The sequence below is a fragment of the Schistocerca gregaria genome, chromosome 5 (genome assembly GCF_023897955.1).
Source record: "Schistocerca gregaria isolate iqSchGreg1 chromosome 5, iqSchGreg1.2, whole genome shotgun sequence".
NCBI classification, from domain to species: domain Eukaryota; kingdom Metazoa; phylum Arthropoda; class Insecta; order Orthoptera; family Acrididae; genus Schistocerca; species Schistocerca gregaria.
The window spans coordinates 37573246-38149961 of NC_064924.1; the positions used below are offsets into that span (position 1 = coordinate 37573246).

The window sequence follows — 576716 nt, forward strand, 5'->3', positions numbered from 1 at the left end:
AAATTTCACTCCATACCCCACACAATTGTACTTTTGATAATAAGTGTGGATGTGGTACTGAGTCAAATAGTTTTTGGAAGTAAAGAAATATTGTATTTATCTGACTTCCTTGATCCGTGGCTTCCTGTGTGTCACATAAAAAACGTGTAAGTTGAGTTTAATGTGATCCATATTTTTGGAGTCTATGGTGGTTGGCACGGAGGAGGAGGTTATTCTGTTCGAGATGTCTCATCTCATTTGAACTCAAAATATATCCTAAGATTCAACACTGTCACAGATTTTGGGTGGTAGTATATGTATCACTGTTGATCCCTTTCTTGTAGATGAGTGTGACCTGTGATTTCTTCCATCTGCTGCACACAGTTTTTTTTATTCAGGGGTCTATGATATGTTATGATTAAGAGAAGAAGGTAACTCAGCTATAAATTCAGTATAGAATCTTATAGGGATTCCATTAGTCCTTGGAGCTTTGCTCAGTTTTTGTGATTTCAAGTATTAATTAGCTACTACTGACACTAATATGTATATCTCTCATCTTTGCAATGGTGCAAGAACTAAATTGGAACAAAGTCTCTGGATTTTCCCTTGTAGAGGAAGATTTGAAAACAGAGTTGAACATTTGAAAACAGAGTTGAACATTTGCTTTGTTATCCTCAATTTCAGTTCTTGTCACTTCAACAACCAGTGTATGGACCATAACATTGATATGACTAACATTCTTTACATGTAACCAGAATTTCTTCAAGTTTTGTGTCAGCATCTTCTCCCTCCCCCCCTCCCCCCTGTAGTTCTATGCTTTGTTTTACAGGTATTATTGGGAAGCTGCTGTTTATTTACAAGTATGGGAAAGCTGCTGTTTCTTTACAAGTATTGTTTTACTGTGACTGTATACCTTGGAAGGTAGCTCAACCCCCCCCCCCCTCCCCACTTCCCCAACTAAGTCATGATATGTCTTACTTAGCACGTATCTGCCAAGTGCATTGCATAATAAGTTGTTCTTTTCAACGTGAGCCATAGGTCTTCTGGATGATCCTTTCAAGAGCTGAATGTTTCAAGTTCCTCATTGAAACGTGATACTACTGCCTCTTTATCTACTTTGTTGAACAAATGAACGTGATTTTGTCGTCTTTTTTTTCCCTTTAGGAATCATTGTTAAAAGTGCCTCATTGTCGCTGATACCAATTTTGGTATGAACATCTCAAAGAAGTGGGGTCTACTTGTTGCCATTAGGTCTAATATATTTCCATCATGAGTGAGTTCCTCAACTATTTGTCCTAAGCAGTTTTCAGGAAAAGCATTTAATAATGTTTCACAAAATGTCTTGTCATGCCCATGACTTACAAAACTGTATTTATTTCAGCCACTTGTTAAATGATTAATGTAGCTTGAAGTGATGACATCATTACTGCGGATGTTTGCTCTAAAGCATTCAGTCACATCTGAAGGTGAATGTGGTTACCAGTTGAAAAACCCAATTATACATTTATTCATACTCTTGATGGTTAGTCTTGCCCAGACAGTCTTGTTTGCTGCTTCAGTTTCTATCCTGGTGAATTTGAATTGCTTATCTACTACTATAAACACACCACTTACATTTTCCAGTAGTTTATCCTTTGATATACACTTAACCAGCTTTCTGTACCTATGTGAACTTCTCTGCTTTTTAGGAGCACTTCAAACCTTGGAACTTTGTTGTGAATGCTTCAGCAGTTAACCACTAGGATTTCAATACTCCTGCCTTTGGCAGAGGAGGACTTTTTTTGGATCTTACACTGGATACTTCCTGTTCTCTTACTATGACCGGTATCCGGACCGGGTGGTGAATTGTCTAATCCATCTTATGCACTCCACATGCAAACAGCTACCTGGATAGCAGCTTTTGATATGTGGTGCACACATGACCAATTTATGTGGTCATTCAGTTCTCATTCCTATGTCACAACCCTAGGAAGTCACAGCTTAGCTTGTCACAGAACCGTGAAAGTTTCTGATTCAGGGAATCAACTTGACTTAGAAAAAGGGGGCCATGATCTCTTCCAGGGATAATTCTCCAAACTGTACACTTTGTTGAAACAGTGAGAAAGGCAGATCTCATTAACATTCTCTGCGAGTCATTGGAATGGCCTAAGTATGACCTCAGATCACAGTCGACTGACATTGTTTGCTACAACATTGTCCACAATCTGCAGTTGCTTGCACCCTCTTCTCTCAGCCTGCTGTAACAGCCTCTTCATCATGCTCAATAAGACTCCAGGTATACATACAGAGTTCACCTGCTGTTCCTTCCTATACCTTGCTGCCTGTTTCATAAAGGGTTTTTCTTTGCTGTTCCTTGCTGCCAATTCCATAAAGGGTATCATTACTTGCTTTATGTTCACCTGGCAACAGTTAATAGACCACTACCCCTTCATGTTTTGCTTTCCATTATATAGGACACATCAGGTTTCACAATAGCTGTTATTTACATTAAATATTTACATCGAATTTTATCAGTGTATCTGATTTAACACTGAAACATGATCAGCATTGTTGACACAAAAATTCCTTCATACAACTATACAATTAATATTGGACAACAGTGGCAACAAAAACTACAACAGTGTCAACACATGCCATTCCACATCTGTCCACCATTATGAGTAAAAGCCATGTCATCTTTGCAGTATGTGTTGGCACTGTCACCAACTGTCCACAATGACCACTTCTGCTTCGTTGTAATTCCTGAATTTCCTGCCTCATTTATCTTATTCCCTTCTTGAGCACTGTTCACATAGCAGACTGCCTCCATTCACATTCAGCCGAATCCTTTTTTTACCATGTCATAGCAGTAGTGCCCCACAAGGGCCGTAATAAGAGTTTGGATAAACTCCAGATCCGAAAATCGGACCATGAGCTGTCCACTATTCCAACCCAGGGGGTGCTGGTTATGACCGGCTGTTGTAGTCCTCTGGCTCTTCTTTGATGTCAATTGTCAATTCTGAGGCTTACTGCCCAAGACGACATCCATAATGGATTTGGGGATGTGAGCACGCTGATTATCGGTGAAGGCCATGACGTGTGCAAACAGAGGTTGTCTCAAGTCAGGTGAAACTTGGAAAAATCTCTCTCAGCTGTAAGGGTGGTAGCTGCAGTAGGACTTGGAAGCTCTGTGGCTTTGTTCGCTGGCAGCACTTTATGAAGCTCTCCCACGCTTTCTTCTGTTTCCATACCTGTTTTAGGATCAGTCTCTGCAGGATATTCATAACAAAACTGATGAGACGATGATATGTGGACAGTGACTGTATGACAGTCCTCATCAGCAACATGGGAAGTGGAGTCATTTCCATAAGATGCTGCAGTACTACTGCCAGAACGTCTTGGCTTGCTTCTCTGAGAAGCACAATGAGCTAGCCTTTATCACAGTCTTTAGTTCACACTTTGAAAGATCTGTTCTGTGCAGAGCTATGAGCAATTCAGCTGGTGTAAGTGGTGACATATAACTAGGCGATTCCGTATGTCCATATGTGTGCCGAGCAACCTGTTGAAAACCTCCTTGACAACAACAGGGTTGAACTTGATGAGCTTGAGCAGAGCAGCAATCATTTCCTTCTTGTTGAGACCATTCAGAACAGGAATCAGGAATCTCACATCTGACACGCGGGTGTGGTACAGATGTTGAACATGAGCCACCAGCTCTGCACTTGGCGGTGTCTTTTCAGTGAGGATGTGGATGACACGGGTGACGAGTATCTCGGCGCCCTTGGGGCACTCCTCCACCAGCTGGAGCAGCTGCGGGGAGTCCATGCCCATCCCTCTGACCAGCTGCTCCAGCAGGCCCAGGATGGTTCGCTTCATGTCTGCTGCCGTCTGCACGTACACTCTGGCCAGTTCGTGAATCATCTCCTCAGCTGCAGCAGTGCGAGGTACAGGTACAGGCAGGCACACATGGCCTCCTCGCTCCAGGGAGTCACTGCAACTTCACCGGTCATACTTCGGCACTCTATTACAGGTATTGTCGACTTCTGGCGGCTGCGGTCCGGTCTGAACAGCACATCAGGTGAGCTCAGCAGGCGGAGGATGCTCAAGTACAGCAGTGCGTACTCCTCGATGATTGATCGCAGTTCCCCACACTCGTAGAGCTGTGTAACGGCATCCAGAGCCCTCGTTCGAACCTCTGGCACCTTGTGGGCTGTGTGAATCAGGAGAGCATTCAGGAAGACAATTTTCCTCGGAGGCTGTCGCACGACTAGCTCCTGGAGCAGGGAGATGCTGGTCACGATGTGGCTCTGGTCGCCACAGATCCTCCGCAGAATGTCCACCGCCTCATCCATCACCAGTGGAGCCTCGAGGACCAGCCAGAATAACAATGAGCCATCTTCGCCTTCCTGGCCTGGGTGATCACCGATTGACTTCACCAGAGAACACAAAAGCTTGTCGTACCGATGCTCGGGTGTCTCCTCATGTTTTATAAATGGTGGCAGGTGGCTAAAGCCCTGCATGAAGCTGTACTCTTCACAAAGCCACGCAAATGCAAGGTCTATCCTACCTCTGGTGTCTTCGAGGAGGAATTCCAGTACAACATCTCTAACATCAGTATTGAAAGTCACAGCAAGTGTAGAGATTATTTTGCTTCTGACAGGCATAACTCAGCCCACAGCTGCAGCACATTCCGCCTTCAGAATGTGCTTCATGGCAGCCCGCATCATGTTTCCATGGGTCTCGGTCGTGAGAGGGTTTGTAATTTCCGACAGCTTCAGTGTGTGAACACGCTGCTTCGGAAACTTTACAGTAACCGTTCCAGACTGCTGAGAAGCTTTTGCCTGCTGTGTTTCCTTTTCCTTGTCCATCATCTCTATCATCACCGAGGTGAGAGATGGCTTAACATCTTTTTCTAGGGGACCATCTTCTACTTCCACCATAGGCTGTTTAGTATGACCCCATTGGGATCCATTCTTTCATCACACAGCAGCTGGGCGAGCATGTGTCACAGCATTTTGAGAGTCATGCTGGCTTAGTTCACATTTAAATGGAAGATAGCACCTCAAACTTGTAGGTTGGGGGGAGGGTAGTTTAACACCCTGAGCTCTACTTGGTCCCTCTTTCCTCTATACAGGGACAGGGTGCCTATCGCTGCTACTGACATGCCACTATGATAATGATAGATATCATATTTCCTGTAGAAGAGACAGGATCCACAGGAGAGTATAGTACTTTAGGTACCTATGATATCTCTGGTACGTGACACTCAGTAGCCCTCCTAACACATCCATTCATGGCAGCTGCCGATCACTTAACTCTAGTCATGACAGTTTCCAGCCACTTACAATCAACTAACTCGTCCCCTATCTGAGAACATTACGTGCAGTGTGGCTGCAATTTGGTTAGTGCAATGTTTTAGAGAACAGTAAACAAGTAACTTTGAACTAAGCTTACTAATTTTCTTTTAGTTTTTAGGTATTTTAAGCCACAAATATTGCTAGTGACCGTTAATAATTGAACTGATTAACATCCACAGAAGATGTTTAGATTAAGCCAACACAAAAGTCTAGGATGGAAGATACTGTGTCCTAAATTTTTCTTGAGGGTATGGTCACTGATAAGCTTAAAAATTGTGTTAAAGTATGATAAATGCAATCAATACAAACACCTGTTGGAATACAAACACCTGTTGGATGGGAAAACTAAAGATAACACAATAACAAGTCATACTACAATAACTGTAAATCACAAATGTCAATTTACAACAAAACGTTATGCACAGTATGCATAACTAATAACAATACATGTTTACTCATGTTAATATGCTACAACCTCCTGCTTACTGCTCACATAGGGATCACGAGAACAAGAATAGATTAATTATAGCATGCACAGAGGTATTTACACAATATTCCTCCCACACTCCATGTATGAATGGAATGGGAAGAAACCCTCATCAATGACAATGGGATGTGCTCTCTGCCATGCATTTAACGGTGGTTATCAGAGTACAGATGTAGATAAAGATTTACGAGTACACTGAAATATGTTTTATTGAATGTGTTAACAATCATAAAATTATATTTAAGAATATTGTGGTAACAGCAAAACAAATGCAAACCAGTAGTTTCATTTGAAGATATAAAAGTAAATCTTGTCATTAAGACCATTGTGAAGTCTGAACTACGAAATACGTAAAATTCAAGATTGAAAATTATGCCATTGTAAATCCAGCACAGGTATCAGTGAGGTTCAGTGAATTTTACAGATATGTTGTAAAATCAGGTGTCAAGTAGCAGATTGCCTGTAGAGGGCGAATCTCGTTGAAGTTTGTCAGAAGTTGGTGTCTCACAACATTCAGAAATATTTTAACCACGGACATAGAAAATATTTCTGAAAAATGGGATTTCTACAAAGGTAATTAAATCTGTGCATGAAAATGTCATCCACCACTGCATTAATAAATAAGTCTTTTGAACAATTAAGTTTGTTCACTGAATGAGAGTGTTTAAAATTGATAGTATGGTTTATGATTTCTGCATTATTATCCTCCTAATCTCTTTTTATCGATCAGTTATGTTTTTTCTTCGATTCTGCTGACCATTTCTTGCCAGTCTTATTTTGGAGATTATACATGAACAGGTGATTTGTTGCTAGCATTAGAAATGTTAGGTGATTTATTATGTTTTCTTGTGTGATGTTCATCTTTTGTAAATTCTTTCCTACTTTCTTCTAATCAGCTAATTTTGACCTTATGTGAATTAATGGTGTGTAGTTTTTTGGGAGTTTATTGTTACCCCTTGTATAAGGCCATGGAGTTTAAAGCATCTTTTGCACATGATGTTAGTAAATTTATCTATTTGCATGTAGAGGTCTGATGTTCTCCTCTTCCAAATTCCAGTGTCTTGTGTAGTGCAATATAATTTCTTAAGAATTTTACACTCTTGTTTCTATATTCCTGAAACTTTATAGTGCCGTCTAACAACAGCCATGGTCTCTGATGTGAATAAGGCTTCCAGTAAAATAACTGCCTTGTGATCTTGCAGTTATACATAATGTGACATTACTTTTTCATTGTAGTGGTTCAGTGGAGCTCTGGAGGTATTTTGAAGTGTTGTGACTCTAAGTTGGTGCTGCTGTCCAGCCGTGAAGGCAATTTTCCATGAAATGGCTTTCTTCATAATCTACCTGGAGGCATGCCATTGCCACTGTCTTGCATAATTCTTCTACATGGGATTTAGTTTCTTCTTTAATCTTACTCATTACTGCAAAGTCATCAGCAAAGGCTAAATATTTAACAGTGGTTCTGCATTTACAGTTTCCGATGTTTATACTTTTGATGGTGTTCATTTTCTCTTTCAGAGTTCATCACCTCTTGATTTCCCCATCTCAGCAGCACACACATTGTTATTTTTAGGTGATATGATGGCATCTGTTATGTTGTCAGGAGCTCTGAATTTGAATTTGGTGAGAGTTTTTTGAGTTCCTTTTGGGTAATCACAGTTGGGTAGAACTTGCAAGAAGTTAGCTGGTATCATCTAGGAAAGACTCCCATCTTTCCGCAGTTCTATGTCCAGTCTATTGATTCCATGCTTTGATTCAATTCCCTATTGCTTTATCACACATTTTGTTCCACTATCTATGTAAGTCAGTTAATAAAAGAGTCAAAATCACTGTAAACATTTATTTAATTTATTTTAAGTAAATGATTTTTGCCATTATGACTGTTTTATTAATAGATAATTTATAGTAAATTGCCATCAGATCTCCAAAACATGTTATTTAAAATTATGTATATTTATGTTTTGTTGGAAGCTGTTCAAATTTCAGAACTGTTGCTAGTGAATTGTATAGCTGGCTAGTCTCCTGGATCTTTTGCAGACATGCCCTGATAGAAAATACTGATGTTATTTCTATGACATTCATTATCTGCTTATGGAAGCTGCTTGCTTTTGGTTCTACATCTAATAGGAAGATACCTGAATTAAATTTTTTTAAAATAATAAATGAATAAGATATTTACAATGAGCACAAATGCTGTTTTTTTTGTCATTATTCTTATGGCTGTTTGCTGTAGTTTAAAATCAGTGCTCATATTTTGTGCATTTGGTCCCCAGAAGAGACTGCAATAGCTAAGAATTGACTGTACTCATGAACAGTACTAACTAAAAGACACTGGCTGTTACACACAGCTCATCGAACTCTAAAGGCATGATGATAACAGTCTGTTTGCCAGTATATTTTTTTTGTTTGCTTCAGCTGAAAATCTATGCTCCTTTTTAGAAAATGAGTGTGTGTTACACAGTCTGTACCAGTATCACTACAGATAATTTAATGATGTAATTTTCCCTGTCCCAACTTAAATTCATGACGTTTGTTTTCTTATGCTCATTGTAACTTTATGACATAACGATACGGACATTTCTGGATAGAGCTGTACATAAGAAATAGGAAAGACAACCACTCACCTATAGTGGATTGGTGCCTGGAGCATAGAAATAGGTGACAGAAAACCACATTTATACTAGCTTTTGAGCACCAGTTTTTTTTAGCCAGAGCACGCACATTCACAGACACAACCACACAGACACTCAAATGCACACTCCCATAGCTGCAGTGAGATTGGATCACAAAAGGAATCAAATGTGATATGCAAGGAAAACAAAATTGTTTTAAATAGTAAGGACAAATGGAGAAGGAAGGCTCATTACATATTACAGGATCTGCCACGCTGTCTTGCTGTGGCAATGGGGGTGTGCATTTGGATGTCTGTGCAACTTTATTACATATTGACCAATTGTAAACTTCCTCAAGGACTTCATTTTCTTTCCTGCACAGAATTCTCTTGTCTTCTCAATGACTATATAGTGCCATCATTAGGAAAGACAAATTTCTACCCAGTGATTACATGGTTTGAAAAGCCATTGGTGTATATAAGGAACAGTATGGGTTGTAATATTCTACCCTGAGGAAGTCCTTCATTAACCCTCCACCTGCAGGTGATGCAGCCATGAGCATTCAATTCTTTTGTGGGGAGTCAAAATTTCTGCTCTGTTTACATGTTGGAAGTCACAATTTTTCTGCAGCTACTCTTCTGTTGATCTAGAACATTGTTGGCTGCTCTTTTCTCATCAAATCTCTTTATGTTGCCATGGACCATTAGAGCTTACTAATTTCTGATCTGAAACATTCACATGCTTACACATACACCTTCTCATGGCAGCTAATTTGTATCCCCCTTACCGAGCTTTTAGAATTACAAAAATCAAAAAAAATTATCAGTAAGTTTATTCTGCTGTTATAATGTTGAACACAATTTTCGCATTTATGTTATGTTTCAATTGAAAATCAGTCTAAAGTAAGTTTTTGGTTTTCTGGTTATATTTCTGAAATTCTATTTGTACAGTTATTCTAATTGTCAAATGCTCCATGATTTTGTATTTGCCCACTGTTGGATGGTTAATGTATTTTGGTTCTGATAAGTGTTTCTCCAGGCTTTTTGGTAAGTTACTATGTAACATCTTAATAGCTCATCATCGGATGATTACAATAAGTTGAAGTTGGTTATAATACCATTTTAAGGCTACTACCCTAAGGTAGTAAGCCTAGTGTGTACTATCACTGTAGTTCTTCCACCTTAGAACTTCTTTTCTGTTCACGATATACTAGTGCACAACTAGCTGTATTAAAATTATTTGGTTACAGTGAAGTGGTGTTATGGCAAACAGGTTGAGTAATTAATGACTTTTAAAAGCTGGTTTCCCATAAATCAATGAAGTACAATACAAAGGGAAACATCAAACATGCTCTGGATTACAAAAGGAATCTAAATTCAATACACAGAGAAAACAAAAATCTTTGAAATGGTTAAGACAGACAGAGAACTAAGAAACAAGAAATGCTGTGCTCTCTTAAGGAAACTTAAAAAATCTCTATATAATGTCTGAAATCAATAATGTATATAAGAAAATTAAATCCATTTGGGCAGTAGTTCAAAGGGAAACTGGAAATCAGTTAAGGAATGTGAGGAATTTGTTGTTAAAGGAAATGGCAAACCAATAAATAATAACAATCAAGTAGTCAAGTTATTTAATAACCACTTTCTTGAAGTACCTCAGAGAGAATACCGCCTTGAGTCTCTCACTGAGGTATTCAGAAAACTTGCCATATGGCTGTACAAGAAAACAAGCCACTCTAACAATCCTTTCATCCTTAACATCCTTACTATCACAACCATATGTGGAAACACAACTATCCAAAAATACCACTACTTAGGGACAATTAACCTTCTATGTGTAACACCAACACACAAAAATGACAAATACTGGTGAACCCCTTCAGCACTGCAAAATTAACTGGCACGACCAGGTGTAAACTAGTCGACCAGCTGGCAATCCAGGGAAGCCATATTGCACACTCAACACAAACAAACCCATTCAAAACCCTTACTTAGTGATTAGTTTATGACCAATTGACCAGTTATAGAATGATCTTGATATGTTACAGATGCAGATGCTGCAACTGACCCAGGAGACTTGGCCCAGCAGTACCTCTCCTCGAATGGAGTGACAATATTTATGATGACCTAAGCTGTGACAACAGTACTGAGCATTGCGTGATACCCAAAACTTAACAACCAACCTAACCTTGTATGATCTGTTTCAGATAGCAAGAAACTGCTACTGCTCTTACTACCTAACCAGACTATCACAGAGATTTTTTCTCTTGGCACTTGCCATTGCACTTTTTTCCTCTGCCCTTGAAACTGCTACCTTCATTCACATTTCATCCATTATCTACCTTCTCAATGTGACTGGGTTAGTGGGTAATCATACCCAGATGCAAGGATAACATCCCGGCCCCACATCCCGTGAAGTCCTCAATTAGTAACTAACGAATACGAAGGTGACAGTAGATATATGCAAGAAGCAATGTCTCATAGACCCAGGCAAATTACAATTATTCCAAGCTCTGCCAAAGAAATTAAAAATATAATTAACTCCCTACCAAAAAAAAAAAAAAACCCCTCTCATATAGTTGACACTATCTCAGGTAAAGTACGAAAGTCCTAGTTAGTTTTTGGAGGGGATCTGCCTTGAGAAAAACACAATTTTGTCTTTCCTTTTATTTCCCACATCTATCACTAAAGTTTCAGTATTATCAGCAGGCTTTTCTTTTCTTTCTTGTTAGGAAGTGCCGTGCTTTTCCTGTGTTTTTTTAATTGAACCTGTTTTCTTTCACAGTTTGTCATTTTTTTCTGGTGTCCCAATTATCTTCATTGTGAAAACCTGCACTGTGTAACTTTTGCTGCATCTGTTTACAACCAGGAACCAGATAAAACAACAAACTGCCAAAGAAAATAAGTGCAATAAAAAAACTAGGAAAACCACAGCATGTGGTAACAAGAAAGAAAAGCCCACTGAAGATGCAAAGGCTGGTCAATGATGCTGAAACTTCAGTGAAATTTATCTGGGAAATAGAAGAAAAGATAAAATTGTGTCACAAGGCGGACTTCCTTCAAAAAGAAATCTATTTGGTAGAAAACACAAATAGAAGAGCTTCAACCTCAAGATGCTTACTAAAATCCTTTTCTTCATATATATGAAATATATTCAGTCATGTATAAACATTGTAGGAAACTTGTTGTAGAATGTAAATACTTTTGGATTAAAGAAAACTAATGACCAAGAAGCATAAGTGTAGAGTCATTGATCGCCCATGTAAAACAATAACACTCATCTCTTAAAATAAGATACCTACTCACAAGGGGAAGGCCTCCAACACGGCCAACCGATTCAGCTCAAACTTAGCAGGTCACTTGTGTACAACATAAAACGAAGAACTCTGAGATTTTTATCTCAACACCCTCCTGTTTTTGAGAAAATCGCCCCTAAAGGTCATGACGAGCAATCGACTCAAAATTGGCGGGATTGATAGATGATAGTAAATAGAGCATTTTTCATGATGAGGTATAGGGTCCACAAATGCATACTTTTCCAGAAATCGAGGAAAGAAACTTTTACAACTGCCCCTTATGTACCCACATGGTAAACGCTTTTCGCCAAGAGTGCCGATAGTGCTAGCAGCACGGTAGCTCAGCATGTTCGGTCAGAGGGTTAGCTGCCCTCTGTAACAAAAAAACTGAGTTAATGGATGAACGATGAACTTTAACAAGCATAATTGGACGTCCGCCCTGAGCAAATACAACGAAATTATGAACAAAATGAGATTTAAAAAAATTGTGCAATGACCAAGGTAGCTGGCTGGGACACGGAGAACCCAGATTCGAATCTCAAGAAAAACCTACTGGATGTAATTCTTCTCATTTGCATTTCTCATAACTCAATTGATATGGATAGGAGGGTTAATAAGGTAATTAAATCAATAAGGAATGATAAAAAGGTAGACAAATAAATTTATCAAAACTTTTGGGATAGTAAACAACTAAAATGTTATTCCTGGTCACTTTACAACGGCTCTCCCAGTCACTGTTACGTGTCCTCACTTCTCTTCAAAAAACCAGGTAGATGGTACTTGCCACATAAACAATCCAAACAAATACACTACCCTATATTCCTACTCATGATGAACCCTACAGCCATTACAGCACTTTATGCTGCTGTTGATATTAACATAAATCATCTGAATATATGTCCTTATCTTCTTTCTATTCTCACGTCATTGACCACCAGTATATCTAGACTGAGCGATTGCATTTCCCTTTTCAGATATTTTAATTTCTGTATGACATTCAGACTTCTGACATCTCATGTCTCACTTTTAGAATGTAACTTTTTAGTTTTTTTTTTTTTTTTTTTTTTTTTTTTTTTTTTTTTTTTTTTTTTTTTTTTTCTCGTGGTCATCTCCTTCACAGGAGTCCCCTCTCAGATATGAAAATGGGGAAGTAATCCAGAACCTTTTTCCAATCAACAGATCATGACATTTTTGCACTCACAGGCCACATGTCCTGTGGATCTATATTGTTTGTCTTCAATGCAGAGGTTTTCGTTGCCTTTTGCACCCTCATGCCAATCCTCATTGCTGAGTGTTCCAGCATTTGGGGCATTTTCCCACACTGAGTGCAAGAGAGTGCCCTGAATCTCTGTCTGCTCATCCACCATCATTGATAAGGTTGTCAGTAGAATGAGGATGACTCCTTATAACAGATATTTTATGTCACATTTGTTGATAATTTTTTGTCAGAATTTAAGCAATGGATAGGTTTGAATCTTAGACCAAGGATGTTTTGATTAGTAGGCAAAGACACTACTTATGCACCACAGTGGACAGTTCATGCACCTTCTCTGTAAGCCTGTTGTATATTTTATCATAATGTCTTTGCAACATTTCCATAGTCCTGTGCTCACGTTAACCATTGTGTGGTCATAACATAAGTGTAGTGTGATGGTACATGGAAGTACATGTATTTTTAAAACTAAATAATTTAGTATCAGAGATAATAGCTCACCAGGTAGTAGAGACACTGAGTCATCAACAAATGCACAAACAACAATGAAAAATGTCCAAGGTTTTGGATGAATCTTTCTTTGCTAGATTGCATGGATGCACGCACATGGGCATGTATCCCCGCATGTGTGTGTGCGTGCACACACACACACACACACACACACACACACACACACACACACACACACACACACACACACACCAGACAGCTGTACTGTGCCTACTGAACTGAAAGTGCTGCACATCGCCAGTAGACAGGGTGTTGGGTGGAATGGGTGAAGGGCAGTACCTCTTAAATGCAGCCCACAAACAGATTTACCATGAATTATCCTCATACATTGATAATCCTCACATCACGGTAAAGAGCCAACTGCAAAGGAGCATCTCCCTCATTACCCATTATCATCCCAGGCTGGAGGTATGGAATCATTGTTCTTTGCCAGGACTTCAGCTATCTTTCGTAGAGCCTGGCAAAGAGGGACATCCTACCCACAATTCTTTAAAACCCTCCTAAAGTGGTATTCTGCTGTGCACTCAACCAACACAATATCCTGGTCCATGCTTATGACCAGACCACTTGCCTTGTGGGTGATTTCACTGTGGAAGATGCAGACACAAAATCTGTCCGATTCACCCTCCCAGCAAGTACTACTATAGTCTAATCTTGGGCTTGCCCTGTCTCGTGGCCGAGCGGTTCTAGGCGTTTCAGCCCGGAACCACGCTGCTGCTACGGTCACAGGCTCAAGTCCTGTCTTGGGCATGGATGTGTGTGATGACCTTAGGTTAGTTAGGTTTTTGTAATTCTAAGTTCTACGGGACTGATGACCTCAGATGTTAAGTCCCATAGTGCTAGAGCCATTTCAACCATTTTTTGTCCTTTCTCATAAGGGGCAGGGCCACCTGGGAAAGCAGGCAGATGTCCTGAAATTTCTGCTCAGCATTTAACATGGACATGACCACCAACTGACTGTTCACCCAAATGAAAGGCCATTGGAAAACTGTGGCCAGGAGTGAAGTTGAGTATCCAGTAGCGGGACACACTCGTGAGCATAACATGTTCAATTTCAGTGACTGCTTCACAACCTGTGGCATATGGAGCAAGCCTCCCAGCACAAGTTTTTCTGAAGGAAGTAATGGAAGTTATCACTGTAGCACATCCTCGGCGTCATCTACGTGACCATAATACTCATTTGCGTGCCCGGCGAGGGTTCGTCGAGCCCCTTTCAGTCTATTTCTCTAGTATTCCACTCCATGTGAGCTCTAATTTCTCTTATTTTATTACGATGATCATTTCTCCCTATATAGGCTGGTGACAATAAAGTATACTGCAAGAACTTGACAGTTTGGGTGCTTGTGTCTCATTCCTATCATGTGCACCTGCTGCATCTTCTTCCCACACTGCAATTTTGTACACCTACTGTCTCCCTCTGAGCCACTGCCGACCTTACTCCTCCCTTTCCTCCCTCTCCTTGCCTCTTTTCTCCCTCTCCCACAGCACCTCGACCCAGCCTACCTGTCAAACAATCCCGAGATTGTGCACACGGCCAGAAAAGTGCAGCCATACAGGTGTGCATATATACATAGTATGTGCAGTATGCCATAAGTTTTCATAGTAATTTTAAAACTGCCCCGTGCACCCATGCTAATCGAGCTAATGATACTAGTCTTGTGACAGGCTAAGTAAGAGGCCAGTGCCGAAGAGTACTCTTTGTAAAACCATATTTATATTCCATCGGGACCTGGTAAATTATTTGTTTTCAACTCTGAATTGCATCACAGCACCAGGATGCCAGTTTCTATGTCCTCCATATCGGCATCTGTGCAGTGGTCAAACAATGGTATGTCTGTATAATTCTCATGGATGGATGATTTTTTAAAACTATAAGATTTAAAACTTCAGCTTATCTTTTGTGCTGCTTCTATTGGTGCAGCAGACTAGTCAACATGTGACCAAATAGAAGCATGCAACCCATGTAATGATTTTACAAAGGACCAGAATTTTCTTTGGTACTTGGCAAGGCCCTTTGCTAATTGCAATTGTTGTATGCTTTGCACAAATTTTTATTTACATTTGCCTGTTGACATTTCTGCCTTTTTGTTCAAGCCAGTGTGCAACAGTCTGTTTCTTCATCATTTTTCATATTTTGTTGTTTTTGTGTAAAACCCAGCTAACTGAATGAAATGTGAAGTTGCTGCATTGCTGCCATCAAAGAGAAAGCATCAAGCACTGTTCTGCATTTGCCCTCAAGAATATGCTCTCTGGTGTAATCAGAAACTGTTCCATGAACTGGAAAATCATGGTAGTTGTTTGTAGTGTACACACTGACTATGTGTGTAGGTGAAAAGTTCTCTTTGAACACTTTTAAGTTTCTTTATTGATTACATTTGATCTAGATTTGATAGAAAAGTTGGTAAGAAAAATGTATATCCATGAACACATAATTCCTCTTAAAAAACTTAAAGAAAAGGCTTGGAGGGAGAAATGCATTTCAAATTAAGGAAGAGTGGCTGAAAGAAACTGAGGAAGATTCTAAAGATTTTTAAAAAAAGATTATGGCTTCAATTATTTTAAATCACTACATAAAGTGTAGGCTACATATTGAGGTAAAACGAACTTATATTGGGAACTGAAATTGGATTAAAGTAATGAAAATGTCAATTTAATGCCGCTGGCGTTTTTGTTATCCTTAACCCTGTCATTGATTTTGAACTTTTCAACAGTATATTGTTACCAACAATCAGAAAATTATTGTTGAAGTAAATGTAAAGACAGCGCTAAATGCAAAATAAGATTAGTGTACTTACTGAAATAACATGCAAACACAAAGAAGATGAAAAGTTATTTAGCTTATCACATATTATTAGTATGAGTGAGTTAGTGTTATGTACTTGTCTTGGATTCAGTTGTTAGCAAATTTCACGTTCAGTGGTATTTTCAAAAAGTAGTTAAACAGGGATTCACATGTACCAGTCATCATTCCACTCTTAACTGATACTTTAGTTGAGTTGGCATAAGTTGATCCCTGACAGTTGCGGTGGGCTGGGCATGGCAGCTTTGTGTGCCTACCTCTGTCAATCACATAACACAATTTTGTAAATGTCTCTGTGGCAATGGCTCATTGTTGCCAAAACTCTATAGATGGCTGTCATTTTCGTCTGCGGCATTATCACTTTGCAGTTGAAAGCTAGCAACAGCGTTGAAAGCCATCAGAGATCTTCTTATACCAACTTGACTGTCATATGTTTGCTCTTCAGCTTAACCAAACAGCAGTTTTTGTGCTGCAAACTGTATAGGAAAGAAGGATATTGGGAGAACTTGGAGATATATATCTGTCGTCTGGGAAAGTCAAGGTTGTTATTATTTTATGAACACATTTTGAGCCACTGAATTTAGCAATTGAAATTACATAAATGATCAAATCAGAGTTGAATACCATACATGGTCAGAGCACGGGAGCCAGACGATGTGGCGGCAGCGGCACCAGCAGCAGCCGTGGAGGCGGCGGCTGCAGTATGAACAGTGGAAGTGCTGGCTCCATTACTTGTAGTTCTGTTGCCTGGAGGGAGCAGCCATGCCAGTAAACAGTTTTCAGAAGTTATCAACAAGTGGAAAATTTATTAGGCAAACATGTTACGAAAGTTGTATAATTAATCCTGGAATAGAGGAATACATTTAAAATAACAATGTGTAATTCTCATGGTTTATTTTTTCTTCATAAAATATATCTATATGAATATGAGTTGTTCTGAGGCATCAAGGGATTACCAATTTAGTATTGGAGGGCAGCGTAGAGGGTAAAAATTGTAGAGGGAGACCAAGAGATTACTACATTAAGCAGATTCAGAAGGATTTGGGTTGCAGTGGGTACTGGGAGATGAAGAAGCTTGCACAGGATAGAGTAGCATGGAGAGCTGCATCAAACCAGTCTCAGGACTGAAGACCACAACAACAACAACAACAACAACAACAACAACAACGTGAATATGAGTGTGAAAATCATTACTAAAGGCAAATAGTTTGCTTAGATTACTATAGAATGTTACAATATGTAAAGTAAAATATAGCCAGCTAATGTATGGTGCGAAGAAACTCCCAATAGAAAACAGTATTTATACTAGATTTTGAGCTCTTGGTCCTTCTCTAGTAGAAGTACACAGATTTGTGCACACAACCACACAAACACCCTATACCCCTCCTCCTAATACATGATCTGTACGAGGACCAATGGGGACACCTTTTTGGCCATGGTGCCTTTATTTTTTGTGGAAAACATTGAAAACAAATATAGGGAAATTGCAGCCATCTCTAAGATGGAGAGTGGTTCCCTCCTCATTATAGACTGATGACCTCAGATGTTAAGTCCCATAGTGCTCAGAGCCATTTGAACCTCCTTCTTTATAATGTCATCTCCTGCCCAGCCACATGCTCTTGTGACATCCCTATGACTGCTACTCCCCGCAGGAGTCTCAATATGGTCCAAGGCATCTCTTTCACTGTGATCTTCATCTGCAATCTGATGATGAGCTGTGGACCAATTTAGAGCTATGTCCATTGTGTCCATAGGAGATCAACAGAAAAGAATTGCTACCGGTGCCTTTATCTCGTCTTTCAAGAGTGATACATTGCCCGAGAAGATCAAGGAGATATGAAATACTATGTTCCTCCTCCTTTGAGAGGCTTCAGGTGTATGGAGTTCGGACATATGAAACTGGTCCCCATCCCTCGGCCAGAGGCACCTCATCCTCCTCCGGCTTCTTCAGCTAGGAAGAGGTCCCTCAGTATTCTACTTTCCACTGTTTTTCTTCTGCAGCTCTTGCTGGTTCATAGCCAGACACCAGCCAGTGACCCCCAGGGGGCTCGCCACTCTTTGGCTACCATGGGGCCCAAGCCTTTGCAGCATTTTTTCCCGTCCGTGCTGCATGTCTATCCTCTTGCTATTCTTTTTCCCCTCCCTTGGGGAACATGTCTGGGATGCTATTGGGAATGTTCTGCATTGTCTGTTGCTGATGTAAGAACAGTCTCACCATTGTTTCTTCGCTCCCTTGTCCTTTATTTGTTTCCCTTATCTCCCATCCCTCCACTTTGGTGTTTGAGGATTCTCTTTTTCTTCTTCCTCCCTGTGTGGTCTTGAAGGCCGGCCCAAGCATCTGACACATAACAGGTGACTGGGTAAGGCATAATTCCCAGCCCCAGGTCGACAGTTAGGGTTCGCACGTATCCCCTGGTACAGGCGAGGCCCTGAGAGGGGTGATTGCCTGAGCTGCAACCTTCCCAAATTGCCAATTGGTCTCTCTGTCAGGTGTTCGGGAGGTGTGACCTGAGGTGTAAACAGTCACCTAGGGTGGGTGCACCCCATTCTGAAGGTGGCCCCCAGTTGGAAGGACCATGCCATCGGAGATGCTGGCAATCATGGCGGATTTTCTCACAATGAGTCAGTTCGTATTCACAATCAGCATCTATGAAATGTAAACATAATGAGGCCAATGATTCAAAGACCCTTCCAGCTGCACCACAGTTCCTCATGGTCTAACATACTGAAAACAGTCAGTCCTTCGCCATGGTAAGTCCGTTTATTATTCAGAAAGGTGTTAGCGCAATTGCTGGCCCTGTGAAATCTTGCTCCTGTTTACGTAATGGCACTTTGCTTTTGAAGACTACTTCAGATTCTCAAACACAACTACTGCTTGCCGCCTCGCTTCTTGATGACTACCCGTTGATGTTGAGGCCCATAGAAATTTGAATTTTTCCTGTGGTGTTATTTACACTAGGCTGCTCAACAGTCCAACCGAGGCTGAAATCCAGTATTACCCCTCTGATCAGGTGTCACTGCTATCCATTATGTAATGAAAAAGGTAGATGCCTCCTTAGTGCTCAACTGCACTCTTTTTCTCACCTTTGATAGAGTGGTGCTTTTGTCAGAGATCAAAGCAGGTTATGAAATTATTAAAGTCTGGCCATACATTCCCAACCCATTGCGCTGCTACCAGTGTCATTGTTTGAACCACACTAGAAAGTCTTGTAGACACCCACCCGAATGAGGGTGATTGTCCGCCTCCTTCTCCCTGCTTTATCACCTGCAATGGTGGCCATGCCGCCTCCTCTCGGTATTGTCTCATGTATCTGATGAACAGGCTGTCCAAGAGATCCGGGTAAAGAAAGAAGTGCCGTACCCAATCACTCACAAGTTATTGGCTAGTCACAAACCCTGTGTTTTCCCATCTGGCACCTATAGTTCTGTTCTTGTTACTCCTCGCATGAAGGACATGGCCACGCAGTCATGTGACTTCCAGTTCAGCTCTGATGTCGTGACATCACCCATTGTCAAGGTAGTATTCCCCCCACCCCCATTCCCCGTCCAGCTGTGCAACAAGCCATCAATCTCCCGTCTCAAGAGGTGAAGCCACCAGTTACACAATAGGTAGGCCAGAAAGGACAGAAGGAGTATTCTCTTGAAGACTTCCTACGTCCCTCCAGTCAACCAACACCTGAGTCTTCCTCTAACTGGAAATGTTTGAAGAAGTCCACCAAAGGCAAACGGTCATCTCCTTTGCCAACTCGAAGATCCTCTTCGACGGTGTTGCCACATGATACCTTAGCCCGGCTGGCCTCTGTGTTGCCAGCATGCACCACCAACTGTTTTTCAGCATTGGACTCCACGAACTGACTGCACAAGCAGTCCGATGCATCTGTGGACCCAATGGAGGAGGATCCTCCTGCTTCTGTACCCTGTAGTAGTGACTCTTCACAGGCTGTCACTCGGCAGCCGCCGAGGTGACATCTCTTCCTCATCGTGACTCTCTGTTTATGGCCTTTGGTACCACAAAAAGGATTTACGACTGTTTTTAGCATCACAGTATCCCCTTGTACTTTGCCTTCAGGAAACAAATTTGCACCCCCACCACTACTTTGAGCTTTCACATTTCTTACCAGTTCATTTTGACTTTCCCCCTGAGGTCGGCATTCTATCTCATAGGGGCAACATGCTGCTCATATGTGTTGACATTCATAGTCAGCCCATCTACCTGACTACCCATCTTCGTGCTGTTGCAGTTCGCCTTTTCCTTCCCCACCTGACTTTTTCCCTCTGTACCATTTATATCCCTCTGATACTGTACTATTTATGTCCCTCTGATATTTAATGTCAGCAGAACAGACTTACTTCAGCTTATTGGGCAGCTACCTATCCCATTTTTGCTACTCGGTGGCTTTAATGCACATTATAATCTTGCAGGACCTGTCAGAGAGGTGCCCTCTTGGCTGACCTTCTTAAACAACTTACCCTCTTCTGCCGTAACACTGGGGCACCCCCTTTTCTTTTCAACTCCTTGCACAACTATTCCCATTTGGACTTATCCTTCTGCACTGCCCAGCTTTCCCATCATCGTGAGTAGTCCGTTCTATCTAATACCTACTTGAACGACCATTTCCTGCGTGCTATCCATTTGTTGACTCCTACTCATCTGTGTACACACCCAAATGGCAGCTTACTAAGGCTGATTGGCAGCTTTCCTCCTCCCTGGCAACTTTCAAAGAACAAGATTTCCCCAGTTGTGATGACCAGGTGGAATACCTCACAAACGTTATCTTTACTGTTGCAAAATGTTCAATTCCTTGCACTTCCTCTTTACCACGTTGTTTCCCAGTCCCTTGGTGGATTGAGGCATGCTGTGATGCAATTTGCGTATGGAGATGTGCTTTCCACATTTTTAACCATCATCCTATGATGGCAAACTGCATTAAGTATAAACAGAGGCATGCAAAGTGTTGTCGCATTCTTCGGGATAGCAAAAGCTAAAACTGGATTTCATTCATTAGTTCTTTTAACAGCTCCACCCCTACTCTGTTGTGTGGGCCAACCTCCAATGGCTCTCTGGGGCCAAGATCCATTCCCCAATTTCTGTCCTGACAGTAGCAGACAATATCATTGTGGACCTATTCCTATCTGCAACACCTTGGGGCACCATTTTCTGGAGATTTTGAGCTCTTCCCACTATCACCCTGCCTTCCTCCATTGGAACGAGCTGAGGCGGCTTGGGCGATACCCTTCTCTGCTCCGAATCGTGAGTGCTAAAATGAAAATGTTGCCTTTACTATGAGGGAGCTAGACCGTGCTCTCAATTCATCCTGATATTCTGCTCTAGGGCCAGATGCCGTCCACATTCAGTTATTGCAGCACCTTTCTCTTCTGGGTAAGCACCTTCTGCTTAACATGTACAACTGCATCTGGGCAGAGGGCACATTTCACAGACATGGGCGTGAAGCCACTCATACACAGACCTAACCCGGTAAGGACAAAATTCTTCCTTCTAGCTACCTCCCCAGCTCTAGCTGTGATTGCAAGGTGATTAAACATATGATTCATGCCCGGCTGGTATGGTGACTCGAGTCTCGCAATTTACTGATGAATTCACAGTGTGGATTTAAAGTGCGGTGCTCTGCAATTGACCATCTCCTTACTTTGTCCACCCATGTCATGAATGGTTCTCTGTGGTAATCCCAGACTGGCAGTGTTTTCTGATTTGGAAGAGGCCTATGACACCTGCTGGAGAACTGGTATCCTCTGTATTCTTTACACATGGGGCTTCCGTGACCGCCTGCCCTGTTTCCTTCAGGAATTTTTAAAAGACTGAGTTTTCAAGGTGTGTGTGGGTTCTGCCTTGTTGGACACCTTTATCCAGGAAAATGGTGTGCCTCTGTGTTCCATCCTGAGTGTTGTCTTCTTTGCTATTGCCACTAATCCCATAATGGCCTGTCTCCTGCCAGGCATCTCCGGGCCCCTTTTTGTTGATGATTTTGCCATCTATTGCAGTTCTCCACAGACCTGTCTCACTAAGCAGCGTCTTCAGCAGTGTCTTGCTTACCTTTACTCCTGGATCATCGACAATGGCTTTTGCTTTTCCCACTCATAAAACCATCTGTATGAATTTCTGGAAATCCAATTGGTTTCTCCCACTCTCTGTACATCTTGGGCCTGTTGCCCTTCCATTTGTAGAAACTATGAAATTTCTGGGGCTCATGATCAATAGGAAACTCTCTTGGTCCTCCCATGTGTCTTGCCTGGCAGCCTGCTGTACGCGGTTCTTCAGTGTCCTATGTGTCCTCAATGGTACTTCAACTGGGGTGCCGATCGAACCAGCCTCCTCCATTTGCACTGGTCACTTATGCGTTGGAAACTTGACTATGGGTGTTTTGTTTATGTGTCTGCACATTCATCCCTCTTACGCCGTCTCAGCACTATCCACCATCGTGGCATCTGTTTAACCACTGACACCTTTTACACTAGCCTGGCTGAGAGTCTGTATGCTGAAGATGCTGAACTACCACTGTCCTACTGCAGTGACTTTCTCCTCAGCAGGTATGCATGCCATTTGTCTTCCATGTATGGCTGTCCATCCTATGCCTCCTCCTTTTCAGCAGGTATGCATGCCATTTGTCTTCCATGTATGGCTGTCCATCCTATGCCTCCTCCTTTGATGATTCTTTTCATCGCCAGTATGGAGTGCATTCCTATTCCCTTTTACCTGCTGGAGTCCGCTTTCGGCACTTGTTATGGCAGCTCAACTTCACTCTACCTGCAACTTTCCCAGTGGGTGTGAGCTCTTCAACACCATGGCCTCCATTCGCTTCCTGAGGACACTACTCCAGCCTTGCTCTATTGCCTTCAGTTTCACGACCTACACCTAGAACTTCATGATAGTATCTTTTGTATACACTAATAGTTCTTGGACTGACCATGGGGTGGGGTGTTCCTTCGTCATTGGCACCCATGTCTTTCGGTATCAGCTTCTGGCACACTGCTCAGTATTTACAGCTGAGCTCTTCGCCCTGTATCAGGCCATGGAGTACATCAGGTGACACAGACTTTTCATTTGTGTCCTCTGCTCAGACTCACTCAGTGCCCTTCAAAGTCTGTGTGTGCTGTACACTGCACATCCCTTAGTGCAGAGGGCACAGGAAAACTGTCACTTGGTCACTCCTGGTGGAGCCAGTGTGATGTTTCTCTGGGTTCCTGGTTATGTTGGTCTGCCAGGAAACAGGGCTGCTGACGCTGCTGCCAAGGCTGCAGTCCTCGTACCGCAGACCGCTAGTTCCTATATTCCCTCTGATGATCTCTGCGTTGCCGTCTGTCAGGAGGTGCTGTCCCTTTGGCATCGCCAATGGCCCTCCTTTCATGGGAATAATCTCCACCTTATTAAGTCTCTCCCAGTGGCTTGGATGACTTCCTCGCAGCCCTTCTGCTAGGAGGAGGTAATTTTAACTAGGCTGTGTATTGGGCACTGTCTTTTTAGCCATTGGCATTTGTTAATTGGCACTACCCCACCACTTTGTACATTGTGCCCTAGTTTTAACTTTCTGCCACTTCCTGAGAGAATGTGCATTTTTTAACCATTTACTTTCCCACTTGGGTTTGCTGTCTGAGTTATCAGCTGTTTTAGCACATGATGTGTAGCCTGTCGACCACATTCTACTTTTAGTCTGCCAAAGGAATATGGCAAAGTTTTGGACCTTCATTTCTGTGTGTTGTCTTTTTTAGCATTTCTCCAGATGCCTGTTTTTAGCTGTCTTCTCTTATTTCAGTTGGGACTGACATATATTCATTTTTTAATTCCTCTCTGCCCTCATGTTCTATAGTTTCGACTTGGGCACATATGACCCCAATTGTTTTTTTGCACCCTAAAGTGAAACAAAACCAAACCAGCCAGTGACAGAAGGAGCCACAGGCTGCTGGCCATCAGACTTCACTTTCTTCCTCTGTCCCTGAAACAAATTCAGGGAAACCTTCTCAGTCCTCATCTTCTAACGAGGAGGAGGAGCAGGATAAAAAGAAGGCCTTTAAGATGGAGGAAACTCCAGTGGCCCCAATGCCACTAGACTCTGCATGTACTCCTTCTGTGCCCAAGGTGGAGATCCCAGTAGCCCCTGAGGCACCAGATCTCCCCAGGCAGTGCTGTAGAACATATGTCAGTGGATTCCATGATATCTCTACTGGTGGCAGTATAGCACCATGACCCATATTCATAACCTACCCTCCCTTGTCGCTTCATGCATCCACAGTATTCAAATAGTCTCATCCTCCAGTAGAAATATAACAGATTTTCCCACCACCTAACTGAGCTACAGCAGGTTTTAAGCACATACCTTGCATTTGTACTGCCATCCAGGAAACATGGTTTCCAGCAACTCAGACCTAGGTTATTTTAAGAATTGTACTGACTGTGAGAGGATGTTGAGTGGATTTTGTACATACGTGCTGGACTCTAGTACAGTGACCCTGTGCCTCTTGAGACACCATTGAAGGTTATGTCTCTTCTGGTATGGGCACATCAGGATTTTACTATCTGTAATGCTCATATTCCTCAAATGATGATGTGTCTCAGGATGTACTGTCTGCATTACTCTCTCAGCTCTCTCCATCTTTCCTAGTTGTGGGCGACTTCAACACCTATGACCCTTGGTGGCGTGAACAATGGTCACTGGCCATGGTAAAGACATCGATACTTTACTGTCAAAGCTCAACCTTTGCATCTTGAACTCTGGTGCCTCAAGTACTTCAGTGTGGCACACAGAACTTATGCAGCCATTGATCTCTCCTTGTGCAGTCCTGGTCTTCTACCATGTATCTACTGGAGGGTCCGTGACGACCTGTATGGTGCTGACCACTTCCCAATCTTCCAGTCCCTCTCTCAGTATTGCTCCCCTTGTCACTTGCCCAGGTGGGTTCTCTGTAATGCTGACTGTGATTGGTTCACCTCTGCTGTCGCCCTTAGCTCCCCATCACAATACAGTGTTAATGTGGCTGTTCAGTGTACCGTGGCAGCCATTCTTTTAGCAGCCATCCAAATCATTCTCTCTTCCTTGTGATCCCCCCTTCTGAAGACGGACTCTGATGGACCCCATGGATCGCTGCAGCCATTGGAGATCATAGCTGGGCTCAGCAATGCTAGAAACAGCACCCTTCAATGGAGCACCTCTTTGCCTTTAAAATGCTCTGTGCCCATGTCTGCTACCTCATAAAATAACTAAAGCTAGAATCCTGGGAGTGGTAAACGTCCACCATTAGATTATGTACCTCTCCATCACAGGTATGGACAAAGCTTCCAGTCCCCTGCAGATGTACCAAGTATTTCCTTAGATGGTGGCATTTATATTGATCCAGGTACTGCCACCGAATGTCTTAATAAGGATTCCGCTTGTGCATCTGCATCTCAGAACTACCACTCGTCCTTTCGGCTGATAAAATAGCAGGTGCTGTAAATGCACTTATCTCTCACTATCCACCACCTGGAGCCATATAATGCTCCATTCAGTGAATGGCAACTCTCCAGTGCCCTAGCGCTTTTCCCTGATAAGGCCCCAAGGCCAGACCACAGCTGCAACCAAATGCTGACACCTCTCGTAGAGATTTTTCAGTGTCACATCCTTGCCATCTTTAATTGTATATTGAGTGAGGGAGAGTTCCCACCTCAGTGGCGAGAAAGCACGATAGTTCTGGTACTGAAAGTGGGGTAAGAACCCCTTTGAGATGGACAGTTATCGCACTATCAGCCTTACTGATGTTATCTGTAAGTTGCTCGAATGCAAGGTGAACAAGCAGTTGTGTTGGCTCCTTGAGCCATGGGGCCTTTTGGCTGCAATTCAGGTCAGTTTTGACAAAGGATGCTTCACTGCTGATAATTTGGTTCACCTGGGGTCCACCATCTGGATGGCCTTTGCATGTCTTTTTCATCCTACAGAAGGCTTATGTCACAGGGTCCACTCCTGATTTTTGTCAATAGGTTCCTGTTGCACTGTACATTCTGCTTTCAAGTGGGCACTACACTCAGAACCCCTATATCTAAGAAAATGTGGTCCCGCAGGGCTATGTACTGAGCATTCCCTCTTCCTGGTGGCCTTCAATGGTCTAGCGGCAGCTGTGGGGTCTTTAGTATTGTTCTCCTTATATGCCAAAATTTTTTGCTTTTACTATTGCTCCTCTTGTATGGTTGTCACTGAGCTTCGTCTACAGGGTGCCATATGAAAGATACAGTCATGGGCTCTCACCCACGGCTTTCATTTTTTGGCTGCCAAGACTGTTGTAATGGACATCTGTCACCATTGTACTGTCCAACCACACCACGAGCTTTGATTAGATGATCAGTTACTTCTTGTAGCTGAAACAAAGTGCTTTATGCAACCAATCTTTGATTTTCTGAAGTGGCTTCCCCACCTTCGCCAACTTAAGTCAAAAGTGCTGGCGACACCTCAATACATGTTGCTGCCCGGGGTGCAGATTGCTGTATCCTTTTGCAGCTCTACAAAGCCTTGATTATGGAAGTCTTGCATATGGTTCTCCGTTGCCTTCAGCATTGTGGATACTGGACCCCATTCATCATTGTGGGGTCTGACATGCAACAGGAGCTTTCTGAACCAGCCCTGTGAACAGCCCACTAGTTGAGACAGTAGTCTGTCCATTACCTATCAGGCCCTAACAACAGCTGCTGAATTATGATATACATGCCCATAGCTTCCTTGAACATCCTAACTACTGTGTCCTTTTCCCTGGAAGTGAGGTTCACTTCCCACAGCAGCAACATAGAGCTGGGTTTACGATTTCTGCATGCCTGCAGTGTCTCTGTTCGGATCTGCAACTTCTTTCACTGTCACCTCTGGTCAGGGAGACATCGCATCGGCAACCGTAGCTTGCATCCCACACTAGAATTTGCCTCAAAGCCTCCTTTGGTCCAAAAGATTCTGTTGACTCCATGATTTTCCGCCATCTGTTCTGGGCTGTCCTGGAGAAGTATCCACACTCGGAAGTGGCATTCAGAGGTAGCTCAACAGTTAATGGACAAACAGGCTTTGCATACACACATGCACAGTGCAGTGAACACCACACTCTGTCAAATGACCACAGTGTCTTCACTGCTGAATTGACGGCCATTAAATTAGCCCTTAGCTATGTTCGTTCTTGCACTGGCAGAGTATCCTAATCAGTAGTGACTCCTTTAGCAGCCTTCAGGCTACAAACTAGTGCTACTCTCCTCACACACTGGTTATGGATATCGAGGATTGTGTCTTTGACTTCCATCAAGCTGGGCGGCCAGTCGTTTTTGTTTGAACCCCTAGTCGTGTTGAGATTTTGGGAGATGAACAGGGTGATCCATTGGCCATACTGGTCACCAGGATGCCAATTCTGGAAATGGAGGTCCCAGAACTGGACTTTGGCTGTTATTATGCCATTGATTGCTGGAAGTCTGGAATTCAGATTGGTCTGCCCTGATCTTCCCCAACAAACTAAGGACAATAAGGGAGACCATGACCACATGGCAGTCTTCCCTGCATGCTTCTCACAGGGAATCCACTGTCCTCTGTAGCCGATGCGGCCCCCTCCTGACAGTGGCGCACTTACTCATAGACTGCCATAATTTGGCTACAGTGAGGTGGCATCTTAATCTTCCTGATACGCTGCCTCGGTGCTAGTAGATGGTGCCAACTTGGCTAACCTGGTGGTTTGCGAAGGTGGTTTCTATTCATCTCTGTAAGGTAGGTCTCTTTGACCACATAGACTACCTGAGAGTGAGAGATTGATGGGGCACCCCTCTCTGTCACCCCCCCCCCCCCCATCTCCCCCACTTGCTGGGGTCCTTTGGTAGCCCTTGCTGGGTGGCCTGGCCTGGCCTCTAGCCTTTCCCTCTTTTTACTGTCTTTATTTGTTTTCGTTTCTTGTCTTCAACACCTTGTCTTGACTGATCCTGTAATAACTTGTCTGTGCGGTCTATTTTCTTGTCTTTTATCTCTCCTGTTTTTATTGTATTTACCTTTTGCCTCATTCCCGTGACAACTACTTCTGGTTTGCCACTTAACGGATGAAGTGACTGATGAAATTGCAGTTTAGTCCCTTTCACTCCCATCAACCACCACCCTCACAAACCACACAATCATACATGCCCAGGGTCGCAGCAAGGTAGGTTATGATGTTATCACAGTCAGACCGTATACTCTGAACCCGATGCGCAGCTATCAGTGTCATCGTTACATCGTCCATGCTGCCTCCTTTCGTGATTGTCCTGTATATCTTGATGAGCAGGCTGTCCAGAAGATTTGGTGAAGGAAAAAGTGCCTTACCCTGTCACTCGCAAGTTATTGGCTTGACAGAAACACTGCGTTTTACAATCTGGCATCTACAGTACTGTTCTTGATACCTCTTGCTCCACACGGCCATGTAGTCGAGCGATCTCAAATTTAGCACTGCGGATGTGAAATCGCCCAGCATCACGGTAACATCCCTGTTCCCTCCTTCACCTGTGCAACAAGCCACCAAACTTTCGCCTCATGGCGCGAAGTCACCAGCTACTCAACTGGCAGGCCAGAAAGGACACAAGGAATATTCATGTGAGGGCTTCCTGTGTGCGTCCAGCCAGCCAACACCAGCTTCCTCTGTACCTGAAATGGCTCAAAGAAGTTGGGTGTGCACGTATGTGGGGAAGGAGTCAGCAAACGGATAGCACACAGGAAATGGTTGCTCAAGTATGTCAACGAAAACATATTACTCAAGATGATTAGCAAGCTGAGCAGTGCAGAAGGATGGGTCCAAATGGGGATAGGTGTGCATGGAGTCTAAAAGAAATGTGGGTGCTCCTGTGTTAAGGTCCAAGAAGTTTAGCTGATTAAAAAGTCAGACAAACAGTCTTCTCCTCTGTTGACTCGAAAATCCTCTTCGATGGTGTCGCCACGTGATACCCTCACCCGGCCGACCTCCGTGTCGCCGGTGCGCACCAACTGCTTTGCTGCACTGGACTCTGCAGGCTGACTGCAGGATAATGCTGACACTACTGTAGACCTCATGGAGCAGAATCCTGCTGCTTGTGTGCACTGGAGCAGTGAGTCTTTGAAGGCTGGCACTCGGCAGCTGCCGAGGTGACACCCCTTCATTTTTTCCTCATCATGACTCTCCACCAATGGAATGTTCATGTTCTTCGAAGCAACAAAGATGATTTATGGTTGCTCTTAGCATTGCAATATCACTTGTTCTCTGCCTTCAGGAAACAAAATTACATCCTAATCACCGCTTTGAGCTCTCACATTTCTTCCCGGTCCGTTTTTACCTTCACCCTGAGCTTGGCATTCCATCTCATGAGGGGGTCATGCTTCTTGCCTGGGAATACGTTCATAGCCAACCCATCTCCCTGACTACCCATCTTCACACTGTTGAAGTTCGTCTTCTTCTTCCTCACATGATCTTTCCCTTACATCCCTCCATCATCCGATGTCACCACAACAGACTCCCCCAGCTTATTGAGCAGCTACCTCACCCCTTTCTGCTGCTCGGTGAGCACCACTCCCTTTTGGGGTTCCCCCAGAACCTGTCCAAGAGGAGCTCTCTTGTCTGACGTTTTAATCAGCTTAACTTCTTGGGCCTTAACACAGGAGCACCCACGTTTCTCTTAGACTCCACGCACACCTATCCCCATTTGGACCCATCCTTCTGCAATGCCCAGTTTGCCCGTCATCTCAAGTAGTATGTTTTCTCTGACATACTTGAGCAACCATTTCCTGTGTGCTATCTGTTTGCTGACTCCTTCTCCACATATGTGCACACCTAAGTGGCAGCTTACTAAGGTCCACTGCAGGCTTTAATCCTCGCTGGTGACCTTGGACGACCAAAAGGTCCCCAGTTGTGATGACCAGGTGGAATACCTTACAAATGTTGTCGTTACCACTGCAGAATGTTCCATTCCTTGCATTTCCTCTTTACCACTCCATGTCCCACTCCCTTGGTTCACTGAGGCCTGTCATGACACAATTTGTGTGCAGAGATGTACTCTCCATATTTTAACCATCATCCTATGATGGAAAACTACATTAATTGCAAACAGATGTTTGTACAACATCATTGCATTATTTGGGATAGAAAAAAGCTAGGTAGATTTCATTCACTAGTTCTTTTAACAGTTCCACTCCCTCTTTTGCCATGTGGGACAACCTCTGACGGCTCTCTGGGACCAAGATCCATTCCCCAATTTCCGGCCTGACTGTAACAGACAATATCATCATGGACCCTATTGCTATCTCCAACATCTTGGGGCGCCATTTTGCTGAGATTTTGACCTCCTCCCACTATCACTCTGCCTTCCTCTATCAGAAACAAGTGGAGGAGGCTAGGGCAATACTCTTCTCTTCTGAGAACAGTGAGTGCTACAGTGCCACCTTTACTATGAGGGAACTAGATCATGCTCTCACTTCATCCCAATCCTTCACCCCAGAGCTAGATGCTGTTCACAATCTGATGTTCTCTTTCGGGCAAGCACTTTCTGCTTAATACATACGACCGCGTCTGAGCAGAGGGCCCATTTCCAAGATGTTGGCATGAAGCCACTGTCATGCCCATACCTAAGCCCAGTAAGGACAAACACCTTCCTTCTAGCTACTGCCCCATCCCTCTCACCAGCTGTGTTTACAAGTTGATGGAACATATGATTAGTGCCCAGCTGGTATGGTGGCTTGAGTCTTGCAATTTACTAACCACTGCAGAGTGTGGCTTTTGAGTGTGGTGCTCTGTAGTTGATCATCTTGTCTCTTTTTCCACCCATGTCATGAGTGGTTTTCTGTGGTAATTCAAGACTGGCTGTGTTCTTCAATTTGGAGGCAGCCTGTGACACCTGCTGGAGAACTGGTATCCTCCGTACTCTTTACATGTGGGGTGTCTGTGGCCACCTGCCCCATTTCCTTCAGGAATTTTTAAAAGACCAAGTTTTCAAGGTACATGTGGGTTTTGCCTTGTTGGACAACTTTATATGGGGAAACAGTGTGCCTCAGCGTTCCGTCCTGAGCATTGTCCTTTTTGCTATCATCATTAATCCTATAATGGCCTGTCTGCAGCTGGGCATCTCTGGCTCCCTTTTTGTTGATGATTTCGCAGTCTATTGCAGTTTTCCATGGACTTGTGTCATTGAGTGGGTCTCACTGAGCAGTGTCTTCAGTGATCTCTAGATTATTTTTACTCATGGGCCTTGACAATGGCTTTCGTTTCTTGACTGACAAAACTGTTTATATCAATTTCTGGTGACACAATTACTTTCTCCAACCATCTTTACATCTTGGGCCTGTTGCTGTTCCATTCATTGAAACTATAAAATTCCTGTGGCTCATCCTCGACAGGAAACTCTCTTGGTCCTCCCATGTGTCTTACCTGGCAGCCCGCTATCTGCAATCCCGTAGCGTGCTACATGTCCTCAGTGGTACTTCCTAAGGTGTAGATCAAACCACCCTCCTCCATTTGAACTGGTTCCTTGTCGGTTCTAAACTAGACTACGGGTGTTTCGTTTGTGCATCTGCACATTCCTCCATCTTATACTGTCTCAGTGCTTGAGCACTGGTACCCTTTACACTAGCCTGGTTGAGAGTCTGTATGCAGAAGCTGCCGAACTACCACTGTCCAACTGGTGCGACTTTCTCCTCAGCAGATATGCATTTCGTTTGTGTGCCATGCATGGCCACCCATCCATACCTCTCTCTTTAACGACTTCTTTGATTGCAAGTATGGGGTGTATCCCTCTTCTCTGTTACCTCCTGGAGTTCACTTTTGGCTCTTACTCCAGCAGCTTAGCTTCATGCTATCTGCAACTTGCTCGGTGTGTGTGAGCCCTTTACCACCTTGGCTTAGTGCAGTGGCCTGTGTTCACCTTGGCCTTCATTTCTGGCAATTTCTGGCATTGTTTCATACGCACGGCCAGCTGGAGTATGAAGAACAACAAATACATCTCCAAGAAAACACACGTGTTAACAGTGCTGGAAATTGTAAATAACACCAAATGATACATTCACAATATGAAACTTATGCTACAAAAGTTGCTTCTAACCTAAAAAGCAAGAGAAAAACACAACAAAGTGTAATATATCAGCATATTATATCTGTCACATAGTATGTTCATTGTATGTATAAAAGATACATGTATTTGATGCCACAGATGATGCTTCCCAAATAAATGAAGCAAAATGTGTATGGCAACAAACAAACTGCCTTCATTTATTTGCATAGATGGTACATACATCCGCGAATTTAGAGCATCTAAGGGAAAGATGGAAAACAGATAAAAATGACGAAAACAAAACATACTTGCAACACAGCATTATCATCAAATAAATTTGTAGTGCGCATTGCCACTGCTTTACTGGGGTGATGATTTTTGGTATACTGTGCACCCAGTTCCCATGCTTCCAGCATTTCTATTATTGTGCCAGAAGATTGTTGCTTTGATGTTACCATCTCCTCTTCCTCCTCCCTCCCCGCCTCCAAAGAACTCACCACAACTTCCTGTTGTGAAACACACTACAACTCCGCAAATGCTTTGCTGGTCATTTCATGGCTGTGATCTTCCACAAGCTCATCAATACCATTTTCATACACTCTAGTCCCATACTCTTGGCCAAAGATGTAATATCATTATTGTTTACTACAGGCTTCACATCTGGTGTAGCGTGACCCTTCAAAATCCCATCTGTTCTGTACCAGTATAGTGTTTGCAGTGCTCTTAAGCCTACCATTATTATGTTGGGGTACATTTTGTGGGCACTGTTGAGTAAACTGGTGCCTCTTATAATTTTCACATTTACTCCTGTCAACTTTTTTGTAAATAGGAATCATCTTTGTTTTTAGCCAATTCACAGGTATTCTTCCTTGTATCCAGAATATATTCAGCAGATGCATGAGTCTGATATGTAAGAAGCTTCCACCATATTTCCAGCTGCCTGCATTAATCCCATCTGTTCTAGCTGCTTGTTTGGTTTTTAAGGCTTTTACCATGTCTACAACTTTCTCAAGAGATATGATGTCCAATCAATGAAGTTCATGTGTGTATGTCTCTTCCTCTGAGTTCTTATCTTCATACCAAAAATGTTCATTGTATTAGTGCCAGGATTCCTCACCCATCACATTAAGTTGAACTAAATTCATGTAACACTGTAGTGTGTTACGGTATTGTAAATTTTAACCTCCCATCCTGATTGTTGTTATGGCAACAGTGTTCCTCACTTGAATTGCAATGTGATTGTTGCACAACTGCCACATGTCTCATCGTTTAGAAGAATGAAATGTTTATGTTAACCAGTTCATTGTTCACCTTCCCATGTTTGGTAAAAGACAATAGCAGATACTGGAGACAGCACTTTGGAGGAACACTTAGTAGTAAGTGTATTGGTCCATGAACAAAAGCATAATAATGAAAATGTGACACAGGTGATGGATAGGTTATTTGAATGGTTCAGTAAGAGACTATCAAATCATCAGACTTTTGTCACACAAGAAAAGGAATATTACTGGGTGGAAAGTGTTTTGTATGCTCCCTACTCTGGTTGTCCATCAACGCAAAGGGAAATGACCTGAAAGTACTTTTTCACTGATGCATTCATCCTGCAAGTCAACCAGAAAGCACACTGCAGAACTTGGAATTATAAGGAGCAATGTGCATCTCCACATGAAAATGGATTAGCTGCTAAAGTAGATGAGTAGGACGACAAGGAGCCATATTAAGCTGTGCAGGGATAGTGGTGGTGCAGATATGGATGTTTGTCCAAAGAGCTATAAGCATTGTTAAAGTTACAAAGAAATGATTGCACATACAAAGGAACCTTTGGCCATCTCATACAAGGTAGGCTGAAGAAAGGAACATCTATGTTTATAACATCTATAGAACCAGAGAAAGGTTTTGATAATGTTGAGTGGACTACACTTTAGAAATAATGAAGGTGGCACAGATAAAATACAGGGAAAGAGAGGTTATTTACAAGATGTACAGAAACCAGACAACAGCTATGAGTCAAAGTATATAAAAGAGAAGGAGCATTTGAGAAGTGAGTGGGACAAAGTTGTAGCATATCACTGATGTTATTCAAGTTGCACACTGGGCAAGCAGTCATCCAAGGAGAGATTTGGAGAGGGAATTAAAATTCAGGGAGAAGAAATAAAGACTTTCAATTTTATCAACAATATGAGGAAAGAAAGAGATTTTTACTCACTGAGATGACACACTGACTTGCAGACAGGCACTTCAAAAAGACTGACACACACATTCAGCTTTCAACCAAAGAATTCTTCAGAAAAGAAAAAAATACACACACATTATTTCAAATGAGCAAAAACACTTTATTCACACATGACTGCCATATCCAACAGCTTGGGGGTTTGCCAATGATATTGTAATTCTGTTGTAGACAGCAAAGGACACGAAAGAGCAGTTGAATGAAATGGATACTGTGTTGAAAAGATGATGAGATGAACATCAGTAAAAGTGAAACAAGTGTAGTTGAATTGAACTGGGTGATGCTGAGGACATTAGATTAGGGATTGTAGTAGAGGAGTTTCACTGTTTGGGCAGTAAAATAATTAATGATGGTTGAAGTAGAAAAGATTCAAAATGCAGCATGGAAATAGCAAGAAAGTATTTTTGTAAATAAGACAATGGATAATCCAGGATGGAATAATGACATTATTATGAAAAGAATAGATTGCTACTCACCATACAGTGGTGATGTTGATTTGCAGACAGGCACAACCAAAAGACTATTAAACACACAAACTTTTGGCAGAAGGTCTTCTGAAACGCGCGCGCGCGCACACACACACACACACACACACACACACACACACACACACACACACACATTCATGCACGTCCCAGCCACACACATGATCACTGTGTCTGGCTGCACATGTGAGCTGTGTTTGTATGAATGTGTATGTTGTCTATTTCAGAAGAATGCCTTCTGGCTGAAAGTATACATGATTAGCACTCTTTTTGTTGTGCCTGTGTGCAGCTCAATGTCTCTGATATATAGTGAGTATCAATCTATTCTTCTCACTATATATATTCATTTTTTCCCTTTAAGGGAGTGACTGAACTTTAGTAGTAATGATTTTTTCATGTGACTTAGTTAAAATTGATGTGACATCTGGAGACTAAACCAAGGAAAGTTCACAGTAAATTGGCCTGGATTTTTTCTTGTCAATGCTCAGAAATTTGTGGAGTAAATCATTGATTTATACCAAATTTAACTGAAAGAACTTCAGTAGCCTTGTATGGAAGTGAAATGTAGATGATAAGCACTTCAGACAAGAAGATAATACAAGCATTTGAAATGTGATGCTATATAAAAATGCTGAAGATTAGGTGGGTATATGAAATAACAAATAAGGTGGATTTGAGTTTAACTGGAAAAAAAGAAATTTAATTGACAATTTGACAGACAAAGGGACAGGATGCATTGGAGACATCAGATTTGTTAGCTTGGAAATGGAAGAAAGTTTGAGGGGTAAAAATTGTAGTGGGAGACAAAGAGATGAACACAGTAAGTGGATTTAAATGGATGTAGGTTGTGGTGGTTACAAAGATGTGAAGACACTTGCACAGGATAGACAAACATGGAAGGATGCATCACACCAATCTGTGGGACTGAAGACCACATCAACAACAACAACTGCAATATGCTTAGACAGCTTCTTCCTTGTGTTTTCGTTCCAAGTGCTCAAAAAGTTCAGCATTCAGTTAATAATTCTATTTATCTGAAAAACCATGGGTATTGTATGGTATTGTATTTATTGGCCCTGTAGCCTCCAAAAGCACTTCTTGCTAAGACACTGGACAAGTCATGTTATACTTCTGAAAGTGATTTCTAGACATACTTATTTAAGATTACAATGATACACTTTATACATTAAGTATTTATGCAAAATGGCTAAGCAGGCATGGCTAGAGGACAAATGTAAGGATGCAGAGGCTTATCTCACTAGGGGTAAGATAGATACTGCCTACAGGAAAATGAAAGAGACCTTTGGAGAAAAGAGAACCACTTGTATGAATATCAAGAGCTCAGATGGAAACCCAGTTCTAAGCAATGAAGGGAAAGCAGAAAGGTGGAAGGAGTATATAGAGGGTCTATACAAGGGCAATGTACTTGAGGACAATATTATGGAAATGGAAGAGGATGTAGATGAAGATGAAATGGGAGATACGATCCTACATGAAGAGTTCGACAGAGCACTGAAAGACCTGAGTCGAAACAAGGCCCCGGGAGTAGACAACATTCCATTAGAACTATTGACGGCCTTGGGAGAGCCAGTCCTGACAAAACTCTACCATCTGGTGAGCAAGATGTATGAGACTGGCAAAATGCCCTCAGACTTCAAGAAGAATATAATAATTCCAATCCCAAAGAAAGCAGGTGTTGACAGATGTGAAAATTACCAAACTATCAGTTTAATAAGTCACAGCTGCAAAATACTAACGCAAATTCTTTACAGACAAATGGAAAAAGTTGTAGAAGCCGACCTCGGGGAAGATCAGTTTGGATTCCGCAGAAACGTTGGAACACGTGAGGCAATACTGACCCTACAACTTATCTTAGAAGAAAGATTAAGGAAAGGCAAACCTACGTTTCTAGCATTTGTAGACTTAGAGAAAGCTTTTGACAATATTGAATGGAATACTCTCTTTCAAATTCTGAAGGTGGCAGGGGTAAAATACAGGGAGTGGAAGGCTATTTACAATTTGTACAGAAACCAGATGGCAGTTATAAGAGTCGAGGGGCATGAAAGGGAGCAGTGGTTGGGAAGGGAGTGAGACAGGGTTGTAGCCTCTCCCCGAAGTTATTCAATCTGTATATTGAGCAAGTAGTAAAGGAAACAAAAGAAAAAATTGGAGTAGGTATCAAAATCCAGGGAGAAGAAATAAAAACTTTGAAGTTCGCCGATGACATTGTAATTCTGTCAGAGACGGCAAAGGACTTGGAAGAGCAGTTGAACGGAATGGACAGTGTCTTGAAAGGAGGATATAAGATGAACATCAACAAAAGCAAAATGAGGATAATGGAATGTCGTCGAATTTAGTCGGGTGATGCTGGGGGAATTAGATTAGGAAATGAAACACTTAAAGTAGTAAAGGAGTTTTGCTATTTGGGGAGCAAAATAACTGATGATGGTCGAAGTAGAGAGGATATAAAATGTAGACTGGCAATGGCAAGGAAAGCGTTTCTGAAGAAGAGAAATTTGTTAACATGGAATATAGAATTAAGTGAAGCTTCCTGGCAGATTAAAACTGTGTGCCCGACCGAGACTTGAACTCGGGACCTTTGCCTTTCGCGGGCAAGTGCTCTACCATCTGAGCTACCGAAGCACGACTCACGCCCGGTACTCACAGCTTTACTTCTGCCAGTACCTCGTCTCCTACCTTACAAACTTTACAGAAGCTCTCCTGCGAACCTTGCAGAACTAGCACTCCTGAAAGAAAGTATATTGCGGAGACATGGCTTAGCCAGAGCCTGGGGGATGTTTCCAGAATAAGATTTTCACTCTGCAGCGGAGTGTGTGCTGATATGAAACCGGCCGTGAGTCGTGCTTCGGTAGCTCAGATGGTAGAGCACTTGCCCGCGAAAGGCAAAGGTCCTGAGTTCGAGTCTCGGTTGGGCACACAATTTTAATATGCCAGGAAGTTTCATATCAGTGCACACTCCGCTGCAGAGTGAAAATCTCATTCTGGATAGATTTAAGTGTCAGGAAGTCATTTCTGAAAGTATTTGTATGGAGTGTAGCCATGTATGGAAGTGAAACATGGACGATAAATAGTTTAGACAAGAAGAGAATAGAAGCTTTCGAAATGTGGTGCTACAGAAGAATGCTGAAGATTAGATGGGTAGATCACATAACTAATGAGGAAGTATTGAATAGGATTGGGAAGAAGAGAAGTTTGTGGCACAACTTGACCAAAAGAAGGGATCGGTTGGTAGGAAATGTTCTGAGGCATCAAGGGATCACCAAATTAGTATTGGAGGGCAGTGTGTAGGGTAAAAATCGTAGAGGGAGACCAAGAGATGGATACGCTAAGCAGATTCAGAAGGATGTAGGCTGCAGTAGGTACTGGGAGATGAAGGAGCATGCAAAGGATAGAGTAGCATGGAGAGCTGCATCAAACCAGTCTCAGGACTGAAGACTACAACAACAACAACTTCATAAATTTAAATATTCTCTGATGGAGTAAAAGCAGAGTTGTTGTAAATATGACTTCAGAGATTTTTGATAGGTTTTGACTTCAGCAATTGCTCTTATGTTTTCAGGAAGTTTGTTACAAAGTTTAAGTCCCATGTGGAAAGTACCATTTTGGCACAGAGATGTGTTAATTTTGGTTACATGTAAAATTTTTTTGTCTGCTGAAGTGATCATGTATATCACAGTTTTTTTCAGTCTGTGGTCCTTACCTATTACATTTATTTTTAAGAATATCAGGGTTCCCATAATGTATACAAATGGTAATGGAGGAATACCAGATACCTTAAACGGAGGTTTGCAAGAGTTTCTAGGTTTGCATCCAAACAAGATTCCAACAGCCCTTTTTGTAGTTTGAAAGTGATATTAGCAGTTTAGAGTTTCTCCAGCAAGTGACTCCATATTTAAGGCAGAAATGAAAGTAGGGTTGATAAGCATTCATTACTGTTTTCTCACTATAGCATGATTTTAGTGAGCAAAGAATGTGACATGTCTTCATCAGTTCTGCATTAAGATATTCAAAATGCTTATTCCATTTACACTGCTCTGCTGCTAAAATCTTAAGAATTGGGTTTCAGTACTGTTACCAACCAGTTCATGGCTGATAGAGACCAATCGGATAAACATGTCATTGTTTGGAGCATTGTGGAGTTTTTTTTAGCAACTTATTTATATACGTGCCAATAGTCACAGTAAACATAGCATTGAGTAGGGTCAATGAGAATAATATATCATTTTTGAGTGAACTGCTTTCATTTAAGCTGTTTAACTGTTTAATGTGGCCATTTAAGAAGACTTTAGATAAGCCTTGTGGTGTTGGTCATTACCAACCTCCGAGTCCATACTATGTTCATTCATTTTTGTAGGGCTAAAAAAAAATTACATAATTATGTATTGTACCAGGTGCCTCCAGGTCCCAGATGTGAGAAATTTTTATGATTTAAATTTTACATTTTTGAAAAAAATTGCCGTTTTCCTCCAGCACAGTTGACCAGTTCACACCGTAATAGTCTGCATCATCATCAGCAAAGTCATTCTGTCAATCAAATCAGGCCATAAAGTCATCTGACTTGCAATATGGATGGCTGTAGGAGCTATAGTCACAAGATGGAGCTTCCCTTCAAGTGGCTTAGTTATCTTTACCTTTTCCTTCTGAGATGATTCCGAGGCTACAGGAGTTACCTTCTCTTGCCCCTCCAGGCCATCTTCACCCTGCAGGCCCCAATCTTCATAAAAAATAAATTATCAGAGTTTCTTTTTTCAGATCACGAGAATGTTATTTACAAACCCTCACTGCTTACAAATCCCATAAAAATTATGTCAATGAAACACACAAACAGTAGGAATCTTGGCACAATTGAGAGATATTGCAGATTTATTATCTTTTGGCTACATTCGTAATTTCTGCCTACTTATAAGTAGGCAGTATACAAGGTGTTTCTGCATCGCAAGTGCAGTGTCAGTTGAAAAGAGCTGCATCTGTTGTGTAACTGGTAAGACCATATGACTGTGAAGAATTTTTATGTTACATTTATTACATTGTATTGTAAGCAAATCTGTTCTCAACCTGAAGGTTCATATGAAAACTGAAACACTTCATTGGACATAGTTTTATTAGAAATAGTATCTCATTGTCTTCCTCTGACTTATTCAGCCAGTTAAAGAAACTACATTCTAAAGTGAACTTTGAACCACCATGCAACTGGCATTTTTTCAGTAACAAATTGTTCCCAGTGGTGAAAGAAGTAATAAATCACAGGAAAGATCCTAAGGTCAGTTAGGGTTCAAAACTTAGACCTCTGCAGTCTGATCACAGGGACATTCAAGACCAGGCCCATCTCTGGCAGCTGTGCATTACCTTGGTTTATGACATTCCCATCAGTGTAATATTTATTTGTTGTTGGAGACACATCCCCCCCCCCCCCCCCCCCCCCCCCTTCCTGTGGGTCCAGGGTTAGAATAGGCCCGAGGTATTCCTGCCTGTCGTACAAGGCTACTAAAAGGAGTTTCACATGTTTTGGCCTTTATGTGATGGTCCCCTGTAGGGTTTGGCCTCCATCTTCAAACTTTTCCCGAAGAGTGAGCCAACTGGGGAAGGGCGCCTTACAAGGTGCATCGTGACCATCATGCATTGAGATCTTTAGCCCACTTTCTCACTGTTGCATTGCATTCCTGCCCATTCTCCATCTCTTGGGCGAGGACACGTTCCTGGGTGCCTTTTCCACCATGCACTATGCAGTGTTGATTTTTGTGTCGACGATGACCATGGACTTCTTTGCACCTGATACCCAGCACGGTAGCCAGTCTGTTGTGGTGGGGCCACCATGTACACTGTTGGTTGTAGCCCCCTGACCACACAGGGATCGCTCTGCTGATGCCTGCACCATTAACTCCCCATGTATGCCAAGGTGTAGATGCCCATCCCCTTGGGGCATCGGTACTCCCGGCAATGGCCATTCTGCCAGGTGGCCTTTGCTGTGGCTGGGTGGTGCCCATGGGAAGGTCCCGTGGTCAGAGTGGGTGGCATCAGGGCGGATGACATGTGATGAAGCATAGTCCATCATCTCTTGCTGGTGGTGAAACACTAGCAGTATCTAAGCGATCATGAGCTCAATTCAATGCACAGAAGTACAACCCCAAATCGTTCTCCTCCCTGGCCACACCATGGGAGGAATGTCAGGCTAAGGATGGCAGAAGATCTTATTCGCCCTGGCTCTTTGTATGTTTGAGAGCTGCTGGGGAATCATTCATGACGATGAAGCTTCAATTTTTTGTTGAGAATTTAGAGGACAAGTTCAGGGAGGTGGAGGGCTTGTCAAAAATGAGATCTGGGTCAGTCATGATCAAACCAGCATTCTCTGCCCAGTCACGGGAGTTACTAGGTTGTGTAAAGCTGGGGGATGTTTTTGTAACCATCACACCCCTAAAGAGCTTAAACATGGTCCAGGGTATCATATTTCACAAAGACCTTATTTTGCAGTATGATGATGAGCTGCGTGCCAATTTAAAGTGGAGAGATGTACATTTCGTCTGGCGTGTCCACCGGGGTCTGAAGGGAAATCAGGTTCCCACCGGTGCCTTCATCTTGGCCTTTGAGGGTGATACATTGCCCAAGAAGGTCAAGCTGATTGTCTACCGGTGTGATGAAAAGCCCTATATCCCTCACCTGATGCGGTGCTTTAAGTGCTGGAAGTTCAGCCATATGTCTTCCCGCTGTACTTCCAGCATCACATGCCAAGAGTGCGGATGCCCATCACATCCCAATACTCCATGTGCCCTGCCTCCCATCTGTGTCAACTGCGGAGAGCACCATTCACCTTGCTCGTCTGACTGCAGGATTTCCCATAAAGATAGGAAAATCATGGAGTATAAGATCCTGGACCAACTGACCTACACTGAGGCTAAGAGAAAATTTGAACACCTGCATCCTGTGTCTATGACATTGTCTTATTCTGCCGCTACAACAGTTTTGGCACCATGCGCTCCATGAACCCAGGTCACTTCTCAGAGCCAGAAGACTACACCTGCCCCCTTGATGGTGGGGGGCATTTCCCTCCCTGTTGCTCCTGCACCACCTACTTGGGAGCAACACCCCCCCCCCCCCCCCTCCAACCATCGGGGACATCCGTCCCCACTTCTAAGCCTGAGAAGCGTAAGTCTTCTTCGGCTTCTCTCACTAGGAAGGCGGTCCTTTGCTGAAGAGCTCAAAAGCAGTTTGTCATAGGGCTTCATGCCCATCTCAGTCCTGGAGACTGAGCCAGTGAAGTCCTCCCAGCCAGGGAAACCCAAGGAGCAGCAAGAGAAATCCAAAAAGAAAACCCATAAGACCAAGGAAATTGCAGTGGCACCCACACCATCGCTTCTTACAAGCTGTGTGGTTGAGCATAGGGTGGAGATTGTGGCATCTGCTGAGGACCCAGATCTCGCCAGACCCTCAGACACAATGGATACAGACTGCTCAGGCAATAAATCGGTGGCAGCAGGTGACTCTGAGGCGTGAATTGCCTCATTGAATGTTCCATGCCTTCCCAGTCTCACAATGTCATTCTCCAGTGGAATTGCGGCAGGTTTTTCCACCACCTGGCTGATCTACAGTACCTGTTAAGCTTTACACCTGCTATCTGCATTGCCCTCCAGGAAACCTGGTACCCGTCAATGCAGACCCCTGCGCTCATTGGCTATAAGGGATATTACAGGAGCCGTAGCGATATAATTGAGTGTCATGAGTGTCAGATGGATTTTGCGTTTATGTCCTAAACTCGGTCTGTAGTGAACATGTGCCCCTTCAAACACCTCTTGAAGCAGTGGCTGTCAGAATAAGGACGACACAGGGAATAACTGTTTCCAATGTATATCTTTCTGCAGATGGTGCAGTATCCCTGAATGTATTAGCCGCACTGATTGATCAACTCCCTAAACCTTTCCTACTTCTGGGAGATTTTAACACCAATAACCCCTTGTGGGGTGGCACCTTGATTACTGGCTGAGGTAGAGATGTCGAAACTTTACTGTCTCTGTTCGACCTCTGCCTCTTAAATACTGGGGCCACCACACATTTCAGTGTGGCTCATGGTAGTTATTCACCCATTGATTTATCAATTTGCAGCCCAGGATTTCTCCCATCTATCCACTGGAGAGCACATGACGATCTGTGTGTTAGTGACCACTTTCCCATCTTCCTGTCACTGCCCCAGCACCAGACACATGGATGCCTGCCCAGATGGGCTTTGAACAAGGCGGACTGGGGAACTTTCACCTCTGCTGTCACCACTGAATCTCCCCCACATGGTAACATCAGTGTGATGGTTAAGCAGGTGACTAGAACAATTATTTCCGAGGCAGAAAATGCGATCCCTCACTCTTTAGGGTGCCCAAGACGTAAGGCAGTCCCTTGGTGGTTGCCGGAAGTTGATGAAGCAATTAAAGAGCGTCAGCGAGCTCTACAGCAGCATAAGTGGCACCCTTCTCTGGAACACCTCAAAGCCTTTAAATGGCTCCATGCCCATATTCGCTACCTTATCGAACAATGGAAGAAGGAGTGTTGGGAGAGATATGTCTCCACCATGGGGTGCCACCCTCAGCTTCCCAAGTCTGGGCAAAGATCAAATGTCTTTTCGGGTACCAGACCCCAACACCTGTCCCTGGTGTTACCATAAATGGGGAGTTATGTACCGACACAAATGCGATTGCTGAGCACTTTCCTGAGCACTTGGCTCGAGCCTCTGCATCGAAGAATTACCCACCAGCCTTTCACACACTCAAACAGCTGCTGGAAGGGAACTTCCTCTCATTCACTGCACTCTGCAGTTAATCTTATAATGCCCCATTTACAGAGTGGGAGCTCCTCAGTGCCCTTGCACATTGCACCGACACAGCTCCTGGGCCTGACTGCATCTACAGCTAGATGATTAAACATCTCTCATCTGACTAGAAGCGACATCTTCTAGTCATCTTCAACTGGATCTGGTGCAATGGTGTCTTTCCATCACAGTGGCAGGAGAGCTCCATCATTCCAGTGCTCAAACTCGGTAAAAACCCGCTTGATGTGGATAGCTATTGGCCAATCAGCCTCACCAATGTTCTTTGTAAGCTGCTAGAGTGTATGGTAAGTCGGCAGTTCCGCCAGGAGCGCTCTACCACAGATAATCTTGTGTCCATCGAGTCTGCCATCCGAACAGCCTTTTCAAGATGGCTACGCCTGATTGCTGTCTTTTTTTACTTATGTAAAGCATACAACACAACTTCGCGACATCACATGACACAAATGACAGTCATCCACTTCTTGCTGGACTGCCCACTTTTAGCTGCTCTGCAGCAGACTTTTAACTTCCCCAGCACCCTGCCTTCAGTGTTGGGCAACAATGCCTCCGCAGCAGCTTTAGTTTTAAGCTTTATCCGCAAGAGTGGGTTTTATACTTCTATGTAGGTTTTAGCGCATGTCCTTTGTCCCTCTGTGTCCTCCACCCTAGTGATTTTAGGGTGGAGGTTTTAATTTATTTCAGAGTGGCTGGCTTTCCCTTTCTATTCTCATGGTTGGCCAGACACTGTAATCAGCTTTCATGTTTTACTCTCTTCTGTTTCTAGCATCTCTGTTGTTTTCTTGTCCTCTTTAGTCTCTTTCTTGTCCTTTTAGTGTTTGTTGCCTTCCCTTCATTCTTGTGGCTTTTCCTTTCTTTCCATTTTGTGTTATATGTTTTGTCCATTTTATTCTCACACTTGTGGCATTGTTTTATTAGGAACAAGGGACCAATGACCTCGTAGTTGGTCCCTTCTCCCGCCTTTAAACCAACCAACCAACCAACACCTACACACCACATTGTTGACTGCCCACTTATGGGCTGTGGGAGCAGTTAAGTCACTAGGGACTTCTGCTAAGAATTACTCTTTTGAAACTAAGATTATAAATATTAATTTAAAAGCAAACACTCAAGATGTAGTTTTTAGTTATCTCTTTGTGATATTTTGCACAAACACTGTAATGGATGCTGGTGGGTCATAACAGGCTAACAATTTTCAGTGCAGAATTGCATGTGTCTTATAGACCCTGAAGCACACAAGGAGCAGCTGACTGCTGAAAGATTTTGCTCATACTTTCTGACTCCCTTGTTGCCCTCTGCAAATGCACCCAGCAGAGGCAATGGCCCAGATGAATCAGAACTTCCTTTTTTGTGCTACAAAAGTTAGCAAAAGAAATGTCATTTTACTGGTTGCCAAGGCACTTCAGGATCTGAGGCACTGTGGAAGCTGATACAGTAGCCAAGGAAAGTGTGCCACCTCACTTCAAGGTACTGCCTCTCTGTTGACAGAGGAGATAACACTCCAATGGAAGACCTCCCAGGGGGTCCACAACTCTTTTTGTGAGTATGTACTTGGCTACCATGTGGCTCCAACCTTTGTGGCATTACTTCCTTTCTGTGCTGCAAGCTTACACTTCCACTATCCCATCCCCCTCTGCCTCTCCATTGGATGGTTTTCTTGGTCCAGATCCTGCTTGGACCTGGTTTACAATTGGGACCTGAGCTTCCAATTCTGGCATATTCTACAACTTTTCATTAAATAAGCACACGGTCCCCATTGTTGGGTTTGACCTGCCACCAATTTTCATAATTCTCCAGATGTGCAAATTGTGCAGGAGAGAGGAGGGGGGGGGGGGGAGGAGGAGTGTCCCAATGTAATGTATGCTCCAGCTTTGTGCCTTTCCATCTTTGATCTTTGCACCCTCCTCTTTAATAAGGCAATACACCCAAAACCCAGCACAATAGCCATCTTGTTGTGGACAGATCACAGATCATCAAGTACCTGCACGATGGTAGCCCCCTGACTGTGCAGGGATCACACTGTTAGTGCCTGAGCTGAACACACTCCACATATGCCAAGGAGTGTGTGCCTGTTGTGCCTGGGGCACGGGGATTTCAAGCAATGGGTTACTGGCCAGGTAGCCATTGCTAAGCCTGGGTGACATGTATGGGGAGAGCCGGTTCTGACTGGGTAGCAATATAGCGGATGAGTCGCAAATGAAGCAGATGAAGTTATCTCCCTCTGGTGGCCATATATATGACCCCAGCAGTCTCTATAAAAAACAGTCCTCTATTAATGGAGAGAGATACAACTGTAAAATGTTCCCTTTCCTGGCTGTGCCATGGGAAGAACGTAGGGCTACATGGCAGGCAGAGCAATACTCCCCACAATACTTGGTTTGTACAAAGACTGATGATGATTTCTTCTTGGCCACAAAGCCCTTATTCTTTGTGGAGTACTTAGGAGACAAGTTTGGGGAAGTGGCAGTCATCCCTAAAATGAAGAGTGGGTCGATTTGGATCAAAATGGCGTCTCATGCCCAGTCACAGGCAGTACTCGCTTGTAACAAATTGGGTGACATACCAGTGACTGTCACTCCTCATAACTGTCTAAATTTGGTTAAAGGCATCATTTTCCACAGAGACCTGCCATTACAATCTGATGATGAGCAGGCACCAACTTGGAGTGACAGGGTGTACACTTTGTCCATCGTGTACATGGGGGCCAAAGGACAATAGAGTCAGTACAAGTGACTTCACCTTGGCCTTTGAGGGCAATGGTATACTGATGTGATGTCAAACTGTATGTTCTGCCCACTCCCCTCCTGTGCTTAAGGTGTCTGAAATTCGGGCAGATGTCTTTGCATTGCAACACTAGCCCCATCAGTAGAGATTGTGGACGAGTACTACATGTGAATGTCTCTTGTTCCTCTCCACACTATTCTCCCTGCTTACTGGGTTGCACTGTTTTCTAGAGAGAGAGGAAAATACAAGAATACAAGACTTTGGGCAAACTCACTTGCTAAGAGGCCAAGAATAAGTACAAGAAATAGCACCCAGCATGTAAAACAGTGTCATATGTTACAGCTAAGATGATGTTGCACACTTTGGTGATTGTACTCTCACCCATTACACCTCCTAGAGTAGATCCTGAGGTGCCGCTCAACAGTGCCTGCCCCCTTGATGGTTGGGGGATCCCTTCTTGCTGCTTTACCCGCACCTACTTTAGGATTGTTGGCCTTCCACCAGCTGGAGACAAATCACCTCTCTCTGGCTTCTCTTGCTGTGAAGGGAGGGCTTTGTGATCATCATCTTTACTTGAAACTGAGTCAAGGAAGCCCTTGCAATCATTGAAATCATCTAAGGAGAGGAAAGACAAGAAAAAGGACATTCCGGTGATCCCTGTGCCACCAGATCCCACATGTAGCTGAGGTGGAGATTCTGGCAGCTCGACAGGCCCCAGTTAACACCACACAATGGAACCTTTTCTTTCCCAACCATTTGGCTAAGCTACATCTTTTAAACACTTCCCCTGCCTTCTGCATTGCTCTTCAGGAGACTTGGTTTCTGCAATGTTGACCCCGGCCCTTTGTGGATACTGGGGACATTATAAGAATAGTTCTGCCTATGACAGGGGCAGGGGAATTTTCATGTATGTTCTAGACACTACACTTACTACACTTCAGTGTGGCCCACAGAATTTTCTCAACCATTGACCTTCCCATTTGCAGTCCGTGTGTTCTCTCATCCATCCACTGGAGATTCTGGTTGTGACCAGCAGTGCTGACTGGGGTGCTTTGTCACTGGGGTTGACCTCGGTTCCACACTGCATGGAGATAATGATGAGTCAGTCCAGAATATATACAACTATTCTTTTGGCTGTTGGTTTGGGGATCCCCTCTTCCTTAGGCGCATCCTGATAGAATGTGGTACCCTAATAACCATCAGAAATTACAGAGGCCATTAGAGATCATAGTTGGGCTCTCCAATGCCATATGCAGCACCCATCAGTGGAGCACCACAGCACTCTCGATCAGTGTTACCCTTGCCATACCTTGGTCATTACCATTCAGGACTCTTGAGGTTGGTATTCCAGAAACAGACTTCTAGTTTGTATTACGCTGTCAAGTTTTGGGTATCCGGAATATGGCATGGCTAACTGATTTTGCCAAACTAACAATGGTTGATAAAGGAGATTACAACTCTGTGGAGGCCCCCTCCATGCAGGCCTCTTGCAAAGACTCTACTGCCCTTTTACAGCTCCACATTGGCCATACTTGGTTGACTCATGGTCTCTCCTCTACAGCAAGGACTTATCCAACTGTCACTGTTTCTCCTGTTTGATGGTGGTACACATTTTGCTGGACTGTCCTCACCTAGCCACGCAGTGGTGAATTCATCTCACTGACTTGCTACTCCTGGTGTTAAGGAATGATGCCTCAGTGGCTGACTCAGTTTTATTCATGAAGAGGACTTCCAGCACCACTTAATCTTATCAGCCCACTGAGGGATTGGCAGAACATTCTGTCTCCTCCACTGCCTAGGACGGGCTGTGGCTGTCTGGGTTTAGTGGTCGAGCCTGGTCCTCATCCTACTTGCTATTTTACTCTTCTTCCTCCCTCTTGGATAGTCTGTTACACTTGTTCTTCTTTTGTCGCTGTGTGCTTCTCTTGTCCTGTCCGTGTTGCTAGTCTTACCTAGTCAATCTTGGAGTGGAGTATCTCTGGTAAGTGGTAAGGGTCGGAAGTTGTATATCCTCTCATTGCAATATGTCAATTTTGGAGTGGAGTATCTCTGGTAAGTGGTAAGAGCTGGAAGCTGTATATCCTCTCATTGCAATATGCTTTCATGGGCTTCCAATTGCTCCCTAGATGGGGCACCTTGCATGACTTTCATCATCTGTCTCCCTTTCGTCTTTTTGTCTCTGATCTCACCTTTGTTGACCTTTTGTACACCTTGGGGTTTTCTTCCGCAGGGTTTTGTGTGGTAGGCTATCTCTCTTCTAAAGTCATGTAGACCTGTTTATTCAAGGAAAGAGGGACTGATGACCTAGTAGTTTGGTCCCTTCGATCATTCAACTGATCAACAATCAATGGGAGAATGATTTCCTGGCAGCGATGGACAAAAAACTATATTCATTGAAAGCACCTCTTCAACTATAGTATTATTTCTGCTAGCTGTAGAGATAGGATGAAATGGCGATGACCTGTCTTTGAATAGGGCAGTTTTCTCTGACTCGTGTGTGTGTGTGTGTGTGTGTGTGTGTGTGTGTGTGTGTGTGTGTGTCAAGAGGGTAGCAGTAAATTTTAAGTGGGCATGTTCTATATTATTTGGCAATGTCACTATTGAAAATTTTGTGAAATGCCTTAAGTCCCGTTTACACAGTTATTTAGAATATTATAGTGAGATTTAGAGTATCTGTTTCATCCATTCTGCCTTGGTGATCAAGACAGCTACCTGTAGTAGTATTTTACAATCTCCATTACCAAGTTCTGGTATTTTATGTAGGATCTTAGGAAATGTATAATGGGAATTGTGAAGGTAACTAGTCACTGTGCAGCTGAGACATTAGCAGTTGACAAGCACACAAATGCGATGGACATAACTAGTAAGACTTGGGTCCATGTTCTTTCTTAGAGTTAAAAAATAAAAATCATCCAGACTTGAGTGAAAGGTTATATTATGTGAAGTGGTCTTTAAGAGGAGGGAGTAGGGAGGGATGGAGAAAAGGGAGAATGGCTCCAAGCAGGAAGAAGCAGCAAGAGAACAGGGTAGGAATGAAGCACCGATGAGTGTGACCTGATACATGCTAGAAAAGTACAGCAGAGTCCCGCTTATCCAAACCCCGGTAATCCAAACGTTCGTTTAATCCAACCATGAAAAACGTTAGTCTAAGTATGGAAAATTGTGCGGTAAACTGCTGTACATACACACTATTTCAATTTACACAGTACGGTAAACATGTATTAGAAAAATTGGCAAGAAAACATTAGGTTTAAATAATGCATAACATTGAAAGAAAAGCTGTCAAACTTACTAAAATACAGCGGACATTTTATCCCTACATTTTAGATGACAAAAACTCAGTCATTGTTTCTTGGCTTAATGAAGGCAGTCTGTTTTATGATGCATAGTAGTGCCATTGTCTCAAAAACATCAAATCAGCATGTGTACCACTGAAATGTTGCTCCAAATAACGTAGTGTGAAGCCAAGGGCTTCTGCTGCATCACTGTGTGGCACCAGCTCCCCTTTGTCTCTTTCAGGCGCACTGTCACTTCTATCATAACAGTCCACTTCTTCCTGGTTTTGAGTCACATCAGCAACTAAATCAGCATCATTAAGGTTCTCAACACATGCCCCATCCACTGCCATCCACTCATCTACATCTCCTTCACTAGCTTCTTCACAACTAGGGATAATCTGTATCATTTGTAGTAGATTTTCCCCTTCATTTTCAACTAGGTTGTCCTGAAATTCAAAAGATGTCCACAGTTTTCTCCACGATTTTCTCAGAGTATTTTCTGAAATATTCTGCCATGCCTCAGCGGCCCAATAAACAATATCCTTCATGGTGGTCTTTTTTTATTTTGTCCACTAAAAGAATACTATCATCTTGGATCAGCATTGTTAAAAAATGTTTTCTGTAAATCAGTTTTAATGTTTGCAGTACACCCTGGTCCATCGGCTGTAGAAGTGGTCTTACATTTGGCGGCAAAAACTTTGCCACACTTTCTCCATCACATAATTCCTCAGTGCTGGGGTGAGATGGTGTGTTGCCAATCAAAAGGATTGCACTGGGAGACAAATGATTTTCCTTAGAAAACTGTCAAACAGAGGGAGCAAACTGGCTATGAAACCATTCTTTGAACAGCTTACTATCCATCCCCGCTTTTTTATGGTTACGATAAGATATGGGCAGGGGATTCATGTTGCAGTTCTTAAAAGCTCTGGACCTAACACATTTTGTTGATCAGCATTAAAGGCAGCTTGTGATTATGAGCAGTGTTGCTGCATGCTAATGAAGTCACACGATTTTTGGACATTTTAAAAACAGGCATGTGATCTTCTGCTTTTGATGCCAGGCTTTTTGTTGGCAATGCCCTAAAATTAAGGCCTGTCTCGTCAGCATTATAAATTTGTTGAGGAGAATACTTTCCCTCTCTTACCATTTTTTCAAACTTACCCAAGTATTCCTCACTGCATCACAGTCAGAAGAAAACTTCTCTCCAGTGACCGAAACTTCCTGGCAGATTGATACTGTGTGCCCGACCGAGACTCGAACTTGGGACCTTTGCCTTTCGGGGGCAAGTGCTCTACCATCTGAGCTACCGAAGCACGACTCATGCCCGGTACTCACAGCTTTACTTCTGCCAGTATCTCGTCTCCAAACATTACAGAAGCTCTCCTGCGAACCTTGCAGAACTAGCACTCCTGAAAGAAAGGATACTGCTGAGACATGGCTTAGCCACAGCCTGGGAGATGTTTCCAGAATGAGATTTTCAATCTGCAGCGGAGTGTGCACTGACATGAAACTCTCCAGTAATTGTTAGCTGACAGATTCCATGATGTTTTTTGAATGTGTCCAACCAATTCGTGCTTGCACTAAAAGACTCATCACCATCCATTTTCTTCAGGTAAATGGCATTCTCCTGAACCAGTGCTCTGCTCAAAGGAGTTCCTCTTTCTCTTTTCTGCATAAACCAAACAAAAGAGCTTCATCCACTTTGTCGTACTGGGACTGTTTCAAAGTCTGCCGAATTTCGAGTGTGTTTCTCAAAGACATTGCTCAGGAGTGTTCAAGCTTCACTCGGTTCTTCTTCCAATCACAAATGGTTGCTTTACCAACACCCAGTTCTGTTGCCAGTTTAGATATATTTTCACAATTGTCTGTCCACTTCAAAGCATTCAGTTTTTCATTGAGAGTTAACGTTGTATGTTTTGGTATACTCATGACAAAAATACATACACCACTACACCTGAACAAATGCAATACAACTCTTATGCATGCCAGCAATCGATAACTAACATAACCAAGCGCTTTGGGAGCCAACTGGCAGTGCACTAACCTCAGACACTACAAAGGTCTCAACAATGCACAACGACAAGGGGAGGGAGTGAGAGTGAGCTATTGTTCCCAAACTTGTTCCCATTTGTTATCATAGTGTACCTACTTATCTGCTTGGTATACTTCAGTCTAGAAACTCATCACCGTAATTCCGGCTAATCCGAACAAATCAGTACTCCGAGCAAGGTCCGGTCCCTATTAGTTCGGATTAAAGGGGCTCTACTGTAGTGTGTGGCACATGACAAAGTTGTGGAATGGGTAAGGGAGGGGGGAATAAAAGAGTACAAGAAAGGAAGAGGATGACCGTAGAGAGGACAGTGTGAGTGTAGGTTAATAGAAGCACTGGGAAAGAAGTAGAGGTTGGTGTGGGACAGGGGATACAGAAGACTGAATCCATGATTGTGGGTTCAGAAGATATGTTGTAAGGACAACTCCTGTGTACATTCTGGAAACATCCCCCCAGGCTGTGGGTAAGCCATGTTTCCGCAATATCCTTTCTTTCAGGAGTGCTAGTTCTGCAAGGTTCGCAGAAGAGCTGTGAACCTTGGAAGGTAGGAGACGAGGCACTGTCAGAATAGAAGCTGTGAGGATGGGTCGTGAGTCATGCTTGGGTAGCTACACAAACCAGATGAAATGCACTATGAAGCATTCACTGGATCAATTCAGAGAATCTGGTGTTGGTGAGGAAGTGTCCAGATGGCACAGGTTTTGAAGCAGGCATTGAAGTTACGCAAGTTGGTACTCAGTGGCCTGCTCTGCCACTGAATGGTCGATCTCTCCTCGGTGGTAGCCATGCATTCTGATGGACAACTGGTTGGTGCTCATTCCCACCTAAAAGACTGTGTAGATGTTACAGCTGAATTGTTATTTTCACAAGTTGTCTTGGTTCTCCAGGGGTAAGGTATGGCTGTCATGGCACTGGGCACTGCAATAGAGGGTGCTGTGTGGATACACAGGACAAGTATTCCACCTGTTGTAGATTGGTTGACTTGGAGAGGTGCGAAGGTTTTTGGCAAAAATGGTTGGCTATATCTGGCATATTCCAGAGAGCTGAATAAGCTAAGTGTGAAATTCAACTAGTTTGTGGCAGCAAACATTGCAGCTTATATTCTGAACCAATATTGCTGTAATGAAATACTAAATTCTTAAACAACAAACCAATTTTTAAACAAGAAACCTACAAGATAATGCAGCACATATATAACTTTTTTTTTCAGGATTGCTTCACATGGCAGGTACACCGAGTTATCAGTTTGTGAGTAAAGCTGTGTGGAATTGAATATGACTATTATTATAGTGAATTAGTTTGTAGCGAGTAAGAGCAAGTAGTGTGTGCTAATTTTATTATGGCTTTTATTGCTACATTAGTGCCATGTGAAATGTGAATATGTGTGTGTGTGTGTGTGTGTGTATGTGTGTTTGTGTGTGTCTTACTGGCAAACAAAAACAAGATGATCATAAGGAGAACAACACAAGAGGTGTTCAACAAATTCGAAAATAATCTTTTGCCTGCTGATATGATGAGGAATGTAAGAAGTCTTTGTTTTCAGTTAAGCTGGTAAATGTAAGAAAATCAGTCACACAGTGGTGATACTGAAACACAGGATGACACCGTGAAGAGCAAAATGCTGACCTGCATCTTCCAAAATAGTTTCACTGCAAAAGGTAATGCTAGTTCACCCTATCAATTGTTCTGTGATTTCCAAAATAACTGATATTGATATCAATAATTCAGAAAAGATATTTGGACAGATGCAGATGATTATACATCTTTAACAATTACGTATGTCTGTCGTAGAATTATGGGACATCTTACATGGTCACACATTACAAACTCAAGTCTCTTTCCCAGGAATCAACAGTTACTTTGTGAAACTCAGTTTACTTTGTTTTTCTGTGAAATCCACGTGGGTGCATATAGCAGGGTAACAGCCCCTGCTCATATGTCGATGCTGTGTTCCTTGACTTCCAGTTGGTGTTTCATACAGTCCCGCACGAATGCCTGATGAACAACATCAGAGTGCTGAACCAGCTTTGTGACTGGCTTGAGCACTTCCTCATACATAAAACTTGGCACATGTTCTTAATGGTGAGAAACCATCAGATGTGAAAGCAACTTTTGACATACTACGAGAATGTCACTGTTTACACAGACAGAGGCAGCTGGGGCAGGCCATCTCAGATATATGAAGAAGTAGTATATATACCAAGCTGAGATTATGTCAGAGATGTGGTGAATTTTCTGATCTTCGCTAGTAGTATTTAATATTGATAGCTTTCAAATTCTGACAGTACTTTTTCCTTTCTTTATTGAATCGTACCTGTTTTTCTCTGACATTGAAAAGAGCCCCTGAAGAATACTAACATGAATCAATCTCCCTCAAACAGTACCAAGGTAACAGTGCCCCAAACCACTGTCTCGCCATCTGGACAAGAGATCTCTCAAACCTCTGCCTTTCTGTATCAAATTTAAGCAAACAAGTAGCTCGAGTACAGCTATGAGTTTACTGTTATGTGTGAATGGTGGCGTTTAACACTGATGCAGGCTGTAGACAAATTATGGGCAGACAATACTGTGTATTGAATTTCATCTAGACTTACTGAAGCATACATCCATACATTATGTCATTTCATGTCTCTGAGAGTCACCTACCTTTCCTTGTAGAGTTTTTGCTTTAATTTTCTCTCACTGATAAAAGCCCAGACATATTAAACCTGGTGAGAGTGCAAGCAAAATCATGTTTTCGAAACAAATGAACTGACAGTCTCAAACTGGTTTGCAAAGAAAGTTTAACTATTTGTGTGGGATAGGTGTGATATCTGCCACATTGATTTGAAATGGATTGCCCTACATTCAGAGGGATGTTTTCTGACAACTGCATCAACATATCTTTTAGGAACTGTATATGTGTTTCAGTATTTAGAATCCCATCAGTGAAATAGGGACCAGTGATAGTTGTATTCCTGAAATTCTGGTACCATGCATTGACTTACCAAGTCATTCGACACCCACTTTTTTCAGCCATTGTGGATTGTCCACTCCCAAGTAGTCATACAGTGGACTATACTTTGAGCACAGTTTGTAAATGATGATTTGTGTGTAAACAAAGTCACACATAGAAACATAGATCACTTAGTAATTTTTGTAGACATTATTCAGATAACTGTACCAAGTGTTGAAAGTCGTTGCCATGCAGCTGTTGATTGAGTAGCAAAATATGGAATAGATAAATGTGTAGAATATTCCTACTAGCATGTTCGAGTTGCCCCATAATTACACATAGAATCTATACTATTGCTGCTAAAATGTAGGTTTCATTTCTCAACTGAGTTATGTTATGTTTTGTTGGTGTATCTTAAGCTTCACACTTACAATTTTTATTACATTTGCAATGACAGGCCACGAGACCTCGACACAGTCATATCATCTTTCTGCATACGACTGTGCCACTGCTCTAACAGTTTGGCAATGTTCACCGTAAACAAAAACCCAATCCACTTTTTCAGCTGAACAATTTCATGAGCAAGTTGTCTGATTGAGCATATCAGTCAGTACACTATAGCTTCAGCAAAGTCCATGTGTAAACACAGGAACTGCACCTGATTTACACATCTGCTTACATTTGGTACAGCAGATAGTTCTGGGATCTCTTCTTCCAATGGCTCGACAGTGGTTTAAGGTACCCTAGTTCTACACATTATGTTGTTGAAATCTTCACTGGAGGCTCTTTCTAATGCAACAGAAAAAGAGTGTGTAGGCCCATTAAAAACAAAAACAAAGAACAATATGAAACCACGGTGCTATAATTCAGCAGCTATAGATGTTACAAATTATGTACGCATGCCAGAAAATTCGACTATAGCTTAGTGGAAACTGCAGCTCTATATGTTTACACATTCTGGACATATCTAGGGTGCCCAGCCTTAGCTGCTTCAGCCTGTGCAAACTATCCTGCAGATAACAATAGAAGTTCCAGGGGGCACTTTGCAAGTGGTGCCCGCCATGAAGTATCATAGTCAGAAAATTGTAGTGAAATGCAGGAAGACACTCAGAAGTTTTGTGCCAGTCATTATAGGAGTTGATATTTGACCCTCAACATCAATAAATATAATGTATTGTCCATAAAAAGATGCAAAGCTCTATTGTTGTTTGGTTACATGATTGCCTGTCAAGCAATGGATCCAGTAACAACGGTAAAATACCCGTATATTAGAGTATGTGTCAAAAGTGACCTAACATGAAATGACTATACAAAACTTTGTAAAATGCAGGTGCCTGAGAGATTCTTTGTAAGAACCACAAAGAAACTTATTTAACCTCTTTAATAGGTAATTTAAAAAAAAAACCTCTTTTTAACCTTTTCTTGAGTACTGCTCACCAGTCAGCATTACTTCTCAGAAAGGTTTTTAGAAGACATAGAAAAAATCCTAAGGCCAGCAGCACATTTTGCTGCTAGTTTATGTAGTACATGCAGGAATATTGTGGAGGTGCTGATCTAACTCCACTCACAAATATTATATAGGAGACATTGTGCAACAAGAAGTAGTGCTAAAACTGTCAGATGGCATGTTGCAAGAGGATCCCAGGAACAAAGTTATCTTGTGAAATGAACACGATTACAGAAATTAATGTTCATGCAGAGGCTTAGCAGCTGTTTTTCTTGTAACACATCATTTGTGAATCAAACAGGAAAAAGGGGTATGTGGAGCACCCTCACCCATGTCTGTGAGCTGACTTGGGTGCTATAGATATAACTGTAGATGCACATGTACAACTTAGACTTAAAGATATGTCTTTTAGAAATGGCATTATATGACTTCATTGAAACCTTAACATTACTTTTGCTTACTTTGGTATTGTGGCAGGTCAGGTATAGTGAGATTCTGTCCATATTCATTTAACAGCTCGAGGATACCCCCATTTGTCCACCCAAACCCAGGTTGAACCACATATTCTCCTCCATTTCCAAATTCTCCAGGCTTTTCAGCATCATACTGAAATGAAATATTATGTTGCAATAAGCTAAATAACTACTCTGAGATGTAATACTCATATTATTTTGTTACTGAAAGAAGGAACGAAACAAAGAAAACCAACCTTTTCAAACATATTATTGTAGCGTATATAGCCAGTATATGTTGCATGTATCCATATTTGTGCCAGCTCAAATGCAAACTCAGTGGCCTCTCTTACACCAGTCTTCTGCAGACCCATGATTAAAATGTTTTCAAGTGGGGGCCAAACATTTGGGAAGTCCCACTGCTCACCAGTGAGAATTAAGGATGCTGGAGCCCCTCCAAGATAATTTTCAATGTTGTTGTCTTTTAGGTAAGATACAATACCACGTATTTCCTTTTTAGACTGAAATACAAAGTACATATTGAATGGAGGATGTACAATAAACAGTTTAGATAGGAAGAGAATGGAAGCTTTTGATATGTGGTGCTACAGAAGAATGCTGAAGATTAGATGAGTAGGCCACACAGCCAATTAGGAGGTACTGAGTAGAATTGAGGAGAAGAGGAATTTGTGGCACAACTTGACTAAGACAAGGGAGTGGATGGTAGGACATATTCTGAGGCATCAAGGGATCACCAATTTAGTATTGGAGGGAAGTGTGGAGGGTAAAAATTGTAGAGGGAGACCAAGAGATGAATACATTAAGCAGATTCAGAAGGATGAAGGTTGCAATAGTTACTTGGAGATGAAGAGGCTTGCACAGTATAGAGTAGCATGGACAAAAGACCACAACAACAACAACATCAATGAAGATTTTTCTATTTTATTGGTGTAATGACATTTTGATGTTTTGTTAGCTGCACTTACAGTGGTGAATGCCAGAACTGTAATTAAATATATCAAATATTAATGCAGTAAATTTACTACTGCAACATGTAATTTTTAATACTGAATGTAACCATTAATGAATACCAAGACAGTCACATTAGTTTTCAAAACAGAAATCACATTTTATTCTGCAATAGAACAACATTGTCCAGTGTTCAATAAATATGCATCTCCACAGAAATTGTACTACTATTTGAAAAATCTGCAACTAGTGTTATAAACAGTCCATTGGGATTCTGACTGAAATAGTTAATGGGAATACATTTTTTAAAAAGAATAACATATTTCAGGTTCCGGTCACATAAATGTGTTTCAGTGAGATGGTATGTCTTGTATGCATGGGAAAGCATTTGTGACTGACTTGTACAAGCATTGCACCATCACTGCTGAAAAATGTGAAACCAATGTTCTGAGTAATCTATTGTTGCAAGTTACAGAAATAAACAGTTTTTAAAAATTAGAACAGTCACCTATTGTCACTTAACATGATATTAACTCACCATAAGCTACAGTGTTGGAATGGAGCCTTTTACACGTTTTATGATTTAAAAATAGTTGGAGTGCTGTTGGTATTTGGGGATTCTTCCTATTCCATAGACATAGTTTCAAATCTTGATTCAGAAACTTAGCAGCATCTGCTACAGATAATATGAATTTTGCATTCATAAAATTTTTGGAGTGGAGGCCTCACTACAAATATCAGCATTAGATTTGCAGCAATATTAAAAGGAACTCTTTCTTTTAGGGAAGTTTGCAGTTGGTAAATGACAATACGTTTAAGTGGCCAAGTTTTTCTAGGAAGCAATTCTTAACAAACCAATTCCTCTGCAATCTAAGGGATGAGCTAAACTGAAAGGAAATATTACAGCAAGTATAGTATAAAGATGGGCATTATGATTATTAAGTGCAGAATAGGCACAAAGAAAAAGTGGGTTGAATCCAGAGGATTTCCCCAGTATTAGAGTGTAACAAATGAAAGCATGGGATATCTTTGTAAATGAAGTGAAGTGACATGGCACTTGTGTGCAGTGGTCAGATGGACACAAATTTTTATCTTATTTCCAATATGTTTAACTAGTAACATGTAGCACTTACTTAAAAAATTTCAAAATCTTTTCTAGACCAAATTTTAATTAACTTTATTATTCAGATTCTCATTTCATATATTCTGATTATATTTGTGTAATTAATTTTCGTTAGGAACCTGTTAATTAAAAGTTACAGTTGACTGAAATTAGAACTATATTTAGAGAGATGTGAAACAGTGTGAGGTAATCGTTAAATTTGTGATAAGTTATCTACAACAGTTGAAAGTGACTCATTTCGACTTAAGAGGAAAGTATTGTAAATGATCAAAAACTAATTATCTTCTGAACTAATTAAACAATTTACACAAGTGGTTTTGTATTAACCACTTATATATTCTAGAGTTTTGGTACCTTAGTTTTTCTGTACCATCTGACATAGAACAATAATTAACTCACTAATTAATAATGTCATGTAATTTGCTATGGCACTCATTTATATAAACAAGAAGATTCATAGAAATCAAAATCATATTAATTCTTATAGTTCGTCAAAAACAGTAAATTCCAACATGTACATTTGTCAAAATATAATCTACCTTTCAGAATATAAAGGTGTGCTGTAAGTAATACCTCAGAATGTTTTATTCTGTTCTCATATTGGTTGAGGTATTACATGCCATGTACTTTATTTGGTCAACTTTCCCACTCCACTGATGCAGCCCACTGTTATTACAGGGCTCCAAATTGTAGCGTGTAATGTGGTGGTGTGTAACATAACTATACCAGCACTTGAGATACCCTCAAAAAACCGAAAGCATGAATTCAAAGAGTTTGTCCACACATGGAACACCCTCTCCTTCAGCATGAGTATGCCAGACCACTCATAAGTACTGTAACATCAGCAACAATAGAAAATCTCGTGTTCACTGTCATCGATCATCCTCCATACAGTCCTGACATGGCCCCATCTGATTTTCATCTGTTTCCAAAACTTAAAGAACACCTTCACGGACTTTGCTTCACAGTGCTGAAGCGATGCAAAAAGGGGAGGGAGGGGATGAGGGTGTTTTGTGTGTGTGTGTGTGTGTGGGGGTGGGGGGGGGTGGGGGTGGGGGGAGGAAGGGTGTTGTGTTTCTGTTAAGTCAAACGTTCTACAGTGACAGTATCAACAAGCTAGTCTCTCATTGGCAGAAATGTGTTCATTGCCAAGATGATTACGTTGAGAAAGAAATATGTAGACATGAATAATAAAGATGTAGAATCTTAATAAAGTTTATTTTATTTAAAGCGCTTTAACAATTTTCACTTAAAAAATTTAAAGGCGTTCTTTCCAGCACACCCACTGAACAGTTTTAGACCATCTTAGTCATGAAATAGATAGCCCGCAGTTGTAAAACTTAAGAGTATTAACTATACTGGATATGCTTGTGTTGTCCGACTCACATTTTTATGACATATATTCTGCATGCAAGAATACATGCTCTGGTCAGTGCGGAACTTGAGAACTTTAATGTGTTAAAACTTTTGTGTAATTACAGTCTCTGTAAGTAATGAACATTGTGACTGAACTGTGTTGTGATTAAAAAATGCTGTGGAAGGTTATTGTTATTGAAGCAAGTTTTGTTGAACACAGTGGTGTAGACTGAGTTGAATGGACCACAGAAGCACAATATTTGATGAACCGAGAAAGTGCTGTAGTAAATCTAAACTGTGTTGTTTTAGATAAATGTGAACAGTTTAGTTTGGGCCGTAATTGAAAACATTGTAGTGTAGAAGCTGGTCACCATGATTAAACACTAAATTTCTTATCAAGTATAATGTGTGCATTAATGTCATCAAACTTACAGAGTCACATATATCAATGAACAAACAACACCCCACACTCATTTAGATTTCAGCTTTGCAGTCATCAAGATTGGTGCTACTGGAGAGAGAAAGGCAACTTCTGTTGCAACTTGACCTCATGAATTCCTTCTGTTAACAGTTTCCACCTTTGACTTAATGATAATTATCCATTATTAGCCAATTTTGGCTTTTATATGATTTTCAAGATGTAGTTAATGTACATGAGCAGAAGCCACCAAGCCATTAATATATAGCAGACAATCATGAGCCTTACAGCACGTACTCATGTATACAGTCTATATAAAAATGATTTAAAAGTCATAGCCGAAACAAGAAAACTGCCCAGCGCAAGTCGGCCGTATCATATTCCACAACTGGCAATCATGTGTTATATTCTAACTGGTTATAACACCGGCAGCTGAGTGTGGATTAAGGTACTATTCTCGTTCATGTCCCCATAAGGACTCCAGTCCAGCATATGTGGGTGTGTGATGCCTTAATCATTTTTTCAGCAAAAGTGAAAGTACAGTAAATATTTTCTCTGACACAAAACATGAAGCTTTGGAGATTCTCTCTTGTGTTCTGCTGTGTTATATGGCAGCTGTGTTTCCCACATTATTACAGCTCACTTTTCCACATAGATGGAATGTATCATAATTACTGAACATTATATGTAAACAAAATTATCTTCTATTCCCGTGAGCATAATCAGTTCACAAAGCTTTCATCACTTTTGTTTATTACAGTTGTCAAGGGCTTGTAGCAGTTGAATCCTGTATGATTTGAAACATAAATGTTACCACAAATCTTGCCACACAGGTATATGAGAAATGGCTTACTCTCAACTTACACCATGAGCTGACTTCTGCACACTATGTGCAAAACTCTGTCGATTGTGGTTTACACCTCTGATGAGCACACAGAAAAATCTGTGAATTTCCTCTTTTGAAAACAATCTCTCTTGAAATTGCTGGTGTGATTGTCCACTGCATTGAGCTGCAGTTCCACACTTTTGACAAAAATTATGCTGCACAGTCGTATCTGGAAGGCACCGAATGAGAGAGGGAATGTGAAACATAGTTTGCTGCTGTGTTATTGCTATCTTGGCTCTGACTAGTGAACAAGGGAGTGAGCTACCTGTTTCGGGAATAACTCTGCCAGTGACCACATAAAAATTTATTGCCTGTGTTCATGTGGAGGATATAGTCTTGTGAAGTCACATGAATATCTTTGAAACATCCTGTGTATTGCTTTTAACATAGATTTAAGTTGCTGACTTTTTGAGAAAATATTTTTGAATGTTTGGCTTCTTGCCATGGTAGTAAATGTTCTGTGTAGCTTGCGGTATTTGATGGAGGAAATGTTTCTTAAATGCCTTTGTTACTCCTTTGAAGGTTTTATTTCTAGGACCAGGTTGCTAGGAGGATCCACCTGACAAAGATCAAAAAGTGATATTAGGCTTGCCAAGACCAAAATGTTGTTTAGTTTAATGTCCTTCTGAGTCCTGGGATCATAACTACTACAATGTCTGAAGTAGAAGACAAAACAGAATCTGTAATAAATGAAGCAGAATGATGTTCCTCAAACAGCACTTACGATTCATTTTCCAGGCTTAAGAATGTACCTGTACCTATATTAGTAATGATATTAACAGCAATTAACAATACTAGAAATTGCACGACACTTACCTTAGCTATAACAAGTTTTTCATGAATATTTTACAGTATCTGATTTGACATAAAAGCAGTATTAGGGATTCATTTTCTTTCAGTATGAATGAAGAGTAATAGTTGACTTCCATAGAGTAGGAAAGTTTGATAGAATTATCTTCAAATTGAGTTGCAAAACTCATGTTCAAGGAGCCAAATTATGGGAGTTTGTAGAGCAGTATTAGGGATTCATTTTCTTTCAGTATGAATGAAGAGTAATTGTTGACTTCTATAGAGTAGGAAAGTTTGATAGAATTATCTTCAAACCGAGTTGCAAAACTCATGTTTAAGGAGCCAAATTATGGGAGTTTGTAGAGCTTTCTTCCTTGAATATTTTTTGGTCTAGTGTAGAAAAACTTGCAGATTTGATTTTAACTACTTGCACAAGAAATTTATTTCTGCATATGAGAAATAAACACAGAAAATGCTTACAAATATCCACGATCTCAGAACACTACTGTCAATAATTCAACCTAATATTAACAAAATTCCTAATGAGATGTATTAGAAAGGCTCCCACCAATTTTCTTAAAGTGTTATAAGATTAAACTGCTCTAATTCAGTTTTTTAAAATAAAATAATTTGTTATCCGCAAGAAGCATTAGTGCGGAATTTGGTGATACTTGTTTTGGTTTATTTAATTAACCATTTTCACCTCTTCTGCAGCAACAATTGTATATCTAATTCATTCAGTCATTGTGTTCTGTAGATAATCTTGAGAAGGAGAGCATTAACAAAAGTGTATACTACATTGCTTAATATTATTTGTGTGTAAATTTAAGTGAGGGAACTACTTTGAAAATTGCTGTTGATTTAAATTTCGGCTGTTTGTTTATCCTGATGGATAACAAGCAATGATAAACAGCTTTATGTGTTGCAGAAAATCATTCTGAACATCCCCTGTAATAAATACTTTGCTAAAACAGTGGGTGATCACATTTTTCTCAGCACAATAACTTTTCTGAAATATTACATTTAGAAAATCATAGTCCGTAACACAAAATATTATCTTGAGTAATTTAACAATTTATTAGAGCTGAACATTAGGTACAGCATTGCATCTCTCTCCTCTCTCTCTCTCTCTCTTCTTCCATGTCTTCCACTATTCCCCATTCCCTTCTTCGTCTATAAATCTCAATTGCCAATCTGCTTCTCCTCTTCACCAACTATTATCATCATGTTCAACCACCCAAAAACAGCCATTGTTGCCATAGCCATGCCTAAGAGCAGGAATGTTGAAGTAATTTGCCTGAATGGACATTATTTGACAGAAGATATCAGGTGGTTCCGAAAGTTCCCATATTATATTAATTACAATTATTACATCTTACTCTGCACCATCACATTTAAAGTAATCCTCTTGGAGCCAATACACCAGTCCCACTGTTCCTACCATATTTGAAGTGCACAAGTCTTTCATTATTAGAACTGCTCAGCTTGAATTACTGTATCAAATTGTCACTGCTTCAACTGGATTTTCAGCTTGGGAAAGGGGAAGAGGTCTGAGATGTAAGACTGGAGAATACAGTGGGCAGTGAACAAGTACCATCTTATATTTAGTAATACATTTCTGGATAATGAAGGCAGTAAATGGTCATGCAGTGTCATGGTGAAGAACTGAGTTTTGGTTGCTTCTGTTTGTTTTGAATCATTCATGGCACAAGCTTCTCATGTTCAGTTCCTTTGATCAAATACATTTAGAGGTATCATAACTTATTTCCAAAGTGTTACAGAGATTGTGTATGGTCTGTGTATGATATTGCAGAATCTGAACATTTTCATCATGTGATACCAGTTGACTGCTGACCAGGATGTTCCCTATGTTTGTCCCTTTTTGAAATGTTTATATCAGTTGCAAGTCTGACTGGCCTCAAACATTGTCCCCAGATGCTTGCTTCAACATCTGGCTGATGCATTTATACAGGTATTTTCTCATGTTTAAAACAGAACTATATACCAGGCATACTGCTCTTTCATGTTAGCCAGTGCAAGATCTCGAACTCATAAAATGATGAAATGTGCTCACCAGCAATCAACCCAACCAATCAGTTGGTAGAGACCACTGATTAAGTAAGGATGTTTGGGGAGACCATTATAGTTTGTTCACAATATCCTGAATGAATTCTGAGGGTGCAATGAGCAGGTGAAGCGAGCCCTGTCCACCGACTCTCAGCCTATGGATAGCTGTGAGGGGACAGACACATTGTGAGGGTGAGGGGAACGAGCCATGCTTTTGTCATACAGCACTGGCACTAACAACTGAGTGTGTTGCGTCATATTGCACATCTACAAAAGTAAAAATTGACACAGGTGTGACAAAAGCTTACAGGATTTATGAAATAAAAATTGACAGGTTCGTGTTGATTGAATATGCTTGTTACTATGAAAATGTATAATTTCTCATAGAAAGATTGAAATAAAAAGAGTCAGTAGTAAAAATTGTCAGTGAAAAGAATGATTAAAATTTTGACCACATAACCCTGCTTCTAAGTACACATAACTCGCTTAAAATCTGACTCATAATTTTCCTCAACTGCATATAATTAGATGTTATCATCTCTGCCATCCAATTCATGAAAATAATTACAATTTCCTCTACTGCAAGTTCAATGACAGTTTGTGTCCTAAGTTATTGTCTTTCAGTTGTTCAACCAGTACACTTCTCACTCATTAGTATAACTGACAGGGATTCACTGGCAATTTTATGCAAATATCTTCTGTAATGTTGCATTCCCAAAATGACCTTTTCATTTTTGCCTGTGCGAGTTCTGTCACATTTAAATGACAGTTTCAGGGCCACAAGTGGACAACTGTGTGGCTTTTCTTGTTAGTCAGTTTGTTGACAATATATGACTTTTCAGCAGTTCTATGTTCTCTTTATTTCGAGAACAGAGCATGTTTCATCATACTATCAATGAAGGGGCATCTTTCATTTTCAGTCATTGCAGCAACTACACTTTGGTATCATAATGTATAAATATTCTGTCCACCTCTCTATTATGGTATGGAGCATTGTCCACAACTATGACTGCATTTGCTGAAGGATTTAGGAATTTCTTGCCGTTTTTCATTGTTTGTTGAACTACCAGAAACAAGCAGAGAAACTTCACTTTAACAAAGTACAATGAAAGGGAACTAGAATCAAGAAAATTTGTGTTTCGTGGCAGTTAAGAGGAGACATGTCCACATGGTGTTATAAATTATTTTGTGCTATGTACCAGAAATCCAGGAATTGGTCCTGTGATTATTAAAAATAACCGAAACTAGTAACCACCAGTAAAATTAAAATGATTTGGTCTGATACTTCCACAAAAAATAATCAATTTTTGAAAATATAAGTTACTGTATAGATAAAAAATCTACTTAGTGTACTACTACACATACAAAAGGTATTATTGTTTGCAAGCTTTCAGAGTCATTGGCTCCATTTTCTGGCAGAGGGGCTGAAGAGGAAGGAGGGGGGATGAAAGTAAATCTTCACTCACCTGTGTGACTTTGTCAGACTCCCCCATTTTCCTATACCTCACCAGTCCTTTTCCATCATCTCCCCCCCCCCCCCCCCACCAATCCTTCCCCTACAACCCTTCTGCTAGAAGTAGAAGAAGGAGCCATTGGCTTGCAAACTGTAATACATTTTATATGAGTAGATTAGTTAACCAATTACGTATATGAGTCTGATGCTTGTTACTTATATCAAGTACAGTGGCTGACAGTCTGGTTTGCTGTCAAAAATTGTCAATAATATTTCAAATAGCATAAACTTTAATATGTTCCTAAGCAATTTTCCAGATATACTGAACAAAATCTGTGCACATAAAATCAGCTATATGAAAGTGACTAGTGCTGTAACTACAAATTTTGTGTGCGCAGCACATCACTGCATAGTTCACACTTGAAGTCTGTGCTTGATTCTGTTCTTAGAGGCCATTTATCCTGCAAATATGACAGCAGTAGCATGTGCAGCCTGCTGGATACGCCCCCTGTTAGAACTAATGACTATGTAGGCTGGAGGCCAAGGCTCCGTCAGACGCTTGCGTATTGCTAATTGTATTGTACCTTACTTCTACATGTGTGTAGTGCTCAAGCAATAAATTCAGTGTTCTTGCAATGAGTACAGTATTCAACACCGTGTATTCCACTTCAGTTATTGGTCTTTTAATTTGCATGGAGGCAGTGCTCATATCTCTTCCCAAGCAACAGCAGGTGCAATTTTCAATTTAACGACTACATTGGCACAACCTACAGCTCCACCAGCAACATATCCATTGCTGTTCCCTGTGTACAATGATGCAGCAGTAGGCTGGGATACTTGTAAAAAATGCTTGTGGCAACATTTGCAGGCATTTGGGGCAACAGACATAAACTTTTGCAACATCCGTCTTTGTTATGGATTTCACCTCTCTTGTAACAGTTGTTGTGTCAACTCGCTCCCTTATAAGAACCTTTACGGAAGTATTGAGCATAGCTCAGTCATTTGAAGTTTCACAGGCTGCAGGTAATCACATAAAAGCCTGATCCTAAGTTTCAGAAATCAGTTCTTCTCATCCCACACAGCCTTCAGTCAGTTCACAAGCAAATGTAAACGCTACTGCAGCCATTCAGCAGACATCTCAGCATCGTATACACTGAAGAGCCAAAGAAATTTGTACCCCTGTGTAATATAGTGTAGGGCCCCCGTGAGCACACAGAAGAGCTGCAACACAATGTGGCATGGACTCTACTATGTCTGAAGTAGTGCTGGGTGGAATTGACACCATGGATCATGCAGGGCTGTCATAAATTCGTAAGAGTACGAGGGGGAGGAGATCTCTTCTGAACAGCACATTGCAAGACATCCCAAATATGTTCAATAATGTTCATGTCTGGGGAATTTGGTGGCCAGCGGAAGTGTTTAAACTCAGAAGAGTGTTCCTGGAGCCACTCTGTAGCAATTCTGCATGTGTCCCATTGTCCTGCTGAAATTGCCAAAATCCATTGGAATGCACAATGGAGATGAATTGATGTGGGTGATCAGATAGGATGCTAATGTATGTGTCACCTGTCAGAGTCATATCTAGATGTATCAGGGATCCCATACCAATCCAACTGCTCACCCTCTACACAATTACCTTGCTGCCTCTGGATCATGGAGTTCTGGTTTTGATTCCCGGGTAGGTTGGGCTTTTCTCTGCCCAGGGACTGGGTGTTGTGTTGTCCTCATATCATCATCATCATCATCATCATTCGTGACAGTAACAATTGGGACTTTGTACGAGTGCTGATGACTGCACAGTTGAGTGCTCCACAAACTAAACCAAACCAAACCACACCAAACCAAACAAACCCACACCATTACAGAGTCTCCACCAACTTGAAAAGACCCCTGCCGACATGCAGGGTCCATGGATTCATTAGGTTGTCTCCAAAGCCATACACGTCCATCCGCTTGATATAATTTTAAATGAGGCTTGTCTGACCAGGCAACATGTTTCCAGTCATCAAGAGTCTGATGTCCATCCTGACAGGTCCAGGCAAGGCATAAAGCTTTGTGTCGTGCAGTCATCAAGGGTACACGAGTGGGTCTTCAGCTTCGAAAGCCCATGTCAGTGATGTTTTGTTGAATGGTTCACATGCAGACAGTTGTTGATGGTCCAGTACTGAAATTTGCAGCACTTTGTGGAAGGGTTGCACTTCTGTCACATTGAACGATTCTCTTCAGTCGTCATTGGTCCTGTTCTTGCAGGATATTTTTCCGGCTGCAGCGATGTCAGAGATTTGATGTTTTACCAGATTCCCAATATTCATGGTACACTTGTGAATTGGCTGAAGAGGTAAATCCTCATTTCATCACTTCCTTGAAGATGCTGTGTCCCATCTCTCATGCGCTGACTGTAACACCATGTTCAAACTCACGTAAATCTCAATAACCTGCCATTGTAGCAGCAGTAACAAATCTAACAACTGAGCCAGACACTTGTTATCTTAAATAGTCATTGCCAACCACAGCACCGTATTCTGCCTGTTTACATGTCTCTTTATTTGAATGTTCATGTCTGTACCAGTTTCTTTGGCACTTCAGTGTAGGTAACTGTTGTTTATGATAACAAAAGTCCGTGTCATGACAGCAACAACCTCATGCCCATACTGCTTCATTCAGCACAAACCAACTTCATGTCCCAAGTGCTGGGAAATATGTAATAGGTGCTATTAAAATTTTCACTTCTGTGTATAATTCTTTTTCAAACATGAGTGAGGATGAAATGAACATGGATATCAAGACTGGCAGTGTGTTTAACAAACCACTGAGAATGCAGGTGAACATGGGTGCAGCAGCAATGTTGGTGAATTCTCAGACCTATGTAGAGTTGGGTTCCTCCCTCTGATTCTAGTCTCATGGAGGCTGCTGAGTTATAACAAACAACAGATTCCCATTCTTGGATAGTTTTCTGCGCCTGTGACTTACAAGGCAGTGGTTCATTCATTAACATTCCTAGGTGTGGGCAATGCTTACACTGAAAGTCTATTGGTTTGGATGCTTTTAAACTGCTTGGATTCTCCATTGATGATGAAGCGCATTTAGATTCAGATCAAGTTTCATGTCGACACTTAGATGCTGTTTTCTCCAGGACTGGGTTGCACAACTGAATTGCAGGCTCATATTGCTCCCTCTGCCCACCCCCACTTTACAGGATCAAGTGAAAGCAGAATTAGATCATCTTCATTTCCTTGATATTATTCAACCTCTTGATTCCAGCGAATGGTAAGCACCACTGGTGATAGTAAAGAAACATACTGGTAAATTATGCTACTGCAATGATTTAAAAAAAAATCTGTCAGTGCACAGTGAATCACTGATATCTACACTTTGCTGTGCACTGATGAGCTGGTAACAAAGTTATTGGGGCGGGGAGGGGAGGGCATTATTTTTCAAAGAGTGACTTGGCACAGGCATATTTACAACTGCTATTCCATAATGAATCTAAATGTCTTCTAGTTATCAACACCCAATTTGAGCTTTATCAATACCATTTGGTATTTTTCAATGCTTTTTAAAGAACTTATTGCCTCAGTTCCAGGCCGCATAAACTATTTAGGTGAGATATTAGTGTCTGGTACCTGTACAGAGGATAATTTGCAGAAACTTTGTGCTTTTTTGTGCCTTATTTTCTGTTTTACAATGTGCACAGTTGCAGTTCTGTTTGGATGAGACATAGTTTTTTCAACCATACATTATTTATTTGGGTTCTGAAGTGTCGAATGCTGGCACTAAACCATTGCGCTTCCATATTGGTACTATTGATACACTGCCACACCCATGTCCACAAGGATGTACAGGCCTTTTTAGACAAATCTGTACACTTCAAATTCAAACCAGATGCTGCTTCTGTGGCATAACCACTCCATGCATATTATATAAAGATGTCTTTTACAGTGGTTCCTGGCTTGTGACTGGGCATTCAAGTTGTTGGAATCAAAGCTGCAGTCGGCCCCTCATTTGGTCATTTTTCAGCTGGGCCAGCACCTTGTGTTAGCAATGGACACATATCAGTTTGACTGTGGCATTGTCCTTGCTCATAAGTATGCAGATAGATATGAACACCATATCGCATATGTCAGCAGTTCCTTAAATGCAGTGCAGCAGTGTCCTTCTCAGATAGATAGAGGCTTTTGCGGTCATATTTTCTCTGAAAACTTTCATGTTTTTCTATACAGGTCTAAGTTTCTGCTGATCACTGACCTCAAACCAATGGTATCTCTTTCTAACCCTTCAGCATCCCTGCTGAGCAAAGCTGAACATCACTTACAATGGTGGACTTTCTTGTCATGATAGAGTTATGAGATACATTTTCGACCTACTGTGCTACATGCAAATGCCGACACCTTATCATGTTTGCCAATTGGTCCAGATCCAGAGTTTGATAAAGAGGAATTATTTTGTTTTCTTTTAGACATGGAAACTTTAAACATTATTAACGGAAGATTTTTGTAAACAAAAATGGTGTTCACCATGTTCAGCTCTTCCTCTCCACCCTCAGCCGAACCAGAAGTAGAATGACTAGAACAAACATTTGAGACTCAGATGCAGAATACGTTTTGGGCCGGAAGTGGCTTTTGGCCAGTTCCCAAGTTCTTATAGGTTCACTCTTTTAAGTGATAAAGAGTCTGGCAGAATTTTTGCATGGTCTTCAGCCACAGACTCTGCTACACCTGCTCCAGCTGACTCCAGGTCATATGCCGGCACCGGTGCCACAGTGCTTTCGGCCTGGCACAGCTGTTGGGGCTCACAGGTTTGGCCACTGGCCAATATAGGTGGAGGCGGTAATCAAGAGTACCTGTGGCCATGCCTTTGTGCCATCTGCATGGCTGAGGGGAGGGTGTTGTGACACATTGACCAGCTACGACCTCAGGTGGGCGGCTGTGACCTGGGTGTACTTCCGCTGTCCCTGTGTCCTCCATCTGCCTGGCCATCTCCTATATTTTGGCTGGTAACCTCACCTTCTCTGCTGCCACAGCCAATGTCTTCACAATTGTTTCCTCTGCTTTCGTCTGTCGGGGGCCACAAAGTGACCCTGCCTCTCGTGCTGTCACAGCGACACCTCTGCTGCTGCCACGTCAGTCACATCTGGCACTGTGTGTTCCACCACTTTCAATGCAGTCTCCTTCCCTGCAATTGGTCTCGGACATGGAAATTGAATCTGTGCCAGTGTGTCGTGTCCTGATATATGGCCTCTCAGAGGGGGACAGGCACCACACCTGTCTGTGCTGACACCCTTTCTGATCATATGCACCGGTGGCATCACATCACATGACTCCAGCACCTACAATGACCATAAAAGAAATGGACATTGGCACAGTGCTCACTTCTTCACAAAAACAGAGTAGTACTGAAATTACCAATTTTTTGTGTGCACTGCTTCACAATTTGTGTGTGGAGTCTGTGCTTGAATCAGCCACTAGAGGCCACCTGGCCTTCTAATATGAGAGCAGTTACATGCAACGCCTCCTAACTGTGCTCTCTGTTGGAACTAACAACTATATAGATCAGAGACCAAAGCTGCACGGGCCACTTGTGTATAGCTAATTGTATTGTACCTTGTTGTCTTCCATTTGTGTGTACTGTTTGAGCAATAATTTACAGTGTTCTTGGGTTGCAACAACTAGTACATTAGACTGGATTACTAAAGGCAAATTGCTAGAAAAAGTTAGCTGCATAAATAATTAAAGAGTAACAGAATATTCAATATAATGAGTGTTATAAAATTATATTTAATAATATTGTAAATACAGCAGAAGAAATGCCGAATAAGAGGTCCATTTTAAGATTCTAAAATACATTAATGGCATTGTGGTCCATAATCAAATCTGAAAGTGGTGTAAAAATACATAACTATGAAATTTCTAAAATTAAGCATTAACTTGAGAACACTGTAAATCCTGAGCAAATATCTGTGAGCTTCAATTAATTTTTCATAAATGTGAAATCAGATATAAGTGTATCAACTTACCAAAAAAAAAAGAAAGCCTTCAAAAATGTGAATGTCACACAAAATCCACAACAGTTTTGACAAATAAGAGTGAAAATATTGCTACTGGAAAGCAACAACTCTGGTGATAGGGATGGGATGGGATACATACAAAGATAATTAAACTAGCATTAAAAAAAACACTTTTATTAAAAAATTCAGTCTTTCAAATGAGCTTGTTTCTGATATATGTTAAGTTTTGAGGAAGTAGCTGCTACTCACAAGGAAAGGTCCCCAGAGGAGGGATAGGGAATTTTAAAACCATCTATGGATGGCTGTATAGGTTAGGGGTCTGAGTATCACACCCTGCAACCATTCAGCTTGGTGGACCTCGTTTGTAAGTAGTTAATGAAAAGAGAGTTTCAGAATTCCACGTAATGTTCTAGAGCAGTGGTTACCAACAGGTGGTCCGAGGACCCCTAGGGGTCCGTGAGCTATGCCAGAAGGGTCTGCAAGATGCTACTAGAATAAAAAGTATATTAAATATATTTTATATGATAATGGATTGTTTGTTTTGGCCACTTCCTGTGTGAGCAGAGCTTTAGCGAATGCTACTTCTGCGTCTCGTGACTTCCTAGATCCAACTGCCTAGCACAAAACTAGAATTAGATAGAGGCAAAGAGTTCTGCTGTATGCTGTTAGACTGTGTGTGCTGCCTCTTTGCAGCTAACAATTGACAGTCACTTTACACAGAAACTCGCATTTCAGACGACAATTGGCCATTGTTAATTTATTGCCAGTGCTTTCACAGACCATGTTGTTTACATATTCTATATTCTGTATTAAAACAGTAGTGTTTGCAAATCATTGTTTTTCATGGAAGCTACAGTTTGCGTAGTTAAAAATGGGCTGTTGGTTAAAAAGTGGTTTGTTAAAATGAGAAACGCCTATAGGTGAAGAGGAAGGTAATGCGTTTGATATTAAAGGAAGTCACTGACTCTCAAATTGAAGTTGTCAGTATCCGTTGAACCTAAATCGTCAGCATCCCTTGAACCTGACCCTTCCAAAACAAGTGTTAAAAATGACTGTTGGTTAAATGTGGTTCGTTAAAATGAGAAAGGCCTACAGATAAAGAGGAAGATCATGCATTCAATGTTCAAGAGTCTGTGACTCTCGAACCGAAGTGGTCAGTGTCCATTGGCATCCCTTGAACGTAACCCTTCCAAGATCAGTGTTAAGCTTACTGGAAAAATCACAAAATATAACTCTGATTACTCGGAAATTGGTTTTATGTTCACTGGACCTGAGTAACAGCCTAAACCTCAATGTGTAATTTGCTACGAAAGCCTTTTGAATGAATGTATGAAACCAGCAAAACTACGGCGCCATCTTGAAACAAAGCACCCAGAGTACAAAAGTGTCATTAGACTTTTTTTTTTTAAATAAATTAGGAGAGTTGAAAACATCTCGTAAAACAATTACCAAACACTGTGGTGCAAATGTAAATGCAACCCTTGCGTCCTACAAGGTGGCTCAGCTAGTTGCTAAATGTGGGGAAGACCACACAATTGCTGACGAAGTTATACTGCCTTCAGCAATAATACTTTGCAAGAGAATGTTAGGTGATGCAGCTGCTAAGGTAATAGGAACTGTCCCGCTCTCAAACAATACTGTTCAAAGATGAATTACTGATACGGCAGTTAACATCAAAGAAACATTGCTGGCTAGACTTTGCATGAGTGACATGTATGCTCTGCAATTGGGTGACAGCACAAACATATCAAAAAAAGCCATAATGTTGGTTTTCGCACAATTCTTATGGGAGGACCAAGTGCTCGAAGATTTTCTTTTTTCATGCGAACTACTGCATACAACAGCAGATGATATTTTTCTGCATTAAATAATTATCTCAATGAACACGATGTCACCTGGAAAAAATGTGTAGGCTTGTCGAGAGATGGAGCAAAGTCAATGGCTGGCAAAAAAACAGGACTTCTAGCTCGTATCAAAGCAGTAGCACCTGAGGTGAAATGGACTCACTGTTCTATCCATCATGAAGCCTTAGCAGCCAAAAGATTGCGTGATCCTTTACAAAAGATACTTAACGAAGTAGTTTAAATCATCAAAAATGAACATCATGGTGCTGGCAATACATTACGGAGGATGGAGATAACGTTACTTGCAACATTTGTCGTAAAAATCTCCGTAATGTATCAAAAAATACAGCGGGCATGATTAGACATCTTAAACTGCATAATTTATCGAGCAATAAAACAGCGACGTCCGTGGATACATAGGCTCATTCTTCCAATAGTGCGAGGCAGACAAAATATCCAGGTACGTATGGTACAAAAGGTGAATTCCGTGCAAAAGTTCGGATAGTGTCAGAAGCGGTCCGCCACACTTAAAGAACAATGATTTTTTGATCTTGCTCCGATAACAGACAACATACCCCAAAATCAAACCTATACTATCCTAGTTTTTGCACGATATGATACGTAATTTGATTAGACTAGTTGTTGAGCATAACACATCCCCTTGTAGGAGTACTGATCTAAATCTTCCATTAGTGTCCATGATAACAAACGATTTTCAACCGCTTTCAATCGTCAAGGTCACTGATTTTCGACGTTTTGTTTCACTGTTGGAGCCATAATACTCGATTCAAATCGAAAAAAGTTGCGCCTCTTGATTGAGGACGATTACCATAAACGGAAAGAGGCTGTAAACTTGGTCGTGCAAGACTCTACTTGTGTTTCTTTAACGACTGATATTTGGGCCTCACTCAATAGTGAGGCATATATTGCTGTAACTGGTCATTTCATTAACACTAATTGGTGCCTGAAAGCTTTAGCTCTTGAGACATTCTGTTTCCCGGAAAAGCATACAACGCTAAATATTAGTGAGGCGTTAGATAACGTGATTTCAAAATGGAACATGGAAAACAAAGTTGTAAGCATCACAACTGACAACTGACAACGCCAGTAACATGACGGCAGCTGTACAACTTATTCACAGTGGCAAGATAGATATGCAACATGTGCCTTGTTTAGCACACACCATCAATTTAGTTGTGAAAAGTTCTTTAAATAGCAACAACGAACTCTGCATAATGTGGGAAAAGGCCAGAAAAATTGTTAGCTATTTTAAAACACGTTGAAATGCTAATGAAAAACTCCATGAGATCCAGGGTCTAATGGAAAAACCTGTTCATAAATTGATACATGAAACCGAAACCCGATGAAACAGTACATTTTATATGCTACAACGTGTAGTGGGGCAAAAGGAATGCATTGCAGCCTGTTTATCATATTTGTATTCAGTTGTAGAGAAACTCACAGCTGACGAGTGGCGAATTTTGAGCGAATGTTTATGTGTACTGGAGCCATTTGAAGTGGTAACAAGTGAAATCTCAACTGAAAACTATACCTCTCTTTCGAAAGCTATTCCAATAATCAGACAGCTAATCCTAACGGTATGCAATGAGAAGCGGTCTACCACGACAGCGCAAGAGCTACAGCAACATCCGCACAACTCACTAATAGCCTGGCTAGGAGTAATTGAAACACACAAAGTACATGCCATTGCCACAGTTCTCAACCCAAGATTCAAAATGTTAACATTTACGAATCCCATTCATGGAAAACATGCCTTTGCAAGCCTAATTGAAGAGTGCAAAAAAAAAAAAAAAAAGTTTCAAATGGCTCTGAGCACTATGGGACCTAACATCTTAGGTCATCAGTCCCCTAGAACTTAGAACTACTTAAACCTAACTAACCTAAGGACATCACACACATCCATGCCCAAGGCAGGATTCGAACCTGCGATCGTAGCAGTCGCGTGGTTCCGGTCTGAGCGCCTAGAACCGCTAGACCACCGCGGCCAGCTGAAGAGTGCACTAACGTGGTAGAGACCGTAAAAACTACTCATTCGGATGCTAACGACACTAGCCACAAGTACCATTTTGTACAAAATGCCAGTAGTTCCTTATTGGCTTCTTTGAATGAAGAGATTTCCAATAAAAATCTAATGAAAAGTGGTTGTGATAACATGGACCTGGAGGTACAACGATATTGGGAAGAACCATACCTACAACATACGGATAAACCTTTACACCACTGGGGGAAAAAATGAAAACAGTTACCCAGGTCTAGCTGTCGTGGCAAAAAAATATCTTGCAATACGTGCAACTTCTGTTCTCAGTGAAAGAATATTTTCGAAAACAGGACTACTTATAAACAAACAAAGAAGCAGACTAAAAGGCCAATTGGTTAATAAGATCATATTTCTAAACAAAAATCGACGGTAGTGCAGCAGTGGGATGTAAAAATGCCTTCTGCTCAACAACTTTTGTTTCCTTTCTTTCTCCAGTAAGTAAACGCGTGTATGCAGTTTCTGTATATAAAAGGTTATAGCACTTCTCTTTTACGTTTAATTATGCATGCATACATGCAGAATGTACATGGTAATTTATTTTGTAAGAATAAAGCTTCTGTTCATGCGAATTCTGTGCTTTGTTTTAAACAACAATTCTATGATTTTTGTCTTATGAGACATACTAATACTTCAGTACACATTAATAACGGTAGTACAGTTGATATCAATCATAGAATTTCAAAGTTTTCCGTGCACGTATGTGTACTGAAGTTTTGCGCAATTTTTCAGAGAGCGCAGCACTGCCAACTTCTTGAGTGTACCCGGGACATTCTAGAGAAATTGCCTTCGCGTCGCACGTTTCTTGAGCGCGATCTTAGCCCATCCCTAACGTAAGATGGCTTTGTCGAGGTAGGATCTAGTCAAGATTATTTGAACTCAGAGATGAGGTTCGTATCTTCCTTCTTGACACAAAGTACATGGATTTTCTCACTAACTGCTCTTGGCTTTGTCAGTTGCGTACATAGCTGATGTGTTTGAACACTTGAATGTATGAAACTTGAATTTACAAGGAAAAAATGTAGACATGTTCAAAGTTGAGGATAAGATTAGTGCTATGGTAAAAAAAGGGTCAGATCTGGGTGTCAAGGATAGAAAACCAGTCAATGAAAAAGATCCTTCCATTTGCAACCACATATCAATGTGAGCAAGCGTTTTCTTCCATGTGTTTCATGAAAAACGAATATAGGAATCGGCTCCACATGCGGTCGGATTTCAGAGTGAAAGTTTCAAGTTTGGAACCTAATATTTCAGAAATAATGCACTCAATGGTCAGATTGAACTCATCTCATTAAGAACTGAAAATTAGACTTAACTGTATACTGATGGAGTACTCTGTTGTAACTGCACTTTTTTTTAGATAAATAATACCTTGTATGAAATTAGTGTTTTCTTATTTTTCACATGTCTACTCAATGCGATCTCAAGACTTAAAAGAGCAATACACTCAGTTTTAATTTTTTTCCGTCATTTTCAGTTCATACTCAATTTTTAATTTTTTAAGGATCTTGTTATAGTAAACACACAGATTTGAAGACAAAGATTTCGAGTAATAATCAAAAATTTAACAATAACAATGATGGCTAAATCGAAAAAGTTGTAAACTCAATATTTTTTCAATAATGAATATGTCAATGTTATTTTCTAAGTACCAAAAATAGAAAACGTATAAAAAGACTCTTAATTTTGGTTTTTTAGGTACATGATACTGTGATATGACAAGGTACCAATCGTGCTCATTGAGATGGTCCTTGAGAAAATTTTGTTGGGGACCCCTGGTCTAGAGCCTTGAAAATAGCACTAACCTTGTGACTGGTAGCAGAGTGTAATAATTAAGGTGCATTCTTCACATACAAAAGAGTGAGGGTTTGAACCTCCTCAGGTGCTTTGAAATTTTTTATTTTTAAATCTGTGTCAAAATGAATAACCATCATTTTTATTCCATTAATTAGTTTAAATGTTTTTCCCTAACGCTTATTCACTCATTTTAATCATTATATTAACTTCTTTATTTACTCCCATTTTTCTTAGTTTGATTCTTCTTTTGTTAATTATTATTGTGTATTGACTTTGATTTAATTTCTTCCATTTTATCATCTTATATTTTTGTCTAAGTTGTTGGATTCGTTATTTATATTCCACATTTTGCTTGAATTTTGTTTTACTTATAATCCCTTCTTTTGTTTAATAACCATTTCTTTCATTTAGATCTTCATCTGTGTTATTTTTGCCCATAGAGCAACAAGCATGGTTTTTAAATCTAAAATACATAAAACTACAACCAGTCACTTTTTTGAAATAGTTATTTAGTATTCCATGAAATAGTTTGAAAACAGTTTGAGGCTCATCTTCAGATGATTTTTCAGAAGTTACATATCTACTTCAAGCATAATGCTGTGTGCTGACTCTGTGATAAGAAGATGGAACATGCCTTAATGCATTGCCTTGAGTATTGTTTATCTGTTGATTTGGATCCAGAATTTAGTTTTGTACATACTGCAACAGTATGGGTGGTTTTTTTTTTGTTAGTGTCCATCTGTCTGCTTCCATTGTGTTTGGCACTTTGTATCACTTCAAACACTCTTACACTGTGTCACGCAATATGTATGCATATATACTGTGGTAGTGTACAAGCATCACACTGTATACATATATTAAAAACAAAGTTTCAAGACTTACCAAGCGGGAAAGTGCTGGTAGACAGGCACAATAAAATAACCCACAAACACACACACAAAATTACGAGCTTTCGCAACTGGTGGTTGCTTCGTCAGGAAAGAGGGAAGGAGAAGGAAAGATGAAAGGATGTGGGTTTTAAGGTAGAGGGTAAGGAGCCATTCCAATCCTGGGAGCGGAAAGACTTACCATAGGGGGAAAAAAGGATAGGTATATCCTCGCGCGCGCGCGCGCGCGCACACACACACACACACACACACACACACACACACACACACACACATGAATCCATACATATACAGACACAAGCACACTGTATATGTATATATACTAGGGTCATCCATAAAGTAAGTTCTGTTTGGTTATATAAAACAAACGTGTGCAGATACAGAAAAGATATCTATTGTACAAAAATCTACAACTGTTAAACTAGTTTTCTACATAGCTTCCGAAATTTTGTAGGCACTTGTCATAGTGTGGCACAAGTTTTTGTATGCCTTCTTCATGGAAGGTTGCTGCCTTTGTATTCAACCATGTGGTAACGTGTTCTTTCAGCTCATCATCATTGTTGAAGTGTTGATCACCTGGGACAGATTCTAGGTGTAAGAAGAAATGATAGTCACTAGGAGCAACTAACGGTTGTGCTTAATCTTCTCTTTAATTGTGTGAACCAGTTCCTTAGTAGACACAGGCGGGCATCCACTTCATTCTTCATGGAACTGTCCGACCCATCTTCTAACCATTTAATCACTCATAACATTTTGTCCATAAACCTTGCAGATTTGCCGATGAATTTCATTTGGTTTAACTTTCTTTGCATTTAGAAAACGAATCACAGATCTAATTTCAAATGCGGTGGCATTTTCAATTATGGCTGACATTATAAAGAAGTACTACAAAGCACTTGTCAGCAGCAGCAATCTGAAAATGGTGTACATGTCTTCTCCTTGAGTCAGAGTAACTGCCGTGCATGCTTGGAACTGCGATCGTAGTGCTGCCGCGGATAAAAATAGAACTGCCGCTCATAGAAATAGAAACGGAACTTACTTTGTGGACGACCCTCATATTATGTAAAAGTGTGTGATGTGCTAACAGCTGGCCATACAATGGAAGCAGATAGATGGATACTAACAAAAAAAAAAAAAAAAAAAACACACCCATTGAAATAAATGTGTAACTTCTGGAAACCCATATGAAGTAGAGCCTGAAAACATAAAAGAATCAGTTCATGGAATAATAAATAACTATTTCAAAAAAAAATATTGGTAGCAGTTTTACATATTTACGATGAATAAACTGTAGGCTCTAAAACATTTGCAATGGGTAAGTTTAATCTGTGTTCTAAATGTTTGTGTGACGATCACCATTGAAAAATGTACAACTTGTTATGGAAAATACATTTTTTGCACCATTGGATAGTCAGTATAAATGGATTATTTTGGCTTTTGTTATTACCCAATGTATTGGCATCTTCAGATGTTTAAATGTTATGAAAGATAGGTAAAAATAATTAAACAAACCTGCACAGAAATTTCTAATATGAAAAGAATGAGTGGAAGACAAAATGAAGGTGAATAAGAATTTTGAAATAATTATTATTATGCTGTGACAAAGAGTTAGAAATAAAAAATACATTTAAAGCAATTAACTGAATAAAAATAATGATCAAATTCAGTACTACAATGATTTAAAAACAAAGCATTTCGAAGCACCTGAGGTGATTCAACCCTCAACCTTATGCACGTGGGGAATGCACTTTACCCATTACAGAATGCCACCAGTCAGCGTACTGGTACTATTTTTAAGGCCTAGACTGTTATGAAAAACTTTAATCCTCCTCACCTCCCATAGATTTATCGTAAATGAGGGCCCACCGGGACGAATGGCTGTAAGGTATCACACAGGGGGTCCTAACCTACATCAATGTATAAAAGGTTTCAAAATATCAATCTCAGCCCTGAGGACATCTCCTTTTTGTGTACAAAATTTTAATGCAACTGTTACATTATTTTGAACAACCAATGTAGTTTACAGCAAGGAAAACAAATACACTATAGGCACTATAATAATAAGATTGTTGACAAGATTAACACCCCACTAGGCAAGAATAATAAAATGGCAGGACTCCTCTGTGACACTCCTTAGGCATTCAATTCAGTAAACCACACCCTACTAATCCACAAACCAGGGAAGTATAAGACTAGAGGCAGTGCACTGAAGTGCATTATGAGAAAAAAAAATCCTACAGAATGATTGGTGACACTAGCTATCCATCAAAGGTCCATTCCTTTTCTGTTCTGTGTTACTGATTTGTTTATCAGTTTCAATTTGCCATCATATATGTTTGCAGATGATACATCTGTTGTACTTCATATATCTGAGTGCAGCTTAGAAACATGGTTTCAGCTATAAGGTTGACTCTGAACTTTTAAAAATCTCATGTAGTGCAATTCAGGACCCAACAGTAAAAATTCCAGGAAATTAAAATATGCCATAAGAAGAAGGATAAAGCAGATTTAGAAACTGTCAAGTTTCTGTGACTAAATATAGATAAGAATTTAAACTCAAATATATTTACTGAGCACCTATCAACTAAATTATATAGCTTTGCATTAGCAATGCAGATGATATCCTGAGCTACTGACATGGACACACAGAATATTGTGTTCTTTAGCTATTTTGAGTAAGCAATGAGTTACAGCATTGCGTTGTGGATAAGTTTTAGGAGTACACTGACTGACAAAAAGTGGAGGAGGCAGAAGACATGGTCAGATGTCAGTGTAACTTCGTACACTTACACATATTTGGTAGGTATGTAAATGATTTGGAGTTGCAATATTCTGTGACAGGTAGAATAGCCACCAGACTGCATTAGTGTTCCTCATATTTAGTGTGATTACCACTCCTCGTAGGGTATAAAAGAGCTGTGAACAGCATCAGATAATGAGTGTTTAATGTGAAGGACATGGAGATGCCATGTACTTGTGTGAGAAATTATCAGCACCTTGCACTTTCGAAAGGGGTCTCATTGTGGGGGTCCATTTGGTTGGCTAGTCTAATTGTGTAATGATTTGTTTGGCATTTGCTTGTGACAGTGGCCTACCCTCGGCCTGTGTGGAAATGTGAGGGCGGGCATACTCGTCGTCATAGTTGCAGTCGGACACGTCTGATAACCACAAGGCCATATTGTGCACTGAGCTCATTATAACCCCTTCACATCTGGATCTGCAATCTGAGAAGAAGTAAAAAACTCTCAACATTTTGTGTTATCTCACACCATCGGTCAGAGACTATTAACAGCTGGACTAGAGAATTACCCTTCCATGTGTAGACCGCTGGTAACACCACAACACAAACAGAAATGTTTCTAGTGGTGCCTCAACTGAGAAGGATGAACTAGTGATAAATGGTGCCACATCATGTTCAGTGATGAATTATGGCTCTGCATTATGTTGACCCCCTGTATTCTTGCCTGTCATAAGAGGTGACTAAAAGGAGTCTCACACTTTTCAGCCCTATGAGTTCAGGTCCCATTCTAAGGTTTGACCTGCCACTTTCAAAATTCTACAGAAGTGCAGGGCATATGGGGAAGGACACCTTACATGGTGCATGAGTTCCCTTAGACTTAATCTCCGGAATCTCTTGTAACGGCTTTGCATCTCCACCTGTGATTCAACTATTTGGGTGAGGACACTTACTAGGGTATGTCATCTTCTTCTGTTGTCTCCTGCCCTCTTTCAGCCTCATGACAATATTGGATTTCTCTGCACCCAGTATCCAGCATGGCAGCTAGTCTGTTGTAGTGGGGCCATCATGTACCCATTTGGTGGTAACCCCCTGACAACACAGGGATGGCGCTGCTGATGCATGAGGTGTAAATTCCCCAAGTATGCCAAGGAGTAGATGCCTGTCTTCCTGGGGCATCAGGACTCCCAGCAACAGCCATCATGCCAGTTGGCCTTTGTTGTGGCTGGGTGGCACGCGTGGGGAGAGCTCCTGATCGGAGTGTGTGGCATCTGGGCATCGACCCGCAATGAAGCGGACTAAGTCATCTCTTGCTGGTGACCGTATGGCACCAGCAGTCTCTAAGAAGGGCAAGATTGAATAAAATGCCGTCAGGTATGACTCCAAATCGTTCCTCCCCCTCCCCCTGTTACATCATGGGAGGAATGTAGAGCTACAGAACAGAGAGAGTCATATTCCCCTCAGTTTTTAGTCTGTAGCAGAACCACTGGGGACTATTTTCTACCTACGAAGCCTCAGTTTTTCGTTGAGCATCTGGAGGATAAGTTTGGAGAAGTGATAGCATTGTCCAAGATGTGAAACAACACAGTCTTGATTCAGACAGCGTCCCCAGCCCAATCCCGAGTGTTATTCGCCTGTGATAATATGGGTGATATTCCTGTTTCCGCCACTACCCATAAAAGCCTCAACATAGTCCAGGGGATTATTTTCCATCATGACTTCCTCTTGCAGTCTGATAATGAGCTCTGTGCTAATTCAGAACGACAGGGTGTTTATTTCATCTGGCATGTTTACAGGGGACCCAAAGACAACAGGGTAGCTACTGGTGCCTTTGAGGGTGATTCATTGCCTGATAAGGTCAAGGTGATGGTTTACGGCTGTGACGTTAAACCATACTCCCTCCCCCGGTGGTGCTTTAAGTGCTGGAATACATCTGCCCCCTTGGTGGTAGGGGGAAAATCTTCCTCCTTTGCTCACAAAACACTTAATTTGGGGAGCAAGCCCCCCCCCCCCCCCCAAATTCAGGGGACATCAGTCCCCTCCCCCCTGCCAGAGAAGCAACAGCCTGATCCAGTTCCTCTCATGTGGAAGGGGTCCCTTGGGGCCCTCTCTTCCAAGGTCTCCACTAATGCCATGGTGGACACTTGCCAGTGACTCAAGGAGCTAAAAGCTGCTGGACGTATAGCTTCAAAGTCTTCCTCCATGCTTGAAGCTGCTTTGGAGAAATCTTCCCAGCAAGCCCCTAAAGAGAAGTGAGAGAGCAAGCAAACTAAGAAGAAGTCTGCGAAGAAACAGAACCCTCTGGTGGCCCCAGCACCACCACTCCCTAGCAATTCTTTATCTGAGGATGCAGTGGAGATCTTAGCATCCCTTGTGGACTTGGATATCACTGATGCCTCATCGAGCATAGAAATGGCTATAAATACTCGGTCGGCAACAGCAGGTGACACTGAGGCATAACCTGCCTCCTTGCAAGTTTCATGTCTTCCCAGCCTCACGATAACATCATCCTCAAATGGAATTGCGGTGGTTTTTTTCACCACCTGGCTGAGCTACAGCAACTGTTAAGCTTTACACCTGCTTTCTGCATTGCCAGGAACCAGGTTTCCTGGAGGGCAATGCAGACCCGTACCTTCTGTGGCTATAAGGGATATTACGGGATATTACAGAAACCATAGCAACTATAATCAAGTGTCAGGTGGAGTTTGTGTCTATGTCCTGAACTCAGTATGCAGTGCACCTGTGCCCCTTCAAACCCCTCTTGAAGCTGTGGCTGTCAGGATAAGGACAACACAGGAAATAACTGTCTACAATGTATATCTTCCTCCAGATGGTGCAGTATCCCTGAACACATTGGCTTCACTGATCAACTCCCTAAACCTTTCCTACTTTTGGGAGATTTTGATGCTCATAACCCCTTGTGGGGTGGCACAGTTCTTAGTGTCTGAGACAAAGATGTTGAAAATTTACTGTCACAACTTGACCTCTGCCTCTTAAATACTGGGGCCGCCACACATTTCAGTGTGGCACATGACACATATTTGGCCATTGATCTCTTGGTTTGCCTTCTCCCATTTTTCCACTGGAGAGCACATGATGACTTGTGTGGTAGTGACCACTTCCCCATCTTCCTGTCACTGCCACAGCGTCCAGCCCACAGATGCCTGCCCAGATGGGCTTTAAACAAGGCAGACTGGGATGCTTTCACCTCTACTGTCACCATTGAATCTCCGCCACTAATATCGATGTAGTGGTTGAGCAGGCAACAACAACAATCATTCCTGTGGTGGAAAATGCAATCCCTCATTCTTTAGGGTGCCCCCCTGCGAAAGACAGTCCCTTGGTGGTCACCGGAAGTCGCTGAGGCAATTACGGAGTGTTGGCAAGTTCTACAGCAGACATAAGTGGCACCCTTTCCTGGAACACCTAATAGCCTTTAAACTGCTACATGCCCACTTTCACCAGCTTATCAAAAGATGGAAACAGAGGTGTTGGGAGAGGTACGTATCGACCATTGGGTGCCATATGTCACCTTCCCGAGTCCGGGCAAAGATCAAATGAGTTTTCGGTACCAGATCCCAACAGGTGTTCCCGGTGTTAGCATAAATGACGGGTTATCTACTGATGCCAACGCGATTGCTCAGCGCTTTTCTGAGCACTATGCTTGCGACTCTGCATCAGAGAATTACCCAGGTGGAAGGGAAAGTCCTTTCGACACTACACACCACAGTGAACTCTATAATGCCCCATTCACAGAGTTGGAGCTCCTCAATGCCCTTGCACATTGCCCCAACACAGCTCCTGGATACTTTTGGATCCACAGTCAAATGATTAAACATCTCTCATCATCTTCAAACGTATGTGGTGCGATGGCATCTTTCCATTGCAATTGTGGGAGAGCACCATCGTTTCGGTGCTCAAACCCAGAAAAACCCACTTGATGTGGATAGCTATTGGCCCATCAGCCTCACACACATTCTTTGTAAGCTGATGGAACGTATGGTGTGTCAGCAGTTGGGTTGGGTCCTGGAGTCACATGGCCTACTGGCTCCGTGCCCAGGTGGCTTCTGCCAGGGTCACTCTACCACTGATGATCTTGTGTCACTTGAGTCTGCCATATGAACAGCCTTTTCCAGATACCAACACCTTGTTGCTATCTTTTTTTATTTACGAAAAGCATATGACACAACCTGGTGACGTCATATCCTTGGCACATTATACGAGTGGGGCATCTGAGTCTCACTCCTGAGTTTTATTCAGAATTTCCTGTTACTTCGTATTTTCCTGTCCAAGTTGGTGCCTCCCATAGTTCCTCCCATATCCAGGAGAATGGGATCCCGCAGGGCTCTGTATTGAGTGTATATTTTTTAGTGGCTATTAACGGTCTAGCAGCAACTGTTGGGCTGTTTGTCTCACCCTCTCTGTATACAGACGACATCTGCATTTTGTACTGCTCCACCAGTACTGGTGCTGCTGAGCATCACCTAAAGGGAGTCACCCACAAGCAAAGTCATGGGATATAGCCCGTGACTTTAAGTTTTTGGCTGCAATGTTGTGTGTTATGTACTTCTGTCAGTGTCATACCGTGCTTCCGGAACCAGAACTTTACCATACTAACAATCTCCTCCCTGTAATGGAGACATATCAATTTTTAGGACTGGTTTTTGATATCTGATTGACTTGGCTTCCTCACGTTTGTCAGCTTAAGCAGAAGTGCTGGCAGCAACTCAATGCCCTCTGCTGCCTGTGCAACACCAACTGGGGTGCAGATTGCTCTACGCTGCTGTGGCTATACAGAGCCCATATTCAATCCCACCTTGACTATGGGAGTCTGGGTTATGGTTTGGCGGTGCTCTCAGCATAGCGTTTACTCAACCCAGTGCACCACTGTGGCGTTTGAGTAGTGGCAGTGGCTTTTAGGAAGAGTCCAGTGACCAGCGTCCTTGTGGAGGCTGGAGTCCCTCCATTGCAGGTCAGGCATGCACAACTGCTCATCAGTTATGTTGCACACGTTTGTAGTTCTCCTGTGCATCCGAATTACTGTCTCCTTTTCCCACCCACAGTGGTTCATCTCCAGCATTGGCAGCCCAGGTCAGGGCTTACAGTTGCAGTTTGTGTCTGATCCCTTCTATCTGAACTGGAGTCATTGCCTTTACCACCTACACTCGAAGTCCAATTGCTTACACCTCCATGGTGTACACCTAGGCCATGGCTTTGCATGGAAGTTTCACATGACCCAAATCACTCAGTTTACCCCACGGCTCTCTGCTGTCACTTCATCTCGATTTGTGACAAGTACTGAGGCCATGATGGATCGATGGCTGATGGTCATGTCAGCTTTTCGTATGTCCATGGAGGACATAGTGAACAGCATTACTTGCCCATTGGCTGCAGTATTTTCACTGCAGAGCTGGTGGTTATATCTCATGCTCTTGAGCAGATCCGTTCATGCCCTGGGTAGTTGTTTCTTCTGTGTACTGACTTGTTGAGCAGTCTACAAGGTATCGACCAGTTCTACTCTTGTCATCCTTTGGCAGTGACCATCCAGGAATCCATCTATGCCCTGGATTGGTCTGAATGTTCAGTGGTGTTTGTGTGGACCCCAGGACATGTCGAAATGAACTTGCTGACAAGCTGGCCAAACAGGCTACATGGAAACCGCTTATGGAGATCAGCATTCCAATAACTGACCTGCGTTCGTTTTTACTTTGGCAGGTATTTTGGCTTTGGGAGACGGAATGGCATAGTCTCAGTGCGCACAACAAACTGCTTGTCATTAAAGAGACTATGAATATGTGGCAGTCCTCCATGCTGGCCTCTCGCAGGGCTCTGTGGTTCTCTGCTGGCTCTGCACTGGCCACACTTGGGCCACACATGGCTACTTCCTGTGCCATGAAGACCTGCCTCAGTGTCGATGCAGCGCCCGGTTGACAGTGGCCCATATTCTGGCGCACTGTCCCACTTTGACTGCCCTGTAATGGAATCTTCGGTTACCAGACTCATTGCCACTAATTATATCTGACAATACATCATCAGCTGATTTAGTTTTACATTTTATTCGTGAGGGTGGGTTTCATCATTTGATCTAAATTCTAGCACATGTCCTTTCGACCTCTGTGTCCTCCACCCTAGTGCTTTTAGGGTGGAGGTTTTAATCTGTTGCTGAGTGACTGACTTCTTTTTTATTCTCATGGTCAGCTAGCCATAGTAATCTGTTTTGTTGTTTTAATCTCTTCTATCTGTTTCTTGTGTTTCTGTGGTTTTCTTCTCCCCTTTTTACCATTTAAGTGTTTGTTGCCCTTCTATCGTTATTGTGGTTTTTCCTTTCTCTCCATTTTGTGTTGTCAAGTCTTGCTTGTTTTATTCTCACCCTTGTGGCATTGTTTTATGTGGAACAAGGGGCCGCTGACTTAGCAGTTTGGTCCCTTCACCCCTCTTTTAAACCAACCAACCAACCATTATGTAGGATGACTGTCATCATTGAAAATGGTGGCAACCTGAGGAGAGGTCCTGGGAGCAATCAGGTATAACTTCAGGTTACAGCTGGAAGTGATTGAGAGAACTGACAGTTCAGTGGTATGCCGCGGACATCGTGTATCCTCCCATGTTCCATCTCATGTGTGGGACCGGATCACATGTCAACTCTGCCCAAGTGCCAACATCCATCACATCAAGGACCAGTTACTACAGTTGTGGGCCAACTTGGCTCAGCCTTTATGGCACCTTCCCTACCGAATCAGATCATGTTTACAGGCTAGAGGGGGTACAGTGTCATATCAGTAAGTGGGGTTATGCTGCCAAGTTACAAATTTACAATTTGACTCAGTGATCACTGCTGTAACCTGACATACTCATTCAACCTGTGAAGTTTCATTTCATTTTGTTGTCCTCTTCTGTGCGCTTCACTTTTTACTATCAGGCAGTGCATTATGTGTGAATCGCATCTCCAGAAAAAAGTCATCAGATATGTGGGCTAGTGGCACATGTCATTCATTGTTTAAACAACTGAAACTTTTAATGTAACTCCCTGTATAGCTAGCAGATAATAAGTTTATAATTCAGACAACCATTATTAGTAGTGGAAAATCATTCATGTAATATAATAAAAAATATTTTATGCTTCCTGTTCTTTGATTAAACTAACATGCTCGGGCTCCCCAGTGTATGGGAATATAAATCTACAGGAGGCTAAGAGACACGTACAATCAGAACGTGAAGTTACGTGTATTAAAAAAGAAACTACATGATGCTGTAATGCAGAAGTGTTGTTATTCAGTGGAAGGTTTTATAAAGGATGAACTGATAATTTAAGTAAGCTTTCATTGGTAATTAGACACTTTATGTAAATTATAAGTATTCACTGACAGGAGAAAAATTAGACTATGATCTCACAGATTTTGTCAGCACAATTCATTAATGGTTTGCTTCTGGCTGCTCTGCTGAGCTGTTGTTTCCCTTTTTATGCACAATATTTCAACTACTGACCCAGCCGTCACAGCACTTCAAAAAAATGGTTGGATCAATCGTGGAAATATCATAGATAAAATGGAAACAATAACTCAGCAGAACACCCAGAAGAGCACCATTATTTATAGTTATTATAGTGTGGCATTTAATTAGCTATAATTTTATTACTTTTTGTGTGTCCCCTGTACAGTAATCAGATGATTGACAAATGTATATTATGGAACAAATAAATGACTATTCACTGCTCCCTGTTCTAAATTTGGTTTATATTTGTGAAGGAGGAGGACTGTCTATTAGACACAAAAAATTTAAAATAATTTCTTCCTCAGTGGAAAAGGAAATGTATGAAAGCTTAAGAAGTAAAAACACAAAAAAGGTAGAGAAACTGAAACGTGATTAGGAGACTGATTTGATGATAACTGAGAGGCCAGCTGTATGAGTTTAACATTACATACAACTACAATCTAAATAAAGACAAAAACTGATGGGAGCAAGAAATGGAGTTAGAATAAATTCGAAAAGAAATAAATATGGTACAATAAATCAGTGGTAGTCAACATTTTTACCTCCTGCCCACTTTTGTATCTCTGTTAGTAAAAGAATTTCCTAACTACACACCAGTTCCACAGTAATAATGATTTATAAAGTAGGGAAGTGACTTAAAAACTTAAAGAATTACAGCAAGTTACAACTTATAATCATAATTACATACCAACACTTTGTCAAAATTTTATGAAAACCTAATGAAAATGATTTTAATCAACTACAGCCCACCATGAAGGCTGGAATGCCCACTGGTGGGAGATAGGGACCAGGTTGACTACCACTGCTGTAAATAAAACAATAAGAAATGACAAACACTCACTGTAGATAGTGATTTCAAAAAGTTAATTGCTGTAAAAAAGGAAGTAAAAGATTACAGCTTTGCTTTCTAATTCCCCCCCCACCCCCCACCCCTCTCTCTCTCTCTCTCTCTCTCTCTCTCTCTATCTCTCTCCCTCTGTCTGTCTAAATCTGCGTTCTCTTGGCTTCACAGGTCATCTGCTGGGGTGAGTGATTTTCAGTAAGTAAAGACAGTGAGATGACTGTTGAGGAGATGAGGGGAAAGAAGAGATGAAGAATGGAGAGGGGAAAAGCACCCACTCTTTCAGACTTACTTACATGTTCTAGGTGTAGACACCTGCCTCCACCACCCTCTTGTCCTACCTTCATGTGAAGAGTCCTATCTTTTCATTTCTTGTGAAGGGCAGGGAAATACATGAGAGCAGCAAGTGACCTGCAGTTACTAATCAGCTTTCCATGTGGAAATGTTCACCAATCGGTTTTCTCCACTCTCACAAATGGTCACTGCTAAAGTGTAGCAGAAAGCAACTTTGCCCATGCAATGGGAGAACATGCTGATCATAACAATGTAGCTAGCTTTTGTGGCCATTTTACAAACTGTGCCATCTGCAGCTCTCTTCTCAACTCCTACAAGCATCACCATATCTGCGATATGATCACAGAAACTGTTACTCTGGCATATCCTTTATTCATATAATTTTTCTTGTTTCTGTGTTAGTCCCTGTGCTGTATCTTCATCCATCAATGTTGTCATATTATTTTCTGATTTCTTCTCCCTCCCCCAGTACATGATCTTCTTTCTTACTTTATGTATTGTTCGGTTGAAATAGGTCTGTAGTGTACCGTCTCGTGTCCTACATTTTCCCAGTGACTCCCTTTATCATAAATACCTGGTCCCCTTCCCACCTTTATGCAACTCTATTCTCCTGCCCTCAGAGGTTTAGAATTCGTTTGCTGAGCAAGGGCTTGGTGACCCTGGGATTCCTGAGCTGGGGACTGGTAAGCACTGCTAGTCTCCTGTTACCGTAAGCTCCGGGCATGCTTCAATGACCATTGTATGGTGGGGCAGTGGAATGGAGTGTGTCGCGGGGAATGGGGATCTTGGCTTAACCACTTGGATCACGAGGATGGTGAAAATCTCTTAAAAAAAAAAAAAAGTGTGCTGTGTGCTGATGAGATGCCTGGCTGTTGATGTGGAACAGTCGTTAGTGGGCAACCTCTAGGAAACCTGCCACATCTCAGTTGTATAAGGCTTACTCAGGCACTCAGGGCTCTGTCTGAGTGGACCCTTGTTTTCCTAGCAGCTCATGGGATGGAGATGGAACCCTCGAAATCATCTTCTTCTCCTCCTAGTGGGGAGGGCGTACTGCCTTGGGAGTATTCATACCCAGTCCTCCTGGTAATCTGCACCAGTTAAATTGTAGTAACAGGGCTCAAGCAGTCATAAATCAAGATGTGTTTTTGGTCATTAAGAGGAAAAAAGTGTCCCCCTTCTATATCCATAAAGGTTTGGAGGGACTTGCTGGAAGCCTGAAGTCTATTAATCAGCTGCAGAATGGTTCCCTACTGGTTTAGACCACAGGACAAATCGGGTGGAGCTATTTACAGAGACTGAAAAATTGGGTGAATGTGATGTAACTGTTGAATTGCATAACTCCCTTAACTCTAGCAAGGGTGTGGTCACGTGCCGTCACATTACGGATATCGACATAGCCAAACCAAAACAGAAATGGGCGTTGTAGGGGATAGTGGACAGACAGCAAAGGATGCGTAGGAATAATGGAGAAACTGAGAAGACTGCTACCTTCATTGTGACCTTTAATTCTCAAATTTTGGGAGATTTCCTCCAACTTAGCATTAGGCCTTATGTACCTAACCTTATGCGGTGCTACAAATGCCAGTGTTTTGGGCACACAATGCTAAGTTGTGGGGATGAAGCAACCTGTGGGAAATGTGGAATGGCAGCCCATGAAGCTGGGACTGACTGTCGATCTTTAACAGTCTGTGTTAACTGCTCTGCAAGCCACCCAGTGTGGAGCCAAGACTACCCCGTTTTTTCAGAGGAATGAAAAATTCAGGAACTGAAGGTCACCAAGCAGACCCCCTATGCTGAAGCCAAAAAGCAATATAAGGTGACGAAACCTCCCATCTTTATCATTTCTTACACTTCCACGGAGCAGAAACTTGCCCCTGAGGTGGATGCCTCGATGCAGGCATCATGCAGTGTACAACCACCCACCACCAGCACCTGCACCTGCACCTGCATGGGTACACGCCAAGGCAGAGTGACTGAGGACAGAACAATCCAAGCAGCCGCCACAGGAAAGACCAGCAGCAGGTCCGCAGTGTCGAGAAGGCACACGACAAGCAGAGTGCTGTCAATGACCCCTTTCCCCCTCAGTGGTCACTTCCCAGTCTGGATTAACCTGCCAGATAGGGTGGAACCTGAAAGGAAATCACCGCGATGGGTGCTTGTTAGAGCCAACTGGAACACTGTGCAAATGTTGAGGCACGGGTGGATCGTATTACCAAAATGATCCATCACGCTGCTGCAGCATCTGTTCCATAGTTCACAGGACAAGAGAAGAGGCAACCTGTTCCTTGGTGGAGAGCCGATTGCCACTCTGCAATTGAGACAATGTGTGGCTCTGTGTAGGTTCAAGCATCGGTCAACAGCAGAGAATCTTGCAGCCTTTCGGGTGGTGAAGGCAAAGTGTCACTGAATTATTTGAGAGGGCAAGAAGAGTTTGTGGCAACAGTTCCTGAACACTGTTAATTGTTCCACCAAAAATTCTGTTGTGTGGGACACCACCTGGAGAATTTTGTTGTGAAGGAGACCATCAGGGGAAATCCTGGGAGATGAGGGAGGTGCCCCATAGCTGCTGTAATGAGGAATGACACTCTCCAAACCAACCCACGAGACGTTGCCCAGACTATGACGGCATATTTTGCCACAGTTACTGCAACACCCAGTCAGGATCCAGGTTTCCAGTGCCATAGTGTGGTTGCTGAGAGGTATAGCTTGGATTTCTGGTCCACCTCTGATGAAGATTACAACTGCCCATTTTCCATGTGGGAGCTGGATTCTGTATTGTCTGCAGCTCGTGACACATCCCCTGATCATGACAGGAACCATTACAGTATGCTGTACCTCACAAGGTGAAAGAAAGATATCCTCCTTGCACTTTTTAATGCCATTTAGGTGTCAGGTCACTTTCCTGACTCGTGGCATGAGGCAGTTTCAATTCTTCTTTCAAAACCTGGGCAAGACCGTACATGCCCAAGTAGTTACTGCAGTGTTGCCCTCACTAGCTGCATGGGAATGACCTGGGATCTTAGAATCTAGGCAACACCTTAGTCAATGTGGCTTCAGGGTATATTGCTCCACATTTGATAACCTGGCCCTGCTGGAGGCGGCTATACAGCATGCTTTCCTATGCCAGCATCACGGTATATTTTTTGACATCGAGAAGGCCTATGATACTTCTTGGAGCCATCATATCTTGGAGCAGCTTCATGAATGGGATTTTAATGGCTGTCTTCCAATTTTTATTCAGTCCTTCCTCTCACCAAGAAATTTTAGATACCGAGTCAGTGACGTCCTGTCTGATTGCTTTGAGCAGGAGAAAGGTGTCCCTCAAGGTAGCGTTGCAAGTGTGACTGTCTTTGCCATAGCTATTATTACCATTATGTCCATAGTGAAAACTTCTGTCCAGCGTTTTTTGTTTGTGGATGACTTATCTGTGTTTTGCTCTTCTTCAAACCTTGCAATGAGAACATGTCAATTGGGACTAACTCTTCAACATTTGGATGAATGGTCACTGAAGAATGGTATTGAGATTTCCACTGAGAACTCCATGTCTGTTCTTTTAAACCATTCTCGTTCTATTTTAAACTTTCCTGAGTTGAGGGTGAGGTACACTGTCCTTACTTTTAAAGACACAGTGAACTTTCTGGGCCTCATATTTAACTGTGCTTACATGGATACCACACCTTAAGGACATGAAAAACTGTCACTTAAGGCTTTAAGTATTTTAGAATGTCTTAGCCACAGTACATGGGAAGCAGACAGGACTTGCGTGCTCTGGTTTTACAGGGCATTTGCGCTATCTCAGATAGAGTATGGGTTCACAGTGTACGAGTGTGCGAGATGCTCTTATTTAAAGATGTTGGACGTGGTGCACCATGAAGTGATCTGGTTGGCCAGTGGGGCATTGCGAACAATCCCTGTACTGATTCTGTGCAGAGACTGGTGATCCATCACTTCCCGTCAGGTAACGGCTACTTATGGTGCGCCAGGCATATAAAACACTGTCCACATCATACGCACCCACCTACCATACCATTGCTCAGCCTCCCCTGTAAAGGCTTTTTTTGTAACCAGCAACAACAATGAGGTTCTATGGGATTTGTGCACAGGATTGCCTTCTAGAAATGTGTGTGGTACGAATTTTAAGACTTACCAAATGAGAAAGCGCTGGTAGATAGACACAATAAAAACACACAAACACACACACAAATTTCAAGCTTTCACAACCCAAGGTTGCTTCATCAGGAAAGAGGGAAGGAGAGGGAAAGGACGTGGGTTTTAAGGGAGAGGGTGAGGAGTCATTCCAATCCCGGGAGCAGAAAGACTTACATTAGGGGGAAAAAAGACAAGTATACGCTCGCGTGCACGCACACACCCACACACACACACCCACACCCACACCCACACCCACACCCACCCACCCACACACACACACACACACACACACACACATACACCTGCACATATACAGACACAGGCAAACATATGTAAATTCAAAGAGGTTGGGCAGAGATTTCAATCGAGGCGGAAGTACAGAGGCAAAGATGTTGTTGAATGATAGGTGATGTACGAGGGGCGGCAACTTGAAATTAGCAGAGGTTGAGGCCAGGTGGGTAACGGGAAGAGAGAATATATTTAAGGGCAAGTTCCCATCTCCAGAGTTCTGATAGGTTGGTGTCAGTGGGAAGTATCCAGATAACCTGGATGGTGTAATACTGTGCCAAGATGTGCTGGCCTTGCACCAAGGCATATTTGGCCACAGGGTGATCCTCATTACCAACAAACACTGTCTGCCTGTGTCTGTTCATGCGAATGGACAGTTTGTTGCTGGTCATTCCCACATAGAAGGCTTCACAGTATAGGCATGTCAGTTGGTAAATCACGTGGGTGCTTTCACATGTGGCTCTACCTTTGATTGTGTACACCTTCTCGGTTATAGGACTGGAGTAGGTGGTATTGGGAGGGTGCATGGGACAGGTTTTACACCAGGGGTGGTTACAAGGGTACGAGCCAGAGTGTAGGGTAGGTGGTTTGGGGATTTCATAAGTATGAACCAAGAGGTTACAAAGGTTAGGTGGACGACAGAAAGACACTCTTGGTGGAGTGGAGAGGATTTCATGAAGGATGGATCTCATTTCAGGGCAGGATTTGAGGAAGTTGTATCCCTGCTGGAGACCCACATTCAGAGTCTGATCCAGTCCCTGAAAGTATCCTGTCACAGGTGGCGCACTTTTGTTTTTCTTCTGTGGGAGGTTCTGGGTTTGAACATATGAGGAAGTGGCTCTGGTTACTTGCTTGTGTACTAGGTCAGGAGGGTAGTTGCGGGATGCGAAGGCTGTTTTCAGGTTATTGGTGTAATGGTTCAGAGATTCAGGACTGGAGCAGATTCGTTTGCCACAAAGACCTAAGCTGTAGGGAAGGGACTGTTTGATATGGAATGGGTGGCAGCTGCCATAATGGAGGTACTGTTGCTTGTTGGTGCGTTTGATGTGGACGGATGTGTGAAGCTGGCCACTGGACAGATGGAGGTCAACGTCGAGGAAAGTGGCATGGGATTTGGAGTAGGACCAGGTGAATCTGATGGAACCAAAGGAGTTGAGGTTGGAGAGGAAATTCTGGAGTAGTTCTTGACTGTGAGTCCAGATCATGAAGATGTCATCAAAAAATCTGTACCAAACTTTGGGTTGGCAGGCCTGGGTAATCAAGAAGGCTTCCTCTAAGCGACCCATAAATAGGTTGGCGTATGAGGGGCCATCCTGGTACCCATGGCTGTTCCCTTTAATTGCTGGTATGTCTGGCCTTCAAAAGTGAAGAAGTTGTGAGTTAGGATGAAGCTGGCTAAGGTAATGAGGAAAGAAGTTGTAGGTAGGGTAGCAGGTGATTGGTGTGAAAGGGAGTGCCCCATCGCAGCGAGGCCCTGGACGTGCGGTATATTTGTGTATAAGGAAATGGCGTCAATGTTTACAAGGATGGTTTCCGGGGGTAACCGATTGGGTAAGGAAAAACAAAAGTGCAGGCAGGTTGATAGAAACAAACACAAACATACACACAAAATTCAAGCTTTCGCAACCAATGGTTGCTTCATCAGGAAAGAGGGAAGGAGAGGGAAAGACGAAAGGATGTGGATTTTAAGGGAGAGGGTAAGGAGTCATTCCAATCCCGGGAAAGATATATTTTTCCCACGTGGAATGTTTCCCTCTATTATATTCATATCACATCTTTGGTTTAGATATATTTTTCCCACGTGGAATGTTTCCCTCTATATATAGCAGTGTACTACACTGATAGCTCCAAACAAGGGAATACCCTTGACTGCTCTATCATGTTCTCTGACCATGTCACCAGGATTCACCTTCCTGACGAGTGTACTATTTTCTCAGCAGAGCTCCACGCAATCCTGAAGGCACTGGGTTGGATGTGTTGATATATGATGACCAACTGTACTCACTTCAATGGCATTGGGGGGGGGGGGGGGTGGCATTGTTTGTGTTGGAGAGCAGTAGTGCAGGGAATGGAAGGGGAAGTCTGTATATCAATGTAAGTATATCCATTTTGTTTGTTTGTGTGTGTGTGTGTATACATGAGATGAAATGCAATAATTAATGTCAACATTTAAACACAGTGTTTGATAAAGAGAAATTTACATACCTTTTTGTGGCAGCCTGTCCAGAGAGGTGCCAGATTGCTGGGATAGAATTGATTCCTGCTTACTTGGTTTAGCATGTCATAGTCAAGCCAGATGCCTTCTTCATCATTCCACAATACTGCATCAATTGCTTCTAATATTTCATTCATTTTTGCTGTGTAATAACCAGCTTTCTCAGTATTTCCCAGTAAGGTATGAAATTCAGATAAAATTCTGGCATTCATGCATAAAAATGCATTCAAATCAACTGGTATAACATATCTTGTATGTGTGTTAGATAGATTTCCTGTAGTGTGCAAAAAGAAAAAATACAATCTTGTTATCATATATCTATAAACCATCATAAAAATTTCAGTATCTGGGGGTATTACCAATAAGAAGACAGATGTGTTAAAGTATTTTGAATAATATCTCACCATTTTATTTTTAATAGGTAAGCTGTCTGCATATTGAGAAAGTTAAGACATGTTTCACATTAACATTAGTGTTAACCAAAATTTACTTCCTCAAGCCCAAATTTTCTGATAAATTACAGAAGGAGTGAATGATAAGATGGTACTTTAATTTAATTTTGAAATTTAGGGAGCATCAACTTCCTGGCATGACTTTAGAACCAAAATATGAAACTGCCTTGTGAGCCCTAGGCAGAGCCTGTACCAAAATTATTTTTAGTTGTCATAGTGTTGAATTTGATAGTACATTAGGACCATTTAAGCAAAACTATTTTTTTCTCTGGTGACAGAAAATTTTGTACAGTTCTGAATGTATTTTAAGACAGTCTTTGCATATACATAAAGTTTGTGGTAGTTTATCAATTGCTGGGAATAGGAAGACATTTTTCTTTTACGTAAACTGTTATATGCTTAAACTAGATCAGTGATATCCACTTTAGTGTGTTTCATAAAATGTGCCATTATACAAAGCATTATAGAATTCTTGTTCTGGCTGGTGCACAAGACTGAAGAAAGCTCAAGTCTCAACCCTCTCTTGTAAATCTGTCTTGTCTCTCTCCCAAATAATGGAGGAGAAAATTTTATATTGCAGATGTGATTTTATTTGCACTCTTCCTGTTTCTGTTTCACACCAAGTATGTTGAAAAATGTTATCAGTGCAAAATCAAACAATGGAAACTCCAGTTAGGAATATCAGCAATGTAGGAAAAGATAGATTGCTACTTATCATAAAGATAGCACCGAAAATTGCAGACAGAGACAATTAAAAGACTCTCACAAAGTTTTTGGCCACAACCTTCATTAGAAGAAGAGAAATGCACAACATTCATACATATAAGCAAGCACACCTCATGCATACATGTATAAGAATGGTGTGTGTTTCTCTTTTTCTGATGAAGGCTATGGCCTAAAACTTTGTGAAAGAGATATTTAGTTGTGCCTGTGTGCAACTTAATGTGTCATCTTTACAGTAAGTAGCAATCTATGTTTTCCTACATTGTTAATGTTATCAGTATTTTGTTTTGGTTCATGTACACCACAGATTATAGTAGACAACTTTGGCAGTGGTTGATTTTGTTATATGTTGAAGACAACTTTTACAGTTTCTTCAGGGTACGAGGATCGTTCGGTAAGTAATGCCCCACATTTTTTTCTCAGAACATATTTATTGCTAAGAGTCAGAATTTGGTGACAATATTCATCACTATGTCTTGTCCATGTCCTATTTTTCTATTTAGTCTGAATTACATTCTATGGCTGTACACCAACATTGTGGAAGAGCGTGTGGGTGTACATTAGGGTGTTGGAGCAAGATTTCTGCCGTATTCTTGTTTGATCAAACACGTCAGAAAAAGTTCTCAAGTTTATTCAGAGTCTTCAGGTATGCCTCTGATCTGATGGTTGACACTCTTGGCATCACATCCACGAGAATGATGCAATTACAATCCCAGAAGACTGTCACAAAGGCTTTCCAGGCTGAGGGGGTTGTCTTGAATTTCTTCTTTTATGGTGAATGAGGATGATAACACTGCATGGACTGCCTTTTTGTTTCAAGCACAAAGTGGTGCACCCAGCTTTTTTCCCCCATAACAATCCGTAACAGAAAGGCCTCTCCGTCGGTCTGAGAATGCTCAAAATTCAGGTGAAATGGCCTTTCTTTGAATCTTTGCATATCCAAGAGTCTTGATCACTGCAGTGACACTTACAATGCTGACCGACAACTGTAGAGCCAATTGTTGAGTTGTGATGTGCCGGTTGGCACGAATAATGGAATCTGCACAATTCAGCATGTCTGGAGCAGTGACAGACAGGATGCCCTGAGTGTTTCTGATATGGAGCTCTGTTTCTGCACTTCCTGAGGCTGTAACCTTCTTTGCCCATTGCCCAACTATACTCCTATCAGCTGCAGCATCATCATACACTGCACACAAAAGTTTATGGGTGTTCGCCATGGTTTCTTTTTCTGCACACAAGAATTCAATAACAGCACACTGCTTATAACATAAGTCATATGTGGACGCCATTTTGACACTGTACTATGGCTCTGGTATATGCCAGAACGGTTCGAAACTTCACCGGTGCATAGAACAAACATCAAATGTGAAGCACTAACAAGGATGTTTGTCTATGTGTATTAATGGCTTTTTAAAAAGATGTGGGGCATTACTTATTGAACAACCCTCTTATTTGTTCATGATGCTGTGAAACATCTTTGCATGGGCTTAATGCTGGCACATGTTAGTTTTACACTCTTCTGGGCATTCTTCAGTTTCTGTAACCTTCATTTTCAGTTCGAACTCATTGCACGTTGAACAGGTGTCACTGTGAGGCTCACCAAAGCTGAGATTAAAATTCTTATAGAATATTGTCTTAAATTTTGGTGCAGGACATTATTGTCTATTCATTTTACCTCTGATATAGTAACATTCTCTACACTTTTACTTCAAAATGTGATCTTTTGACTTATTGGGTCTTAACTATGTCAGACTGAGTTGCTCCCGAACCACCTCTTCATTGCTATAGTGTAGTCCCACGTTCCTGATAGTGACAAGTAATCTGGCTTAAGCAGTCATGTGATACACCTGTTATTTTTTAAATGCAGCAGCACAAACTGATGCTTGGGATACATCCCAAAGTTCTATCTTATCTTTGATAGACAGAGATTTAGAAACCTTATCTTCAATGGGATTTACAACATACCTAGCTGGTGCTGAAATATACATGTATTACAGAAAGAATGCATCTTGCTTGCATTTATCTCCTGAAGAATGTAATAGATTGCTGAAACATGGCAAGTCAATGCAAGAGAGTTTGCTTGCATGACAGTCTTTCTCACCATGGTTGATTGCCTCACTTCTTTCGGCATGCTGGGTCAATATTGGGCCCAGCATTTTGCTTTGAATATTGAGCTGATTTTGCTTTTGGAGATATTCGATTGCCTTCTTTCTCTTCTTTTACACCCACCAAATGTTTCACTCACAGCAATATTATATTCGCCATCATCTTCTGTATTCCCTATTTAACACAACTCTAGTCTAAAACACTCCCCTTCCACAAGATGGAGGTAAATGACAACCAACTCACATAACAGCTTTCATCAACAAATGTAGTTTAATGATGCCAATGCAAACTAAATAGACACCCCATGTGTTGCCTAATGGAGCTCCCATCAGCCACCACACTGATTGTCAGCTTAGTAAGAATATACAGTGATATGCCCTGCCATCTATCACCAAGCAAAGCAATTATTCCAGGAGTGCCTTAACACAGTCGAAAAAGTACTTTTTCTGACATTCATTATTCATTAAGCAAATTATGAGAAAATTCAGCGATACCTCTAATATCTTGCACAAACTAAGTACCATAAAGCAAGTTCTGAGAAGACCCCTACATATTCATGAGGTGCGATTTCCCAAAACAGGCTGTATTATTTGTTCTATAAGTGTGGAATAAAGCAAGTTTCGCTAAAGCTGGCTGCATAGTCTTGTAGAGGGAGTCGAACAGTATGTATTAGGAAGAAACCATCTTTTTTTGTTTAAACAAAAATGCATAAAGCCAGTTTTGTGAAATTACTCCTCATTTGATAATCACTTTTATTATTAACCACCAGCATCATTAGGGGTAAATCTATTGGCACATAAGTGCAATAATCCCAAAATACCTGACGTGGCTACTTCAAGATATTTGGTTAATAGCCTAATGTAACATTCTTACTTCACACTTTTGTAATGTTTTTTGACCTTTGGTACATTGCCTGGAAAGATTATGGCATAGGTCAGTATTGAGAGAGATCCTGCAAAGTTTGCTAGCTATTGCATATGCATGTCAACACAATGAAAGAGGTTTCTAAGTGCAAGGCATGCAGAAGTCTACTTTTTGGCTACCTAACTGATCCAGATGCTACTGCCAATTTATTTTGTTATGCATGCATATGCACAGGAACTTCAGCCATGTCCGCATGCATACTCTGCAAACCAGTGTGAATTGCATGGCGGAGGGTACTTCCCATTCCATTAGCATGTGAAGCGTGGGAAGGAAGACTGCTTAAATATATTTGTGGATACTGTAATCAGCCTAATATGGTACTTCATCAGGGGCAGTTGATGTTTATCTGAAAATGTCTGCTAGTTCTGGTTTTTCCACATATGCATGGCATTCTCCCTGTTATTATACAAATGTGTGACTGTTCCTACTGTCCTCCAATGTATTCATAAATATCCCCTGTTAGTACACAGTGGTACTTGTTCCACATACTTCAGCAGTATTCTAGGACAATTGGTACAAGTGTTTTGATAGCAATGTCTTTTTTATACTATAGTATTTCCCTAGTATCCCACCAATGAAATGAAAAATGAAATGAAAGCTGTTAATTGCTTCCACCCTGATTGATCTTATCATTCCATTTTAAAATGTAGGAAAAGATAGATTGCTATTTGCCATAAAGAAAACATGCTAGGTTGCATACAGGCACAGTAAAAGACACATACATAGAAACATTTGGCCACAGTCTTCATCAGCAAAAGAGAAACACTCTCCACTCATAGACACAAGCAAGCTCACCTCGCACATACATGACCGTCCACCCTGGGAGCTCGGGCCAGAATGGAACTATCACATGGGATGCAGCAATGTGGAAGGGACAAAGAAGGGGAAGGGATAGTAGTGTATGGTTGGAAGCAGAGAGGAGCACTGTCTGGCAGGGTGTGCTGGGACTAGAATGGTGCAGCATCAAGAGTTTGTGGGGCATTGAGATGAGGAAAAAAGGAGCAAAAAAAGGAAAGGAGCGTGGAAAGATGAACTGGTGTATTGTCAGTGGGCAGCAAACAAAGAGGGTGGGAGATGAGAATGTGGAGGAGATGACAGGACAGAGGGGGTGGAAACTGTTGGCTGGAAGGTGTGGGGACAATATGTTGCTGTAGGTAGTGTCTGGGATAATTATGGGAGTGGAGAATGTATTGTAAGGGTAACTCCCATCTGTACAGTTCAGGAAAGCTGGTGGTGGAAGATGATCCAGTTGACCCAGATAGTGAAGCAACCATTGAAATCAAGCATGTTATGTTCGGCTGCCTGTTGTGCCACAGGTTGGCCTACTTGCTCTTTGCCACAGTTTGGTGGTGGCTGTTCATTCAGGTGGACAGCTGGTTGTTAGTCATACCAATATAAAAAGTCGTGCAATGACTGCAGCAGAGCTGATAGATGATGTGGCTGCTTTCACAGTTGGCCAGACCCCTGATGGGGAAGGATAAACTTGTGACAGGACTAGAAAAGGAAATGGTGGGAGGATGGATTGGGCAGATCTTGCACCTGGGTCTTTTACAGGGACATGAGGCAAGAGGTTGGGACTGGAAGTGGGATGGGGATGGAATAGGATGTTTTGGAGGTTGGGTGGGTAATGGAGCACCATATTAGCAGGGGTGGAAAGGGTCTGGGGTAGGATATCCCTCATTTTGGGGCATGATGGTATGCAATCAAAGCCTAGGTTAAGGATGTAGTTTGGGAGACTTGGAAGGTCTCCTCTAGATGGCCCATAAACAGATTGGCATGGGAGGCTGTCAGATCTTCATGATCTGGACTCAGGGCCATTCCTTCTCAACCTCAACACTTTCTCTCCCATCTGCTTCACCTGACCCTCCACAAACCAGTGTGCTACCTTCCTGGACGTTGACCACCTCTTCTCTGATGGCTCCATCCTCACCCCTGTCCACATCAAACACACTAATAACCAACAGTACTTGCATTTTCACAGCTGTCATCCATTTCACATCGAAAACTCCCTCCTGTGCAGTCTGTCTGCATGGGAATGGCGTACGTGTAGTGACAAGAAATCCGTTGCCCATTATGCTGAGGGTCTCATGAAGGTCTTCACAAAGAGGCACTATCCATAGACCTAGTCTACAAACAGATCTCCTGTGCCACTTCCACTCACTCTCCCAATCCTCTCACCACTCCCAAGAACCAGCACACAGGAGTTCCCCGTCTGTCACCCAGTACCATCCCAGACTGGAAAAACTGAGAACTTTGATTATCTATCATCATGCCATTAAATGAAGGACACACTACGTGAGATCCTTCCCAACCCTGCTAAAGTGATGTTCCATCACCCACCCAACCCCCAAAACATCCTAGTCCATCCCTATGTCACTTCCAGTCCCAAACCCTTGCCACAAGGATCGTATCACTGTGGAAGACACAGGTGCAAGACCTGCTGAATCCACCCAACCATCAATTCCTATTCCAGTCCTATCAAAGGCTTACCCTTCCCCTCAGAGGCGAGGCCATTTGTAAAAGCAGTCATGTCATATACCTGCCATGCTTCATTGCAATCATTGCACAGCCTTTTATATTGGTATGACTATCAACCACCTGTCCACTAGGATGAATGGCAACTGTACAAGAGCACAGTAGACCACCCTGTGGCACAACATGCAGTTGAACACAATACAGTTGATTTCAATGGTTGCTTCACTGCCCGAGCTGTCTGGATCCTTCCCTCCATAACCAGCTTTTCTGAACTGCGCAGATGGGAGTTATCATTACAACACCTTTTCTGCTCCCGTAACTATCCTGGCCTCAACCAATGGTAATATATTCTCCCCGCCCTCTCCACCCAACAGCTTCCACCCCCTCTCCCCAAGTTTCCACCCCCTTTGTCTTGTCACCTCCTCCCATTCTCATCTCTCACTCTCTTTGCTTGCTGTCCTCTGACAACATACCTGTCCATCTTTCCCCACTCCTTTCCTTTTTGCTCCTTTTACCCTATCTCCATGCTCCACAACTTCCTGACAGTGCACATGTTAGCATGCTAGTCCCTGCACACTCTGCCAGACAACATTCCACTGTGCCCCCACCTGTGAGTTACTATCCCTTCCACTCATCACCCCCTCCAGATTGCTGCTTGTATCTCATGTGATAGTTGTATCCCTGCCCAAGCTGTGGGAGTTGGCGGTCGTGTGTGCGTGAGGTGTACTTGTGTGTGTGTGTGTGTGTGTGTGTGTGTGTGTGTGTGTGTGTGTGTGTGTGTGTGTGTTTGAATAGTTTGTGTTTCTCTTTTGCTAATGAAGTCTGTGGCTGAAAGCTTTGTGTATGTGGCTTTTTAATTGTGCCTGTATGCAAGTTAACATGTCTTCTTCATGACAAGTAGCAAACTACCTTTTCCTATAGTGTAGATATTCTGGAGTTTTAATTGTTTTATCATTCTGTTTCATACTCCTACAATATGTTACAATTAGCTATGTTCATGAGATGACTGATTACAGCTGTGAGTCACTGACATTGTAGCCATACGATACTACATTTAAAAAAAAATTCATTAAGTACTCAATTTTACATTTATGAACATTTGAAGCAAAAGACCTTGAGCCGTGTTGCGGCTCGTGTTGGTGCCATTGCTAGGCTGGCATCATTTAGTTGGTATAGTTATGGGTGTCGTCTTCTTCATGTGTTCATTGACACCACTCTGTTTGCAAGCATTGTCTGTCCGCTAGTGGTAGCAGCGACAGTTATTGATATCTAGTAACAGTGGTACTATCTTTGGGGCAACGTTGGGATGTTTCCGTGTGGTGTGAGTCGGCAGTTTGGTTGGGGTAGATGAGCAGCCAGGTTGCGCCGCGAGAACATGCCGGGACCACTGGTGGCACGCATGTACTGCCAGATGGAAGGGCTGTAGTCGCGAGGGGTACAACCTCATTGTCAACCGGACCCAGGAAGTTTAAGTTGAGTGGACTTTAATTCAAGTAGTGAAGCCTCCACCATTGTGAAATCTCACCATTTGGTTGCGTGTTGCTGCTTGCAGTGTTGCCGAGGTGAAAAGCAGTGGGTGGAGCATTTGGGAAAGACAAACCTAATTAGCCATCCTCCATTTCTTATTGTTAATTGTTACATTCTGTATATTATTATTTGTGAAGTTCAACCAGAATATTTTTGCTGCCTTGTGGCTGCTAATGCACAGTTACCTGCCCTGGAGGTTAGTGTATGTTACAGAAGCGTACGTTTCCTCACCTCGCCCCTGCTGTCCAGTGAGGCATGTAGTTCGACAGCTTCCATGATTTGTGGGATGGGTGGTTGTCCCCCCCTCCCCCCCCCCCCCTCCCCTCTTCTCTAAACACCACAGTCTGAAGAGTAATGCTGACCACTGGTTCTGGCTTGGGTATGTTATTCCATCACTGCATTGGTCATCCCACATTATGTAGGTTTGGCAAATGATTATTGGTCGTGTTTAAACTGCCACTAGTCTGAGTTACCATCTTGTGAAGTGAATGCAACTCTTGGCTACCTGTCTCATCACTTGCAAAGTTTTGAGGGACATTCCCAGGTCAATCCTTGGAACAATGTCTACGGCCCCTCCTCCTCCTTGGTTTAGTGAGATTTTATGATTGTTTTTTCAAAAAAAATATTTCAAGTTCAAAGTTGTTTAACTGGTTATTAAAAGATTTCTATTCAGGCCTTCAGCCATGAAACAGTTTTTAAATTATTACTATGGGGCCTTCAGCTGAGAAAGAGTTTGAATTTGTTGTCATTGAGGCCTTCAGTCGTGGAACACTTCTTAATTTATTGTCGCCTTTTATTTGTTGTTGTTTCCAAATAAAGTGTACGTGACTGAAAAATAAACTAACCAACAGCAGTTTATTACGGCCTTGTCCATAATTGTAACCCAATCCTGCCTTCCTTGGTACCAGGTCTCAACTGGTAGCAGCACATAGCTATGATTGTAATATTGCCATTTCAGTTGCTTTTGTTTTGAAGTGTAACTCTGCCAGTGTTATACGATATTTGTCTTTGGAACTGTGTTCTGCTTTCGGTGACCAATTCTAATGGCAGTCAGGCAGTGACCTGGGATTGGCCTGTTGAGGAAAGACCACCTTATTTATGAGCTGGCGATAAGATGCCAGGCTATTGAGGGTAGTGTTCCGAACTTAGCAGCCCGATTACATGCTACCATGCTTCAGCCAATTGACATCACACCGGAGGTTGTGGCTGAGACAAAGGCAGCCATTGAGTTCTTGTTTAAAGCTGTTAGTAGTCTTGAGGATAACATATGTTTCTTAGAGGGCACTGAACCTAGTAGCAGTCAGTCAGACAGGGTGGGGGTGCAGTTGATACATTTGACCAAGTGGATATCTGATTTAAGGCAATTCAAGTTAGAGGATTGTGATAAGGAATCAACAGCTGAATTAGGGTTCCTTGGTTAGTAAATTGCAGTTTAAGATCACATGCTGAGAACTTGATAGGAAGAGGACCAGAGAGCAGGATTTGTTATCGTCCAGGCAGTGCACTAGCAAGCCCGTCAGTAATGCCCTTATGTCTCCCAAGAGGATAGACAGGGTGTTTGCTAAATTGCCTAATTCCCTCATGCATTTGTTTCAAGACATCACAGAGTTAGTAGTTGACCAACTTGAGCAAAATGAAAGGTTGTTATGGTTGTTGGTTCACAATGAGCAATATGCTGATGTGTTTGGTGTTTTGCATCAAGTAGTTTTGTCTCCGTTATATCCTTTAACTAGAGGTGATTTGAGGATCCTGGTATCCAGAACCATGGCAGAAGGGTTTTCCTTGGAGCAGTTGATGGAGCTTGAAATTAACAAGAGGTTGACCATGGGAGTGCGCTAGCAACTTGAATGTCGGTATATTTGGCAGATGCAGCAAGATAAAGAGGAGTTACATCAATATGTGCAAAGAGTCAAGATGGCCTGTTTGGCCTTGTTAATTGACTTGCCAGAAAAGGAGTTAAGTTTCTGTTGTCCTGAGGGGGATGCGAGCGGCGAATAAATCCCATTTTTTTCTCTTTTGTGTGTGTGTGTGTGTGTGTGTGTGTGTGTGTGTGTGTGTGTGTGTGTGTGGCTGTCCCTCCACTTGGAAGGAATTCCGTGCCACCATTGTAGTGATATCTGCGTTGCCGCTCTTGGATGATAAATGCTGTGAAGTTAAGGTTCAGTCTGTGGGCATTACCAAGATAAATTCTGGATTTTGTACATCAGCTCAGTCTGCTAAAAAGGAATCATGGCATTGTTTCAGGTGCGGTTGGACAGGGCATTTAGTTCGTACTTGCGTTCAGCTGCAGACACCCAAAGTCGATAAATGACGACTGACTTGGCAGCGACACCGGGATCGAGCCTTTAAACCCTGGTGTGCCCATGTTGCTGCTTGATCATCACCTCCTCTGCCTTATATTTGTTCTCAAGTAGGTGGCGAACGTATTTGTGCGCTTTTGGATTCTGGTAGTTCCTTTTCATTGTTGAGTTTGGAATGGTTCCTTGAACTTGGTCATCTTGCAAGGCTTAGGTTGGTCCCTTCTCCAGTGCAGAGATGTTGGGTTGCCAATGGTTAGGTGTTGCTTCTGCATGGTAGGGTCTGAGGGAGTATCTGGGTTGGCAATTTCTTGTGGCTCTTGTCTTTGGCCTTGGTTAAAAAGCTGCTGGTCGATTTGATTTTGGGGTGTGATTTTATTGGTAAAATTGTTCTTGTCTTTGATTATTCCAGGTACACCTTTTTCTTTAAGTTCAATTCTGCTCAGAAATTTGGGTTCCGTGAATGTGCTAAATGTAAGATGCATCGAGATGCAGGAATGTTGGCTGTTTGTACTAAGGTTAGTGAGTTTGATCTCACCCATCTTTCATCTGGTGAGAGCATTCGCATTGACCAGGAGCGGAGTAAGGCACTGAGGGCTCTGCTGCCACCTACAGATAAACGTGGGATTGGCAGGTTTATAGGCATGGCAAATTATTTTAGGCATTTTGTCCCTAATTTTGCTCAGATGGTGGCTCCTTTAAATGAACCACGCTGAAACGGAGTGTGTTTATAGTGGGGACCTGCCCAAGAGGTCGCTTTTGAGCACATTAAGGTAGCTATAGCCAATCCTCCCATTCTCAGTTTGCTTGATTTTAATAAGAAATTTGCTGTCCAAACTGATGCATCTAATGCAAGAATTTTGGCAGGAGTTCGAGGGTCAAAGGCAGCCATCGTCGGTTAACCAGTGCCGAGCAAATATTCTGTTTATGAATGTGAGGCATTGGCCATCTTGTTCGCATTGGAGAAGTACCGGTTTTATCTAAAACATAGAGTATTTCAGCTAGAGACTGACAATCAAGCCTTAAGCTGGGTGCTAGCCAGACAGCGTAAAACTGGGCGTATCATGAGCTGGATGGTACGCGTTTCGGCATTTCAGTTCAAGGTTAAACACATTAGGGGCACTGAGAATGTGCTTATGGACGTCCTCAGCTGTATGTTTACTGAACAGCCATCTAGTGAGGGCGCCCAAGAAACTAAGGAGGGCAATCTTAGTTGAGTGATGTTAGGCAGTATTCCTCATTTGTTTAGTGACATTGCCGACCATTAGGATCAGGACCCCACTTGGGGACCAGTTTAGAAATGGCTTTCAGTGGGAGAATGTTGGGATGAATACATTTGGTAAGTTTACTTCCCATTTTCTGGCTCCATGTACAATGATGAATTTTGTGTAAAAGGGTGAGATGTGCCAGGGAGATTAAGATCTGTGTACCAGCCACCCTAGTATGCCCGGTTTTCCATTACCTTCACAACTCTTTGATTGACGGGCATTTAGGAACCTATAAGAGCTTGCAGAAGATTAAGGAGCATCTGACTTGGCTGTCTATGAACCGAGACATTAGAGATATGGTTTCTTGGTGTCAGTTGCGTCATGTGGCCAAACCTAAGAACACTCTTCAGCATGGCTTCCTGAGTTCTGAGCATGAATCCTGCCACATGGACAAGCTCTATATTGATTATATGGAGCCTGTGTCTCACACCAAAGGCAGCCATCAGTACGTATTGTGGTTATTATTGACTCGTTTTCGAGGTTTACCTGGCTTCTTCCGAGTCGCAAAGTGACTGCTGCTACCAACTTCCTGAGTTACCATCTCATGAAGTGAATGTGAATACACCTCTTGGCTGCCTGTCTCATCGCTTGCAAAATTTTGAGGGACTTTCCCAGTTCGATCCTTGGAGCAACATCTGCTGCCCCCCCCCCCCCCCCCCCCCCCCCTCTTGGTTTGGTCCGATTTTACGATTGTGCTTTTTTAAAGTTTGAAGTTTTTTAACTGGTTCTTAAAAGATTGCTATTCAGGCCTTCAGCTGTAAAACAGTTTTTAAATTATTACTGTTGGGGCCTTCAGACAAGAAATAGTTGAATTTGTTGTCGTTAAGGCCTTCAGCCATGAGTGTGTTACTCGTCTTAAAATTTTAATTAGACAATTGTATTCTAGGAGTGAGACTTTGATGACTGTTCTTCTAAAAATATTTTAATAGCTGTAATTGCAAGTTGAAGAAGTTAACTGGTTCTTAAAAGATTGCTATTCAGGCCTTCAGCCGAGAAATAGTTTGAATTTATTGTCATTAAGGCCTTCAGCTTTGGAACACTTCTTAATTTATTGTAACATTTTATTTGTTGTTGTTTCCAAATAAAGTGTACGTGATTGAAAAATAAACTAACCAACAGCAATTGATTACGGCCCCCTCCACTATCATAACCCAATCCTGCCTTCCTTGGTACCAGTTCTCAGACCTACGTTTGCACCACTTTGAAATCTTGTCAGGATCTGATTGAATATTTATGCAGCTTCTTTCAGACTGTACTTCAAGAGAGATAACTGTACCACCTGTAAACAAATCTGAGGTTACTATTAGTATTGTCTCCCAGGTGACTGATATGAAACACCAGCAGCAAGCATCCTAAAACACTTCCTTGGGGCATGTCTGAACTTACTTCTACATCTGTCAATGACTCCCCAGCCAAGTTAAAAAAAAATTGTCAGGCAACTGTTAACATATACTTAGAGAATTGCACAATATATACTGTGCTTTCTTATGATACATTTATTCACCAATGGGTTTGATCATTCACAGTTTAAAATATCTATTCTGACAACATCACATGGCACACACGCTATGTAAGCAGGAAAGTATATGGCATTACTGACTTGAAAACCTAAGAAAACTGGTACTTAATGCTGTAATAGAGACTTATCCAAGCAGAAAACAACGTAGGAAAACATGAAAATATTAGTAGCAGTAACAGCAGAGCACCATTGCTGAGGCAGGTTGTGCATGACCAGTTGTGCTGTGCTCTTCCTGCTCCTATGTATTTCCACATTTTCAAGATTTTTTTCTGCTTAGTTAAATCTGTATTACAGTATTAAGATTTGTTTTGTTGTGTGTTCAACTCAGTGATGGCATATACTTTCTGGTTAAATAGCATGTATGTCATGTGAAGTTTCTGCAGTAGATATTTTTCCACTGTGAAGTTAGTCCACAATTGAAACTGGTAGTGTATGAATGTATTGGAAGATAGTACAATGTGTATCAGGCATTTCCCCAAGCATCTAAAGTAACATGCATCCCCACAAAGAAATCCTCAGGCCAGTCACATATTTTATTTGATCACCATATAATCATAATTTGGTAAATAAACATTGGTTTATATAGTGTTGAATATTTTAAGAGCTGGGAAATACTACTTCCACATGACTGCCTTGATCCATGTCTTTCAGAATGTTGTACAAAAAAGCAGGAATCAGGTATCGAATGATTGATATTTTCAGAATCCGTGCTGGTTGGCATAGAAGGGGTGATTCATTTCAGTGTACCTCATTATGTTTGACATCAGAATATGTTTTAAGATTCTACAAAGAATTTTTGTCAAAGATATTGAACAGTAATTTTGTAGGTCACTTCTGCTGGCCTTGTAGACAAATGTGACCTGTGCTTTTTTAACCTTATGGGAACAGTTTTTTTGTTAGTGTTCAGTTGTATGTTATGATTAAAAGATGGTTTAACTCAACCATGATTTCAGTGTAAAATCTCATAGGGATTCTATCAAGTCTTGTAGCTTTATTTATTTTTGTGAGCTCAGCTGTTTCTCAATACTACTGATCATAATTCTATTGTTCATTATTGAAGGGGTGTGAGAATTCAACTGGGACAGTACTCCTGCATTCACCTTTGTAAATGAACAGTAGATACATTATTTATAATTTCTGCTTTTACTTCACTACCACAGTTTCAGTTTTTCTCTCATACAAGAGTGTTTGTCTTGATACTAACTTTGGTGCCACTGATAGCCTTTAAATACGACCAGAATTTTTTTTTTTTTGATGTTATATGAGATCTTTCAATAGCATTCTGCTATGTCAGTGATTGAAGGATTCATGCACTGCCCTTCAGACAGCCAAAAGCATTTAATTAAGGACTACCCTCTTTATAATACTCCTCTGTTTTATGTATGCACCACAGTTGTCACTGTTTTTTCATAAGTTGCTTTACAAAAACTGTATAGCATGGGAGGTCCCTCCTGTCATATGTATCTATTGCTTGGTCAACTATTCCTTTAAACTTAAACCACAATTCTTCTACATGCTTCTGTCCAGAATTAAATGTTTCAGGTTCCTCAAAGGGGTATAGCACAACTGCATCTCAACCTAATTTATAGAACATTAAATCTTCCTACTTGTTTTAGCTGCCATTTTTATATTGGTAACCATAGTTGCTACAACTGCTTTATGGGGACTGATAGAAATATCAATATAGATTTCTCAAAGAGGTCAGGTTTATTTGTTGCCATTTGGTGTAACATATATCCACCATGAGTGGGCTTTCAGACTGTTTTCTATGTGGTTTCCAGGGGAGGTTTTTAGTAACGTTTTACAGGATGATATACTGTGCTCACCTCTTACAAAGCTGTAACTGTCCCTGCTGATTGTTGGATGACTGAAGTTGTCTCCAATGATAACAGTATGATTGGGAAACATTCATAGTATCTGACTGGGGTTTATTTCTAAAGTATTAGTGTACATCTAGGGTCGAGTTTGGTGGTTGATAGAAAGATTCAGTTACAAATTTATGCTCACACATGCTACTGTGACTTGTCCACACAATCTCGTGTGCAACTTCGATCTCAGTGGACTTTAGTTTCTTGTCTACTGTGACAAATACATCACTTTCATTTCTCATTGACCTATCTTTTTGATATGCACTTAGACTTTCACCAAAAAATCACTGCTGTCTGTTTCAGGTTTTAGCTACCTTTCTGTGTGTAGTATTATATAAGTTTCACTGCTTTTCAGGACTGCTTCATATTCTGTGACTGTTGCAATGCTTTAGCAATTAATGATTAGGGTTTTTATCTTTTCATCTGTAGGGGGCCATTTCTTCGGATCTTGCACTAATACTTCTGGTTCTTCAACAGGTATCATTATCCGGACTGGATGGAGAGTCATCTAGCTAAAAAAGCCCTCATGTACACCTCACACAGAAGCACATATCTGGGTAAATGCCTCTGATGTGTAGCACAACCCAGACCCATTTGAGGGAATCCTACAGTTCCCAACAGTGTGGTGCAAGTGTAGGAAGTTACAGCCCATTTTTTCATAGGATATTCAGAGTTTAAAGTTCTAATCTCCCTCTCAACTAAGGCTCAGGTGACCAGAAGCAGTTGTGGGGACTGTACTGCAGATTGTAAGCTCTGTCAAAATTCTTTGAGCTGCAAGTCTTCTCAAACCTCTCTGTCATTTGCTAGAATGTTTCGAGTATGGGCTCGGTTGCCAGGCATTGTTCATTCCACCATGTGACACAGTCTGCAGTTGACTGCGTCCTGTTCCCTCACTGGCGGCCAGAACAGCCTCTTCATTATACTGAATAAAGCCTCTGAGCATTCACACAGAGGACACGAGGTGACCCTTCCCATCCCTTGCTGCCATTTCCATGAGGTGAGGGATACCATTATTTGTGATGCTTGTGATTCACCTGAACTGATGATTAACAGACCCCCTGCCTTTTTGCATTTGCCTCTTTGTGACAAAGGACACGGTAGGTTTCTCAGCAGATGAAATGTGTTTGACTGATTCAGTTTCACATTCAGTTGAAGTCAGTACCTCAAACATGTAAGATTACCTCAGCCCCTCCTCCCCCACCTGTAGGTCAAGATAGTACCCAATGTTCCTTTGATAACTCTACTATGTATCTCAGTATGTCTTCCCAATACACTCAGCTGTAGCAGCTTCCAATCACTCGAGAACAGTCAGGGTGGTTTGTAGGTTGTTCATGGACAGTAACTAACTCATCCCATGTCTGAGAACAGCATTCACAGGGATATTACCCTGCAGCTGCTGTAATGTTTTACAGGACAGTAAACAAATAACTTTAAACTAAGCTTTCTGAGTGTTTTTTAATTTCTCGATTTGTTGCACTACAAGGCTTAAGAGTTCCTTTTGAGAACTCGGGAACTTAACACATGATAAACTGCAATCCTTCAGATTCCTCAAATTGAGTGATTACTGATATGCTTTTGAGTGTCCATCCAAGTTGTTGATTTTGTTTTACACACAATATTTCAATGACTGAGCCAGAGATCTTTTTTGGTGCTGGTGTGCTGCATTCTTAAGAATGTTTGCTGCCTGCATGCCAACCTGACTGTAAAGTAGTGTCAGTGTCCTACCACTATTTATAACATTATTTGATTTGCAGTGCCTGCTATGCTCTTTGGTTCTCTCTGGTTTTTCAGAGCCCACACTGTTGTTCTGTGAAACTCACACTCTCTCTGGATTTCCCAGCTCTAGTCGATGTTACAACTTGTGAGTTCTTAATAAATTGAGTACCAGACTCCAAGCCTTGTTTAAATTGAAAACTCCATCATGGAAGATCAAAAATTGTGCTGGCTGCTTGTGACATTGCTCTTGTTGGCTCGTAGAATTACAGAATCTTTGTCCTTCTGATAACGCATATTATCCAACTGATTCGAGACAAATATCTGGGATAAAATTTACTGGATTCTTTAAAGCTACTTTGAACTTTTAAGTGTCAACTTATCTTTTTAATTGTACAATCACTAACAAATTTGCATAACATGGCTGAAAATTAACAAGTGTATTACTAAATTTAAGATGGTATCACAGGTATAGTAGGCACAGAACACACAATTACTTCACACCAGTTGTCTTTTATTATAGCTACGTTTACATCACTGTTGCCTATGTTCATACATTTCCTTAGTACAAACTGGACAACAAGTTGGAAATATTGTACTTATTAAATAAATAGCTACACTGTGATTGAGGAGAAACATTTTCCAAACCAGGTGCAAATCATAGATGTAGCGTACAACTGTAGTATGAAATCTGTTTCTTTGCAGCAATTTATGTTAGAAAATACACACTATATCATGATATATGCATGAAATTTGATAAAATTAACACAAAAGGTCAATTTAAATTGTATATAAAATGTTAGGATGGGGGTTTTTGAAGCAAAGCAATCTGACAAAATGTAAACCACTGATTTCAACCAAACTTGGTAGATGTATCCTTTACAGCCAGGCAAAAATTGCTGAGGAGCTAAGAACTACCTATCTAACATAGTTCAGGAGATATGATGTTATAAACAATGGTATGGATAAAGAACTGTCACATCATGCATGATGTTGAAATGTGTTACTTCTGTGCTGCTAACTGTACTCACAATACATTTCAGAGACAGTACCAACATATGCTGCTAAATGCACCCAAAAGGGTATATCTTCATAACCACAAATACTTCAGGAGATATGATGTCATTAACATGTAGATGCGTGAAAAAATGCTGCATTGTGCATAACTTTTTAAATTTTGCTATACTACACCATAACATTCAGTCACTCACAAATAAAATTCCCATGTTGGAAGCACTACTCCAGGATGCACTAAATGTAGACATAATTTGCATTACAGAACATTGGCACTGAAATGACAAAGTAAAATTAACCGCAATCTCAGGATAAAGATTAGGTGGTCAGTTTAGCTGAGAGTTTTCCAAACATGGAGGCTCTGCTATCTGTGTGAAAGAACAAATAAAGTTCTGTGATACCAGTAAAAGACTTTGAACTGCCCATTACTAAACTGTCAGAGCTTAATTTCATAGTTATTAACATATATAGAGCACGAAGTGGAAACCTGCCTGCCAGTCTTCATGAATAAACTAGAGGCTCTACTGAACAGGATCAGTACACTAAATATGAAGATAGTGCTTAGTGGGGATTTCAGTATTGATTTTTCAAAAGGCAGCAGCACCAGAGATGCTTTGATAAATGTGACCGACACATTCAATATATCATTAAAGTCATTACTGCCATCCCCTGTTTTTTTTATTTGCAGTGTTACGTTTACACATTCATGATTTTGGCTTTAAAGTGCCATTTTCAAGTGTTAAGTGTTATACTGTGCCTAAGATGGCATACTGCTTATTTATACACTTGATACTGGCACTTTGAAGCCGAAATCATGATCGTGTAAATGAAATACTGCAAATAAAAAACAGTCTAATGGCGGTACTGAGTTAAAAGAAATATATTATGACTTTGGCCCGACATTATGAAAAAATTATTACATTCAATATGATCCCCACAATACACTGCCCAACAAGATTAACAGAATGCACAAATTCCATTATTGACCAAATATTCATCTCAGAAACAAATCACAGATTCACAAGCAGAGTACTGAGGATGGGTTATAGTGTTCATGAGGCACAGCTGCTGTGTATAGAAATGCGAACAAGTAGTAGTAGTTCCAAAAAAGTAGTTGAAAAAAGATCCTTTTCTGAAGATAACATTAGAATTTTTAATCTCTTACTGGTGAAGGAAGACTGGGAAAGCATGGCCACTCAGAACAATGTTGATAGCATGTACATGAGTTTCCAGAGCATCTTTCTTCACTATTGTAATGTAGCATTTCCCAAAGTAGTAAAAACAGTAAAATCTAACAATAATGAGCAATGGGTAACTAAAGGCATAAAAATTTCCAGCGAGAGAAACATATTTCTGCAGTACTGTTGTAAGAAATATGGAGTAACCCAAGAATTCGCATATTATTCAAAAACCTACAAAAGAATCCATGGTAGAGTAGTCAAACAGGCAAAAATTATGTGGAATGACAATTTTTTAAGAAACTCATCCAACAAAATGAGATCCATGTTTAGAGTTATAAAGAAAGAAACTCTTAGTTCAATGCCAAAGAAAGAAAAAGTGTCATTAACACTAGAAGGCTCAAAAGTCACAGACCAAAATTCAGTTGTGGAAAAAGTCAATGAATACTTCACTTCACTAGCTGAAGACCTCATTCAAGTACACAGTCACGGACCAGTCCCAAGTTTCTCCAGGAAGTCAGTGATCTCGACTGCTTCTATGTATGTTTACGAAACAAAGCCCAGTGAAATTATAAGTAAAATTAAATCATTTAGCAATAAAATGTCAAGTGGTCTTGATGAAGTACCTGATTTCATATTAAAACATGTGATCACCACTTAACAAATCCCTTGGCAAAAATTTTCAACCTCTCTTTAAAAACTGGCTTATTTCCAGATTTTTTATAATAGCAAAAGTTTCACCATTGCTAAAAAAAAAAAAAAGGTTCTTCTGAAAAAATATCAAACTATCAACCCATGTCACAGTTCAGTTCCTTCTCAAAAAATTCTAGAAAAACTCTTCTATGACAGGCTTTTAAGTTTCACAAATAAATATGTGCCTCTTACAGTATAACAACATGGTTTTAGGAAGTCTAAATGTATGCTGACACCAATTTTCGAATTCTTAGACTGCATTTTAAAATCCCTTGGTCAACACAAATTAGCTGCAGGTATTTTTCTAGTTCTATCAAAAGCCTATGACATCCTGGACCATAACATTCTGCTCGAAGAATTAGAAAGACGAGGAGTAAGAGGTGTAGCACATAGCTGGTTGTGTTCATACCTAAAAAAACTGCAGGCAGAAAGTATCACTTCAGTATGAATTCAACAAAATGAATAATACAAGAAACAACTCCTTTCTTTCTAGTGAATTATCAACAAAATATGGTGTACCACAGGGCTCAATCTTAGGTCCAATACTCTTCTTGATTTATGTGGACAACTTAGTTGAATATATGAGTCTCACTAAAACTATCCTGTTTGCTGATGACACCAGCATGTTGCTCACTGGATCCAGTCCAGAAACTTTGCAGTCCACAGCAAAAAGTTCTATGAAAAGACTTTCTGAGTGGTTTACAAAAAACAAACTCATTATAAATACTGAAAAAGCTGTGTGTGTTGATTTTCATTTAATTACTCCAACTAATAAAATGTCTATTCAAGCATAATTAAAAATGCACCCCTAGAAATGTGACATAAAATTTTTTGGTCCATGGGTTCAGCAAGACTTAAAGTGGGACACACGTATAAATAACTTGTCTAGAAAATTATCATCTGTGTGCTATGGCCTAAGAATTTTAAAGAATACACCAAGCATAACAACAGTACTGCAGGCACACTATGCACAGTTCCACTCACTAGTCTGATATGGGATCGTTTTCTGGGTATACTCAACTCACAGTGTAAAGATTTTTAGAACGCAACTAAATGATCCAAGTTTATTCATTTTTGAAACTATCGTGTTCACTAGGGACTGCCTCCTGAAAACAGGCAAACTGCTACAGAACAAAAATGTACACAACTGTAGTACCAGAGGGAAATCAAATATACATAAAAAATATCACAAAACAACCACCTATCAGAGGAGCATAATTAACATTGGTGTAATATTGCACAATAAGATACCAGAGGAAATAAAAATTGCTACTCATCCAATATTTAAAGCTAAACTAAAGGAATTTCTAATAAAGCACTGTTTCTATCCTGTCAGAGAATTTCTGAATACGTAACAAAATTAATTGTAATATGTACCTATTTTACTATGTATTATTGTAAATTATCTTTGACCTGTCCAATATTGATTGTACAATTTGTGCTGTATGATAAAACTGGACCAATAAAAAATCATATCAAATCAGTTTCAGTAAGACTATGTGTTTCAATATTGATCTAGTAGTTTTGTTAAGTTTGTTTGTTTCAAGGCTGATATTTGCCTTTCATTTATGTATTTGGGCAATTGATTTTGAAAGGCATCTACAAAGTGTTGAGAAATAACAAACTGTGATCTCCCTACAAAGTGTCTTGACGACAATGGTGGCCTCTCATGATTCTAACAAAGAATATGTAACTCTCAACAACAGTTCATGGAACTTGATGACCACTTTGTCATTGTAAAATTTCTGAAATGTTCATTATTAACACAAACATCAACTTTTGTTTGATAGCAAGGTTTTTAGTTAACATTTTAAGAGTTTCAAATTCTCAGTTTCCAAAACATGGTAGATGAGGTTATGGTGAGGGATTCCATAAAGAGCTTCCCACTTTGATGAAGAAATGGGCGTCAGTGTAGCCTGTGACCATACCTACTACAATGAAAATTCATGCTATGGGTCAATATGGAAGCAAATATCAGATTAATTGGAGAGACAGCTTTCTGGAAATGTTCATGTATAAAGTGTAGGAGTACAGCATTGATAGAGCTGGTTCATCTTAAGATAGACAGATGCCAGGAACCTGCATACGTGTTAAAATCTCAGAACTGACAAGGGTGTGCATTAGGCCCATTTGGTTCTCAGTGTCTTGCATATTCTTTACTACAAAAATACCCTTACAATTGAATCATCTTAAGGAAATCCCTGATACCTGGTAGTGTTTTCCACAGCTTTCAACTGCAAAGTGCAAATGCTGTAGGCAAAAACAATAACTGTCTTTACACCTACGAAGAGGCATTATCATATAGACATTTGCAAAATCGCATTGTAGACACATGAAGCAGCTGTACCCATTGTACAGAAACTGTCTGGGATCATGTTCTTTGATTGTTATACTGTACTTATACATTTGTACATGATTTATGTTTCTTTGTATGAATGTTTGATAGGTTCAAAGATGTTTACGTGAATAGATGAAAATGATTTTTTTATATACTTCACTATAATGACAGTTCATTTTTTGTTTTCATTTGTAACAGAAAATTGGCAAGTGAATGCCCGACAATGTCAGGCTTGTCAGCTAGTATGTAAATACATGAGTGAGATGTATGGATTACACTAGTATGCCAAAGATAACATTAAAAACTTCAAAGATTGTGGAGCATAACAAATTACATCTTCTACATCAGGCAGTAACAATGCAATTACACACACTGAGTGTAATTTGCTGTACTTCTGTTAAGTTATTTTTGTTTATCTGGAATAACATGACCTGAAGTTTCGAAAGATTGTCACTAAGCACAAATAATTATTGTCCTTTGACAAGTAAGCCATAGTTGATGAATAACAGATAAATTGTTGCAAAATCGCAGACACTTTTGTGTGTGATATATGTTAACTTACATCCATTTTAAATTCAAACTCTGAAATACTATTGCTAACATTATTATGCTGATTACCACAATTATAGTAATTACATGGGTACCATACAGAAGTAAAATATCATGGCCCATAAACTCTACTAGTTTATTCCAGGGTATTTTTCATGTCTTTGAACATTCCCTTACCGACTTCGAGCTATAAAGCACGTATTAGCTAGTGAATGAAGACTTCTAGTGTTGCTACTGCTACTATTACCACTACTACTGTTACTCATCATCCTTACACATATTATGATAATATCAAAAAACTCTCAAGTTATGACTGAAATTTAAAACCTTCAGTTTGGATGCACACTACATCCAAACTTTTGCAGGAAATCAGTGGGCAGTGAGGACAATGGACAGTGGACACTACATGTGTAACAGGCATCAAATTGAGAATTAGTGTTGAGCAGAAAGCATGCTTGGATTGCTGAATTGGTTAAGGCGGCTGCTCATGTAAAGGAGAAAATCTAGGTTCAAATGCCATCCAGCACAAATGTTCACTTCACCATCGGATTTATTTCAATGCCCAGTTGCCACTAATGCCTGAGTTTTTCATACATCATTTATAAACATTTACACTGATAAGCTAAACCATTATGACCACCTGACTAATAGCTTGTTTGTCCATCTTTGGAACAAAATACATCACTGATTCTGCATATCAGGGATCAGATAGTTTGTTGTTAGTTTTATGGATGTATGTGACATTAGATGTCTACACAAAGGTCATGTAATTCACGTAAGTAATGGGCCACTGATTTACGAATGTGGTAATGGCACCTGATAGCAACCCAGATGGGTTCCACAGGGTTTACATCAGACGACTTTGGCCATCAGGCAAATTTGGTTGCTGAGACATTAACTTGAGTTCACTACAATGCTCCTTGAATCACTGTGGCATGGTTGTGTCTCTGAGACATGGGCAATTATACTGATGAAAGATGACATCACCACCAGGGAAGACATCAACCATGAAGGGATGCAGGCAGTTCGCATCTGTCAGCGCATCTTTGATTACTACCACTGTTTCCATGCAAGTGCAGGAGAATTTCTCCCATAGCATAATACTGCTCCTGCCAGCCTGCATCTGTGGCACGCTGCACATTTCGACCCACCATTCACCTCGATGATGGCATTTGTGGAGATGACCATAGAGCTAGTGTAGCAAAAATGTGATTCACACAACACATTTCCATTGATTAACAGTCAACTCCTGGTGGTCCTGTGCCCATTGCAATTGTAACTGATGGTGTCAATGGGTCAATATGTAAACATGTAGGGATGGTCTGCAGCAGAGTTCCTTGTGCAATAATGTACAACAAGTGGTGTGCTCTGAAACATGTGTGTGCACCAGCATTGTGCCTTTTTGGCAGAGATCCCACAGATCACCATGTTTCCTACTTTACAGAGCAGACTAGCTTTTGAACTGCACGTTCTGTGAAGAGTCATGGATGTCTAACTGTTTAGTGCCTAGTGGTAGTTTCATTGTCATTCTACCTCTTTCTGTAGATGCTCATGACAGTAGCATGTGAACATATGACCAGCATCACCTTTTTCAAGATACTCATTCACAGGCCCTGCATAATAACAATCTCCCCTTCATCAAAGTTGCTTATCTCAAGGTATTTCCCTATTTGCAGCCCATATCTTTGCTAGGGTGATCCCCTGTCTGTGTGTGGTCCACTTACATACTTTTGTTAGCACATTACCTGCCCTCAATGCCACCAGGCAGCATCCAATGTCATAGTGGTCAGTGATTATAATGTTTTGGCTTATCAGTGTGTGCCCACTAAGTGAAAAATGCTGTCTCAGACATGTTTTAAAGAATAGACAACTCATATATAGTTTATTTACGTGGACTACTGCAGTGAAATTGTGAAACAGTTAAAAAGTACCTTCATTTGTTCCATTTGTTATGAACCATCTTGAAGAGAAATCCCACCCTGATTCTGCAGCTGATTTCAGGTCAGTATAAAGACGTTGTTGGACTTTAGAGTCATTAGATAATCCATGGGCAATTATGTAATCTTCACTGAAAAATGAAATTAAACATGAGATCAGCATTAAGTAGTAGATTTTGAGAAAAATTTAATTGAAGTATGAAAGCCTTATTACAAATATTTAAAAATGGTTCAATAATAAAGGATAGTTTCGGTGTCTCCTTATGCAATTGATGCACTCTGCAGTGTCACAGTCTCATAGTTTGATGTTTTTCTTTACTACAGCAGTTCCAGTGGAAATGTGAACCAGTTGTTTGCTGGGCAAATATTTTTATATCATGAAGGCTGTACAGATGCACTAGATAATTTTAGTCTGCTTACTGTTTGGCATCTTTCTATGCCGTGTAAGTTTCTTTTCTCTATGTGGCATTTTATCCTTTCCTTTTTCTTTCTTTCAACTTTATTTCATTCTCTCACATAGTTGTCTAATCTTCAATCAAGGCAACTGACTTTTAGGGGTTTGACTACCAAACTCTAATCAATAGTGCATACAGATGTTTGGGGGAATGGAACATGTGTGTCTGTTCTGTCAAGTCAAATAGAGTAACATATACCTTGATTATGGAGAAGCACATGCAATCTTATGTTGTATCACACTGAAGATAGTATAAATGACTGCTTTTCAACAGTGGCTGTTTTCTGATCATCTGATATTGACAATTAAGAAGAAAGATTGATGGAAACTGTCCTCGACAGAGACCAGTATGGATTCCTCAGAATTTGTAGACACAAACCACAGAGATTTTACAGTCTTCACTGGAATACACTTCTTGGAATTCTGATAGAAGAACGAATTAAATAGCCTACAACCTGTACAGAAATTAGATTGTAATAATAAGAGTATAAAAACAGTAACTGATAAGGAAATGAGACAGCATTGTAGTATGTTTCCCTTGTTATTTAACATGTACATTAAGCAAGCAAAAAAAAAAGAAGAAATTTTGAAAAGGATAAACTTCAGAGAGACAAAATAAAAACTTTTAAGATTGGTCAATTCTGTCAGAGACAGCAGATGACTTGAAGATCATTTGAATGAAATGGATAGTGTCTAAAAGCAAAATATTATAACATCAAAAAAAGAAAAAAAGGCTAATGGAGTTAAGTTAAATTAAATTATATGGTGCTCAGGGAGTTTATATATAAAAACAAAGATTCCAAGCGGGAAAGCACCGGCAGACAGGCACATTAACAAAACACACAAACACACACAGAATTACTAGCTTTCGCAACCGAAGGTTGCTTCTTCAGGAAGGAGAGGGAAAGACGAAAGGATGTGGGTTTTAAGGGAGAGGGTACGGAGTCATTCCAATCCCGGGAGTGGAAAGACTTCCCTTAGGGGAAAAAAAGGACAGGTGTACACTCGCACACACATACACACACATATGGGATATATATATATATTTTTTTTTCAAGACTTACCAAGCGGGAAAGCGCCAGTAGACAGGCACAATAAATAAAACACACACACACACACACACACACAATTTAGAGCTTTCGCATCCGGCGGCTGCTTCGTCAGCAAAGAGGGAAGGAGAGGGAAAGATGAAAGGATGTGGGTTTTAAGGAAGAGGGTATGGAGTCATTCCAATCCCGGGAGCGGAAAGACTTACCTTAGGGGGAAAAAAGAACAGGTGTACACTCGCACACACACACTTATCCATCCACACATACACAGACACAAGCACACATTTGTAAAGGCAAAGAGTTCGGGCAGAGATGTCAGTCGAGGCAGAAGTACAGAGGCAAAGAAGTTGTTGAAAGACAGGTTAGGTATGAGCGGCGGCAACTTGAAATTAGCGGAGGTTGAGCCCTGGCGGATATCGAGAAGAGAGGATATACTGAAGGGCAAGTTCCCATCTCCGGAGTTCAGATAGGTTGGTGTTGGTGGGAAGTATCCAGATAACCCGGACGGTGTAACACTGTGCGAAGATTTGCCTTTAAATATGTGTGCTTGTGTCTGTGTATGTATGGATGGATATGGGTGTGTGTGTGTGCGCGAGTATATACCTATCCTTTTTTTCCCCTAAGGTAAGTCTTTCCACTCCCGGGACTGGAATGACTCCTTACCCTCTCCCTTAAAACCCACATCCTTTCATCTTTCCTTTTCCTTCCCTCTTTCCTGACGAAGCAGCCGCCGGATGCGAAAGCTCTAAATTTTGTGTGTGTGTGTGTTTGTGTGTTATTTTATTGTGCCTGTCTACCAGCGCTTTCCCGCTTGGTAAGTCTTGGAATCTTTGTTTTCTATTGTTGAATGACAGGTGAGGTATGAGTGGCGGCAACTTGAAATTAGCGGAGATTGAGGCCTGGTGGATAACGAGAAGAGAGGATATATTGAAGGGCAAGTTCCCATCTCCGGAGTTCTGACAGGTTGGTGTTATTGGGAAGAGTCCAGATAACACTGTGCCAAGATGTGCCGGCCGTGCACCAAGGCATGTTTAGCCACTGGGTGATCCTCATTACCAACAAACACTGTCTGCCTGTGTCCATTCATGCGAATGGACAGTTTGTTGCTGGTCATTCCCACATAGAAAGCGTCACAGTGTAGGCAGGTCAGTTGGTAAATCACATGGGTGCTTTGACACGTGGCTCTGCCTTTGATCGTGTACACCTTCTGGGTTACAGGACTGGAGTAGGTGATGGTGGGAGGGTGCACGGGACAGGTTTTACACTGGGGGCGGTTGCAAGGGTAGGAGCCAGAGGGTAGGTAAGTTGGTTTGGGGATTTCATAGGGATGAACCAAGAGGTTATGAAGGTTAGGTGGACGGCGGAAAGACACTCTTGGTGGAGTGGGGAGGATTTCATGAAGGATGTATCTCATTTCGGGGCAGGATTTTAGGAAGTTGTATCCCTGCTGGAGAGCCACATTCAGAGTCTGATCCAGTCCCAGGAAGTATCCTGTCACAAGTGGGACACTTTTGAGGTTCTTCTGTGAGAGGTTCTGGGTTTGAGGGGATGAGGAAGTGGCTCTGGTTATTTGCTTCTGTACCAGGTCGGGAGGGTAGTTGCGGGATGCAAAAGCTGTTTTCAGATTGTTGGTGTAATGGTTCAGGGATTCAGGACTGGAGCAGATTCGTTTGCCACGAAGGCCTAGGCTGTAGGGAAGGGACTGTTCGATATAGAATGGGTGGCAGCTGCTATAATGGAGGTACTATTGCTTGTTGGTGGGTTTGATGTGGACGGATTTGTGAAGCTCGCCATTGGACAGATGGAGGTCGACGTCAAGGAAAGTGCCATGGGATTTGGAGTAGGACCAGGTGAATCTGATGGAACCAAAGGAGCTGAGGTTGGAGAGGAAATTCTGGAGTTGTTCTTCACTGTGTGTCCAGATCATGAAGATGTCATCAATAAATCTGTACCAAACTTTGGGTTGGCAGGCTTGGGAAACCAAGAAGGCTTCCTCTAAGTGACCCAGAAATAGGTTGGCATACGAGGGGGACATCCTGGTACCCATGGTTGTTCCCTTTAATTGTTGGTATGTCTGGCCTTCACAAGTGAAGAAGTTGTGGGTCAGGATGAAGCTGGCTAAGGTGATGAGGAAAGAGGTTTTAGGTAGGGTAGCAGGTGATTGGTGTGAAAGGGAGTGCTCCATTGCAGCGAGGCCCTGGACGTGCGGGATATTTGTGTATAGGGAAGTGGCATCAATGGTTACAAGGATGGTTTCCGGGGGTAACAGACTGGGTAAGGATTCCAGGTGTTTGAGAAAGTGGTTGATGTCTTTGATGAAGGATGGGAGACTGCATGTAATGGGTTGAAGGTGTTGATCTACGTAGGCAGAGATATGTTCTGTGGGGTCTTGGTAACCAGCTACAATGGGGCGGCCGGGATGTTTGGGTTTGTGAATTTTAGGAAGTAGATAGAAGGTAGAAGTGCGAGGTGTTGGTGGGGTCAGGAGTTTGATGGAGTCAGGTGAAAGGTTTTGTAGGGGGCCTAAGGTTCTGAGGATCCTTTGAAGCTCTGCCTGGACATCAGGAATGGGATTACCTTGGCAAACTCTGTATGTAGAGTTGCCTGAAAGCTGACGCAGTCCCTCAGCCACACACTCCTGATGATCAAGTACCACGGTCATGGAACCCTTGTCAGCTGGAAGAATGATGATGAATCGGTCAGCCTTCAGATCACGGATAGCCTGGGCTTCAGCTGTGGTGATGTTGGGAGTAGGATTAAGGTTTTTCAAGAAAGATTGAGAGGCAAGGCTGGAAGTAAGAAATTCCTGGAAGGTTTGGAGAGGGTGATTTTGTGGAAGAGGAGGTGGGTCCCGCTGTGATGGAGGACGGAACTGTTCCAGACAGGGTTCAATTTGGATAGTGTCTTGGGGAGTTGGATCATTAGGAGTGGGATCAGGATTATTTTTCTTCGTGGCAAAGTGATATTTCCAGCAGAGACTATGAGTGTAGGACAGTAAATCTTGACAAGGGCAGTTTGGTTGAATCTGGGAGTGGGCTGAAGGTGAGGCCTTTGGATAGGACAGAGGTTTCGGATTGGGAGAGAGGTTTGGAGGAAAGGTTAACTACTGAATTGGGGTGTTGTGGTTCCAGATTGTGTTGACTAGAATTTTGGGGTGTTGGGGGGAGTGGAGCTGGAAGTGGGAGATTGAGTAGATGGGAGAGACTGGGTCTGTGTGCAATGAGAGGAGGTTGAGGTTTGTTGGAAAGGTTGTGGAGGGTGAGTGAGTTGCCTTTCCGGAGGTGGGAAACCAGGAGATTGGATAGTTTTTTGAGGTGGAGGGTGGCATGCTGTTCTAATTTGCGGTTGGCCTGTAGGAGGATGCTATGAACAGCCAGTGTGGATGTGGGAGAGGAAAGATTGAGGACTTTGATTTGGGATAGGAGTTGACAGGTGTGTTCATTGGCCGAGTCGATGTATAGGTTAAGGATTAGGCGGGTGAGGGCTATGGATTGTGCAGTTTGGAACTGGTATAAGGACTGATGGAAAGAAGGACTGCAGCCAGAGATGGGAACTTTAAGTGTGAGGCCTTTGGGGGTAATGCCAAATGGCAGACAAGCCTGATTAAATAAAATATGGGAGCATAATCTGACTAGGGTGAAGGCATGTTTGCGGAGGGAATGTAAATAAAATTTAATGGGGTCGTGGTAGGGATGTTGTGAGGTTGACATGGTATTAGAAGGTGGAAAGGGTAACATGAGGTTAAAGTGAATATATATTAAAAACAAAGATTCCAAGACTTACCAAGTGGGAAAGCGCCGGCAGACAGGCACAATGAACAAAACACACAAACACACACACAGAATTACTAGCTTTCGCAACCGATGGTTGCTTCTTCAGGAAAGAGGGAAGGAGAGGGAAAGATGAAAGGATGTGGGTTTTAAGGGAGAGGGTAAGGAGTCATTCCAATCCCGGGAGCGGAAAGACTTCCCTTAGGGGGAAAAAAGGACAGGTGTACACACACACACACACACACACACACACACACACACACACACACACACACCCATCCGTACATACACAGACACAAGCAGACATTTTTCAATTTCCATTGTTTCAATTTTGCTATTGAAATATCTAAAAGGTACTTCACTCTGTGTAATTATGTATGCAAGAGACGTGGTCACCAACTTGAAGATACATTTACACTCAAAGGATTATAGTTTTTTCCATAAACTTGGATGAAAGAAGAGAAAGCAATAAGAAATGAACATACGGTGGCTAATTATTTCATAAATGAAACTAGTTAAGTACCTTGAAAGGACAGCAAACTCTGAAGCATTACATATGGCAAACATGTGCTGTCATGTACATTTTGCTTTGTTTATAGGCAGACAATTTTGTTAATTTCATTGTTATACTGTGATTGTTATTTTCAGCAGTTGTACCAGTAAATATTCTGAAACAATGAAACAAACCAACCTGCCATTACTGATGCTTCCTCACACTACCCAGCAATCCATTTTAGAGCAGTACTCACAGAACATCATTTGCATAATATTCTATTTTCATTCATGTAAGTGTATTGATGGTGTGCATACTTTGAAAAGGCTGCATGTGTGGCAAATTTAAGGCTAGTGAGCTATGGTTGGCTTCTATTCTCTATGTGTATTTCTGCAGCTCTTTGTATAAGTAATTGGTTCCTGAATGTTACTTAAATACTGTGTTCAAGGTGATAATGCTTCCATGGAATGAAGTAGTGTTCTGTCTACTGGCTTTGTTGTACTTATACCTAATTACAACACAACTGGTGACAAGTGTGGTCCTATTCCACAAACATATTTCTACTCTGGTCAGTTCTCCATTTATTCTTACAATAACTGATGGTGTTACAGAGGACATTTTACATTGGTTGGATAAAAAAGCAAGAATCATTCGCCATGGTGTTGCACAACCAATAACAGGTGCTGGACTGTCAAACTCAGTACTTCAATTATTGGCTTCTGTTTTGTCTAGTTGGTATGCTCCTCAGTCTTTATCACCTGGAGTTTTGTCCTCTTCAGCCCTGTTGTGTATCCACCTCCTTTTTCTACATATGATGAGTCCATTGAGGAATGGGATGCATATGAGAAACATGTAGGACAATACTTCCAAGCTGTTGCAATCACTGAAGCTATTTTATGTCATGCCTTGTTACTTTCATGGATGTAGCCAAAATGTATCAAGTCCTATGTCAAATTGCCCCTTCATAGGATCCATCTTCTTTAATGTTTGACCAAATGTGTGAACTTCTTTCAAAATACTACTGTAAGCACACACACGTTATTGCATCACAGGTTGAGTTTTACTGCTGTAGGAAGCAACAACATCAATCCTATCAAGCATGGGTAGCTGAACTCCATGGTTTAAGTCACCATTGCCCTTTTGTGTCTGTTGTGCATGAAGAGCCATACGCTAAGCAGATGACCATTTAGCGCTGAATCCCCCATTGTGAAAATCCACTACTGCACATCATGGCTCAATTTGGTTACCTGCAGCTCCTGACATACAGAATACAATGTGTCACGAGCTGCAGGTAATAAAATTGAGTCATGGTGTGAAGTATCAGCAGTCCAACCCTCTCCTCCACACCAGGTTTCATATGGTTTGCAGGAGGAAGACACAGTTGCAGCAGTCTGCTCACAGTCAGAGCATCAAGGTGGCTGACTTCACTCCGTGCAGCAGGCACACCAACAAAGTAAACAGGCCTGTAAACAGCAAATTGCATGGTTTCATTAACCACGAGTGCCCAGACTGCTGGGCTACCTGTCATAACTGCAACAAAAAAGGTCACATTGGTTCTGTTTGTAATGCAAAAATTCAGCACAATGATCCTGATGTGGATATGGATTTAAACATTGTATTGGCTGTTCCCGTTGTGCTAAACAAGTTTTTTATTGATGGTATGGTTTTTTCATAATGTTCTACACTTGCAACTGGATACAGGAGCTGTGATAACATCATTTAACTCACAAACTAGGCTCTCCTCCACTTCTCCCTGTGTCAAGAAAGATAGTAAATTAAAAAAAACAAATTATCCTTATTCTCAGCCAGTTCTCTGCCCCTGAGTAACCTACAAGTCAGCAGTCTGGTCAGTTATATTTCTTGTTCTGGATAACACATCTACAAAGACTCTTTTTGGATTAGGTGCTTTTAAGTTGTTTGGTTTTACAATTTGAGATGAAGTGAATTTAGTGTCAGAACAAGTCCTCTATACACAGTTACATGCATTATGTTCTGAGTTTTCCTATAGTTCTCTCATGGGTTGGGATGTGCCAACAATTTTCAGGCATGCCTTATTGTGAAACCTTCTGCTAGGCCTCATTTCTTCCAGGCCTGTCCGTTTCTAGTGGCACTTGGGGAACAAATCAAAGATGATTTAGATCACCTCATGGAATCTGGCATTATCTGACCTGTTGCATCAGGTGAATGGTCTACTCCCCCTTAGTTATAGTACAGAAACCATTGGGCTGGTTTTAAAGTTTTTGTGGATGCACAATCTGTAGTGGATACTTACCCGATACTCCCCCCGGGCAAACTCTTTCCAAAGTTATCACATGGTCAATATTTCTCAAAAATTGAGCTGTTGGATGCCTAATTACAGCTCCTTTGAGATACAGCCACAACATATGTTAGTTGCCAGCACTCTCACTGTTTTTCAATATTTTTTTTGGAACAGCTTATGGTGTCTGTGCCAGGTTGTGCAAATTATTTAGATGACAGTGTAGTTTCCGGGCTCTCCACTGAGGTCCACAGCTCGTGGCCATGCGGTAGCATTCTTGCTTCCCACGGCCAGGTTCCCAGGTTTGATTCCCGGTGGGGTCAGGGATTTTCTCTGTCTCGTGATGACTGGGTGTTATGTGATGTCCTTAGGTTAGTTAGGTTTAAGTAGTTCTAAGTTCTAGGGGACAGATGACCATAGCTGTTAAGTCCCATAGTGCTCAGAGCCATTTAAACCATTTGAACCTCCACTGAGGAACATGCACAAAATCAGGTTTTTCTAGGCAAAGTCACCTACCAACATAAATTTTTGCACTTGGCGCAGCATCCACAGCTGTTACTTGTGTTGCTGCACAAATGGACTCAGTTTCACTGGTTGCCAGCTTGTGACATCAGTTTTTTCACCCTTAAGATGACCATGTTGCAGTGTGCATCCTATTTAGTGATATACCAACCAAGGCTCCACTTAGTCCTTGAAGCAGGTACTCCACTGTATGGGTTGGGAGAAGTACTGGCTCATAGATATCCCAATGTCTCTGAGTGGCCTATTGCTCTTACCTCAAAAACACTAACTCCTGCTCAATATAGGTACTCCCAGATAGAAAAGGAAGCATTGGCCATAGTACTTGCTGTGAAGAAATTCCTTGTTTTTCTCTGTGGTACCAAATTTCACTTGCCACTGATCACAAACCACTGGTTTCCTTATTCAGTCCTTCTGAGTCCTTACCAGATAAATTACTACATCACATTAAGTGTTGGGCTCTTTTTGTTTCATGTTACAACTATGAGATTCATTTGCACCTTATGAATCAATGGCAAATGCCAATGCTTTGTCCTGCCTGCTGACAAGTCTGGGCCTAGGATTTGATCAGGAGGAATTGCTCTGTTTCCACAGTGATGTCACCACATATCAGATAGTTGATAGTTCTTTTGTAACTGGCACAAGGATTGTGAAGGCTTCGGATCTTGTTTTGTGGAATGTCATAAAATTTGTGCAACAAGTTTGGCCAGATTTACCACCTTCTCGTGCATTTGACTCACTCCACAATTATTACGTCTTTCAACACTGATTCTCTGTTATGGATTGGGTTCTACTTTTAGCCACATATCACACAGCCCCTCAGGTAGTGATCCCTCAGTGTTTCATTCAGAGGTCCTCCATTTATTACATGCAGACTATTGGGGTGTTTACGCACAAAAACATTGGCCCGCTGATGTTTATTATAGGCTGTAGGTCATTGACACATATTCTTGTTTTCTGTATGTCATTTGTTGTGTTTCCAGATCCACAACTGCCACTGTTACAGCCTTGTCCAAAATGTTTTCACTTGAAGGGTTGCACACAATGTTAATGTCCGATAATGGTCCACAATTTTAATCACAAGAGTTTGCCGCAGTTTGAGATTCCCACGGTATCTGTCACATTCTTACCCTGCCATTCCATCCACCATCTAACAGTGAGGCAGAATACCTAGTGGAAACGTTTAAAACTCAGATGAAAAATTATGTGGCCAACTCTTCATTCGACATCGCCTTAGATCAGTTTGTCTCCTCGTACCGTTACATGCCATTCGGTGAGAAGAGCCTGGTGGAGCTACTCCATGGGTGCCATCCGAGGGCACTGCTACACCACCTGCATCCTCCACCTGTATATTAACCTATGTAGCTGGGTGTGGCTGTCTGGGTGTGTGGGTTTGAATGCCACCCTAAATGGATTACAGCTATCATCAGGTGCCAGGGGTGGTTTCTCTGCAACATCTGCTTGGAGGGCAGCCTCTGCTTGAGGCTCCATGACCAGCTTCTCCTTCACATGGACAACTAGGCATCCCCTGGTGTCAGCCATCACCTCTGAGCCCATCCACATCTGGTGTCACATCACCTGCTGCCGCTCCTTCTCCACTCCCATGTGAACGAAGGGATCCACCCTCGGTGGCCAAACCAGCAGTTCCTCAATTGCTTCTGATACTATTATCAGGGATTATGTCACCTGTCCCAGAGCAACCATTGATACTAGTGTCATCAGCACTGGGGACACCATTGTCACCAGAACTGATGCTTGAAGTCAGCATGGAAACAGCCCCACCATTGCCCGTGTTGCCGTATGGTCTGAGATGGGAAAGTGGGTGCAGAATATGTCTGTGCCAAAAGCATTTCAGACCATACACTCTCATTGCAGCATGCCACCTTGTCAGAGTCCAGCATATGAGGAGGACAGCATGGATGTCTGTGATCTCCCTAAGAGAGGAGGAATGGAGGAATGCAATGACACATGCACACACTTTCAAACGGCCAAGCTTGTGACAGAATTGTCTGCAGAGGACTCCTCAGATATCTGTGTGTGTGTGTGTGTGCGTGCGTGTGTGTGTGTGTGTGTGTGTGTGTGTGAGAGAGAGAGAGAGAGAGAGAGAGAGAGAGAGAGAGAGAGAGAGAGAGAGAGAGAGAGCGAGAGAGAGAGAGAGAGAGAGAGAGTGAGGTCACTGTCAGAGCTCGCCACAGACCCCAATTTATTTAGCTCACTACAGACACCAATTTATTTAATGCTAGCTGAGCTATCCTTGGCCTCATCTCTCTATGTGTAATGCAACAGCTCTTGTGTATGTAATTAGTACCTGCTGAATGTTACTTAAATACGTGTTCAAGTTGTTAATGCTTCTGTGCAATAAAGTAGTGTTCAGTCTGCTGGTTGTGTTGTACTTATACTTCATTATAGCAATAAATATCATCCTTTAAAATAATGTAATTATCCAAGGCAACCATGTGATGCAAAGAAATTGGTGCCATTATTGCTGCTTCTTCACGGAACGAGACTGACAACAGTATCGACTGTCACACCTGGTAAGAAATACTACCACTGATTCCTCATTCTTTCCAGTCATTCATTTCATTTGTTGCCCACAGTTACAATAATATAACTAACAAGCCACTGGTGATGAGGTTTGTGCACTCTGCTGTGACCTAGAGAGAGATGATGGCAAGGGCTAAAGCTATTGGCAGGGCCACCCAAGTCACGAAACCCAGCTCTCCTAGAGGAGACAACCTCAATGGAAAACAGGGAAGAACACCTTGAATAACTTGGAGAGATCGATTCTTAACTGTAGTAAAAGCAACCATCTAAAGGAGACAATCCCAAAAGAAAAACAGATGTGCTGGGATACCAGAAAGTGGCAGCCTCACCACCCAGTTACTCTTGCTGCAAGCTGGTATCCTGTAATGGGAGAATCATAATATTACTCCAGAAAAAAGCAGGCTGGATGGATAAATTTAAGACAGCCTTGGCACACAAGAGAAACAAAACAACTTTGAATAGACAGCATGTTCCAATTGTCTAATTGGAAAGTCCACAGTCTAAAAGATAAGAAAGCTGAATGAGAAAATGAACTAAATTCAGAAAATATGGACATGACATGACCTTCATTACAGAAACCAAAAAGAAATCAAGAGGTTCTGCAACAATAAACAGGTATGACGAGATGTGCAGAAGAGTCCCTCAAAAGGAAAGAGCCTATTCCGGAATTGCTGTTCTGTGGAGGAAGACTTTACCAAACAAAATATGGCATTATACCTTCATCAATGAACAGATAATTCTGGTGAGAATAAAGGAACCAAGAGTAAGAGTAACTATTAGTTACTGGAGTCTGTGCCCCAGAAGAGGGACGGGGTGATGACTCTGAAGACTTCTGTGATATCTTGAAAAGAATGCTATATAAGACAAACAAATATGATTATCTAATAATAGCAGCTGATTTAAATGCCAGGATGGGTAACACCTGGTGGCAAATTTTATTGGTTCTGAAAGGGAAAACATAAATAATAATAATGGATATAGATTGAAGGTGTCCTCATTGAATAATGAATTAAGGATAAAAAACAAATTCTTCAGGTTTAGATGAATCCACAAATGTACCTGATCAGCTAGAGAGACAGCCATAATTCTAGACTACATAATGGCAAATAAGAAGACTAGATCATTAGCACAAGATGCAAGGATCTTCATAGGGTCAGATTGGCCATAGCCAAAATAACACAGAACAACATTTAAATTACATTTACTTCAAGAAGAGAGTATCTGGTTGTTATATCAGAAAAGGCTTGAAGAATATGTAAGTTTAAATATAAAAGCAGATAACATCAGTCAGGAATGGAATAATATAAAGGATGCACTAATTAAAGCAGCAACAGCAGCACTCGGCACAAGAAAGAAAAGTTGTTTTTTGGTTTTGTTTTTTTGTTTTTTGTTCCCCAAATGGAGCTTGTGATACTGGGATGATGAAGTATGTAGCCTAATTGAAGATAAGAAATGTGCCTACTTAAAAATATTGAATACCCCAGATGATCAAGATCAGAGACTAGATTATGAAAGGAATCAGCTCTAGTCAAAAGGAAAGTATGGTAAGTTAAAAACCTTAGTTGGGAAAGTTATATTACAGATGTTGAACACGACATAAGAGGAAGACAAGATAGAGCATACAAAATGAACAAAGAAGGTAAGGACAATCTGCAAATAAACACAGTATCTGAATGTAATTGGTTACAGTACTATAAAACACTCTGGATAGTTGTGCAAGATACATTGGTGGTTCTGTCTGAACCAGATAGGAATGTAGAATTGGATGACATTGGAGAAACTAGAGGATGCAATAATCTCTGGCAAGAACAGGAAGACTCCACAGTGTGACAAAATCAATATAGAATTAATAAACTATGCACCAAATATTGGAAAAATAAGAATACTCAGTTTTATGAACAAGTGCTGGAAATCAATATAGAATTAATAAACTATGCACCAAATATTGGAAAAATAAGAATACCCAATTTTATGAACAAGTGCTGGAAATGTGGTTATATAAACTACTGGCCATTAAAATTGCTACACCAAGAAGAAATACAGATGATAAACAGGTATTCATTGGACAAATATATTATACATGTGATTACATTTTCACACAATTTGGGTGCATAGATACTGAGAAATCAGTACCCAGAACAACCACCTCTGGCCGTAATAATGGCCTTGATACGCCTGGGCATTGAGTCAAACAGAGCCTGGATGGTGTGTACAGGTACAGCTGCCCGTACAGCTTCAACACGATACCACAGATCATCAAGAGTAGTGATTAGCGTATTGTGACGAGCCAGTTGCTCGGCCACCATTGACCACACGTTTTCGGTTAGTGAAAGATCTGGAGAATGTGCTGGCCACGGCAGCAGTTGAACATTTTCTGTATCCAGAAAGGCCCATACCAGACCTGCAACTATGCGGTCGTGCATTGTCCTGCTGAAATGTAGGGTTTCACAGGAATCGAATGAAGGGTAGAGCCATGATTTGTAACACGTCTGAAATGGAACATCCACTGTTCAAAGTGCCGTCAATGCGAACAAGAGATGACTGAGAGGTGTACGCAATGGCACCCCATACCATCATGCTGGGTGATACGCCAGTATGGCAATGACAAATGCACGCTTCCAATGTGCGTTCACTGCCATGTCACCAAACACGAATGCAACCATCATGATGCTGTAAACAGAACTTAGATTCATCCAAAAAAATGACGTTTTGCAATTCGTGCACCCAGGTTCATCGTTGAGTACACAATCGCAGGTGCTCCTGTCTGTGATACAGTGTCAAGGATAACCACAGCCATGGTCTCCGAACTGATAGCCCATGCTGCTGCAAACGTTGTTGGTCTGTTCATGCAGATGGTTGTTGTCTCAGGGATCGAGACATGGCTGCACGATCCGTTACAGCCATGTGGATAAGATACCTGTAATCTCAACTGCTAGTGATACGAGGCCATTGGGATCTAGCTCGGCGTTCTGCATTACCCTCCTGTACCCACCAATTCCATATTCTGCTGACAGTCATTGGATCTTGACCAACGCAACCAGCAATGTCACGATACAATAAACCGCAATCGCGATAGGCTGTAATCCGACCTTTGTCAAAGTCGGAAACGTGATGGTACGTATTTCTCCTCCTTACACGAGGCATCACAACAACGTTTCACCAGCCAACGCCAGTCAACTGCTGTTTTGTATATGAGAAATCGGTTGGAAACTTTCCTCATGTCAGCACGTTGTAGGTGTCGCCACCGGCCCCAACCTTGTGTGAATGCTCTGAAAAGCTAATCATTTGTATATCACACCGTCTTCTTCCAGTTGGTTAACTTTCACGTCTGTAGCACGTCATCTTCATGGTGTAGCAATTTTAATGGCCAGTAGTGTATCTGAAGAAGAATGTAGCTCAGTTTATAAAAAAAGGAAACAGTTTGAATGTCAGAACTACAATAGAATCAGCCTTCTAAATTCATGTTATAAATTGTATGCTGATGACACAATTCACAGAAAAATACTGTGAATTCAGTTTACCAACTTTTCTTGCCTGCCTTGACTACGAAAAGGCATTTGATAAAGTAAATGAAGCTGTAGAAAATTCTAAGGAAGAGAGGGATCCCATCTTGTCCTATAACAGCTCCACGGGGTTTATATATTAACAACAAAACAGAAAAGAATTGCAGGAAGCAGACAAAATAGTACTGAAATAAACCAAGAAGTTAGACAAGAGTGTCCCCTCTCACCTACCACTTTTAATATTTATATTGCCAATGTAATCAAAACTTGGCTACAGACAATAAAACATTTTAAAATTAATGATATGGATATTAGTACATTACTTTTTGCTGAGGCCTAAGTAATTTTTAGACAGTAAGAAAATAACTTACAAGAATCTTTCATTAATTTAAGTAAGAGCCAGAGAATGAAATCTGAATGTCTCCATCACAAAGACAAAATCAGTGGCATTTTCAGGATACAAGATCATGCGAGTTAAGATTCAAATTGACAACCAGATCATAGAGCAAGTTGTTGTTGTTGTGGTCTTCAGTCCAGAGACTGGTTTGATGCAGGTCTCCATGCTACTCTATCCTGTGCGAGCTTCTTCATCTCTAAGTACCTGCTGCAACCTACATCCTTCTGAATATCCTTAGTGTATTCATCTCTTGGTCTTCCTCAACAATTTTTACCCTCCATGCTGCCCTCCAGTATTAAAGTGGTGATCCCTAGATGCCTCAGAACATGTCCTATCAACCGATCCTTTCTTCTAGTCCAGTTGTGCCACAAATTCCTCTTCTCCCCAATTCTATGCACAACCTCCTCATTAGTTATGTGATCAACCCATCTAATCTCAAACATTCTTCTGTAGCATCAATTTTAAAAGCTTTTATTGTCTTCTTGTCTAAACTATTTATTGTCAGTGTTACACTTTCATAGATGGCTACACTCCATACAAATACTTTCAGAAAAGACTTCCTGACATTTAAATCTATACTCAGTGCTAACAAATGTGTCTTCTTCAGAAATGCTTTCCTTGACATCGCCAGTCTGCATTTTATATCCACTCTACTTCGACCATCATCGTTTATTCTGCTCCCCAAAATAGCAAAACTCGTATGCTACTTTAAGTGTCTCATTTCCTAATCTAATACCCTCATCATCACTCGACTTAATTCGACTACCTTCCATTATCCTCATTTTGCTTTTGTTGATGTTCATCTTATATCCTCCTTTCAAGACACTGTCCATCCCGTTCAACTGCTCTTGCAGGTCCTTCGCTGTCTCTGACAGAATTACAATGTCATCGGTGACCCTCAAAGTTTTTATTTCTTCTCCATGGATTTTAATTCCTACTCCAAATTTTTCTTTTGTTTCCTTTGCTGATTGCTCAATATACAGATTGAATAACATTGGGGATAGGCTACAACCCTGTTTTACTCCCTTCCCCACTACTACTTCCCTTTCTTGCTGCTCGACTCTTATAACTGCCATTTGGATTCTGTACAAATTGTAAATTGCCATTTGCTCCCTGTATTTGACTCCTGCCACCTTCAGAATTTGAAAGAGAGTATTCCAGTGAACATTGTAAAAGGCTTTCTCTAAGTCTACTAATTCCAGAAATGTAAGTTGGCCTTTCCTTACTCTATCTTGTAAGATAAGTCATAGGGTCAGTATTGGCTCGCATGTGCCAACCATTCTATGGAATCCAAACTAATCTTCCCCGAGGTTGGCTTCTACCAGTTTCTCCTTTAGTCTGTAAAGAACTCGTGTTAGTATTTTGCAGGCGTGACTTATTAAACTGCTTTCTCTGGGATTGGAATTATTACATTCTTCTTGAAGTCTGATGGTATTTCGCCTATCTCATACATCTTTCTCACCAGATGGTAGAGTTTTCTCAGGGCTATAGGTAGTTCGAATGGAATTTTGTCTATTCCCAGGGCCTTGTTTTGACTTACGTCTCTTAGTGTTCTGTCAAACTCTTCATGTACTATCATATCTCACATTTCATCTTCGTCTACATTCTCTTCCATTTCCATGATTTTGCCCTCAAGTACATTGCCCTTGTGTAGACCCTCTGTATATTCCATCCACCTTTTTGCTTTCCCTTCTTTGCTTAGAACTCGTTTTCCACCTGAGCTCTTGATATTCATGCAATGGTTCTCTTTTCTCCAAAGGTCTCTTTAATTTTCCTGTGGGCATATATCACCCGTAGTGATATATGCCTCTACATCCTTACATTTGTCCTCTAACCATCCCTGCATAGCCATTTTTCACTTCCTGTCGATCTCATTTTTGAAACTTTAGTTTTCATTTTTGCATGCTTCATTTACTGTATTCTTATATTTTCTCCTTTCATCAATTAAATTAAATATCTCTTCTGTTATCCAAAGATTTGTACTAGCCCTCGTCTTTTTACCTATTTGAACCTCTGCTGCCTTCACTATTTCAGCTGTCAAAGCTACTCACTCTTCTTCTGCTGTATTTCTTTCCCTCATTCTTGTCAATCACAAGTTAATACATTTAAATATTTAGGATGCAGTATGGCATACAGGTCAAACAGTGAAATACAACATATAGGGCAAACAATGAAATACAAGTAAGTTAGACCTATTTAACTATTTATGTGAAACTTTGGGCAGAATACTGAGATAACAAGCCCGCGGAAATATTCTCTGAAGTTCTGTAGGGTTATGGCTATACCAGTAATGTTATATGAGTGCGAAAACTGGACTCTTAAATGTGAAATGGAAAGAGAACAAAGTTAATGAATTTCCTTAGATATGTGGCTGGATATATTTTAATGGATAAAAAGAGATGTGATGACATCCAGCTGAACTGAATATGCAAAACATAACTGACATAATAAAATGATATCAGTCTATGCAGGAAGAACATATAGACTCTATGCTAGACCCAAGAATCAAAAAAATGGCTCTGAGCACTATGGGACTCAACTGCTGTGGTCATCAGTCTCCTAGAACTTAGAACTACTTAAACCTAACTAACCTAAGGACATCACACACATCCATGTCCGAGGCAGGACTCGAACCTGCGACCGTAGCAGTCTCACGGTTCCGGACTGCGCGCCTAGAACCGCGAGACCACCACGGCCGGCAGACCCAAGAATCGCTAAGGCCTTAAAAACAATATAAACCAAGAGGCAAAAGTTCCCAAAGAAGATCAGTGAAGAGATGGTCTGACCAATTTGGAAGGAGACAGAATCGACCAAAAGGTCTAATCCTTGATGATGATGATGATGATGATGATGAACTAGTTATGTATTTAACTTTATACTGACAGTGCTTATATTACAACTATTGATCAGTCATGCCAGAAATCTCATAACTTCACATTTTTGTAGTTGTTTGATCTGTCTTGTTCTTAGTTGTATGTTAAAGAAGCTCAATATCAGATTCAGTCATAACTGCCATTGCATTTTTCTGCTCGTTAGATTGTGTCAAAAGACGCATGACGTAACATAACAACAACAAGAGAAATGTAGCAGTTTCTCAAAACTTTACCTCAAAGCTGATGTTCAGCAAACATTCTGCTTGTGTCTTCCTATCTTTAAGGTGTTTTCCTTTTACTTTTTTCTTAGCTTACTGTGCTATTTAAAGTATTTTCACCGAAAAGTCAAAGATGATATGAGAACATCTGCAGCCTGAATATTTACCAATACAAGCTCAATAATTCTGAAACAAAAAACAGCTGATCATTAATGGAAACTATGGACTGAGCATAACTGTATAGGTAGCATGGACAGAAGGAAAAACCTCTCGCTAAATTTGGAACAAAATTTTACAATTCTAGTCCATAATCTTGATAGATGTCTGAAGGTTTTTATATTATCATTACCAGTTGACGTTGAGAATGGAACAGTGATTGGAGTCTGTTGAAAGTAAATGTTTTCAGTGAAGCATAGTTTAAAGGCACAGTCTCTCTTCGAACATCTAGACCTTTGTTGGAAAAGGACTGAAAATTTCCTTATAGTTTTAGTGCAGATGATGCCTTTCCTCTCACAAAATCCATGATGAGACCATATCTGAATAGACAATTAATGAATGAAAGGAATATATTTCATTACAGAGTATAAGGTCTGTAGAATGTTCTTCTGTTATGATAGTGTCAAAGATTCTGGCGTTGGATCTCCAGTAAATTGTTACTTCCCAGAATAGTATTCCAGGTAGACGTTAAAAAATTGTCAAAGTTCTTCCCTGGCAACGCCAGAAGGAGCACAGAGTGGGTCAATAACCAGCAGAATGCCAACAAGAGTGACAGTGAATACCAGAGATACTCGGAACTGGCCAAGTGCTCAAGCAAGCGAATATAGCACAATAATGTCATGGCAACAGAAGGATACCATCATAATGATGACTGCACAGCGTAGATCAATTGTAAGTGCAACTGTGCAGGTACCAATGTAACAGAAAAGAGCATATGAAAGATTAAGTTGAGAAATCCTGAAGCAACCAAGAGAGCTGACTAAATTGGAAAACCAGGATGCATGGTGTCATTGCTGCCTCACTGTACCAGAGCACAAGAGTGCACCCTGTGGAAATATTTCTCCTGTTCTGTTTGATTTCTGTTGCACAGTTCTGTCGAGAGGAGAGGCTTATGTCGGTCACCCTCTACTCGCCTTCGGACTTCCTCAGAGCCCCTAGTCCTCTTGGAGGGGCTTAGATGCTGTGAGTTGCAGCACCTACTACTGAGCCCATGCTGGTGGGGTGTTGTGACTGTCCCCATCCAGCTGGCCTTCTGGGTCCTGACAAGAGGACCCATTAGCATTGTGAAAAGGAGCCTCTGCTGCAGCTTACCGTAACTCCTGCAACAGGCACTGATGCTGCCAGCATCTCTCTTGTAATGAGAGGCATCAGCCTTCCTCTGCATGGTACACACACTCTGAGCATAACTTTAGATTACCTCTTGTTGGTGATGATCTTCTGTGCGCTACCAGGGTCATCGTCCACTTGTTGCATAGCAACCTGCTACACGAGTGTTGCTGGCGCTCCGAGACCGTCAACACCCACTGACCTGGCCCGTGCTGCACCAGCATGCCTCAGCTTCCAGCATCCCACTGATGACAACTGTGTACTTGTGATCATTAAATATGTAACTGACAGTCATGTTTTACTTGACACACTTTAGTGTCCGACAGATCCTCACCACTAAAACCCAGCTGACACAGTCCTGATGACTTTAGAGGACACAGACTGGCACTCTATAGAATTGTGACATGAATAAAATTGATGTGATAGTTGAAGCTATTTCTTTGTTTCACAACTTTAGGATTCATGATAGTGTATTCATGACATGTATGCAGCACAATTTAGACCACCATATTGAGATCTCACATCAAAAGCCAGAAAACGAACAGTGACCTACAAACAATGCCATCAAGCTGAGTAATCCACTCTGCAGTTTTGTTATAAGCACAAGTGAAGCATTGTCTTTTCAGAGAAAAGTGTATATGTAGCAACATACTGAAAGGATAATATATTAAATAATAGATAATTATTTAAATAAAAATAAATTTTTAATATACTAGACTAAAAAGTATGAAACAAGTGTCGCTCAGCCAATTCAGATTCCTGATCTCATACAGATAGCCCTACAAAATTACGGTTGTGAATTTTTAATGGATATGTAAATACGTCTTATAAGATTTAAAATGAAGAATGTGGAGTGTATTGCATAGAAGGTAGTAAGGATAAATTATTGATGCACCACATCTGTTGCATGCCCCTGCTGAGTTGTGTCTGCCTACACATACACTCCCTGAAACACATTCTGATACAACCGCACGTAGCGGTCGTGAAATGCAGCGTAGATGTCATATGTAATCGACCTTCCTTACTCCTGACCCACACTGGACGGACTGGCAAGAAAGCACATTCGTATTTAATTGTCATCCAGTCCTGAGGTATGTTTGCATTTCGAGTCTCTAACTCACTGGGTAGTTATTTTAAAATCAACCGAAAATTTGCACTGGACAGACGGACAGAGAGACAGAAAAGAAAGCAACAAATAAAAATGAGATAAAAATGAATACTGAACTCAGCGTCATTCACATTTTCCTGGCTGCAGAGGCAATTGACCAACCACTGTAGAAACTTTCATAAGCTACCAGTGGCACAGACACAGTGTGTGACAAAGGTGGAGCACATCACTACATCTGGTAGTGGCACGGCAAACTGTACGACTCGGTGAAGTCGGGTCTGTCCAGTAGGCAGTGTACGTTCTCCGTCTGAAGTTGCAAGCCAGATGCGTGCCTCGTGCTACACCACATGCCACCCCACTTGTCACATCGTTTTGGTGCTTGCCCTGCATTTAACTTTTTATTTCTTCTCTCGGATCTGTAATTCCCTTTCCAAATTTCTCACTGATTTCCTTAATTTCTGTTCAATGTATATATCGACTAAAATGAGTGACAGATTAGAACCCTGCACGCTTCCACGCCATTCAACTCTCGTAACTGCAGTTGTGCTTCGGTACAAGCTGTAGGTGACACCTGCTGCCGGTACCATTGTCCACAGTGAGAGGAGTGTGTCACCTGTAGGACTCTGGCCGCGGCCCCCTGGACGGCGAGAAGTAGCGCGCGAGTCGGCGCCCGCCCACGGACACGGTGCGGTTGCGCATCCAGAACTGGAACTCGGTGTCGAGCGCGGCGATGCCCCCGGCGAGGAAGGTGCGCTGCTCGCAGCCGGCGCGCTCGCAGTGGCGCACCAGCGCCTCCACCATGGGCGCCAGCAGCGGCGGCTGCGCTCGCTCCTTGTAGTAGACGCGCCCGCCGTTCGGCACGTGGCCCAGCTGCTGCACCAGGTACAGCAGGTTGCCCACCACGCCGCGCACCGTCTCCGGCATGTCAGTCGCCAGCAGGCCCTGCCACACACCACCGGACAACTCACTCACTGCTAGCCAGAGCGTTGCAGGTAAACTCGCCCCAATAAGTCGTCACTGGGTATTTAAAACAGTATACGTAACTGCGATTGCCACTGCACCAGTACCGGTAAACGTGACATGGGTGACCAACTTGATGCGATGACCAGGGGTGTGAAACGAGATTCTCTCTCTCTCTCTCTCTCTCTCTCTCTCTCTCTCTCTCTCTCTCTCTCTCTGTGTGTGTGTGTGTGTGTGTGTGTGTGTGTGTCGGTACATATCAATATGCTTCGTGTCACCTGTCTTCCGTTCCCAACTGCCAGCATCCTCAGAAATATTAAGTGCAACCAAGGTAGTTGACCTTCATTCCGAATTTCTTGTGTACAGTCACCTCCTGTTAACACACACCACTAACCCCAGTGATTTATGAGGGCGTGCTGAAAAGTAATACGTCCGAATTTTTATGTCAAGTCTCTTAACGCTTTTTAAATAAAAAGAAACGTTACTACAATCCTATAACATCATTCTCCATGTCTACATATTAGTTTCTCAACATCGTCATCCTAGCGACGAACACACTTCTTCCAATAAGATACCACTTTGTTCATACTCTTGCTGTAAAATTTTTGACTTTGTTGAAGGAGGCACAACTTCACCTCTGCTTCAACTGCTTCATCACTATCAAAGTGAAGTCCTCAGAGGTGTTCTTTAAGTTTTGGAAACAGATGAAAACCGGCTGGTGCCAAGTCGGGACTGTACAGACAATGATCAATGATAGTGAAACCGAGGCGTCAGATTGTTGTAGATGTCACAAGTACTCGTGTGGTCTGGCATTAGCCGGCCAGAGTGGCCGAGCGGCTCTAGGCGCTACAGTCTGAAACCGGGCGACATTTCGGTCGCAGGTCCGAATCCTGCCTCGGGCACGGGTGTGTGTGATGTCCTTAGGTTAGTTAGGTTTAAGTAGTTCCAAGTTCTAGGGGACTGATGACCTCAAAAGTTAAGTCCCATAGTGCTCAGAGCCATTTTTGAACCATTTTTTGTCTGGAATTGTCACGCTGGAGGACAGTGTGTTCCGTGTTTGCAAGATCTCTTCAAGTTGGAAAGTCGATTGCAGCACGCTGTTTCCCATGCACCGACATAGCTATGTTACACACCGCCACGTTAACACGTAGCGGTAGAGGGTTGCAGCTTGCGTCAGCAAAGCAGGAAAATGGACTGCATGCACGCCAATCAGTATCATGGCGATGTCTCTTGTGTGTCAATAAGAAATAAATAACGATCATCTATCAGCTGTAATGCAACTGTTTGAATATTGCATCTGACACCAGTTGAAAACAGGAGAACCATAAATGCTATCGAACTGTGCCGATGTGTGCCGAGCAGAACTAAGGAACAAACTGGCACTGCGAAGTGGGCACGCGGTAGCACATGACGTTATTTTAAAAATCTGAATTTCAGAACAATATTTTGTAAAAACAGTTTACAATTGTAATTTTTTTACATGTTTTCAAATATCGAAACTTGTGTCTTTTATGGCTCGAGGTGAGGATGGTGAATGGTGGTGGGGGGGGGGGGGGTTGTATTGGTTGAGGATGTGCGTTCCGTCACCTAAAATTTTAGAAATAAAGCACTGCTTACATGCCTCCTCACGCGCTGTAATTATTCTAGTCTTCGGAATCCTTATGTGAATGATACGTACGGAGCCAAAGCACATCGCTCGATTCCTCACTAATACATACTGGTACGTGAAGCCTTGTAAGTAGCTTGCATTGTCTAACAGTGAAATCCATAAACCATCTTCACTGTACAAAAATGAGCTGTTAGATTAATGAAAAAAATATCAGCAGTTCAGAGCTAACACATCCAAGCAAGTATTTCGACAGCTGAATATTCAAAATAGCTCTGAGCACTATCGGACTCAACTGCTGTGGTCAAACAGACCTCTATAACTTAGAACTACTTATACCTAACTAACCTAAGGACATCACACACACCCATGCCCGACGCAGGATTCGAACCTGCGACCGCAGCAGTCCCGCGGTTCCGGACTGCAGCGCCAGAACCGCACGACCACCGCGGCCGGCAGCTGAATATTCAACTCGTGCCAAGCGTCTAATACAAAAACATGTAATTAATATAAAAAGGTACCTGACAGTCTCAAAACTGACTTGTCTTCATTGTTACGATACAAGAAAATGCGGTGACATCCATATAAGGAGGTTAAAAAAAGACACTACCACAGAAACAAACCATCATTCACGGTACTATGTTGTAGAAAAATTTCCGACATCGATGAAAGAAATTTTGAAAAGTCCTCATTTAAGGAAACTATTCAAATTTTTAATAAACTTCTTGCAGTATGCCGTGTCTAGATTTCGTAAATTGCAGTGTCTGTGATCCTTGTCCGCGATCGCGTGAGACTCCAGAGGCGCTGTGCGCGCGAAGTTTAAAATCTTTGTCGCCGTTCTCCTTTGCTTGCCCCATTACGAATCACATTATATGAAGTAAATGGCCATTTTAATATTGCCACTCTTGTGCTGTTGATCATCGGGTGAGCAATTACGCTAGGTACATGTACCACTTTCACGACAATAAATTATTATTAATGATCCTAATAATAAAGTTCAAGTATATTGACAATTACGTTGGAAAGGAATCGTAGTGTCCAAGAAATATATGTGTGATGTATTTGTCTTTCTATCTGGCGTGCAAGTTAGTGAGATAGTTAACGTTCATTTCATTTTGGCGAAATTGCGAACCTGAAACTCTGATTTGTTTCAAAGATATTTTCGTTGCGACATGATACCATTCAGTGCCGCTCACCACCCTATAGAAAAAGCTAGTACTCAATCTCTTATCGCGCTTTTAAATACATTGCAACATTATAGCTGATGCTCTATGACACGACTAGTTTTAATGTATTCTGAAGTATAAATGCTGTCAGTCATTGATTTATCTCCCAACTAAGTGTGATCGTATTTTTTCTCTTTCACGATATTCATGGTAGCAATAAATCCAGGTGGAGAACGTAAAAAAAAAAAAAAAAATCGCGCAATGAGAGAGGAATCGAGACCAAAGTTGCTATCTTCATATACCCTTCTAGGCTTGTAAAACTTACAGACCTCGCTTGAGGATCTGCAACTGTGCTAAATGATTCGAAGTTTATTCACTGACTGCGACTTTTCCGACAACAGCTGTATTAGTTGTAGATATACTACCTATTGGCAATGTATGAAAATTTGTCCCGAACAGGGGCCGTATTTCTCGCTTATCGTAAGCGTTCGCCTTAACTATTCCCGTGCACTCTCCCTGGGCTGATCCAAACTTCCATGTGTCGCACCGTCTGCATCCTTTTATCCTCTAGTCCTCTAAACTGATCATGTCGCAACATTACTTGGATTCCCGCAACAGGCACAATGAGACAACTAGGAACCGACACTAGCGTTCTTACCGGCGTGTGCCAACCTAGACATATGATACTTAGGAGCTGTATTTAGTGGCCTATGATAGAAAGATGAAGACAGTGTGACGTGTGGAGATTTTGTCGGCCGAGGGGGCGTGCGCGGACTGCCAGCCCGCCGGGTGGGCGATGCTGTCGAGTGCGGACGTGTGGCGGATATCGTGCGCCGCGACAAAGTAGTTGAGACTTGTGGGCAATTACGAAGCATTGTGGAGAACTATGAAATACTGTGACGGAAACGTAGGCGAAGTCACCGTTGCTCATGCAGGGTTTGGAATGCGGACAATCGGGATTTTCGAACTGCCGTTCGAAGTACCGGCGGAGCAGATAACTGCAGTGACAGCGCCTTACGGGGGAGTCCTCAGTAACGGTGGTCCGATGCAAGCAAATTCCAAGTTCTCAACGGAACGAGATAATTAAAGGTCGACTTGCACAAGCACATACCGTCGTAGATCAGTGTCTGTGGTTACTGAGGCGTCGCTATGTAAGACGGTCGGCGAGGACCAGCGCGGCGTGCAACTCTCGCGGCAACGTCCGTGCCGAGTGTCTGCAGCGGCGAGTGGCGCCGAGACCGCTGGCTGTGTCTGCACTGCCAGCGACTTGTCACCCAAGAAGAAGACCACGGTGTCATCACTGACAGAACCGAATCGAGATCACGCTGGTCGTAGGAAATCGTGACAGCTACAACAGTTTCAGCACAATGGACCCCCGAAAGGTGGGGAACCGATCCAGTCTTCCGCTGATGATACCGAAGTTACGCAACAACCTACTCTGAACGAGCATCCTCGAAGCGAAACGAATTTTCTCTTGAAGCCGGCCTCGAATAATTGCACGAGCAACAACTTAACTCGGAACGCTAAACTATTAGGAGAACTGACGAATATCGAAAAGATAACCTGAGCCAGCAGCCGGTGAAACCCAAACGACAAACATGTAAGCAAGAGACCCGAAGAGATTTAGGAACTAGAGCAAAAATTGTCATGTACCAAGACAATTCTCAGAACAGGTGGAAGCAAAAAACGTGACCTGACTAAGGTCGGAAAAGTAGACGTTCCAATCCCGAATGAAGACGTACATAAATTATGAACCTAGCCTACTCAGTCGAAGAACGGATCTAAACAGGGGATCCCAATAGACCTTATAAGGAGACTGCGTCGCCCGATGAAAATGACTGTGCTTGGTATTAACATTGAATGACGCAGCCGTATGTAATTGCCACGCTCAATTTAAACAGGGTTGTTTCCGACGTGAAGTTACAATCCCTAAATGACTACTTTTAGGCCACCGACACTGATACTCGTACAACGATGATACCAGAGCCAGATACGTCGAAAATATGGTTCAAGAAACAACAATATGGTTCTAGAAAGACATACTATGTACAGCACTGGCTATACTTGAAACTGAACGACGAATAACTGCAAAATGTATCATCTACTTCTACTGAATGCGTATGCTTCCTCTGGATGCACGGGAAACGTGCAAGGAGCAACTTGTTCTGAGATGAAATTGCCCCATTAATACGATGTTCGCCTGAATATAATTTGGGGTGGTGATTTTAATTGCGTATTGCGTCAGTGAGATCAAGTTCCGAATTTGAACTTTTGCGAGAAGCTGTCGTTGTTACTAATAGACTCTATTTAATAGATACTTGGTGGCACGCCGAGGATACAAGTACGTATCCAGTAATTCAGACTAGACAGGGTCTATGCAGCGAAAGGCTATATTCATAGTGCGGTTGACTGTGAAACTTGGTTCATAAATTTCTCAGGTCACTGAACATTTCATACAAGCATTCAGCATACATTAAAAAAAAAAAAAGAACAGTTTGTAAAAGCGCAGATAAAAAAAATGCATCGTGCAGTGTGGTTGTATGAAAGCATGTTGGCAAAAACACATCTTATATGTACGTTTTATCGCCCTACGAAATTTATGGTGCCCCCATGGGATTAATAGCAAACAGCTCTAGAATAAAACGTACTATGACAAGAATCTCAGCGTTTGTACGACAATCTCTAGAGGGGAAAAGGTCTGAGTGCTTCCTCCAGTTGAAATTACGCGGGAAAATCCACCAATATATCACACGATCAGCAAAGCCAGTAGAGGTAAACAAAAGGTACTCCGTACTCTCAACGATCAAAAAGCCGCAATAAAAAAAATTACGTGATGCAGTATTATACAAATTTTTAAGTCGCGCCGAGAAATGATGTGACTTTTCACTTTTCATTCACCCCCGGTCAATGCTAATGACAACGCCGACCTCGTAGCCATCACTACCGGTGAAGAAATGTTGACCACAGTCAAAGAGGTATCTACAAAGATCTCAGCTGGTTTAGACTGCCTGCCAATAGAATGTTATGCTTGCTTTTTGAACGTCATAGGAATAGAGTTCACCAAGTGTTAAAAACCATTCCAAAGCCAAGATGGCACAAAATATTTTTATTCAAGACAACCAGTTTCAACAGTCTTAGGTGTTACCTTCAAGTCTTAAACATTCTTTGTTGGAAAACATGTTCATTTCACGCTGATCTCATGCACAAGATGTCAAGTGGATAAAACTCAGCACACTATAAATGCTTGTCATAGCTTCAAAAAATGTTTAAGACCTGAAAATGACAGCCAAGACAGTTGAAACCAGTTCTCTTGAATAAAAAGAATTTTGTGCGATCTTGGCTTTTGAATGGTTCTCAACAATTAAAACAGATCAATCAAGAGTTCACCAAAATGTATAACAATCATTGGGGGACGTGCAGGTGCCATCCCAGTTTATGGAAGGACTGACTGTCCTGATCTCCCGCCACCCCCCACCCCCCCCCCCCCACCCCCGCGCAAGGAGAAAAAAAGTTGTGGTTATACGCTGAAGGGTTTGTAAGATGTCAGGCAAATCCAACACCTTCCATGAAAACCCTGACATGATAACCAAATCCAGTAGTATGTCACATATCACCGAATAAATCGTGACATTAAATTAACCAAAGTAATACTAGTAACGAGTGAGCAAATGGAATACCACAGACTAACAGAAGAATGCCTAAATGCATGTCATACCTTCCCACTGTGAGACAGACGCAGTTCCGAGGGGAGAGAACAGAAGCCGAGAACAGAACCATGTTAAGCTGGAAGGCCCTACGATAAGGGACGAACACCCACGCCGCCAACTAACCGCTAGGACCACACCCCAGCCGCAAGTCTTAGCGTGAGACTTTTTCGCGTCCCTGTTATGTCAGGACCACCCCCAGCCCATGTTAAAAGCTAGAGCCCTCCAGAAGAACAGTATAGATCTTACGATAACACAAAAAGGGCCACACCACCCGCAAGTTTTAGCATGAGACTTTCTCGCGTCTCTGTTACGTCAGGACCACCACCCAGCCCATGTTAAAAGATAGAGCCCTCCAGAAGAACAGTATAGATCTTACGATAACGCTAAAAGGACCACACCACCCGCAAGTTATAGCGTGAGACTTTTTCTCGTCTCTGTTATTTTGCAAACTTTAAAAACATTGCCCCACCACGAAACGTATAACGTTTCTCATTGGATAGACAGAATTTTTGGAGGTAGAGCTTAAGGTTAACATTGAGACCCTGATTGGTCAGATGAAAACACAGCCGAATAGTTTATTAAACCAACTTCGGTAAATTGTAGTAAGGAGAAGTTAGGAGAGAGTTGCTTCCGAGACGGCGAGGTGAGTGGAGCTGTGCTGCCCGCCGCCCCCTGACGAACACCGACAAGGTAATAAACGCACGCGATGCCGCATAACAGTGCATAAAGCTTCACTCAGAACTGTAGAATACTCATCTGTTAAACCCCCTTTTTGCGTAATACTAGTAGCGATCGTCAATTAGAACATTTCCTTTTATCAATAGTGCAATTTATAAACCATTTTTTGTGAGTAGAAAAAAATTTCCAATGGTAAGCTTAACTGCTTTTTCGACGTTATTTTACCAGCTAACTAAAAATAGGAAAGCCTTGAATACCTTCCACTAAATTTAGTTAGTATTAAGATTCTTTTAAAGGGAGTGCAGTGGAGCTGACGCTGAAATCATTAAGTATTTGTTTATATCATCGCTAGTCTCACTGAACTCTTCTGAACTCTACATGTCATGTGTGGTCTGGGTCTCCTTACCAGCAACAGGTCCCAGGTTCAAACTAGTCAATTCCCTAAAAAACACGCTCAGAGCGTCGTTGCGCAAAAGTGGTAGGGAGACACGATATAGAACAAACAGACACCACGCAGAATGTTAGAGGTTTTCAGCCAGTAACTCTGCTCAACTTCGACTATAAAACCTCCATCCGACGCATAAATACTACAATGAAGTCGTCACTGCCGTAGATAATTGGCCCTTATCAAATGAGTGCAGTCCCAGGGCGACCTATGGTAAATGCATTGTGTGAATACAGGGATATTATATCTGTATCATGTGTTTAGACTTTGGTAAGGCATCTGACCGCATCAACCACCACTTTATACTAACCATAATGCGAATTGAAGGGGTTCAGCGATAATTTTACTCGGCATATACGCAAACGTATAGTCGTAACACCCTCTAGAATCAAAATTAATGGCCAACTAAGTTCACCGGTCCTGATTAAACAATGTATGCGACGTAATTTCTTAGACTTTCCCGGCGATTTGATGACATCTCGTGGAAATTGGGTTTTCTGCCGGATATCAGCGTCTTCCAAACACGATATTTCGACGTCATTACTTGACGTCTTCATCAGGTGTTCCCTGAGACTGAGACCAGTCTCAGGGAACACCTGATGAAGACGTCAAGTAATGACGTCGAAATATCGTGTTTGGAAGACGCTGATATCCGGCAGACAACCCGATTTCCACGAGATGTCAATGTATGCGACAGTGCTACTCCCTTTCTTTGATAATGTGCGCAATCTATATAGAACCATCACTGTTAAACCTGCAACACAGGCTACAAGGTTTACAAATTTCACGCTTATGCTGATTGCGTCAGTGTAATAGTTAACACGAAATCTGAAACTGAATGAGCTTAAGCAATAATCCATGCCTAAGTCACTTTTTCTGGCCCCAAGCTCAGTGAACACAGATCGAGGATTTTACCTGTCAGACTTCAAATTGAGACTATCAAAATTAACATGGTTACAAAGGGCAGAAAAGACGAACCACTTAGGTAGTATTTTAATGTCCAATCTGCGGAAGATGAAGTTGCCAACTGGGACCATAAACTCAATATATACAGGGCGACTCTCCATAAACATAAAGCTAGAACGTTAAACCGGATACAGAGAGTTCTTTTGATTAACAGCTATGCCCTAAGCAAAATACATCACACTACAGCAGTGTAACCACTACCCAGGGATACAGCGCACAAGATTTTAGCTGCAGCGTCAACCGTAGTATTGTTGTTGTTGTGGTGGTCTTCAGTCCTGAGACTGGTTTAATGCAGCTCTCCATGCTACTCTATCTTGTGCAAGCTTCTTCATCTCCCAGTACGTACTGCAACCTACATCCTTCTGAATCTGCTTAGTGTAGTCATCTCTTGGTCTCCCTCTACGATTTTTACCCTCCATGGTGCCCTCCAATGCTAAATTGGCGATCCCTTGATGCCTCAGAACATGCCCTACCAACCGATCCCTTCTTCTACTCAAGTTGTGCCACAAACTTCTCCCCAATCCAATTCAATACCTCCTCATTAGTTATGTGATCTACCCATCTAATCTTCAGCATTCTTCTGTAGCACCACATTTTGAAAGCTTCTATTCTCTTCTTGTCCAAACTATTTATCGTCCATGATTCACTTCCATACATGGCTACACTCCATACAAATACTTTCAGAAATGACTTCCTGACACTTAAATCTATAAGACGTTCTATTCCAGTCTTCCATTACAGATCTGCTCCTCCCTCCTCTCCTTCCAACTCCTCCTCTCACATTCTCTATCCACCTACCCCTCTTTCTTTTCTCTGTCCAATCTGCCCCCCCCCCCTTCTGTCTGTTAATATCCTCCTCCCCGATCTCTCGGACTGTCTCCCCCCCCCCCCTCCTGCCTCTGACCATTCCACCTCTTTACTTTCTCTGCCAATCCCCTCCTCTCCCCTCTCTCGATTCATCTCCTCCTCTTCCCTTCCTCTGTGCATCTTCTTCTCTTGCATTCTCTCTCCACGTTTACACACTCATCCCAAAAGGAAGCTGGTGGTTCTTACCCCTACAGTATTTCTTTCCAAATTGTAGTTAATATGTGTACCAAACCTGATAGAAATCGTTCTAGCGGTTTAGGATGAGCTTTTTACCTGTGGCTTTGCTCGCATACGCAAATGTCAAATAAATTTCACATATATTTAACGTACTTCACATAAATTTGTATACATATTTCACCTGTATGTCTAGCGAATATCGCCCTGCAGTTTCATTTTCACGACGCGTAATGTTTATAACGTCGTGTTTTCGGAACTACGTACTGTACAATGATATAATTTTGCAAGTGTATCCAGTGGTATATGCGGATATCGTCTGCGAAATGTGTTGTGTATAGAGTTAGTAGTAAAGAAGTAATAAATTAAAACATCATGCATGAGGCGGCAGTTTCTCATTCATCTCAGCCCTTATGACGTCATATCTCTTGAACCGTGTGTCGAAAAATACATTTTTCTAAGTACATTTAGCTGTGTACGTGGATACTGTCTGTGAAATGTGTTGCGAATTGAATTAGTACCAACTAAGTAATAGATTGTAACGTTATGCATGATGTGGCAGTTTTTTCTCGTACCTTTGCATTTCACATCATTTCTCCTGAACAATGTGTCGCACAGTGATATAGTTTTGTTGGTACATTCAGCATCACATGTGGATACCCTTTGTGAAAAGCGTTGTGAAGAGATTTAGTAGCGACGAAGTAATAAATGTAAACGTCTTGCACGATGCAATAGGTTTTCTCGCATTGAGTGTTTATGACGCCGTATCTCCTGAACAAATGTGCAATTATTCTGCTACATTCAGTTATATAAGTGAATACTGCCTGCAAAATGCGTCTCCAATACGGTTGGTAGTAAAGAGATATTCCTCAACAGTGGAAAAGAAGTAAACAACAAAATTTTTTCCTTTCATAGTTTTGATGGAGTCGTCAGGAGAGAGAGTTTCTTAATGGTTTGAAATTATGTGTAAACTTTGTTGCAAGTCTCTAAGTGCTCTCATTCTTAAATGCTGGATGACTAAGCTGTGGTTACTCTCCCCTTATGAGCTGCACTGGTTCTTTGTATACACCCCCATCTTTTGACAGGTGGGTGATTCTTATCCCCACAGTGGTTCTTTCCAGACGGTGAATGATATGAGGACACAGTCTGGTTAAAATCGGTCCAGTGGTTCAGGACGAGATAACGAACATACGTACATTTATATATACATAGACACACATATCTATTTCTACAATGTGTATGCAGATGACCTTTACGGCATCATGATATAAAAGATATTGCTTTAAATAATTTGTGTCAGCTATAGCTTAGTGGTTAGAGAGGAAGCCTGTCAACTGAACATAGTATGTAAGATTATTGTACTAAAAGACTTTACGGACGATCAGTTTTTGACAGATGACTCTAGTAAATTGTACATTGAGTTCAAATATACCACTTCCATTTTTAATCTCTGTATAAAGAAACCTGTTGAAATATATGGGATTTATCAGAAAATATGTGGTAGGTTATTGTTGTTTCCTTCTCAGTTCAGTTTTAACAGAAGTAAAGCGCGGGATATGTACCCGTTGGCGGCCTGCGAGCTATTGGTTACGCCAGAAAGGACCGGAATGTACTCCTTGCCTGTTTTAGTTTCTTCAGTTTTCGCTTTATTTTGGGCGGCAGTGGGTCCGCTGTTTAGGTGCGTTGGGGCTACGCCCGCTTGTCGCTGCCTGTTCACGTTCCCTGGTACCAAACGAAATTTATGACTGGATTGAGGATTTTTTTGTGGGCCGGATGCAGCAAATAACTTGGATGCAGAGTCATCGATCGAAATGAAAGTAATTTCAGATGTGTCTCTAGTAAATACCTTAGAACGATTGTTGTTTAACTTGTACGCGAATGACCTGTCAGGGAATAATAACAGCAACATTTTTCAGATGATTTGGTTGTCTATAACGAAGTACTATCTAAAAAAAATGTATAACTGTTCAGTATCGTCTTAAAAAGATATGAGAATGGTGCAAATACGGGAAAGTTCTATCAAAGTTCAGAAATTTAAATGTAAAACTGTGACATATGACCATGACATCGTTCAGTTACAACTGTAGTCAGTGAGATGCGTGTAACAGTTTGCACACGTACGAAATGGAGTGATGACGTAATCTCCATCGTGGGCGCTGGGATCGGGCCACAAAGGAGAGGGAGCAGCCGTGTGAAGAAATGGTCTGGTCCTAGTGGCGTACGCGAGCCCTTGTAAACGGCCAAAGGTGCCAGCCGCGGCTGTAGGGCTAGGATGGGGCGACGCGCCTGGCGCGGGAGGGGCGCTGCGACCAGGGTGCTGGGAAAATACCGGCAGTTTACGAGCGACTCACGCCGCTGTGCGTCCAATGTTGGAATACTGCTCAAGTGTGCAGGGCACGTGCCAGATAACAGTAGTAGGGGATAGTGAATGTATACAGGAAGAAGAGTGCCACCGGCGGTCAGAGATTGCTTTGTCCCACGGGAGATTGTCACGGAGATGTTGAGAAATGAAAGTGTCGCAGTCTGGAAGATAGGCGGCAATGACCCCGCGCATGTCTACTTACAAAGTGCCAAGGAACAGGAGTGCTAAGTGCTGAATCTAGAGAAAAGCCACCAGCCCACCTCGTATCACTGGTGCAAGGGCAGAGTGAAGGTGAGGTCTGACTGACGCATGTAAGCCGTCATTCTGCTGCATTCTGTGTGCACTTGGAATGGGAAGAACCATCAAGTTTCGTACCCTCTGCTGCGTTCTTCATAGCAATTTGCTCAATATATACGAGAAGAAGGTGGAAAGTGATGCCTCGGAATTTTTTATATTGAAGACTCTTAAAGCGTTAGAAATGAAACAAGCGTTATTAACAATCTACATCTTTGTTCTTCATGTCTATATATTTATTTCTTCCAACAGGAGACCAGTTTGTTGATACCGTCGTTGTAGAATGTTTCAGTTTGTTGATGAAGCCTCAGCCTCACATCTGCTTGCGCTGCTTCATCACTGTCGAAGTGAAGTCCTCGAAGGTGTTCTTTAAGTTCTGGAAACAGATGACAGTCGCGACAGTATGGAGGACGATCGAGGACAGTGAACATAAGACGTCGGGTTGTTATAGATGTACCAGTGCTGGTGTATGGTCTGGCATGTCAGGTGCAGGAGAGGGTGCTACTTGCTTGGACTATTTACATTCGAAAGTCGATCATAGGACACAGTTTTTCGAACACTGACGTAGTTATGTTACACACTGCCATGTTACACAACACTGTTCAGAGCCCTGTTAACGGCAGAGGGCAGCAAATAGCAGGTGCGTGCACTAAGTAGTGAAACATATTTTTCTCGGCCATTGTCTGTTTAAAAAGTGCGGAATTTGTTGTGGGACATCGTGGAATATTCCCGCATGAGCACCTGTAGTTTCGTGAAGTTCCGATATGTGGCTGCTCTGTGCCAAGCCTTCGAAATGGCGTCTGTAGCGGAGGGGCATTCCGAGCAGAGAGCTGTTGCTGATTTTCTTTTGACGCAAAACCAGGACATCGCAGATATTTTTATGCGCTTACGGAATGTCTACGGAGGCCTGGCGGTGATCAGAGACACGGTGAGTCGTTGGGCACGGCGTCTGCCATCTGTCATCATTGCCAACGGCCTTGCCGCAGGGATAACACCGGTTCCCGTCAGATCACCGAAGTTAAGCGCTGTCGGGCTGGGCTAGCACTTGGATGGGTGACCATCCGGTTTGTCCAGCGCTGTTGGCAAGCGTCGTGCAGTCAGCCCTTGTGAGGCAGTGTGAGGAGCTACTTGATTGAGAAGTAATGGCTCCAGTCACGAAAAGTGACAACAGCCGGGAGAGTGGTGTGCTGACCACATGGCCCTCCATATCTTCATCCAGTGATGCCTCTGGGCTGAGGATGACACGGCGGCCGGTCGGTACCGTTGGGCCTTGCAAGGCCTGTTTGGACGGAGAGACTTTTTTTCTGTCATCATTGCAACAAGGTAACGCTAACCTGTTCGATCTGACACGTACCGGCTAGCCGCACACAACTGTGCCACCCTCAGCAGATTGAAGAAATGTGTCCAGCGTGTTCCTCGCCACAGAAATGCAAATGAACTTCTCATCGAGGCATCACAGAAGTCTGCGCACGCTAGAGAAGCTGACAACACTTTATGGGACTCTCTTTCCACTTTCACTGTAGACTCCTATCCGCCTGGCCCAATGAACGATGCACTGCATGGGAAGCAGAACCTGGATGCTTGGGACGTTACTGACGCGGCAGTGCGTTGGCTGCGACGTCGACCATTGGAGTGGTACCATGTGGGCGTACAGGCGCTCCCAGTAAGGCGGCGTAAGGCTGCCGCGTTGAATGGGCGCTATGTCGAAAAACAGTGTGTTGTAGGCAAACGAGTGGGAAATAATATGGTGTATTGGAATACTGAATAAAACCGACTCGTTGTCAGAAAAAAATTGTTGCATTCTTAGTGAACGCCCATCTTATGTGGGCATGATGAATAAAGATGTAGACTGTTAATAATGTTGTTTGTATAAAAAGATTTAAGACTTTTTTCGTAAAAATGTGAAGGCATTACTTTTCAGCATTTCCTAGTATATAGCTGTAGACATGGTGTTTAGGGACAGCTGTCGCTTAGACTGCGCAGTAGGTGTTCCGGCCGAAAGTAGGCACCTAAATAGAGTGGTTGCTCCAGTACTAATACTGACTTTGATGAAGTTAGTCAGTTTCCTGCATCCTATGTAGAGCGGATTTGCAACAACAGACTATTGAGGGGAATGTCTGTAGAGACGTACTGCCTTGCAGATTAAGTGGTTGACTTCCTTTTTTATGTTTTAGGGACAATCACACAAGCGTTTTGCAGTGACATAATTGGTTAATAGCAGCCGCTGCTTGCAGCAGGTGCCTTTAGTCAGAAGATGGCTGGTCAGAGCTCGACATTGTGGCTTGTTCAGGTAGTTGTCTGGAAAAATATAAAAATTAAAAGAACGTACGGGTAGGGTTACAAATAATATGACCCATTTTCTCAATGAAAATAGGTTTCCAAGTTTTGAAGGTGGAATGCTCGAGAGGTCTCGGAGACAAAGTAGGTACGGGGTGGGGGACTGACCTGCACTATCCAGTAGGTGTCCCAGTAGTAGTACTCGCGGAAGCGGCCGCCCGGCACGACGAAGCCGTTGGGCACGTAGATGAGCGAGTAGCGGTCCGGGTTGCGGCGCACGTCGTCGGGCACGCGGCGCGCCAGCTGCGGCCACTCGCCGTTCAGGTAGGCCGCCCAGTCGCGCAGCCGGCTGTCCGCGATGCGGCTCAGCAGCTGCGGACACAGGCGAGCAGTGCGGCCGCAGTCCACCTCTCATCACCATTACTCCAACACTAGCTCCGTGTCACCGCTGCATCACGTTTCATGTAACACTTGACTCAGTGCTTCTAGCCTAGTACTGTTCGAAATACACTCCTGGAAATTGAAAGAAGAACACCGTGAATTCATTGTCCTAGGAAGGGGAAACTTTATTGACACATTCCTGGGGTCAGATACATCACATGATCACACTGACAGAACCACAGGCACATAGACACAGGCAACAGAGCATGCACAATGTCGGCACTAGTACAGTGTATATCCACCTTTCGCAGCAATGTAGGCTGCTATTCTCCCATGGAGACGATCGTAGAGATGCTGGATGTAGTCCTGTGGAACGGCTTGCAATGCCATTTCCACCTTGCGCCTCAGTCGGACCAGCGTTCCTGCTGGACGTGCAGACCGCGTGAGACGACGCTTCATCCAGTCCAAAACATGCTCAATGGGGGACAGATCCGGAGATCCTGCTGGCCAGGGTAGTTGACTTACACCTTCTAGAGCACGTTGGGTGGCACGGGATACATGCGGACGTGCATTGTCCCGTTGGAACAGCAAGTTCCCTTGCCGGTCTAGGAATGGTAGAACGATGGGTTCGATGACGGTTTGGATGTACCGTGCACTATTCAGTGTCCCCTCGACGATCACCAGAGGTGTACGGCCAGTGTAGGAGATTGCTCCCCACACCATGATGCCGGGTGTTGGCCCTGTGTGCCTCGGTCGTATGCACTCTTGATTGTGGCGCTCACCTGCACGGCGCCAAACACGCATACGACCATCATTGGCACCAAGGCAGAAGCGACTCTCATCGCTGAAGACGACACGTCTCCATTCGTCCCTCCATTCACGCCTGTCGCGACACCACTGGAGGCGGGCTGCACGATGTTGGGGCGTGAGCGGAAGACGGCCTAACGGTGTGCGGGACCGTAGCCCAGCTTCATGGAGACGGTTGCGAATGGTCCTCGCCGATACCCCAGGAGCAACAGTGTCCCTAATTTGCTGGGAAGTGGCGGTGCGGTCCCCTACGGCACTGCGTAGGATCCTACGGTCTTGGCGTGCATCCGTGCGTCGCTGCGGTCCGGTCCCAGGTCGACGGGCACGTGCACCTTCCGCCGACCACTGGCGACAACATCGATGTACTGTGGAGACCTCACGCCCCACGTGTTGAGCAATTCTGCGGTACGTCCACCCGGCCTCCCGCATGCCCACTATACGCCCTCACTCGAAGTCCGTCAACTGCACATACGGTTCACGTCCACGCTGTCGCGGCATGCTACCAGTGTTAAAGACTGCGATGGAGCTCCGTATGCCACGGCAAACTGGCTGACACTCACGGCGGCGGTGCACAAATGCTGCGCAGCTAGCGCCATTCGACGGCCAACACCGCGGTTCCTGGTGTGTCCGCTGTGCCGTGCGTGTGATCATTGCTTGTACAGCCCTCTCGCAGTGTCCGGAGCAAGTATGGTGGGTCTGTCACACCGGTGTCAATGTGTTCTTTTTTCCATTTCCAGGAGTGTATTTATTGTGTGTCGGTATACTGCCTCGGCACAAAAATAGCTGTTCAACCCACACTACAAACTAATCACTTGTCACATCAGATTGATCCGCGACTGTTTTCCCCTTCAGGAACCGAGGCCTTGTGCTACACCAAACCTGGGCCCACTACCCTGCTGTGTTGGCCAGCTGCGCTCTGCCAGAGGCCGTTCTGTCGCGACTTGCACGTTCACCTAACATCTGTCCTAGTCGGCCCCATTGTGGTTTTTGTGGTACCTGGATTCATTCCATTCTATATTGCTCTCTTCTGTTTATAATTTTCATACAAAGAACTCAGAAGTATCGTTACTTTTGAAATATGCACTATGTGATCAAAAGTATCCGGACACCTGGCTGAAAATGACTTACAGGTTCGTGGCGCCCTCCATCGGTAATTCTCGAATTCAATATGGTGTTGGCCCACCCTTAGCCTTGATGACAGCTTTCCCAGTCAGGCGCTGGAAGGTTTCTTCGGGAATGGCAACCCATTCTTCACAGAATGCTGCACTGAGTAGAGGCATCGATATCGGTCGGTCAGGCCGGCCACAAAGTCTGCGTTCCATAGCATCGCAAAGGTGTTGTGTAGAATTCAGGTCACGACTCTCTGCAGGCGAGTCCATTACAAGGATGTTATTGTCATGTAATCACTCCGACACAGGCCGTGCATTATGAACTGGTGCTCGACTGTGTTGAAAGATGCAGTCGTCATCACCGAACTGCTCTTCAACAGTGGGAAGCAGAAGATGCTTAAAACATCAGTGCAGACCTGTGCTGTGATAGTGACACGCAAAACAACAGAGGGTCCAAACCCCCTCCATGAAAAACTCGACCACAGCATAACACCACCGCCTCCGAATTTTGCTGTTGGCACTACGTACGCTGACAGATGCCGTTCACCGCGCATTCACCATACCCACACCGTGCCAATCGGATCGCCACATTGTGTATCGTGATACGTGACTCCACACAACGTTTATCCACTGTTCAATCGTCCAATGTTTACGCTCTTTACAAGAAGCAACGCGTCGTTTGGCCTTTACCAGCGTGATGTGTGTCTTATGAGCAGCCACTCTAACATGAAATCCAAGTTTTCTCACCTCCCGCCTAACTGTTCTAGTACTTGCAGTGGATCCTGATGCACTTTGGAATTCCTGTGGGATGGTCTGTATAGATGTCTGCTTATTACACATTACGACCCTCTTCAACTGTCGGCGGTCTCTGTCAGTCAGCAGACCAGTTCGGTCTGTAAGCCTTTGAGCTGTACGTGTCTCTTCACGTTTCCACTTCACTATAACATCGGAAACAGTAAACCTACGGATGTGTAGGAGTGTGGAAATCTCGCATACAGACGTATGACACAAGTGACACTCAATCACCTGACCACGTTCGAAGTCCGTCAGTTATGCGGAGCACTCCATTCTGCTTTCTCACCATGTCTAATGGCTACTGAGGTCGCTGATATGGAGTACCTGCAGTAGGTGGCAACACAATGCACCTAATATGAAAAACTTATGTATTTGGGGGTGTCCGGTTGCTTTTGATCACCTACTATAATTTGTGTAAGTAACTATGATGTATGCTGTCCTGTAACAAATAAAAGTCGCTGTTAAGATATTTTTATTTAATTTTTCTAAGTTTAATATAAAATTAAAACGTCTGAAATAAATATTTTATGGTATAAGGTAAATTTCTGTATTATAATTATAGTAATGAGTGTACAAAAGATCAGTCTGTTGCTGTGGTGACTGGAAGTGCTTTCAGCACCTTACAAGCACAGAAAGTGAATTTTTTGGGAAAGAAAGAGTTGAAAGTATAGACATTAGAGCCACTGAGAACGATCTTTTGTATGAAGCTGATGTGGGGAAACAAAATGATCTGTACAGTCCCTATTTTTTATGTTCAAATTGAGCTTTGGGAACGTAATTACTTGGTTGCCACATGAAATTTAATTTTAGAAATCTGCAAAACTGAGGAAGAAAATTAGAAAGGGAATTTTTTTGTGAAAGGCCAATTATAGAAATAAAAATAAGAAATGCGACTGCGAGGTATAACGAAATTGTAAATATGTAGGTTTTGTTATCGTTTTAAGGTTAGCCATATAAAATTTTCAAGCAGTTGTTCAGTGCGAATTTTAGGAAAGAGTCGATCACCCATAAAGAAATCCGCATATAGGACGCTAGTGTGGCCCATTATTGAGTACTGTTCGAGTGTTTGGGATTCATGCGAGGTCAGACTAAATTAAGACATCGAAGTAATTCACAGGTGGGCTGCTAGATTTGTTACTGGTAGGTTTGAACAACACACGAGTGTTACGGAGATGATTTGGGAATTCAAATGAGAATCCCTGGAGAGAAGGCGACGTTCTTTTAGAAAAACACTTTTGAAAAAATTTAGAGAACCGGCATTTGAGGCTGAGTGCCAAACGATTCTACTCCCGCTAATATACTGCGCGTGAGAACCACGAAGCTGAGATACGAGAAATTAGGGCTCATATCGAAGCATATAGATAATCGTTTTTCCTTTGCTTTATTTAAGAGTGGAACAGGAACGGAAATGACAAGTGGTGGTTCAGGTTACCCTCCGCCACGCACTGTACGGTGGCTTATGGAGTATCTATGTAGATGTAGATTTTAATATTGGGCATTGACTGTATTACAAAAGTCAGAGCTGGGCTTCACTGGGACGCTAAAGAATTACTATTTACTAATCTATGAGCAAAGAAGTGTCACAAACAAAGCTAGCTATTGTAAACTGTGCCAATAATAATCGTCAAATGAGGGATATAACGTTTTATGGAAGAGTGTTTGTGTTGTTTAATTAATTAAACCACATGGGGAATCAATTACAAAAAAAATAGCTGTTGAAAGAGAACATAAAAAATCGAAAGTTGGGGTTTTACAGAAACAAGTGACAGGAAACATAACAACCCATTTTTAGTTGTGTCCAAGAAAGATGAGGTGTTAGACTCATTTTCAACATGACTTTTGAACAAATTTCTACACAGAGAAAAATGACCATCCAGTGAGTGTAAATGAACTTCTTCATAAGACTTGAGTGTGTAAAATATATGCCTATCCTTGTCCTTACTTCAAGTTTTCATTGTGTTCCATTACAACCAGCATGTAGGATGTACAGAGCTTGTCTATTTGGTGGAAAACCATACCAGAATTTGTTGTACCATCTGAGTTTCAGCGGAAGAATTTATTAGAAGTCTGGATCTTGTTTGAGGCAACAGGTTATTTCAAAGTTAAATATCTATATAGATGATATTGTCTTCTTCTTCTTCTTCATTTCCTTCATTTAGTGTTCAACCCTGATGTTGATTTGCAGCAGAGTGCCATTCTTGTTTTGTTTTGGCCTTCATCATCATTTCCACATACATGTTACATCCAACATCATTCATGATCTGTTGCATGTATGATATCCTTGGTTGCCCCTGCCGATTCCTTCCCTCAATAGCTCCTTCTGCTATTGTTCCACTGATGTTGTTGTGACTTAGGATGTGCCATACAAGTTTGTCTCTTCTTGTTTGGATGTGCATCCACAAGTATCTGGTTTCCTGTTCTCTTCTAAAAACCTCTTCATTTGTTACTTTATCTCTCCACCTGATCTTCATCATCCTTCTATAGCACCACATCTCCAGGGCCTCTAGCCGTCTTCTATCTTCTCTTCCCACTGTCCAAGTTTCACATCCATATAGGCGATTGTGGGTGAAGAACTGGAGGAAGAAATTGTTGGCAAATATGAACTTGGAAGAAGAAATGAAAGAGGAAATCGACTAACCGAGTTCACTCGAGGCTCCAGTTAGTTGTTGCAAACACACCTTTCCAGCATCGCAAACGAAGGATATACTCATGCAAGGCCCCTGGAGACTGAGGAGACAGTAAGTAGATCGATTACATTCTAGTGAAGATATGTTTTAGGAACCAGGTAAAAATAGCAGGACCTATCCATCTGCAGACATAGGGAGTGACCATAACCTGGTCCTGATGAACTGTACATTCAGACTGAAATGTGTCAAGAAGAAGACCATAAAACTTAAATGGGAATTATAAAAATTGAAAACCTAGGGAATGGCAAAGTGCTATCTCACCAAACAGGTAATGTATCTAAAAATTTTCAACATGATGGAGTAACTGAAAACTGTGATCAAATTAAATCTGGTATAGACAAAGCAGCAGAAAAGATAGTTGGAAACCTCAACCCAAAAACAAGAGGAAATGGATTAAAGCAGATGTTATTGAGCTTATATGAAACAGGAGAGCTATTATGAAACAGGAGACTATACAAAAATGCAACTGTGAAATCATGGGTTGAACACTGCATGATATTAAGAGAGATCTACAAAAAATGAGGGAAGATGGATCACTTTGAAATTAGAGACATGCAAATTTAGTCTGAAAGAACTACAATTTGTAGCTTACTCTGTTTCTGAGAGTGGGATTTTGCTTTATATAAGATAACTGTAGCCATAGGAAAATTCCCTGTTCCCAAGAATAAGAATCAGTCCAAATCAGTTTTTGGATTATATGGATTTTACAGACAATTTGTTAGTAACAAAGAGCTACATGACCCAAATTTGGGTAACTTGTTGAAGAAGAATAGCATTTGGGCGTGGGATGGTAAATGTCACCAGAAATTTGACAAAATAAATGCTCTGAGGGCTACACTTTTGTAAAAGAAGGACAAGGACGGTTTTTAATAAGTTCAATGCTTTTGGAAGTCACATACTGATGAATAATTTCTGTCAGTACTTGAGGACTTTAACAACTTAGAAAAATATACTTCTGGGTCAAAAAATGATTGTTTATTTTATCTATAAAGCATTAAGCTACTTGTAAGAATGTAGACATTACAATGTAGGGTGACCAACTGGTCACATATATGCACTATTTTAATTGGAATGTAAGAAGCATATAAAATACGAAGAAAATATAGTCATTGACCCATAATTTAGATTACTATTGGAGTAATCAAAAGAGTAATGATGGGGAAAATGCAAAAGACCATAAAATTTTTTACCAAAAAGGAGGTAAAAAGAAGAAACAGAAACGTGAAACTATTGTAATGTATAATGACAAAAGAAGGGATCATAACTATGATCAGAATGGGAAACTGGTGTACAGCTATATGGTGAAAAAGAGGTATGAAAAAGTAGACCAATATTACGAAATTTCTAAGGAGACGCTTTACAGAAGAACTAGTTTACCTATTAATGGTTGGAAGATATGTTGGCCGGAGCAGTTTATTGATACTTTAGTTAAGTATGGGGACGAAAATGTGAGGATGTAGGGTATTAAAATGTAAACAGAAAATTTTAGATGTTTATTTCTACAACGTTGCAAGCAGAGTGAGAAAGAGACTTATTATTTTTCAGATGGTTAAAGTTAGCAACTAAACTTGTAGACAATTTGTGCCCTACATCCTACCTGATAAGTAAATGGACTTCATAGCTATAGACACACAGGGTGAACCAAATGTGTACTCTCAGACAACACAGAAATATATCTTACATGTTAATGGTGCAAAAATGCCTCCAAGAATATTTTGTGGAGTGCATATTTTCGACATCAGTGGCAGACAATTTGGAAACAGTTTAATCACATGTGTGACAAGTATCTTCATACAATATTGTGTAGCTGTGCTGTCCAGCTAGTGCACTGGGTAGAGTTTTGCGCTAGAATACTTAAGATAAACAGTTTTATTCCAAGTTTAGGTGAGATTTTTTGTTTTATTATTTTAGACTGCGTTATTTAGTATCTGGCATCTTAACTGACACACTTCACTTACAGCAATTCTTATACAAAACACATGATATTAATTAAAAATAATACTGTAATGGGAGCACTATCATTTTTATTATTCCATATTTAAAGATGTGTTTTGCCCTTAAATATTTACTCTGGTCTCTTCCACAGGCTACACCCCTTCATAGTCAGCACAGCTTCTCTTTCCTTCTGTCACACTTCTTCTTCCAAAGTAAAAAAAAAAAGTACTTGACACTCTTACTCTTGGTCTATATCTGTCCCTTTATCCTAGTTATCTCCTGTGCAACCATGAAAATTAGAAACCATCATTGTCTAAGTGTTATGTTTCACACTAATTCATCAACTACATTTGAAACCAGTTTCTAGCATACCCTCTTGCTAAGGTTCTATCGATTAATACCAGCTATAATGTAGCCTCTTTCATGTCCTTTACATTTCTTTGGGACATAATGTCACCATATAATGAAACTGATTAACGAGAACTATCGTAGTTTACTAAACAACACAATACAGTACTCTAGCATACAACATGATCAATTAACATTTAAAATTCGGAATGTTTTATTCCAAGTTTAGGTGTGATTTTTTATTTTATTGTTTTAGACTGTGTTATTTAGTATCTGATTTCTTAACACTGCACTTACAGCAGGTCTTATACAAAACACATGCAATTATTTCAAAATAATGCTCTAATGAGTATCTGTCAAAACTGATAAAGTGTAATAATATTTATCGACTGAAAAACATATAAAATAGTTTTTAAAAATCTGTATTTATAGCTTACATCATGTAGCTTATATCATGTACATATATGTATGAACATGAAATGTGTCTATAGAGTGTACCTGCACCCAGATATTTCTGGTTCTACAGTGTTGTATTGATTCTGCCATTTGTTTGTTAAATTCATTCTGTGGAAATTTTTGTTAACATATAACATTATTACTATTATTATTATTATTATATTATTGAAACATTTATAAAACATAATCTCCGAAAAACGTGTGAATTAAATCAAAATTGTTTGTTTCTGTCTTCGAAAGTACTGGAATTTTTAATTGTAGCATCTATGGAACGAAGTTTATTTATATTATGACTGGCATGTTTTAGTAATAAGTTGTAAGTTCGACATTCTGTCTTTTGGATGTGACTGAAAAGACATGTAATGTGAATCACTGAATAAAAAAGTGGAAGAATTAATTCAACAGCATGTGACAGTTCATTTAATAATGCATATTGAGCTAAACAGAAACCTGAAATAGTTTTTGCAGACAGGATCTACCTACTATAAAGATTATGCCAACAGAGAGAATGACTGCTTATGGACAACCAATACAACATAAGTAAGAAAAAAGTTAATTCTTTATAATGACAGTTTAAACTCATGGAAAATGTAACTTTTTGTCTTATTTGTTCTCAAGACGTAACAAAATGTGCTGCAGACAATATCATGGAAGGTGTTTTTGGAAAAAAAAATTGTAAATTGTGAATTCGATGTAGTAAAGTAAGAGGCACATTATTATCAGTAGAGGCAGCAAACCGCTTCACAGGTGGTTATCAAACTCTTATATTTTTTATTGTCATACTGTAAAGACTAATTATGTTTTTCAGATTCAAATCTCTTATTATTATTGTTATTATTATTGGGTATGGGGATAGATGCCTGGAAAATATGGTCTGTTATTGCTAGGGAACAGGAATAATGCCTATCAAGAGTGGGTAAGTTGGGTTGAATACTGCAAAACAGAAGCTGCGTTTCTACAGATCGTGACTCAAACAAAAAGCTGACTAATTGCTGGAATCATGACTGAGATCTTCATAAGCTACATGACCCCTCTTAAGTATCATTAATTATTTGTCATAATTCAGTTTCTCCAAAAGCTCTCCCAAAAAGTCATGAAAACCATTATATCTTTGACTTTGCCTTGGAATGTGTTGGTACTTAAACTTCAGTTTAAAAAATACGAAGTTAGTCCCCATAACTTTGTACATAAATACACCACCAAAAACAGCCTGTAAAATGGCTTGTGCGTATTATGAACAGTGGTCCACGTCCACAATAAAGTGTTTTTAAGCACTTTTCCACTGACAGGTATGAGTTATGAACAAAGTAATGTCGTTTACATGCTCTACTGCAGAGCCATACACATATTGTACCTTCTTTTTGGGTTTGTCGTAAAATGCATGGACAATAGTAAGCAATACAGAAACGCCAAATATGTCGACAGTTTTTGTCTCTTGGTGCATCTGATCACTGGACTGGAGTTGCCACTCGTGAATATGATGCTAGGTATCCTAGTCTACTTCATATAGACAAAAATGTGTTTTGTCATTTGGAGCTTCAGCTTATCCCTCCAACATAACCGAATACAGGTCGTCCGTGTCTAAGCCATACTCCAGCTAACAAAGAAGCCATTCTAGAAGCTGTACACCAGGAACCCCAGTGAAACACATGTGTGGTGGTGAGGCAACTGCATGTCTCAACACTGTCAAGTCGGGGGTGCCCCAGGGATCAGTGTTGGGGCCACTCCAGTTCATTGTTTATATAAATGATTTGCCTCTAGTATTATGGGTAACTCTAAAATATTTCTGTTTGCTGATGACACTAGCTTGGTAGTAATGGATGTTGTGTGCAACAGTGGCTCGGTTTCAAATAGTGCAGTACATGACCTCAGTTCATGGCTTGTAGAAAATAAACTACTGACGTTTTAATTTCACAGAACTGGCATATGATTAGTGAAACTGAACAGTTCAAATTTCTAGGTGTTCAGATAGACAGTAAGCTGTTGTGGAAATCCCACGTCCAGGATCTTGTTCAAAGGCTTAATACTGCCATTTTTGCTATTCGAACGGTATCAGAAGTGAGTGATACTTCGACACTGAGTTTGTTAAGGATTTATACTCATCTGCACTGTCAAAAACATTGGGTACATCATTAGATGATATTTTAGGTTTTGTACTCGTGTGAAATTGAATCACTGGAGTTTGCGTTTTTCGTATAGACAAGTAGAAATTAAATATTACTGTGGAAATTAATACTTTGTGTTTCAGTTTTTGATATGTCTAGGACCTATGTTCCTCCAAGTACAATCAGTGTAGTCTATAAATCCCTTACAATCATTGAGATACGCCAGAGAGCCAGCGACGACAAAACCATTCCACCTGGCGTACAAGATACAGGAGTCAGGTGATATACCCTCAGATTTTAAGAAGAACATGACTCCATTTCGAAAGATCACAGGTGGTGACAGGTGCAAGGATACTATGGTATAGTAGTGGGCCCAAATTTGGTCACCTTAGAAGATCAGGACATGTATAAGCCCTCGGAGGTTATGGAAATTTTTGAATTTATTCTGCACTTGCAGAAAACTTACAGTTAAATTATTATAACATACTAAGCCAGTATTTAACATGAACGATAGCGCTGTAAAAACAGAAGTACAAAAAGAAGTGTTTTCAATTTCGTCCGCCATAAAGCTTCTCAAAAATATAATTAATTTAAATGTATTTTTCCATTATAACAATGCCAAACAATATCACTAGGAGGGCATGAATGAACGTTGTTTTCAAGCTATGTCGCATATGAATGTATGTCTCGGTAGATGAAGAGCATGTTTTGGGATAACAAACCAGGCATTTTGTACAACGAATCCATTTCTCTCCACTTTCATTTTTCTACAGGAAAAAGCAAAATATGTGAAAATAGAAACAAAAAGGAATTTTTAGTAACAATTCCAAGTTTCGTCCCTGGGACGAAAACAGTAATTGCAAATTGGGTCGAAATTAGAAATATCCCAGAGATTTATTATAATCGCCGCTAGGCGAACGTAGGCGAAACCATTGACAATAGTGATTAGACACCAGAAACGTACGACTGAAAGGAAGCCCAGTATTTGAACACAAACTAGTGCTCACTAGGAATGGCAGGCTGTTGATTTGACTAGTACAGTAACTCGCATCAGTGCAAAAAGATGAATTCCCGTGTATACGGGAAGTAAGCTCCATGAAGGGGACTCGTTCAAGAAAACAATACCTGAGATCACGCATGCGCACGCAGTTATACACTGAATAGAGAAAGAAACTGATACACCTGCCTAATATCGTTTAGGGCTGCCTAATATCGTGTAAGGCCCCCGCGAGCACGCGGAAGTGCCGCAGTGCGACGTGGCATGGACTCGTCTATGTCTGAAGTAGTGCTGGAAGGAACTGAGACCATGAATGCTACAGAGCTGTCCATAAACTCGTAAGAGTACGAGGGGTGGAGATCTCTTCTGAAGATCACGTTGCAAGGCATCCCATATATGCTCAATAATGTTCATGTCTGGGAAGTTTGGTGGCCAGCGGAAGTGTTTAAACTCAGGAGAGTGTTCCTGGACCCACTCTGTAGCAATTCAGAACGTGTGGGGGTGTCGCATTGTCCTGCTGCAATTTCCCAAGTCCGTCGGAATGTGCAGTGGACATGAATGGATGCAGGTGATCAGACAGGATGCTTTTATACATATCAGAGTAGTATCTGGACCAATCAGGGGTCTAATAGCACTCCAACTTGTCACGCTCCGCACCATTACAGACCCTCCACGAGCTTGAACAGTCTCCTGCTGACATTCTGATGTCTCCACACCTGTACACGTCCATCCGCTCGATACAATTTGAAACGAGACTCGTCTGACCAGGCAACATGTCATCAAAAGACCAGTCTCGAAGATGATGGGCCCAGGCGAGGCGTAAAGCTTTGTGTCGTGCAGTCATCATAGGTATACGAGTGGCCTTCAGCTCCGAAAGCCCATATCGATGATGTTTTATTCAATGGTCCGCAAGTTGACACTTGTTAACGGCCCAGGATTGAAATCTGACGCAAATTTGCAAAAGGATTGCACGTCTGTCACGTTGAACGATTTTCTTCAGTCGTCGTTGGTGACGTTCTTGCAGGGACTTTCTCAGGACGCAGCGATGTCGGAGATATGATGTTTTATCGGATTCCTGCTACTCAACGGTACACTCGTGAAGTGGTTGTACGGGAAAATTCCCACTTCATCGCTACCTCGGAGATGCTGTGTCCCATCGCTCGTACGCGACTATAACACAATGTTCAAACCCACTTAAATCTTGATAACCTTCCTGTGTAGCGGCAGTAAACTGATCTAACGACACCTGTTGTCTTATGTAGGCATTGCCGACCACAGTGCCGTATTCTGCGTATTTACATAATTCTGTATTTGAATATGCATCCCTATACCAGTTTCTTTGGCGTTTCAGCGTATATATCTTACGGACTGTGAAAACCAGAGATTTGCACGGCGAGGAAACGGGGAGCCTGAGCCCGCCCGCGCGCTCGCTGCCAGCAGTGCACTCACCGCGGGCTTGCTGTGCCAGTCGGGCAGCGTCCAGTTGAGCAGCTGGCCGCCCTCCTCGAAGTTGTCGGCGACGAAGCGCGCGATCGCCGCGCGGCCCGGCTGGCCGTCCTGCGCCGCCATGAACGCCTCGAAGTTGGCCAGCGTCTGCGCGGGCGCCTGCCGCTGCTTCATGTCCACGAACGTCTTGGAGTCGTCGAAGAGCTGCGCCATCTGCACGGTGTGCAGCAGCTCCCCCTGGCAGTACACCTCGCTGCAAACACGGCACACCAGTACAGCTACGCGTCGCCAGTATTCCACACCAGACGTGCCTCTTCTCGTACTACAGGCCAGCTTACAAGCGCAGATATGGAGTGGTTATAATTAGGGCTGTAGTTATCGTACGACAGTGAAACTTGCTAGATTTTCTAGTACATTAATGCGGAACCGGTTTACACTCGAAAAAAATTACTTCAAATTTTGGCCACCACGTGCAGATCTGGCACTGTGAGCGAATGAAAGATGAATATAAATCTTTCTGTATTTAGTGGATTAGGGGCAGAAGGGATCAAAGAAGTGAGAAACGCATAATGTCGATTTTGTTATTAACACTACACTCGTTCGTCCTCTTTTAGAATATTGCTGCGCGGTGTGGGATCCTTACCAGGTGGGATTGACGGAGGACATCGAAAGGGTGCAAAAAAGGGCAGCTCGTTTTGTATTATCACGTTATAGGGGAGAGAGTGTGGCAGATATGATACACGAGTTGGGATGGAAGTCATTACAGCATAGACGTTTTTCGTCGCGGCGAGACCTTTTTACGAAATTTCAGTCACCAACTTTCTCTTCCGAATGCGAAAATATTTTGTTGAGCCCAACCTACATAGGTAGGAATGATCATCAAAATAAAATAAGAGAAATCAGAGCTCGAACAGAAAGGTTTAGGTGTTCGTTTTTCCCGCTCGCTGTTCGGGAGTGGAATAGTAGAGAGATAGTATGATTGTGGTTCGACGAACCCTCTGCCAAGCACTTAAATGTGAATTGCAGAGTAGTCATGTAGATGTAGAACTACTGCTTACACAATTTGTTCTGTACAAACACTGTAGATGTCAACGAGTCTCTGTACGTCCCCAATTTGCAGCAAGTGGCCAAAGCTAGAACAATTTTTTTTCCAGTGTAAAATGGTTCCACATTAATGCATTAGCATATCTTCCGAGTTTTGCTGCCGTACGATAATTAAAGACCACAACAGACCTCTGTGAGTAGCAGAAGTTTAATTGCAATCGCAAACATTTATACACTGTTCAGTAGGATTATGGGAACTCGAATTTAGGTGTCTGCCATAACCCATTGAGGATTGGGTATGTTACCAAATTATACGTCATCTTTCACAAATTAAGTACACAACAAAATACCGTTGCATCCTTGCTCATTTACATAACAAGAACTGGTCTCACCGGAGTCTAAAACAAAGTGGAAACAATAGTTCATCCCATCATCCCGGTTGATTTACACTGGACTTGAGAGTTCAATAACGTCTATGCCCTCTGTGATCGTTAATCTGCGTGACACATGCGTGAAATGCTCAGTACTAGTGCACAGAGGTACCTCCTGCCGTTCTTCAATGCCAGTACTCCAGAGTGCTCGTGAGTCTGCGACTGAACAGTACGGGCTGGATCACGACTGTCAGCCGTGTCCGTCACACTCGCTGCAACTCACTCCACTTCCTTGACGTCCAGGATTCGCACGACCTCTCTGGCGACGCCCGCTACATTGGCACTGAAATCATTGTGCTCGCGAAGGAGTTGAGGGCCACCACATTATGCGTCATTCACTAACTGGTCCGAAAGGATCCGTGTGATGTACTGCTTTCTCGTAAGGCGACTGTGGATAACAACAAGATCCGTGCTGCTATCAATAGTGATTCCTCCCCATAATAGCAGGGAACCTTGCCTTAATTTGTCGATTTCCTTTACAACATTTGACAGGTTCTGCTCACCACAGCCCCTTCACACATGAACACGGACATCACCCCATGTCAGAGGATATCTGTACTCGTCTGTGAATAACATGTTTTACTACTCGTGAGGCTGCCAACTGACACGGGAACGGGAGAACTGAATACGAGCTCCGAGATGTTGTCATGTCGAGCGGGGTACTCAAACAGGTTGTCTAGGTTGTAAGATCCTTTCACACACCCAGTTGCTTAAGTTTGACTGGACGCACTGCCTCCGTTGGCACTGCTGAATCGTCTTGCAATGCTCTCGTAGTACTGTGGAACGCCAGGATGTAGAGGTGACCAGATATCGGTCTGTACATTGGGTGGTAATGACCTGGTAACCTTATCCGACTCACCATGTGCAGTGACCTCTCTACCTGTAGCAAGTCTACAACTTACGGAATACACATGGAAAGCCACTGGCATCTGCTGCACCACAACCGAAAGCGCATAGTTTTTGGATCAAACAAATCGTCCTTGAACTCTCACTGCATTAAGATGTCGCATGTGCTCGGTTGAGCAAAATGTCCACAAATGACAACTGCCATCTGTGTAGCTTACTACAAAACTGTGACGCTGTTACTCACTACCTGAAGATGGGTCATCTGTTACTGTAGCGCATAACAGAACCGGCAGAAGGCAAATGATTTTAGCTGTTGCATAAATCGAAAGCGAAAATCTCAAGCTATGCAATGAGACCACAGGAACTGCCCGCATCAAAATATATGTAGCATACTGGATGTTGATACATGTGTTCACCTAATTCTTTTGAGGAGTGTGTTACTGCGGGTATCAGTTTCCAGTTTTTACCACTAATTTTCGTGCAATAAAGTAAGATGAAAAGTAAATGGCGAGCATTTCCAGAAGCTGGAGGCTACACTTAACGTGGGGGACTCTGTGTCTGCTCTCGTGAGGTCCTGCCCTGGTGGGTGGGCTTGTGGCTCGACAGCTGGAGATGCCCTTCTGCAGTCTGTCTCACCTGCTGTCAGCAACAATACGTCGGTGCTCTCGAAGAACAGATACACTATTGCTGTCGTTTTGATAAAACAGCTTTGCGAGTAAAGCCCTGCTCACCCCTCTCAGACCCATGTTGACTGACTGTAACTTTGATGCGCACTCGTGCTTGCGCTTCAGCCCTAAGTCGCCGTTCGAGTACCGGCGCCAAACGGCATGTCATCACACTACCAACAATACAAATCCTGCAGCGCACAGCCTGAACGTCATTTCTATAGTGTTGGGTACCCATTCGGTAAATAGTTTTCTGTCTACATTGGTCCAAATAGCGAAAGTTTAGTTATAGCCACAGCGTATTACACATTTCTGTTTAACGAAACATGAACTATCGATCTGGAATACTCCATACCAGAGACAAATATTATACAGAGGTTGACAAGACTCAGTAGACTCCGTGATCCAATAGGCACGAACTGCTCCTGATGATGCCATTAAGGCGACGATAGCTTCCAGGAAGAAGCAGTAAGTTCAGGAAGCTAGGTTGTGCGCTGGCGGCAGTTAGAAGCGCGGTGTTAATCGTCCCATTAATAATTTGCACAGGTCGATTTGGAACACAGTAGATCTGCTAGCACAACTGACATAAGTGACGGCAGTGAAGCGATGTCCGTGTGCCCATTAGCTGTGTGGAATTAGTGCATCGGACCGACGTGCATGCCTGACGGCGTGGCAGAATGCAGCTATCATCTACCGTCGCACGTGTGACCACACCGTGCACCAAACTGTTACATTCGTTGGTCTATTAATGTCGGCTGTCCAGAAGTATCTACAACAAATAATGTAGCACTCACATTCACGTAACACGGTGTAAGAACAGTGGATGTAGAAACGCCTCTGTCGCACCTTCTTAATGACTGCTGCTGTCAGTGAATGCAGGCCTATCTCAACCAGTTTCAGAGAACATATTGCGGAGGGAACCGCTTATAAGAGACTTTTGGAATAGTCCGTCTCTCAGTAGGCCATTGATCAGAGCAGGACATAAAACTGCACGTTTTCAATGTGCCAGACAACAAACAAACTGGACAGTAGCTGACTGTGGTCTGGTCCAAAAAGCCGTCATTTCGCTCTCTTCAAATGGTGGAAGACGTATGGCTTATCGACAGCTCGACGAGGCGCCTAACCCACAGTGTGGTTCTCTGGTGTTCTGGGGCTGCACCTAAACATAAACCACGACGTTCATTCCAACATTTTAGGCAACCATACGTTGCCCTTTCCTCTGTGTCTTCGCGATGAGTATACTGCAGATGCTCCCATCTTCCAGCGCAGCCGTACAAGTGAAGGTTACGCCACTGGCACGAGGTCACTCAGCCGCTGTATTTCATCTCGAATGATTCACTAAATCGGCCGATGTTAATCCTGCAGTGAATGTCTGATGGCACTATTTGGAAAACCAAGTGACACGCAGCAGAGAGCATCCTGCATCTGGTAGCTATGTGGACTTAATCATCAACAGACAGTAAGTGGCTTAAGTTGGATATTGCATACCAAACAGAAAGTATCTACGGTACATCTGTTACGAGGTACAGTATTAACAATCTGTTTGAAAAACGACGCGCACAAAATTTGCGGAATCATATCACAAACAACAATGTAAACACAGAACGAGAAAACATCAAAGCATGCATTTTTTTCCTGTAGGGGAAAAGAAGAAACTCAGGAAAATACTGGTCTCATAATATAGAATTTAAAGTAGAGAATGAAATTAATGAAAAACAAAATGCTTCCCTTTTAAATCTACGTGATAATACAAAAGAGACTCGATAGATATTTGAAAATTGTACATCACAATTTCATAATATTTCAGGAAGTAAAAATAATTGTTGTTTTTCTTTGATACTATTTATTGAGATGTTTTATTATGTGTGATAAAATGATACAGTGTGCATTATACACTGAAGAGCCAAACAAAGTGGTACACCTGCCTAATATCAGGTATATCCCCCTCGAGCACGAAGACATGTCGCAACACGACGTGGCAACGACTCGACTAATGTCTGAAGTAGTGCTGGAGGGAAGTGACACCATAAATCCTGCAGTGGCTGTCCATAAGTCCGTAAGAGTACGATATGATGGAGACCTCTTCTGAACAACACGTTGCAAGGCATCCCACATATGCTCAATAATGTTCGTGTTTGGGGAGTTTGGTGGCCAGTGGAGGTGTTTAATCCCAGAAGCCACTTTGTAGCAATTATGGATGTGTGGGGTCTCGCATTGTACAGCTGGGATTGCCGAAGTCCGTAACAATGCACAATGGACATGATTGGATATAGATGATCTGATGCTTGTATACGTATCAGAGTAGTATCTACGCGTGTCAGGGGTCCCATATCACTCTAACTGCACACGTTCCACACCGTTACAGATACTCTACCAGCTTGATCAGCCCCTGCTGACGTGCAGGGTCCATAGATTCATGACGTTGTCTCCATACCCGTACACGTCCATTTGCTCGATACAATTTGAAACTAGACTCATCCGACCAGGCATCATTTAGTCATCAAGAGTCCAATGTCGGTATTGACTGGCCCAGGCGAGGCGTGAAGCTTTGTGTCATGCAGTCATCAAGGATACACGAGTGGGCATTCGGCTCCGAAAGCCCATATCAGTGATGTTTTGATGAATGGTTCACACGCTGACTCTTGCTGGTGGCTCATCATGGAAACCTGCATCAATTTACGGAAGGGCTGCACTTCTGTCACGCTGAACGATTCACTTCAGTCGTCGTTGGTCCAGTCCTTGCAGAATATTTTTCAGGCTGCAGCGATGTCGGAGATTTGATGTTTTACAGGATTAGTCATATTCACGGTACGCTAGTGAAATAGTAGTACGGGAGAATCCCCACTTCATCGCTACGTCGGAGATGTTGCGTCCCATCGCTCGTGCGTCGACTACAACACCTCGTTCAAACTCCCTTAACTCTTGATAACCTGCCACAATAGCAGTAGTAACCAATCTAACAACTGCGCCAGGCACTTGTTTTCTTATACAGGCGTTGCCGACCAGAGCGACGTATTTTGCCTGCTTACATATCTCTTATTTGAATACGCATGCCTGTTCCAGTTGTTTTGGTGATTCAGTGCAAAATAGCACCAACATATGTTCTGTATATTGTACAATATTTGGAAACTTTTCTTAATATGTATTTAGCATATTTTACAATATTTAGAAAGTTTTCACAATTTTTGTGCGGCTTCCCATGTAAGGACGTTGGATACTCTGTAAAAGGACGCAGTGAAATAACGTTGTGTGTGGAAAAATATTGAATTTCCTGTTAGAGTGTCAAAAATAGTGGAAGTATTGACGGAATATATTATCTGATATTCTGAAATAATTAATGTCCAAGCTAAGAAAAACTAGTTCTGTGTGGGATAAGAGAAACTAACAAAGAAAAAATTAAACAGAAGATAAATGAACTGTTCACTGAGAAGGTAAGTTCGCCTAAAATTTCCTGCATTGTACATGAAGGTGTTTACACGTATCCAAAAAATCCACCACTTTCTCTGCTGATAGAGGAAGAAGCTGTTTATACAACATAGGAAACCTTGTAACAGATGTACAAATGTTAACTTGAAGTTGATTGTCTCTTGTTTTTAGCAGAGAATGACGTACCCAAGATTGAATGACATTATGACTAAGAAGCAGGTACACTGCAGTTCGATCGTCTGCATTTACATTCGACCGTGTAACTAGGAACTGTCAGGTCTGAATCAGATTCCATAATTTCTTCAAGAACAACGACAGCAACAAAGTCGTACTGGCTCATTTTCTTTTTAATGAAAGGTATAGTTAAACAAGCTTCCCGTATTACATTCTTCCGACACAATAAAATGATGCTCTACCGCTTTAAAATATTCTGTAAAAACTAGGTAGTAGTACAAAGGCATCTTTGTCCATTTGTACAATGGGCCAAATGGCTCTGCGCACTATGGGACTCAACGTCTGAGATCATTAGTCCCCTAGAACTTAGAACTAGTTAAAACTAACTAACCTAAGGACATCACACACATCGAAGCCCGAGGCAGGATTCGAACCTGCGACAGTAGCAGTCGCTCTGTTCCAGACTGTAGCGCCTAGAACCGCTCGGCCACTCCGGCCGGACAGCCAGAGAAAGATGCTTGGGTAAAGAGACTTGTTGGACGAAACACTACCGGGAACTGCGGATTGAAGAAGATGACAAAGAGGAAGAAAAAGCTACTTCAGAGGGTGAAATAACACACGGTTTTATTAGGATATGACTTCACAGCAGATGCGAATAGGAGGCAATGTATCAGATAAACAACAGGAAACCTAAAAAATGGTTCAAATGGCGGTGAGCACTATGGGCCTTAACATCTATGGTCATCACTCCCCAAGAACTTAGCACTACTTAAACCTAATTAACCTAAGGACATCAGACAACACCCAGCCATCACGAAGCAGAGAAAATCCCTGACCCTGCCGGAATCACAGATTTTAAATGAATGCTGGAAGATGAAGCTGCTAACGAATCGTGGGAGATTTGGGAGCTCATACCGCTCTACGGAAAATAGGACAGAAATGTCTGTGAGAGTATTAAGCCTACTAAACTCTACGCAAGAATTATTATCAACAGAGTGAGCAACATAGCTCACACCCTACAACCGGAAAAACGGAATGGCTTTAGAAAGGGACCATCTTGTAATGACAGTGCTACTATTGCACGATAGTTAGTTGAAAAACGACGAGAATACAAACTGGAGACTACCAGCGCATTCTTAGATTATGGAAAGGCTGCCGATAGAGTGAACGGGAGCGAGCTTTGGAACATCATATAAAAACGATGGTATTCGGAAAAGTTAACTGAAGTAATAAATAGTGTATGAGTGCACAGAAATTGTGATAGTTACAGGGGAAGAGAACACAGGACCAATAAAGATGGAGTGCGGCAGGGGGTGGGGGCGGGTGGCAACCTTTCACTTACTGTCATCAATATATAGGGTGAACATTATAGAACCGGCAAGCTGCAAGGACGAATTTCTGACTGGAAATGGAGGAAAAAACACCCTGTGAACATGTGTCCGGAAATGCGTCGTTGCCACAGTAGATGGCGCTGACGAATCTGAAAGGTCCTCTGACCACGTGCCGGGTGTTCCTCGTGTGTTGCAGGCCGTGTGACTGAAGCAGCGCACTGTAAGCAGCGGAATGGCCCGGTCTTCGTTTCGGGAACAAGCCGAGATGGCGTCTGTGTATGCCGGGCAGATGGAAACGGTCAGAGGCAGCTTGGCAATACCATAACAAGTACCCTCACAGACACAAACCACATCACACAACATTTCAAGCCCATTTTGGGCGTTTGTTCGATTATGGGTGCTTTTAGACAGACGAATGTGTAGGGAGGCGGGAGGCTGTGTGTACTGCAGATTTGGAAGACCTTGTTCTAGCGGAACGCACGACACGTCAGGTGGGCAGAGGAACTGTTATTCTTCAGCGTCATCTACTGTGGCAGCGTCGCATTTCCGGACACACGTTCACAGGGTCAGGAATCCGTCCCTGCAGTTTTTCCGCTTTGTTAATGTTCACCCTGTATACCTGGACGAGAATGCTAGACAGTGGAAACACGAAATTTAACGAGCTGTCATATTATTACCAGAACACATACACGTGTGTGTGTGTGTGTGTGTGTGTGTGTGTGTGTGTGTGTGTGTGTGTGTGCAAATATTAAAAATTCAGTAAAAAAACTAAACTACCGGTCCTCAAATACCCAGTACGCTCCAAAATAGTGTTAGATGAACAATCAGCAGAACATGTGTCACATTTTCAGATGATGCGCTGTGATATTGCGTATCAAGCCACTAATGAATGACCTTCAAGCGTTTTATGGCGCAACACACAGAATGAAGGCAAGAAACAAAGCTGAAATGTTGCCAAGTAATGGTTCGAAACGCGTCAGTCAGGAGGTGGGCAGGCACATCTTAAGTACCACGGCTACTGACGAAATTTATGATGTTTCTACCGTGTGAAGAGTATTTGATCCTGATAATGTGGGTTACGTCAGTGACAGCGTAATCGAGTTGCTAACAAATGTTTTAATGTCTTTCTACCTGTGTGTTTAGTTGCATGTCCCAAATTTGTTGTGTTACGAATCTACCGGACTCTTTATAGGAGGGGGAAAGAGCCACTGGCGACCAGCCCCCTGAGACCAGCCGAAGTGTGAAGTTGAGGCCGCCTGGATAGGCGGCACTGGCTTCGAGATGCCACATACTTCAGTCGACGCGCCTCGCAGTCTGAGGCTCTGGCTAACAAGCCCAGTGTAACGACGAGTGCCGTGTGTCTGGCCACTGGGGAATAAATTGTTTTTACAAGTACGACTCTCTACTCGAAGAACGCCTTAATGGGGTGTTGCTTTCGCCAGTAACACTGGGTGGAGGTTGCCAGGCTGGCCGAGTGGTGTTCATGCCTGGTTTCGGTGGCCCCCCTTGTGAGAGTGGGAGTGTGACAGCCGGGTGCCGCTTCACGTCGAGAGACAATTTCCCTGTCTGCAAGGCGGGAATGTAGCCCACTGGGTGATCTAAAGAAAAATCTACAAGTGGGATCCTAGGAGGCCATTTTCTAGAAATTTCACATGTGTGAAAATGTATCTGGTAAGTACGAGTTTAGAACTCGATTTTCTTATAGCAACTGCAAAGTATAAGCTTTAATGCAATAAAGACCTGGAGGGAACAATGGCGAGAGGTGCCCCCGGAGCATTGTCAAGCCCTCCCCTGCATCACTGAGAGACCACCTGGATATGAAGTACCACGTAAAATATGGTCACCCTTAACAGAACACGCACAAATCACGGAAGGTGGGGAAAAACACCAACTCCTAACTGTGATTGCGGAGCCAACAGACAGACCATCCGCCACATTGTCCAAGAGTGCAACAGAAGAACATACTGTGCCAAGTCCAGTGATTTGCTGATGGCAACGTACGCCGCAAAAGACTTTATACATATCTTGATGTTTGTATTTAATTGCATTGCCCCTCTGTCTGTGTGTTTTATACTTATTATATAATATATTTAATTGTGTTTTTGTGTATATTTTTATTTAAACATTTGTAAGAAGTATAAAATGATGTGCATTGCCACACACTAAATAAACAGGCAGGAAGGAAGTTGAGAACTTGGATCTGACGCGACTGCCTGTAAAACAGGAAACCCGTGTTCGAATCCTGGTCCGCTACAAACGTTCAGCTTTCGCCAGTGATTTCAATCGATACCTGTTACAATCATTCCTTTCTGTATTAATTCACAATGAGTGCTAGATCAAAATGCTGTGTGTTCTTTTGGACATGTCCGAAAGAGCTGACACTACATATATACTACTGAATGAAATAAAAGCAGAGGACGTCACACATACAAAAATTTTCTGAGAATCTCGTATCTAGATTTGAACACCTCTTTGCTCTCTGTTAGCCCAGTCAAAGAAGGAAAATTAGGGGAAAAAATTTGTGCAGTTGCAAATTTCGGAGAATGGTAGGATGAAGTGTCATGAACAGCATACTAAAAATCCTCACCTATACTGGTGAGCGTTGGGGTGGTGGGCATTTAAAGGACACTTCCTCACGTTTTCATGGTGGGCGTTTAAAGGGCAACATTTTTCTTGAATAACTCGAAAACCATTGCTTCTAGCGAAACAGTTTCCCAGTACAAAATTAAGTACGTTAAATTTCCTAAAAGAAATCTCGTATTAATTTTGTCTCTAGGACTAATACTTTCCGCGTTACAATGGGTGTAAAATCCATAATTTAAATGGTTAAAAATTAATGTTTAATGCCCAACAAAATTGGAAAGAACAGAAAATATACATTGGTTATTATAAAACATCACCTTATATCCAATTTGTACAGTTCAACAATCAACAAATGTATTTTCATCATCGTCATCATTTTCCAGATCGATCGACGGTGCACCATTTATACAAGTACCTTGGCACGTGCCGCAAACTACTCTACTGGCCATTAAAATTGCTACACCACGGAGATGACGTGCTACAGACGCGAAATTTATGTAATCGTGTAACTAAAAATAAGAAAATAAAAAATTACAGAACCATGGAGCCTCCGCTCCCCCGCCCCCCTTCCCTGCTAGTTGCAACATCACATCGAAGACAGCATGACCTGAAATGCAAGCAGTGAGAAAGAAAAGCAGATTGGCTGGTTCGAGAAGCCCTACATTCATTAAGGCATTGGGGATGTAGCATGAATCTGTTGTTCATGTTTTAGACGGCATTGTTGGAAATTGAAAACGCCAGTGACAGTGGACAAGAAAACTCCAGTGGCACCAATTTTTTGAGGAAATATTCTTTTAGCTGAAGTAGCGCAAGTAATATACAAACCTACTCTAGTTTATGGTTTGAATCACATCTTTATTCTCACATTCTGTTTTATATCATTTTCATTTGTACACATTTACTAATTATAATCATGTAACTAAAAATAAATAACTAAATTACAGAACCATGGAGCCTATCGCCTTTGGAGAATTTTTGAGAATAGTTAGGGGCAACTCCTGAAGAAGGATGGTTTATTTTTTCTGGCAGAGTAAAAAGTGGCGGTGCCAAGTAGAGGTAGATTTTTTTTTTCTTTGAAGATGAAACATAATTAGAGAAGGAGTTGAATCCACCATAACAAACAAATTTTTTATTTTTATAAAGGTAATCAAAACTCTTTGCCCATCATTTTTACTGAGTTAATTGGTTGAAATGTAATTTTTTTTATTTCTGACACGAGTACTTTGTCGCACCACTTTCATCACCGTATGATTTTATTTGCTTTTTAAATTTTCTTCCAATCATTCTTTTTTGGTTTGGAATGTTGCTTGTGTCGCCTTCAAACTGCAGCCAAGTGTTAACCAGGACTGCCGATCGGTTGGTAACACAGCAGCTTGTATAGTTAGTGTGACGACAATTTCAGGCTAGCAACGACAGCGAGAAAATACAGTTTGCTTTTACCGCTAAAACTGAAATTTTGCTGCGCAAGATGGTTGTGCAAACAAACATACACTACTGGTCATTAAAACTGCTACACCATGAAGATGACGTGCTACAGACGCGAAATTTGACCGACAGTAAGAAGATGCTGTGATATGCAAATGATTAACGTTTCAGAACATTCATACAAGGTTGGCGCCGGTGGTGACACCTACAACGTGCTGACATGAGGAAAGTTTCCAACCGATTTCTCATACACAAACAGCAGTTGACCGGCGTTGCCTGGTCAATCGTTGTTGTAATGCATCGTGTAAGGAGGATAAATACGCACCATCACGTTTCCGACTTTGATAAAGGTCGGATTGTAGCCTATCACGATTGCGGGACATTGCGTTGGTCTAGATCCAATGATTCCTAGCAGTATATGGAATCGGTGGGTTCAGGAGGGTAATACGGAATGCCGTGCTGGATCCCAACGGCCTCGTATCACTAGCAGTCGAGATGACAGGCATCTTATCCGCATGGTTGTAACGGATCGTGCAGCCACGTCTCGATCCCTGAGTCAACAGATCGGGACGTCTGCAAGACAACAACCATATGTACGAACAGTTCGACGGCGTTTGCAGCAGCATGGACTATCAGCTCGGAGACCATGGCTGCTGTTACCCTTGAGGCTGCATCAGAGACAGGAGCGCCTGGGTGCACGAATGGTAAAACGTAATTTTTTCGGATGAATCCAGGTTCTGTTCACAGTATTATGATGATCGCATCCGTGTTTGGCGACATCTCGTTGAACGCCCATTGGAAGCGTGTATTCGTCATTGCCACACTGGCGTATCACCCGGCGTGATGTATGGGGTGCCATTGGTTACATGTCTTGGTCACCTCTTGTTCGCATTGACGGCACTTTGAACTGTGGACTTTACATTTCTGATGTGGCTCTACACTTAATCCCTGCGCGCCGGCCTTAGTCTCAGAGCGGTTCTAGGCGCTACAGTCTGGAACCGCGCTACAGCTACGGTCGCAGGCTCGAATCCTGCCTCGGGCATGGATGTGTGTGATGTCCTTAGGTTAGTTAGGTTTTATTAGTTCTAATTTCTTGGGGACTGATGACCTCAGCTGTTAAGTCCCATAGTGCTCAGAGCCATTTGAACCATTTTTTTGATCTATGGGAAACGCTACATTTTAGCAGGATAATGCACGACCGCATGTTGCAGGTTCTGTACGGGCCTTTCTGGATACAGAAAATGTTCGACTGCTGCTCTTGCCAGCACATTCTCCAGATCTCTCACCAATTGAAAACGTCTGGTCAATGGTGGGCGAGCAACTGGCTCGTCACAATACTCCAGTCACTACTCTGGTGAATGTGGTATCGTGTTGAAGCTGCATGGGCAGCTGTGCCTGTACACGCCATCCAAGCTTTGTTTGACTCAATACCCAGGCGTATCAAGGCCGTTATTACGGCCAGAGGTGGTTGTTCTGGGTACTGATTTCTCAGGGTCTATGCACCCAAACTGCGTGAAAATGTAATCACATGTCAATTGTAGTATAATATATTCGTCCATTGAATACCCGTTTGTCATATGCATTTCTTCTTGGAGTAGCAATTTCTACCATAACGTTTGAGCACATAGGCTATCTACTGACTGCAGAGTGCGGAAATATTGCTGTCCACATTCCATTACACACGGTGGAGAAGGAAGCCTCCATCTACTACGTTGGCATTGGTTTGTAGGTCATGAGTTGCATGATTGCCTTCTGCAAAAGGATCATAGGGAGAATATTTCTTTCCTTTCCTCATCCCCCCTTCATTAAAGAGAGACAACTGGAATGGAAATAATTCATATTGCATAAGCTTTGCAGGAACATATTTCACATACCGACTCTCGTAATGACTGTAAATAACTAATAGGTTAATAAAGTGAATTCCAGATATAAGACAGTCTCTGCTGCAACATTTGATAATCAATAACGTGTTACTTGCTCTTTGCGTACCATCATATAAAGTGCAGAAAGTGATGAAGTAATTATTATATGGAACATTTGATTCGTGAACCTATCTACTCGCAAATAAACAAAAAGTGGGAGGAACGAACATACGTCATTAAGGTGGAGGGAACCACACAACTCGCTCAACAGTAAAGTTTTTTTGTTTGCTCACATAACAGAACTGGACTGAAAATGCTGTGTGTAAATTCAAGAACGAGCACTTTTCGTGGTGGGGGAAGGAGCCTTTTCCAGAAAAAAAGCCCCAACAAACGTTCATTGTGCCCACCTACCGGTACAAGGTGGTGTGTAGAGACGTACGTAGATTCTGTTCGTATGTGTAGTTCTGTTAATAACTAATATCTGAATTTCATTTAGTGTTAATGAATTTGTGGAATATAAACACATGTAACACGAGTCCTCGTAGAACGCATTTTGTGAAACATCAAAAATCGGCGAGGTGCGCTGTGGTTGGTTCGCGTAAGTTGGTGAAGCGTCCTGTCGTTGCTTCTTGCGATGTAATGGGGTGGCTGGAGTGCGGACTCACTAACTCGCTCTTCGTTTCGCAGACGCGCAAATAAGAGAAGTGCCTTCCATCATCTTCTACCCTCCACCAACAACCCCCATCCCAAACCCCACCCTCACCCGCTGCCACCTGTCACATCCTCAGAGCAGAACGTATCCCTAAGTACCGTTCTGCTATAGGTAAATCAGTTATAGTCATTTAATATTTGGTCTTCATCTAACAATATACATTAATTTTATACCATTAAAACATGTTTTCATACATTCGCTATTTTTCAACTCCTTGTAACGTGAAACCTATTGGTGCAAGAAATGAATAGGACCTTTTTTGTAGGAAATTCAGCGTTCTTTAATTTTGCACTGGGAAACATTTTCGCTACAAGCTACGGTTCTCGAGTTACTAAAGAAAAACGCCCCCCCCCCCCTCCATGAACCATGGACCTTGCCGTTGGTGGGGAGGCTTGCGTGCCTCAACGATACAGATGGCCGTACCGTAGGTGCAACCACAACGGAGGGGTATCTGTTGAGAGGCCAGACAAGCGTGTGGTTCCTGAAGAGGGGCAGCAGCCTTTTCAGTAGTTGCAGGGGCAACAGTCTGGATGATTGACTGATCTGGCCTTGCAACATTAACCAAAACAACCTTGCTGTGCTGGTACTGCGAACGGCTGAAAGCAAGGGGAAACTACAGCCGTAATTTTTCCCGAGGACATGCAGCTTTACTGTATGATTAAATGATGATGGCATCCTCTTGGGTAAAATATTCCGGAGGTAAAATAGTCCCCCATTCGGATCTCCGGGCGGGGACTACTCAAGAGGATGTCGTTATCAGGAGAAAGAAAACTGGCGTTCTACGGATCGGAGCGTGGAATGTCAGATCCCTTAATCGGGCAGGTAGGTTAGAAAATTTAAAAAGGGAAATGGATAGGTTAAAGTTAGATATAGTGGGAATTAGTGAAGTTCGGTGGCAGGAGGAACAAGACTTCTGGTCAGGTGACTACAGGGTTATAAACACAAAATCAAATAGGGGTAATGCAGGAGCAGGTTTAATAATGAATAGGAAAATAGGAATGCGGGTAAGCTACTACAAACAGCATAGTAAACGCATTATTGTGGCCAAGATAGATACGAAGCCCACACCTACTACAGTAGTACAAGTTTATATGCCAACTAGCTCTGCAGATGATGAAGAAATTGAAGAAATGTACGATGAAATAAAAGAAATTATTCAGATAGTGAAGGGAGACGAAAATTTAATAGTAATGGGTGACTGGAATTCGAGTGTAGGAAAAGGGAGAGAAGGAAACATAGTAGGTGAATATGGATTGGGGCTAAGAAATGAAAGAGGAAGCCGCCTAGTAGAATTTTGCACAGAGCACAACTTAATCATAGCTAACACTTGGTTTAAGAATCATGAAAGAAGGTTGTATACGTGGAAGAACCCTGGAGATACTAAAAGGTATCAGATAGATTATATAATGGTAAGACAGAGATTTAGGAACCAGGTTTTAAGTTGTAAGACATTTCCAGGGGCAGATGTGGACTCTGACCACAATCTATTGGTTATGACATGTAGATTAAAACTGAAGAAACTGCAAAAATGTGGGAAATTAAGGAGATGGGACCTGGATAAACTGAAAGAACCAGAGGTTGTACAGAGTTTCAGGGAGAGCATAAGGGAACAATTGACAGGAATAGGGGAAAGAAATACAGTAGAAGAAGAATGGGTAGCTCTGAGGGATGTAGTAGTGAAGGCAGCAGAGGATAAAGTAGGTACAAAGACGAGGGCTGCTAGAAATCCTTGGGTAACAGAAGAAATACTGAATTTAATTGATGAAAGGAGAAAATATAAAAATGCAGTAAATGAAGCAGGCAAAAAGGAATACAAACGTCTCAAAAATGAGATCGACAGGAAGTGCAAAATGGCTAAACAGGGATGGCTAGAGGACAAATGTAAGGATGTAGAAGCTTATCTCACTAGGGGTAAGATAGATACCGCCTACAGTAAAATTAAAGAGACCTTTGGAGAGAAGAGAACCAAGTGTATGAATATCAAGAGCTCAGATGGCAGCCCAGTTCTAAGCAAAGAAGGGAAGGCAGAAAGGTGGAAGGAGTATATAGAAGGTTTATACAAGGGCGATGTACTTCAGGACAATATTATGGAAATGGAAGAGGATGTAGATGAAGACGAAATGGGAGATACGATACTGCGTGAAGAGTTTGACAGAGCACTGAAAGACCTGAGTCGAAACAAGGCCCCCGGAGTAGACAACATTCCATTAGAACTACTGACGGCCTTGGGACAACCAGTCCTGAGAAAACTCTACCAGCTGGTGAGCAAGATGTATGAGACAGGCGAAATACCCTCAGACTTCAAGAAGAATATAATAATTCTAATCCCAAAGAAAGCAGGTGCTGAGAGATGTGAAAATTACCGAACTATCAGTTTAATAAGCCACTGCTGCAAAATACTAACGCGAATTCTTTACAGACGAATGGAAAAACTGGTAGATGCAGACCTCGGGGAGGATCAGTTTGGATTCCGTCGAAATGTTGGAACACGCGAGGCAATACTGACCTTACGACTTATCTTAGAAGAAAGATTAAGAAAAGGCAAACCTACGTTTCTAGCATTTGTAGACTTAGAGAAAGCTTTTGACAATGTTGACTGGAATACTCTTTTTCAAATTCTAAAGGTGGCAGGGGTAAAATACAGGGAGCGAAAGGCTATTTATAATTTGTACAGAAACCAGATGGCAGTCATAAGAGTCGAGGGGCATGAAAGGGAAGCAGTGGTTGGGAAAGGAGTGAGACAGGGTTGTAGCCTCTCCCCAATGTTATTCAATCTGTATATTGAGCAAGCAGTAAAGGAAACAAAAGAAAAATTTGGAGTAGGTATTAAAATTCATGGAGACGAAGTAAAAACTTTGAGGTTTGCCGATGACATTGTAATTGTGTCAGAGACGGCAAAGGACTTGGAAGAGCAGTTGAACGGAATGGACAGTGTCTTGAAAGGAGGATATAAGATGAACATTAACAAAAGCAAAACGAGGATAATGGAATGTAGTCAAATTAAATCGGGTGATGCTGAGGGAATTAGATTAGGAAATGAGACACTTAAAGTAGTAAAGGAGTTTTGCTAATTAGGAAGTAAAATAACTGATGATGGTCGAAGTAGAGAGGATATAAAATGTAGACTGGCAATGGCAAGGAAAGCGTTTCTGAAGAAGAGAAATTTGTTAACATCGAATATAGATTTATGTATCAGGAAGTCGTTTCTGAAAGTATTTGTTTGGAGTGTAGCCATGTATGGAAGTGAAACATGGACGATAACTAGTTTGGACAAGAAGAGAATAGAAGCTTTCGAAATGTGGTGCTACAGAAGAATACTGAAGATAAGGTGGATAGATCACGTAACTAATGAGGAGGTATTGAATAGGATTGGGGAGAAGAGAAGTTTGTGGCACAACTTGACTAGAAGAAGGGATCGGTTGGTAGGACATGTTTTGAGGCATCAAGGGATCACAAATTTAGCATTGGAGGGCAGCGTGGAGGGTAAAAATCGTAGAGGGAGACCGAGAGATGAGTACACTAAGCAGATTCAGAAGGATGTAGGTTGCAGTAGGTACTGGGAGATGAAGCAGCTTGCACAGGATAGAGTAGCATGGAGAGCTGCATCAAACCAGTCTCAGGACTGAAGACAACAACAACAACAAAGAAAAACGTAAAACAGTGACCTTTAAACGCCCCCCCCCCCCTACATGTCAGAATTTTTAGTATGTTGTTCATGTCTCTTCTCCCTACCACTGTACAAACATCTGCGACTACACTAATTTTTCCCCTAATCACCATTTTTTGGTCTTCGTTGACTGGGCTATATAAACGACTCCGATATCTGTTGCCACACTCGCTAGTCGCCAGGAGAGAGTGCGGAACTGTGCCGTCGGGTTTTCGGAAGTCTAGGGGCGCAGTTTCTGCGTGGTAGCTATTGCTCGGAGCCTCGTGGAGCATGTGTACCAAGACAGAGTGCTGGCTTCTACGCGGTCGGAATCTTACAGAGGTGGTGATCTGTTTCAGAAACATCATATTAGTGACGGCTTGTACAGAGGTGGAATGCGGCAGATATATTCCATGTTAAAAGCTGCAGTTAGCGGTTCGAGACAGGTTCAGAAGCGCTATCGTTGACGCAGTCTTCTTCCCTATCTTATCGATCATCTGATGCAACTTGTGTCGCACATGAAGCTGTTCTTATCGAGTAATGGGTGCGGCAGGAGCGCCGTAGACCCGCGGCAGCTCTGTTCTCGCCACCCGACGTTCCTATGGTCCGATCAACATTACTTGATAGCTGACGTCTGTCGCTTGACGCTGTAAAGTTGCAACACCCGTGCCGGCTAGCGCTCGGTCATAGGCGACGCACTAAACACGGCGGGTCACTGCTTGTTAATGTGTAGTCAGGACCATTGTTGGAAGCGGCCGCGAGCTTTGAGAAGATGTGAAATGCCCTGTCGATAGCTGATTTTAAGCGGCAAATAACTCAACTGCGGCAGACAACGCGTTTTGTAGCCCTGAATTTAAACTCATGTCCTAACCTAACCACGTGATGTGCAATGTATCCGAGAAAACGGCGATGAACAATCTGCGGCAGAACAGAAATTACGTTCGCTATGTGGACGCTGTTTAATGCTAACCTCTCCAAGAAAACTTAGGACAGAAAATTTTCATACTACACTACTGGCCATTAAAATTGCTACACCAAGAAGAAATGTAGATGACAAACGGGTATTCATTGGACGAATATATTATACTACAATTGATATGTGAACATTTTCACGCAATTTGGGTGCATAGAACCTGAGAAATCAGTACCCAGAACAACCACCTCTGGCCGTAATAACGGCCTTGATACGCCTGGGTATTGAGTCAAACAAAGCTTGGATGGCGTGTACAGGTACAGCTGCCTATGCAGCTTCAACATGATACCACAGTTCACCAAGAGTAGTGACTGGCGTATTGTGACGAGCCAGTTGCTCGCCCACCATTGACCAGACGTTTTCAATTTGTGAGAGATCTGTAGAATGTGCTGGCCAGAGCAGCAGTCGAACATTTTCTGTATCCAGAAAGGCCCGTACAGAACCTGCAACATGCGGTCGTGCATTATTATGCTGAAATGTAGGGTTTCGCAGGGATCGAATGAAGGGTAGAGCCACGGGTCGTAACACATCTGAAATGTGGCGTCCACTGTCCAAAGTGCCGTCAGTGCAAACAAGAGGTGACCGAGACATATAACCAATGGCATCCCACACCATCACACCGGGCGATACGCCAGTATGGCGATGACGAATACACGCTTCCAATGGGCGTTCAACACGATGTCCCCAAACACGGATGCGACTATCATGATGCAGTGAACAGAACCTGGATTCATCCGAAAAAATGACGTTTTGCCATTCGTGTACCCAGGTTCGTCGTTGAGTACACCATCGCAGGGGCTCCAGTCTGTGATGCAGCGGCAAGAGTAACCGCAGCCATGCCCACAGTCCATGCTGCTGCAAACGTCGTCGAACTGTTCGTGCAGATGGCTGTTGTCTTGCAGACGTCCCGATCTGTTGACTCAGGGATCGAGACGTGGCTGCACGATCCGTTACAACCATGCGGATAAGATGCCTGTCATCTCGACTGCTAGTGATACGAGGCCGTTGGGATCCAGCACGGCATTCCGTATTACCCTCCTGAACCCACCGATTCCATATACTGCTAGGAATCATTGGATCTAGACCAACGCAATGTCCCGCAATCGTGATAGGCTACAATCCGACCTTTATCAAAGTCGGAAACGTGATGGTGCGTATTTATCCTCCTTACACGAGGCATTACAACAACGTTTGACCAGGCAACGCCGGTCAACTGCTGTTTGTGTATGAGAAATCGGTTGGAAACCTTCCTCATGTCAGCACGTTGTAGGTGTCACCACCGGCGCCAACCTTGTATGAATGTTCTGAAACGTTAATCATTTGCAAATCACAGCATCTTCTTACTGTCGGTCAAATTTCGCGTCTGTAGCACATCATCTTCATGCTGTAGCAGTTTTAATGACCAGTAGTGTATGTTTGTTTGCACAACCATCTTGCGCAGCAAAATTTCAGTTTTAGCGGTAAAAGCAAACTGTATTTTCTCGCTGTCGTTGCTAGCCTGAAATTGTCGTCACACTAACTATACAAGCTGCTATGTTACCAACCGATCGGCAGTCCTGGTTAACACTTGGCTGCATTTTAAAGGCGACACAAGCAACATTCCAAATGAAAAAAGAATGATTGGAAGAAAATTTAAAAAGCAAATAAAATCATACGGTGATGAAAGTGGTGCGACAAAGTACTCGTGTCAGAAATAAAAAAAATTACATTTCAACCAATTAATTCAGTAAAAATGATGGGCAAAGAGTTTTGATTACCTTTATAAAAATAAAAAATTTGTTTGTTATGGTGGATTCATCTCCTTCTCTAATTATGTTTCATCTTCAAAGAAAAAAAATCTACCTCTACTTGGCACCGCCACTTTTTACTCTACCAGAAAAAATGAACCATCCTTCTTCAGGAATTGCCCCTAACTATTCTCAAAAATTCTCCCAAGGCGATAGGCTCCATGGTTCTCTAATTTAGTTATTTATTTTTAGTTACATGATTATAATTAGTAAATGTGTACAAATGAAAATGATATAAAACAGAATGTGAGAATAAAGATGTGATTCAAACCATAAACTAGAGTAGGTTTGTATACTACTTGCGCTACTTCAGCTAAATGGATATTTCCTCAAAAAATTGGTGCCACTGGAGTTTTCGTGTCCACTGTCACTGGCGTTTTCAATTTCCAACAATGCCGTCTAAAACATGAACAACAGAGTCATGCTATATCTCCAATGCCTTAATGAATGTAGGGCTTCTCGAACCAGCCAATCTGCTTTTCTTTCTCACTGCTTGCATTTCAGGTCATGCTGTCTTCGATGTGATGTTGCAACTAGCAGGGAAGGGGGGCGGGGGAGAGGAGGATTATGAAAACACTGCGTAAATAATTTGCAATGAAGGTACGGTGCCTCGGTGTGCGTTCAAGAGCGTTGGGATCTTTTTGCAGGTGCCACCAGTAATTAAGATTCACTTTCTCCCCTTCGCCGAAGATGTAGTCGGTCGTCACGTCCTTAAACGATGTAAGCACAAGATATTTGGCCGAGGGAAAAGTAATAGCCATCAGTACACAGAAGGGACTGAGGCTGAACCACGTCAGGTGTAACACGGAGGCAACAAGCTAAGATCTTCTGTATCGCAACCCAAACGCAGGATGACGACAGACACAGGAAGGGTTCATCGGTGTTCAGCAGGCACGACAGTCAGGGTAAAGTGAAGAATTTGTTAATCCGACAGCGTGGAGCAAGTGTTCCTCGAATATTTTTGGTTCGTCACTAGATACCACGTTGCGCGCGCTGTGGCTGGCAAAAAGTGGTGGTGTATCATTTTCCACACACGTGGCCAGTAGACAGTTGGGTACGTAGTTTCTACCACGTTGCACAGAACTGTCAGTAGTGTAAAAATGTTTCGCCTTCGGCAGGCGTGTTGTGGGGGGATCCGAGGTGACAAAGCTGTACTCCGGAATGACCGTCGGTACGTGGGAGAACTGTGTGGCGACGCGCACCCACGGCAGCAGCAGGACGTGAGGCGCGGACGTCGGGACCTCCGACGCAGTGTCGTGCCTGTGAGGCAGGCGTCTTGGCGGGTTCATTGCTCACATAAAGGGCAGCTGTCCATGCTCGCCCTTAACCAGTCCCACACGTCGACTGCGTAGGGGGAGAGTGAGGGATAGGAAGTAGCTGAATGCCGCCTGAGGTCTGCGACGTATCGCCACAATCTGCACTGACAGCCGATAATTTGCCGTGGTCGTTCCTAAACGTGATTCTGAAACATCTCAGTTCAGTAACTGGCGGGAGGGAGCGACAGTTCCCAGCCCGATATCCAGCGCCGCCGACTTTTTGATCCCCAGGAGATTTCCCGCTGCCTGTCCGTATTATTCGATCCCGTTTAGTACGCTGTTGTCTTCATTGGCAGGACATACCGGCAGTAGTAGGTCGTCAGTGTACGCCATGTAGCGGAATGTAATGTCCTGCAGAGTAACGCCAAATAGCCAGTAGTTGAGGTTCCCCGATGAGTGGCTCGAGAGTCATTGCGTAAAGCTGGGTACTGTTGTGCCGTACGTTCGTACAGTGCGGTCGCTGCACTTTAGACGCGGCCACTGCCTTCTCGAGTACCGTCTGCCAACGCTCCACTGGCTGCAGTGCGGCGTACTCCAAAGTGTTCACAGTGGGAGCGCCAAAAGAGATGCAACAGTCGTACCACTGGAGTCGTCAGAGCCAGTCGGCATGAGGCCCCACGTGATTGAGTCGCGTGGTCGTGGACTGGGAGGCGAGTCGTCTGGTGGGCCTCCTGGAATGTGGAGCAGGTCTGCTCTCAGTCGCGATGCTGACTAAATAGTTTTTATGGGAGATTAACTTAGGCTGTGGACCTGGACACGAATGATTATGCTGAGTTATATTTCACCTTGTTTTGAGAATAAAACTTCTAAGTTGTAATTAAATCAGACTTACCATTTGGTAGTTGGTACCTGGGACGCAAGAGATACAAAGGGAGCAACCATGTCTTATAGACTTCTCGATAGGTATTGCGCCCACCGTGCACCTGTTGACCTGGACCTGAAGGCTGTCTGCTCTCAGAAGATGATGCGGGGTGTCAGTGAGCCTGGGGGAAATTCCATACGGTCCATCATCCCTTAGAAGGAAGTGGAAGTTATGCTGCACTATGTCAAAGCAGCGACTGAAACTAGTGCAGACAATCGCCATTCGCAGCCGACATGCTGGGGCAATTGCTATTGAGACTCTGCAGACGCTGGCGCTCATTTCAATGATGGTGTCTCCACCTGTGACGTTTCATCTATGGCAGGAATCATTGGCAAAGTTTTCTCAATGCGGCCTGCCAAAGCCATGACGAAGGTCTTGTAGTTGGCGTTCAACATTGTAAGTGGCTGACCCATTGCCCTCCTGGTGGCTCATGTACTATTATGAACAGTAATGAATTGGGTGCCAAGGGCCACGATCGCTAACCATCATGTGGAGTGGAGATACGTGATGTCGGTGGGTTCGATCCCGTCACGCTCTAAAATCGCCACGCCAGTGTCTGTGGAACTACAGGCGTCACATACGTTGTGTAACCATAAAATTTCGGGAGTGGATTCGTTCACACTTCTTGCAGAAATTCAAATTCGATCTCTGTGGCTCGTATTGTTTCTCTCTGCAGATGCATCTTTGCAGCAGAGCTAACTATGTTGATACTCATCGTGCTCAGGCGGTAAGCCTGACGGAGCGGTAGTAGGTGGAGAAAAATTGGAAATTTGTGGTAAGTTCTATGGGGCCAAGTTTCTGAGGTCATTGGTCCCTAGGCTTACACACTACAACTTAAGCTACGACAACACACACAGCCATTCCCAAGGGAGGACTCGAACCTCCGACAGGGGGAGCCGCACGAACCGTGCCAAGGCGCCCGAGACCGGAGGGCTACCCCGTGAGGCCGTTGGTAGAGAGAAGCGGACTTGGTGAGTGACGTCAAACTCCGCCGACAGTGACTCCGTGTTATTCAGGCCTCAGCCGGCCGCGGATACGGTGCTGCTCAGTCTCGACGTGGACGCGGAAGTACGTTCATCTCCCACGAGGTCGTGGTGAGACCGAGCAGCTTCGCAGCCTGCATTGGAACCTTCCTGCCAATGACAGCAGAGAAGTGGCAGACCCTGCTGACGGCTGTTCACCGCAGAGGACTGGCAGACGGACTGCGCCGGCCCCGGCGTCCGTTCAGCAGGGGTGGAGTCAGTGGCGATGGTGTCAACCTCACAGGCGGCCTCCTGGAGAGGCCCGCGAGTGGGAGCGCGCGTCTCCTGACACCGTCCTACGGCGTCGCTTTCGGCGTTTGGGAGAATGCTGTTTTCGTGTGTGTCCTTCCGTGTCGACCGGTGGCACTGACCCGTGCCTCGCCAGCACAAAGCTGATACGAGCTTCGATTGACATCCTGCTGTCTGCGATGCCTGCAATGTCCAGTGGTAGCGATGCCGTTGTACGGAGTTCTGCCACTGGCCAGTCTGACTGCCCGGCCTGTTGTCGGTCTACAGATGGTGGCTTCGTGAGCGCCGAAGCGTAAGTTACTGGGAGGATTGTCATACTCAGTGGAAGTGCAACGTCGTTCGGTGGAAGTTGTTTGCTCCGACATTGGAGGCACTTGTAACGTAGATGACCTTCCTTGCAGCATCTGCCACACGTTATAGGCTAGCCGTCATAAATAAGTGTGGCCTGGCAGCCTGCCATTTGGAGGTACAGTGGTATGTGCCGTCGGAGTTCAGTGTGGCCTGGATGCACCTCAGATTGGGTCCTCTTTTCTGCCACGAGGTTCGTATACTGCACCGCCAGCGATAGTTCGAAGAGTAACCGGAATTTGCGTGAATCCCGCACGAGCAGCCTCGACGTTGCCAACATTTCCGCCTGTCCGCCACAAGCGTAGTCGTTGTTTCGTGTCTCGAAGAGTCCTGTCGAATGTAGCGTCGGTAATAAGTTTCTCACAGATCGCGCTGTTTACGCTCGGAAGGAGGGTGTTGGCCTCGTCCTTTATAAAGTACTCGACGTCGTCTGCTTTTGGTCTAGCAAATTCGCTCGAAAAGCGGCTGTTAGAGCTGATTTTCGCTATTAATTCAGCACGATCTTGTCACGCTACGGCGTCGAGTTTGTGTGGGCCGAAGGAAGTAAAAGAGGTGAGCGTGCTCGTGCTGCAGGTGGAAACACAGGGACCGTCCGCTCTGCTCGTCCGCTAAAGCTGTGCTGTCGTATTTGACAAGCTGCATACGTTCGACCTCCTATGCGTGGTGATAATACAGTAACTGTTACGCTCTAAGATTACACTGGAATCGTCATAACTGTTTTTGGTGTCCCAGTCGCAACGATTGATAATTCATATCTTTGAAAAATTCAGTCTCAGGTAACCTCGTGCGAAGCTTTTCCAATGTAAGTCAGTCGCTGTGATTATAATAATTGTATAAATGATGCTGAATACTGTCTTGTGGGGAAGGATCCAGTTGCGTTCAGTTACGTTGTGTATGGAACGTGCGTGTTTGGTTAGCGTCGCCCTGGATGTGCGTGTGTGTGTGCGTTGCTTCTGGTGTGGTTATCAGTGATGAAATAGGAAATTAAAGGGCCAGAGCCAGGCCGAACAAGGAACTGGAAGTGAAATAATTGGTGCGGCTCTTTGGGAATGGCGAACTGTTAGTGCATGACGCTGAGCGCTTTGGTTGGAAGACACCAGCTGTAGCGCGTGAAGTGTCAGCTGCAGATTAATTTCAGTCGCCGCGTGGCAGCCCGCGGTTCGTCGTCAGCCGCTGCCGCGGTGCCTGCAGTGGCCGCCCACTGCCTCTGCCTCTGCCTCTGCCTGCGGTGCCGGCGCCGCGACCGAGCTGCCGGCGGCGGTCGTCCAGCGCGCGGATATTCCTACCAGACTTCCGCATCTGTTTCTCTTCTCACACTGCTCGAGTCAGAGGTACTCCCCTTCCTACATTTAGCAATAGTGCGTTGCTGTAAGTTCACTTAATCTTCTATGGGCGGTGGCAAGGGGCGTGGGGGAGGGGGGGGGGGGGGGTTCAAGGGGAGTATCCGGTTTAGGATGAACACAGTAGCTGTCTGCGAGTCGCAGACTTTCACGTAGTTTTAAGTATTTCCGCTGTTTATCTGAATGGATGTAGGAAATCGTGATGACGCTATCCGTTGTACCACATTTTCTGCAGCTTGACACTCAAAGTGCGTGGTGCAGGGCGCGCAGAGCAATACCGACTGCCTCGTTTCTGTCGCCTCCCCCTTCCTCTCCTCCTCTTCCACACCACCCTCCCCTTCCGTGTCGTTTCTCGCAGTCTGCGCAGCATACAGAGTATCAGGTACACAGTGGACGAACTGATAGGTTTTTCGACTCTCACTGCAATGCGCTCACTCCAGTATTTTCCTGACAGATAATTTCTCCGCGGTGTGCACTGCGTTTGCTTCAGAACCATTCAGAAGAGAAATAAGAGCAGGTCCTTACGGTTTCCAAGAAGAGTGGGCCGATATCACTGCCGCGAATCTTTTGTAGAATTATGCAACGCATTTCATAGTCTCCAATAGAGATATTTCCTGAGAACGAGAACCTTCTCTGTAAAAGTTAACACGGACTCCGCGGACAAACTGGTCATCCAACTCTGCCCTCTCTGTCCACGAATGACATTCAGAGTGCCGGACACAGCGCCACTCTGGCCGATGCCGTATTCCGTGACCACCAGAGGGCAGTCCGTACGGTTCCCTACTGCCGTTTCGAGAACAAAATACCTGCATTCAGGACTTACTCATAGACAGAACTGTGCCAATGATTCTTAACTGGACGGAACTGAGAGTCTGCAGCAAAAGTAACTTCCAGAGTACCGCAAGCGGGTGCTCTGGGGCCGTTACCGTTAGCAGTGTGTAACTGTGATGGAGTGGACAACGACTGCATGGCGCTACTCGCGAAAGACCTGCAGGAGAGCGACGACAAGCGCAGGAACCGGCTCTTCGTCGCGAACAACAAACGTAACGCACTGCGTGTAAACAGGCGACGTGTCCGCAGCTCTTTCCTTGCGGTGTCTCCGACAAATCACTGGAAACAGTGGAAGGACGCGTAGCACAAACTCGAAACAACGTTAACAACAATAATTAGCTGGAAACGTAATCTCAAGGGATGGCAGGTGAAATGCAAAATTGAAACCGAGTCCGTAACTTGCTCGTTACACAACATATATTATAAAAGTAAGTGTACAATGGGCGTGCCGCTAAAACCCAGAAACGAGGCCCGGTACGGTCAAGGGAGTTATATGGTGTGGTAGGCCTCTTTACCCCATCCATGAAGAAGGTTCCCGTTTTTACGTGAAGGGCGTGCTTTTGAATATACGAGCGCTGGGAAATTTTGCCCTCTAGAAATTTCTAGATTATTCCAGAAAATTCGAGAGTATTCGAGAACATTACACAACATTCGAGAGTATGCAAGATCATTCCACAACTTTACAGAATATACAATATACTATATATATATCCCATATCATTGTGGAATATTCCAAGACACTCTTGAATGTTGTGGAATGTTCTGGAACATTGTGAACCATTCGAAGCTTTTTTTAGTATGTTCTGGAATTCGCCTCTGGTACTAATACCCACCAGAGGCTAATATCCAAATGTCAGGAAGTCGTTTCTGAAAGTATTCGTATGGAGTGCAGCCATGTATGGCAGTGAAACGTGGGCGATAAATAGTTTGCACAAGAAGAGAATAGAAGCTTTCGAAATGTGGTGCTACAGAAGAATGCTGAAGGTTAGATGGGTGGATCACATGACTAATGAGGCGTCATTGAATGGAATTGGGGAGAAGGGGAGCTTGTGGCACAACTTGACTAGAAGAAGGGATCGGTTGGTAGGACATGTTCTGAGACATCGAGAGATCACCAATTTAGTATTGGTGGGGAACAGCGTGGAGGCTAAAAATCGTAGAGGGAGACCAAGAGATGAATACACATGTCCACATAACATATTTTCTTTCTTTGTGTGTGAGGAATGTTTCCTGAAAGTTTGGCCGTACCTTTTTGTAACACCCTGTATAAAGCACGACCTGTCGGGGATTCGAACGTTATTTTCCTGTCAGTGACGAAGGGAGGAACCGAAAAAGAAGTGCAGAGAGTGAATAAAAGCAAACAGTGAAGCGTGGGTAGTCAAAATGATAGTGACTGGATATAAATCGAAAATAAAGTCATAACTATACTAATCCGGAATGGCTATTTGAACGGGAAACTTGGCCAACTGAAAGTCATGTTGTTGACGATATCAGCTTTAATATTCAAAAGAAAATTCCCGGCGAAGAGAGAATATACAAACTGATAGACACGGTGGTAAGCTTTGAGGAAGTGTGCACTTCCTTACAGAATCTCTAAACTCTTTGCATGTACCACGAATGCCACTACACTGCCTTCGACTTAAAGTTGTACCTCCGATCACACTACTCTGAAATTTGAACTCACCAAAACTATGTAATGGAACAAGAATGCTCTTCAAACATAAGTCGAATAACATAATCGAAGTCGAACGTACGATCAGAAAGAACAAAGGACACACTATTTATCCTCAGAATACCACTGATCTCTGTTGAACTGCCATTTTCTAATGAAATTATCCCACTGTTTTACCATTAACAAAGCGCAATAAAAAACTTTAAAACATTGCGGCACCAACCTTACAGTCTCCTGCTCTTCTCACGGTCAACTACAGGGTACGGCGCTTAAATCCGGAGACATGAAACTTTTTTAAAAGTAAATTTATGAAAACAAAATACAAATGAAAACGAAAATCCTTTCACATACAAAAAGTGGTATCTTTCAAGAGTAACATTACTCGGTGTAACCCTCTTCAGCCGAAATGACTGCCTCCAATCTTGTCCTGAAGTGATCGCACGCCCTCTTTAAGGGGACTTATACGTGAATAACCGACAAAACATCGATTATTTAATTTTTGTCTTAAACAATTCTCTGTAGTTTTCTGAACGAGAAAAAGTCTACTTCCAGGAAAATTGACCGCAGAAAGTGCCAAAAGTAGAGGAATTTAAAAGTGGTTGCACGTACCACGACGTCCCCACGCCGCGAAGCATGTTACAAATAAAGTTTTGCTGTAATTTGTTTCGTTTTCATGACTTTTTTAGTCACTTAAGTTGGCTAACCTGTGAAAGCCTTATAGTTGTTTATCTTTTGTTTATACAGAGCGTTTAGTCATTGTTTGCCTTTGTTTTGGTGCGAATATTTTGTTTACAGGGAAGTAATTGTGTGCGCAAATTTCTTATTGTGTTTGTGAGTTTCTCAAAAAAATGGTTCAAATGTCTCTGAGCAGCATGGAACTTAACATCTATGGTCATCAGTCCCCTAGAACTTAGAACTACTTTATCCTAACTAACCTAAGGACATCACACAACACCCAGCCATCACGAGGCAGAGAAAATCCCGGACCCCGCCGGGAATCGAATCCGGGAACCCGGGCGTGGGAAGCGAGAACGCTACCGCACGACCACGAGATGCAGGCATGAGTTTCTCATTCCACTTGAAAACAATGGAAATAATTAAGAAGTTCGGTGTTAAACAACGTAAATTTTGTGGGCAAACCGTTTCACCAAACAGATTAACTCTTCTAACACTGAAATATTACGTGATACAACATTTGAATCAGCTTCAACACTCCAAGTGTTTCGAAGCTAAAAGTGAAATATTTGGACAATTGGCCTGACAGTATTAATGCTGATAATATAGAGACGCCAACTATTGATTCACGATGTGTTTTAGTTGAGCTCTGTGCTCTATCTGAACTAATAAATAAGGCTTTGCAGTGTGAGGATTGTGGCAATAGTGGTGTGAGTGTAGTTAAGGAGATACAAAGTACGTGCTAGAAGAGGTTGTGCATCAAAATTAAGGATTGCTTGTAATTTTTGTGATTTAATATACTTGTGGCGTAACTAAAGAGAGTGTTTATTACACAAATATTAAACTTGCTTATGCTATGAGGTGTATAGGCAAAGAGTACAGAAGTGCACAAATTTTCTGTGTTCTTATGCACTCATTTCCAGCTACAAGTGGTGACAGGTACAATAAAATTATTTTACAGACTTCAGAAGAAGCAGCAAATGATAGTATGGAAAACTCAGTTTAGGAAAGTGTAGACATGAATGACAGCAATACATGTATGTCTGTAGCCTTGGTTGCACCCTGGCAACGAAGAGGCCATAGTTCCCTAAATTGTATAGTGACAGCTACGTCTGTGGGCAATGGTAAAGTCGTTGATGTGGGATGCATTACGAAGTGCTGTTATAGCTGTACCAGTGGGACTGAATATCATGAATGTTTGATTCATTTAAGTGGTTTAGTGGAGGTCGAATCTGAAGGTGCTGTGAAGATATTTCGCAGGTCAGTGGAGAATATGGTGTGATGTATACATCTTACCTAGGAAATGGAGACTCAAAAGGGTACCAAAAAGTTTATGAATCCAAACCTTACGCTGACACAAAAATTGAAGAAATGAAATGTGTTGGACATATCCAGAAAAGGTCAGGTACAAGACTGAGGAACTTGCAGAGTAATTTGAAGGGAAAGAAATTAGCTGAGGGTAAGTGCATCAGTGGATGTGTTCGGCTTACACAGGAAGCGATAGACATGTTGCAGTATTATTATCGACAAGCCATAAGACAAAATAAAAATGACCTTGAGGGAATGAAAAAGACAGCATGGGCTACCTACCATTTTTCATTAATCCTCCACAGATGACAACCTATGTCTCGCACTGTGCCCACATGGCGGCCGGCCGGTGTGCCCGTGCGGTTCTAGGCGCTTCAGTCTGGAATCGCTCCTAGAACCGCACGACCGCTACGGTGTCAGGTTCGAATTCTGCCTCGGTCATGGATGTGTGTGATGCCCTTAGGTTAGTTAGGTTTTATTAGTTCTAAGTTCTAGAGGACTGATGGCGTCAGATGTTAAGTCCCATAGTGCTCAGAGCCATTTCAACCATTTTCAACCATTCTGCCCACGTGGCAGTAATTCATAGAATGGCTACCAGAGGGCAGCCATAAACATAGTGACACAAGATTATTAAAGAAATCTTTACGTGGTAGGACTCAAAATCCAAATGAAAATTTCAACAATTGTATATGGGAACGGATACCAAAAACTGTTCTAGTAGGACTAAATACTTTGAAAATAGATGTTCTAGATGCTGTCCTGTGTTTCAGTGACGGCGCAGTGTCAAGGCTTAATGTTATGGAATTGACAGGAGTGCCTGCTGGACTAAGTATGCTTAGAGCTCTAATAGCCATTGACTGAAGGATACTCTTCGAAGCAGAAAAATCAGTGTTGGAAGCCACCAAAGAAGCAAGAATACGAAGAAGTAGTGTGATAAAGAGAAGGGAGGAAGAAAAACACAGGAAGAAAAATGAATATGGAACTGGGCTGCGTTAGCGCCATGCAGGTTTAATAGAAAAAGCAAATTTTAACTGTAACTGGAATTTCCCGAAAGTTACATTATTTAATGTTCTGATACACTTTGGCTAAAAACTATTAAAGATAGAGAGCTGTAATTTTGTATACTATCTTAAAACAGGTTTAACTTATACCACAATTTATGACAGCACCATCTTTTCAATAGTCTACTTTAAAGATAATAGCGTAAAGAACTTACAGGAAAAAATAAACCTTTCACTTTGTTTGTATTTTCAGTAATGGGTACCTATGATGTACATAAGTAATTAGGGTGTTTTTTTCACTTGCAACAAAAAATACAGTTAAAAAAGTGTGAGAGCTTAGGCTGAGGTTCATAAATAAAAATGTTTCCAAAAGATGTCTTAAAAGATGGTAAGCATTATATGGGCATACGAATCTTATTCTTTGAGTTCCATTGTTTAGAAAACTGACAATTTTTTCAAGGTTTACCCTGGTATTCACGGACCAGTCTCCTTAAAACAGCGCTGTCCATATACGCTAATACTGCTTCGATAGCGGTGCGTAGATATGCGACATTAGAGTGCCTCGTTTTATTGGTAACTCTTTCGACTACGCTCCATACGTAGCAGTTGATAGGGTTCAAATACAGGCTATTCAGGAGCCAGAATGCTTTGACCAGAACACGTCAAAGTTACCCGAGAGCCAGTTTTGGACTAAATATCCTCGTATGCCATCCGATACATTGTTCGCTCGCTGACGTTCAATACTGATGCCAGCTGGTTCAACGATTGCCCCGGATCCTCCGAAATCAGCGCTTGAGCCTTTCCGACGACTGTGGTAATTCATGACATGCGTTTTCTTGAATGAGGTTTCCTTGTCGAGTTAGCAAAACCTTCCCCAGACTTCCCCGGAGCATTGTACTCGGAAACAATATCGTAAGCAGTTGATCTCGGGTACCTGAAGAATCGAACTATCTCCTGAGGCGAACGCCCAGTGCGAAGACTTTCGATTGTACTCCGCACCTGTGCACAACACCTCGGCCATTTTGAGGTTCTCACTGTGTAGTAGATGCCTATGTCTTTCAAGAACGCCAAGCGCGACCTCCGCCGGAACTACGATATGGCGGGAAATTCAAATGGAAATTTATCCGGATTTAAGCGCCGCGCCCTGTGTATGTAGCTTGTTCCCGGGTAGGAAATTCGAAAAATTTGTAGGAATATACCCGGAACAGCAAAATGAAAAATGTTGCTCATAAATAAGTACTGAAGATAGTTAGAATATATTTGCAATAAAACTTTTTTACGCGTTATACTTTATCACTAATTCGGAGTAGGTATTAAAATCCGTGGAGAAGAAATAAAAAGTTTGAGGTTTGCCGATGACATTGTAATTCTGTCAGAGACAGCAAAGGACTTGGAAGAGCAGTTGCATGGAATGGGCAGTGTCTTGAAAGGAGGATATAAGATGAACATCAACAAAAGCAAAACGAGGATAATGGAATGTAGTCGAATTAAGTCTGGTGATGCTGAGGGATTTAGAATAGGAAATGAGACACTTAAAGTAGTAAAGGAGTTTTGCTATTTGGGGAGCAAAATAACTGATGATGGTCGAAGTAGAGAGGATACAAAATGTAGACTGGCAATGGCAAGGAAAGCGTTTCTGAAGAAGAGAAATTTGTTAACATCGAGTATAGATTTAAGTGTCAGGAAGTCATTTCTGAAAGTATTTGTATGGAGTGTAGCCATGTATGGAAGTGAAACATGGACGATAAATAGTTTACACAAGAAGAGAATAGAAGCTTTCGAAATGTGGTGCTACAGAAGAATGCTGAAGATTAGATGGGTAGATCACATAACTAATGAGGAAGTATTGAATAGGATTGGGGAGAAGAGAAGTTTGTGGCACAACTTGAGCAAAAGAAGGGATCGGTTGGTAGGACATGTTCTGAGGCATCAAGGGATCACCAATTTAGTATTGGAGGGCAGTGTGGAGGGTAAAAATCGTAGAAGGAGACCAAGAGATGAATACACTAAGCAGATTCAGAAGGATGTAGGTTGCGGTAGGTACTGGGAGATGAAGAAGCTTGCACAGGATAGAGTAGCATGGAGAGCTGCATCAAACCAGTCTCAGGACTGAAGACCACAACAACAACAACTTTATCACACAATCTCAGCTAATACATAAATACATAAAAGGAAGAGATGACTTTACTATCTCGTAAAATAATTCGACAAAAGTGAAAATTGTCGTTAAAACATAAATCAAATTTTCGGATTGTCACTAGCAATCGCTTATACATTCACATGCAACGATAGTTTTAGAAGTAGTTGGCAAACGATTGGTGTAACTTCCAATAAAGGAAAGAACGTAGATGCTACAGTCAAAACAGACGTTTGGACCCGGCAACCTCCCATTTTACCAACAAACTGTATTATAAATTTATTATTTTAGGTTACATTCTCTGTGAACCTTGGAAATACAATTGACTTTCTTCGGGTAAAACATATGTTGGTGCAAGTCAATTTAATTATTTTTCTTTGTTGATTTTGTAATCCTACACACCTAATGCATGGCAGGGGTCTTTTGGACCCCTTAGCAGACATCTCATCTTTCCAGTATTTTATATATCTTTGGTTGAATGGCACACTGCTGAAAAGGCTAGTGATAATAATTGACTGTTCGGCACACCTATACCCATTTTTAGAAATCCAGAATTAGTGCAAAAGCTACAATTCAGTATTGTTTTAGAAGGTATGTGTATTTATTTTCCCCAAAGTTGTTTCTGATGAGCATAAGTTTAGATTCATGAAGAGACTGATTATACAAGATACTTTTATCCTCTACTTACAGCAATGATTCCATACTACCTGTTAGAAGCAAAAGAACATCATCTGAAGTCGGCACAACTGATCAGAAATTTGACTCAACAGTTATGGAATGGCTGGAAGATGAAGCTTTTTCCGATCAGGAAGACGACAGTGATTCGGACACAGATGGTCCACAAGCATTCCAAGTAAAGACAGGCTATAGAGGTACTGAATTCTTTATTGCTCATGGAGTAAAATACCGTCATATTGCTGCAGAAAAAGGGTAGAGAACCAGTAGCCTATACTGTAACTGACACTCTAAAAACACGTCAGACTGTTTTATCGCATTTAGAATGAACGTGAAAGTTAGGCGCATTGCGCATATCAAGGAAAAATGGCAGAGTGTTACGTCTGAGGAAGCGAATGTATTGTTTGGATCATGATTAGGCAAACCAAACCAGTGTTGCTTCTACTAGAGTAAAAACAGTAAAAAAAAGACTTTCGGAGGATCTCAAGTAGAATTACAAGCATAATTTCTCGCAAGCTTTGTTTTCAAAAACTTTCACAGGAAAAATTTTAGAACAACTTAGAAACAAAACTATAAAGAAATTTCCCCAGAAACGAAGGCTTCCAAGTTGAGAGAAGTTGTATCCTCATCACTTGGTTTTGAAAACAATTTGACAACTGCAGGTTATATGCCAAAAAAAGAACAAAACTGTCATGATGCTCACTTCTCTACACCACAGTGCCCAGTAAAGAAGCATGTAAAAAGAAGCCAGAGATAGTTCTATTCAATCTGGAGTGGATTCAGTTGACCGGAAGGCACATTCTATCATTCACAAAAGTATCCGAACGATCTGTTGCTTTTTGCCTGATTTGCATGCAACCCGCATAATGTAACTATATTGCAGGTCTTCTTTCTCTATGTGGTGCTGTCGTTTGGCTGTACAAAATGTTTACTACAAGAGCGCACAAGAGGTGTGTATCTGTGCGGCTATAAATCCAGCTGCAAATTAATACCCGGTAATGCATATATCAGGAAACAGGTATTAGAGATGACACAGCCGTTATGCTTGTAAAATCACATTGCTTCTAAAATGAAACTTCAGAAAGCAGCTTTCACCTTGAAATTATACCATGAAAGTTTTTGTAATGGACTTCGATCCACGACTGTAATCCACCAACTGCTATCCTTGTTAACTAACCTCGAAGTACGTTAAATATGGTTTCAGTGACAAGTAACGAAGTGTACACCCATTTTAACTTGAAATGACATGGCAGAAGGTTTTTGTTGCACGGAGGTTCAAACCCACCATCTAATTGGATTGTTAACAAAGCACTATCAAATGTAAGAAATTGTAATTTTTCACCAGTAGCGAGATGATTGAAACTGAAAAAATGGTTCAAATGGCTCTGAGCACTCTGGGACTTAACATCTGTGGTCATCAGTCCCCTAGAACTTAGAACTACTTAAACCTAACTAACCTAAGGACATCACACACATCCATGCCCGAGGCAGGATTCGAACCTGCGACCGTAGCAGTCGCACGGTTCCGGACTGCGCGCCTAGAACCGCAAGACCACCGCGGCCGGCGATTGAAACTGAAACGAGGAGACGAAAAAGTTTCACTTTAATAGAATCTGAACTGAGTACCTATCGTCGTTTACTTCTAGTCATGAATAGACGTTAAAAATAGGTTTATTTTACCATCAGCGAGCTGTGCACATGCCTGAACAGGAAATAACATGACAAGAAATTCTATGCTGACTGGAAGTCAAACCATACACGTGTTGAGACGTTCGCTATCGAATTCTTTTTCACCAGTAACTGGGAGTTGCACAGTTGAACCTGGAAACATATGACGAATAATTTTGTACCTAACTGAGAGTCAAAACCGGTACCCATTGTTACTGCTGACACGCTGAGAAACATGTTAATTTGTCACATATTTCGGCGTGCGCATACTACAACTTGAAGTAACAGGATAGAAATTTTTGTTCCAGACCAGAATTTGAACCCAGACACACACATTCCGTGGAAATCCTGAACCGTTTGAAATCTCGGGAAAACAATGAAGCGATAGACATGTATCATCTTAAAGAAATCAAATCGAGCGAAATAGGATATATGAGTTCGAATCCTTGTCCAGCTCCGATATTTTCAACCTATAACTTAAAAATACAATAAGAAATAAGTGCCCTGTGGCTTTACATGACGACTGGCTCTCAAATTAAAAAAATCTCGTGTAAGAAAGCTTCCTGGCCCGACGCGGATTTGAACCACAGTGCATTAACTTCATAAATACACTCCTGGAAATAGAAAAAAGAACACATTGACACCGGTGTGTCAGACCCACCATACTTGCTCCGGACACTGCGAGAGGGCTGTACAAGCAATGATCACACGCACGGCACAGCGGACACACCAGGAACCGCGGTGTTGGCCGTCGAATGGCGCTAGCTGCGCAGCATTTGTGCACCGCCGCCGTCAGTGTCAGCCAGTTTGCCGTGGCCTACGGAGCTCCATCGCAGTCTTTAACACTGGTAGCATGCCGCGACAGCGTGGACGTGAACCGTATGTGCAGCTGACGGACTTTGAGCGAGGGCGTATAGTGGGCATGCGGGAGGCCGGGTGGACGTACCGCCGAATTGCTCAACACGTGGGGCGTGAGGTCTCCACAGTACATCGATGTTGTCGCCAGTGGTCGGCGGAAGGTGCACGTGCCCGTAGACCTGGGACCGGACCGCAGCGACGCACGGATGCACGCCAAGACCGTAGGATCCTACGCAGTGCCGTAGGGGACCGCACCGCCACTTGCCAGCAAATTAGGGACGCTGGGAAGTGGGACTGCATACGACCGAGGCACACAGGGCCAACACCCGGCATCATGGTGTGGGGAGCGATCTCCTACACTGGCCGTACACCTCTGGTGATCGTCGAGGGGACACTGAATAGTGCACAGTACATCCAAACCGTCATCGAACCCATCGTTCTACCATTCCTAGACCGGCAAGGGAACTTGCTGTTCCAACAGGACAATGCACGTCCGTATGTATCCCGTGCCACCGAACGTGCTCTAGAAGGTGTAAGTCAACTACCCTGGCCAGCAAGATCTCCGAATCTGTCCCCCATTGAGCATGTTTGGGACTGGATGAAGCGTCGTCTCACGCGGTCTGCACGTCCAGCACGAACGCTGGTCCAACTGAGGCGCCAGGTGGAAATGGCATGGCAAGCCGTTCCACAGGACTACATCCAGCATCTCTACGATCGTCTCCATGGGAGAATAGCAGCCTGCATTGCTGCGAAAGGTGGATATACACTGTACTAGTTCCGACATTGTGCATGCTCTGTTGCCTGTGTCTATGCGCCTGTGGTTCTGTCAGTGTGATCATGTGATGTATCTGACCCCAGGAATGTGTCAATAAAGTTTCCCCTTCCTGGGACAATGAATTCACGGTGTTATTATTTCAGTTTCCATGAGTGTAGAAACTAGTGATTGGTTCTAACAGGGAGTGTCTGAAGTAAAGGCCAGTGTGAGTCCTCAGAATGCTCCATTACACGAATGGTGTTAAGAACTACGTCAGTTGCAAATTCTAACAGAAAGAGGAAGGTTCTGCTGCGAGGTAGTTTGCATGGTAGAGGTTTGGGCCAGCGATTGCAGGAAGTGTTGGGGAGTACCAGGCTACCAGCACTCTGAAGCCAAGTGCAGGGTTGGCTCAGGTGACTGTTAACATAGGCGAGTTATGTAGGAATTTTTCGAAAGGGGATCAGGTGGTTATCGTGTGTAGAGCTCAAAATAATTTTGATAGGGCAGGGAGTATGATGCTGATGGTGATCTGGTAAAGGTATCCACTCAAACTAGTGGCTCTAATGAGCGCTTCGCGCAACTGTTTCAGAATCATGATCGGCGTCATCTTAACGCTGCTGTTAGGTGTGTTACCATGCGGCTGGAGAAGGCACTGATGGCGGAGGACACAGCTCACATTGAGTCTGTCAGTACTTCACGCTTTACTAGGCCTGGCCTGCACCTCAATAGGTATGGGAAGGAGAGGATGGCAAAGCTTATAGGTGACAGAGTAGTGGGTGGTGATGGGATCGGGATCATCCATGGAAAAATTCCCCTAGTAGTGAAGGAATTAGCATATTTCTTCAAAATATAAGAGGTAAAGAGACAAAGTTTGTGAACTGCTTATAGATGTTAACTCTGACATTATTGGTATATCGGAGCACCACTTAAGTAGTTTGACAATTCAGAGGCTTCCTTTACCAGGATACAGATTAGCTGGCAGTTTCTCAAGGAGTTCTTTGCAGAGTGGGCGAGTGGCCATGTATGTAAAAACCAGTATTCCATTTGAGTCCGTAGACGTATCACAGCACTGCACTGAACAGGTATATGAAAGGTATGCAGGGTCAGTTGAATTCAGTGAAACTAAACTTCTAATTATTGTTATTTATAGGTCTCCTAACTCTGACTTCAGAGCATTTCTGCTCAAGCTAGAGAGGGTTCTTCTTGGTTCACTTTATAGGAAGAATCCAAAATTAGTTATATGTGGGGACTTCAATATTGACTTTGTATGTGATTGTGCAAGAAAAAGGATGTTGGAAGATCTTCTAAATTCGTATGATCCTATGTAGACTGTACTTTTTCCAGACAGGGTGCAGGGGAACAGTAGCACAGCCATAGACAATATTTTTATTCATTCTTCATAACTAGATGGGCATTCTGTTAGTAAAAGGGTGACTGGCCTTTCAAACAATGATGCACAAATTTTGACACTAAAAGACTTTCGTACGCAAACAAATGTTCCACATAATTACAAACTATGTAGAAAAGCTAATCCAATGACAATAGAGATTTTTTAAACCTCTTTAAGGAACAAGAGTTGCAGGGTCTTTATAGTGTCAATAAAATAGATGACAAATATAGTGCTTTCCTTAACACAGTTCTCATGCTCTTTGAAAGCTGCTTTTGATTATAACGTTCTAAGCAGGGCACTAGCAACAAAAAGCAGCCTGGATGGCTGACTAGTGGCGTAAAGACATCAAGTAGAACAAAGTGGGAATTTACCAAAATGACAGTAGTAGTCATATTCGAACTAGAGTAGCCAAAACAGTATTGTAAGGTGCTTAAACTGTTATTAGGAGGGCAAAAAGTATGTGGTGCGCAAATAGAACAGCTATTCACAGGATAAAATTATAATCGTACGGTCAGTCGTGAAGGAAATGTCTATTCAGCAGCAGAAGGTCGACAATATAAAGTCAGTTCGTAGGAAAAATATTTCTTTTGCTGATACGCGTGCAGTATTTAACAATCACTTTCTGCGCATTACTAGTGAATGAAATAAAAACTTAATTTCTACAGGGAATCATATAACTCTCTTGGAAAATGCCTTTCCGAGACTGATGTGTGAAATACTCTTTTGTGATACTGACAAGGGGGAGATATGATGGAGTACCTAGCAGACTACTGAAGTACTGTGCTGCACTTGTCAGCCCTGTAGTGAGCCATATTTGGAACTTTCCTTTAAGAATGGTCAACTTCCTGAACGATTAAAGTTTTCAGTAGTAAAGTTGATTTATAAAAGCGAGAAAGGGATAATGCAGACAATTTTGGACCTATTTATATGGCATCAGCGTTTAGCAAAGTTACTGAAAAGGCTGTGTATGTAAGAATAATTGATCATTTTATTTCACATAATTTGCTATCAAATGTGCAGTTCGGTTTTAGAAGTCGTTTAACAGTTGAAAATGCTATTTCTCTGTTCTCTGTGAGGTACTGGATGGATTAGACAAAAGGTTTCGAACGCTAGGTATCCTTTTTGATTTAACTAAAGGGCTTGATTGTGTTGATCACAAAATACTGCTCCACAAGTTGCACCATTGCGGAATACGGGAAGTAACTCACAATTGGTTCATCTCTTACTTTAACAATAGACAGCAAAAGGTCATTAGCCACATTGCTGAGAACGGCTATGATGTGGGTTCTGAGTGGGGCACAGTTAAATGGTGGGTGCCCCAGGGATATGTACTGCGACCACTTTTGTTCCTTATTTGTATAAATGATATTCTCTCTAGTATTACAAGTGATTCTAAAGTATTTCTGTTTGGTGATGACACTAGCTTGGTAGTAAAGGATCTTGTGCGCAACTCTGGCGCTGTTTCAGATAGTGCAGCTCATGACATAAATTTATGTCTTATAGAAGATAAATTCACGCTAAATCACGGAAAGACTCAGTTTTTACAATTTCTAACACACAGTTCAACAAAACTGATGTTTTAATTTTGCAGAATGGACAGAAGATTAGTGAAACTGAACATTTCAAATTTCTAGGTGTTCAGATAGATAGCAAACTGTCGTGGAAAGCCCACATTCAGGATCTTGATCAAGGACTTAATGCTGCCATTTTTACTACTCGAACGGTATCTGAAGTAAGTGATCGTTCGGCACGAAAAGTAGTTTAGTACTTGCTCCGGACACTGCGAGAGGGCTGTACAAGCAATGATCACACGCACGGCACAGCGGACACACCAGGAACCGCGGTGTTGGCCGTCGAATGGCGCTAGCTGCGCAGCATTTGTGCACCGCCGACGTCAGTGTCAGCCAGTTTACCGTGGCATACGGAGCTCCATCGCACTCTTTAACACTGGTAGCATGCCGCGACAGCGTGGACGTGAACCGTATGTGCAGTTGACGGACTTTGAGCGAGGGCGTATAGTGGGCATGCGGGAGGCCGGGTGGACGTACCGCCGAATTGCTCAACACGTGGGGCGTGAGGTCTCCACAGTACATCGATGTTGTCGCCAGTGGTCGGCGGAAGGTGCACGTGCCCGTCGACCTGGGACCGGACCGCAGCGACGCACGGATGCACGCCAAGACCGTAGGATCCTACGCAGTGCCGTAGGGGACCGCACCTCCACTTGCCAGCAAATTAGGGACACTGTTGCTCCTAGGGTATCGGCGAGGACCATTCGCAACCGTCTCCATGAAGCTGGGCTACGGTCCCGCATACCGTCAGGCCGTCTTCCGCTCACGCCCCAACATCGTGCAGCCCGCCTCCAGTGGTGTCGCGACAGGCGTGAATGGAGGGACGAATGGAGACGTGTCGTCTTCAGCGATGAGAGTCGCTTGTGCCTTGGTGCCAATGATGGTCGTATGCGTGTTTGGCGCCGTGCAGGTGAGTGCCACAATCAGGACTGCATACGACCGAGGCACACAGGGCCAACACCCGGTATCATGGTGTGGGGAGCGATCTCCTACACTGGCCGTACACCTCTGGTGATCGTCGAGGGGACACTGAATAGTGCACGGTACATCCAAACCGTCATCGAACCCATCGTTCTACCATTCCTAGACCGACAAGGGAACTTGCTGTTCCAACAGGACAATGCACGTCCGCATGTATCCCGTGCCACCCAACGTGCTCTAGAAGGTGTAAGTCAACTACCCTGGCCAGCAAGATCTCCGGATCTGTCCCCCATTGAGCATGTTTGGGACTGGATGAAGCGTCGTCTCACGCGGTCTGCACGTCCAGCACGAACGCTGGTCCAACTGAGGCGCCAGGTGGAAATGGCATGGCAAGCCGTTCCACAGGACTACATCCAGCATCTCCATGGGAGAATAGCAGCCTGCATTGCTGCGAAAGGTGGATATACACTGTACTAGTGGCGACATTGTGCATGCTCTGTTGCCTGTGTCTATGTGCCTGTGGTTCTGTCAGTGTGATCATGTGATGTATCTGACCCCAGGAATGTGTCAATAAAGTTTCCCCTTCCTGGGACAATGAATTCACGGTGTTCTTATTTCAATTTCCAGGAGTGTATTTAGTTTCGGAATTAAGACATTTCTAGTCTAAATTCCTTGTGGTAATCTGACTGGGTGACAATAGAATACCGCGAGTACAGAAGTGCTCGAGGTGATGTGATTGGCTGCTCAACTTACTTGCCAATAGGAATTCAGCCTTTCCCCGCGCGTCTGAGTAGGGCTCTATGCTTCAGGTTTATGAGCCGACATAGTCGTTCGGCTTCCGTCTACTGGTAAATACCTATGTTAAACCACGATGACCAGATTTGTACCAAAATGAAAAAATTCTCTCGTTTGGTCGGCTCCCGTGTCATTGACGAAAAGCGACTACAGTATTGAGTAATTTGTGAAAGTTTGAGCATTGTGAGTGGTATAGCTTTGAGATATTTGCATGTGAATCTTTCATGTCGTATATAAACTCGTGCCGTGTTTCGTGCATATTACGAGACATTATGGCGAGCACTTCACTAAAAGATGCCTACCGGACGACTTAATGTGTTAACTCGCAAGTAGTCGTGTGTCAGTGACTGTTTAGGACGTTTAACATAGCGGGTCGGACTAAATATCTTCTGGCTGTTTTTGGTCGTGAACTAGCTAGTTACAGAGATAGTAACACTGTAGAATAAGAGTCGGATATTAAATACGGACTTGGTAGCCATTTTCCTTGTTTTTAAGACAATAAACCAAATTAAAGGAAATTTCAGACATTTTCTCAAAAGAATAATGCAAGGATCCCGTAAGCTCGATAGTTTAACTAACTTTCAGCTACTGCCCGTGGACTAGAGTTATGTGGCCTTTGCGTGGTAGGTATTTAGTTGAATTTCGTCAACGCTGAGTTTGTCGGCTAAACGAGCCGCAGAGCGAAGGAGCAGACAGCAGACAATCTGAAACCTATCCAGGTAGGTGGACTGTTTGTTTAAAGGACAGTGAGAGAACGATCCGACCCGCGCAGCGGATGTCGAGGAGGTTAGCACTCTTCATCAGTGTATGTTAGATATTAGACGGTTGTGATGATATATCGGACGGTTAAGAAGAAACGTGTGGTTTATGCATGATGGAGCCTCAGACGGACAGAGTTTGAAGCATTTTACGTAAATCAACTGCACTGTCAATTCTAAAGTATTGTTCTGGTGTCTGGGATTAGTCCCAAGAACGTATTAGCGAGAGATAAATGATCGCAGAATATCAACACATGCACAACACCAAACTAGAATCTTTGTGATACATAGACAATGTAGCTTTCCGGAGGAGTATAGCGTCTACTATTCACATCCGATCACGGTTAAGAAATTTTGCTACGCTCGCATCAGTCCTATAAAATGATCGTCAGCGTCGGAGAATGTCTCTTCCAGGAAACAGACAAATACGTAGCAGCAGCGTTTGAAATGTGAAATTACACGCCGCGCTGCTTTAATTTTGGGAACAGAACATAGTCTGTTCCACACACAACATGTGTCAAGAAAATGTATACAAAGGGATTGTGGTACCTCACAAACACCTATCACTAACTTAGAATCACCATAGCTATGAAACTGAAGACTCGATTTATGTCCAAGATAGAGCAGGTGAATGCATTCGTCACATAAATCTTCGTTCGTCTAGAGGATGCTGCCGAAACACGTTCTCCATTGATGGATACATTTCGTCAGACAGGCATTGGAGGTCCTCTGCTGACTGTGGTGTGGGAAGGTTTGCTGTTAACTTTTGAAAGTAGTTAGTGCTGTAAATCAATACAGGACACGCAGTTGTATTTGGGTCGAGCACAGGTTATACCGCACAACTTATACACCCCGAGAGAAAAACGGAAAAAGTAGTTAAATGCGAGATAAATGTGTTACAGGAACATGTCCCTGTCTCCAGAATGTATCATCAGTCTATCATCAAATCAACCGTTACAATCCCCTAACAAACCATCACTCCATCCATTTTCCACTGTCCTTGAATACAGAGCCATGTCAGTTTAATAGCAGATGGTTCTCTTTTCCAGGAAAGCATCAAAGACAACAGTCTGCTTGCATGTATTAGTATTACCACACTAGACGCCTGGCACTAACTTACATCCACTGCAGTTATTAAAGTGAAGACTCGATTTATGTCCGAGACGTGGAGTACTTTGCATACATGTTCGTTTGTCCAGAGGAGGGTGCTGAGATAGGTATTCATATGGGGAGGTTTGCTGTCAACGATTGCAGGTAGACAACCTTCTAACTCACACACATAACACGCAGTTGCATACGAATCGACCGCAAATAATGCCACACAACTGATGCACGCCAAGAGAACAACGGAAGAAACAGTTAAACATGAAATGGAAATTCGCAACATTGCAGTCTAGATTCGCATGTCCGACAGAACAGATACCACCTTCAGATATAGTTAAGGTTCTGCGGCCATTTGACCATCTTCTTCTGTGCGGAAGCATAAACAGTGCCCGAAGTCTTACGGGAATCGGCAGTAAAGCCTCGAGTAATGAGTATGGTGGACAGGGGCACCATGAATATAGTGCGGGACAACAAGTTGCGAATGTGGGTCTCACGGGAGGCGCGCCAGAGATACGTCCCTGCAGTCACACTATCCACTGTGTCCTCGGTGGCTCAGAAGGATGAGCCGGTACGGTAGCTCAGCGTGTTCCGTCAGAGGGTTGGGTGCCCTCTGTAATACAAAAACTGAGTTAATCGATCAATAGCGAACTTAAACGGATGTCTTACGAGGAAAGCGAACAAAATGAGATTAAAAAAAAAAAGAAGGATAGAGCGTCTGCCAAGTAAGCAGGAGATACCGGGTTCGAGTCCCAGCCGGGGCACACATTTTCAACTGTCCCCGTTGATTTATATCAACGCTTGTATGCAGCTACGGGTATTCATTTCATTGTAACATGTTTTACTCGTTGAAATCAGGTGGATTCAAATGCTGTATATCGAAGATTGGAAAGTTCGTGAGAGTACGGCAGCTAAGCGATACTGTGACGAAAGGGAGTTGAGAGGTGAGCTCTATACCGTTTCTTCTAAGTAATGTGGGCAAACATATAACAAACACTGATATATGCCTCGTGAAGTGGCTGCAGCGAGAAAATTACGAGCTAATACGAAGGTTTCTACAGAGAGACTATCAGCCACAAAAGTTCTGTCTTTTGTTTTCTCAGTAAATAAGAGACAACACTCTTCCGTGAGTTTTGTGTGTTTATAAATTGATATACTGATATCGTAATAGGCAGACTTAAATTAAATCGATATGCTTACTCCGCAAGCCATTGTATTATGTGTGATGGAGGGTATCATGTACCACTATCAGTCATTTCATATAACATTCCGCTCGCAAATAAGGGAGGGATATGTCTCCCTGTGAGTGCTAATTTCTCGTCGCATATCTTCATGGTCCTTATGCAAAATGTACATTGACCGGAGTAGAATACTTCAGCGGTCAGCTTCATATACCAGTTCTCAATACTGTTCCTCACAAAGAGCATCCAGGGAATCCCATTAGATTTCTCTAATCATCCGCCTACTAATTTGGCAGGAGGCAGTAGGAGGCTGTATTCTGAGAGAAACATAGCTCTGCAGACTCGTACGCATTTCGCATGTCCCAGTCAGCATACTGGTATTTTGGTATTGCTCATTATGTCAGCCTTTGTGGGATATTTCGAAAGCACATTTCAGAACATTTCGGTTTGCAGGGGGGATGAGGGGTAGCAAATTGTTCAACATACCGGTATTTACCCCAACAACATTTAAGCACCCAATCCTTCCGGGAGGGATAGGACAACTTTTGGGTGCCTGGAATCATTAACAGTTATCCAGCAAGGCGACCTGTGGGTTGTCAGCGAAGGCGGTGCTGCCCTGACGCTCAGGCACAGGTTCTCGTCCTGGTGACAGCTGTTCACATGCTGACAGATCTCAGCAGGATTAGTTCGGGAGCAGTACACCAGAATTCTAAGTCACTGATTTCCGTCACCATGACAAGACAGGTGAGACACAGAACGCAAATAGCGTTGGATGTCTTCAGCTATTCGACGATGGTTACCACCCATTTTGGTATCAGTGGAAGTGTTCCCATAGCCTGTTTGAAGCCTCCAGAAATGACAAGGAAGAGTTACCTGACATATGTTGTTTGATGGCTGCAAAAATATTACACACCATGGCCAGAGACTCCCATAATAAAATTAATTAGCTGATGAGTTTGATATGAATGGCATGCGGCAAGGCAGGTAGATGGGAGGGTGAGAGTATCACAGATACGATTCATGAGTTGGAGAGCTAGTCAGACGTTTTTTCGTTGCGATGAGGTCTTGTAACAGAACCTACACATGGCGAGATGATCATGGTGATAAAATCAAATATATTATCGAACTTATAAAGTGACATGCATTATTAATCTCATATTGACAACTTCTCTGTGCTTTTATCTTGAGAGACTTCGCATGTGGCGAACTTACTTTAAGAGAGAACTCAAATGTGAGGAAGCATCCTATGACAGAGGTGTAGCATGTTCTTAGCACTCCGTGATGAGCCAAAATTGAGTTTAATTTTCTAGTCCTGTGATGCAGGACGTAACAGATAAGAAAAGATATTTTTCTTCCTAATCAGAGAATACCTAGAGGACAAAGAGGGTATGCTATAGTGTTGTACAGGATTTTCAAAATATGTAATGATACTTCAGTGACTATGCAAGTTTGCTCTGATTTCTTCTGTCTTCGAAAATAACTAGTGTAAATGGGAGGAATTAACAATTCACATGAGAAATTGTAGGCGTACTGACAATATATATATATATATATATATATATATCCCCGCTTCAGATTTTTTAAACTGAGGAGTCTGTGGCAAGCATGGGGCTGCAGTTAGCCTAAGATGGGCTGCACTGTAAGACGGCTGCTGGTAGTCGGCAGTACAGGATTAGCCTGGCCTCTGGCACGCTGCAATTTCCCAGCTGATTGGTTCTTCAGCTACGCAATACAGCCGTAGCTGGATCTGGACTAACCTGGAGGTGACTGGTCAATTTTATTTTTCAAACTGAGACACCTTGATCAGGTAAGATCATGGGCGCTACATTCAAATGAAATATCATACAATATATTTCCCATATTTCTGTTGACAGTGATGCGACTTGCAACTTGTCAATAGGTAGAAGTATGTTTTACTCTCAGATGATGTTGCTACAGCATTCCTGTATGTAGGGCCAGGCTGATATTGGCGCAGTGGGACAGTGGACCACTGTTCTGATCTCTAAACAAGTAATATAGTGCACTGCATACAAAATAAAGACTTACGTTCATCCTAACTGTCAACCCAGCACAGACGGAGCCCTTTTCTCACCAATTTACAAGAGGGGTGATAGGAGATAGGAGAGGCAAGGGGAAGATGGGAGGTGGACGTGACAAACAGTGCCCTCTGGTGGTGGTCGGTTGGTTTCCGAACCTCAAGGTGAACAAACGTAAAATGTGATATTCTCACAAGTAAATCTGAATTTCCCACAATTTGTCTTGAGCCTCCATCTTGGATTACATCATTAGAGGGCAGACTAATTGGAGTTCCCTGTGAGTTATGCATGTGCTGGCTGGAAAAAACCCACGAGGTCATCAGCGGATGGATGCTAATTAATATCCATGATTAATTCGATATCAGTTTTGAACCCATTTTGCTCCACAACTGCCTTGGGCAGTGCACCTATTACACGGTCCAGAATAAGGGTTCTTTAATTATTCACTTTCATCGTTTTGACTAATACAGACTAAATACAGAATCATTTATTTTAAACAGCAGGTTCAACACGGTGAAACAGGAACTTCGCTTAGGACAACAAATTCTCCATACACAGCTCCGGAATAGGGTTCCATAGATTGTGCAATGCCTTAGTTCTTGAAGTGTACTTACTACTTAGGCCCTGTTTGTGAGGACGTCTCACCAACCAGAGATACTGGCGAAACTGCACTCCGTGCATCCAGCTAGCGTAGACGAACAATCAGCATTTCCTCGCTCATTCGCTGCATGCTTGTACGTCATTAATAGACCATTAGGCGTTTTGTACGTTCATAATAGTGCAGTCTCCACTGGTGGACAGAACTATCAATTGTGAGGCATACCAACGATAAAAAAATATTACGCGGACTGAAGCTGAACCTTTCCTGCCAGCATAGCAGTTGTCACCCAGTCTCTGCGCTGCACTCAATTGGGCGACACACGACTGACTTTTCAGTTACAGAGATACGCATGAAACTTTAGTAGCTATTTTTCTCGTAAAGTAGAGGCCGTCGCATGACACGTCGCTAGCAACGTACTGAGGAGAGTTCCCTCTACAACATGTCTAAACCTGCGATTAACAGGTCTCACGGTCTCCTTGTCGTTAGACAATGTGATTTGCATCGTTGCAAGGTGTAATGGTACTTGAATTACGCAACCATTACGGCACCTCACCTGCACCTCTCGATACCAGCTACATTCTACTGTGTTTCTGCAAAGTAGCTGACATATTTCTGAGACAGCATTCAGATTTGATTTCATTTGTGATACATCGATATGTTTATATTGCAATGATATTATTCTTATGTGTATTCTTTCTTTTGTCACTATGATCTTTGACGTACTTGTAACTCTGATTTTTGAGCGCGTAAGCGATAGTTAGTTAGTTGTTGAGTTGTTAGAGAGTCGGACCTTGAAAATGGCAAGTCTTGGACGTCATGTTGGAAAGACGGTTAACGTAGTCAACTTATAAAATGTGAACTTTAACAGGGACTGTGAGGAAGATGTTTTCAAGTTTGTTTTGTATTGTGAAGTGATCTTTGTGTGTTACGTGCTATTACAACAAAAGCAATAAAAAACAAGTGTAACTTGAATTCGGAGTGCTGATTATTTTTTTACATCACCATTGTGCTAACTTTGAATGGTTTAATCTGCAAGAATAGCTAGTGAAGCGCATCTACATAACTTTTGAATATAGCAGAATAAAACCTAGGACTCTTTGCATCCGAGCTTGGAATCATGACCACCTAGATTTTCAACGATTGAGCCATGATTTTACGACGAGACCAGCGTGGGAAACAAAAAAAGATGAGTGCCTTGTTTTTTGATTATTACATGAAATGACTTTATTAACTGTGCTCTAATGACACCTGCCACATAATATCACTGTTGTTGCCCGAAAATGCAGTATTTAGCAGGGTGAGCAACACCATAATTGTTATTAAAAATTTGACCTTTGTTGTGATAGGGTTGTTAGAAAGAGAACTTTGTAGGATGAACGAATCAGGGATAGCGCAAAAGAAGAGTGACGGAGTCACAATTTTTTTATTTTAAGAAAAGGGGTATGAGTGAACAAACGGTAAATTATGTTCGCTAAGTAGCGGCAAGGAGGCAGAGATCTGGTACGTGGAAGACAACAGAGAAACATTTGAAGGCAAACTTCTTTGAAAGTGAAATAGCGAAAACGCTGGTACTTTCATTTCTGTGCTGCTACTAAATAATCGGATTTTTGTATAACATTTGCTATAATTACTGTAAAACAATTAACAAGCACATCACTCCGCCTAAAAGTAGGAAATTAAAAAAACTGCACCTAGACCTAGCATCCACATCGCGTACCCCAGTATTCCAACGCAAAACTGCAGCCACTACACCAAATGAGCAGCAAAGCGAAAAAGTTTCCGATTGAAAATAGTTGTGGATGTGATGATAACGTTGCTAAAGTGCCTTTCTTCTACGTTCAGTGTCTATCGAAAAATATGCTAAGGAGGAAATTTTGTAATAGACCTTTTCATTGTTGTTAGTATACAAGGAGTCACATACGTTTCACACTGTACTTGAGACTAAAACGAACACAGCAGATGTGTCTGTTACTTGAAACAATAAAATGAAAAAAACGACACACCGGTTCCTAGGAATGGTCTTTAAAGAAAATATGCGAAATATGGGATACAGTTGGCAGCGGACAATCGTCGTGAGCTTAGCAATATTCAGTACATCTACATCCACGTGATTACTCTGGTACTCACAATAAATTGCCTGTCGTCTCCCTACCGTTCCACTCTCGAACGGCACGCGGGAAAAACGAGCACTACGTTTTTATGTGCGAGCCCTCATTTCTCTTGTTTTATCGTTATGATCATTTCTCCCTATGTAGGTGGGTGCCAACAGAATAACTGAAATTTCATGAGCAGATCCGGTCGCAAAGACAAACGCCTTTGTTTCAGTGATTGCCACTCCAATTCACCTATCATGTCGGTGGCAATATCTCCCCCATTTCTCGATAACACAAAACGAGTTGCCCCTCTTTAAACTTTTTCGATGTCATCCGTCACTCCCACCCGATGCGGATCCCACACCGCACAGCAATACTGCAGAATAGGACGGTCAAGTGTGGTGTAAGCAGTCTCTTTATTAGACCTGTTGCACCTTTTAAGTGTTTTACCAATAAATCGCAATCTTTGGTTTGCTCCAGCCACAACATTATCTATGTGATCGCTCCAATTTAAGATATTTGTAATTGTAACCCCTAAGTATTTAGTTGAATTTACAGCCATCAGGTTTGTGTGACCTATCCAGTAATAGAAATTTAGCGGATACCTTTTATTGCTCATGTGAATAACTTCACACTTTTCCTTATTCAGGGTCAATTGCCACTTTTCGTACCGTAGAGACATCTTATCTAAATCATTTTTCAATTCGTTTTGGTCATCTGATGACTTTATAAGACGGTAAATGACAGCATCATTTGCAAACAATCTAAGAGGGCTTCTCTCCTATGTCGTGAATATAGATCAGGAACAATAGAGGGCCTATAACACTTCCTTGGGGAACTCCGCATATTACTTTTGGTTCACTCGATGACTTTCCGTATATTGCTACGAACTGTGACCTTTCTGACAGGAAATCACGAATCGAGTCGCACAACTGAGGCCATATTCCATAGGCACGCAGTTTGGTTAGAAGACGCTTGTGAGGAACGGTGACGAAAGCCTTCTGGAAATGTAAAAATATGGAATCAATTTGACATCCCCTGTCGATATCACTCATTGCTTCATGAGTATAAAGAGCTAGTTGTGTTTCACAAGAACGATATTTTCTGTATCTGTGCTGAATATGTGTAATAAATCGTTTTGTCCGAGGCAATTCGTAATGTTCGAACACAATATATGTTCCAAAACCCTACTGAAAATCGACGTTAGTGATATAGGCCTGTATTTCAGCGGATTACTCCTACTTCTCTTTTTGGGTATTGGTGTGACTTGAACAATTTTTAAGTCTTCAGGTGCGGATGTTTCTGTGAGAGAGTGGTTGTATATAATTACTAAATATGGAGCTATTGTATGAGCATACTCTGAAAGGTACTTGACTGATGTGGACCGGAGGCTTTACCTTTAAGTGATTTGAGCTGCTTTGCTACACCGAAGATATCTACTTTTATGTTTCTCATCGTGACAATTGTTCTTGATTGGAATTCCGGAATATTTACTTCGTCTTCTCTGGTGAAAGAGTTTCGGAAAACCGTGTTTAATACCTCTGCTTTAGTGGCACTGTTATTAGTGGCATCACCGTTGTTATGGCGCAGTGGTGTGCTTTATGTATGAGCAGAATCTCTTCGGGTTTTCTGCCAAAAAAATCTTATTACGCGTGAGATCATAACGAGAGAAGTGAGCGTAGTTTCGTATGAGTGCGTGAAGCCAGACAGGTTATCGGGGGCAGATAATGTTTTCCAAAGCAGCTGGACACCATTTTCTGGTTAAACACGCAAGCAAGTAGTACAATTTAAATGGTTATTAATGGGTGAATGGTTATCTGGAGATTGGGGGAAGTTAGTCAATGTGGAACTCTGGAGTATACTGTAAGTTTCGTGTGACTCAAAATTTTGCTGGGTAGCCACCCAATTAGATTAAATTGAGAAACTTTAATGTAGAAACTGAATTAATCACTGCTAAGCAAGTGAGTATATGGAATGAGCATGTGGCAGCAGCTGGAGTGTAGACGTCAATCAAATAATTCAAAGCTAGCAGGAGCTTACGCCTAAATATAAAGAATTAGACAGTCAGACAAATGTCTGCAAATATAAGGCCTACCTTTTGTTCCTTAGAAATCCAGGTGGGATGTATTACAAATAATCTTACAAACAAGGAGGTGTGTGCCTGACAAACAGTTATCACAGTTGACATAGTTTATTAAAATAAGACATGATATTAAAAATTATCAAAATAGTTCTGAACTATGATGTATCGTCACCCTTTATTTAATTAATTTGCGGTGATAAATGTAAAGGAAATCTTGGCGCGCGTGGGAGAAGTTCACAGAAACACGATTCACACACACACAAGAATAAGGATAAAAAGAATTTTGCCCATGACAATACGTCAAAAGCTCGGAGGTTCATCCCTACACTGTGATTAAGTTATTCTGAATAGGAATACTACGGAACACTTTCCGACAAAGAAATTTATCTGGCTCACCTTGTACATGACGTGATCTGAAATACCCACAAAGGCGAGGATATTCACCAACAAAGCAACGTTACGAAGACTCCTGAAAACTTGAAGAACGCAAATATGAACTGCGTAGACAACAAATAACAATAAAATATCACACGGAATTAAGAATAAAACTTATTCGAGCTGGCACTGAAATTACACACGGTAAAATCACCACCAAGTGCTATGAAAATATCTACACAATTTTAAAACTGAAACGAAATGAAAAGTAGAGGAAATAACACACATACACACCATATAAGTTCATACACACATTCCAGTTCAAAGAGAAGTCAGAGAATTGAAATTTTAACATTTGCTGGAGTAACGAACTTCCTGCATCACGTGTTCTGGTTACACTAAGCATTGACCGGAAAAGCTTACTAGGTACGCACTCTGAAAAATATAAGAAGTCCAGTACCGAATTTGAAAATGAACTAGCAGATGAAACGTGTACACCAGTTAGAATAGCTACTCACGAGCACACGTTAACACACTCACCAGCGCCGAGTCGCCCTCGAGAGTGTCGTCTTCACTGACCAGAGGAACAACGCACGCTCTCCCCGCAACGGACTCCCCCCGGGCAGCCGGAAGAGACCAGTGGGATCCTTGTCGAACGACTACCGAAACGGTAAAAATCTCTTTGTCTCGACTGAGACAGATGCGTTGGCTACACTGTTGCAAGGACAGCCGACAGCCGGATGCTGCACTGCTACGATGTGAAAGACAAATTCAACATCCACACTCACTCTCTCATTCACACAGATGATAAAGAGAGAGAGAGAGGAACCTTGGGAGCACGAAATGTAAGTAATGTATATAGGCTTTGATGCTTACTGGAAAATTGATACTTTAATGTAATTGTGTACTGGCGAAAGCGGACAAACGCGAAGTACAAAACTAAACTGTAAACGAGTGAGCGTGACAGTACAAAACGCAAGCTAAAAGGTTTGAAACAAATCTAACAGAGGCGTTTCAACTCGACGCCTCTTCAGCGGGGCCGAGAGTCGACGTCGACTTAGTTATAGGAATCAAAGAATCCCGAGTACGACTTAGAGAGAGAATGAAACATGAAGGCGACCACATGTCGCAGGGAGGGTCAAAGGGAATGTTCCAGGAAGAGACTGGGAAGGGGCACGTGCAACCAGAGTCGGTTAAGAGCGACATAAAAGAATCACGTGGCAGCGAGCAGGGGGTGCTCGGTTCCAGTGTGGAGCAACTAGGGGGCGGCATCTCGTGCGCCAGTAAACACTGCAGGTGCGAGACTACGGCGGAAGGCTTTCGTGGACGCACGGTAATTGCAAGCTAAGTAGTGGTTTGCAATATTCACTGGAATAGTGCTGAACTGAGACTGTTTGTCCCTGTCTCAAAGAGCTACAATAGAGGAATTTCAGTGAATAACAGGAACAAGTTACTACTTGGTACTTGTTTCTTGTGTCGTGGGCGAAGTGGCTTGTGAGTATCTCTGAAGTAGTTCTCAGTGTCAGAGTGTCAGTGATTGGTTAGTTAGGCCAAGTGGCCGGTAGTTAGCAACCGAGTGAGAGTCAAGCACTCGCCTCTGTTAGAGATCCTTCCTGGTTATTACTGAAAGCATCTGACATTCTGACAAGCTGAGCTAGTCCCACACCTCACGAAGTAAATGCGTTTGTTAGGACAATAAATTGATTAAAGAAAGAGTAAAACTTGATGCTTCTGCAAACCATTCCTGCCAACCACACTATAGTCGTTAGCATCCTCACTGAGCCAGGCTTTGGGGGGAGGGGGGGGGGGGGGGGCAGAACATGAGCAGGGATGCGACACAATGCTGACTAGTTACTAGTTGCAGTGGATGGTGAAACCACTGTAATTAGCCAATTGCGTTCGATAACTGTCATCATGACGATACCTGTGTGATAATACGAAAATAAAGCACACCCGTGAAATAGATGTATGTAAGATAATGATATATTTACTCTATAGGAAATTATATGAAGGCGATACAACACCCTAGCCTTAGCTATGCTGTAAGACCCGAACCAAGCCTCCATCTCCGAAATTGTTACGTATTATGAAATTATCGCCAGTCGTACATTTCAACTGCTGAGCTTGCCTGGGAAATCTCGGCGTACACAGCCTGATGCCAAGTCGGTGCAAATCAAACTCATTTCATTTATATACGTAATTAAACTAAAGAGCCAAAGAAACAGGTACACCTGCCTAATATCGTGTAGGGCTCCCGCGAACACGGAGAAGTGCCGCAAAACGACGTGGCACGGACTCGACGTCTGTAGAAGTGCTGGAGAGAACTGACACCATGAACCCTGCAGGACTGTCCATAAATCCGTAACAACACGAGGAGGTGGAGATCTCTTCTTAACACCACGTTGCAAGGCACCCCAGATATGCTCAATAATGTTCATGTCTGACGAATCTGGTGGCCAGCGGAAGTGTTTAAACTCAGAAGAGTGTCTGTATCAATTCTGAACGTGTGAGATGTCGCATTGTCCTGCTGGAATTGCCCCAGTCTTTCGGAATGCACAATGGACATGAATGGTTGCAGGTTGGTTCAAATGGCTCTGAGCACTATGGGACTCAACTGCTGTGGTCATCAGTCCCCTAGAACTTAGAACTACTTAAACCTAACTAACCTAAGGACATCACACACATCCATGCCCGATGCAGGATTCGAACCTGCGACCGTAGCAGTCGCACGGTTCCGGACTGCGCGCCTAGAACCGCGAGACCACCGCGGCCGGCGGTTGCAGGTGATCAGACAGGATGCGTACATACGTGTCACTTATCAGCGTCGTATCTAGAAGTATCAGGGGTCTTATACCACTCCAGCTGCACACGCCTCACACCATTACAGAGGCTCCACCAGCTTGAATAGTCACGTGCTGACAAGCAGGGTCAATGGATTCACGAGGTTGTCTCCATACCCGTACACTTCCATCTGCTCGATACAATTGCAAACGAGACTCTTCCGACCAGGCAACGTGTTTCCAGTCATCAACAGTCCAGTGTCCGTGTTGATAGGCCCAGGCGAGGGGTAAAGCTTTGTGTCGTGCATTTATCGAGGGTACACGTGTAGGTGCCCATATCGATGATGTTTCGATGACTGGGTCATACACTGACACCTGTTCATGGCCCGGTACTCAAATGTACAGCAATTTGAGGAAGGGTTGCACTTCAGGCACGTTGCGCGATTCTCTTCAGTCGTCAGAGCTACTGTATCCCGTCGCTCGTGCGCTGCCATTGTCTCCATCACTCTTCCTGTACCACAACAACTCTCTACTACATTGCAGTATCTGTTAGTTTTCCGTCACTTTCCCACTGTCACTGTCACTGCTTCTTTCCCTCTCAACATAAAAAACGCTATTATGTTCGCGTGACAAAATTTTTGGGAAAGGCAGCTGGTACGTGACTTTTCAGTCAAGAGTCTTTTAAAACAGGAGCTTATTAGCCTTTTTTCTGCTCCGACAGGGGCATTTTCCCGGCGGTATTAATACAGAATTCACACTGTGCAATATGTAACTTGAGTGATTTCCAGGAACACCATCAGGCACCTACCTATATACTGGAGACGTGAAAATCCTTTACAATACGAAGTTAGTCTGAACCAGAATTTATACCTTCGATACCAAATATTCTGATAAATATCGGATTGTTTGTAATTTAGTGGCCCATGTCTGTTAGGGACCTGTAAAAGACTTTTGAAAGCAAACTCAATAAATGCTGGAGAAGTGTAGACGGAGATAAGTTTTACTTGTGGTTCCGTTGTTGTGCATGTCACAGCAGAAGGTAAATTCGCTCTCGTTGTCGAATAGGAATGCCACAAGTGGCCGACTGTCGTGGGGCGCCACAATCTGCTCGGCGCCCGCCGCTCCTGCCTCTGCCCCCCCCCCCCCCTCCCCCCACTCCCACGCCAGCGGCCGCGCTGTTGCCCTGTGACGCAACAGTTGCGTCCCGCGCTCTCTGCCTCTGCGCTGCCTGAGGGACCGGCGCCCGTGTCTACACACTGTTCGCTCTCCTTCATTGAAGCCTGCCCGGACTGCGGCGCCACGTTATTCCTCATTTGGTACATTATTAACACACTGATGTTTTACGAAAGCTCAGTACGAAACAATAGCAGCTGATACCCCCTTTGCACGGCACTTTGTCGCGCTGACCGCTCAGCTTCTTTTTTCCCGACGGATCACCTTACATTTTTTTCTCCCTCTACCACTTTTTTTTCTACCCCTGGACAAGAAAGGGAAAATACAAACAACAACAAAAAAAATCTTCTTGCCACCGCCACTTGCTACTTGTGTTCTAACAAAAAAAAAGCACCCATTGAGGCTTTGGCGCATATCTACACCTATCCCAAAACAGCTAACCTATTACTACAAGGGTATAGGAAAGGAAGAAAGTAGGGGGGAAGAACGCAGAGAGTAGCGATGAAAATGAAAGTGGTTGTGTACAGGATTTTGTTTGTTAGTTTATTTTATTGCATTTTTTGTTTTTTGCGTTTTTTGTATGTATATTTTCAATTTCTTGTATTTATCTACTTTTTGTTTTTTGTTTTTTGTTTTTTTATTTTTTAAATTTTTTGTAGTATAGTAGTCTATGCACCAGAATTCCAGCAGTCGCTAGCGACTTCCGATTGGCGGAACATCCAAATTTTAGTGGGGATTCCGTTTGTAGTGCGCTCACATCATGTCGGAAAAAAGCGTCAGCATCTCATGGCTCGGACGTTCCAGCTGGAAGGCGGGTCATGAAAGGCGCTCTGTAGAAAATTAGAAAAGAACTGCTTGTATCTGGGGGTTGCGAACAACTGCACAGTGTCGATCGTTAAGGTACGTCCAGTAACCTAGTTCTGATTTCCCATTGGGGCCAAAAAGGTAGCGGACTTTATGACAGCGTATCCAATTCACAGCGTTAGTTTTTGTTGCGGGGTAATGAATCCCATCTGGGAATAAAAGCGTCAGGAAAGTGATATGAGGAGGTGTTTTTCGGGTAAGGAAGGAAAGATATGCTGCGCGAGCCTCCAGACGTCACACGACGGAGAATCGATGAGTGTCAGTTTCTTCCACAACACAGTGCACACAGAGTGGTGTGTCAGCGAGGCGGATGCGTTACAAACGAGATTCGTTGACCTGTTTGCCATTGGCGGTGATACACCAGATGGACTAAACGCTGGTGTTGAAGTAACCAGCATGCACTGCATTCCACGCACGACGCCATATGATCTGGACTTGGGGGTTAGACACATTTGTGATGAGTCATGTACAGTATTCTCTGGAGTATACGTGGAAGGGGTAAGGAGCGCTGCATGGAACTTAATTCAAGATATAGAAATACCGAAAGGGATAAAAGGGGGGGGTGGGGGGTGGAACGTCGGATGAGACCGGGGCAGACATGGAGACTGGCGCATTTTCTTGCAAAAGCAGTCCGGTCAGTCTCGTCGGGCAGCGACGCCAGACTTTCATTTGGGAGCTAACAAAAAGTGCCGTAACTCTGTGCCTCCTGTGGGAGGGAAGGGGAGGAATATTGAACTTTAAATAACATCCCGGTACAGACGAAGGATGCCATCGCCATCAACACACGACGTGCGAGGGTAATCGGAACCGGGAACACTTGTGCCACATGGGGGATGCGTGAGGCTTGGTGAACAGTCACATACTGTGCATGCTGTACAATGTCGAGGGATCTAAGTCAGTGGTCCACAAGGCCAGCCCTGATCGTTTGGAGGAGATGTCGACTATTTGTTGCCGCTGAATGACGGAGGTCATTCAAAAATCAACGCCCAAACAGCGGATGCTGGTAGCCACACTTAGAGGAGCGACATAACTCTCAGGTAGACCCTATCCAAGGAGCAGAACCTTCGATTTGGAAATGCCTTCCCACATGTCGCCACCCAAGCCAGAGCTGCACAAACATCATCTTCATTGCGGAGATAGAGGACTAGATCGTCAGCATAGGCTGTATAACAGAAGCGGTGTCCATGCAGTGTCAGGCCCACCAGGCATTGGCAAAAGCCCATGGAGTAGGGGCTCTATTGCCAATGCATGCAGTATTGTGGAAAGTGGCAACCCTGTCGGACAGAGCGCTCGATCGCCAGAGGCCCAGCGAGGCAACCATTACAGAGTATTCTTGAAACCGCGCCGCTCAAGAGTCACATTACCACAGTTATTATACTGGCCAGAAAACCCATGTGTTGGAGGACCGATTTCAGAAAGGTATGGTCGACACAGTCGAATGCCGAACTGAAGTCAAGTGATGCTAATGAGCCAGGGAAATGTTGCGACCACGTGAGCGCGATCATGTCCTTGTAATGGCAAAGGGCCATACGGATGTTGTTGTCACCTCCCAGCGAAGTCTGATCAACTGAGGTGACTTATCTAGCTGCCTTCTTCAGTAGTGGGGCCAACAAACGGATAAAAATTTTCATGTCACTGTTGAATAGAGTGATGGGTCGGTAATTACAGATCCGTGATCACCCATGTCGATTAGGGACCAGGATGATGACCCCATCGAGAAAGGTGGCTGGGATCGTCCTTGTGGGTGACATCAGTTCACGACAGATGAACGCCCAAGTAGGTAACAAAAGATAGCTAAAACACTTGTAAAAGTCGAGAGGTGGCCGTCAGGTCCAGGGAACTTGTTGGCAGCTCCATATTGATAGCATCTAGGGCTTCATCGGAGGTCACTTGTTCCTGAAGTTGTTGAGCCACGTCCTCTGCCATGGTGTTGACAGTCAGTGCTGCTACCTCCTTAGTTAAGGTTGAGGGATGTGGGATGGCAGCGTACAATCGGCGGAAATGAGAATAGGAAGTGCGCCCAATGGCGCATTAAATAGTGTATCGTCGTCCTTCTACATCAGTGGGGTCGTGGATGAGAGCTCGACGACGACGTCTGCTTTCTGTGAGGAGGTGGTACATCGATGACGTTTAGTGAGGCATAGGATCATGGGTGCAGGATCTGACAAGGGTCCCTTCCAAGCATCGTCGCAACAGAGAAGTGATTTGCACTTTAGCGCGATGCACTATCGTGTGGCCGGCCGCGGTGGTCTCGCGGTTCTAGGCGCGCAGTCCGGAACCGTGCGACTGCAACGGTCGCAGGTTCGAATCCTGCCTCGGGCATGGATGTGTGTGATGTCCTTAGGTTAGTTAGGTTTACGTAGTTCTAAGTTCTAGGGGACTGATGACCACAGCAGTTGAGTCCCATAGTGCTCAGAGCCATTTGAACCATTTTTGAACTATCGTGTGACAGACAGGAGAGAACGCCCATCGAAGCGCAGTCACCAAACACCGCATAACAAAAGTCCATGGTGCTCGCTCGCCAAGCTTTGAAGTCTGCACTATGTCTCATCAGTGCCCTGCGTTGAGCTGGTTTCACACAGGATAGCTACCAGGATAAGGTGGATGTGTATATGGGGCGACGTCAACGACAGAGGGCCCACGCATCCTCAACGATCCGTCGGCAATCAGGGACAGTCAGGTGGGAAACGTTTAATTTCCACAGGTTGCGGCTGTGCCACACCTGTTGGCAGGCGAGGATGACATCGCAAATGTAGGCGTCGAGGTCAGAGAAAACCAGAGGCCATACTTCAACATGTCAAGTGTCTGCAGCAAGGGAACGTGTGAGGTATATAAGGTCGAGGAGACCGGATTAATGCGCCGTATAGTATGTGAAACCTGCATGAGTGCCATGAACCTTTGTCCATGTGTCAACTAGCTGATGATGACGGAGAGGGCCACACATGTGGAATGATGTGGAAGTTGGTCTTCAGGCCCTTGGGTGGAGTTGAAATCGCCACCGACGACCATTTCAACCAGGTGACTCTCGAAAAGCGAGGTTACCTCGTCAGCAAAGAAGGTGTGTCGGTCACGACGTCGACTGGAGCCGGACGGTGCGTATGGACGACGAACAGCGTGAGAGCCATACCTGTAGCAATAGGAAAGTTCACTACATCTTCAGCAGGGAGTCCAGAACGGAGGAGGATGGTGACTCCACTACCGTTGGCAGAAGCATGGGGGATGTGTGCTGTGTAGCCAGTGGGGGCATAGAAACTAGCTACGATCACCTCTTGGAGGAGGGCAATGTCGACATCAGCAGGATACATGGTCTCTCGGAACATTGCCAGTTTATGGGTAACCCTAATGGTGGCCAGATTCATTGTCTCGATACAGTAGTGTTGTGAGTGTGCTCCCACCATTAGCACAGATGTTACGGCAGAGATGTCCAGCTGGCGTGTAACATCCAACTCAATCACTGGGTGGAAGGTGGGTCAGGAACCTCCATGGGACACTGTCTGATGGGAGGGCGACCATCTCGATCTGCTCCAACGTCGACATCATCAGCCCAGGAGACTGGAACATATGGCAAGCGACTGTCGCACTCCTCGAGGGCGAGTTGTGGTGACGCTGCTATAGTAGGGTCCAGGAATGCTCCCTCCACGGAATCCATCGTAGTCGTGTGAGATCGTTCCTCAGATGGGACATCAGGAGTGGCGACTCCTGTCGTCCGGGCGCTCGAAGGCTGATCACTGTCTCGTATCCGCTCCACTGCCTGTGATGCCACATGAGGAAGTGTGTCGTCCGACGGCATTTGACTTCTCTTCTTCTGTTTTCTGGGCGACCACTGCTTTCAGAGGTGCTGTTCTGTATCAGAATGTGGATGTTCAGTGTCCGAGGTCGCACCCATCTGAAGAAAAGTAGAGGTAGGCACCGCACTCTAATTGATGCCCAACGAGCTCTGGGGAGTTGGAGATGTCGTAGGCATCAGAGGAGGTCGTGCCGGTGAGGCCGCTGCAGCACCGTCATGTCCAGTAGGGAGTGGCGGGCAGGGAACAGGCGGTTCCCGAAGTGGCGCATCGGGGCTGCGTACGGCTGTGGCACGCAGTCTGGCAAAGAAGTGACCATCACTTTGGTAGCTGCGCCACTGGTTGGGACCTGGAGTAAACGTCGGTGGAGACAGTCTGACCGAATGTGAACCTCGTGTCCGCAACCCGCACATGTCTGCAGCTGGCCATCATACATAATGATGGCTCGCACACAACCTGTCAGCACCTAGGACGGTACATGTTTGGAGAGATCGATTTTGATTTGGCGGACCCCATTCTTCACGTGGTATGTTGGAACGTCTGCCATTTTTCTGCGATGTGCCCCACAACATTGCCGTAGGTTCGGAAAGCTTCGACGACCACGTCTTGTGGAACTACGAAAGGGAGCTCGAAGACTCGAAGTGTTCGAAGACCGAAACTAGCGGATCTACCGTTACCTCTCGAATATGCCCGTCAGAATGCTCGAACTTGAATCCGTGTGCGCGTCGTCGAACTACCTCAGCACACGCTTCCTCCGTCGTCATCTTGATATAAACGATTCTGTCAGTGATAGGGAACTGAATACCTATCACTTCCTGCGAGTCCAGACGTAGCTCTTCGCGAATGAATTGTTTAATTTCATAAGCGCGTGGCCGTGCATTTTCAGCTTGGAATGTTACTCTAACAGTCGCTCGGCGGTAACAGCGCGCCGTGAGGTGCAGTAGTAGCGGACGCTACACAACACAAAATACCGCGACGCAGAAGTGAACAGGTGCGGCGCCGGAGCCCGTCCGCACGCGACAGCGGCCGAAAGCCGACTGAGCTGACGCCACTTTGGTGACTTGCACGTCGATGGGCATGAGATGACGATCATGAGGACAACATCCAGTCCTTCAGCGGAGAAAATCTCCAACCCAGCCGGGACTCGAACCCGGGCCCTTTGCACCGCATTCCGTGGTCATGATAACTCAGCTGTCGGGGCAGACGGTCCTTCTAATGATAAATAACACACACACAAACACACACACACACACACACACACACACACACACACGGGTTGGAACTCTTTAATAGTGGCAACTATTTATTTACAGCTCGTACAAAATAGATAAGTGTTTCATGGTTTTTATGACCTTCAAAATAGTCACCAGCATTGTGTATAACCCGTTGCCAGCGATGTGGAAGTCGTAGGATACTCTTATTGACAGTTCTAGCGGCGCAGTCTATTGCCCGACGAATCTGTAGCAGTTCTGAAGCTAATGCCGTGAAGTGTTTTCTTCAGTTTAGAAATCGAGCTGAACGCACGAGGCCTTAAGTCAGGGGAGTGCAGCACTTAGTAGCCACATCAGTCAAACAAATCAGTAACGGCTTGCACTGTACGTGCTTCAGCATTGATGGTCAGGTCCTGCAGACAGTGTCATTACTTCTGTCTCTATGCTGTTCATTTCTGGAACACAACCTACGACCACCTTAGAGACAGAAGTGATAACACTTTCTGCAGGATCTGACCATCATTTTGTAGGACAGTGCTCAAGCACGTACAGTGTAAACTGTTACTGATTTGGCCGGCCAGTGTGGCCGAGCGCTTCTAGGCGCTTCAGTCTGGAACCGCGTTACCGCTACGGTCGCACGTTCGAATCGTGCCTCGGCCATGGATGTGTGTGATGTCCTTAGGTTAGTTATGTTTAAGTAGTTCTACGTTCTAGGGGACTGATGTTAAGTCCCATAGTGCTCAGAGCCATTTTGTTACTGATTTGTTTGACTGATGGGGCTGCTAAGTGTTGTAGTACCTATTACACTCCTGTCACTGAAGCCCTCGAGAGTTCAACTCGATCTGTAAACTAAAGGAAACACTTCACAGCATTCGCTTCAGAACTGCTGCAAATTCGTCGGGCAATAGACCGCGCCGCTCGAACTGTCAACACAACTGGCACTGCTAGAAGTATCCTACGACTTCCACATCGCTGGCTACTGGTTATACACAATGCTGGTGACTGCTTTGAAGACCTGTAAAACTCTGAAACAAGTATTTATTTTGTACGAGCTGTAAACAAATATTTGCCACTATTAAAGCTCCAACCCTCGTACACATACTAAGAAAACCTAAGCTGACTAGGACCGACTGAACTGTGGTCCACGACTTGCAAGGCTGTCGATTATTGTCATACATTCTGTGGAACAGCAAGAAGGGCGGGAAGCTTCATGAAGTCGAGGAAAGCAGTACCAGAAGGTGGGATGGCTCGTCGAGATGAAGATTTACAAGCCTGCAATGCTACAAAAGTACAAATTTTTCGTTTGTGTCCAGCGAAAGGTTGGCACTGAATTACGTTTCCGTAAATTTAATAGAAACTAGCTCTTTCATTCAGTAAATTTACGTTTGAAAATAGTGGAAACGACAGTCTTGAAAATGAATAAATGCGCTTTAATTTCATATTCACGAAGATACGAAATCATTAGCATTTGGCGGCGTGGCTGGAGACACGTGCTGTGGCTCGAGCGCGCAGGGGGCCGTCAGACCCAGTCCCGTTTCACAGGTCCGTCCGTCAACAAGCGTTGCTGTGGTGCAGCGTCAAATGCTTTTTGCAACTCAGTAAACACCGAATTCCCCGTTCGCCGTGATCCATTTCTATCAGGACATCACGTGAGGAAAGCGCCAGTTCTCTTTCGCAGGTTCGTTTTTTTTCGAAATCCATGTCGGATGCCATGGACGAGGTCATTCTGTTTGAGACACGCAATCGAGTACGCTGCGTGTGCATGTGAATCTCACGCAAGAATTTTCCGTGCTGTCACCTAAGGCATTTGCTCAAGTTGAACTGAATTTAGTGACACGGTAGACATATATACTAGCGGAAGGGTGAAGGTCTTCGCCGCCGACGACCTAAGGCCATACAAATAGTTGTGAAATGCAAAGAGTCATCAAGTGTTTCCCTTTATTACAACTTATCCAGGTAGAATACTGACAAACGACTACCAGAGACAGTGGCCAGTCACTCAAACCGGAAAGCAGTTGAGATGTTAGGAACTGCGCCACTTATCACTTGCACAACCTCCGCGTTCAAAACAACCTCATTACACCGTACCCACCATGGCGAGCATCCACTCTGCAGTCTCGGGTGAATGATGGTGTCTATCCATTCCTTAAAATTCTTTAACGCTATTGTCACAGTTACATTCTATTTTTGTTGTGTACGTCGCAATCCATTCAGCCAAAGTCACAACTTTCCATATGAACTGAAACCCTCCATTGTAGTTAATACAGCGTAGGTATATCGAATCACTTACTTCAACAGTTTTTGAGATAGAGAGTCTGGAACTTCGGAAAATGAACAACCGTAATATAGGACAATTGGCTCTCCCCTTAAAATATTTTGACAGGTCTAGAGACATTTTCCGACAGCATTTCCTCTTCTAAATTCGGATCTGAGTCCAGTTCATTCCGTCAATTAACATGCCGAGCGAAAGTGCATACAAGACTGTGGAGAAGTGCTTAATGTTGGCGATCAATTAGGCTTCACGGAAATTTATAACGCAATATCTCTCGGCTAATTTATCGGTCATTCGAGGCGTTGCGTCAACTTGCGAGCTAATGCTCTTAGAGCCTCTTAAGATAAGCCGAACATACAGTTCTCGGTGTGCCTTTCACGCCACTTTTCCTGTGAATACCAAGCTACATTGTGACATTATTCTCAGTGTTTGAATTTATCTTCTTATCGCTGTCAGCAGAAAACATCGACCTTATCGTTAGCTGTTCAGATTGGGGAAAAAGCAAATGGTTACACACTGGAAGCTAGAGTTAGCGAGTTTTCAGCTGACACTAAACTTACAAGGACGCAGAAAGAGCAGAGAACGAGACCTTTGGGTTTCAGGTCCCCTTGAAGACTACGTCATTTAAGCCACAAGACAAACTCGTCGTTCTCGAGTAGTAGAAATTGAGAGTTCTTAAGTTTTGAAGTTCCTCCCATGTGCATACCATCAGAGGCAAAGCTACGTGTCAGTGTACTGTAACCCACAGTAGTGGGAAAAGCTGCCATTAGTGCTTTTTGTTAATGTGGGTTGCATACATTCAGAGGCAAACTTAATTGTTTTATGACCCCCACTATTCTCCTTAACCTACTGTTCTACTAAGTGGTTTGTGACCCCTGAGAACAATCTGTCCTTGTGAGAAACCCTCCCTCCCCTCCCCCTCCTCATCCACAACCCCTCGGGAAACCTCCAACACTCCTCCATCCCCTCACTGATACAGGCACACTTCCTGGCCTGAGTTGTTCGAATACCCCCTCACACACCATGAATTTGAAAAAATTGGAAATTTGTGGTAAGTGCTGTGGGACCAAACTGCTGAGCTCATCAGTCCCCAGCCTTACCCACTACTTACTCTTACTTAAACTAACACTAAGGACAACACACACACACACACACACCACACACACACACACACACACACACACACACACACACACACACATGCCCGAGAGAGGACTCGAACCTCCGAGGGAGATGCCGCGTGAACCATGGCTGGACACCTGAGACTGCGTGACTACATTGTGTTCCAATCAATTTGATTGATTAATTAATTAAATTTATCAGTTAATTAATATATCCTCTCTGCCCCTGACCCCCCTCCCCTACCCCACCTGAAAATTTCTTCACTGTCCATTTGGTGGCAAATCGACTTCCGGTAGACAAGACAGTGTGTAGAATATTATTTATTTAAACAATTTATGGCACACAAGGCAGTGTTTCGATATATGGTTTACTAATTTACTTACAGAATTTGTGGAGAAATAGATTGCAGTATGCGGAATACTGTTTATCTAAAGATTTTGAAAGTAGCAACGCAGAAGGAGTTTCTCAGAAGGACAGATTGTTCCCAGGCTGTGACAAACCAGTTAGTAGAACGGTAGGTCAAGGAGAATGGTGGGGGTCATAAAACAATTCATTGATGGCTTCCTTGCAACAGAGTTCAAGACGTCGCTCTTAACGCGACGACGGATGTAAACGTAATATCCGGAGCACCCGAAGGAAGTGAGATAAGACTGTTGCTGTTTATAATGTATATAAATTATATAGTAGGAACCGTCGGAAGCTGTTTAGGACTGTTCAGAACTGATGCGGTTATCTATAAGAACATAGCATTGCCATAAGACAGTTTAGATTTACAAAATGAGCTGCAGAGGATCGATGAATGGTGCAGGCTCCGGCAGTTGACCCTCAACGTAAATAACTGTAGCACAGTGCACCTGCATAGCGAAACATATCCGCGACCGTACAGCCACAATATTGATGACAAATTGATGGAAAAAAATCTACCATACAGTATCTAGCAGTAACTATCCAGAGCGACCATAGGTGGAATGACCACACAAAACAGATTGTAGGAAAAACAGATCTGAGACTGAGATTAGTGGGAAGGAGCTTAAGGGGATGTAACCCATCCACGAGGGAAGTGTCTTACAAGGCGTTTGTTCCACCAGTTCGTAAGTGCTGTTCATCAATCTAGGACCCTTACCATGTAAGACTGGTAAAAGAGGTAGAGAGAATGTAACGAAGAGCGGCACTTTTCGTCACGGGTTCGTTTGGTCAGCGCGAGAGCGTTACGGAGGTGCTCAACAAACTGCAGTAGCAGACGGTACAAGAGAGGCGTTGTCCACCACAGGGAGGTGTGAGCGCTCTTGGGGGAGAATCGGACAACATGTTACTACATCCCACGTACATCTCGTGAAGTGACCACGATGAGAAAATTCAGGAAATTAGTCCTAATACAGAGGCTTACCGATAATCATTCTTTCCCTACGCCATTCGCGAACGGAACAGGGAAGGGGGCATCAGTTAGTGGTAACAGAAATATCCTCTGCCACACACGGTTAGGAAGCTTGCGGAGTACGATGTTGATCTTCAGCAATTTTAAATGTTCGACATCAAAGAATCTTTTGATCACCATCAGACAATAAAATGGTCGAATTTTGTGCCTCTCTGACTACCTTCGGACAAAAAACTTAGCTCGTACAATACTTGTATCTTAGAAACACATGCATTGAATTTTGCTATAGTTAAGAGCTAATGTGATTCTCTGAAAGCAGCGCACTGATGTTCTTGATAGCCTGTTAACTACATCATTTATATTAGTATTAATTCCACGTCTTCGACAGTAACACTTGTGTCACTTGCAAAAGGAAAAAAATCATATTACAAATTAATTATTTTTACTATAACCGTGAAAACCGGTTGTTGTATCAATCAGACAATTGAATGAAATGAGTACTACAAGTAAAGATCATACGATTTGTCACGTTTAGCGGCAGACCATTCACATATATCAATAAAAGCAGCGAAACCAGCACAGAGCCCTGTGGTACCTCCCTACCTCTCATGCTCCCATTCACATTCAAATCTGTTCCCTGTTTGTTGACACTGGAGGAGAGCTTGCTGCTTATGAAACGCACGCAAAAGTATTGTATCGACCACACAACCACATGGCACTGTTAAATCAAACAACATACTTGCTGCTCTCAACTTGCAGCCGTGCTACTGAGTCACGCAGTGGTGGACAGTATTTTCTCGGGATACTCTCTTCCTGAAATCGAACTGAAAGTGTGGTAGCAAATTACGTATACTCAGATGTGCACTACAACGTAGCAAAGAAACTCTTTAGAAATAGCCTACGTTATCTCTTTCACCCCTTTATAAAATGGTCTTACAACGAGTATTATAATGTCAGTAAACTGACCACGTTTGAAAGTCGTGTTAAACGCGTAACTAAGTGGAGGAGTGGTGGATGCTGCATTGGTTTTGATAAGCCTTCTTAAGTTCCACCATACCCATCTCTAATGATTTAATAATTGATTCAGTCTCATCCTTGCTTCTTTCCTGTAGCTAGGCGTGGTATCATTGTCTGGGAACAACAGCTTTCAAGACTTCTACGTAGAATGCACATTACAATTAAAGGACTACTATTTCGAAACCGCGTGACTGGCTACCATTGCGACGTGTGACTCCAAGATGCCCACAACGTTCCTCTACGATGGCTGAAGGCGTCGCGCCGTGCGGCGTCGCCGTCGGAATCAACGACGCTTCAGAAGTATCGACAGAAAAGGTCACAACTCGAGAGTTAACGTGGCGTGTAAGGTGAGCTAATGATGTCATACTGGCACCAAATTTCACCAAAATTCTGCCCGACGCCACCGTGGATGTGCCGCACGATAGGAAGGTCGCGACACCCACTCTTACCCACATTTCACCCCTGATTAACGACGCCCCTACGACGACGTTCAGAGCGGGCACATCCACCGTTGAAATCGAGCAATTTTTCTACGAGGGCCCGAGCGCAACGTTGCAGACACACCGCTGATCAGAACCGACTCGGAAAGGCCCCAGGGCGCCGCATAAAGGCCGTCAATGAACTCCGCGCCGCCTCTCTGGTGTGCGAGAACAGTTGTCGCCACTTGTCTCTGTCCCTGCAGGGTAATCCAGTTACGCAAAACGACTTCCGAGTGAGTCACTGCTGTGTTTAACACACCACACTCTATTCGCAAAGTGTGGCATTCAAATTCCCAGCCGGCCGCTGTGGTCGAGCGGTTCTAGGCGATTCAGTCCGGAACCGCGCTGCTGCTACGGTCGCAGGTTCGAATCCTGCCTCGGGCATGGGTGTGTGTGTGTCCTTAGGTTAATTAGGTTTAAGTAGTTCTAAGTTCTAGGAGACTGATGACCTTAGATGTTAAGTCCCATAGTGCCTAGAGACATTTTTTTTCAAATTCCCACCTGCTCGCAAGTGTTCGAGTTTCCCGCTTCCGTAAACTGATAACAGCTTATATCGCGATGGTTCCACCGAAGATGACAGGGGCGAACTGATTCTCTATCCGATGTCAGCTCTCCATCTCTCATGATCTAATCTATCGTCGAACGCTAAACACTAATCTACTGTGTTACGTTATGTAACGAATTTTGTAATGGCTAATCGACCAATATAGTTCTCCTCCAAAATACTGAATTACCAACAGCAAAAATAAATGAAACATATACTCGTATTTTTTCTTGTAAATAAAAGTATTCAGTGTTAAACGCTATCAAGCGCATCGCTGTAAAGTGTTAATTGCCTCCACTAGATTTTAGATTTTTAAAACACAAAGAAGCTATGTCGGCTACAGGAGGTCGCAGAAAATATTTATTTTGTCTAAATTGGTAAAAAAATTTCAGCAGTTTCTTTCTTTTAAAATTACACTCCTGGAAATGGAAAAAAGAACACATTGACACCGGTGTGTCAGACCCACCATACTTGCTCCGGACACTGCGAGAGGGCTGTACAAGCAATGATCACACGCACAGCACAGCGGACACACCAGGAACCGCGGTGTTGGCCGTCGAATGGCGCTAGCTGCGCAGCATTTGTGCACCGCCGCCGTCAGTGTCAGCCAGTTTGCCGTGGCATACGGAGCTCCATCGCAGTCTTTAACACTGGTAGCATGCCGCGACAGCGTGGACGTGAACCGTATGTGCAGTTGACGGACTTTGAGCGAGGGCGTATAGTGGGCATGCGGGAGGCCGGGTGGACGTACCGCCGAATTGCTCAACACGTGGGGCGTGAGGTCTCCACAGTACATCGATGTTGTCGCCAGTGGTCGGCGGAAGGTGCATGTGCCCGTCGAACTGGGACCGGACGGCAGCGACGCACTGATGCACGCCAAGACCGTAGGATCCTACGCAGTGCCGTAGGGGACCGCATCGCCACTTCCCAGCAAATTAGGGACACTGTTGCTCCTGGGGTATCGGCGAGGACCATTCGCAACCGTCTCCATGAAGCTAGGCTACGGTCTCGCACACCGTTAGGCCGTCTTCCGCTCACGCCCCAACATCGTGCAGCCCGCCTCCAGTGGTGTCGTGACAGGCGTGAATGGAGGGACGAATGGAGACGTGTCGTCTTCAGCGATGAGAGTCGCTTGTGCCTTGGTGCCAATGATGGTCGTATGCGTGTTTGGCGCCGTGCAGGTGAGCGCCACAATCAGGAGTGCATACGACCGAGGCACACAGGGCCAACACCCGGCATCATGGTGTGGGGAGCGATCTCCTATACTGGCCGTACACCTCTGGTGATCGTCGAGGGGACACTGAATAGTGCACAGTACATCCAAACCGTCATCGAACCCATCGTTCTACCATTCCTAGACCGACAAGGGCACTTGCTGTTACAACAGGACAATGCACGTTCGCATGTATCCCGTGCCACCCAACGTGCTCTAGAAGGTGTAAGTCAACTACCCTGGCCAGCAAGATCTCCGGATCTGTCCCCCATTGAGCATGTTTGGGACTGGATGAAGCGTCGTCTCACGCGGTCTGCACGTCCAGCACGAACGCTGGTCCAACTGAGGCGCCGAGTGGAAATGGCATGGCAAGCCGTTCCACAGGACTACATCCAGCATCTCCATGGGAGAATAGCAGCCTGCATTGCTGCGAAAGGTGGATATACACTGTACTAGTGCCGACATTGTGCATGCTCTGTTGCCTGTGTCTATGTGCCTGTGGTTCTGTCAGTGTGATCATGTGATGTATCTGACCCCAGGAATGTGTCAATAAAGTTTCCCCTTCCTGGGACAATGAATTCACGGTGTTCTTATTTAAATTTCCAGGAGTGTATTTTTCATAAAATAAAAATTGAGACAGTTAGTTAAAAAACCACGCTCGACGAAAGTGCAAGCTTTTCGAAGTAATTTTTGACCTTTACAGTTCATACACCGGTAAAAATTATTGCTTACGATCAATTTGGAATTAAGGTGGGAATTTAAGAAAATGGGACCTGGATAAACTGACGCAACCAGAGGTTATACAAAGTTTCAGGGAGAGCATAAGGGAACAATTGACAGGAATGGGGGAAAGAAATACAGTAGGAGAAGAATGGGTAGCTTTGAGGGATGAAGTAGTCAAGGCAGCAGAGGATCAAGTAGGTAAAAAGACGATGGCTAGTAGAAATACTTGGGTAACAGAAGAAATATTGAATTTAATTGATGAAAGGAGAAAATATAAAAATGCAGTAAATGAAGCAGGCAAAAAGGAATACAAACGTATCAAAAATGAGATCGACAGGAAGTGCAAAATGGCTAAGCAGGGATGGCTAGAGGAGAAATGTAAGGATGTAGAGGCTTATCTCACTAGGGGTAAGATAGATACTGCCTACAGGAAAATTAAAGAGACCTTTGGAGAAAAGAGAGCCACTTGTATGAATATCAAGAGCTCAGATGGAAAACCTGTTCTAAGCAAGAAAGGGAAAGCAGAAAGCAGAAAGGTGGAAGGAGTATATAGAGGGTCTATACAAGGGCGACGTACTTGAGGACAATGTTATCGAAATGGAAGAGGATGTAGATGAAGATGAAATGGGAGATACGATACTGCGTGAAGAGTTTGACAGAGCACTGAAAGACCTGAGTCGAAATAAGGCCCCGGGAGTAGGCAACATTCCATTAGAACTACTGACAGCCTTGGGAGAGACTGGCTTAACAAAACACTACCATCTGGTGAGCAAGATGTATGAGACGGAGTGAGAGCGACAGCTTCGGGCTCCTCCGGCGACAGCGGCGAGAGGACAGGCCCACAGGCCCGTCTGCTCTGGTGTCGTTAGCTGTCAACGGAAATTGCGGGCAGTGGGTCCGACGCGACGCCGGCTGAGCGTGCTCGGACCCAGCTTTCAGCCAGGAACCCGCATCCCTCTGACACACTGCTCTTCCTCAGCAGGGCAGCCGCTGCAGAACAGGTCGACCGTCACCGGCAACGTCTGCACCACTCAATGGACAGCACCACAAGGGAGACACAAGTGTGTTTCAACGCACGGTCTCGAGTGTTATCCAGCAGTAGAACTGGACTTCACAGACGTGTCAGGGTGTGCACTTTGATCCGGAATGCTGTTGTCCTGGTAATTTTTTCACAGTAAAGCTGTCTTCTTACCTTCGTATCACATACTCTTTATTTCACGCTGCCCTCGGAACTGAGCCACACACGTTCGCATGTAGGCAGGCGGCGCACAAGTTCTTTACTACAAACACAACGTTACACACAATCTCATACGTGTGTAAACCGAAAAATATTTTTCTTCTTACAGCTCTGTCGGGAAAAGTTTCTGTTACACTCGAGACCGGCTTCAGTTCTCCGGAAACCGTCACTTACTGACGAGTGGTTGCTTCTGGACTGAAGGAACTTCATTGCGAGGAGGCAGAAACTAAGTTGCAGCAGTCTGATAAGAACGTAAATGATAATCGAGGCAAAGAAAGTTATACTGTGAAAGTAAGCGTTATCCGGATGGCACACAATGAAGGGGCTTCCGCAGAGTGTTTGATCTAGGGAACAAGGTGATTATAGCAGCTGGAGGAGGATATAAGCTAAGTACTGACAAAGTAAGGAGACTCGGGCGTCAGCGGTGTTCTGTATGCAACAACAGCACCAACTGATCACACAACTGGTAGACGCTGTGCAGCACCATGACCGCCCCTCCGTAAACACAGATGACAGCGTGCACACAGAGCTTAGCTGGAAAAGTCTCATTTGCTGCAAACAGGAACTGAAATTACGCAAGACACGGCCTGCTAGCCAATGATAGACTTGCGCGACATCCTAGTAGACTTGAAAAAATTACGAAAAGGTATGAAATTAAGAGAGGACTTGGGTAATGTGAAAGACCCGCAGTTTGTTGAAGATTTGAGAGGAAGCACTACGCAAGTTTGACTGAAACAGGTCAAAGGTAGCAATACTTTGAGAGATCAAATACTAACGGCAGTGTGGAAGAAAAGGGTGTAGTAGAAATCCCTGAATAACACAGCAGATATTGTTTGTGACTGACGAAAGGAGAAAATATAAAAAAGCAGCAAATGAGGTAGGTGATAGGGAATACGGAACTCTAAAAAATGAGACAGACGGAAAATGCAGAAACTACTTCATAGTGAAGTTATTTACTTGCTTTCGTATCTCTTATTCTTCGTTCCTTGCTATGCTCGAAACTGAGCTACACACGTTCGCATGTAAGCAAGGGGGGGATAGAGGACAAATGCCAGGCTCTAAAAGCCTGTTTGACAATGGGAAACATAGATGCCGCTTAGAAAATGAAACAGAAGTTTGCAAGAAACAGAAGCACCTCGTTGATACCAAGAAGTCAGATGGCAAGCGAGTACTAAGCAAGGAACGCAAAGCTGAGAGCTGGAAGGAATGTATAACGAGGTGACAACAGTCATGTCTTACCTCCTAATATCGCGTGGGACCTGCTTTCGCACGTCCTAGTGCTACAACTCGACGTCACGTGAACTCAACAAGTCGTTGCAAGTCCCTTGTAGAAATATTGAGTTACGCTGCCTCTATAGCTGTACATAGTTTCGATACTGTTGCCGGTGCAGGATGTTTTGCACATAATACGAGACGAAATTCCCTCACAATTATTGATATTCTCAGGAGAAGCAGTCATGAGAAAGTCTTTGCTGCTGGAGTCAAGATATATATGAGACACGTTAAATACTCTTACACTTGAGGGAACATGTAATAATTGCAATTCCAAAGAACGCAGTGGTGACAGGTGTATGTACTATGGAAGCACCAGTTTATAAGGTCGTGGCTGCAAAATACAGACATGGGTTATTTACAGAAGAAGGAAAAACTGGAACATCAGTTTGGGTTTTGTGAGGCAGTATTCTTATGACTTATCCAGGAAGATAGATTGAGGGAAGTTAAAACTACGTTTATAGTATTCGTAGATTTGCAGAAGACGATGAGATTGTTAAATGGAACAGACGATTTGAAATTCTGCATATGTCAAGTGTAAAATAAAGAGAGTGGAAGGTTATTTACAATTTATAGAGAAAGCAAATAACAGTTATAAGAGTCGAAGGACATGGAGGAGAAACAGTGTCTTACAAGTGTAGTATAAAAGATAACTATAGCGATAATACTGAGACTTATCTACTTTGAGACAACATAACTTATGAAGCTGTACTGTATCTTACTCTTTGTAATCATACTATTTTAAATGGTCTTAGTGTCGACTTTTCACTGTCTTTTCATACGGAAAACGTGATTGTGACCATGTAAGTTCCATTTGCGCATGTTGATGCCAATCTGCAATTTTTTGTGCTATCTTTCGTAATTTGAATAATAATTCAATGATAAATTTAGTTTCCTTATTTGTGGTAAGTGATTCCTTTCACCATCTGCTTCGCTCTAAAAAGTAATTTGCGATTCGTTGAGGTCTTAATAACTACTTGTTTGTTCATTTACCTGATGACGCTGCGGTCGACCGGTAGTCACTCTCTCGCCAACCACGTTACTATTAAAACATAGTGTGCATCTCTTTGTAACGTTGTTCGCCTTTCATACTGATGGATACTGTAGTGCGACTTGCACAGCCAATTTTCACATTTTTTACTCGCCATCAGAAAGTCCATCTAAACAAGATCGCTATCAGGACTAATGATTCCGCTTTCTTATTGCAATGCTCCTAACTTTAGAAATATTAAGGTTGACTTTAGTAAGGAATTTAAATGATAATGCCAAACTGGAATAATTTTACAAGTTTCTATTACAAAGACTATCTCTCTCTATTAATTACTTTGCTAGTCAAATATTAAATAAAATCAGTCATACAACTTTAAAGAGAGTTTAATACTGGAGTGGGGCAGAGTTATAATCTATCCGCAGTTTTGTAGTACATTGAACAACTAGTAGAGGAAGCCAAAGAAGGATCTGGAGATGAAATGAAAGTTAGGGGAGAAGGAGGAAAAATTTTGAGGTTTGCCGATGACATTGTAATTCTGTCAGAGACAACAAAGGACTTTGAAGACCAATTGAATGGAATGGATACTGTATTGAAAAGAGATTGTAAGAGAAACATCAGTCAAACTAAAATGAGAGAAATGGAATGTAGTTGAGTGAAATGAGGTAAAGCTGAGGGAATTAGATTATGGAATGAGACAGTAAAAGCTGTAGACGGGTTTACCTATTTGGGCTACAAAATAACTGATGATGAACGTAGTAGAGGGTACACGAAACTAAGAGTTGCTATAGCAGAGAAGCTCAGAAACACTTCTGATAAAAGAGAAATTCGTTACATCGAAAATGATTTAAATGTAGGCTTAAAAGAACGTGAAACTAGACGATGAGAAGTTCAGAGAGGACGAGGTGGTACAGAAGAATGTTGAAGCTAAAATGGGTACATCACATAAGTAAGAGGAGGTATTGACTAGAAATGACGAGAAATGAAATTTTTGGCACAAGCTAATAAAAGAGATCGGTTGACATGACATATCTGAGGGCGGTTCAAATGGATGTACGTTGTGGTGGGTAAGGAAAGGTGTGGAGGTCTGCACAGCGTAGACTAGCGTGGAGAGTTTGTATCAGACTTGTGCCGGGACACAAGAACGCAGTAAAGCAACATACAGCCGAAGGAATGTGTTGTTGTGGGGGTCGTGACCAGTGCGGGGGGAAATTCCCCCAGTAACGAGCAGGCGTGGCGCGGCGAGGCGGCGGTAAACAAGGGGCCGGGCAGACGACGAACCAGCAGGCCCGGCGAACGCCCCGACACAGTAGCGGACCACAGTTTACGAAAACGGTCGCAGAAAGGTGGAAAGGACAGGCGACCATGAGCCAAACGGTTATTTCGCGGTACCAATTATCGCGGTTACGGCTATTTTTATATACCAGTTACTATTAGCACTCGTATTTTTAGTACCGAATTTCTCTGACAAGCTTGCAATTAACTTTGAGCGTCTACGAACCGCGAGCAGCTAGATGTCCTTCAGCTTGTATACTCGCTAACTCAGAATAATTTCTCTCCATTGTGTTTCTTATGACTGAATCTTTTGTCGCTTTATGTCTGCACGGTTTAGTCTCTTAAAGTAGCCAACTGACACTGCCTCCTTGCGCCAGCACATTTTGAAACTTTTTTCTTACTTATTATTTTTAATTTTTTTGTTTTATTGTGCTCCTATAGTTAAATCTGCGAAACGTACGACGTATTTAAGTTTTTTAATTTGATATGGCGTGAAAGTGTGCAGTTCCAGGCTAAAGGCTACTCAAGTGGTTCAAATGGCCCTGAGCACTATTTGACTTAACTTCTAAGGTCATCAGCCCCTAGAACATAGAACTACTTAACCTAACTAATCTAAATGTTGTGTTGGCAGAAGAGCCAACACCGTGTTACTAGAGGAGGCCGAAATGCACGCGTTTTAGCTCACGCAGGCTGGCGTGAGGAGGGAAGGACTATACTGACGTGAGGTCTGGAACATGACAAGGAATTAGAATTCAGAAAGCGGACGTAAATAGTTTGATCCTTAACTTTAATCCATTAATGATGAACGTCGCTCTTGACGGTACATGATTCACAATATTAACAGTAACTGAATAAGGCGCCTTGCTAGGTCGTAGCAAATGATGAAGCTGAAGGCTATGCTAAACTATCATCTCGGCAAATGAAAACGTATGTAGGCAGTGAACCATCGCTAGCAGAGTCGGCTGTACAACTGGGGCGAGTGCTAGGGAGTCTAGACTAGACCTGTCGTGTGGCGGCGCTAGGTCTGCAATCACTGATAGTGGCGACACGCGGGTCAGTCGTATAGTAACGGACCGCGGCCGATTTAAAGGCTACCACCTAGCAAGTGTCGTGTCTGGCAGTGACACCACACTAAGGACATCATACATATCCATGCCCGAGGCAGGATTCGAACCTGCGACCATAGCGGTCGTGCGGTTCCAGACTGTAGCGCCTAGAACAGGCTGAAGGCTACTGCACACAGGTTAATGGCAACTGTATATGCAGCGGCTTGTGGATGACGTTAAGAGCAATAACAATGCAGTTATTTGTAAATTCTGTGGACCTCTGACGGTCGTCGGCTATTTTAGTCGAAATACGAGAACATTTGTTTCTGTCCAGTCTGGAAATATCGGCGTGTGCTGCGACCTGCTGGAGTCCGGAACAAAGTTATCAACTTCCAGGTCAGCTGTACTGGTAGACTGCAACTTCCAGAGAAAAAGAACTCTGAGTGAAAAGTAAATGCCACAGAAAAATAACTTACAGGTATACTCCACTGCTGCCGTGTTACTTCCGTAGTCGCACGAGGTCACTGTACGTAGGTAGATACCTCGATAAACAGATTGCACGTAAATAGAGTATAAATATTTATGGAGTGTGCATTCGGACGGGCAGAACGAGAATTCTGTCCGAAACATGTCTTGCAGCTCGTGATTTGAGGACGGTGCATCTAATCCTGTTTAGCGCTTAGCGTATTTTGAGTGTTATTACTTCACTGCTATAGAGAATTCTTCTTTAGAACTACCGTGAAACTTTATACACGCGTTTTACAGACATCGTATCACGTTGATACCAGTAACTGAACTCAGTTTAAACATGTGAACAGCAATGATACTAGGCTTTTCTGCCACACTGTCGTGGCTCAGATTTCAATTTATTTACGTTTTTTCGGTAACGGGATAAGAACTGACAGCCAACAAAATTTTTTTACGTTTTCTGTTGCACTTACTCATATTGTCGAATCTCTGTTCTAATTGATTACAATGATAATGTAGACGGCTCCAAAGTGTCACGAAGAAACAACTAGTCTGGAACTGTGAGAGTTTTGCAGCGGATACGGTGAACGATTTGCGACACCAGCTTGTCTATTATTATTTTCAGTTTTCTGCTTTTGACACACAAATGCAACCATACACTACGCACAAAAAATACAAGGTCAGTGCTCGAAGTTTGGAGTTATAAAAGAAGATAAACCCAACATATTTTTAGATTTTATATTGGTGTCGAATTTGTTCTAATTAATTACTTTACAACGACACTTTACAGGAAACTGTCTCATGCAGAAATACTTGGGACACAGAGCAAGGGTTTGAGAACCTGTATGAATTGGAGAAAATTAATCCGACTGCCATTTACAAATTTCATATGCATTTGAACATACGAGTAGCGACAATACGTGCACGCTGACTGGCAGTTTCCTCATACAGTTTATCTAGCACGTGTGTCGTAAACACTTGTCCATAAAATGGCACGCATTATCCGTACAGTACAAGAGTATAATACCGACTTTTTCAACATATAAATTGCCTCATACAAATATGAAATTTACAATTAGGCTTTTGTCGTACATTCCTACGAGTACTAACTGGTCCTCCTTCCACATACGTCTCTTTACATCCATAGAAACAACAAATATTGCATCATATCTGTTAGTTAAATTCAAACGTGCCGAAACTATATAAAACAAGACGAATATGTGTAATATTCAAGTTTCGCTATTAAAGAAAATTGGAGACAAGTAGCGTCGTCCCAAAATCACGTCACTAGCCCTGTTTCATGTTACGAACATACGCTGTACGCTGTAGTCACCCCCATAGATATACATACTCAATGGGCGTGAAGTCTGGCAGTTACTTCCAGAGTCTATAGAATACCTTACAGATGGTCCCTCTATCTGCTCTGTCATTTATTAGTTGTCAGACCTCAGATGATGCGAAAGCTCAGTACGTACGTCGGTAAACAGATGCCGCCACGCACTATTGGCCGTTTTTAAAATAACTTCTAGTATCACGTAAGCGGTTATTACGGTAACAGATGTTTCTCAAGCCGGTTATTTCTGTCAGTTAAGTTATTTTTTGCCGCCTCTACAAGGGAAAAGGCAGAGCGCAACTTGTGACTGAGCGCACTGGGCAGAAAATAGATGTGTCCATAACACTGACGCTTTGCTTGCATTCGCCTTAAAGGACCTACGGCAACTATTGAAGACAGAGATCCTGATAAACAGGCAGGGATTCTTGCCGTCTACCGTCCTCCAGAATACGACTGCAGAGTCTTAAACTCTGAGCGACATTGGTCGGTAACGCCAGAAGAGGCAAATCATAAACCAGGAGGACAGAAATTTGTATCATATGTCAGCTGGAAGAAAGGCCGCAAGGGAAAAGCAGGACGAGGGCACACGTAGGACAGAGTGTTATTACACTTATATATTGCCACAGCTGTGCTGAGAAAGACCCAGACCTCCAAGTGCTAACACAAAGCACTGAAGCTCAAATCGTTATACACAGAGGCGCCAAAGAAACTGGTATAGGCATGCCTGATCAAATACTGAAATATATAAACAGGCGCTGCGGTCGGCAAACCCAATATAAGACAAGTGTCTGGCCCACTTGGTAGATCTGTCACTGCTGCTACAATGGCAGGTTATCAGGACTTAAGTGAGTTTGAACGTGGTGTTACAGTCGTCGCACGAGCAATGGGACACAGCATCTCCGAGGTAGCGATGAAGTGGGGATTTTCCCGTACGACCATATCACGAGTGTTCCTTGAATGTCAGGAATCCGATAAAACATTAAATCTCCGGCATCGCTGCGGCCGGAAAAAGGTCCTGCGAGGACGGGACCAACGACGACTGAGGAGAATCGTTCAACGTGACAGAAGTGCAACCCCTCGGCAAATTGCCACAGATTTCAATGCTGGGCCATCAACGAGTGTCAGGAAACGAACAATTCAACGAAACATTATCGATATGGGCTTCCGCAGCCGAAGAGCCACTCGTGTAGCCTTGATGACAAAGCTTTACTCCTCACTTGGGCCAGTCCACACCGGCATTGGACTGTTGATGACTGGAAACATGTTTCCTGGACGGACGAGTCTCGTTTCAAATTGTATAGAGCGGATGGCACGGAGACAACCTCACGAATCCATGGACGCTGCATGTCAGCAATGGATGATCAAACTGATGGAGGCTCTCTAATGGTGTGGGGCGTGTGCAGTTGGAGTGGTATGGGACGCCTGACACGTCTAGATACGACACTGACACGTACATAAGCATCCTGTCTGATTACCTGCATTCATTCATATCCACTGTGCATGTCGACGGACCTGGGCAATTCCAACGGGACAACGCGACACCGCACATTCAGAATTGCTACAGAGTTGCTGCAGAAACACTCTCCTGAGTTTAAACACTTCCGCTCGTCACCAAATTTCCCAGCCACGAACATTATTGAGCATATTTAGGATGCCTTGCAACGGCTGTTCAGAAGAGATCTCCACCTCTTACGGATTTATGGACAGTACTGCAGGATTCATGGTGTCAGTTCCCTTCAGCACTACTTCAGACGTTAGTCCAGTCCACGCCATGTCGTCTTGCGGCACTTCTGCGTGCTTGCGGGGATCCTGCACGGTATTAGGCAGGTGTACCAGTTTCTTTGGCTCTTAGTGCAAACACTAAGAGCTGGCTAAAGCCCGCTATAAACTGCGCCGAAATTATCACAAAGGATCCAATCGCGCTCAAAAAGGCTAGATTAAATACATTTCGTGGTGATGTGGTTGTTTGTAGTAGAAGTAGTTAATCTTGTAGCGAAATGGAAGTGGATAGATCCTGTGAGTTAGTATTGGTAGATGTTGCACCTGACAACCGCAATAAACTAATAATTGGTTGCTTTTACCGGCCTCCAAGTCAGATGACACAGTTGCTCAACAATTCAAACAAAACTTGCGTCTCAATGCAAATATGTAAAGGAGCAGCCTCCAACCTTATGACGGGCACAGGAACTAGCGGCCGTAAGATGGCTGTAATGAGACTGACCTCCACAACATCCAAATCCGCCAAAAGTAAAAGCAAAGTATATGTAAACAAGCAGAAAAAAAATTCCCTTGTCGCCTTCCTAAGAGATAGTCTCGACTCCATCCACGCTATCTATGTAAGTGTGGACCAGATATACTTTACATCCAAAGAAATAGTATAACGGCATTTGAAAGATTGATAACGAATAAATTTTTTAAAAAAATGTAGTATTAATCCCCGATGGTGCACAAGACAGGTCAGAATATTAAAGTAGAACTAACAAAAAAGCATGCTAAATTTAAAACAACACAAAATCTTCAAGACTGGCGATGTTTTACTGAAGCTCGAAACTGAGCTCGGACTTCAATGCTAGATGCTTTCAGTAGCTTCCACAACGATATTCAGACTCGAAATCTGACAGAAAATCGACAGATTCTCTTCGCATGTGAACTACACTAGTGGCAAGACACAGTCAATATGTTCACTTCGTTTCACAATGCCACTAAAAAGGAGTTAGTATACACTTTTTCTGGAAATATCCTCACCAAAGAAGATGACATAAATATTCTAGAATTCGAATCAAGAATAGCTGCCGACATGAGTAAGTTACGCACAGATCTGCTCAGTGCATCAAAGCAGCGTAAGTTACTTTATGATGATAATGATTAAACTCGTCCGGTGCACATTATATACGAGCTAGATTCATTGCAATAACCCTACAATTAGCTGTCATCCACAACCACTGGCTCGACGAAAGACCCCTACCTAAAAACTGGAATTTTGCACAGGTCACACGAATACTCAAGGAACGAGATAGGGGTAATCCGCTGAATTACAGACCCTTACCACTGAAGTCGATTTGTAGTAGAATTTTTCAGTTGTGGCACAAGTTCTGTGATTTCCTCTCAGGAAGGACACAGCTGGTAGATTGAAAGATGTCGAGTGAAACATAAGTGATATCTGGCGTTGCGCAAGGCAGTGCTCTCGACCCTCTGCTCTTCCTATTCCATACAAACGATTTAGGAGACATTCTGAGCAGTCCGCTTACGTTAACTGGAGATGATGCAGTCGTTTACCGGCTGGTAAAGTCATCAATCCTACACGAAACCCAACTGGCAAATGATTCAAGCAAGACATCTGTATGGCGGAAAAAGTGGAAATTGACCCTAAGGAATAAAACCTGTGAGATCATGAACAGTAATACTAAAGGGAATATGGTAAATTTCTATCACACGTTAAATCACGCAGACGTTCAACTAAATGCTTTGGGATCATAATTACGAACATCTTAAATTGGAAAGATCACACAGATAGTGTTGTTGGTAAGGCAAACCAAACACTGTAGTTTATTGGCGGAACTCTTAGAAAATGCAACAGGTCCACCACATAGATTCCTCCCACTAGGCTTCTCCGCTCTCTTCTGGAGTCTTGCTGTGCGGTGTGGAATCCGCATCAGATACGGTTAACGGAGGATACCGAAAAAGTTCCAAGAAGGAAAACTGGTTTTATATTATCGCGAAACAGGGGCTTGAGTGTCAGGCACATAGTGTCAGAGTGGGGCGAAGGTCATTAAAATAAAGACATTTTTCGTAGTCGCAATATTTTTCCACGAAATCTGTATCGTCAACTTTCTCCCCCGAATCCGGAAATATTTTGTTGACAATGTAAAAATTACTTCCCCTTTTTCATAGCACTGCAAACACGTAATATTAAAAAAAAATCTGTTGCGGGACAAGAATCCGCCCCAAGTAGATAATAACTTTCATTGATTGAATGATTTTAATTGACGCATGGAAAAATATTTACGCGGTAAGACAAACATTTACCTGCCTTTGTTAATCCAGGGACAGACACACTTCGACTGGTACCGTGGAAGAATTTCACCATGCGACTCGTGAACTGATATCCCACCAACCTACGTATGTTGTTTCTATTTTTCGCAGAAATTCTGTTCTGCAATTATGCTGTCGTCTGCACGTGGTGTCTTTTTTGTGAATTTTCATCACTATTCTGTCCTCTTTTTTCGGTGATATTTATGAGCTGTCGCCGAATGCCATCGCAATGCGAGGAAGCCAGCCGCGTTGGCGGGCAGGTGTGGCTGCCCCTGGCCTCGCTCGCTGACGCTCGCTGCCCTGGACGCACGATCCGATGGCGCTCCGTGGTGTTGGACGCAGCGCTACACGCAGGAGTAATCTGTCCACTAGAAGAACGTTTCTTAAATTCTTTCGCACGCCAGCTCAGGAAGGGGACGTGAACAACAAAGTCCTAAGATTCATCCCAGCCGGCCAGAGTGGCCGTGCGATTCTGGGCGCTACAGTCTGGAGCCTAGCGACCGCTACCCGTATAGCATTAATTGATAACCATGTACGCAAAGTATACAAAGGTGAAAGTTAAACATAATGGAAATTAGCTAAATGTGGTGGTAGGAAAACACATATTCACGGAAGTACAGTCTTAACAACACAAAATCAAATAGAAACAACGCAGGGATAGGTACAATAATGAATAAGAAAATAGCAATGCGGGTTCAAAATGGTTCAAATGGCTCTGAGAACTATGGGACTTAACATCTGAGGTCATCAGTCCCCTACAGCTTAGAACTACTTAAACCTAAGTAACCTAAGGATATCACACACATCCATGCCCGCAGCAGGATTCGAACTAGTAGTTCCGGACTGAAGCGCCTAGAACCGCTGGGCGACCGCGGCCGGCGGAATGCCGGTAAACTGCTATAAACAGAACAGTAAACGGATCGTTCTAGGCAAGTCAACGTAAGACGACGAACCATCATAGCTGTACAAGTGTTCTTACAAACCCAAAGCTGATTAACAAATTAAGAAAAAAGTATACGAAGAGATAAAGAAATTATTCGGTAGGCTATGGAACAGAAAAGTTTCATTGTGATGGGAGACTGGCTTTCAGTAATAGGCAAAATAAGAGACAATACTTTCAAAGGGCACAATTCAATGATTGATAATACTTTGGTTAAGAATCGTGAAAGAACACTGCAAACGTGGAAGAGGTCTGGAGACAGCGGCTAGCGCTGTTGGCTGGAATACACTGTCTGGTAATCTGAAGGTAGTGGGGATCGAATGTAGAGAGCGGAAGGTCACCTATAACTTGAACACACATGAGGCGGGAGCTATAACAGCCGAACGACAGAAAAGGGAAGTAATACCTGAGAAGAGGTTGGAATATGGTAGCAGCGAATCGCTGATATTGTTGAATTTCAACAGTGAATGATCAGGAAGAGAAACCAAGAACAGATTTGAAAAGCGAATTAACATTCAGAGGGAAGAAATAAAACTTAGACATTTTCCTTAGATGGAAAAGAACAGATAACTTGAGTGTAACGGATGGTATCTTAAAAGCAGATCATAAAACGAGCTATAACAGCCGAACGACAGAAAAGGGAAGTAATACCTGAGAAGAGGTTGGAATATGGTAGCAGCGAATCGCTGATATTGTTGAATTTCAACAGCGAATGATCAGGAAGAGAAACCAAGAACAGATTTGAAAAGCGAATTAACATTCAGAGGGAAGAAATAAAACTTAGACATTTTCCTTAGATGGAAAAGAACAGATAACTTGAGTGTAACGGATGGTATCTTAAAAGCAGATCATAAAACGAACATCAACAAAAGTAAAAGAAGGGTCTAATCGAAATAAATCAGGCAATCCGGAGGGAATTGGTTTAGCAAAATGATGCACTAAATGTTGTAGATGACTCTTTGTATTTTGGCAGGGAAATAACTGAGGAAAATCAAAGAAGGGAGCATACAAAACGGGATCTGCAGTACCAAGGAAAGCTTCGCTGAAAAAGAGTAATTTTTCAACATCTGTCACACGTCTTTTGTGGAAGTATTTGTATGAAACTGAAACGTGGTCGGAGAGGAGAATAAAAGGAATGTATGGCCCAAATCGACTGAAAAAAGTGTTGGTTTGATCGCGAGGCATGAAGCAATGGCTAATTTGGTACTGAAGGCGAGTATGAGCGGTGAAAATGTAGCGGATGACCGTGACTTCGCTACAGTACGTAGAGTTGACTTGTACTGGTTGTGCACAAATGCGGAAGCTTGCACAGGACAGAACAGCGTGGGGAGTCTCCGGGACAAAAGACCAAAGCACCAGAACAACAACAACAACAACAACAACAACAAAACTGTCAAATATGTTAACGAAGACAATTTTGCAAGTGAACAACAATAAGGGTATACACTTAGAAAACGAGATTTGAAATATGTGCACAATGAAAACACAGAAGACTGAAAATAAGTAAAGGTGTACAGAGATTTGTTGAAGGGAAAATCTACGTAAAGCAGAATTCGTGTGACGTCGCTGGCCGCGGCCTACCACACGGCATAACTTCAGCCAGCTGCACGGGAAGGATTTTCCTCCGCTGCGCACTGCGGGTCCTCTCAGCGTAGCCACGCGGCAGCCGTCTCCGAGTGCACGCGAGTGAGCGCGCCCGCCGCTGCCAGTGAACATTTCGTCCCCCGCCAGGATTCGAACCGGCTTAGCTCGGAGCCGAACGCCAGAGCACAGACGTGCGGCGGCGAACCCGGCTGCGGGGACCGATCGTGTACGTGACTGGAACTGGAGAGTCCGTTTGAACCGCAAGGGAGTTTCTCGCAAGGTGAAGGAACTCGCACGGGAGACGCTGGTGTGAGCGAGACGACGTGGTTCCGCCGAAAGGACGGCGGGCAGATGCGGAGGAGCGGGAGTGGTGTCTTGTTGGAGGAGGAGCGCGGACCAGACCCAGCGGGGAGAGGGCCCCTCTCAGCAGCACGCCCGCCCTGTGGCGCTGCCGAGCACCCTCCACTACGCACTGTTCGGAGCACGCACGCAGTCGTCGAACTGTTCGTTGGCACGATTGGCGGTTATTCTTCTTCAACTGTTTACACTCCACTGGTACTGGTGTACAACTTCTCGAATAAAATGGAGTTAGCGGTCCTTAATAAAAGGTAATTAGTGGCTTTAATGGCCGGGCAAACAACTACGGCTCAACGTAGAGATGTCACGAAGTGATTACACTACAATGTCGCAGCAAACTGCGTTGTTATTCATATCACGTACACTAGCAGTTGTGACGTCCTAATTGGGGACTGAGCACGACATCCTATTCAATGTCTTCTCCGTCCATATTGGACTCAATGTCTGAGAAAAATTCGAGCCTGTGTGTATTATTTGATGACGTGAGAGTACCGTATTAATTGCACATGTATTTTGGAAAAGCTTCATAGTGGCAGTTTTAGGTATATTGAGATAAAACCGATTTCTCCCGTGAGGAATGACATGCATGCTTTTTGTGGGTCCACTCTGATGCAAACGCTTTATTACCCGCAACTAGTTGGTGGCCATAATTTTGCTACGATAAGAGAAAGTTCGTTTTAACTTTTTTCCCCCTTATTTCCTTCGGTTGTCACAACGTGGGTATCAGTTAGCATTATTTCAATTCACTGTTGAATTCAACCGATTTTTATATTACGAAGCTGCGAATCCAGTACAGCGATGAGGTGTTGAGGCGGCCGTTAGGAGAACGTACCTGTGGGGCGTCGCTAGACTGTATCGATAGAAAGGGCAGACGCTACATCGAAGCCATCGTCCTCCACAGAGGAGTTTTCTATCGAGTAAGCCTGTTTTCTGACAGTCAGGCCGTGCTATGGCGCCATGTCTCCGTGCGTAGCGTTCCGTCTCGTTGCGCGGCAGACGTACTAACAGGTCGTAATGGTGTATTTAGTTAATGTGCGCGCGTAAACTTGTTCACAAAAATTCTGTAATTATATTTCGTTAGGCGATAGTGGCTGCATTTTCCTTAGTCTGAGTGAAGTCGTTTAGCTCTAGTCGATGCTAAAAAAATGCGTTCTAAAATTAACAAGCTGCGCCTTTGTAGTCTCTGATAATGTCTCTCACACAACCTGAAGAATCGGAGACGAAACGTACCTCGGACCATGGCCAAAAAACCAGTGCCACGAAACATACAGTTACCGTCCGTAATACGTACTCTCAATACTCGGCGAGCCTGCGTTCCAGTAAGAGGCAGCTAACGAATAACTTCCTGTCGTACCAGAAACTAACGTGACTGAAAATTCAGTGTACTACGTCACACGGAAGATTATCCAGATAGTTCCCTATTCCAACAGGAAGACAGCGCGGTCACGCGTTATAGCCGGCATTACTTCCTGTCCGTTCCCGAACCTCGTTACTGTACGACGGACGCAGATACGTCGGTGGCAGTCGGATGACGGAATAAACGCTAGTAATCCGAAGATATGTGCAGACCGTGTTCTCGCTGGTCATTTGAAGGTGGAAATGAAAACTGAGCTATCAGATCTGCCTCTGAGGGAGTTACTAAACCGGAGACGGTTACGTAAATTGAGAATGATATTCCCGAGCCTGGGAACTCGCGCAACTAGAGATAATTAATTTGTGAATCACGTTAAAGAGGCATTAAAGAGCCCTTTCCGAAGTAAACACAAAGTTTCCGTACTGCACATTAAGAACGTATTACCGATGACACGCAAGGAAACGTGTATCATTTACACCTGCCTGAAGTTAAATTTAGGTGAACGGGAACGTCAGCTGTGCAACTCGATGAGTGCGATTTAGTTTTTCAGCAGATCGCGAACTAAAGGTGAGAAGCATAATGTTATTTCGATTAGTCGGAGAAATAACTCAGAGGCGACGTGGCGACGGTGGCAGAGTGCAGCGGAGGAATCGGGCCCGGGGCAGCGCCGTGCCCGCGGCCAGCAGAGAGGTCCGGGCAGCGTCCGATCACTGACCGAGGCCGCGAGTCCGTAAACATCGCGCAAGTGTTGAGGACTAACAATTATAAACGATAGCAAGTGGGAGGATCGCGTTAAGTCAGTGTCAGCGAGGACGATTGCTTGGAAGGGTGCACCCCTGAAGGAAACACGCGAAAGGCGATTCTACGATCACTTCTAGACTAATGTTCCACTGTTTGTAGTAGTCGTGGAGCAGGCACGACAAAATGCATTTAACGAATACGTACGTGCACTGCTGGTCGGTATAGCCCACACGAAAGTGTAACGCATAAGCGCGAGGGAGAAGGTGACTTAAGTTGTCGCTAGACCGCGTCGTTTAGAGTACGAGACTGTGCCTTCCGAGAGGAACACTTTGGCGTCACAGTCGTACGTCTCACGCGGAGCTGGCAGGCGAGTACACAGACGGTCGTTACGGAGGCCGAGGCCGGTTGGTAACTCACCTGTCGCAGGCGGGCGGCAGCGCCTCCGGGTCGTCCTCGGGGTCGAGCAGCTGCTGTTCCCAGCTGGCGGTCCTCTGCCCGTGCGGCGCGTGGGCGGCGGGGGCGGCGGCGGCGAAGGCGGCTGCGGCGAGCAGAACGAGCAGCGCGGGCGCCATGGCGGCAGTGGGGCGGCGGCGCCGCGGTCGGCGCTCATATAGCCGCAGCCGCAGCCGCAGCCGGTGACGTCGGCGCCGGAGCCGGAGCCGGAGCCGGAGCGGGGCCCGCTGCCGCCGAAGCCGCCTCCGAGCCGCGCCGCCGCCTCTCTGCCTGCGCGTCACCTGCGGTTATCTCCAAAGGAAAACCTGCTAACGCACAAACACCTTCCGACAACGTCACACCTTTCCATTTTTCTGCTGCATCTTTAATACGGAGCAACTCTGCACGTCAGTCTGTCCTGCACTGTCCTCCTCATCTCTTCTGAAGTACTGCACCGCGCATCAGTTTCCATCTGTTTACCGCATTCCTGGACAGCTCTCACAAGCACTCGCCTCTATTGCCAACTTGACCGTCTCTCCAGGCCTCACACTGTGTCATGTCAACTGAGTCCTTCTTTTAGCCGAGTTATGCCATACATTTCTTCTTTAACCAGTTCCATGTTCGTCAGTTACATGATTTACCCATCTAATCTTCACCATTCTGCTTCTTGTACGAACTGCTTATCGTCCATGTTCCACTTCCATTTTATGCTATAGTTCAAAGAAATACCTCCAGAAAACAATTCCCAACACTTTCGTTGCTAACAAATTCGTCTTTTTCACAATTGACATTGCCAGTCTCAAGTTTATATATCCTCTGCTTCCGCCATCATCAATTACTTTACTGCTCAAATACTAAAAACTGCCCCGACTGTCTCATTTCCTAGGACAACTCCTGTTCCATTGATTGATTTCGTTGCTGTACACGCTGCTAACCTCTTCAAATGCTGTCCATTCCTTTCTGCTTCTCTTTAATGTCCTTGTTGCCTGCATCAGAATTACAATGCCATTAGTAAACCTTCGAGAGTTATTTTTTCTCCCTGAATATGACTTTCCTTTCAAAATTTGACCTCCCTTTCCTTCACACCCTCCCAGCTATTGCCCATCTTTCGTATCCTTCGACTTGAGGCTTCTGTCATTTCGTATATTTCATCCTTGCTACCATCAGAATTTGAAAAGTGTATGACATTCTAAAAATTTTCTCTTTACCTACAAATGCTGTAAATCAAGAATACTTTTTAAACCTATCTTGTAGCATAAATAGTAGGGCCTGTATTGCCACAAGTGTTCCCACATTTCACCAAAGCCACAACTCATCTTACCCAATGTCTTCTACTAGTCTTTCCATTCTTTTGTAAATAATTCGTATCAGCATTACTCAACAATGAGTTATTAAGAGATGTTTCTGGATTATTCACATTTGTCAGGTTCTGCCTCTTTTGAAATTGCGATTATTATGTAGTACGTGAAGTCTGTGGGTTACATTTATGCTTTGCATACCAAGTGGAACGCTTTAGCCACGGCTCGTTATCCCAAGGATCTCAATAATTCTGGGGGAAGCTGCCGTGCTTCAATTTACATCACTCAGTGTAGATTCCAATTCTATTTACAGTATCATACTTCCGATATCATTTCTTATTTATTTATTTACTATACCATGGGAGCAAATTAAGGAGAAGTCTCCATGGTCATGGAACGAGTAAATACATGAAATTATAACATGATAGTAGAAACAGATAAAATGAAATATAAGAAACATATAAGAAACATATTTCGATTTACTTCGTCTTGTCTGTCTACAATAATGCGTTCCAGTTAACTGTACAGGCCCTCTATATATGCTTTCGATCGTCCACCTTTCCTTTATTTCCTTAGCACTGGATTCCCATATGAGCTCTTTCAATTCACGCCGCTGCTTCCTTCTTCTACATTCTCTTCAATTTTTCTTACAGGCAGCATCTATCTTTACCATAGTCATGTATGCCTCCACAGCTTTCACATTTTTAAGTGTACCTGTTCCTGCTTTCTCCGTTTCATATTCTACTGGACTCTTGTGGTTTTACCGATTTGATCCTTTGCACTGCCTTCACTATTTCACCTCTGAAAGCTACACATTCATCTTCCACTCTACGGTTTTCCCTTCTTTCAGTCAATCGTTGCCTAATTCTCTCTTTGAAACTCTCAACAAACCTCTATTTATTTTAGTGTATATACGTCCCATCTTCTTAACTTCATACATCTGCCGCTTGAAATGTCTTACAGTTAAAATCTGGTTCCGAACTCCATATTACAATTTTATAACCAACGTAAAATCTTCCAGTGTCTCCAGGTCTCTTCCGTGCACACAACCTTCTTTCATGATGGTCGAGACAAGTGACTCCAATGATTACATTATGCTCCTTAAAAAATTCTTTCTCTTTTGTTTCTTTCCACCAGTCCCTCTACTCTCTTCTTCCTTCTTTTCCTTTTCCTGGTGCCAAATATCACATCCGCATAACAATTTAACTTTCTCCTCCCGTAACAATCTGAATATTTTCCTTTATCTCTTCAACATTTCTTTAATCTCGTCATTTGGCACGTAAACATTTGCTACTGTGGTGGGCGCTGACTGTGTTTCTGTCTTGGGTACGATAATGTCTTCAGTGTACTATTCATTGTAGATTACCCGCATGCCTAGTTTCTTATTGATTATTTGACCCACCCTGCATTAGCGTGATCTGATATTGCGTTGCAAATTTAGCGTTCACCGGACAAGAAGTCCCTTTCTCCCCACCACTGTACTTCTCTAATTCCCACTGTTTCTAACTTCCATATATCCTTTTCTCTTTTTAAAATGTCTACGCTATGCAGGGTCCTGAACTTTCACGCTCCAGCGTGTAGAATGCCAGTTTAGTTTTCCTGACGACGACATCCTGGTGAGGAGACGCGCGTGGGAGACTACAATGCCTCTGTAATACTTTACCCAGCATTTAATTTCTTCTTCTTCCTAGTACTCAAAACAAATGACATGCTTGGAACTAGAGTACCATAAGGCACTTTGGCCAACAGTCCTGTAGTCTACGAAGTACTCCATGTCTTCCATGTGAGAATATTAGCATCAGGAAAAGCTTCAAGGCCACCATAAGCTGCTTGATTGCCCCACACAACAGCAAGTGTGAGCCAAGTACTACCTCCGAACAATGCCTGTACATCACAGGTAAAATTCAGATGCAGTCCACGAAACACATTGGGGCCTCCAATTAACTGCTGCTTATTAAATTGACCAGCAAGGTCAATATGAATAGCCTTCAAGCTGCGATACACAGGTACACTGCGCCGAGAGTCGAGTTTCATGTTCCCGGAAAATACTGTAGTTTTTCCTGTTGTTAGCAGTCGGCTGGAGCACCAACATAGCAAGAGCATGTTTTCTGGTGTTAAAAGGCCAGACAAGTCTGTTATCCAGACTTTTGCACCCGCAACTACTGGAAAGGCCGCTGCCCCTCTTCATGAATCATCGGTCTGTGTCTGTCATCGAGGAACGAAAGGCAACCCACTGCGCGTAGGTCGATGGTGTAGTGGAGTTGAGAAGTTGTCTGGGGTGATGCGCAGAGAGCGAAACATTATCTACAACTTGTGTCAGAAATCATACTGCACACATAGGAAAAAAGAAAATAAGCTTAGAATTTAATGCCAACATCATTAGTGAGGATCACAAGCCTAAATCGTAGCGGATGGGGGCGGTTATTTCGATAGCCGTCCTTCTGAATGCGACTGCAGTACCACTCAGCACACTGCACCACCTTGCCGGGTCAGAGACCGGCGTCTGAGGACTTAAATACTTTCTGGATCGTTAGACGCCGTGTAGTCTTATGTCCTCGAAATTTCTGCAGAGACTGTGATCTGAGAAGGATTTCCTCGCGTTTCATAGGGCGACAAATGGTGAAGGGCCTTCATTGGCCTATAGTGTTCCTGGCACTCTTTTTCCACGGGAACGCCAGGAGAGAGTTTTCCGTCACTCTGCCGTTGGCTCTCTGTTGTGGGACATCGTAGCTGACTCTGGCTCTGGACGTTGCCTCGGTAACTACTGGTTCACTCCGGTGGTTCATTTGGACCGAAAGTGGAGAGTTTGTATTGAGTGTTGTTTCAGTTTATGAGTTCAGAGCGCCCAGCGCGACGGGCGGTTTGGTTACTTCCAAATAAATGATTTCCTTAGTTTGTCGACTGACGAGTGACGTTTATAATAGTGAATCTTTGTGCGCACCGTTCCACGTGACTGCTGTTTACAGTGCCAAGCGCATACCGTTAACTCCTTTGAATGTCTGGTTAATACCTGCTTCTCACAGCAGGGTCGATGCAATTATTCCTGCAACATCTGTAAATGCAGATTCGAGCTTGACCACTGGAAACAATACTTTTCGTTTCGTTTCCCCAGTATCCTGAGGTCCACTCTTAAGTGTACTATCCCTTGTATATTCATCACACTCGTATGTAAACTTTCTTTACATGCAGCTGTCTTCGTGTGTAATTATTAGAGTTAATAAAGCAGACAATGACTAATCTCTTCTTATTAATTGTGTAAGAAGACAATCCCTGCCCCCATTAACGATTTAGTGAGGCATCAGACGCTTTTCATTTGTAAGGGTCTTTTTCCTTTTAATCCCTTGCGCGATGTTTAAATTACGTTTCGGAATAAATGTGGAGCGCTCTGGCTGCCGGCGTGGGACGTCACACGGACAAACCGCGTGCCCTCGCGCTGGCCCTAGGCGGGACGGGCAGCTCGTAAGGCCTGGTGAGACGGGAGAGGGGGGGGGGGGCTACAACTACGGTCCCCCTCTCCCTCCTCTCCCCCTCCTCTCCTCCACCTGTCACGACGTTTGCCTCCCCTCGGCTTCATGTCGTTCGCTCTCCCCATCCTGCTCACCTCTAGAAACCCATCCTCCTTTCTTCCCTGTCAGAGAAAGTAACACTTCTGAAAGGAAACAGTGGAATCACGTTGCCTTTAACATTTGAATTGGTGATGCTCGCAATCTTGCCTACTGTTAGTCAATATTGTCCAGCCATACTGTCCACCCGTAAATATATCATTTTGTAAACTATGTATGTACAACAAGTCCATGGTTGTCGATAGATGATGCAGTCATTTCCTACCTCATATAAAAAGAAACCGATGAGCTCAAGTCTGCAAAGTGGCGAACATCGACTCGGAAACTATTTAACGAGAATAAAAGTCAAATCAACCCTGAATAAAATACTCCAGAAAAAAAACCTATAAAAATTGTAAGTAAGCAAAATCGGCGAAACCAACTTTAAGGAAGAATGGGTAAAAGAACGTGCGGAAACCTGTAACAAATTGCACACCAAAATCACACAAAATGTCAAAGAATTAATCACACTGAAAAAAAGTCCAGAAAGTCCTGACGGCATCCGAAATGTCAAAAAGCGATGGAAGCGTTCAAAGGATGTTTCGTTAAGTATAACGGTAAGAAAACACCAGAAAATAAACAACTATTCTACGAAGTCAGGAAACAAGTGACCATAATCAGTAGATATAATACGAGGAAATACATGAATGAACAATCCAGTACTGCAGATTTCTATAGGACTTTTGCAGACGTAACCCGGGGACATAACCCTCATAATTTGTATTTCAGAAAATCAGACAGAATACTCACCATGAGCAAATAGGATCCTCAAGTGCCTGGAACCCCTTTCAAGATTTCGTGAGGGAATATCCACTTTCACCCTTACCAGATCCTCCTACCACCTCAACAACAAGAGAGTCACAGCCATGTACTTAGTCTAAAAAATAACAGATCTTTCGGAGAACATGGTACAATCGTAGAACTGCTCAAAAATCTTGGATCATGCCTCAAAGAACTCACACAAATCGTAACAGCAATTTGGTGGACAGAAGAATTTCCCAAACACTGAAAATGCACTGCACAAAAAAGGCGATAAAACGGATTTAAATAACTACTGAGAAATATCTCTTCCGCAAGTTACATACAAAATTCTATGAACGTACCTCCTGAAATGAGCTCAGGAGCAACTCGAACACAGAACTGGCGAATACCAAGCCGGCTTCAGCATTGATCATAGAACAAATATTCCATTTAAAAACAACATCGAAACACAGTTTGCTCGGGAACAGCCGGATCACACGATCCTTTATGGACTTCAAGAAGTCGTGCGGTCCTGCTGATCGGCAGTCCCCTCTTTTCATCGCCGTCGAACAACAACGACTTGACTTGCAAACCCTACACCAAACAAACACGCACCAACACAACCTCTAAAGCAAAATTCATAGGTTAGGTTTCAAACCGGTGTTCGGCAAGGCGATGGTCTGTCTCCTAGCCTCTTCAATCTGGTTTTGACAAATTCTTCCGAGAGTGGGAAAAATGACTGAAAAATCAGAACTTTTGGAAACCCATACGACGTCGAAAACATAAAAATGACATGCAAATGTCTTCCTTAGCTCCCAAAAGAGGTCTGGCAATGCCAGCAGACGATGAGACGACAACAATTAAACAGAGACTCTCCAGAATATGGCGAGAAATTGGCCCCCAAACGTCATCCCAAAGAACCAAGTAAATCTGCTAAAAACAATCTCCTCAAAAACTAATCACAAAATGTGGACAAATCGTGAGAACTCATTGCTTCAAGTAGTTAGACGAAATTCTCGAACCTACAGCAGCAGAAAAAATTGGACAGAAAATTCTTTTGCAAAAACTTAGGAGAGTTTACGAGAAGGTCTACGACATCTACAACAAAAAATGTATGTCCATACACATGAAAATCAGACACTGCAAAACAATTAGCGAGTCTAAAGTCTTGTACGCTGGCGAAACGCTTAGAATGCACAGAAACGATGGAAAGTTTCTTAGAAGAAGACCGCAAAAGTCTAAGAAAGATATTCGGTTCGGTTCGAAAAGAACAGATGGCGCTTACAGATACAACAACCGAAAAGCTATCGAATCACGCAGAAGGCATCCGAAAAAGAAGACTGAAATTTTATGGGCACATCCACTGGGTCCCAACAATACTCAGTCTCAAAATTGCAACCTACATAGAACAACTCAAAACTGCGTCCTGGATCCAACAGATGAAAAGGGATTTAGAAAAGGCTCGCAAGAGAAATCTATACACACACAAAATCAGCAAACTGGAAGTATTGCCACAGAAATAAGTTACCACCAGACCAGACACACACAAACTGGACGGAAGAAAGAAAAAGCAGAGAAATGTGAGAGCGGCTTGGAAACACCGAAGTTTGAAATATAATAGCTTTGCATTATCCGATAGGATCCAATCGCACCCAATAATAAAAAATTATATATATATACACAGCAAGATCCCAGTTATCACGTGTTCAGATTATTCTAACCTTAGGTCAACGAGTTTTGAAATAATAAATAATGGAAGATGAGGTGTTACGGAAACTTGATGGCAGATTAAACCTGTGTGCCGGACCGAGACTGGAACTCGAGACGTTCGCCTTTCGCGGACAACTGCTTTACCGACGAAGTTACCAAAGGACGAACTGTAACCATTCTCATAGTTTTACTTCCGCCGGTGCCCCATCCCCTACCTTCAAAACATTGCAGAAGTTTTCCTGCGAAACGTGCACGAGTAGCACTCTTTTAAGAAAGGATATTGAAGTAGCACTCCTGGAGGAAAGGATATTGCAGAGAAACGCCGCAGCCACTGCCGGGGGGATATTTAGAGAATGAATTTTTCACCCTACAACGGTGTGTTCCCTTACATGAGCTACAAACTGCAGATAAGTACATCACAATACACACATTTTTATGGTTGCAGAACGGTGAATGCTGTCTAATTCTGAGGATTTAAATAGTAATAACGATAGCGTATATCTGTATATGTTTGGTTCAAATGGCTCTGAGCACTATGGGACTTAACATCTGAGGTCGTCAGCCGACTGGAACGTAGAACTACTTAAACCTAACTAACCTAAGGACAACACACACATCCATGCCCGCGGCAGGATTCGAAACTGCGACCGTAGCGGTGGCGCGGTTCCGCACTGAAGCGCCTAGAACCACTTTGCCACACCGGCCGGCGTATATGTTTGGGCGTACGACAGCCAGGTACTACAATAATCTAATGCAAGAGTGGTAAAACAGTAAAAATCGAACTAGAATTAAATATCCTAAAACCACGAACCCTCTCTCTCTGTCTCTATCTCTTACACACACACACACACACACACACACACACACACACACACACGCACACACTGGCAACTTATTTATAGTGAGTTTTGAAACTAAAAGTAAAAAAACAAACGCGAAAAAAATGCTGTAGCTTCTGTAGCTTGGTGAATACTGGACTAAAAACAAGTAATTGAGGTATTCTGAAACACAACACACTAAAACCAACAGCTTAAAATGTTGGGCTAGAAACGCGACACGATATAAGAAACGCGACACGATATAACAGGTAAAACAGAATGCAGTTCACCACTTGAATTTGGTTCTGCCCTGTGATCAAAATATAAAACGCACTCACGTATAGACTGATATCTACTCCACAGGCATCACAGGCTGGGAACACCTACTGGAGTACGAGTCCATGCGTTGTTGACTTTCCTCAGTTTGGATCCGACTGAGGGTGACTCAATCCTATTGCAGTGACCAGTATAAGGTACACCAGCACCACCATTACCAACTCCTCTTCCTCTGACTTCAGCATGGATGCCTGACACGCAAGCGAAACATGACTTTCAGTTGTTCTTACTCCGCAGGTATCGCAGTGTAGGAAGTACACCTAATGAAGTACTAATCCGTGCTTTATTGGCCTGTGACCCATTTGACGGCAGTACAGAGTGCATTCACTTTGGAGGAGTGGCCGATATAGAATACGGCACAACCAAATACACTACTGGCCATTAAAATTGCTACACCACGAAGATGACGTGCTACAGACACGAAATTTAACCGACAGGAAGAAGAAACGGTGATATGCAAATGATTAGCTTTTCAGAGCATTCACACAAAGTTGGCGCCAGTGGCGACGCCTACAAAGTGCTGTCATGAGGAAAGTTTCGAATCGATTTCTTATACACAAACAGCAGTTGACCGGCTTTGCCTGGTGAAACGTTATTGTGGTGCCTCGTGTAAGGAGGAGAAATGCGTACCATCACGTTTCCGACTTTGACAAACGTAGGATTGTAGCCTATCGCGATTGCGGTATATCATATCGCGACATTTCTGCTCGCGTTGGTCGTGGTCCAGTGACTGTTAGCAGAATATGGAATCGATGGGTTCAAGAGGGTAATACGGAACGCTGTGCTGGATCCCAAAGGCCTCATATCACTAGCAAGCGAGATGACAGGCATCTTATGTGCATGGCTGTAGCGGATCGTGAGGCCACGTCTCGCTCCGCGAGTCAACGGATGGAAACTTTTGCAAGGCAACAACTATCTGCAGATGGACTATCAGCTTGGAGACCACGGCTGCGGTTACCCTTGACGCTTCATCACAGACATGAGCGCCTGCGATGGTGTACTCAGTGACGAAACTGGGTGCACCAATGGCAAAACATCATTTTTTCGGATGAATCCAGGTTCTGTTTACAGCATAATGATGGTCGCATCCGTGTTTGGCGACATCGTGGTGAACGCACGTTGGAAGCGTGTATTCGTCATCGCCATACTGGCGTATCGCCCGGTGTGATGGTGTGGGATGCCACTGGTTACATGTCTCGGTCGCCTTTTGTTCGCACTGACGGCACTTTGAACAGTGTACGTTACATTTCAGACGTGTTACGACCCGTGGCTCTACCCTTCATTCGATCCCTGCGGAAACCTACATTTAAGCAGGATAATGCACGACCGCATGTTGCAGATCCTGTACAGGCCTTTCTGGATACAGAAGATGTTCGACTGCTGCCCTGGCCAGCACATTCTCCAGATCTCTCACCAATTGAAAATGTCTGGTGAATGGTGGCCGAGCAACTAGCTCGTCAGAATACGCCAGTCACTACTCTTGATGAACTGTGGTATCGTGTTGAAGCTGCATGGGCAGCTGTAGCTGTGCGCGCCATCCAAGCTCTGTTTGACTCAATGCCCAGGAACTGAGGTGGTTATTCTTTGTACTGATTTCTCAGGATCTATGCGCCCAAATTGCGTGAAAATGTAATCACATGTCAGTTCTAGTATAATATATTTGTCCCATGAATTCCGGTGTATCATCTGCATTTCTTCTTGGTGTAGCAATTTCAATGGCCAGTAGTGTAGTTGGCTTCACTGGCCGTTGCTTATATTTTCTCCCACTAACACCATTCGTTCCTTTAACAGTTTCATTCCTCTATGAAACGACAGAGAAATGTGGTGTATAATGGTTTCAGCACTGACTTGGAACTCCTGTGACATGACTGCATGCGTAATTAGTTTGTGGCTCATCCGCGGGCAGGTCAAGAATTCTGCACAGTTCTCTACTTGAGGCACTGTTCCACCCGTTGGCCACAGTGAAGAGGCTTCGTCGCTAGAGCCGGCCGTGGAGGCCGAGCGGTTGTAGGCGCTTCAGTCTGGAACCGCGCGACCGCAGGTTCGAATCCTGCCTCGGACATGGATGTGTTTGATGTCCTTAGGTTACTTAGGTTTAAGTAGCTCTAAGTTCTAGGGGACTGATGATCTCAGATGTTAAGTCCCATAGTGCTCTGAGCCATTTGAACCGTCTCTATCTTAAAGCTGTTGAAGAGGTAGCACCGACACGATAGACCTATCCCAGTAATGTTCATTTGCTCAATCGCGGTAAGAGGTGTGGCAGTGTCGACAATAAAAGGCCCTGTTGGAAGCAGGGGCTCTGCAACGCACTGTTCTAGTAGTTGGGCCTAAAGACTAGACTAGGTCGCTAGTGTATAACTAGCGCAGAGGGGAGGCCGAGATTGCACACACTACCCAGCCCTGCGTCAGTGGAGTGGACTCGGTCAGAAGGGCGGCGGCGCACACAATGGAAGCACCTGTCTGGAACGGTAGGACGGCAGCAAAAGACCCTGGCAATAACACGAGCTCTGCACCACACTTGTACTTGCAGCAGTCTTTACCTGCCGGCCTTGACGACTACTCTATAAACTATAGCTGATGTGTAGGCTGCTCCATTCCAGATGACTAAAACAATAAACAAGAATTAAATTAAGACTGACACTAGAATACTAGAGTACATTGCTACTTGTTAGTTAATTTAGCTTGTGGTTGGGCGCGAGGAGTCCTAGGAGCAACGTAATTAATGAAGACAGGGAATGGCACTCGCCTGCAGAGGAGCAAGTTTATCGCGAACGCTGCTTCCTGGATACGCCTGTGCAGCAGAGTCGGCAGTGGGCGCGCGCAGCGTCAGTTGCTTGCCACTGTGGTGACTACTGGTGCCCAGACATGTGCCAGTTCATTGCTCGGTAGGACCTGGACAGATGGACGGAATGACACTTGACTTCTCTCACTGCTGGGCCAGCATCTGGACAAACAGACGCACTGGTATGTGTTTTCCTTACCAGTTAACTAATGCCTGGACAGATTCTTCCCTCACTGCTGGGTCAGCATATGGACAAACTGTAAACTGGTACGTGTCTTCCTTCAGCAGACAGCTAGCACCTGTACAGACAGACAGAGTGATATACATGTTTTCCCTCGCTGCTGGGCCAGCATCTGCACAAACACACAGACCAGTGTATGTCTTCCGTCAGCTGTTGACCCGCGCCTGGACACACGGAGGGACTTACGTCTGTCTTAGGGAAGACACACGCGCCGCCCGTTGGTCGTCTTCTACTGGACGGCGATTGTACTCGCGGGTTGATGCACCCAGAGTTTTCACCTGGGATATGTCTTGCATGTTTAACAGGCCGAACTTCATTGTTAATCCAGACAGAACGAAAGCTGTCAACCATAATCAAAGGCTGTGCTATCACCTATTCCAGGAAATCTCTGAAATAGTTTCGAATAGACGAAGATTCAGCGCCACTTGCAGAAAATATGTGGAGTAAACGGGTTTTGTGTGAATATAATCTCATGGCATATAGGATAAGAAATTATAGAGGTAGTGTCTATGTTGTACTGTCTCATCTCCTAGATTTCTGGTCATGGTGTCTGCAGCAGCGAAATCAACAGACACGTCTTACCTGGTAGCAAGGCAATGTTCAACTTTGACAATGTTTTAACAAGTAGAGACATAACTTTAACGACAAAGATCTGTATAGTAAGGACGAGAGTCTTTCTACTTGTGAGGTACAAATGTGAGGCCTAGACCTTGTAAGGTCTGATACTGAAACAGAAACTGACCTTCTCCTATATGCCATGAGATTATATTCAGACAAAACCCATTTACTCCACATTATGAGAGGACATGATTCGTATATAAAAACGCTAATGCTGTGGATAGTCGAAGATGCAACTAGAACAGGGCAGCAAAATATGGCATAGATCGTTAGCGTCAAAGAAGTAATGGATTTCAACCTGGAAAGTCTGCGGGACAAATTGCAAGACAAGAAAAGTTGTCTTGCTTTAGTTCGTGGGGTCACAGAGAGTCGAAATCTACTAAATGAATAGAGAGAGAGCGAGAGAAAAAACATTTCTCAAAAAATACTATGAGCAGTACGGCGTTATTATGTGGAGCATAGGGTAACTTTTTTTCAGAATCTGTTGCAATTTTCGAGGTGTTGGTTAGTTTGACATCTAAATCATGTGTGCCAGCAGATCTTATAAACCCACCGAGCTAATCCCCGTGGGCGCGCCACTGGCTGGCCCAATTACTATCCTAGCTGCAGTACCTAACAAGTTAATGGTTGCTAATTGATGTCTACATTCTGTTCTAAAACTGCAGTATCCTAATAAGTACTAACTGCTATTGTCAGTCCGAGATTGGTGACACAGCTGCTCCCATAATCCAGGAGAGCGGCGGATCTCGGCCGTAACGGTGACCGGCGGTACCGGGCAGGTGCATCTCAGTCTCCAGTCGGTTCTTCTCCTTCACCGACCATTGTGCTCTCTTACGAATTCCCTCAGGATCTTTTTTGTTACCTCGTTTTGCCAATGTGTCTCATTACAGAAAATATGTCGTTACTGGGTAGTTGTCGACTTAGTCCAGTTGACACATCATTGTGTATTGGGCACTCATAGATCACATGATCAGGAGTGCCTCCTCCTACGCCACAATCGCCCGCTTCCCAAAACGACATAGTTATGTCACATATGGTCTCTGCCCTGTAAACAAGTGCGGCACATCTCTACTCGGCTTGCCGGCCGAAGTGGTCGAGTGGTTCTAGGCGCTACACTCTGGAGCCGCGCGACCGCTACGGTCGCAGGTTCGAATCCTGCCTCGGGCACGGATGTGTGTGATGTCCTTAGGTTAGTTAGGTTTAAGTAGTTCTAAGTTCTAGGGGACTGATGACCTCAGAGCCATTTTTTTCTACTCGGCTTGAAGTACAGCATCAGTAATCTCTCTCTCTACTGTCAGGCAGCAATTGGAAAACCGTAACTCTGTTTCCTCACTTTACGATGATTCCTGCCATAGCTGCTCCCCTCTTCTCCAGATTGCGGACTCGTTTCCCACCTGCACCCCCTTAATTTCCAAAGTCTTTTCAATTTTGCACTTAGTTATCTAATACCATGCTGCCTGTTCGTGGATATAATGTCTAAAGGACTCAGCTCCATCAACACCAACAGAGTCCCTCCAGCAGAGAGTAAAACCGTATTCCGCTGCACCCTCCTCACAGCCATGGCGGGCGTCACCCTCGTGAGCCTGTGCGCCCGCACTCCCTCCCCGTATCGTACAACAGAAGTCAATATGCTACTGTGGTAAAGTCTGAATAGGTCGGGAAGAAAATTGAATCTTTTATGCCTGACGATGAGTAGGTTATTTAAGACCTCTGGTAATCGGTGGGCTACGGCGTCTATGTGGCCTTTATAGCTCCATTTTTCGTCAATAATTACCTCAAGACATCGTGCCTCTTGGCGCCGAAGAACTGGTGTTCCCTCTATCCTCACAGTGGGGTTTCTAATTAAACTACCTCTGAATAGCAAGTATATCGAATTGTTTGGTGCACTCCTCATTTTCGACTTATGGCACCATTTAGCAAGTGAGGTCAAGGCCTGTTCCACCTATGGTTCTCAGTCTTCACGGCTACAGTCACCAACCAGGAGGAGGATGTCGTGCGCGTATGCTATCACGTCTAGCACATCGTCACTATATTGTAGATTTACCTACAAGGGCTCCATATTCAAGTCCCAAAAGAGTCGCCCCAGGACAGAGGACGCTCCTTGGTGATTATTTCACTTCTTATTCCTTGTTATTCCCAGACCTCCCTTTCTTCACAATAGCTCCTCAGACAGGCATAAAGCGGCCCAGGACACGCGTTCTTCCACAAGGAGAGCGAAGGCCAACACAGGTGGCCACTGATGTACACCACGATGCCCAGCACATACTGATGCAGGGATGAGCTGCAGACTCTAGTCGCCAGGTTGATTGCGTCAGACGTCGATCGTCCTGGCCGAAAGCCAAACTGCCTGTCGCTCACCCCACACAGCACCCTGTGTGCCGCCAGTCTGTCAGCCAATAGCCTCTCGAATGTTTTCCTCAAAAAGTCTAAAAGACATGTTGGCCTATAGGATTTGACTTCCACTGGGTCTTTATCTTTGCCTTTCTTTATGATGACAACATTTGCCTTCTTGTAAGCTTTAGGAAATTTGCAATGTCTCAGGCATTCGTTATAGAGCCCAGTACGAGATGCGATTAGCTGAGAGGCGAGGAAGTACATCACCTTCGTTAGAATGCCGTCTGGCTCCGGAACCTTCCCCTTTTGGTTCAAATGGCTCTGAGCACTATGGGACTTAACATCTGTGGTCATCAGTCCCCTAGAACCAAGAACTACTTAAACCTAACTAACCTAAGGACATCACACACATCCATGACCGAGGCAGGATTCGAACCTGCGACCGTAGCGGTCACGCGGTTCCAGACTGAAGCGCCTAAAACCGCACGGCCACACCGGCTGGCCCTTCCCCTTTTCATGGATTTTATGTGAATTGCTACCTCCTCCTCAGAGAAGGGTTGCACCACGGTGCTGCTTGTGTACTCAACAAGATCGTCACTGCGGATCTGGCGCTGCAATTCTCTGTCCTCAAGCTCATCGTCAACTGGCAGCTGGGACCGGATGAGTACCCCAGCAGTCTCCTGCCAGGACTCTGTCACCCGGCTGCCGTCTCTGATGGTCGACAATACCGTGGGAGATCTTATCTTTTCCCTTACAAGGTTGTAAGGGACTTCTGAGGGATCGTGATTAGCTGTGCAATACATGCTTTTCACAACTCTTAATTCTCACTGCCTTTGGTTCCTTCCAGAACAATTCCTTGGCATATCGATAACTTTGTACCAGTGCTGTTTTCCATGCCAGACGACACATCACTGGTAATACCTACTGGACCTTCTTACAGACTGACGCATACGTCCAAGTTCGACAGACCAAGGAGATGGTGAGGTAGCAACGGCTTTCCTCCTGTTTGGTACGGCAGCGATCACCGCTCCAACTATTGGCCGCACCAGGTCCTCGGCGTATCCGTTCACGTTTTCGTCAGCCTCTGACAATGGAGGAATTTCACACTCCCGAGCCAGGAATTCCTAATCAGTTTTGTTGAAGTTAGATTGAACCTGCCACCCCATGTCCCAGCGGCTTTCCCTGCCGCTCAAAGAGAACATCAGGTTGTGGTCACTTGTTGTGTCCTGATCAAGAATTCTCCAATCGCTAATCTTGCCAATGACACTCTGCGTCGCTAGCGTTACATCTATATTAGTTCCGGCTCCACCTCCACCCCTATAGGTGGAGGGATTCCCAGGTCTATTTAAAAGTTGAGGGGCCATTATGAGCTCTTTGGCTCTCTCTCCAGTTGCATCTCGACTGCCACTGAACCATAGGGCATTCTTGTCTGATGTTACAGTAACCTCGTCCCCCTGCAAAGCCGTGGTGGCTCGTGTGAGGCGATCGAGGTAGTCTTCAAAATTACTTCCACGTTCTAAGTACGTATTCACGCTGTTCACGAGTCTGGCAGGTGATTGAAGTCCCATGACATTGCAGTGGCTATCTGACAATTGTGAGAGAACTGTGACACGTTATTGACTACAATTATTGCTGCTTTGGTTCTTCTCCAATAGTTGGTCCAAATGGCTCTGAGCACTATGGGACTTAACAGCTATGGTCATCAGTCCCCTAGAACTACTTAAACCTAACTAACCAAGGACATCACACAACACCCAGTCATCACGAGGCAGGGAAAATCCCTGACCCAGCCGGGAATCGAACCCGGGATCCCGGCTCGGGAAGCGAGAACGCTACCGCACGACCACGAGCTACGGACCCCCAATACTTATTACCTACCAAGTGGCAGCCATAAAAGAAATCCGCTCGGCTTGGGAGTATGTTTCCTGTAGGCAGACCACATCCAGCTTCTACTCCTCTACCGCCCTTCGCAGCTCCTGCATCACCAATCGACTGTCGTGTGATCTGATTTGTCCGATATTTATTTCGAAAGGCATTATGGAAAGTATGTGTGTACATTGCACTCGAGCCAGTTCTTTTTCCAATCTAGCGCAATGCGCCCATTAGCTAACACTGACTGTATGTAAATTTCGTCTAGATCGAATCTTTCGTCTCTTCTTTGAAAGTCTTTCCAGGCAGGGTGGGGAGATTCATCGACTTTAACTGTATTCTGTCCACACTTTTCTTCCACACTTGTGGCCAACGCGAACGACATGTCTTAGGGCAGTTGTCAGGACAGCCAGCTGCTCCACTCTCGAGAGTGGGACGGCATGCTCTGGGTTGTGGTACACCCTTCTGATGTAAGCGCCCAGACCTCTTACTTGTGGCATTCCTCCGTTGACGCCGTCCTGGCTACAGTGCTGTCACGTATTGGTGCTGTGGCTGTCCCGGGTGCGCACGTGAGGTACTGCTAATTGTGTCTGTTGTGGAGCGGATGTCCAACACTTGAGTGCCCTGGATCACCACTGTCCCGCCCACCACACTGGTCGTCCCACACGTCTCTGTGCTTCATCCGTCTGTCCGTCTGACCGGGGGGGGGGGGGGGGGGGGGGGGGAGGGGGAGGGTGACGGCAGCCTAAGCCAAGGGCTGAGTCTGAGTGCAAGCATGAACTATTATTGCCCTTCGAGCTCTCGCTTCCGAAAGTGACTTAACAAAATCTTTAAACTTGTACGCCCTCTCAGCATCCCTCTTTCTTTTACATTGGGACTTCCTCTTCTTTGCCATCCTACTCGCGATAGTGGCCTTCGGGATATCAGACGTTGTTCTAGCACTTTTGTAAGTGGGGAGGTGCCGCAGATTTACTTGCCCCTTCGAGCACACTGAATGCACACACCGGATTTCTTGCAGATTCTTTACGCAGATGACGTATGCATGATGGCTAATTCTCCTGAATCGCTCCAAGCATACATGAACCTGTTAAATGACTCCTGCAGAAGATTTGGTTTAGTCATAAGCATCACCAAGACGCAAGTCCTTCAACAACCACTTAGGGGTTCCAATACAGACGACTGCAGTATTAAGTAGAACAACAAACATTTGGGAAACGTGTCTCACTTTAAATATCCAAGTAGCCAAATTAGAAGCGACAACGGCCTGACAACAGAAATTGCAGCTCGTATAGCCAACGCAGCCTCAGTTTTCGGCAAAATGAATCACCGAGTATGGAAATCACATGATCTCAGACTACAAACTAAAATTGAGGTCTACAAAGCAATAATTGTACCAACTTTACTCTACGCCTCGGAAACCTGGTGCTGTTATAAAGCTGACGTTAGGAGGCTAGATACCTTTCATCTTCGCTGCCTGAGATTAATTCTCCGCATGAAATGGGAAGACCGTGTTCCAAACACGGGGATTTTGCGTCGCGTGAAACTGCCTGGCATTTAAGCTCCCTTAATGAAACACCAACTGAGATGGAGTGGCCATATGATACGTATAGACGACAGAAGACTTCCCAAAGCGGTGTTCTACTCAGATCTCTCGTGTGGAAAGCGGCGGCAAGGTGACCAACACCTACGATATAAGGACGCTATCGAACACCACCTCACAGTCTGTGGCATTCCGAGCAAACGTTGGTAGGAGCTTGCTTTGCACCGACCAGAGTCGTGCTCGACTGTACACAAGAGTGTGGAACAATTCGAGCATATCCGCCTGGACGATAAACGAAAGCTCCGCAAATATAAGCCCAAGCCTAATTACATCTAAACGTGTAACTCCACTGGGAACTGTATTGCACCTCGTGCTACCGGATCTTCAAAGCAAAGCTCGGCTTTGCAAGCCACATCCGAGCCCGCCACAAATGCGGACTGAATGACTGATGGAGTCACTGTCGCCGGACACGGCGAGAAGGACATGATGATGATGTGGTCCTCAGCACCGCACTTGGAGCACGCCGACCTCCTGCTAAAGTCCTTGTGAACGTGATCAACGTCCCAGCAATTGTGGCAGCCAGGTACCACTAGGTAATCTTTCACTTTTATTGTATGAATTCTCCTTAAAAGTGTCAAGTGTCCATATTGTCAAGATTCTGTTGTTACAAAGTCTAGTATAGGTCCTCCTCCCTCAAAGACGTTGGAACGTCATATAGGATAACTAGCGGGTTACGCTTTTTGGGGGGTACGCATTTCACTGCCGTACATAGTTTTTGATAACTCAATGACTTGTTACCATCTTCTGTGGTAACATCAACTACCACCAGGTTCTTGCTTGCTTTTACTCTATTTATCTTGATATTTTCTCGTCTCGGATTTACTGTGGTGGTAAATATCTCTTGCACCTTTTTAATGTCTTGGGCCGGCATGGGCTTCAGAAAGACCGCCGCGTCCGGTCGTTTGGAAACTTCAGCTACAGCCTCTTTTGTCGTCTGGGGCCTTGGTGCCGCATGCGCGGCCACGCCGGCCCACGCTTTCACTGGTTGCTTTCGTAACCTATCATTTTCTTTTTGAAGTGCCTCTATGTGTCCTTGTATCTTCGCATTTGCAATAGCCCCTTTTTTATTTCATGCTTTGTGAGTCCACTTCGCCTTCATATTCGTTTAACTGTGCTCTTAGTCCTCCTTGGTAGCTGCGCGTCCAGTGTCGCGGGTTGCTAAGCGAAGGGGCACGAGTTCGATTCCCTCCCAGGTTGCAGATTTTCTTTGCTTGGGGACTGTATGTTGTATTGACCATACATTCGTATCGTCATAATTGACGTTACTATTGAGATGGATGAATGACCACTGCCCGAAAGCCAATAAACTAAAGAAGAAGAAATGTGCTCTTGGTAGCGGCGTTGGGCGCTTATTTTGTTTCTACGGTGTCCAGGTCTGTCTCACGTGAAAGTACAGTGACTTTTTCGTATGATACGTCGGCCTGTTATGTACAGCTCAATACTCTGGAAATCCACGATTGGTTGCTAGATACTTTTGGACAGACTTCGAACCAGGTACACACAGCGTATTTTGGCATCGAATTTTATGTTGTTTTTTTTTGTTGAATTTGTGAATTCCTTACAGGTAGAAAAATTGCTGCTGAAACATGGTTCCCAGCTTCCTTTCCGTCACAGAGATGACTCAGTTATGGTACACTCCTCCTTGCCAACGCTGTCGTTGAATACACGGATGCTGGTGTGTTCAACCTGCCTCCTGCGGTAGACAATGTTTACCTGAAACACTTTTTGCTTAAATGTGGAGAGCTTAAAAGCATTCGCCTTTAACGGCGATCCAGCCAGCACAGACTTGAATGTTACAGTGAGATTCGCTCAGTAGAAATGCGGATGAAGCAGACTATCCAGAATCATTTTCAAGTATGTGGTAACCGTATACAGTGGCCAGATGACGACGAGGTTTTTGTCTGAGGATAGTGCTTATCTTCGAACCAATTGTCTGAGAAAGGTTTTTGTTTTGTGAGATTGTCTTGAACAGCGGCGTAAGTTAACCGTCGCGGACCCCGTCCCTAGTGGAACTGAGTCAGGGGCTGCTAATGACGCCCACAGGGTGGATTTGAATTTCGCTACCGGTGGTTTTCCACCGAGACGACCGAAGACGGTTACCGATGTCATTGCCGATCGGATGGATGCTCAAGTGATCCAGAACAGGAGGCGCCGTTCACAGGATGAGGATACTGTTGAAGCTGCTCCCCTGTCCGCCCCCCCCTCCCCCCCCCCCCCCTGGTCTCTCTTTGTTTTGAGGTAATGGGCGAGTTATGGCGCTCTGGAAATGTTATATGATCGGAATTGGGGCGGCCGCACAGGACGCTCATCAAAGACGGGGCCCTGCAGCAAACACGTGCTGGTAAACGTTAGCCGCACTAGAGGGGTAGCCCCAGCGCATGGTCCAGCAGCGTGGCTGGGAATTCCGCTGTGGCGAGGACGGAGCTTTGTGTTGATGAAGGAGATGCCTACGCCGGGAGTGGCAAAGATGGCGGACTTTGTGAAACCATCATGGCAGGCATTTCACAGTTCGTATAGAAATTAATAATAGCCAGATGAATCATGATACCTCAAAAATAAACATATACATTATTATTATTGTTTGCACGACGATTCTGATAGTGTAATCAGATTTACAGTATCTTTATTATTTTAAAGTTTAGTAGCTGACCGTAAATTATACAAGTAACACCCACCAAAAATCTCCAAATTCTAAACGCGTCATCCGATTTTTGTCGATCTACGTGTCTTTAGAAAGCTATTAGTGCAAACCTAAATTGGCATAAATTACGGGCATGTAACTTGAATAGTACATTAGTTATTGGCAGTCAAAGTGGCCGATTACTATCGATCGCGTCAGGCCCCAAGTACTCTACAGTTACGCGAAGAAACGGTAGCAGTATGCTTATAAATACATTGATTCATCTATGTCTTTGTTAATATCCGAACACGAAGAAACTGGTCAATTATTTACTGTGTTTTAGAAAGCACAGAGACATTAGGCTTGTGGCCGACCTTTTGCTTCTTTTCTTTTGATATGTTTACTTAATTGCTTATGTATTTAATAATGTGTTTTAGAGCATGTTTATGGTCCAGCTGTAGGAATATTTATTTAATTTCAAGTTATTTAACTGTAAATCCAGTATTGAGAAACTGTTTCGTTACGTCCGTGAATGTACGTTCGCTTGAAGATATGACGCGAGCGCTGTAGCCAATCACAGCGCTCGTGAATGGAGAGACTGGATGGAAGCGGAAGGAGAGCGTGGTTTCTGGAGAGGACACGAGGGATTTCGAAGAGTACGGAAGAGGACACAGAAAGTGCTGGACGGTGCCACACACCGTCAGGTGGCTTGCGGAGTATGGATGTAGATGCAGATGTAGCTGTAGAAGGCGCGACGGACAGTCGCGGGGGAGAGACTTGGAGAGTGTGGAGCGGTTTGCGCGTGGTCACGAGAGAGAGAAGTACTTTGCAGTGCCGACTTGTGCACTTGTGAGATTTTCGTGGCTTCTACAGTGAAGACATAGTGTGCGCTTAGAAGTGAATATCTCGCGAGCTGTGTTGTTGTTCATAACTAATTACATACTATAAGAATCTGTTGTTAGTGTGCATTTAGTAGTGAATATCTCGCGAGCTGTATTGTTGTTCATAACTAATTACGTGCTGTAGGAATCTATTATTTCCCTTTATTCAGCTTATATTTTATTTAATTGCTGGACCATCGACACCAATAAGTGTTTTGCAGAAATATACCGCATTCTAAAAAGTACTTCTACTATCGTACTCATCATTTAAAGTCGTTAAGATAGTACCTGCAGATTTTATTTAATTGCAATCTTTCATTTACAAACGTCTTTGTTACGTTCGAAATTCTCAATTGCCGAGTGATAGGAACCTTCGACCATTCGATTCATTTGAATATTCATATTGTATACTGTAGACTCAACTGTATTTGGCCTAAATGCGGCAACTACGTATCCCAGCCCCTAGACAACAAAACCAGCCAAACCTTATAATACTTCCCTGAGTCGGAGGGTGCCTAGTCGTTTCGAAAGCCCGCATGCTGAACATCCAACATCTGCTGCATCTCTGGATGGTAGGGTTGCTGTCGGGACTGTTAGACCAAGAGTTGAAATGGAGGGTTCTGGTGCTCCTTCGATTTCCAGCGACGTTTCCTCTGAACCTCATCAACGGTCACAAGAGTCGCTCGTCGCCTGTTCCTGTTCGCTCCATCTGTTGAGTCACAGGAGGCGCCTATTTCCTTGTCTAGTACTGCCTGCCGTGGCTCTATTTCCACGCTCTCAGAAAAGCCGGGCTGGGGGGTAGTTTCGCACGGCTGGTCTCCAGCGACGCCTGGTCTGCCGTCTGCCGTTTGCTTGTCCTGTTGTCGTGGGTCGGTCGCTTCCGCTGGGGTTTCCTCCGGTGCAGACAGCCTCCGATTCAGGCCCGGTAATGACTGGCGGGATTCAACCTGCCACCTCGCTGGCGTCGGATGATAACGTGCCACACGTTGCAAACAGACACACAAACGTAAAGTTTCGACAGGCCGCGGCACTGGCCCTCTCCCTCACATTCCTCGACAGCTGCGATGATGGATTGTGAGAGTCGGCGGGTGGAGTAAGTTGCGTTTCTTTTTTTTCTTTGCCGTTACCATTGATTCATATTCTGGTTGATGACTCAAGCTTACACGTTTATTACATTAAATGTTGAAAGAGTTGTATCATATTTACGTTTGGCTCCGTTGCCTCATTTCACTTATGACTCATTTTACAAGAAGTTTTATTCACCAGTTTAGCTGTGTCTCGATTTCACTGTTTTTAAAATAGCTCCTGAATGTGAGACGGGTACAACCCTTTTCTTTCACGGGGGTATTCCCATTGCCGATATTGAAATACCTGATTCTGGTAGCGGATAGCGTGTCGTATTTTTAACCTCTACTTGTTTGTTTTATGTACCGTCTGGTTCGGCTCATACAGTCGAGAGTTCGCATTTTTACAAAGAGGAAGTTGTCTATCTTTTGCGCAAGAGTCGTCGGTGTGTCATTTTCGGTAGCGATCTTAATAGTATTTTACGTGCTAGCAACCAGTCCCCACATTATAATTTTTGTTGTGAATTAAGTGGACTGGTTCATGCGATGCGTCTGCGTGACGTGTGTGGGCGGAAATATCCCACCCTGGTTAGATAAAGGTTCTTCTAGCCTTTTCGAAAGGTTTTATTTGTCTGGTTGTTTATGTGACAGGCTCCCCGTTTCCTTTTGTGATCACTGTGCTGTGGCGGCTACTGTAAACATGTAACGGCAACCTGCAAAAGCGTTTTGGGCACAACGGATGCTGAACGTGTCCCAGCTCACGGATAGCTCGCTGGATGGTGCGACTGGCGCCGTGTGGGGGCGTTCTCTCCGCTCCGCTTTGGGTTATGCTCTACTGCTGGACTAGTGGACCGATCTGGCGAAGCCGAAGCTCCGTCGGTCCTTAACCCTCTATTGCACGCCTTTTTTTTGGGGGGGGGGGGGGGGCAGTTTGAGTGAAATAATTTCTGGGATTATGGTCACAAAATACACAGAAATTTTCATTTATTCATATTTTACGTTTGTTGCCATATAACAACAAACCGAAAATATTGATTAATCATTAATCGTTTGGTTACGCACACATAGAAATATAATCGTGCTATCATTAAGCATTATTTTACGTACCTTAGAAATCTGGTATATGTGATCTCAGTGGTAGAAATAAGTCATTCTTTCACGTGCTTTTGAGTGTGTTTACGTAGACTGGACCTTCAGCAAAGATTATAGATTTTACAACTGTTTCTGCCAACATAATGACGATAGCCAGATGGCAAGATCATTCGTATGCTAGTGATTTCCTTAATATTTGACACTAATTTACTGTTTTTTGTATAATGCCAAAATCTTTCAATAGAGGGTCAATATCACACTGTATTGTTCGAGCGAGGAAAACGTACGGATTTTATTACTCTAGCGGGTAACACCCCTCTACGGATCCAAGACGTTCGTAGAATTAAGCAAAGCTGCTGCAGCTGAAGCGGCATCTGATGGGGGTTTTACAGATGAAATTTAAACCTCGCTCGCTTGTTGAAAGGGAACTGACGTCACTGTGCCGCGACGTCGTCGCTCCCTCATTACGTCTCCCGCAGTTGCTGCAGGCCGCCAGCTGAGAAAGCTGATGCTGGTCGCCCTCTCCGTCAATACTGCACACACGATAACTGCGTGGGGATCCTTTCCCGATGACTGTGATGGAGCCCTAAGTGTGAGCATCACGAGTGCTTAGAACGTTGATGTCTGCTCTTATTGCTGCTTCTGCCTCCCGCATATCACCTGTCTCGGATGATCACCCTCAAGAATTTTACGCCCGTTTTTGGCCCCTCCCAGGTGCCAGGTTTACACCTATGTTAAACCAAGTTGTGAAATGTGCCGGCCGATTGTAAGATGGACAAAGTAGTATTCATATAGAAGCAATCTGCCTGAGTCACTCTGGATTATTTTCGTCCTCTCATTTCGCTTAATTTTGACTACAAAACTGTTGGGAGGGCAATCAACAGCAGCTTACCTCCTCTGCTGGCGAGCACCATTGAGGAGTCACAGAGTTGCCTTGATGGTCTCTCGATTTTCACTCCAACTGCGGAGGACTGGAATATGATTTCAGTTGTTGCAGTTTCTTCTGTTCACTGTGCCCTTGCTTTTCCGGATTTTAACAAGGCGTTGACCGTGTTTCTCATAGTTATTCGATCAGAGTGTTGAGTATAATCGACTTTACTCCTGAGGCCGCTGTAGTTCTTACCCACAAGTTTCAGCGCGTTGCGGCGAAGAAACTTCTCAATGGGCAGCAGACGCCAGTGATCGCGATCGGTCGAACTGTATCGCAGGGCAGTCCGCTTTTCATACCCTCACTTCGAAACCCCTGCTTGGCTTATCTCACTTCACTTACTTTTTGGTCCACCCCTCACGGTTCAGGCTTATGCCGACGATGCGGTGGTTCTCCTCCGCCGTAGTGAGGAATTTCCCTTGTTAACGGCGACGTTAGATGATTACTGTCGAGTCACTGCTGCGCAGCTGCATGATGGCGAAAGTAAAATTCTCACACTTCGGGGCTTCGACGAAGTTGCTGTTCCGTGGGCTGTTGCCGTAGACTGGTATACGTCATTGGTGGTCATCGTCGATTGTTGCCCTCTTAAAATGGCGACACGTTTCTGGAAAACAGTAACTGACAAATTCCAAGGGGTCATACTGGATCACGAGCAGCGCGAAGTTACAATTCTCCAAAGAGTTCACATTTTGGATCAATATTTGTTGTGTAAGGCATTGTACATAGTCCAATTGCTCTCACTCCCTGTAACGATAGCAAAACAATTGAGGTAATTGTCTGGGCGCTCTTTACACAAACATTACGTATAGGTTGCGCTATGGGATCACGACCAAACGATGTATCTTAGCGGGTTTGGGCCTTTCTGATATCAATACCAAAGCTTCAGCTTCATACATTCGACGCACTGTTTTGATTATTACCCAGGAGGCACTTACTTTTAGTGCTCAGCTGTTCACACTTGTGCGTCCGCCGAGTCTTCTTCCGCCTGCTGATGTTGGTGGCGTCAGTTTCTAACTACGGCACGTTAAAGAAATTTAATTTGCCTTTCCGTGAGCTATGTGGATGCTGATGTACTGCAGTGGCCGGCTCCTACAACCTGATGTCTGCTCGCTCACTGCAGGGGGTGGTCTGTACCAGTTCCACAGCTCTACTGTCGCCGCGTGTCTCCTGGAAGAGAGCCTGCAACAACGTTAGGTCCGCATTTCATTCCTTGGTAGCGGACTCTCCTCGGTACAGAGTCGTAAATAATTTCATTCCAACTAATGCACTAAATTGGGGTCAGTGGCACTGACACTTGTAGGAAACGTACTCTTACTGAGCCATCCAGCACCGATTTAGCTCATGCGGGTGTTTGGATCTGGACACAGTTGGCTTTCCTAACCATATCTCTCGACACCGCCTGCGCCACTGGCGTTTTCCTGCAGCCTGCAACTTCTGCTTCGTCATTTTGCATGCTTTGTGGTAGCTGGTGTTGGTATTTTATGCACACCAGCGCAGGCTGCAGGTTACCCGCCAACGTGCTCACATTTGATGAGGTCGGATGTGGGTGGTGGAGACGTGGCATGGCATGACACGGCCAGCTGCACAACTGCATAAAAACGAGACTACTTGACTTACAATACTGGCAGACGGATAGTGGGGGAAAAGAATGAAACCCAGAGGTCCGTGTGTCGTAACCAGGCTCTCCTAAAATTCATTCTTACTCTACCCATTTTTGTCCCAGTTGTACCATTTCAAGAAACCTTCAACATTATTCAAAGAAGAGCTTTCGGTTCTTGCTGTTGAAGAGTCTTTATATTTTTTTTGCTAAGAAAAGTTTTAAATCTTCTACTGAGAACATACAATAGTTTTTTCCAAGTAGAGGTTTCAGTTATTTTCAAAGCAGAATTTTTTCGTTTATTCCGAAGAGAAGTTTTAGTTTCTTTTCTGAAAAACTTTTTCAGTGCTTTTGGAGTAGGGTTATGGTATTTTGTCGAAGAGCTTTAATAATTTGAAGATTTATGAATTTATCGCAGAGAAGTCATTAGTTTTTCGAAGACCAGTTTGTCTACGACAAAACAGGGGGAGAGGGGCGGTTGGCAGATCGTCAGTTTGTCGTACAAATGGTTCCGGGTTCGAGCCCTGGTTTTTTCCACTTTTTGCATTGTAGTACACTTGAAGTTGTTGAAAGGGACAACTTTTTCCTGACACGCAAAAGGAGTATTCGGAGTTTTTAACAGTATTCTGTTGGCAGTCTACTTTCGCTTAGCCCGCATCTCGTGGTCGTGCGGTAGCGTTCTCGCTTCCGACGCCCGGGTTCCCGGGTTCCATTCCCGGCGGGATCAGGGATTTTCTCTGCCTCGTGATGGCTGGCTGTTGTGTGATGTCCTTAGGTTAGTTAGGTTTAAGTAGTTCTAAGTTCTAGGGGACTGATGACCATAGATGTTAAGTCCCATAGTGCTCAGAGCCATTTTTACTTTCGCTTATTTTATTTGAAAGTAACAAATCTATAGAGTACATTTGTTGTTTCACAGAAAAACGCAAAGAATCGGAAGTATTAATAGTGACAATAACACACAGTCTGTTATCAGTTCCGTAGACCAAGCATCAAAAGTTAGAATCGAACGTTGGAGCACATTCAGACCTCTCGAAATATAAACACATTTCAACAGTTAGAGTATTCTAGCGGCCGTCCACCGGCCGCTAGATCAATAGTATCTGCATATCTGCGTGAAAATTACTTACAAGTTCGTAGCGCCCTCCATCGCTAATGCTGGAATTTAGTATGGTGTTGACCCACTCATAGCCTTGATGACAGTTTCCACTCTCGCAGGCATACGTTCAACCAGGTGCTGCAAGGTTTCTTGAGGAATGGCAGCCCAGCCGGCCAGGTGGCCGAGAAGTTCTAGGGGCTACAGTCTTGAACTGCGCTGCTGATACGGTGTTGTTGTTGTTCTTGTTGTTGTTGTTGTGGTATTCAGTCCTGAAACTGGTTTGATGCAGCTCTCCATGCTACTCTATCCTGTGCAAGCTTCTTCATCTCCCAGTACGTAGTGTAACCTACATCCTTCTGAATCTGCTTAGTGTATTCATCTCTTGGTCTCCCTCTATGATTTTTACCCTCCACGCTGCCCTCCAATACTAAATTTGTGATCCCTTGATGCCTCAGAACATGTCCTACCAACCGATCCCTTCTTTTGGTCAAGTTGTGCCACAAACTTCTCTTCTCCCCAATCCTATTCAATACCTCCTCATTAGTTACGTGATCTATCCACCTTATCTTCAGCGTTCTTCTGTAGCACCACATTTCGAACGCTTCTATTCTCTTCCTATCCAAACTATTTATCGTCCATGTCTCACTTCCATACATGGCTACACTCCATACAAATACTTTCGGGAATGACTTCCTGACACTTAAATCTATACTCGATGTTAACAAATTTCTCTTCTTCAGAAACGCTTTCCTTGCCATTGCCAGTCTACATTTTATATCCTCTCTACTTCGACCATCATCAGTTATTTTACTCCCCAAATAGCAAAACTCCTTTACTACTTTAAGTGTCTCATTTCCTAATCTAATTCCCACAGCATCACCCAACTTAATTCGACTACATTCCATTATCCTTGTTTTGCTTTTGTTGATGTTCATCTTATATCCTCCTTTCGAGGCACTGTCCATTCCATTCAACTGCTCTTCCAAGTCCTTTGCTATCTCTGACAGAATTACAATGTCATCGGCGAACTTCAAAGTTTTTATTTCTTCTCCATGGATTTTAATACCTACACCGAATTTTTCTTTTGTTTCCTTTACTGCTTGCTCAATATACAGATTGAATAACATCGGGGAGAGGCTACAACCCTGTCTCACTCCCTTCCCAACCAGTGCTTCCATTTCACGCCCCTCGACTCTTATAACTGCCATCTGGTTTCTGTACAAATTATAAATAGCCTTTCGCTCCCTGTATTTTACCCCTGCAACCTTTAGAATTTGAAAGAGAGTATTCCAGTCATCATTGTCAAACGCTTTCTCTAAGTCTATAAATGGTAGAAACGTAGGTTTGCATTTCCTTAATCTTTCTTCTAAGATAAGTCGTAAGGTCAGAATTGCCTCCCGTGTTCCAGTATTTCTACGGAATCCAAACTGATCTTCCCCGAGGTCGGCTACTACTAGTTTTTCCATTCGTCTATAAAGAATTCGTGCTAGTATTTGGCAGCTGTGGCTTATTAAACTGATTGTTCGGTAATTTTCACATCTGTCAACACCTGCTTTCTTTGGGATTGGAATTATTATATTCTTCTTGAAGTCTGAGGGTATTTCGCCTGTCTCATACATCTTGCTCACCAGATGGTAGAGTTTTGTCATGACTGGCTCTCCCAAGGCCGTCAGTAGTTCCAATGGAATGTTGTCTACTCCGGGGGCCTTGTTTCGACTCAGGTCTTTCAGTGCTCTGTCAAACTCTTCACGCAGTATCGTATCTCCTGTTTCATCTTCATCTACATCCACTTCCATTTCCATAATATTGTCCTCAAGTACATCGACCTTGTATAGACCCTCTATATACTCCTTCCAACTTCCTGCTTTCCCTTCTTCTTTGCTTAGAACTGGGTTTCTATCTGAGCTATTGATGTTCATACAAGTGGTTCTCTTATCTCCAAAGGTCTCTTTAATTTTCCTGTAGGCAGTATCTATCTTACCCCTAGTGAGATAAGCTTCTACAATCTTACATTTGTCCTCTAGCCATCCCTGCTTAGCCATTTTGCACTTCCTGTCGATCTTATTTTTGAGACGTTTGTATTCCTTTTTGCCTACTTCATTCAATGCATTTTTATATTTTCTCCTTTTATCTATTAAATTCAGTATTTCTTCTGTTACCCAAGGATTTCTACTAGCCTTCGTCTTTTTACCTACTTGATCCTCTGCTGCCTTCACTACTTCATCCCTCAAAGCTACCCATTCTTCTTCTACTGTATTTCTTTCCCCCATTCCTGTCAATTGTTCCCTTATGCTCTCCCTGAAACTCTGTACAACCTCTGGTTCTTTCAGTTTATCCAGGTCCCATCTCCTTAAATTCCCACCTTTTTTGCAGTTTCTTCAGTTTTAATCTACAGTTCATTACCAATAGATTGTGGTCAGAGTCCACATCTGCTCCTGGAAATGTCTTACAATTTAAAACCTGGCTCCTAAATCTCTGTCTTACCATTATATAATCTATCTGATACCTTTTAGTATCTCCAGGGTTTTTCCATGTATACAACCTTCTTTCATGATTCTTAAACCAAGTGTTAGCTTTGATTAAGTTATGCTCTGTGCAAAATTCTACAGGGCGGCTTCCTCTTTCATTTCTTAGCCGCAATCCATATTCACCTACTACGTTTCCATCTCTCCCTTTTCCTACTACCGAATTCCAGTCACCCATCACTATCTGAATAATTTCTTTTATTTCATCATACATTTTTTCAATTTCTTCATCACCTGCTAGTTGGCATATAAACTTGTATTACTGTAGTAGATGTCGGCTTCGTATCTATCTTGGCCACAATATTGCGTTCACTGAGCTGTTTGTAGTAGCTTACCCGCATTCCTATTTTCCTGTTCATTATTAAACTTACACCTGCATTACCCCTATTTGATTTTGTGTTTCTAACCCTGTAGTCACCTGACCAAAAGTCTAGTTCCTCCTGCCTGCTACGGTCGCAGGTTCGAATTCTGCCTCGGGCATGGATGTGTGTGATGTCCTTAGGCTGGTTAGGTTTAAGTAGTTCTAAGTTCTAGGCGACTGATGACCTCAGAAGTTAAGTCCCCTTGCGCTTAGAGCCATTTGAACCATTTGAATGGGACCACATTCTTCGCGCAGTGCTGCACTGAGGAGAGGTATCGATGTCGGTCCGTAAGACCTAGTACCAAGTCGGCGTTCTAAAACATCCCAAACGTGTTCTGTTCAAGTCAGCCGTCTGTGCAGGTCAGTCCATTACAGGGATGTTATTGTCGTGTAACCACTCTACCACAGGCCGTGCATTATGAACAGGTGCTTGATCGTGTAGGAAGATGAAATCGCCTTCCCCGAATTGCTATTCAACAGTGGGAAGCAATAATGTGCTTAAAACATCAATATAGGACTGTTCTGTGATAGTGCCAAGCAAAACAGCAAGGGATGCAAGTCCCTTCATGAAAAACTCGACCACAGCATAACACCACCGCCTCCGAATTTTACTGTTGGCACTACACACGCTGGCAGATGACGTTCACCGGGCATTCGCCATATTCACACAACGTTGTTCCACTGTTCAATCGTCCAATCTTTACCCTCCTTACACCAAACGAGGCGTCGTTTGCTATTTACCGGTGTGATGTGTGGATTCTGAGCAGCCACTCTACCGTAAAATCTTAGTTTTCTCGCCTCTATCCTAACTGTCATAGTACTTGCAGAGGATCCTGATGCAGTTTGGAAATCCTTTGTGATGGTGTGGGTAGACGTCTGCCTATTACACATTTTGGCCTCTTCAACTGTCGGCGGTCTCTGTCAGTCAACAGACGAGGCTTGCCTGTACGCTTTTGTACTGTACGTGTCCCTTCACGTTTGCACTTCACTATCACACCGGAAACAGTGGACCTAGGTGTTGTGGTTGGCAGGAGAGCCAACCGTATGGTTAAAGGAGGCCGAAATGCACGAGTCTCAGCTCACGCAGGCTGGCGTGAGGTCTGGAACATGACAAGGGAATTAGAATTGAGAAAAACGGACGTAGCTGGGGGAATACTTAACTTTAATCCATTAATGGACAACGTCGCTCTTTATGGTACATGATTCACTATATCAACAGTACGGATACTGGCGCCTTGCTAGGTCGTAGGAAATTAGCTGAAGGCTATGCTAACTATCGTCTCGGCAAATGAGAGCGTAGAAGTCAGTGAACCATTGCTAGCAAAGTCGGCTGTACAACTGGGCGAGTGCTACGAAGTCTCCCTAGACCGACCGTGTGGCGGCGCTCGGTCTGCAATCATAGATAGTGGCGACACGCGGGTTCGACGTATACTACCGGACCGCGGCCGATTTAAAGGCTACCACCTAGCAAGTGTGGTGTCTGGCGGTGACACCACATTCCTCCCCCGCAAATCGGCGCACGGTCGTGGAATAAGGCTTCCGCCCGCCGTGGGGAGGACCGCATGTTGACGTATGCGACGAGGTGGGGAGCCTAACAACAGGCGAGGCTGTGCCACCCGCACCTTGCCATTCGGACCGCGGGGAGCTAGGAAACGCCTGAAAACCTGCTCGAGGTTGCACGCCAACATGCGGTGTATGCGCCCGTAGAGAGACAGGAGGGGCCGAAGGGTCGACCTCCATCGGGCCGGGGCACCCGACGGACGAAGACGACATATGGTCCGGAGCCGGCAAGAGTTCCATGTCGGAGGACAACTGGTCACGGGAAGCGATCGGCGGCGCTTGACCCAGGGAGGAGCCCGGCGGCTGCAGCGTTGCGTCTACTGCGGGCGTCGCCGGCCGGAGAACAGACGGCGGCGGCGGCGGCGGCGGCGGCGGTGGCGCGTCGCCAGGGGGCAAAATGAAAGGCAGCGTCGGTAACAACTGGGGCTGAGGCGAGCCAGTAGATGGGTCCCCAGGGCGCTGACCGGACGGCACCGTCGCTGAAAGCAGACGGCGAGCGGCAGATCCCGTGCGACGACAGAGGCGCAGTTGATTGACACGCCTACGCACGTCACCAGAGCCCCCAAAACCAGAAACATAGCGCGAGCGAGGCAGCGAAGAATGCGCCCTTCGAGCCAACGCCGTGAACCTCGATAGTGGCGGTAGTATACAACAGCGCCTGGAGCAAAAGCAGGTGACTGCCGCTCCACAGGAACCTGATGCGGCGGATGTAGCAAAGACATTAAGGTTCGATGAGGGCGACTGTGGAGCAACTCAGCCGGCGATCGACCGTCTCGGGGCTGAGAGCGATACGAGGACAACAAGAGCAATAACGCGTCCTCCCGAGAATGCGACTCTTTCAACTTCAACTTCTGTGACTTGGAAGTCCTGACCAATCGTTCAGCGGCACCGTTTGACTGTGGCGAAAACGGCGCGGACGTCAGATGTACAATACCATTGGCCTTGCAGAATGAAATTCTGCAGACATGAATTGTGGGCCATTGTCGGAAACAATAATCTGTGGAAGACCTTCAATGCAAAAGATAGCGGATAACGCTTGGATGGTGGCAGATGACGTCGTGGAAGACATCCGGACAACAAAAGGAAAATTACTGAATGAATCTACCACAACCAACCATCGAGCATTCCAGAATGGACCAGCAAAAGCGATGTGTAAGCGTTGCCAAGGGTAAGTGGCTTTTGGCCATGGAAAGAATTTCCGCGGTGGTGCTGATTGTTGTTCGGCACACACCATGCAAGAAGAGCACATATTCGTAATCGCGGCATCGACTTCGAACCAAGTACAGTGCTGACGAGCAAATTGTTTAGTTCTCACTATACCCCAATGTCCTTGGTGGAGAAGCTGTAAGACAGAGGACTGTAACGAACGTGGGACCACGACCCTGGACTGATCATTATGAGAACGCAACAGCAAAACACCACGTCGTACAAAAAGTCTCTCCTTGTGGCCAAATATCGGCGAACCAACGGGTCTCCGACCAGTGATTTTGACAAGTGCCATTGCGTAGCAACAAAACGCCGAACGGGAGCAAGGACAGGGTCGGCAGCTGTGGCTGCAGCTACACGACGAAAATCAATGGGAAACGATTCGACCACGTCATCGGTTTCCGCATCAATGAACATGCAAGCAAGTTCGGAGGAATCGAATGCCCTGTCCTCAGCAACTGGCAAGCGGGACAACGCATCGGCGTTTCCGTGCTTAGCAGTGGACCGATACAAGATATCGTAGCGGTACTACGAGAGGAAAATAGACCAGCGAATGAATTTCTGCGCTGTACGTGGAGGTACAGGCTTGGTCGGATGAAAAAGCGGTGTCAAAGGTGTCTGTGATTATGGTAAAGTGACGAACATACAAGAAATCATGAAACTTTGTAACACCAAATACGAGAGCCAATGCTTCTTTCTCGATCTGTGAATAATTTCTTTGCGCAGACAAGAGCAATTTGGACGCAAAGGCAATAGGACGATCGTGCGATCCATCTTCGTCCGCAAGCACAGCACCGATCCCGAAATCCGATGCATCCACCATAAACAAGAGGGGCTTCTGGGGATCGAATGGCGTAAGGCAAGTATTGGAAAGCAACGAAGATTTCAACTGGCGAAAGGCGCGTTCGCATTCCGTCGTCCAGACGAACGGAACACCCTTACGGCGTAAGCGATGAAGCGGAGCTGAAATGGAAAAGGCATGCGAAATATATTTATGGTAATAGTTGATCTTTCCCAGCACACTCTGTAGCTGCTTCAAATTCTTCGGCGAAGGCGAGTCTCGTACGGCACGGAGGTGCGTTGGACTGGGATGTATGCCTTGGGCATTGAGTACATGTCCCAGGTATGGCAAGTCCCGAGCAAAAAACACATACTTGTCCTTCCTCAAGCGAAAACCATTTTGCCGCAAGACCTGAAATAATGTTCTGAGATTGGCCAAATGTTCTTCTTCCGTCTTTCCGGAGATCACAATATCGTCCAGATAATTAGCTGCAGTAGGGAGCGACGCACAAACAGTTTGTAGATATTGCTGAAACAATGCAAGGGCAGATGCACACCCGAATGGCAGTCGTTTGAATCGATACAAACCAAGATGCGTGTTAACCACCAAAACGCGCTGGGATTCTTCGTCCACCGGTATTTGCAAGTACGCATCTGCTAGATCAAACTTCGAAAAATATTTACCCGTTCACAGTTTGTCAAAAAGATCTTCCGGGCGGGGTAAAGGAAAAGTTGCAATCACTAGTTGTGGATTCACTGTTGCCTTGAAGTCCACACAAAGTGTCAACTTTCCGGAAGGTTTTGGCAAAATTACTAAGGGTGATGCCCAGAGAGAATCTTGCACACGTTCAATTACACCTTGTGATTCCAAATCGTGTAATGTTTTTGCGACCTCATCACGCAATGCGTGGGGAACACTGCGCGCTCTGAAAAATTTCGGTTGAGCTTTTACTTTCAGTTCCAAATGTGCTTTATAGTTCTCAGCGCAACCGAGGCCTGGTGCAAAAATGTCTGCAAATTCTTCACATAGACGAGAAACACTGTCTGAACGCAAAGTCTGGTTCACTGATAGGACCTTATTTACTATAGACAAGTTAAACAACTGAAATAAATCGAAACCAAACAAGTTCACCGCAGAAGAAGAACGAAGGACGTAAAATGACACAAGTTTTGTTTGTCCTTTGTATATTGCAAGAAGGCTGCACTGTCCTAACACAGGGATCTGTTCACCTGAATAACAACTTAATTTAACATTTGCGGCGTGCAACGGAGGTGTGCCCAGCAGTTTGTTAGTGTCTTGATTGATCGGTGAAACTGCAGCTCCTGTATCGAGCTGGAATGGTATCACGTTGCCGTTAATGTCCAAGTCCACAAAAAGTTTATTGTCCTGCTGACGACAAGAGCGACTGTCTCGTGCAACGTGAACTGACACTGGTACATAATCATTTGCGACTTGACGGGAGTTCCGTCGATGTCGACGCACACTATTTTTGGGACGAACACAGTCACTGTTAGAGTGGCACTGCGCGGAGTGGAATGAACTACATGAATTTCCATGGGCGAAGTTTCGCGAGCCTGAGTATCCTTGGTTCGAATCCGATTCCGGCGCGAAGCAAAGGGCCTGGAACGGTTTTGAGCTTCCGATCTGAGCTTTTTCTGGCAAACGCTATGAACATGTCCTTTTTTATTACAATAAAAGCAAATAGCTTGGCGTGACGGGCAATTCTCACGCGGCGGGCCGGTTAACCTGACACACTGCTGGCGAAGTTTCAAATGATTCCTGAGCAAAGTCAAGTGTGTCCTGCCTATCCAATATGTCCATCACTTGTTGAAGGGAGGGATTTACTAGTTTCAAAATCTGTTCTCTTATACGAACATCAGAAACGTTCTGTGCAATTGCATCACGTACCATAGTATCTGAATAAGGGAGTGCACATTGACACTCAAAAGCACAATCCCTAGTAAGGCCTTGCAAGGTTGCAACCCATTCGCGATTAATCTGACCTGCCGTACGTTTTGTACGGAAGATGGTATACCTTTTCGCAACTACATTGACAGATTCTTTGAAATATGCATATAATGCAGACAAAATTTCGTCGTAGGTCTGAGTTGCTACGTCGCGGCGGGGAAATAATTTGACTATCACACGGTACGTGGTTACGCCGACAGAAGACAATAAATAAGGATGCCGCTCGTTACCTTGAATTCTGTATGCGGCGAGATGGAATCCAAATTGGCGTGACTACTCCGTCCAGCTTTCCAGTGCAGCATCAAAAGGTCGAAAAGTGGGTGCAACAGCGTGTTGTGGCTGCGTTAGCGGTGAAGCGGCTGCCGCCGCATCGTTTTGCATCGCACGTTGTCCCTGGACGATCTATCCAAGGGCATCCAGTAAGGCCTGCGTCTGCTGATTCTGTAAGCGATAAAATTCGGACAGTACATCTGGAGATCGTGGCGAAGCCATTACACAAGTAAATCAGGGCAATTTAGAAAAGAACGCGGTATTGCCTCGTCGCCAATGTTGTGGTTGGCAGGAGAGCCAACCGTATGGTTAAAGGAGGCCGAAATGCACGCGTTTTAGCTCACGCAGCCTGGCGTGTGGTCTGGAACATGACAAGGGAATTAGAATTGAGAAAAACGGACGTAGCTGATGGAATACTTAACTTTAATCCATTAATGAAGAACGTCGCTCTTTATGGTACATGATTCACAATATCAATAGTATGGATACTAGCGCCTTGCTAGGTCGTAGCAAATAACGTAGCTGAAGGCTATGCTAAATATCGTCTCGGCAAATGAGAGCGTAGAAGTCAGCGAACCATCGCTAGCAATGTCGGATGTACAACTGGGGCGAGTGCTGGGAAGTCTCTCTAGACCTGCCGAGTGGCGGCGCTCGTTCTGCAATCACTGATAGTGGCGACACGCGGGTCCGACGTATACTACCGGACCGCGGCCGATTTAAAGGCTACCACCTAGCAAGTCTGCTGTCTGGCGGTGACACCACACTAGGGATGTTAAGGAGTGTGGAAATCTCGAATACTTACTTACGACACAAGTGACACCCAATCACCTGACCATGATCGAAGACCGTGAGTTCTGCGAAGCCCCAAATTTTGGTCTCTGACGATGTCTGATGACTACTGAGGTCCCTGGTATAGAGCACCTGGCAGTAGGAGTCAGCACAATGCACCTAATATGAAAAACGTATATTTTTGGGGGTTTCCTGATAGCTTTGATCACATAGTGTTTATGATCGAACCGCGCACGTTGTTCCAGACAGGTCTGCCTTCTTCCAGGACTCGCCAAAAGTGGCCAGAATGGCTCCCTTGAGCTCCTCACTCGAAAAGTCTCAATCTCCACTTGACTCTCGTAGTGTTCTGCTACTTTCTTCTCCATTGGCTGAAGGCCATCCCCACCAAAATACGTCATCCTTCAGTCCTACAGACACGAATTGACTCAACATAACCACTTTCCCACACTAAACTAACATATTAGAGCACTATTTAATTGAAAGAAATACTATAAGGAATCGACTACATTCAGATCTTGTGTAATAAATACAAGTGATAGTCTGTTCGTAAATAAAAAAGCCAGTGTTCTTTCACAACTGCGCTCACGATAAATGACAAGAATTGTCGTTAAATATTATTTACACAATTATGTGTGAATTCGTGACTGAACCGTCTTTTCGTTCTCTTTTCAATTGTGCTGTCCGTAACACATGCGACTGACCATTTTGAAATTAGCAGTTTTTTAATAACACTTGTGTTCAACAATTAAATAAAGTTACTGGGATAATAGTAAACCATTCAATAAATAAAAACACAAGTATGAAAAAACATGAGGTATTCGGGCTGCATTCATTGTGGAGAATACGATGTTCCGACAAAATTAGTTGCGTAATAAATAAGATATAAAAGGCGTAATAAATCGAGAAACAAAATAGATGCAGATATGTAGCTTTCACTGATAATAGCTACAGCGCAATATCTTCTGATACATCGCATGAAGGGATTTAAACTGTTAATTCAGAAGGTCATTGTGAAACTGCTTCGCACTGTAAATTATTAACTTTTTTTAAAAGTTACAGAAACTAGTGTTGTGTCACTGGATGGCCTCATTTATCTGAGATTGCCGACGTATTCAGATTTGCTTGAGTGCTCTATGTGAATTATTGTAGACCCTTGAGCCGTTCCCTGGAGCACTTTCTGCACAGCTGTCATCCAGACCGCCAGCCAGCTCCCTGGCCTCGCTGAGCCCCCGGCTCGCCTCACCAGGCGGCCCCTCCCCTCACGACTCGCCTACACACACGTAACCTTACGTACAGCTCGAATCGCTGAACTCTCGAGTAATCGCAGATATCAGTCAGCTGTTACTACAGGAAAGCTGCCGTCGAGGAGCAGAATGTGAATGCACTTACTAACAGAATCTCATTTGGCGAAAACTAAAACAACAGCAGCCAGACCACCTTAGCTTTTACCAAAGGCCACTGCCCCTATACTTTTAAAACAAGTTACAACGGCAACATTGATGACCGTTATTAACACTTGACTCGTCTTTTCAAGGGCTTTCGACTGGCTTTAAAAGCTGTGTCGTTCCGTTTAAAAAGACCTTACTTGTTTCAATATCTCGGTTGATACAAGAGGTAAGAGAACCATGTGTACAACGAAGTTATGTGCCCCGCTGCCGACTGTCATTTGCTGGAAACCTCGTCCGATGTCCTGAACTTTTCACAAAAAAACGTCTGTAGGTTTCAGGTCACTGACCTTGTAGAATATTTACTTACACACAGTTAAAAATATCTCAGAATTTTGTTCACGGTGACGCAATAAGGTGTAAGTTCAGATCTGAAACTAAAATATTAGCTTGAAAAAATTAGGTTGTGAAACCAGTTACAGTTTTGCATTTACCGAAAACTTGAACCTAAAAGTGAGTGAGTACTGAATAATAATTGAAGCGATCCTCAATAGTCTCCTACAATATAACACATCATACGCCTCTAATCGTTTCATGTCTCCCCTACCTCCTCCCCTCTCCCTCCAGTCACACATTTTCCCCGTTTTTCACCCATACACAGGTGTCTGTAGACACGGATTTTAATCAACGTTTTTCTAGTCCTACAGCAACTTTTTGTTTCTATTTACAGTAAACTGTTTCCCTTTGTACAATTCTTGCTACTGCCTCTCTCCTGTATCTGTTCTGCTTCCAAGATATGAAAATTCTTTCACTTCTTCAAGAGTCTCAAATTCCAGTTTCACAGTTAGGCATTCGCCACGTGCACCTGCTGTTCACGCCATAATGCAAGGACTGTTTTCTTCATGTGTGTATTGCACAGCCACCACATGGCACGAGTGACACTCCTTTAGGCAGCTCACTGAGCTGGTCCATGTGCTCTCTGGGCGACCACCGGTGCTGTCCCCATCGATTTGTTCCACGATGATGTTCTGTCCATAACCAAGAACTCCCATATCGAGAGACTCTTACTTCCCTAGCTGCTTCCACAAACAAATGGCATTTTAATTTTGACAACGAGCAACACTGCTCTACATCTCTTCCGATTTAGGCACGCAGTGTCATTCCATCTGCATGGCGTAGAGAGGCCAATGATTCGTGAATGTAAGGAATGCCTCAATTGCACCTGGGTCTCAGTCCACATTAAACTGCATGTCCTGCAGAATGGGCTGCTAAATGAGTACTAAGTTCGGTAGAATGCAAGTTCTACCACATCAAATTAATTTCTGCTGATTGCCATAAATTCTCTGGCCATACACGTTGTACTAATTATGTCGTATTCGTCCAACACAGACTTGTATAGATCTTCCATAAACTGGCACTGGAGGACACCACTGCAATGCTGTGCGGCAGCAATAACTGTGAAGAGTTGATCGTAAACATAGTGCTCTTCTGATTCTTCGTTACAGCAAACGTTTCTAACGTTTTACTAAGAATACAGATACTGGCTTGTCAGAGAGCTCACCATACAGTTTTCATATATAGCAGCGCTGATGTTCATTGATTAATGTGTGGGCGATTCCAGAATTTGTCAAAGTATCAGATAACTCAGAAGAAGTAAAAAACATTTAAATGAAGTTAATAATCAGGTATCTGGTATTCAGTGTTATCGTGATAACTGGTTACGATTAGTGGCAGTTATTTTAATAATTTCCAGCATTCTGCACAACCTCTTTTTCAAAACGCCCACTGACCAGACAGCATTCATACGTCTGTGGAAGTGACCGATTATTTCTCGGCTGTAGTGGTGGCACAATACGTAATGGCGTGTACGTGCAGACCAATGAGCTGACACCAGTGTTGTAGGACAGCCCCATTTGCTCCAGCCACGCGGGGTAGCCACGCGGTCTAGGGCACCTTGCCACGCTTCGCGCTGCTCTCCCCGTTGGGGGTTAGAGTACTCTCCAGGTCATAGGTGTGTGTGTTGTCCTTAGGGAAAATTAGTTTAAGTTAGATTAAGTAGCGTGTAAGCTTAGGGACCGATGACTTAAGCAGTCTGGCCCCATAGGGACATACCAAAAATTTCCGAAAATATGCCCCAGAATGGCGTCTGAGACAGGCTGTAGGCCGCGATTTTTGAACACTTTGGAAGTGCAAAGTCAAGAACGTTTGCTGAATAAAACATTCTTCACTAAACGATGCTTTCATACAGTACGTTGATAGCTGCGCTCACCTGCTGAGCGTAACTGATGGCAGGGAGCCAGTCTGCTGAGGCCGCAGAAGGCTCTGACAGTGTAGCAGCATCTGGCTGTAATGTGACCTTGTTGTGCAGTTTGCAGCAGGCTGGTGAACAGTCTTCACAGCCTGAGGTGACTGCTAAAAGTATCAAGAGGATGGCACTTGGTGGGTGGCCTGACGTCGGTGGTACCAGTTCGAAGCCCAGACCCGTGAGCACCGGCTAGCAGCCATACACCAATGACTCCACCTAGTCGAGGATGCTGCTCTATGGGGTCGGGGTTGCCGGGAAACACATTTTTCCGATGACTGACACAGAGACCGCGCCAGGTGAATGCATGGCAATGGCTGAGTGGCAAGAACTTATACTTGCCCCCGGCCATGTGCGCTCTAAGTAGAAGTAGCCTCCTGTCATGTAGAAGGCTGCAGAACTGCAGTGTTGCGCTACAGAACGTGGAATACCGGCAGTCCCCTGTGCTTCAGAAAGCTTTGCCATCACAGTAGCAGAACAGTAGTGGGACAACAGGTACATACCTTACATAAGGTAAGGAGTGTCAGGACACACACTTGGGATCCTTGGTGCCCCCACTCTTTCTCTCCTGGGGAACCAGTGGGAGTTAATCAAGGGCACGCAGGGGAATCACAGTAAGCACTAGAAAATTATATGAGTTATATTCGAGGTCATGATGTAACTCAGTGGTCTTACCCAGACAATTTCTGCAAATGGACACAATACTAACACACCTCCCTTCCCCCTGCACCAATGTGAATAAAGCACTCCTATGATGCTCCCCCTCCGCCAACTCCCTGTTTTCATCTTTTATAACTGGAACCCTTGGTTGGTAGGAGATGACTCAAGAGCTGGGCATCATAGGGACAGTATAAGGCTGTACGTATTTGTTAATAACATATTACATTAAGTCACATGACTTGAGTTCTAGACTATGGCTGTTTGTTAGTAACAGTTTAATATTACACAATTTGAGGCACGAGCACACACCATACCCTGTGAGTGCTCTCACTCTCTCACATTTTCCACATTTTTAAGCATTTCACCAATTTCTGGAGTTCCGTCTCCAAGTCACGTCATCATCTCATGACGTCGCGTCATTATGCTGCAACATACCGCTATATCCCAGCACAGCATCATGTCATATCATGATATTGTGATAATGTCACATTGCGCTGTGTTGACGTCACGATGCTGTCAGTGAATCACAATGCAACATGGTCCTGATTATGTATCGTTGCTAAGCTATCACTCTATTACTAGTGTGTGTGTGGCATCATAGTGTGTGTGTTAGAAACAAACACGTTGATAGAAATAATGATATCATGTCATATTAATGAAATCATATCAAATTCTATAAGCGGTCCTGATTTTTAGTAGAAAATAGTTTATGTATAAGAAATACCACATTGCAATAGATAAGTCCCTGACAAATCACCAGTACCTTACTAGACTGTGTGATGTCATAACGAAATTCCAATGGTTTCATTCAAAGATACTGTACGTGTAACACAGCCCTACAACATATACCTATAGAGAGGTGAGCTGCAGCCGGCCACTGTGGCCGAGCGGTTCTAGGTGCTTCAGTCCGGAATCGCATTCCTGCTACGGTCACAGGTTTTTTGGTGATCTGCATCAACAACCACAGTGAAAAGCATGTCACCTGCAGGATAGTCCACACCTTTGACTTAGACGTGTAGAGTTTAGCCATGAAGCCATGAACACCACACTAGCAGTGACCAGGAAGACACATAATCTTCTCCAGCCTGGTAGCTTACTCGAAAGACACCGTTGCTATATCAGTTTTGTAAGAGGGATCTTAACAGGTACAAACACGTTGGTGGAAATATCATAGACTGTTACAAATATAAATCACAAGCCCACAATCCACCCTGAATTCGTTAGATAATGGAAGTTGGACAAGCCAAGTGAGGTGTTGTTAGTGTATGGAACTTCCCGATTGGCCAGGTCGCCATCGAATGCGCGACCAAGAACAAGAGAACTCCATCTGTCTGCACAACGCTGTGCCACACCACCTAAGGAAACCTGTCACGCCTACGTGCCCGCCAGAGGAAATATGTGTTTGCCGACAAATGGTACAAACAGTTTAAGCACTTAGCACTCCCCTCCCCTCGAAACTTTGCCCCTGGAACAATCAGAATAAACTGCCCCTCCTCGCCCAACCATCATGCTTTTAAAACTAACGCTTAGGTGTGGGTGCCTCCATTTCATCCAGGTAGTACTGGCAAGTAGAATGAAGATATGTAATTATAATTAACGTATCTAAATAAAAGAAACTGTGCAATAATATTAGTTTGTGGCGATGCCGTAAGACTTGTAAACACAATCCTGCAAGAATATTGACTCCCACTCAGAATAAAAGGGTATGTAATTTTCTCAGTGCTAGTGATACAGCATCACCATCAGACTAATAAATAGATGTGAAAGTAATCCAAAGTATATACATCCTCACCACAAACAGAGACTGAGCAGTGGCCACAGTGCGGCAAAAATCAACTATTTCTACATACAAAGTCAACGACTCTTAGAGACCACTGAGCCTCTTCCAGTATGTAATTAAAAAATGCTTAGAGTTTAGAGAAGAGTAGAACTAGCACATGGTCTGCCAATATACCGATTCTCCAAGAACTCAGTTACAGTAACCTACCACACACACCCAATGATTGCTGGGGAGAAACAGGCTGCACATCTCTGATGACAGCACAAACAGCATGCAGCACGGGCCCCTCGGTGCTTCCGCAGCAGTGGAACACGTGGGTTGCAAGCCTGAAGCCAGGGCTGGGAACAGCGGCCGTTCATCACCCATCCATATATGCAGCCACCAGTCCCCATCACAATGGCTCCAGTTATATGCAGGAAAAATGGCCTACACTAATTGATAAATGGACGGAACCCTGAACTTCGTGTGTTGCAAGCGCTGAAATGAAATGTTTGTATATCACTGATGACCCCACCTGGAACAGTTCGGTCGCCAAGTTGCAAGTGCTTTCAGGTGAGACCATATTAGGCGATACTGATGAAATGATGATGAGGACAGCACAACATCTAGCCTCTAGACGGAAAAACTCCTGACCCACCTTGGAATCTAACCCAGACCCGCTGCATCGCAGTTAGACGCGCTAAGCAATCAGTTAAGGAGGCGGACGTTGTTATCGTTATTAGCTTTGAATTCATGCCAATGGTTCGCAACAGCTTTCGTCTGATAACTCACACCACTCCTTAAGATGGCCACAAGATAAAGGAGTACACACACGAGTATAGTAAAAAATACTTTTGGCTAAAGTCCATGACAACAACAACTTCTAAATGTGATTGAATTTGCACTGTATTGTGTGTGCTGTGATGTGGATCCCGAGAGTTGGAGTGTGGGGTCTGGCAACGACGATTCGTAGCGCTACACCTTATGCTATCAATGTGTTTCACTTCTGATATCAGAATCAAACCACTTTACACTGCATACAAATATATTTACAATTTCAAGCACATGTGACTTACTACTGACTTGTATTGGGGATGAAGAATACCAAAGGTTTAACATATGTGGTACCACTCCCTTTCTTATACTTACTCGTTATGCTCTCTCTCTACCGATTACCCTCTCTGCATAGTGATTTTATTTTATTTATGAGTATAATTGCGAGCCCCCCCCCCCTCCATGAAGCATGGACCTTGCCGTTGGTGGGGAGGCTTGCGTGCCTCAGCGATACAGATGGCCGTACCGTTGGTGCAACCACAACGGAGGGGTATCTGTTGAGAGGCCAGACAAACACGTGGTTCCTGAAGAGGGGCAGCAGCCTTTTCAGTAGTTGCAGGGGCAACAGTCTGGATGATTGACTGATCTGACCTTGCAACATTAACCAAAACGGCCTTGCTGTGCTGGTACTGCGAACGGCTGAAAGCAAGGGGAAACTAGAGCCGTAATTTTTCCAGAGGACATGCAGCTTTACTGTATGATTAAATGATGATGGTGTCCTCTTGGGTAAAATATTCCGGAGGTAAAATAGTCCCCCATTCGGATCTCTGGGTGGGGACTACTCAGGAGGACATCGTTATCAAGAGAAAGAAAACTGGCGTTCTACGGATCGGAGCGTGGAATGTCAGATCCCTTAATCGGGCAGGTAGGTTAGAAAATTTAAAAAAAAGAAATGGATAGGTTAAAGTTAGATATAGTGGGAATTAGTGAAGTTCGGTGGCAGGAGGAACAAGACTTTTGGTCAGGTGAATACAGGGTTATAAATACAAAATCAAATAGGGGTAATGCAGGAGTAGGTTTAATAATGAATAAAAAAAATAGGAGTGCGGGTAAGCTACTACAAACAGCATAGTGAACGCATTATTTTGGCCAAGATAGACACAAAGCCCATGCCTACTACAGTAGTACAAGTTTATATGCCAACTAGTTCTGCAGATGATGAAGAAATTGATGAAATGTATGATGAGATAAAAGAAATTATTCAAGTAGTGAAGGGAGACGAAAATTTAATAGTCATGGGTGACTGGAATTCGTCAGTAGGAAAAGGGAGAGAAGGAAACATAGTAGGTGATTATGGATTGGGGCTAAGAAATGAAAGAGGAAGCCGTCTGGTATAATTTTGCACAGAGCATAACTTAACCATAGCTAATACTTGGTTCAAGAATCATAAAAGAAGGTTGTATACATGGAAGAATCCTGGAGATACTAAAAGGTATCAGATAGATTATATAATGGTAAGACAGAGATTTAGGAATCAGGTTTTAAATTGTAGGACATTTCCAGGGGCAGATGTGGACTCTGACCACAATCTATTGGTTATGACCTGTAGGTTAAAACTGAAGAAACTGCAAAAAAGAGGGAATTTAAGGCCATGGGATCTGGATAAGCTGAAAGAACCAGAGGTTGTACAGAGTTTCCAGGAGAGTATAAGGGAACAATTGACAGGAATGGGGGAAAGAAACACAGTAGAAGAAGAATGGGTAGCTTTGAGGGATGAAGTAGTGAAGGCAGCAGAGGATAAAGTAGGTAAAAAGACGAGGGCTGCTAGAAATCCTTGGGTAACAGAAAAAATATTGAATTTAATTGATGAAAGGAGAAAATATAAAAATGCAGTAAATGAAGCAGGCAAAAAGGAATACAAACGTCTCAAAAATGAGATCGACAGGAAGTGCAAAATGGCTAAGCAGGGATGGCTACAGGACAAATGTAAGATTGTAGAAGCTTATCTCACTAGGGGTAAGATAGATACTGCCTACAGGAAAATTAAAGAGACCTTTGGAGATAAGAGAACCACGTGTATGAATATCAAGAGCTCAGATGGCAACCCAGATCTAAGCAAAGAAGGGAAGGCAGAAAGGTGGAAGGAGTATATAGAAGGTTTATACAAGGGCGAGGACGTAGATGAAGACGAAATGGGAGATACGATACTGCGTGGAGAGTTTGACAGAGCACTGAAAGACCTGAGTCGAAACAAGGCCCCCGGAGTAGACAACATTCCATTGGAACTACTGACGGCGTTGGGAGAGCCAGTCATGACAAAACTCTACCAGCTGGTGAGCAAGATGTATGACACAGTCGAAATACCCTCAGACTTCAAGAAGAATATAAGAATTCCAATCCCAAAGAAAGCAGGTGTTGACAGATGTGAAAATTACCGAACTATCAGTTTAATAAGTCACAGCTGCAAAATACTAACGCGAATTCTTTACAGACGAATGGAAAAACTGGTAGATGCAGACCTCAGGGAGGATCAGTTTGGATTCCGTCGAAATGTTGGAACACGTGAGGCAATACTGACCTTACGACTTATTTTAGAAGAAAGATTAAGAAAAGGCTAACATATGTTTCTAGCATTTGTAGACTTAGAGAAAGCTTTTGACGATGATGACTGGAATACTCTCTTTCAAATTCTAAAGGTGGCAGGGGTAAAATACAGGGAGCGAAAGGCTATTTACAATTTGTACAGAAACCAGATGGTAGTTATAAGGGTCGAGGGGCATGACAGGGAAGCAGTGGTTGGGAAAGGAGTGAGACAGGGTTGTAGCCTCTCCCCGATGTTATTCAATCTGTATATTGAGCAAGCAGTAAAGGAAACAAAAGAAAAATTCGGTGTAGGTATTAAAATCCATGGAGAAGGAGTAAAAACTTTGAGGTTCGCCGATGACATTGTAATTCTGTCAGAGACGGCAAAGGACTTGGAAGAGCAGTTGAACGGAATGGACAGTGTCTTGAAAGGAGGATATAAGATGAACATCAACAAAAGCAAAACGAGGATAATGGAATGTAGCCAAATTAAATCGGGTGATGCTGAGGGAATTAGATTAGGAAATGAGACACTTAAAGTAGTAAAGGAGTTTTGCTACTTAGGAAGTAAAATAACTGATGATGGTCGAAGTAGAGAGGATATAAAATGTAGACTGGCAATGGCAAGGAAAGCGTTTCTGAAGAAGAGAAATTTGTTAACATCGAATATAGATTTAAGTGTGAGGAAGTCTTTTCTGAAAGTATTTGTATGGAGCGTAGCCATGTATGGAAGTGTAACATGGACGATAACTAGTTTGGACAAGAAGAGAGTAGAAGTTTTCGAAATGTGGTGCTACAGAAGAACGCTGAAGATAAGGTGGATAGATCACGTAACTAATGAGGAGGTATTGAATAGGATTGGGGAGAAGAGAAGTTTGTGGCACAACTTGACTAGAAGAAGGGATCGGTTGGCAGGACATGTTTTGAGGCATCAAGGGATCACAAATTTAGCATTGGAGGGCAGCGTGGAGGGTAAAAATCATAGAGGGAGACCAAGAGATGAATACACTAAGCAGATTCAGAAGGATGTAGGTTGCAGTAGGTACTGGGAGATGAAGAAGCTTGCACAGGATAGAATAGCATGGAGAGCTGCATCAAACCAGTCTCAGGACTTAAGACAACAACAACAACAACAACATATGCGACGCAATGTGTATCCCTTTCTTGCATACATAAAAAATCCATATATTTCTTCAAGAGGTCTGTGAGGACTCTTTCTTAACCATTAGTGCCAATCTCTGTCAGTTTGGAGTGAGATGGTTCTAATAATTTCCCTGTTCTTCTAGCTTTCCAGGAAAGTATCGAAGAGAGACTTCCAGACTCTATGATCTAATGCTTATGTCACAAAAAAATTCAGCTGCAGTCACAGTATAAGCAAAGACAATCTGTTTGACTGTGTTGTAACTGAATTTTACCAAAATTTTGATATTTTCGACAATTTTGCCATTTTATTCGATAATTATACACACATCAAATAAAGTTTAGCATCACCCCGGTTCCCAGAACTCCTGAAATTAGGCGTTGACTGTGGATACTATATCACAGACAAAGTCCCTTTGACTGTTCAGAGATGTCACTAAACCTGCCAAGAGATCTAAACAACCATGAATGAGCAGCGCCTATTAGGCAGAGGCGGAGGGGATCCGACAGCCGATCAGTTCCAGTCATTCCACCAGGAAGGAGGTACACGGCTCGTGTTGTCTGTAGTTCAACCATGCCTAGACGGTCAATACCGCGGTTCGGTCGCGTCCGCTTTGTTACTTTGTGCTACGAAGGGCTCTCAATAGGGATGTGTCGAGGCGTCTCGGAGTGAACGAAAGCAATGTTTTTCGGACATGGAAGAGATACAGAGATGCTTCGCTCAGGCCGCCCGAGGGCTGCTACGGCAGTGGAGGACAGCTACTTACGGACTATGGCTCGTACGAACTCTGACAGCAACGCCACCGTGTTGAATAATGCTTTTCGATCAGCCAAACTGTGCGCAATAGGTTGCATGATGCGCAACTCCACTCCCGACTTCCATGGCGAGGTCCATCTTTGCAACCACGACACCATGCAGCGCGATACAGATGGGCCCAATAACAAGCCGAATGGATCGCTCACGATTGGCATCATGTTCTCTTCACCGATGAATGACGTATATACCTCCAACCAGACAAGCGTCAGAGGCAATCCGGTCAGGCTGAACAGCTTAGACACACTGTCCAGCGAGTGCAGCAAGGTGTAGGTTCCCTGCTGTTTTGGGGTGGCATTATGTGGGGCCTATGTACATCATGGAAGGAGCCTAACGGCTGTAGGATACGTGAATGCCATCGTCTGACCGATAGTGCAACCATAACTGCAGCATATTGGCGAGGCATTCGTCTTCATGGAGGACAATACGGGCCACCATCGTGCACATCTTGTGAGTGACTTCCTTCAGGATAACGAAATTGCTCGACTAGAGTGGCCAGGATGCCAGCATGTTCTGCAGACATGAACCCTATCGAACATGCCTGGGATAGACTGAAATGGGCTGTTCATGGACTATGTGACCCACCAACCATTCTGAGGTATCTACGACGAATCGCCGTTGAGGACTGGGACAATCTGGACCAGCAGTGCCTTGATGAACTTGTGGATAGTATCCCACGACGAATATAGGCATGCATCAATGCAAGAGGTGGTATGGTACCTCAGTGGAAATAAACTAACGTGATCCCAGTTGTTTAGCTTTTATAGCCCTAATAAGTCGAAGCAATTTGCGATATCATTGTATGTGCTGCGTCCGGTGCGTCGAAGTGATGGTTCTCGTACTCGTCTGCGACGATGGAAGAACTACAGCCACAAATAAACTCTTTCAAACACTAGGACGGCAGAAGGCGGTCCTCTGACTAATATACTCTAATGCTGTCGTCTTCTCTCTGTGTTCTACAGACGAGAAACGCGAACTCCTAGCCACAAGGACGGAGTTCAGATAACGTCTCAACGTAATAAGTATAGGCAGAGAAAGTGCTCTTAATTACTGAACGCTGCATACTCAATGACGACTTCCAAACAAGTGAAGTCCAGAATCGTATAGGTTTTCAATACTACAGTGCCTAACTGTGCCAACTATAAACTCTCCTGAGAGCAAAGACAGCAAGTCTGTCCGTAGGAAAAACGCTGACATCGAGCGACCGTCACACACGGACGCTCACAAAGGAAGACTACGTCTCTGTAGCGCCGGCTTCCCAGCAAGGCTTGGCTCCCCACCGTCGTAATTACGAAAACGAAGCATATTCCCGAAACCACGGAATATTCTCCCTCTCTACAGATTCTTCCGAAAGCTGACCATCCTTGTTTTAGTCTTTTGTCGTCCAGCGCAGAAAGTTTGCGAGGAAAAACCTGTACTCGTACAATGGAACGCTTCTGAGTAAAAATCCTTGGAAATAAATCAGCCTGCGTGGTTTCCGAGGTGCCGTTTCTTCGTACCTGTCACTTGCGTCCAAGATTATCAGCGTGTGGAAGGATCATCCGGTTATCCTTCTGGCCCCTGCTACAATAACGGCTGGCCGTAATCCTATTGTGCTCCAGAGCTCAGGTGCCACGACGTCCTGTGTTTGAGCAGGACCAAAACCTGTGCAGGCCTTCCACCCAGAGCTTGAGTTGTTCCTGCCGCTTCATCTGGCGTTCCAACCTCTCAACCTCTACCAGTATAGGCAATCATTCATTACACTGTTTTTATAATAAAGACACTCCGTCACCTTTCATGCAATAAGCGTTAACAATTATTTACAAGACGTACGTGACAATGTCAGTCACTTTGATTTATTCATCTATACGATGTACAACCTATCACATGATGCCTAATTGTGTTTGTAGATCATGGCAACATATGTGGATGAGTTCTTGTAAGGTGCGAAATTATAGCCACGTTACAATTTCATATTTTTTTTTATTTTCCAAGACTGAATTTTTGATATTTTTGACCATTTCTCCTTTTGTTTGGACATTTTCGCATTTTTCCATATGTAACTGCACACGTATACGTAACAAGTGTGGCTTGCAATTCTTTCTATACAATCCAACTATGATGCAGAGTCCCAGCCCAACCAGTGAACTTACCTACCCCTCCAAATGTCAACACTAAGTGCCAAAACCATTTTTAAAGCACATACGTGCATGTACATCGGTTGGTGTTAGGAAAGACTGAAAACACATTGCATCATTATGCTATTTCTTGTGTTTGTTTCCAGCAGAGTTCCCCACTCCCTTCCTCCATCAATGCCAGAGATGCCAACATCAGAGGCAGCAGCATCATCAGGGACATTGGTAGCAGTGGTTGGGGTGGTGGCAGCAGCAGAATCAGATCTCATGTACAAGGATACACTTTTTACACTACCTCAGTTTATACGTTGGTGGATCCAGTTAAACATTATCCAGAAATTACTGTGTAGATGAATACACCCAACAATTACCCCAGGCTTTGTGCAGATAGATCGGTGCCAAACAGGATTTTTGGATGTCGCACTTGTGGATCCACATTTCGGACGTTACCTTGGATTACACATGGATGGATTCGTACTGAACATTATCCAAGAATTCTTTCTGCTTAGGTGGATCCATCCCTGCCGTTACCCCATTGACCCAAACTTTGCACAGGCAGATCCATTTCTTGCATGCAACACTGAACTCACCCTGGGGTTCTGCTGCGCGGGATTAGCCGAGCGGTCTAGGGCGTTGCAGTCATGGACTGTGCGGCTGATCCCTATGGAGGTTCGAGTCCTCCCTCGGGCATGGGTGTGTGTGTGTTTGTCCTTAGGATTATTTAGGTTAAGTAGTCAATCGGTTCAATCGGCTCTGAGCACTATGGGACTTAACATCTGTGGTCATCAGTCCCCTAGAACTTAGAACTACTTAAACCTAACTAACCTAAGGACATCACACACAGCCATGCCCGAGACAGGATTCGAACCTGGGACCGTAGCAGTCCCGCGGTTCCGGACTGAGCGCCTAGAACCGCGAGACCACCGCGGCCGGCAGGTTAAGTAGTGTGTAAGCTTACGGACTGATGACTTTAGCAGTTAAGTCCCATAAGAGTTCACACACATTTGTTTTGTTTTCACTCTGGGGTTCTGGTATAGACCCTCAACCCACTGCCCCATGCCCCTATGTCACCGCCATTCGCGACAACAATGACGCACCTGATGACAACGTTTTGGGCATTGGTGGCTGAAAGGAGAGGAGAGGTCAGCTGGAAGGCAACACACAAAATAGCATAACGGTGCTCTGTGTGTTTACAACAACCTGATGTCAACTCTCTGACCCTACAGCAACCCAGGTACATGCATGTATGTGCTTTAGCATTGGTTTTGGCACGTAGTGTTGACATTTTGTGGGATAAGTAAATACTCCAGTTTGGTTGGGATTTCAAATCACAATTGGATGGTATAACAAATTGTTTCTGTCATGTGCAACATTTTTACGTATGTATTTACATCCCATGTATGTAACTTTGTACATTTGTAGCGACGTGGGTGCAGTGCAGCTCTGTATGGCGTTCAGGACGATTTGTTGTCATTGCATGCACACAGTGCATTTCTGGACACATGTTCGTAACACCTTTTTCCCTCTGTCTCCAGTCAGGATTCCCGCCATTTTCATTGCTCATGAAAACCACACATTGCATGTCGTACCACTATACAGCGAGATCTTTAGCGGTAGTGGTCCAGACTGCTGTACGCATCGGTGCCTTTAGTACCCAGTGCCGGTTTACGTTACCGCTGTTGGTAAATGACGCTTCGTCGCTAAATAGAACGCTTGCAAAAAATCTGTCATTGTCCCGCAATTTCTCTAGTGCCCAGTGGCAGAACTGTACACGACGTTCAAAGCCGTAGCCATGCAATTCCTGGTGCATAGAAATATGGTACGGGTGAATCGATGTTGATATAGAATTTTCAAACCGACATTTTTGAGGTTTCCGATTCTAGCGCAATTTGTCTGTTAATGATGTGCGGATTAGCCGCGACAGCAACTAAAACATCCACTTGGGCATCATCATTTGTTGCACGTCGTGGTTGATGTTTGAGACGTGGCTGAACAATTCCTTTTTCCTTAAATAACGTAACTATCCGGCGAATTGTTCGGACACATGGATGATGTCGTCCAGGATACCGAGCAGCATACATAGCACAAGCCCGTTGGGCATTTTGATCACAATAGCCACGATGTCGACCTTTTCCGCAATCGGTAAACGGTCCATTTTAACACGGGTAATGTATCACGAAGCAAATACCGTTCGCGCTGCTGGAATGTTAGGTGATACCATGTACTTATATGTTTGTGAGTACTACAGCGCCTTCTATCACAAAGCGAAAAAAGTGGTCCAATTAAAACATTCATATTTCTTTACGTAATACACGAATATGTAATAAAAATGGGGGTTCTTATTTTTAAAAAACGCAGTTGACATCCGTTTGACCTATGGCAGGGCCATCTAGCGGGCCAACCATAGCGCCATCTGGTTTCTCCGTTCAAGCTAGAGGAGTTTCGTTCTTTGCAGTTTTTTCGTTTGATGCTTATTTCGAGAGATATTTGGCCCGGTCACTATCAATGGACCACCCTGTATACTGAGTGTTTCAAGAGTGATGGCCAATATTCAGGGATATGGCAGGAATTATCATTTTAAACAGAAATGCCAAGTTAACATGGGCTCTAAAACGTATACTTTCAGAGCTATGAGCAATTCTTGATCTTCGACACTGTAAAACAAATTTCTTCTACTCGAAGCTCTTTGTTTTCCATATTTTGGGAAGTAGTTGTACGGACCGAAACAAGAAAAATGTTCAGTAAAAATGTGCTCTAAAATGTATACCTTAAGAGTTTAAGGCCTTGTTCATCTTCTCTACTTTGAAACAGAACTCTTCTAATAAACAACTGCTAATAATATGTAAAGTATGTTAGTCCCTACTGCTACTTCCCAAAATATGGAAAGCAAAGACCTTGCAGTAGAAGAGATTTGTTTTACAGTGTCGAAGATCAAGAATTGCTCATATCTCTTAAGATATGCGGCTTAGAATGATCATGGCGCATGAAACGAAGGTCATACGCTCCCCTATCAGAACCGTAGAACACTAATACGGAAAAGAAGTTAAGCCTTCCGATGGGAGGAAAGAGAGCTAAGAACAAGGACTTTGCCGCGCGGGATTAGCCGAGCGGTCTGGGGCGCTGCAGTCACGGACTGTGAGACTGGTCCCGGCGGAGGTTCGAGTCCTCCCTCGGGCATGGGTGTTAGAATAATTTAGGTTAAGCAGTGTGTAAGCTCAGGGACTGATGACTTTAGCAGTTAAGTGCCATAAGATTTCACACACATTTGAACAAGGAGAAAGGAGAAAGGTCCGTAAAATACGCCGTAGCGACAACGGAGGTTGCTACGACACGTAAAAAGTAAACCACATGCGACAGCCAGAGCGTCGTTCCCTAAAACGGCCGATAAGACAGACGGCAAACATACATTAGAACGTAAGCGGTTAAAAAAGGGCATTCAGTCGGGAAATGAAGAAGTGTTAAAGGTTAATGACAACGAGCACAAAGTAGTGGCGGATCACCACTTACCTATGGCTATGGCTAAAACGACAGTGCCCACTACGCAGTACAGCTAATATGATCTACTCCGGCGAGAGGGCTGAGAGGAGGCCGGCCAAGCGGCTGGGAGAGCTTGTTCCCATAAAAGGATGCCACGGTGCCAATCCTGCTGACAGACAGCAACACGGAGATTATAGGAAGGAATGAAGAACTAGCGGGCCGACGTAGGAGGACTGCAGCCTTGGCAACAGCGAATTAAGTCGAAGGTGATCAGGGGCTACCACACGAAACCAAGGTGGTAAAACGTTCACACCCATTGCGATAGTGGAAGGCATCGTGAAATTGAGCTGCTGGAGCAATAGCTGAAAGTGAACTGCATGATGTAACAGAGGAGAGGGACGCAACGCATATTGGCAGTCAAGGGATTCTTCAAAGAAGAAGGCATAGGCAGACAAACGGCATGCATATCTGCTGTGTAGAACATCACGCCGGTATCACAGCTATAGTTCAGCAGTTTCTGCATAGGAACTCTCTACCAGGGTAGTGTAAAAGGCGCCAGTTGCCAAACAGATTCGATGATGGTGCATTGTATTTAGACGCCCTAACATGGACGGACCTGCAGATGCGTAGTCTAGTTTCTAACAGACAAAACATCGGTACGAACGGAGGAGGGTTATATGATCCGCTCCACAGGAAGTACCACTTAGGACGCTTATGACATTGAGGGACTGGGTGCAGCGGGCGGGTAAGTTAAGACACGTGAGAGGGCCATGAACGTTTTCTGTCGAGCATGAGCCCAGCAATTTCGTAGCTTCAGGGGACGGAAGAGCAATTGTCCCAAGATGTAAAGACTGTGGAAGAAACCCATTGCGGCGGCAGAAATTCATAGAAGCCGTTCATTCAGTGGAAAATCGTAAGTCGGTGTCGATGCTCCGCGACTAAAGACTGTTGGGACATCACTGAAGACGTGGCCCAATGAGACAAGTCCGTGGAGAGCTGCAATAGATCGAAAAATCGTTGACGAAAAGGGAGCCAGAGACCCTCGTCGGAAGACAGGCCACAGTAGCGTTAACAGCTGTAGCAAAGAGGATGATGCTGAAGATGGAGCCCTGAGGCATTCTGTTTCCCTGCATAAAGCTTTCCGATAAGGCAGAACCCACAAGGACCTTAAAAACTCCGTATTCCAAAAATTCCTGAAAGGGGGGTTGGCGGGGGGTGGGGGCCATGCTGCCTCGAAAGCCCCACCTGCAAAGTATGGAGGATACCAGCCCTCCAGCTAGTAGGCTTTCATCGAATCAAAAACCACAGCCACAGTCTGGTAGGAAGCCATTCATGACACGGGTTAACAAAGTGACGAGATGGTAAACTGCAGAAGGGCGCATTCGGAATCCACATTGTGCAGTGATTAGCAAATTGTGATACTCGAGCCACCATACCAGCAGGACATGAATCATATGTTCCATCACCTTGCGAACGCAGCTGGTGAGAGAAATGGGCCGTTAGCTGGAAGGAAGGTGTTTGTCCTTACTGGGCTTAGGTACGGGTATGACAGTGGCTTCACGTCAGCATCCGAAAACGTGCCATCTACTCGCATGCGATTGTACGTATGAAGGAGAAGCTGCTTGCCCGCAAGAGAAAGATGCTGCAGCATATGAATGTGAACATTGTCTGGCCCTGGGGTAAAGGATTGGGATAAGGTGAGAACATGATCTAGCTCCCTTACAGTAAAGGCGGGAACACGGGAAATCGTCGCTCGAGTATGTGTCAGAGAGAACGGACCAATCGAGACGATGGGGAACTGCAGAACGAGAGGTTCAAATGAGAATAGATATGTGGGTTCTGAAACAAACGTGGGTACTCCAATGTTAAGGCAAATGAGGTTGAGTTGCCTGAAAAGGTCATCCAAGAGGGTACCTATAAGACAAATCTGGAAGAGCCCCAGAGGGGATGGGGCACATTAAAGTCACTGAGCATCAGAAAGGGGCGAGGGAGTTAAAAAATAAGCTGGGGGAAGTCCTTCCTGGTGACACCGAATGACGGAGGGATGTAGACGTTACAAAGAAAGAAAGGTGAGGTGGGGAAGGAAAATGCGGACTGCAACAACTTGCAGCATGGTGCTCAGTGAGATAGTTTGACTTTGAACATTATCCTGGATGAGCAGCATGGCTCCTCCATGAGACTTAATGCGTCCTCGAAGGGAAGGTCAAAGATTAGAAAGAAATGAGAGAGGTCAAAGCGACCACAAGGACACAATTTTGTTTCCTGGTAGCAGAAAACAAGTGGACGCTGCGGTTCCAGACCATCAAGCAGCCTAGTGTAAATAACACCGTTTGAAGAAGTCAGGATTCGATGGACCTCAACACGAACGGGATAGCGATGGAGGAACAAAGCTTCAAGCAGTTGTTGGGCTTGAGAATCGCAATTCGTCTCCAGAAGCAAAGTGCCTTTACATAAACGAGAACAGGATTTCACATGGCTGGCAATTGCGTCAACACCTTTCTGAATTATGAACGGATTAACTGTAGCAGAAGATTGACTTTCTTCAGTACAGAACATGATACCACAAGGAACTGAGATGCAGATGGGAGAGTCTTGGAATAGTTAGCGTCATCCCATTTACGTTTAGTAGACGTTAACTGAGATAGTGATTGGCTCATTGCGAGAAAATCCTCCAGGGTTTCCAGTGTCTCTGACGGTGTGCCCCTTCAAACTGGTGCCTACCCTGCCCGTACTCCGCCCCCAAAGTGGGGGCTCACCTGGCTTAGGTGACTGTTCACACCACAGGTCGTACCTTCTGAACTCCTGACAGAGTTAGCAATTGACCATTTGGGGTGCTAACAGCTCAGGCAATTATCTCTCCCTGACCTGGCCTTCTCGAGGGGGGGTTACATGTGAATCCTTTCTGACGACCTGGGACTGGGAATTACGCTATACCCAGTCATCTGTTTTGCGACAGACGTGTCGGCCACCCTTCAGGAGCGCACAGGAAGCAAGAACAAATAAGAAAACGCCGAAACGAAGGAAGGATAGGAGATAGTGAAGGGAGAAAGAAAGAAAGAAAGAAAACAGTGTGGGGACTATTCTGATGTCAGGCTACTGAAAATTTAGAACACATTCCCAAAACTATCCCAGACATGTTCCCCAAGGGAGGGGAAAAAGAATAGCAGAAGAATAGATACGCAGCACGGAAGGGAAGAGATGTTGCAAAGGCTGGGGTCCCATGGTAACCAAGCGCGAACTCACCAGAGAGTGGTAAGCCGCCTGGAGGGTCCCCATCATGAAATGGTAAATGTGATATAAGGTACTGTATATCTGTCTCACAACTATTTCTTCTTAGTAAAAAGACTTAACAAATTCTCATTGTTCAGGTAGACTCTGCTATCATCCCTCTCAGAAAGATCAGGCAATGAACTTGATGTTGAAATAAGCAGATTTGCACTTCGTCATCAATGGCTGTATGGGTAAAAACAACTTGCAGGTGTGTTCAACCACGTACGTGAGTAGTGTAATAAAAAAAAAATTAGAACTTTTCTTATGGTTGTGTTCATACTGCCTTTAGAGATCCAGTAAGCGTCTATATCTCTCGAAGCTCCTCTATCTAGGGACCATCCTAAGAGGCGATGTGAGTTGTCTGGCGGAAGCTGTTGCGAGCCACTGGAATGAACTGTGGACCGTTACTGCTAACAACACACGCTGGTCGGGGAGCCCGTCCATTTATCAGTTTGCGTAGGCTGTCTTTCTCGTGGTTACTTGGAACCACTGACGTGGCTCTTCCTTAGGACTGGCCACTCCACCTACGGAGAGGTGGTGGACAGCTGCGGTCTGGTCAGCTGTCTGCATGCCCACTATGCCGAGGTCAGTGCTACAGCCCCTATGGTCCTCTGATGCTTAGGCGCTGACAGAGATGTGTAGCATCTCACCAAAAATGTGATGCTTTTCGTGCTGTTATCAGGTGTGTGCAGTCCATTGTTTTTTTTTCTAGCAGTCATTTTGTGTGTGTGTGTGTGTGTGGTACGTTAATTGTAATTAAGTCTTTGGAGAATCTATTTATCGGCAGACCACGCGCTGTTTCAACACTTCAGTAAGCTCGCATTTTTTTTTTTTTTAATGTTGCAATGGTAGGGATGCTATGAGCTCTATCAGTCGTTGACTTTATATGTAGGAACAGTTTATCTTTGCTTGCACTCTGGTCATTGCTCAGTATCATTTGTGTGTGGTGAGGATGTATATACCTCGAATTATTTCCGCTTCTGTTTACGATTCTTTTAGTGATATTCCATCTCTATACTGCGGGAGTTACATGTCTTTGTATTCTGCCAGAGTGCCCTGGCGATTCGCTTCCACACTGAACGTTCTTGCAGAATTTGATTTCCGGTTCTTAAGCATCGCCACAAACTAATAATATTGCAGGATTTGGTTTGGTTAGACACAGGAATTATAATTATGTTTCTTTATTCCACCTGGGAGTGCTGCTTGGCTGAAAATGGGGTCGCCGACGCATGAGCGTAAGTTTAAAAGGGTGTAATTGGGGGAGGATGGGTGCTTCTTTCTCATTGGACCAGAGACAATGGGTGGAGGGGAAGACAGCGCTAGGCGCTTGAGCTATTAGCAACGACATGCACAGATTTACCCTGGTGTGCATGTAGTTGCCTGCAAGTTATGCCTGGTTTACCTAGGTGATATATCCCCTCCATGAATGAGGGGAAGTGTCTTTTTTGCCAACTACCAGACCGGAGAAGTTTCCGTGAGTTGTCGGCCACTGCTAGAGTGGTGTTCTGTATGTCTGAGGCCGAGATGTGACCTACCCTGCAGATGTGGTTGTTTCAGATACTGCTCACCTCTCTTTAGGCGTACGTTGAACGGCTGTGTATTTACAGGACCATTGGTTGAAAGCATCAGAATTTATTATGACATTACAGAATATAGTACTGTACTGATGGTTTGGCGGGGGTTTATCTATTGCTGTGTGGTATTTCTTGTACATACAGTACCTTTGGTTAGAAATCGGGAGTGCTTATACAATTTGATGTTTCATCATTAACATAATCTGACATTATCTCATTATGGTGTCACACACACACACACACACACACACACACACACACACACATACACACACACACACACATTAATAATGGAGTGGTGGGTCAGAAATGATACAGACACATACATACAGGAATAGTGGCGTGGATCTTCCAATCTTTCATAGCTGGATAAAATACAAGAAATGCGGAAAATACGAATAACAGCAGAAAACCCAGCAAAAATTCCAAAATTAATGAGAAATAAATAAAGCTGAGGAAAATAGAGACCGCGGAATATATAGAGAAATACGTAAAATTGTGGAAGAATAAAAGTGCTTACATACCTACCAGAGGTGTCTGTACTGGTACCTCGAATTACAAAATGCTGGATTGTTATTAACAAACTTCCATTGCCTAGAACTCAAGTGACATGATATAAATTAATTCGTTATTAACAACACTGGTCCTTTTCCTATGAACTCCATCCACCCAAGTGTCCCAGTTATAAAAGAAAAAAATGGGGTGGGGATGCTTCATCCTCATTGGTCAGGGGTAGACTGGTTTCCCGCCAAATTTATATCCTGTGATAAGTATCGAGCACTTGCATACGGTGTGTGGGTAGGGACGTGAGACCAGTACTGAATTACGTTATGACGCTGAATGTAACTTCCACGGTTTCCTAAGGCTTGTGGCGATTGCCCTGGGTGACCTCGATTCCCGGTGGAGAGGGAGGGGTGCAGCAAGGAGCCTAAGTGTGTAACCTAATGCCAGATGTGTAAGCTGCTACCTTCTTACCTAAGGTACGTGCCCGTTCTTTCAGTACCATCCTGGTCATAGTTTCTCGGCTGTTCGGCCTGCGCACACTCCATCTCGCTATCAGTGGCTGGGACGAAGCATTCATACATGTGATGCAATGACGTTCGTTGATGTGGAAGTCAGACTAAAGCTTATAACTCGCAGTAAGCTTCACAGAAACAAATACTCGTTTTCTCTGTTACCATACTTGTACGGGAATAAACACAGCGCCAACAACTCACAGTTATCACCTCCGGTCTGCAGCAGTTGCTGCCGCTCTGTTGATTTATTTCACTGCCATGGATAAGAATATCACGAATTTCCATTTATTCCGGATAAAGTTGTCTTTATTTTTAATTAGTCAGAATTTTCTATTTATCCACAAACAATTTATCCCACCTGTAATCTGTTGGTGGCATTGTTCTTTGTCGTGCCGCAGCGGTCGTGCACTCCTGTCTAAATATGAAAACGACTTTTCTACATCGAGACGTACGGAATCAATAATTTATGCATATTGCAACTATATTTCAAAATAGTCTGTGCCACTTTCCACGTCTCAGTAAGCAATTTTACCTTTTGCGCCGAAGTTATTTTTCTTTATTATTGTAACGTAAAATACGACTGCAGTGGAAGTATTTTGAGGATGAGGCTGTAGGTTGACCATGTCACAAGACCCCCTGTGCCATGGAACACGTTAATTTTGTTTGACGTTTGACTCCTCGCTCCATTAATGACGAATGCTAGGACAGCGGTGGCTTAACAAGAAACCGCTTGAGTGGGATGTCACGAGTTCAATCTTTATTAAGGCTCATTGGAAAGCCTTTTGTTAACAGAAATGACATGGAAAATATTAAATACTAATAACTCACCATATGCATTAGGAGGATGACAGAAAATGAGCGTCCGGGATGTGCAGAGATCAACCTTCTATGGGATGTATGTATTACGCTTCACAAAACGGGCATTGTAGACATTCAAGAAATGTTAGAAACAAATCATTAACTTGCATCACAAACACCGAATAAAAAATCGCGCGTCTCAGAGATCACAAAGTTTCGCACCATCAGAATCGCAGGCGAACTTCTTGGAAGCTACAAATCGTACAGGACGTTCAGCTAGGTATCCAAAGAATGCTTGAAGAACAGTATTGGTGAAACGAGGTGATAACTGACGAAATGTAATAGCATCCAATGCACGGAAGACACAATCATCCAGAGCTTGAATATGTGCAGTGGTTCCAGGTGGTATGAACTGCAATTATACAGCAAGGGTAGTTTGCTCTAAAAGAGTATGACTTTTACACGTAGACTAGGAATCAAGTGACAGCTAGTTATTTTGACCAGCTATAGGCCAAAAGCAGTGCTCGTACACCACTTGTAATTCCCTTATGCCAAATTTCCTACACTTGCTTACTGTGGCGTAAATGTTCCCAACTACCCTCACAAGACCACTCGAAAGAGTCGTAGGAGGCAATCACCTCCACCTCCGACCTTCAACAGCGCTACAAATAACTTTCCGGCCAATTACCAGCCGGCACAATCGTATGCAAATGCGTTAAGGCACTGATGTTAGTTGATCTTGATACAAATCTCATGTATCTCTAATTCTCAATGGTTCTTTTCATATGTATTTCCTCTTCAAATCCCGATTTGTCTGAGTTGAAGACAAATTCCTTACTGAACGATAAGTTTGTTTATCTCATCCAAAAATTTTTGGGACGATTCTGCAGTTTGCAGTGCATCATCAAGTTGACGCCTTGTTTCAAATTTCGTTATCCTACGTCATGCAATTCTGTAGCACTGTTTGTAGTTATGTAACCATCCACAGTTTCCCTCGAAATCAGCCGGCCGCGGTGGTCTAGCGGTTCTAGGCGCACAGTCCGGAACCGCGGTACTGCTACGGTCGCAGGTTCGAATCCTGACTCGGGCATGGATGTGTTTGGTGTCCTTAGGTTAGGTAGGTTTAAGTAGTTCTAAGTTCTAGGGGACTGATGATCGAGGATGTTAAGTCCCATAGTGCTCAGAGCCATTTGAACCATTTTGAATCCTCGAAATCACTGTAATCTACACTCCTGGAAATTGAAATAAGAACACCGTGAATTCATTGTCCCAGGAAGGGGAAACTTTATTGACACATTCCTGGGGTCAGATACATCACATGATCACACTGACAGAACCACAGGCACGTAGACACAGGCAACAGAGCATGCACAATGTCGGCACTAGTACAGCGTATATCCACCTTTCGCAGCAATGCAGGCTGCTATTCTCCCATGGAGACGATCGTAGAGATGCTGGATGTAGTCCTGTGGAACGGCTTGCCATGCCATTTCCACCTGGCGCCTCAGTTGGACCAGCGTTCGTGCTGGACGTGCAGACCGCGTGAGACGACGCTTCATCCAGTCCCAAACATGCTCAATGGGGGACAGATCCGGAGATCTTGCTGGCCAGGGTAGTTGACTTACACCTTCTACAGCACGTTGGGTGGCACGGGATACATGCGGACGTGCATTGTCCTGTAGGAGATCGCTCCCCACACCATGATGCCGGGTGTTGGCCCTGTGTGCCTCGGTCGTATGCAGTCCTGATTGTGGCGCTCACCTGCACGGCGCCAAACACGCATACGACCATCATTGGCACCAAGGCAGAAGCGACTCTCATCGCTGAAGACGACACGTCTCCATTCGTCCCTCCATTCACGCCTGTCGCGACACCACTGGAGGCGGGCTGCACGATGTTGGGGCGTGAGCGTAAGACGGCCTAACGGTGTGCGAGACCGTAGCCCAGCTTCATGGAGACGGTTGCGAATGGTCCTCGCCGATATCCTAGGAGCAACAGTGTCCCTAATTTGCTGGGAAGTGGCGGTGCGGTCCCCTACGGCACTGCGTAGGATCGTACGGTCTTGGCGTGCATCCGTGCGTCGCTGCGGTCCGGTCCCAGGTCGACGGGCACGTGCACCTTCCGCCGACCACTGGTGACAACATCGATGTACTGTGGAGACCTCACGCCCCACGTGTTGAGCAATTCGGCGGTACGTCCACCCGGCCTCCCGCATGCCCACTATACGCCCTCGCTCAAAGTCCGTCAACTGCACATACGGTTCACGTCCACGCTGTCGCGGCTTGCTAGGAGTGTTAAAGATTGCGATGGAGCTCCGTATGCCACGGCAAACTGGCTGACACTGACGGCGGCGGTGCACAAATGCTGCGCAGCTAGCGCCATTCGACGGCCAACACCGCGGTTCCTGGTGTGTCCGCTGTGCCGTGCGTGTGATCATTGCTTGTACAGCCCTCTCGCAGTGTTCGGAGCAAGTATGGTGGGTCTGACACACCGGTGTCAATGTGTTCTTTTTTCCATTTCCATGAGTGTATCTTGCGCGGAATTTTATGTACAGTCATGCTCAAAAGTATCCGAACGACCTGAATTGCATTTCGCCTGATTCACATGCAACCCACATAACGCAGCTGTCTAGCAGGTCCTTTAATCGCTTCTTGGTACAGTCGTTTGACCATTGAAAATGGTTCCAACAAGTCACGACTAGAAACCTCTGCTTTGTATAGCAATAACTCAAGATGTAAAGTAATTTCACGATACTACAAATATCAGGGAACACCTTATCACAAATAAGACTGTCCTTAAGGCTTGTAAACTTACATTTATTTGCAATAAATGACATACCTGAAATGTTACTACTTTCACTATTACGTCAGATAGGCAATTCACGTAGTAAGTTCGTCGTATTCATGATTCCCTCTTCAAAGTAACATACCGTACTTGTTATTTAACACAAATTTACATTAAAAACTTAAATTATTCACGAGCAGCTAGTTGAGAATATGTATGAACTTCAAATGACACGACGAACCGTCTTGTTCTGCATTTGGATACAAACCCAGGTCATGCAGAGTAAGATGTCGTGATTGACGGAAACTAACAGTCATTCCTGACTATGCATACAGAGAGTGATAAACCTCGATTTTAGACAGTATCAGTTAGCAAATATCAACTTTAAATTACAAAACGTAAACATTTTTAACGGACGCGAATTCCTACCCAGCATCTATTGTCCCTGTTAACGAACTACGAGAGATGTTAAATATCGCTTCTTCACAAGTAACTTACTTGAAATGCATTGAGGTAAAGCTTTGTATTGGACAGGGATTCGAACCCAGAACCTAAGCGGATTGTTATCGAAGCACAATCAACTGTGACATATCGGATTTTCTCGGCAGTAGCTAGATGTTTTAACTGAAATGAGGAGACGAAACATTAATTTTTTCCTTCCTCGGGCTCCAACCCGGCATCTATCGCTGTTATATTCTAGAGAATACGAACGTTAAGTATAGGTTTGTTACACATGTGAGCATGTTTGAACTAGAAATAATATGTCGAAGAGTTCAGTGCTGACTGGGAATCGAATCACACACATATCGTTGTTGACGACACACAAGGGACGTAAGCTACCGTATTTTTCTCCACCAGCAGCTCGGAATAACATCCTTGAACTTTCAGTGATCCCTCAAATAGTTCTGTGTTTCACTGGGAGTCTAAAACGTCAGATATCGTTAGTGTTGACAACGAATGAAAATGTATTAAAAAACGAAATTATTATCCACCACCATGCTAGAGCTTGATGATACATAATGAAAACTTTAGTGCCGGGCAAGAATTAGAACCCATTCAAGCGCAGTATGTGGATATGTTGAGGAATGTGCAGTTTCGAACAAACAACGAATTGTAGCCGAGCTTCACTGTCACGAAGGGATCAAATTCCGCGTTAAGGGCGTCTGAGTAGCATTTCCAGTTCAGAACCAATTTTATCGACATACAGAAGCTCAAATAAAAGTGTCCTGTGACCCTACATAGCGTCTGTTTCGTTACTAGAAATTAATAACTAGTATAAGAAATGTTACTGGTGATAGAGTTCCCACATTTCGCCACTCCTGACTTTATTGTGGTTCAATCTAACGTCTACTTGGCAGAGAAGGAATATCATGTTTAATGTGGATTTCAGACCCTAATGCCATTATACTTTCTTCACTTGGTGTAGCTAGAAGAGAATAGAATCTGTCTCTTCCTATTAAAAATCAGAGGCAGAAGTTATAATCGAACCCAGACCATTATCATAGGAACCTAGCATCAATCCAACAGACCACCAAATCATCATTTTTCTATCATAGCGCCGTTGCGACACACTCGATGAGAATTCTGACACACAGGCTCCCTGTAGCGGTTTGCAGTATGTTCAGTACATTCATGTACTTGGTTGACCGAATCGCCATGGACTAGCTACCTCGGCTACCCAGTGCATACATTCGACTCTATTTTGTAATCACCGAAATAAAATCACGTAACTACCACCAACACAGAACTGCCAACAGTGGAGGATGCAGAAATTTTAAATAGGAAGTGTTCCTTTCCATTTGAGCTACTCTACTGCACGTTCTGTTTGTTGAAAACGTCATGCAGTGCAAAAGAAAAGCTGTAACTGTCGGTCTCTCAGAAGTCTAGATCTGGCCATATGCATTATCTCACAGCACTGTGGAATTCGGAATTTCTGGAGGAACTGTTGTTGACTTCTGGAGGTGCTGTAGCTACATGGGAGCTAGTAGCGTAATGGTAAGTGTCGAGCGCCCTAGATAAAACGTCGCGAGTTCTATTATACTCGTTGCTACATAATTTTAAAAAGCAATTCTGCTGTTTTCTGAAGTTATCAGTTTATGAAACTTCTCACCTCAAAAATCCGCATGTGGAAAAAAGGCTAACTTCTGTGGCATTTTGTTCTTTTCAGGATTAATAGACTTCCAATCAGCAGATGCATCTCGAAGCTTTTTTATTATGTATGGGGACAGCGCAACGTGCCAAAATAGCCAGAAAAGTATTTTCTACATTAGCTGTCGTCTGGTAGTGGCATTTTATTCTTTTTCAAACCTTGTGTAACAGCTTTAAATCAGAACAAGTTTTCTACATGCATGTAATCAATAAACCACATGTGCATTGTCAGACTGTTACAGATAACATGTGAGAACAGTCGGCTCACAGCCGTGTTAGCGTCATGCCACCGGACTAAAATTTAAACACTCTGATGGACATATGGGTGCTGTGACAGTCGCCCATGCTGGATTAGGTCTCCGGACATTGCGGGTGTTTGAGCTCCCGTTCGAGGTGCCTCAGGATGTGGTCATTGCCGCTTTCCAACCATATGGCACCATCTTGGGTCACGTCGCGGAGAAGTGGCAAACATTTCACTGGGCTTTAGCCAGGCTTTCGACCGTGTTGACCACTTCTATTTACGGACAGTTGTTCAGCATATTGGTTTTCCTGGCGGTATTGTCACAGTGGTTATGCGCCTGTTGAGTAGTGCAACCTCTAAAATCATGTACAATGGTCGCCTCACACCGCCCATGGTCATCGCACTGTCCTACCGACAAGGCTGCCATCTTTCCACGATTTTGTTTGCTTTCGCCTTGGAACCCCTGCTCCAGTGCATGCGCCAACGTTTGGAAGGTATGGCTGTGCACGGCCACCGTTTTTGTTGTAGAGCCTGCGCAGACGACATGGTACTATATCTGCGCAGTGAAGATGAAGTACGAGCATCACTGACATGGGTGGCGACTTACGGCGAAGCGTCGGGGAGCTGCCTCAACGTGTCAAAATCCAAGGTCCTGCTCATTGGAGAGGGCTTGCCGGAGAGATGCGTTCTCCCCTTAGTGTCACCGCCAACATACGATGTCTTGGACTTGATTTCGCAGCACATCTGCGCCGCTCAGCGGCTATCAATGGTAGACGCTTGCTACAGACAATCGGAGCAAATCTCGCAGATCACCGGCTACGAGCTCTCGACGTTATCCAACGCGCGCAATACGTCAACATGTATCATGCTTCCCGCATACCACACATGGATCAAGTACTACGAGTCCCAAATCTCCTGGCCCGTCGACTGTTGATGGCTCTCGGCTCCTTCGTCAGCTCGGGGATGTTATTCAAGGTGCAGTATGAAACCCTTGCACTGCCACGAGATCGTGGCGGGGTGGGACTCATTCACGTGCCGACTCGTGTCAAGGCACTATACGTCAGCTCCCAACTAAAACTTTGGCACCGTTGCCCGCAGAGCCTTACTAGCCTCCTGCTTCACAACTTTGCACCTGCCTCCTTGTCCACCCCAGTATTGGTGTCGACCATTCCAACCTCCTTTTATTACATCCAACGATTTTTGCAGGAGTTCAGTTATGTCTACCGGTCCTTACCACTTACACGTTTGTACCTCACGAAAACAGTCTACAGATTATTACTCGTACAACAGTGCCGCCCGTCCAACCCCATCGAACGTAAGTATCCACAGTACGTGTGGCGACACGTATGGAAGCCGATCCATGTGCGTTTTCTCGAATCACACGTTCAATCAGCGATGTACATCACCGTGAATTGAAAACAAGTTAACCGAGATCGTCTGTACCGCATCCATCTCTCCGATTCATCCCTCTGCACCCACTGTGGAGTGGATGACACGGATGTCCACCGGTTTCACTGTGGCACAGCGTTTGACGTCTGGACACTTGCCCGGCGAATTTTGGCGTTTCTTACTCGACAGACGCCAGCTCAGATCCACGTCCACATGCTTTTGTACCCCACTCACTCTGTGAATTGGATCTGTGGGCACACAACCCGTTATCTTTTTACTTCTGGCGACAAGTCTACGATAGGATATTGGACTTATCTCAACGAACGACACTACCTACGCTATAAGCAATATTTTTCCAATTTCTTACGGAGCACCTTCGACGACCCACCTCGTAGCTGGAACGTCCAAGCCCTGAGAAGCTGAAAAGTGTATTAACCGAACCGAACTGAAAGATCTGCTACCCAGAACCCGCGCCTACGCAATGAGAAGACACGCTTGGACGAGCTGGCCTGCTGTAGGCGGAGACACTTCAGGAGCTCCTGTAAGAACTGGTCTTTAACTACAAGTCGCACGACGACTTTATATATATAAAAACAAAACAAAAAAGCTTTTCCTTATCTATTCCTCATAATTTGTTCTTAAAGGAAAAAGAAATTTGATTTTGGCTTTGAGAAACGTTTTTTGTGCCAAAGGATTACTTCTGCGCCATCAAGGCGAAGGGCACTAATTTTTGTTTACTAGAAGGAGAAACCAGTATAATGAATGTTAAAATAAAAAAGGCGTCCTAAATAAAACGTTGCGAGTTCTATTATATTCGTTGCTACATATTTTTAAAAAGCAAAAAAAAAAAAAAAAAATGGCTCTGAGCAATATGGGACTTAACATCTATGGTCATCATTCCCCTACAACTTAGAACTACTTAAACCTAACTAACCTAAGGACATCACACACATCCATGCCCGAGGCAGGATTCGAACCTGCGACCGTAGCAGTCGCGCGGCTCCGGACTGGGCGCCTAGAACCGCTAGACCATCGCGTCCGGCTTTAAAAAAGCAGTTCTGCTGTGTTCTGAAGTTACAGTTTAATGAAACTTCGATCTTAATTCCCTTCAGTTCTCACCCCAAAAAGCCGCATGTGGGAAAAGGGCTAACGTCTGCAACATTTTGTTCTTTTCAGGTTTAATAGACTTCCAAGCAGCAGATGCATCTCGAAGCTTTTGTATTATGTATGGGAAGAGCGCAACGTGCCAAAACAACCAGAAAAGTATTTTCTACACTAGCTATCGTCTGGTAGTGGCATTTTATTCTTCTTCAAACCTTGTGCAACAGCTTTAACTCAGAACAAGTCTTCTACATGCATGTAATCAATAAACTGCATCTGCATTGTCAGACTGTTATAGACAAAAGCAGAGAATTCGCATATATCGTTGATGAGTAATTTCTCTCTCATGTTTAGTATTATTTTAAAAACGCTAAAAGAAACCTTACGAAAATTGTGCACTGTATTATAAGAAATGAAATAAAACTACGCACGATAACCTTATGACGAATGTCTGCTTTAATAAAACTGAGTGTCTGTACACAAGCGTGCATCTATCGGCACGAATTAGTAAAATACTACCCACTGAGATTTCGACTGGGACTGTGTTTAATTGGTATGCTGTGTGATACTCAACAGGCAAATGTGGCATTTCATAAACAAAGTTATGTATTCCTAGAAACCCAACGTTTGCTTGTCAACAGCGGAAAGAGGTGTTACCTGTTGTGCAGCATTGTATGTTTTCGCTATAGCACTATAAGCTGAAAGTATTTTCTTGCGATTTCATTATCGATGTTTGATCTGACTGCTTGTAGGTCTTTCACAGAAAGGATAAAAACGTTTCTCTCTGCGAGACTGGAATCGCCAACCATAAAAGACGCTTATTCAGAGGTCATCACGTCACCATACAGCTAGCGAAGATGTATGTATTGCGTTTTCCTCTTACGAAGCCAATAGTGGCTAGAACACTCAAAGCGCTATTTCAAGAACGAGATTAGTTGCGATTTCCACGTGCAACGACTTTCGCGGACTGAAAACCGTAAATTTACAATCTTTTGTTACACCTCAAGCGATAATAACTCAGATTATGCAATGGAAATGACAGGTAAAATCAAGTGAACTTTGATGCTTAATTCCGTGCATACCAGGAAGTAACTAGTCGATAACAGTGTTGACAAACATACCTTGCGTTGTTGCTAATTCGGAGTTACAGTACCAGCAGGAAGAGGAGGAACTTATGTGACCCTAGAGCGGGCTGGAATGTGACCATAGCTGGCGTCACAAACACGCTGCTGCAACGGCTTGGAATACGTAATGCGTCTGATTCACGCTTCTGTAACTAGGTTTAGGGACTGGAGCGTAGTTACTAATAATACTCAGAACTGACTGCAAACTAAGCATCATAAATCCTTAACTCTCATAGTTTATTAAAAAACTAAAAACCCTCCTCAATCGACGCGGTTTTTTTAGTTTTTTAATATATTAACCAACGATTACTGACGTGCTGCGATGTTGAAGGTTCTTAAACTCTCATAGCTGTTTTTATATTTCTTTCTCAACTGTACTCAAAATTAAAAACTCATTTACAGACATTGTCGCGCCTTGCCGATAGTCTAGCACACCAAACAAATAAACAAAAAAGAATGTGTGAGTGTGTGTGTGTGTGTGTGTGTGTGTGTGTGTGTGTATTCATGATCTATGGAACAAGTATTAATCTAATCTAATCTAATCTAATCATATTGCTGACTAGTAAAATCAAATGTTAATTATCGGTTTTTCTTACCAGCTGCTAGGTGTTTGAATCTAAAAAAGGATACAAATTTTTGTGCCTGAGCGACAATCGAACCGCACTTCTATCGTTCGTCTTTATCGTCCCTGAATATAGCTTAAGTATCAATTGCTTGCTCACCAACAGTAAGATGTGTGCGTGTTTGACCAGAAATTGTTGGCAACACATGAACAGACATTAAAATTGCAGGTCGTTTTCACTAGCAGGCCGGTGTGCACGTGACAGGGCTTGAAATGGAATTATGAATTGGCAACACTGTGACAGTGCAATCACTTCCGTATATGGTACTGAATTGACTCGCTAAACTTACTTGATATTCCCTTTCCATTTGAATGACTCGTGCTATATAATCCTCATGTAATTTAAGACACTGAGACAGAAAATTCAATTTTTTGGCTAAAGAAATGACGTTCTTCAGATAAGTGACAACTTTTATGATCTTTCACGATGCACTGTTTGTAGTTATGTAGCCATCCACAGCTTCCCTCGAAATCACGGTAATCTATATGGCACGCAATTTGACGTACATTACGTAGCAGGTCACTATCATCACTTCCTCTAAACGGTATAGAGTTTTTGTTTTGTTTTGCACTACACGGCCATAGTGTTGCGGACTTATTCGAAATGTATTCATAACTGTGTTTTTACTATGCTGCGGATGATCTTCCATATACGTAATTATATTTAGTACCCGCTTCTTGAACAACGGTGGTCCTTTACCATGTTTCACTGGAGACGGGATTTGTCACTCCCTCTCCGACAAGGGTGATTAGCTACATGGCTTGACACCTGTTTCAATATCACTTTCACCTGTTAAGCACGTATCGTCGTCGTTGTACTTCTCATGTACATTGCCCACACACTCGGGCGTATAAGCAACCACACATTCCACTGACTCATCTTGCAGAAACACTAATATTTCATCGGCCACTTCTTTCACTCTGAGAAATTTCTTAGGTTCCTTCCTGACGAAATCTCAACTTCAACAACTGTTGTTGTAGATATGATGCAACGTTTGCTCTGTTTATCGTTGCCATTGTTCTGCTTTTTATCAATACCACTAGAACCGTTGCACTGCTGCGAGTCACTCGTCGACTGAGCAGTTCCGCTAAGCTCCGCAGCCTCGTGCTGTGCCCACCATTGGATACCCCCACTCCCGCCTCCTGTTGCCGTCAGCAGCCAATATTGTGGCTGCGTGGCAGAAACTATACGGGGGTCGAATGCCGTAAACGTCATTGGCCATTTTCAACCTCGCACTCAAGGTGTTCCTTGTAAGTATCCTTTGCACCATGACGATGCTATTGTATTTTTATGTACCGATGGAAATACCCTCTCAAATGACACTTTTACAATCCTAGGTATCAATTGGCGAAGCACGCACGACAAAGGGTTAGAATATTAAGCACTCCAAGAAGTAGTAGAGCTCATTTTATATCAGGTACAGGAAGTTGACTAATATTCGAAACTGATAACAATGAAATTTTTATAGCATTCTCAGTGTATACCGAAAGGATAGGCTCAGGGGAGATGGAAATGAGGCACTCGTTGCAATCAGCAACAAGCTCAAATCTACCGACATAAAATCTATAGGAGCCTGCGAGATTCGTTGTGTAGAGTTGGGAATAAAATCATAACCTAATTAGAATCCCTCTACCGACCACCAGACTCATCCAGACATATGACCGAAACTTTAAAGAAAACCTCAGTTCGCTATTATGCATGCTCCACAATCACTTTATCATCATTGCAGGAGACTTGAATCATCCATCTATCGATTGTGATAAGTACAGTTTTATAATTAAGGGGTCGTGACAAGGCATAATCCAAAATAATACTAAATTATACACTCCTGGAAATGGAAAAAAGAACACATTGACACCGGTGTGTCAGACCCACCATACTTGCTCCGTACACTGCGAGAGGGCTGTACAAGCAATGATCACACGCACGGCACAGCGGACACACCAGGAACCGCGGTGTTGGCCGTCGAATGGCGCTAGCTGCGCAGCATTTGTGCACCGCCGCCGTCAGTGTCAGCCAGTTTGCCGTGGCATACGGAGCTCCATCGCAGTCTTTAACACTGGTAGCATGCCGCGACAGCGTGGACGTGAACCGTATGTGCAGTTGACGGACTTTGAGCGAGGGCGTGTAGTGGGCATGCGGGAGGCCGGGTGGACGTACCGCCGAATTGCTCAACACGTGGGGCGTGAGGTCTCCACAGTACATCGATGTTGTCGTCAGTGGTCGGCGGAAGGTGCACGTGCCCGTCGACCTGGGACCGGAACGCAGCGACGCACGGATGCACGCCTGGCCAGCAAGATCTCGGGACTGGATGAAGCGTCGTCTCACGCGGTCTGCACGTCCAGCACGAACGCTGGTCCAACTGAGGCGCCAGGTGGAAATGGCATGGCAAGCCGTTCCACAGGACTACATCCAGCATCTCTACGATCGTCTCCATGGGAGAATAGCAGCCTGCATTGCTGCGAAAGGTGGATATACACTGTACTAGTGCCGACATTGTGCATGCTCTGTTGCCCGTGTCTATGTGCCTGTGGTTCTGTCAGTGTGATCATGTGATGTATCTGACCCCAGGAATGTGTCAATAAAGTTTCCCCTTCCTGGGACAATGAATTCACGGTGTTCTTATTTCAATTTCCAGGAGTGTATATCTGAAACCTACTAACAGCAGCACCCTGACTGAAAGATATTAGACAGAATGACAACAAGCATACGTGGATGCTTTGAAGCTGTCCGTATTGAGACTGACTGAAAGGTGTTCGGATGTTAGAAAATTAATGCGCGAAAACATCAACAACCACTATACCATAATCTCATCGAAAGGCCCCTCCCGAAACGCAAACAAATACTGATCATATGTAAGTCCTTCCAATGCAGTCCAGACTCTCTTGGATGACACGGGAACTGAAACTGGTGCACCAAAGCAAAAACAGTACTGCTCAGCTCTATTTTCAGATTTTGACTGCCCGGTGTACTTGTCAAATGGTTCAAATGTCTCTGAGCACTATGGGACTCAACTTTTGAGTTCATTAGTTCCCTAGAACTTAGAACAAGTTAAACCTATCCAACCTAAGGGCATCACACACATCCATGCCCGAGGCAGGATTCGAACCTGCGACCGTAGCGGTCTCGCGGTTCCAGACTGCAGCGCCGAGAACCGCTGGTGTACTTGTTGCAGCACTACAAATATGAGTGGTGTATAGAGATATTAGTGTCAATGACGTGCAGAAACAGCTATTATATGTCAAATTGAACAACGGCCCATAGCCCATGGAATCTCCATCAGATTCTGTAAAGTATTTAAGATTTGAGTTAGCTCCAATTCAGTCGTAAAATATCATAGGTACTTCAAACAATAAACTATGCCCAGTAGATGGAGGTGACCTCAGGTCTCACTTGTCTACAAGAAAGATACCAGAAATCATCGACGAAACTGTCGTCCAGTCATATCCATCTGTAACCTTGGTACAGATTCCCATTTCGAACTAGAAGTATTGAAGTTGACAAAAAGCAAAGGGCCTGATAAAATAAATTCTGACTACCAAAAAATCAAAACTTAAAATTTTCTTTTTAATGTTCTGAAGTGATTGGAGTCAAAACAATGGCCAGACAAACGGCTGAGTTATGTCATTACTATTCAGTTCAGATCTGGAAAAGTGATCAGATGATGAAAAGTGAAAGTAAAGGTTTCAGTATTGGCAGGAGTCTCCGAAACAAAATTCGCTCTCATTATCATGCATTTGATGATGTTATTGAAATCCTCTCGAATAAGAGGCCAGAAGAATAATCCAACTTGTAAAGAAACTTCATGGAACAGGACAAAAACTACGCTCAAAATTTCATGCAAGGGAACGCAGTGCATGGAAGGTTTCGACGATTTTTACGTTGCATGATGAATGACGGGAAGTGCACTTTAACCCATGGAAAGCACCAGTTCAACACTTAACAGTCAACCTTTCATCAGCACATTTGGCAAAATCTCCCAAGTACACAAACTGAAGTATCTGGGAGAAACGATTAAACGATGGGTCTAAATCGGGAAGCTAACAAAGAAAGAACTGCGCGACTATGAAGAGCACAGGAACTCACCTGGAAGAGACGCATTAGTATCTCTATTACAAAAGGGAAAATTACGGAATTATAACAAAAGCTCCTACGTATCTGCAACCATAATGACAGGTGACAGCGTCCATATAACAATCATTTAAAAATAATTAATGAAAATTCTCAGAAAACATTAGGTCCAAAACGCGAAAATGGAACGTGAACGAGAAAGAAATCACAGGAGACATATAAAATTACAGAAAACAGATAACGGCGGTCATAGTTTTGCGGTGACTTGTATAGAATGGGCAAAACAGGCTCACAGTAAACTTCTAAATTTAGGTTTATCGAAGAAAAACTACAATTGCCTAACAGAAGTTACCAAAAAAAAAAACGGCGTTGACGAAGAAATCTTTCAAGATAGAACAAAATTTAAAATATGATTCACGATCACGAATTAGCTGAGAACTCTGTCTGACAAACTTCATGGCTGGACCGGAAAATGCAAAAAGAAACACAGTGAACCAAACAACGTATACCGGGGAGAAAGTAGAAATTACTAAATGAGTTGTTGGGCACAACGAATTATAAAAAAAACCAACGACATGTATATCGAAAAAAATAAACACCTCCATGCCATTCAACATGGGTTCCGAAAACATCGGCCATAGGAAACCCAATTCGCGCTTTACTAGCATGCCATTCTGAAAACCAGGGATCAAAACAATCAGGTGTATGTAGTAATCTATTTCTTGATTTCCACATATCATTTGATTGAGTTCCACACCAACGCACATCATCAACAAAAGTACCACCTTATGCTGTATAAAATGAAATTTGTGACTGGTTTGAGGATTTCATGGTAGTGAGGATGCAGCGTGTTATCTTGGTTTGGGAGGCGTCTACAGTTGTAAAAGTAACTTCAGAAGGGAGGTATTCTGCGACTCTTATGTATCGATAGACTTGCAGACAGAATTAATAATATCAGGTTTTTTCGCAGATGATGTAGCGACTATCCGAAAAAGCTGCAAGGATACACAAACAGATATTGATAAGATTGCAAGGCGATGCAAAGACTGACAGCTTCATCTAATTGCTAAGAAATGAACGACTAAAACTGAGCACTTCACACAACGAAAAATCGCAGCGTCCTGTGACTATAATATCAGTAAGTCATAATTGGAAGCACTCGACTCTAACAGATATCTGCGTATAACAGATTGTGGAAAAATAAAATGGAGTAATCGCATAATCGTAGGTAAATTAGATGGTACATTACAGTTTATTGGTAGGATAATGGAAAAGTGTACTCAGTCTAAGAAGTGCATTATGTACAAAACACTCGTGCGATGCATCTAAGAATGTTGCTCCATCGTGTTGCAATCATACCAAATAGGACTAGCAGGCGATATTGGACGTGTACCAAGAAGGGCAACACGAATGACCACAGCCCAGAGATTTGTCTGACCAATGGTTTAGTGTCATGAAAATACTGGAAATCCAGAGCTGTCGGATGTCTGAAGATAAACATCTACTGCTCTGCGAGACCCTACTTCCAATGTTTCGCGAAGTGATGTCTACGGAGCATGATACAGTCTCCTAAGTGTCGCACTCTCACGGACCGCTAAAACACTGAACTGATCACCGCCGGCATACAAGTACTTAAGCTGGCATCTGCGAATGGATCAGAATCAAACCCTTGCACCGTAGAAAAAAAAGTGTCCTCTGCCATGCACTTGACTAAGTATGGTCTGATTTTTTACGTACGAAATTCTTGGTACCATATTTTTGAAAAAGTTTATCCCTAGTCAAATTACATACTGTTAGTCGCGCGGAGTCATTCTCCATGTCATTGGTAATATTACTAGCATTTCCTATTGTAACTTCTTTAAGGCAACCACAATGTTTTGAAGACCTGCAGAACATAGAAGTAATGACTCATAATAAAACATATCTGAAAATTGAAACTGCTCTGAATGCGTATATGTTAAACGGACTGACTAGCTGCAAACTACCACACTAGCAAAGTCTTACAAATATATGGCTATACAGAGACGCAGACTAGTACTACGATATTAACTTTTCATTACATTGTGCCTCGATGTCCTTCAACAAATAAAGCGCCTGTTATTAACATGATGACTATCATTACAACTTTGTGCTACTTACCTGAGCGGATGTAACTGTTCTTCATTGCTCAATTGACGTATTTCAATTTTCATCCGCAGTAGCAACAATTATTCTCCATTGATGTTACACTAATGAGTAAATAACCGGGCAAATACGTGTGATATTAAAGTTTCGGTCTTAGCACAAAATGTAAACAAACAGCATTATACCAAAGTTACGTTACAATTCCCATTTGATGTTGGCGACGTGAGCAGTACGATACAATCACTCCATAGATATTCTATTCTGTATATGTTACCGAGAGCGGAGGAGCATATCTTTGGTGTTCAGTCAGCGACGAAAGAGGAAAGATCGTTGCCGTTATTATGACTGGCAACGATGATCTGCTGAAAAATGAATGTCAGTTGTGCTTGAGTCGTTCATATGGCAACTTCTTTAAATGTTGGTAACTATTAATTATTAAGTGCTAACTTAATTAGACACAAATTAAAATAGCTAGATGGAAAAAAGAACGCAAAGGGGCTCTGAAAAAGAATGTTTAGGGAATATTGATACGTCCCCTTTGAACAATTATACAAGACTGTGCTTAAACTGACACACAATATTTTTAGCGCAACGCAATCTGACTTTCAATAATCCCTACAAAAGAATGGCCCTGACTAACATTAACCTATACCTTTCACAGATCACTTACCTCACAAAAATCTTCGTTACTCAAGCTACTGCAATACAGCGAGCGCCACTACTGCCAGCTAAATAAAAGATTCAAACTACTGAAGGCACTAACTACTGATAGTCATAGTTAGCAAATGAAAGATTTTAATAGAGAACAAACAATGTATTTACCTCACTAGTCATAATATATATATCAGTTCATGACACCAATTCTTACAAATTTCAAAACTCCGCCATCTCTCTCCCCACGTCCACCACTGCTGGCGGCTCACCTCCAACTGCGCAACGCTACGCGCTGTTAGCATCCAGCTGCCGCTGCCCAACACTACAATGGCAGACAACAATGCAATCCAGCCACAGACTGCACACGGCACAGCCAGTGATTTTCATGCAGAGCGCTACGTGGCGGCGGCGTTACCAATAAAAAAACCTAAACAGCCTACTTACAATATTTAATACAAAACAAATTACTTCCCGAAAAGAATGTTGATTTCTTGTCTTCTTCCACTCTGTGCAGCATCTCTTCGTTTGATACCTAGTCTACAAAGGATATATTGAGCATTATGCGGTAACGTCACAAGTCAAAGGGTGTTATTTTATGCTCTTCTGCTTTTTACAGTGTTCATGTTTCACTTCCGTACAGTAGCACACTCCAAACAAACGTCTTTATGAGGTTTGTCTATGCTGCTAGATTTGAAAAGGTGTCTTCTATTGTTAAGAGCAGTATCCTTTCTTGACGTTCCGTGGGATGTAATTTTACTCCATAGGTAGACAAAGGACTTCAGGGTCTCCAGTCGCTCATAGTTAAGTGGGTATTGGGCAACTGTGTTCTGTCTGCTCACAACTAAGATTTTTATTTTACCGTTATTAACTTTCGCTCTATAGGAAGGGCTGGGAGTGGTTTCCATCTGGGCCAGCATCGCTTCTAATTGTTAAGTTTCGTCACTTAACATTCCGATATCATGAGCAAATCCAAGAATGTCTATTTTCTTACGATAAATTTCAATTCCTCCTATAGCTCCTAGTTTCTCCCTAGCTTCATCTAATGCACTCTGAATATATCCATTGAACAAAAGAGGAGAGAGTGAACAGACCTGTCGTACACCCTGTTTATTAGTAGCGTCTTCTTGATGTTTTACCCCCATCACAGCCACCTCCTCTCTGTACAGTCTCTGCATTACTTTTCTGTCCTCATGCTTTATGCCAATCTCTCTCAGCAGTTTACCCTGACAAATGCTTTTCTTCCGTCGATGAAGACTATTATGTCTCTTGACATTTCTTTACTTTTTCTCGAGAATTAAGCGTAAGCCAAGTATTGCTCCTCTTCTAAAGTCAAACCGGTCTTTGTGGTCATTGCATCTATCCTGTCTGCCTTCGAATGGTAGACGTCAATATCTTCGCAGCGTGTGTCACCAAACTAAGGGTCTGTATTATTCAAATCTGGTTACAGATGCTTTCTTTGGTATTGGCACTGTGTATGTTTTTTAAGGTCTGTTGTGGACTCCACGGTTTCGTACATCACTTCTATGAGATGGAACAGTTCTTCATATAGCTGTTCTCCATCAGCCTTGAAGAGTTCTGCTGGTATTTCATCAACTCTTTACTTGCATTACTGCAACGTCGAACTCATCATGAAACATAGAGTCTTTCTCTTCTTCAGGATCGATTTCCTGCATACAGTTTTTGAGAATATTGTTTCCACATTTCTACTATGTCTTGCTGCCCATCTTATCTGTACTGTATCCCTCTCGCTTTCTTTTTTGACTGCTCGTCTGCTGCATTCTAAGAAAATGGCTCTGAGCACTATGGGACTTAACTTCTGAGGTCATCAGTCCCCTAGAACTTAGAACTACCTAAACCTGGCTAACCTAAGGACATCACACACATCCATGCCCGAGGCAGTATTCGAACCTGCGACCGTAGTGGTCACGCGGCCTAGACCGCTCAGCCACCCGGCCGGCGCTACATTCTAAGATTCCATGTTTTCAGTCAGTTCTGTGTTTGAAGCTCGCGGTTCAAAATCACTTATAATACCTCGAGTTATTAAAGGTCTTAATATATTTCTTAACAAGTCGACTTCGGCAAAAGACATTTCATCTGACAGGATAAGCATCTAAGGAAACAATGGTGTCAAAGTATTAACTGTCATAAAGGGTAATTTTCTTTATAAGAGCTGACCTACTTACATGAAAATGGCTGCACAGCTACACAGAAGCACAGTGCTTGCCGGAGGGCGCATTGTACGTATATTAATCAGTTTCTGTCCTAATCCATTAGCGTCCTGAGTAAGGGTACACTGTTGACTGTATGTCTCTGCTGGCGCACAAATTTCTCTTGTCTTATTCTCATGTTCTCTTCAGTTACAGGGGTTGGGCGAAATTATGGAAACACCGCTATAAATGCGTGCTTGACATAAATGCAGATGGTAGTCATTGCTGCAGGTTGGACTGTTGTATCTGACCACGCGCGGCACCTGTGCAGTGTCCTCAGTGCGCTGTGGTGTCGGTCGAGTCCAGAACAGTGTTCTTTGTAGCTGCGAGTGCGTTGGCGGTCAGTGAATTCGAACGTGGGAAAACTGTTTGTGCTCCGTACCCGAAGTATTTGGTGTATCGAAGATGTATGTCGCATACAGGGAAAGCGGAGAAACATCATATGCCAACTCACAACTCGGACGAAAATGTCTTTTGTGTGATCGTGACGGACATCATCAGAGGGTTGCGACGAAACATTAAGAAGGCGAAAGCTGCAAAAAATTGCAGAACGGAATACCGAACACCAAAACGACACGAACGTAGCTCCAGAAGCAAGAAACTGCAGGCAGAGCAGCGTAACGAGAAAACGTGGTGCCTCAATCATTAAACCTGGTTTATGGAGCAATGGAAGAATGTCCGGTCGGATGAGTCTCGTTTCATGATGTTTCCAACATCTATCCGAGTTTACGTCTCAAGAATGAAACCTGGCAGGGGTTAGGTGATGATTTGGGCAGCCGTCGTATTAACGCCAAGCACAGTGTGACCATTTTGGCTATCAGATGCATCCCATACGTTGTTTGTTGTTCAGTGGTGACGACAAGGTCCCCGCTCACGCGGTTCGCCTCGTTTCGTGAACGCGGGGACGGATTGTCGCATCATCGCAGCCACAACAGTCACTGCATCTCAGAATTGTTGAGGCTTTGTGGTGTACTCTGGTGAGAAGGGTACGTGGTCGCTATGCACCTCCAGTGTCATTGCCTGAATCTGCCACTATTTTGCACGAAGAATGGTACGAGACTTCCTTGGGAGCCATATATTCATTTTTATATGACCTGTATTTCTCATTCTGAGACGAAGGATGTGGTGTCACCCGCTTGTCGCCACTATCAGTGATTGCAGACCGAGCACCGCCACACGGCAGGTCTAGAGAGACGTCCTAGCACTCGCCCAGTTGTACAGCCGACTTTGCTAGCGATGGTTCACTGACTTCTACGCTCTCATTTGCCGAGACGATAGTTAGCATAGCCTTCAGCTACGTTATTTGCTACGACCTAGCAAGGCGCCAGAATCCGTACTATTGATATTGTAAATCATGCACCATAAAGAGCGACGTTCTCCATTAATGGATTAAAGTTAAGTATTCCACCAGCTACGTCCGTTTTTCTCAATTCTAATTCCCTTGTCATGTTCCAGACCTCACTCCAGCCTGCGTGAGCTGAAACGCGTGCATTTCGGCCGCCTTTAACCATTCGGTTGGCTCTCCTGCCAACCACAACATTGGCGACGAGAGTAAAAGTGTTCTTATCGATATTGCCCTGATTTACTTGTGTAATGGCTTCGCCACAATCTCCAGATGTACTGTCCAAATTTTATCGCTTACAGAATCAGCAGACGCAGGCCTTACTGGATGCCCTTGGACAGCTCGTCCAGGGTCAACGTGCAATGCAAAACGATGCGGGAGCAGCCGCTTCTCCGCTAACGCAGCCACAACACGCTGTTGCACCCACTTTTCGACCTTTTGATGCTGCAGTGGAAAGCTGGCCGGAGTGGTCACACCAATTTGGATTCCATCTCGCCGCATACAGAATTCAAGGTAACGAGCGGCAGCCCTTTTTGTTGTCCTCAGTAGGGGTACAAACGTATCGTGTGATAGTCAAATTATTTCCCCGACGCGACGTAGCAACTCTGTCCTACGAAGAAATTTTGTCTGCATTAGATGCATATTTCAAAGAATCAGTCAATGTAGTTGCGAAACGGTATACCTTCTTTCGTACAAAACGTACGGCAGGTCAGACTAATCGGGAGTGGGTTGCAACCTAGCAAGGTCTTACTAGGGATTGTGCTTTTAAGTGTCAATGTGGACTCCCTTATTCAGATACTATGGTACGTGATGCAATTGCAGAGAACGTTTCTGTTGTTCGTATAAGGGAACAGATTTTGAAACTAGTAAATCCCTCCCTTCAAAAAGTGATGGACATATTGGATAGGCAGGACACACTTGACTTTGCTCAGGAATCATTTGAAACTTCACCAGCCATGTGTCAGGTTAACCGGCCCGCCGGGCGAGCTGCACGGAGCAGTAAACAGCCCTCGCGCTCGGCCGCGCCGCTGCCGCCAGGCTCTCAGCCACGTGTGCCGCGACGGCAAGCAAATGCAGTGATCAAATCATGCCCGCGATGTGCTTCTAAACATTCGCGTGAGAAATGCCCGTCACGCCAAGCTATTTGCTTTTATTGTAATAAAAAAGGACATGTTCATAGTGTTTGCCAGAAAAAGCTCAGATCGGAAGCTCAAAACCGTTCCAGGCCCTTTGCTTCGCGCCGGAATCGGATTCGAACCAAGGATACTCAGGCTCGCGAAACTTCGCCCGTGGAAATTCATGTAGTTCATTCCACTCCGCCCAGTGCCACTCTCTCTAACAGTGACTGTGTTCGTCCCAAAAATAGTGTGCGTCGACATCGCCGGAACTCCCGTCAAGTCGCAAATGATTATGTACCAGTGTCAGTTCACTTTGCACGAGACAGTCGCTCTTGTCGTCAGCAGGACAATAAACTTTTTGTGGACTTGGACATTAACGGCAACGTGATACCATTCCAGCTCGATACAGGAGCTGCAGTATCACTGATCAATCAAGACACTAACAAACTGCTGGGCACACCTCCGTTGCACGCCGCAAATGTTAAATTACGTAGCTATTCAGGTGAACAGATCCCTGTGTTAGAACAGTGCAGCCTTCTTGCAATATACAAAGGACAAACAAAACTTGTGTCATTTTACGTCCTTCGTTCTTCTTCTGCGGTGAACTTGTTTGGTTTCGATTTATTTCAGTTGTTTAACTTGTCTATAGTAAATAAGGTCCTATCAGTGAACCAGACTTTGCTTTCAGACAGTGTTTCTCGTCTATGTGAAGAATTTGCAGACATTTTTGCACCAGGCCTCGGTTGCGCTGAGAACTATAAAGCACATTTGGAACTGAAAGTCAACGCGCAACCGAAATTCTTCAGAGCGCGCAATGTTCCCAACGCATTGCGTGATGAGGTCGCAAAAACATTACACGATTTGGAATCACAAGGTGTAATTGAACGTGTGCAAGCTTCTCTCTGGGCATCACCCTTAGTAATTTTGCCAAAACCTTCCGGAAAGTTGAGACTTTGTGTGGACTTCAAGGCATCAGTGAATCCACAACTAGTGATTGCAACTGTTCCTTTACCCCGCCCGGAAGATCTTTTTGACAAACTGTGCCCGGGTAAATATTTTTCGAAGTTTGATCTAGCAGATGCGTACTTGCAAATACCGGTGGACGAAGAATCCCAGCGCGTTTTGGTGGTTAACACGCATCTTGGTTTGTATCGATTCAAACGACTGCCATTCGGGTGTGCATCCGCCCCTGCATTGTTTCAGCAATATCTACAAACTGTTTGTGCGTCGGTCCCTACTGCAGCTAATTATCTGGACGATATTGTGATCTCCGGAAAGACGGAAGAAGAACATTTGGCCAATCTCAGAACATTATTTCAGGTCTTGCGGCAAAATGGTCTTCGCTTGAGGAAGGACAAATGTGTGTTTTTTGCTCGGGACTTGCCATACCTGGGACATGTAATCAATGCCCAAGGCATAAATCCCTATCCAACGCACCTCCGTGCTATACGAGACTTGCCTTCGCCGAAGAATTTGAAGCAGCTACAGAGTGTGCTGGGAAAAATCAACTATTACCATAAATATATTTCGCATGCCTCTTCCATTTCAGCTCCGCTTCATCGCTTACGCCGTAAGGGTGTTCCGTTCGTCTGGACGACGGACTGCGAACGCGCCTTTCGCCAGTTGAAATCTTCGTTGCTTTCCAATACTTGCCTTACGCCATTCGATCCCCAGAAGCCCCTTTTGTTGATGGTGAATGCATCGGTGCTGTGCTTGCGCACAAAGATGGATCAAACGATCGTCCTATTGCCTTTGCGTCCAAATTGCTCTCGTCTGCGCAAAGAAATTATTCACAGATTGTGAAAGAAGCATTGGCTCTCGTATTTGATGTTACAAAGTTTCATGATTTCTTGTACGGTCGTCACTTTACCATAATCACAGACCACAAACCTTTGACATCGCTTTTTCATCCGGCCAAGTATGTACCTCCACGTACAGCGCAGAAATTCATTCGCTGGTCTATTTTCCTCTCACAGTACCGCTACGATATCTTGTATCGGTCCACTGCTAAGCACGGAAACGCCGATGCGTTGTCCCGCTTGCCAGTTGCTGAGGACAGGGCATTCGATTCCTCCGAACTTGCTTGCATGTTCATTGATGCGGAAACCGATGACGTGGTCGAATCGTTTCCCATTGATTTTTGTCGTGTAGCTGCAGCCACAGCTGCCGACCCTGTCCTTGCTCCCGTTCGGCTTTTTGTTGCTACGCAATGGCCCTTGTCAAAATCACTGGTCGGAGACCCGTTGGTTCGCCGATTTTTTGCCCACAAGGAGAGACTTTTTTTACGACGTGGTGTTTTGCTGTTGCGTTCTCATAATGATCAGTCCAGGGTCGTGGTCCCACGTTCGTTACAGTCCTCTGTCTTACAGCTTCTCCGCCAAGGACATTGTGGTATAGTGAGAACGAAACAACTTGCTCGTCAGCACTGTACTTGGTTCGGAATCGATGCCGCGATTACGAATATGTGCTCTTCTTGCATGGTGTGTGCCGAACAACAATCAGCACCACCGCGGAAATTCTTTCCATGGCCAAAAGCCACTCACCCTTGGCAACGCTTACACATCGATTTTGTTGGTCCATTCTGGAATGCTCGATGGTTGGTTGTGGTAGATTCATTCAGTAATTTTCCTTTTGTTGTCCGGATGTCTTCCACGACGTCATCTGCCACCATCCAAGCGTTATCCGCTATCTTTTGCATTGAACGTCTTCCACAGACTATTGTTTCCGACAATGGCCCACAATTCATGTCTGCAGAATTTCAGTCATTCTGCAAGGCCAATGATATTCAGCATCTGACGTCCGCGCCGTTTTCGCCACAGTCAAACGCTGCCGCTGAACGATTGGTCAGGACTTTCAAGTCACAGATGTTGAAGTTGAAAGAGTCGCATTCTCGGGAGGACGCATTATTGCTCTTTTTGTCCTCGTATCGCTCTCAGCCCCGAGATGGTCGCTCGCCGGCTGAGTTGCTCCACAGTCGCCCTCATCGAACCTTAATGTCTTTGCTACATCGGCCGCATCAGGTTCCTGTGCAGCAGCAGACACCTGCTTTTGCTCCAGGCGACGTTGTCTACTACCGCCACTATCGAGGTTCACGGCGTTGGCTCGAAGGGCGCATTCTTCGCTGCCTCGCTCGCGCTATGTATCTGGTTTTGGGGGCCTCTGGTGAGGTGCGTCGGCATGTCAATCAACTGCGCCTCTGTCGTCGCACGGGATCTGCCGCTCGCCGTCTGCTTTCAGCGACGGTGCCGTCCGGTAAGTGCCCCGGGGACCCATCTACTGGCTCGCCTCAGCCCCAGTTGTTACCGACGCTGCCTTCCATTTTGCCCCATGGCGACGCGCCACCACCGCCGCCGCCGCCGCCGCCGCCGCCGCCGCCGCCTGTTCTCCCGCCGGCGACGCCCGCAGTAGACGCACCGCTGCAGCCGTCGGGCGCCTCTCTGGGTTACGTGCCGCCGATCGCTTCCCGGGACCAGTTGTCCTGACATGGAACTCTTGCCCGCTCCGGACCATATGTCGTCTTCGCCCGTCGGGTGCCCCGGCCCGATGGAGGTCGACCCTTCGGCCCCTCCTGTCTCTCTACGGGCGCATACACCGCATGTTGGCGTGCCCCCTGGAGCAGGTTTTCAGGCGTTTCCTAGCTCCCCGCGGTCCGAATGGCAGGGTGCGGGTGGCACAGCCTCGCCTGTTGTTAGACTTCCCACCTCGTTGGTGGAAGCCTTATTCCACGACCGTGCGCCGATTATCGGGGGAGGAATGTGGTGTCACCGCCTTTAAATCGGCCGCGGTCCGGTATTATACGTCGGACCCGCGTGTCGCCTCTATCTATGATTGCAGACCGAGCGCCGCCACACGGCCAGTCTAGGGAGACTTCCTAGCAATCGCTCAGTTGTAAAGCCGACTTTGCTAGCGATGGTTCACTGACTTCTACGCTCTCATTTGCCGAGACGATAGTTAGCATAGCCTTCAGCTAATTTCCTACGACCTAGCAAGGCGCCAGTATCCGTACTATTGATATTGTGAATCATGTACCATAAGGAGCGACGTTCTCCATTAATGGATTAAAGTTAAGTATTCCACCAGCTACGTCCGTTTTTTCAATTCTAATTCCCTTGTCATGTTCCAGACCTCACGCCAGCCTGCGTGAGCTGAGACGCGTGCATTTCGGCCTCCTTTAACCATACGGTTGGCTCTCCTGCCAACCACAACAAAGGTTTTCCTACACCATATTAGATATGATGATGTGTTTTTCGTGTTTGCATCTCTTTGTCCACCCGCTGTACATGTACGACGATGGCCGTGGGATTTTAGAAGAATGTTCCTGGGGATGAGCTCACTAAATTTACCCACCACGGTGTCACCAAGACAACGTCGCCTTTCATTGAAAGGTACCAATGAATTCTTTCATTTTATGCTTTCGTGCCTGCCTGATATGGACGTCAACCACTGAAGCAGTATTACAGAATTGGTCGCTTAGGCACTTGACAGATGTGTTGAACTTCCGCAGAACTCCTCCAGCAAATATCAGTTTCCTGTCGCCCATTCCATATTATGCTTTGCTTGATACAGCATGTGTCAATTAGGTACAATTCCAAAGTCTAGACTGTAACATTTTGCTGTTCGTGCCATTTTTAACAAAATCTCTTTTTGATTGTCTCAAGGCTCGTGTTCAACGTGGTATAGTGGGTATTTTCATGCTATATCCTGAATTGTAAACTAAATTCGTACTTTCTAGAAACTTTTAGCGATAATATTCTCTTCACCTTACTTCGTTGTGAAGTTGGACGAAAAAAGCATAATTTTGAGAATTTTCGGTCGCTAAAGAGTGTTGTGCGTAACATATTCAGTAGTAAATTGTAAGCTACAGTTCTGCATTCTCTAATCTTTATAGCAATAGCTTCATGCAGACTCGTTTCTCCCTTAGCGCAGTGCAGGCACTGAAGTGATTAGTGCAATATTTCCACATTTTCTGCCGACTGACCTGCTACACTCCTGGAAATGGAAAAAAGGACACCGGTGTGTCAGACCCACCATACTTGCTCCGGACACTGCGAGAGGGCTGTACAAGCAATGATCACACGCACGGCACAGCGGACACACCAGGAACCGCGGTGTTGGCCGTCGAATGGCGCTAGCTGCGCAGCATTTGTGCACCGCCGCCGTCAGTGTCAGCCAGTTTGCCGTGGCATACGGAGCTCCATCGCAGTCTTTAACACTGGTAGCATGCCGCGACAGCGTGGACGTGAACCGTATGTGCAGTTGACGGACTTTGAGCGAGGGCGTATAGTGGGCATGCGGGAGGCCGGGTGGACGTACCGCCGAATTGCTCAACACGTGGGGCGTGAGGTGTCCACAGCACATCGATGTTGTCGCCAGTGGTCGGCGGAAGGTGCACGTGCCCGTCGACCTGGGGCCGGACCGCAGCGACGCACGGATGCACGCCAAGACCGTACGATCCTACGCAGTGCCGTAGGGGAACGCGCCGCCACTTCCCAGCAAATTAGGGACACTGTTGCTCCTGGGGTATCGGCGAGGACCATTCGCAACCGTCTCCATGAAGCTGGGCTACGGTACCACACACCGTTTGGCCGTCTTCCGCTCACGCCCCAACATCGTGCAGCCCGCCTCCAGTGGTGTCGCGACAGGCGTGAATGGAGGGACGAATGGAGACGTGTCGTCTTCAGCGATGAGAGTGGCTTCTGCCTTGGTGCCAATGATGGTCGCATGCGTGTTTGGCGCTATGCAGGTGAGCGCCACAATCAGGACTGCATACGACCGAGGCACACAGGGCCAACACCCGGCATCATGATGTGGGGAGCGATCTCCTACACTGGCCGTACACCTCTGGTGATCGTCGAGGGGACACTGAATAGTGCACGGTACATCCAAACCGTCATCGAACCCATCATTCTACCATTCCTAGACCGGCAAGGGAACTTGCTGTTGCAACAGGACAATGCACGTCCGCATGTATCCCGTGCCACCCAACGTGCTCTAGAAGGTGTAAGTCAACTACCCTGGCCAGCAAGATCTCCGGATCTGTCCCCCATTGAGCATGTTTGGGACTGGATGAAGCGTCGTGGTCACGCGGTGTGCACGTCCAGCACGAACGCTGGTCCAACTGAGGCGCCAGGTGGAAATGGCATGGCAAGCCGTTCCACAGGACTACATCCAGCACCTCTACGATCGTCTCCATGGGAGAATAGCAGCCTGCATTGCTGCGAAAGGTGGATATACACTGTACTAGTGCCGACATTGTGCATGCTCTGTTGCCTGTGTCTATGTGCCTGTGGTTCTGTCAGTGTGATCATGTGATGTATCTGACCCCAGGAATGTGTCAATAAAGTTTCCCCTTCCTGGGGCAATGAAATCACGGTGTTCTTATTTCAATTTCCAGGAGTGTATTTCTAAGTCAGTGTTCGTAATTTTACGATAGTGACGTAAACGTAACACTTACTAATTCAAAACGTGTGTTGGAATAGTTTGTTTTGCTCACATAAAAATTGTCATATTGTATTCCATCTGGTTTCATACTTGAACAGAAGAGTATACTGTCAGAATCTGTCGCACATTAAACAGCCATGGGCGCCCGCATGGTACCTTTCTATGCAATCCTGTTTATGTGTCTAGAGGAGACCTTCCTAACCTCCCAAAATGTCAAATCCCTAGTCTGGTTCAGGTTCATTGATGATGTCTTCATGATCTGGACTCAGGGCCAAGAAACCTTATCTTCATTCTTTCACAACCTAAACACCTTCTCTCCCATCTGCTTACCCTGGTTCTCCTCAAACCAGTGTGTCACCTTCCTGGACGTGAACCTCCTCTTCTGTGATGGCTCCATCCACAGGTCCGTCCACATTAAACCCACCAGCCACCAACAGTACCTGGATTTCGACGGCTGTGATCCCTTCCAATCCAAATAAACACTACTACATGGTCTGGCAGCCCAGGGATAGCATGTCTGCAGCGACAAATCTCCCTTGCCAGTATGCTGAGGACTTCACCAAGGCCTTCACAGATTTTCGCCCCTGTACCCCCAGTCCTCTCGTCACCCCAAGAACCAGCTGCAAAAGACTACTCGCTTCATCACTCATTACCCCAGAAGCCTGTGAAAAGACTGGTATATAATGAGAGGCTGGGCCACCTGTGAAAGTAGCAGTGTAATATACCATATCTGCTGCAGTCATTACACAGTCTTTTATACTGGTATGACTACCAACCAGCTGTCCACTAGGACAAACGGCCACTGCCAAACTGTTGCCAAGAGCAAAGAAGACAAGTGGCACAATCTGCAGTCGAACATAACATGCTTGATTTTAGTGGCTACTTTGCCACCTGAGCCAGCGCGATCCTCTTCTCCACCATCAGTTTTTCATAACTGGGCAAAACGGAGTTATTCTTTTACACTTTGATCCAGTCCCGAAATTATCCTGGCCTCAGCATACAGTAATCTACTGTCTTCACCTTCCCTCCAAAAGTTTCCACCATCTCTGTCCTATCACCTGCTGCCTGTTCTCGTCTCCCATTCTCTCTGCCGAATCACCTGCCCACCTTCCCATTTCCTACTCCTCTCCTTATTTCCTGGCTGTTCCCTTCCCTCCTCATCAGCTACCTGCCCCTCAGTTTCCGGATGCTGCGCCTTTTGGCGGTCTAGTACCTGCATGTTCCACCAGACAGTGCTCTTCTTTCATACCCTTCTATCCCTTCCGTTTCTTCGCCCCCTCCAGACTGCTGCTTCCATTCTACTGACAGCTGCATTTGGGTCTGAGCTGGCGGAGATCGCGGTCATATGTGTGTGAGAGGCCGAAAGGTAATTCGTAGGTGCTTTTTCATTGTGCCTGTCTGCAACTTATGTTATCTTTACGGTGAGTATTTATCTAACTTTTCATTACATTGTTGATATTCCATCGCGTATTTTACGTGGTCTGATTTTGCGCATTAAACTGTTTTCGGCATTATTACGTGAGATTGTTAATGAGCATAATCTCGAAATAAATTCTAGAAATAGAATCATTTTCGAGGAATCTGTAACTTTTATGGGAGATTTTTCTTTCGTTACTTTCAGTTATCACTTCCTTGTACGTTGTAGCTTCAGATCTTGAAGGGAGTGTAACAAATTCTGAAATTGAAACAAAATTAGCAGGGCTTCAGTTATTCAGTTGTCAGAAGTCTTTGCACCACTGTGAAAGCTATTCCTGGGCACGAGATGATTTAGTTGATGTTTGTAAGAAGCTGGACATCGCTCCGACTGCTGTCAGGGGATGTGAGCGGCTTCTAATGGGTGTGTTGGGAGAAACGCAGAGAGACATGTACCACAATTAGTATCCTCTTCTGTGAATAATGTCTAATCCGCAGGATAGGCATTACCTACCACTGTTTGTCCACCTCACTGTAAATGGTGTGTTCAAAATGGTTCATATGGCTCTGAGCACTATGGGACTTAACATCTGAGGTCATTAGTCTCCTAGAACTTAGACCTACTTAGGACATCACTAGGCATTACCTACCACTGTTTGTCCACCTGACTGTAAATGGTGTGTTCAAAATGGTTCATATGGCTCTGAGCACTATGGGACTTAACATCTGAGGTCATCAGTCTCCTAGAACTTAGACGTACTTAGACGTACTTAGGACATCACTAGGCATTACCTACCACTGTTTGTCCACCTGACTGTAAATGGTGTGTTCAAAATGGTTCATATGGCTCTGAGCACTATGGGACTTAACATCTGAGGTCATCAGTCCCCTAGAGCTTAGACCTACTTAGACGTACTTAGGACATCACACGCATCCGTGCCAGATGAAGGATTCGAACCTGCGACCGTAGCGGTCGCGCGGTTCCAGACTGAAGCGCCTAGAACCGCTCGGCCACTGCGGCCAGCAATGGTGTGTCAGCGTTAGGTGAGGAGGTCGAGCACCATTATACGTGGTATCAAACAATGTTTGCAACTGGATTGAGGATGTCTTGGTAGGCAGGACACAGCATGTTGCTTGGGATGTGATTCATTGACAGAGGTTGTGGTAACGCCAGACGTGCTTCTGTAAAGTGTTTTGTGACCATAGTTTTACATGTTGTAAATTAACGAATTTGCAGACAGTTAGATGTAAGAGAGGACCTGATCGTCCTGATAAGATAAGGTTAAATAAATAAAATCTAATGGATTCGTTGCGGTATGTACCATCTACGCAAGTAATTGAAGGCATATGTTTATTGCCATACGCGTTTCGCTTGTTTTATTTGTGAAGTATCGTCAGTTGCGATTTCCAGCGCTGTTAGCCTGGAACTGCCCTTCCCTCACTTAAGACGTCGTGAGTTCAACTCGATTTCTAAGCTGAAGGAAACACTTGACGGCATTCGCTTCAGAACTGCTGCAAATTCATCGGGCAATAGACTGCGCCGCTAGAACTGTCAACACAACCGGCACTGCTAGGAGTATCTTACGACTTCCACATTGCTGACAACGGGTTATACACAATACTGGTGACTACTTTGAGATCAATAATATTTTGATAGATCAGTACTATCATTCTTCCGAAAACAGACCCCAGACACTTGACGAACTGTTGCAAAATTTCTATGTTACCTGTAGATTTATGCTGCAGTTTCTGGCAAATAGAATTACAACCTCACTGCAGGAGGTACACAGCCTTTTTATGCTTCGGGACGTGTTACCAGCTCTATATATTGCCTTTTGGTTTTAACATTTCATCACCAGTATTTACTCGTGGGCTAGACACTATTCTTCCCGATACTGATTGTTGACCAAGTTGGTTCTGCTACCAAAATATCATCATCCTAGGTGGTGATGTGTCTGTTTGAATGGTCGGGAAGAATACTGTCTAGCCCACGAGTAAATACTGGTGATGAAAGCTGTAAATAAATAGTTGCCACTATTAAAGTTCCAACCCTCGTATATATATTATAGTCAGCAAAAATTTTGCCCAGATGCTGAATGTTGCTGAACCAGTTTAGTGCACTCAACACTCGATCTATTATTCGTTTTGTTGAAGCAATTATGAAACCAGAGATCATCCAGTTCAAAAGTTCATTTGAGAGATCAGGACGAGCTAAGATCTATGCAGTGAGCAGAGGTTCTTTCAGCATATCGATCTCTATATGTGCTTGATAATTCCAGTGCCAAATGGTGTTTTTGCCTGTCAAAGAACATCAAAGAACATAATATTGTCATAGTCAAAATTTTCAATTTCAAAAATCTGTGGCAAAAATTTACTACTCCTGAAAAGCTTTCGACTTGCCATTTAGCAGTAGGTGAAGGGACTGCTCTTATTGCTGCTGGTGTTCCAGGGTCAGGTGCAATACCTTCCAATGAAATGATATGCCTTAAAAATCTTACACTCATGTAACGAGAATGTGATTTTTCTAAGGTAACTATAAAAACCGAGTCTTCAAAAAGTCCATCAAATTTTCCAGATTTTGTTATTTGTTGACCAAGTTGGTTCTGCTACCAAAATATCATCATCCTAGGTGGTGATGTGTCTGTTTGAATGGTCGGGAAGAATAGTGTCTAGCCCACGAGTAAATACTGGTGATGAAATGTTAAAACCAAAAGGCAATATATAGAGCTGGTAACACGTCCCGAAGCATAAAAAGGCTGTGTACCTCCTGCAGTGAGGTTGTAATTCTATTTGCCAGAAACTGCAGCATAAATCTACAGGTAACATAGAAATTTTGCAACAGTTCGTCAAGTGTCTGGGGTCTGTTTTCGGAAGAATGATAGTACTGATCTGACAAGAGTCCAGGACCAACTTAACTGAACCACCTGTTTCTTTCAACGACATGCAATGGGCTGTTGGAGGAGCTGACAGCTGACTCAATAACACCATTTTCTAACATTAACTGTAGCTCAGCTTTCACCCTTTCTCATCTTGAGCCGGTATTACATAAGGTATTAAATATAATTATTTGTTCTCTCTAACCTGAAACTGGTACTGAAATCGCTTGAAAATGTCTATGTGTAAACACTACCGCAGGTTCTTCTAAAATATCGGTAAGTTCTTTCATGTCATGTTCATCACTATCCTCTGCTTCCTGTCCGCAGCTCGTGGTCGTGCGGTAGTGTTCTCGCTTTCCGCGCCCGGGTTCACGGGTTCGATTCCCGGCGGGTGTCAGGGGTTTTTATCTGCCTCGGGATGACTGGGTGTTGTGTGATGTCCTTCGGTTAGTTATCTTTAAGTAGTTCTAAGTTCTAGGGGACTCATGACCATAGATCTTAAGTCCCATAGTGCTCAGAGCCATTTTGAACCTCTGCTTCCCCCATCTTTTGCTGGCCTATTGTACTTCAATTGATTACCTGATCGTAACTGACGTTGTTTGTACAATGATAAGCTGCATTACTGTCGACAGAAACGGGTGAACATTGAAAGGAATGAGAAAGTTCATAGCAAAACTGCGTCCCTGACAAGTAAATTCCAGAAAGGTTTCATGTTTAACATCAGCAGTTTCTCCCAAAATGGCACCTTGTATTTTAATTTTCCTAAGAGGCAGTATGAGTCAAAGTGTTGTTTCTGAAGATTTATTATATGCTGACTCGCTGATAACTGATATTGAGCCAAATGAGTCCAAAATTAAGGTAAAATTATTAATTGCAATGGAAATGTTAACTGTGGGGTGTATAATTTGTTTTGGTCCAACTTCATTTTTCTAAAGCAGAATGTCCCTAATATCTTCGAATTGCATAAAGTTAATATCTACAGCAGCAGAGTCATCTGTTAGCTGTCTTTTCCCTTCAGTTTCTTGGACCTGAAGTCATTGTTTATTCTTTTTATCCTGTTGCTGACTGTCATTAGATGTCGGTGATCTAACTTCGACTATCTCTACCTGCCATACTCGTGACGATCTACCACGTAGACTTGTTTTGCTGACATTCTGATATTTGTTGTAGTTTGAATTTCGATGGTATGCTAGGTGTTCTTTTGACCTGACTGATTACACTGCCGATTCCATGAATGTCCGTGATTATTATTGTGCTTGATACTAATTTATGACTGTTTCCTAAACGATGTTTATCTCTGGAATAAGAATTCGAACCATGGATTCTGAATTTGCGCCTGTTTTTGTAGTCGTTTCGGTGCCACACTTGCTTGTCGTGAGGATGGTGTCTATGATTACCATGAAACTTGTTGTGTGATCTACCGTTGTTCCTATTGTCGTGTTGTGACTATGAGCAATCGTAAATATCAAACTTGTGATCAGCTGATTTTCCTGTTAGCGCATGATCACTGTCTAATTCGAATTCTTGCAATGACTTGTAACGACCCCTTAGAAAAAAATAAAAATGACAGTGCCGGAAAACCTCTTACTTTATCTGAATTTCAAACAGCTGAGCAAACCTGAACGTACTCAGACATTTCACTCTTTACTTAATCTGATCCTCACTAAAACTGACACGCAATATTTTTAACGCAACGCAATCTGACTTTCAATAATCCCTCCAAAACAGTGGCCGTGAATAACAATAACCTATACCTTTCATGAATCACTTACCTCACAAAAATCTTCGTTTCTTGATCTACTAGAACACAGCGAGCGCCAATACTGCCGGCTAAATAAAAGATTCTAACAACTGAAGGCACCTAACTTCTGATAGGTATAGTTAGCAAATGAAAGATTTTAGTAGAGAACAAACAATCTATATACCTTAATAATGTTCAAACGTCATGATATATACACTACTGGAAATTGAAATAAGAACACCGTGAATTCATTGTCCCAGGAAGAGGAAACTTTATTGACACATTCCTGGGGTCAGATATATCACATGATCACACTGACAGAACCACAGGCACATAGACACAGGCAACAGAGCATGCACATGTCGGCACTAGTACAGTGTATATCCACCTTTCGCAGCAATGCAGGCTGCTATTCTCCCATGGAGACGATCGTAGAGATGCTGGACGTAGTCCTTTGGAACGGCTTGCCATGCCATTTCCACCTGGCGCCTCAGTTGGACCAGCGTTCGTGCTGGACGTGAAGACCGCGTGACCACGACGCTTCATCCAGTCCCAAACATGCTCAATGGGGGACAGATCCGGAGATCTTGCTGGCCAGGGTAGTTGACTTACACCTTCTAGAGCACGTTGGGTGGCACGGGATACATGCGGACGTGCATTGTCCTGTTGGAACAGCAAGTTCCCTTGCCGGTCTAGGAATGGTAGAACGATGGGTTCGATGACGGTTTGGATGTACCGTGCACTATTCAGTGTCCCCTCGACGATCGCCAGAGGTGTACGGCCAGTGTAGGAGATCGCTCCCCACACCATGATGCCGGGTGTTGGACCTGTGTGCCTCGGTCGTATGCAGTCCTGATTGTGGCGCTCACCTGCACGGCGCCAAACACGCATACGACCATCATTGGCACCAACGCAGAAGCGACTCTCATCGCTGAAGACGACACGTCTCCATTCGTTCCTCCATCCACGCCTGTCGCGACACCACTGGAAGCGGGCTGCACGATGTTGGGGCGTGAGCGGAAGACGGCCAAACGGTGTGTGGTACCGTAGCCCAGCTTCATGGAGACGGTTGCGAATGGTCCTCGCCGATACCCCAGGAGCAACAGTGTCCCTAATTTGCTGGGAAGTGGCGGCGCGTTCCCCTACGGCACTGCGTAGGATCGTACGGTCTTGGCGTGCATCCGTGCGTCGCTGCGTTCCGGTCCCAGGTCGACGGGCACGTGCACCTTCCGCCGACCACTGGCGACAACATCGATGTGCTGTGGACACCTCACGCCCCACGTGTTGAGCAATTCGGCGGTACGTCCACCCGGCCTCCCGCATGCCCACTATACGCCCTCGCTCAAAGTCCGTCAACTGCACATACGGTTCACGTCCACGCTGTCGCGGCATGCTACCAGTGTTAAAGAGTGCGATGGAGCTCCGTATGCCACGGCAAACTGGCTGACACTGACGGCGGCGGTGCACAAATGCTGCGCAGCTTGCGCCATTCGACGGCCAACACCGCGGTTCCTGGTGTGTCCGCTGTGCCGTGCGTGTGATCATTGCTTGTACAGCCCTCTCGCAATGTCCGGAGCAAGTATGGTGGGTGTGACACACCGGTGTCAATGTGTTCTTTTTTCCATTTCTAGGAGTATATATATATCAGTTCATGACATCCAGTCTTACAAATTTCGTTCTTCTGACAGACACACGTCCAGATCGTCCGCTCTCAAAAATCTGCCATCTCTCTCCCCGCATCCACCACTGCTGGCAGCTCACCTCCAACTGCACAACGCTACGCTGCCCAACACTACATTAGAGAATATTACAACAATGCCAATCAGCCACAGACTGCACACAGCGCAGTCAGTGATTTTCATACAAAGCGCTACGTGGCGCTACTAACATGAAAACCGAAACAGCCTACTTACAGACTCAAAAATTCTTCTAAATCGTTCTTGCACATGGTTGCCAAGATTATTAGACGTACATGGGTAGGTAATTTCGTGATTACTTTAGGTGGTCTGAGTGGATGTTACAGGTATTGGTTCCGCCGTAATACTGTACTCGGCTTGAGAATCCCGATTGTTCAAAGTTGTTCAACATGAATATGTTGTGTTTGATTTTATTCTGCTTTGATGTAGACCAGTATGCAGTTAAAAATGTCTGATAAAATTCCTCTTCTGATTGACAGTCTCTTATAATCGATCGCATTCAGACTTCTGGTTCGTCTTCGAGATATCCGTACATGAGTTCTAGCTTGTTTTCAAGGGCATAGATAAATTAATCAAGCCACGCCCCAGGATGAATTTCGTTAGTGAAATTTCGTAAAACTTTGAACTTCCGTACAGTGAGGAAGTGTTTATAATCAAACCTGCCTTTGCGTCTTAGCGCGGCGTTTTCATGGTTGCGCCTAGCGCTCGGTTCGCTGTCGTGTCTTCACACGTGAAGCGCTTCACGCTGGTAATTCTCTCAAGCGCGGTAAGTTATTGTCGTCTAGGTTTTCACAGTGTGGACTTGTGTTACTAGGTATAAACTCTTGTCTACGGTTATTATGGTTCAATTTTTCTTCAATACGCGAAAGTTGTGACTGTACGGTTGCAATGCCATTCTTTTGTTGTTTGTTGATTCTTATCTGATTTTCCTTGAAATGGTTCAAACATTGGTATTCAGTTGTGTCCGCGAAGTGCACAGGCACTGTGTCATCGGAATCTCGACCATTGTTGTCAGACAAATTTGTCATTTTTGTGTGTGGTTCGTCTGTTTGTTCGGAGGCGTTACTAATTTGTTCTTACTGTACTTCAGTGTAAGGTTTCGAAGTTCTCGGTAACTTCTGCTCTTTTACCTCGGTAACTATTTACGTGAGGACGACTTCGCTAGTTTTCGCCATTATTTCTGCGCTGTCGATTTTTTGTGAGTTTTTGGTTTTCTCAGTGTCGCTTTCTAAAACTTGTAATCGGTTAGCAGTACCGTCAAACATTGGTTGAAAATCTTCCTTTATTTGTTCCCTGTGTTCGAGTGATCTTTTTCCTGTCGTTTCGTTCCATTTCAGGTGTACGCACGTTTCTCTGTACTTGCGTAATTAGATCACGTTCCTTGCTGGTTACAGTATTGATGCTAAACGGTAAATGGTCATTACTGAATAACATGCTGTCGCAGTGTTGGGTCAGGTTCTGCTGCTGCACGCCACTGCGCTGAACACGACGAGCCGTTTACTGTCGTAACAAACATGCTGCTCTATCGTGTGCTAGCCTCTTCGTCTCCGAGTAATTACTGCAACCTACATCCTTCTGAATCTGCTTAGTGTATTCATGTCTTGGTCTCCCTCTACGATTTTTACCCTCCACGCTTCCCTCCAATACTAAACTGGTGATCCCTTGATGCCTCAGAACGAGTCCATCCAACCGATCCCTTCTTCTAGTCAAGTTGTGCCATAAATTCCTCTTCTCCCCAGTTCTATTCAGTACCTCCTCATTAGTTATGTGAGCTACCCATCTAATCTTCAGCATTCTTCTGTAGCACATTTCGAAAGCTTCTATTCTTTTCTTGTCTAAACTATCTATCGTCCATGTTCCACTTCCATACATGGCTACACTCCATACAAATACTTTCAGAAAAGACTTCCTGACACTTAAATCTATACCCGATGTTAACAAATTTCTCTTCTTCAGAAACTCTTTGCTTGCGACAGTCAGTCTAGATTTTGTATCTTCCCTACTTCGACAATCATGAGTTATTTTGCTTCTCAAATAGCGAAACTCATTTACTACTTTAAGTACCTCATATGCTAATTAATACACTCAGCATCACCTGATAAATCCCATTATCCTCGTTTTGCTTTTGTTGATGTCCATCTCATATCCTCTTTTCAAGACACTGTCCATTCCGTTCTGCTGCTGTTCCAGGTCCTTTGCTGTCTCTGACGGAATTACAATGTCATCGGCAAAGTTCAAAGTTTTTATTTCTTCTGCATGGATTTTAATTCCTACTCCAAATTTTTCTTTTGTTTCCTTTACTGCTTTCTCAATATACAGATTGAACAACATCGGAGAAGAATAACGTTGGGGATAGGCTACAACCCTGTCTCACTACGTTCCCGATCACTGCTTTCCTTTCGTACCGCTCAATTCATATATCTGCCATCTGGTTTCTGTACAAATTGTAAATAGCCTTTCGCTCCCTGTATTTGACCTCTACCATCTTCAGAATTCGAAAGAGAGTATTCCAGTCAACATTGTCAAAACCTTTCTCTAAGTCTACAGATGCTATAAACGTAGGCTTGCCTTTCCTAACAGATTGACAAACGTTACCAAACATTATAAAATTGTAATATGATTTATCACTCAGAATCAATTTCTAAAAAATGCAGCAACTGAAGACATGAGGTTACTGCTGCCTAACGGCAAAATCTAAAAATCAATTTTTTGTTATTTCGTCACTTGTACTGAATATGTGTCACACCTAATGAATACTCGTAATACGCCAAGTAGATGAAAACATAGACAATATCACACGTAATAGTTACACAAAAAATAGCTACAAGGAAAGAAACATGAAATTATTAGTACAAAAAAGATGCGCTGTGCTGTGTGCTGTAGCAAAAGAAAAAAAAAATCAGACTGCTTTTAAAAAGTGCCAGCGGACGATCCGAAACAGCGGTAGACAAGTGAAAGTTATTTGCTATGACTGGATCATTCATTCTTTCACAAGTGTCAAAAGGTATGCCACTTTTTACTGTAAACTGAATGTACTGTCCTGTTATAAAAAGGGTGAACTGAAATTACTCTTGCAAAGACGGTGTGTCTGTGCACAATTTTACATAAAGACAAAACTAACTAGGGTTAAATGTACATTCTTCTATCTTATTCCTTGTGTTTACCGTTGACTTGATGCTGCTAATGCGGCGAATGAGATGGGAGTAGTTTTGCACCCATTGTAGTCTTTCGTTTTGTGACTTCAGTTAGGAAATTGCGCTTTGCAGACGTCTTATTTTGTCGAGCGCGTCAGGGTCCTTCGCTACTCCTATGTCCCTAGTTGTCAATTCGAAGCTCTTCGTTCTGCCCAAATTTCTGCAGTTCTCCCAAGATGTCATCGGCTACTTGTACCATTTTGGCCTCCACCCTGGCTCTTTTTGGTACTGGATCTCGTAATGAATTAGTGCGTGCGACTGCCGGTGGGCGCTTCGGAACCAACTTGCCCGAGCTACGTGGCCATGAGGTTTCAGGCCGGGGACGGACCCTCGCCACCAGCAAAATCTGCCGCCACCGCCAGCTTTCGCCAATTTGTTTGCTCCAGTTGTCCGCATTTTTAAACGCAGATGCGGGGCTAAGGCTTCTATAGAGCTTACTCCTGTGTGGGGTCTCCCACCCGACCAGGACGGGCATGAAACGCTTTGTTTTCACCAAGCCAGCCCCCATGCAGTTGTTCCAGCCAAACGCTGTAAGCTGTACTGTCGTTAATGCTGCAAGGGTCCACCTGCTGCTGAGATATTATTACATTTCACGTAACTTTCCAGTCAAGAGATCGCTTGGTGGCAACTGGCCAGCCGAGAACACAGATGTTCTCGAAGAGGGGTAATTTCTTTGCTTTAACGCTAAGAAATTTGTTAGAGAGCGGCGCGATGTTTTGGGCAACGCTGTCTGCCGCGACGATCGCACTGACAAGGAGAGGCGGCGACGCTGAGATCGACGGTTCACTTCAAATTTTGTGCACCTTTAGTAGGCCGTCAAAACAACGTAGAATGTCAGTTAGTAAGGTGCACTACTCTGGCAATCCCGAGAAAATCACAAGAGAAGATTTAATCGACTGTTGTGTAGCTGATGTATCTGTGCATAGGTACCGGACGACAGCGTTCATCTTCGTCAAACGGTTAAAGGAACGTGTGTGAAGCGATGGTATGACACTTAATTTTTAATCTATATTTTGTTCATCACTGCTCATATCATTTGATTTATACGACATTTGAGAGATAATGTAATTAAAAAAACTAAATATATGAGTACTTACTATTTTCAGTTAAAATTTTATCATCAGAGCAAAGATACTGGTAACTATCGACAGCCCTCTCGGTTAGCCGTGCGGTCTAACGCACGACTTTCCGGGCGGGAAGGAGCGCCTGGTTCCCGCCACGAATCCGACCGGCGGATTTGTGTCGAGCTCCGGTGAGCCGGCCAGTCTATGTATGGTTTTTAGGTGGTTTTCCATCTGCCTCGGCAAATGGGGGCTGGTTCCCCTTCTTCCGCCTCAGAAACACTATGTCGGCGATTGCTGCGCAAACAATTTTTCTCCACTTGCGCGTACACCACCATTACTATTCCACGGAAACATAGGGGTTACACTCGTCTGGCGTGAGACGTTCTCTGGGGGATCCACCGGGGGCCGAACCGTACAATAACCCTGGATTCGGTGTGGCGCGGCGGATGGGTAAAACTGTGGTAGTCGTCATGGGGTTGTAGACCACTGCGGCTGCGGCGGGGACGAAAACTCTCCGTCGTTTCTAGGTCCCCGTTTAACATAACATAACTATCGACAGGTAACTGAAGAAACGAGTGGAGTTTTCCTGAAACTGTATGCACGACGCAATTTGGGAAATCCCTTATACACGCAGTCTGGTAAGGTAACCGGAACTACTTCGCACCTCGACCCTTCGAGCCTCAGACAAAAGAGGCAGGCCTCATTTGACAGTTAACATGCGTAGCGGGTAAACGTTGCGAATGCAGCAAGAAGGAATAGTGTAGGTGGAAATTTTTTGAACGTACTCTTGTTGTTGTTGTGGTCTTCAGTCCTGAGACTGGTTTGATGCAGCTCTCCATGCTACTCTATCCTGTGCAAGCTTCTTCATCTCCCAGTACCTCCTACAACCTACATCCTACATCCTTCTGAATCTGCTTAGTGTATTCATCGCTTGGTCTCCCTCTACAATTTTTGCCCTCCACGCTTCCCTCCAATACTAAATTGGTGATCCCTCGATGTCTCAGAACATGTCCTACTAACCGATCCCTTCTTCAAGTCAAGTTGTCCCACAAGCTCCTCCTCTTCCCAATTCTATTCAATACCTCCTCACTAGTTATGTGATCAACCCATCTAATCTTCAGCATTCTTCTGTAGCACCACATTTCGAAAGATTCTATTCTCTTCTTGTCTAAGCTATTTATCGACCACGTTTCACTTCCATACATGGCTACACTCCATATATATACTTTCAGAAACGACTTCCTGACACTTAAATCAGTACTCGATGTTAACAAATTTCTCTTCTTAAGAAACGCTTTCCTTGTCATTGCCAGTTTACATTCTATATACTCTCTACTTCGACCATCATCACTTATTTTGCTCCCCAAATAGCAAAACTCCTTTACTACTTTAAGTGTCTCATTTCCTAATCTAATTCCCTCAGCATCACCCGACTTAATTCGACTACATTCCATTATCCTTGTTTTGCTTTTGTTGATGTTCATCTTAAACCCTCCTTTCAAGGCACTGTCCATTTCATTTAACTGCTCTTCCAAGTCCTTTGCTGTCTCTGACAGAATTAGAATGTCATCGGCGAACCTCAAGGTTTTTATTTCTTCTCTATGGATTTTAATACCTACTCCGAATTTTTCTTTTGTTTCCTTTACTGCTCAATATACAGATTGAATAACATCGGCGAGAGGCTACAACCCTGTCTCACTCCCTTCCCAACCACTGCTTCTCTTTCATGCCCCTCGACTCTTATAACTGCCATCTGGTTTCTGTACAAATTGTAAATAGCCTTTCGATCTGTATTTTACCCTGTTCACTGTACTGCTCGTAGTACTTACCAGGGTTCCTATATTTTTACTCATTAGTAAATCTACTTCTGCAGTATGCCTATTTGAGTTTGTATTTATAGCACTGTATTCAGCTGTCCTCTCAACATATAGCGTCCGTACATCTACACTCCTGAAAATTGAAATAAGAACACCGTGATTTCATTGTCCCAGGAAGGGGAAACTTTATTGACACATTCCTGGGGTCAGATACATCACATGATCACACTGACAGAACCACAGGCACATAGACACAGGCAACAGAGCATGCACAATGTCGGCACTAGTACAGTGTATATCCACCTTTCGTAGCAATGCAGGCTGCTATTCTCCCATGGAGACGATCGTAGAGATGTTGGATGTAGTCCTTTGGAACGGCTTGCCATGCCATTTCCACCTGGCGCCTCAGTTGGACCAGCGTTCGTGCTGGACATGCAGACCGCGTGAGACGACGCTTCATCCAGTCCCAAACATGCTCAATGGGGGACAGTTCCGGAGATCTTGCTGGCCAGGGTAGCTGACTTACACCTTCTAGAGCACGTTGGGTGGCACGGGATACATGCGGACGTGCATTGTCCTGTTGCAACATCAAGTTCCCTTGCCGGTCTAGGAATGGTAGAACGATGGGTTCGATGACGGTTTGGATGTACCGTGCACTATGCAGTGTCCCCTCGACGATCACCAGAGGTGTACGGCCAGTGTAGGAGATCGCTCCCCACACCATGATGCCGGGTGTTGGCCCTGTGTGCCTCGGTCGTATGCAGTCCTGATTGTGGCGCTCTCCTGCACGGCGCCAAACACGCATACGACCATCATTGGCACCAAGGCAGAAGCGACTCTCATCGCTGAAGACGACACGTCTCCATTCGTCCCTCCATTCACGCCTGTCGCGACACCACTGGAGGCGGGCTGCACGATGTTGGGGCGTGAGCGGAAGACGGCCTAACGGTGTGCGGGACCGTAGCCCAGCTTCATGGAGAAGGTTGCGAATGGTCGTCACCGATACCCCAGGAGCAACAGTGTCCCTAATTTGCTGGGAAGTGGCGGTGCGGTGCCCTACGGCACTGCGTAGGATCCTACGGTCTTGGCGTGCATCCGTGCGTCGCTGCGGTCCGGTCCCAGGTCGACGGGCACGTGCACCTTCCGCCGACCACTGGCGACAACATCGATGTACTGTGGAGACCTCACGCCCCACGTGTTGAGCAATTCGGTGGTACGTCCACCCGGCCTCCCTCATGCCCACTATACGCCCTCGCTCAAAGTCCGTCAACTGCACATACGGTTCACGTCCACGCTGTCGCGGCATGCTACCAGTGTTAAAGAGTGCGATGGAGCTCCGTATGCCACGGCAAACTGGCTGACACTGACGGCGGCGGTGCACAAATGCTGCGCAGCTAGCGCCATTCGACGGCCAACACCGCGGTTCCTGGTGTGTCCTCTGTGCCGTGCGTGTGATCATTGCTTGTACAGTTCTCTCGCAGTGTCCGGAGCAAGTATGGTGGGTCTGACACACCGGTGTCAATGTTTTCTCTTTTCCATTTCCAGGAGTGTATCTGTATTGCTGAGGCACGCAAGCCTCCTCACGAACGGCAAGATCTGCGGTTCAATTGCAGGTGAATCAAAAAGTGGAATAGTGAGGATAAGGGACGGTGGAGCCGCCTAGTCTGTAGCACGAAATAATCAGAGAGTTTCAGGCACATAGGGAAGAAATTAAATCTTACTTTAAGGTATTTAGGGATAAGATGATGTCCACGTTTGAAGCTAGTATTAGTTTACTAGACTGGAACTTGAAATCTAGCGTTAAGGACCTGAATTCAGGGGATCAGAAATTAACAACTAAATTAGAACCAAATGTGACCAGATAAGAAAAACACGAGTGTGATAAAAGAGTGTTAAAATGTAACATAAAGAACCTGATACAAGAAGTTAAGATAGAAGTTAAGGTTGAATTAAATACGATGCAACCTATGAATGAAGAAAAAAAAAAACGAGCAAACCGACACGAGTTCCTTGGTAGGCTCCTACTGACGGAGCAGAATGATTTCCCATTTCATGCTTTATGGTACTTTAAATCGATATGCCAGTCGTTTATACAATTTTTACACTGTTTTATTTGCATATGTAATATTACCATTTAATTGTTTTGATGATTGTGAATTTTTTGCTGTTTATGTTTATATGCTAGACAAATGGTTAATAAACGTGAATCTAAGCCACAAAAATAAATAAATAATGCAACAAATGGCACCTCACAATAGCCATAGTACTGAAACACAATTATTTCTATGGGGTACAGTTCTTGGAAAGTACAACGCGGTACTGCTTCCTGGTGGAAGTTTTTCCAGATCCTAATGACATCGATTTACTATTAAAAACAGTCTTGATCACGATTTATTTATTAAGGTGACCCGTATTGACCACTGCTGTGGTCATCTTCAGACCTACAAGTCGTATACAAAGCTTTAATTAAAGGGCTACATACATTAAAGAAAATACATAAAGTTATAAAGCTATAAAATTTTTAATATTTGTGACACCTTGATCACTGTCACTCCCATAATGTGTTCAAAGGTATCTAATGACATTGGCCAAGGGGAATGTGCAGTTACTTGTGCTCTCCACGAGCTCCCCACCGGCTGCTCCATTAGTTTACACTGCCGCGGCGTCACCGAGTTGCCCAGCGCAGTGCCTGCGCGCCGCGCTGAGTGCAGTGTTGTCAGAGATCAGTGCGGAGATAACCGCCGGCGAGCGCGGTTAATCCGCGGCAGGCAGCGCCGGCGCGCTCACAAACACCCGCGCGGGGATTACGCAGCGCGGCGCTGGATTTGTCTTCCTCGAAACACTGCACAGATTTCGCAAGCGCGCTTGCTCTTCCTCCTCACCTGTGTAGCGCAGCATTGTCAAACGTGTTAAACGCAGACGGAGTTTTTTTCACAGCAAACGCCAAACTGGCAAGATCGGGGTTTGATGTCGCATCTAGGGCGAGTCAGTAGAACTAGGGAAGGAAAGCCGAGGGGATCGGCGCTGTCGCAGTCAGAGACACGGCGCCGGCGCCCGTTTTCACGGCGTTTACCGAATGCGTGCAAAATCTGGAGCTGGCCGCCCATACGGGGTTTGAACAGGGTCGCTGGTGTCGCTGGCACAAAGGCACGACTCAGAGTCCACGCCAGGCTCCAACAAAACCGCCTCTGAGAGAGAACGTTTAACGCAATGGCCGCAGTATCGTCTACTTTTAATTTCAGTATGCAATGGAAATATCTCAACTGTTTCAGAATAATTTGTCCACAATCAATTGTCGACTGGTCCAAATCAGATCCGTTTAGTGTAGTTCAAAATGGCTCTGAGCACTATGGGACTTAACATCTATGGTCATCAGTCCCCTGGAACTTGGAAATACTCAAACCTAGCTAACCTAAGGACATCACACAACACCCAATCATCACGAGGCAGAGAAAATCCCCGACCCCGCCGGGAATCGAACCCGGGAAGCGAGAACGCTACCGCACGACCACGAGCTGTGGACGTTTAGTGTAGTAATACCGAGTATGATGTATTAACTACATTTCTGGTACATGTACTGCTGTTACGTCACACTGACTGCACATATCACAATCGACTCCAATTTCATTGATTAACAAATCTAACGAATATAAATAAGTTCCTTGTTACATTAAAAGTTCTTAGCAGCACTTCCTGTTGTCATCCTCATAAATTCTTCCACGACTACTAGCGAGTAAGACCGGTTTCCTTGTGAGGCGGTACAGCGAACGTAAACTCCGTCCTCCAGTTACACTGTTCATCCTCGGTTCTCACAGCGTCTCGTATCATCCAGGTGACCTGTCATTACTTGTATTTTATGGCTTCCCCACGACCAGTAGCGTAAAGCTACCTCCCTCTAAATAACCTCTATTACGCTACTGATGCTTGCGTAAGCGTTTCCATTCGTCTTCAGTTGAAACTTCCGGGCTGACAGGCCGTGGTCGATGTTTAAAATTTCCACTGAACGTTTCGTCTCCATCTACGGGAGACATCTGCTGAGGTCGTCCGGCTACTGGGCAGTATTACAGAAAAAATGAATAATTCATGACAGTGAAACAAATGAACAGATGAGTGGCCCTCTGTTCGTTAGAGCAGCAGTAACATTTGTGAGCTATGCACTATTTGTTTATTTCTGTTGAAGTAAAAAACTAACAGCCAGCCTAGAAAAATCAGTATTCTTGTGTTCGTGTACTTGACACATACATCCATGTGGATCAGAATTAATGGTGAGCCGTGTTGTTGTGTGATCTTCAGTCCGAAGACTGGTTTGATGCAGATCTCAACTCTATCTGATGAAGCCTCTTCATCTCCGACTAATTGGTGCAACCTACATCCTTCTGAATCTCCTTAACGTATTCATCTCTTAGTCTCCCTCTACGATTTTACCCCCCACCCCCGACACGCTTCCCTCCAGTACTAAACTGGCGATAACTTGACGTCCCAGTATGTGAGACGGAGTTGTAGCCTGTGCCCGATGTTGTTCAATATGTACATTAAACAAGCAGTAAAGGAAACCAAAAAATTTGGTGAAGGGATAAAGTACAGGGAGAAGAAATGAAAACTGATGTTTGTCAACGATACTGACAGCGAAACACTTGGCAGAACAGTTGAACTGAATGAATATTGTCTCGAAAGGAGTATATAAGATGAATATCAAGAAAATCAAAACGAGGATAATTGAATGTACTAAATTAAATCGGTCATTGTTCAGGGAATTAGGTTCTGGAACGACACACTAAAAATTGATGGTGAGTTTTGCTATCTGGGCAGTAAAATACAGATCATGGCCGAAGTAGAGAGGATATAAAAAGTAGACTGGCAACGGCAAGAAAAGCGCCTCTAAAGGAGAGAAATTTGTACATATTGAATATAGATCTACGTGTGATGAACACTTTTATACAGGTATTTGTGTGGAGTGTAGCCTTGTAAGGAAGTTAAACATGGATAGTAAACAGTTTAGATGAGAAGAGAATACAAGCTTTTGAAATTTGTAGCTATTGAATAATGCTGAAGATAAGATGGGTAGATCGTGTAACTAATGAGGAGATAGCGATTAGAACTGGGGAGAAATGGACTTCGTGCCACAACATGACTAAGAGAAGGAATCGATTCATAGGACACATTCTGAGACATCAGAGGATCACCAATTAGTATTGGAGAGAAGTGTAGGGGAGTAAAAATTATAGAGGGAGACCAATAGACACATACAATAAGCACGTTCAAAAAGATGTAGGTTGCAGTAGTTAATAGGAGATGAAGATGGTTGCATAAGATAGAGTAGATTGGAGAGAAGCATCGATTTGTCTTCAGATTGAAGAGCACAAGAACACCGACAGTAACACTACGGTTTCAAGTTGAGGCGTAAAGCTTTTTTTTCTCATAACATTGTTACATTTTCTGGAACTCTGTCTAAACAAGTGTTATGCAGGACGGATCATGTAATCCCTGTGGGCCTCTCATTTTGCGGACAATTAAAAATATCGAAATGCCGTTTTCGGCAAGTGTCAGCGGACAGTGGGTGATGTTATTTTGCCGTACTGTGTGGTGTAGCCTAATATTTTCAGGAGTGCAAGAGTTTTTTCTGTCGGTTATCGACCTCTTCATTTATCACTGTGGCCGAGCGGTTCTAGGCGCGTCAGTCTGGAACCGCGTGACCGCTACGGTCGCAGGTTCGAATCGTGGCTCGGGCATGGATGTGTGCGATGTCCTTAGGTTAGTTAGGTTTAAGTAGTTCTAAGTTCTAGGAGACTGATGACCACCGATGTTAAGTCCCATAGTGCTCAGAGCCATTTCTTCAGAAACGCTTTCTTTCCCAATACCAGCCTACATTTTAATTCCACTCTACTTCGGCCATCATCAGTTATTTTGGCCTCCAAATAGCAAAACTCAACTACTACTTTAAGTGTCTCATTTCCTAATCTAATTCCCTCAGCATCACCTGATTTAATTCGTCTACATTCCATTATCCTTGTTTAGCTTTTGTTGGTGTTCATCTTATACCCTCCTTTCAAGACACTGTTCATGCCGTTCAACTGCCGTATTAGGGGGTTATGCCATCGGTTGGAATTTTTTGTGATGTTATATCATTATAAATTCCTTCTCAGTGTCGTAATTGCGAAAAAAGTGCTTGTGGGTGAGTTTCCATCCCATCCAAACAACATAATAAATTTTAACAGCATCTTTATCGTGTTTTGGAATCTCATAGCTTTATAACTTATTTCGTTTTATAAAATCTTTGTCTTTATATTCAGGTTATTGTAACAAACACACAAATCTTAGAATGAAAATCATTGTTTGATGTCAATGACGACGTGTCCGCGCGCTGAAGTATTTTTGGACGTTGGATACATCCTTAGGCAGTAAAGGTGGGAGTCTGAAAGGCTAACAAGCTGCGGTCCCTTACATGGTTGAGCTCAGAAGACAAAATATTTGTAGTTTCCAGCAAATAAATTAATGTATATGACCATAAAGAAAGAAATTAATTTACGAGGTGCACAAAAATACATGCGTTCCATTTACAGAATCCTGAAAATAGCGACAACTTAATACTATGATGATGGCTCTAATCAACCATCGCGAAGGTCAAAAACTATGGTACTTCGTTTAGCTTAATAAACATTGTGGTGTATGCTGCAAATACATTGCACATCAGAATGCAGCATAAAATCTTACCTGCTGAACTGTTAATCCGCAAGAAAGACGCTTACAGTGGGCAACACTGTTAATGCCCGTTTCAAAGGAGGTATTGCAACAAGTACGCTCTTTATAAACGCAGCGATATATTTTTGTAACGGAATTGGAAAAGTGTTACACAGACGACTACACTGATACCTTTCTGCCCCTTTATTCCTGGTTTTGTCCCGTACCTTCTACGGAGCATGCCGCTTGGCAATGTTAGTGGTAGAGGGCGGCCAGATGCGCTTCGTGCCGTCATCCTTCCCTCTTTGCCTCAGTAATTCTCATCGCTATCTCAGTTTTTGCCATACTTCATCCCATTTGTAACTGTATTACAACATAATTATTATGTATTAGATTCTTAAAAGTGTTGAGAAAAAGTAGCGACCTACTTATTTCGGTGTAAAGAGAATTTAGATTGATTTTCGCAGTATTTGGGTAACTCTTTCAGGTGATGTATGGCAAACAGCAGTTCGGTAGTGAACGGACAGATCAGCTGATGCACGTTACGCGGTACGGAGTAGCCTACTACACGAGTCTCCCTTGTGACAGGACGTTTTAATACAGCAGCAGGCAGTGTCGCACATTTGTCATGTTGGCGCAGGCACATTTTGCCGAGAACTTATATTTATCTAGAAGACGTACTGATCAATGCTTCCGATTTAGCAAGCGTTTGCTGAAACAAACTAAAAATGGTTCAAATGGCTCCTAGCACTATGGGACCTAACATCTGAGTTCATCAGTCGCCTAGAACGTAGAACTACTTAAACCTAACTAACCTAAGGACATCACAGACATCTATGCCCGAGACAGGATTCGAACTTGCGACCGTAGCGGTCGCGCGGTTTCAGACTGAAGCGCCTAGAACCGCTCGGCCACAACGGCTGGCCCCCGCTTTTGTTTGGTGAAAGAGCTCGTTTAACATGTTGGACTCTCTCAGGAAAAGAACGTTAAGATTTTCTTCCGACAAGAATTCTCGTCATGGTCAGCCTAATGCTTTGGAAATCCTTAATTAGTTACACGATAACTCCGGTATTTTACGGAATTCACCCAGATCGATAGTGAAAAGCATTGTATGTTTGCCAAATTGTATAGTTCTGTTTTGCTGAACAAGATTTTAAAACGGGCTTTGGAAAAAGAAAACTTGAACTCAAGCAGAAGACGATGATGGCAGTTCTTCCCAAGCACTGAGGAAGAAGAAATATGTTAAAATGATTTTTTTTTCTACTGTCTGAATTGAGACTGACTCACCTGTGGCAGTACCTGTGGTACATCAGTCATCTGTACCAGTTGTAACAGACCTCCACAGCCGTGCTGCTCCGGAAAAGGAAAGTAAACAACAGCAAACGGACGGAGGAACACAACAGGCTACCACGCAACAACAGTTGAGTGAGGCTTCAAAAGCTGATAAGGTACATGGTAAAAATGGGACCAAAGCAGGACACGCGTCCAAAACATCTTTCCATTGTCGTCGACGGTTCAGCTGGCAACACCGCTGGAGACTCTGAACGAGCCACCTGCAGTCAGGCGTCGCTCACACCCCAACGTACTGCAAACTCGCCACGGATGAAGCCCACGTGCCACATAACGAAACGAGTAGTGAAGAAGTGAAAGACCACCGAAAAGACAATCGGAAGGTAGATACGTCAATAGCACGAACAAAAAATGATCCTGGATCAAAACATTAAAGACGTGAATAAGTGGTCACACGTTCACTGTTGGTTATACGTAAAATGGAAGAGTGCTTACGTTCTTAACGTTAAAAACTTGTGAGATAGGGAATGAAGGAAAGATAAATATTTTGGGCAGATTTCTTAATTCTAATGATATCGATACTGCCTTTTTGTATTAAGTCATTGGCGAAAATATACACTCCTGGAAATGGAAAAAAGAACACATTGACACCGGTGTGTCACACCCACCATACTTGCTCCGGACACTGCGAGAGGGCTGTACAAGCAATGATCACACGCACGGCACAGCGGACACACCAGGAACCGCGGTGTTGGCCGTCGAATGGCGCTAGCTGCGCAGCATTTGTGCACCGCCGCCGTCAGTGTCAGCCAGTTTGCCGTGGCATACGGAGCTCCATCGCACTCTTTAACACTGGTAGCATGCCGCGACAGCGTGGACGTGAACCGTATGTGCAGTCGACGGACTTTGAGCGAGGGCGTATAGTGGGCATGCGGGAGGCCGGGTGGACGTACCGCCGAATTGCTCAACACGTGGGGCGTGAGGTCTCCACAGTACATCGATGTTGTCGCCAGTGGTCGGCGGAAGGTGCACGTGCCCGTCGACCTGGGACCGGACCACAGCGACGCACGGATGCACGTCAAGACCGTAGGATCCTACGCAGTGCCGTAGGGGACCGCACCGCCACTTCCCAGCAAATTAGGGACACTGTTGCTCCTGGGGTATCGGCGAGGACCATTCGCAACCGTCTCCATGAAGCTGGGCTACGGTCCCGCACACCGTTAGGCCGTCTTCCGCTCACGCCCCAACATCGTGCAGCCCGCCACCAGTGGTGTCGCGACAGGCGTGAATGGAGGGACGAATGGAGACGTGTCGTCTTCAGCGATGAGAGTCACTTCTGCCTTGGTGCCAATGATGGTCGTATGCGTGTTTGGCGCCGTGCAGGTGAGCGCCACAATCAGGACTGCATACGACCGAGGCACACAGGGCCAACACCCGGCATCATGGTGTGGGGAACGATCTCCTACACTGGCCGTACACCTCTGGTGATCGTCGAGGGGACACTGAATAGTGCACGGTACATCCAAACCGTCATCGAACCCATCGTTCTACCATTCCTAGACCGGCAAGGGAACTTGCTGTTCCAACAGGACAATGCACGTCCGCATGTATCCCGTGCCACCCAACGTGCTCTAGAAGGTGTAAGTCAACTACCCTGGCCAGCAAGATCTCCGGATCTGTCCCCCATTGAGCATGTTTGGGACTGGATGAAGCGTCGTGGTCACGCGGTCTGCACGTCCAGCACGAACGCTGGTCCAAGTGAGGCGCCAGGTGGAAATGGCATGGCAAGCCGTTCCACAGGACTACATCCAGCATCTCTACGATCGTCTCCATGGGAGAATAGCAGCCTGCATTGTTGCGAAAGGTGGATATACACTGTACTAGTGCCGACATTGTGCATGCTCTGTTGCCTGTGTCTATGTGCCTGTGGTTCTGTCAGTGTGATCATGTGATGTATCTGACCCCAGGAATGTGTCAATAAAGTTTCCCCTTCCTGGGACAATGAATTCACGGTGTTCTTATTTCAATTTCCAGGAGTGTAGGTTTGTTTCAGTCATTGCTGTATTTTAACCAGGGATGGGTTAGAGTTACAGGACGTAGAGAAAGAGCCGGGAGGATGAATATGCAAAGACTTTCTGAATGGGGTACCCCTTTTAAATCTCTATGCTCCCTTCTCTTCAAATAACAGAGCTGCAACGGCGAAGTTTTCTACCGAAGATATCTCGTATGATCTGAGACAGGCAAAAGGCGAGATCATCATTGCAGGGGATTTTAATTTCGTTCTAAGGGCTATAGAATCGAAAGGCGCAACACCCTTCTCAGGTCCCTTGGACGTCATGATCACAGACCTGAACTTGAAAGATCTAGCTGAACGCCTTGGCTTCACCCGTACCCACTGCACGTGTGTCTCGGCAGTAGCACCGTCGGAGCTTGACGGGATCTGCATCACAACGGGAATAATTGTGTCAGATTACGACGTAATTCTTGTCAGCTTTTCCGACAATCACGCACTAATAGTTAAACCAAAAGATCTCCGTCGTTCCAAAACAATTGGTAGAGAATACTGGAGATGAAATACTACCCTGCTCCACATACCATGGGCAAATACAGAGTTCAGTACCCGTTACAGATCGTGGATTACCGGGAAACGTTTCTTTCGTAACCCTACCGAGTGGCGGATAGGCTTTGTAAGACCTGGAATCCGGAAACTATTTATAAATGCCTACAGGATTAATCAAATTAGGACGAATAACATACAATACTGCTACCTTATCACTCGTGAACTGAATGCAAAAGTAGACAACGTGGTAGATCGAGGAAGGGATTTAAAAAAAAAAAAATTCAAAAAGAAAATATTATAACTGCAGAAAAAGGACATAGAATAGAAAATTCTCACCTGCAAGGACTACGGGCGTATACCAGATGAGAAGTAGGGTATTTATCAGCTCACAAGAGAGCGGAGAAGATACAAACAGAGATGTCGAAGTAACATACTGTCTCCAGACGGCAAGGAAGGGATCAGTGAACATTTCCAAAGACTGTAGGGTGCACAACCATCTCATGCTCTAAAACAGCACAGCTGCTACAAATTTTTACGCCACGTCTAACAAACGAAAGCATCACTCTGTTTTCCGAACCAGAATCTGAGGAAGAAACTGAAGACGTTATCATTTACCAAACATTCTTATCAGTTATAAATAAAGAGTTCATGGAAATAGCTACAGAGAAACAACTATACGGATGCCTACACTTCGAAAAGGAACAAGGAATTTTAGTGCTCGTTTCCAAGAAAAAGAACCCACGAAGAGTAACGGATTTTAGGCCGATAACGTTGCTATGCGCTGACTCGAAAATAATATCTCGTGTCATAGCGTCAAGATTAAAGCAAACCGCTCCAGACATCCTCGGATCGGAAAAGACGTGTAGCGTACCTAAGAGAAGTATTGTAGATGGAATTTGCTTCTTAAGGGATACGACTTTCTTCTCGTGGAAGTATCCTGAAGTAGGGCTTCTGAACATCGATTTAGAGAGAGTTTTCGTAACGTCAGCCATCAGTATCTAAGAAGTGTGCTAGTGCATTTCAGGTATCCATAAAAAAACAGTACATTTACTGCTACTGAAACAATACCATCTGGTTTCCAAGGTGCAAATCAATGGTCACTTCACGAACGCATTTCAAATCCAACGTTCTGTTCGCTAGGGTTGTCCCTTGCCAATGATTCTGTTCGTCGTCTCTTTAGAATCTTTATTTCGTACGATAAGAGCCTCTGCACCAGGATTACAGGTGGGTGGACAGCGATTCACAGTGAACGCTTACGCTGATGATGTTACCATTGTAATTACCGAACCCCAAGACATCGTAGGAATGACAGCAAAGATGGACGATTATAACGAGGCAGCAGGGGAAAAGACGAACAACGAGAAAACACAGCTCGTGTGGGTAAATGAAGGTGCTCATTCCCATGCCTCATCCCTTCACCGAATGTGCTGAAATGGAAGTGCTCGGAGTGCAATTCAGGAAAAACATGAACGAGCTAATTGACGTCGGTTGTAAGGGAACAGTAGACGGAGCGAGAGGTGCCATTACAGCGAACAGTACGACACAAACATCATTTAAAGGTAACGCGCTCCTAAAATAGCGGAAAACGTCTCGGATTTATTTTATGAGCATAACATGGACCCATAGGAGCAACAGCATACATGGCATAATTTACCACCAAATATCATCCATGAAATACTTGAAAATGACCTAAGGCCGAAATCGTAATATCGTACATGAAATAAAGAGATTGGCAGCTGAAAACATTACGAAATCTTTCAAAAAATGCATCGCAGCTGCAGACCCTATCGCACTGAAGATCATTCAAAGGATCGAACGAGTAAATATCCTCGCCCTATCGAAAGTGTGGTATGTAGTACAAAGCATGCCAATCGATAGGAAATGTATCGCCCAAGTGAAAAAGTACGTAGGATTGTTGATTTAGAAAGATGATTTGTTTGGGGTGGCCTGGGATTCATTGAGAAAAACACTTAACGAAGGCGGTCTTGCCATTACAGATTGTGAAGAAAATGTTCAGCTCTTGTAGTGAAAAATCTAATAATAGGAAGGAAATATTAGGAACCATTGGGAACAATGCTCCATCTCATCCACCAATAAACCAGACAAAACAGACTGGAAGAGCGTCTGATCAAAGTTTGCAGAAAAGTCGTTAAGATTACAGTTGCGCTCAGCAGCTTACATGTTTACAATCCCAACGACTGCGCGACGCCACAGCATGACACTGACTGGTCAACCGTGCTGTCCGTACAGTGGACTTTTTCACACAGCCATGCACCGTGCTGTAAGCTGCACCAAAACTGCAGGCCTATGGAAGCGGATGAAGTTTAAACCGCAGGTTTGTTGCCAACGAGTGTTAATGGAACAAACAGCAAGAAAATAACGTACATGGACTTTAAAGGGTTTCCAGCGTCAAGACTAGAACGCTCATATTTCATCCACTACGTCTTTAAAGAGGGAGGAGAGTCAATCAATGACTGTGAGCAACACATCACTATCCATCTTACGTAAAAATAACAGAGATAAACGGGCCAACGACAGACAGAGATATGATGACAAAGAAACCATCGCCAAATGAAACGCGAACTAAAAAGGCTTATCTCACGTATACTAATTATAAATACGGGTTTAGGCACGTAAGGCATTAAATACTTTAGTACCTTAACTGCCTTGTAATTGGGACAAGAAGAAACAAAAGAATTGTTTCCATCTTCATAAGTTCTTGTGGTGCAACCACAAACCACACTCATGAAGAAAAAAATTTGATTAGTTATACGAAAGATTGAATTTAGTTTCACGAGGAAGTATAATTTTTATTACGTAAGACTTAAGTTTTAGTTCAGCAGATTCCTCAGTAAAAAAATTAAAAAAAACGAGAAGAAACTCTTTTTTATAATTTCAGAAGAAGGAATAAGGTACATGTACATGTACAAATGAAATGACACTATTTGAGAGACTTTACTGCTCTCATACGAATATGATTTTATGTAGGTAGACTGAAGCGGCGGGTGAAAATTTGTACCAAGACCGGGATTCGAACCCGGGTCGCCAGAACATGGAGAGTCTCGGTAGTTATGTTCGTGTGTAAGGAGGAATTTAAAGTAGACTGAGGCAGCACTGAAAGTTTGTATCGAGGAAGGAGGTGCCGGGGTAATCCGTGCAAGTGTGAGAAAGTCTGTGCAATGGTGGCTCAGTCGCTAACGCGCCTGCTTAATAAGCAGAAGACCTGGGTTCGATTCCCGAGATTCCCACGAATTTTCACTCTCCGCTTCAGTCTATATACATAAAAACATTGTTTTCACTTACAAGGAAACATCACCAACTTGGCCTCTTATTCTAAGGAGAAGGCATATTTGCAGGATATCAGTCTCAGCATTCGATCATGCATGAAAATTCGGGCCATAATATTCATAGTACATAGTAATGACCTTATGAAAGCACACTTCCTAAATTTGTTGCCGGCCGCGGTTCTAGGTGCTCAGTCCGGAATAGCATCACTGCTACGGTCGCAGGTTCGAATCCTGCCTCGGGCATGGATGTGTGTGATGTCCTTAGGTTAGTTAGGTTTAAGTAGTTCTAAGTTCTAGGGGACTGATGACGTCAGATGTTAGGTCCCATAGTGCTCAGAGCCATTTGAACCATTTTCCTAAATTTGTTCGACACACTGCTCGGGACCCCTGCAACAGCCCGAGCGCAAATTACTGTGCAGCGGAGCCCGTTAGAGGTTTGTGAAACACTGTCTGATATTGGTAACATGTCTTGTTAATTGTTCCTGACCTGTAACTGGTGCCTGAAGTCTTTTTGCTTTGAGGATTTTTATGTTGCGATTCACAAAGGCAGTGTAAATAAGCGTCTGAAGAAGTAGCGTAGCTCTATGTATTGTGCGTTATTTTATTTGGGTTTTAAAGGAGACAATGTGAAAGTGGAAGTACACTACTGGCCATTAAAAATGCTACACCAAGAAGAAATGCAGATGATAAACGGGTATTCATTGGACAAATATATTATACTAGAATTGACATGTGATTACATTTTCACGCAATTTGGGTGCATGGATCCTGAGAAATCAGTACCCAGATCAACCACCACTGGCCGTAATAACAGCCTTGATACGCCTGGGCATTGAGTAAAACAGATCTTGGATGGCGTGTACAGGTACATCTGTCTATGAAGTTTCAACACAATACTACCTTTCATAAAGAGCAGCGACTGGCGTATTGTGACGAGCCAGTTGCTCGGCCACCATTGACCAGATGTTTTCAATTGGTGAGGGATCTAGAGAATGTGCTGGCCACGGCAGCGGTCGAACATTTTTTGTATCCAGAAAGGCCCGTATAGGACCTGCAACATGCGGTCGTGCATTATCCTGCTGAAATGTAGGGTTTCCCAGGGATAAAAAAAGGTTCAAATGGCTCTGAGCACTATGAGACTTAGAACTAATTAAACCTAACTAACCTAAGGACATCACACACATCCATGCCCGAGGCAGGCTTCGAACCTGGGACCATAGCGGTCTCGCGGTTCCAGACTGAATCGCCTAGAACCGCACTGCCACACTGGCCGGCAATGTAGGGTTTCGCAGGGGTCGAATGATGGTGCCGTCATTGCGAACAAGAGGTGACCGAGACGTGTAACCAATGGCACCCCATACCACCACGCCGTGTGATTCGCTAGTATGGCGATGACGAATACCCGCTCCAATGTGCGTTCACCACGATGTCGCCAAACACGTATGCGACCATCATGATGCAGTAAACAGAACCAGGATTCATCCGAAAAAATGAGGTTTTGGCATTCGTGCACCCAGGTTCGTCGTTGGGCACACCGTCGCAGGCGCTCCTGTCTGTGATGCAGCGTCAAGGGTAACCGTAGCCATGGTCTCCGAGCTGATAGTCCATGCTGCTGCAAACCTCGTCGAACTGTTGGTGCAGATGGTCGTTGTCTTGCAAACTTCCCCATCTGTTGACTCAGGAATCGAGACGTGGCTGTACGAACCGTTATAGACATGCGGATAAGATGCCTGTCATCTCGACTGCTAGTGATACGAGGCCGTTGGGATCCAGCACGGCGTTCCGAATTACCCTCCTGAACCCACCGATTCCATATTCTACTAACAGTCATTGGATCTCGACCAACGCGAGCAGCAATGTCGCGATACGATAAACTACAATCGTGATAGGCTACAATCCGACATTTATGAAAGTCGGAAACGTGATGGTACGCATTTCTCGCCCTTACACGAGGCATCACAACAACGTTTCACCAGGCAACGCCGGTAAACTGCTGTTTGTGTATGAGAAACCGGTTTGAAACGTTCCACATGTCAGCACGTTGTAGGTGTCGCCACCGGCGCCAACCTTGTGTGAATGTTCTGAAAAGCTAATCATTTGCATATCACAGCATCTTCTTCATGTCGGTTAAATTTCGCGTCTGTAGCACGTCATCTTCGTGGTGTAGCAATTTTAATGGCCATTAGTGTACATTTGCAGGAGTTGCGCTATGATTCGTCGTGATTGGCAGGATTAAATCGTAAAGCTAAAATCGTTAACTTTATTTCACAATAATTCTCCAGTTGCTTACATTTATTCACTTTGATTTTGAGGTGTATACCAATACCAGAATACCGAGTTTAAATAATATCGCACCCCCGCAAGAGAAGTGACACGAGTCAAAAAACAGAATTTTTTTTGTTTTTGTAACTGACAAATACCGTGTTAAGGTCCCAACGTGCACGAGAAATGTCAGGCCTCTCTCGCAATTTGTCCACTGCAGAGCAGTTGCGTCAGTCTTGTTGTGGGCTACTGCATGATTCGTGACGTTTCTTCAGCTCTGCGACTAGTAGGTGTGGATGGCTCATTCAAAAAGAGCAGCACATTCTGAATTGTGCAACTTTTTATGCATAATGTAAGTTGAATGTAATTTTTAGAACAAATGATTATCGCTATGTTTGTGCTTTTATACTGTGTTGATCTTAGATTACAATGTCCTTCGGACTCCGTACATGCATGTGTGAACGACCAGACACGGATTTGACGATCACAGCTGTTGTAAATATTACGAAATTTTGTGCGTTGCAGCGGATTAGAAAAAAAAAGGAAATTTCTGCTGCGAGGACTGAATGAAAAGTAATTCCTCTGTGGTGGCAGGGTGCGGGTGGCACAGCCTCGCCTGTTGTTAGGCTCCCGACCGCGTCGCATACGTCAACATGCGGTCCTCCCCACGGCGGGCGGAAGCCTTATGCCACGACCGTACGCCGATTTGCGGGGGAGGAATGTGGTGTCACCGGCACACACCACACTTGCTAGGTGATAGCCTTTAAATCGGCCGCGGTCCGGTAGTATACGTCGGACTCGCATGTCGCCTCTATCAGTGATTGCAGACCGAGCGCCGCCACACGACAGGTCTAGAGAGACTTCCTAGCACTCGCCCCAGTTGTACAGCCGATTTTGCTAGCGATGGTTCACTGTCTACATACGCTCTCATTTGCAGAGACGACAGTTTAGCATAACCTTCAGCTACGTCATTTGCTACGATCTAGCAAGGCGCCAGTATCCGTACTATTGAGATTGTGAATCATGTACCATAAAGAGCGACGTTCTCCATTAATGGATTAAAGTTAAGTATTCCACCAGCTACGTCCGTTTTTCTCAATTCTAATTCCCTTGTCATGTTCCAGACCTCACGCCAGCCTGCGTGATCTAAAACGCGTGCATTTCGGCCTCCTTTAGTAACCCTGTGTTGGCTCTCCTGCCAACCACAACAGCCTCCACCTTCGTTAATTGGTTTTGGATGGGAATATTTTAACAAATCAAACCCAGAAATACTCCTTAGATTGTGATCTTCAATTAACAACATTCACTTTTCCACATAATCACCAACTAATTTGATACGTTTCTGCCAACGATGAACAAGTTTTCTGAAACCGTCACGGGAGAAGTCACACTCTGTTTCCGTAACCACAGGCTCACAGTTACCTCAACGTCTTCATCAGAAGAATAAAGTTGTCCCCGCAGATCGTCTTTCATTATCGGGAACAGATGGAAGTCAGACGGTGCTAAATCATTCTCGTAACGCGAGAGGATTTCCTGGCAAATTTCAAGTCTGTGCGCTTTCGTTTCAGGAGTCAGCATCCGGGGTACTCATCGTGCAAAGATCTTCCGATAGCCAAGTAAAGCAATAATGTGACCCACACATTCTTGTGAAGTGCCGATTGCGCTTGTAATTTCTCTCTGAGTGATACGACGATTGTCCAGAATCAGTCAACATTTTGCTTGTGAAACTCGGTGGTTTCGTCACAGGACGTCCAGCTCTTTGTTTGTCTCGCGGGTCACATGTTCCCCCCTTTAAACATAGTCGCCAACACAATCATCATGAACTGGTTTCATTATCTGTTGAATCTCCTTTGGGGTGACACCTTCTGCTGTCAAAAATTCAATGACTGCACGTTGCTTAAATCGCATTGACCGACCGTCTTAGCAGGGCTCCATACTTTACACTGTAACATCACAACCGTTCAATGCTAAAGCTTCCCTGCAACGGGAGTTGTAGAGAAGAGGCTTCGGAACAAGGCAGTACCCGCCGCATACCAATGTTGCCAACTGTTGAAGAGTTACGAAGGTGGGGGCCGTACTTTTCAGTCAACCCTCGTAAAGAAAATATAGCGGAAAGTATTCCTACGTCATATAAACCTATTTATGATACTATGTTTTCGTAAAGTGTGTTCCTGTTTCCTAATTTATAATTTTGCATTTCTAATAAAACTATTTCAATTTGTTTTTCATTTTTTATTCTAACTTAATTACTAATTTTGCCTGATGACGGTTCGAATGCTGTATTATATTACAGTAAGTAAAAGAAAAAAATGACGAAAGTACATGAGGGATCACAACAAAAAACAATTTTTTTAGAAAAACAAGAAAGTGACAGATCTAAAAGAAAATAATTACGTGATTAGACCTCAGGATCAACGAGATCAGAACAGCATGTCCCTATTGTATAGAATATACAAAAATTTACTGTCAAAAACACTTACAATGATTTTTTTATAGGGTTCTTTATGTATTGTATTTTTGAATTATGTCATTTTTCTTGCTGGCGCGCACTGTATGTTCGTGAGGATGGCATGTTATGTAGTCGTATTTCATACTACACTCCTGGAAATGGAAAAAAAGAACACATTGACACCGGTGTGTCAGACCCACCATACTTGCTCCGGACACTGCGAGAGGGCTGTACAAGCAATGATCACACGCACGGCACAGCGGACACACCAGGAACCGCGGTGTTGGCCGTCGAATGGCGCTAGCTGCGCAGCATTTGTGCACCGCCGCCGTCAGTGTCAGCCAGTTTGCCGTGGCATACGGAGCTCCATCGCAGTCTTTAACACTGGTAGCATGCCGCGACAGCGTGGACGTGAACCGTATGTTCAGTTGACGGACTTTGAGCGAGGGCGTATAGTGGACATGCGGGAGGCCGGGTGGACGTACCGCCGAATTGCTCAACACGTGGGGCGTGAGGTCTCCACAGTACATCGATGTTGTCGCCAGTGGTCGGCGGAAGGTGCACGTGCCCGTCGACCTGGGACCGGACCGCAGCGACGCACGGATGCACGCCAAGACCGTAGGATCCTACGCAGTGCCGTAGGGGAACCGCACCGCCACTTCCCAGCAAATTAGGGACACTGTTGCTCCTGGGGTATCGGCGAGGACCATTCGCAACCGTCTCCATGAAGCTGGACTACGGTCCCGCACACCGTTAGGCCGTCTTCCGCTCACGCCCCAACATCGTGCTGCCCGCCTCCAGTGGTGTCGCGACAGGCGTGAATGGAGGGACGAATGGAGTCGTGTCGTCTTCAGCGATGAGAGTCGCTTCTGCCTTGGTGCCAATTATGGTCGTATGCGTGTTTGGCGCCGTGCAGGTGAGCGCCACAATCAGGACTGCATGCGACCGAGGCACACAGGGCCAACACCCGGCATCATGGTGTGGGGAGCGATCTCCTACACTGGCCGTACACCTCCTGTGATCGTCGAGGGGACACTGAATAGTGCACGGTACATCCAAACCGTCATCGAACCCATTGTTCTACCATTCCTAGACCGGCAAGGGAACTTGCTGTTCCAACAGGACAATGCACGTCCGCATGTATCCCGTGCCACCAAACGTGCTCTAGAAGGTGTAAGTCAACTACCCTGGCCAGCAAGATCTCCGGATCTGTCCCCCATTGAGCATGTTTGGGACTGGATGAAACGTCGTCTCACGCGGCCTGCACGTCCAGCACGAACGCTGGTCCAAGTGAGGCGCCAGGTGGAAATGGCATGGCAAGCCGTTCCACAGGACTACATCTAGCATCTCTACGATCGTCTCCATGAGAGAATAGCAGCCTCAATTGCTGCGAAAGGTGGATATACACTGTACTAGTGCCGACATTGTGCATGCTCTGTTGCCTGTGTCTATGTGCCTGTGGTTCTGTCAGTGTGATCATGTGATGTATCTGATCCCAGGAATGTGTCAATAAAGTTTCCCCTTCCTGGGACAATGAATTCACGGTGTTCTTATTTCAATTTCCAGGAGTGTATTTTTTCCGGAAAACATCGTGTGTTGTTGAACAAGGTGTCAAAACACGTGGAGCAGAAGCGTCCAGCTTCGCCTCCTCTTCCCTCGCCTTCGACGTCTCACAAACGGGCGGGCTCGGGTAGGCGCTGAGTACACAGTAGAGTGCAGTACAGTACAGGGCTCGGAGCTCGGGCATCTTCTAGAATCGTTCAGGTGGAGTGGAGACCGGTGGGCGGTGGGTTGTTCACCGTAGCTACCTGGTCTACTTCATTCCTCTGTGACAGCGTCAGTTTCTTCACTAACTTTACATTACCACACTTCTTCTCAGAAACAGGTATACTCACTTATTGATCTCTCAATTATTTCTATTCCAACATGTTCACCGTTTCACTGTCAACTGACTCGCGCTTCGATAGTGGGACCGGATATGACTTTACAAAGAATGACTCGTTCACCTTTACCTATAACGTACTCTCTGGGTTATTCAGGAGTCCTGGTTTGTAATAAAATATCTTTTTTTGCCTCATCAATACTTCGACGAAGGTGTCCATAGCTTCCTCGTTCTTCTGTCTAAATACGATAAATTTCCTATACACAGCCAGTTCTAGGTTTTTTTTTGTGTGAGGCAGTTGCATCTGCCTTCATGGTGTCCCATGGCGGAAGGAACGGGTCTGCCAACCAATCCGACGTCTACATCCGCTTTGAGGGGGTTTCATAACCGCCAGACAACGTTTCTCAAAATTTAGACTGGCGTTCTGTTCTGGCAGCCATTAAACCCACAAAATGTGAGGTGCACCCAGTCCTGGTACGATTTGTGCTGAAATGTCGTTGTTCCCACAGCGACTGAGATTTCTTCCTTAATCATTTTGTTCTTGGTATGTGCAGACCGTAATGCCACATACTAGAACTTTGTATTATTGTGCCTATTCCAGCCATTTGTTGTACAGGCTAATTTCTGAGAAATATTATTAATAAAACTACCAGAGTAAACTAATATGTCAGGTTTAATGTAATAGACATCAACCTCTAGAACCAATTGCATCGCCTCACCATGATTTTCTTTATTTCTCGCCATAAGCCATCCTAAAACTAGTAGTATCGTCCGCTACACGTATCGACATCGACGTTGGTCTCTGATCGGACCCCATGAACAGCAGTTTTCCTCACTGACTTCTCGTCGGGGCACCTCACAGTTGTCGTTTCCCCACCAGCGATCCTTCACTATCTCGACCGCGACACTAGTCCACGTAATCTTCCGTATTCGCGATCCCTCTGTCGAAGTTTGTTTTGTTGGTAGGGTCCATCGTCTCTGCGATGCTGGTGCAGTGCACTCAGTTGTCCTAACTCCGATTTAATTCCGTCTTTGTCGTAGTCGTTTAGTGTTAGTAATTTTTGTTGCACCACTAATTTTGACTGCTTCTTCCAGCTACAGATTTCATTTTAAATAGTTTTTAAATAATTTCTTTGAATTTCAGTTATGAGCCCGATCCAATTTTCTGCAATTCTGTCTGATACGGAAGCGTCATGTCCCTGCTCAGCCTTCTATTGTCTACAGGACGAAGCGGTTTTGTCGCCGCTTGTCCCATCATTCAGTAGCAACCTCTCGGGTGTTGCCGTGAAGTGACGTGTCCAACTCCTTTTCGAGGAGAGTGATCTTTGTTTGCGACTTGTTGGCCCTGTTATCTAATGTCTCAAGGTAGGTGCTGTAAATTTTTAGTTTTTTTTATGAAGCTTCTCATCTATTTCGCCGACTTCTGCTTTGATCTCTTTCAGTCTTTCTTCGAAGGTTTCAGATTGGTCACATTACCTAGGCGGCGAGCACGTCGTTTCTTTGTTTACACCTGTCATCCAACTGAGCTGCTGCAGAACACGCCGGCCACGAAGCAGTCGCCTCCGTGAGACGACGTCACGCAAGTGCCCGGTAACACCACATCTGGAGTCAGCAATGGCCTGAACTCGGCGAGGAACAGAGCCGTCAAGTCTTTTCAGGTATGCCGCATCGAGCTGAGGCGGCGTCGGAAACCAGAAGCGGGACAGTTACCCGAATGATGGAGACGTCCAGCTTTCTGCCCACTTCTGCAGCTGAAGTAAATGCACTCTTCACGCTGATATCTAAAATGTCTCGGCGTACCCAGAATGAGATTTTTACTCTGCAGCAGAGTGTGCGCTGATATGAAACTTCCTGGCATATTAAAAATGTGTGCCGGACCGAGATTCGAACTCGGGATCTTTGCCTTTCGCGGGCAAGTCCCGGCGTTGGTCTGCAGCAGTACGTTTTCCGCGTGTACGCTCTCCTGTCGGTTTCGCAGCTACCTCCGAGAAGCCAGCTGCTTTTGAGATTTGGTTCCACCATACTTATCTAGAAACCTGCGCTAACTAGTACATTGCTAAGAGGGCACTTTCCCATTTCATTTATACTGTTGATACAGCTTCCCAGGCGAGTTTACCGCGGCAGGGTCGGAAGTAATAAGCACGTTTCTCGACAGGTTCGATCAAGAAAAGTAAGAGGACTGCCCAGAGCTGCGTTTCCAGCCACTCATCGACGAAAGATACTTTTGATCGCCACTGTACAATATTTCTCGCAATGTATGAAATCTGAATCGTTGCTTATGTCAACCACAAAATGGTATTTAATGGTACCGCCAATGCTTTACGCCCAATGAGAGATGGTTTCCTTCGACACTGCACGGGTCGTGCAACGCGACTGTGACACTCGCTGGAGCTGGTGGGCACCCCCCCCCCCCTCCCGCCCCCCCCCCCCCCCCCCCCCACCTCCCCATCACTCCACTGTGCACCACAGGGCAGCTGCCTGCTGCCTGCTGCAGTACAGCGCGCCGCCACTACTGTGCACACCGCACACTTATTTGTTTCACGGGTTCATAGGTAGAAGCCGTGTTTCTTGACTTCCGCAAGGCGTTCGATACAGTTCCCCACAGTCGTTTAATGAACAAAGTAAGAGCATATGGACTATCAGACCAATTGTGTGACTCAAGAATACCTAGATAACAGAACGTAGCATGTAATTCTCAATGGAGAGAAGTCTTCCGAAGTAAGAGTGATTTCAGGTGTGCCGCAGGGGAGTGTCATAGGACCGCTGCTATTCATAATATACATAAATGACCTTGTGGATGACATGGGAAGTTCACTGAGGCTTTTTGCAGATGATGCTATGGTGTATCGAGAGGTTGTAACAATGGAAAATATGTACTGAAATGCAGGAGGATATGCAACGAATTGACGCATGGTGCAGGGAATGACAATTGAATCTCAATATAGACAAGTGTAATGTGCTGCGTATACATAGAAAGGAAGATCCTTTGTCATTTAGCACAATATAGCAGGTCAGCAACTGGAAGCAGTTAATTCCATAAATTATCTGGGAGTAGGGATTAGGAGTGATTTAAAATGGAATGACTATATAAAATTAATCGTCGGTAAAGCAGATGCCAGACTGAGATTCATTGGAAGAATCCTAAGGAAATGCAATCCGGAAACAAAGGAGGTAGGTTACAGTACGCTTGTTCACCCACTGCTTGAATACTGCTCAGCAGTGTGGGATCCGCACCAGGTAGGGTTGATAGAAGAGATAGAGAAGATCCAACGGAGAGCAGCGCGCTTCGTTACAGGATCATTTAGTAATCGCGAAAGCGTTACGGAGATGATACATAAACTCCAGTGGAAGACTTTGCAGAAGAGACGCTCAGTAGCTCGGTACGGGCTTTTGTTGAAATTTCGAGAACATACCTTCACCGAGGAGTCAAGCAGTATAGTGCTCCATCCCAGGTATATCTCGCGAAGAGACCAAGATGATAAAACCAGAGATATTAGAGCCCACACAAAGGCATACCGACAATCTTTCTTTCCGCGAACAATACGAAACTGGAATAAAAGGGAGAACCGATACAGGTACTCAAAGTACCGTCCGCCACACACCGCCAGGTGGCTTGCGGAGTATGGATGTAGATGTTGATGTGGATGTAGACCGAATGCTGCACATGAATTCGCACGAATATGGCAAGTGATGTTTTAACATAATTTCAAAGAATGGTTCTAATGGCTCTGAGCACCATGGGACCTAACTTCTGAGGTCATCAGTCACGTAGAACTACGTAAACCTAAATAACCTAAGGACATCACACATATCCATGCCCGAGGCAGGATTCGAACCTGCGACCGTAGCAGTCGCGCGGTTCCGAACTGAAGAACCTAGAACCACACGGCCACAACGGCCGGCAACATAATTTCAAATGTGTTAGTATAACTATGTATTATGGTGTTTAAGATTAAAAAACTACAAAGACTACATACACAAAAACAAAGTCGTTCCGGCGCGGCGCAGTTGTTGCTGTTTTACGTGGCGGCCGCTGTGTGCGCAGGTGTCCTGCACCAACACTCGCTGACGCATACACTCGATTCTTGCGTACTTGTTGTTTCTGAATGTGACACATGTGGGTCACGGCTTAACACAAAGGGAACTACGTCGCTGGGCATTAAAATTAGGGCGTCCTGGAGACCGAATGCAACACACGTGAAACTGGCCTACTTAGATACGAAAATGATTAGCGTCTCAGCACAACCGCATTAAACAGGCAACATTCTGTCTGTGAGGAAAGATAAGCAGCAACAGGAGCAGCAGGGATCTCGTTCGGGAATCAGATTTAAATGTCAGTTCTTTGTGACGGGGGACAACGTCTACGAGACCGCGTCACAATTACACAGCCGAGCGTTCGTGCCCTATCGGGAAAGTGGCTTATCGTTTCTCTGTACAGCTAGCTCGTTTTGGGCGGGTGTCGCACTGGTGTGGGTTGAGTGTGCGGGTGTCTGAATTCGCCCAGGCCACGCGGACGAGGAATCGTTAGCGCCAGGATTTCACCCGGAACGTGTCCCGCCCACTCATCCTTGGTTTTCCCGGCCTTTGTTCGCCGCCTGGACATCGTTTAGTTGAGCCACGTGGTTTACCGTGTTCGGCTACACTTGGAGTCAATGTTGAATTTGTTGTGGTTGGCAGGAGAGCCAACACAGGGTTACTAAAGAAGGCCGAAATGCACGCGTTCTAGCTCACGCAGGCTGGCGTGAGGTCTGGAACATGACAAGGGAATTAGAATTGAGAAAAACGGACGTAGCTGGTGGAACACTTAACTTTAATCCATTAATGGAGAACGTCGCTCTTTATGGTACATGATTCCCAATATCAATAGTACGGATACTGGCGCCTTGCTAGGTCGTAGCAAATGACGTAGCTGAAGGTTATGCTAAACTGTCGTCTCTGCAAATGAGAGCGTATGTAGACAGTGAACCACCGCTAGCAAAGTCGGCTGTACAACTGGGGCGAGTACTAGGGTTTCTCTAGACTAGACCTGCCGTGTGGCGGCGCTCGGTCTGCAATCACTGATAGTGGCGACACGCGGGTCCGACGTATACTCCCGGACCGCGGCCGATTTAAAGGCTACCACCTAGCAAGTGTGGTGTCTGGCGGTGACACCACATAATTAATATATTGCTAGGTCTTACATGTTGCCAGATAGTTAAAAGACACGTTACAAAAAAAGTTCGCAATTGGCCTCAGCTGTGCTAGGTACTTCCACAGCAAACATAAGACAAAACAAAATAGCACTGAATTCTTTAAATTCGAGAACTCAGTATTTAGACGAATAGCCTATGAGGAAACATAATTCTATGTGAGAAAAATCACAGATAGTTAAAAGACACGTTACAAAAAAAGTTCGCAATTGGCCTCAGCTGTGCTAGGTACTTCCACAGCAAACATAAGACAAAACAAAATAGCACTGAATTCTTTAAATTCGAGAACTCAGTATTTAGACGAATAGCCTATGAGGAAACATAATTCTATGTGAGAAAAATCACCGAAATCTAAAACAGGAAAAACATAGCCTCAAAGAATAGTTCTCTTGGAGAAAGAGGAAGCGTAGTATACTTGACACTTAAGGTTCAGAACTGAGACAGTATATGTGAAACAAGCACCAAAGTTCACAATACTTCCAGAGGGCATCACAATTACTTTGTTCTTGCTAGATCGATCCAAGCTGTTTTAGCGTGTTATTCACTGAATAGTTTTGCTGAAACGTTTTAGGGGTGGAAGAAGAGTTAGCACAGCGTGAAGGACGTTTTACAGCCGTGAAACACTGCAGCATTTATTTCCTCCATAACTTCTCTGTGACCAACATACACATCATCATTATTATTTTTAAAAAGTGGTTTATAATGACATTTACGAAATTAATAAATATTTTGCTTAAAAACGGACAGGACAAAGAATAACGACAGATTATTTTGCTGAGACGTTTGCAACAGCATGTAGGACACTAATCACATAGAAACAGCAATAATTCTTTATAACCTCGTTTATAATGCGCAGGTATGGCATTTGAAGAATTTACAAGTTCAAATTCACCCATTATCCATGCAAATACTAACGGAATATGTGATATAAGCAAATATCTTACGGCTTTCATTAGGCATTTCTACTTTATGGCATTGTTATATTCTTTAATTATCGTGAGCTACTATGAGAGCGTACATAAACAAAACGACTTTGACTTATTTCTATATAACGTTTATTTTAGAGAACAGAGTTATTCGACTTCATCCGTGGCTTTACTGTCGACATGACAGATTCAAGAACATTGTTTTGGCACTGTATGTTTGCTCTGCTGTTTCCCTCAAATAAACGTATTATAATAAGTGAAATAGTTAATGAAAATTTGGCCTTATTGCCCTTAAATAACATCACGTTATTTTTTGTTCTCTATTGCTGGCGATCCTTTCAATTGTGTATAAATATTTTTATTTCTTTAATAATGCAGATTCGTATTATATTACTATCCTTGTCATTACTGAATTTCATCACAGTGTGACATGGCGGCTGTTTAGGGGAGGCCCGTACGCTATGTATAGGCATGGAGGGGGTGAATGGGCGGCACTTGTTGCGGGTGAAACCCTAGCGCTGAGGTCACGTGAGGGGGCGTGGTCACGGCACGCACCCCGCCCCACTCGGGACACGAGGCGCGCGTCCTCCCACGCAGACGGCGCGATGCGACGTCTGCAGCTCCTCCGGCGGTCGCGTATGTCACTTCAATTATCTGTACCGCCTAGATCTCCGTCGAACCTATTTCTATGAAAATTCATGAAATCATCGTTGTGCGTAAAATCTTCTCAGGTATTGTTGAAAGCAAAGTGCGAGTATTAGTTGAGGATCAACTGGATGAAAATCAGTGTGGGTTTAGGCCTCTTAGAGGTTGTCAGGATCAGATTTTTAGCTTACGGCAAATAATGGAAAAGTGTTATGAGTGGAACAGGGAATTGTATCTATGCTTTATAGATCTAGAAAAGGCATAGGACCGGGTTCCTAGGAGGAAGTTATTGTCTCTTCTACGAGATTATGGAATAGGAGGCAAACTTTTGCAAGCAATTAAAGGTCTTTACATGGATAATCAGGCAGCAGTTAGAGTTGACGGTAAATTGAGTTCATGGTTCAGAGTAGTTTCAGGGGTGAGACAAGGCTGCAACCTGTCTCCACTGTTGTTCATATTATTTATGGATCATATGTTGAATACAATAGTCTGGCTGGGTGAGATCAAGATATGTGAACACAAAATAAGCAGTCTTGCATATGCTGATGACTTAGTTGTGATGGCAGATTCCATTGAAAGTTTGCAAAGTAATATTTCAGAACTAGATCAGAAATGTAAGGACTATTGTATGAAGATTAGCATCTCCAAAACGAAAGTAATGTCATTGGGAAGGAGATATAAACGGATTGAGTCCCAAATAGGAGGATGGCTCTGAGCATTATGGGACTTAACATCTGAGGTCATCAGTCCCGTAGAACTTAGAACTACTTAAACCTAACTAACCTAAGGACATCACATTCATCAATGCCCGAGGCAGGATTCGAACCTGCGTCCGTAGCAACCGCGCGGTTCCGGATTGAGCGCCTAGAACCGTTAGACCACCGCGTCCGGTCAAATAGGAGGAACAAAGTTAGAACAGGTGGACAATTTCAAGTACTTAGGATGCATATTCTCACAGGTTGGCAACATAGTGAAAGAACTGGAAGCGGGGTGTAGCAAAGCTGATGCAGTGAACGCTCGGCTACGATCTACTCTCTTCTGCAAGAAGGAAGTCAGTAGCAAGACTAAGTTATCTGTGCACCGTTCAATCTTTCGACCAACTTTGTTGTATGGGAGCGAAAGCTGGGTGGATTCATGTTACCTTATCAATAAGGTTGAGGTTACGGATATGAAAGTAGCTAGGATGATTGCAGGTACTAGTAGATGGGAACAATGGCAGGAGAGTGTCCACAATGAGGAAATCAAAGAAGAACTGGGAATGAACTCTATAGATGTAGCAGTCAGGGCGAAAAGGCTTAGATGGTGGGGTCATGTTACACGCATTGGAAAAGCAAGGTTACCCAAGAGACTCATGGGTTCAGCAGTACATGGGAGGAGGAGTAGGGGCAGACCAAGGAGAAGTTACTTGGATTCGGTTAAGAAGGATTTTGAAGTAATAGGTTTAACATCAGAAGAGGCACCTATGTTAGCACTGAATAGGGGATCATGGAGGAATTTTATAAGGGAGACTATGCTCCAGACTGAACGCTGAAAGGCATAATCAGTCTTAAATGATGATGATGATGATGATGATGATTATTCATGAAATATTATTATCGTAACAACTTTGAAATATGTTGTTCTGTAGGGAGGGCAACTTCGATATTTTTACAAAGAAAATTCCGCACTGGCTGTATCAATGGCTCCTCTCAGCTTGAACGGCCATTGCCGCTCCCATCATTTAAAAAATTAAAACAATAAGATTTTTAAATTTTAGCTACCGCTTTCACCAGATGACGGTATATTGGACGTGAATGGGTGGGAGTGGCTACAGTACAACGTTCAACGTTACCATGTTAAAAATAGCGTATATTGCTTGCGGAAGCGGCGATAAGTGGTGCGAAACCGGTCGCAGATTTAATAAAAATCATTGATACAGGCAGTGCGGAATTTTCTTTGGATAAACTTTGAAATATTACAATATAAATATTTACCTTTTATCGCTCACGAGGAAAAGTCGGCAGTGTTTCCGGTGAGGGTTGTAAAAAGCTAGAAGAAGGAGAAGGACTGAGACAGCGCCAAAGTATTCTGCTCATATTTGACGGTCGCATGTGTACAAGCGAAAATGAAAAATTCTCATTCTGGAAACATCCCCCAGGTTGCGGCTAAGCCATGTCTCCGGAATATCCTTTCTTCCAGAAGGGCAATTCTGCAAGGTTCGCAGAAGTGCTTCTGCGAAGCCTGTAAGGTAGGAGACAAGCTATTGGCAGAATTGAAGCTGTGAGGACGGGTCGTGAGTTGTGCTTGGATAGCTCAGATAGTAGAGCACTTGCCCGCGAAAGGCAAAGGTACCGATTTCGAGTCTCGGTCGGGCACACAGTTTTAATCTGCCAGGAAGTATCAATTCTAAGATATTTTGGCTCAACACCCTCGTATTTTTTAGAACACGACCCCTGCAATTCATGACGCACAATCTACTCAGACCTGACGAGATCGATACATAACTGAAAATCGAACACTTTCCACTTTGGGGCCCGCAAACGCATATTTTTCTAGAAATCGACGAAAGAAACTTTTTTGACTGCGCTTGTGCATCCATAAGATAAACGTTGGTAACGAAAGCGTCGACTGCGCAGCTATCGAGGCATATGGCTGGGAAGCAGACGACCTGTGTTCCATTCCCAAATATTTTTCTTTTCATTTGCATTTTTTTGACAGGAATACGTAAGTAAGTCAATAAGGAATAATAACACCGTAGGCAAATAAATTTCTCAAATGACTTGGATTATCGAAATATTAAAATTTTGATCCTCGTTGTACGAACACAATTCCGAGTAGAGTGATGCGGAGACCATTCGCCGTACGTTATCGTCAAAGGGACAAAAGCAAACTCTAGCTGAGAGTGGTGGTAGCATGCACAAAATAACGCATTCTAATGCGATGCAGCGTCTGGATAGCTCTTGCGCAGAATTTACTGCGCTTATAAGAAGCTAGTGATTAATTTGATCCTCGCGGTACAGAAAGGATCACTGGTTTAACCGACTCGTTCAAAAATGCTTTTGTCACTTACTCGAAATCCGGTAAATTGACAAATAAAATTTACAAAACGTATCCAGAGAAAATTTTAGAACTATACGTTGCTGACAATATGCGTTGTCTGACGTTGGATTCCTAGGGTGCATAAAGTCATACCGCCAGTATGATAGCATGTTTATAGATGACGGGCCTCAACCAAATTTCGTGCTACCTGTAATAGCGCCAAACTGCTCAACTGTGTGCCAGCCATGAGAAGTTTATTTTTATCGGAAAGTCAAAAAGTTTGTTTCGAGGCCTCAGATTCGCAACCTGCCTCTCGAAATCCTCTGGAATTGCCCAACTGTGTGGGTGCAGTAATGATTCACAGCATAATGCATACCAGCATTCAGCAGCGATTTTTCAGGAAATGTTGTCGTATTCATAGTATGCTCCAAAATTAATTCCCGGAAAAGAATTAATATTTTTTAAACGTAAACCGAGTCTGTTTTACGCCGAATCTTCGAAAGGAACGAGAAGGTTGCATCATTAGACGTTATTCGTGCCGCGCGTACATTTACTTCGATCTTTTGTACGAAAAGTACCAGGCATCTAGTTGTTCGAAAGAAAATGGAGGACATGGCACGAAGTGATTGAAAGAGCCATTTTAAAGCTGCCAGGAGTATAGTTTTAATTATTTACTAGTCCAGTAGTTTGAGAAATTCATCTTCCGTACGTTTTATTGATTTACTTACCTTATTCATCCTTGTAGTACTATCAATTTAGAAACCGAAAAATATAAATATACTTTGAACCAAACACAAGTTCTCTGCTCCCCAGCCAGATGCGTTGCTCGCTAAGCCAATGGAGCTTTCTTTGCCCAGCATTAACTTTATGGGAACATATGTGGAAGACAAAAAAATTTCCTTTCGTCGATTTCTAGGAAAATACGCATTTGCGGGCTCGTTCTACTCTATAGATGAATATCTTTACAGAGACTGTCAAGCCAGTTTAAGTAAAAATGTTTGTTAGATTTCAGTTTTTGCAGCACTCGGTCACAACAGTCAAGATTAGGTATTTTGTGTATGATAAATTTATTAATAGTGCATAACAATGTTTCATTCTGACTGCGTGTTAATTCTGTAAATATTAGCTGTTCCAGTTTACCGCATTGTATTCACCTATTTCGACAATCTGCTTACAAATGATCAGGCTCTGAGCACTATGGGACTTAACATCTGAGATCGTCAGTTCCCTAGAACTTAGAACTACTTAAACCTAACTAAGCTAAGGACATCACACATATCCCTGACCGACGCAGGATTCGAACAAAGAGCCAACACCGTGTTACGAGTGGAGACCGAAATGCACGCGTTTTAGCTCACGCAGGCTGGCTTGAGGAGGCAAGAACTATACTGACGTGAGGTCTGGAACATGACAAGGAATCAGAATTCAGAAAGCGGACGTAATTACTTTGATACTTAACTTTAATCCATTAATGATGAACGGCGCTCTTGACGGTACATGATTCATAATATTATCTGTTCAGAATTCCTTCTTGAAGATAGTAATTATAATAATAACTGATTATGGCTTCTTGCTAGGTCTTAGCAAATGACGTATATATATATCTTCGTCTCTGCAATTGAGAGCGTATGTAGACAGTGAACCATCGCTAGCAAAGTCGGCTGTACAACTGGGGCGAGTGCTAGGAAGTCTATCTAGACTAGACCTGTCGTGTGGCGGCGCTCGGTCTGCAATCACTGATAGTGGCGACACGCGGGTCCGACGTATACTAACGGAACGCGGCCGATTTAAAGGATACCACGTAGCAATAATCAAATGTTTTATGTCTTTATGTTATACTTTCTGAGATGTTCCACACCCACGAGAATCGTCTCATTTTTTGGATCTATTGAACGAAAACTGAATCTAGTCTAATAAAAAATAGACCGGTGTCAGTCATGTATCGATCCCGTCAATTTTGAGTGTATTGCGGGTCGTCAGTTTTAGGTGTGGTTTTCTCAGAAATTCAGGGGTGGGCTTGTTGAGCCAAAATATCTTTAATTTAGCTTGTTCACAATATATGAGTCGAATCGGGTGGCCCTGTCTGAGCCCGTCCCCTTGTCTGCACGAGTGCGAGCGGTCAGCTCCAGTCGGAACAGGTTTACGAGGGCTGTAAGCGGTTGCGACTGGACAGAAGCTTACGCCGTAACGACTGAACGCAGGCGACACCCGGTTGCCCCAGCTTGTTACTCTGACCCACGGCAGCTTCGTGGTGTGGCGGAGGCACGTGAGGTTGCCGGAAGTTCAGCGGTGGGCAGCGGCGCGGCGTTGGTAGCACTGCACTCGCCTGCAGTACCCGTTACAACCGATGATGCCTGAAAGCAGTGCCTTTCTCGGAATAAGTTTTCTCTTGTTTCGTGGTCGAGGGCGGTGGGACAGGGTGGGAAAGGGGAGAGACGACACGATTACGCGCTCACATACGAATATGAAGGATAGTAATAAATTTTTGATGATCACAATTAAAAATCAAGTTTCTTATTTGATTCTCTGTTTGTTTGCAAGTACGCGTCTACAGTCTTGGTACACGTTGCAATTTAAGTCCTGTGGAGTGCTACGCTACTGTGGGGCGGAGAATTCAAACTGTGTCGGGACTCCAGACGTGCACCTGCAAACACAAGGAAAACTACTTAAGGAACTGTAATTTTTCGTGGCAAGATTAGGGTTTAAGGCCCCGTCGACGCCGAGGTCGTTTCAGACGGCTATTTTTTCTGAGGTAATGATGTCAACAGTTAAAGAGCACTCCTACACGTACACCTACAAAGCAGTGTTAGAATCGATAACGACAAAATCCTTAACAAAAACAGTACATTATTATTTTCGCGATTATTGAAGATTTATTTAAGGAAAATAATTTCACCGCTCATAATCCTGCCCGATACAACACAAAATCCAAACATAATTCCGTCGCTCGCTCACCTTTTTCTTCACATGTCTGCAATCTTACTAGAAGTACTTTCTTAGTAGAGCATACAAGATACGAATATTAGCGGTCGATGGAGGTGGACCGTTCTAAATCTTACGAGTATTACGTGTGTTGTTCATGGCTAGTGCAAATTGATCAAATACCAAAAATTGGTAATACGTCAGTTTCAATGCATACTGAAGAGCAAAAGAAACTGGTACACCTGCCTAATATCCTGCAGGGCCCCTTGAGCACGCAGAAGTGCCGCAACACAACATGGCGTCGACTCGCCTAAGCAGTCCTGGAGGGAACCAACACTATGAATTCTGCAGCGCTGTCCATAAATCCGTGAGAGCACGAGCGGGTGGAGATCTCTTCTGAACAGCACGTTCTAATGAATCCCAGATATGCTGAATCATTTTCATGTCTGGTGAATCTGGTGGCCAGCGGAAGTATTTAAATTCTGAAGAGTGTTCCTGGAGCCATTCTGTAGCAATTCTGGACGTGTGGGGTGTCGCATTGTCCTGCTGGAATTGCTCAAATTCGTTGGAATGCACAATCGACATGAATGGGTGCAGGTGATCAGATAGGATGCTTACGTACGTGTCACCTGCCAGAGTCCTATCTAGACGTATCACTCCAACTGCACACGGCCCACACCATTACAGAGCCTCCACCAGCTGACACGCAGGGTCCATGGATTAACGAGGTTGTGTCCATACCCGTGCACGTCCATTCGCTCGATACAATTTCAAACGAGACTCGTCCGACCAGTCAACATGTTTCCAGTTATAAATAGGCCAATGCCGGTGGTGAAGGGCCGAGGCGAAGTGTTAACTTTTGTGTCGTGGAGCCATCAAGGGTACACAAGTGGGTCTTCGGCTCCGAAAGCCCATATCGATGATGTTTCGTTTAATGGTTCGCACCTTCCGTCGTCGTTGCCGGAAGTTCAGCGGTGGCAGCGGCGCGGCGTTGATAGCACTGCACACGCCTGCAGTATTCGTGACGACCGATAATGCCTGAAAACCTCCTTCCGTCGTCGTTGGCCTCGTTCTTGCAGGACCTTTTTCCGGAGATCTGATGTTTTACCGGATTCCTGATATTCATTGTACACTCGTGAAATGGTCGTACGGGAAAATCCCCACTTCATCACTACCTCATCGCTTGTGCTCCGATTATAATACGGACCCACTCCAATCTTGATAACCTGCCATTGTAGCAGCAGCAACTGATCTAACAACTGCGACAGTCACTTGTTGTCATATACAGGCGTTGCCGACGCAGCACGGTATTCTGCCTGATTACATATCTCTGTATTTGAATACGCATGCCTATACCAGTTTCTTTGGCGTAATATAAATGTTTGCTTACTAAGAGATTTCCAATAGGGCGTGAGGTCGAAATACATAAAATATCGAGGCTCATTTTACTGGTTTTGTTTGTGTGGGAAATGGTTAGAGCTATTTGTAGCACGTTCAGGTATAAGAAAACGCTACTGAAACAACTTTTAACTTTTTTGTTTTTTGTTGTGTACTGGTCTCCTATTATTAACCTCCGTGTCTCGATGTATTGTAATGTGAACGTTTTGCCAGCTGAATAATGCGGGTGGGATACTTACGCAAACGCTATCTGATGGAGTGTCGCCAAATCCATCCCCCCCCCCCCCCCCCCAGTTAACTTCTACGAAAAAAATTTTTTGCTTAAAACTGTATACTAAAGAAGCTTACCTGTGAAAATGTGTACTGTGCCGTGCAGTGAACACTGATGTAATGCGTGACGTCATAGTACGTGTCTTGCAACACAGAACTAAATAGAGTAAAAATCCTGGGTAAAATTGCAAACTTAATTTTGGAAGAATAAATGCCCAAAATGCTTCTGTGGAGATCCCCTGCAGATTTACGTACCAAAACGTACCAAGCAAAGTGCCTAACACTGAGTGGCAGGGACGTGAACATGTACCACAGCACTGACAAGAGAAATGAGATCTGAACTAAAGTTTCACTGAACCGCCCTGATTACAATTCTGAAATGCTATGCTTGAGGAGTCTAAATAATCTTATTGTGTCCTAACAGGGATGTTCGTCCGGCTCTAGCAAACATTCGTAACATACGTTGTAACAACAGAACTCGGTACTCTTTTGAAGTGGCGAATGTTAAAATGCAGCTCAGCAGCGAACCAGCTGAAGGAAACCTTTGATCAAGAGCAACGCAACGAAAAGCAACTATGCTAAGTACAGCATACTTTAAACCTGAGAAGCTGTGTTCTGGTAAGTGCAATGCGCTGACACACGATTAGAAAAATAAAACTTTTGTAAGGGACGGTGAAAGAAACTTAAATTGCTGAAAGATACAGAAGAGACTAGCATTTTAAAACTGTATTGTGAAAATTCTTTTATTTATTACATACATCTTTACAAAATTCACTTCTTATAAAAAAGTGTAACTCTGCCATGAAATACGTTAATGAAAGTTCAGAGGCGCGGTGAATCCCTGAGGACAAGCCACGTGAGCAGATAATTTTATCTCGTTTCGACAATCAAACTAACCGACCCAATCAATAAAGAAAAATCACATCAAAAATTTGCCTTTCTCAAATTCACCATAAATTAGCGCATGCAAGCAATGCAGGGACAACATTACCTGAAAGTCTTCACACTTCTAAAGTCAATCTTTACAAAACCATATTTCAAAAAATCAACATTCTCTGCGTTTGCATCTCTGTGGTCTGTTAGTTATTCTCAGATCGCCCACCACCGTGATCAGTACCAGACTCTCTCACTTACTACTCTCGAATGTCACACTGCCAACGAAAATATTCAGCACCTCTGTGGCGTAACATATCGACCATAAAAGACTCCTGTCTGAAAATTATTCACTGTGCAGTTATGAAGTATGAATCGTTGAATAAAAAGAGAACTCACATCAGTATCATCGAATACCATAAATAAGCTGGAATCCTCAGAAGCTACCTGAGCCTAAACCATCTCCTAGATTCAGCTGTTCTGTGATGAACAGCATGTATAGTGCCGTGGTCCATTTTTATGTCCGATAACTAGCCCTTCCAGTTCTTGTGCCATGTATTGCTGTTTAGTGTTGTAAGCTGACGCCAGATGTGTACTAATTGTTCGTACATATCCTGATTAGTGTAAGTGCATCTGTACCTGCATAGAAGATGCAGAAGGCAATGGGAACCACTGTATTAAAGAACAGATGCACGGGACATGTGATCTGCAATTGAAAAGTGCCATGATGATCTCGCCATTGGCAACAGATTCCGGACTAGTCCCCCATTCGGATCTGCAGGAGGGAACTGCCAAGGGGGAGATGGCCATGAGAAAAAGATCGAATAACCAACGAAAGGATATCGTACTACAGGTCGGGTGCGGAAGCAGAAGTTGGGACGTAGCTGGGAAGCTAGAAAACCTGGAAAGGGAAATGCTAAGGCTCTTTTCCAATATAGTGGGGGTCAGTGAAGTGAAATGGAAAGAAGACAGCAGAAAAAAATATTATAATGGAAGTAGGATTCCTTATGAACAGGAAGGTCGGGCAAACAGTGAATTACAGTGAACAATTCAATGAAACTGTTGTTCTCATCAGAATCGACATCAACCAGCACCTACAACAATGGTTCACATACACTTACCGACGTCGCTAACAGAAGATGAAGATACAGAGAAAATATACGAGGATACCGAAGGGTAATTCAATACTTAAAGAGAGAGTGGGTGATTGGAATCCGTTCTGGTAGAAGGTATAGAAGAAATGGTTAAGGCAGAATATGGGCTTGACAGCAGGAATGAAAGAGGAGAAAGACTAATTGAGTTCTGCGATATATTTCACCCAGTAATAACGAGTGCTCTGTTCAAGAATCCGAGAGGACGAGATACACTTGAAAAAGTCAGGATTTGTGGGAAGATTTGTTAGACTACATCAAGGTCAGGCAGAGATTTCGAAATCGGATGTTGGATTGTAACCCGTAGCCAGGAGCAGATGTAGATTCAGATCAGAAGTTAGAATTATGAAGAGTAGGCTGAGTTTTAAGAGATTAGACAGAGAGATTCAATGTGCAAAAAAGCGAGCTACAGAAATGCTAAGGAATCAAGAGATAAGCTTGAAGTTCTCTGAGGCTATACATACTGCGATAATGAATGGATCAGTAAACAGTTCAGCCGAAGAAGAATGGACATCTCTAAAGAAAAAGCAATCACAGAAGTTGTAAAGAAAAACATACGTATGAGGAAGGTAACCTCGAAGAAACTATGGAAATAAAAGGAATACTTCAGCTGATTGACGAAAGAAGCAAGTACAAAAATGTTCAGGGAATGAAATAAAGAGGAAGTGCAGGGAAGTTAAGATCAAAAGGCTGCATGAAAAATGTGAGTAAATAGGAAATGAAATGATTGTCGGAAGAACTGACTAAATGTACAGAAATTAATAATAGGAGCATTAACAGTGCAATGCGAACTCTACTGTTGACTGCAGAGCAGAGAGCGGATAGTTGGAAAGAGTACAGTGAAGACTTCTGTAAGGCAGAAAACTTGTCCCATGACGCGACAGAAGAAGAAACAGAAGTCGATAGGGAAGAGATACGGCATACAGTACTAGAATCAGGATTTGAAAGAGCTTTGGACGACGTAAGATCAAATAAGCCACCAGGGGTGGTTAACATTCAATCGGAATTCCTAAAATCATTGCGGGAAGCGTTCGACAATGTAAATTGGTGCAAGAAGTTAGAAATTCTGAGAAAAAAGCCGGAGTAATATACAATATTTACAAGAACCCGGAGGGGGCAGTAAGGGCGGGGTCCAGAAAACGAAGTACTGTGATTAAGAAGGCTGTAATGCATGGGTGTAGTCCATCACTACTGTCCACTGTACACGTCGAATGATGGAAGTAAAGGGAAAGTTCAAGAGTGGAATTAAAATTGGAAGTGAATTGATATCAGTGATAAGATTCCCCTATGAGCCTGCTATCCTCAGTGAAAGTGGAGAAGAATTACGGCATTTGTTGAATGGAATCGCCTAAAGAGTACAGAATATGGATTGAGAGTGAGTCGAAGAAACTAATAAGAAGTAACGGAAATAAGAATACCGTGAAACTTAACATCAAAATTGGCGATCACGAAGTAAATGAAGTTAAGGAGTCTTTCTACCTGCTACGGTCGCAGGTTCGAATCCTGCCTCGGGCATGGATGTGTGTGATGTCCTTAGGTTAGTTAGGTTTAAGTAGTTGTAAGTTCTAGGGGACTGATGACCACAGCAGTTGAGTCCCATAGTGCTCAGAGCCATTTGAACCATTCTTTCTACCTAGGCAGCAAAATAATCCGCAACGGACGGGCAAGGACATAAAAAGCACTAGCAGAAAGAACTTTTCTGGGCAAGGGAAGTCTATTAGTTTCAAATATATCACGCCACAAGAACATTATTTGTGAAAAAATTTTAGTTAAGTCAGTCATGTGACTTTTCAGTGTCATTATAATTCATTGTGAAGACTTCTTTCGAGTTTGCTCCAGTAATTTCGTCCATTACATGCTGATGTTTATCTGCAATAGAAACAAACAGCACGATGCCGCTACGAAAACGAAGGTAGCAGAGGCATGAACCGATAGTATGTGTTCCTTCTTCATGCTCCCAGATTAAAGGTGTAAAATCTGGCCGTAGGACCGGGGTTAGTTTCGGTGCCAGTCTCCTCGGGTGTTTCGTATTTTGCACTGTCGTGGCGAGGCTTACTGTAGCGACGCAGCTGAAAGCGATCCACGCGCGTCCCGGCTGCGAGCTGCCTGCACAGTGTGGTTGTGGCCGCTTGGCCGATCTGACTGGTCAGCCACTGTCCAGCAAACAGTGTGCAGCTAGCTGCTCAGTGCTGCTCTAAAAAGCAAGCAGTAAGCTGTCGGAGATTATTGAGAACACACGGTGGCTTCCCAGATTCGAGCCCGGTCTGTGCAGGGTGGGGAACAATTTCAGTGGTTGGAGACTTTCTGGGAACTGATGCGATGGATACCTCACTCCACTCTCCGATCACTACCTATGTCTGACACTTGGTGTGCTATATCAAGTAAGGGATGAACAGGTAGTTAATTTTAGCGCGGCACTGACAGTTCTCATAGTGTGATTCAGTAGGATAGCAATCTTGCTGAGACGACTGTTTCTAGTCGTCACAGAAGCGCAATATTTGGCAAGAGAAACCACAATCGACCGAGAAGGCTGCAGTGTCTATACGTTCTCGTGTCTCGCCTGTCCTCTTCCTCGCAAAGGAGATTGATTATGGCTTTGTTGCAGTTGCAGGTAGTTATTTCTCAGTCATTTGTTTTACAACCCCGTACCGTAAAACTTTTCCTCTGCCTCAAATCATTTGTACTGGCATCGACTCCCGGCCATTTAGCTCGATACGAGTATATTTTTAACAGTTCCTTTGCAATGACAACTGAAATCTAATTCTTTAATTGTCATGTAGCTGTTGGATTCATTTACTGTGAAGTGTCTGACTGCAGACAGATTGGCAGAAGCGAAGGCGGGGACTGTGCTAACGCAACAGGTAGTGGAGCGGCGCCGTGTTTGCGCAAGTGCGGCCAGCTGGTCCTTCGCAAACGCAGCTGCGTCCCGGCAGAGTCGCGGGCGAGCTCCATCCAGCCAAGGCTGCGGCCGTGACGTCAGAGGCCGGCCGGCCGCACGTGAGCCGCGCGTCGCCTGCTCATCCATCCCTCTGCACGCAGCTCTGCCTCGGAGCGCGCGCGCCGCAGGAGGTCGCCGTTCTGCAGAGGAGTCGCAGCTGGCGGCGGGGGCGGCGAGCGGCTGCTGGCGAGGCGCTCCTGCAGCCTGCCACAGGTTCTCTGGCGGCCGCTTCCGCTCTAAGCCCACGCGTCGCTAGCGTAGGTTGCGAGCTTCCCAACTGAGACATACGGCGCTTTCGATTTCTACAGCCACCAGTTAGATTTTACCCAGAGTACCCGAAGGAACTTGCCCCCCTTCTTGCAGCGGTGTACCGTAGGTCTCTAGAAGAGTGTAGCGTTCCAAAAGGTTGGAAAAGGGCACAGGTCATCCCCGTTTTCAAGAAGTGACGTCGAACAGATATCCAGAACTATAGACCTATATCTCTAACGCCCATCAGTTGTAGAATTTTGGAACACGTATTATGTTCGAGTATAATGACTTTTCTGTGGACTAGATATCTACTCCGTAGGACAGCATGGGTTTCGAAAAAGACGATTATGTAAACCCAGCTAGCGCTATTCGTCCACGAGACTCAGAGGGCCATAGACTCGGGTTCCCATGTAGTATTCGTCCACGAGACTCAAAGGGCCATAGACACGGGTTCCCAGGTAGATTCCGTGTTTCTTGACTTCCGCAAGGCGTTCGATACAGTTCCCCACAGTCGTTTAATGAACAAAGTAAGAGCATATGGACTACCAGACCAATTGTGTGATTAGATTGAAGAGTTCCTAGATAACAGAACGCAGCATGTCATTCTGAATGGAGAGAAGTCTTCCGAAGTAAGAATGATTTCAGGTGTGCCGCAGGGGAGTGTCGTAGGACCGTTGCTATTCACAATATATACAAACGCCCTTGTGGATAACATCGGAAGTTCACTGAGGCTTTTTCCGGATTATGCTGTAGTATATAGAGAGGTTGTAACAATGGAAAATTGTGCTGATATGCAGGAGGATCTGCAACGAATTGACGCATGGTGCAGGGAATGACAATTGAATCTCAATGTAGACAAATGTAAGATCCTTTCTCATTTAGCTATAATATAGCAGGTCAGCAACTGGAAGCAGTTAATTCCATAAATTATCTGGGAGTAGGCATTAGGAGTGATTTAAAATAGAATGACTGTATAAAATTAATCGTCGGTAAAGCAGATGCCAGACTGAGATTCATTGGTTCAAATAGCTCTGATCACTATGGGATTTCTGAGGTGATGAGTCCCCTAGAATTTAGAACTATTTAAACCTAACTAATCTAAGGACATCACACAAATCCATGCCCGAAGCAGGATTCGAAACTGCGACCGTAGCGGTCGTGCGGCTCCAGACTGAAGCGCCTAGAACCGCTCGGCCACTCCGGCCGGCTGAGATTGATTGGAAGAATCCTAAAGAAATGCAGTCCCAAAACACAGGAAGTAGGCTACAGTACACTTGTTCGCCCACTGCTTGAATACTGCTCACCAGTTTGGGATCCGTACCAGATAGGGTTGATAGGAGAGATAGAGAAGATCAAACAGAGAGCAGCGCGCTTCATTACACGATCAATTAGTGATCGCGAAAGTGTTACGGAGATGACAGATAAACTCCAGTGGAAGACTCTGCAGGAGAGATGCTCAGTAGCTCGGTGCGGGGTTTTGTAGATGTTTCGAGAATATACCTTAACCGAGGAGACAAGCAGTATATTGCTCCCTCCTAGGTATATCTCGCGAAGAGACCATGATAATAAAATCAGAGAGATCAGTGCCGACATAGAGGCATACTGACAATCTTTCTTTCCACGAACAATACGAGACTAAAATAGAAGGGAGAACCGATAGAGGTACTCAAGATACACTCCGCCAAACACCGTCAGGTGGCTTGCGGAGTAAGGATGTAGATGTAGATGTAGAATTTATGAAAAACAAAACACTTTAGACATTCCCGATTACTTCACTTCCTGCGGGTCCTGTCGTCGCTTCCAGCCACTTGGAACACGAAAGAAAGAAAGCTCAGCTTATGACCTCGTTTACCTATGGCCAATATCAAGCATGCGCAGTTTGTTAACGTTTGTATAAAACTTATTACGTCACCATTGTTGATATATCTGAAAATATTCACACTGCCGTCATAACATGTGATTGATCCACTACAATGCCTTGTTGAGATTCGTATAAACAAATATACAAGATTAAGCATCCGTGAAAATGGCACATCACTGATAACTTTGACCAGTTTTCCGTCCCCATATCTCGAGTGCATACTTTTATTTTTTTACTTCGTTTGAAGAGCGCCAGCACCACTGCATAGCGTCAGTTTTCTTGTTCTTATCTTCCCAAAACTACATCCAGAGACAATGGGTCTGTCGTCTTTTTATTGCCCATTCGTTTTTTTAGTTGTTCCTTCGTGAACGTACGAAAGCGAATCTCCTGTTTGCACGTCCGCGCAGTCCCCAGCGCGTCAACAGCACCTCCCTTGAGGCTTCCTAGCTGTCTGCTAACGTTTCCACATTGCTTGTACTGGTCTCGGGTCCCGTTCACGATGAAGAACACTTTCTCAGTTAACTCACCGTGAGTCGCTGTGCCCCCGTCCATGTGCCCGCCTCCGCAACTGAGTCCGCTACCGCACTTCTGTACAGTAGGAGGCAAGCCGATTCCAGTCGTGTGGGAGACGACACTCTTGTGAGGCAACGACTTTTGCGAGCACTCGTCAAGGACCAGACACAAGAGAAGAGAGAGAAATAAAGTTAGTCCTTTAAATCCTGTTCACAAATTAGAACTCCATGTAAAATTGCAAGTAAACTGATATATAACTTCCACCAGTCGAATAACCAATTAACAGTTCATCATACTTGAACACTGAATTGTTATTGCTGTTGTGGTCTTCAGTCCTGAGACTGGTTTGACGCAGCTTTCCATGCTACTTTATCCTGTGCAACCTTCCTCAACTCCCAGTACCTACTGCAGCCTACATCCTTCTGAATCTAAACATTGAAGTAATACCACTTAATTACAAACATATATATACCCATTACATTAATGCCGCTCGCATAAAGGGAAAAGTTTCATTGGATTCCACGGTTTATACATAAATTTTATGTCACAGTTTCCACTCAGTTCTCTAGTGTCCTGTTCAACATGTTCCTTTACAACACATAATGCACTTTTAGTGTTTTCATGTAATTTTCTATGCAATGTTTCTTTTTTTTTTCATTCCTCAATGTAAATGTAAATCACTAACTCAAATTGCGAACGGGCGTGTTGTGGTCCCGCGTTCTTGTTCCCGCCAACAGAGAGCAGTACTTTTGCCACTCCGGTTTACCAGTTTGCTTCCTCCTCGGCGTCCGCTGCCCCACGCTCTGCGCTCGCTGGCAGCACACCGCCACTTGCACTCGTCCACGGCGGCGCTCGGGGTCACAACACCAAGTGTGAAACGTGTCCTTGTTGATATTCTTCGCATATTTCTTTACACACGTAGTCGTCGGTAGTGCTGTCTGGTGTAACTTTCGCATTGACTTACGTTTCACAGCATCTAGCCCGACCGGCGGTTTTAAAATGTTTTTAAATTTTGTGTGTGTGTGTTTTTTTTTCTTTTTAAGTCTATTGCTGCGTGTAAAAATTATCTCCCGTCGCTTGCTATTTCCAATACACCTGATGATGGGCGTATAAGAGCCCAAAACCGATCGTATGTTAAATAAAGGAACCTTCCAACTATTGGGGTATTTTCAACCTCTTACCACTACATTAGTTTTCCCATGTCCACAGACACTGCCGAGGTAATATCTATGTAAAGGAGCATCTGTTAGAGGCGACAGGATAATTTTAGAATTTGTAAGTGACGTGCACGTAAGTGGTGTCTATGAAATTGGTGGAGCCCTGAGCCATATCCTGATGGCTGAGAGAGCCATACGTAAATGGAAATACCATCTGGCATTAAAATCAAAGTGAAACATTGGGTCACCACCAACTCTAGCCACACGACAAGCAAGAGGTTCGACTGACTTGGAAAATTAATTAATATAGTCATAAGAAAAAAGCTCATGAAAGAACATTCGTCATAATGTCACTCATAAAAAGTAAGACGTAATTATTAATATGATCCAGGGATTGTCCACATGCATCAAATATTAAAAAAAAGTACAAACTGCGTGAACATAGTGAATAAGAGCAGCTTGCAGCACCATTCCTGAAAACAAGATCTATTCTAAAGAGTTTTAAACAAAAGGGAACAGTAATTATTGGACCTGCGCGCATGGAAATGCTATGAATAGGCTAACAAGGAAACTACAAGTGTAAGTAGGCTGTTTAGGTTTTCTTATTGGTAACGCCGCTTAGCGCTCGGTATGAAAAATCACTGGCTGTGCTGTGTGCAGTCTGTGTTTAGTTTGCATTGTTGTCTCCCATTGTAGTGTTGGGCAGCTGGATGCTAACAGCGCATAGCGTAGCGCAGTTGGAGGTGAGCCGCCAGCTGTGGTGGACGTGGGGAGAGAGATGGCGGAGTTTTGTAATTTGTAAGACTGGATGTCATGAACTATCATATATATTTTGTCTATTAAGGTAAATACACTGTTTGTTCTCTATTAAAATCTTTCATTTGCTAACTATGCCTATCAGTAGTTAGTGCCTTCAGTAGTTTGAAACTTTTATTTAGCTGGCAGTAGTGGTGCTCGCTGTATTGCAGTAGTTCGAGTAACGAAGATTTTTTGTGAGGTAAGTGATTTGTGAAAGGTATAGGTTAATGTTAGTCAGGGCCATTCTTTTGTAGGGATTTTTGAAAGTCAGATTGCGTTGCGCTAAAAATATTGTGTGTCAGCTTAAGCACAGTCGTGTATAAATTTTTCTAAGGGGACGTTTCACAAGGTGGATGGAACAGGTAAGGGAGACGTAACATCGGTGCATTGGGTAAGACTTGAATCAAAATTATTTATTTCTAAACAATTGATATAAGACTTCTATATAACTCCTGTTGCCTCATAACTACGTACGATTGCTTGTGGAACGCTATACAACTCACATCAGAATCTCTTAATTTAGAACCGCGGTCGTAATTAGAGGGTGCAGGGGAAAGGTTTAATACTAGCATTCAGACCAACATTCACTCAAGAACAGCAAGGACGGCTCCAACACCAACTTGCACCGAAGGTGGGAGGTTTGTTCCACTGTGTTGAGAAATTATTAAATAAAAGAGCAAATCTGAATACCACGGTTGCATTTAAACTTGAACCTATGTTTGGAGAAACAGTTTCAACGAGGGCTACAAATACACTACTGGCCATTAAAATTGCTATACCAAGAAGAAATGCAGATGATAAACGGGTATTGATTGGACAAATACTAGAACTGACATGTGATTATATTTTCACGCAGTTTGGGTGCATAGATCCAGAGAAATCAGTACCCAGAACAACCACCTCTGGCCGTAATAACGGCCTTGATACGCCTGGGCATTGAGTCAAACAGAGCTCAAATGGCGTGTACAGGTACTGCTGCCCATGCAGCTTCAACACGATACCACAGTTCATCAAGAGTAGTGACTGGCGTATTGTGACGAGCCAGTTGCTCGCCCACCATTGACCAGTTGCTTTCAATTGATGAGAGATCTGGAGAATGTGCTGGCTAGGGTAGCAGTCGAACATTTTCTGTATCCAGAAAGGCCCGTACAGGACCTGCAACATGCGGTCGTGCATTGTCCTGCTGAAATGTAGGGTTTTGCAATGCGAACAAGAGGTGACCGAGACGTGTAACCAATGGCACCCCGTACCATGACGCCGGGTGATAGGCCAGTATGGCGATGACGAATACACGCTTCAACCGTGCGTTCACCGCTATGTCGCCAAACACGGATGCGATCATCATGATGCTGTAAACAGAACCTGGATTCATCCGAAAAAATGACGTTGTACCATTCGTGCAGCCAGCCAGGTTCGTCGTTGAGCACACCGTCGCAGGCGCTCTTGTTTGTGATGCAGCGTCAAGGGTAACCGCAGCCATGGTCTCCGAGCTGATAGTCCATGCTGCTGCAAACGTCGTCGAAATGTTCGTGCAGATGGTTGTTGTCTTGCAAACGTCCCCATGTGTTGACTCAGGGATCGAGTCGTGGCTGCACGATCCGTTACAGCCATGCGGATAAGGTGCCTGTCATCTCGACTGCTAGTGAAACGAGGCCGTTGGGATCCAGCACGGCGTTCCGCATTACCCTCCTGAACCCACCGATTCCATATTCTGCTAACAGTCATTGGATCTCGACCTACGCGAGCAGCAATGTCGCGATACGATAAACCGCAATCGCGATAGGCTATAATCCGACCTTTATTAAAGTCGGAAACATGATGGTACGCATTTCTCCTCCTTACACGAGGCATCACAACAACGTTTCACGACGCAACGCCGGTCAACTGCTGTTTATGTATGAGTAATCGGTTGGAAACTTTCCTCATGTCAGCACGTTGTAGGTGTCGCCACCGGCGCCAACCTTGTGTGAATGTTCTGAAAAGCTAATTTGCATACCACAGCATCTTCTTCCTGTCGGTTAAATTTCGCGTCTGTAGCACGTCATCATCGTGGTGTAGCAGTGTTAATGGCCCGTAGTGTATATGTGTAGGTGCGTAACTCGAAATCACAAACCTCAAACACAACAGGATATATTTAATACTCCAAAATCAGAACAATAAGTAAACTCTAGGACCACAGGAGAGTTAGGCTCACAGTGAACTCGTGTGGCCAGGTGGTTCGTGGAGAGACAATTTCTATGTACCGTGACCAAATTTTAGCAACATTAAACCACGTAGCCGCGAACAATTAACATTTTACAGACGACACATTTAAATAGACAAAGTGTAATGGCAGAGGGCCAACAAACTAATATTAACCCACGTGGATGGAGCCGGCCGTTGTGGCCATGCGGTTCTAGGCGCTACAGTCTGGAACCGCGCGATTGCAACGGTCGCAGGTTCGAATCCTGCCTCGGGCATGGATGTGTGTGATGTCCTTAGGTTAGTTAGGCTTAATTAGTTCTAAGTTCTAGGCGACTGATGACCTCAGACGTTAAGTCGCATAGTGCTCAGAGCCATTTGAACCCACGTGGATGGTTTCTAACGGACATGTAGTAAGGAAACAAAGAAAATTGACAAAGAGACCAAAATTATCAAGATTCGGAAACGATTAGAATGTATACACACGCAGTCGCAGGCACACAAACATTGACACTGAACGGAGGGTGCACTTCCTACGTGAGATCGCTTCAACATAGGCAACACCTTTGTGCTACGTTCTTCTTACGAACCAAAGTCTGCGTTAGGAATCAAACTGAAAGTCTGCAAAAGCCTTGCATTCCTTGCTGCGACCCAGAAAAACAATCTTTAAGACGAAAGTGAGGCCAAAGACTAAAAGGTCGCCTCTCGCTATGAGACAACGCGCCACGCGGTTAAATCAGCTCACCCATCTTCGAAGAGACCTCGGCTACAGACACTCGCAGAGCTATAAGCAGAGTTCCCCTGCCACACTAAAACTTCTCCCACACCACCCCGTTGCTGGGAAAGGACAGAGATGAGGCTTGGGCCACCAGCCTAACCCCGGTAACTTTCACACAGTCGGAAAAAACCTCATTGCCCACCTGAAAACTCCTAGCCTTAGTCTTTCTATAAGACTACCGCTGATTCTCTGCAGTAGACTAAACGACCGCACAGCAAAATGAAACACACCCACATTCATTCACTCACGCATGCCAGAGAGTTTCGAATAGGAGAACAAGGGACAAACATTTTATAGAATCATAGTCGTGAGTTGGGAAGGCTTATAATGGCGTTACAGACGCATTTGCAAGTCTGAAAAGAACCAACATAAGAACCATATGATGCTTGAAAATCGCAGAAAGAAGCAGGCTACGGCTAGATTGAATCATAGCTCAGTCTTCTCTGGTACGAAGTTTAGCAACTAAAACACTCGAATTGTTCTGTATGATGCAAAGTGCGCTGGAAAGCAAATAAAATGATAATGAAAGGGGGCTTTTGGACCCTTTCAACTTCTCTGTTTAGCCAGCCGTGGTGGTCTCGCGGTTCTAGGCGCTCAGTCCGGACCCGCGGTACTGTTACGGTCGCAGGTTCGAATCCTGCCTCGGGCATGGATGTGTGTGATGTCCTTAGGTTAGTTAGGTTTAAGTAGTTCTAAGTTCTAGGGGACTGATGACCTAAGATGTTAAGTCCCATAGTGCTCAGAGCCTTCTCTGTTTAATTAACATAGACAGCGCCCAAGATGGTGAGATCTAGCTTGCTGTTGTGATCATTATTTGCAATCGTTGCTGGAGCCACTCAGCAGCGGAGGCATACGTGGTTTTGCCGCCTTCTGACAATTTTCGCTAATTGAGGGCACCCAACGCCAGGGGTCAGGGGCGGAACTTTACTATTCCAGGCGGCCACAACAGCAGTAATGGCTCCACTCCTGTTAGGTTGGCTACGAGGTCCTTTTCGCGTACCGCGGAGGTGCACCGTAGCTCAGCGGGCGAGACTTTAAATAACCTGGAGAGCAGCTGTCCAGCCCCATCCCGTGCAGTTTCCAGAGGAGCCAAGTGTACGGCAGTTACCGGCCTTCAGTGGCTAGGGCTTCCCTGTGCCCTGGCAGTTGCATAGCCTTAGTCGTTCGGAAACCACTCGTGCTATTTCTGAAATACTCCGCAATTACGGTGGTCGCGACTGCGTTAGTGCTACGTCTGTACCACCAGACACTGCCGCAGCTCACCCGGCATGCAGCGTAGTGAGCTGCTGTGACCGCCCCGTGTTGCTGTCAGCGTGGTCCGTGGTTAGTTTCACTGGTTATAGTGGTGCCTGCTATTTCATTTCTGTGTTCACTCTGGGGATCGGTCTTCATGCTGAAGACTGGTTTGTAAGTGATCTTCTGTGTTTTCAACTTGTCCTACAGCGAATATGCTCGCCCAGCGACTATGTTCCGTGAGTCGCGATGTACGAATACTTGTTACTGTATGTGTTCGTTTCCTAAAGCGTGTTTCGCCAGATTACCCTGAGTTTCACTGTCTGTGGCTTCCCTGCTGTTCCTTTCGTAAACCAATTTATTGCCAGGCTACGAAAAACCTACAGAAGAGACCAAGTCCGTCGCCTGGGACAGAAGATCCTCAGGTTTGTGATCCGTTAGGGAACACTGTGAACCGGCCGGAGTGGCCGAGCGGCTCTAGGCGCTACAGTCTGGAACTACGCGACCGCTGCGGTCGTAGGTTCGAATCCTGCTTCGGACATCGATGTGTGTGATGTCCCTAGGTTAGTTAGGTTTAAGTAGTTCTAAGCTCTAGGGGCTGATGACCTCAGAAGTTAAGTCCCATAGTGCTCAGAGCCATTTGAACCAATTTGAACACTGTGAGTTGGAGCTCAGCTGCTGATCTGCTACAGTTACTTCCACAGGAAACCCAAATCGGATTGGGTGCTGTTTGAGAGGAACAGGCTGTGCACCGGCATCATGGTGCAGCCTTCCGGCACTCTTCACAGCCACCCACACACCCATGTGGCACAGAGGCACACTCGACAAAGGGAGGCAGCGGCAGGCCACCTTCTCAGGCAGCTTGCCGTGAACGCCGTTGCATGATTTATCCATTCCCTCTCGTGCACTGATTTCTTCGACAGGGGGCAACTTTGACGTCGACTTTGATGTGTCCATAAATTTTCAGATGTCCTTTCCGTGCAATCGTTATGTCAGGGTGCACAATTCTTCAGAACTTTAAGGTTTCCATATACTCTTAGAACTTAAGTCCTAATTTTTCCATTCAATTCCGTGGCACTGAGACTGACTATCAATGAAGACGGATGTTTCAGTTGTGTAAAGTGCTTTTGGGAGAACGACTGTTTGGTAGTGGCGTAGTTTGGTTTGATGCACACAGATTTCTTGTTACGATGGTGTGGGATTCACACAACTGCTTTCTGCTCATCTTGTCAGTGGCACTGTTTTCGGTAATTTCGGCCAGACACTCCGGGTGTTGGACTTGAATAACGTTGAGGCTACATTCCCTCGCGAGGCACGTCTGGAGCGCGCTTCTGGAACGCTAGTACTGTTGCGGTGGCGCTTGCGTAATGCCCTATTGGTCGCTCTGTGTGGAAGTAATAGGACATTTCTTATATTTTGAAAACACTCATTCACTGCACTGTGAGCTCGCCACAGGGTGACGTTCTGTTATCATTTCTTCGAAAATTATTCAGACCGATGACATTTCTGAGGCCATAGTCTTTCTTACACTTTGGACATCCCACTCTACGTGCATTCGCTTGGGACTTACCTATCATTCGAAACTTTCGATGGTACACGTGAATCAACTTCTTTGTCAAATTCTGCAGTCTCTTACATTTTTCGTTTGTTTTGACCAATACCCAATCGTCAGTGTCTACGTCTCCCATCAGGTGCGTGCTGCTTCACGTACAGTCGCGCTTTTTTTCTCTTTCCAACCGATGTTATCCTTCCAATACCAGGAATTGAATTGACTTAAGCATTCCGTTGTGTCATTGCATTCCTGTCATTAATTCGCAAGAAACATTGCCTGTTGCATCGTGTCTTATGTTATTTATTATTTGTTCAAATTTCTCTGTTTAATTTGACGAAACAGTGTCTTGACAACAGCAGTAAGTACGGCACAATCTGTTTCTGTTTCCCTCTGGCACATACGCGGAAATGTTTATGTTTATACACTCCTGGAAATGGAAAAAAGAACACATGGACACCGGTGTGTCAGACCCACCATACTTGCTCCGGACACTGCGAGAGGGCTGTACAAGCAATGATCACACGCACGGCACAGCGGACACACCAGGAACCGCGGTGTTGGCCGTCGAATGGCGCTAGCTGCGCAGCATTTGTGCACCGCCGCCGTCAGTGTCAGCCAGTTTGCCGTGGTATACGGAGCTCCATCGCAGTCTTTAACACTGGTAGCATGCCGCGACAGCGTGGACGTGAACCGTATGTGCAGTTGACGGACTTTGAGCGAGGGCGTATAGTGGGCATGCGGGAGGCCGGGTGGACGTACCGCCGAATTGCTCAACACGTGGGGCGTGAGGTCTCCACAGTACATCGATGTTGTCGCCAGTGGTCGGCGGAAGGTGCTCGTGCCCACGACCTGGGACCGGACCGCAGCGACGCACGGATGCACGCCAAGACCGTAGGATCCTACGCAGTGCCGTAGGGGACTGCACCGCCACTTCCCAGCAAATTAGGGGCACTGTTGCTCCTGGGGTATCGGCGAGGACCATTCGCAACCGTCTCCATGAAGCTGGGCTACGGTCCCGCACACCGTTAGGCCGTCTTCCGCTCACGCCCCAACATCGTGCAGCCCGCCTCCAGTGGTGTCGCGACAGGCGTGAATGGAGGGACGAATGGAGACGTGTCGTCTTCAGCGATGAGAGTCGCTTTTGCCTGGTGCCAATGATGGTCGTATGCGTGTTTGGCGCCATGCAGGTGAGCGCCACAATCAGGACTGCATCCGACCGAGGCACACAGGGCCAACACCCGGCATCATGGTGTGGGGAGCGATCTCCTACACTGGCCGTACACCTCTGGTGATCGTCGAGGGGACACTGAATAGTGCACGGTACATCCAAACCGTCATCGAACCCATCGTTCTACCATTCCTAGACCGGCAAGGGAACTTGCTGTTCCAACAGGACAATGCACGTCCGCATGTATCCTGTGCCATCCAACGTGCTCTAGAAGGTGTAAGTCAACTACCCTGGCCAGCAAGATCTCCGGATCTATCCCCCATTGAGCATGTTTGGGACTGGATGAAGCGTCGTCTCACGCGGTCTGCACGTCCAGCACGAACGCTGGTCCAATTGAGGCGCCAGGTGGAAATGGCATGGCAAGCCGTTCCACAGGGCTACATCCAGCATCTCTACGATCGTCTCCATGGAAGAATAGCAGCCTGCATTGCTGCGTAAGGTGGATATACACTGTACTAGTGCCGACATTGTGCATGCTCTGTTGCCTGTGTCTATGTGCCTGTGGTTCTGTCAGTGTGATCATGTGATGTATCTGACCCCAGGAATGTGTCAACAAAGTTTCCCCTTCCTGGGAATGAATTCACGGTGTTCTTATTTCAATTTCCAGGAGTGTATTATGATCCCTTTCCTGGAAAATTGTGGCCCTAAAGAGATACTCGCTGACATTCCCAATTTAGTAAGTACAAAGCCGTAAGAACAGCCTCTTCCATTGCGCAATATTTTACCACCAGTTTCCTTGATAAGTGTTAGAGAACTTATTTCTGCAATTTCAATATTAATGTGATTTTTATGTGTTTAGAAAATGTCATAAACTTGTTCTAGCAATGTAGAGAATATTATAGAGTGTTTGATAATGTTGTTAAACTATTTAATATTATAATTTATGTTTTGCATTGTTATAACCAGTAGTACATTGTAGGAAGAGTATAAATACTCGGCCTCGAGTATTGTTAGGGCAGATGAGTGTTGGACCCACTAGAGGACAGATGTGTGCGTACTGTTGAGATAAGTTCTTGGTGCATGATTAGGGTTTGGATTTACAATAGAGCAACTCGTGTGCTGGAAATTGTGTAAGGTAGCATTTTACAACAGTGTAGTGACGGATTACTTCGGAGTATTGAACAGTTTGATTTAATATCTCAAAAGGCAGAATGGTAGGTGACTTTACATTCGTACTTGGTTGAGAATTAGTGTTGAACAGATTTTCTCTGCCTCGTGTTGTATGATGTCCTTAGGTTGGTTAGGTTTAAGTACTTCTACCTTTTAGGGGTCTTATGACCCTAGATGTTGAATCCTATAGTGCTCAGAGCCATTTGAAACATTTTTTTTAGTGTTGAACAAGGCAATGGACCTCACACACGCATTTCTATTTGGACTATTTACTATCGCTAGTTTATTATGTGCTACTATCGGTTAGCTGTAGTAGTAACAATGAGGCTTATTACAGCGAAGATTGATCATGAGTTCATAAGATACAGGTTTTGAAGTTAATAAATCTACGTACTTACTTGACTTCAGTTGTACCCTACATCATTGTAGTGAAATCCATTAGGGTATCCTGTATTTATTGAACAAGCATATTTTAGCTCATGTATGCAGTCGTCGAGGGACACCGAAGGCAAGGTATTCAAAGGTATACTCACTAACCGGTGGGGTGTTACACACTTTTCTGCGCGTTGAGTTCTAGTTTTTCCACTTTGAGTGGGATTTAACGTAGTCTTTGCCACTGTATTCCTGTGCTCCTACCTGTATCTCCCTTTGTTCAGAGTAACAGGTGGCCAGTACCGGTTACAGAGAGAGTGGGCGTTTCGGATAAGACAATCACTTCCAGCGTCACGTTACCCACTTGCGCGACTTACATTCAAGGCCACCCATAACCAATTGTGTTACAGGGGTCACCTGACATAAAAATGGCGGGAACGGCTCTTAGCATATGGAAGCACAATAAAATGGAGGAAACGCAGTGAACCAATGAGGTTCAAGCATCCCTTCGTCCCCCTCCTCATCTTCATCTTTTATCACTGACTCACTGTGCTGAGAGCATTTCACTCAGGATCTGTGCGGGGCAGGGAACTATCATGCTGTGAGTATTTGCAGCGGGAGAGACTTATTTTTACACAATTTTGTGTATCTATCCACATTTTACATATTTCTTCGTATTCTCCACCCATTAACGTATTTTTACTGAGCAATCGACAATTGTAAGTATTTCGACATTTGTCTTGTTTTATCCAATTACACAAGATCCACCCCCTATTTCTGACGTCATGCCAACGTATTGATGCTCTTCGCCAATCGTAGGGCAGCCCGTGTGGGAATTGTTTATCATTGCTATTCGGCTCATGAGTAGGCACCATAAGAAGAATTAGTAGGCCTTGTTTATTTGTTAATTGCGTCACTCAAGGTTTATTTGTTAATAACAATTCAATACTTCGCCATTAGCAGACACGGCACTCTCGTTTTTCCGTATTTTCCACAATTTTACGCATTTTACCCAAGAGTGTTGGACGTATTTGGGGCCAATAAAGTGAAATGGAAAGGAGACAAGGATTTCTGGTCAGACAACTATAGAACAATATCAGCAGCAAAGGTAGGAACGTAGCGCAGAGAGTGAGTTACTGTGAACAGTTCGGTGATGGTGTTGTTCTCATCAGAGTCAACAGCAAATCAACACCAACAACAATACTTCATGTATATATGCCGACGTCACAAGAAGAAAACGAGGAGACAGAAAGTATATGAGGCTACTGAATGGGTAATTCAGTATGTACAGGGAGATGAAAATCTAATAGTCATGGGGGATTGGAATGCACTTGGAGGAGAAGGAGTAGGAGAAAGGGTTATGGGACAATATGGTGGTAGTAGGAGGAGTGAGAGAGAAGAAAGACTAATCGAGTTTTGCAATAAATTTCAGCGAGTAATAGCGTATACTCTGTTGAATAACGACAAGAGGCGAAGCTATATTTGAAAGATCGAGGGATACGGGAAGATTCCAGTTAGATTACATCGTGGTCAGACAGAGATTCCCAAATGAGATATTGAACTGTAAGGCGTGCCCAGGAGCAGATATAGACCCAGATCACAATTTAGTGATGATGCATAGTACGCTGAAATTCAAGAGATTAGGCAGGAAGAACCATCGTGCAAAGAAGTGGGATACGAAAATAATTAGAAATGAAGAGATGCATTTGGATTTCTCAGAGGCTATAGATACTGCAATATTGAATAGCTCAGTCGAAGCTCATTAGGAGAGTAAAACACATCTCCAAACGGGACAGGCAACAGGTAACAGAAGAAATACTTCAGTTGATCAACGAAAGAAGCAAGTACAAAAATGTTCAAGGAAATTCATGAATACAGATTGAAATAAAGAGGAATTGCAGGGAAATTAAGGTGAAACGGCTGCATGGAACATGTGAAGAAATCGAGAAAGAAAAGATCGTTGGAAGGACTGACTCAGCATACAGAAAAGTGAAAAACACTTTCGGTGAAAGTAAAACCAAGTGTGGTAGCATTAAGAGTGCAATGGTAATACCACTGTCAACTGCAGAGGAGAGAGAGAGAGCAGATAGGTGGAAACAGTACCGCTGTGAGTAGAAGGCCTTGCCTGATAGCGTAATAGAAGAAGCAACAGGAGTCGATAAGGAAGAGATATGTGATACAGTATTAAAATCAGAATGTAATAGGACTTTGGTCAGCGTAAGCTCAAATAAGCCAGAAGAGATAGAAAACTTTCAATCCCAATTCCGCAAATCATTGGAAGCATAGGCAACAAAACGACTATTCGAACTCGTGAGTAGTGGGACAAAGTTGGCGTCACCCCAGGTTGCAGTATAGATAAGTTTATTCAAGATGGCGGATCCAAGATGGCCGAGATAGATGTGTCAATATCACAATGAAGTTATGGCGGAAAGTTCAAATTTTGACGGGTACATATGTCAATTGGGCTACTTCCACTACCCTAACCCCTTTCCATACCCCCTCCCCACTCCCACCCCCCCCCCCCCTCTGCCAGAAAATGAACAGAAAATTTTAGTGGGAAAACAGGTCACTTGGGATACCTCCACTAACCTAAATCATGTGACCACCACGTCTCTTCCTTGGATTTGGTGGGAAAAGGACTCAGTCTGTGTCCAGCAGCTGGAGGAGTGTACTTTATTTACTTCCAGTTGCGAGTAGGAACAATTTCTTTACTTCAACATAACTTATTTATTACCGTGACACAAAACATTCGTCCTGACGTGCTTGGGGTCACAAAACGTAGCCTACAGACCTGCACATTGCACGTAAATTACCGAAATAATGCAGTATACTGACGTACAGACACGCAGACAAGTCATAAATTGTCAAAATAATGCATGTAAAACGCTCTCCAAACATGCTGACGTATGCATTGCACAGTCGACAGACATGTTCACAAAATAACGCAACAGAGACGTTCACTACTCGTAAAACTGGCAAAAAATGCTTGTATAAAGCTCTGCAAACACACTCACAACACTTAAACAGCTGAAATAACGCGGTGCGCAAACACGCATTGTATGTAAAAATGCTTTCGAACTATCGTTAAGAAGTTCGACTGTGACGTATCAGCGAACTGCTCTCTACAGAGATCCAAGCCGGAATGATGACCGGATGTATTGGGCATGTACGCCAGTCCAGCCTGTACCACGTGCAAGACCCATCCGGCTGCACACGTGTTTACCGTTGCTGGCGTGATGACACATAGCTTTTGTACCTGCGAGTCCAGCAAGAAGTTTACCTATATCACACCGTGATAGCTAAGGGGTTGTCAGTGCCATACTGACATCTCAGGTCTATGTAAATAACAGCTTAGTTCCCCTCTAGATACGCTTTAGAAATATTTTACAATGCTTTCAGAAACTGTTTACGAAAATACGCAGAATAACACAGGATGCATTCTTCCTAGCAATCCTGACTAGACAGCCTATCCATTTCATATCAGCCCCTATCCAGAAACTGTAAAGTGCCACGGAAATAGTTAACAGTGGCTTTTGTTGTCGTAGGAGCTTTCGTGATGTCTACATGGAAATTCTTGTCTTAATAGAACCTGTTTACGAAAGTAGCCCAGAATAACGCCGACTCCATATGTCCTGATGGTCCTAACGAGACACCCCATCTGTCACATGTTACTTGTCTGGAGATGGCGCATGAGGTCTAGCATGCCGCCGGAGGTGGGGGGTCCACTTGGAACTGTCTTTGAACACTTGAACAAACAAGACATCACTTACTCTCAGAACTTTCCGTAGATACCTTGCACCCTCCTTGTTCGATACAGTCTGCAGAGGTTCCTATGTCCCAGCATAAAGGATGTCATGTGAAAGAATGGAACATTCTGATTGGCTCTTACTGAATTTACCCACATAATTACTGATGCTGCCTATGTGGGAGCACTGTCTGCCTCTTTTTCCGGAAGATGAGACTTTCAGTGGGAAAACTACTTTGTACCCCTCATTCTATAAAAAGTCTACGTATTATCAAAATTATGAACCCACAAACTATTATCCAACTTAAATCGTATGCTGACCTTCGACTAAACAGAAAATTTGAATTTGACTGGAACTGGTCTGAATACAACTTGTCTTTATATTAAATGCGCAACTGAAGTAAAACAATTATCTGACCCTAATCAAAATTATCACTTACCTCATGTCCTGACAACAATGTTACAGGTTTTATAAAGCACGACAGCAAACAGCAAGCAGGCAGCGGCTAAACTGGATTTCTAATTTTTAAATAAAATTTCCAAACACTATTCAAACTGTTGCATGCCATGTGGTGCAATGTGGTAATGTGTAATGATAAACCTTCTTTAAATGGTGCGATGGGGAGAGTAACTTTTTCTATGAAATCACATTCCAAGCCAAAGATTTTAGAACGAAGTTTATATTAAAAAAGCGTAAAACTTCGCTTTATTTTCACGCGTAACACTGAACAATACTATGCTTAACAAAGTGAACAATGATTTAAAAATGATATAATGGTAACAGATAAATTCATAAAAACCAAACCCCTTAATTAGTTGATATGTGACAGCATGACTGAGTGAAGTGGGGTGGTCTTTCTCTCAGCTCTGAGCAAGTAAGCAAAGTTAACTAGTTGACAGTAATCATTCCGACAAACGAGCTGCGAGTTGCTGCACCCTTACCTCAGACTTCTTCTTTTACTGTATGTACTAAGTATAGAAGTATGAGACCGGAATTTCCTTATAGATAGTGCTAGCCGTCAGTGTAGGGCTTCCTGTAACGGCTGACGACGAATGTCAGCACACAGTCACCCAAATTCTACACGTTGGTATCTGTTTCAGTCCCGTAAACATGCCTACGAACTACGATTTGCAGACGGCATTGGTTTTCTGTTAACATTTGAATAAAACTGTTGCAGAATCGCATCGAATGCTTGTCGAAGCCTTCGGTGAACATTCTATTGGGAAAACACGGGGTTTCGAGTGGTTCAAGAAATTAAAAAGTGGTGATTTTGACGTGAGAAACGACGAGAGTGGGTAACTACGAAAAAAGTTAGTGGGCAACGAATTGCAGGCCTTATTGGATGAAGATGATACTCAAAACTCAATAGGAAATCGTGGAACAAATGTGAGGCAAAAAGTCGTTTCTCTTCGGTTGAAAGCTATGGGAAAGGTACAGAAAGTGGATTCATGAAGGGAATGAAAGACAGCAAGGAATTCGAAAGAGCATGCTGCTCGCCAGTTAGAAAAGAAAGTCGTTTCTCTACTGAAAACTGACAGGTGATGAAAAATGTACATTTTTTGAGAATAGTAGGCCTCATAAATCATGGATGCATCCAGGCAAAGGATCGACATCCACTGCAAAACCAAATCGCATTGGAAAGAAGACAATGCTCTGTGTTTGGTGGGATCAAAAGAGTGTCATCTGTTATGAGCTGCCAAAACCTGGTAAAACCGTTGACAATGATCGCTACCGACACCAATGGTCTATTTCAATCAAGTATTACGTGAAAAAAACGAGTGGAGTATGGAAAAAGGCAAGCAAAGTCATATTACTCCACGAAAAAGGCCAACACCCATATCAGAACCGGTCAGGGAAATGATCGAGGCGTTCAGTTGGGAAATACCAGGGCATGCGGCCTATTCTCCAGACTTGATTCCTTCCGATTATCATCTATTTCCATCGCTGGTACACGCTCTTGCTGAACAACGCTTCAATTCGTATGAAAATGTACGAAAATGACTAGCTGACTGGTTCACGTTCAATTCGTGTGAAAATGTACGAAAATGACTAGCTGACTGGTTCACTTATAATAATAATAATAATAATAATAAAACTGGTATTTGGCGTGGCATTCATAGTCTGCCGGAGAGGTGGGATAAATGTATAAATAGCCATGGAGGCTATTTTGAATATACGTATCAAACAGTGCTGAGGCAAAGACTAAAGATTGTTTAACACTAACATATTCGCTCTCTTTCTCTCTGACATGCACGTTGAGAGCTTACGAAAGTCAAAATGACATGCCCGCCATACACATCCTCCACCTTCCCCAACTAGAATTTTGTAGGAGGGTCATTTCAGACTCGAATGGGACGAGGACAAAATAGTAAACAGTATGGATAGGAATATACAAAACACGTTACAAATATAAAGAGAAAAATAGCTTTACAAGAATGTGTGTTAAGGAATTATAAGTAAAAAATATTTACAAAATTCGAGAACAAGTGAAGTAATCAATAGTATTCACCACATGTGGATTATAATGTTTTATGATGTCTATGACAATGTTCTGCACAGGGCTATTTTCAAAGTTTATAAGTCATATTTTGTGTTGTAGTAAGTACTATTGGTGACCTACACCGTTTCTTGTAGCACACAGGAGTAGGTTCGAGAGCGTCTATATCACACATTTCTGACGTTGAGTGACATGTAGCAGTAGTAATTTGCACAATGAAAGTAGGCAGAAGAGTGTCCTTGTCACAAACGACTAATCTCTCTCCAGAGTGTTGGAATTATGTTGTGGGAAGTTGTGTGGAAGCAGACTCATTAAGACAGCACAGTTGTAAGGTGACAAACAAGCACATAGGTGGTAGTATCTGACTGAAACAGACTGTATATCCAATGACAACTCCAAAGCAGTTTTGTAGTATTGAAGAGTTCCTTACAAAAGTCAATTGCAGCTTGTATCAGAAAAGAATACCAACATTTAAAAGACGATATTTCAGTATGTAATTAGTAGATATATTCCTTATGCCCTGGCAAGTCTCAATCATTTATGGTGAATGGTCAGTCAGTTACAATATGTAACATTTAAAACATACAGTTACGTGAACTAAGGCAGAATTAACAAGATTTTACGTATTTGTACATATTGACTGCACATGTAGTGTAATAGCAACAACAAATTTTTGTGTCTATAAAAAGTACAATAAAAAGTAGCATCATGGCTCTGCATTAATGATTTACAGAAGTATCAGGCAACTGAATCACGCTAAACTGTGTATGGGTATGACACGAAATAATTATTATGTGTGTACAGAATGACCCACAACAAAAAATTCTAAATCTATTCAAATAAATATGTACACTCCTGGAAATTGAAATAAGAACACCGTGAATTCATTGTCCTAGGAAGGGGAAACTTTATTGACACATTCCTGGGGTCAGATACATCACATGATCACACTGACAGAACCACAGGCACATAGACACAGGCAACAGAGCATGCACAATGTCGGCACTAGTACAGTGTATATCCACCTTTCGCAGCAATGCAGGCTGCTATTCTCCCATGGAGACGATCGTAGAGATGCTGGATGTAGTCCTGTGGAACGGCTTGCCATGCCGTTCCACCTGGCGCCTCAGTTGGACCAGCGTTCGTGCTGGACGTGCAGACCGCGTGAGACGACGCTTCATCCAGTCCCAAACATGCTCAATGGGGGACAGATCCGGAGATCTTGCTGGCCAGGGTAGTTGACTTACACCTTCTAGAGCACGTTGGGTGGCACGGGATACATGCGGACGTGCATTGTCCTGTTGGAACAGCAAGTTCCCTGACCGGTCTAGGAATGGTAGAACGATGGGTTCGATGACGGTTTGGATGTACGGCCTAACGGTGTGCGGGACCGTAGCCCAGCTTCATGGAGACGGTTGCGAATGGTCCTCGCCGATACCCCAGGAGCTAAAGTGTCCCTAATTTGCTGGGAAGTGGCGGTGCGGTCCCCTACGGCACTGCGTAGGATCCTACGGTCTTGGCGTGCATCCGTGCGTCGCTGCGGTCCGGTCCCAGGTCGACGGGCACGTGCACCTTCCGCCGACCACTGGCGACAATATCGATGTACTGTGGAGACCTCACGCCCCACGTGTTGAGCAATTCGGCGGTACGTCGACCCGGCCTCCCGCATGCCCACTATACGCTCTCGCTCAAAGTCCGTCAAGTGTGCATACGGTTCACGTCCACGCTGTCGCGGCATGCTACCAGTGTTAAAGACTGCGATGGAGCTCCGTATGCCACGGCAAACTGGCTGACACTGACGGCGGCGGTGCACAAATGCTGCGCAGCTATCGCCATTCGACGGCCAACACCGCGGTTCCTGGTGTGTCCGCTGTGCCGTGCGTGTGATCATTGCTTGTACAGCCCTCTCGCAGTGTCCGGAGCAAGTATGGTGGGTGTGACACACCGGTGTCAATGTGTTCTTTTTTCCATTTCCAGGAGTGTATTTATGTTCATCAATAAAATACACAAAATATAGGGAGTAAAGTAGTGGTCACACAGAAGAAATACATACATGAGGATATTGGTCACACCTAGATAAGGAGAACACAAATATAGAACTAAGGAAAACATGGAACAGGGAGTAACCAAGGTTCACATCAAAGAGTATTTTGTGCAGTCAGTCGAACCTCAGTCTATTATTACACCTAATGTCAGTAATTAGCATGCTATCTAGTTAAACTTCATCCTCTAGTTTCTGCACCTCTTAGTCATTTTATCCATAATTTCATCAAACTTTGGTTCTTTCTGCCATATATTTCATACATTCTTAGAAGTTCAAATTATTTAGCTCCCATGTCCTAAATTGAGGAACAAATTGTGAATATTTGAAAGTTATATAAAATCTGTGCTTCTATATGGTTGTGAAACATGGAAAGTGGCAAAGTAGCTTATAAGCTGCATAAATTCAACAACAGAGATATGAGGAACATCTTAGCGGCATGGTGGCCAAATGAAAGAATCAGCCAAAAGCCAATTGAGATGCAAACAAGAAGCAGGATGTGGAGATGGTTAGTGTTGTGGCTATGTGCTCTTGTACTGTTTTGTGGTTCCTGGCTGGATGAGGAGAGGGTTGTATGATAGATGGGTGGCTGGTTTCCTCTCACTACAAGGTAAAATGCACACGTGGTTAAAATATACTTTACCAGAAGTACCAGTTCTGGACTTAACTTCAATGGTATCCAATCTAAAGTTAACAGCATGCATTCGGCATTATTCTGGACTATTTTCGTAAACAGGTTGTACTAGGACAAGAATTTCCATGTAGACAAGCTGAGACATGACGAAAGCTCCTACAAAAGTGACCATTAACTATTTCTGCAACACTTGAAAATTTTCGTGAGGTCGACTTGGCTCTTGTTTACATAGCCATGTGATGCCAGTATAACACTGAGAGCCTTTTAGATGTGCCAGTATTGGTGAGGCACTACGAGAAACATTTTATGGCGATGCGTCAGTCATGCTGGGCTGGTAAACGCGCGCATGGCTAGACGCAGCTCGCAAGTCCCATTAGGATCACTAGGAACAATGCACCCTGTGCTATTCTGGAAAACACTGGAACAGATTTCTATAGCATGACCTGTGGTGACAGTATTCACAGGTAGAAAGGTATTGCGCCAGGAATGGTAAACACTCGTGTGTGGCCCAGAGGCATCTCGCATATGGACTGGTATGAGTGCACTGTCCGGCGTGCGTGCTTTGGAGTTCTGTAGGGGGCCAGTTCACTGATACGTCGCGGTTGACGATAGTTTGAAAGATTTTTTTTACATGCAATGATTGATTATGCACTGCATTATTTTCAGCTGTTTAAGCATTGTGAGTGTGTTTGCATAGCGTTACATGTGCATTATCTTTTGACAACGTAAGAGTTGTTTGTGTCTCTGCACGCTAGTATACTGCATTATTTCGATGATTTACGAGTAGTTTGCAGGTCTGTAGACTATTTACTGCGACCTAAAACACGCCAGGGTTAGCGTTCTGTATCAGTGTAATAAATAAACTACGTGAAATCAGTCCCTAAATAAACTGTATGCATTATTTCGAGAGTTTATAATTAGTGAGTGTGTCTGCAAATCAGTGCTCTGCATTATTTCGGTGATTTACTAGTAGTTTGCAGGGCTGTAGGCTGTGTATTGCGACCCAAAGCACATCAGAGCGTGTGTTTAGATCAGTGTAATAAAATAAACTACATGAAATCCGTCCCTAAATAAATTGTTCTAAAATAAATAAACTACACTCGTTCCTCCCTTTAGCTCACCAGCACAGGCTGAGTCATTTTCCCGCCATTTGTACCCCAGAAGGCAACGGGAAGAAAGTGCACACTGGTTGTAGTACTGTGTACTGGGTCAGTTGAACTCCAGACCTCATGGTGAACACACTGGATGGTGCTACTGGCACAAATTGTTTAAATAAACACTACATCCAAAATAAATAGTTCGGTCCATCTTATCCAGCAGCCCAACACAGGCTCAGTCCTTTCCCAGCCAATTCCTAGGAAGAGGTGGCGGTCAGACGACTTCAGTTAGTGGAGGTAGCTCAAGTGACCTATTTTCTCGTCATTTTCTTAGGTTAGTGGAGGTAGCTGTGTGAATTGTCCTGCTGGAATTTGAACTTCCCACCATTTCATGGAGGAGGGGGGTGGGGGGTGGGGAGGAGGGATTGGGTTAGGTTAGTGGAGGTAGCCCAATTGACCTATTTTCATGCCAAAATTTAAACTTCCCACCATGATGTCATTGTGACATTTCCGTATCTATCGCCGTCATCTTGAATCCGCCATCTTGAATAAATCTGGTAACAATGCAAAGTGGGTTGGTGGCGGCTTTGCCCACTTGTTAGAAGATGAAGGCCATTTCGTTCACAAAACTGTTCACCGTTACATGATTTGAACTGAGGTCCGTTGTCCATAACAATGACTTCAGGCAATCCTTCAACGCAAAAAAAAAGAATACACTTCAATGGTGCTACGTGGTGTAGTCAAGTTCATACGCACCATGTATGTAAACTTGCTGAAAGAGTTTACCACTATGAAACAACGAGTGTTCCAAAATGGTCCTGCAAAGCCTATCTGTACTCGTTGTCATGGTGATTGAGTCTTAGGATACGTTCAGAAACTCTGCGGCGGAGCGCATTGGTTTTCCGCGCATGCACGAGAGTGTGACGTGATCTGTACACTGCGGACTTCCATGCCCTGCCATGTACAGCGCTGGCATACTAGCTGTTTAGTGCGAAGAATTCCTCAGTGTCATTAGTGAAGCAGTTGTAACACATCCTTTTGCAACATAGCATACGCGATTGTCCACTGTCAGAGTGTGCTAAGATCACACCTTGTTTTACTGAATGGTTATGCCGACGAGCAAAGTATCGGCGTACTACTGTGTTCTGAACAGTATACAATGAGCGAGGCCAAGACATATGTATGTAATGCAACAGAATCTTCAGATCAGGGTCTTCCGTGGCCTGTGCATTGTTTTTGTAATTCACTGGAAAAGATTGCAGCAATTCAGAGTCCTGCGCATCGATAGGGCAAGGAGCCCAAGTCAGAATCAGGGCCGACCGGAAGGCAAGAAAGGGTGTCAGCACTGCCGTTCTTTGGCATAGGTCCGCACAGTATTCCGCACTGATACTGGGGTGGAAGCAAAGCACAACGTTGAGTTAACAACTGTGAGGCAAAAGTAATAGATACGTCTTGTGCAGCCGAGCTGGGTAGCCGCGTGGTCAGAGCTGGCTTGCCACGGTCCGCGCGGCTTCCCCCGTCGCAGGGTTGAGTCCTCCCTCGTGTGTGTGTGTGTGTTCCTTAGCTTAAGTCAGTTTAAGTTAGACTAATTAGTGTGGAAGCCTTGCGACCGATGACCTAAGCAGTTTGCTTCCATTGGAACTTACCACAAATTTCTAACTTCCTGTCTTGTGTACCAGTTCCATAAGAGGAAGCGTCTATTTTAAAAATCACCGATTTGGTAGGATCAAAATGTAATAAACATGTCACTGAGCAAGTCATTTCCGAGTTTCTGAACTGCGTCGTGACACTCTTTGGTCCACACGAAAGGCACACTTTTCTGACTCAAGCATTGCAATGGAGCCATGATTTGTGAAGCGTCGGAATAAAAGGAATGTGGCATTTCAACTTGCCTAGCACTAGCTGCAGCTCAGATACATTGTGAGGAATAGGCAGGTAACGAATTGCAAGCAAATGAGATTGGGGGGGGGGGGGGGGGGGGAGGGAGGATGCACACGCTGACTGTTCGTCACATGTCCTAAGTACTGTAATTGTGTCTGAAAAACAAAACAAAAAGAATCACACTTTTCGAAACGACACTTGAGTCCTGGAAGTGACAACAATCGAAAAAGAATAGAAAATTGGCAATGTGTTCGTTAGGAGTTGACGTGAGACAACAATATCGTCATGGTTGTTCGAACAGAATGGCACTTGAGCAGTCAGCTGTTCCAAGTAACGTTGAAAAATGGCGGGTGCGGAGGCACTGCGAAGGGCAAACGCAGATACTCGTATTTGGACAGGCCTAAGTGTGTATTGACAACAAACACTTCCAGTGATTCTTCACAAATGGTTCAAATAGCTCTGACCACTATGGGACTTAACTTCTGAGGTCATCAGTCCCCTAGAACTTAGAACTACTTAAACCTAACTAACTTAAGGACATCAGACACATCCGTGCCCGAGGCAAGATTCGAACCTACGACCTAGCGGTCTCGCGGTTCCAGACTGTAGCGCCTAGAACCGCTCGACCACCCCTGCCGGCTGTCATTCTTCATCTAGTGGTATTTGCAAATATGCATCACGCAAATCTGTCTTTAAAAAGCAACGGCCTGCGCCAAACCTGTCTTTAGGTTCCTCAGGGCGAGGCAATAGATAGGTGTCAATTATGATATGTAGATTGACGGTAGTTTTGAATTCAACACAAAAGCGATTGCCACCAGAAGGCTTGGGCATCAAAACCAATGGACCTGCCCACTGACTAGCTTGTGTTGGTGCAATCACACCATTGTCTTGCAATTTTTTTCATTCACTGGCTACTTTATCTCGTAAAGCGATGGGAATGAGCCGAGCCCTGAAAAACTTAGGCTGTGCGTTGTCTTTCAGGATAATGTGCATTACGAAATTATTAGCTTTTCCATCAGAAAAGGGTTCAGCAAATTTCTTAAGCAAACTAGCTACACAGTCTTTTGGATTAAAAACAGCCACTGTATGTATATATGTCTTGGACGCTAAGGACAAACAAGTCAAACGAATTTAAGCTAAAATCTTTTCACTCTCTCTTGTTGCAACACGGTAAATTTCACTGTCCTAGTGTGAGATTTGTAAGTGGCAGGTAAACTACACTGTCCAATTACTAGGATTTCCTGTCTGTTGTATCCGGCCGCGGTGGCTGTGCGGTTCTAGGAGCTGCAGTCAGGAACCGCGGGACTGCTACGGTCGCACGCAGGTTCGAATCCTGCCTCGGGCATGGATGCGTGTGATGTCCTTAGGTTAGCTAGGTTTAAGTAGTTCTAAGTTCTAGGGGACTGATGACCTAAGATGTTAAGTCCCATAGTGCTCAGAGCCATTTGTCTGTTGTATGCAGTGAGGTACATGATCCAATTGAAAGTCAACTTGACGGCCAGCAATTTGCAGTGTTACAAATAGTTTGTTGGAATGGCGTCGCACTGTACTCGGGCGAGATGAGTTCACAACCTTACGTGAATTACTGGTAGAAGCTGTGGTCTGTTTTGAAAACACGGCATTCACAGAATGAATATGAGACGTGTTGTTGCGAGAGCTGCCAGAACTGACGTTCTTTTGTCGTTGCAAGCAAACTGCCTGGACGTGGCCTTCCTTTCCAAATGAGTAACATGTCGCGCTGCGCGACGGGCAATCTTGCGGTTTATGGCGAGCAAAACAGCGATGGCGAGGCTTCACAAGATTTACAGGCCTGGCTACGTGTTTACTAGGCTGTCTGCACGTCTGTGTGCGAGCTCGTTGTGGCGGCTGAGTGGGGCAGGCACGGGCAAGAGTCGACTCGACCAGTCATGTCGAAGAGTTCTAATATTTGCAACACTTAACGGAGCGAAGGATCTGAGTAACTGAGAATCTGGTCTTTAATTCTGCTATCTGGGACTCTGTATGTAATCGCATCGGTATACCACTGACGGTACGTCTGTTGCGGTTTTTCCATAAGTCGAAAGAAGTGAAATCTGGCTGCCGCGACCTGAATCTGCTGTTCGTTCAAAACTTTTCAAATGTGTGTGAAATCTTATGGGACTTGGAATTGCTAAGGTCATCAGTCCCTAAGCTTACAGCCTGCCGGGGTGGCCGAGCGGTTCTAGGCGTTACAGTCTGAAACCGCGGGACTGCTACGGTCGCAGGTTCGAATCCTGCCTCGGGCATGGATGTGTGTGATGTCTTTAGGTCAGTTAGGTTTAAGTAGTTCTAAGTTCTAGGGGACTGATGACCTCAGCTGTTAAGTCCCATAGTGCTCAGAGCCATTTGAACCAAATCTTTCATGACTTTTTAGACATCTTTCTTGACTTCCGAGACCTCACTGCAGAACTTCACTTAACATAATTATTGTCCTAATGGTGCTGCATCCTCTAGCAACAATCTATATACAGAGAATATGCACTTTAAAGTGACTCAACAAATGACATAAGTGTAAGAGGTATATCAATCTGAAAATTTCTTAAGCCAAAGCAGTGTTATTATGTTACATCACACGTGAGTACAAGAAGACAGTTCGCAGTCTCACAATTATTAGTATATTGTTGTGACATCATTTTATACATACGTAAAGTTCATCTGCACAACGAAGAAAAGGCAGATTCATTCTAGAGAATTCAGTAGAAGTTAGATTTTGTATGCGTGTAGCTATATAAAATCCAGAAAAAACTGTCATTCATCAGTATAAACATAAAAATAGACACTGCCACAAAAACAAATCAGTAAAAGTTCACTGAGGTACCATATGTGAAAAGAGTGTGTCACAGTACAAGGTAGTAATCAGATCTCTGCAAAACATTTTTCATGCACAAATGGATACAAAAATATACACTTCTCGAATTACTGTAAAATTTGCATAACTGTTACATGTTGTGTTGTTCCGACGAAAAAAATGAGACTATGTTTAGTAAAAGGGTGAATAATTTACATCAGATAATCATTTCCTCCACATCAAAGAAATAACTATGTTGTCTCAAGTCACTATTGTCATCTAGTTAAGTCTTTTCATAAACCTACCATTAACGCTTATAAACACGAAATGCATCCACTTGGCATAAAATTGGCTATAATAAGAAGTAGGGTCCCTATGGCCTAACCGTTACTCACTTACTCTCTCTCTACATTAGTCTTCATAATTATTACCTCGTTGCATGTCCGCCCCCAGTAGCTGAGTGGTCCACGCAACAGAATGTCAGTCCTAAAGGACCGAGTTCGGTTCCCTGCTGGGTCGGAGACTTTCTCCACTCTGGGACTGGGTGTTGCGTTGTCCTAATCTACATCATTTCATCCCCAATCGACACGCAAGTCGCCGACGTGGCGTTAAATCGAAAGACCTACACCCGGAGAACCGTCTACCCGTCGGGAGACCCTAATCACACGACATTTACATGTTTATCTAGTTCTATTACAGTATGCGTCATAAATCTCATAATTACCTTCTTGTGTACTTAAACAACATAAATCTCATTAACTTATTACAACATTAATCATAATCGTTGTCTTCGTCTCAATGTACACTTCAAATTATAATTCCCTGCTCTGTTTTCGTCCACTTATTTCCACATAAACAACACTTCATAGCTATAAAAACTTCAGTAAACACAACTTCACTGCCTCGCAATAGATCCTGAAGAAGTTCTTACACGCATTCCGGAGGACGACAGTTCAGTCACGCGTCCGGCCATCCTGATTTAGGTTTTCCGTCATTTCCCTAAATCGCTCCAGGCAAATGCCGTGATGGTTCCACTGATAGGGCACGGCCGACTTCCTTCCCCATCCTTCCCTAATCCGCAGAGACCGCTGACCTCGGTGTTTGGTCTTTTCCTCCAGGCAACCCCAACCCAACCCAACTTCTTACATCTAAATGCCTACCTACTACTCTCTTCTCTGGACAACACAGCTACCACCCTAACAGCTTGTATATCTCACCAAAAGTGGTAGAAAATATTATATGTCTCCGTATTTTCATGTAGCCAAAAACATTTCTCAAGTGAACAACTCATTTTTGATAACCTGTGCCTCCTCTCACAACTGGTTTAAAAAGCAATAGTGTCGATCTCCATTTTATTAGAGATCATTTGTTCTTATTCGGACTCTAGATGAAATTTCGAAGTTTTTAGCAGATCGCTCGATTTGTTGCCCGATAGATGAAGTTTGTTGCGCGACGATAGTCGCCTGATTCTTATCAGAAGTTCCCCGCCACACGATGGGAGTTTCTCTGACACGCCGTGCCATAGCATTGCTTATCGCTAATGCAAGAAATATTTTAGAAACAGGTGACATGTAGTTCTATCTTCTCGGTACAACTTTAGTAAATATAATTATTCCATATAAAGTTTCATATTCGAAATATGATCAAATCCCTTGCTCTTAAGTGCCTGAATAATTTCAGTTTCCACAACATTTACGAGTACAGTTCTAGAATCCTATAAGGTCCCTTACATATAAGAAATATTTTTGAGCCTGAGATGCTTTCTTTTACAAGATAAAGGATGATATTTAACCAGAATTTTCTGTCCAACCTATAGCATTTTGGCGTTTACCTTTTCTTGTTGAGATTTCTTTGGTGTTTACCTTTTCTTGTTGAGATTTCCGTCTTGTTTCTGCAACCTGCTTAATGTAGTTCAGCGCTAGATCTATTACTTCCTCATACGATCCGGTGGTTGTTGATTTTTGAGTACAGATAACGGAAATAATGACGTAAAATCAAGTGATAACTCATTGAGAACCTCTTGAAATGTGTGAATGTGTTTGTCCAAACTCTGTTGCTGACGACGGCAATATATTCTGCACTGTTTGTTAATTTCTTACATAGTGCGTTCTGAAGTATTTTATTGAGACCGATACAGTGAAATAAAAACAGGTCTAATTTTGCGATGTAGTGAAGTGGTTAGCCAAATATTAGAGCGAAATTGTGGACCATTACCGGAAATGATGTTATCAGTGTGACCAACTTCTCGTAGAAAATCATTAGCAAAGGTTTTGGATACTGTTTTGGCAGCAGCCTTACCTAAAGGAGTGCCTTCCACTTCCGTCTATACTTCAGCGTCACTGAAATTCAAAACGTCTTTGTATTTGCTGATGAAATCTACTTCTAATATTATCTCAGTGAGCAAGAGAGGAGCAATCAAGAAATTCATCGAAACCTTACAGCCTTGACATGAAAAGTCTAAATAGGTCTGATGCTTCAATCAACACTTTTTTCCACAAAGCGCTTCTTTCATTTTAATCTTACGTAAAGTCGACAATCTGTTGTCATACATTTGTGGAATGCGGTGTCACTGACCACAGAAGTGGGACTGCCAAAATCAAGGAAAGCGGAAACAGCACAGGTTCCTGCTGAAATGTTTGTTACTGAATGTAATACGGAGTTTTCGTTGTCATCAGTCTCTTCTAGTAAAAAGTCTCTAATGTCTTCAAATTAAAAGTTTCCGCTGCGGTGTGTTTTGTGTGATCCACAGTGTTGTTTGCTGCCAGAGTCGCCAGTCATTGTCTTGTATTTCTTCCTCGGCGTTGATTATCTCGTGGATTTGATGATATCACTTCAATTATTTCTACCAGTGGCATTGGGCTTATCCTTCCAAAATTTGGTCACTGTGAATTATAATGTTGATTACTGTGACTGTGTTGTTTTTTACTGTGTTGGTTGCTAACTGCATAATCGTTTTTGTGACCTGTATTTTGCGAATTTGATCTACTTGAATCGCAGGCATGAGAATTTGCGTCATTACCATCTGAGTTAGAGTAGTGTGTGTGATTATTTTGTTTGTTGTGATAATTACGATCACGCCTGTTTTCATAACCATAATTCCTGTGATGTCTGTTACTGTGATTAACACTCGGAGCTCTGGAAAGTACTTGTCACAATAATCATTATTCAACAGCGAGAATTGTACGTCATACGGAAGACGTCGGTTATCTCGCCTATAATTGTTTCTGTGGTTGTGTTTACTGTGCGAGTTCCTATAGTTTTTGTTTTCACACATTACTAAAGCATCGTGCGTATCATAGTTTTTGTTGTGATTGTTATTATGTTTTCTCTATATGCCGTTGTTTCTGTCCAATTCCAATTCCTGAAGTACTGATTGAAATGCCCCTAAATAATCTTTACATCTGCCAGCGAAATTGCATGTGTCAAATGTGTCAGTAACTTTGTTAAACAAATGCGAATTAATTTTGACGGACTGTATGGGTTTGATAAGGACTGATTTCTGCGCACCATGGCCTCAAAGTATTATCCTGTGCTAAGTAAAACAGACTATTGAAAGTTTCATAACATTATAACCTTTGAATTGAAGTACTGTCAAAAAGCTATTGTAATCGAAGATACCATTTTTGTATGAACCAGATTGTCCTCTGTTGCACCACAACGGCGATTCATTGTCATATCTGGATGAGTACTACAGTTTTCGTGGAAAGTAACCTAACCACCATAAGTTTGTATGGTCACCAAAGTTTCCCGAATATGGATGTGAACTGTCAGATTCATCCTTATCATCTTGGTTTCCGCCCCAGTGTATGCTTTGCCAATAGAACACCATCCCTTTCCTTATTTGTGTTTGTCACTTTTGTGTAAGGTTTATGAGCTCGTTGTAGAGGTAAAAGGATTAATTAAACTTGGCATTACTTTGTAAACTTAAATAAGCCACTGTCCTCATTCACACTCCCTCAATTATTCATTTTATTATTTTATTGTGGTGGTACTTGGGTACCCCAGCAATTTTAGGTTCAGTCTTATTAAATTAATTAATCTGATTATTAATTTGAGTTCTATCTCCGCCATAGCCGGTCCCAAGCCCGGTTGCAAAAGGAGGAGGAGGAGGAGTAACACCTCGTAAAAAAACCTTGGTTTACCTGGCCCGGTTGATAATACCTCGTGAGGGCCTCTTGCCAGGGATACGGTGAAGACCTCAACGGCGGTGAAGGCGGAGACGAAGATCATCGGTACGGCGGAACTGGAAGAAGAGGTAACCTTGCTCGTTTGGGATACTATAAAAGATATCGTCCAAGGTTATTTGGACAAAGGGCACGGCGATTCCACAGGTTAGTGGCGGTAACCCTACAGCGTCTATTCCACATGTTAGTGGCGGCTGTTCTATAAAACTCAGAAGTGGAACTCTGAGCTTAATCAGACTGAAATCTCAATTTCAGTCACAAACCCAGTCCAAATAAATCAACGTGGATACAGCACCTTCAAAGACAAATTACCCCAGTGGGTCAAATCCCACGGTTGAAAAACCGTAAGTGGTCTATTCGGATTCTGGAGAGACCACAGAAATGTGCATGGAGATAAATCGGAGTACCTCAAAACCCCGTAATAACAAAATCAAACCAAAATCTAGAATTTGGCTAATGACATTTAATGTAAATTCTCTCTTAAGAATGCGAAAACTAAAAAATATCCTGGACAAATCCAGAGAATATAAAATCAAAATTATTGCATTTCAGGAATCACCATATACAGATAAAAATCCTTTTGATTCGGAAGGATACAGGATATACAAAGGAAAACCTGGAAAACCAGCCATGGCAAATTGTCCACAATTTGGAACTGGATTTATAGTAGGTACGTCAATACTTGATTCAGTCTTGACTTTCAAACCTTACTCGGGTCGGCTCTCGACGCTGACAATGAAATCAGCTAATAAGATATACACCCAATCAACGGACATGCACCAACTAACATCACTAACAGAAACAAAGTAGAAGAAGTAGAAGAATTCTGGAAACAATTAGATAATATTCTCCTAAAAATCCCAAATAACCACGTCCAAATCCTCATGGGCGATTTCAATGCACAAATCGGTAAAGAAAAGAAATATCGATATTGGGTAGACAAATGGTCAGGGCATACACAGACCAACCGGAATGGCATGCGACTCATTGAAATCTGCAAAAACCACACCCTATTTTTCAAATCAACATTTTTCAAGAACAATCCTCGAAAACGAAAACTTGGATCTCACCTAATCCATTCCTAGCTGAATATCAATTGGATAATGTAATGGTCTCCCGTGTAAATACAGTAGAAATCATGAAACTTAAAGTGCTTAATGGACTAGACCTAGATTCCGACCATTACCAGACAAAATTCTCCCTAGATGTCATTCCAGAAAAAAGAAAGTTCTCTAAGAAATCTCCACACCGTAAATATGATGTACAAAAGATAAATAGTAATGAACAATTTACAAAAGAAACACAAAATTTAAAACCACAAAAGTGGCAACAACTGCAAGCGGGACTTTTAAAAGCAGCTGAAGCTGCGGCACCGCAGACCAGGACACGTGGTGGGCAGACGAGTGGGGCCAGCTGATGAATCTCAGACAACAGGCGTGGCAGAATTGGTTGTGCAACGAAAATCAAATGACGCTGGAAGATCTCGAAGTTACCAGGAAAACAGTCACAAAAGCAATAAGAACAGTCCGTAAACAACACGAAGACAAAAAATTGCAAGACATAGAAAATGATTTCAAGAAAAACAATTCCCCAAATATCTACAGAGTATTCAAACAAAAATTAACAAAGTACTCTCCTCCATCGCTCCAATTCAAAAATGAACGTGGGGAAATTGCCCTGACCAACACCAAAAACTGTGAAATTCTTCTAAAATACTTTTCTAAATTACTGAATTGTGAAAAGCCCGCAGAAAAATTTGAGATCCATCACACATGACAAAACCCAGACTCAAAGCCACCAAGCTTACAGGAGGTTAAAGAGATAATTCAGTCACTGAAAAATAACAAAGCATCAGGAGAAGACCAAATCATCGAAGAGTTATGGAAAATGCAGGAGAAAATCTTATTGCAAAACTCAAAGAAATTGTACATGAAATCTGGAAAACTGAAAAAATCCCCACAGATTGGAAGACAGCAATCATACATCCTCTGTACAAAAAAGGTAGTAAAACAGACCCCAACAACTATCGTGGAATCTCTTTATTGTAAATAACTTACAAAATTCTGTCTAAAGCCCTACTAAACCGAGCAGAACCTCAGCTGGATTCAAAACTAGGGGAATATGAAGGTCGATTCAGAAAAGGTCAATCATGTGTAGAACAAATTCTTAACTCAAAAAACTTTATGAAATATTTTTATAGTATTTCAAACAAGAGTTATGTCATCACGTTTGTCGACTTTAAAAAAGCATATGACAGTAAAGACCGAGAATCCCTTTTTGAAGTATTAACAGAATTTGGACTAGATCAAAAGACAACAAACATCATACAAGAAACACTCATGGAGACCAAATCCAAAGTAAATTTTATGGTAGAATTGAACACAGAATTTGAAATAGACACAGGAGTGCGACAAGGGGATGTACAGTCCCCAGTGCTCTTCAATTGTGCTCTTGAAAAAGTTGTTGGAGAATGGAGAATAGCAGGTGCACCAGTACACAGACTGGGACCAAGGCGTAAGGGCATAGAATTAGACTGTTTAGCATTTGCTGACGACATGGCACTGATCGCACAAGACATTACCGATGCACAGAAACAGCTAGAATTATTACAAGAACAAGCAGCTAAAATAGGATTACAAATTTCATTTGAAAAAACAAAATTTATGACTGACATCTACGATGCACCTTCTAATCTCAAAATAGGTAATAACTGCATCTCTCTAGTAAAAGAATTTAAATATTTAGGTGAATGGATTGCAGAAAATTGTAATGAAAAGAAATCTGCCAGATCAAGAGTCCAGAAAATGGAGACGGCGTTTCAATTAACAAAAAACATTTACAACAAAAAGAGTCTCTCGTAGAACTGCAAAATACGACACTACACAACAGTAATTAAACCCGAAGCTCTCTACGCATCTCAGACACTAAACCTTCAACACAAAACACTAAAAGAGGAATTACAAGTGAAAGAGCGTAAAATAATGAAGAAAATCCTAGGACCAAGAACTAAAGATGGTGTGCATTATATAAAACGCCGAGTGCAGAAATATATAAAAATGTCTCCAAAATAACGGACACAATGCGCATGAGAAGAATCCAATTCATGGGGCACTTAGAAAGAATGGACTCAAACAGGTTAACGCACAAAATCCATACATTTTTAATGAACAAAACTGCAAGACCCAACTGGTACAAACAGACAGAAAAAGGCCTGAGAGAATTAGGGTCTCCAAATCTACATGACAGAAACGAAATCGGAAAAATCACAAACACACGCGATTTTGAGGAAGAAGAGAGAAAAACTAACCGACGTATGTGGTCTACGCAACGAAAGCTGGTCCATTCGTTGTTTATGAAGGAATACTGGGCGAAAAGGAAGGCCAACAACTGTTGATTACGCGTGGTCCTAATTGATCCATCCACGAAGAAGAAGAATTTGAGTTCTGAAAGTGACCGCAGTCATAGGCAGCAAAGTTCCATGAGCAAATTAACTACTTCCGCTTATAAAGAATTAAGGGAGCAGCTCACGGTATGAAGGTTATTGAGAAAATAACACTTCTCTCTATATAAAGATAATAATATTTGTCATCAGTCAGACATATAGTTATGATTAAAGCAAGTGACGGCCTACAGTTGGCATCTCTTGGCCAGGATCGTGAATCATGGCACTTTTGTGAGGTAAGTAGTGCGTTATATTGAAGGAAAGACTCGCGTTATTCTTTCTTTTTCAAAGTGAGACTACGCTGCACTGAGAACATTTAGACTCTGTTTTGGCGCTGTACGTTGTATCCCGGAAATTTGCATTATGTTGCAGTCATTTTATTTCACTGTGTGCATTGCTTGTGCCTTTGATTTTGTTTAACTGTTTCTCATTGTGGCTTGTCGGAGACTTACGCGTTAATTCTTGTATGATTTTGCGTCGTTGCTAATAGCGTCGTACAAGCTTTTGTGGAACAGATTTGTTTATGGAGATGTGTACGATATTTTAATGTATTTTTTATCCAATGGGCTTAGGCATAAATGTGTGTATTACTGTATTTGAAAGAAAATCAGAGTTGCGGCGTGTGATGCATTAGAGTGAGAAACTTGGGGAAGCAGCAATTGATTTCAAAATGTTCAACTGTGTATGAATTCTTAAGGGACCAAACTGCTTAGGTCTTCCGTTCCTAGATTTACACACAACTTAAACTTACTTATGCTAAGTACAACACACACACACACACACACACACACACACACACACACACACACACACACACACACCCATGCCCAAGGGAGAACTCAGACCTCCGGCGGGAGGGGCCGCGCAGTCCGTGACATGACGCCTCAAACCACGCGGCTGCAATTGATTTGAATGCTTACGAGAAACAAAGCTCGTTTGTATAGTGAGAAAGGCTGTGCACTAATGTCATCCAAAAGGGAACACGACCAATCCATTGATGCACAAGAAAAACGGCGAAAGTTCTTTGAAATCACTCTGCAAACAGGGCATAAATGCCAAGTGCAGAATGTACGTGCGATGAAGATTCAGTTCATTCAGGAAATTAAAGTGAGAACGACGTCGACGTGGTAGGTGATGTAGGTTGTGGGAACACGGGAGGAGGTACAGCCACGGTAAGTAACGGTTCGATTTCGCGGGCAATGCGCCATAGAGCACATGAACCACGTGCGTCTAGTCCAGGATACATTACTGGTAGTACGCAGTTAGCATCGATCATTCTGTTTATGCAAGAGGCAGAGAAGAGACCACCACAAGAGGAAGACCAAACACAGGAGATCCTCATTAATGAAATTAGGAAAATTAAGAGAATAAAAGATCGATTATTTATAGCAATACATGACTGCTACGAAAGAAGGATCATATCATAAGACTTCAAACAATGCAGGGCCATTTCCATACCTAAAATAGGAAAGACAGACGACTGCACCAATTATAGAACATTATTGATACTATCACATAGCTCAAATACACTCATTAATACAGTTGAAAGTAGAATATAAGAAAAAGTACAGAAGTATCTTGGAGGACGCTAATTTGGATTTAGAGAACGCAGAGGAACAAGAGAATTAATTTTGGTATTGCACGTAGTATTGGAGAGAATGATGTGTTTGAATAGAAGAACACATTTCACCTTAGGAAAACGTTTCTCGATCTTAATTGGGAGATACTCTTTAGAGCCATGGAAGAAATAGAACTTGTCTGAAAGGACAAAAGAATAATTCGTGAACTGTATCAAAACCAAAGCACAAAAACAAACATCAGTAATGTAAAGGGAAAGGCCAAGATTTGGCAAAGGAGTTAGACGAGGATGTCTCCTATCCCCAAATTTATTTAACGTGTCCACTAGGACAGCTTTTTAGATTATGACTGAGAAGACAAAGGAAATAACAGCCAACGGTGAAAGGATAAATAGTATTAGATCTGCTGATCACATCGTGATGTTTGTAGACTGTGAAAAAGAAAAAAATAGAAAGTTGTAGTTCCTATCCGACAGTCTTAAGCTATCAAAATGAAACGCGAACAAACGGAAAACAAAAAGAATGTTAGTGCGGTAAAGTATGGGAGAAATTACAACAAATATAAAAAGTGATGACATCAGAAACGAGCAGTTGACATAAATTTCTTATCACGGAAGTATAATCACAGATGACAATAAATGCTTCATCGCAGTTACGAGAATGATAACAGTGCCGAAACGGGCACTTATGACTAAGACAAACATTTTCACCAGCAAGCAAGTGAACATGCATTTCAATAAACCGTTTGCAAAATCATTTGTGCGGAGTACACGGCTATATGCACGTGAAAATTGGACTCTCGGTAAATTGAAAAGGAGCCAACTTGAAGTTTCTGAAATGCAGATAAAGCGGAAAATGAAAATAAAGAGCTGTACAGACAGTAAAACAAACCTTGCAATCCTAAGTAAGGTCAAGGAAGAGAGAAAACTATTAAAGGAGATGGAAAAGAGAAAAATAAAATTTCTTGGAGGTGTGTCCAGTCACAATACCTCCACATTAATATTGTTGAAGAGAAAGTACTGGGAAGGACGAAAGAGGACGGCCTAGGACAACGTTTTCAGAAGACACCGAGGAGAGATGCGATGTGACAATTCCATGATGGAACTGAAACGAACGGCCAATGACGGAAGAGAGTGGTTGCAGCGAAAAGGCGATAGCCTTTAGAGTATGTATGTATGGATGGATAATATTGTATTAAGACAGTGTATACCTTTTATTGTTATTAATATTACGACGGTAGTCGTCCGTGAAACCTTCAGAGTGAGTGTGACAGCAAGTTAAATTCGGTTGAACACTCCGCAACTAGTCGTGATCCCTCCATAGAACTGAGCCCTGAACGTACGCTTCCTCCTGTGTTGCGTTAAACGCTCAAAACGGCTCTCTAAACTTGGACTTACCGAACGGGAAACGTAATCACGCTCAGCTGGAATTATCGGCCAGCTATGTTATCAAAGCTTATGTGATAAACTTGTCCCAGAAAGATAGCGTGGAAGCAAACATTGTCTTAGGCCATGCAATAAGAGAGAATGACGCAGTGTTTTGTCACAAAGATTTTCTGGATTACGAAAGTTGTGTACACCACACCTGTTCGGCGTACCGCTGCATATGGAGCACACATTACGTCCGACATAAATCGTGTCACATCGACTAGCAGTTCTGGAGACTCCCTCCTCACACAAAGGCAAGGAATCTTTCAGAGAATCAAACAGAGCCATCTTCCCAGGTACAGGAAGAAAGGATACATTTTATCAGCGCCTTTTAGGGATTCTTCATAATTTAAAGGAAATCAGACGAGTAAAATACGACTTGCAGCTGTACATGGTAACAGGTAAAAATTCTGCTTCTATCATTTTAACTTAGCCTCAGGCATTTGCGTGAGCAGTTACCTAAACTACTCGACAGTACTAGTGGCCGGTTTGAACGCTATTACGCTGAGCAAGGGGCGCCCCGCGGTATCACTGAGTGAGGGACTTCAACTTTCCGCCACAAACCCCCGAGTGGGAGGACCGGGTGCCGTGATGCGAGGTACGCAAGAGTGTCAGCGAGGTAAGTAGGGGGACAAGACGGGCATCAGCGCAACAAACCTATTGTTCTCGCTGGCACAGTTATTTCATAACCGGCAACGTGCGACGCAGCCCTATGGGATTCGCGCACAGGATTGCCTCGCTGAGATATCTATGGCTGGTCTTCGTGTTTTGTGTCGCGGTTGGACCAGATCTCAGATCTCCACCTTGGCTCCTCCGGAGACCCAAACTTATTTTAGATTTGACTAATTTTAAGAAAGATCACACACCAGATTTTACACTCCTGGAAATTGAAATAAGAACACCGTGAATTCATTCCCAGGAAGGGGAAACTTTATTGACACATTCCTGGGGTCAGATACATCACATGATCACACTGATAGAACCACAGGCACATAGACACAGGCAACAGAGCATGGACAATGTCGGCACTAGTACAGTGTATATCCACCTTTCGCAGCAATGCATGCTGCTATTCTCCCATGGAGACGATCGTAGAGATGCTGGATGTAGTCCTGTGGAACGACTTGCCATGCCATTTCCACCTGGCGCCTCAGTTGGACCAGCGTTCATGCTGGACGTGAAGACCGCGTGAGACGACGCTGCATCCAGTCCCAAACATGCTCAATGGGGGATAGATCCGGAGATCTTGCTGGCCAGGGTAGTTGACTTACACCTTCTAGAGCACGTTGGGTGGCACGGGATACATGCGGACGTGCCTTGTCCTGTTGGAACAGCAAGTTCCCTTGCCGGTCTAGGAATGGTAGAACGATGGGTTCGATGACGGTTTGGATGTACCGTGCACTATTCAGTGTCCCCTCGACGATCACCAGAGGTGTACGGCCAGTGTAGGAGATCGCTCCCCACACCATGATGGCGGGTGTTGGCCCTGTGTGCCTCGGTCGGATGCAGTCCTGATTGTGGCGCTCACCTGCACGGCGCCAAACACGCATACGACCATCATTGGCACCAAGGCAGAAGCGACTCTCATCGCTGAAGACGACACGTCTCCATTCGTCCCTCCATTCACGCCTGTCGCGACACCACTGGAGGCGGGCTGCACGATGTTGGGGCGTGAGCGGAAGACGGCCTAACGGTGTGCGGGACCGTAGCGCAGCTTCATGGAGACGGTTGCGAATGGTCCTCGCCGATACCCCAGGAGCAACAGTGTCCGTAATTCGCTGGGAAGTGGCGGTGCGGTCCCCTACGGCACTGCGTAGGATCCTACGGTCTTGGCGTGCATCCGTGCGTCGCTGCGGTCCGGTCCCAGGTCGACGGGCACGTGCACCTTCCGCCGACCACTGGCGACAACATCGATGTACTGTGGAGACCTCACGCCCCACGTGTTGAGCAATTCGGCGGTACGTCCACCCGGCCTCCCGCATGCCCACTATACGCCCTCGCTCAAAGTCCGTCAACTGCACATACGGTTCACGTCCACGCTGTGGTTATCGACGTGCTGAATCTATACGCCCCTCACGATAGGACACACACTCAATTGCTCTGGTCATACCACAACATTAGCCACAGTAACATTACACTGCAATATATATGCACTGTACACAAACAGTGCACTTTTATATCTGTACAGCACCTGAAAAATTATGGTACACACACACACACACACTGGCTATATGCTCGATTCTCCTCAGTGTTAGGAAATTATCTGACAAAGTTTTCGATTCAGCGCTTCTGGAAGGTGCTGTATCCTGCCAAGATTCTCTCAAAGAAATGTTATGAAGGATAGGCGTCCGGCACTGTGTGTGATAATGAATACCGCACCTGTGAATGTAATGCGTGGAAAGACATCACCGACGCTGGTTGGTGTACTGTAACCAACATCACTATCGATAGAACAAGAGGGAAATGCGAGAGCACGCTTAGGGGTGCCGATGAGGGGGCTTACTGTGACATCTGTATTTGCCGATCCTCTTTGTACGCTACAGCAGGTCCAGTTAAACATTCACATTGCTACATTGTGTAGCTGTTTTACCTTACTCGTATAGCTACCGGCCGCCAGACACGAAAACAGACGCCAGAAGCTCACGCACCGTACGTATACTTCTCACTGCACTAGGTGTTTCCCCCGAGGTCGGGCGGATCTCCGCTCCTGGTGCGAGACCAGAGCACCCTCAGTGGATTGAAGTCGCTCTCAGAACTGTTGTCCGAAGGCTCGCTCTGTCCCCTCGACACAAAGACGTTACTATTTCTGGTCCTGACCTGCTTGCTTGCTCTTCTGCACCCATCTTCAGCCTCTAGGGTTTATAAGAACACATATATTTTCACATGGTTTGACAGAGTATTATACCATTTACGCGATACTTATCGAAATCAAGCACATAGCTGTGTCCTAACCGATCGCTTGCGCAACATAATTCCGAAGATATAGACTGAGAATTATTTCTCTGCAAACCCGAAACTTTAGCGGGGTGGAGCATGCTGTATACCACTCTGAAACTGTGCAGTAGCAAAGTCTGCGTCCTACATCCAGTTCCCGCACTGTCTTTTATACTACCTCGTGTTGCAGGAGCAGGCTTCGTTTGTGTCGAATGATCAGAACACAGTTCTGTCACAGTAACTCAGCTTTGCCTGTTTCTGCACGGGATGCAGAAGGTGGTAGATATAGCTTTCTGCGACTTCTACTCACTCTGACTTACACTGGGACAACCACATGCACAAAGCAGCTATGCTGCGCAGAGTCTGAGGGGTAGTTCCAAGATGCATAGGAGCTACCTAAAACCATGTTGGAATTTTACTGCAGCAGATAGCTTCGAGAAAGGTAGCTCGTTTCGAGATATGAGAGTGCCAGAAATACACTCCTGGAAATGGAAAAAAGAACACATTGACACCGGTGTGTCAGACCCACCATACTTGCTCCGGACACTGCGAGAGGGCTGTACAAGCAATGATCACACGCACGGCACAGCGGACACACCAGGAACCGCGGTGTAGGCCGTCGAATGGCGCTAGCTGCGCAGCATTTGTGCACCGCCGCCGTCAGTGTCAGCCAGTTTGCCGTGGCATACGGAGCTCCATCGCAGTCTTTAACACTGGTAGCATGCCGCGACAGCGTGGACGTGAACCGTATGTGCAGTTGACGGACTTTGAGCGAGGACGTATAGTGGGCATGCTGGAGGCCGGGTGGACGTACCGCCGAATTGCTCAACACGTGGGGCGTGAGGTCTCCACAGTACATCGATGTTGTCGCCAGTGGTCGGCGGAAGGTGCACGTGCCCGTCGACCTGGGACCGGACCGCAGCGACGCACGGATGCACGCCAAGACCTTAGGATCCTACGCAGTGCCGTAGGGGACCGCACCGCCACTTCCCAGCAAATTAGGGACACTGTTGCTCCTGGGGTATCGGCGAGGACCATTCGCAACCGTCTCCATGAAGCTGCGCTACGGTCCCGCACACCGTTAGGCCGTCTTCCGCTCACGCCCCAACATCGTGCAGCCCGCCTCCAGTGGTGTCGCGACAGGCGTGAATGGAGGGACGAATGGAGACGTGTCGTCTTCAGCGATGAGAGTCGCTTCTGCCTTGGTGCCAATGATGGTCGTATGCGTGTTTGGCGCCGTGCAGGTGAGCGCCACAATCAGGACTGCATCCGACCGAGGCACACAGGGCCAACACCCGCCATCATGGTGTGGGGAGCGATCTCCTACACTGGCCGTACACCTCTGGTGATCGTCGAGGGGACACTGAATAGTGCACGGTACATCCAAACCGTCATCGAACCCATCGTTCTACCATTCCTAGACCGGCAAGGGAACTTGCTGTTCCAACAGGACAAGGCACGTCCGCATGTATCCCGTGCCACCCAACGTGCTCTAGAAGGTGTAAGTCAACTACCCTGGCCAGCAAGATCTCCGGATCTATCCCCCATTGAGCATGTTTGGGACTGGATGCAGCGTCGTCTCACGCGGTCTTCACGTCCAGCATGAACGCTGGTCCAACTGAGGCGCCAGGTGGAAATGGCATGGCAAGTCGTTCCACAGGACTACATCCAGCATCTCTACGATCGTCTCCATGGGAGAATAGCAGCCTGCATTGCTGCGAAAGGTGGATATACACTGTACTAGTGCCGACATTGTCCATGCTCTGTTGCCTGTGTCTATGTGCCTGTGGTTCTGTCAGTGTGATCATGTGATGTATCTGACCCCAGGAATGTGTTAATAAAGTCTCCCCTTCCTGGGACAATTTATTGACGGTGTTCTTATTTCAATTTCCTGGAGTGTATGATTCACTAGTGGCTGTAATCATGAAATGACTACTCCATAAGATCAGACACAGGTATGTAGTTGAATGGAAAGACTGGATTCCAAATCATAGACATCATTTCCACCTAAAGTGTAACACAAGAGATCTGAAAAGCTAGTGTACATTTCTTACGACCTCAATCATCACACCATCTGCTACTGTTTGTGATCCTTCTCAATCAATCATCACCTATAACACTGTGGACATATTGCAGAACCTCTGACATGGCATCGACACAGAATGCGTTGCTAATACTGGAGAAATATCCAGTAGTGGCAGCGTAAGGGAGTTGTAAATACTGGTTTCATACCACACTTCTTAGCCGAATCACATCCAAAATTCAGTAATTTTATTACGAGGGTGCACCGTCGGCGACGTGTAACTGCACTGCTGGTGTGATAATGTACACTACTGCGATCACCGTCTATATTCAGTGTCACAGTATTTGTCTGGGAAAACCACGTCACTCGTAGGTAATGACATACATGGATTTATAAAGCCGGTACACTTTTAACATGGATACTTTTGTGCAACTGTAGAACCAAGGCCGCTTTTGGTGGTAATATGGTTGTGTGTTTTTTTTTTAACATATAGCAGTTTGCAGCACGATTACGCCTCTCTTTCTTAGTCACGGAGGTAGCACTTGCAAGAAAAGCTTGTGAGACACTCGCACCTATGTCTGACTGTAGGTTATTATTATTTCGTATCGCCATCAATCGGTTATTGACAAAGTATTATACTTAGGTTCGCCTTGAGCATCAGGCTTATAAAGTATGTGTTTGTGTTCTGACATGTGCAGAGAAAATGACTATGTTAATTCGTAAGGGAGGTATGGATTTGACGTGGAGTACTGTGATAGGAAAGGGAAGAGTATGTCAAGTCATAAGAAAGGTACAGATATTTCTTTTCCAGAGTCACAGCTGTCAGCAGGGTGTATTTCTGATACTTCGCTCATTGTCGAATGTCGTTCAGCTGAGACCGCAATCGTAACATTTAGCTGTCAGTACATATGAGGCATAAGGTACATATGAGGCCTTTTTTTTTTCCTAGGACGATTCTGTCTATGTGTGTTTGGCATCCAGTGCCGGTGACCTGTTGCATGAAAGATTCACGTTTCCAGCTAACGGTACGAGCTTCTCGAATGGATAGGTCTGTTGGGATGTAGGAATGTAGCTGACTTAACCGTGTTGTCCTCTAGACGGACAAATAGCGAACTAATAGTATGTGTCGGATTGCTTTCGTGATCGTGTGGAAATTTGAGAAGATTCAATGTGGATGTGTGTTTGCCCTGGACCGTTATTCTCTCCCATGTAAATTGTTTGTTTGACTGCTTCTGCACATTTGCCGCCTTTATTTAGTTGAGAGAACATCGATTGTGGTGTGTGCATCTAGCAGGTGGAAGACAAATTTGCTGGTTCTCTAGACATGAAAAACACCTTAGTTGACTTTGTAAATTATAGGGATGATTTGGAATCTGTTACATCACCGAGATTTGTATTTGCTATTGGAAATATCAGTTTCCTCTATTTTTCTTATTTCAAATTTTTCGCGTAAAGATCTTTACAGATGGGAAAAGTTTCTAGGATTGAAATGCACTCATCTTAAAGCTTGCTGGTTCCGGTTTACCACGAGGTCGTGCACCGCCGTGACCACAACCCTTCCATGCGGCAGCCAATGTGCGCCGCCAGCTGTCCCGTCGTTTTCTCCCACTGCGCAGACCTGGCTCCTCCAAAGTCCCCAACCGAACTGACATGGACAAACAACCACGTCGCCCCAAAGATAGGGCAACAATTACAACATATGGTTAACCACCGCTGCTGCCACTAGCGGACTGGCAACTCTTGCGAAACGAGTGGCGCCAGTCAACACGAGAAGAAGACAACCATGCCAAATAAACAATACCGTCTGGCCTCCAATAGAGGGCGGAAACCTATCAACAACACCAACGCGAGCCGCAGCACACCTCAACCTCCCCCTCTCAAAGAGAAACGCGGGGAGTGTGTTAGGAGACCCAACTAGCAGCCTAGCCAAACTTAATTTGATTAAGGTGGACCCAGAATTGCGTATCGGTACGAGTGTCCTCAACCAGAAGATTAACTGGGCCTAAAATCCGTATAATCGTACACGGACCCAGAAAACGGGGAGTAAACTTACCAAGGTTGCCAACACGCACGTCCCTCCCGGGAAAATTACGGACGTACACCTGGTCTCCCGGTTTACCCCTGAAGTCTCGCCGATTACGGCTATAACGTCCAGCTTGTCTGTTGTGGGCCGTGACAATACTGCGCCTGGCACGATTCCAGTTTTCTTTGACGATCTGAGGGGTGATATCAGGAGGGACTAGATCTTGAACTCCCCATAAGTCGAAAGTGGGGAATTGACAGGATAAGCAAAGATCAAGGAAACCGGAGTAGCTTTCAAATCCTTATGGCTGTTAGTATTGAAGGCAAAGTTAAGCCAAGGAAGACTAGAATCCCACTTGCTGCGAGTCTTCTGATGGAATGTAATCAGTGCAGATTTAAGGTTCCGACTGACAATTTCCGCAAAGGACCCCTGAGGATAATACGGGGTGGTAGTTACATGCTTAACGCCGCTTCAAAAGGCCTTGAAGGGAGCCGAAAGAAAGGCCGGCTCATCATCACTAACGATTTGATTAGGAGGTCCAAAAACACTAATAGGTAAGTTAAATGTGCAATGGGAGTGGCAGGGGTGACATTACGACTCGGAAGAAGCCAGGTAAACCTCGAAAATGCGTTACAAATAACTAAAACATATCGATGGCCTCTTTTGTTGCGAGGTAAGGGCCCCACGTAATCGATATAGAGTTTGACCATGTGCCAAGATTCACGCTCAGAACTAAGGAACCGCCGTTGAAGAGCATTATAAGGTTTGGCCACATGACACAACTGACACCGAGAAACCATTTCTCTAACGTTTCGGTCAATAGACGGCCAATTCAGATACTCCTTAATCTTCTGCAAGGTCTTATAGGTTCCTAAATGCCCGACAATTAACGAGTTGTGAAAATAATAGTAAACGGGGCGTACTAGGGTGCCTTGTAGACGGATCTTAATCTCCTTGGTACTTCCCACCCTTTATACATACAGGCTTTTCCTGATAATGTATTCATCCAAACGCTCCCCCGGCAAAAGCCGTTTCTTAACTGGTCCCCAAGAGGGGTCCTGATCCTGATGGTCGGCAGTGTCACTAAACAAATGAGGAATACTGCCTAACATCACTCAACTAAAATTGCCCTCCTTAGTTTCTTGGGCGCCCTCACTAGATGGCTGTTCAGTAAACATACAGCTGAGGACGTCCATAAGCACATTCTCAGTGCCTCTAATGTGCTTAACTTCGAACTAAAACGCCGAAATGCGTACCGCCCACGTCAGTTTTCCGAAGCCCGGCTAGCACCTAGCTTTACGCTTGATCGTCAGTCTCTAGCTGAAATTATGTTCGAGATAAAACCGGTACTTATCCAGCGCGAACATGACGGTCAATGCCTCACATTCGTAAACAGAATATTTAAGATCGGCTGTGGTTAACTGACGTGACGCACATGCTAATGGCTGCTTCTGACCCTCGAACTCCTGGAGGCGGACTGCCGAAATACCCGCATTAGATGCGTCGGTTTGTACAATAAACTTCTTATTAAAATCGGGCACTCCGAAAACCGAAGGATTGGCTGTAGCCACCTTAATGTGCTCAAACGCGGCCTCTTGAGTAGGTCCCCACTCAAAACGCACCCCTTTTTGGCACAGATCATTTAAAGGATCCGCCAAATGAGCAAAATTAGGGACAAAACGCCTAAAATAATTCGCCATCCCTATGAACTTGGAAAACCCTCACTTATCAGTGGGCGGTGGAAGGGCGCTCAAGGCCTTAGACCGTGCCAAACCATAGGGGACCCTATTAAATTCAAACAGATTCCAATCAGTACAAAATACAGTAACATGTTTACACTCTTCGGCTAAGGAAATCTGATAATAAGCTTGATTCAGGTCGAGCACAGTAAACCAATTATCCCTGGCAAACTAAGTAAAATAGTTATGGAGATCAGTTAAAGGAACCGATTCGCGGACAACCTTCTTATTTAGGTGACGGTAGTCAACAATAGGTCGAAAGTCCCGCCCCTGATCCTTAGGGACGAGGAATATAGGGGAGGCATAAGTGGATGTAGAAGGCCTAATAACTCCCTGCTCAAACATTTAGGAGATCTTTTCCCTTAGTATCTTCACGTTAGGCGGTGAGAGACGATATGGGGACTGCCTGACGGGAGTATGTTCAGACAGGCGAATAGGGTAGTCAAGAACATTAGTAACCCCCAGTCTATCACAGAGAAGCTCTGGGAACCTCTCCAACAAACCCCCTAGTTCAGAGGCCTGCTGGGAAGAAAGATGGGTGGGATCAAACTCACTAACCTTAGCATCAACAGCCAGCATTCCCGCATCTCGATGCACCTTACGTTTAGTACACTCACAGAAGCCAAATTTCTGACCAGAAGCGAAGAAAAAGGCGTACCTTGAATAATCCAAGAAAAGACCAGTTTTACCGATAAAATCGCATCCCAAAATCAGATCGACTGGCAGCTCCTTAACCAAGGCCAAAGACAACGGTCACGAGAAATCCCCAACCGAGATACTCCCTCGGATTCAACCCCGCCTTTTGGCAATCCGACATCTTTGCACTGAAGAAGGGAGCGGCCTAAGTCTTCCAAGACGGCCAAATTCAAGAAACCATTCCAGGCTCAACAGTGAAAAGGAGCTACCACGTCCAAAAGAGCACAAATAGGTTCGCCACCTACTCGAGCACAAGGCAGTGGGAGTGATGATCGAGCAGCGACACGGGCAGACCAGGGCTCGACCACGGGCTCGCTGCCCAACTGGGCTTCTTTTATTGACTGTGCGTGTCCGCGGCTGAACGCAAGTACGAACTAAATGTCCTGTTCGACCGCACCTGAAACAACGCTGCGATTCCTCCTAGCAGACTCAGCTGATGTTGGTAACCCGCAATTACCCTCAGTGACGCCCACGGGCGTCTATCGTCCTAGAGCGGCAACCTGGATATCGCTCCAACAGCGGCATGCTGCAACTCCTCCCTATCATGCTCCATCTGCCAAATATAGCGGCACTCGAGCTGTTTACGAACTTGTATGGTCAATCTTTCGCTGATCATAAGCTCCCTCAACTACTGCAATGAAAACCCATCTGCCATAGCCCTGGATACCAGAATCTTCAATTGGCCTCTAGTTAAATGATATAATAGAGACAAAATTACCTGATGCGAGGCCGGCCGTAGTGGCCGTACGGTTCAAGGCGCTACAGTCTGGATCCGAGCGACCGCTACGGTCGCAGGTTCGAATCCTGCCTTTGGCATGCATGTGTGTGGTGTCCTTAGGTTAGTTAGGTTTAATTAGTTCTAAGTTCTAGACGACTGATGACCTCAGAAGTTAAGTCGCATAGTGCTCAGAGCTAGTTGAACCTGATGCAAAACACGAAATGCATCAGCGTGTTGCTCAAAGAGAACCAACAACCATAACATCTTTTCAGTTTGTTCGAGTCAGTCTATAGTTAATTCTGTGACGTTTCGAAACAGATGGACCAGCAAACGCCCTGGCTCACTACCCATACCATGTTAACCTGGCTGAGATGAACACTAAATAGCTTGCCCGACGCGATCTCCCTTACCAACAAGTTAACTGGGCCCAAGATTTTGCAGATACGACAAGGGCCCCTACATCTTGGTTTTAATTTTCCCTTGATATCTTGGCTAGACAGAGGCGCCAAGTTACGGACTAAAACCAGGTCCCCAATCTTTCTCGAAAACGGTCTACAACCCCTGTTGTATCGAAGCTGCTGTTGCCGGTAGGCTGCACGGATGTTCTGTCTTTTCCAGTTCTCACGGAGGCTCTGAAGGGTGATCGACGTTGGTAAGAGGGTGGGTACACTCCACAAGTTGATAATGGAGAATTAATGGTATAGGCAGACATTAACGCAGCGGGTGTCATCTAGTTTGCCTCATGTTTGACTGTATTAAACGCCTGATTGAGCCAGGGCAAGGTGATATCCCACCTACCAGGTGATCGTGCATGGTAGATGGTTGGGGCTGTTTTCTAATTCCGATTAACTCTTTCGCCAAATGACCCTTAGGATAACAAGGTGTGGTTATGACTAATACCCTGACTGAAACAGAAGGCCTTAAACACAGGAGACAGAAAGACACGTGCATTTACGCTTACCAGTGATTTCGGCGGTCAGAACCAGGATATGACGTTCAACAATTGCTGGATGCTGATTTTCGCAGTTACTCCCCCAAGTAGGAAGCATCTATGTAAACCCAGAGAAATCATCAACGACAACCAACATGTAATCGTTGCCTTTCTTTGTCCGAGGCAACGGTCCAATATAGTCGATAAAAACTTTATCGAGGAGATACTGCTCCCGCTGCGAGTGTAGAAGCCTATGACACACCCCGGAATCAGGATCCACCCTTTCGCTGAGATCACACTGCCCAACCAGTCGCCTAACGTTGTGATAAAGAAAGAGCCACACAAAATGATCGTGGATCCTGTCCATCAAGAAGAGAATCGCGATAATACCGGAAGACCATCGGTACTAACTCAATTGGCAAACACGCCCTCCATTGCTGATGGCCACTACCCCGCTTATACAGTACCCCTTGTAAGAGTCAATAACCCGGCACCGAAACCCCAGCCATGACCCTTTCTCGAATCGGACCACAACATGGATCCTGCGTCTGCTTCTCCTTAAGCCCACCGAACAGATTAGGAAGATGGGATAAAATCGCCAGAACACTGATGTCCTGTTCGCCTTGCTGCTGACCTTCCTGGGAGTCGGGTGTAAACGTACAACTCGGAGCATCGGCAGTTGCATTATCTTAGCCGTTAATATGACTTGGAAGCGAAAGGCAGATATACGGACTGGTCAACGTGCAACTCGGCCGGTCTTCCTCGGCCTAGCTGAGACCCAACTTAATGCTCGGTTGTCCGTCTCTAATACAAATTCCTTATGCTACAAATAGAAACAAAACCTTTCCAAGACAAAAACAATGGCCATATACAGAATAGTTGGATTCAAGAAGAGTCAGTCGCCGTGAGGTATAAGCTAGAGGTCGCCTCACCCCTTCATGTTCTTGAAGTAAAACTGCCGCTAGCCCGGTATGACAGGCGTCGGTCTGTACCACAACCGTACCATTAAAATCCGGCATAGCCAACCACGGGGGATTAGTAATTGCAGTCTTAATCTGTACGACGGCTTGCTGCTGATTTTCTCCACATACGAAAGCGCAAATCTTCTTCCGAACATCATTAATGGGGGCTCCAAGATGGGCGAAATTGACAATGAATTTACGGAAGAAATTCGTCATGCCAATGAAGCGACCGACATTGTTCTTATTCTGGGGAGGGGGAAAATCCCGTAAGGCCTTGACTTTCCTGGTCGGTACATAGGCCTTTTACGAAAGAAAACGGTTGTTTACACAAGGTGACAACACAGCCTCACCAGTGGCCAACCCAAAAGGGACCCGGTTGAGTTCAAATAAATTCCAGTCTGAACAAAACGCTGTCATAGGCTTGGATGACTTGTCAAAGGAGATCTGTTAATATGCCTGAATGAGATCTGAGATGGTGAACACATTAGCACCCGCAAACCATGTAAAACAATTGTGAAAATCGGGCAAGGGTACCGACTCCAACACCACCTTTTTGTTAAGCCTCCGGTAATCAACTACCTTATGAAAATCGCTGTCCTGGTCTTTTGCCATTAGAAATCCCGGGGGAGCATAGGGCGAAGTTGATGGTCTAATCACCCCCTCTTGTAGCAGCTTATTGATTTTAGCTCTCAAAATCTTCATATTCGGAGGAACAGCCGATAATGGGCCCGACGGACGGGAACACTATCAGTTAATTGGATGTCAAAGATTTCTGTCTCCCCCAACTAATCCGATAAGACCTGAGGATATCGCTCCAAGACCAGGTTGAGAGCCTTCACTTGATGCGCCGTAAGACAGCCCATGTCATCCTCCACATTGCACACGTAGCTCACATTCCCCGGACGAGGCAGCTGGCACGAACACAAAGAGAGGTGGTGGTGAGGCGCAAACTTAAAACAAAAGACACTTCCGGCATAATCGAATACCAAACCGGCATGCTGCATGAAATCACACCCGAGCAACAAAGGAACCCTCAAATTCTTAGCTATGAGAAATCTATGAGGCCATGAGATTTTATCGACGTGCAACCGCCCCCCGCACTTCCCCTACTACAGGTAACCATCGGCCATCGGTGGCCCGACATCTCTGAAACGGGGACTGCGGAGACGATAACCTCCACAAATGTCTATATACCAGTCATAATCAACTAAGAATATGGAACTGCCTGAATCCAATAATACGCACACTGGTTCCTGTCCTACCCTAGCACAGACACAAGGGAGCGCCGGAACATGCGTTGCCTGAGTGATTCTGGTTAGAGCATAAGCTGTTCCAAATTGAGATTGACAATCTTTCTTTGAGCTGGGTATTGGCAAGAAGTGGGGAAACTAGTGACGCGGACTACCAGATATCTGCATTACAGTTTGTTGTTCTGCTAAGAGGATTATGATCCCCTGGTGATAACCACTCCTTTTGATTGAATGGTACTTAACCTATTCCTCTACTAAGAGAATTATGATTCCTTGTGGATAACCCTGCTATTGATTGATAGCTCCTACTGCTCCACCACCCACCGATCTCACCCTCCTCCTCCCCCATCCCTCTGGAACTCACCTCGCCGATACAAGCACTCTTTTGATAGCAGATTAACTGACTAATTAATTAAACCCTTCATTTAATTGACCTTCCCAATCTGAGAAATCCCCCAGCCCTCCCCCTAACCTGGAAATTGGCCGGAAAAAGACCCAGCTGATTGCCCATTTGGGGGGAAATCGATTGTTGTGTATGGAACATCGCTTAAACAGTTTAGACAATGCATGGAATATTGTTCATTTAAACAATTTGTTGCACACAAGGTGGGGTTTGGAATATAGTTCTTTTATTTAGTTGAAGAATTTGTCAGGTAATCGAATGCAGTGTATGAAAAATTGTTTAAACAATTCTGACAATGTGTGGAATATTGTTTATTTATGTAGTAAAAGAATTTGTCAGGAAATTGATCGCAGTGTATGGAATAATGGAATACTGTCTTTTTTTCTTTTTTTCTTTTTTTTTTAAGCAATATACTGGATACAAGCCTCGCGGTATTAGCCGAGCGGTCTGGGGCGCTGCAGTCATGGACTGTGAGGCTGGTCCCGGCGGAGGTTCGAGTCCCTCGGGCATGGGTGTGTGTGTTTGTCCTTAGGATAATCTAGGATAAGTAGTGTGTAAACTTAGGGACTGATGACCTTAGGAGTTAAGTCCCCGTTCTCGCTTCCCGCGCCCGGGTTCCCGGGTTCGATTCTCGGCGGGGTCAGGGATTTTATCTGCCTCGTGATGACTGGGTGTTGTGTGATGTCCTTAGGTTAGTTAGGTTTAAGTAGTTCTAAGTTCTAGGGGACTGATGACCATAGATGTTAGGTCCCATAGTGCTCAGAGCCAGCCAATTAAGTACCATAAGATTTCACACACATTTGAATTTTTGAACTGGATACAAGGTGGTGTATAGAATATAGTTTATTTAAAGAATTGGTGGGACATCGATTGCGGTATGGAATATTTCAACAGTTGTGGCGTATGTTTTTATTCTGATCACACATGGAAACGCGGAGTAGGCTTACCTTATATTTTCTGCCAGAGTGAGGGATGTTATGTCTTTTGTTTTTTATTTTCCTCACTCTTCGAAGCATACTTGTGTGTAAGCACAGGTAGGAAAATCAGAACAGTTACATACCTTAAAGTTCATGAGACATTTCTGTTCTGGGGGAACTAAGATGAACAGAAAACCAGAGAAGGCAGTGAGGAAACGTCGGCCAATGGTGCGCAAAACTGGACCCCGCCGCGCCTGGAGCGACTTCTGGAAGGCGTGAATATATGTGCCGCTCCTGCCAGCCTTGGGGCTCAGATCGCCCAGTGTACTGACGTCAGTGGAACGTATTTGCAGAGTGCGCTACAGAACAACTAGTTGTGATCCTTATCAGTTACTTGCCTATACTGAGGACTATTACTGTTTGCATGTTTCTTGTGACATGAATATATCTCCAAAGTTTTGTCAGTTTCTTTATAGAAATAAAACTGCTAATGTTTTTGTTTGCGTTGTCGTATAATATTCCGAGAACGCTGCATCCCTTAGGCACCATATTAACGACGAATGGGCAAGGCCCCACAATTTCGAAGCCCACCGTCACTTTCTGCAGATAGTCGAATTACTAGAATCTCAGCAGAGAAATTTTTTGTACAGATCTAGAAACATACAGCAGGTATATTGTGCTGCCAGCTAAACACTGCAAACGTGGTCTACAAATCGCGAATGGAATGAAGTGCGGTATAGTAGTCTCCTATGCTTGTGTCTATCGTGAGAGCACCGCCATGAACGTCAAAACCGCCCAATGTCCTAATTACACATCACGTTACTAAATACCAACGACCACACATCGCATGTCGGCCTCCTTTGATCTCGCGGCCCCCACGCAAAGCATCAAGCTGCGGCATTCTGTTGATCGGGAAATTCCAGACTCGGTTCCTGTCTCTGTCTCTCCCAAGAGCCCACTCCCTGTTCGTCTGTGTGAACCAATGTGCCGAAACATACTGACAGAGGTTTGCATCTCTCCTCAGGATACGGTGTCGCTATTCGTTAATGCTGGAGAGCTGATGCAATTTCGATATCAAAAATAGAGTGAAATAAACCGTTTGTACTACCCTATCAAATTAATTGTTTAACAATCTACAGGAGTCAAATAGGTCGCTTAAAACACCTCCATCTTACGATGATCCTTCTTCATAATAAAACATGTTTTCAACGTTTGAGTATTACACACAAACATTATGCATATCGAGTAATGAAATTTCCACCGCAAATACACCGTAGTGGTAAATATATCTGAGATCTTGTACGCACCGATGTTTGAGAGCACAAACATCCTCTTCAACCACAACTTTGCACTAAACATATCCACTGAAAAAAAAAAAACTCCTACCAATCACACAAACTAGCGATCACGAGGCTCGCTCCATTCCCCATCTACTGGGTAGCCCCTGTTCATACCGGCCGTGACATAAAATCGATTAAATTACGAAAAATGACAAAATACGTATAAATTGAGGCAAAATATGCTGAAATGCGGGGAAATTGAGGGAGTTCTTGCATGTCTTTTGCTTAGTGCAGGACAGTTCTTGTACATGGGAACGAGTTTGCGACACTAAGAGGAATACGAGAAAGCGTTGACGTGGAAGCACCGGGAACCAGGGAAACATTTTTGTCGACAGCGATAAGACAGGCAGAATAGAATGTTTAACGTCGATGACCACCAAATGTAGAGTAATGAATTTATATGCGTGAGGTTACAGGCTCGAGTGTGATCGTAAAGTTATTGGCAACCGCCTTATAAATTTTTATGAAGTGTCTTTGAAGAGTTTGTTGAACACAATGTAAGGAGATATTTCAATCCCTAACTTTATCCTAAGAATGAGAGAACGTTCTGTGACTTCCATCTGTATAGGGAAAGACGGAAATCGTAATCGTAAATTATGTACTATAATTGAAGTGTTAGCTAAAGAGCGTTCTATTTTGTATTACCTGTTTGGGTGACTGCAGTATACAACTACAGAATGAATCGCGTGTTTGACCCTATGTAGGACTACTTAAGTGTTTTAAACCCTAACATACAGTATTTACAATGTGCTTCTCTGTACTCTCCGTCAATCATAACCTCGCAATGTCAGCTAACAAACAGTTGCTCTAAGACAACATTCTACTGGATGTCTAGTGAGGTAATATCGATACATTCAAGATAACTGCCGCCTTTGACGCTGACCTGGAAAAAAGAGCCATCTGCCTCTAAACATATATAGATCTGCGTTAAAGGACTATAGGAAGTAGATGGAGTGATCCGTTGAAAGGGATAGAGGGAGATGTCATTTATCGCGCATTTTACCATTTTTCCCGTTATTCTCTCGGTGTGATCCGTTGAGAGGGATAGAGGGAGATGTAATTTATCGCGCATTTTACCATTTTTCCCGTTATTCTCTCGGTGTGCATCTGTTGTGTGGTGTAACCTGCCATCAACTCGTATACAACTGCGTGTTTGTGTGCGACTTAGAGCACTGTCTACATGTGATCGTTAACAGCAAACCGCTCCAAACCACAGTCATCAGAGGACTTCAAACTCATGTGTGATGAAACATGTCCATCGATGGAGAACCTGTTTCGACACCTCCTCTGGACGAATGAAGATGTATGCAAAGTAGGCCATTTCTCTTACACATCTTGGACGTAAATCCAATCTTCAGTTTCATAGAGGCACGAAAGGACTGTTACTATGCTTTTCATGTGTGTCCTATCCCAATGGCATGCAAGAGGATAATCGGGGAGAGGAAAAGTCTTAGGGTTTTTAGTAGGTTGGTGTATAAGAAACGCAGACATTCTCCTAGAAAATCAAACAGCACGTGGGTTTCTCAGTAACATGACCATTTACATATGAAAAACTAAGGGTAAATATGGAATATGTCATAAAATCGGTAAAATTCGAGGAGAACTTGGTATAATCACGAAGAATTGATGTGAGATACGTAAAAATGGAAATAACATGAAATAAGTAAAACCGCGAAAATCTAGTAAAACTGCGGAAACTGACTGAGAATACGCAAAGTTAGAGACAAATACCATGAAAAGAGTATTGAGCTAAATCAATAAAACTGCGTCTTCTGGAGGAGTAGAGTAGACGGATGCTACTACGTCAAGGCGAAACGGCAATATTAACCCACACATGAGGAATACAACCAAACATCGGACCATGACTTCTGCGTGCAAGAGGGAGGTCACCATGGGCGGTGGTAAACTGCAGTAAGACTGCTATATCTCCTCTGGTTACTGATCTAGTGCTTATTTCCTCCTGAGATGTCATCGTCTCTTCGTAGGCATTTTCGGCTGTCGATGATCATTTTATAGGACTGTTGTGAACATGTCGTAATTTTCGAACCGTAATGAGTCATGTATTTTGTAAAGAGCAGGTAACATACACCTCTGGAAACCTGTGTGCTACAATGAATCGATGTGTTCTTTGGTGTGCAACGTAGCAGTTTTATCACTTCACAGTTTATCCCCATAGTTTATCGTACAGAAACCTGCATGGAGAATGTATGTCATGCACTGGGGATATATTTCTGATACTGACATATTGACAGCGTTACATTGTGCATGACTAATTGGTCAGAAGTCACACCAGTTTAGCTTTACAGCGTGTTTTAAGTGCAGAACTGTGTAGCCTTAGGAATGCATGTGTTTAAGTACTCTCTTATCAATACCTTCTTCATACTGATCCCAGACACTAGAACAATACTTTAGAGTTGATAGTGCAGTTGATTTACGTAAAATGATTTAAAACCTGGCCATCTGGATTTCAATGATGCACAAAAACAACACGTTTCTTCTTCTTATTAAATGTCTGTTATATCACCACAACACTTTCATATCTGCCATACACGGAGTAGGGGTGCTGACCTCCTCGACATGCGTATCTCTAAAAATCTTATCCACTTGGATGGGTGCCATGAATGAGATTAGTGCAGAAGAGCAGTTACAGACTCGGCTCACTCTGCTCCTTCACGGGATATGGAATGTAGTGGTCTACTTCTGGTCAGCTGCAGATTAAATCGGTGACAGTGTTGCACGAAGAGTTTGTTGAACACAATTGAGGAGATATTTCAATCCCTAACTTTATCCTAAGAATGAGAGAATATTCTGTGACTTCCATCTGTATAGGGAAAGACGGAAATCGTAATCGTAAATTATGTACTACAATTGAAGTGTTAGAAATATGTAGATCGCTGTTTGGTATAATTTGGTATATATGTTCGAGAATTAACAATGAATGGATGTACTGCACAGTCATCTATCTACATTCGCAATGGTACTCGCAAATTAGTGGAGGGGCGTAAATATACAGAAATTTGGGAGCCTGCTGCTGTGTCATTAGTCAGCGTTGAAAGTACTGAAAAAAAAACTGGCGAAAGTGTGGTCTTAATGTAAACTGTGGTACTTATTACAGTACATCGACGATATCTTTTCCAGCCCATCTGTCCACTGGTACACTGATGATTACTGCATAATGATTGGCTAACATCACTTGTCTGAGATGGGGAGAGAGTTTTGGTGGGACCAACATCTTCCGAGAATGACCAACACCAAAACAGTGATCTCGTACATGACTTCAATACGAGGAATGAATCGAAATGGAACACCGAGTCATCTGCTACACTGTCACTTTGAAAGATTAGTTTAAATGTAGAGGTCATCAATCACCTTCGGACAGCTGTTTGGAAACGCTCCACAATGCTACGAAACTCTTCTAGCTTCCTTATTTTGTTACTGTCTTTTATTTCAATCATCCAGTGTGTGTGTTGTGGGAGCAGCAGCAGCATGATTTATACTATGTAACGTCCAGTTTTCCGTGTGAGCTAATGGATCGAAACATGTTAATGTCAGTTTCGAATCTGACACAGACCTTGAAGTCATGATGGAAAAGAACAATGTGCATGGAAGTGTAAAATATATAGTAATACGCTGCTTGGAAGTGTTACAGCAGAAAAAAAGACTTTGGTCATTGGCCACCTCCTCAGATGGATAAATACCTGTATATTTAATAGAATTATCACATATGCTCGATGGCAGCACACTGGCAGTATTTGTTTGTGATGTGTCGGAAAAGAGAGATGAGGTAAAATCTCATTCAGTTCTCTGTCGGATGAAGTTAATGGACCCTTTATAGTTCGTAATTTTTCTAGGTTGGATGGTATAAAATAATGATGACAGAGAGAATGTTTGTGTGACAGACGTGACTGAACCCTGAGGGATGCAGATCTCCTTCAGACTGTAGTATCTATAAGTAGTTTGGAGACGCACAGCAAAGCAGTAGCAAAATTCTTGCCCTTCTTTCAGTTCCCATACTGTCTTTTATACTACTCGTGTTGCAGGAGAAAGCTTAGTTCTGGTGCTGGCGTTACAATCGCAGTCCATTGGCAGAACTATGACAAAATGTCCCCATTTCGACCGCGTGGTCAAAAAAGACAGTCCTGTCGCATTAACTCAGTTGAAGCTGTTTCTCCATAGGATGCAGTAGGTGGTAGATATAGTGCTCTCTTACTTCAGCTCCGGGATGATCACACGGACGAAGCTGCAGGGAGTGCGGGGCAGAGATTGACGAACAGTTACAAGATGCACAGGGACTGTCGAAAGCCATGCTGGAGTTTTGCTGTAGCAGACAGGTTTGAAATAAGTGACTCGTTTAGAGATATGAGAGTGGCACGAATATGATTCACCAGTGGCTGTAATCATTAAAAGACGACTCCACAGGATCCAATGCAAGTATTTGCATGACTGGGTAGACTATATTCCAAATCACAGACAGCATTCTTACCAGCAACCGTAAAGCTATTAGCGACTCTTATCTGTGCCTGTAGAACAAAGGCTGATTTTTATGCAGGGTGACAGTAACATGGTCGTTGTGATCGTGTTTCAACAGTGCAGTCCTTGCACGAAATGGATGTTGCCGGCAGTAATGACCTCCTGTAGTCAGCTTCAAATGTTGGTTTTCAATAGTGTGCCTCCATCATAGTGTGCATCGTCTTCCCTCCATGGATTCCCATTTGAACTACCTGGTGAGTGTAATCCGACTACTGAAAGGCAAAATTACTCGGCATCCAAAGTGAATCTGTTTGTAAGCACAGTGCACTGTGGTTTGTAAGCTCAGACGAGAATTCGGAACAATTACATACCAAAAAGTTCATGACATACTTCTAAACCCACCCTCACTTTCTGCAGATGGTCAAATTACTAAAATCTCAGCAGCAAACTATTTTGTACAGATCGAGAAACATACAGCAGGTATATTGCGCTGACAGTTAAACACTGCAGTCGTGGTCTACAAATCGCGAATGGAATGAAGTGCGGTATAGTAGTCTCCCATGCCTATGTCTATCGTGAGGGCACCGCCATGATGGTCAAAACCGCCCAATGTCCTAATTACACATCACGTTTCTAAATACCATCGCATGTCGGCCTCCTTTGATCTCGCGGCCCCCACGCAAAGTATCAAGCAGCGGCATTCTGTTGATCGCGACATTCCAGACTCGGTTCCTGTAAGCACAGTGATATCAGTCACATGCCGCCTGGCGGGTCAAGTTGGTGGCTAGGGAACTGTGTATACGATTCTTGACTTGGCGTTTTTTTGGTTGCAGCGATATCTTTCAACGATATTTAAACCTCTCACATACACAAGGAGAGACGACCATAACAATAAAATTTGTATTACGGAATATGTAAAGTTTTAAAGTGATGCCTAGTATAAAACGTATATTTATAACTTCTTTGTGCTGTTACCTTAAGAGAGAGTCCGAAAGTGAGGAGGCGTCCTGTGACAGTGGTAGATATCAGCACTCCATCATGAGACAAAAATCAGTTTACTATTCTAGTCCTGTGATGCAGAACGTGACAGATAAGAAAAAATCTTTTTTGACTTGATGAAAGTATACTTAGATGGAATATAGCCCATGCCATAGTCCTTTACAGGATTTTCACACCAAGTAACGATGCTTTAGCAATGTGAAAACGCTTGTATTGTCCGATTTCTTCGAACATAGCTCGTATAAACGGGAGGAATCTACGTTTCCCGTGAGAAGTTCGAGGTGTACGGTTAACAACATCGCCGCCCCGGATTGGTTAAAGTGGATTCTTTAAACTGATGGGTCTATGTTGGGATGGAATTGTTTAGAACTACTGTATACCTCCAAACGGCAGTTGCTTGTTTTGCCCTGCTGGCTGCAGTGGCGGTCTCGAGGAGTCGGTAACCGGAAGAAAGAGATTAGCTCAGCCTGGGCTAGGTACAGGGAATGCGCCGACCTGTCTGATCTTGCCCACGGCAGTGAGGGCTGGCGAAGTGACCAGTTAGGTTGGATAACGTCCCAATTCCTACCACTGCAATCATCCCCGGATGCCCTGCATGACCGGGGCTGGTGCACTCTGCCTTACACGCACATCCACGTCTCCTCCGGTTCCTGGATGTAGGCGCAGGCGGTGTACGAGGGGACGGGCGCGCTGAATGTGGACGTGTGGGAGGTGGGGGATGTGCGCGTGTTCCAGCTATCTCTGACATCTAGTCCAGACTGTCACTGAAAGCAGCCATGGCCTTGTTCGCCGCAAAAATAGTTCCCATCACAACCTATGGAATAGATTTCATTTTGGAAAAGTTGAGCCTAAAAGACCTAAGGACTTTGTAAGCAGTTAAATCGCGCTTCTTGAAAGCCGCCCTAGGTGTTTCAAAACATACAAAGTTGAGGCTAGTATACGAACTCGCCAGGGAATCTTTTTTCATAGAGGAACTGCATATGAGGCTCCCATCCACCGACAACTCGAATAAACTTCTACATGAAAGAGAGAAGAACAGAAGGGGAATTTGGCTGGACTTTAATACAACAGAAGCAGTGACAAACAGATCTAGGACTGACACAAATAAGGAACTCCAACACTTGGTGAACTCAATAGCAGTCCATGGACACCACCACAAATATGCAAAAGCAAGAGTTTCCAAGACACCGGCAGCAACTGTGAGTGTGAATTACGCCACCAACCTTGTGACAGTTACCGTGCGACGAGCTGTAAAACACGAGTAAAATCACTGGTAGAACTCTGTAAATAATAAACAACGTGAACACTGAAATGTGACGAACAACGTGTGATATCAAAAGCTATGTAATTTATGTAGCTTTTGCACAACTTATGCACATTAATTGTAATAAAAGAAGTAGGAGTAACAAATTCAGAATTTCACTTATGACAAAACTATATTGATATTCAGTTTGTTTGTGATAGCAATGATCCTAATATTTTAGTTACACGTGAAAGACAAATACATAGACTGAAACATATGGAAACCGATGTTCAAAAGATCTAAATGGGAAAGATAACGTGTTAGGTCATGCTTTTTTCCAAATATGAAAAAAGATCTAGTAGAGATACATATTTATTAAGATGAAGCATTATTCTTAGTTATTGACGGGAATACACCAAACTACGAAACAAAAATAATTGAAGTTTTGCTTCAAAAACTGGTCACGCATTAACGTTTGCAGGATTCAGATGTTTATGGAGCAATAATTATCTTTACTGCAGTGGCACAAACTTAGAATTATCTCAAGATGATATTGATACTATGAAACGCTCGTATGGTAAAAAAAATATCGACACAGTCGAAAGACTATTCAGGTATCGCTCAGTACCAACAACACAACGATTTATAGCAAGAAGTATACCAATTGTGCCATCTGAACCAGTTGTTTCATTGTATCAATGTAAGAAATTTGATCACAAATTATTTGTGAATGCTATTTCATATATTTTTATCAGACATGGGTGTGGATAGGTAATATGAAATCACAATTAATAACTAATATGTTAATATTTGTAGCACAAAATTTACAAAAAATAGATGGAGTATATCAAAGACCAAGTGGCGAAGTTGGGTTATCCATCGACAATATGATAAATTTACGTTCATTGCAATTAATCGTATAATATTCAAAGTCCATATCTAGTACAGGATTATGCAATAATTTTGTATCAAGTGGTACAGTAAGCATGTGTTTAGGTAGAACAAATGTGTTCTTTAATGATTTTGTTATGCAAGGATGGATGATTTTAGCTTTAAAAATGAAATGCTTGTGATATGACTTTCTGGACTGCCTACAGGAATAAATTCTGCATTTAAATACATTAATGAGATGTCGTATTTTTCAAGTCTATTACATTATACAAATATAATGAATTCACAATGAAAGTATTTAGAGCTCATACAGCTGATATATCTTTGCATGTTTTAATTGAAATAAATCATCATCATTGGTTCCTGAGGTAGTAAGTATATTAAAAGTTACATTGAGTAAACTAGAAAATTGAATTAGTATATAATTTTATGTTTTCCTGTTACATTTTTTCTACTTTAACAGAAGCACCAAGTTACATCAAATCGAAACCATATAAATATAGCAAAACTGAGAAGCCAGTTGATAATACACAAAAGATGGTTATAGGACAATATATAAATGAATATTATACAAGAATATATTATAGCAAACAGATCCCTTGTTTATATGGAAAAAGAGTATATAGTAGCAAATTAAAATTTTCTGTTTGTGAAAAAAAGTTTCTGTATATTATTATGCTAACTACTTTAAATGAATTTCGAATGATATAGATTCAAAGCATTATTATCAGTGAAGAAAGGTGACCAACAAATGAATGTGGTAACAGGAGAAAAACAGAATTGGTTGTCAAAAAATTAAAGATTTAAGTCGCTCCTGTTCAGATCTATCATTTAAAGACAAATATTGAAAAACATGTAAGAAATATACTCTGGAAAATATAAAAAATAAGAAATCTGGGGCAGCCCTAAGGCAACAACTGTTGTAGCAGTCCATACTGCGTCCTGCTTCAGCTGCTGCTAGTATTAAAAATTACGACAGTTGAACTTACAGTTAGTATATTTTAACCTATTAAATTTTATTTCTATTAAATAAGCTACTAAAATAGAGCAACTCACAATTGTTCGACTTCATGATTATTTAAAAAAAAAAGAAAAATATTCAAATGGCTCTGAGCACTATGGGACTTAACATCTGAGGTCATGAGTCCCTTAGAACTTAGAACTACTTAAAGATAACTAACCTAAGGACATCACAGACATCAATGCCCGAGGCAGGATTCGCTCCTGCGACCGTAGCAGTCACGCGGTTCCACGCTGAAGTGCCTAGAACCACTGATCCACAACAGCCGGCTTCATGATTATCACAGAAGAAATAATTTAACTTGATATTGTAAATTATATAAAGCTGATCTAATTACATTTATTGACAGACATCCTTGGAAACAATTACCTTATTCTAAAATTGGAATTTTTGAGTGTAATGAAATTAAGCTATTGAAAGCACTATCTCCTTTTTCTAATAATATATTTGGGAATTTAAGAGGCAGAAGAAGATTTAGAGATTATATAGTGAATAAAGCATGTGGAGACATACTAGAAACTATAAATGTCGAGAACACTCTAAGGTTGCTCGACACAAGGTGTGAAAATTGTGGAAGATAATTTAAAAATACATCATGGGCAGAAAGTGCAGAATGCAGGCAAGTGGAATAGTTATGGCATTTGGATTTAAAACACATACCCATAGAGTCAGGAGAGAGAGAGAGAGAGAGAGAGAGAGAGAGAGAGAGAGAGAGAGAGAGAGAGAGTTAATTAAAATATTTAAGAATGATAAGCAAAATATTTCATCAAAAATATCGAATTTTCAAGTATGAGGGTCAGGTTGGTCATGTGAGGCAATGTGGTGCTGTAGTACACAAAAAAGGTAATCAAACATTACTAAGGTCCTGATGTCAACTGATGATACATGTAGAGTAACATTATGAAATAATACGAGTGTAGTGTGTATAGTGCGTGCAGTGACTGGCAGTGAGAAATGAATGAAGTGCGTAACACGAGAACACGAGATTTCTACATTCTTAAATAAGTTTCCTGGAAAACAGAGTTGTGCGCCAGAGATAAACTGATTAGCCCGTGAAGTTTTAAAGGCCTTATCATCACATTCGGAAGATGGAGGTTCTATTGCCCGTTTGCACATTCTGATTTAGATTTTCGGTTGTTTCCCTTAATTAGTTTAGACAAACGCCAGGATGAATTATGCTGTAACGCAACTGCCGACCACTAATCCCACCATTGCAAAGTATATCTATGTAAATGCTCTATATGTATTTATTTTTCATTTTCTAATTTCATAATAAATGATAGGTCCAGTATCCTTATAAGCAGAATGGAAGAACGAATAAAAATACTACAAAAACAACAACAACAACTACTACTACTACTATTACTAGCACTGCTGAAAAGCTAGGATGCGCTAAGGCGTCAGTCGGCACTTATAAGGGAATTCTGAAGTGTTCGGAGGGGGCTCTGCCGGTCTTCCTACAGTAGAACTGAGAGGACGAGCTTCGTAGTGGGTTACTACTGGTTTACGAACATGATGCGTGACTGCGCAGCGGGGTGGGGATTTTCCATTCCAGAAACAGCTTTCTGGCTAAGGGACACCACAGGCTTCTGCCAGCTAACATACAGGACTAATAGCAGGGCACAGAACCCTGTGCAGTTCTGTTTCGTCCACGCTCTACCAGTGGAGGTATTGTACACGGTAGAGAATATAGGTCACAGCGAGTTTGTGCTGGTCTATGTAGAAGACACTGAGAGGCAACAGTGCACGGCGTGACCCCTACAGTAGGTCTACAGCACAGCTGACAGAATGATTGGTACGGGTGGGCTTTGCTGTTGTGTGCACAGAAATGGCTCTGCTGATCCAAGTACACATCCAAGTGTGACATTCCTTACGGGGTGAGTTTCTGCGAGGTCTCATACTGGTCTCCAGAGAGATTTGGGGGTATGTTAAGCTTCTGCTGTTACATGAGTAACGTTCTTCCCAGGTTACAAGACAAGGGAGGTTATCTGGGTATACATAATGGATCCTGAGAAGCTTGGCAGCATGTCAGCTATCTTCCAGGCGAAGTACAGGCTACAGAGCAGGATGAGTTCCTGCATATTCTGTCATGGATTTCCTAAGCCACTTGGTAGAACGGCGGGTTTCTGTCGGACAGTATAAAGGAAGAGCACCAAACACGCTGCTAGCGGGCCGCATTGCGGCCTTAAATATTATTTGTTCGGACCACATTGCAAACATAATAGTAGGTACATATACTGTCAGCTCATGCATTGATGCACAAAGCTGACCAGCAGTGAATATTTTGCGACTACGAGAAGATAGACGCAAAGATTATAAAAGGAGATTCCACCTAGATGTTTTTCAAACTCCTCTCTGTGCCGCTGTGGGACCTGTGAAGCAGGAATTTTTATTTTAAAAACAGAAGAGTACAGTGCTGGGCATTGAAGCTCAAAACAATAGATCGTCAGTACAGTATGCCATTGCAAATGTTCCGTAGCTCTGCTCGACGCATTTCAGTACAAGTCGGTAGGCTTCATAATGTTCTCCACTGGCGAAAGTAGCACTTTTCAAATTATTGCGGTGTAGTAATACAGCAATTAGCGATGAAATTTCTGCTCCGTCAGAGGCACAGCCATTACGACACATAATTCACGCATTTGAGCACGAATGTTCGTATAATACGCTTTTACGAAATGTTGTTACTTCCGTGTGCCATTTCTATCATAGACACTCATGGTGCTGGCCGCTGGTGGCCGGGTGGCTCTAGGCGCTTGAGTCTGGAACCGCGCGACCGCTACGGTCGCAGGTTCAAATCCTGCCTCGCGCCTGGATGTGTGTGATGCCTTTAGGATAGTTAGGTTTAAGTAGTTCTAAGTTCTAGGGGTCTGATGACCTCAGATGTTAAGTCCCATAGTGCTCAGAGCCATTTGAACCATTTTTTAACACTTATGGTGCATTACGCTCGAGTTGGTGACAATGCAAGATAAAACATTTCATCTAATCTTGTAAGATAAAATATGTTTGCTGGGTGAAAAGAGGTTATACACTGCAGAGCCAAAGAAACTGGTACACCTGCCTAATCGAGTGTAGGGCATCCGCGAGCACGCAAAGTGGCGCAACACGAGATGGCATGGACTGTAGGGCTGTCCATTAATCCTTAAGACTACGAGGCGATGCAGATCTCCTCTGAAATTAAGGGAAACAACCGAAAATCTAAATCAGAATGTGCAAACGGGCAATAGAACCTCCGTAGTTCCGAATGTGATGACAAGGTCTTTAAAACGTCACTCTAGCGTCTCTAGCGTACGATTATGTCTTCCAGGAAACTTATTTAAGAATGTAGAAATCTAGTGTTACGCAGTTCATTCATTTCTCACTACCAGTCGCTGCACACACTATACACACTACACCCATATTATTTCATAATGTTACTCTACATGTATCATCAGTTGACATCAGGACCTTAGTAATGTTTGATTATCTTTTTTGTGTACTGTAGTTTCACATTTCGTCGCCTGAAAACGACAAAGTGTTACACTACAGAGTTTTGGACAAGATTTTATTTATCAGAAGAAGAAATAAGACCTCTTAGTGCAAAAGTGTTATGTCAAATAATAGTGATATTTGTGTTATTATTGTTTTCTACTTGTTCTATATTTTATATCAAATCCCTTCTCCGTGTTTTCTAAATAAGTTTTCACTGACTAGAATACAATGCCAATACGTTTTAATTGCCTTTTTATGTAAGTTCCTTTCAGCAACCTCTTTAATATCTTTGCTATATAAATTGATTCCTTAGTGGAAATACCGTATTCACGGTTTATTTTCATTCTTTATTTGTAACTGTAAATTCAGACTATATATTTCCCTATGGTTATGGGCAGAGCCAAGTGATCATACAGAATGCTTACGTGCGTGTCACTCCACAGAGTATCAGGGGTCCCATATCACTCCAACTGCATACACTCCATAACATTACAGAGCCTCAGCCAATGAGAACATCCCCCTGCTGACATGCAGGGTCCATGGAGTCATGAGGTTGTCTCCACACCTGTACTCGTCCATCCGCTCGATGCAATATGAAAAGAGACTCGTCCGACCAGGTAACACGTTTCCAGTCATCAACTGCGCAATGTCGGTGTTGATATGCCCAGGCAAGGCGGGTAAAACTTTGTGTTGTGCAGTAATCAAGAGTACACGAGTGGGCCTTCGGCTTCGAAAGGCCATATCGATGATGTTTCGTTGAATGGTTCGCATGCTGACACTTGTTGATGGCACAAGACTGAAATCTGCAGCAATTTGTGGAAGGGATGCACTTGTGTCACACTGAACGATTATATTCAGTCGTCGTTGGTCCCTTTCTTACCAGATCTTTTTCTGGCCTCAGCGATGTCGGATTTTTGATGTTTTACCGAATTCCTGATATTCGTGATACACTAGTGAAATGCTCGTACAGGAAAATCCCCACTTCATCACTACCTCGGAGATGCTGTGTCCAATCGTTCAGTCTCACTTAAATCTTGATAACCTGCCTCTATAGTAGCAGTAACCCGTCTAACAACTGTGCCAGACACTTGTTGTCTTACAGAGGTGTTGCCGACCGCAACGCCAATTTCGCCTATATCAGTTTCTTCGGCGCTTCAGTGTATTTCGCTTTGGAAAAACAATTATCAATGTTTTCTGTTTTTGAATGTGCTGTAAGCTTACCTTAAAGAAATATATTAATTTTGTTAATAAGTTCTATTGTTTAACAAATTTAACGATTATTTATTTCAGTGCTTTGTATTCAACTCGCCCGTATCAAAACTAAGTGGTAGCAAAAATAAACGAAGACCTGCAGACGAACGTCCAAAGTTCCAACAAAAGAGGCAGTCGCAGTTCTTTTGCTGTGGAGTAAATAACGAAAAAACCTGCTTGGTATGCAGTTATGCTATTACTGGACCAAAATTATACAGGAACAACGTAAGTCACTACGTAAAAAAAAACGAGGGGTGAATGAGACAAGAAAAGTTGAAAGAGCTCAAGTTGGGATTGAAGAAATGTTTAAGTCTGTACCACAAGAAAGTGAAGTTGCAGTTAGTTAGATTTTGTCGTTACCCAAGCATTCGAAACTTTTTACTGAAGGTGTGTTCATAAAATAATGTGGAATAGAAAGTGGAAAAATTATTTGTCTAGCAAATGTAAAGGTTTTCGAAGCAATGCCTTTGTCTTGAAATGCAGTTGTGGAAAGAGTTGCTGATTTGGCAGATAATTTAAGTATTTAAATCAAGGCAAAATTATCTAGTTCCGAAATTTTTTCCAGTTCCAGTAATGAGAGTACGGACATTGGAAGTGTATCTCAATTAGTTGTGTTTTCTTTCGTGCTTGTGACACGGCTTTCAACTTTTTTAAGGAATTATTAGAACTGGGACTGATGTAAAATACTTCTACAAGACAATTTGCATTTAATTGCATTGAACTCGTGAAAGAGTACGAACTGATCTTTTCAAAATTAACTTCTATAGCTATAGATGTAACTTCTTGGATGACGGGAAAGACAATGTTTTCCAGGCATAGTAGAAAAAAGAAAGCGATATTTATGATGGATCAAACATTCATGAAGCACAATGCATTATAAATCAATAAGTATTGTGGGCAAAGGTACTGAATATAGAACATTAGTGAAAACTATTAAAAAACTATCAATTTATTGAAATCTAGATGTTCAAATCAGCGACAGTTCTCATCTTCTTTACTTGTACTATACCATTTCATTCGAGTTTGTCACGCTACACTAAGATCCGTTGGCTATCCTGTACCACGGTTCTTAAACAACTCTGGGACTGGAAAGAGAAAACATACCAGTTCGTAACATGTAAATATCAAGATACAGAACTATTATTGAGAAAGTATGCTTACAAGCTTTATCCTTCATGGCTGTTGCAACAAAACACATATACCATAAACATAGACTCAGAAACTAACAACATACAAACAGAGATAACTGAGATGTAGTGTGTGATTCAGCATGAAGACGAAATTAAGTACATGTGGCGTACTTGAATTTTGTAGATACTTGCCTGCCCGCTTTTAAAACACTCGAAAATTTTCACATGAAATTATTTGGATCTTTCGATGTACTTATCGATGTGAGCAGCTATTTTCAATTACGAGAGGAAACAAATCTCCTTTCATATCCAAAATTTCAGATATTCTCATTGGGTAAGTTTTGAAAGCAATTATTGTAAGTACCTTTTCTCCCGAAACAGGAAAGATACTAGCAGAAAAAGACACCAATGTAGGAGACATCATTATTATCGTTGTTCTTGTAATTTGCACCATATTTTACTAAATAAATACATGGTTTCATTATTTCGCCCACGTCAGCTTCTGAGTGTGACCTATCTTGTATAGTTACAGTAGCCCACCGATGTGGCCTAGCGGTTCTAGGCGCTTCAGTCTGGAACCTCGCGACCGCTACGGTCGCAGGTTCGAATCCTGCCTCAGGCATGGATGTGTGTGATGTCCTTAGGTTAGATACGTTTAAGTAGTTCTAAGTTCTAGGGGACTGATGACGTCAGATGTTAAGTCCCATAGTGCTCAGAGCCATTTGAACCATTTTTTTTGTAGTTACAGAGCTGTGCTGTCTTCTTTGTGTTCCCATACTGCATTCCTGAGAGGCCTGGCGGCATAGCAGGTTTGTGCCGGCCGGACTACGTACAGGATTCCTCAGGGAATAATGAGCATGACGATTTCCTGAAGGTTCACACAGTGTATTCCAAAATTACTCGGGAGTGTGGTGGGATTCCCCTGGATTCCTGATGGTATGACAGTCTATATTGTGGTGGGACTTGTCAGTTGTAGATAAGTCTGCTGACGCACTAGAAAGTTTGTCAGGTTTTTGACATTGCATCTACATGTTTCCTGACATACCAGGTTATATGGCAGGACTCTTCTGGTCTACATAGCATTCTCCTAACTGGCTAGGAGGAACTTCCAATCCATGTAGACACTCCTGACAAACTAGAGTGGTTCTGCCCCATTCGTGTTTAAGACTCTTGACAACTTTTGGGACATGACGGGCTTTTGCTAGCCGGTGTACAGGATTTCTGTCAGACTAGCTCACATGGCGAGGTTCTGCTTACCCTTGTACTGTGCTTCTGAAAGTCTACTGGTCGTAGCAGGATTCTACTGATATCAAATACGAACCCTGATTGATCAGGAGACACAAAGGGAATCTGCAACCCCACGAACAGCCCTCCAGGCAGGCTAGGGGAGACAGCAAGTTTATGTCGAATCATGCATGACAATGCTGGTTATGATGAGAAGCCACGACTTTTCACAGGCCTGAGAGCACACTTATGTTCAACCAATCCACGTAAAGGAGTGCTGGTGGGCTGCGGGGGACGTGTGGTTCTGCCACCCCTGTCTGGTCAGGGGGCAGGGCGGGGTTCTGCTGTTACACATAGGGGGCTCGCTGTCTGGTCAGGGGGCAGGGCGGGGTTCTGCTGTTACACATAGGGGGCTCGCTGTCTGGTCAGAGGGCAGGGCGGGGTTCTGCTGTTACACATAGGGGGCTCGCTGTCTGGTCAGAGGGCAGGGCGGGGTTCTGCTGTTACACATAGGGGGCTCGCTGTCTGGTCAGGGGGCAGGGCGGGGTTCTGCTGTTACACATAGGGGGCTCGCTGTCTGGTCAGGGGGCAGGGCGGGGTTCTGCTGTTACACATAGGGGGCTCGCTGTCTGGTCAGAGGGCAGGGCGGGGTTCTGCTGTTACACATAGGGGGCTCGCTGTCTGGTCAGAGGGCAGGGCGGGGTTCTGCTGTTACACATAGGGGGCTCGCTGTCTGGTCAGAGGGCAGGGCGGGGTTCTGCTGTTACACATAGGGGGCTCGCTGTCTGGTCAGGGGGCAGGGCGGGGTTCTGCTGTTACACATAGGGGGCTCGCTGTCTGGTCAGGGGGCAGGGCGGGGTTCTGCTGTTACACATAGGGGGCTCGCTGTCTGGTCAGGGGGCAGGGCGGGGTTCTGCTGTTACACATAGGGGGCTCGCTGTCTGGTCAGGGGGCAGGGCGGGGTTCTGCTGTTACACATAGGGGGCTCGCTGTCTGGTCAGGGGGCAGGGCGGGGTTCTGCTGTTACACATAGGGGGCTCGCTGTCTGGTCAGAGGGCAGGGCGGGGTTCTGCTGTTACACATAGGGAGCTCGCTGTCTGGTCAGGGGGCAGGGCGGGGTTCTGCTGTTACACATAGGGGGCTCGCTGTCTGGTCAGGGGGCAGGGCGGGGTTCTGCTGTTACACATAGGGGGCTCGCTGTCTGGTCAGAGGGCAGGGCGGGGTTCTGCTGTTACACATAGGGGGCTCGCTGTCTGGTCAGGGGGCAGGGCGGGGTTCTGCTGTTACACATAGGGGGCTCGCTGTCTGGTCAGAGGGCAGGGCGGGGTTCTGCTGTTACACATAGGGGGCTCGCTGTCTGGTCAGGGGGCAGGGCGGGGTTCTGCTGTTACACATAGGGGGCTTGCTGTCTGGTCAGGGGGCAGGGCGGGGTTCTGCTGTTACACATAGGGGGCTCGCTGTCTGGTCAGAGGGCAGGGCGGGGTTCTGCTGTTACACATAGGGGGCTCGCTGTCTGGTCAGGGGGCAGGGCGGGGTTCTGCTGTTACACATAGGGGGCTTGCTGTCTGGTCAGGGGGCAGGGCGGGGTTCTGCTGTTACACATAGGGGGCTCGCTGTCTGGTCAGAGGGCAGGGCGGGGTTCTGCTGTTACACATAGGGGGCTCGCTGTCTGGTCAGGGGGCAGGGCGGGGTTCTGCTGTTACACATAGGGGGCTCGCTGTCTGGTCAGGGGGCAGGGCGGGGTTCTGCTGTTACACATAGGGGGCTCGCTGTCTGGTCAGAGGGCAGGGCGGGGTTCTGCTGTTACACATAGGGGGCTCGCTGTCTGGTCAGGGGGCAGGGCGGGGTTCTGCTGTTACACATAGGGGGCTCGCTGTCTGGTCAGAGGGCAGGGCGGGGTTCTGCTGTTACACATAGGGGGCTCGCTGTCTGGTCAGGGGGCAGGGCGGGGTTCTGCTGTTACACATAGGGGGCTCGCTGTCTGGTCAGAGGGCAGGGCGGGGTTCTGCTGTTACACATAGGGGGCTCGCTGTCTGGTCAGAGGGCAGGGCGGGGTTCTGCTGTTACACATAGGGGGCTCGCTGTCTGGTCAGAGGGCAGGGCGGGGTTCTGCTGTTACACATAGGGGGCTCGCTGTCTGGTCAGAGGGCAGGGCGGGGTTCTGCTGTTACACATAGGGGGCTCGCTGTCTGGTCAGGGGGCAGGGCGGGGTTCTGCTGTTACACATAGGGGGCTCGCTGTCTGGTCAGGGGGCAGGGCGGGGTTCTGCTGTTACACATAGGGGGCTCGCTGTCTGGTCAGAGGGCAGGGCGGGGTTCTGCTGTTACACATAGGGGGCTCGCTGTCTGGTCAGGGGGCAGGGCGGGGTTCTGCTGTTACACATAGGGGGCTCGCTGTCTGGTCAGGGGGCAGGGCGGGGTTCTGCTGTTACACATAGGGGGCTCGCTGTCTGGTCAGAGGGCAGGGCGGGGTTCTGCTGTTACACATAGGGGGCTCGCTGTCTGGTCAGGGGGCAGGGCGGGGTTCTGCTGTTACACATAGGGGGCTCGCTGTCTGGTCAGAGGGCAGGGCGGGGTTCTGCTGTTACACATAGGGGGCTCGCTGTCTGGTCAGAGGGCAGGGCGGGGTTCTGCTGTTACACATAGGGGGCTCGCTGTCTGGTCAGGGGGCAGGGCGGGGTTCTGCTGTTACACATAGGGGGCTCGCTGTCTGGTCAGGGGGCAGGGCGGGGTTCTGCTGTTACACATAGGGGGCTCGCTGTCTGGTCAGAGGGCAGGGCGGGGTTCTGCTGTTACACATAGGGGGCTCGCTGTCTGGTCAGGGGGCAGGGCGGGGTTCTGCTGTTACACATAGGGGGCTCGCTGTCTGGTCAGGGGGCAGGGCGGGGTTCTGCTGTTACACATAGGGGGCTCGCTGTCTGGTCAGAGGGCAGGGCGGGGTTCTGCTGTTACACATAGGGGGCTCGCTGTCTGGTCAGGGGGCAGGGCGGGGTTCTGCTGTTACACATAGGGGGCTCGCTGTCTGGTCAGAGGGCAGGGCGGGGTTCTGCTGTTACACATAGGGGGCTCGCTGTCTGGTCAGAGGGCAGGGCGGGGTTCTGCTGTTACACATAGGGGGCTCGCTGTCTGGTCAGGGGGCAGGGCGGGGTTCTGCTGTTACACATAGGGGGCTTGCTGTCTGGTCAGGGGGCAGGGCGGGGTTCTGCTGTTACACATAGGGGGCTCGCTGTCTGGTCAGAGGGCAGGGCGGGGTTCTGCTGTTACACATAGGGGGCTCGCTGTCTGGTCAGGGGGCAGGGCGGGGTTCTGCTGTTACACATAGGGGGCTTGCTGTCTGGTCAGGGGGCAGGGCGGGGTTCTGCTGTTACACATAGGGGGCTCGCTGTCTGGTCAGAGGGCAGGGCGGGGTTCTGCTGTTACACATAGGGGGCTCGCTGTCTGGTCAGGGGGCAGGGCGGGGTTCTGCTGTTACACATAGGGGGCTCGCTGTCTGGTCAGGGGGCAGGGCGGGGTTCTGCTGTTACACATAGGGGGCTCGCTGTCTGGTCAGAGGGCAGGGCGGGGTTCTGCTGTTACACATAGGGGGCTCGCTGTCTGGTCAGAGGGCAGGGCGGGGTTCTGCTGTTACACATAGGGGGCTCGCTGTCTGGTCAGGGGGCAGGGCGGGGTTCTGCTGTTACACATAGGGGGCTTGCTGTCTGGTCAGGGGGCAGGGCGGGGTTCTGCTGTTACACATAGGGGGCTCGCTGTCTGGTCAGAGGGCAGGGCGGGGTTCTGCTGTTACACATAGGGGGCTCGCTGTCTGGTCAGGGGGCAGGGCGGGGTTCTGCTGTTACACATAGGGGGCTCGCTGTCTGGTCAGGGGGCAGGGCGGGGTTCTGCTGTTACACATAGGGGGCTCGCTGTCTGGTCAGAGGGCAGGGCGGGGTTCTGCTGTTACACATAGGGGGCTCGCTGTCTGGTCAGGGGGCAGGGCGGGGTTCTGCTGTTACACATAGGGGGCTCGCTGTCTGGTCAGAGGGCAGGGCGGGGTTCTGCTGTTACACATAGGGGGCTCGCTGTCTGGTCAGAGGGCAGGGCGGGGTTCTGCTGTTACACATAGGGGGCTCGCTGTCTGGTCAGGGGGCAGGGCGGGGTTCTGCTGTTACACATAGGGGGCTCGCTGTCTGGTCAGGGGGCAGGGCGGGGTTCTGCTGTTACACATAGGGGGCTCGCTGTCTGGTCAGGGGGCAGGGCGGGGTTCTGCTGTTACACATAGGGGGCTCGCTGTCTGGTCAGAGGGCAGGGCGGGGTTCTGCTGTTACACATAGGGGGCTCGCTGTCTGGTCAGAGGGCAGGGCGGGGTTCTGCTGTTACACATAGGGGGCTCGCTGTCTGGTCAGAGGGCAGGGCGGGGTTCTGCTGTTACACATAGGGGGCTCGCTGTCTGGTCAGGGGGCAGGGCGGGGTTCTGCTGTTACACATAGGGGGCTCGCTGTCTGGTCAGGGGGCAGGGCGGGGTTCTGCTGTTACACATAGGGGGCTCGCTGTCTGGTCAGGGGGCAGGGCGGGGTTCTGCTGTTACACATAGGGGGCTCGCTGTCTGGTCAGGGGGCAGGGCGGGGTTCTGCTGTTACACATAGGGGGCTCGCTGTCTGGTCAGGGGGCAGGGCGGGGTTCTGCTGTTACACATAGGGGGCTCGCTGTCTGGTCAGAGGGCAGGGCGGGGTTCTGCTGTTACACATAGGGGGCTCGCTGTCTGGTCAGGGGGCAGGGCGGGGTTCTGCTGTTACACATAGGGGGCTCGCTGTCTGGTCAGGGGGCAGGGCGGGGTTCTGCTGTTACACATAGGGGGCTCGCTGTCTGGTCAGAGGGCAGGGCGGGGTTCTGCTGTTACACATAGGGGGCTCGCTGTCTGGTCAGGGGGCAGGGCGGGGTTCTGCTGTTACACATAGGGGGCTCGCTGTCTGGTCAGAGGGCAGGGCGGGGTTCTGCTGTTACACATAGGGGGCTCGCTGTCTGGTCAGGGGGCAGGGCGGGGTTCTGCTGTTACACATAGGGGGCTTGCTGTCTGGTCAGGGGGCAGGGCGGGGTTCTGCTGTTACACATAGGGGGCTCGCTGTCTGGTCAGAGGGCAGGGCGGGGTTCTGCTGTTACACATAGGGGGCTCGCTGTCTGGTCAGGGGGCAGGGCGGGGTTCTGCTGTTACACATAGGGGGCTTGCTGTCTGGTCAGGGGGCAGGGCGGGGTTCTGCTGTTACACATAGGGGGCTCGCTGTCTGGTCAGAGGGCAGGGCGGGGTTCTGCTGTTACACATAGGGGGCTCGCTGTCTGGTCAGGGGGCAGGGCGGGGTTCTGCTGTTACACATAGGGGGCTCGCTGTCTGGTCAGGGGGCAGGGCGGGGTTCTGCTGTTACACATAGGGGGCTCGCTGTCTGGTCAGAGGGCAGGGCGGGGTTCTGCTGTTACACATAGGGGGCTCGCTGTCTGGTCAGGGGGCAGGGCGGGGTTCTGCTGTTACACATAGGGGGCTCGCTGTCTGGTCAGGGGGCAGGGCGGGGTTCTGCTGTTACACATAGGGGGCTCGCTGTCTGGTCAGAGGGCAGGGCGGGGTTCTGCTGTTACACATAGGGGGCTCGCTGTCTGGTCAGAGGGCAGGGCGGGGTTCTGCTGTTACACATAGGGGGCTCGCTGTCTGGTCAGAGGGCAGGGCGGGGTTCTGCTGTTACACATAGGGGGCTCGCTGTCTGGTCAGAGGGCAGGGCGGGGTTCTGCTGTTACACATAGGGGGCTCGCTGTCTGGTCAGGGGGCAGGGCGGGGTTCTGCTGTTACACATAGGGGGCTCGCTGTCTGGTCAGAGGGCAGGGCGGGGTTCTGCTGTTACACATAGGGGGCTCGCTGTCTGGTCAGAGGGCAGGGCGGGGTTCTGCTGTTACACATAGGGGGCTCGCTGTCTGGTCAGGGGGCAGGGCGGGGTTCTGCTGTTACACATAGGGGGCTCGCTGTCTGGTCAGGGGGCAGGGCGGGGTTCTGCTGTTACACATAGGGGGCTCGCTGTCTGGTCAGAGGGCAGGGCGGGGTTCTGCTGTTACACATAGGGGGCTCGCTGTCTGGTCAGGGGGCAGGGCGGGGTTCTGCTGTTACACATAGGGGGCTCGCTGTCTGGTCAGGGGGCAGGGCGGGGTTCTGCTGTTACACATAGGGGGCTCGCTGTCTGGTCAGAGGGCAGGGCGGGGTTCTGCTGTTACACATAGGGGGCTCGCTGTCTGGTCAGGGGGCAGGGCGGGGTTCTGCTGTTACACATAGGGGGCTCGCTGTCTGGTCAGAGGGCAGGGCGGGGTTCTGCTGTTACACATAGGGGGCTCGCTGTCTGGTCAGAGGGCAGGGCGGGGTTCTGCTGTTACACATAGGGGGCTCGCTGTCTGGTCAGGGGGCAGGGCGGGGTTCTGCTGTTACACATAGGGGGCTTGCTGTCTGGTCAGGGGGCAGGGCGGGGTTCTGCTGTTACACATAGGGGGCTCGCTGTCTGGTCAGAGGGCAGGGCGGGGTTCTGCTGTTACACATAGGGGGCTCGCTGTCTGGTCAGGGGGCAGGGCGGGGTTCTGCTGTTACACATAGGGGGCTTGCTGTCTGGTCAGGGGGCAGGGCGGGGTTCTGCTGTTACACATAGGGGGCTCGCTGTCTGGTCAGAGGGCAGGGCGGGGTTCTGCTGTTACACATAGGGGGCTCGCTGTCTGGTCAGGGGGCAGGGCGGGGTTCTGCTGTTACACATAGGGGGCTCGCTGTCTGGTCAGGGGGCAGGGCGGGGTTCTGCTGTTACACATAGGGGGCTCGCTGTCTGGTCAGAGGGCAGGGCGGGGTTCTGCTGTTACACATAGGGGGCTCGCTGTCTGGTCAGAGGGCAGGGCGGGGTTCTGCTGTTACACATAGGGGGCTCGCTGTCTGGTCAGGGGGCAGGGCGGGGTTCTGCTGTTACACATAGGGGGCTTGCTGTCTGGTCAGGGGGCAGGGCGGGGTTCTGCTGTTACACATAGGGGGCTCGCTGTCTGGTCAGAGGGCAGGGCGGGGTTCTGCTGTTACACATAGGGGGCTCGCTGTCTGGTCAGGGGGCAGGGCGGGGTTCTGCTGTTACACATAGGGGGCTCGCTGTCTGGTCAGGGGGCAGGGCGGGGTTCTGCTGTTACACATAGGGGGCTCGCTGTCTGGTCAGAGGGCAGGGCGGGGTTCTGCTGTTACACATAGGGGGCTCGCTGTCTGGTCAGGGGGCAGGGCGGGGTTCTGCTGTTACACATAGGGGGCTCGCTGTCTGGTCAGAGGGCAGGGCGGGGTTCTGCTGTTACACATAGGGGGCTCGCTGTCTGGTCAGAGGGCAGGGCGGGGTTCTGCTGTTACACATAGGGGGCTCGCTGTCTGGTCAGGGGGCAGGGCGGGGTTCTGCTGTTACACATAGGGGGCTTGCTGTCTGGTCAGGGGGCAGGGCGGGGTTCTGCTGTTACACATAGGGGGCTCGCTGTCTGGTCAGAGGGCAGGGCGGGGTTCTGCTGTTACACATAGGGGGCTCGCTGTCTGGTCAGAGGGCAGGGCGGGGTTCTGCTGTTACACATAGGGGGCTCGCTGTCTGGTCAGAGGGCAGGGCGGGGTTCTGCTGTTACACATAGGGGGCTCGCTGTCTGGTCAGGGGGCAGGGCGAGGTTCTGCTGTTACACATAGGGGGCTTGCTGTCTGGTCAGAGGGCAGGGCGGGGTTCTGCTGTTACACATAGGGGGCTCGCTGTCTGCTCAGAGGGCAGGGCGGGGTTCTGCTGTTACACATAGGGGGCTCGCTGTCTGGTCAGGGGGCAGGGCGGGGTTCTGCTGTTACACATAGGGGGCTCGCTGTCTGGTCAGGGGGCAGGGCGGGGTTCTGCTGTTACACATAGGGGGCTCGCTGTCTGGTCAGGGGGCAGGGCGGGGTTCTGCTGTTACACATAGGGGGCTTGCTGTCTGGTCAGAGGGCAGGGCGGGGTTCTGCTGTTACACATAGGGGGCTCGCTGTCTGCTCAGAGGGCAGGGCGGGGTTCTGCTGTTACACATAGGGGGCTCGCTGTCTGGTCAGGGGGCAGGGCGGGGTTCTGCTGTTACACATAGGGGGCTCGCTGTCTGGTCAGGGGGCAGGGTGGGGTTCTGCTGTTACACATAGGGGGCTCGCTGTCTGGTCAGAGGGCAGGGCGGGGTTCTGCTGTTACACATAGGGGGCTCGCTGTCTGGTCAGGGGGCAGGGCGGGGTTCTGCTGTTACACATAGGGGGCTCGCTGTCTGGTCAGAGGGCAGGGCGGGGTTCTGCTGTTACACATAGGGGGCTCGCTGTCTGGTCTGGTCAGAGGGCCGGGCGGGGTTCTGCTGTTACACATAGGGGGCTCGCTGTCTGGTCAGGGGGCAGGGTGGCTGCAGAATTGCTGAGAGGCTGGGGGGCACACGGCGGCTCTGCTGTTTCGTGTACTACCACCATTTTAGGCTAGAAATTACTGAAGGCTTCTGATGGTGCACACGCTAGACTACTGACGTCAGCGAAGGGGGCCCAGGTACAGCCTTCCCCTGATAGCTCACCAGGAACCTGGGAGGGGGTGCAGGCTTAGCAGCCAGGGAAAGGACGATTACAGAGTGGCATGCAGAATGTGGAATCCGTAGTCAGTAGCAGAAATTTTCAAGAGCAAAAGGTGCACTGTTGCAGCTCGGGGGTTAATGCACAAAACTTCATATGGCATTATATGTTTTGTCAAGCAAGTCTATTGTGGGTCGTCTGTCGCACCGTAAGTCAAGTTACAATCTTTGTGTCTAGTTGGTATTTCGTCTCAAAAATGTTAATGAGACAAATTACGTCATTGTATGAGATGAAGTGGATATCAGTGGTCTTAGTATTATTGCTTTGACAATGTTGACTGGAATACTCTCTTTCAAATTCTAAAGGTGGCAGGGGTAAAATACAGGGAGCGAAAGGCTATTTACAATTTGTACAGAAACCAGATAGCAGTTATAATAGTCGAGGGACATGAAAGGGCAGCAGTTATTGGGAAGGGAGTAAGACAGGGTTGCAGCCTCTCCACGATGTTATTCAATCTGTATATTGAGCAAGCAGTAAGAGAAACAAAAGAAAAATTCGGAGTAGGTATTAAAATCCATGGAGAAGAAATAAAAACTTTGAGGTTCGCCTATGACATTGTAATTCTGTCAGAGACAGCAAAGGACTTGGAAGAGCAGTTGGATATAAAATGAACATCAACAAAAGCAAAACGAGAATAATGGAATGTAGTCGAATTAAGTCGGGTGATGCTGAGGGAATTAGATTAGGAAATGAGACTCTTAAAGTAGTAAAGGAGTTTTGCTATTTGGGGAGCAAAATAACTGATGATGGTCGAAGTAGAGAGGATATAAAATATAGACAGGCAATGGCAAGGAAAGCTTTTCTGAAGAAGAGAAACTTGTTAACATCGAGTATAGATTTAAGTGTGAGGAAGTCATTTCTGAAAGTATTTGTATGAAGTGCAGCCATGTATGGAAGTGAAACATGGACGATAAATAGTTTGGACAAGAAGAGAACAGAAGCTTTCGAAATGTGGTGCTATAGAAGAATGCTGAAGATTAGATGGGTAGATCACGTAACTAATGAGGAAGTATTGAATAGGATTGGGGAGAAGAGAAGTTTGTGGCACAACTTGACCAGAAGAAGGGATCGGTTGGTAGGACATGTCCTGAGGCATCAAGGGATCGCCAATTTAGTACTGGAGGGCAGCGTGGAGGCTAAAAATCGTAGAGGGAGACCAAGGGATGAATACACTAAGCAGATTCAGAAGGATGTAGGTTGCAGTAGGTACTGGGACATGAAGAAGCTTGCACAGGATAGAGTAGCATGGAGAGCTGCATCAAACCAGTCTCAGGACTGAAGACAACGACAACGACATAGTATTATTGACTGGGGTTTGGAAGGATTGCTTTTTTGGTGCATTAACTTCGTCATAACTGCATCGACCCGTGGAGAGTGGTATATCTGATATTATTATTCGGGACCACTTGGGAATGGAAACAAGGGAACACAACACAGTTCAAACATGTAAGTGCAGTACAGCGAAAGTAGGTAATACAATGAAAGGTTAGGGCTAATGTTACCTGTAACATAACATCAGTTTTAAATGCTATACAGAAAAGCTCCATCCATTCGAGTAAAAGGAATAACGCTACCGAATATTCTTCAGTTTAGTTGCATTACCCTCTTGAGTGTCAGACAGTACAGTACGCTTAAGCTTTGTGAAAACACTATTCTTATTATTTGAGTTTTCCCAAGAAATTATTCTGTGACTGATAAATGAGTGTAACTCTGCTCAACACCACACAGGTATCACACGAAGAATCCGCAAGGTGTGCGTTAAGGGATTTTGGGCCAAGAATTAAGATTTACGTAGAGAGTATTATGAAGGTGGCGTCATTGGAGCTGATACGGGGTTGGCCACTTGTACAATTCATGTGTGTGCACGAAGAAAATTACAGTAGCTCCGAATATCTGTATATAGAGGAGGCTATTTGTGGAATGTAGGGCAGGTAACATACACAGGACGGCTAGTCGAGAGCACGGGGCACCTTTTACTGGGTACTACTAGTAATGATGAGTAATTTTAGGTAGGGGTGACTAGTCTAGTGAAGAGTGTAATTTGCAGCACAGGCTACCGTCAGAGTGTAGAGACATTTATTTTGGTGAGTGACCTGTCGAGTACACACGAGACAAAGATCATCAGCATAGACTAGTCGATCGTAGAGGAAGCAACTTACAGTAGGAGTTACCAGTAGAGGGCAGAGCAGGCAACCTACGGTAGGTGGGAGGAGTCGAGTTCGGTGGAGGCAACATGCAGCAGGAGCGACTGCTCGCATACAGAGCAAGCATCTAGGAGAGAGACAACTCACAGTGGAGGTTACTAGTTTAGTGTAGAAGGAACAACTTTCACTACAGTGAAGTGTAGGGATGTGATTTACTGTTGAGGAAGCTAGCTGAGCGTAGAGTTGATAACTGACAGCAGCAGTGACTTGTCGTATGTGTTAAGAGGCAACATACAGTAGAAGTTGCCAGTCGAGTGTAGAACAGGTCGTTCCAGTAGACCTATTATCTAGACAAACAACTGAGAGTAGGGATGAGTAGTCAGGCGTAGAGGAGTTAACTTACAACAGCGGCGATAAGTTGTGCCTAGAGGAGGCTGCTTACAGAGCCGTGGAGGTGGTATCGTGGGGAGGAGTTGTACGTGCAGAGCGGCACTTGCAGTGGAAACAACTAGTCGATTGTAGAAACGCCATTTTCTGTAGAGGAGGCAACTCACAGTAGCCAAATTTAAATGAGGGTAGCGAGGACAAGATACAATAACGGTGACCAGTCTGGCGTGTAGCAGCAGCCGGTAGTAGAGATTACTAGTCGAGTTTAGATGGGCAACGTATTGTAGGTGCTGCAAGTTGCATGTACATGAGCAACGCACAGAGGGGATAATTACTCAGGCTCACAGAAGGGACAACTAGTTTTATGTAGATTAGCAAGTCAAAGTAGGGGCGAGTATTCAAGTGTAGAGGATGCAATTTTCGATAGGGCTACTAGTCGAGTGTAGAGAGAGAGAGAGAGGCTGCAGTATCAGCTGCTAGCTGCGGGTTAACATACAAGACACAGTAGGGGCGAGTACACGACTGCATAGCAAGTAGTGTACAGTAGGGGTGACTACTTGGGTCTACAGGTTTCAACATACCGCAGGGGCTACTGCAGAGGCTGCTGCCAAGTTCTCTACGATGACGGTACGGCAAACGAGGTCTTATAAGGCACATACCTGAGACGCAACTCTTTTCAAATAGGAAGTTGCAGTACCGCATCAAATCGAAAGGTGTTTCTAGTTCTATGCCGAGAATGTACAGAGACTGTTCAGTGAGTGGAGTGGGAAACGGCAGAGGTTTTTGCAGCGGATGCAGGAGCGAAATTTGGTTCAGAAACCGCAGTGGCTGCTCAGATTGGTGTTTGTCGTAATTTTAAAGAAATTTGGTTACTATTTCATAAATAGTGTACGGCTTGTTACAACACGAAATGGGTGCTTCTATCAGTTTTGAAACTATTCTGGTGGTATAATTCGTATAGGAGTCGCCCTGAGTTAGTGTGCCTATTGCGCGCTGCAACCTTATATTTCAGCAACCCGCTGTGGCGCTCTGCTTTGCAGTTTGGCGTGCTGCAGGGACCTGTTAGAAAACGGCTGCCGTCTCTCTCTCTCTCTCTCTCTCTCTCTCTCTCTCTCTCTCTCTGTGTGTGTGTGTGTGTGTGTGTGTGTGTGTGTGCTCCCTTTGATCGAAGCGGTCTACTGCGGTGGGCACAGTGTCAAGCGACGCCTTACGGCTGTCAGCTAAAACAGTTGGGGACAGCCGCGAAAAGTATCTGCGAAATCAGTCATGTAACTCACGAGCCATCGTGGCTCCAATGTAGGTTACGTCTTCAAAGCCTTGACACTTCATGTGAACTGGAGCACCTTGTCATTTTGTGGTAGGTTCGTACTGATAACACCAATTCTCGTCACCTATTACGAATTTTTTCCAGAAACGAATTGTCAGCGTTTTTCATTCGAAGCAAGTCGTGGCAGGTGTCCACACGTCGATCTCTTTGTTCCGAAGTCTAGGTGTACGCGCTTTTGTCATCGTCAGGTCATTCTGAAGCATGTCTTCAACACTTGTTTTAAAGATGTTACTCCATTGTGATTTGTAACAGAACAACGTTGACGCTCAACGGTCGCACGCCCTCTACTTAACGCTGCCTGCTCACAACTGACCGGTCGAATGCAATCTCTTGCTCCCAGGCGTCAATTGAAGCTATCACCGTAGTCACCACGCTGACGTCACCTGTTCGCCAGGAATAAAATCAGTCTCGGTAATTTTTGGATGGACGGCTTAAACTTCCAGTTTCTCTTGCCCCACTTGAATATCACAAAATAATTTGACCTTCAGAGAATCGATTTCAATCTGTGGTGACTATCTTCAGATCTGAGCAGTAAATTTTTTCTTCATTTTTATTCGCGACTATGTCGCTGCTTTTGAAACTAGTGGCTCGTCTGTCTTACGACTGAGTCAAAAGGCTCTGTAAACTGAAGCAGAAAATAAGTACCGAGATCTAAAGACGATAACCTCTTACCGAAGACTATATTGTGAGGGGGAAAAAATATCGTGATCGTAGACTGGAGTAAAAGAAACAAATTCTACGTACCCTAGAGCACTGTTTTCACTGGCGACCATGTTACAGCTTGGGATATACATTCTGTCCGAACATTGTTTTAATGTTGTTTCAGCTTAGCTAGAACGATAACTGTGGTCTCACTGCACACGGCTGCGTCGGCGTGATGCACGGTACCCTGACGTAGCTTCATCTATTGTGTGCCTCGGTGAGTGGATGCTGATCTGGAGAGTGTGTTCAAACCACTTGGGGCCACGCTACGGCACCGAATTGTTTAAAGGTACACGTTAACCTTGCGTGCGAATTATTACTTCAGCAATTTACTGTTGGTTGACTCTTACACTGTCGGACTATGAGTCACTACTAGGGAGATGACAGAACAAGGACAATTTTGATACCAAATTGAGCCGTGGCAAAAATTAATGTTTTGAAAAGCGCTTCGCTGCGCGTAGTGTGAAGCAGTTGCCCTCCGTTTCTGGCGGTGGAGCCGATGTGGAAATCGCAGCTTTGGAGTGTCCCTCTGTTGGGAAAGGGGAAAAGGTTGCCTGTTCACGTGCATTTAAGGGGCGCTATGAGCTCAGCAGGGCGGTCAGTCTGGGTCAGCCTCTCGTCCCCAGCTTGCTAGTCTGTCTCTCGTCCGCATTTGTCAGGCAGTTAGTGTCTGTCTGTCGTTCGGAGTGCTAGTATCTCTGTCGTTCGGATCAAACTTTAAAGCTGGCAAAATCAGAGTCTTTACACTCCGCCAGTGGTCGCCCAGTTGGGGCTTAGTTCCTGCATCTGAGTCTGCGCGTTAGGCCGCCAGTCTGCTCGAGTTGCTCAGGCAATGGTCATTGGCTGTTGGATCAATCGGTTGGTCGGTCGCGCATCGAGACACAAGACGACTTGTCCGCCTTGAGCGTCGGCGCATGTGAGGTCGCCACGTGAGTCCAGTGGGCTGCGGCCTATAGTGAGGGGTAGTGACTTCGCTGTCGACACGAGAGCAACAGGAGTGAACCCACGACATCAGTCTGGCCCGTGCGAGCTGCGACGCCGTGATGTAACTGGTTCTCCGAGCGCTTCTGGGCCTCTTCAGTTACCATCTTGTGGAGCTTGGCTCGGTCCTTTCCTGGTGCAGGGATGTCGTTTTGCCAGTGGGCGTGTTTCCTCTGCATGGTTGGGTCTGAGCCAGTTTTTCCGCCGTCGTGTGTCTGAAAGTGAGTGGGAGACGCACCAGCAGTGCAGTCGCGACGGAGCAGCAGTCGTGGACGGAGCAGAGGGCAGTCGGTCTGTTGGTGCGGACCAGGAAAGACGGGAGGTCGGCGCGCCTTCCTGGGTCCGTTGTAGCGGCTGGTAGCGGACGGTTCGGGAGAGCGATTTGGGGGTGCTGTGCCAGGTGTTCTCGAGAAATCGCAGTTTATTAGAAGTTAAGTGACTGGTGAAATGTTGTGTGATTTACTTTTGTTAAATCCTACTTCTTTTCTTGGTCAGTCTCTCGTCCCCAGCTTGCTGCTCTGTCTCTCGTTGGCATTTTTTAGGCAGATAGTGTCTGTCTGTCGTTTGGAGCTGTCTCTGTCATGTTTGTCGGATTTGGCATGTTAACGAATTTATTGCTTGGAGTGTAACGGCCCAATACCTGAAATATGTTTTGATCCTGCCTATGATCTTGAGAGGCGGTATCTCTGTACTGTAGAGCATCTTAACTTGTTTGGGCAACCTTGTAGAATTTTGTATAAGATTGCATTTCATGGGCTTTTATTTAAATGATCATTTTAATATATAAAGTTGCCACCCTTTCACCGTAAGACATTTCTTAGAAGTTAAAATCAAGTTGCACCATCGGTGGCAAAGTCAATATTTTAATTTTTAGCGTTTTTACCATTTCCATCCCTCCTAACAGGGTGCATGGTTGGTGCGCTTGTGTAAATTGTTAAAGCTTTTAGTTTAAAGTAATCTGGTGGGTTGCAGATTTGCACCAGTGTAGTTTTCCAGAAGCTGTTGCGAGAGGTCGTAACTATGGGCGTGTGAAAAGGGAGTGGCAAGGTTCTCTGCCCTAAAGCTCATACAGTTAAAACTTGTTTCCTTCTGCCTCTGTATTAAATTGTAACTTGATACTTAGAGGGTGCTTCCTAATTATAATTTTAAATCTGTTTCTTTTAAAAAATGCTGTTAGGCACTATTAAAGTGAGTAAAATTCCCATTTGTTAAAAGGAATTTGGTTATGATTTCAACAGATATTTTCTGGCAACTACTTCCACGCTTGCATAGTGTGATTAAATGTGTTAATGTTCTTGATGAATCGCTAGTAAATAAAATAAATTCTTAAGAATATTCTTTGAAAATAAATCACGTCACAAATTTATGTTCAAATTAAGTAAATTCATCATTTAGCAATATCCCTCCCCCCCTCCAGTTGTAACCCTTTTATATGAACACGGGTCTTAATTGATGCAATTAAGATTGTAGACAGGCGTCATCATAATCTTTGGTCTGTGCACTGAAATGTTCATGACTGCTTTCCTATGCACGGGGTTAGATGAAAACTATTTTCGCTCAACATGCAAACATTTGGAGAGATAATGTGCATTTGGATGGGTGCTGTAGATAAGACTGGTGCAGGACAGTCTTCGCTCAACCGCAGTTACGGATACAGCTTGCTCTGTTCATTCACCAGATGTGTAATGTAGTGGGTGTAGAATCTTCATACTTGTGGTCAGCTGCAGATCGAATTGGAGGGAGGATTGGTCAAGGATAATGTGAGAGGGACCTGTCAAACTCTGACTTCATCCTACGAATGTGAGCACACTGTGTGATGCCCATTCACACAGGGAAAGTCATACTAATAAAGGCTGCACTACGATCGATGTGCTGGCAGTATGTAGACAACCTAACTAAATCGGCATAGGATGTTGTCTGGTATAGTTTGGAGTATATGACTGAATGGACATTCTGCACAGTCACCTATCTGCAATCTAGTATCTTGTACTTGCAAAGTAGTGGAGGGGTGATTTAGATATAATTCAGAAATTGGGAAACATTCTGCTGTGTCATTGGCTGGCGTGGAAAATACGGAACAACTGGTAAAACTACTAAAACTGATCACGCTACCAACTGTACTGCACATTATAGTACATTGTCCCATATCAACTGCATCTTTCCCATCCCATCCATCCACTGGTACGCTGGTGATTAAACCATAATGACTGTCTGACAAAACTTGGTTGAGATGGGGGGAGCCTTTGCGAACACTGGATATCTGATACTTTTCCCTGTGGATCATGAGATTAAATGTAGAGGTCATCACCTTCAGATATTTGTTTGGAAGTGTTCCTCGATGTTGCAGACTCATCCTCTTTCCATATGTTGCAATGACCTTCACATTTTTTTTAACATAAAGTATTTCTATTGCCTCACACGTATTATGAACAGCACCTTCCAGTGATGGTGAACACTGTATCATGCACATGACTGCAAAATTAGCAAACAATGCTCTTCACAATGGAACACCAAGACATCTGCTACCCCGTCGCTGTGGAAGATAAGATGAATTGTATAGGTCGTCAACTTTCCATATTTTGCGATATGTTCCACATTTCTGTCAGTGAGAAAAATCACCTCTGTGTTTTATTTCAACAAACCTGTGTGTTGTGAGAGCCAGTGGGTCCAAATGCGTTAGTGTTGATTTGGCACCTGACGACCTAGAAGTCATGGTAGAAAAGAAAAAAAACACAGTGTAAGGCAGTGTACAAATCTATAGTGATTGCTTGTATGTGTTACAACAACAAAAAAATAACGTATTAAACTGCTTAAAAGGGATGGTCTTCCTACAGTACAGTCAACAAAACTTTACGCATGTCTGTGCAAGCAACTTCAACCACCGGAACTTGCTCCAATGGAGTGAAACATGTAATATGCGCGATGTCAACACGCAGACGGTGTTTGGTTTTCGATATGTTGGAACAAAGAGACATGGTACAACCTTACAGGAGGTTTTATTACAAGACAGGCTCTTATGATGTGTTTCGTAATCAACAGTGTGATATATTATGGCACTGATAAAATGAGACCTGTCATACTGTACCAAGCACCAATGTCCTCTTCAATTATACCTTCTTCTTGTCAAATGTAAAATAACTGTTTTTTTTTCAACATGTGATCGAATGTAGTGAAAGGCTGTATTCTGTAACGTTATTTCTCGAGTCTGAAATGTTTGTCATACACACATGCATGATAGTTTGTTTACAGACACTGATTTGAAAGTGAGAGACATTCTCAGTTCGTGTAATTTGTCAATGAAGCTGAAAGAAATTGCTTAACGTAGTTTTTTTTTTTCAGAGTTTAAATTCTCGATTTTTTTTACTCCGATGACGGTTCCGAAATAACGAGGGCGTTCTGCAGTGATCCGTAGTTTTGGCAGCAAAGTAGTAGAAGTTTGTGTTGCTTGAGGCTTTCCCGACGGACATGTTGTATATATGCACACTGCAGTGTGTTCGACGCACCTGAAGATGTCGGCCAGTTGCGCTGATGAAATATTCTGGAGTTTTCACTATGACATCCGACGTCTCGCCCGAGAACCATATATAGTGGAAGTTTTTTTCCCAATTTTACGCAGGGTGGACGTCTATAGTTTACAACAGTAGTAGCCTCCCATAGTAATTAAAAAACTTGGTCAAGATTAGAAACATATTACACTGTTAAAACAAGGGCGTACCAAGCTGGCAGAGAATAACTGGCCGCTTAGGCCCTTAGAACGAGGAAAACAGAAGTTACACAAAACAGTTACTAGATTACAACTACGTAAGTTGGTGAGTGGTGACATCCACTGACTGTTTCGGCCTTTAGAATGAGTAAACCAGCAGTCACATGAAACAGTTAACAAATTACAATTAATAACTCTTGACGATAGGCGACCTCCTCGGTGAAGATGGTGCAGGACAGCGTGGCGTATGGGAGCGCGGCTGCCAGGGCATTTGGTCCAAGAGCGGCGTAAGGCTGTATACCGCACTGTCTGTGATGCTGGAACAGACCTAAGGCGCGTCCAAGTCCGGACCACCACCACGTGCTCGACAGTGCCTCAGCTGCAGCGTTCAGCGACAACGCTACAGTTGGGTGAACCGTACAGTAAATACGCACTGTGGGTATGACAAAGGTAGTAAAAAATGGTTCAAATGGCTCTGAGTACTATGGGACAACATCTATGGTCATCAGTCCCCTAGAACTTAGAACTACTTAAACCTAACTAACCTAAGGACATCACACAACACCCAGCCATCACGAGGCAAAGAAAATCCCTGACCCCGCCAGGAATCGAACCCGGTAACCCGGGCGCGGGAAGCGAGAACGCTACCGCACGACCACGAGATGCGGACACACAAAGGTAGTAGAACAGAATAACATTTCCAGAAGTATGACCGAGTGTGGATTAAGAAAACTAAACTGCCAGTATTTTGCAGCTCGATTCGGAAGCTCTCCTATTTACAAGGCACCAGGGACGAGAAAGGCGGGGCAGTGGAGACTCGTACACGACTGGAGGAATCACGATCGCTTGTAAAAGTTCAACCTATCCCTTCAGACAAGAAGACTAACATGCAACAAGGGAGCGTATTTCCGTGGCGACAAATCACTTACCATGCGTAACTAGATTAGCACAGGGCAAATTAATGAATTGTGGAGGACTTGAGTGAGATGTACACTGAGAAAGCTCCCCAACGGCCAGAGTCAGTACGCCTCGCCACAGCCTCTTGCCACGTGACACCCTCCACACCGACAGAGGACGACGTCGCCGCCCGGGCGTCACCCAAGCACCAGCGGGCCCAGCTCGCTGCTTCCCTTGGCCACGCCTCATTTTTCCGATCGCAACGCTACCACCACCCCCCCTACATAAACAGCGCACTCCATACCGCGGCTGCGAAATCTTGCCCACGAAGCTGCGAATTTGTAAAAGGAAAGGGAGCCGACACTGCTCAATTGTAGTGTTTCACATTTAAAACGAATACTGCGACAGAGCAAATAGTGGATACAATACCAAAGTCAATGAAATCTTCATCTAAATAAGAGTAAACTCACTCTCCAGATGTGTTTCTTATGCTTGCTACAATGAATATTGTACAGACAGAGCTCACTTTACATCGTGTAAAGGGTGAAGTCTTACGCTTTTAAACGAATACTGTGACAGCAACAGTGCAAATAAAGGATATGGTACTAAAATCAGTGAAGTCTTCAGCTAGATAAGTGTAAACTCACTCTTGTGGTATAAATTTGTGCTTGCTACAATGAATGTAGAACCAAGAACACGAATCTTGTGCTCAATATACTAAAAAATAATCACATAATACTGTGCTACAGTCCTGAAACACAAATGCAACTAAGTTCCATACATTATGGTCTGTAGAAGACTTACAAATAACGCACTGCTGGTAGGGCCGAACAACAACACGATAACCAATACTGAGGAACATTCCGGGATGGATAGATGTGTTTTATAAGCCAGCAACCATTATAATACACGTCCACTGAAAAAAAAAACCATCCACCAGAACAACGCATGTTTCTACACCTGAACATGTGGGTACAGACTAAACAGCTTAGAACGACTCTTACCTCTCTTTCTACCTACTCTCTTGCTACACCTTGTCCGGCCCCCTCCCTCCCCCCCCCCCCCCCCCTGTATGTATGGATACCGATTTTCCTCGAATGTTATAACCTGTTGCTGATGACACACAAAGAGGTCTTTGCACTTCGGCTGCTCTGCTTTGGTCGGCGATGAGGTGACATTGATATACTACTGCAGAAATCAAACAAAATGCCGACCCTTAGAACAATAGTGAAATACAAAATTGTTAAGGCTTTCGTGGCTACTTATAGACAAACTGCCTATTGGCTTCTATCTCGGGTTCTTCGGCCGACGTTCATCTAATGATTTTTCTGATGTTTCGCCAGCACGAATGGCTGGCATTGTCAAAGCTTCACCCTCCATTGCCGCCAATGGTGTAAAAACTACCGATCAAGGCAGAATGTCCTTATTGTTTCAGAACATTCATGTGTGAGAACTTTAATCTCCAAAAAAATCTACGGACACATCTATATTATAAGCTGCTTTGTGACGGAAATTTTCAGTCAACAGTTATACCCAAAGTCAATATAACTTTTATAAGCGACCAGCTATTAAAAAGAAAGTAAATAAAACACATTCACAATGACAATACAGCAGTCATTGTTCCACGAGAAGATATATAACTGACATTTTTTAGGTTGATGGACAAATTGGCATAATTGAGAGCTTTCCTCACAGTCAAAATTAGTCTATGGAAGTCTTGTAAATAAATTGTCATGCGCATGGGTATCTCTTGAATTCAGATGCATGACATATTAACAGACAACCGTATCCTTCTTGCTATCTATTCACACATCGGACAAACAGTAATTCTTACGCTCAACAGCAAGCTACAATTTGCATCTCTTTCTCTTTCTCTCGTCCTTATTTCGCATCTTCCAACGGAGTAAAACAATGAACTATAAGAACTTCACTAATGTTACCTGGTAGAGAACTTGAAAATATTTTTGCCGCATCTCTCTCTTCAAAGTAAAACAATGAACTATAAAAGCTTCACTAATGTTACCTGATAGAGAACTTGAAAAGATTTTTACCGTATCTCTCTCTTCAGATAAATTAAAAGCAAATACTGTCTGCCTGTTGACATTTAGCATATGTGGTAATCCCATTAAATACGCTCGTATTGGTCCATTGAAGTAGGTGGCAAGTCATCAAAGTCGCTTCCACCGACCTGTGTAATGTTTTGTTGCCTGTACTGGAAGAAGACCGTACCACGCAGACTATCAATCACAACCCATGGTCATTTTGTTGTTTCCTAAGCAGTTTGGTACACTGTTTTCTGCTGTAACACTTCCAAGCAGTATAAGGGTACAGCTTTATACACCACTATACAGTTTCTTTTTGTAGCGTGACTCTGAGGTCTATGTCAGGTGTTAAACTGATATTAACACTTTTCAACACGCTGGCTCTCACAGGAAACTGGACATTGCGTAGTGTAGGATGTGCTGCTCCCACAACACACACAGGTTGGTAGAAATAAAGGATAGAGGCGTTATTTCTTATTGACAAAAAAGTCAAAGACATCGCAACATATGCAAACTGGAAGAGTTTGTAGCATTGCGAAGCGTTTCCAAACAGCTGTTGGAATGTGATGACTTTGACATGTAGTTTCATGTTCCCGAGTGACAGGGTAGCAGATCTTTCAATGTTCTGTTTTCGAAGAGACCAAGATCATTGATTCCTCTTATTGCGCCGAGGTACATGACTACTATTTCGGTGTCATAGGTGTTGGTCAACTTGACCTCCAAATCTTTTGACGCTGCGTCTTTCATTTTTGTGGCTTACAATATATAACGACGGGTGGAATGGGGAGAGGGTGATATTCAGCGGGACTTAAACACGTAGAGCACATATAGTTTGCACCATCAATTGTCAATCACAATGGTGGAGGAATAGAATAATTTTCAGACACCCTGATGAACATGTAGTTTAGTTGTATTTAGTTTTATTCTCTCGTTTTTACGTCTTTTTCATCAATTTTCGGAAATTTACCAGGTTTAGTGTGATTTCAGTTCATTTTACCCAGTTACTCGAGTTCCAAACCACTGCTCTTGACGACTTGCCACGTCAACCAAACGTCTCATCACGTCGAGCACATGAAACCCTATGAGGATAAAATCATACCGACAATCCTTCTTTCCACGAGCAATACGAGACTGGAATAGAAGGGAGAACCGATAGAGGTACTCAGGGTACTCTCCGCCACACACCGTCAGGTGGCTTGCGGAGTATGGATGTAGATGTAGATGTAGATGTAAACTCTCAGACAATGACGCTGCAGCACGGTTCTCAATTTCTGTTTCATTGCTAAACCACTCCTCCGTGACTAACAAGTGTCACATTAACAGAAATAACACAACGAGTAATATCACTCATGCAAATTGCTAAACGTCGAAACGTTCTCTATGTATGGAATTATAAAAATTTGTGTGTACCAAAATGTCAGACCTCATCCCAAACGTTCTTGTGCTTGCAAACCTGTAGCGCCGACTTCAGTGGTTTTCTTGGAACGATCCGGCACTTAAATATCACTCAAAGAGACTGCAAATACTAGCCTCGTTGGGTATCCTGACCCCAAAATCTTTGGACACAGCCAGTGTCACTACAAGACTTAGCGTCTTTCAGGGTGCATTCATTTCTATATGTATAACCGCATGAGGGGAGAGCTCTTTGTGCAGCAGCAGTCGTGGTTCGATATTAGGAAGTATTGCTCACGTGTAGGGGGATATGAGCAGTTTCGACTTGACACCGAGTCTCTATAATTCCCACTCCTTTTACTAGTAACAATTGTATATATATATCGTCAGTCCACTCTCCCCTCCTGTATTGATTTCGGCCAGTGTTCCTAAACATGACCAATTTCCATTACTGTTTACTGTAAATGCTAACAGTCCCTCCCGTCATAACCAGATTTCCTCATACACGATGTTTAAAGGCACATGTAAACCCTGCTCGCACATCTGTAATTGCCTGTTCCTTTTCCAGTTACAGTTGTCTTCGCCATATACCCCAGTTCTCGTTTCACTTCTCCGTTTTCGTTTAGCTCCACTTTTCTTTTTCGTACACATAGCATTTTAACTGTACTTACAAGAATAATTTTCTTAATAGGGAAGGCTTTAATTCTGTTCGATACATTGGTTCCTCTCCATAAAACTTATGGAAAAGAGATTGTTTGTGAGAACTAGCTTTGCTACGGTAATATCTATATTCGATGTTATGACACTGACGACGCTTCAGGTATCAGTGGAGTGAGGGGAAAAATTGGAAATGAGCGTCTGGCGTTATTGGCCGGGAGGCCCCTTACGGGGGAGGTTCGGCCGCCTTGGCACAGGTCTTAATACGTTCGACGCCACATTGGGCGACCTGCACAGCGGATGGGGATTAAATGATGAGGAAGACAACACAACACCCACTCCCTAAACTGAGAAAAATCCCCGAACCAGCCGGGAACCGAACCCGGGCCCTTTAGGATGGCAGTCCGTCATGCTGACCCTCTTTTTTTCTAGAACCGCTTTTCTTAACGCCTAGAACAGCTTTTTTTAAGAAAAAAATAAGATAAAAATAAAAACGTGGTTCCTCCACTTTATGGTCCAACAACACGACCACTTCCCCCCCCCCCCCCCCCTTGGGTACAGGAAGGCAGGGTAAACAAACAATCTTTATTCGTACAATTGTGCTATCCTAGGGAGAAGAAAATTATCGAGACAGCAAAAACAATTTGGAAACCATAAAATGAACACAAAGGCCACCCTCTTTTCTTTCTTGTAACAGGAATAACGTAAATGACAATCCTAGTCACGGGCGGAAACCCCAGCTATTTGGCGGATTGTGGAAAACACTCTCTAAAAAATTGGAAAAGTAAGTCCTGTATTTCGTATGACTCCGTATGAGCTGGTGTTGTTCTTGTAAATACATCCAATAATCCGTCGCGGACTTAATATCGTACGAATACAAATATTTCGTCGTATTCCAGCGATCTAATTGACCGCATACGTCTTTTGTTTGGGAAAAACGGTCTTGTCCGGTAGAAAAAGCACATCCGATGTGATTTCTGTGTAGTTAGTGCGCCGAAGGAAGGCCAGTATTCGACGCGTCAGCATCCAGACGTCCCTCGCTGCGCCACACACTAAACCATGTTCTTCCGTTGCTAGCAGTCCACAGTTTGTGCAAAGTGGAGAATCGACCATATGAATTGTATGTAATCGACTCCTGGTCACAAGTGTACGGTTTATAAGAATATACCACATCGATCTCGCTGCTGTTGTCAGTAATGGAGTATGCACTGCTCACCAAATGTGGTTCCACGTTCTCGACGGGTATTTGAATTCCATTATATTGCGGCCATGGTGATCCATCAAGCATCTATAGATCTCCCGAGTCGTGGGTATTCTCGTCGAAGGTACTTTCAGACGGACATAACTGTAATGAACAAGAAATGAGGCAATGTGTGCAAGAGAAGGCGAAATATTGCCCACCGCAACAGGGGGTTCGTACGAAGGCGGAACAAGTACTTCTATCAGAGCTGACGTCATGGTATGCTTTCTTTGTTGCCAATTTCGTATCATTGCTCGCATGTAAAGCGCCAGAGCTTTGTTTCTCACGTTTGTGAGGTTGAGGCCACCGTTCCGGAACTGTAACGTTTACGTATCATACTTGATCCTAAATAACATCCCAGTACTAACATAGTAACCAAAGGCAGCCATGAGGCGGTCTGCAATACCCTTCGGTATTGGTAGGATCTGCGCTAAATGGGGCAGTCGTGACGCTATGTGAACGTTGGTGTATGCCACACGTTGGATCATGTCAAAGGCTCTCAGTGAGTTGTTGCGAATCGTCAGACGAACATTCTGCAGAAGCCGCCGCTGACCGCCGTAGTGAACGGGTAAATGTAATCCCCAGACATCTCAGCGATTCCACGGTCTGAAATTGTCCCGGCACGTCTTCCAGACCCAGTCCAATGTGCATAATTTTGGATTTCGTCATGTTAACGACACTGCCTGCCGCCGTCCCGTAAGAGTCTAGATGTTCCACAGCCTGACGCACTTCATGTCCTGATCTGACAAGGAGGATCAGGTCGTCCGCATATGCGCGACAAACGAAATAGTTCTCATTAAACGCTATACCAGTATGTGAGCGCCTCATAACACACATCAGCGGCTCAAGTACTATCGCAAACAGCTGAGCTGTTAATAGGAATCGAGCCCGCTTCCCGGCCGTTTACAATCACCTTCGGTGTAGCCCCTCGTATTAGCCTCATAACGATGGAGATGAAAACAGGTGGAATCGCCATGCGGCTCATGACTGACGCCAAGAAGTCATGGTTTATCCTGTCGAACGCACGATCGAAGTCCACAGATATCATCGCTGCTCGCATTTTACACGTTTCCGCAAGGGCGATAACGGCACGGTATTCACTTAACGCCGAGGAGATGTTGCTTCGCACCCCTAGGCAAGCCTGATCAGGGGATATTGTTCTGGATATCGCCAGCTTGAGACGAGACGCTAGTAGTCGTGCAAAGATTTTATAGTCGGTGTTTAGCATAGTGAGAGGCCGATATTGATTCACACTGCGACTCCCCGCCATCTTCGGGATAGGAAGAAGAAAGCCCCTCACAAAATCCGACGGTAGGCGCATGTCCGGACGCATCGCCTCATTGTACATCGACACCAACTGTGGCATCATCATGTCCACGAATTCTCGATAAAACTCTAGCGTAATCCCATCTGGCCCTGGTGATTTATGGGCCGCTCCTTTTGTGAGTGCCACCTTTATATCGTCTTCTGTGAGTGGCTCCATAAGCGCTGCCTTATCCGTCTCTGTCAGTGTCATTGGCAGACGTTGCAGTATCTCTTCCTCCACCAGACGGTCCGTCGGTGTACCGGCATAGAGGTGGCGGAAATGCTCTAAAAATTCATTTGCAATGTCCTGTTGTGTTGTCAGTTGACGGCCATCTAAACCGTGGAGGACTGTTACCAATGCCCGGCGGTAACGTTTATGTTCCCGCGTCACATGGTGCATCGGGGTACGTTCCCCAGTGATGGTGTCGAGACATCTTGCCCGTATTGGGATGCCACCCAGTTGTCGTCGCGTGATAGATAGGATTTGTGCCTTGACACGATGAACTTCCGCATGATGTTCTGCAGACGGCACCTGGAAGGACAGCTCGCGAAGCATGGTGTAATAATAATCAAGAGTGTCTCTTTGCCATTTCGTCCTATCCCGACCATACTGTATGAGAGCTCTTCTTATTGCCGGCTTAGTACACTCGAGCCACCATTGAAGCACGGAAGTATATGTTGGTAGACGGCGTTGACATGTAGCCCATACCTCCTCGACTCTCTGACGACATTCGGGGTCCGCCAAAAGTGACGAATTGAGCTTCCATGTCCCGCGGCTTCTCCACACACTTTGATATGGTACAAATGTAAGCCAGATGATCAGTAAATGCCGCAGGCCATCGTTCCGCGTCGACCACCTTATCCTGTAGGCCAACCGAAACATATATTCGATCGATTCTGCTCGCCGAGTGACTGGTATAAAAAGTTTATCCCTCACGGTTCCTATGAATCATGTCCCAGGTGTCGCTTAACTCCGGATCCCGGCATACCACATGCAATTCACGACAGATATTGTAATGTGGAGTCTGGTCTTTTTGGGCTAAAACACAATTGAAGTCACCACCTATAATGAAATGATCGAATCTGCCGGTAAATAAGGGCACAATCTCTTCCGAATAATATCTCGCACGCTCCCGTCTGTTGTCGGTGCCGGAAGGGGCATAAACATTGAGAATGCGAATTCCATTAACAGTTATCGCCAGTCCTCGTGCCGAAGGTAGATAAGCCATGTCGCGAACCGGAATCCCGTCCCGGACCAATATCGCCGTTCCACTGTCGTTGTTCGAGTGCGGCGAGGTGTAGAAGATGTAGCCATGGACTTCCTGGAACTCAGGAATGTAGATTTCCTGCACCATCAGTATATCCACATCCGACGCGTATATTGTAAGGTGTCAGGCAAATCCAACACCTTACATGAAAACCCTGACATGATAAGCAAATCCAGTAGTATGTTACATAGCTCCGAATAAATCGTGACATTAAATTAACCAAAGTAATACGAGTAACGAGTGAGCAAATGGAATACCACAGACTAACACAAGAATGCCTAAATGCATGTCGTACCTTCCCACCGTGAGGCAGACGCAGTTCCGAGGGGAGAAACGGGGACAGAAGCCGAGAGCAGAACCGTGTTAAGCTAGATAAAGGAGGGGCTGGGCACCCACGCCGCGAACCTACCTGTACAACTATACAACCCGCACGTTTTAGCGTGAGGCTTTTTCGCGTCTCAGGTATGTCAAGAACAACCTCCAGCCCATGTTAAAAGCTAGAGCCCTCCAGAAAAGCAGTATAGATCTTACGATAACACAAAAAGGGCCACTACCACCCGCAAGTTTTAGCGTGAGACTTTTTCGCGTGTCTGTTACATTAGGATCACTCCCCAGCCCATGTTAAAAGATAGAGCCCTCCAGGAGAGCAGTATAGATCTCATGATAACGCTAAAAGGACCACACTAGCTGCAGGTTTTAGCGTGAGACTTTTTAGCGTCTCTGTTACGTTGCAAACTTTAAAAACATTGCCCCACCACGAAAAGTATAACGTTTCTTATTGGATAGACAGAATTTTTGTAGGCGGAGCTTAAGGTTAACATTGAGACCCTGATTGGTCAGATGAAAACACAGCCAGATGGTTTTTTTAAACCAACTTCGGTAAATTGTAGTAAGGAGAAGATGAGAGTTGGTTCCGAGACGGCGGGCTGGATGGCTGCTGCGCCGGCCGCTGCCGCCCTGACGCTGCTTAGACACCGACAAGGTAATGAACGCACGCGATGCCGCATTTTTTGAGCGCATAAGGCTTCACTCAGAACTGCAGAAGTCTCATCTGTTACACCCCCTTTTTGCGTAATACTAGTGTCGATCGTTAATTAAAACTCATGGTGTTCACATTTGCCACTTTAAGAACAGATCTGAAACGCGATAATTTTTCTTTTATATAGTTATTGAGAAGCCACATCAGCCACTGTAATTTACGACAAGTTAGTTAAGTAATTAAAGATAATTGAGGGTCACTGTAGACCATTTTGATAGTTTGCTCTTTTATGAAACTTAATTTAAACCTAGATTATAGATGTGATATGGCATAGGTCATCCATCGATCCATTGTAGAACTTGGAAACCCATTCAGGGAATATTCGTTCTCATTTTTGTTGAACGCAGTTGGTTTTTACCATCCTGTATAAAAACATTTCCTTTTATCAATAGTGCAATTTATAAATGATGTTTTGTGAGTAGAATAAAATTTCCAATGGTAAACTTAACTGCTTTTTCGACGTTATTTTACCAGCTAACTAAAAATAGGAAAGCCTTGAACCCTTTCCACTAAATTTAGTTAGTATTAAGATTCTTTTACAGGGAGTGCAGTGGAGCTGACGCTGAGATCATTTCGTATTTGGTTATATCATCGCTAGTCTCACTGAACTCTTCTGAATTCTACATGTCATGTGTGGTCTGGCGTCTTCTTACCAGCAGCAGGTCCCAGGTTCAAACTAGTTAATTCCCTAAAAAACATGCTCAGAGCGTCGTTGCGCGAAAGTGGTAGGGAGACACGATAAAGAACAAACGGACACCACCATGAATGTTTAGAATATCATGTCCCTAAACAACTGTTGTTTCACGGGCGATCTAATGGTATTTACATTCACTGTTCCTATTCTGTACGCCTGGGGTCGAGCAGCTGTGATCTCCAAATGATGTTAAAATGACAAAGTTTCACCGTATCGACAGTCCCTTTGCACATCCGCAGAGGGTCGCCCGACGGACGTGTCCCTGCGGCATTAGGTTTCTTGAGATGCGGACGGATGCGAGTCCACACCAGTAGAATGGCCCGCATCGGTGATTTCGTCGTCCTGCTCATACCAGCTGATATTATTGGGGTGCTCCAAATTTTCCTGTGCGGCATTGATGAGTGACATCTGTTGTTCTTTCGCAGCTTTAGACTCCACCGCAGAAGGGGTAGCAGGCCCCTGAGCGGATGCGTCGTCTGGGCTACATGACATCTTTTCACTGTCCGAATTCATATGGTCTGCGACATCCAAAGCTTGTGGTTCCAAGTCAGACAGGTCAATAGTGTTAGACTCATCTGGGCTCCCAAGAAGAGAAGAGAGCGTCTCCGCAGAGTTTAGTCGGCGCTTCTTGCGGCGCTTTGGCGAGCGTTGTTTGCGGGCCCTAACCTCAGCCTCTGGTGTCGGTGAATCTTGTATCTCCTGCTGTCTAGCCGCCGCCACGACGCCCTGGGGCCGTTCCACTTCAGATTCCATGCCTGTTGTGATGCTGTCAACCTCTTTCTGCACCACCTGTAATGCCTGGGATTGTCTTCAGTGGGGTCCGAAGGCGCCTCAATCAACTGCGGCGTCGGTTCGATAGTGCGCTCCGACCTCGGCGTCACCTCCGCGCGAAGCGCCGCCACGTAAGTCATCGGCAGTGACGTTGGTGTAGTCGGATTCTGGAGGTCTCCGCTGGGGAGTTGCACGAGTCTCCTCTTCATACACGCAGATCGCAGATGTCCTTCACCACCACACCCGGAGCATGTCCGGGGCTGTCCATCATAGATGACAATAGTTCGACAGCCGCCGATGTTGATGTACGATGGCACATGTTTCGTAAGGGCAATTCGCACCTGTCGGACACCATTGAGCACTGGATACGTGCTATAACTTGCCCAACGTTCGACTGTATGACTGATTGCCATATGGCTGGAGCGATTCAGTGACCAATGATTCTGGCACCTCGAAAGGCAGCTCGAAGACTGGAATCGTACGCACGCCCAGGCCCGAATGACCGACTAAAACTTCGCCAATATGACGATCGGAGTGTCGGAACTGGAATCCTCGTTTGGCGGCTTCAATGATCCTATCGCATGCTGCGTCGTCAATCATCTTTACGTAAAGAGTGCTGCTCACGATTGATAAATGAATTCCAATAATCTCCGTGTAATTAAGTTGCACTTCGTCCCTCAAGAAACGTTCGATTTCGAAAGCCTTCGGTCGTGCATACTCGTTACAGAACGTGAACTGGATCGTGGTTTTTCGGAAATTGTGTGCCATGGCGTTCGATTCAAACAGTAACACACGTGAGTGACGGCGGTGTAAACACCGTTTCTTCCGCGAACGTTCGCAGCCGGGGCGTAAACAAGTCCGAGCTTCTCCGCGGCTAAACGGGACTGTCATGCTGACCCTTCAGCTATCAGGGCGGACAGCGGAGTGAGGGAGAGAGGGAGTGCGACGTCGCAGCTTGGGAATCCCACACAAGAAATAACGTAACTGTGGACTGCTATGTGTGTGTTTACAACAAATAACATCAACACCATATCTCACTGCAGTAGTACCTCTATGTTTTCGCAATAGTTTGTAGATACCATGATTGGGTTGGGACGCTATGCATCAGAGGTGGATGGCATAAATAAAATAATACAATAACAGTGTATAAAATGGAAAAAATATCGAAAGTGTGGAGAAACGGCGTGCGCTTGTAGAATATATATTTTTTATACATAAAGTGTAGTTGACAGAATAACTGCTTGGGATTTTACCTATCGAGGTGCATCTATGGATCTGTGATCGAAGTCATTTCCATAGACGTATGGAAGACCTTTGTGTAGCTTTGTCACCTGTACTGGAGATAAGCCAAGTCAATATCGGAGGTTCTTGTAATGGTGGAGGAGCTGAGAGCTGTGATGGTGGATGTTGTAGTTTTGGAAACAGTTTATTGCAGTTTGGCTATATTGTGATAGGCATCCTATTGCTTTTTGGAAGCACTTTGATACAATGTCCCAGACACTCAAGATCGAGAAATGATGATAAATTATGCTCTACCTGCATTCAGTTTTAATCACCCACCTGTAAACTACCTGGGGATTCGTAACACCGACTCCAGTAAAGACGATATATGTATTGCACAGAAGCGCTACATTAAAGCAGTCGAAAGATATTTACCCTATCCAGGACAGTGTTTTCTGTCATATCAGCGAATACAGAAATTACCGAATTACAGCTGGTTCTCGCAAACAATGTTTTTCTCACCAGTATTGGGGAGAGGATCCAGTGTATCAAACACCTTCAACCGTTACCTGTTAAGGAATTACTCCTCTAAGTGCAGTAAATGTCTACGAAAAAGAGAAACGAGAACTAGGGTTTACGGCGGTGACAACCGTAACTGGAAAAAGACGAGGCAAATGTATATGTGCGAGTAGGGTCTACATATCGCTTTAAACATGTAATGTCTCTTTATATTCGATGAATTATTCTGATACAATTCTACCCTTGAATGACGTTTACAAATTTTCTATCTTCATACTCTCAGAATCCATGCGCAAAATAGTTTCATACAATAGCTATGCCATGAGCGCATAATTATTCTTTGTAGTACTCTGTCTGGTGGTTGTTAGAAGAAAAAAGCTTCCGAGATTGTCTTCGTGCCGATTAGCCTCACCTTTGTTTGAAGAACTGTAATCTGATTATTAAGATTTATGACGGAAGATAACTGATACAAAATTGTACGATTAAAAGGGAAATATTTACATATTGCTCCTTCACACAAAAGGTGTGTATTTAACATTTGAGAATTAATTATATTCATCGATATATTGCGTAGTTGTTAATCAGAAGGGAACTTCCGAAAGACTGGATACGAACTTGCATTTAATAATTCAAGAGCTCCATTACGTCTTCGGAAGGTTAAACTTCATCAAAGCCAAATATCCGCTTGATCTGAGGTTTCCCGACTGATTATACAACGCTCCCAAAATTACGAGGCATTTTATATGTACAGATTAGCAGACTGCCGCAAAGCACGAGCCTGCAGAGAAGAAGAATCATCGCCTGATTTCATTCTAACAAGTCAAATTTCTGAGTCATTTTGAGTGACTGAGCTGTGACTGTGTTTCTTATCATGAGTGATTGATTGCTCGAACGAATTGAGAACTATATAGATAGGAGGAAAAATTACAAACAGAGTGTATGGGGAAATAATCTGGTTACGACTGAGGGGGCTATCAGCCTTTACAATAAACAGCAATGGAAACTGACCACATGTTGGAGCACTGGTCGAAACTAATACAGGGAGGGGGGGGGGGGGGAGTGGACTAATGATACATATATGGATATATCTCAGTAGTGAAAGGAGCATACATTACAGAAACTTGGTGTCAAGACAAAACTGCCATATCCTCCTATACATGAGCAATACTCCCAGAATGAGATTTTCACTCTGCAGCGGAGTGTGCGCTGATATGAAACTTCCTGGCAGATTAAAACTGTGTGCCCGACCGAGACTCGAAGGTAGGAGACGGATACTGGCAGAAGTAAAGCTGTGAGTACCGGGCGTGAGTCGTGCTTCGGTAGCTCAGATGGTAGAGCACTTGCCCGCGAAAGGCAAAGGTCCCGAGTTCGAGTCTCGGTCGGGCACACAGTTTTAATCTGCCAGGAAGTTTCATGAGCAATACTACCAAACATCGGACCACGACTGGCGCGCATGAAATCTATTCGCAGTTGCGAATGTCGACTATCATCGGCCCTATGACGACAATGGAAGTTTGTATCGGACCGGCAGTGTAACCCAGGTTTCCCGCCTATCGCGAATGGGCGACTTATCATTTGGCCAGATCCAAACTGCCATACGTTGTCAACCATGTGGCTACAAGCTGTACTCGTAATATCATTTGTATATTCCCATACAGGCGAGACATATTACTTGAAATCGCTTGCCCAGTGTTGACAGATAGATATGATATTGCAGTGCCTTTGTCATGCATGTCCAAGGGAACTCTGCATTACAATTAGGAATAACACAGGCATTACAATGTGGTGTGACTGCTGCCGTACCAAGAGCTCCCCCCTCCCCCCCCCCCCCCCCCAGATGCTGTTAAACATTATAAGCCATAGAAATGAGAGCACCCTGAAATACACAAACTATTGTGGTAAAATAGATTGTGCTCAAAGGTTTTGGGGCCAGGGTACACAATGAGCTGGCGTTTTGAGTCGTCCTCAGTGACGTTTTAGTGGCGTCTGCTTCCAAGAAAGCCACTGAAGTCGGTGCTACAAGTGTCGAAGCTCAAGAATGTTTGGGATGAGGTCTGACTTTCTCGTGTACATTCATTTTTAGGATTCCACACACGCAGAACGTTTCCACGTGTAGCAGGTTGCATGAAGATATTGCTCGTTGTATTATTTCAACCAACGTCACACACATATTAGTAATGGAGCGGTGATTTAGCAATGATATCGAAACTGAGAATCATGCAGAAATGTCATTGGCTGAGAGCATCACGAAATCGATGCGAAGAGAGATTTGTTGATGTGATAGTCGAGTAATTGGGTAAATGCGTTGAAATGATGCGGAAGCCGGTAAAATTGAGAACATTAATGGAAAATACTTAAAAATGACGCAAATACGACAAAAAGTATGATACTTTCACGCCAGCCTAGGTGTATGAACATCATTCCATTTCTCCACCACTGCAATTGACAACTGATGGTGAATAACAGTGTGGTCTATTCCTTTAAGTATTGCTGAATACACCCTGTTTCTAGAGCAGTTCTGGGCTATAAGCCATAGAAATGAAGAACCACCACCTAAGACACGAAAGCACCGATCATTTACTTTGGTGCAATACGAGGAATCAAAGCTATTACTCTCTCTGATATCGGCGCACCTAAGTATCTTGTACACCGTCACTGTGAAACATGAGGTTAAATGCAGAGGTCATCACCTTCAGTCCAGTTTCCGTATTTAGGGATCTGTTCCACATTTTTGTGTATTCCTCCAGTACAGGCGACAAATTTTACACAGGTCGGTGGCAGCGACTACGATCAATGGCCACCTGCTACAATGGACCAATACCTGTATATTTAATGGTATCACCACATATGCTCGATGTCAAATTTCCGTCATACAACAGCTTATAAGATAGATGTTCCCATACATTGAATGTTTTTAGAGGTTAAAGTTCTCACTTTTACTCAGATGAAAGTTCCAAAGTAACAAGAACATTCTGCGGTGATTGGTAGTCTTAACACCGAAATAGTTGTTTTTTTTCAATTCACTTAGGACGTTTATCGATTTTGTACAAGGCAGACATGTACAAGAGATGTGTGATACGTTAATACGTGTTTCATTTGTATTGTTGTAGGACTCCTACTTCGACAGTTTGCTCATCCGTCGTCGCCAACAGTGGCGTAGAGCGAGATCATGGTTTTACTCAGTTGGCTGTTGCGAAATAATGAGGACGGAGGTGATACGAACTGCAGCTTGCTGTCGAGTGCAAAAAGGACAGTTTTTTCCAACATGCGAATAGATAGCGTGGAAGCCGCTGATGATATTTGTGCGTCCAGTATGTATGTAATACCCATTTACAAGATTTCCCCCGACACTAATTACGAATACTTGGAGGCTACAAGGGCGCGCAGGCCACAGGAGGCTGTCGTGTGCAGACAGTAGGGGGTGGTATGGCCGGCGTCAGCGTGGCTGCCCGACCCTCTGGAGCCTACTCGTCCCACTGTCAGACTTAGCCGTGGGCCGTTCTTCTGCCAGACGTTCGTGACGAATAGACAAGTATTTCACTACTGTTCCAGGCCTCGGCGTTTCCTAGAAATACGTCTGATTTCTACACACTACACACTACTGGCCATTAAAATTGCTACATCACGAAGATGACGTGCAACAGACGAGAGATTTAACCGAAAGGCAGGAGATGCTGTCACATGCAAATGATTAGCTTTTCAGAGCATTCACATAAGGTTTGCGCCGGTGGCGACACCTACAACGTTCTGACATGAGGAAAGTTTCCAACCGATTTCTCATACACAAACAGCACTTGATCGGCGTTGCCTGGCGAAAAGTTGTTGCGATGCCTCGTGTAAGGAGGAGAAATGCGTACCATCACTTTGATAAGGGTCGGATTGTAGCCTATCGCGATAGCGGTTTATTGTATCACGACATTGCTGCTCGCGTTGGTCGAGGTCCAATGACTGTTAGCAGAATATGGAATCGGTGAGTTCAGGAGGGTAATACAGAACGCCGTGCTGGATTCCAACGGACTCGTATCACTAGCAGTCGAGATGACAGGCATCTTATCTGCTTGGCTGTAAATGATCGTGCAGCCACGTCTCGATTCCTGAGTCAACAGATGGGGACGTTTGCAAGACTACAAACATCTGCACGAACAGTTCGATGACGTTTGCAGCAGCATGGACTATCAGCTCGGAGACCATGGCTGCGGTTACCCTTGACACTACATCACAGACAGGAGCGCTTGCGATGGTGTACTCAACGACGAACCTGGGTGCACGAATGGCAAAACGTCATTTTGTCGGATGAATCCAGGTTCTGTTTACAGCATCATGATCGTCGCATTCGTGTTTGGCGACATCGCGGTGAACGCACATGGGAAGCGTGTATTCGTCATCGCCATACTGGCGTATCACCCGGCGTGATGGTACGGGGTGCCATTGGTTACATGTCCCGGTCACGTCTTGTTCGCATTGACGGCACTTTGAACAGTGGACGCTACATTTCAGATGTGTTACGACCCGTAGCACTACCCTCCATTCGATCCCTGCGAAACCCTACACTTCAGCAGGATAATGCACGACCGCATGTTGTAGGTCCTGTACGGGCCTTTCTGGATACAGAAAATGTTCGACTGCTGCCATGGCCAGCACATTCTCCAGATCTCTCACCAATTGGAAACTTCTGGTCAATGATGGCTTAGCAACTGGCTCGTCACAATACGCCATTCACTACTCTTGATGAACTGTGGTATCGTGTTGAAGCTGTATGGGCAGCTGTACCTGCACACGTCATCCAAGCTCTGTTTGACTCAATGCCCAGACGTATCAAGACCTTATTACGGCCAGAGGTGGTTGATTTTTCAGGATCTATGCACCCAAATTGTTTGAAAATGTAATCACATGTCAGTTCTAGTATAATATATCTGTCCAATGAAAATTTGTTTATCATCTGCATTTCTTCTTGGTGTAGCAATTTTAATGGCCAGTAGTGTAACTCAGGAAAGCAGATCACCTGAAGTGGATGAAGCTCTTTGTGTACCATCAGCGACAGGTTAGAACAGTCCTGGAAAAGCAGTAGGCCTCCCTAGGGGAGGGGCGGGAGGGGGAAGGAGAGGGAGGGAGGGGAGTAGGTAGGAGGGGAGGTAACTGTTTCTAGGCAGTTTAGTCTGTATCCGCAAATCGAGGTGAAGACACGTGGACTATTCTGGTCGAAGTTTTATTTTTTTGATAGTTGTGTAGTGTTATTGCAGTGTTTCGTCTTCCCATAGAACCAATGCTATGAGTATAATGCACTTGTAGCATAACATAGTTGTTGCTATTGTGTTTTTTTAAGTATTTTCTCGATTATAAGAGAATTATGTCTCCCTCCTCCTAACACACTCTGGCATCACTCTCAAGTAAAACACATCTACTCATCCCGGAATGTTTGCTCATTATTGGTTATGGGGTTTTTGTTGGTCGTACCACCATTAGGTTATTCGCGACCACCATAGTGTGTGCCACTTGCAAGCTGAATGTAAACTATGTCATCAAAAGTATCCAGACACCTGGCTGAAAATGACTTACAAGTTCGTGGCTCCCTGCGTCGGTAATGCTGGAATTCAACATGGTGTTGGACAGTCCTTAGCCTTGATGACAGCTTCCACTCTCGCAGGCATACGTTCAATCAGGTGTTGGAAGATTTCCTGGGGAATGGCAGCCCATTCCTCACAGAGTGCTGCACTGATGAGAGGTGTCGGTGTCGGTCGGTGAGGCTTGGCACGAAGTCGACGTTCCAAAACATCCCAAAGGTGTTCTATAGGATTCAGGTAAGGACTCTGTGCAGGCCAGGGATGTTACTGTCGTGTAACCACTCCACCACAGGCCGTGTATTATGAACAGGTGCTCGATCGTTTTGAAAGATGCAGTCGACACCCCCGAATTTCCCTTTAAGAGTGGGAAGCAAGAAGGACCTTAAAACATCAATGTAGGACTGTTCTGTGACAGTGTCACGCAAAACAACAAGGGGTGGAACTCCCTCCATGAAAAATACGACCACACTGTAACACCACCGCCTCCGAATTTTACTGTTGGCACAACACACGCTGGCAGATGACGTTCACCGGGCATTCGCCACACCCACACCCTGCCATCGAATCGTCACATTGTGTACCATGATTCGTCACTTCACACGACGATTTTCCACTGTTTAATAGTCCAATGTTTACGCCCCTTACACCAAACGAGCCGTCGTTTGGCATTTATCGGCGTGATGTGTGACTTATGAGCAGCCTCTCGACCATGAAGTCCAAGTTTTCTCACCTCCCGCCTGACAAAGTACTTGCAGTGGATCCTGATGCAGTTCGGAATTCCTGTGTGATAGTCTGGATGGATGTCTGCCTATTACACGTTACGACTCTCTCCGTCGGCGGTCTCTGTCAGTTAACAGACGAGGTCGGTCTGTACGCTTTTGTGCTGCACATGTCCCTTGACGTTCACACTTCACTATCACATCGGAAACAGTGGACCTAGGGATATTTTGGAGGGTGGAAATCTCGAGTACAGACTTACGACACAAGTGACACCCAATCATCTGACCACGTTCGAAGTCCATGAATTCCGCGGAATGTCCCATTCTGCTCTCTCTATATCTAATAACTACTGCAGTCGCTGATGTAAAACGTATGTTTTTGGGGGTGTTGTTCGGATACTTTTGGTGTCATAGTGTTGGACAGTGTGAAGTGCTTATTTTGTAGTATAGTCAATGCAAGATTCAATGTCCTCGTTTCAATATTCATTGTAGCAAGCACAAGTTCATATAACGGGAGCGAATTTACCCTTATTTAGCGGGAAATTTCATTGATTTTAGTAATATATCCTCTATTTGCACTGTAGCTGTCACAGTATTCGTTTTAAAAGTGTAAGGCTACACCGTTTACATTGTTCGAGCCAAGGTCTGTCGGCACAATATTCGTTGTACGTACCAAGCACAAGAATCACATCTGGAGAATACACGATGATAGTACCTCATGTAACAAAGGAGTGTTCATATCTGTTGAGTCACTTTTTCAATTATACTCCTGGAAATGGAAAAAAGAACACATTGACACCGGTGTGTCAGACCCACCATACTTGCTCCGGACACTGCGAGAGGGCTGTACAAGCAATGATCACACGCACGGCACAGCGGACACACCAGGAACCGCGGTGTTGGCCGTCGAATGGCGCTAGCTGCGCAGCATTTGTGCACCGCCGCCGTCAGTGTCAGCCAGTTTGCCGTGGCATACGGAGCTCCATCGCAGTCTTTAACACTGGTAGCATGCCGCGACAGCGTGGACGTGAACCGTATGTGCAGTTGACGGACTTTGAGCGAGGGCGTATAGTGGGCATGCGGGAGGCCGGGTGGACGTACCGCCGAATTGCTCAACACGTGGGGCGTGAGGTCTCCACAGTACATCGATGTTGTCGCCAGTGGTCGGCGGAAGGTGCACGTGCCCGTCGACCTGGGACCGGACCGCAGCGACGCACGGATGCACGCCAAGACCGTAGGATCCTACGCAGTGCCGTAGGGGACCGCACCGCCACTTCCCAGCAAATTAGGGACACTGTTGCTCCTAGGGTATCGGCGAGGACCATTCGCAACCGTCTCCATGAAGCTGGGCTACGGTCCCGCACACCGTTAGGCCGTCTTCCGCTCACGCCCCAACATCGTGCAGCCCGCCTCCAGTGGTGTCGCGACATGCGTGAATGGAGGGACGAATGGAGACGTGTCGTCTTCAGCGATGAGAGTGGCTTCTGCCTTGGTGCCAATGATGGTCGCATGCGTGTTTGGCGCCATGCAGGTGAGCGCCACAATCAGGACTGCATACGACCGAGGCACACAGGGCCAACACCCGGCACCATGGTGTGGGGAGCGATCTCCTACACTGGCCGTACACCTCTGGTGATCGTCGAGGGGACACTGAATAGTGCACGGTACATCCAAACCGTCATCGAACCCATCGTTCTACCATTCCTAGACCGGCAAGGGAACTTGCTGTTCCAACAGGACAATGCACGTCCGCATGTATCCCGTGCCACCCAACGTGCTGTAGAAGGTGTAAGTCAACTACCCTGGCCAGCAAGATCTCCGGATCTGTCCCCCATTGAGCATGTTTGGGACTGGATGAAGCGTCGTCTCACGTGGTCTGCACGTCCAGCACGAACGCTGGTCCAACTGAGGCGCCAGGTGGAAATGGCATGGCAAGCACATCCAAAAAGTTGGAAAGCATGCCGCTGTGGACCGTCAAGTTCTTCATCTGTGACGCACAGTCAGATATTTCGCTGTTGTTCCACGGGGGTCAGTCTTTCCGAGAAATACGTTTAAGAGCTTCCAGGCTCTTCAGTCTTTTGTTCATCTATGACTGATTTCTGCAAACAGGTAACTGTATAACAGCAGATGGGTCTTTCTATGACTAACTGCAACAGTTTAGAACGGGTCTCAAAATGTGGCATCCCTCCCTACGAGGGAGAATAGGGAGGGAAGAGGGGACATAGGAGGGGAGGTAAGTCTGGTTCCAAGCTGACTAGTCTGCATGTGCACACCTGAGGTGAACACACTTGTAGCTGCCACCAAACTCTCCTGGAGAGATCTTTTGGGGTTGCTCTTTGCGGTAGTTATGGTGGTTTTTTCATGACAATATAGATGTGTAATTAGAGCAGTGAAGCACTTTCTTCAGTTGTGATAGCGTGTCTTGGCCTTCCTTCATATAAGTGATACGAGTGGTTTGCCGCCTATCCCCTCAACTTCATTTTCTGTGTTCAAGACCCTCAGCAGCTATATGCTTGTAGGTCAGTGGAAGGAAACTCTTCCTACACTTCAATGATAGTTAGCTGCCCTATCCCTACATACCACGTATCAGTGTAGAAGTGCCTCAGCAATTATGCACTTGTGGATTATTGTGAAGCAACTCTTCCAACACATCAGTGATAGTTTACTGAGTAAGCCCTTCATACGATGTTTCTGTATGCAAGTTCCTCAGCAGCTATACCCTTGTAGATCAGGAGGATTCAAATCTTTATGCATCTGGGTGATAGTTTTCTGTCCTATCCCTTCGTACCATGTATATGCGTACGTTCCTCAGCAGCTATCAACTTGTAGACCAGTGTGATCCAGCTCTTTCTACACTTCAGTGATACTTTGATGCCCTGCCCTTTCATATCGTGTATCTGTGTATAGGTTCCTGAGCAGCTATACACTTGTAGATCAGTAGCAGGTAACTATTCCTATACTTTACTGGTGGTTTACTGGTGGTCTGATGGCCCATCGCTTCATTCCTGAGCAGGTTCAAAAATGGTTCAAATGGCTCTGAGCACTATGGGACTTAACTTCTGAGGTCATCAGTCCCCTAGAACTTAGAAATACTTAAACCTAACTAACCTAAGGACATCACACACATCCATGCCAGAGGCAGGATTCGAACTTGCGACCGTCGCGGTCGCGCGGTCCCAGACTGTAGCGCCTAGAACCGCTCGGCCACCCTGGTCGGCCCTGAGCAGGTACTTGAGATCGCTAGGAGGCAACCATTCCTATACTCCAGTGATAGTTTGCAGCACTATCCCTTCACACGATATATCTGTGTGCAAGTTCCTTAGCAGTTATACACTTGTAGGACTGTAGGAGCCAATTCTCCCAGGAGCCGCTTTCGAGTGCTACTGTGGACTAGGGCACACAGCAAAGTGAACATATACACACATTCGTTGCAAGTGTGGCTGGGGGACGACGAAAGGTAGGGGCACGGTGGGAGCTTGCTATACGACAGTTTCGAGCACCCTTTGGTGGCAGTATTGTGGACTAGAGCAGTTAGTGTTCAATGCCATGTGCGATCGTAATATGCGGGTTGGTGGGTGGCGGAAATTGGAGGCGGAAGGCGGCTGAGTGTGGAAGCAGCAAGATGATACCCTCAAAAATAAGTAAAGTAAATAAATACTTTAAATCATTCCTCTCTAGCAATTCAGCACAGACTCTTTTTCCCGCCAGTTCACAAGTGGAGGAGGGGAGGGGAAATGGAGGAGGGGAAGAGAAATGGGGAAGGGGAGGATAGCTGGGGGAGGTGAGGGGAAGTGAGGGATGGTGAGTGGAATGGAGATGGTGACATCATTTGCGCCATACTGCCACATCTACTTTCCACAGCGTGGAAGTGAGGAAATCACCATCTTCAATAAGTTACAAGGTAAGGGTTAATTAAACATAATATAATTAATACCGATGTTATTAATACAAATGTAATAGAATCCTTGAAAGTAAAGTATGGATGAATTGGTATTTTTTCGATATCTCTGTTTAGTCAACAGTGCAGACTGCACCAACTTCAGCTTTATCCTGGCTACTCATGCGTTCACTGACTGCAGCAACTACAGTCCAGTGTGAATCGATTGTCTTTGACAAGGCGGAAAACTGTCTCTAGTGCCCTGTTAATCAAAATATTTTTACAAAAGCTGTTCATATGTTGTGTAACATAAAGAGAGAATCAACATCTCTTGTAGACACGCTGGACAGTCTGTGTTGGTACTACAAAAAATTGTCGTGCTTCATCACAGTTTGCACACCAAAACAATGAACAGATAGGCCCTACGCAGACTCTCCGTCAGTGATAGTCATGTGACTGCCTGGTACTAGGTCTACAGCACCTTTTACAGGGGTCCAAAGCTTCCAGTTTTCAGCATTTACAGCAGTCCCAAGCGACTAGTTTACTTTTTTAAGAGGGTGGCAATATTTTGTCCTGTAAGTTTGTCATACGTGCGGTCCCACAGATAGGCTTTGTATGGTTCTTTTCTTTCATCTGATGTGCTATGACAAAGGACTTGCTACCACACGTGCATGTAGCACTACGAGACATCAGCAACGTGAATGTGTCACTCTAAAACTATGACTGTGTGTGAGTACCAGCATTAGTGATGCATCAACCCAATTTGTGATTCTTATTCGAATGTGAGTGGGGCGAAAAGAAGACTTCCTATAGAAACCGCGACTGATTATTGTCAAAATTTTCATTGCCAAACGAAAAGTGAGAAGAGGACAAATGGGGTACCGAACTCAATAGCGCAACGAAGGCAGTTAAGAAAAATTTAATGAACTGAGAAAAATGAAATATTTCACGAACAGCTAGTGATAGCTACATAACTGAAGTAATAGAATGTACATCTCTTCATGTCTGCATTCGGCATAAAGACGTACAGTTCTGGCTCTTAGAAGCCAGTGGTGTGAAAACAAGAGTTCCTCCATATTTAAAAATTTAATTATTATTGATGCTTCTGAGAAAAACTTGAAAAAAATTGAAGAAAAACAACGGTGTAGAAATGATTTGTCTGAAAGGGAGAAATACAGAAGATTAGATGAACATTTGATATGCCTTTGAATGGTGCTCGAAAATATATACAGCAAATGAGACTCCACCGGCAGGGTATCGCCCAGTACTGTTTGAAATTGTAGGATGCTCAGTTAAACGTTGAACTTTAAATTCTCAGTCAGCATCCGAATTGATGTACATAATTCTCAAAACTATCCAAAGGGGCGTTATATGTTTCATAGTCCATTTTATTTCCTATCTTTAAAGAAGTATCTCGTAAATAATTTGAGACCCGTTTTCCTGTGAAAAACTTTTAATGTATACTCTTTCACGACGTTTGCTCTGTTGAGGATGCATGGCACGAACAGCCCGATGGAGAAAGCCCCACAGACACTCAGTTGGGGTCAAATCCGGGGAGTCTTGTGGACAGTGGATTACATTAAACGCATCCTCGTGCTCTTCCGTTCTCGCTGTGTGACATGTTGCTTTGTCCTTCTGGTAGATCTCATCGAGCCAAGGAAAAAAAATTCATTTAGGGACCCCGAGGATAGATGTATACACTGAGCTTTCCAGAGTGAAGGGATCGCCTAAAGGATGCCACGAAAACGTTTCCCAGACCAAAATACGCATACCTGTGTTTGCTTTGAGACTGAACCGTGAATTTACCTTCAAAACCTTTTCTTAAGAATTTACTTTATTTACTGGAGTTTCATCAAGAACATTAACACATTTAATCACACTATGTGAGCGTGGAAGTAGTTGCCAGTGGGTAACTGAAGAAAACAAAAAAAAAACTTCTTTCAACAAATGGAAATTTTATTCCTAAGAAGGTTTTATTTTTTGAAACATTTAAAATTATAATCAGAAAGCACCATCTAAATATCAAGTTACAGTTTATTCAGAGGGAGAAGGAACAAATATTGACAGTATGAGCTTTCGGGCTGAGAAACGTGCCACTCCCTTTTGACACGGCCGTGGTCACGACTACTCACAACAACCTCTGAAAGACTACACTGGTGCAAATCTGCAACACACCAGATTAATTTAACTAAAATTTTTAGCACCTCACACAAGCACAAAAAAAACTTGCCACCGACAGTGCAACTTGATAAAAAAAACCTCTTACGATGGAAGGGTGGCAACTTTATATACTAAAATGAACATTTAAATAAAAAATCTATGAAATGCAGTCTTACATAAAATATACAAACATGCTCTACATTACACATATACCGCCTCTCAAAATGATAGGCAAGATAAAAACATATTTAAGGAATTCGGCCGTTACACTTCAAGAAATAAATTCGTTAACACCGAATTTGACAAACATGACAGAGGCAGCTATTAACGTATGGCAGATTTACAGGGAGATTACTGAACAACCCGAGCTTCAGGTTGCTCTAACCATCCCCTACTTCAGAAGGAAAAAATGGACCATTCAATTCATAAATAACCACCTTCCCGCAGGTGGGCAAACGGAGAAGAATGGTGGGACGACCCCAAAACAAAGCGGCCGGTGACCTCATCAAGAAAGCAAGTAGAATTTAACAAGTAAGTGAAACAACATATCTCCAATTACTTAACTTCTAATAAACTGCGATTTCTGGCGAAGACCTGGCGCAGCACGCCTATCGCTCTCCCTAACCGTCCGCTGCCAGCCGTTTCAACGGCGCAGGAAGGCGCGCCGACCTCCCGGCTCACGGCGTCGCAGCTCGTCCCGATATCGTGGTTCCGCTCCAGTTGCTCTCTTGTGAGCCGCGGAGCTGCTACCCCTTTCTATACGGCGCTGCCCTCTGGACTCACGTGGCGACCTCACATTCGCCGACGTTCAAGACGGACAAGTCATCTCGTGTCTCAGTGCGCGGCCGACCAACCGAATCCAACCGCCAATGACCATTGCCTGAACAAACTCGAGCAGTCTGACGGCCTAACACATACTAGCATTCCGGACGACAGACAGACACTGACTGCCCCACACTGACCCAGCTGACCAACTGACCACCTGGCGAGCTCATAGAGCTACTGAAATTCACGTGAACAGGCAACCTTTCCCCTTTCACACCAGAGGGAGATACCAAAGCTGCGATTGCCACAGCGGCGCCACCGCCAGAAACGGAGGGCGACTGCTTCACATTACGTGCTGCGGCGCGCTCTTCAAAACAGCAACTTTTTACCACGGCTGAGAGACGTTTCACCCTGTATGCGCCATTGATGTGTGTCTGATGCATCATAAAACGTGATCCTCCTGGAAACGCCACCTGTGGCCACTCAGTGACGTCCAGTCGCGTTGTTGGTGTGCACATTCCCGCCTTCAATGAACAGCAGACAGCATGAGTGCATGAAAACAGGCGCCTCCTGCAGATAATCATGCGCAGCAACATTCCCTAAACAGAGACCATGTTGGTAGCACCTTAGTTCATATGGGTGGCCAGTTGCTCAATGGTTCGACGTCTACTCGCCCATACACATTATCACAGCCACCACTGGCCCCTGTCATCTTCAGCCCATGATGGACCGCAGTAGCTTCAACGCCAGTCTTCCATAGCACCATTTATCCATGCATGGTATTCTTCAACCACAACAGAACATGAACAGTTTACAAACTCAGTCATTTCGGAAATGGTTCTAGCTTTTCCCCAAACGCCGATGGTCATGTCGGTTTGGACGTCACATAAATCATTTCGTTTGCACATTACAACTACTGCTCTATTTGGAAACCCACCGACACTCTTCGTGTACCCCTCACTGTTAGCGCTGCCAACTGCCAACGGTGAGACGTTACTGGACGTTGATATCAGTCGGGTGGTGACGCAGATAGCAGCACAATTTGCTAGTGTGGGTTGCGTACATTCAGGGGAAAACGTGAGTGATTTATGAACCTCTCAACCTCCCCTTAACCTATAGTTCTGTTAATTGGCTTATTACCCCCTGGGGGTTGATTTATGACCTACTGGGGACAATCTGTCCTTCAACATGCAAAGACCTAGAGAGATCCTGTGTAATTGGGTGAGTGACGTGAAGGAGAACGGTATGGAACATTATCACGGAATGGAAATTGCAGTGTTGGAATGAGAAAACAGATCTACTTCACCAGCGCTTTGGAAAAGGTCTTATACTCCTTCCGATTGTCTTTGCGAAAGCAAAATGTCAAAGTGTATTGATTAAGTGGAACTCAGCTCGTTCTCTTACTTAATAAGACATCTAATGTAGCTGGTTTATTACCCTCCTACTACTTGTCAGTTTCAAATTAAATTGGAGACAGTGTTGCAGGGAGGGTTGGTTAAATACAAAGGAAGTACTACGACATTCATAGAGACGGATCATATAGGGTCCTTAGCCTATAGGTTTACCGAAGCGGTAGTTCATTTCAAAACAGAGAGCTGACGCGATTGCAAGAATACATTGTGACTCCATCCAGGGAGGGTTGGTTAAATACAAAGGAACTATTACGAGATACATAGAGAGAGATCATACAGGGTCCTCAGCCTATAGGTTTACCGAAGAGGTAGCTCATTTCATAATAGAGGGCTGACATGTATGCAAGAATACATCGTGAATCCATCCAAATAGGGGGACAGGGCAAATCGCAATAAAATCTTACTGAAATTATATACTGTTTCTGCTAAGGAATGTAGTTTTTTCAGCTCCACTCTGCTGATGGCTGTTTCCTACACTAAGAAACATTATTTGTGTCATGTGGTGTAGGCTGTATACATGATGCATCCATACATGTGTGACCCTGTCAAAGTAATGGAGGAGGTGCTTTAGCAACTATATAGAAATTTAGAACTAAGCGACAATGTCATCGGCTGACATAATCATGAGATCGACACAATGAGACATTTTGCTAACATGCTAACGTTTTGAGAGTGGTGATTTGGACCTCGATCAATTGAACACAATGGGTTGAAATTACGGTAAACCTGGTACAATTACGAAAATTGATGAAAAATACGTAAAACTGAAGAAAATGCGAGATGAGGGTACTTACATGCTCGCCCTGGTGTATGAAAATCATTCCACTGCTCCACAGGTGCGATTGACAACTGATGGCGCATACTCTATAGGTTCAAGTCCTCCAGAATATCCCCTTGTTTAGCATCGTAGTATGCTCTGTAAGTCATAAAATTGAAAGACATAGTCTCTAATGATTTTGAGGTCAGGGTGACTAATGCCTAGGACACTGAAACAGCGATCATATACCTGGCTGCAATATGCACCACCAGTATGAGGAATCAATGCTCAGGGTCTCTTCGAAAAAAGGAACACCAAGACGTCTGCTACCTTGTCACTGTGGCAGATGAGTTAAATCTAGAGATCATCACCTACAGTTAGCTGTTTGGAAATCGTCCATAGTAATGAAAACTCTTATAGTTCCCATATGTTGCGATGACCTCCACATTTTGTCAAGAAGAAACACCATCCTTTGTGGTGTTCGAGCAGCATAGTTTTCAGCAAGTGTTGTCCAGCGGTCTTTGAGAACCAATGGTTCGAAATATGTTAATGTCAGTTTAGAGTATGACACAGACCTTCAAGTCCTGGTGGAAAAACAAAATGTATCATCATCATCATCATCATCATCATCATTTAAGACTGATGATGCCTTTCAGCGTTCAGTCTGGAGCATAGCCCCCTTATAAAATTCCTCCACGATCCTCTATTCGGTGCTAGCATTGGTGCCTCTTCTGATGTTAAACCTATTACTTCAAAATCATTCCTAACCGAATCCAGGTAACTTCTCCTTGGTCTTCCCCGACTCCTTCTACCCTCTACTGCTGAACCCATGAGTCTCATGGGTAACCTTGCTCCTCCCATGCGTGGAACATGACCCCACCATCTAAGCCTGTTCGCCCTGACTGCTACATCTATAGAGTTGATTCCCAGTTTTTCTTTGATTTCCTCTTTGTGGACACCCTCCTGCCATTGTTCCCATCTACTAGTACCTGCAATCATCCTAGCTACTTTCATATCCGTAACCTCAACCTTATTGATAAGGTAACATGAATCCACCCAGATTTCGCTCCCATACAACAAAGTTGGTCGAAAGATTGAACGGTGCACAGATAACCTAGTCTTGGTACTGACTACCTTCTTGCAGAAGAGAGTAAATCGTAGCTGAGCGCTCACTGCATTAGCTTAGCTACACCTCGCTTCCAGTTCTTTCACTATGCTGCAATCCTGTGAGAATATGCATCCTAAGTACTGTTCTAACTTTGTTCCTTCTATTTGGCACTCAATCCGTTTATATTTCTTTCCCACTGACATTACTTTCGTTTTGGAGATGCTAATCTTCATACCATACACCTTAAATTCTGATCTAGCTCTGAAATATTACTTTGCAACCTTTCAATAGAATCTGCCATCACAACTAAGTCATCCGTATATGCAAGACTGCTTGTTTTGTGTTCACATACTTTAATCTCACCCAGCCAGTTTATTGTTTTCAACATATGATCCATAAATATTATGAACAACAGTGGCGACAGGTTGCAGCCTTGTCTTACCCCTGAAACCACTCTGAACCATGAACTCAATTTACCGTCAACTCTAATTGCTGCCTGACTATCCATGTAAAGACCTTTAATTGCTTGCAAAAGTTTGCCTCCTATTCCATAATCTCGTAGAACAGACAATAACTTCCTCCTAGGAACCCGGTCATATGCCTTTTCTAGATCTATAAAGCATAGATACAGTTCCCTGTTCCACTCATAACACTTCTCCATTATTTGCCGTAAGCTAAAGATCTGGTCCTGACAACCTCTAAGAGGCCTAAACCCACACTGATTTTCATCCAATTGGCCCTCAACTAATACTCGTACTTTCCTTTCAACAATACCTGAGAAGATTTTACCCACAACGCTGATTAAAGAGATACCTCTGTAGTTGTTACAATCTTTTCTGTTTCCATGTTTAAAAATTGGTGTGATTACTGCTTTTGTCCAGTCTGTTGGAACCTGTCCCGACTCCCAGGCCATTTCAATTATCCTGTGTAGCCATTTAAGACCTGACATTCCACTGTATTTGATGAGTTCGGACTTAATTTCATCCACCCCAGCTGCTTTATGGCACTGCAATCTATTGACCATTTTCTCCACTTCCTCAAATGTGATCCTATTTCCGTCATCATTCCTATCCCATTCTACCTCGAAATCTGAAACATTACTGATTGTATTTTCACCTACAGTGAGCAACTCTTCAAAATATTCCCTCCATCTGCCCAAGGCATCCACAGGATTCACCAGCAGTTTTCCTGACCTGTCCAAAATACTTGTCATTTCCTTCTTACCTCCCTTTCGAAGACTGCTAATTACACTCCAGAATGGTTTTCCAGCAGCTTGACCCATAGTCTCCAACCTGTTTCCAACGTCTTCCCAAGATTTCTTCTTGGATGCTGTAATTATCTGTTTGGCTTTGTTTCTTTCTTCAACATAACTTTCTCTGTCTGCCGGAGTTCTAGTATGTAGCCATTTTTGACACGCCTTCTTTTTCCTTTTACAAGCTGCCTTGACTGTGTCATTCCACCAAGCTGTTTGCTTCTTCCTGCTTTTACACACTACTGTTCCAAGACATTCTTTAGCCACTTCTAGTAGTGTGTCCCTGTACCTTGTCCATTCCTTTTCCAATGACTGTAATTGACTACATTCAACTACCTGGTACCTTTCTGAGATCGCTGTTATGTACTTGTGCCGGATTTCCTTATCCTGAAGTTTCTCCACTCTTATCCTCCTACATATGGACCTGACCACCTGCACTTTCGGCCTCACAATCCCAATTTCACTGCAGATTAAATAATGATCAGTATCATCAAAGAATCCCCTGAATACACGTGTGTCCCTCACAGCCTTCCTGAATTCCTGATCTGTTATTATATAGTCAATGACAGATCTGGTTCCCCTGCCTTCCCAAGTATACCGGTGAATGTTCTTTTGTTTAAAAAAGGAGTTTGTGATTACTAAGCCCATACTGCACAGAAATCCAAGAGTTGTTTCCCGTTCCTGTTGGCCTCCATATCCTCTCCAAATTTACCCAAAACTTTTTCATACCCTTCTGTTCGATTTCCATTCCTGGCGTTAAAATCACCCATGAGCAGAACACTGTCTTTGTCCTTTACTCTAGCAACTACATCACTGAGTGCCTCATAAAAACTATCCATCCTATCTTATCGTACACTGCTTTGATGTATTACAGCAAGAAAACAGCTTATCAGACTGCTTATGATAGTCTGCGGGATATGGTCGTCCTACAGTGTGGCTGATGCGACTTTACACTGGTCTGTGCAAGTGACTTCGATCACTGGATCAGTACCCATATATTTAATATGATCGTCACATAGTCACATGTATTACAGACTGCCTAAAACCGCTCTGGAGTTTTGATGTGTAGGGTCCTTAGCACATCAATTCGAAAAAGGTGGCTCATTTCGAGATATGAGAGTGCCACAGAGGTGATTCACCAGTGGCTGAAAACAGTGAAACACTTCTCCATAGTCTCCAAGGCAAGAGTGTGGCTGAATGGACAAACTTGATTCCAAATCACAGACAACATTTCTACCAGAAAACATAACATTATATACCTGAAAAGCCGGTGTAGTGGTCATAGGATTTTGGACACATCTTATGACTTCAATCCAGTGTTGCATTTTTAAGTGACTCCTCACATAGTACTCCATCTACTGTGTGTTATCATTCTAAGTCAAAAAGTCATGCTTCCTCGCCTATACCTCATGGATATATCGCAGAACATTCGATACACTGTGAATGTAGCATCGAGACAGAATGCATTGCAAGTTCTTTTGGTTAGCGTGAGAAATATCTAGCTGTGGCATGAAGGAGTTGCAAATATCGTCTTAATACCGCATTCATAAGTCGAATCAGTTTCTAAATGCAGTGAGAAGGGTGGTTTTATTACGAGCTTAGACCACAGGTGACGTGCAACTACACTTTCGGTATGTTAATACACACACCCCAGCGATCAGAGTATATATTCAATGTCACAGTATTTGTGTGTAGGATGACTTCAAAAGGCAGCAGTATCATACATCAAGTTATAAACCACGTATAGTATTTAAGATAGATATCATAAGCAATACTTGTGTATGCCTGTTGAAGCAAGATCGCTTTTTACACAGGGTGACAGTAATATAGTTGTTGGAATTGAGTTTTTAATAGCTGGCTGCTTATAAGACGGTTACCTCTCTCTTCCTAAGATACACTGGTACCATTCGCAAGAAAAACAAAAGAAGCATGTCCAAACATTACAGGATTTTCGCTCAATATTTTTGGTGCCCTCAACGTTTTATTATTGATGAAGTATTATAATTAGAAGGGGTTGCGTGGTAGATCCTCTGTGATCAGTAGACTTTTAAAATATGTGTTGGGATGTAAAGTTACTATGATCAGGGTTCCAACATATACAAAGAAAATTACTATGTCTGCTCGTAAGGGTGGTATGGATTTGCGTGTAAAATCAAGATTTCAGCACACTGGTAGCCGTAAGGGGTATAAAAGATTTTGCACAGAAAATTGTGATCAGTCATAAGGAGGACATAGTTATTGGTATTTCCAGAGACACAGCCATCAGGAGAAGGTATTTATAATACTTTGCATTGTCAAATGTCATCAGATTGGAGCTACAGACATAATATTTAATTTTAATTACAGTGATAAATATGTGTCTGTTTTCTTAGTGTAACACCGTTTTGTGTGTGAAGCTGGTAGAGTGGCTGGTGGAGTGTCGACAAAAGTGATCATGTGTGTTTTGTGAGAAGTTTCTGTTTGTGCTGGACTGTTATTCCCTCCATGTAATTTGACTGGTTAATTTCTTGGTGACAGTGTCTGTGATCTCCGAACATTCGGTACAGCAGGTGTGTGGATGCCAGGGGATGGGCAAGCAGCTGCTGACATGGCCAGTGTGGGTGTGGGTCTCTCCCAGTCTGTGTGGGTGCGGCTAGCTGGCAGTTGGTGGAAGGCACGTACTTTGCAATCAAAATGTGTGTGAGACTGGAAGGCATCAAATAGTGATTCATGATTTCTGGTCTGGCCTGCTACATGTGGATATTGAGACATGACTATGGAGGATGTAAAAGTGTCCCAGCGATCTCCAACATCAAATTGTGACAACTGCTGCTACCACCACTACTACTAAAGAATGGAACATCATTTATGTGTATCGTGTTGACTGCTTCTCAATACATTGCAGTGCACTTTGTTTTGTAGTGGTATTTGATATTGTTATTATCTTATCACACTGTAGATCCATCCTCCTCCTTCTTCGACCTGGTGTATCTGGAAGAACCAACTTAGGGTTTTTATAGTGCTTTAAAAATCCGCTCACAGCATCAAATTCACAATTGATCAATTTATTGTTTCCAGTAGTGATATTGCCAGTACACACACCAGTCCATCTCCTTCACAGATTGTTCCAGAACATAGCATGCAACTGAGCTGAAATTACAATGTAATGGAGTTCCTACCAAGTAACCTAAATGTACCAGTATCCACCAATAGGTAGGAAAGACACAAAAAATGTAGAATGGTTTGGAAACTTGACAGTTATGGGATCGATTCCCCCAAAATAAACCACTCCTGGTATCCAACAATAAGCTGCAGGGAAAAACTGCCCCCACACAAAGTACATGAGTTAGTCAGACAACCTGATAGAATGAGGGAGATAACTTTGTTCAGGTCAAGAATGACACTTGACAGAGAGAGAGAGGGGGGGGGGCATGGGGAGGGAGGGAGAGAGTGAGAGAGAGAGGTGGGGGGTGAGACAGAGGGTGGGGGAGAGAGAGAGAATGTCTTTCGACAGGAATTTTCCAGGTATCAGCAACAAAGACCTACTGCCATCTGTTTAATAGCTTTCGGTTAGTGATAGTTTGTCTGACTGGAAGTAAGCAGAGAGTTTAGGGGGAGGAGAGGAGGGAATTGTACGGAGGTGGGGTGGGTGGTTGCTTCTCTCAGCGTCCTCTGCCGGTGCTGTTGTGAACTAGCTCAGTCAGCAGGGCGAGGACATGGAGCAGCTACTACCACTGACCTGGTATGGAAAGTGTATGTTTGGGAGTAGATTGCGTAGATGCTGCAACCGCAAATAGCTGGTTCAGGTGGCAAAGGATACTGCCGCAAACAAAGGGGACTTCAGCTGTAGGGGTGACCTGGCTGATGGACCATCTCAAAGAAAAAAAAAAGGCACGCAGTGGTCTGAGATAATATGGGCTGCTGATTTAGACAGGTTGATGTAGTGATGCAGATTCTCGGAAGCAGTGGTACGGAACTGGAAGTAGGCATTTGGGGTGTGCTAATACCACGGGACTGCTGGCAGTGCAACAGCCAACAGTGGGCGTGGGAGGGAGTGGGCGTAGTGCGACCTATCGGACAACAGGGCGTCGTACAGACTGACAAAGCGTTCGGCGTGTGGGCGCGCAGTAGCCCGGCTGGCACATCTGCCTTGCATGTGGTATAAAGTCATGATTGAAACATTTATGACAGTGTAATTACATGTAGTGACTTACGTTGACATCGAGTTCTTGGCGGTATTCCTTGTGTGATAACAAGAGAATGCGATCTATTTAATTACTTCTTTTCCATATATTTTCCAGTACCTGTATCTTCTCAGTAGACAGTGATGAGCTTTTCACATCAAATAAGACACAGATACAACCTCTGCGAATCAAATTTTATAAATAAGCAGTACGTCATCTGCTATGTAATTGCACTGATTTGTATTTCCTGTCGTGAGATCCTTCCTCTCCAGCACAGACTGGGTCGTTTTCCCCACAAATTTTGAGTTTCGGGAGGGGCAAGTGGACGTGGAGGAGGGATGGCTGTGGAGTTTTCCAGAATAAGAGGGGTTCATTAATTGATCGATTTGATTAATTAATTAATTAATTTGATACGAAAAGTGTGCTTGTATTGGGGAGGTGCTTTTTATGAGAGGTGGGGGAGTAGGAGACGAGGGGGAGGGGTGGGGGTTTCTGAAAAGGACAAATTATCCCCACGAGGCCATAAATCAACCCCCAGGGTGTCACGATTCAATTAACAGAACCATAGGTTAAGGGGAAGAGGAGGAGGTCATAAATCAATCAAGTTTTCCTCTAAATGATGCAACTGACACTATCAAAATATCAAAATATGCTGATACCCGCTTTGACAGCCCCTCCCCCCCTACTGACATCGAAATAACGAGTGTGGTCCGTAGTAACTCGTGTGCTAACATGCGAATAGAACGAGCACCAAGAATTTCCTGAAGGAAATTTGCTGTTTGCGGCATACAAGAGAGCTACACTACTGACTAAAGCAAAGGATGTGTGTCTGGAAACCCTGACGTGAATGTGATAGGTCCTTTAACGGCAATGCTCCACAGAAAACGGAAACATTATGAAAGAGTAGACACAAAAGATGTTGTTAAGAGCAAAATGGGTATAAAATTATTTCTGAAATGGAAATGGCTGCTCCAAAGAAAAGAAAATAATTTAAGAAACATTTGATGCCCTTTTGAATGATGCTCGAAATCATTTACAGCAGGTCAGGTGCTGATTGAGAAGTTAAAGTTCAGTGTACATCTTAGAATCCTGCAACTTCAAACAGTACTGTTCGATACCTTACTAGTGGACTGTCATTTGCTGGATATCTTTTCGAGCACCATCCAAAGGCACGTCAAATGCTCTTTGCTTCTATATTTCGTAGTTTTAGACAAATGATTTCAATAAATATTACACCATCCATTTTCTTTCATTCATTCAATCTTTGTTCAGAAAGCATGAGTCATATTTATTTAAATATGGGGATAGTCTAGTTTTCACTCCACAGGAGTGTATATTTTTATGTGGGAAGTAGCTAGACCTGAGTCGACACAGCTCTACATCCTTGACGGTACCTCAGAACGTCACTGAGTATCTGTTTGTGCCCCTCTCACAGCGATCCATGATGCATCAAATGGTTATTCCAGGTTTTGATAGTGTGACTAAACCGTGTATTTGCAGTTCATGTCATAAAAATAACGCTACCTCGGAGAAATCGGTTTATCCATGCCTAAGTTCTAAATGATGGCAGTGCACGTGCTTCAGAAATGAATAAATTGTTGAAGAACTTGCACCACCAACCTTGTGACTTGCACAGTTTGTGTCTTTACTATTTACCCGTGTAATAGGAAAACTTTCGCAAAATCTTGTTTTTGCCAAAGGAAATCGCAACGATCGTGCGCAATGGATGTAAAAGTAAACCAAGCAGTGAGCGCCATTGAGTAGAACGCACTGGCCATGTCCATTGAGCGGCTCGTTGTGCAGCCTGCGATGCGGCGCCTTGGCAGGTGTCTGGTGTGGGCTCCATCAACATCAAGACTTAGCAGCAGCCACACAAATTGGGAGTCCTTCTGCATGCAGTTAGCCTTGCACTAACGCCTACCCAAAATCAACTGTGTCAAGTCTCAATCATTTCCAATTCACAACATTGAACTAGCTGTGCAAGTTCGTAAGATAATAATAAACTTTAGTTAAAAAATGTAGTGAACCCTCATAGTATAATACCCTGTGGGTACCGAGATGGACCTTTCCCTAGCTGTAATCCGAAAATTGTACTTAGGCTCTACACTGAATCACGAAACATTGCCCATAGAAAATGAAATACTGTAACACAAAACAAAGCACGAAAAAGGCGAATATGCTCCTGTTGACTGACAAGCGGGGTACCAGCTGCCTCATTCTACCTTCGTCATCAATCTTTAAAAATTATGGAAATTTGAAGTTCTTATTATTTACGAGTCGTTTGCATGTATGTAGGCTGTGCAATGTGTTATTTTGACATTTTACAATCAGCAGGCACGTGAGTAGAGCATTATACATGAGTTATTTAGGAGTAGTTTGCAGATCTGTATGCTGTGTGGCACGTCACAGTATGTGTTCTGTATCACTGTGATATATACTCCATCCCTAAATAAATTGTTCCAAAACAAATAAAGTACACTCCTTTCTCTCTCCAGCAGCCCAGTGCAGGATGAGTCCTTTTCTCACCAATCCCTAGGAAGAGGTGGCGGTCTGTTGACTTAAGTTACTGGAGGTAGTCCAAGTGACCTATCTTCCCACGATTTTCTTAGGTTGGAAGAGAAACCCGAAGTGACCTTTCCTTACCGCCAAAATTCAAACTTGGTGCCAGTTCCTAGGACGAGGTGGCAGTCGGGTGACTTAGGTTAGTGGGGTAGCCTAAATGACCTATCTTCCACTAGATTTTCTTATCTTTGTAGAGATAACTGTGGTGTGATGCATTATCCTGTAGGAAATGGAACATTTTCTGGGGGAGGGGAGGCGATGGGGGTTAGGTTAGTGGAGGTTGCCCAGTTGACCTATCTTCCGGCCAAATTTCAAACTTCCTGCCAAAATCAGTCATCTCAGATAATGTCATAACTACCATCTTGGGTGACGCCATCACCGCCATCTTGGATGACGTCATCGCCGCCATCTGGGATAATGGTACCTTGGGGTAGAAGTGCTTTGTACCAATACTTCAGTAGGGGTATAATATTTAAAACTTCAGATCTGCAGGAGGTATGGTCCCTGTAAATGCCTATAATATTATTGGATTTCAAATAGGTTGCATATGAAGTATTTGTCATAAAAGAAAAGGGCAGTCAACAAGCTGTATTTCGTAAAGATGCTAAGCATCACAGCGCGAGAGTAAAGAGACGAAATATTTTTATAATGTGGCCCTATACCAAGACGTGCGTCCAGCGTTTAAATACTTTAAATTAAACACTATGACCTACTGGGCGCACATATTTAAAATCATTGCCACAGCGCTTGATAGCAAGAAGCTACGAAATAGAAGAAAGAAGAATCTATCTTTTGTTGAGAAATGTTCTAGACACTTCATTATCCCTTGTTCTTTTGATCGCCGACATGTTAAGTAGTACTACGTAGCATTACTACAAGTTGTATTTTTATTTTGTGTGAAAACTATGTGAAGCTACGAACAAACGTTTCAGTAACTCTAGTGAAGATATAATATATTTCACGCCCACGCAAGGGCATTTAATTTTTAAGAAGGAACGGACTGGAAGAGCAGCTATTATTGGACTGCGCCGTGTACAAAAGAAATATCAGATGTAAGACATGTATTCGTGGTATATTTGTCAATGTCTAGAAGTTTAAAGCCAATTTGTTAAAAATATATTAATATTTTATGATGCAGTAATTTTCTTCCTATTCTTTTCTTTTACTAACCAAAAATGATGTTCAAATGTATGAGCTTTGTTACAGGTTCGGTCTTTATCACGGTGTCTCTATTGTATTTGGGAGACTACTAATGTGTTCAGCTTCCGAGCTGTTAATCTTTTTCTTGCGAAATTCCACTAATTTGCTTTCATTTCAATTAAGAAAACCCCTTCGCGTAATCAATCAGTATGTCTGCTGAACACAATCGAGAACCAACGGATCGGTGATCAATTAATAATGTCTCTCTCTTTTTATGTCGTGCTGAAAAACGGCCACACAGGATAGCCATAAGTATGGAATCCATTGTTAAGTTGCATTTTGCCAGTAAATATTACCAACTAACAGTGACAGTATCACTTTACTACTATTTCTTATGCAGAATATGCAAATCCTAACACAAGATGCCGAAACTCTTATGGAAGCTGTTTGGGATGCCATTTGCTCTAGGCGCCTTATTAACTGAAGCCTGGTGTGAGATTTGCTTTAGTTCTTCGAGGTCGGAGGATTGGGGAAGTCTGTTGTTTGCGTCCTCCATCTTGTGTATACGGTCGGTGGATCGAGATAGCCGTGTTCGTACTTGTGTAACAGGGACAAGTGCGCTGATACAGAGTTCTCGATAGTGCTGGGCTGTTATCCACTCTTTAGTTGCCTTTCATGTATTATGAATTTGGCGCTGCGGATCCGCAAAGATGATGCGTTGCTATCTGGCTCGACTGTATTCTGTAATTATGTAGTACGAGGTTGTGGTTTGACGGAACCGTAACGCAGTATCCTCGACGTAATTGCATATCCATGTATAGCCATGCTAGTATGTCTTAGAATCTGGACCTCATATTGTTTGTTACGTGATGGCGGTCAGACACTTGAAACGTCTCTGTGAGGTCGTTTCATAAGACGCTTGTAGAATTCGGTACAACTTATTCACTTTACTACCTGATTTTAGCTCAATTCATGAAGTCTTCCAGGAAGACTGAGCACTCAGATAAGGCCTATTGAATATTATATGTCTATTTTAATGTGGGGTTTCGGTTTTGTTTTGTGGGAAACGCTGAATTGGTCACCGTCTGCTGGGAGCAGACGATGTTGCTCCTCGTTCGAAGGAGAGCGCAGGATGAGCAACTTAGGTTTCCAATACCTGAACAGAGAGGTTTACCCATCTTAGTCGAAATCTGTGTCGAAGGGTTAAAACGTCCCCTTGGAAAAATTGTACAAGTCTGTGCTTAAACTGACACACAATATTTTTAGCGCAACGCAATCTGACTTTCAAAAATCTCTACGAAAGAATGGCCCTGACTAACATTAACCTATACCTTTCACAAATCACTTACCTCACCAAAAATCTTCGTTACTCGAACTACTGCAATACAGCGAGCGCCACTACTGCCAGCTAAACAAAAGATTCAAACTACGGAAGGCACTAACTACTGATAGGAATAGTTAGCAAATGAAAGATTTTAATAGAGAACAAACAATGTATTTACCTTAATATCATCAAAAGTCATAATATATATATAGCAGTTCACGACATCCAGTCTTAGAAATTTCAAAACTCCGCCATCTCTCTCCCCACGTCCACCACTGCTGGCGGCTCACCTCCAACTGAGCAACGCTACGCGCTGTTCACATCCAGCTGCCCAACAGTACAATGGCAGACAGCAATGCAAACAAGCCACAGACTGCGCACAGCACAGCCAGTGATTTTTCATACAGAGCGCTATGTGGCGTTAACAATAAAAAACCTAAACAACCTACTTACAGGGTGTTTTTGTGTATGAGGTTGGTGACGAAGGGATGCCCCTCTGGTAGCTTTCGCTGCATGGGGAGCTAGGTAATCTCGAAAGAGGAAGCGGCACTCTTCGGTGAACGCTTGGTGAGTACGGATCGTAGCTCTTAAGGGGTAGGAAGCAAGTTGAGCTAGGACTTCGTTATGTTTAACTGTTGGAATACTTAAGAACTTCAGCTCAACTGAAGCGTGTGAAGCGAGTTGTGTTTCCGGATGTGCCGTAATTGTATTGCTTTAAATAGGTGATTTTTTGGTGTTTGAGTTAAAAGTGTGGAAGTTGCTTTGTTCATTTTGAACAACGATGAAGTAGAATTGCAAACGGTAAATCTGATTAAGAAAAGCTGGTTAGGATCACTTCAAACGTACGTGAGTGTAATACTGTGGCGAAGCGAGTATGATTTTTAATGATTTTAATCTTACATTTTGTGGAAGTTGCTTTTGTCTTTGTGTGTCGATTTTGTGCCACGTGTTTGGTAATAAATGACCCTTCTGGTCCACCACGGCACCGCAATAGTCTTTATTTTAACAGTTTGAGTGTTTAATGATCTGTAATTTCGGCAATAATATCTGTTCTTTCGTGCGCTTTCTACAAAGCAACACAACAGTTTGATTCGGAAGGCACCACGTGCTCTAGTTCGGCCGTTCGCAAGCAGCAGACGCAGTTGCGGGGTTCAATAATTATCGCACAGCCTCGTGCATCCGTTAAACCTCTGTCCAGAATAGTGAATGCGAAGAATCGTAATGCGAATCTCACTCAGGTATTTTTATGGTTTTAATGCAAAGGAGATGATAGTACCATTGTCTCCCACTCCGGTTTTCTATGTTTCTTCTTGCTGTTGTTAAATTGTGTCCTGTTACACGTAATTCTTACTTAAATATTTATAGTCAGGCACCAGTTATGTGTAGTTGGGATGTGCAACCAAATACTTAGATACAATAAATGATCTACGTGAATGATAAATTCTGTGGTGTTTATCTTACCCACTTACTCCGACTTCCAATCCTGAATTAATGAAGTTGCTTGATGCACGACATGGAGTGATATTTATCTGGCTACTTAAAGAAATTTGCATCCTTGTAATTAAATTATTAAAGTAATTAAACTAATAATTTTCCAGCTCTGTTCTAAATGGTTAGGGAGGGCTTGGGCTGGTGGCGACCCTGAATTTCTGAATTCCTATCCTTATTTGTGTGAGAGAAGCAGCTAGAAATGCGAGATAACGTATATGGCTCTATGAGAAACGTCGTAAAGATAGTAATACGTTACACACTTCATATAGTTCTCTACCATGTAAAATGATACTGCTGAGCAGGTGGTCGGCACTGAGCCTCCTTCCAAGTATAACGCTTTAAAAACATGATTTTCGTCTTGGCACTACCGAGCCGCTATTCTATTCCTCTTTTGTATCTTGGGAGGGAGGAAATGCATTTTCCTCGAAGTGCTTGTACCTGATAGTGTAGGTAACACGAAAACTGTGTGGAAGGTATGAGAGAATTGCTGGACAGGTACAGTCATCACGTTAGCACCACAAGAAGTAGACGCATAAATGGAGATTCTCCTGTGCAGCCGGCATCCGCACATGCACACAGGCAAGGATACAAGCCGTGTATTATAATATCGTTTGAATGAGGAAAATAATGCCTGTGAAGATGCGTAGGGATAGGAACTGCTCTCATGAAACAGTAAAGACGCTGTTTTGGAGGAATTCATTTTATTACAGTGTAATATTGTTGCACATGGAAGAAACGTACAAGTGTAACAGCGAAGAATAAAGTAGGTGCAGGAGTGTAGACGCGGCCGCGTCGCGGGGTGACCAGCAGGTGTGCCCCCGCCGCTCGCCGCCCGCCGCCGGCTGTGACGTCAGCGGCCGTCGTGGCCGTGGCCGTCGCCGTCGCTGTGGCCCTTGCCGTGGTCGTGGCCGCTGCCGCCGCCCCCGCTCTTCTCGTGGTTGCCGTACGCCATTTGAGTGAGGCACGCCGCCATCACCAGAGCGACGAGTAGAAACACCTGCAACACGCGCGGCGTCGCTGTAGCCACCTGACGATGTGCCAGCAACGGCAAAAACGCGGAGTGACGCGCTGACATTCCAACAGAGCAGCGCGAAGAGCGTTATACGAGGCTGACAAATATGAAGGGGCAAAAGGAATGTGGGAATTACACACTGCTGCCCTAGACAGTACTGTGAAATGTTTCATCATTTCTCCAACTAGTTATAAAGTTTCCGGTGTGTATCTGCATCGTCTGGTTGATGGTAACGGGTGCTTATGTAGTATAGCATTCTCTTAATATTGTTTTTAATGATGATACATGATAGTGATGCCTAGTGCTGAGCCATAATAGCTTGCACAAGGAGGCCTCTGGCCTGGCGTCCACCCCATTGGATCCATCTTCATCTGTAGTGCACATGGCTTCTCCTGTGGCCTTCTCCACCAGATATCGCGGCGCCTAGAGTATCAGCAACCAAACTGACAGCCTGCAGCCGCGGGTTGCCCGTTTCGCAGGCACACCGAAGCACTACACAACCGACAGGCAATATTGATGAATGGCCACAACAACAACAACAACAACGCAGTAAAGACACCAGCGGCCACCAGGGGCCACTACTGGCCCACATAAACATAAGGAAGAGGTCACTGCAGATCCCGTGATGGAAAATAGTTCCGAGGTACTCATCTACCGAAGCGCTATAAAGGCAGTTCATCGACCGCCAGCAGACGTAGATAGCTGCCAGCCCAGCTTGGATCTTCTCACTGATCTCTGGATTAGGCTTGGTATATCGGAGAAGTCTCTGGCGGAGACTAGTAGGAAATCATTTCAGTTGTTTTCTGTATTATTCTTGTATGTTGTGTAATTCTAAGACGGATCACCGTTTTGTGTTGGTGTTATACATGGAGAATTTGTTTTGGTTAATCTAACAGTCCAATAAATTGTTTTCGGACTTTGATCGTTAGTTTCTTCTGCTTACGCAGACGTATCAGCTACCATCCATGAGGCAGTGTGGCAATGTTTGGGACAGTAATCCGAAGCTTTACGTCAGTACACCTTCCCTCATTGTAGGCTAGACTCTCGTGACAGACGTTTCTCTCACTACCAGAACTTAAACAAACTCTAAGGCACAGACCATCAGTCTCTACCGCGCTGGCAACCTCAGCAGTGGAGGTGGGTTTACTGTAAATGGCCGATCTAACTGGTAGTGGCGGATTCTATACGTGAGGAAATGACACCGACTTCAGTCGAGCTGGAACTCGATTAGCAATTAGACAAGGATCTCGAAGAAGTCATTTCAGCCTATCCGATCAGTAGCATTGGCAACTCTCTCCCTCCCTCCAGCGTAAATCAAAAGTAATGGAATCTGATTTTCCTCTGTACGACCGTAAGACAACGTAGGGCGAATTTGGATTTTGATGCCAGAGGAGTGAGCACGTGACTGTACTCAAGAAGGACACGTCGCCAGCCATTCTCACCTTTGAAGTCGTCGTAACGGGATAAAAACTACCATCACCCTCCTTCCAATACACTATCACGCCACTTCAGTAGTAAGATTGAGCCCGTTTTATCGAGGTGGTAAATCTGACAAGAAGCAACAGCAAAAGAAGACTGCTAAGGAGGAGAACACGGGAAGTTCCATAACTTGATTCCTGAGAAATCTCGCACAGTGTAAGAGGAGCTAAAATAAGGGGACACGTGTCTCGGCTTATCCCTAGATACTCGATCGTTTCTGAAAAAAAGACGGTCAACATTATCGAGGTAATTTGCAGGCAGTGTACATCTACATCTACATCTACATCCGTACTCCGCAAGCCACCTGACGGTGTGTGGCGGAGGGTACCCTGAGTACCTCTATCGGTTCTCCCTTCTATTCCAGTCTCGTATTGTACGTGGAAAGAAGGATTGTCGGTATGCTTCTGTGTGGGCTCTAATCTCTCTGATTTTATCCTCATGGTCTCTTCGCGAGATATACGTAGGAGGGAGCAATATACTGCTTGACTCTTCGGTGAAGGTATGTTCTCGAAACTTTAACAAAAGCCCGTACCGAGCTACTGAGCGTCTCTCCTGCAGAGTCTTCCACTGGAGTTTATCTATCATCTCCGTATTGCTATTGCTATTGCTAGGCGAAATGGTGATAGAGTAGCTAGCGTCGCGGATTGTCAATTTTGCGTCCCCTTTTTAAAACCCGGTTATTATTTTTATTTTTGTTTTTCATTTATATAGCCATGAATTTTTTTCAGTGTATATTAGTATGACGTTGTCCTTCTACGTCTACTAATTGTATGTAACGTGAAAGAATTTAAAAACTGGAGAACATTATTTGAAATTATTTTCGGCCAAATTATTGTAGAGCACCTTCATTCAAAATCAATCCAGGCGCTAGTTTTCGGAAAAGCGGTCCGTTATGCATGTTTTACAGCGAATTTACTGTCAATGCGCGAAATTTTCAGCAATGTCAACGACGTTTCTTTCCCGAGTGAAGAAATAGCACTGTGGCAGACCTGCTTTCACGCAATGCTCGTGGAGTTCGGAATACTCGTGTTCGGCTGAAAATCCCTGGCAGATTAAAATTGTGTGACGGACCGAGACTCGAACTCGAGACCTTTGCCTTTCGCGGGCAAGTGCTCTAATTTTTTTTAATTGTGCTTTTGAGGGGTACCTAACAAAGAGAAATAAAACAAGATCGTAGCCATACCTACGGTTCACCGCCACTTGTGTCCCTGTCAAACAAAAATGAAGTCTTACCTCTTCAGGTGTTGCCATCCTTACTACGGGACTAACGTGTGTGCGCCAACCCATAAAAACACGATGAAAGGAAGTGGGGGAAGGGTTTTTTCTATCGTTATGTACAGTATGGACATATAAATAACAATGTGCGAACAGTCTTGGGTAGTCAAGCCCGGAAAACTAAAACGAAAACACCATCGAAGATCGTAAACATAAATAACAGGAATATAAAGCTACCACTTCGTAGTCAGGCTTCCCAGCAACAGCGCCAACTGATAAACATTGTGTGATCGTCTGCACATCGTTCTGACCTCATCTACCACTGCCTGGAACGTTCCAACTACACGGCGGCTGTGAAAGGCACACTGCCTGAGGGGGTGGCGACTCACCGTGGCCAGCCTCATGTCGTCACGTTGCTCTGCTGCTGCGTTGCCGGCTGCTGTCTGTCGCTCCTCTGCTCTTCGACTCTTCTGCTGCGGTAGCTCGGTGTCACCTGTCGCACTGCCACGTCGGCCGCCCCTTATATACTGTGCAGTGCGCCTGCTGTGCGGACGCTGCGACCTTCCATGCCCCGCCGAGATTATTCACGGCCAGCCGCCGGCGCTTCAGATCGGGGCCCACGGCGCGGGCGAGAAAACACCGTCATTGTCACACCGAAAGCCTTGGCAAGCAGAGCGGAACAGTTCCTGGAGCACACTCCGCGGACGTGTAATCAATTGCCTCCACTCAAGGCGACCGTCGACCGTTTTGTGCCTCATCGCGTGTTGACCTCATTTAACAAACTTACAAGGGGACCGCTCCTACTTCGTCTGGATTCGTGATATATGCAGAGCTTGGAGAGAAATGAAACTGACAGAAATGGGAGCTCCAGATTGCTCAGCGTTTAGGACACAATAATAATAATAATAACATTTTTGGCAAGGATCGGGCGAGGCACGAGGCATTAACGTTAATATAACTTTCGGGCAGCGGGTTACGCAGCGGAAATAGCACTGAACTGTAATTCAACGGTCGTGCGGCCGAGTCACTATGCGGACAATTTTTTTTAATTTTAAATTTTTACTGCACTTACGCTGCAGGAAACGGAAATATTGATCAATACATTCTATTTATCAATATTTTCATAAAAGGCGCGAAGAAGAAAAGCAAAAAGAAAATTTAGGATTACAATTAAATTTCCAAGACAGGATTTACTTGTAATGTCCACGAAGACTTTGCGAATAGCTTTCCAAGAAGGGATTACAACGAAAGCGTCAACTATTTCGTATCGCCTTAGTTTCATTTTACCTTCCATCGGCCCGTGGCAGTCGCTCGTGATCAATAGGTTCCCGGTGCTCTCTTGGACCGAGAATTCAAAAAACGACTTACGACTTATCGTCACGCAGAAAAACGTAAAAACATCTTCAATACTTCATCAAAATCTGAGAAACTTACAACAATATATAGGGTGGTCCATTGATCGTGACCGGGCCATATATCTCACGAAATAAACGTCAAAAGGAAAAAACTACAAAGAACGACTCGTCTAGCTCGTAGGGGGAAACCAGATGGCGCTATGGTTAGCCCCCTCAATGGCGCAGCCATAGGTCAAACGAATGCCAACTGCGTTTTTTAAAATAGGAACTCCCATTTTTTATCACATGTTCCCGTAGTACGTAGAGAAATATGAATGTTTTAGTTGGACCACTTTTTTCGCTTTGTGATATATGGCGTTCTAATAGTCACAAACGTATAAGTACGTGGTATCACGTAACATTCCGCCAGTGCAGACGGTGTTTGCTTCGTGATACATTACCAGTGTTAAAATGGACTGTTTAACCAATTGCGGATATGGTCGATGTCGTGTTGATGTATGGCTACTGTGATCAAAATGCCCAACGGGCGTGTGCTATGTATGCTGCTCGGAATCCTGGGCGACGTCATCCAAGTGTCCGGACCGTCCGCCGGATAGTTACTTTATTTTAGAAGAGAGGAAGTGATCAGCCACATGTGAAACGTCAACCACGACCTGCAACAATTGATGATGCCAAACTAGGTGTTTTAGCTGCTGTCGCGGCTAATCCGCACATCAGTAGCACACAAATTGCGTGAGAATCGGGAATTTCAAAACCGTCGGTGTTGATAATGCTACATCAACATCGATTGCATCCGTACCATATTTCTATGCATCAGGAATTGCATGGCGACGGCTTTGAACGTCGTGTACATTTCTGCGACTGGGCAGAAGAGAAGTTACGGGACGATTACAGATTTTTTGCACGCGTTCTATTTAGCGACGAAGCGTCATTCACCAACAGCGGTAACGTAAACAGGCATAATATGCACTATTAGGCAACGGAAAATCCACGATGGCTGCGACAAGTGGAACGTCAGCGACCTTGGCGGGCTAAAGTAGGGTGCGGCATTATGGGAGGAAGGATAATTGGCCCACATTTTATTGATGGCAAATGGTGCAATGTATGCTGAATTCCTACGTAATGTTCTACCGATGTTATTACAAGATGTTTCACTGCATGACAGAATGGCGATGCACTTCCAAAATGATGGATGTCCGGCACATAGCTCGCGTGCGGTTGAAGCGGTACTGAATAGCACATTTCATGACAGGTGTATTGGTTCTCGAATCACACGTTTACCGAATCTGACGTCCCCGCCTGTGGGGAAGTTGAAGGATATTTGCTGTCGCGATCCACCAACAACGCCTGACAACATGCGTCAGCGCATTGTCAATGCATGTGCGAACATTACGGAAGGCGAACTACTTGCTGTCGAGAGGAATGTCGTTATACGTATTGCCAAATGCATTGAGGTTGACGGACATCATTTTGAGCATTTATTGCATTAATGTGGTATTTACAGGTAATCACGCTGTAACAGCATGCGTTCTCAGAAATGATAAGCTCACAAAGTTACATGTATCACATTGGGACAACCGAAATAATATGTTCAAACGTACCTACGTTCTGAATTTTAATTTAAAAAACCTACCGGTTACCAAATGTTCGTCTAAAATTGTGAGCCATAGGTTTGTGACTATTACAGCGCCATCTATCACAAGGCGAAAAAAGTGGTCCAACTAAAACAGTCATATTTCTTTACGTACTACAAGAAATTTGTAATAAAATTGGGGTTTCTATTTAAAAAAAAAACTCATATGATATCCGTTTGACCTATGGCAGGGCCATCTAGCGGCAAACCATAGCGCCATCTCGCGCAGTAGCACAAAATTTCTCGTGGGCATGACAAAAAAAGTCCAAACTTACACTATGAGATTTTTCAAGATGAAGAAGAATCACTATCGTGCAGTATTAATGTAATTCTCCCAAAACTCACTCCGTTATTACAATCCTGTGATGTCTACATTTAACTAATTTGATGGGAAAGCTTCAAAATTACTCGTATCTCATCGAGAGGCAAAAAGAAATAACATTTCGAGAAAACTACATCAAAATACAATGCACTATACATCACAAGCTGTCTCGCCAATGTTCGGCGAAATGGTGGGTTACATGTGATTTACTGCCAAACTGTGGGATGAAGAGAGAACCTTCTATTACTGAAAACCAAGATTTTTTTCGATGTAAACTTTAAAACAGCCATGGGATTGCAAAAACGAGGCGTTTAAAATATGAGCAAAAAGCTCAGAAAACTGCTGCCTCCCTGTGTTCCCTTTTCATTCCTTACTCGAAAAAATGAATAAACAGAATGCGCTGATCATTATTTTGGTTTAATTTCGGTGTAAGTAACGTAAGAACTGAAAACAAAAACAACGACCCTATTATTACGATTCTGTACTCATTCCACTATACGAAACGCCGCCTGCCTCTGCCGCTCCAGCCAAAAATGCTTTTTTTTTTTTTTTTAAACGCTCAGCCATCTGTAGGACCCACTTCCGTCCTTTTCATTTCTGGCCAGGTCCTGCATACATCGTAAATTTGGACGAAAACGGTGTTATCGAGCAGGCGCGGTTCCTATTGACAAACACATGAAGAAATTCCCTGGTTTAAAAATGATATCTACATCTACATACTCCGCAAGCCACCGTACGGTGCGTGGCGGATGGTACCTCGTACCACAACTAGCATCTTCTCTCCCTGTTCCTCCCCCAAACAGAATGAGGGAAAAATGACTGCCTATATGCCTCTGTACATGCCCTAATCTCTCTTATCTTTGTGGTCTTTCCGCGAAATATAAGTTGGTGGTAGTAAAATTGTACTGCAGTCAGCCTCAAATGCTGGTTCTCTAAATTTCCTCATTAGCGATTCACAAAAAGAACACCTCCTTTCCTCTACAGACTCCCACCCGAGTTCCTGAAGGATTTCTGTAACACTCGCGTGATGATCAAACCTACCAGTAACAAATCTAGCAGCCCGCCTCTGAATTGCTTCTATGTCCTTCCTCAATCCGACTTGATAGGGATCCCAAACGCTCGAGTAGTAGTGTTTTATACAGATGAACCACATCTTCCCAAAATTCTACCAGTGAATCGACGACGACTATTCGCCTTCCCCACAACTGCCATTACAAGCTTGTCCCACTTCATATCGCTCTGCAATATTTAATCGACGTGTCTGTGTCAAGCGCTACGCTACTAATGAAGTTTTCAAATATTACGGGATTCTTTCTCTATTCATCTGCATTAATTTACTTTTATCTATATTTAGAGTTAGCTGCCATTCTTTACACCAATCAAAAATCCTGTCCAAGTCATCTTGTATCCTCCTACAGTTACTCAACGACGACACCTTCCCGTACACCACAGCATCATCCGCAAACAGCCGCACATTGCTATCCACACTGTCCAAAGGATCATTTATGTAGATAGAAAACAATAGCGGACCTACCACACTTCCCTGGGGTACTCCAGATGATACCCTCACCTCCGACGAACACTCACCATCGAGAACAACGTACTGGAGAAGTCTTCGAGCCACTCACATATTTGGGAACGAATCCCATATGCTCTTACCTTAGTTAGGAGTCTGCAGTAGGCCTAAAGGTAAGAAAATACTTCAGTTTGTTGCTATTCCCTACTTACTGCATAATTAGACTCCCCCACTGCACACCAAAGTGTAAAAACGTCTGAATTTCAGTATTTTACTGACGCCTGCGCAGTCAGCCAGGTGAAGTTTGGTCACCTCTTCGTTGCAACCACTAAGTACATCTTATTTTAGGAGCTGAGAACACGGTTACTCCTCGTCAGTCAGCTAAGCCGTCGGTGCTGACGAATGTGCTCCAGTGTCTTCATTTTGGCAAAAGGAAATGACGTCCCGTACTTTGTCCGTCTTCCTAAGCCCCTGATGGTAATTTTCGATCCAAGTTGTCGTCAGAGGTCGAGTCCAGCATGAAAGCTGTCACAGTTTGTCTGGAGAGGTGACAAAGTCGCCGCCCATACGTCGCTGCACGCTCCGACGGACGGGAGGCGGCTTCCGATCGTGTGGACCTGGAGCAAGTCGCGCGGCCGGAGGGAAATACGGGCCCCCCAACGCACCTGAAACGTCAGGCTTGTCGCCTCGCCCGACATTCATCGCGAACGCTCGGCAACGTGCGGGGCTGGGAGGGAAATCAGTTTGTCAGTGAAAATGTATGCTGAGTCCTTAACTTTCTCATACGTTATCGACAACGCGAGTGTATATAAACACACAGGCACTAAGTGCACTATTAAATTGTTCATAACTAGAAACTCGCTCCTCACTGGAGACGGTCGCTGCAACTCATAAGACCTGCAATGTCACGTGCTGTTACGTAATACCATGGGGCCCGCATAACTCGTTGACACCGGTACGCCATTCGTGACGTCATGGGTTGACGGCACTATCGGCGCAGTGCATCACACAGACACGCAGATAAAATGAATTCTTATTAGTATTATATTCACGAACTTTTTTATTAATATTTTATTTAATGGTGCAGACAATTACGTTAGTACTGCAGAGCCAAATATGTATGTTTTACATATGTACAATGAATATACTTTGGACTTTACTGTTCACATCTCTGTAGTCGACATTCATTTTCCTTGTTTCATAGCTATGAAATTGGTTGTTTAATGTTAGAAACGAGTTGTGATATTTTAGTTCGCTCTCAGATCTTGGCTGAAATAAATCACATGTGCTGATTTGCTTCAAGAGAGAGAACTAGTTCCTTGTTGCTCCAGTTTCTCTTTATTGGCTGGTAGCATTTTCTCTCAAGCTGATATACCACTTTTGACAAAGCTAAGAACTGCTCAAATCCACAATTGGCCCCCCACACGATAATTCAGTCTTGATTTTCTGTTTTTTATCTTGGCTAAGTAACGATCCAATTAATTAAATATTGTTGCTATAATGAGTATCCATGTGAATAGTGTGTGTTCGGAATTATCAATTTATACTGATTACAGAATCATAAAGGGTTTTCTCCAGAGCCATTACGAACAATTTCTGCATATTTTCCTGCTACTGTATAGTTTACTTGTGAGACCACACTTGCGTTAAAGGGTGTTGCTATAATTACCTCTTGGTAGTTTTTAATTTTGTTGAGTGGGTGAACTAATGTCTGATAGTATCTATCTTCCGTTTGCTGTGGCATATTCATTCAGTGCATATATTCCAATTACAATAGTTGAAATTTCATACAACGTAATAGTGATAGTACCAACTGTTTCGCATAAAAATACATAATCCTTGAGGTAAGTACTCAGGACTTTGTTAACTAGAATGGAAACACCTGTTTTGTCCGTTTATGCCTAAATATTTCCAGATATGAGAATATTAAATTATCCGGATATTTGCTCTCGGAATGAGAGTAAGAGTGTAACGAACAGGGTCGTCCGTGAATGTGACCTTGAGAGCTTGATTTGTGAAGAGAAGAAAGCATACGAAAAGCTTTTATCAACTAAATCATCTCAAGATAGGCAACATTACCAGGCATTAAATCAGGAACTAAGGAATATAATTACGTAATAAAAGAACAAGCTGGAGCATAATTGCATTCAGATTGAGCGTTCCATAAATGAGTCACAAACTACAGAACTGTTGAGGGTAATTATTGGTATGACGAAAACACGAATATCTGTATCTACATCTACATGGCTGCACAGCAAATCAAACTTAAGAGCCTGGCAGAAGGTTCCACTCTCGAACACAGAGCTGAAAAAATAAACACTTTTATCTTTCTGTGCGACCTATAATTTTCCTTATTTTATTACGATGATCGTTTCTTCCTAGGTAGTACGGTGTTAACAAAATATTTTCACGTTCGGATGAGAAAGTTGGCTATTGAAATTTTGTAAGAAGATGCCACTGCAACGAGAAACGACTTGGTTTTAATGAATTCCATCCCGAATCCTGTGTCATGTCTGTGACACTTTCTCCCCTATTTCTCAATACCACAAAACGTGCTGTCCTTCCTTGAACATTCTCAATGTGCTCCGCTAATCCTATCTGGTAAGGATTCCACACCGCGCTGCAAAACTGCATTAGAGTCGTAGGCAGTCTCTCTAGTAGATTTGAAGCATCTTCTAAGTGTTCTGCCAATAACAGGCAATATTTGTTCTTTCCAATTTAAATTGTTCGTAACTGTTTTCAGTTGAATTTACGGCGTTTAGATTTGATTGATTTATCCTGTAACCGAAATTTAACGCATTTCTTTTAGCACTTATGTGGATGACCTCACACTTTTCATTATTTAGGGCCAACTGCTAATTTTCCCATCAGCAGACATTTTATCAAATTGTCTTGCAATTATTTACGATCTTAAGATAACTTTACTAGACAATGTAAGAGAGCATTGTCTGCAAACAACCTCAGACGGCTGCTCAGATTATCTCCTAAATCGTATGTATGAATAAGGAACAGCAGAGGGCCTATAATACCTTGGGGAACGCCAGAGATCACTTTCGTATTATTGGATGACTTTCGTCAGTTACTGCGAACTGTGACTTCTCTAACAAGAAATGGAATAACTCAGGCGGTATTCCATAAGCACGCAGTTTGATAACAACCCGCTTCTGAGGTACGTTGTGAAAAGCCTTCTGGAAATCTAGAAATGTACACTACTGGCCCTTAAAATTGCTACACCACGAAGATGATGTGCTACAGACGCGAAATTTAACCGACAGGAAGAAGATGCTTTTCAGAGCATTCGCACAAGGTTGGCGCTGTGGCGACACCTACAACGTGATGACACGAGGAAAGTTTCCAACCGATTTCTCATACACAAGCAGCAGTTGACGGGCGTGCCTGGTGAAACGTTGTTGTGATGCCTCGTGTAAGGAGGAGAAATGCGTACCATCACGTTTCCGACTTTGATGAAGGTCTGCTTGTAGCCTATCGCGATTGCTGTTTATGGTATCGCGACATTGCTCCTCGCGTTGGTCGAGATCCAATGACTGTTAGCAGAATATGGAATCGGTGGGTTCAGGAGGGTAATACGGAACGCCGTGCTGGATGCCAACGGCCTCGTATCACTAGCAGTCGAGATGACAGGCATGTTATCTGCATGGCTGTAACGGATCGTGCAGCCACGTCTCGATCCCTGAGTCAACAGATGGGGACGTTTGCAAGACAACAACCATCTGCACGAACAGTTCGACGACGTTTGCAGCAGCATAGACTCTCAGCTCGGAGACCATGGCTGCGTTACCCTTGACGCTACATCACAGACAGGAGCGCCTGCGATGGTGTACTCAACGACGAACCTGGGTGCACGAAAGGCAAAATTTCATTTTTTGGATGAATCCAGGTTCTGTTTACAGCATCATGATGGTCGCATCCCTGTTTGGCGACATCGCGGTCAACGCACATTGGAAGCGTGTATTCGTCATCGCCATACTGGCGTATCACCCAGCTTGATGGTATTGGGCGCCATTGGTTACACGTCTCGGTCACCTCTTGTTCACATTGAACAGTGTACGTTACATTTCAGATGTGTTACGATCCGTGGCTCTACCCTTCATTTGATCCCTGCGAAACCCTACATTTCAGCAGGATAATGCACGATCGCATGTTGCATGTTTTGTACGGACCTTCCTGGATACAGAAAATGTTCGACTGCTGCCCTAGCCAGCACATTCTCCAGATGTCTCCCTAATTAAAAATGTCTGGTCAATGGTGGCCGAGCAACTGGCTCGTCATAATACTCCCATCCTACTCCTGATGAGCTGTGGTATCGTGTTGAAGCTGCATGGGCAGCTGTACCTGTACACGCCACCATGCTCTGTTTGACTCAATGCCCAGGCGTATCAAGGCCGTTATTACGGCCAGAGGTGGTTGTTCTGGGTACTGATTTCTCAGAATCTATGCACTCAAATTGCATGAAAATGTAATCACATGTCAGTTCTAGTATAATATATTTGTCCAATGAATACCCGGTTATCATCTGCATTTCTTCTTGGTGTAGCAATTTTAATGGCCAGTGGTGTATATTAAAACAAATTTGGCTATTACTCATATATTACAGATCTATGAGACATATTTGCACGTGGAAATGCACTGTTGATTGAATTTTTTTTTGTTTTTGTTACTAGTACATGATGACACCAGAGATGGAAAACATTTGTGAGAAGAATATTGACTGAAATACATATGCGTTTTTGTGGTAAAATGAGTATTTAAATTAACAATGTACTACCAATCCATAATGATTTCTTCCCTTTTTTAACATTTTTAGCAATGGTTATTGAAGTTTCTTGCCATGAATTAGGCTAATGCTGTGAAAAGTATATAATTTTGTAGCATATTATGACTATCACTTAACATTGCTTTTGTCTTACGTGAATTTTTGCATTACATAATTATTAGTGCACCAACATCCCTTTTGCCACTGTCTTCTTATTGACGCTTTACAATGACACTGATATCTTGCATTTTTGTGATGGCACACTTTACTTTAGTTGCTGTATTGTTTTTATGGTGGAACTTTTTGTGAATGACTCGTCTTAGCTTAAGAATGTGTACTTCATTTTGTTTACTGGTTTACCAAAACGATTGTTTGCTGCATACGCATAAGACAGGATACTTTGCTGCACTGCCTTTCTGATGAATATTTGTCGTGTTCATATGTGTATAACTATGAGTCTGGCTGCACTGGCTTTCTGGTGAAATGTTGTGAATATATGTATATTGTGGCGCCTATAGTTTTATGAAAGTTCACTTAGGATAAGCATTTACTAATCGTGGTTTTAAACAAGGTAAGTGACAAGGCTAATAAGAGAAATGTGGAGGATGGGTATAGGAAGGCAGTAAATCAAGAATGTAGCAGGGGCACCTAGAATGGAGTAAGAAATCAGTACAGAGAAACTGAAGTTGTAAAATGTGTGAGCAGTCAGATAGAAAAAATTTGCATATATGCTTTGGTTGAGGAATGTCGTGGTTTGCAATACGAAAATGTAAATGAGTATAGGCAGGTTGTATTATGTGGTTATACTGATGTGATAACGTAATATGTCAAGGGAGTTTGAATATGAAAATTTTGGCAGGTAAACTGACGCAGTGTCTTTGGCAGGCAAATTGAGGTAAAATATATTATGAGAAAAGTTTGAGGGTTTAGCAGAAAACTAATCAGTGCATTAGGGTAGTATATTACACTAGGACAAGATATCACAAAGACTAAGTCTTTCATTTTGAAGTGCACTCAATTTCCTTTCCTTGTCCTTTACGTGAACTATGTTACATTTGTTTGTTATTTCTTTATTTCTTGTCTATACACCTTCTTGCTCTTATGTTCTGTGTGTGTTTATCGTGTATGTATTTTTATTACCACTCTTCCTGTTTTACATGTTCGTCGTTAGTTCTGTACAACCAGACATTTTCTGAGATATTAGGTAACGTACTATCGTTTATCTTATGCAGACTATATTTTCTTGTACATTTTCATGGCCGTTTGTCACCATTAGAAGATATTGATGTTTTGTCAGTTGCTCCATTCGTTATACTTTACTTTTGTGTCTTTCACAGAAAATTCCATCCTTATTTGTCTATACAGATGTTTTCTGATCACACTGATTGTTGAAATCTACAAATATTGAAGTTTTGTGTAAGATGTTCATCTCATATTTTCATCCAGTGCTCTTCCCAGGAATAAGGTCATATTTTCACTATATATGAAAGCTTCATGTCACATAGATATTCATGGGTCATTTCTTAGAGAGACAATACTGCATCTGCAATTCAGACTACTGTAATGTACTGTTAGAAAAAAAAGCAGGTCACTGAAGTTGCCAGGAATGTAATTTTTGCTCACACTCAAAGGATGCGGGAGTACTGAGTGCGAAAATACTTACCTACAAGACTTCGAATGGATAATTACTTCCCTGAGTCTGCTTATATTTGGTTCTACATTTACTACCAACCCCCAGAGTGTTCTCAGTGATGGACATCAGTTACCTTACTGAGTCTACCTCTGATATAACTTCGTCAGTGCTTCAAGAAATGTGTCAGTACTTGCTAGTTGCCTGCCATTCCTTAGTCGCAGGATTCATGACAAGAGGCGTTAAACGCTATCTTAGTTGGTGCTAAATGATGCAACTTTTTACCTTCAGTTGTACTCCCATTCCAGCGTCAGCTCTAAAGATATGAAACATTAAAACAAGTAATTCAATATTTACCTTCAATACACAAAACTCAGCAAATAGTGTGTGTGCTCCTTCCCTGCGCAAAGGGCAAATGTAAGGTTTTCATATGTTTTCTGCCATTGTAAATAATTCACCCGTAGTGTACTGGGACAAAAATGCATGAGCGCAGTGCACTAGTAGTGGATAAGATCCCTGACTCTGTGGTGCACCTGATCGCCAGTCAGTTGTGCAACGCTGGGGCATTCTTTTTCGAGGCATAGTGCCAAGCAGTTGAGTTTTAGTGAAGGTTTGGTACTTGTGACCCTGAGAGACATTGTGTGGAATACTTCATTATGAACGTGATTGGTTCAAATGGCTCTGAGCACTGTGGGACTTAACTGCTGTGGTCATCAGTCCCCTAGAACTTAGATCTACTTAAACCTAACTAACCTAAGGACATCACACACATTCATGCCCGAGGCAGGGTTCGAACCTGCGACTGTAGAGGCCACGCGGCTCCAGACTGTAGCGCCTAGAACCGCACGGCCACTCCGGCCGGCTATGAAAGTGAAAACCTGTTTATAAACCTATGTTATTGATTCCATTGATGGAGAAGACTTTTTGGAGGAATTTTTCAAGGTAAGCAGTGCATGTGCAATTATGAAATATTTGTCTGTCGGAACTATTAAATGAAGGAAGTCTTTGTCCTTCAGATAATTAATAACATTCACGGTTGGGAATAATTTGATCACTTTGTTTTCATTATGTCATAAACAACGTACGTGTTTAAAATATCTGTAACTTTTGTATATCGTAACTGTTAGGGTCTTCTATGTTGTACAGTCTTTATTGACTAAAATCCGACGTTAATTTTTCAAGAACAATTTTCATTAAGGTAAAACGCTCCTCCATCATTTTAATAACATTTTTAATGTTTTGCAGTTGTGAGTTTTACCTTGCGCCACACTAAGCCACAGATGGTTTCTGACAAGTAAAAAAAATTTGTAGTGAGTAGCTTATTTTTCTTTAGTTATTGCATGTGCTGATTTCTTTTTGCTTTCGAGAACGCTGGTACACTAGACACGAAAAAACGTGCTGAGCATGAGGTTAGTTGCTTTTATTTCATGATAGGTCTCGCTTTGCGTTCTTATGAGCAAAGAGTTCGCAGTCAGAATTTCGGCCCTTGTGCTCAGCAAGCAGATTAATTTACAGTGAACAATGTAGGTAATTTCAAATAGTTGTTTTTCTTCTGACTAGAGTAACATTTTATGTCTGTCGACATTTCTAGTCAGGAACTACACGTCATGTCACGTAACTTTCATAATGAACCTCTTTCAGTTAAATATTTCTCACTGAGTACACAATTAATTACTTTTTCATTTAATTAGATTAGTTTTCATTACTTCAAATTCAGTATTTCGCTAAGTTTAAAATTTTGTTTCAAGGCACTGTTCATATGAGCAACACAGGGGCGACCAACAGTCAGTGTTGATAAGCGGATGAGTACGGTTACACAGGTGAAGTTTTCAATAAATGGAGTATTCTGCATCTTCATTTATAGATAAATTTTTATAGAAAGCTTGCGGCCTCCATTACAACAGCAATCAAGGGATGAACAAAAGTCAAGGACGTGGAAAAACTAACGAGAAATTGCTGAGAACGATCTAAGCTCCGATTCAGAAAGAGGAGATCCGGATAAACAGATAGATAAAAGAACGGTACGAACGACAGAGACGATTACAAACAACACCAGCGAAAGAAGGACAAAGTTCTATGGACACATACACAGAATGAACGAAAACAGACTGAGCAAGAAGATTTTTAACATAGTGACAGTTAATGCAGTGAGAAATACCAGGAAAAGAAAGATCTCAAGAAAATGAACATCTCTACAGAAGACATGACAAACGGAAAACTATGAAATAAAGTTTAGAAAACAGAAATCTCAGAAAACACCCAAGAAGAAGAAAACGGGAAAGAAGTGGACAGAATAGAGGAAGAAACAAGTGAATAAATGAAAAGTTTTTGTAAAGGAAAGAGAGACGGAACAAAATTGCATGAAAGTGGAATGCGTTTTAGCGGTCTCCATAAGGCAGTATTAACGATGATAACAATGCTGGCCGGGGTGGCCGAGCGGTTCTAGGCGCTTCAGTCTGCAACTGCGCGATCGCTACGGTCGCAGGTTCGAATCCTGCTTAGGGTATGGATGTGCGTGATGTCCTTAGATTAGTTACCTTTAAGTAGTTCTAGGTTCTAGGGGACTGATGACCTGCTATGTTAAGTCCCATAGTGCTCAGAACCATTTGAACCATTTTTTGATGATAACAATAATGATGACACGGTACTAATAATGATAACGATACTAACAATAAAAATAACAATAACAACAATAATATGAGAGTCATACTGGAAACAGAGTGAACTAACTCTGGAAACCAGTCAGTTTATATGTACGAGCTGAAAAGTGACCGAGAAAAGACGAATGTATGAAGTAGGAGTCCAAAAACACATACTTCTATAATCTTCCGCAGAAAGTGTAGTTAGTAATGGTTAACACAAAATGCAGTCTCGAGTACACAGAGATTTAACCAAAGAAGGATGGAATATTAACTTTTCGTTGGGACAAAAACTGATTTTATGACGAGTATTTGTAGGTGGCAACAGTTTCGTACGGTTACTATGACGAAGGAAATTGTCACCTTGACTCCACTTCGTTTCAGAAGTTAGGGGCATGAACAAATAATCTGTGTCGACGTTGTACTGTCAAAGTGATGCGTTACGTCATCTAGACTAGAGAGAATGTACTTAGGTTAACGGCTAAAGGCAACCTGGACAAAATGTAAGCAACGGAAGTAGTATTAGAGATTTCCGACATCCATAAGTATGTACTAGTTAAGGGTTTGGCCTTCATGGTACTGAATAGTGGTGGACGATTCGTCATCCGTTCTGGGGAGTGTCCCCTGGCTGTCGAGTCATGACACTACACACTAGATTAATTTTCTCTCATAGTGAATATCTATTTCTTTGTCCAACCTGTCCTTTTATTCTTCAGCGTCAGACTGTACGAAACCTATTTTGTTTCCACGTGGAATAAGATGCATGGTGAATCTTTTCTAAATTAATTAATGTTACCAATAAGTGCCAATACATTGTAATTTATGGTAGAAGACAAATAAAACGAAAAGCGTACCAAGAGCGTAGTTGAAGCAAGGAACTTAATATCATAAATATACACTCCTGGAAATTGAAATAAGAACACCGTGAATTCATTGTCCCAGGAAGGGGAAACTTTATTTACACATTCCTGGGGTCAGATACATCACATGATCACACTGACAGAACCACAGGCACATAGACACAGGCAACAGAGCATGCACAATGTCGGCACTAGTACAGTGTATATCCACCTTTCGCAGCAATGCAGGCTGCTATTCTCCCATGGAGACGATCGTACAGATACTGGATGTAGTCCTGTGGAACGGCTTGCCATGCCATTTCCACGTGGCACCTCAGTTGGACCAGCGTTCGTGCTGGACGTGCAGACCGCGTGAGACGACGCTTCATCCAGTCCCAAACATTCTCAATGGGGGACAGATCCGGAGATCTTGCTGGCCAGGGTAGTTGACTTACACCTTCTAGAGCACGTTGGGTGGCACGGGATACATGCGGACGTGCATTGTCCTGTTGGAACAGCAAGTTTCCTTTCCGGTCTAGGAATGGTAGAACGGTGGGTTCGATGACGGTTTGGACATACCGTGCACTATTCAGTGTCCCCTCGACGATCACCAGAGGTGTACGGCCAGTGTAGGAGATCGCTCCCCACACCATGATGCCAGGTGTTGGCCCTGTGTGCCTCGGTCGTATGCAGTCCTGATTGTGGCGCTCACCTGCACGGCGCCAAACACGCATACGACCATCATTGGCACCAAGGCAGAAGCGACTCTCATCGCTGAAGACGACACGTCTCCATTCGTCCCTCCATTCACGCCTGTCGCGACACCACTGGAGGCGGGCTGCACAATGTTGGGGCATGAGCGGAAGACGGCCTAACGGTGTGCGGGACCGTAGCCCAGCTTCATGGAGACGGTTGCGAATGGTCCTCGCCGATACCCCAGGAGCAACAGTGTCCCTAATTTGCTGGAAAGTGGCGGTGCGGTCCCCTACGGCACTGCGTAGGATCCTACGGTCTTGGCGTGCATCCGTGCGTCGCTGCGGTCCGGTCCCAGGTTGACGGGCACGTGCACCTTCCGCCGACCACTGGCGACAACATCGATGTACTGAGGAGACCTCACGCCCCACGTGTTGAGCAATTCGGCGGTACGTCCACCCGGCCTCCCGCATGCCCACTATACGACCTCGCTCAAAGTCCGTCAACTGCACATACGGTTCACGTCCACGCTGTCGCGGCATGCTACCAGTGTTAAAGACTGCGATGGAGCTCCGTATGCCACGGCAAACTGGCTGACACTGACGGCGGCGGTGCACAAATGCTACGCAGCTAGCGCCATTCGACCGCGGTTCCTGGTGTGTCCGCTGTGCCGTGCGTGTGATCATTGCTTGTACAGCACTCTCGCAGTGTCCGGAGCAAGTATGGTGGGTCTGACACACCGGTGTCAATGTGTTCTTTTTTCCATTTCCAGGAGTGTATAAAGAAAGAATCTAGTTAAAACTCCACATGGGCAGAGCACAGAGTCTGTGACATAAAAACGATGGTGCAGGTGCCACTGTCAAAGAGATGAAATTACTCTTCATGGAAACCAGCTCCGACACAAAGGAAGTAAGGCGTGATTTTTTTAACAAGTGTGGAAATATGTTTTGAGTGTAATTGATATTAAGATACACAGAACTACGACAGTCCATGGTGTTTACCAAGAACATTGGAATGCAATATATGGAGGAGGTCGGTGGGTGTGCGCCGTCGTCACAGCCGATCCGGGCACCGCTCAGTCCCTCACGAGTGCCGCGTGTTATCACTATGTTTCTGAGTGGGTACATAGTTGTTTTATCGACCAGACTGCTGGCAATGGCTCTCTGCAATTGTGCGATTAGGCAATAACGTGTCTTTGTGCTATTTATAAGGGGGATACGCTGAAGAGCCTGTAAAACATCAAATCACCGGGATCGCTGCGGCCGGAAAAAGATCCTGCAACAACGGGGCCAACGACGACTGAAGAGAGTCGTTCAACGTGACAGAGGTGCAGCCCTTCCGCTTACTGCTGCTGATTTCAATGCTGGGGCATCAAGAAGCGTCAGCGTGCGAACCGTTCAACGAAATATGAACGACGTGGCCTTTCAGAGCCTTCTGAAATGGTCGTACGGGAAAATCCCCACCTCGTCGTTACCTGGGACGTGCTCGTGCGGCGACTGTAACCTCGGCTAAGACTCACAGAAATCTGGATAACCTGCCGTTGTAGCAGCGGTAACCGACCTAACAACTGCGACAGACACTTGTCTTTTAGAGGCGTTGCCGACTGCAGCGCCGTATTTGCATGCCTATAGCAGTTTCTTTTGGCGCTTCAGTGTATTACATTTCCTTATATTGAGTGTCAATTGCCCCAAGCGCCATTCCTGCACATCTCTTCCTACATTTGGCTGAAATTTTCTAGGCTTGTAAACAAGACGATTCGTTTCAATTGTTAATGCTTGTAAGTGCACTATACATTTTGCTGTTCTAATTATGAAAAGGATTTGGAACAGGACCTTTGAATCTTCCTTTAAAATGTGAGTTGAAGCCTGATGCTATTCCAACTCTACAACTCCCATTCTCCATAGTTGATTAAGGGGCTAGTTATCAGGATGAAATGAGAGAAAAATTTGGTCAGAAATACTAAGTTACTGTAAAGAAACTACCAGCAGAATAAACGTCAACTATGAAAATAAACACCGCTGTTTATGCTACATTGCAGATTTGTGCCAACAGTAAGAACATAAAAGGATCGTCAGTGCATTTGTAATGCTGACATACTTACAATAAAACATTTTCTTAAATGGTCGAAGATTTTTTTCTTTTTTTCCAATGTCAGTAACAGCTAGTTAAATGTGAGCTTAAGCATTATTTTGAAGATCATTGTGTAACCTAATACCGAGCCCATGCATCACGGAAAACTGTATGGTATATTCAAGGTCACTATGTAAAATGATAGTTGTTACATGTCAAGATAACCTTCCGCTCACGCTTCTGAGGCAGTTGTCCTACTAAATAATGAAAGTCATCCATCCACTATGTACATTCAAGGGCCAAATTCTAGGTCACCCACCCACTGTACCGGTTCAGTCTCACATAAAAGTCCCAGACGAGGTTACCCTATCGCCATTCATTTAGATCAATTGAATGACTTAAAAATTGCTCCCCTACATTGATGAAAGCTTATAGGATGACATGAAATGGAGGCATAAGAAAGGCTCCTTTCCAATGAGAATATGCAGAAGTTTATCCAAGGAGGGACAAAATCCTAAAATTGCCACTTTTCATATAAATGATTTGGTGAGTTTCACAGTGTGTTGTATGGTAAGAACTGAGTGTGGCAGGACTTTCACAAAATTTATTTTATCTCAGTTTATCAAGGTGGTTTAATGTGGTACATAAATTTTATCCACATTTCATTGATTCAGTTATCTGTGATTATATCCTCACGACGAATCCCTATAATGTTATGTTGACACTGAAAATTAGAAACCTGAAACATGAAAAAAGGAGGACATGCAGTACTCACGCTCTGTACGAACTTAATTGTGTTTAGACAGTTCATCTGTCCTGGGAATCGAGACTCTAGACGATTTTTGCCTGTTGGATACGGGCAAGATATCAGTCCTGGGGATTCCAACACTTCCGAGAACGTTCTAATGTCCACTCATAAGTTTAGATGTTTTGTATGATTTTGCATGCTATTGTAATTCCAGAGACAAAGGGGTCTTTACAGACGTACAGACTGACAGTCGGATAAAAAAGTTACACACAAATATTTTTTCAGTGACACAAATTAATAATTTTATGACTTTTCTCCTAGTTGTACTGTGAAACGTGGCTTCTTACCACATTTCGTAATTCTAAGTTGACGGTAAGCACCCTAAAGTTTTTGACGAGTGATTTTGAGAATATCAAAGCACGTGACGTAATTGGGAGTATTTCTTCATTCCACTGACATAGAAGCTTAACTGTTTTACACCGCCAAGGGACCTCAGACCTTAGTATGGGACGTAAATTTCAACTGGGTACATCAACGTGTTCCCGAGAAAAAGGAGGCTCAACCGTCGACTAATAGACAGCACAGACGGACAGGGCAGAGAGGCGACAGAGCGATACTGTAGGGGTTCCGGTTTTAACGATCATAAAAAAAAATTAAGCATCAAGTATATTTATAGCGGATAAACAGGAAAAACTACAAAAACCACTTACGGTATTCGACTTTTATGTCATCCATAACAGTTCTGCGTTTACTGAACTCCACATGTGGTCGTCTAAAAGGCTTTATTACATTATTCTCGCACTTTGTGCTATTTAATGTTTGCCAGCACGATTCAAGGTAAACAATATGTGTTTGTCAAAGCTACATTTTATTGATTACTCTACTAGATAACAGTTGAAAACTTTGCAAACCTGCCGTGAAATTGGCCGCTGCAATCGACTTTACTGAAGATATCTGTCTGGAGTGAAGTCCGCCTTATACAAGAGTGAAAAGGGGACTTTTAGCAGTGCAGACGAATAGCGATAGAAGCTTTTGAAAGGTGGTGTTACAGAAAAATACTGTAGATTCGATGGGTAAATCGAATAATTAGTGAGTAGGTACTGAACAGAACTGAGGAAAACGGTAGGTTGTGGCACAGTTTGTGTAAAACAAGGGGTCAGCTGATAGGACACATGCTGAGATATCAAGGAATGGTGAATTTCGTACTGGAGGGAAGCACGGAAGGTAAAAATTTCAGGAGGCCAAACGATGGACACAGTAAGCAGGTTCAAATGGATGTTAGGTGCAGCAGTTACTCGTAGATGAAGAAGCTTGTACAGAAGAAACTAGCGTGCCGAGCTGGGTCACAACAGTCTTCGGACTGACGACCGACCACAACAACAATCGACCTGGACTGAACCAAAGCTATCCTCTTCTCCACGGTCTATCGTACAGCCACGCCAACCGTATTGCAGAATTCTCAACAACGTGATTTTCTGCCAGCAGCAGTTTTATCTCACTTAAAAAATAGTATTGATCTATGACGTAAGACAAATTGACATCACAGGATGCGACAAAAAAAGTGCGGGAAATTTGATGAGGTGTGCTGTCGTATTGACTAAATTACTATAATTTAATTACATCATAGCATTTTCTGCAAGCACGCCTATTGCTATTTACAATTTTAGGACAGTTTCTTGTAATGTCAAAAATTTTCTCCCACTCTCCAAGATCGGCAAACAAAGACGCAAATAATTCCGAGACTTAAAATGTCAGAAATTACAGTGCCTTATTTAAAGAAATAAACTGTAAACATGTACCAAACTTACAACGATCTTGTCCCTGCATTATTAATATGTGATGTCATAGTGTGTTCAAAACAATGACGTATTCTGTAAGTTGAAACGTATGACGACCTTTCATTGCTATTTACATTCTTGGGGTAATTTTTGCAATGACACCGGTGCTTTTCCTGTTTTCAAGATCACCATCCCAAGACATACGTAAACATGAGGCTTTACATGTGAAACAATTCGCACGGTGATATTTTAAGCAACTACACTCATATACCATATTAAACAATTAGCACAGCGTGATATTTTGAGAAATACACCGATCTTCCATGTTAAGGGAATCACACACTGCAAAAAATACGCTCTTGCTTCGTTCCAAGTCCATGAGGAACTTATACCTGCATTTTTAGTGGGTTACAAACGATCATATCACTAACAAGGAGTCAAACACTATAAGATTAAATAGACTTGTAAATAACGACACGGAATCCGCGTGGAAACACTAAATTGCACTGCAAACAATTTACTACATCTGTGCTGTTACCACTACAACTAGCATTCGGTAGGTGAGATGAAGAATATGCACATTATTTAATAGGAACAAACAGTACCTACCATTGTTTGCATCGTAGAGCACCACTGGGATCGCGAATCTTTCCGCTACAGTGCTACTAACGTGTGAATTAGCTGGGGAATGTCCACTGGCAGAAGCGTCCCACGCACCTGACAGACGAGAATGAGTGAGACTCAGAACGGATTCTGGGGTGATCTCTGTCACGGTGGCAACGGTCACAAAGCACCCCACAGTCTTGAAATAAGACTGGCAGGTTGCAGTTCGCAGGTAGCTGAAGTCACGCGTGTTCCTTGTCAGTATTAGCTGCCGCTGCTGCCTGACCACACACGCTGTGTGGCGCCAGACGCGTCTGAGGAGGCTCCCGTCAACAGTGTCTGCGTGCCTCAGAGTGCAACACACCTCTGTGGCCAGACGTACAGATAATCGAGTCATTGTGTTACTTTATTAGGCAGTAAGCACTCCTCAGAGCAGCTACTAATAATTTTTGTACCTTGGCTATTAGTCGTTGAGGATATTTCCTAAAAAGTGAAGTGTTATTAACATTCCGTAGCTGAAGCACCATACACTGTCTGATCAAAAGCGTGTAGAATCTTACTGATCAGAGATACAGCATGTCCCTCGTAAAACAGTCGTCACGTGTTTCGGTATATATTCTGAATTCATAACTGGAGTAAGCCGAAACAAGTACTTCTCATCAAGTCTTTAATGCAGCGAAAAGTGTTGCGCTATTTCATGGAATGAGAAAAATTATTTTCTAAAATTCAACTTTTATCTGCTCTTTCGATAAGTGGTCCCAATCTGGTCTAGTTTGCTATTCGTTAGGCAGTATATATTAACAGGGACGCTAAGAAAGGTGATCATTAGCCAGTACTCCTTTACACAGCACCCTCCTGCATGCATTCCTCGTTTATAAACTTCGAATTATGCTGTGTGGAGATCTGAGGTATAAGGTACCCTCCACTATCTAAGAAATGGATTTTCTGTTCGGCGATCGCCAGTTCGTGATGTAACAATGTAACAGCTATACAAATACTAGCACTGTATGTTTCTAAGCCCATAGTTTTTTTTAACCAGTAACATATGGGGATGCAGATTAAGAGTTCAGCATAGCAAAGATCAAATAGCCTCAGCGAAGCACCTTTGATTATACATTGCTTATTTTCTGCTTACCGTCGTATGTTGTTCTTCCCATGTAGGCTCTAAGAACTGCTGTTCCACTGCAGGGGTGCCACGTCGCCATCTAAGACACATATTGACTAGCGCAAATAGGAAAATTTCAGGCTTTTTTCTTTCGGCGTATGTTCGCTGTCCTTATGTTTACTTAGTATAGGTTTAACAATATCCTACATAATTTTTCGCTTATAATTTAATTCTACATCGAAATCATCTAATTCTCTGCTCCAGCCACTAAGCTGACAATGAGTTATATTATTGGATTATAATACTATCTAATTTTTCTCTTGTAAAATATCTCTTTTATGGCATTAACAGTTATTACATTCTTCTTCGAATGCTTCAAGCTCAGAGCATTCTCGAATTTTAATTTTGCATCTTACTTCATGCATTTCACTACTGTTATAATGTCTCACACCTTTCTGGGTGAATGATGGCAGTAGTTCATGTTATTGTGGAATTTCCACATAAAACTTTAGGTTTAGAACTTTTACAAACGATTGTCCATTACGAGTAGTTACTCCATTTGTTACTAACTCTGCAAAAGACTCTTGCGTTGCACAACATTCACTCCTCAAGATTTAGATCAACATAACATCCTTCTTAAGCTAATTCAAATGCAAGTTGATTTTTATAAAGAAATTATTAACATATCCTTTACTACAATTGCCGTCCATTGATCCAAAGATTTCTGCGGGCACCCCAGTGAATGATCACTCTCCATCGGTATTGACAGTAAATGCATATATTTTGTTTATCCCACTCGTATCCAGATTTTTCCATACACTGTGTTTAGAGTATTTTGTGACCCTCGCTTGCAGATCTGCAAAAGATCCTTCTTTTTCCAGTTGTTGTTGTTGTGGTCTTCAGTACCGAGACTGGTTTGATGCAGCTCTCCATGCTACTCTATCCTGTGCAAGCTTCTTCATCTCCCAGTACCTACTGCAACTTACATCCCTCTGAATCTGCTTAGTGTATTCATCTCTTGGTCTCCCTCTATGATTTTTACCCTCCACGCTGCCCTCCAATACTAAACTGGTGATCCCTTGATACCTCAGAACATGTCCTACCAACCGATCCCTCCTTCTGGTGAAGTTGTGCCACAAACTTCTCTTCTCCCCAGTCCTATTCAATACTTCCTCATTAGTTATGTGATCTACCCATCTAATCTTCAGCATTCTTCTATAGCACAACATTTCGAAAGCTTCTATTCTCTTATTGTCAAAACTATTTATCGTCCATGTTTCACTTCCATACATGGCTACACTCCATACAAATACTTTCAGAAAAGACTTCCTCACACTTAAATCTATACTCGATGTTAACAAATTTCTCTTCTTCAGAAACGCTTTCCTTGTCATTGCCAGTCTACATTTTATATCATCTCTACTTCGACCATCATCAGTTATTTTGCTCCCCAAATAGCAAAACTCCTTTACTACTTTAAGTGTCTCATTTCCTAATCTAATTCCCTCAGTATCACCCGACTTAATTCGACTACATTCCATTATCCTCGTTTTGCTTTTGTTTATATGTATCTTATATACTCCTCTTAAGACACTGTCCATTCCATTCAACTGCTCTTCCAAATCTGACAGAATTACAATATCATCGTCGAACCTCAAAGTTTTTATTTCTTCTCCATGGATTTTAATACCTACTCCGAATTTTTCTTTTGTTTTCTTTACTGCTTGCTCAATATACAGATTGAATAACATTGGAGAGAGGCTACAACCCTGTCTCACTCCCTTCCCAACCACTGCTTCCCTTTCAGGCCCCTCAACTCTTATAACTGCCATCTGGTTTCTGTACAAATTGTAAATAGCCTTTCGCTCCCTGTATTCTACCCCTGCCACCTTTAGAATTTGAAAGAGAGTATTCCAGTCAACATTGTCAAAAGCTTTCTTTAAGTCTTCAAATGCTAGAAACGTAGGTTTGCCTTTCCTTAATCTTTCTTCTAAGATAAGTAGTAAGGTCAGTATTGCCTCACGTGTTCCAGTATTTCTACGGAATACAAACTGATCTTCCCCGAGGTCGGCTTCTACTAGTTTTTCCATTCGTATGTAAAGAATTCTTGTTAGTATTCGGCAGATGTGGCTTATTAAACTGATTGTTCGGTAATTTTCACATCTGTCAACACCTGCTCTCTTTGGGATTGGAATTATTATATTCTTCTTGAAGTCTGAGGGTATTTCGCCTGTTTCATACATCTTGCTCACCAGATGGTAGAGTTTTGTGAGGACTGGCTCTCCCAAGGTCGTCAGTAGTTCCAATAGAATGTTGTCTACTCCTGGGGCCTTGTTTCGATTCAGGTCTTTCAGTGCTCTGTCAAACTCTTCACGCAGTATCGTATCTCCCATTTCATCTTCATCTACATCCTCTTCCATTTCCATAATATTGTCCTCAAGTACATCGCCCTTGTATAGACCCTCTATATACTCCTTCCACCTTTCTGCTTTCCCTTCTTTGCTTAGAACTGGATTTCCATCTGAGCTCTTGATGTTCATTCTCTTATCTCCAAAGCTCTCTTTAATTTTCCTGTAGGCAGTATCTATCTTACCCCTAGTGAGATGTGCCTCTACATCCTTACATTTGTCCTCTAGCCATCCCTGCTTAGCCATTTTGCACTTCCTGTCAATCTCATTTTTGAGATGTTTGTCTTCCTTTTTGCCTGCTTCATTTATTGCATTTTTATATTTTCTCCTTTCATCAATTAAATTCAATATTTCTTCTGTTACCCAAGGATTTCTACTAGCCCTCGTCTTTTTACCTACTTGATCCTCTGCTGCCTTCACTACTTCATCCCTCAGAGCTACCCATTCTTCTTCTACTGTATTTCTTTCCCCCATTCCTGCCATTTGTTCCCTTACGATCTCCCTGAAACTCTGTACAACCTCTGGTTCTTTCAGTTTCTCCAGGTCCCATCTCCTTAAATTAGAACCTTTTTGCAGTTTCTTCAGTTTTAATCTACAGGTCATAACCAATAGATTGTGGTCAGAGTCCACATCTGCCCCTGGAAATGTCTTACAATTTAAAACCTCGTTCCTAAATCTCTGTCTTACCATTATATAATATATCTGATACCTTTTAGTATCTCCAGGGTTTATCCATGTATACAACCTTCTTTCATGATTCTTAAACCAAGTGTTAGCTATGACTAAGTTGTGCTCTGTGCAAAATTCTACCAGGCGGCTTCCTCTTTCATTTCTTAGCCCCAATCCATATCCACCTACTACGTTTCCTTCTCTCGCTTTCCCTACACTCGAATTCCAGTCACCCATGACTATTAAATTTTCATCTCCCTTACTATCTGAATAATTCCAGTCACCCATGACTATTAAATTTTCACCTCCCTTCAGTATCTGAATGATTTCTTTTATTTCATCATACATTTCTTCAATTTCTTTGTCATCTGCAGAGCTAGTTGGCATATAAACTTGTACTACTGTAGTAGGTGTGGGCTTCGTATCTATCTTGGCCACAATAGTGCGTTCACTATGCTGTTTGTAGTAGCTTACCCGCATTCCTATTTTCCTATTCATTATTAAACCTACTCCTGCACTACCCCTATTTGATTTTGTGTTTATAACCCTGTAGTCAGCTGACCAGAAGTCTTGTTCCTCCTGCCACCGAACTTCACTAATTCCCACTATATCTAACTTTAACCTATCCATTTCCATTTTTAAATTTTCTAACCTACCTGCCCGATTAAGGGATCTGACATTCCACGCTCCGATCCGTAGAACGGCAGTTTTCTTTCTCCTGATAACGACATCCTCTTGAGTAGTCCCCGCCCGGAGATCCGAATGGGGGACTATTTTACCTCCGGAATATTTTACCCAAGCGGACGCAATCATCATTTAATCATATAGTAAAGCTGCATGCCCTCAGGAAAAATTACGGCCGTAGTTTTCCCTTGCTTTCAGCCGTTCGCAGTCCCAGCACAGCAAGGCCGTTTTGGTTATTGTTACAAGGCCAGATCAGTCAATCATCCAGACTGTTGCCCTTGCAACTACTGAAGAGGCTGCTGCCCCTCTTCAGGAACCACACGTTTGTCTAGCCTTGTAACAGATACCTCTCCGTTGTGGTTGTACCTACGGTACGGCTATCTGTATCGCTGAGGCACGCAAGCCTCCCCACCAACGGCAAGGTCCATGGTTCATGGGGGGGGGGGGGGGGGGGCTTTTTCCAGTAACAGTATCAATTCGTCCTTCACGGCAAGTGTTTGGGCTATACACTCCAACTTACGTTTTTTACTTAATTCGACCTCTTGCAAAACCTGTTTTCATTTTTTATACACATCACATACTAACTATACTTAGGGGAGGAATTTTGGAATAAGTAATATGTAGGGATCAGTCCTCACTCACCAATATCTATATTTGGCAGTTTTGCAGTGAACAGTGTCGTACACTGAGAGAACTTTTTCTCCAGCTTCTGTATAATACACATGTATCACAAGTTTTCTTAAACTATGTTCTCCGAGTTGAATGGTAGAGAATAAAAAATTTAGGCAGAGAGAACATGATTTATAACCTTTCTTCCGCCTTGATTGTCAGGAAAGTGTATTTCATTGGGTGCATTTTCTCTCAATAGTGTTTTGAGAGAAATACGTCGTCTTTTCGCGAGCTTTTGCTGAAGTCAGAAAGCGCGGAAGTTGAATGCGCGCCAGAGGATATGGACCTGGATCCCCACTAGGGGTCTCCGTGCTCTGGCGCTCACCTGTGCTGCGAGCCTCGCCGTGCGAGTGCGCCACTCTCCGTATCACGTGAAGTCCGCGGCCAATCGCGTTTTTCGCAGTCAGATATTTTAGGCAACCCCGGCATTCGAGGATTGGATCTCCTCAGTTCCACGTCGAGAACTTGCACTGCCTGGGCTATTCAGGGTGTACTCGTCGCTTCGGAAGAGCCCCCTCCCATTGCCATCGCTGCCGGCCGCTGCTCGGTGCTCACCGCCGCCGCCCCTGCCGCCCCCGCCGCCGCCGCCGCCGCCGGCCCCTGTTTTAGTTCCTTGCCCACTTTGAGGACTCCTATCGCCAGTGCACCCCGGCTACCATCATCATCTGTACCTCCCCTTCACCTGCCCCCACTGTAACCTCATGGAGTGCTTCCTATGGTCTTAACCCGTCTCTTCCACCTCCCCTTCTCACAGTCTCCTCCCCTTCTGTCTCTTCATCCCTGTATCCCCACCTGTATGTTCCTCCTTCCCCTGCTCCTTCTCCTGCTCCTTCCCCCGTTCCTGCCATTGTGGCCCGCAGAGACGACTTTCCCCCCTCCTAACCTCCACGCTACAACTACTTCTGCTTCCCTGGCCCGAGTAACAGCCCACCTGTTGTGTACATAGTTCCGCGTAGTCAGCGCGTACACAACTTTCCCACCTAGAGCGCGCCCCGCTAAGCACAACAGTGCAGGCACAGCCCTCGTCCGTTTCCGCACTACGATATGGTCCTGTGTTAGAGATGGACCAAATTCTGCTAACGCTTATCCGTGTATTAATATGTAACGCAGCCAATGAGATTGCTGCTAACGTAGAACCTTTTCTCCTCGCGGATCACACTCGCCCAGTGATACCTGAACGCGCGAGATATTATAACGAGTGAACAGACCTCTGATTAGTCAGTCTGAATTAGTCTGCATCAGTCTGCATTAGTCTGTACCCGTCTATAGTCAAGTTTATGTCTGCGCCTAATAAGATTATCATATTCCTGTACTTAGCCATGAAGGTAAATGAGGTATGTGAGAATAAGATAAACGTACCAAGACCAAAGGGACTTCAGATTGTCAATTGTAAATAGCGTCCAGAATGAAGTTAAGTAAGGTTTATGTTGCATCACAGTCGCCACCACTGAGCGCCCCACTCCCATACCCAGTGCTGCCACCTCACAAGAGGGGCCTGCCTCCCACCATGTCCCCAGTCATCCAGTCCCTCATCCCTCCTCCCAGGCCACACCCGCCAAAAAGCTTCCAAGCGCCCAAGTGGCAACTTCACCTCCACCCCTCCTACAAAAAACCACCCCCCACCCCACTTCCCTCTGACCCTGCCACCCTCACCACCCTACACTTCCTCTGCAGGCCATCGTTTTTGAATCTACCTCATCTTCCTCACCACCCATGACCAGGGTACACTCATTTACAACTGGCAATTACAGCAACACATCTGGAACATACTTACAGCAAAGAAATGCCTAGACTAGCGCCAGAATTGCAGACGCCTCAACTCCACCCTCCCTGTCAACTTCTCCAAGAACAGCTGAGCATTCCACTGCCTTACTGGTAGCCATCCCACCCCACATTACCCTATCCTCCATGACGATCATCCCTTCCCTGACAACCTCAGCAAGGCTAACCATTTTGCTTCCCACCTCTCTGTGGTCTTATCCATTCCTGACGATCGCCATTTTGATTACTCGTACTCCCCACCATCTTTGGTTGTACTGTTACCTCCGTCCATCCATTTGCCCCTAGCTTCCAGTACTTGGATCAGTTACACACATCAGCACTCCCAGCACTGTACATGACATCACACTTGTCCTCCGCTCCAAATGCAACACCGCCCCTGGTCATTATGGCGTCACCCACTGCCACCTCAAGAAATCCCCTCTGTCCATCCTGGCTGTCTTTGCTACCCTGTACAATGTCCTCCTTTCCACTCGCTTTTACCTCGACCTGTGGAAGACTTCCCTAAACCCAACTACCCCCTCTGATACCTCTTCCTATTGTCCGATTTGCCTCACCTCCATGTTCAGTAAGGTCTGAGACCATTCTCTCCTGACTTATTCACCGCCACCTCCTTTCCCTTACCCAGTGTGGCTTCTGGCATTCCTTCTCAGTCGAAGAACAGCTTCTTAAGCTTATCAGTCTTATTTCCCTCCAAATTAACTTTCATCGCTCCACTATCTTTGTTTCCCTTGATCTCCAGAGCGCCTACAGCCATGTCTGGCATCCCAGGATTCTATTCAAACTCAGGACCTATGCTCTCACTATCAAAAATGGTTTAAATGGCTCTGATCTCTATGGGACTTAACTTCTGAGGTTATCAGTCCGCTAGAACAAAGGACTACTTAAACATGACTAACCTAAGGACATAACACACACCCATGCGCGAGGCAGGATTCGAACCTCTAACAGTAGCGGTTGCGCGGTTCCAGACTGTAGCGCCTAGAACCGCTCGTCCACCCCAGCCGGCTCTACTTTATCTCCTGTACACTGCTGATATGCCAAAACCTCCCCCGCCTGTTCATCTCCTCCAATTTGCTGATTGCACCGCCTTCCTAGTCCTTTATCCTACCCTTCAACTGTCCCATTCTCCAAACCCACCCTGACCAGTTCACCACTAGGTGCACCCAGTGGTTCCTTCGTATCAACCCCTCCAAGACCCAGGCAATCATCACAAGCTGCACCATCTGCCCCTTCTGTCTCCATAATTTATACCTAACCATTTACGATGATGGTCGAAGTAGAAAGGATATAAAATGTAGACTGGCAATGGCAAGGAAAGCGTTTCTGAAGAAGAGGAATTTGTTAACGTCGAGTATAAATTTAAGTGTCAGGAAGTCGTGTCTGAAAGTATTTGTATGGAGTGTAGCCATGTATGGAAGTGAAACATGGACGATAAATAGTTTGGACAAGAAGAGAATAGAAGCTTTCGAAATGTGGTGCTACAGAAGAATGCTGAAGATTAGATGGGTAGATCACATAACTAATAAGGGGGTATTGAATAGAATAAGGGGGAAGAGGAGTTTGTGGCACAACTTGACAAGATGAGTGGACCAGTTGGTAGGGCATGTTCTGAGGCATCAAAGGATCACAAATTTAGCATTGGAGGGCAGCGTGGAGAGTAAAAATCGCAGAGGGAGACCAAGAGATGAATACACTAAGCAGATTCAGAAGGATATAGGTTGCAGTAAGTACTGGGAGATGAAGAAGCTTGCACAGGATAGAGTAGCATGGAGAGCTGCATCAAACCAGTCTCAGGATTGATGACCACAACAACAACAACATTTATGATCATCTATCTACCTCACCCATCTCACCACTACCCTCAAATACCTTGGCCTCACCCTCGACTGCCACCTCACCTGGGCTCCCCCTCCTTACAATCCAACACAAAGCCCACAACAGCCTCCTGAAACTCCAGTCAGGCTGGACATGGGGACTGCATCCCTCCACCACACCTACAAATCCTTGATTCGCCCCATCGTTTGTTATGCCAGCATTGCTTGGATTTCCACCCCTCCCAAATTCTATAACGCCCTGCAAATCCTCGAGTACCATGCACTCCTCCTCACCTTCTGTATCTGCCTTCCATCCCCCATGCGCATCCTCTATGATCTCATCCCCTTCCCTCACCTTCTCCTTTTCCTGGAACACATCTGCACTCTGCATAATGCCTGCAAACGCGATTACACCCACCCCATGGTGTCCCCATTCCTCTCCACCTCCAGCCTGTTGCCGCACCTTTACTGTTGTGTCCCGTCCTCTCTCAATCTCCACACCCTCCACCTCCTTTCCCAACGCAACCTGCAGCACCTACCCTTCCCAGATGATCTTTGCCCACACGTCTACCCCTCCTACCAACTCTAACCCCACCTTCCTCCTGCCTCGTCCTCAGAGCTCCCTCTCCTCCCCCTCCCTCTCCTGGTTGTCTTTCCCCCTCCTACACCCTCTCCTGTGCTCCAGTGTCTCTGCATTCCCTCATGCCTTGTCCTTCCTCTTCATCTCCCACCCCACCTTTCTCCTTTCTCTTGGTACACCCCCTAACTCCCCTATTCCTTTCATCCCACCTCCCCCACTGCATCTTGCTCTCCCCTCTTTTTCCATCCCCTCAGGCCTCTCCCTTGGCAGGTCTGCCTGAGCTGTGCGTGGCTCATGTTCATGCCATCTATTATGTGACATCTTGTTTTACTGAACGGACGCCTCGACATTTTAAATTTCAATTACTGGTGTCACTTAATTACTGTTTTATCTGTCCATGAGTGGCAGCAGTAGCGCGTATTGATATTTACCCTGCCATATTATCTTTGCCAGACAGTCGTAGTGTGTCATAGGGAGAGATTGGACCTGGAGGGGTTGGTGTTGGAATGTGGCAGAAGTGCAGTCGGGATGTAGCAGAAGTCGGGTATGGAGCGCTAGGGAGGCGCGGCCAGCCAGCACTCTCCGATCACTCGTGGTACAGTATAAACTGTCCTACGGATGGAGATGGCAGTGGGAGCAACCATTGGTCGGACGTTCAGTTGGTCGCCTCTTTGGGCGACGTGTGTTTGGTCTTTTGACCGCTTCTGGGCCTTGTCACTGGGTCATCTTGTTGGATGTGGCTAGTTCCTTCCTTTGAGGAGACGTCGTGGCCAATGGGCAAGAGTTACCTCTGCATAATTGGATCCGAGACAGTGTGCTCTGTTGGCCGTGTCTCCCAGTTCCCGACGAACAGAGGACGCCCATGGTTTGAGTAACAATGACCTTGGTTGGTTGTTGGTCAGTCGTCTGGTCAGATGACGTGTGTTTCGTCACCAACCGTCCTTCAGGTTTGCGTGTGTGTCTGCTGGTGATTTGTTCTAGTTGTTTATCAGTGATTCGTTTTATGAGTGTTCGAGTTTCTCGTGGCAGTGTTTCGTGCAACACTGTGTACCTTGTGTCAGCTCGACTGATCAATGCCTTAAATGTTTACTGCAGTAGCCACTGCGACAGAGCAGTGAGTAAGTGTTTTCTTACCATGTTGATGTTGTCGCCACGGTGTCTAGTTCCACAACCGTTTCGATGTTCATGTATGTCGGTAGTTATTGTGCCTCGGCTTATTAAAAAACCAATACAGACGAGTGTTACTGGTCTCTTCCCGTCGCTGGCATTTTGGTTGTAGTGTTTTTGGTCTGGTGACCGAAATCAGGTAGTTGGTTTGTTCGTCAGCTGTCTGTTGGTTGGGTTGCCTTCCTATTTAGAGACTGTTGGTCAGGCTGCCTGTCTCACCTAAACGGGCGTTTGTGTTACAATTCCAGGTCGACTCTTGGAAACTTCTGAGCGCCGTTCCGTGTCTGTTGCATAGTAACTTCTCTGTTTGAGTTTTAGTTATTTGGTTGATGTGTGGTCTTCAGCCGAGTTTTTATATATCCTGAATTAATATTCCAGTCTTGCCCTTTAAACATAAGATTCTTATTCCTTATATAGAGCTTTCAGCCGAATTTTACATGAAATTTTTTACGGCCTTAAGCCGTTAAATTATTGTGTTGATGTCTGGCCTTAAGCTAAGTATTAATAACTATTAAATGATGTCCTTGTTTTGCCCTTAAGGCATGAGATTGTTATTCTTTATTTTATATAAAATGTTTTAAGGTAAGGCCTTCTGCCTGTTTATTGAAACTCCTCTTTTTGAGTAATATGCGACCTCCAGCCTAGTTCTATTAAAACTAAATTGCTAAGGCCTTCTGCGGATTAGATTGAAGATTTAGAAAATATTCTTGGGTGAAACCTCCAGAAGAATCTTGTATTTCTATTTTGCTTAGTATTTTGAATGTTGCCTTCAGCCGATCTAAAGTTAATCAAAGGAGGTCAATTAAAGTTTTTGTAATATTGTGAGTTGGTAAATAAAGTTTGTGTGCTGAGTGAAGCTGACAGGAACTCACTTTGGCCCATTTCCACAATCTAATCCGCACTGTCCTGATAGCCCAGGCATCCCCCCCCTCCCCCCGGAAAGTTTTATTGTTTGTTGTGTGTGCTTCATCTCTTAAAAAAGTTTTAAGATATCTTTGTTCTGGAGTGTCTTAATACTATGGCCAACTTTTAACCTGTGTGTGTGACTTCAGTGTCTTTTTTGTGCTCTACAAATCGTCAACTGTGTTTTTTTAACTTTATGTAGGCTTTTTAACTGTCTGCCCATGAATGTCTCTGTGTCAGTGTATATTTTCCCTCCATTGCCTCCCCTTACTCTTTTTTTATGTCCCCTTCTTATCTCCTTTATATGTATAATTTTCTGCTTTTATCAGCAGTCATGTCACTCGGCTGAGGAGCGGCGGACTGTGCCCATATGCGGCAGGGGAATGAAATCGCAATAAAGGGAAGAAACAAGCTACCCCAGTAGTTTGGTTCTTGCCGCAATTCGTGTGTGCATCTTAGCCATACTGCGTTCCAGTTCCAATAGTCGAAATACGTACTGTTATTGTTGTCTCACAGTTCCTGCTTGCTTGCCTCGTGTTGTGTCCTGGTCGGTCATAGTGTCTATCGTCCCCTACATGTTCATCTCTCCTGTCTGTTCATTGCTAGCACTAACTCCAGCAGCTTCCCTGTCTGGCGGCTTCGCGTCTCCATTCTCTTCCATGCACTGCTCGGTGGTCGCTCATGGCTATAGCATTAGCGATGAGGCAGAAGGTTCAATAGCATGGAGGCTAAGTTTGTCTTCTGGAGCAACAGCAGCAGCTCATGTAGCAGCAACAGCAGCGCCAGTTACACATCTTACAGCAATCCTTGCAGTTGACGACCTTCTGCACCATCTCCTGGGTGTCCCGGATCCAGAAGCTTCCCCACGTCCGCCGTTGTTTCCGCCCTTCGACGACGCTAAGGAAAACTGGGAAACATTCTGGAATCATCTGAAACAACATTTCACAGCGTTTCAGGTCAGGGATGACTCACAACAGAGATCGTCATTCTTGTCACAGGCATCACCAAACAACATTCTTTCTGCTCCAAAAGTTGGCACCATTGTCAGACCCCATGGTTCTGTTCATTAACGAGATATGTGTGCTGCTGACTAACAACTATTCCCACCATTACCATTTCATGCCGTCTTGGCTTGAGTTCCACCAGAACCATCAACAGCCCGGTCAGTCATACCGTTCTTGCGTCACAGACTTGCACGGTATCAGCTGCAAATGCAAAACGTCACTTGCACCAATCAGCATTACAAGGCAAACTCCTTGATTCGTGATATCGTTCATCTGGCACTTGATCCAGAGGTCTGCACGGCTGTGTTGGAACTCTATAACCCCTCACTAGAAGACATTCAGTGCATAGCCCACTGCTTTGAAATTGCACAAGTGGCAATCAGTTCCCTTCCCGCCGCCAAGGATTTATCTGACCGCCAGCTTTTTGAACAAGGTTAACTGCCACTTAAAGATTTACCCCAGGCCACTGATTTTTCACAGACCCTCAATCGCTTTTGTCACATAGGGATGCCTTTCAACTGGACTCCTGCCTGTGATCAAGCCTTTTCTCTACTTCAAAACTATGCTCGTCCATGCCTTGCTTGACTTCCTTCTCTCTGGACCGCCCCTTAGTTGTGGTGGCCGATGCTTCGGCGTATGGTACTGGGGGAGTTCTGGCTCACAGGACTGAGGATGCCTCAGAACAGTCCAATACGTATGTGTCCAAGACGCTATCTCAAGCACAGACGAACTATTCTCAGATTGAGAAAGAGGCTCTGGCGACTGTGTTTGCCATTCAAAAGTTTTACATCTACTTGTTTGTGACGAAGTTCTCTCTCCTCACTAATCTCATGGCCTTGGTTACCCTATTTAGCCCACCTGTACACCTACCAGATGAAACTGCTCAACGTCAATTACACTTACTTAATCTGATATATGCCCACCTCTCAACACTACAACGCAGATGCCTTGTCATGTCTCCCCTCAGGTCCTGATCCTGAGTTCGACCAGCAGGAAGTCTTCTGCTTCCACGTTGATTTGGCCAACCAAAATATACTGGACGGATTTCCGATCATGGCTGCACAGGTCACCTCTGCCACTCGATGGGATCCCATTCTGCAGCAGGTTCTCTGCTACATGACCCATGGTTGGCCCAACGATGAGACTCGCCTGTTGAAAACTGAATTCAGCCCCTGGTGGCACCTCTCACACAGGCTCTTGGTTGTGGCAGGTCTCCTTCCTTCCACCCAGCACGGCACCGTATGGGTTGCAGAGGCTATCACCCATTGGTTAATCATCCCACCTGATTTGCACCACGTCGGTCGTAGTGTCTGTCGCCCCCTACTTGCTGGTCTGTTCTGGCAGTTCTTTGCTAGAGATAATTAGAGCACCACCCACGACTGGTGGCTTGTCGCCTTCTTTCTCCGCCGTGCACCGCTCGTCGGTCACTAGTGGGTATAATACTTTACTGTTACGTATTCGTGTCCTACAGTGACACTTATATTAAATCCTTGCACAGTAAAGTAATGCCTCCAGCCAAGCTCTATGTATCTAATGTTTTTTTGATGATTGTGATTCCCCTTGTCATATGGTATCCCTTCCAAACGCATAGAGGGCGTGTTTGGTATATATATATATATATATATATATATATATATATATATATATATATATATATATATATATATATATATATTAGCTTCTCCACGAGCACGCAGAAGTGCCGCAACGCAACACGGCGTGCCATGGACTCGACTAATGTCTGAAGTAGTGCTGGAGGGAACTGATACCATGAATCCTGCAGGGCTCTCCAGAAAATCCGTAAGAGCACGAGGCAGTGCAGATCGCTTCTGAAATGCACGTTGCAAGGAATCCCAGATATGCTTAATCATGTTCATATCTGGGGAGTTTGGTGGCCAGCGGAAGTCTTTAAACTGAGAAAGGTGTTCCTGGAGCAACTCTGTAGCAACTCTGAACATGTAGGGTGTCGCATTGTCCTACTGGAATTGCCCAAGTCCGTCGGAATGCACAATGGATGCTGGTGATCAGACAGGACGCTTATATACGTGTCACCTGTCAGAGTCGTACCTAGACGTATCAGGTGTCCCATATCACTCCAACTGCACACGCCTATTACAGAGCCTCCACCAGCTTGAACAGTCCCCTGCTCCTGCTCACATGGAGGATCCATGGATTCATGCGGTTGTCTCCACACCCGTAAACGTCCATTCGCTCGATAAAATTTGAAACGAGACTCATCCGACTAGGCAACATATTTCCAGTCATCAACAGCCCAATATCAGTGATGACGAGACCAGGCAAGTGTAAAGGGTTGTGTCGTGCAATCATCTAGATTGGCTCCGAAAGCCCATATCAATTATGTTTCGTTGAATGGTTCACGCACTGACACTTGTTAATGGTCCAGCATTAAAGTCTGTAGCAATTTGCGGAAAGATTGCGCTTCTGTCACGTTGAACGATTCTCTTCAGTCGTCGTTGGTCCCATTCTTGCAGTATCTTTTTCCAGTCGCAGTAATGTCGGACATTTGATGTTTTACCGAATCTCTGATATTCACAATACACTCGTGATATGGTCGTACGGGAAAATCCCCACTTCATCACTACTTTGGAGACGCTGTGCCCCATCGCTCGTGCGCCAACTATAACACCACGTTAAAACTCATCTAAATATTGGTAACGTGCCAGTGCAGCAGCAGTAACCGATCTAACAACTGCGCCAGACGCTTGTTGTCTTATACATGAGTTGCCGGTCGCAGCGCCATATTTGCCTGTTTACATATATCTGTATTTGAATATGTATACCTATAACACAAACCAACAGGATTACTGAGGTGTTTAAAAACAATATCTGTGAGGTATAGAAAACGCAATTCGTTACTTTAGACATTCTTGGAATGGCGAAGATAGTGATTTGATCTGATTTTCATGAAACAATCGTACAATAAACACACAATAGTCGATTTGGTCGCTTATAGTTTTCTGTATATCCACCCCATGGTCTGTAGTATTTACCTCAATGTTCCGAAAGCATCTCGCTAAATGATAGCTGCCTCCGAGGAACAGCATTGGTTTGTTGTTTACAGTCTTGGCGACCCTGGGGTTCCTGAGCTGGGAACTGGCAAGCGCCTCCACTCCTGTGTCACTGTAACCTCTGGACATGCTTCAGAGACCATTGCGCGGTGTGGCGGTGGAGCGTTGTGTGTCACAGGGAACAGGAATCTTAAGTTGACTCCCTGGTTCGCAGGGATGGTAAAAACCTCAATACAAGAAGTCTCGAGGTGTGTTGCGTGATGATAAGATGCGTGGCTGTTAAGGCGGAACAGTCGCTAGTGGGCAACCTCTGGGTTATCTGCCGCATCTCAGTTGTGTAAGCCTTACCTAGGCAAGTGGCGCTCTGTCTAGGTAGACATCTGTTTCCCTATCTGTTTCTGAGAACAGGCTGGATCGTTCGAAATTATATCTTTGTCCTCCCAGCCGAAAGGGTGCGCCACTGGCAGGTACCAGCACCCAATCAAACAAGAGGACTGGTGTCGGCAGTCCTTCAGACTTGGAGACTACGCAGAGTCTTGCAGTCTCTAGGAAAAGAAACGTGCTGGGGGACAGGATACCGTTTGTAGAAATGAGTATTCCCAACAAGTGAACAACATCCAGAAAGCTGAATGCCTCAGGTAGTATGCAATTGAAAGCGAACAGCATTACACCTTGAACTACAACAAAGGTGTTGTGAGTTGCATTGATCTGGTTGACATTCCCCAAGAAGAATTGAAAGCTGAGTGGTCCCAGTAAGGAACTTTTGATGTGCAAAACATAATGTAAGGGTTGGATTGTGATCTTGTGAAATAGACTCGTTTAGATTGACCTTCAGCAGCTCAAATCTTCCAGGGAACGTAAAGGCAGGTTTCCTTTGCCTCAGCGTGCAGACTTATTTTCCCAGACCTATGTACTGTCTTCAGTGCTAGCACTTTCGGCACACCGCCAGAGGATGTAAGGAAAAAGCCGCCTGTAACAAATGTGGTAAGACCCCCCTTGAAGGAGTTGGTTGTTCATCCCCTCCAAAGCGCGTAAGCTGTTCTGAGGATCACCCTGTCTGGAGTAGGGGCTGCAGTGTCTTTCTTGAAGAACGTTAGATACAGGAGATCAAAACAACTACGTTTGTCTCATATGGTGAGACCAAAAGGATCTATGAGGCCATGCAGTCCATGTAGTCAGATACCTGCTTTATGTCTGTTCAGAAGACCGATGCTGCTACACAAACGAAGGCTGCTAATGTTATCATTAGTACCTGTGTTTGTCAACGCACTTGTGCCGCTGCAGTTCCTGCAATGCCTGTAGTTCCTTCCAGAACATCAGACAACGGCGTGGTTGTCAATGTTGTGGAGCTCCCTGCTCCTCCACAGGTTCACACTGGTCCACCATCCAATGCTACCACTAGCACCTCCGCAGATGTGGCTCTGAAACCTCCCCATGCAAAACGCCAAAGGCTAAAGCAAAGAATCAGCTCCGAATGAAGATGGGATGCAACCAGACTGATGATGTCATCTATCTATGAAATCTCTCATGACACATCTACAGAGCTGTGGTCTTTGATGTCGTCCTGGGGCACACATCTCGCCCCAGCAACGAGCTTCCACCCACTATGGGCTCACCTCCACAACGGAAAGACGGGGTGAAAGTGCACCTCCCATGACAGATGCGTTATATATTACAATGGAACATTAATGTGTTCAGGAGAAAATGATGGTTCAAATGGCTCTGAGCACTATGGGACTCAACATCTGACGTCATCAGTCCCTTAGAACTTACAACTACTTAAACCTAACTAATCTAAGGACATCACACACATCCATGCTCCAGGCAGGATTCGAACCTGCGACCTCCGGCCGGCTGTTCAGGACATATGTGGAGGAACTGAAAGTGTTATCACAGGGACGCTCCCTGTGCTTTTGTTTGTAGAAAACGCATTTTAAAGCATCTAATGCACCTGTACTACACAGCTATACACAGTATTCGAAGGAAGACCTCACTGGGGAAACAGCGAAGGGAGAGGTCACTTTGTACATCGACAAGAGCACTGCTCCTCTGCCAACAGCTATGGACTTGCAAGCAGCTGCAGTCGAACTTCATGTATGTCGGAGGATCGCTGTTTGCTCTTTATATTCGTCTGTATATGATGTGATTGCCTCTGCGACTCTAACAGAACTTACAGAACAACTCCCCCTACCATTCCACCTATTGAAAGATTTGAATGCCCATAATCTGTTATGGGGCTCGAGATATACTTTCTCTATGTTGGAGCCTTGTAGAACCTCATGACATCTCAGAAGCTACGCATCTTTAATATGGTCAGTCCCACTACACGGCTGCTACTGGCTCATCCTCGCCCATCAACCCCTGTTTCTGCTCTCTTGCCCTTGTAGACTCAGCCCAGTGGGAAGCAACTGACGACCTTCATTCCAGTGACCACTTCCCATTATAGCTTCACTGTTGAGATTTGCTTGAACAGAAGCCACCGAAATGGATGGTCAGCAGGGCTAACTGCATGCTGCTTAGCCAGATGACTGTGTTTGTACGCCGTGACAACATCCAGGAATGAGTGGACCGCACCACATGTGTTATCCAACATGCCTCTGAATTATCCATCCCAAAGCTTTCAGGTCATTGTCTCGGCGGAGTGTCGTTCAGCAGTAAGGGACAGGTGTGAGGCTATTTGACATTTAAAATGCGACCCAACAGACGATAACATAGCCTCTAGAGTTGCAAGGATCAAGGTGGGACGTGTAATTAAGGAGAGCAAGAAAAGGTAATGGGAGACGTGTCTGGACTCCACCAACTGTTCCACTTCTTTGAAAGTGTGGGAAGCCATCCAGAGCATTTCCAGCAAACACAGTCGTTTTCAGTAGCAGCAAGCTGAAACAGGAGCGTCTCCAGATAATACCCTGAGGCTTTGTTCAGACAATGGCAGAGCTTTTTGCAAAGACTACTACCAATGGCAGCCAGGACCTGACGTTTCGCCGCTACATTGCGACTGTAGAGAGGGGAAGGTGGTCTTCAGATCAAACAGTTCAGAGTCCCATAACTCCTCTTTCTCCATGTGGGAGCTGGAATTGGTACTGTCTAAGACTAGTGATACTGCACCCACCCATGAGCAAATCCCGTACTGTATTCGCAGCATTAGCCACTAGTGTCAGAGGAAATCCTCCTAGAATGTTTTAACCTTACATGGCATACAGAAAACTTCCGCAACTGGTGGAAAGAAACAATTCTCCTCAAAATCAGTAGTTGTCAGAGCATCACCGCAACGAGCTACGTAAGAACGAGCAGGTAGTGCATGGTTAACCGTCGCTTGGTCTGGTTGTTAGAGGCCGGTGAACCGTGGATTTACTTTCAAAATCTTTTCTTAAGGAATTTACTTTATTTACTAGCGATTCTATGTCTTTTTTTAAACAGTTTTTGTAATATCAAGTTACAATTTATTCAGCGGCAGAAATAACTCTTTTTTTTTTTTTTTTTTTTTTTTTTTTTTTTTTTTTGCAGTATGAGCTTTTGGGCTGAGAACCTTGCCGCTCCCTTTTAACACGGTGCATATCTACAACACACCAGATTACTTTAAACTAAAAATTTCAACAACTCACACAAGGCCATAAACTATGCACCCCGTAGGAGGGATGGAAGTGGTACAAAACACTCATGTGAAAAAAATTACTTGCCACCGAAAGTGGAACTTGTTTTTAAAAGAAAACTCTTACGGTGGAAGGGTGGTAACTTTATATACTAAAATGACCATTTAAATAAAAACCCGTAAAATGTACAAACATGCTCTACATTACACATATGTAACCCTCTAAATATCAAGTTACAATTTATTCAGCGGCAGAAATAACTTTTTTTTTTCTTTTTTTTTGCAGTATGAGCTTTCGGGCTGAGAACCTTGGCGCTCCCTTTTAACACGGTGCAAATCTGCAACACACCAGATTACTTTAAACTAAAAATTTCAACAACTCACACAAGGACATAAACTATGCACCCTGTAGGAGGGATGGAAGTGATACAAAACACTCACATTAAAAAAATTACTTGCCACCGAAAGTGGAACTTGTTTTTAAAAGAAAACTCTTACGGTGGAAGGGTGGTAACTTTATATACTAAAATGACCATTTAAATAAAAACCCGTGAAATGCAGTCTTACATAAAATGTACAAACATGCTCTACATTACACATATATCGCCTCTCAAGATGATAGGCAAGATAAAAACATATTTCAGGAATTCGGCCTTTACACCTTAAGCAAAAAATTCGTTATCACTGAATCCGACAAGCATGGCAGAGACAGCTGTTAACGTACGGCAGACCGACAGACAGGCAGGGAGGCAGACACTAACTGCCTAACAAATGCGGACGGGAGACAGACGGGCAACCAGGGGACGAGAGACTGACCAAGGAAACACGTAGAATTTAACAAGTCAATGAAATAACATATCACCAATGACTTAACTTCTAATAAACAGCGATGTCTGGCGAAGACGTGGCACAGCATCCCCAAAACGGTCTCCCGAACCGTCCGCTGCCAGCCGCTTCAACGGACGCAGGAAGGCGCGCTGATCTCTCGTCTCATGGCATCGGCTTAGCCACAAGTCTTGGAGAGCAGACAGGGCTTGTCTGCTCCACTTTCATACAGCTTTTGTGCCTTAACGGGTAGACGATGGATGCACAGTGTATGGGATAGCAAGGCCTTCTTACCTGAAGGTTATTGACGCTATACTCCATGAGGGTATTCGGTTCATCACGGGTGCTTACATTACCAGCCCATACCAGTATCTGTGCTGAGGCTGGTGAACCGACACTCACTAACCTGTCGTCAACTTTTCATGGTGCGTCAGGCTTGTAAGTTCCTCGCAGCTCCGACTTCACCTGCATCCCACACTGATGTTCGTCTGCCTCTGGAAATTTTTTTCTCTAATCGTAACTGAGCAATAGTGTTACTCGGGATCTGTGTCAGCGTCTGCTGCAGTCACTTGGCGTGGACCACGTGCAACTCCAGATTGAAGGTCTTAAGCATCTGCCACCGTGGTTATTGCAGATGGCTAAAGTAACTTTAATTTTAGTGCCCTATAGTAGAGACTGCACTCCTGCTTCTGTTTTTATTGCGATACTTTTTTTTATTTTGTTTTAAATGAGCATCACAACTACGTAGCTGTCTTTATGGGTGCGTCCGAACAGGGGAACTGTGATGGTTGCTCTGTTGTTTTCTCGGATAGTTGCGAGCGGCCGGGGCTAGCAGTGTATTTAACACTAAATTCTTCTAGAATCTTCATATGGAAATGATGCTCTAAGACCCCCCCCCCCCCCCCCCTTTTTCTAACTCCGACCTTTGCTGTTGCACATGGATTAAGAAGAAACGCGAAGTGACTGTAATCGACCTTGCAAGTGGAGTAGAGAAGAGTTTGACACACGCAATAATTTAATTTGATAAAGGAAAGATACAGTAACGTAGTGAGAAATGAAAGGTTTGCTCTACCGATCTATAGAATGTAAGTTCTGTTCAAAATAACAATTTGATTTATTATGACTAAACTCAAAATAATAAAGAAAACACGTGCAAATGGGATACTCAAATAAATGCTTTGAAGGTCAAGTTGTCCCTAAACTAGCTTGTGACATTTATGACCAAGTGGTATGTGGAGCCAATTTTTTCCAATTCAAATCTTAAGAGAAACACCCACGCAACCCAACATTAATTGCTGTTACAGTAGTCAGAACTCAGATAATGAACACCCAAGACAGAACCACGATAGAAAAGACAGGAACAGGCGAGCTCTTCAGAGCTCTGATTATCACATAGCAAAATTCCCTAATCTGGCGGTGCTGCGGACATACGTTACCAAGCTGTCTTCTCAATTACAAGGACACGATCTGGCGTACCGGAGGCGATGGCTGGTTGCTTCGACGTCCCGTCGTGGTAATGATAATGTCACGAGTATAGCCCAAAACAAACTATTCTGGTCTGGTTGTTCCAGACTAAAGACTTCCTAGCAATTCAAACGCTCCTCTGAGGCAGACGAAGAAGGCTCGCCACACAATCACTGACGGAACAGTGATTGATTTTAACAAGCGAAGTCAGACAGTAGCTCCGATAGAGTCAACTTTAGCCAGAACTGCTCAAGACGGAGAACAAAGGCGGCTTGCATTCAGAACGCTCAATTGCCGACTGTACTCTGAAACCTACGTTGAAGTCGAAACTTCAGCAACTTCGTCAAACAGTTACAATTAAATCAAAGTATATTAGACAGCCAACGGAAGGCAGGCTGTCCAGAGCAGCGAGAGCTCAGTCTTGTAACCTACTCCGACCGAACGTCGAGACTCGACTCTCTCCAGAACACCCGTACAAGCCAAACACAGAACATTACCGCCCCCACGACAGTGACCGTGGTTAAACGTGCCAATCGGCAACTCGAAAACCAGCGGAAAATTCCACTCTATTGCCGAAGCACTACTATTCCACCAACGGAGATACTTGGCGCCAATTTATGTCCCGATTTTGTTACATCACGGAGCTATCCCCTGAGCAAGCCAATCACAGTTATGATTTTGCATAAAACGCGGAATTTGCCCACCAAGACTGCCTGGGAACACAAGTCATTCCCACACTTCGCTCGTAGCCTCTCAAAAAGTTTTTTCATTAAGTTTCTGCAAAGTAACGGAATCTCTGACCCCAGCTGCTTCTTCAGACCGCTGTGGGTGTGTCGCCCCCACTCTTATGACCATGTCGGCGTCTGGACAGCATCCACTCGACTCCCTCACACCTGTCGGCATAATCCTTTCATCCCCAGCACAACACTCCCGTCTTTCTGTACCATACAGGCAACGAGAGACGCAGCATGGGAAGAAATAGCAACTCTTCACCGCATGCAATTAGAGAGGAAAATCTTCAGATTTTCTGGGTTCTCAATACTAGCCTTGTAATAACCATACTAGGCTATACTTCGCCAAATCGCATTACTCAGAGTAAGATATAGATATGAGAGGGGCAAGTCACTGTGTACATGCCACCTCTCATAGTGTCCTCGAGGACTGAATGCCTCAGGACTTAACTGTCTTCAACTCAGAATTATATGCGATCTTGTGGGCACTGGAGCACATGAGACGTTCTTCAGGTGCTAAATTCCTTGTCCAGTACTACAACGGCTGTGGAATGATGTGTCTTTCTGCTGGGTACCTGGGCACATGGCTATTATGGGGGCGGCCGCGGTGGTCTAGCGGTTCTAGAGGCTCAGTCCGGAACCGCGCGACTGCTACGGTCGCAGGTTCGAATCCTGCCTCGGGCATGGATGTGTGTGATGTCCTTAGGTCAGTTAGGTTTAAGTAGTTCTAAGTTCTGGGGGACTTATGACCATAGATGTTAAGTCCCATAGTGCTCAGAGCCATTTGAATCACTTTTGCTATTATGGGAAGAGAAAGGGTGGATCTAGCAGCCATGGAGGCGTGTTGTGAACCTCAGTGTGCCATACCCTGCGTGCTATAGCCTCGCTGTGGAGGTCCAGAGTCTTGCGTCGTTGGGAGGATGAGAGGCTGGAAGTGACAGATAGTAAGTTCCACTTAGTAAAGCCCACAACGCGTCCGTTGCGTACCCCGTTCCAGCTACATCCATGGGATGAAGTCCTCTTTACTCGTCTTGGCACAGGCCACTGCCCTATAATGCATAACTTCTCCATCTAGCGACAGGTCCCTGTAATGTGTGGTGCTCCAATGTGAGTAAAGATAACTTGCCACCACATTTTATTGGGCCATACTTTATTTCCGACCAGCGGGCCGCCACTGATTTGCTGACGGATTTGCAGTCTATCTCAGGCAACGTTCAAACGAATGTAGTTAGAGTTTTACAGTTTCGTGAATTGTCCAACATTTTCCCCAAGATTTTAGGGATATGGTTTTAATATGTTAACAGGGTCACAGGCATACCCATGTTTTTTCTGAATGGTGAGCGTTGACATTTCCCTGTGCCTCTCTTTTAGCTCCTCTGTCGTTTTACTTATATTTTAATCTCCTGTATAGCACCTTTTACACTTTCT

At 44.0% G+C, this 576716-nt stretch overlaps 1 protein-coding gene, 1 long non-coding RNA gene and 2 pseudogenes across 3 annotated transcripts; 1 reads left to right on the top strand and 3 right to left on the bottom strand.

The window, feature by feature from the left end:
* Positions 1–2704: 2704 nt before the first annotated feature.
* On the bottom strand, positions 2705–4898 carry LOC126273212 (symplekin-like; annotated as a pseudogene).
* Positions 4899–12047: 7149 nt separating this feature from the next.
* On the bottom strand, positions 12048–258463 carry LOC126272185 (trehalase-like). Of its 2 annotated transcripts, XM_049974861.1 has the most exons (10): positions 258089–258246; positions 169967–170216; positions 157066–157269; positions 142009–142337; positions 120882–121018; positions 96297–96580; positions 56900–57163; positions 56652–56796; positions 16865–16982; positions 12048–12085 (listed from the first exon to the last, which is right to left on the bottom strand). In XM_049974861.1, exons 1-10 carry the CDS (start codon positions 258241–258243, stop codon positions 12067–12069), a joined length of 1905 nt encoding a protein of 634 aa, XP_049830818.1. In that variant the 5' UTR covers positions 258244–258246; the 3' UTR covers positions 12048–12066. The 2 variants fall into 2 exon arrangements, with proteins under 2 accessions (XP_049830818.1, XP_049830817.1); XM_049974860.1 differs by lacking the exon at positions 12048–12085 and having other exon boundaries at positions 16762–16982; positions 258089–258463.
* Positions 155588–155705, top strand: LOC126274349 (5S ribosomal RNA; annotated as a pseudogene).
* Positions 258464–529243: 270780 nt separating the features above from the next.
* LOC126272552 (uncharacterized) lies at positions 529244–532762 on the bottom strand. Its single transcript, XR_007549238.1, has 2 exons — positions 532655–532762; positions 529244–529556 (listed from the first exon to the last, which is right to left on the bottom strand). It is a non-coding gene; the product is annotated as an uncharacterized LOC126272552 (long non-coding RNA).
* Positions 532763–576716: the final 43954 nt, after the last annotated feature.

Coding starts and splice junctions, on each gene's coding strand:
- LOC126272185 (XM_049974861.1), bottom strand. CDS start 258,243: ATGGCGCCCGCGCTGCTCGTTCTGCTCGCCGCAGCCGCCTTCGCCGCC. Junction 142,338..157,065: donor ACACCTACTGGATAGTGCAG/GTCAGTCCCCCA, acceptor GGTGTGTGGCAG/GGCCTGCTGGCGACTGACAT. Junction 96,581..120,881: donor AACAAATGGAACAAATGAAG/GTACTTTTTAAC, acceptor TGCACACTACAG/GAAATCTATCTAACACACAT.